At 36.7% G+C, this 504,751-nt stretch overlaps 2 protein-coding genes and 1 long non-coding RNA gene across 3 annotated transcripts; 2 read left to right on the top strand and 1 right to left on the bottom strand.

Annotated features, from left to right (window-relative positions):
- Positions 1-133,371: 133,371 nt before the first annotated feature.
- Positions 133,372-138,672, bottom strand: ZIC1 (Zic family member 1). The gene is made up of 3 exons (XM_055248542.2): positions 136,873-138,672; positions 135,247-135,410; positions 133,372-134,574 (listed from the first exon to the last, which is right to left on the bottom strand). The coding sequence occupies exons 1-3, from the start codon at positions 137,852-137,854 to the stop codon at positions 134,377-134,379; spliced, it is 1,344 nt and encodes a 447-aa protein (XP_055104517.1). The 5' UTR covers positions 137,855-138,672; the 3' UTR covers positions 133,372-134,376.
- Positions 138,673-142,311: 3,639 nt separating this feature from the next.
- Positions 142,312-162,059, top strand: ZIC4 (Zic family member 4). The gene is given in 6 exon segments (XM_055248543.2): positions 142,312-142,545; positions 142,548-142,606; positions 145,170-145,254; positions 151,571-152,188; positions 156,866-157,181; positions 159,252-162,059. Coding segments are annotated over 6 exon segments (1,116 nt in total). The 5' UTR covers positions 142,312-142,508; the 3' UTR covers positions 159,253-162,059.
- Positions 162,060-177,519: 15,460 nt separating this feature from the next.
- Positions 177,520-501,908, top strand: LOC134732880 (uncharacterized). Its single transcript, XR_010116432.1, has 4 exons — positions 177,520-177,654; positions 177,738-177,845; positions 402,439-402,536; positions 500,575-501,908. It is a non-coding gene; the product is annotated as an uncharacterized lncRNA (long non-coding RNA).
- The last annotated feature ends 2,843 nt before the right edge of the window (positions 501,909-504,751 follow it).

The raw sequence follows: 504,751 nt of genomic DNA, 5'->3' as shown, positions 1-504,751 counted from the left end.
CTGTATCAGAGTGTGTATGAAAGTTAAATTTTGACATACAGTATCAAAAATATTGTACCAATTTATATAATCATAGCAGCTCAGGAGAATACACACTTACCTTTGCTAATTACCATATTTTTAAAATATCATGTTAATTTTTACTAAACTAAACTAACAACATATTTTTTACTAATTCGTGCTTTTGTAGAAAGGCTGAATATCTTCTCATATTGTGTGTGTACACATATATATATAATATATATATATATATATACATAAAATACAGCCCATCTGCATTCTTCTTATGAAATTTTAAAATAAATTTTTGATGCATGTTTTACCAAGGCAATTTTGAAATCTAGTAAAAAAAAATTTCTACATAAGTGGTACACAAATCTGACCTAAGTAGAAACACATAAACCTGTGCAACTGAAACTTGTGGCTAGGCCATCGTTATATCCCATTGCCCTATAACTCTGTTTTACATCAGTTACTTATAAATTAGCTTGTTTCATTCATATTCACCACCTAACTTGACAGGCAATTTTTATGGAGAAGAAATGAATGACTGTATTTTCAACTTTTAAAATTATTTTACAATTGAAGGCATCCCCCTCAGTATTTCTAAAGAAGTTTTGACTACATTTTTTTCTCTTAGATGCCATATACCTGTCTCTTGTGTATGATTACCACTCCATGAGTAACACTAATGACCAAATTGACACAGCATCCTCAAAGACAGAGTGACATCTTTTCATTCATCTCAATCTGGAGTCAAAAACATCAGGAATAGATATATTATTTCCATGTCATTTAAGTGATCTGTAGCACTGCTAAACCTCACCCATCAATGTGTACCTCTAGGGACTGCTAGTGAACCTGCCTGTTTCCTCCACATTACAGATGTTCTTTCTGGCTTCAAGCCCTGAAATACCCACTGTACCAGCCACACTCCAGACAAGGTTCTAATATTTCCTAGATGTCTCTTGCTTAACTAAGACCTAGCATTTTTACACCTCTTAGAGGGTAGCAACTATTCATGGTTTAGATTTTTGAACTACTAACTTGATGTGTTTTCATTTCAACCATTTAAAAATAATTCCACCTTGTCTGAGGAAGGAAACAAAACTAGAGCCTCCTCATGGGGCCAGAGCACTGCACGATTTCTGTTATTAGGCTCCTCCTCACACCAGACAGAAGAAACAACAAGGCTTCTTCTCCAGGCTTCCAAAAATATTGCTTCTGGAAAGCTCTGAAAACATAAGAATTCACAGAGGAAAATCCCATTCGCCCACCATTGTTGTTTGAGTCGTTACCTTAAAGCTCTAGCAGGAGTCCAGGAGGGGTGTAGGGGTGGCCTTAATCACCTCCTGGGGCTTCTTTGTTATAGAAAAAAGAACCTGTGGAATAGTCTTCTCCCTTTCCAAAATCCCATTTCAACTGAAATATGTCAGTTTTTGCAGGCATCTCTTTCTGAAGCAAATACCTATTCCAACATTTACCTCCCATTCACATCTCGCATGAAAAAAGAGATAAAAAGAGTCACTACATAGTATATATATTTTTTAAAAACTCGGTATTTAAAACACACTTTCTACTCTCTATGCTTCCCCCCTCACCTTTTCTCTATTTCTTTATATTGAGGTAAATATTTTTCAGAGCCAAATTAATTTTACTTTTAACCTGGAAAGTTTCAGTCTAATTAAAGAAGGTATATATTAAACATTTATTCTGCTTTTTTTCACTTCCAGAGAACGAAAATTTTACATTTCAAAAAGTACATTGGATAATAAAATTCTGAATAACTAATTTCTGTTAAAACAGAAATAAACTTAAAAAATTTGATTATTTAACTGAAATATAAAACTCCATTAACTTGGATGCACCATTAAATTGTCTGGCTGCTTCATGGGAAATGATACCCTAGAGAAGAAGAATAGTTTTCTTTATAGTATGAAGAAAAGCCTGATTTCTGAGTTCTTATTCCCAAGAACATGAATGTTCACTTTGACTTCCTGGAATGCTTTACTGTGTCTGTTTATTCATGTGGCTTGGTTTAATTGCTAATTCAGTGTTGTTTCTGAAGTACTTAAAATTCAGTAATGAAGACTCAGATAATGAAGTATTATGTAGACTAATTAATGAATATATAATGCCACATAAAGTTTTCGCAAATGCCAACTGTTATGATCATACATGTCAGACTTAATTTTGTCTCTGATTCCACTGAGCTGGGTACCTAATTCTAAATTCACTGCTTCATTTAGTATGGCAGAGGCCCTTAGTTCTTCCCTAGCTCCTCAGTATGAGAATCTTCTATTTAGAAGAAAATCAGAGACATCACCTGGATTTTCAATAACAAAAACCATATATTCAACTTAAATGATAAGCCAGGCACAATGGCTCATGCCTGTAATCCTAGCATTTTGGGAAGCCAAGGCAGGCAGATCATTTGAAGTCAGGAGTTGGAGACCAGCCCGGCCATGATGGTGAAACCCTGTCTCTACTAAAAATACAAAAATTAGCCAGGTGCGGTGGCATGTACCTGTAGTCGCAGCTACACGGGAGGCTGTGGCAGACAATTGCTTGTACCTGGGAGGCAGAGGTTTCAGTGAGCTGAGGTGGCACTACTGCAGTCCAGCTTGGGTGACAGAGTGAGACTCCATCTCAATAAATAAATACACAAATAAAAATTAATTAATTAAATGATAGTTCTGCCATTTACTAGCTGTCTGATCTTGCCTAACACTTTTGAAACTCAGTGTGATGAGTTTTAAAATGAAGATAATAATATCCATCAACTCAACAAATATTGCTGAGTATACATAATGTTTCAACCTCTGCTCTGGCACTGAGGATACAACATAGGCCCTGCCTCAAGGAACCAACAGGAAGGTACAGTGTGTTAAGTGCCATGATGAAGACAAGAACCAGTTACTATGGAAGCATATAAAAGGATTAACTCCTAGCATTCTGGAGAGGGAGAGCAACTGACACATTGCCTAACACATTGTAGATACTGAGAAGTATTAGTCAACCCCCCTTTTTGTTTACAAACAAATGGCATGTTTATTCCACATTAGAATAATTATTTTTCTAATAAATATTTATTAGATAAATAAATATTTATTTAGATGGCATGTTTATTCCACATTAGAAAATGAGGAATGTTAGCAACACTGTGCGATGTGGGATGAACAAATATGATTTCTTTTTTTTAAACTTTTAGGTTTGTGGGTACATGTGAACATTTGCTACACAGGTAAACACATATCAAGGGGATTCATTGTGCAGATTATTTCATCACCCAGGTATTGAGCCCAGAACCCAACAGTTATCTTTTCTGCTCCTCTCCCTCTTCCCACCCTCTCATCCCAAGTAGACCCCCTGTTGTTTCCTTTTTGTGTTCATAAAGTTCCTATCATTTTGCTCCCACATGTAAGTGAGAACATGCAGTATTTGGTTTTCTGTTCCTGCATTAGCTTGCTAAGGATAATAGCCTCCAGTTTCATCCATGTTCCCACAAATTACATGACAGAATGACATGGTATGATTCTTTTTTATGATTAAATAGTATTCTGTGGTTGATAGAGAGGCCAACAGTCAAATTCAGGAAATACAACGAACTCCTACAAGATACTATACAAGACGATCATCCCCAAAACACATGTCATCAGATTGTCCAAGGTTGAAATGAAAACAGGAAGGCTAAAGGCAGCTAGAAAGGTCATGTAACCTACAAAGGGAATCCCATAAGGCTAACAGCATACCTCTCAGCTGAAACCTTACAAGCCAGAAGAGATTGAGGGCCTATATTCAACATTTTTAAAGAAAAAAATCTTCAACCATAATTCCATATCCAGCCAAACTAAGCTAAGTGAAGGAGAAATAAGATCCTTTTCAGATAAGCAAATGTTGAGGGAATTCATTACCACCAGACCTGCCTGACAAGAGATCTTGTAAGAATCACTAAATATAGAAAGGAAAGACCAACATCAGCTAATACAAAAACACACATGGATCAGGGTCACTGTAAAGCAACAACACAAACAAGCCAATGTAATAGCCAGCTGACAGCACAATGACAGGATAAAATCTGTGCATATAAATACTTGAACGTAAACAGGCTAAATGCTCCACTTAAAAGGCACGAAGTGGCAAGCTGAAAAAAAAAGCAAGACCTAACGATATGCTGTCTTCAAGACACCAATCTCACACATATGACACTCATAGACTCAAAGAGATGAAGGAAAATCTACCAAGCAAATGGGAAACAGAAAAAAGCAGAATTTGCAATTCTAATTTCAAGCAAAACAGATTTCATAATAACAAAAATCAAAAAAGACAAAGATGGCATTACATAATGGTAAAGTCTTCAATTCAACAAGAAGAACTACCTATCCTAAATATATATGCACCCAACATAGGAGCACCCAGATTCATAATGCAAGTTCTTAGAGACCTACAAAGAGACATAGGCTCCTACATAATAATAGTGGGAGACTTCAACCCTCCACTGACAGTGTTAGACAGAACATTGAGGTAGAAAATTAACAAAGATATTCAGGACCTAAACTCAACATTGAGCCAAATGAATCTGATAGACCTTAACAAAACTCTCCACCAAAAAACAACAGAATATATATTCTTATCATTGCCACATGGCATATACTCTGAAATTGACCACATAATTGGACATAAAGCAATCCTCAACAAATGTAAAAGAACCAAAATCATACCAAGCACAATTTTGGACCAAGTGCAATAAAAATAGAAGTCAAGACAATAGAAATGGCTGAAAACCATGCAATTACATGACAATTAAACAACACACTCCTGAGTGATTTCTGGGTACATAGTAAAATTAAATAAAAAATCAAGAAATTCTTTGAAAATGAGAACAAAGATACAACGTACCAGAATCTCTGGGACACAGCTAAGGCAGTGTTAAGAGGAAAACTCATAGCATGAAATGTCCACATCAAAAAGTTAGGAAGATCTCAAATTAATAACCTAACTTCACAACTGAAAGAATTAAAGAAGCAAGAACAGATCAGCCCCAAAGCTAGCAGAAGATGAGAAATAACAAAAATTAGAGCTGAACTGAAGGAAATCAAGACATGAAAAACCATTTAAAAGATCCATGAATTCAGAAGTTGGTGTTTTATATATAAAAAAAGGATAGGCCGCTAGCTAGACTTATAGAAGAGAAAAGAGGGAAGAGCCAAATAAACACAATTAGAAATGATGAAGGGAATGTTACTACTGACACCACAGAGATAAAAACAACCATCAGAAACTACTATGAACACCTCTATGCACACAAACTAGAAAACCTAGAAAAGGAATAAATTCCTGGACACATACACCCTCCCAAGACTGAGTCGGGAATAAATCGATTCCCTGAATAGACCAATAATGAGCTCCAAAATCGAATCATTAATAAATAGCTACCAACAAAAAGAAGCCTGGGACCTAATGGATTCACAGCCAAATCTACCAGATGTACAAAGAAGAAATGATACTATTCCTACTGAAACTATTCCAAAAAATTGAGAAGGGGGGTCTCCTTCCAAACTCACTCTATGAGGCCAGCATCATCTTGGTACCAAAACCTGGCAGAGACACAACAAAAAAAGAAAACTCCAGGCCATATATCTTTGATGAACATCAATGCAAAAATCGTCAACAAAATACTTGCAAACTGAATCCAGAAGCATATCATAAAGCTAATCCACCATGATCAAGTAGGCTTCCCCCTGGGATGCAAGGTTGGTTCAGCATATGCAAATCAATAAATGTAATTCATCACATAAACAGAACTAAACACAAATTCTACATGATTATCTCAATAGACTCAGAAAAGGCTTGCAATAAAGTGCAATATCCCTTCATGTTAAAAATTCTCAATACCCCTTCATGTTAAAAACTTTTCTACCTCAATGTTCTGTCTCTAAGAACTTGCATTACGAATCTGGGTGCTCCTGTGTTGGGTGCATATATATTTAGGATAGGTAGTTCTTCTTGTTGAATTGAAGACTAGGTATTGAACACTAGGTATTGAAGGATCATACCTCAAAATAGTAAGAGCCATCTATGAAAAACCCACAGCCAACATTATACTGAATGGGCAAAAGCTGGAAACATTTCCCTTGAAAACCAGCACAAGACAAGAATGTCCTCTCTCACCACTTCTATTCAACACAGTTTTGGAAGTCCTAGCCAGAGCAATCAGTGCAGACTTCAGTCTGGGGTCAAAGGCCCAAGAGCCCCTGGCAAATCACTGGTGTTAAGTCCAAGAGTCCAAAAGCTGAAGAACTTGGAGTTTGATGTTTGAGGGCAGGAAGCATCCAGCATGGGAGAAAGATGGAGGCCTGAAGACTCAGAAAGTAAAATCCTTTCAACTTCTTCCTGCTTCATTCTAGCCTCTCTGGCAGCTGATTAGATGGTGCCCACCCAGACTGAGGGTGGGTCTGCCTCTCTCAGTCCACTGACTCAAATGTTAATCTCCTTTGGCAACACCCTCACAGACACACTCAGGAACAATACTTTGCATCCTTTAATCCAATCAAGTTGACACTCAATATTAACCATTACACTGCCCAAAACAATTTACAGATTCAATGCTATGCCTATCAAATTACCAACAACATTTTTCACAGAGCTAGAAAAACGTATTTTAAAATTTATATGGAACCAAAAAGGGCCCAAAGAGCCAAGGCAATCCTAAGCAAAAAGAACAAACCTGGAGGCATCACGCTACCCAATTTAAGACCCCTCACCTTTTTCTTTTTTTACATATATAGCATTGCCCAGAAAAAATGACACTACATATCATATATTGATTGTGAACAGATGATTATAAAGTGTGTTTGGCTTGTTTTATGCATATTTTAGAGAAACCTTTTACACCTCATTCATTTGATATGAGAGAAACAATTTTCAAACTGTTTAATCTGGATACCTCTCAAGAGTAGGACCAGAGAAGAGTTTAACTTAATACTTTATATACTTCACTACAATTGCCCTTTTTTAAAACAACAAATATGTCACTATTATGCTTTTGTGAATTGTGGTATTCTATTTTTAATGGTAATTCTATTTTTAATATTTTGATTAATCTTCATACTGTTTTTCATAGCAGCGCCACCATTTTACGTTTCCACCAATAGTGCACAAATATTGTAACTTCACAGCCTCACCAACACTTCCTATTTTCTGGCTTTCACTTTTGTTTTTGTTCTTTATAGTAACAAATGAGTGTGAACTGATATCTCATTGTAGTTTTTTTTTTTAACCATTGTTTGAGGTTCAGGGGTACATGTGCAGGTTTGTTATATAGGTAAATTGTGTGTTGTGGGGGTTTGATGTGCAGATTATTTCATCACCCAGGTAATAAGCATAGTACCCTATAGGTAGATTTTTAGTTTTCACCCTCCTCTCAATCTCCACCCTCAAGTAGTACCTAGTGTCTATTGTTCCCTTCTTTGTGTCCGTGTGTACACAATGTTTAGCTTTCACTTATAAGTGAGATCATCCATTTGGTATTTGATTTCCTATTCCTGCATTAGTTAGCTTAGGATAATGGCCTCCAGCTCCATCCATGTTACTGCAAAGGGCGTTATCTCATTGCACTTTGATTTGCATTTTCCTAATGATTAGGAATGTTGATCATCTTTTCTTATGCTTATTGGCCATTTGCACATCTTTTTTGGAAATGTGTCCAGTCAAGCCCTTAGCCCATTTTTTAATCATGTTATTTTATTTGTTTGTTTGCATGTTTTGAGTTGAGTGCTTTAAATATTCTGGATATTAAACCTTTACAAGATTTATGATTTGCAAATATTTTCTCCCATTATGTAGATTGCCATTTCACTTGCTGATTGTGTCCCTTGAAGTAAAGTTTTTAATTTTTATGTAACCCAATTTACCTAGTTTTACTTTTGTTGCCTGTGCTTTTGGTATTATATCCAATAAATTATTGCCAAATCATCATTATACTTTTTAAATCAATAAGAAAAAAAGAAGCAAGCTACAATGTCAGATAATATTTTCATAATCAATGAGATAAGTTTGTTGATACGCAAGAGACTTTTGAATCACATATCTAAAAGCCAGCTCTGCCTCTGCCACACTTCCATAAAATCTCCTGTTGAAGCAATATATGAAGAGGGCAGATGCAAGCTTAACTTTGTGATCTTTTGGGGGCAAACACCTGATACAGAAAGTAAAGACACTAAAGCAATAAAATTTTTGACAGTATTTTGGTACTCCAGACGAAGACCTCTGCCTGGAGAAAAAAGACTCGGGAACCACATTATTCAACAAACAGGACAAAACAGTCTCTTGGCAGATGAATTCAAATTCTGACTTTCTGAATTGAGGTCTGTCACTGACTTTCTGAATTGAGTTTTTAAGAGATACAGATCTAGCTACTGCATATATGCTTCACTAAGGCATGAATATAAAACAAAAAAAGGAGTCCCCAAAATTGGTGACCTTTGTGTGACTTTCTTGAACATCAGAAGCCATGTAAAGAACTCCAAATTTTAGTGGGGGCCAACAAGAAAGTCATGACTAATCAGAGGGGTGGCAGAGCTCTTATTATGAATAAGGCAGTAAAACTAGGTTTAACCACCAGAAAATAATTTTCTTACCATCTACTACTAAACATTAAAATGTGCATATGTGCGGCTCAACTAAGTTTAAAGAAAGTTGGATCAATAGAATCTTATCTGAATTACTATTGAGAAGCATATAGACATCATCACAAATAACCTCCTAGATTTTGTACCTTTGATCTACACATGGAAACTGGATATTTGAAAGACCACACTAAGGTTTATTTAGCACCACTGATAGACTAAAAAGCACTTAAGACATCCAATACTGTTTTTCTTCCTAGAAAGAAAGAATCTAAATTATCTAAGACTAATCTTATCAAAAGACCATGGTATCTATTAATCAACTATCAGTATGCAATCATTTAAATACTACTTGGTAATTATCAATATGCTTTACTTTCAGATGGTTTTGCTTAATAAAAGTATAGTTATATACTAGTTATTTCAGTCATTCAATTATAGCATAAAGCATATTAATTCATCAAACAACTTCTTGTTATATGGTCGGCGTTCTTCTAGATCCCTTATTGGTAACTTTCAAGAGTTGTTTTTCTTTCAAATGCTGATAATATGTCAATATCTCAAGAGCAACTACATCCTTCTGGAGTGCTCTTTTAGTACTCAAGAAAGGCTCAAGATGTAGACATTTTATTTTCTGTTATAAATGTTAGTCAACTCAAATAAATATTTTTAGTAGTAACTTTAGAAAAGAGGACTATACAGTTTATAATTACAACAGGTTGGAAATCCTCAATAGATAATTTATTATAAGCCTAGGTGTTATTGAATATGAAAATTCAATAATCCACCACTAATTGTCCACCAAATGAATTGTAATATCTAAAAAGGCAAGAAGTTTGTACTTTATAAAGTCAAACAATTTACATATGAGAGGTGACTTTAAAAGAATAAGATTGATTTTGACAGATATGCCAGAATATATGTATTCATGTGCATTTGTTCCCTAAAATCTGAGGTCTAAGGAGGGTTACTTAATAAAACTCAGTTGCATTGACTTGGAGATATTTTATTTCCAGATCTCTTCCTCATTTCACCAGATCAGGCCAACAAATGATTTCTGACATTTCTAAAAATTGAATCCAGACTCAAAGTACAAAATTGCATCAATAGTCATTCATATACATGTCAGAGGTTCTGAAGGAATTTCAAAGCAGAATTGTAAAACTGTCTAGAGTCAGTTGGTAGTATATCCAATGTGTTAAGCATCATGTCAGTTGCTCAATAAGCCATATTTAATTTAACTCTCCTCACAATGCTATGAGTTCAACTTTCAGTGTGCTTCCATAGTAACTGGTTCTTGTCCTTATCATGGCACTTAACACACTGTACCTTCCTTTAGGTTTCTTTAGGCAGAGCCTATGTTGTATCCACTGTTGTATCCACAGTGCCAGAGCAGGGGTTGGAACATGACATATACTCAGCAAAATTTGTTGAGTCAATGGATATTATTATCTTCATTATAAAACTCATGACACTGAGTTTCAAAAGCATTAGGCGAGATCAGACAGCTAGTAAATGGCAGAGCCATTGTTTAATTTAAATATATGCTTTTTATTATTGAAAATCCAAGTGGCATCTGATTTTCTGCTAAATAGAAAATACTTATACTGTGAAGCTAGGGAAGAATTGAGGGTTACTGCCATACTAAATGAAGTAGTGAACATACAATTAACTATTAGATATTATGATTCACTCAATAATTAAAACTCCAATTGGGGAGCAACTGGAACTCTGCTGTATTGCTATGGGAATAACAAATGGTACACTCACTTTGGAAAAGAGTTTGGCAACTTCTTATAAAGTTAAGTGTATGCTTACCTCACAACCTAGCAATCTCACTCCTAAGTATTTACCAAAGTGAAATGAAAATTTATGTTTACATAAAAACCCATACATGAATGTTAATAATAACTGTATTCAAAATCATCAAAAGCTGGAAACAACTCAAATATCCCTCAACTGATGGATGTATAAACCATGCTATATTTCTATAAAAGAATACTTCCCAAGAATGAAAAGGAATAAACTGCTAATACATACAACAATGTGGATGAATCTCAAAGGCATTACACATTGTGAAAGAAGTCAAAATCAAACAGTTATATACATATCATATAACTGTATTTATATGACATTATGGAAAAGACAGTATAATGGGAACAGACACCAGAAAAGAAGTTGCCAGGAGCTGGAGTTGGGGAAAAGGTTGACGACAATTCGGCATGAGAAAACATGGGTGGGGTGGGGGAGTGGTGAGGAAACAATATCTGATTGTGATGATGGTTACATGACCATATACTTTTATTAATGCCCACAGAAATTTACACTAACAAAAGCCAATTTTGCTGTAGTCTTTAGTTTTAAAAATTTAAATAAAGCAAAAAATAATAAAAGTAATAGGCATATGCTTTCCATAAGATCCAGCAATTCTACTCTTTGGTTTTGCCCAAAATATATAAAAATATATGTCTCAAAACAGTATTATAAGAATATTCATAGAAGTTTTATCCAAAATAGCAAAAACTACAAACAACCTAGGTGTCCATCAAAAGGAGAATATAAACAAAGTGGTATAGTCACACAACGAATACCATCAGAAAAAATAATAAACTAAACTACCCATACAGGAATCAATATGAATAAATCTCACAGATATCATGCTGAGAGGAAGAATCAGGATACAAAAAAAAATCCATATATATGAATGGAATTCCTCTAGGTAATTAGTCTATGATCCCACTTATATAAAGTTCTAGAACAAGCACAATTAAACCACAGTTAAGAAGATCAGAAAAGTTGTTGCCTTGGCAGGTAAGAGAGGACAGGCTGATAAGGTGTATGTGGGAACTTTCTGGAGTGTTGAAAATATTCTTGATTTGATAGAGTTATGCATTCCCTAGGTATATGCACTTGTCCAAACTCTACATTGTACATTTCAAGTGTGTATATTTTATTATAAGTAAATTTTACCTCAAAAAATCTCTAAATAAATTTTTTTTACATAACAAAATTAAGCAATGAAGAGAATTCATTTTCTACGTCAATAGCATTCTCTTATTAGCACAAATATGTAATCTTAGCACAAAATGTAGCTATAGTAAATTCTGTTTACATAATGACGGTGGAAGTTTTATTTATTGGGCTTTCAACTTTTAGGATGAGCTTATGGTCAAAGCACAGAATATTAACTCATAATTACAGAGAGTAAATGTGAACAGCTTTGGCAAAACAGAATGTAAATGTTAATAAACGTTAAAAGCAAAAGCAAATGTTGACAGCTTTGACTAAGAGAATGTGAAAGATAAAATTAAGGAGGAATAATGGACTTAAAAACAAAAGAGAAGGGTTACTGGTGTTATTTTACATACAGGGTATTTGAGATACCAACGTTGATGGAATAATTAATAACTGGAGCTATCAATATATTATCTTAGGTCTAAAACGTATCCAATAGGAGAATTAAAAATAAAATATTCGATAAAATTGGATCAGGGAGAGAATGAAGATAGGATTAGTGTCAGCTAATTCTTATCTCTCATATAAAAATTGATATTGTCCTAATAAATTGAGAAATTTGAAGTATCTGCATATCATCTGGTGTTAATGGAGTTAAACGAGAGAGGGACTTAAACAGAAGCAATTTAAAGTTTGCCTCTAGGGACTGAGACCAAAGGAAGGAAAGTATGGGAGAGAGAACATATTGTGTGTGTGTGTGTGTGTGTGTGTGTGTGTGTGTTCTTTACTATTTGGTGCTTTCACTGGGCCAACATATTACTTTAACAGTTAAAATCAAGAAAATTTAATATGTTTCTCAAATGTTATATTAAACTTAATAATATTTTTTCCAAATGGAATCTCATTAGTAAACCAGATCTGAGGATATATTTTTAAATGATAAATAAAATTACCCACATTAAGTTATCAGCCATATTTGAGATGTCAATTGGAAACTATCATTATTTATGAGTGTCTCTGGGTACTTAGACTTGTACTAAGCACCATACAGTAGAATGATTATAGCGTCAGAGGCAATCCCTTCAAGGAGCTCACTTTCTGGAAAACATTTTAGGCAAATTTTTGCTGAGCATCATTCTCAACCAAGGTGATTGATGTCAAGGAAGGACAAACTTCCTCTTAGCCTGGAAGGATGAGTGAAGTAAGTTTCTTTCTCCATCAAAACAAGCCAAGACCGGGAGAGAAGGAAAATGGGTTCCAGGTGAGAATGCTCTTAGGGAGTTTTATATGACACAAAGGAAAGCAGAACACATTCATTTTCCTCTCCTCCCAGCTGTTCTAATGGCATATAGTGCTGCTGTCCTACCCATATACATCTGCTTGCAGACTGGCATCTGCAGATGATTGCCTCCAGGTGTTTACCTGAAAGAAAATCCTGAAAGTCAGTGCGAGCTGGAAGCCTCACCTCCAGGAGCAGATGCTAGCCTGCAGAAACCTGCAGACCTCTGCAGATATATTTTTAAAAATAAAGTTGAAATCAAGATTCTAAAAACAAAGGAGGCATAAATTAAGAACTTACTTACAGAACATTTTATGTTTACACCCTTTGAACATTTTTAAATAAAGCCTCTGTGTAGGCACGAACAAAGCTGTGGGTTCTATTCCTTCTCAAAGAAGAAACAGCCTGCTAGATATTTTCTATGTACTATGACAACTGGTTTAGATGCTGAAAACATAGAGATCCCCAAAGGACAAATTCATTTAGGATAAAGCAACTAAGAAAAACTGAAAGACTGAATGATGATAGAAATCCATTACAACATATTTTTCATTAAGGACTTCCTCCTTTAGTTTAAAAGTTACTGTCCAAAAAACAGAAGTAAATATCAAAATGTCATACTTACAAACACCTGAGTCAGCTTACTTCTTGAAAAAACGTTTCTCCAGAGAACACTCCTGAAATGGGCTGGATTAAGCCGGAGAGAATAAAGCTGAATAGATGATTAAGTTTTCTGTTAAATAGACATTTTTGCCATTTATTTGTGCATCCTGGTTATCCTCATGAGAGTTCTCTTGTACTGTTTTTCTATTCTGTCACAAGTTCTAGTAGAGTTAATTATTCAAAAATCACAGTGGTAGTCAAATTTTGTTGCAGAAGGTTAATTTTATATATATGTATACTCATGGCCAAACACATTTTTAGGAATAATAACAAGCTATCACAAAGTAATAAGAATATGTTTCTTTTATATGCTTCTTGTCTAAGAGACTTTTTTTTGAGATGGAGTCTCGCTCTGTCACCCAGACTCCCAGACTGGAGTGCAGTGGCACGATTGTGGCTCACTGCAACCTCTGCCTCCCAGGTTCAAGCGATACTCATGCCTCAGCCTCCCAAGTAGCTGGGATTACAGGCACCCACCATCGCGCCGGGCTAATTTTTATATTTTTAGTAGAGACAAGGTTTCACCATGTTGACTAAGCTAGTCTCAAACTCCTGACCTCACGTGATCCACCTGCCTTGGCTTCCCAAAGTGCTGGGATTACAGGCGTGAGCCACCACACCTGGCTTCCTAATAAACTTTAGATCTTTTTGACATTTAGTTCCAGATATGATTTATTCTTTTATTTATTTATTTATTATTTGTTGAGTACAAATTTGCTAGTAGCTGAGATCAAGAAAGGAAATTCTAAATAAAACAGATGCCAATCCTTACCTGTAGACTCTTAGGATCTAAGTAGTGATGACAAAACATGTATAAAATGCATACTGTAATTTGGAGTATAAATAAGAGAAATTCTGATGAAGTGTAAAGGGATAAAGACTGCAGATTTTACTTCCAGCTAAAAGAAGCCGTAAGTTTCATGGAAAAGGTTGCATTTAAACTGGCTTCAAAAAGTAGGTAGGAATTGAAGAGGTAAATGTGACAGAAGGATAACATTGAAGGAAGGAGGAGAAAAAACTTAATAACATATGAGTCCCTTTTTTGGCAAAATATCTAAAATAAGCAAAAAGAGCACATTACAACTTTTATGGTAATTAACCACTGGCAAAGGAGAAACTGTCAACAATGTTCTCTGAAACTCTGACTTGTTTAAATAAAGATGTAGTAATGTACTTAAATGCAACATCAAAAGTCTTAGCCAACACAATAAGCCAAGAAAAAAAATAACCTGAATAGGAATTTGAAAAGAAAAAGGAAGCCATCATTCTTCACTCATGTTATGATTTTTATCATAAAAATCAAAAGTATCTAAATACCAGCATATAAAAATAAATAATATCCTTTATAACAGCAAAAACTAAAGCATAGGAGTAATAGGAGTTGTAGTAGTGCTAATAGCTCAAATATACTAAGTGCTATATTGTAGGCATTTGTTATCTCAATTACTCTTTACAACAACCCCATTGAATGACTGCTATTATTGTTCCCAACATAGAGTTAAATCAACTGAGACTCATCTACAAAGTGGTGGAGACAAAATTTGGACTCAGGCACTGGATCCAGAACCCAGACTTTTTTTATTGATACCTAATAATTGGACACGTTTATGGGGTACATGTGATATTTTGATACATTTGTACAATGGTAATAACGTAATCAGGGTAATTAGGATATCCATCATCACAAACATTTATTATTTCTTTGTGTTAGAAATATCTAAATCTCCTCTTGTAGCTATTTGGAAATATGCAATAAGTTATTGTTTATTACAGTCACGTCACTGTGCTACCAAACACTAGAATTTATTTCATCTTTCTAACTGTATTTTTGTACCCATTAACCAACCACTCTTCATCTCCTCCTCCTTATCCTTCCCAGCCTCTGGTAACCATCATTCTACATTTTACATCCATGGGATCAACGTTTTTAGCTCTCACATATGAGTGAGAACATGTGATATTTGTCTCTATGTGCCTGGCTTATTTCACTTAACATAATAACTTCTAGTTCCATCCATATTGCTGCAAATGACAGGATTTCCTTCTTTTAGTGGCTAAATAATAGCCCAGAATCTCTGTGTGTATGTGTATGTGCCTGTGAACACTTAGGTTTATTTTACAACTTAGCTATTGTGAATACTGCTGCAATAAGCGTGGGAGTGCATATATCTCTTTGACATACTAATTTTCTTTCTTTAGGATATATACCCTGCAGAGAGGTAGCTGGGTCATGTGGTAAATCTATTTTTAGTTTTTTTGAGGAACCTCCGTACTGTTCTCCATAGTGACTGTACTAATTTGCAGTGTACAAATACAGAACCCAGACTTCTTAAGACTTGTCTATTCGAGATCATGGAAAAAATGTCACTTTATCATGCATAACAATCCAGAAGAATCAATATGGTTGTTAGAAATAAAGTTAAGAATGAGGTCTTTATAGAGAAAATTAATAAATTTTAATGAAGGACATTAAAAAGTCTTTAAAACCTGGAGACATATACAGTGTTCAGGTTGGAAACACTTAATAGCATAAAGATGCCATTTTTCTCTATAATTTGTGTATGTTTTCAATGCAAGTCCAGTCAAAATATTAACAAGTTTTACCTTAATAGGCTCATTCAAAAATTCATATGAAAGAGCCAAGAGTGGCCAATACAAAAAGGTAGGACTTGTTCTAGCACATATTGAGGCATAATATAGTAATACAATAATTAAAATGATGTGGCATTTGTGCATAAATAATTTAATAAATCAATGAAACAGAACTGAGAGGCCATAAACAAACTCGTATGTATGTGAGAATTTTACATGTGACATTACAATGCAATGAATAGAGAACGTTATACTCAAGGGAAAAGACCAGGAAAGTTGGCTATCCTTATGGGACAAAATAAAATAAGATCTCTAACACACTCCATATACCAAAGTATATTCCAGATGAATTAAAGACTTAAATGAGAAAAGAAGAAAATATGGTGAAAATGTTTGTGACTTCATGGTATGCATAGGTTATTTTAATAAAACAATAATATCTCCTATCAGAGACAAATCTAAATTTATCTTCTTAAAAACTGAGTCCCCCACACCTCTGGTGTGAGCACCCACAGAAACATCACAGCCCCATTCCCACTATTACATTCCCCCAGCCAACACACATGCATCCTGCCATGCTGCTGCAGCTGCTGGCACGTGCAAGTAGGCATGGATCCCACTACCACCACCCCAAAAAAATGCTTTAGCCAGCACCACCCATCTGAATGTTGCGGCCAGCAGACCAGGAACATCTTGGCCCCTCCAGTGCGGCAGATTCCCAACCTCGAGAGGCCAGAAAACAAAGCTGAGAGACGAGTACCAGGCCTCCAGAGATACAGCATGCAGCCCGGAAATGCTGAGCTGATCCTTGCCTCTCCTAAAATCTTTCAGAAATGAAGTCAGTTGACAGAACTCACCTTATACCACACTCAAACCCCCAAAGGCATCAGAGAAAATGAAAGTACAAAAACCCAATTAAAGGATAGCAACTTCAAAGATTGAAGGACCTTCAGCCTACACAGAAGAGAAATAACCGACACAAGAACTGTGGCAACTCAAAAAACAAGAGTGTCTTTTCACCTTCAAACTACCACACTAGTTCCCCAGCAATAGTTCTTAACCAAGGTGGAACAGCTGAAGTGACAGAAATATAACTCAGAATATGGATAGGGATGAAGATCATCGACATTCAGGAGAAAGTTGAAACCCAATCCAAGGAACTTCAGAAACACAATAAAATGATACAGGAGATGAAAGATAAAGTGACCATTTTAAGAAAGAACCAAATTGATATGATAATAGAGCTAAAAAACTCACTTCAAGAATTTCATAACAAAATTGCAAGTATTAATGCAGAATCAACCAAGCTGAGGATAGAATCTCAGAGCCCAAAGACCAGTTCTCCGAAATAACTCAGTCAAACAAACATAAAGAAAAAAGAATAAAGGAGAATGAACAAAGTCTCCAAGAAATGTGGTATTATGTGAAGAGACCAAATTTAGGATTCACTGGCATTCCTGAAAGGAGAGAAAGCAATCTTGTAGGGAGAGAAAGCAACTGAAGGAGAGAAAGCAACTGAAGGAGAGAAAGCAACTGAAGGAGAGAAAGCAAGCAATTTGAAAAACATATTTGAGAATGTCATCCATGAAAATTTCCGCAAGCTCACTAGAGAGGTCAACATTTAAATTCAGGAAATGCAGAGAACCCCTGAAAGATACTATAAAAGATGACCATCCACAAGGCACATAGTCATCAGATACTCCAAAGTTGAAATAGAAGGAAAGATGTTAAAGGTAGCTAGAGAAAAGGGGAAGCTCACCTACAAAGAGAATCCCATCAGGCTCTACAATCTTTCAGCAGAAGCTCTACAATCCAAAAGACATTGGGGGCCTACATTCAGCATTCTTAAAGAAACGAAATGCCAGGCTGAGCATGGTGGCTCATGTCTACAATCCCAGCACTTCGGGAGGCTGAGGCAGGAAGATCACTTGGGGCCACAAGTTCAAGACTAACCTGGCCAACATAGTGAAACCCCGTCTCTACTGAAAATGCAAAACATTAGCTGCGCATGGTGGTGCACATCTGTAATCCCAGCTCTCAGGAAGCTGAGGCAGGAGAATTGCTTGAACCCAGGAGGTGGAGGTTACAGTGAGCCAAGATTGTGCCACTGCACTGTAGTGCCTGGGAAACAAAGCAAGACACTGTCTCAAAAGAAAAAAAGAAAAGAAAAGAAAGGCCAACCAAGAATTTCATATCCAACCAAATTAAGCTTCGTAAGTGAAGGAAAAATAAGACCCTTTTTAGACATGCAAATGGTAAGGGAATTTATTACCACCAGAGCTGCCTTATAAGAAGTCCTTAAGAAAGTGCTAAATATGGAAAGGAAAGAACATTACCAGCCACCACAAAGTCTCACATAAGTACACAGACCAATGACACCACATATCAACCACAGTATCTTGTCTGCATATTAACCAGCTAACAACACAATGACAGGCTCAAATCTGCATATGTCAATATTAATCTTGAATGCAAACAGGTTAAATGGCTCAATTAAAAGGCACAGAGTGGTAAATTGGATAAAGAAGCAAGACACTACTTTATCCTGTCTTTTAGAGACCCATCTTATATGCAATGATACCCATAGGCTCAAAATAAAGGGATGGAGAAAAACATACTAAGCAAACAGAAAAAAGCAGGAGTTGCTATTCTAATTTCAGACAAAATAGACTTTAAACAAACAATGATTTTTAAAAAAGGACAAAGGAGGGCATTACATAATGATAAAAGATGCAATACAACAAGAAAACCCAACTACCCTAAATATTTATGCACCCAACACAGAAGAACTCAGATTCATATAGCAAGTCCTTAGAGATCTATGAAAGAAACTTAGATAATCACACAATAATAGTGGGAAACTTCAACACTTCACTGACAGTATTAGATCATTAAGGCAGGAAATAAGAAAGATATTCAAGACCAGAACTCAATACTTGACCAAATAGATCTAACAAACATTCTTAAAAATCTCCACCACAAAACGACAGAATAGACATTCTCATTTGCATATAACACATACTCTAAAATTGACCACACAATTGAACATAAAACAATCCTCAGCAAATTAAAAAAAAAAAAACATACCAAACACACTCTGAGACGACAGTGCAATAAAAAAAGAAATCAATACTACAAATATCACTCAAAACCATACAATTACAAGGAAATCAAACAACCTGCTCCTGATTAACTTTAGGATAAACAATAGAATTAGAGCAGAAATCAAGAAATTCTTTCAAACTAATGAGAACAAAGATATAACATATTAGAATCTCTGGGACACAGCTAAAGGAGTAATAAGAAGTAAGTTTATAGTGCTAAATGTCCACATCAAAAAGTTAGAAAGATCTCAAATTAACAACCTAACATCACAGGTAGAGGAACTAGAACAAGCTTGCCCAACCCACAGGCTGCAGGCTGCATGCAGCCTAGGATGGCTTTGAATGCAGCCCAACACAAATTCCTAAACTTTCTTAAAACATTCTGAGATTTTTTTGAAAAAATTTTTTTAGCTCATCAGCTACTGTTAGTGTTAATGTATTTTATGTGTGGCCCAAGACAATTCTTCTTCCAGTATGGCCCAGGGAAGCCAAAAGATTGGATATCCCCGAGCTAGAGAAACAAGAGCAAACCAATCCCAAAGCTAACAGAAAACAAAAAATAACCAAAATCAGAGCTGAAATGAAGGAAATTGAAATGTTAAAAACCATAAAAAAGATAGATGAAATGAGGAGTTTTGTTTTGAAAGAATAAACAAGATTGATAGACTGCTAGCTAGACTAATAAAAAAGAGAAGATCTAAATAAACACAATCAGAAATGACAAAGGAGACATTACCACCGACTGCACAGAAATACACACACAAAAACCAGAGACTACTACAAACACCTCTGTGCACACAAACTAGAAAACCTAGAAGAAATGGATAAATTCCTGGAAACATGCAGCCTCCCAAGATTGCACCAGGAAGAAATTAAATCCCTAAACAGAACAATAATGTGTTCCAAAATTGAATCAGTAATAAAAAGACTACCAACCAGATAAAGCCCAGGACCAGAGAAATTCAGTCAAACTCTACCGGTTGTATAAAGAAGAGTTGGTACCATTCCTACTGAAACTATTCCAAAACATAGAGGAGGAGGGCCTCCTCCCTAAGTCATCCTATGAGGTCAGCATCATCCTGATACCACAACCTGACAGAGACACAACAAAAAAATAAAACTTCAGGCCAATATCCTTGATAAACATTGATGCAAAAATGCTCAACAAAATACTATCAAACCGAATCCAGCAGCATATAAAAAAGTTAATCCACCACAATCAAAGAGGCTTTATCCCTGGGAGGCAAGGTTGGTTCAACACATGCAAATAAATAAATGTGTTTCACCACATCAACAGATCTAAAAATAAAAACTATATGCTCATCTCAGTAAATGCGGAAGATACTTTCAATAAAAGTAAACATCCCCTCATGTTAAAAACTCTCAACTAGGCATCAAAGGAACATACCTCAAGATAATTAGAGCCTTTTATGACAAATCAACAGCCAACATCATACTGAATGGGCAAAGCTGGAAGCATTGCCCTTGAGAACTGCAACAAGACAAGGATGCCCACTGTCACCACTTGTATTCAAAATGGTACTGAAAGTCCTACCCAGAGTAATCAGACAAGAGAAAGAAATAGAGGGCATTCAAATAGGAAGAGAGGGAGACAAACTATCCCTCTTCGCATACATATTGTTGATTTATTGACATATTGATTCTATACATAGAAAATCCCATGGTCTCTACCCAAAAGCTCCTACATTGATAAACAACTTCAGTAAAGTTTCAGGATACAAAATCAATGCACAAAAATCAGTAGCATTTCTATACATCAATGTCTAAACTGAAAGCTAAATCAAGAATGCAATCCCATTCTTAATAGCCACAAGAAGAATAAAATACCTAGGAATACAGCTAACTACAAAGGTAAAACATGTCTACAATGATAATTACAAAACACTGCTCAAAGAAATCAGAGATGACACAAATAAATGGAAAAATATTCAATGCTCTTTGATAGGAAGAATGAATATTGTTAAAATGGCCATACTACCCAAAGTAATTTATAAATGAAATGCTATTTTTATCAAACTACAAATGACATTCTTTGCAGAATTGGAAAAAAAAGTTTAAATTCATTTGGAATCAAAAAAGAGCCTGAATAGCCAAGGCAATCCTAAGCAAAAACAATAAAGCTGGAGGCATCACATTACCTGGCTTCAAACTATGCTACAAGGCTACAGTAACCAAAACAGCATAGTACTGGTACAAAAACAGACATATAGACCAATGAAAAGGAATAGGGAACCCAAAAATAGTGCTGCACATTTACATCTTGAAAAGGGAATGCTCATACACTGCTGGTGGGAATGTAAATGAGTTTAGCCATTGTTGAAAGCAGTTAGGTGATTTCTCAAAGAATTTAAAACAGAATTATCATTTGACCTAGTAATCCCATTATTGGGTATGTACCCAAAGGAATATAAATTGTTCTATCATAAAGACACATGCACCTGTACGTTCATTGCAGCACTGTTCACAATAGCAAGGACATAGAATCATCCTAAATGCCCACCAATGATAAACTAGGTAAAGAAAATGTGGTACATATACACCCTAGAATACTACTCAGTCATAAAAAAGAATGAGATGATGTCCTTTGCAGGAACATGGATGAAGCTGGAGGCCATTAACTTAATTGAATTAACATAGGGACAGAAAATCAAAGACCACATGTTCTTACTTGCACGTGGGAGGTAAACATTGACTGTACACGGACACCAAGAAGGGAACAACAGACTTGGGTCTACTTGAGAGTCGGGGGTGAGAGGAAGATGAGGATCAAAAAACTGTCTATCAGGTACTATGCTTATTACCTTAGAGATGAAATAATCTGTACACCAAATCCTCATGACATGCAATTTGCCTGTATAACAAATCCTCATGTTTCCTTGAACCTAAAAGCTAAAAAAAAAAATTAAAGTGCCTGTACAATAAAGGCATTATGGATATTTACAGACAAATATCGGAAGTGATTATTGGCAATGCATATAATGCATTGTCTTGTTTTGGGTATTTTTTTGTACAGAATTGGACAAAGGATATGAATAGGCAATTAACAATAAAACATACAAACAAACAAACCTCACAGGGAAAATAAATCTTTATTAGTTTGCTCACTCTCACTAGAAATCAGGGAAATGCAAACGTAAGGAAAATTAATACTGAGATACTATTGTATATACTTTAAATTCACCAAATGTGGAAGGACACAAAAAGTCAATGCCTTATTTTATTTTATTTTATTTTTTGAGACAAGGTCTTACTTTGTTGTCCAGGCTGAAGTGCAGTGGCATTATTATGACTCACTGCAGCCTGAACCTATCTGGGCTCAGGTGATCTTCCCACCTGAGCCTCCCAAGTAGCTAGGACTACAGGAGTGCACCACCATGCCCAGCTAATTTTTGTATTTTTTAGTACAGACAATGTTTCACGGTGTTGCCCAGGCTGGTCGCAAACTCCTGAGCTCAAGCAATCTGCCTGTCCTGGGCTTCCAAAGTTTTGGGATTACAGGTGTGAGCCACGGTGCCCGGCCATTGGACTGTTTGTGTCTAATGCCATTTATGTACATTTTTAAGCATGGAAAACAATACATTCTTTTGTTTATAGATTACATCCTAAAATGTAAAAAAAAAAGAAAGAAAGAAAGAAGGAAGTAAACACACCAATATCAGAACAGTGATTGCCTTTGGAGAGGAAGAGAGGTGAAGAGGATGAAAATAAAGGTTAAAAAAAAAAAAAGGAATTTTAACTATTTTTAAAATGATGTATAGCAAATATGGCCAAATGTCAACATCTGTTATCTATGTGTTTGCTACATACATATTTGTTATTTTATTTACATACTGCTCTGTATCTTTGAAAAACTTTTAAATTTTATTTAAAGTTCGCTGATGAATATCCAAAACTACTATATTTCCACAGATTTTTCTTGTCTTCTGATTATTAAAATGAATGTTACTTATAGGTCTTTCAATCCAGGGACATAAATAATGAAATTCAATGCCTACCCTTAGGAGTTAATAATGAAATTCAATGCCTACCCTTAGAACTTTATAATGTGGCTGGAGAGCTATATATGTTAAAAAAAATCAATTAGGCAGTGGGAAGTTCCTACAGGTAATAAAAACAGAAAGAAATTTAACTTAGCAGTTAGCTTCATGTTGATTACTTATATCTTTTCTCTACTTGCTTGTCTAAATTTCTTAAAGGAGTTGTATTTATCTATTATCTCTCTTCTCTCACTAACCCCATAATTTTCAATACTCTCTACTTTTTATTGCATCTATAGCAGGTCTACTACCATTGGCCATTAAAGATATCCACATTATTTTTCTGCACTCACATTTTTGTTTGACTGGGCCAAACCAGACTTACTAGGAGTAAGACAGATGATTTGCAAAATAGTGAGTCATCTCCATGTGTATGAGTAATAAGGGATTGCTTTTTATAATTTAACAGAAAGCTGCATTTTCCAACTATAATAATAAATGATAGCTACCATACTTCAAAGCACCCCTACAGTTATTCATTGATCATTCCTTTTTGGAGTAAGCTCAAAGTGAAGACAAATGTTTTTAAAGGCAACCGAATGTGCATTTATAGCACACATATAATTATAACTGGAGAGGAGAGAAATAAATTATTTGAAAGAATTTTTTAAATATTTTATTTTTCTAAGTAAGTATGAGTGGGCGTTTTGTAAAAATAAAGAACTCCTGAAAAATAGTTGGAAGAAAAAGAAAGATTAAAAAGACAGATGATGAAGTTCATCTAAGAATAGCAAACAATTTTGGATATAGATGTGACATTTGTTATAAAAGTTTAGGATCTGAATAAATGCACCTCTTGTATGGTGGCTCATAAAATTGTTTCTCAGAGAAACAAATTTATTTTTTGAAAACACGCTATTATGGAACAAGATACATAAAAGTGCATCTTGTTGCTGTTGTTCTTGACAATATCTTAATAACAAGTAGCTATCTCAATATAGATTAAATCCATTAGATTGAAATTTAAAGCATGTTTATTACAGAGTTTGGTTTTCAATTTAAAAACATTTGTGTACCCCATAAATATATATAGCTACTACGTACCCACAAAAATAAGAATAAAATAAAATGAAAACATATTCATATTTACAAACTATTCATCTGATAAGGGATTAATAACCAGAATATACAAGGAGCTCAAAGATCTCAATAGGAAAATATCTAATAATCCAATTTTAAAATGGGCAAAACATCCAAAGAGACATTTCTCAAAAGAAGACAAACTAATGGCCAAAAGATATATGAAAAAATGCTCAAATGATGATTAACCATCAGAGAAATGCAAATTGAAACTGCAATGAGTTATCATCACACCCCAGTTACAGTGCTTTGCATCAAAAAGACACGCAGTAGCAAATGCTGATAAGGATGTGGAGAAAGGGGAACCTTTGCATAGTGTTGATGAGAATGTAAATTAGTACAGCCACCATGGAGAACGATGTGGTGGTTCCTCAAAAATACTAAAATTAGAAATACCATAGGATTCAGCAATCCCACTGCTAGGTATATATCCAAAAGAAAGGAAATCAGTATATCAAAGAGATATCTGCACTCCCATGTTTATTGCAGCACTGTTCACAATAGCCAAGATTTGGAATCAACCTAAGTGTTCATCAATAGATGAATGGATAAAGAAAATGTGATACATGTACACAGTAGAGCACTATTCAGCCATAAAAAAGAATGAGATCCAGTCATATGCAACAACATGGATGGAACTGGAGGTCATTACGGTAAGTGAAATAAGCTAGCACAAAAAGACAAATTTCACATGCTTTCACTCGTTTGTGGGAGCTAAAAATTAAAACAATTGAACTCATGGCAATAGAGAGTAGAATGATGGTTGATACCTATCCCAGAGGCTAGGAAGTGTAGTTTGGAGGGAGGGATGGTTAATGGGTACAAAAACATAGTTAGATAGAATAAATATCATCTAGTATTTCATAGCACAACAGGGTGATTATAGTCAACAATAATCTATTGTATATTTTTAAATAACTGAAGGAGTGAAATTGGAATGTTCTTACATGAAGAAATGATAACTGTTTGAGGCAATGGATACCCCATTTACCCTGAAGTGGGTATTACACATTGCATGCTTGTATCAAAACTCACATGTATTCCATAAATATATTTACTATGTACCCATAAAAAATAGAAATTAAAAAAATTAAAACATATTAATGTTTCTAGAGTGCAAGAAAATATTTTTAAATATGTAAACAGCAGCATAGAATTCATACCTGGCTTTTGGTAAGAAATTACCATTACTAAAATTTTTCTATAACTGTATTTGTTGTGGTATAAAAGATATTTCAAAAACTAAGGTAGAAAGGTATTTAAAAATGAACTTAGAAGTTGATTCCTAATGTTTCAAATTCTCAAATTAAAAGAGAACTTCAAATATTGGAAAGAAAATATATAGTACACCAATATTCGCAAATATGTGAATATTATTACAACCCTTTATCCCATTTTATGTTGTACTGTGTTACAAAAACAACAAATGGGACTTTCTTATGCTGGAAAGACAAAGGTTTTTGTGACAAGTCCTCTCCCCAAGACTCTGGCGCAAGTCTCAGAGTACAGGGAAGGGGAGACAGGATAACCAGGCCTGAGAACCAAATGAGTAAAAAGTATATGCTGTCTTCAAAACTACACTTTGAAATCTCAACCAGCCACTGTCCTCAGATGGACCTCACACTCCCTTCCCATGATACGTTGTAATTCTTTAGAAAAAAAAAAAGTGAACTTGCCTTTCTGAAAGTTATAGCTGGCAAAATGCAATTGAATTTAATGGAATTTTTGCTATGTATTTGTAAAGGAGGTAAGATATTGTAGAGAGAAGTATAGAACTCAGGCTGGAGTAAAAGTGGATAAAACATTTGAATGTAAAACGTTAAAATCACTCATGTTTCTAAGATATGCAAAATTAAGGAATTGCATCAATTTCAGGGTTTTTTTCCTAGTGAAAACATATATAATTTCTATGAGTTTTCTATTGTGTTTTTCTTCCTATGTGTCTGTTTTCAAACCTGAAAAGACACTACTGGGCAAAATAGTTAAAAATCGGCATAATAAGTATGCTCATTAAATAAATATTTAAGGAAAAAAGGTAATAGAATTTTTACAAGGAAAAAGTGCCTACAATTTACATTCAGTGAGAAATTAAGTAGAATTTTGGACAAAAATTATATTATTAAGATTTTCATAAAGATGTTCTGTTTTCCCATCAAAACTTCTTTTGGGATTTTTATTGTTTAACTGGGTGATGATGGACTTTGATGTAATGCAGGGCTTCTTAACTGTGGCATTATTAAAACTTTTGCCTGTATAATTGTTTCTTGTCTTAGAATCTACTCTTTTTCATGATTCTTTTTTTGTCAAAAAAAAAATAAACACTAAAATCTCAGTAGCAAAAAATAGATGGAAAAGTTAATGCCTAATTATAGTGAATTCTTACAGTTTTATGTTGTCTCGGCATCCACTTTCACTGTAAGTTGGACTTTTGCATAACAGAAGCAGGGCTCAGCCACCCTTGACACAGTTTTCAATTCCATACCTCCTCCCAGTTTCTCACTGTGTTTCTCATTGTATCTGCCTTATACAATTTCCCCTTGGTGATTACCTTGCCTTGAAACAACTACATGCAGCCTACATGACTGGCCCCACTGATTCTCACACCCCGCATGGACTACGCAGATATGCCATAGAGACTACTTTTCAGTCGCGGCAGAACCTCCTGAAACTTGTACCTGCTTGTTTCAAACCTATCAATTAAAACTCCCTGTGGAAAACCCTGTTTGGATAATGCCCTGGACCCAATAAAGGTGTAGGCCCACAGGTTTCTCTGTCTCTCCACACACTCCCCAATCTCTCTCTCTCTCTCTCTCTCTCTCTCTCTCTCTCTCTCTCGTGTGTGTGTGTGTGTGTGTCTTCCAAGTGTGCTGTGTGCCCCCCAGGACCTGTAAGTAATGAAATCTAAATTTCCATCTTGTGTCTCTCCTAATCATTGAAGGTTCACTCTCCATTGTAAAGATTCGAAATTAAAACACTAGTGAGCTAGCATAAGAGTACAGCAAGGAAACAAGTGTGCTGTGCATTGTAGAATGTTTAGTAGCAACCCTGGCCTCTTCCCCCGATGCCAGTATCACCAACAGCGATGCCTCCACTCCACCCAGTATTGTGAAAATCAAAAATGTTTCCAAACATTGCCAAATGTCCATTAAGAGGAAAAATCACTGATGCAATGTTTCATCAAGAATATAGAGCCGGGCACAGTGGCTCACACCTGTAATCCCAGCACTGTGGGAGGTGAGATGGGCGGATCACCTGAGGCCGGGACTTTGAAACCAGTCTGACCAACATGGAGAAATCCCGTCTCTACTAAAAATACAAAATTAGCCGGGCGTGGTGGCACATGCCTGTAATCCCAGCTACTCAGGAGGCTGAGGCAGGAGAATCACTTGAACCCGGGAGGCGGAGGCTGCAGTGAGCCGAGATCTCATCATTGCACTTCAGCCTGGGCAACAACAGCGAAACTCCGTCTCAAAAAAAAAAAAAAAAAAGGATATAGAAGCAACAGATATTTGTTGTCTGCCCATCATGTACAAAGTTATGAGTTATGAGCTATCAAATTGTTAAAATACAGTGTTTGGTTTTAAGAAAGGTATAATGTAATTAGACATGCCAATTATACTTGTATGGATTGTCTAAAGAGTAGAAGATCATAAATACAAATATAAAACTACACATATGTCACATATATGACTACACATGTCACACATATGTATGTGTATATATATATGTATACATAAACATATATGAATGATTACTCAGTGAATTTCTAAGACAATCCCAGTTCTCCAAGTCCAAAGCTGAAAGGACTTGTAGGGGAAGACTTAGTAAATGGTATCATTTATGGAATAGTACAATGTTAGCTGCATCTTCAAGGTTGTGTTTAGAGAGAAAAGACTGAGTATGAAACATTTGGCCCACCTCTGCAGAGGCTTAGGTAATAAAATTCTGGAAAGTAAAATTTTAAAAAACAAGAAAACAAATGGGGAAGGAATTTTTCTCTTTCCATTTTTAAAAAGAATTTATTCGTAAGTGTATTTGAAAACTAAGAATATTTTTCCATTGACATTCATTCATCCTTCATATTTTAATCATACAATTTTTAAGGAGTCTGATATCATATTTTGTATTCTACAAATTTTAAGCTGTAAAGCTTTCAGTTTAGCAAAAAGCTGAAAATAAAGCTAACAAATCAGTGTTTTGAATAGTTATCAAAATAAAACATAGTATAAAGTCTCTGGTAGTTTGTTTTTTTATCCTTACATAGATAGAATTCATATTACACATTACACATACCAATTATTAATCTATTTGGGTTTTTTTTAATTTCTTTAACTTTCTGAACATTGTTGTTCTTATAATAATTAACAATAAACATCCTAAACAAAATTAATTATACTGCAAAAGAAAGATTCTTCATTATTCGGTCTTAATTGCTACTACTTATTGAGCCCTTATAGACTACGCACTATACTAAAGACTTTTCACCGGCAGCGCACGGTGGCTCACGCCTGTAATCCCAGCACTTTGGGAGGCTGAGGAGGACGGATCACGAGGTCAAGAAATTGAGACCAGCCTGGCAAGCATGGTGAATCCCCGTCTCTACTAAAAATACAAAAATTAGCCGAGTGCAGTGGCGGGCGCCTGTGTAGTCCCAGCTACTCGGTAGGCTGGAGCAGGAGAATTACTTGAACCAGGGAGGTGGAGGTCGTAGTGAGCTGAGATCTCACCACTGCACTCCAGCCTGGCGACAGAGCGAGACTCTGTCTCTAAATAAATAAATTAATTAAATTAATAAATAAATAAAAGTACTTTTTATCTTCTCCACCCTCAACTCATTCTGATAGACAACAAGTGCGAAAACATGAAATATTTGAATAAGGTAATCATAATGTGGAATTTTCACATGAAGAAAAATTACTTTAAAACATAATAACAATTCAATATCTGAGCTTCCTTGCTGACAGATAAATTTAGAAATAAGCGTTTAAGAAAAAAATTGAAACTTTAGAAAAAAATTATCTAATAAATGGTGTCATTATAATAAATTTTAATAGATTTATACTTTTTATTTTGCCTCCATCCTTTCTTACTTTATTTCATTTTCACTGTACCTCAAAATATACTACAAAGAATTTTTTTATTTGCAGATATACTAAAGCTGGCTTTGTTTTATCTGTAATTATTTAGTAACTCAAAATTAAAGTTTTTTAAAAAAGAAAAGAACTAAGACTAGTAACTTAAAATCTTTGTCTGTTTTAAATAACACACCAATGTGCATAAACCTAAACAACAGCTTTTTTGAGTTTAAATCTTTAAAAGTTGGATCACCTTTATCAAGTGAGGCAATGTCCATTATAGCCTATAAATACTGTCAACCTTCTTACTACCTGCTCAGCCTCTTAATTTTAATACGGCCACAATTGCAAAAGGGGGGCAAATTATGTCTTCTCTTGCTAAATGCAAAACATATACTAAAAAAGTTGGCACTACGCAATAATTTTCACCAATTTACATAGTACATTCACGGAGAGATTGAAACGTGTTGACAAGCGTTATCTAAGTCTTCTAAATTTAGACTTACAGATAGATGTTTATTTTGTATTTGAGTATATGCCTCCCTGTAAGCAGAGTAATAGTAAAATAACCTCAGAAGGACTAGTTCATATGTAACTTCATTCATTACATGTGAAATATTTGTTATATGGGAGGCGTGATAAAGAATACAAAGAAAAAATTAATATTTTTTGATATGCTGCATAATGACAAAGTGTATTGCACATGTTAGCATATGTCTTTCAGTAAATAATTTATCACCATTATCAATGGAATTTTTAACTTCATAATAAGTAACTATGAGTAACTATGTTTGTAATTGTATAATTACTACTCAGTGCTAATTATTTACTAATAAAATTTAAAAATAATTTTGTGTTGCCTAGCTGGTTTTCAATGCACAAAATAAGTACCCACACTAAGATTAAGAACACTTTGGGTATTTAATATTAAACACACTGACCCTCAATTACTATTTTCCTTTTAGAACCAGAAAGTACCAATGATTGGGCTAGACATGTATAAAATGTTTCATGTAAAATGCCGTCTTACTGTTGCATCTTTATTCAACATCAACTTCCAGATGGGAACTATTTTTCATGGTTCATAAAGCCAAATCCAGCTGCTACATTTGGACCTACATAAGGAATCCACATTTTATTGCCCTCACAATGCTTATAAAACAATTGCTGTTGTTTTCGTTAGCCGTGGTGCAACTCACTCTTCTCCGTGCAAATGAGATATCCAAAAAGAACTTCTAATGTCTTTATAGTTGATTACTTAGCAGTCCTATGCGTAATACGATCCTGATTTTACAACATTTTTTAGATATTTAAACTAGCTTAAACAAAAACAGTCTTCAAGGGTAACTATAGATTGAGTGAATTACCAAAAGTGTTCTTACAATTTCCTATTAAAACCCACAATGGTTATTAAATACTTCTGTAATCTTAGCTTTATTAAGAGACAGGAAGTGCACAGTTTCCTTTCGCTCCTCGTTCAGCTAATCTGGCTCTTTGATGGTCATGCGTTTGGAATAACCATGGGGTTTCCACTACAGCATAGTCTTCCCACAGCTAAATGGAATTAACCGTGTCAAGCCTCAAGAAAGAAAGAAAAGAAAAGAAAAAAAGAAAAGAAAAGAAAAGAAAAGAGCATCTCATTGTTAGAATAGAAATATATTTGGAACTTTGAGTGAATAGCAGTTATATTAAAATACAGCAATTTATGCTTAGGACATTTTCGGCCACCGATAAAAAAGAAACATCAATTTCAGAAAATGGGAATAACTCGGCTTTCAAAATTACCCATCGTTATTCTTTTTTGCTATCTATAGATGTCAAACGTTTGGTGTCTTCTCAATTATGTTTATAAACTTACTTTTTAGATTCTGAATTAACATCTGCTACTCTATTTTTGCCAAAAGGCCTAAATTCCTAGAAAAAAATAGATAGATAGATAGATGGAAAAGTTAGTACCTAGTGAGTTAATGTAAGAGTATGACAAGGAGGCAAGTTTACTATGAATTGGGAAGCACAGACTATAGTAAACCACCAGTTAATCCCTATCCTGCTGAGCGGTTGCCCTAGAGGTCTGATACAGCGCCAAAGCCTCTTACGCATACTGAGACAAAGCTTATTTCAAGCAGAATTCGGCTCCTAAAGCCACCATACTGCTCCCTGACAACCTCCAGTTGCACTGACTCCATATTTGTGTTTCCCGCTGTTTATATTTACTTGTTCCCAAAGCCACAATAGCTACAAAAACAAATACTTGTTATGCAATCCTTTGTATCAATACAGGTAAAGTGCTCTGCTCCCTTTTTCACTTGTACATAGTTTGTGCAAATAGGTTTTTAATATATTCCAAGATTAATTTGGTAATTATAAGCCAGTTTAGAAACACACTTTAAACAACAGGTCATATAGTCACCATTTCTATTCCAGAATAATTCTCAGTTTTTGACCCTTGAGCAAAGATGAGCAAATGTGTATTCAGAAAGAAATTCATTTGAATCGTCTACTTCTTTTGCTTTGTCAGGTCTCAATTGATACTCTGTTTGGATTTTTACAGCAATCGTTTCGACCTTTGGCAAGGGATTGTGCTTCTTTATCTGAATTAAATTTTTGAATCAAGCTTTTAAGATATTTTTTAAAAATTGGACAAAATAGAATAGAATAGGTGATTTCAGGAAGGTATTTTTATTTTAAGTCAGTTATGTTTGTTCTTCATAAAAATAGGATTATGCCTATTGTGGCTATATAAATACATAGCCTGTAGAAGTGTTTGTAGTTTCCCTGGTACAAGAATGTCACCTAAATCCTCTAATGTAATCTGACAGAAGTGACAGAGTAGCTTTTTATAAAACGAAAACAAATAAAGAAGATTAACTTAAATGTAATCATATGTAAAATTTAAAAATGGAGTTTAAGCTTTTTATTATTCAATACTATTATAAGCACTAAGAACACTGGGTGGTGAATGTATTTCATATTAAACTCTGTACACAAAAAAATCTTTGGAAAACAAGAAGGAAACAATATTCTGGCTATTCAACTAAGATATAGATTTCTTTAGGGCTCACATTTCTACCTATTCTGTAATTAGACTATTTTAAATTAGAAAATATGTATTTGGACATTTCTTAAACAGAAGATATTGTGTCAAAATGTTAACTTATTCCAAGTACATCATGGATTATGCTTTGACAGTCTAATTGGTTATCAGAATAAACAAGCTTTATCTTTTTATTTATTTTTTCCCCTTTATTTAAGGAGTTACTCAAATCTAGTAGAAGTTGATACAAATTTTAAATTTTTACCATGTTCCTTTCTAGAAGTTAATATTCAGTCCTGGAGACTAAAAATGGAAAAAAATTAAAATAACAATCTTGCAATTCACATTTTTACTCTTGATTGCACCAGTAAACAAGCAGCTTATTTTCAGACAATGTTTTCTAACCTATCAGAAACTGCCTCATTTCTAGTTTTGTAACAGTCTCAAATATTTTTAAAAAAAGAAACTATTGAGAGAGAGAGAGAAAGAGAGAGAGAGGTAAGTGTAAAATTTATAGCCCAACAGAATGTCAAAATATAAATAGATGGGGATTGTGTGACATCCCCTTCAATTTAGCTTACAGTTTTAATCAACATATTTGGCAACTACTTGTTTTATTTAAATAATTAGTGTTTGTTGATACCTGAAAGATTATACCAACCAGGAGAAATTCTAAATCACGGTTTTAATAATTTTCTTCTTAAACATTTTAAGGCAAAAGTGAAAGTTTTGCTAATATCCTTCTAAATAGAAATGACAATCAGAGCACAAGGATAAAAAAGTAAGTCAGCTAGGTCAGCTAATAGGAGATTAGAAAGTGATCCCATACATCTAGACTGAGACTCAGAAAAATGATTTTAAAAACCCCACTACACAATTGTTATTCTTCCTGAAATTACTTGCAGTTTTATTGTATAATCACATGAACATACATAATACAATGCCCTTGAATTTTCTATACTCATCTTTGAGTGCCAAAGGGAGGAAATATTATGGGAAAGGATTAGATCAATAATTCTCAATGCAGGGTGGTTTTGCCCCCATCAGGAGATATTCAGCAACGTCTGGAGAGCTTTTTGATTGTTAGAAGTTGGGGGTGAGGTATACTGGTGAGGGTACAGGCTAGGAATGAGGCTAAACACTACAGTGCACAGGACAGTCCTTCACAACAAAGAAATAACTGGTCCAAAATGACAGTAGCATCAATGTTGAAAAACAAAAACAAAAACAAAAAACAAAAACATAATTCTCAACTGAGATTTTCTTTTTCTATTGTTTCCCTACTTCCTGGGACATGATGAATAGAACACATGATAATAATTATCACTTATTACAGACTCAATTTTATTGATCTCTAAAACTCTGTCTCTAAAATTGTATTTCAAAGTTCCAAGATAGTTCTTGTGGAAATTGACTCATTTAGAGTATCTTCTCTTTGTCTTCATGCTTTAAATCCCAGATGCCCATTAAAAAAAGATGATTTCATGTCCTTTGCAGGGACATGGGTAAAGTTGGAAACCATCATTCTCAGCAAACTCACACAAGAACAGAAAACCAAACACTGCAAGTTCTCGCTCATAAGTGGAAGTTGAACAATGAGAACACATGGACACAAGGAGGGGAACATCACACACCAGGGCCTGTCAAAGGGTGGGAGGCAGGGGGAGGGATAGCATTAGGAGAAATATCTAATTTAGATGACAGGTTGATGAGTGCAGCAAATCACCATGGCACGTGTATATCTATGTAACAAACCTGCACATTCTGCACATGTACCCCAGAGCTTAAGTATAATAAAATTTAAAAAAAAAATCCCAGATGCCACTTTGGTCTAGTTCTCCATTATCCAGATCAGGTATTCTCAGAGGAAAACCCAACATTTTTCTGGACCTAACATATGGGATAACCACACTTTTAAAATGCTAGAAGGAAGAAAGAGAAAAGCCAGGAGCCACAATCTCTTATCATTAGAAATTGCATTGTAAGGTAGCTATACAAGAATGTCCCCAATGGAATTGATCAAACAAGGTGAATATGTGGTGGAAAATTCTAAACTCATATGCCATCTTAGAATTTGTATGAATTTTGTTTTCCCTAATTTAAAAAATGAAGACAAGAAAACATAATGAACTTCCAGCCCAGTACTTTCCAAAATATATTCCTAACAATAACGTCTTAAGAAAATGATTTGATGATCAAATATTAGAAAACATAGCAAACATATCGCCAACATCCTTAAAGATTCTCAATACACCTTGGTATAGTAAAGATTCTGAGAAATGCTGCAATGAAAGCCTCATTTTAGAGTTTTGATTAATCTTATGTTTCTCCAACTTGACCCAAGAAATACTTTATTGTGCTTGATTTTATTATCTTCATTGCAGCTGCTAACATCTGGGAAGTACTATATCAGAAAACCCAGTATTCTAATGTACAATAAAACCATTCTTTTTCATCCCATCTTAAAGAGTATATGAGCTTGCACATTTTACATATATCATGAAACACAATTTTTTTACTTAAGATAATAAAGAATGTCCCTGAATTCTCAGATTCCAACTAGCTAGTGCTACATGAACTAGTTATTGAAGATCTTAGGGAAATTAACTCCATCAGCTAATGCAGAATACTCTCCAATTAAAAACACTTCCAGTCAAAGTCAAATTCTCAAAAGCCATCACGTTTGTTTTCGTTTAAGACTGTCCAAGGAACACATAAATCTAAATGATCAAAATTACTTCGCGCAGTTAATAGTCCTGTAATTTAAATGATTTTATTATGCATACATGCAGAACTTATAAATCATACATTCAGAACTTATAATCATACATTCATAAACAATTATTCTCCTTTTCATTTTATTTTTAAAATTAATCTCATTTATCATTTTTTCAGTCTATAACAAATATGTCCATTTTATCTGCTCCTGAGTGAAAACAAGAGTTGGTGGATTAGTAGTAACAAAAAACACTAAAATGTATCAAGAATTGCCCCACCTGTTCTATCTAGCAGCTCCCACCCCACCACCCTGAACCAATGGAAATAACTGTGCCACCCTGAATGGCAGGCACAATTACTATTTCCATTCTTGAGTCAGGATTCAAGCCAATAACATGTTTTTATCAGGATTCAAGCCAATAACATGTTTTTATCAGGATTCAAGCCAATAACATGTTTTAACTGACATGAAAACTTTAAAGGAATAAGCATTTTACACATAGCAAATATTTAACAATTTTATTTTTATTTTTATTTTATTTTATTTTATTTTTTGCTTCTCACAGAAAAGTTGGTAAGGTAGGTATTACTCCTCTCATTATATATGTGAATAAATGGAAGAAGATAAGTAACTTGCCCAAAATCACCAAGCCAGAAGATGAATCCCAAAAGAACATTAATCCAGGGCTGTTTCTTTCTGCTAAACGATGCTATTGCATCCTTTCAGGGCTTCTGGGAAACTCTTCAGACTTGCTGACAGCACTTTTCTAGGACAGCTGAGAAGCATTCGTTAATCTCTGAGCTGCTTGTCCTTTGAGGTTTAGTTTGGCCAAGACATAGAAAAGACAGTTGAGAATAACAGTTATTTGCATGCCAGGAAATACTTAGCAAGTAAAAATGATTTCTACAAATAATGTATTTACTATGTAGAAAAGGGTCTTTCTGCTTTTCTAGCTCATTTTCCTGCATAAATTAATTTTGTTTTACCTTTGTTCAGTGTTCACTGCCACTTAGCAATGTGTCATTTCTATGAATTGCAGCAATAATACCATAATAATAATAAAGGAAAAGAAGAAGATGAGGAAATAGATATCATAAAAATGATAAATATTTTTCATTGAAAATTTATCTCAGATTTTATATTAAAACAGTATAGCGATAATTGCCTTTTTATTTGCTGGAAGTTGTATTTTTAATAATTTGCTTCCTACATCTGGCATAGAATTTACCAGAGAAAGTATGTGCAATAAAAAGAGATAGGTAAAATTTTTGTCTGTTTTTAACATTTTGTGTAAGCAGGGTTACAAAATGCCAAGTGAAATCTGAAATTTTATTTTTCTCATCTAATCTAATTTCTTACAGAAAATTATCCTAGGAAAATATAATATATATTGGCTTACTTCTTAAGCTGCCTCCTCCTTTAAGTAATATTTTTGTGCCCTTGAATATTTTATCTAATTATAAAACCAAGAAAATGAGATGTTTTTGCACAAAACTTAATAAAAATTGACTCAAGACACAACATTTTCCTGTCTCCATACACACTGGTGATGAATATTGTAAATTCTAGCACCCACATGTATTTTAAAATAATTTTCTTAACTTCTTACTCTTTTTTTTAGAGACAAGATCTCGCTCTGTCTTCTGGACTGGAGTGCAGTGGCATAATCACGGCTCACTGTAGCTGCAAACTCCTGGGCTAAACTGATCCTCTCTGGTAGCAAGGACTACAGGTGTGTGCAACAATACCCAGCTAATTTTTAAAATTTTTGTAAAGACAAAGTCTCTCTGTGTTGCCCTGGCTGGTCTTGAAATCCTGGCCTCAAGCAACCCTCCGCCTTCAGCCACCCAAAGTACCAGGATTACAGGTGTGAGCCACTATGCCCAGCCTCCTTAGGTATATTTATCACAACTGTTCTATAAATTATTTGTACAATTGATAACACAAGAAAATCCCTAGTAGTTACTCAATTGTGGCCAAATTATCTGCTGAGGCTTAGAATAACAGTATAATAGCAATAACAACAATACTAGCAGATAACATTTAGTTAATGTTTATTTTGCACTAGGCTGTGTTAATTTAATTTAATCTTCACGGTAATTCCATTGAATATAAGTATTATTATTATTATCATCATTATATTCTTATTACCATAAATGAGAAAATTGATGCCCTGATTGTGCAGCCAGCAGTGGTGGAATTAGGAATTGTACCCAAACAATCTCAACCTCAGAACTACAGCTTTTAACCAGTATGTTATACTACACCCAGGAAGGCCTTAACTTTGATATTTCCCTTATTTTTGTTTCTCTGCTTGTGCTGTCAGAGTAGATGGGTTTGCCAGGAAAGTTTTAGAACTCACCAGACCTGCTGGAAGAACTTCAGACTTAGCGATGCCTTGAGATTGTGCCATATCAAACCTAGCTCCTGAGAGTCATTCCAGTTTAAAGTCACATCCTAGAGCTTCCCAGGAGCTGTCATACAGAGGGAGGAAACCATCAGTCAGTCACCTGAACATCTGTAACACCAAAAGCCATTTCAAGAGGCAGAGCTTTGCCCCGTGCATTTTAGGCCCTCTCTTGGGAACATAAGGTCACCCCGCTGGTTCAGAAAGTTGAAAACAAGCTCTTAGTTAAGTGATGAATGTGGCATCATTGCACAAGATGTTCCCTGAGTAATGTTTTCCTGTTCTTGGACCTTAAAAGGAAATTAACTAAGAGAAAAGAAATAAATTCTGGGACTAAGGCTAGCCAGTGGTCTGTATATTTACTATATTCATGCAGAATAGCAAAAATTTCAGGTGAATTGAAGATATCCCAGATCCATAAACTGGAAACCTGTTTCAGTGACTGTAATAAGTGAGCATAAGAAAAAATGGAAGGGTAAAGAGGAGTGAGAATTGGGGGGAGGGAGGGAGGAAAGGATGGAAGGAAGGAAGGAAGGGAGGAAGGGAAGCAAGGAAGGAAGGAGGGAAGGAGGGAAGGAAGGAAGAAAGGAAGGAAGGAAGGAAGGAAGGAAGGAAGGAAGGAAGGAAGGAAGGAAAGAAGGGAGGGAAGGAGGGAGGGAGGGAGGGAGGGATGGAGGGAGGGAGGGAGGGAAGAAAGGAAATAGTTAATGGAAAATTTTAGAAAATTAAAATTCCATAATACCATTATGGGCTCAATTTGTATTTTGCTAATTCTCACATGAGTTGAAAATTTTGTCCAGTTCTGAAATACTCCTGGGAGGCATAGTATGTAAAGGTGACCAATGTGATATGGTACACTATCAGATAATATATATGACCTGATTTTTTGAGATATTTTAATGATTGATATGAATCTGTTTTAATGCATTTATAGAAGCTTTGTAAATCTAATTTAGACATATGTTAACTAAATTTTTACTTTTATATGTTCCCACTTTTAGAAAACTGTATTTTTCATTAAACTGAATAAATTTTTTGTGGGTGTAAATGTGTGTTTTCTATATTCAGTCTCTCTCTCATTATAAATTGTACTTGCTATTTATTTGTGCAGTGACTCACATTCAATACACAAGAAGGTGTATTGCATATTTCTGAAATACATGTATAATCACGTGTCACTTAACTACAGATATACATTCTAAAAAATGTGTCATTAGGCACTTTCCTCATTGTACAAACATAGTATAGAGTATACTCGTACAAATGTATCTGGTGTAGCCCACTACACACCTAGGCTATTTGGTACAGCCTATTGCTCCTAGGCGACAAACCCGTACAGCATGTTACTCTCCTGGATATCATAGGTAATCGCAACCCAAAGGTAAGTATCTGTGTATCTAAACATAGAAAAGGTACAGTAAAAATACAGCACTAAAATCTTATGGGACCACTGTCATACATACAGTCCATAGTTGACCAAAATGTAGCTATGAAGCACATGACTATGAGGGATTGTATGTTAAATTATATTTGTAAATAAAATAGAAGAGTGTATTACTTAATGAAATTCAATCCTTGTATATTTATAAAGTGAAAATGCCCCCTTTATGTGTCCTGTTACATAATAGATATAAAAAATCATTTGTCATTAATTAATATAGTATAAGTTCATCCTACATTATGTTTAACTGACAGAAAATAACTAGACATTGTCTAAGTTGAACACCCCCTCTGATATTTAAAATTACTGAATCTTCTCTTCACTTTCCATGAACAAAAAAGCAAGATGCCTATTATGACAGATATAGTTTGTAGATAAGGATTTTAATTTTTAAGAGAAAATATAGGTATTGTTTCAAGGAATTATTAATATATAATTTCACATTTTAAATCCTCAACAAATATTAAGTGTTACTTTTGAATGCTAATTATTGCTTTGAAAGTTAAATATCAAACATCTAAGAAAACTTACTAAATAATCTAGAACAATGAGAGGTAGTGGGAGAAAACAGGTGAAGGGCAGGCAGAAGCAAGTTCACAAGAGGCCTCCTAGATCACAGTTAGGGCTATGGAGCTTCAGTCTAAGTACAGGAAGGCCATTGAATGCTTTTTGATGCTTAAGTCACAATTATTGGGGTATAATGTACCTCATGTACATAATTTGGGGCCAAAGCTCCTCACAGTCTACAATACATATGTACAATTCTTGGAGTTAAAGGGAGGCACTTTATGAAAATGTGTTTATTTTCCTATTTATATTTCTAGGGGGATACAATGCATTCTATAGGATTGGAACTCTCTCTATACATATACGTATTTGTGTGTTTGCGTCTGTGTCAGAGAGTGTGTGTGTATGTGTGTGTGACAGGGACAGATACATACAAATATGTCACATCATATATGAATGTATTAAAATTCACTCTTTGCATGCAAAACTGATGATTATAGATAAATGCATAAGGATGTGCAACTGTCACAATCAAGAAATAGATCATCTACCTCACACCAAAAAGTTCTCTTGCATCCACCACCCCCTAGCAACTACTGGTCTGATTTTGTCCCTACAGTTTTTCCAAAATGTAATATAAATGGAATCATGTAGCTTTTTTGTCTTGCTTCTCTTACTTAGCATAATGCCTTTCAGAGTCACCGATGTTCTGGTATGTATCAGCTCATGATTGCTGAAAGAATTCTATTGTTCAAATTATTATGATTTGAACATTTGTATTATTTTCAGTTTGGGCAATTATAAATAAAGCCTTGAAAGCCTTTTAAAGAGGGAGAGACATAATTTGAGTTACACTATAAAAAAAATTTTGCCTCTTGTATGGAGAATGAATGTCAGGGCATTTAAAGTGGGAGGCTAGAGGCAGGGAAGTCAGCATGCAGTCCAAGTGACAGAAGATGGTAGCTGGTACAAGCAGAGATGTAGAGAAATCAATAGAATTAAAACAGTTTGTTTTAAAAGCAAAATGTAGAGCACCTGAAATAATAAATAAGTAGGAAAAATCACAGATGCCTAGAGCAACTAGATTATTGTTCGCCTCTTCACTGCCAGTTATCTCTCCCCATATCAATTCAGTATGAATACTCCATGGGTATCAGTTAGTGAAATTAAATTTGGGACATCAAAAATTTGAAAACATAGAGTTTTCTATGAAATCTACAATATATCATTTAGTCCCGTAAAAGCAAATCTTTCATGACAGACAGGCAACTTCTAGAGCCTTATAGAAAGTCTCTACAATACTATCTTCCAACAAAATACGATTTAATTTCCCTTCAGAGTTACACTTGGAACACTAAGATTAGATCGGATAATTTGGGGAATTGAAAGTCACGTCACATTCACATTTTGGTCTATATATGAATTTATCAAAAATATTAGAACTGTGAGAGACCTGCTTTCACTGGGTTACCTGAAGCAGCACATAGTTCTGTGAGAGATCACTTCAGGGGTGGCCTTAATTCCATAGAATGAACTAAGTGTTCCCCCAGAAAAAATAAGAGAAACAGAATAAGCACATGTTCATAAAGCTCCTTTCTTTAACTCTGAGAATTTTAGACTTGTACCATACAATATATAAGGAGCTTCTACTAAAAATCATCTTCTACTCTTAATTAATAGAAATTGTGGACTAAATTTTTTTTACTCTGTACTCAGTAAATTGCTGCGTAACTACTGAAGTTGACCCTATTACATAAATCATCACATTCTTGTTTTATCTAATATCTGAAATACAAAATCACATAATAGTAATATTTTGTATTCAAGTCACCTACGTTTATATCTAGACCATTTCTTCACTTTGAGCTGCAAGAATCAAATATGTATAAGAGCTATTTATTTGTTGTTTTCCCCTGTTATTGATGCTGTTTTATAAATTTGAAGAAAGTAAAATTCTTAGGGGCTCCTATGCTATGTATCGCCTTAGTGATGAAATTGCTTTGTTAAATTTTGTTGTTTTTTTTTAACAAGTATTTAGTTACATTGTATCATTGAGGCCACAGAGAGAACAAGAAATGGCCCTTGTCCTCCAAAGTTCCTTTTGTAGAGAGGAATAATAGTGAGTGCTACTCAGCTCAAAGCTAATAACATCAAATAACTATGCAAATACTTACACATACGACATGTATGCACGTACACCCATCCCAAACTTTAGCAAAATACACATCTCTGACCCTTCACACCCATTCTCCACTAAACAGTGAAAAGAATATCCCATTACCATATAACAACACACATATTAGATATATAAAGTAGCCATTTTATAAATTTTTAATTTGAAATTTATAGTATTTTTATTATATATAATAAACTTCATATAACTCAGCACACATAATATTATGACAAGGCCGGTGACCAGGCAGTTTTTTATTCTCTCTGAGTTTCAATTACACATTTATAAAGTGGGTCAATAAATGCCTATCTGATAGGATAGTTGTCAGGATTTGAAAGAACAATGTAAGTAGTGGCCAATAGCTAACACTGGAAAAGGCTGAAAAAATGGTAGATATTTCCAGCAGCAGCAGTAGTGTTGTCATTGCTAATCAACTTAGCTACAATGTTTTCTATGAGCAATAAGCACAAGTCAGCTAGCTGGTTTGCTGGAATTTGGTAAGCTCTGCCACTTAAAGACAATATTTTTCTCTCGGAACATCAACATATAAGTGAAAAATTCCCATGTAATTAGGTCAGAACATTGTAACTGAAATAAAGTAAAATCCCCACTATCACACACTTCTATCAAAATGAATTTGACTTGCTTGGAAACACAAAGATGTTAAAGGAGAAACACTGTCAAGGAGAAAAATCTAGAAAGAAATATATATTTGTATATAACTAATGGCAATGCAATGTGGGACGCACTACAACAGAAATATGTATGAATTATAATGAAAGAAGAAGAAGTAACAATTTTTGAAGACAGTGATTAAAAAGGACTCTGGAGGGCTTTATATCCAAACCTTTGTAATAGGCCATTTTATAATATTGGGCTGTTGTGTTGTCTATGTTATATTTGGCAAAACAATAATATCAACAGCCTTTTACATATATGCCCCTACATCTGTGCACAGACTTTTCAAGATGCTAGTTGCCTTCTATCTCCAATTACAAAGAGCATTTTTCTTTCATTTTATGCTAAACATTGTGTAAGGCATTGCAAATACAAACTCATATTAAGAAATAAACGTTATATAAATGCAGGTAGCATATGTGTTTATTGATACATGAAAACTTTCTCAGAGAAGCCCTTCTGTCTAAACTATCTAGTTGTACCTTTCCTCCATACTCTAGCTCACATTATGTTCTTCATAGAATATAACACTCACTGAAATTATATTGTTTCTTTTTCTTTCTTTCCTTCCTTCTTTCTTTCCTTCTTTCTTTCTTTGTCTTTCTTTCTTTCTGCCTTTCTTTCTTTTTCTTTCTTTGTCTTTCTGCTTTTCTTTCTTTCTTTCTTTATGTCTTTCTTTCTTTCCACTTTATTTTATTTTTTGTCTGTCTCTCCAGTTAAAATGTAAACGTCAGGAAGGCAGGAATTTCCCATGCTTCCCAGCTGTGCCCTCAGTGCTAAGAATTCTGCCTGGCACTCACTTGGTGCCCATGATTTTTGTATTAGGTGCATAAGTAATTAATGCATGAAGAAGTATATATAGTTATTAGTCTCCTATGCCCATATGCACCAGTTCCATTCTTAACAGCTACTAAAATTTAAAATTTACTGGATTTCCAGAAAGCTTGTGTATTTAATTGCCAAGGGCAAATGACTGAAAACATGCATAACCAAATGAGATGACAAGCTCTACTGACAAACATAAATGATTCTTGTCTTCAGCTGATCAGGATCCTTACGTGCATCTTTTCTGCCTGTAAAAATAGTTATCTCATTAAGTCCACAGCAAATATGACAATGGCTAATGAAACTTAAATACAGATATGAGGATATTTCTTCAGCTCTAACTCACAACTAAATATCTGAATTTACGTTTTATTTAGCAAGGGGAATAATCCAGCTTAACTGAAATTATGATCACATATTTATCCATATCTTAATTATACTGCAATAATATCAAAGCCTATAACATGAGCAGAATTTTCATCACATCTCTAGTTTAAAAACATTTTTTCTCAACCAACCCTCAGGAAAATATTCATGAGGTAAACCCGGCAATACAAAAATAATTATTTGGAAAACATTATATGAGGTGAGTTGTTGCTTCTCTACTGGATGCCAGTTTAAATTGAGCTAATTTGTTTTACCGGTAGCTTAAGAAAACCCCAGCACAGCAGCACAACAATTATATCCAGGTGCAAGGACTTAATTCAACAAATTCTAGGTGGATGCTTCCAGTCAGCACGGTGGGCCCCACTCTCAGCTGTGGCTAAGAACAGATGCCTTGAAAAGCCTCTGTAAACACGATCCAGTCAGTCCTTGAATAGAGATGTTGAAATATTTCCAAAACAAAATAATGAACATGATATTCTTACGACCACAATTCTAATATACAGATCAATGAGGAAAAAGACATAGTAGGAATTCTTTTACATTTGTGAGCAAAATAAGGAAAGTAATTTATTCCTTTGAATTTTTTAGTGTACCAGGTATATGTACATACTTTTTAAATTTTTCAGTTGTAAATATGGGCATTTCAATTGTAAATGCTCATATATATTTTAGGAGAATTTATAAAGATATGGATATAAATCAAAACTACTAACACAGTTATACATGTAGCAAATGGTTTTTGAAAAACTTCACTAATGCTCCAAACACGAAAAATATAAAACATCGGATTTTTAAAAATATGAGCCTCTAACTGATTAATCCACTTGCTTAAGTTCATGATGCACAGTTTAGTAGAAAACGTGACGGTGGAGTAAGTGCCCACAACCTCACTTTTATAAAGTCATACTTTTTAAAATTAAATAAATTTCAGGTTCTTGTTTTATTTGCTTCTTAAATAACTTTCCTTAAATGGTCTTGAGAAAAATGAAGAGAAACACTCCATTATTTCAGAGGTAGACACACATAAACATGTATTTTTCCAGCATACTTCTAGATAATATTTTTATAATCTGTTGTATTTTTCACTCACTACTGAGGAAGTTAGAACTGGAAACCATTTATAACTTAATATTATTGCAAACGGCTTTTTTAGTTGCTAAAATACATACTGATGTGCAGGCATATACTGAATTTGGACATAATTGAAATTTGCTACTTATTGGTATAGCAAAACTGGCTTCTAAGTATTCTCCATATACATCTCTATAACTTTCAGTTTGCCAGTGATGCTAAGTCTAAATATATTAAAGGATTACTGCTAAAATTTCAGATTGGGAATTACATCATAAGAGATAGTTATTTTGGCTACTTCTCATTTCTTGTACTCCAACCACGAATTTTCTATTAAAATCAATTTTTAAAAGCTTAAATTTTTCTTTTAAGCTTCTAATCATTTCTCCAGTAAACTCCAGGCGCAACACTCTATTTTATTAATAATAATCTGTAAGTATTAACAATACTAATTAGAAGTATGCCAGACAATTTGAATTAAACCAGTGGGTAGTGCTTATTCAGATGTGGTGTGAATAGTCTGGACATTTTGAAAAACATCCAAATGGGACACAAATAAAAAACTGTCAAAAATCTAAACCAAGTTCAGCCAGGCATACACGACCCATTCCCATGAACTGAAAGGAAAAATTAAAATCAGCCAGAAGTCTTGACATATCTTAAAGTTGGATAACAACTCTCGTCTTTTGCTAGTGGGTCCTAAAGAAGACAATGATAAACTTTAGTAGACAGACTAAAATCTCTAGGGCAGAAATTTTGGCTAATAATAATCTAGCAATTTGTATCCTCGTTAAGCCCAATTTCCTCATACATGAAAAAAAGGAATTTGGATGTGATATTCTGCTCATAACAGTGAGATCAGAATTCCAGTGTGATATCCATATCCAAATAATAAACCTTAACTCAAAGAATCAAGCTTTAATTGCTTCATTGTAAAACATTTATCTTATAAAAAGTCCATTTCTAATTTAAAGAAAAGAAGATATTCGAAACTTAAAACAATTTAAAACAACATAGCAACATGCAGTCCAAAATTTTTTTTAACATTTTTTTTTATTTTAACAAATCTTTATTGCAGTCTTATGTGTAATAAGTCAGGGTACAAAACTATGTAAAAATTGAATTCTGATCCCATAGAAACTCAAATTCTCATAAGAAACAAAACACCGTAATAAATGAAATCATTACATTTATTAACAATTTTACCTAATAATCATATTTATCTGAATTTTATTTTAAAATATTGTATATATTTAAGCTAGTTATCCAGGTTTAGATGCTAGGGTTAGTTTTCCCATTCAGTAAACAAAAACATAGAAGTCTATTCTATACCTTAATTATCTGATGAGGCCTAAAAATTACAGACAAGAAAATTTGACTCTACAAACTGAACTCTAAGTAATTAAAATTACCTAAAGTTCTTAATAAGATGTTTTCAAACAATGACTTAACCAGAAAAAAGAAAAATAATTCCCAGTCTCCTGTAATCCTTATTACAACACTTATTATGGAACATTAAAGCTATGAGTGACATTGGAGATAATCTAGTAGAAAGCTCCCATTTCTCAGGTCAGAAAACCAAGGCCCAGAACCAATGAGTCCAGCTAATAGTGACACAGATTTATGTCCCAGAACTCCTACATTCCAGTCCAAAGAATGCCAATAGTACATTATGTTAATTCTCAGCTAAAGTTTATCATTTTTTTTCCACGTGAAATATATGTGCTGAAGTTGCTGGTAGAATTTTTAAAAAGAGGAGTTTGAAGCTGCTCAACTTTACCAGTCAATTGTATCGTACAGAAACTTTGGGAACATCTATCATCACCCTCTACCCCAAGTTATAGTAGGCAGTGTTATAGGAAGATTATGATTTATTTTGATAAACTCATGAGATAAAGTTTGAGCAATAAAACGTATTAAAGTTGTTTAAAGTGGTAAGTATCCCAGCATTTCTTATGCACAGATAGATAACAAGAAGGAGTTGGGGGAAAAAAATCTTCTCTTAGAAAGGAAAAAAGAGGAAATACTGTTTTCTGGTCTAGAAAATTACTTCTTGAAATCACTGAAAAATTATGTTGTCGATCTTAAAGTAAAAGTGCTACAAATGCCTAAAAGCTGTACCTGAAAGTGAATATAAACTGTGTCCTATTTTGTCCACTTTTACTTTTGTATCCCATTGGGTAAAAACGTAAAAAATTGGAAAAATAAATTTTCTTGTAAATTAATATGAAAATGGTGGAAGTGATGATAAAGTTGTAGTATATCGTTTCTTTGTTGAGTTGTTAAAATGATTTTAGCATAGTTTAACAAAACAGTTTAATGTTAGCTTCAAATAACTTTATTTTTAATTTCAATTTTTTCTGATATTTCACAGTAGATAATTACGAGTGTAATCATTATTGGTCATTGGCCACTAATTTGTTTCAGCGTATGTACCTCAGTGGGCAGTAATTACTGCTCAGCCTTCAATAAGATATCATTAACAAAATGAGAAGACCAGACAAAATATGTTAATTACCATAAGTGCTCCATTGGCTCCTCCCTGGAATAAACAAGTCTAACAATTAAGATCACACTTACTTTTTGCCAGACTATATTATGCAGTGAAAAAAAAAAGAGGCAAATGCTACATAATTTGAAGAAAGGATGTTTTGGGGGATTAATACTATTTTCCTTTTAAATTCATATCAGCAACTATAATAACCCAAAGACTGACAGCAGCTCTTGCACCAAGCAGCAATCTCATAAAAGCTCATTGTTAATAGTGAAAGAAAAAATTAATTGACTACCGTACCCTATATAATTAAGATAAGAAATATCTCAAAATTATGGAAATGTTTTAATATTTTAAAACTATTTGTAGAGCAAGTTAAATGAATTTCCTATCAATCCATGTATAAATAGACTAGGGAATATTTTAAATGCCCCAATTAAGAAGTTACAGTATGCCAAACTCAGAACATAATTGGTTTGGGTAGCCAGTGTAGTTCTAAGCATTTCTTAGCTTGGTATTTACAGTATATTGCTGTCCTAAAAGCATAATCAAAATACCTGTCACTACAATACTCTCCAGCTTTTAATCTTTATTGCTGCCAGTTCATTCCTAAGAACTTTACTTTCTAAGCATATTAATTCTACCTAAGTACTTGTCTTCTACATATACATACACACATATATATATATATATACATTTCACATTGCTATTCATTCAGGCCTTCCCTGCAACTGGGTTTGCCATGCATCTCAGATACAAACCTTGCAGCTGTTCCTGCCTTTCTCTTATTGTTCTGAGCAAGGCACATCTCATTTTACCCTCATTCTTTTGCATTTTCAGGCCTTTTCACTTTCTCTTCCAACTGCTCCAGCTGTACCTTTTACAATCCAGCTGTTGGGAGTCTTTTACAGACACTTTCCCTCTTCCTGCAGAGGTCTTCCTGACCTCTGGCAACTCTGACAGCAGGTTGCTTCCAGGTTTTCTGGTTCTTTCTAACATTCTCTCAGGTTAATTTAATTCCTTCAAATCCACCTTGACCTAAGCAACTTCAAGTCTATTTGGGCTTCATTGTGATCACTTATAAACTAAAGGATTGGATATAAGCAACCATAACTTCTTGCACATTCTCATAATCATGAATATTCATATGGTATAATTTTTCTTAAATTTTAGGATGTGCATATTTTAATAATATTTGCAAAATAGTATTGTCTAGAATAGAAACATCAATAATAATTGATGTCAAAAGATAACAAGCTAAACGGACCACTATGTTTCGATATAGACCATATTTCACTGCTTTGCATAACACTTATTCAGAAACTTGAAGAGCTGCACGTATTCCTTTTCGGATTGTCAGAAGAGGCTTTATCAATGGTGATAGCTCAGAAACGTTCAAAACTAATTATCAAATTATTAAATACTTCGAAATACGACTATTACTAATGCAAATATAAAATAATCTCTGACCTCTGGTCTTCAAGAATCCTTCTTTGGTATTGTAAGTTCAATTCTCCTTTTTATGTTCCCAGGATACTCAGAACATCCCCAACACCGTTTATCATTTTGAGCCATAGTTTTCTGTTTGCTTGTCTATCTTCCTTAGTGGACTATGAAATCTTAAGGAAAGTGGGTTTTGTATCTCACACACAATGTCTGCTTGATGAATTCATTGAATAAATGGCCTTAGGTAAGTATATATTTTTGAAAACTCTTTGAAGTTAACCAGTAATTGTAGGACAAATTTAGACATTGAAAATTTTGTTTTAGATTCTTTAAAGGAAACATGAATTCATTTTTCATGTGATTTTTTTAGAAGCTGTTGTTTATAATTATCTTAACTTTTAGCATGAATATCCATTAGTGTTGAAAACGATTATGACTTTAGCTTGAACAAGGTCATTATAAGTAGAGACTAGAGTAGGTTTCTGAAAAGTTTCAGATTTCTGCAAATGTATTAATTTATTTGTTTATAGAAGTACATATAAAATAGAAGTGCCTACGTGCATACCTATAACTCATGTATCTAATTACAGATTTTATTTATTTCTATTTTATGGAAATAATTTTTCTGCAGGCACTACATCTCAGCAAGTCTCAAGGTCTTATTTTTCTCTAAAAATTGATATCTCTCATAATGGAAAAATAAATGAGAATAAAATTAATGAATTTTACAAAAATTCTTTCCATTTAAGGCATAAATATGGCAACAAATCTAAATCTGGGAAATCCATAATTTCACAAGAAAAGATAAACCTCAATATAATTTTAAACAATAGAAGGAAAAATATATTATCAGTGAAATACAATCAATCTATGTGGTTTTAAAGTATACCCAAACATTATGTTTCTTTTTTTTTGAGACTTTGTCTTGCTCTGTCGCCAGGCTGGAGTGCAGTGGCGCGATCTCGGCGCTCACTGCAACTTCTGCCTGCCAGGTTCAAGCGATTTTCCTGCCTCAACCTCCCAAGTAGCTGGGGCTACAGGCGCCTGCCACCATGCACGGCTAATTTTTGTCTTTTTAGTAGCTATGGGGTTTCACCATATTGGTCAGGATGGTCTCCATCTCTTGACCTTGTGATCTGCCTGCCCCGGCCTCCCAAAGTGCTGGGATTACAGGTGTGAGCCACCACGCCCGGCCTCAAATATTACGTTCCTAAAGGAACATATAATAATCAGTAGCTATTTGAAAATGATTATCAAAATGAAAAGCAAAAGTTAGAAAGTTCATATGATGCCTCCAATTTTACATCTCTTTAAAAGTATTCTTGATGTTTAAAATCGAACAAAATTTAACATTCTCTTTGGCTACTACTGGCCAGAGTAATTCGCAGCTTATAGTGACAACAGTGATCTTATTATATATCTTGTTTCTCCAAGAAATGCATGAAACCCAAGCTAATGCATGATTACGAGGTCATCTCTCACCATGTTCTTAAACCTAGTGTTTATTATTCTCCAGATTTTATGTTGCATTTACCTAATCTTATGATGTATTTACCTTTGCCTGGAAATCTTGTTGAAGTCATTTTCACAATAATTTTTAAGAATAAATTTAAATACCTTATTTTTCATTTGTATTTGTTATAAAGTACCCCTAATCTTTTATAATTTTAAGAAACACTCTAACCCCTCCTTATTTCCTTTTATAACCAGAGTAAAAACCAATGCATCACTTACCGAATTAGGAAAAAGCAGAAAACTGAAACTGTCTTTTAATGTTAAATATATGCAAGAGAATACCATTTTTTAATTATTATTATACTTTAAGCTCTGGGATACATGTGCAGAACGTGCAGGTTTTTTACATAGGTATACATGTGCCATGGTAGTTTGCTGCACCCATCAACCCATTATCTACATTAGGTATTTCTCCTAATGCTATCCTCTCCCCTAGCCTCCCACCCACTGACAGGGCCTGGTGTATAATGTTCGTCTCCCTGTGTCCACGTGTTCTCATTGTTCAACTCCCACTTATGAGTGAGAACATGCAGTGCTCAGTTTTCTGTTCTTGGGTTAATTTGCTGAGAATGATGGTTTCCAGTTTCATCCATGTCCCTCCAAAGGACATGAACTCATCCTTTTATATGGCTGCATAGTATTCCATGGTGTATATGGGCCACATTTTCTTTATCCAGTCTATCATTGATGGACATCTGGGTTGGTTCCAAGTCTTTCCTGTTGTGAACAGCACTGCAATAAACATACGTGTGCATGTCTCTTTAAAGTAGAATGATTTATAATCCTTTAGGTATATACCCAGTAATGGGATTGCTGGGTCAAATGAGAGAATATCATTTTCTAATGAAAACAATCTTAGTTACTTTTCTTGAATTCATAGCACAAACAACTCACTGAGTAGATGTTCAGTAAGTACTTGATGCTTAATGCTTTAATTCACACTAAAATAAAAAGGATACTAATCGTAACTTTCAGCTTCCACCCACAGATCCCATTAATAGAAAGAAAAATGCCTTTAAAACAACAAACAAACAAACAAACAAACAAAAAACCAGTACAACAGTACATATCCTACGACTTAGCAATTCCACTTTTGGAAAATTTTTAAGGAAGCAACGATGTTGGTATGTAAAGGTATGAGAAATCATCAGACTGTTGCATATATTCATGAAAACTGGTAATAACCAAAACGCTTAGCAAGAAACTGACTTAAGTTAAAATTGTGACACAATCAAATAACAATGATATAAATAAGAAGGAAAAACTGAGCTATATTGCTGAATAAATAAACAATGTTACAAAATATGTATAGTACACAAGCCTTTTTACCCACGTATTCCCTATACCAAATAAAATAATGTGAACATTAAACCTGTTTCCTCTCCAGGCTGGGCACATAGCCAAATTACATTTTCTAGTATAAAGGGCAATTATATTCACTATCTTGTGGTCTGAAACACATAAACATCTCACTTGTCATCCCTCTCTCTCTTCCTCCTGGCTGGAGGTCAATGGCAAAGAAACTCCAGTAAGAGGCGTTAATGGCACTGCACTGAATGACTGCATGGAGCAGAGTGTCACCACACTGCCCCACCTAAATGCCATCCCACCACTAGCAATCCCCTCCTGAGAGAGAAATAAGATTCTATCATGTTAATCCACTGATATTTTAGAGGAAATCTGTTTTAGTAGTTATGATATCCTAACATTATTCATAGAAAAGGGTAACTATATATATATATCTCAAAATATTAAAACAAATGGTAATTTTTTTGTACTGTATATTTTTCTGGCTTAAACATCTATTAATTTTGTGATAAAAATGTTTTAAGAAAGTCTGTTAGTAAAAACCTCACCATTTTTTTATGGCTGCATAGTATTCCATGGTGTATATGTGCCACATTTTCTTAATCCAGTCTATCGTTGTTGGACATTTGGGTTGGTTCCAACTCTTTGCTATTGTGAATAGTGCCGCAATAAACATACGTGTGCATGTGTCTTTATAGCAGCATGATTTATAGTCCTTTGGGTATATACCCAGTAATGGGATGGCTGGGTCAAATGGTATTTCTAGTTCTAGATCCCTGAGGAATCGCCACACTGACTTCCACAATGGTTGAACTAGTTTACAGTCCCACCAACAGTGTAAAAGTGTTCCTATTTCTCCACATCCTCTCCAGCACCTGTTGTTTCCTGATTTTTTAATGATGGCCATTCTAACTGGTGTGAGATGGTATCTCACTGTGGTTTTGATTTGCATTTCTCTGATGGCCAGTGATGATGAGCATTTCTTCATGTGTTTTTTGGCTGCATAAATGTCTTCTTTTGAGAAGTGTCTGTTCATGTCCTCTGCCCACTTTTTGATGGGGTTGTTTGTTTTTTTCTTGTAAATTTGTTTGAGTTCATTGTAGATTCTGGATATTAGCCCTTTGTCAGATGAGTAGGTTGCAAAAATTTTCTCCCATTGTGTAGGTTGCCTGTTCACTCTGATGATAGTTTCTTTTGCTGTGCAGAAGCTCTTTAGTTTAATGAGATCCCATTTGTCGATTTTGGCTTTTGTTGCCATTGCTTTTGGTGTTTTAGACATGAAGTCCTTGCCCACGCCTATGTCCTGAATGGTATTGCCTAGGTTTTCTTGTAGGATTTTAATGGTTTTAGGTCTAACATATAAGTCTTTAATCCATCTTGAATTAATTTTTGTATAAGGTGTAAGGAAGGGATCCAGTTGCAGCTTTCTACATATGGCTAGCCAGTTTTCCCAGCACCATTTATTAAATAGGGAATCCTTTCCCCATTTCTTGTTTTTGTCAGGTTTGTCAAAGATCAGATAGTTGTAGCTATGCGGCATCATTTCTGAGGGCTCTGTTCTGTTCCATTGATCTATGTCTCTGTTGTGGTACCAGTACCATGCTGTTTTGGTTACTGTAGCTTTGTAGTATAGTTTAAAGTCAGGTAGCGTGATGCCTCCAGCTTTGTTCTTTTGGCTTAGGATTGACTTGGCGATGCGGGCTCTTTTTTGGTTCCATATGAACTTTAAAGTAGTTTTTTCCAATTCTGTGAAGAAAGTCATTGGTAGCTTGATGGGGATGGCATTGAATCTATAAATTACCTTGGGCAGTATGGCCATTTTCACGATATTGATTCTTCCAACCCATGAGCATGGAATGTTCTTCCATTTGTTTGTATCCTCTTTTATTTCATTGAGCAGTGGTTTGTAGTTCTCCTTGAAGAGGTCCTTCACATCCCTGGTTTGTAGGGACATGGATGAAACTGGAAAACATCATTCTCAGTAAACTATCGCAAGGACAAAAAACCAAACACCGCATGTTCTCACTCATAGGTGGGAATTGAACAATGAGAACTCATGGACACAGGAAGGGGAACATCAGGCTCCGGGGACTGTTGTGGGGTGGGGGGAGGGGGGAGGGACAGCATTAGGAGATACACCTAATGCTAAATGACGAATTAATGGGTGCAGGAAATCAACATGGCACATGGATACATATGTAACAAACCTGCACATTGTGCACATGTACCCTAAAACCCTAAAGTATAATAAAAAAAAAAAAAAAAGAAAAAAAAAAAAAAAAGAAAAGAATAAAAGTGGAATCTGCAAAAAAAAAAAAAAAAAAAAAAAAAAAAACCTCACAAATGAGATTTTTGACCCCTAAAGATATTATTTTCCGAATATAGAAAAAATTAATAACTGTCTTTCATTAACATAATATGTTTATGCAATACAAGGGAAGTATAGCATTTCATTAATACTTCCTGAATTATGCAATGTTCTGGTTGATCGTATTCCTCAGAAAATAACTTAAGCGTAATATGTAATTAATTGCTTTATAGGGGCACTTTTGCGTTGATTAATATTCTTAACAAAAGCCATAAATTATCCTCTTAACTATTGCTAATATGGAGCAAAAGATCTACTGCAAGTCTATTTCTGCTCCTTAAATCCTGAACAAATTAAATACCATCTAGCACCATCTCTCCAACATCTCCACACTTGACTGGATCATCTTGACTAAACATGTCAGACCTGACAAATTCTTTAGCTCTTAGAAAGACTTTAACTCAGTTTTTAAGCCCTCTGACATACCAGTCAAAACTCTGTTAATGTGATTTACAGTTAAATTAAACATAAAAACATCATTAAAATAATGATAAAAGGTTAAGGCCTCAAGCTACAAATGCAGAAAAGAGAAGGCATGGCTGTGTTGGAAAGTTCACTGCAGCCTTGCACAGCCATCTCTGCCTGTTCTGGGTAGCTCAGAGGGTCTTCTGTCAGGGGCACCTCAGCTAGAGCCAAATATTACCCATTTGAGCATTTCAGAGCGTTTAAACTGTGCACAAAAGCATGCTAAAATGAATGACTGAGGTTTCATTAATAAGATTAGTGTCTTTATCAAGTTTAGTCAGCATGTAAAAAGGAAGCAGCATTTTGACTGATCTTTGCTTTGCCTTTGCATACAGATTTTACCCTTTACTCATCCTCACATCATTCTCACTTAACAGATGAGGACACTGAGGCTTAGTTCATCTCAGTATCACAAACCTGTAGGGAACAAAGGTGTGACCCTCCCACCTTCACCACCATAATCAATCTCAGGCAGCCCTTTTCACTGCTTTCATTCTCTTCCTTCCATAAAAGTTCTTTCCAGGGAAATAAATGACATGAATCTGAGCTCTTGCCTATGCCTCCCAGCATCAAACTTCTGCCTCACCACCTTCTCCCGTCCTGCCTCCCTTATCCACTCAAGTCCAGTCTGCAAATTTAAGTTGTCTATTTCTTTTTGAAGATTTTTCTATATTGCTAAGCTGCATTCTCATCACTCAAATGCTTTCATCCCAGTAGGACTGTCTGCAAGCCATAAAATTACTTTTGACCAGACTGTGAGCCCTCAGAGACAAAATATGTGCTATATCCAGTCTTGTTTTCCCAGAGCTTAACATAGTGCTTAGCTCATTAAAAGTTCTCAAAAATAAATACATGAATGGATAAATGAATGACAGAAGCCACAACATTTTTAAGAGGTACTGAATGAATTGAAATTCACAATTTCTGAATGATTTGTTGCAGTATGTCCCAACTTTTCTTCTTCTGTTAGAATAGTTTTTTCAATGTCTCCCTATCTACTAAGAACATCTTTCTCACCCTAGCTTTGCCTAGCCAGCAATTAAAGACTTTTCATTGAAGCTCACAATTATTGCAAAACTGGGAAACAAAACATTTTCTTTTATAAAATGGTCCAAGTTAATCTTTTTGAGAAATAGATGTACAACTTATTAACACAATTCAGTTATTCATTCTGTCCAAAATTATTTACCGAATATGCAGAAAAATGTGTTTTAATGATGCATTCAATCCGGTTTCTGTAGTCAAGCAAGTCAGAGACAAGTTAAATAGAAAGACAAAGAAAAATAAATTTTCATACAATCAAGAAGTGAAGGGTGCAAAGAAACTTGCTCAGTGGAGGTGAGAAGACCAAGGAAGGCTTCCTAGGGTAAGGGACTCTTTATCTGAGTCTTCATAATGAGTTGTTAAGCAGTCAAAAAGGGGTGAAAGATCTAGATACAGAAAAGGTGATGTACAAAGCCACAGAGATTAGAAAGAAAACAAAACAAAACAGGGTATGTGTGGAGAATAATGTGGCCTCTAGTGCTAATGAAACATAAGAATGTGAGAGCTGGAAGAATTAGAAGACTGGTAAGGGAGAAAAGGAGGCAGCAGCAAGGCATCACTGTACACCATTTTAGAGCTTAGTCTTTGACTTAAAGGAATTATTATGTGCACAAAAATCTGTTTTGACACAGATTTATATTTAAAACAACTATTCACTGCCTAGTCTACCAGGATTTTATGCCAAGCATTAAAATATTTTTCTTAAATAACCTTGGATGAGGATATGGATCCCATCATCGAGATCTTTTCTTACGTTTTTGTCTTTCTTTCTAGAGAGAAGAATTAAGGCACTTTTTGACTCCTTTTTGAAGGTAGTTATTATATGTAAGGAATTGTGTCCTCAATCCTGTTGATCCTGTTGGCATTTCTCTCACTCTCATTGTTACTGTTTCTCTTTTTCTCTTTCTCAACCATTTGTCTTAGATGTCGTTTTCACAAAGGACCTTAGTAACTATCTGTTTCTCCTGAAATAGTTTCCTAACTCAACAACATAGAATGATAGGTCACAATACAGTTCTCTACTTACTGTCTTTATGCATCAGGCCAGATTTTTTTTCAGTTGTCATGTTAGCATGCATAAAACACATCTGGGACTTCAGCCTGCCTTGCATCTTGAAAGAGTAGGGCATAAACCAAATTTTGGAATCCTCTGTTGATAATAATCCATCCAATATAGCACCTGGAGTGTTTTTTTTATTAGAGAGAGTAAGTGCTGTGCTAAGTGATGGTGATGCAGTTTGATGGAGCTGCCCCTGGAATGCAATAAAGAGCAGAGGACAAGCTCCTTGGAGTGTGTTCCTGAATTAAAAGCCAATGGTTTAAAAGTTCACTGGAGAACCCAGGCAGGGAGAGGAGCTTACTCCATGGCTGATGGCGACACCAAGCATATCATTAGTCTATTCTAGCTAGCTATTTACATCCAGGTGCAACACAAAGTATAAGGAAAAAAATTATGCAAAACTTTATATTACATTTGATCCTGGCTTAGAAAGCACATGCAAACCTAAGTATCCCTCCAGTAGTAAAAATGAAGTTTTACTGCTAACGTTCAAAATTTAAGACCCATGCAACTAGAAGCTGTATGCTTTATCCTTTTTAGTTTCCTTTTCTCCTTAGTTTACCCTTTGGGGAATACAGTACAAGATTCTGTCTTTCCTACTTGAAAACATATAGTATTATTAGTGGAAAGATCTTAAATACTTATTTTTATTACTTTATCTGCAATTACTATTAAAAATAAGTATTTAAATAGAGTCATTTTTACATGAAATTATTAGCCCTACTACTAACGTTTTTAGAGTAAGAGAAAACCCAAGATGATTTAGTATAAACAATCAAGGAAAATTGTTTGATTGCTATACTAAATCCTGGGCTCAGATGATTTAATTCAGTCATGCTTTACTTGTTAAGAAGTATTCAAATAGTCACCTCTTGTATAGTCAGTTTAGCAACTTAAGTCTGAAAATTAAACTTAAATATACATGTGGATTTAATTATTTCTTGCACCTTTGTGCAAGAGCTAATTTTATTAAAATGAGGATAAGTAATGATTGGTTGGTCTTGATATTGCTGAATAATTCAAATGGCTTTTTTACAAAAAGAATGAACATGTACATAGTCACTTATCACATAAAATGAAATTCTGTGTTTTCACATCACTTATTACATCAAATGCAATTCTATGTTTTCACAAATATATTGACATATTTCCCTATCATACTCAAGATCCTATTTGGAAAGGTTTTTTTTTTTTAATTGCATGCACTACTACTAACTGTTCAGTGGAAAGCATCAAAATAACTAAAATAAGTTTTTAAATGATAATATTATCAACTATTAGTATGAACTGTCATATATTCATGATAAAAGGAAATCCAAAGAGCGTATGTTTGCAAACATAAACAAATGGTTAGACACTTCCTTAAGGGCAAAAACCTCAACTAATAATTTTTTAAAATAATTAAATGCTTTAGGTAACTGTATCACCTACACAACACAATTCAAGTTCTCCTGATGCAGTCTGACATGACACAACTCCTAAAAGTGAATCCAAGCCAAATACTATTCTTGTATTATTTTTAGTCATGTTTTTAATTTGAACTTAGTGTCAATTTGTAAATTGCATTTAGTATTTTATCCTTTAGAAAAGTCAAAAGCTTTTTGAAAAATCACAAAAAGTCAGTCTTTTGTGGCTCACTTTCAGGTTTTTTTAAAAATATAGTTTATGTTTTTTATGAAAGTGGATTTTTTATGATTACAAAAGATTGAATAAAGAAAGCATATGCTCCTCACATAAACATTAGTATAGAATACATCATTAACATGTTTGTTATTTTCCTTGGTGTTGACTTCTGTGTGCTCAGAGTTAGGTAGCTCCAGGACCAGAATGTATGCTCCACATCTAAGAATCTTGTAGTGAGACTTCATCTTGGCTGCTGAAAAACATTAATGCAAAACAAGGAAGAGACCACAATCAAACTGGCTATCTCAAAATAGATAATTACTTCTCTCTTTAGATTTGGGCTGCATCAAATGTTTATAATCACTTGTTCAGCAAACTGGGTTTTCTCATATTTTTCATAGTTCAGGAGTCAAAACCATAAGGAATCTGTAATAATGGACTTTTCCAGAGCACAAAACTATCCATTTTCATGTCACAGGAAATGTTTACATGGGAGCAAAATGCTATAGCATCAAAATAAATCAGTAACATCTCAAAGTGCAGATTTCTATATGCTTCCTTGACATAAAGAAGAAAAATTCTATGTTGTATAATACACTTTAATTAAAAACAAAACTTTTACAAATCATGAAATTTCGCAAAGAGGACAAATGAACTGTTTTGCTATATCATAAACAAGAAACTATAATACAGATATTGTACATGTTATCTCTGAAAATATTCATTTATTTTAATCGATTAAAATAGCATTTCAGGCCAGATGATTCCTTGTTGGTTAATGGAGCTGTCCTTTGCATTGTGGTATGTTTTGGCAGATCACCTGTCTCCACCCACAAGATTTTAGCAGCAATCCCCCCAACACCTCAGACATAAAAATAAAAAATGTCTCCAGACACAACCAAATATCACCTGGAGGGAAATATTTACCCCAGTTAAGAACCACTGGGCTAAGACTATACTAGTGTAAGCAGCATCATGAAATTACAGATTAAATCTGGCCTTCATACAGAAAAGTTTATAGTCAAAGTTGTGAGAGTAATAATGAGGAAGAAGAGTAAAGAATAGAATTCATTTGTTAATCTAAGGGGTAGGAAAAAAAATTTGTTCCAGGAATCTTTACAGACTTTTTACATCCAAAACCTAATATGTACCTCACAGCAAATATTTGAAATATGACTTATTATCCCTGTTTTGCATATTTATGAGCTGTAAAACATTTAGAAGCTATAGTTGATGAAGCTTTGTAACTTTCAGCATTCAAAATCACTAGCAATAGTAAACAATGAATATGCCCAACAATGAGGTATGTTTAAGTAAATTATGGTATATCCATTAAATATGATTTAATGCAACCACTGGAAATTGTGATCATAAAGACTATCTAGCCTTATAGAGATACTCTTTTTGTTATAGCATCAAGTTACAAAAACAAGTCATAAAATTGTAAAATCAGTATACTAAATAATAATAATACATAGAAAAAAGCATTTTTAAAATACATCTAAATACTATATTTTTTCTTTTTTCTCTAATGATAATAAACTTATGAGAATATTTTAAAATATACATAAATTATTTAAACATAGCTTTCTATTTTTCTTTAAAATCTCCACACAAAGATGCCATAGTCAATCTCAATAAGTACAATAGACTTTACTTGTACTCTTCTCCTTCTTGTCTTGCAGCATTAAACTCCCTGAAGTTTTTCATAACCATGTGACTTGATTCAGCAAATGAAACGTGAGAAGTAACATGTCACTTCCAGGTAGCTCTATATAAAAGCCAATGATGATTTCCCACTATTACAATGGCAAACCTTGAAACCTCATGTAGAAATACAAGCATCATAAGCTGATAGAGACTCTGCCAGCCTAGGCCTCTGAGTGATTTGAGCAGACCCACCTCCCACCCACAACCCGCATCAGTATGTAAGGACACAAACCTATGTTGTCTTAAACTGGTGAGATTCAGAGGTTGTTACTGTAGCATAACCTAATCTATCCTGCTTAAGGCAGTAGCTAATTCTTGTGTTTTATTGTTATTGTGGTAAAATTTTTCCAAAAGCCCAACCAAAATCACATACCTATTTGCCTTGTCAAATATGTATAATTATAACATTTTATATTAGTTATATTCTTTAAGACATTTCAGAAAAACCCATACCAGAAATTCTAAGCAGCACAGGAAGGTTAAAGATCTAGTCAAATTAACAAAGTAATACATTCAAGAATCACAATCTTTTATTGATTTTCACTTTATTGATTTTCTTACTATCAATAAAGTCAAGTGAAACAAGACCTGGCCTCCTACATGAACTGATTGTGCATGCAATCGCTGTGACTAATATATTAATAGAATGAACACTTACAAGTCCATAGATCCTAGTAGGTTCTTGTCTTCCACTGATTACTAACACATAGCTAGGCATTGAGTTGTTTAGCAATAAAAATAAGACATAAGTAATGGTTAAAAGATATTGAAACAATTAAGTTTAAGGAAGCAAAAACTCTGTAAGAGAAATGGTGATCAGGTATTTTTCATATCAGTAAAGCACTAAGAATTTGAAGCTGGACCAAAATTAAAACCTATTAATTTTTATCCTGTTTTGGTGTAGCAAAGCAATTTTGTTGACATACTATGGTCACAATTAGGTTGTAGTCTGAACATAACTGACTTTTTATATAAATGAGAGCATATTCAAGATTATCCCTAAAATAATATCATAATCACTTGCATTCCCATCCGCTTTCTAAAATGGAGAAGAGGAAGGTGGGTTGGTCGGCCAAAAATGGCACATAGCCCATAGGCTGCAACATTAATGCAGTTGCCTATGCTTAGCTTGTTGTTCATGGAACAGCATTATGATCTGTGTTGTTGTGGATAAAAAACTGAACATAAGGATCTAATTAAACTAAACAACTTCTGCACAGCAAAAGAAACTATCATCTGAGCAAATAGACAACCTACAGAATGGGAGAAAATTTTTGCAATCTATCCATCTGACAATGGTCTAATATCCAGAGTCTACAAGGAACTTAAACAAATTTACAAGAAAAAGCACAAACAACCCCACTAAAAAGTGGGTGAAGGACATGAACGGAGACATTTATGCGGCCAAGAAACATAAAAAAACTCACCATCACTGATCATTAGAGAAACGCAAATCAAAACCACAATGAGATTCCATCTCACTCCAGTCAAAACAGCGATTATTAAAAAGCCAAGAAACAACAGATGCTGGTGAGGTTGCAGAGATAGGAGTGCTTTTACACTGTTGGTGGGAATGTAAATTAGTTCAACCATTGGGAAGACAGTGTGGTGATTTCTCAAAGATATGCAATCAAAACCAGCAATTTTTGACCAGATATACAATCAAAAATACCAGCAATTGACCCAGCAATCCCATTACTGGCTATATACCCAAAGGAATATAAATCATTCAATTATAAAAAAATACATGCGCCCAAGGATATGAACAAACATTTCTAAAAAGAAGACATTTATGCAGCCAACAGACACATGAAAAAATGCTGGTCATCACTGGCCATCAGAGAAATGCAAATCAAAACCACAATGAGATACCGTCTCACACCAGTTAGAATGGCGATCTTTAAAAAGTCAGGAAACAACAGGTGCTGGAGAGGATGTGGAAAAATAGGAACACTTTTACACTGTTGGTGGGACAGTAAACTAGTTCAACCATTGTGGAAGTCAGTGTGGCGATTCCTTAGGGATCTAGAACTAGAAATACCATTTGACCCAGCCATCCCATTACTGGGTATATACCCAAAGGACTATAAATCATGCTGCTATAAAGACACATGCACACGTATGTTTATTGTGGCACTACTCACAATAGCAAAGACTTGGAACCAACCCAAATGTCCAATAATGATAGACTGGATTAAGAAAATGTGGCACATATATACCATGGAATACTATGCAGCCATAAAAAAGGATGAGTTCATGTCCTTTGTAAGATCATGGATGAAGCTAGAAACCATCATTCTCAGCAAACTATCGCAAGGACAAAAAACCAAACACTGCATGTTCTCACTCATAGGTGGGAATTGAACAATGAGAACACTTGGACACAGGAAGGGGAACATCACACACCGGGTCCTGTTGTGGGGTGGGGGGTAGGGGTAGGGATAGCATTAGGAGATATACCTAATGTAAATGACGAGTTAATGGGTGCAGCACACCAACATGGCAGATGTATACGTATGTAACAAACCTGCATGTTGTGCACATGTACCCTAGAACTTAAAGTATAATAAATAGATATAATAAAAAAAGTATAAAAATAAAAAATAAACAGCATTGTTGAGATATAATTGATGTTCAATAAACTATACATACCTAATTGAAAAAAAAATACACGCACCCATATGTTCACTGTAGCACTATTCAAAATAGCAAAGACATGGAATCAGCCAGCCCAAATGCCCATCAACGATAGACTGGATAAAGAAAATGTGGTACATATACACCATGGAATACTATGTATCCATAAAACTGAATGAGATCATGTCCTTTGCAGGGACATGGATGGAGCTGGAATCTATTATCCTCAGCAAACTAACGCAGGAACAGAAAACCAAATACCTCAGGTTTTCACTTATAAGTGGGAGCTGATCAATGAGAACACATGGACACAGGGAGGGGAATAGCACACACTGGGGCCTGTTGGAAAGGGGTAGGGGTACAAGAGGCGGGAGAGCATCAGGAAAAATAGCTAATGCATCCTGGGCTTAATACCTAGGTAATGGTTTGATAGGTGAGCAAACCACCATGGCACACGTTTACCTATGTAAAAAACCCGCACATCCTGCACATGTACCCCAGAACTAAAAAAAAAAAAAAAAAAAAAAAAAAACTGAGCATAAAGAACATCAGAACACAAGGTGAATCGCATATTAGAATGAGTTGATAAGATATTCCTGTATAGTTTCAAGAATAAAAGCTTTAAGTTATCTTAGATGGTTTCAAAGTTTTGAAATGTCTCTGTCATAATAAAACATTCAAAAGATTCTTCACTTTCTTTAAGGTTTTTAATCTTTCTCTAAATTTACTCATATACTATGCCATTCTTTGTTGTTTTCTAGCATGTACACCAGAACATTCAGAGGCTATGTTTATGTTTATACTAATTCTTATAATACCCCCACAGTGCCCACCCAATACAGAGCCTGTGCTAAAAAAGCACTGGATGAGTTTAATTGCATTCTTTGTCTTCAACATGGTTATTCTCCCTAATGTCTTTATTTAGACTTCAGATTCTCTTGTATCAAAGGACACATTGTACAGCATATAATGTCTCTTCAGCGTAGTATAAGAAGACAAAAGTCAGAAGGAGGATTAAGTTCTGTTCTCTTCATAAAGGTACTTACTCATTTATTTACAGGAATTGAGATGGTTCAAATGAGTAACATGCAAAATACACTTAATAAATTAGAAAAACAACACCAAAAAGAGGATCTGAAATGAATATTGTAGGCAACAGCATTATATGACTCATATTACAAAATATCCAATTTATCTATGAGGTTCATAACAGCCACTGCAAAAAAGACATGTGTAAAGGGGCATAGTTCTCTTTAATTGAAAGTAGAAAGCTTATCAATTCCTCACAAAAATTTATGATACTTAGACTCCAAATTCTAAAGGAAATTCTCCTGTGAGATTTAATCCAAGAACTCTGAGAAAGAAATAGGCTGAATGTTGCTGCTTTTTGTGATTTTTTTTTCTTTCAGTAAAAGCTAAAGGCAGGGAGAGTAATTTCATCATGTGTAAGTTAATGTAGATGGATCTTATTGCCATTCTGTCCTCAAACTGGAATCCAGCAATAAAGCATAAGAATTAGCCACAAAATTTGATGGAGGACAGGCCCTTGGACTAATGGCCCTCAAAAATTACTTCTCACAGTCAGACTTTAGATAAGGGTAGCATATGGAAAGAATCACAGGGTTTGGAATAAAAGAGATCTGAATTTGGCTATGTTTGGTCAAACAGCTTATTTCACTTCCCTGAGCCTTAGTTTCTTGAGTAGAATTATGCAAGTAATGAATAGAGGCAGAACATAAAAATCATCTAACACATGCCATGCAAATGGCATTATCTGCTGCAGAAAAATAAGGACAGATTGGATAACAGGATAACACCTATTGTTGTTTGAAGAAACATCCACATCGCTTGCCTTCCAGATGAACAGGTAGAACTGCTACAATTTTAATGATACCTGAAGAGCCTATGCAAGATTCTCCTTCTATGAAAGCCCCACTTATCTCCTTATGGAAGAGAAGCAAAGCTGGTACTCTCCCCAGAAAACAACTGTGGTTCACCATCAGTAATTAGACAAGTATTCAATTGATATCTCAGATTTCCACATGATGGAATTAGTCTAACATTAACCTGGAAACTGTACAAAGCAGACTCTTCCAGTTTTTAGTTGCCACAGAAAAATCTCAGTAACACCTCCAAGGGATAATGACTGTGAGCCACTTACTTTTCCACTGGCATTCCAGAGATGGTTAGCTGTAAATACAAGCCCAGATTATTGTGCACATGATCTAGGTATACAGAGATATTTTAGTAGTCACTGTTCTAACTTTATGAGTGTATTCTTTTCAGGTGATATTTCACTTTTCCTAGTTAACGTTGTGTCAGTCTTCCTGATGGTAAATTCTAGGACCATTTGCATCATGGAGCCATCCAACCATGTCATCAGGAAGTAGATAGATAACTTTTCCACTACAGCTGAAGTTTAAAGTTAGTTCATATAAAAATGCCAGAACACCCACATATGGACTAAACAGAAGTAGAACAAAGGTGATCTCCATTTTCCATTACTAAATATTATTGTCTGATCTGTTAAGTTGTAGAATTACATCTCTTCCAGACATGAGAACTGTGAATCACAACAAATCAAGTGATATCACTGATTTCATACAAAACTATTTGCATAAAATGTTTCTTATAATCTACTCTCAATTCTATCATTTCTCTATTGATGCAGAATTTTCTCCCAAATGACCTCATAATCTTTCTTTTTAGTCCAACCAAACTCAATGTATTCGATAATACTATGTTTCAGAATAAACCTAACATCACAAGAAACACAGACAAACAAGACCAGATTTTTCACATATTCTTATTATTTTGTATTTATTTCTTTATGCTAATTTTCCTGTTTGGCTCTCTATGCATGTTTTAATCTGAAATGAATATCACTTCTAACAATCTCCCTTTAACAGGAACACCACCCCCACCTCCCTACTCCCCAGCTAAAGAAAACACTTAAGTGGGGTAAATGGTCCAAATATCCCAAGGGAAATCTTTTCTACTTTAATTCATGTAGAGAAAAAAATGTATATCATCTGCTGGTGGCTCCGCAGCCTGTGCACTATGTGTGGGTAAACCTAGTCTTGTTGCTGGTGGCAGAAATAATCATGCTTTGTATTTATGTAATATCTTCCTGCTATGAAGCTTACAGGATATTATGTGTCTTGCATCACTAATCTTCATAACATCCCTATAGTTATGGGAATAAATTGAAGTGAAGACTGTATTTTAACCTGAAAGATCATGAAATGGGAAAAACTGATAAAGATGCTGCACATAGCTGATCTTGTTAAGGTTGTATGGAAATGTCATGGGGCCAAACTCTCATTCCTCGTCACACTACATGCACCATTTTCCATAAGCGAATCTTTCTTTCAATCTAGAGGGAGAGCTATGACTGAAAGCTGAAAAGAAGATTCAGTGACTAAGCAGCAGAGTGGAACCTCAGGGCCTCTGCATTTTCTTTTTAATTCTGTTCCTAATTTGTGATGTGACCCTAAGAAACCTTTTGCCCTCTTTAAGCCTTAATTGTTTTACTTACAAAATAGTATTGTGCAAAGTATGTTGCTCTGCATCCTGGCCCTGGCTTCCAACACTCTATCTTTTGTACTGTCCCATAATTAATTTGTTCATCTATTCAACAAATATATATTGAGCACATTCTATGTTTAAGGCACTGGGCCAGACACTTGAGACTCTAAAAGAAATTAAGAGATTATCTCAAGCTTACAAAATAAGAGCAGGCATTCTTACAGGTATAAAAATAGCTACATTATAAACCAATATCTATTGTGTCATTGAACAATGCAAATGATGTACTAAATGAATTCTGAGACTTTGCTTCTGGCACACTGAGGTAGCAGAAAGAGCACTGAACAAGGAATAAAACCTTACTCATAGACCCAGCTCTGCCATTTACTAACTCTCTATAAAATAGATGAAATATAATTCACAAGGTTGTTGTAATAAAATAAAATATTATAGGGAAAAACACCTAATAGATATAAAGTTGTATTTTTAATTGTAACTGATGAGATCAGAGAATGCTTCAGGTAAATGATGTTCACAATGATCTGTGGGCGCTGAAGAATATTTCAATAGGTGGAGAACATTCTGCACAGACAGAATGGTAAGGTATAGAACAGGAAATATATTAAGAGACAACTAAGGATTCAAAGGATCAAAAGTCGCAATGAGAGGAACAAATACTCTCAGAAGCTGTAAGATGGTAGAAGAAGTGAAGGAGTCAAAAGAATGAAACCAAGGAGATTATGACGAGGGAAGTTGCTAGTTTAAGATACTCACATGTTCCAAATGTTGACATGATCTAAGGGATTATGGTGGTTAATCCATGGCCGAAATGAACTGAAGATACAACTTAGCCAAATTTAAGTGATCTAGAAAATTTAAGCCAATTTTTATATGAGTTAAGCACAGAGATAATGATGAGAGTGCAAAATAAAGAAGAAAATTCTGAACAATATGCAAAAATCATCAAAGAAATGAAAGACATGGATGAAAGTCAATAAATGGTAGAAATAAGGTAAATGAAAGACTAAGAAAAGTCTTGTAAAAATAATTGGAAGAAATAATAGAAAAGATTGAAACTATATAGGATTTCATAGTTTAATTACGGTGATTCCTTGTTTAGGATCTTCCAAAACAATATTATTCAGCAAATAGCCTCAATCAACCAATTAATCTGGAAACCTTAAGCTCAACATCCAAGTCACGTATACACACCATTCTCCATAGCTCAAACTAGAGACAGCACAGCTGGTAGCCACATTCATCTCCATGAGCGATGACTTCCCTGTCAGCACACCTTCCTGATTTCTCTTTTCTTTCTTCTCCTCCTGTAACACAAATTGACTCATATACACTTTGAAAAAGTCAAAAGTAACTCAAACTCAGGAAATATTTAGAGTTTCTGGCCCTCAAGGACAAAATTATGTGCTATTTGCTTGAACACTATCTACCATGGAATTGGGTGTATATGCCTAATTTTAAAATTAGTGTTCAATTATTTTATTCATGTTGCATGAACATATAATAGTAATGGGAAAATAATTTATAAAATCTGGGTAGATACTGAGTGGCAAGAATTACATCAAGTTCACTGTTATAAGTTCGAATTGATGGAAAACTAGTATAATCGATGACATCTTGCAATGAATAAAAACATTTAAAGTATGATTTAGAAGACACCACAGGATTAACTAATGAGCTAAGAAAGAGAGATACTTTCTTTCCGTTTGTTCCCCATTTTGTTTTTCACCTTTTGACCTAGTTTTTCTTTCTTCTCTTGATAACTAGTTTTCCTTTGATCAACAAGAGTGAATGTTCAAGAATCAGAATGCAAATTTTACTTCAAAGATCAGAACAATTTATTGATGGCCATTCTGATGAGTAATTCAGTATTAACTCATTCATTGAGCTACAGTATGTGGCTTTATATTTTTTCTATATACATTTTTCCTTATTAAAAAAGAAAAAGGAAAAAACTACTTAATATGCAGTCTAGCTATGAGTAGAACTCCTACAGACTGCCAAAATATAAGTACACGATAATCATTGTGTTCAATATATGTCATTTATAATAACCAGATTTCATATTTTAGGTTTTCATATGACCTAATTTCTAACCTAAGGCATTGTGTTATTCTCAAAAGCATTCTAACATATAATGATATATTTATGAATATAATTTACTTTTTTCACCATTTTGCTGAAACTCCAAACTGTTATGATTTTCTCATTATTTATATTAATTTCTCATGCTAAATTTTTTTATAGCCGGAGCTGAACTGATCAATGGTTCTTACATAGGCTAATGATTATTTGTAAACTTATTTAGGGATAAAATAGCTTCCTTAAAATAACACCAAGGAAACACATGTAATAGCTCCTTCATAATAAGTATATAATTTAATTCCTCCATGTCATATCATAGTTTAAAGCTTGTTTTCACATATTTTATTTCATTTGATCTTCACAACATCCTAATAGTGAGTTAGCAAATATTTCTATTATCCCTATTCTCAGATGAGGAAATTGAGGCTCAGTTAAATAAATTACATGCTCAAGATTATGCAGATAATAAGCAGCTTAGATTAGAATTCATGTCTTGGAAGGGCATCATACTACATGGCTATTTGATCCAAAATGAACACTAATAAAATAACTTTAATAATTTTTCCCTTTGCAAAAGCATTTAATTGCAATGCAATGTAAAATAAAAAGGAATAAGGGATATAAGATTAGGAAAAAGAAAAAATTATCATTTTTAGACAAAATGATTGCCTACGTGAAAAATGCAAGTGAATCTATACATAAGCCATTGAAAAAAATGAGTTATCAAAGAGACCAGGTAAGATAGTGTTATTGTACATAATAACATTTTAAAAATATAAAACATAAAATATATTCATAGCAAAAAACATACAAAATACCTAAAATTAGACTAACAAAAATATATAAGAAAATTATAAAAGTGTATTAAGCCATGAAAAGAAAACTGATAAATAATACTTTTTCTGACTTAGTAAGATTTTAATTACCGTTTTAGTTGGAAATCCTTGAAAGATAAATGTTCATGCTATTATAAGATACAATGACAATATTATATAATTGTCAGTCACCATATTATATAACTGTGAGTTTTATAGGAAACTCACAAGGAAAACTTTATTCTTTAGAATTTCTTTTTTTTTTTTTTTTTTTTTTTTTTTTTTGGCTCTTGTTGCCCAGAGAGCAATGGTGTGATCTCGGCTCACTGCAATCTCCACCTCCCAGGTTCAAGTGATCCTCCTGCCTCAGCCTCCCAGGTAGCTGAGATTACAGGCATGTGCCACCACGCCTGGCTAATTTTATATTTTTAGTAGAAACGGGTTTCTCCATGTTGGTCAGGATGGTCTTGAACTCTCGGTCTTCCAAATTGCTAGGATTGCAGACCTGAGCCATCACGCCCAGCCTATTCTTTAGATGTTTTTTACCCAGCATTACCCTACTCTGAATATTGACATCACACAAAAAGTAAGATTGTTTAATTTGTTAATATTATTTTTAAATAACAAGTAGATCAGAATGGCTAAAATTGAAAAGGCTGATCTTTTCACATGTAGAGAAGGATCCAGAAAAACTGGTAACCTCTCATGTATTACTGGTAGGAGTATAAAATTATACCACTGCATAAAACAGCTTGGTAATTTCTTAGAGAGTTAAATATACGCCTACAACATGATCCAGCTATTCCATTCCTAGGTGCTTACCCAAAAGAAAAGAAAGTTTATGTCCACACAGCAACTTATACGTGGATGTTCATAGCAGTTTTATTTATAATAGCCAAACACCAGAGATAATCTAAATGTCTATCAACCAAGTGAATGGATAAACAAATTGTGGTAAATACATAACAGTGGAATACTACTTCAACAATATAAAGGAATAAACTATTCATTCAATCAGTTTATCAGAATAAACGGATCCAAAACATAAAATGAATCTCAAATAATTATGCTGATAGTATCCAAACAAAAAAGAATACATACTATAAATTTCCATTTATATAAAATTCTAAAAAATACAAATTAATCTCATCTATAGCAGCAAACAACAGATCAGTGATTGCCTAAAGGGGAGAGAGGAAAGGGAAAAAGGTAAGAGGAAGGGACTGCTTAAGGGCATGAAAAACTGTTGGATGATAAGTATGCGGTGATCTCAAGTGAATACACATATGTCAAACTTAACAAATTATATACTTTTAAAACGCGCAATTTAAGGCCAAGAGCAGTGGCTCACGCCTGTAATCCCAGTGCTTTGGGGGGCCGAAACGGGCAGATCACTTGATGTCAGGAGTTCAAGACCAGCCTGGCCAAAATGATGAAACCTTGTCTCTACCAAAAATACAAAAATTAGCCAAGCCTAGTAACGGGCGCCTGTAATCCCAGCTACTAAAGAGGCTGAGGCAAGAGAATCACTTGAACCCAGAAGGTGGAGGTTGCAGTGAGCTGAGATCATACCACTGCACTCCAGACTGGACAAGAGAGCAAGACTCTGTCTCAAAAAAAAAGTGTGCATGGCACGGTGGCTCACGGCCGTAATCCCAGCACTTTGGGAAGCCAAGGTGGGCGGATCACGAGGTCAAGAAATCAGAAATCGAGACCACCCTGGCCAACATGGTGAAACCCCGTCTCTACTAAAAATACAAAAATTAGCCAGGCCTGCTGGCACAAGCCTGTAATCCCAGCTACTCAGGAGGCTGAGGCAGGAGAATTGCTTGAACCCGGGAGGCGGAGGTTGCAGTGAGCCAAGATCGCACCACTGCACTCCAGCCTGGGCAACAGAGAATCCCTCTCAAAATTAAAAAAAAAAAAAAAAAAAAAAAAAAAAAGAAATAATAAATTAAAAATTTTTTAAAAAATTTAAAAACTGAAAAAAAGTGTAATTTATTGTATTTCAAGGATATCTAAAATGAAATCACTTTGCTTCCACTGATAGAAAGTGAAAAGCTTGGAATCAAATAGAGTTTTTTTAAATTCAACAACTTACTACCTGTGAGGATTTGTACAAGTCATAAACTTGCTAAATTTCCATTTATTCATCTGTTAAATGAAGATGATTATGGACACCTGTCTTGGTTATTGTATGAACAGAAAAATCTGTTTTTTAAAGTGATATGTAGACCAGAGTGGTTTAGCAGAGGGTACATTTTCAACCCAAAAAAATTCAGAAAATTATACCCTTATTTTATTGACAATTTACAAAACAATTCCTTCTATAAAAGGTATCTCTGTGTCATGAATTTATAAAAGAATAAATCTACAGATGTTATTATGAATAAGTCCCTGAGTTTGGCTAGTAAGAGAATTTAATTTCACTCATTATATGTGGTTTGCTTTTTCGTTTTTTTGAGACAGGGTCTCACTCTGTCACCCAGGCTAGAGTTCAGTGGCACAGTCACAGCTCACTGCAGCCTTGACTTCCCCAGGCTCAGGTGATCTTCCCACCTCAGCCTCCTAAGTAGTTGGGATTGCAGGCACACACCACCATGACCAGCTAATATTTGTATTTTTTGTAGAGATAGGGTTTTACCATGTTGCCTAGGCTGGGCTTGAACTCCTGGGCTCAAGTGGTCCATCCGCCTTGGCTTCCCAAAGTGCTAGGATTACAGGTGTGAGCCATCTCACCCAGTCCATCATAGGTTTTTAATATAATAGTATCTAATCTTTTGTTAAACTATCAAGATTCAGAAATCAAAGTTTATTATCACTCCTTGCAACTGTTGGATGCAGCCACAAAGTAATAACTTCAAGAACTGGCCAATTCCATAAAGACCAGTTTGTTTTCATCGTTGTAAATGTGTGAAAGGTCAAAAACAGCAACCTAAATTTCATTTAAGAAACGTTATAAGAAAGATTAAAGGGAAAATATTACCTTACACTACTCTCCTATTTGGAAGATTCCATCTTATTATTTCAATTAATTTTTCTTATAGCAGGGGCATCAATGCAAAGCAGAAGGTTTTGGAATCAAATAGAACTTGTTTCAAATTCAGCTACTTACTACCTGCATGAATTTCTGCAAGTTTGCAAGTCACTTACATTATCTTTTCTTTTTGAGATGGAGTCTCGCTCTGTCACCCAGGCTGGAGTGCAGTGGCGCCATCTCAGCTCACTGCAACCTCCGCCTCCCAGGTTCAAGCAATTCTCTGCCTCAGCCTCCCAAGTAGCTGGGATTATAGGCGCCCACCACCATGCCTGGCTAATTTTTTTGTATTTTTAGTAGAGATGGGGTTTCTCCATTTTGGTCAGGCTGCTCTTGAACTCCTGACCTCGTGATCCACCCGCCTCTGCCACCCAAAATGCTGAGATTACAGGCGTAGGAAACCGCGCCTGGCCTTAAATTTTCTAAACCTTCCTTTCATTGTCTGTAAAGTAGAGATAATCATGCATATTTTTCTTGGTTGTTGCATAAATAGAATTTATATCTGTATGGTACTGTGTACAGAAATCAGTACCTACAAATGGTTACTATTGTCATGTAACAGTATGAGATTAGGGAATCCCGTAGAAGACTTTGGTATATTTCTGGGTCTCTTTCCAGCCAGTTAAGCCAAGTATAGGTATTTATACACACAGAGATTAAGTATTATCTACATACATATATAGATCTTAGCATATCTATATATAATCTACACATATCCATATATATATATATTTACATATGTTCACTTGTTCAAGAAATCCTTATTACATTTCTTTTTTCTTTTTTTTTTTTGAGACATGGTCTCACTCTGTTGCTCAGACTAGAGTGCAGTGATGCAAACATGGCTCACTGTAGCCTTAACTTCCCAGGCTCAAATGATCCTCCTGCTTCAGCTTCCTGAGTAGCTGGGACTACAGGCACACACCACCATGCCTTGCTAATTTTTTTTTTAATTCTTTGTAAGGACAGGGTCTTTCTATACAGAGTAGGCTGGTCTGAAACTCCTGGGCCTCAAGCGATCCTCCCCGCCTTGGCCTCCCGAGGTGCTGAGATTACAGACCACTTTGCCTGGTCCCCTATATGGCAAGCTAGGAATTTATATCATATTTTGTGTGTTCATTTTTAGAATTGTGTGCAGTCTTTTAGAATTTTATCCATTGAATTTCAGCTTCACAATAATTATTAGTTAAATATTATTCTGTAATTACTTTTTTAAATTTCAAAGTATTGTTTAAAGATTGGTAGAATACACATAATAAAAGCTGTCTGTGAGTTCAAAGAAAAAAATTGACAAAATGTTGAATTTATTATTGGAATAACTAAACAATTTTTTTAAATTATTCTTGTTTCTTCCTTTACTATAATGCCAAATTGCCAAATTTTTCTTTTGAAAGCGTATATCCTCTTTAAGACAAAAAATAAATCTGAAGAAAGAAGTTTTTACCATCTAAATTTGGCAATATCCACAAAAACTAAATTTAGAAATATTACTTGGATTCTTGCTTGTGTTCATTCCCTATCACACTATACGCACCAACTTTTTGTTTGTTTGTTTGTTTGTTTGTTTTTTTTTTTGAGACAGAGTCTTGCTCTGTCACCCAGGCTGGAGTGCAATGGCGCGATCTCGGCTCACTGCAAGCTCCGCCTCCCGGGTTCACGCCATTCTCCTGCCTCAGCTTCTCCGAGTAGCTCGGACTACAGGCGTCCGCCACCACGCCCGGCTAAGTTTTTGTATTTTTAGTAGAGATGGGGTTTCACCGTGGTCTCGATCTCCTGACCTCGTGATCCGCCCGCCTCGGCCTCCCAAAGTGCTGGGACTACAAGCGTGAGCCACCGCGCCCGGCCCACCAACTTTTATATGTAAATTTGTCTTTTAATCTGAAGGGAAAACCATGACTGAGGCTGAATAGAGGAAAGATTCAGTGACTAAACAGCAGACTGGAAACTCAGTGCTTATGAATTTTCATTTTAATTCTGTTCCTAATTTGTAGTGTACCCTAAGGAATTTCTCGGCCAGTTTCTGCTTCTCTTACTTGGCTTATAAAATAGTGGCATTTACAGTTACTCTTTTTTTTTTTTAGATGGAGTCTCGCTCTGTCGCCAGGCTGGAGTGCAGTGGCAGGATCTCGGCTCACTGCAACCTCCACCTCCCAGGTTCAAGTGACTTTCCTGCCTCAGCCTCCCAAGTAGCCAGGACTACAGGGGTGTGCCACCATGCCCAGCTAATTTTTGTATTTTTAGTAGAGACGGGGTTTCACCATGTTGGCCAGGATGGTCTTGATCTCTTGACCTTGTGATCCACCCACCTCGGCCTCCCAAAATGCACAGTTACTCTTTACCCCGACTCTGACTAGGTTCTGAGCAAGCATTGTGTGTAGTTAAGCCCATTACTGGTTGTTCACAATGATGACAAGAAGAGATCATATTCTCCCATTCGAGCTTGGCATGCAAATATGTAAATAACTATCAAATAGTCACCCAGTCAGACTGTCTAGTAAGTTGATCAGGATCACATTTCTTTTTGGTTTTCACTGGGAAAGAGTTCAAGATTGACTGGCTCATCTTCATACCACCCACTACATCCCACAGGGATCTAGAAATAGTTACGATCCCCAAGAGAATTCTCATCAACAATTAGTACTAGCTAGTCATGCCTTCTTATCCCTTCAGCATGTTAATATTTGAGAAAAATGAAAAGTAATTCTTCATCTAAGAAAATGAGATGTTCTATCTTGCAAGTGTGGAGGTTTATTTCACATGTTCAATCACCACTCACCACAATATGTCTGAGAAAATTCTATTTGAGGATTAAACAAATTAATATAGCCAAAACTGAGAGATTCTATATTAAAATTTTAGGGGGATTCAACTTGCCATATCATCTCGTCAATTCTCATGTCAGGTTAAGATGCATATATTCATTTTGCTACAATAGTAAGAAATTGCTTCCAAACTTTGCACTCTAATGTTAAGGAACAAATCGATAAAGTTTCGATAATGTCATATAGAAAAACCATAGCTTCTGCCTGCCTAGGAGTAAATAGGATACCAGTGGTTAGAAATCAAGCACCATCCTGTGGGTATCAGGTATAACAACTGAGTGCCCACTGAGGGCATCGTAGACAGTGACCATTGCACAGCCCAGGCATGACAGAGCCCTGGCAGAGAAATATTTCTTCTAATATCTTGACCGAACTTAACCTAACTTAGGGGGATGTGTCTCACGTGGTAGCAATAAAGCCACTGATGGAAAGATAACAGGTTTAAATATATGCATATTTCAAAAAGCCTACTCTTTTTAATTTTTATTTTAAGTTCAGGGTTACAAGTGCAGGTTTGTTACATAGGTAAACTTGTGTCATGGGGGTTCCTTGTACAGATTATTTCATCACCCAGGTATTAAGCCTAGTACCCATTAGTTATTTTTCCTGATCTTCTCCCTCATCCCACCCTCTACTCTCCAAAAGGCCCCAGTGTGTGTCATTCCCCTCTATGTGTTTATGTGTTCTCATCAGTTAGCTCCCACTTATAAGTGAGAACATGCAATACTTGGTTTTCTGTTCCTATATTAATTTGCTAAGGATAATGGCCTCCAGTTGAATCCACGTCCCTGCAAAGGACATAATCTCATTCTTTTTCATGGTTGCATAGTATTCCACAGTGTATATGTACCACACTTTTTAATCCAGTCTGTTATTGATGGGCAGTTAGGTTGATTCCATGTCCTTGAAAAAGCCAAGTTTTAATATCGGTACTATTCGCTTTCATTAGGAAAGTGAGATATACTAATCCATTATTAGCCAGGGAAATCTCTATAGAAATGGTGTCTTATTGACAGTTAGCCAGTCTCCCAGCATGGTGTATGTTTATAATTTTTTACTCATATCTTGGTTCATGGTTCCATGTTTTAATTCTTGAGAAACTTCAGATTTCTCTCTGATAATCATCTGGTGATAGCACCACATTTGGTTTGCAGATAGGATTTGAAGGACTCTGAATTTACTATTCCTTGACATGGTACCTAGCCATCTGAAAAGAGAATCAATTTGAAAAGAGAATTCAGAAATTTACAATTTAGAATGACATATAGAAAGAAGTCACAAATGCAAGTTTCCTTACTTTCCATTAAAATATATAGGAAAAAGAGTCCAAAATTCACATGATAACTGAAAAGAGAGGCCGAATAAAAAAACAGTTACTATCAAAATTAGAGTGAAAAATTTAGAAATATACCGCATTAATTTTTTTAGCAATCTAGACTTCACCTCAATAAATAATAGACCACCTGAAAAAAGAGTAAAATATGAACCGTTCTCCAATATAGACACCCACAATTTGTAGCAAAATGAGACCCAAGTGTCAATTTCTTTATTGTATAGTTTCAAGATGCTACAACTTTAACTAGCCAGGATATTATTTTATAAACAGACAGAGTGAAAAAGAGAGAGAGAAAAACTGCTTCCCACCCCTAGCTCTCCAAATGTGCTCACTACATCCACTGGGAGACTACTTGGAAGGATGGGCAAAGGCAAGCTGCATCCTGTAATGTGTACTCTAAAAATGTTAAGTACTGCAAGGTAACTCCGGGCTGTAATGCATGATGGACTATGTAAGGGGGGTGGGGGAGTTGTTTGCTTGTTTGTTGGTTTGTTTCAAGACAGGATCTCCCTCTGTTGCCCAGACTGGAGTTCAGTGGCACAATCTCTGCTCACTGCAGCATCTGCCTCCCGGGCTCAAGCAGTCATCCCATCTCAGCCTCCCAAGTAGCTGGGACTGCAGGCACACACCACCATGTCTGGCTAATTTTTGTATTTTTTTGTAGAGATGGGGTTTCACCATGTTGCCCAGGCTGGTCTCAAACTCCTGGGCTCAAGCAATCCTCCTGCCCCAGCCTCCCAAAGTGCTGGAATTACAGGCATGAGTCACTGCGTCTGGCCTGTAGTTTTTTATATATTCCATTAGTTCACGGTGTTAAGGATCCAAAGGGAGAGAGATAGGAAAGCACCCCAAGGTAAGCAGAACTATATAAGGTAAATTCCTGATAGAAACTGGAATTGAATGCCAACTTGCCTTTTGACATCAGTTGAAAAACACACACAAACAAAAATGCAACTACCATTCAAATAGACAAGAGTATGGCTAGGGATATTCATGTTTAAAAATCTTAAGTGAGGCCAGACCTCACCTTGTTAATAAATTAATAAATATAACAGCTCAACCTGTTGTATATGTAAAAAATATGTAATATACCATAAGGTAAAGATGGAAATTACTCTAAGAACCATTAATTTGTTCATTTTTATGCTGAATATATTTTAACTTGTTTTATGTAATCAGCACTGTTCCAGGCACTGGATATAGAAAGGAAAGTAATCCAGACATTCTTTCTCTCTGCATTAAGTTACAGTCATGTATGTATGACAGATATTAATCAAAAATTTAACACATATGTTTACTAAATACTGTAAATATAAACTGAGATATAAAAGGACATAGAAAGGAGACCTATTGCCATATCCAAGGTAAAATTTTATAAAATTCACTGGTATTCTCATGTATGTTAATGTATGTAAATACATTTTGTATTGTATTTGTGTATTTGTAAGGTAATGCAAATGTAAAATATAATATAAAGAGATGCCAGTCTCTAGGAAAAGACAGAAAATCATAGTAAGAGAACAAGCAAGAAAAAAAAGAAATATATACAATGTGGAGTGGATCAAAGGAAATTAAATATGCAATGCCAAAATAAAAACCCATATGGAAGAGACGGCAGAACTAGACTCACACTAAGAAAATAGAATCAGCAATATGTAAAGCAAAATTTAAAAAGACTTCCTAAAATCAAGAAGAAACGAGCAGAGGGATGAAAACAATAGAAAAGAAGAGTATAATTTTGGAGAGCATAAAACAGGAAACTAACACATGAATAGCTTATACTTCCAAAGAAAACACCACAGCAAATAGAACTAAAAAATAAGAATAGAAGGAGGCGTGAGAGTGGATGTAATATTCTAAACTGCAAAAAAAAATTGTAGCTAATATACTCAATGGCAAAAAACTAAAAGCTTTTTCTCTAAGATCAGTTCTACTCAACAAGATACTGGAAGTTTTAGCAAGAGCATGTACACAAGAAAAAGAAATAAAAGCATCTAAATAGGAAAGGAAGAAGTAAAACTATCTCTGTTCACAGATGACAGGTTCTTATATGTAGTAACACATATGGAATCTGCACATGTGTGCAAACACACACTCATACACACACACAAACATTTAAAACCAATAAATTTAGCAAAGTTGCAGGATACAAAATCGACACATCAACAAATCAGTTGTATTTCTACATTGCAATAAACAGTCCACAAAGGAAAATAAGAAAACAATTCCATCTTCAGTAACATCAAAAATAATAAAATAGGAATAAATGTAACCAAGAGACAAAAGACTTATACACATTATAAACATTGCTGAAAGAAATTAAAGAAGATCAAAATCAATGGGAGGACACACTGTGTTCACAGATTGTAATACTTAATATCGTCAAGATGCCAATACTACCCAAGGTGATTTACCCAGTCAATGCAATCTCTATCAGAATCCCAAGAGTGTTTTTGCAGAAATAGGAAAACCCATCCTAAAATTTTTGTGGAATTTCAACGGAGCTAGAAGAACCAAAATAATCTTGAAAAAGAACAAAGTTAAAAGACTCACTCATACTTTTTGATTTCAAAACTTAATACAAAGCTACAATAATTAAAACAGTATAGTAATGACATAACTATAGACATACATACCAATAGAATAAAATGGACAGCCCAGAAATAAACCCTCACATTTATGGTCAATTGGTTTTGACAAGAGTGCCAAGAACATTCAGTGAGGAACAAACAGTCTCTTCACATAATGCCTTAAAAAACTAGAAAATATCTTCATGGGAAAGAATGAAGTTGGATCTTTACCTTACATGATATAAAAAAATGAATTCAAAATGGCTCAAAAGAGAAAAAACACCTATAGCGCTTTTAGAAGAATACATAGGAGTAAATCTTCATGACCTTAAATTTAGCAATGGTTTCATGAGTCTGACATAAAAAGTACAGGCAACAAAAGAACAAATAGATCAAATGGACTTCATTAAAATAAAAAATTTTGTGCATCAAAAGATGCTATAAAGAGAGGCCAGGCATGGTGGCTGATACCTGTAATCCCAACATTTTGGGAGGTGGAGGTAGGAGGTTTGTTTGAGGCCAGGAATCTGAGATCTGTCTTGGCAACACAGGAGGACCCCATCTTTACCAAAAAAAAATTAAAAACTAGCTGGTTGTGGTGGCATGTGTTTGTAGTCTGAGCTACTTGGAAGACTGAGGAGGGAGAATTGCTTGAGCCCAGGGGTTCGAGGTTACAGAGAGCTATGATCATGCCACTGCATTCCAGTTTGGGTGAGCAGGAGATCCCACCTCTAAAAAAAGAGAGATAGTGAAAAGACAAGCCACATAGTGGGATAAAATATTTATAAATCCCATGTATTTAATATCCAAAATATAAAGAACTTCTATAACTCAAAAGCAAAAAGATAAACAGCCCAATTAAAAGATTGACAAAATACCTAAATGGACATTTTGCCAAAGAAGATACACAAATGGCTGCCAATAAGCAGATGAGAAGATATTCAACATGATTAGTTATTGGGAAAATATGCATCAAAACTAAGATGAGATACCATTCCATATCCATTAGGATGGCCGTTCTGTTATTAACAAATCAAAAAATAACAAATGTCATCAAAGATGTAGAGAAATTGAAACCCTCCTGCATTGCTGGAGCAAATGTAAAATGGTGCAGCCACTATGGAAAAGAGTTTGGTGGTTCCTCAAAACTTAAACATAGAATTACCATGTGGCTATCCATTCCATTCCTAGGTATACACCTAAATGAATTGAAAATAAGCATTCAAACAGATACTTCTTTGCCAAAATTCATAGCAGTATTATTTACAATAGTCAAAAGATGGAAACACTCCAAACGCCCATCAACAGTTGAAGAGATAAACGAAATGTGCTATATCCATGTAATGACATATTATTTAACCATGAAAAGCAATGGAGCTCTGATGTACACTACAGTATGGATGAACCTTGAAAACCTTATGCGAAATAAAATAAGCCAGGCACAAATATTGTATAATTCCACTTTTATGAAATATCTAGAATAAGCAAATACACAGAGGCAGAAAGTAGATTAGAAGTAACCAGAGGCTGGAGGGAGAGGAGAAGTTATTGCTCAATTTGTTGAAAATTTCTGTTTGAGTTGATAACCTTTTATATAGTGGTGATGGTTGCACAACATTGTAAATGTAATTAATGCCATTGAATTATACATTTTCAAATGGTAAAAATGGCAAGTTTTATATTACATATCTTTTTTTACAATTTAAAAATTGCTTTAAAAAGTATTAAGTATGAATTCCAAGCAAAATTATAAGATAAACATCTGGGTGAAATTTTTAAATGAAAACACTGAAAAAAAATAGAAAAACACTTTACATGTTCTCAGAAACAAAGGAGCCAACATCCAGCTGAACCAAAAATTCTCTCTTGAATCTCAAAATACTAGAAGTTAATGGAGAAATGTCTGCAGAGTTTTGAGATGAGACAGTTGTAATCACAGGAAACTGAAATGCAGTCTTATTTAAAAGGTCAAAAATGTGTCATCCGTGTCCATGGCTAGAAAAAAAATGCTAACATTAACTCTGTATCAGAAGAAACAAAAAGAAAAGATGTAAAAAATGAACCACATTATGAAAGAACCAATGGTACAAATAAAATCAGAGAACTGCCTACGTAATTATAAATCTAATGATACAACTGACTTCAAATGTCTAAAATTACTCTTGAAAGAGAATCTTTACATGTAAAACTATGATTTAGTAATAATAATCTAGATATAAAAGCTGAGATTATATTAATAAAGAAAGGGATGTGAAGAATTGAGGGAAAGTAAATATAATTCATCATCTTAAATTGGGGAGTGAGTGGCTCCAATAAAATGTGTGTGTGTGTGCATGTGCGTGTGCACATATGTGTAATTTCACTGTTGATTGTTGAAATAAGACTAAGACACACTAAAATGCTTTTGGAAGGGTAAACATAAAAGTGAGTACTGGTACAGTTGAAAACAAGATGTCTATACTCCTTTCTCCAGCACTAGGAAAGAAACAAGGAAAACAGAGTTTATCTCTTCCTATGCCTTTTACCCTATTTGAGTCAGTCACCACCAGAAGCCCAAGATTCTTCAACACCTGAACCTTATCTCCATATTGCTTTGCCTGTCCCAGTTAACTCTCCCGACTGTCTACTTTTTCCCAACTACTGAAAACCTTTCCCAGTGTGGCATATGCCGCCACTCTTTTTTGTTTGTTTGTTTGTTTGTTTGTTTTTTGAGACAGAGTCTCACTCTGTCACCCAGGCTGGAGTGCAGTGACATGATCTTGGCTCACTGCAAACTCCACCTCCCGGGTTCAAGCGATTCTCCTGCCTCAGCCTTCCAAGTAGCTGGGATTACAGGCACACATCACCATGTCTGGATAATTTTGGTATTTTTAGTAGAGATAGAGTTTTGCCATGTTGGCCAGGGTGGTCTCGAACTCCTGACATCAAGTGATCCTCCCGCCTAGGTCTCCCAAAGTGCTGGGATTATAGACGTGGGGCACCACACTTAGCCTATTCTGCCACTCTTGATATGTCACAGCAAAATCCCTTTTAAGTTGACTTGATTTCTGCAAGTTCCCTTCATCTGCTTGCCTAGCTTTTCCCTGAAGGTATGTCTTTACTGTAGCTCTCCCAAGAAGTGGCTGTTTTTAATTTTATCCTCCTCACTTGGCTAGGAGTTGGAGTGCATGCCTCTTTTTTTTTCTTTGCTCCTTATTCTGATTTCCAAATCATTTTTCTTTCCTCACTTATCCCTGAAATCCCACAGTTTGTTAGCTTGTTGTAGGTCATCTGTCAAATCCACACTATCCCTTATTTTTCTATTGTGATTCCTGAGTAATGTCCACTCTCTCCAACACAACCCATCATATATCTTAGATGTGCCTTCTCATACCTTGGCCTCCCTTTTTCTTGATCTTATCTCTTCCAATGATTTTGCCATCTACCTTTTCTTAACAACTTACTCCAATCGTCACACCCCAGACCAGCACTGTCCAATATACTGGGCATTAGCCACATGTACTAATGAACCCTTGAAATGTGGCTAGTGTGACTGACCAGGGACTAACTTTTAAATTGTATTTTATTTTATTTAAGTGTAACTTTTTAAATAATAAGAAATTTAGTTGTTGAAAAACTTTAAGAATGCTTGGATTGGCTTGGGTTTGTAAATATACTTTTATACTTGTAAAAGTTATAAAATCTAAATACGGATCAAGTGTTTCCAACACAAATTTAACTTCCTAATCGAGATGCACTGTATGTATGAAACTCACCAAATTTCAAAGGTTTAGAATGAAAAAGAAAGTAATACATTTAATAATTTTAAATCGATTATATGTTTATATTATAATTTTGGATACATTTGGTTAAATAAAATATATTATTAAAATTAATCTTATCTCTTTTTACTTTTTATGTAACTACTAGATCACAATATTACATATGTAGCTTGCATTATATTTCTATCAGATACGTTCTTGTCATTACCAACTATGTCCTTGTCATTACTACACCTTGTAATTACCAAGAATTATACCTCAATACCAATTTCAAAGTCTTCACTCCTTGACCACAAACTATCTTTCCAACTGGCCTAATAATTTTCTGATAATTATTTAACCCTACCAAGATGATCAATCCATTATCTTACCACCTTAGACGGTCTCTCCTCCAAGTCATCAGTTACACTCAGTTTAGACTCCGTGCTCCATCATTAAAATTAACAAATAAATGAATTAAAATATAACAAAAGACATGTAGCAAGAAAACATTTATAGCAAGCTTTTGTGGTGTCCTCTGATAAGTGTTTTCTATTATTTGAATTTCTCAAAAATACCGTGAGGTAGTTACTAAATTTATTCTCATTTTACTGATGAGGAAACACAGACTTTGGGAGTTTAACTTGCCCAGTATCCTAGAGCAAGAAGTGGCAAAGCTGGAACTCTAACCAGGGTCTATCAGACCATAAAGGAGATGTTCTTAATCTCCTTGTTCCAATGCTATGCTACAATACTATGATGGAAAGGGGAAATAAAAAGCTTGCTCCTTAAGGCAGTTGTTGCCTCTGGCCCGTCTGGGTCTTTTGTATTTTGCCTGAATGTGGCCCACTCTTTTGACTCCTATCTCTTGTCTCTGATTCTGGCAGCAGATCTTACATATGACTCAATGCTACGTGCACTTGACTCAGGTTCCCCCAATCAGAAACTCTACTACACACTTGGGAATTCAAATCTTGAACAAGTGATACAACAATATGGAGATTGGTGGTTTTTAGATTTCCCTGATGCATAGTGAAAGCATGAGAACTCAAGTTTAATATTTGCTCTTACATAAGCTGCCTAACCTTTGTTATAATTCACTATCTAGCCTGGTGTTCAACCTTTCAATGATTCTATGGATCCCTGATATTCATCCAGGTAAACTAGGTCAATTTCAATTGCTGGTAACCAACAAGTCTAATGCTAATACAGGAGGTAACATGTGGCATACAGAGAACTAATACTATCACAAGTTCAATTAAGAAACTATCATTGTGAAATGTATGCTTAAGAGGGCCCCATTGAAGGAATAATACTTTGTGTTGATCCTTGGGAGTGGATAGGGATTAAAGTAGTCCAGAAAAGCAAATAGGGAGAGCATTCTAAAGAGACGATTACCAGTAAGTATGGAAGCATAGCTGTACATAGTACAAGTAGGGGAGTGAAGCAAAGGAGTGGTGTTGAGAAGTCAGAGGGTTAAGATATTGAAATGGTTATGGAAATGTCAGATTTTGGAAACTGTCAGAAAAAGGATTGGGAACTGAAATTTCTAGGCAAGAACTAAGGGTGTTGTGAAAAAGAATCAATATTCTGAATATGCAATAAAACCAATAAACTACAGATCTGCCATCATTTAAGCTTTTAATAGTTATTTAACCTGTGCATTCCTATGTGTTATTGTTCTTTTCTGTGGCATATGGTATAAACTGGTTTGATTAATATGTTTTCAGATCTCCTTCTAATGTGCCTTTGTGTACTACAAAGTCCAGAAAGTTAAAAGCTGAACTTCTCTACTCTCTCGTAATCAGCTTTCTAGATATCAGCCTCTGCCATCAGATGTACTCAAGCAAGACCAGAATTTAGATCTGAAGCAAATGGGAGAGAATGGCATGAGACATCTAGTTTGCTAACTGGAAATTGTGGCAGAGGCAACAAGGATCCTGAAGCTGGGGTCCTTCATAGCAGCTTCCCAGTTAAAACAGACAGCTTCCTGGTCATGGCAACAACAGCTGCTCCCTTGGCAGCTCACTTCAGGAGTGTAGCTTTTGTACTGGTCCCTGAAAGTTCAACCTAGCATCTGTTTCTTGAGCAATCCCAAAGATTCAGCAAGCCATTTAACATCCTGTGATAAATCTTGTTCTGCTTAAACTTGGTTCTATTCTCTGTAACTAACTTCGACAGATATTTGCTCTAACTGTTCCAGTTTGGGGAAAAAAAAATGACCACGTTGTAAACAGCTTGTTGATGAATAGCATGTGTAGGTACAAAAATACAGTAAAATGTACTTCCTTGTTAAATTGTGAAATATTAAACTTCACAGCATTCTTATTATACCCAGTGTCTCCCTATCCTTTTTATAAAAGAGAAATTCTATTCATCAAAATATTATTCAGTAGGGAATATCATTGTTAAAAGAATAAATAGTATGTATATACAGTTTTTTGATGTTTCTAAAACATTTTCATGATTAATTTAAAAAGTATAATTAATTCTGCTCAGGAAATATTCATTTGGCAGAGGTGGGTCTCAATTTTATTCAAGATGCTCTTTGATATATTATATTAATTTAGCTGTTGTATTGATGATAAAATTCACCGAGAAAATGCTATGATGCTATTGATATGATGAAGGTTTTCTTTATGGAGCATATTTTCAGAGTTTGTTCAACAACTTAAATAAAGTTATTTTTCCCATAGGAAAAATACAACAACCCCCTTACATCATTCATGGTAGCAAAAATATACCATTATTTTACAAAAAAAAAAGCAGTTCGTTTCTCATTAAAGAAACATTTAAGTGGTTGACAGGTGAAAAATATGAAGCTGCTTGGTTGTAGACCTTTTTTAAAAAAGGAGAAGGATTTTTCTAAATGTTTATCTTTGTTCATTATCTGAAGACTACTGGCTTATCCTTCAACATATAATAAATATTGGGTATGTGGGTATGCTGTCTTACATCTCATTATTGGAAAAGCGTAGAAAACTGATTTTAATATGTGTTTGTTCTTAGCAGCAGGATATAGTAATTTTGAAAAGAAATTATCAAATTGAGTATTAGCATACTGTGTACATTTAAGATTTACAGGACTATATCATGTATATATATATATATTAAATCATATGTACATATATTGCTTGAGGATACACTAGAAATTCTTTACTATTACATGTTTCTATTTTATATTTGTTTAAAGTAGTAAATAAACACATTCCAAAAAGGTCACACTAGTATTTCTCCATGCATTTGTCATGTCAATCATTAGATATTTAACACATATTTATATTAGTTTAAATATTAAGTATCTTATTTATCTTGAAATATTGTATTTTATCCTTGTTTTCTGCAAATATGTCAATGGATACTGAAGATATGAAAACTTAAAAATAGAAACTTCTAAGCAAAAATAAGTCAAACAAAAAGCCAATTTAATAAAGTATTTATGAGGCACCTACTACTACCATTGCATTGACTTAGATTCTGTAGCTATAGAAAGCTTCACCTAAACATCCCAAAGAACAATAGAGGAAGAGAAAAAAATGCTTCCAAATCTGAGACACGCTCCATGCTCACCTGATCATAGTTCAGTTTCTCACACAATAAGCTATGCACGGGGCCTTGGGGCTACTTCCACATATCCTTAGGGAGGAGGAACAAAACACAACCATTCCAAGCCTAGACGCCTAACTGCATGACCCTCTTCTTACAAAATTCTTTTTTATTCTGCAGGTGAATCTGCTTCCTGGAATTTATGTTCAAATGCAATTTAGAGATCTTAAAAACATAATCTCCTTAACTTAAACATTTTGCACGTGCATGAGGCACCAGGGAATATGAAATGATGCCCTAATTGAAACATGACTTAATAAGCAGTCCCTGAAACCAGTAGAGCCCCTGAACTGTAATCCCAGCTTTAATACCAGTTGCTGTGTTTCTTTGGTGTAATTGAATAATACACCAGAATTTTAGTCACCCCATTTGAGGAAAGAAATGAACAGTGAAGGTAATCGTCACTGAAAAATTGAATAATTAAATAATTAATAGTCCCCCACTTTATAGAGACAAATTATATTTGTAAAGAAATATTTATCAAAAGTGGTGCTTGCTGTCTGAAAAGGCTCTTTCTACAGTGGAAATTTTTACCAAAATCTGTAGATTAATATCTTAGTCCTTGGTTATTGATTTTTCAACCTGTTGGTATATCTATTTGAGTAATATGATAATTAGTAATTCAACAAATTAAAATGGCATGAACTACTAAGAAGAACAAAGCAGATCTATATGAGCTGATAGGAAAAAATCACCACAAAATGTTAAATGAAAATATCCAGCTACAGTTTACAGTGTACTCTATGAGTTGTGCTTAAAAAGAGATGTGAGGGGGAGAGATTCTGACCCAGACACATGGTGATAAATTTCTCTGAGTGCCTAAGGTGGTGTTTATTTTCTCTTAATAAACATGGCACCTCTGTCAATGCCTGGTTTAAGTTAGGTAGTAAATGAGTGCATATGTGTGCTATGAATGTCTTCTTTAGAATGTCATTTGAGCATTCCACAAATAAAATAAAAATAGTTATATCCAAAATTACTAAAGATTTTGTAAACTCTTTTTTAAGGGTTTCTGAAATTGTAAACCAGCAAAATACTGAAACAGTAAGAAAGAAATTAGGTAAACTGTATTATAACCACTTGATGAAATATTATGTACCTTAAAATTAGTTTAATGATTATGTAGCAATAAATAAATATGGTAGCACATTAAATGAAAAAGTATCTACTAAAACTGAACATGTATATACCCTAGGATCCCACCATTTCCTTCCAGCATATATAGCCAACAAAAATAGTGTGCATATGTATTCAACAAAAGACAAGAACAGAAATTTTCATAGCAACTCTTTAATTCTCCTATTGATGGGAAAAGAAGTATCCTTTTGTACCATTACATTTATTTTATTATTGTAATAATTTTCATAATAAATATATCACTGCCAACCTTCTGAGCACAAAATAAAAATTAGGAATCAATTCATTTGAGACTCAGAATAATATTAGATCACAGTTTTTAAAGTCACTTTAAAGTATCATGGTCTTTTCTAACCTTGGATGGTCACTTCAGGATCTGGGCAACATCCTTAAACCCTGTCTCTGAAGAATGCTTTACAGCTGGACACTACAGTTCATTGAGGGCCCATTTGATCAGCAGTGATGGTCAATTGGACCAACTGCACCCCTGTTGTCTGCAAGTGGAAGAGGGAACATGCCAGTACATAAGGCTGGGTGTGTCTTTTCTCAGTAACTTCACACACAGCTCTATGCAACACTCTGGGAAACAACACTTCAATGAGAAATCTGTCTTTAGCTTCAGACATTAGTTGAACCCCAGGAGCCTGGAGCTATCAGTAATAGAGGTGGAAAGCTCTGGCTAGAGATGGCCCTGGCAGGAGAAAGAGAAAGATGACTGCAAGAACAGCAGGAACCAAAGATGGCACTAAGAGCCACACGAAGAGACATTGTGAGCTGCTCACTTGGTATAATGACTGTCCCAAGGTGAATACATAAAAGTAACAAATCGTGACATCTCATTATATACTGGCTTTAGTGTCAGCCCTCAGTCAGCATGGCTGACTGACACAAGCTAAAAATAAAACCAATAATAAAAATCCCAATTCCCTTGGTCTCTGACACCTCAGAGTGGTAGCTGTTTATGGATGAGACAGCTTCAGCCTTTGACGGCATAAATTACTTCAAATAATAAAGTGTCACCTAACAACTAGTTTAATAGTTTGAAGGTTCTGCAGTAACTACTTCAAAATAAAAATCCTACCTCTTGTGTTTTATCTTATCTGAATACAGCAACTAGTAGAGAGCAAAGTGGCTAAAATGCTAACCCAGCAAATACCATCAGAGAATATTTGGAAGCTCCCGAATGTTCAGGCAGATAGCCAAGCAATTTATTTCCCCATCAGAAGGGAAGGGCTTGCTTCTAAGTTCTCCATGGAAGGCACTTTGTGAAAAGCAACTAATATTCCTGTTGTTTACAAAGCAGCATCTGTTCTTTCTATACAAAAATTATAATTCTTCAGTTGATTCACAGAAAACTCCCCAGGACCTCTCACTACACAAACAGTAAAGCCCAGTTCAAGAACCCGGATCAGATCCAGGATACAGGTTGCTCTACTTCATACTCACACATTCAGTGAGTGAAAAAAAATGCACATTTAAATTCAACTGATGGCAAAAGGATTTGCTTGTCCAAGTATTTTAAATATAGAGTTAAATTGTCATTACCCCAAAAAATAATCTCTCTGGAAAATAAACCCAAGGCCGAAAATTTAGGTTGGAAATTGTCTAACAAGGAAGAACTCTATAAAATACTACATTTCTTTAAAAACAGGGTTTTAGAATTATATACCAGTAGCCTGAAACTTAACTATTTTTCAGTGTCTTTTTATTGTTTCATTCAACAAATATAGCTCAGGACCTACTACCTACCAGAAAATTTGCTAGTACTAAAGATAACTAAAAAAACTGGAAAAAAGTCTCCATGAATTTACTATCTAGTAAGAAATTGACACAAATGATAAGAATTCAAAGGCATCTGTGATTTTATCATGAATGACTTCTATGGGCCTGACACTACACCAGATGCCGAAGATACCTCAATGTTCTGTATTCTAGGAGTTTGCATTGGAATAGAAAGGGTAAAGATACAAGCAAACAAGTTACAAAACAACATAAGTGTTGAAACAGGGGTATATAAAATGTGTGTCATGAAAACAAAGATGAGGAAATGGCTAACTAAGCTGCCCTGGGAAATCAGAGGGAATTGATTACCTTTGGCACTTGGCAGTTGAGCTGGATTTTAAAAGATGGGTAGGATTTCACCAAGGAGAGAATGGGGTTGATGACAGAGAGGATATTTCAAGGAAAATGAACAGTAGATTATATGACACAAATGTGAAAAGTCAGGAGGATCACAGATGGTGGGATCCAGTTTTTGCCTGTTGACTTGATAGAATTGTTTAATAGCACTCCAATTCACTCTCAAAAGTGTTATGTTTTGGACAATACAGTATATGGTCAACCTAATGAAATTGCATCTGATAGTTCAGAATTACTGAAACCTTAGACATATTGAAGAAGATGAATTAGAATAAAGGAACATTCTAAGGAATCAACATGGAGACATTAGAAATTCACTGGGAATTTATCAGAATATGTGTATGTTAAATATAAAACTGATTGGCTATTTAGAGACTGAACCGGGAGGTAGGGTATGAATAGAGAGTATGATATTATAGGACTGCACTAAAGTATTAATAGAGAAGAAAATCTAGGTTCCAGTAAAATCAACAGAACTTTAAAGACTGACAACAAAAGAAGAAGCCCAGGATAGCCTATTTTCTCATTCCCCTCTGAAGCTGTTTCTAAGCCTTTATCATGTCATCGAAGCCCCCAACCAGGTGAGGGTCTAGAAATATGCCAACTTATCCCTAGCTTCAAATTTTTCCCATCTCTCTTGTATCTTCCATCTCCCTTTTCATTTACATAACCTTATAAATATACTTATTTCTCCATCTCATTATTTAAAGGCTTTCTGAGACCAGACTACTACATGGCAAAACCCAGTCTTTACCAAAAATGAAAAAAAAAAATAGCAGAGTGTGGTTGCACGTGCCCATAGTCCCAGCTACTCAGGAGGCTGAAGTGGGAGGATCCCCTTGAGCCTGGGAGACAGAGATTGCAATGAGCTGAGATTGCACCACTGCACTTCAATCTGGGTGACAGAGTGAGACCCCATCTCAAGAAAAATTTTTAAAAAAAAGGCTTTCTCTTAAGGCTTGGTCCATGTCTCTTGTGTCTTTCATGTCTATATGCCTTGGAGGAGTGGTTTATATTCACTATCAACAGTCCTCTCTGCTCTTATGCAAATAAGAACAATAACAATAGCAACACCAACTACAATAGTAATAACTAACATAGATTGAGCACTTACTAGATGTCAGACACTATTCTGTATATGCTCTGGCTTACCAATCTTCCCACCAACAACCCATAGTACAAGTACTATCGCTATTCCTTTTTTTACTGATGAGGAACATAGTAACCAAACTTGAGTAACTGAGTCTTAGAAAATGAGGCTTAGAGGGGTAATCAAAAAGAGCTACTCCCTAGGGAACACCAGCCAAAAATGCCTCGGCCATCACACTGGTGGCTATACACTGAGGGTCTCCAATGTAAATAATTGCAGAACTGGCTCTTCTAAACTCCAAGTCCATCTGTGAACTTTCTACAGAGCACTTCCACTAGAATAATATGCTGGAAATCCCAAATTGCTATTCACAAAACTAGACCTGTAATCACTACCCCCTGCAGTCTCCCCAAACAAACAAACAATTAAAAAAAAAAACCTTCTGGTAATCTACACTAGGTACTTGAAAGTAAATTATGACCCTTCCTTAGCTTGCTTGCTTCCTTCCTCAAACTCTATTACCACCTGTCCTTCATGGCCCATGAGATTATCTCCAAAATCTCGGTCTTAGCCATGCTTTCCTTTCTCTTCACTGCCCAAATTCAGCCCCACATAAGCTCTGGACTCTATCATTACTTTGTAGCATTACATCACTTCAATCTTTAACTTCTCCATTTCCTCCTCAATACACCAATTACAGCCATCTTTCCTATATAGCTCTGATCTTGTCGTTCACATGCTTAAAAACCTTGAAAGCTTAGCTCAAATGTTATATCCAAAATTTTCCAGTTGTTCTCCCTGACAGAAGGAGAATCAGTTATTACCACCATCAGAGTATTCCCATCTTCATTCATATGCTAAGAAACAATTTAACACATTTATGTTGCGTAGTTGTGTATGTTGTGTTTCTCGCCTCTTAGCCCAGATTGTGCCTGTTTTGATGGTAAGGATATGACCATATTCATTGTTGTATATTCAACATCAAGCATAATGCTTAGCATCCATGTTAAATACATGTTTCTCTAATACATCGATTTAGAAATTGCTAGATGATAATCATATAGTATCATTCTTGTGTGCTGAAACAAGCTCTAATCACATTTTCTTTTTCAAATGTAAAGACATTCATAAGGCATTTTACTATAAGTATCTCACTGGAAGGAAAATTATAGTGAGAAAGTGCCTGGGATTTCTAGCCTCAAGAACAAGATAGAAGATGCCAGTTCTCATAGAAACTTTTCTACAAAGAGATTTTTTCAGACCAGTCTTATATTCTGCAACTGGGAAGAAGTTAGATATCTAGCAGATAACTACTCTATGCATTATCATTCTGAAGACTTATCTGAATGTTGCTCAGCTTTCTTCATCTATCTCTTCTTGCTTTATCCTACATACACACACACACACACACACACACACACACACTCATCATTGAGAATGTTAATAGCCTTTAAAGAAGTCAATATCCTGCCATCAGGCTCTCATACGGAGTGCAGCACAGGTCTAGCAGGTGAGTCATTATAGTGCTGGTTATGGAAACAGATGCAAACCTTTCCCGGGGACATCAGCTGGTATGCAAAAGGGCAGAATGTGGCCTTAAGATGAAACTGAATGCAAAGTCAAAATTAATTTAACTTATATTTTATTTATAATTCAATGAATTAATAATCAAAGATATTTGCATGGGCAAGTTTTTAAAGCGACATTCTTTGATTGAGTTAGTATTTTCCTTCAAAAGATATTTGAAATATTAGCATAATAGAGCACACTGAAGCACAATCCAAAAACTCATTTGTGAAAATTATTTATACTGTAGGCAGGCATTACCAGTCCAAATTAGTGAATATGTAGCAAGTGATACACGCTACCTTATGCAACCTAAAGTCGATTGTGACAAATTTCATTTTGATGGAATTTTCTTGTAGTAAAATTATATTAAAAATATAGAACTTGATTGGTCCAATAATTTCTAAGCTTAGGCAATATCCCTAAGCATTATTTTTCTAATTCATGTCCAAGAACCTTTTCAAGTGAGAATCTACTAGGGTTTAAGAGTAATGAAGTGGCAAACACTGTCTATCAGGAAACGGAGGCATACGCCAGTAGTTCTTGATTTCTCAAGAGATGCAACTAATGCCACTAATACATTTGAAGCCTCCTTGAGCCACCCCAAACATTTAATTCTTGTGCAACATGTATAGGTCCAGATCTTTCCTTTGCAATTATTTTTATATGCATTCATATACAAAAATAAATGACCATTTTTAGGTCTTTATGTTATGCCAAACATTATTCTGAAGCTTATTTTTCACTTCATCTCGTCTGTGGTTGAGAACAAATGGCCAAGAGTTAAACCCCAATTCTGCCCCTTTATCACCTATGTTACCCCAGGTGAGTCACTTCAGTTCCTCTCTGTTTTTTCATCTGGAAGATAGGAATAATGATAATATTATCTCTCTCATAGGGTTTTGTATGAAAGGTTTAAATGAAAATCTTTTAGAACAGTGTGTGATATACAACATAAAATCTATATGTGTTGGCTAGTTAGTATTATAAGATGCTATCATGTCCCTTATTCTTCTTAATTTCCAAATATTACTACAAATCCTGGAATCCCTAGGAATCTCCTTCATCTGGAAACCCTGGAGATGTTGTCTATCTCATACCTTTAAATGCCATTCACATACTGATGGTTCTCAGGATTATGTCTTTGGTCCAGACCTTTCCCCTGAACTGCAGACTCACATATAAAAATGCCTATACTAATAAGATGTCTAATAGACATCTCAGACACACTATGTCTAAACCTGTACTTCTGACCTTCCTCCCAGCCAGCCACTCACTTGCTCTCCTTGCTGATCAGGCTAAAGCCCTTGGAATTCTCTCCTACTCTTTTCTATCTCTCTCTTTCCACATCCTATTTATCTGTCAGGAAATACTGGTGGCCCTATCTTCCATATATGTACATCCAGCATCCAAGCTCTTTTCACATCAGCCTTCATAGCTCTGGTCACAGCTACAGTCATTCTTACTTGGTTATTTACAATAGCCTCCCAACTGCTTCCCCTGCTTCCACCCGTGCCCTCCCTTCAGTGCGTTCTCTACACAGCATCAACGTGATTCTATTAAAACATAAAGCTGGCCATGGTAGCTCATGCCTGTAATCCCAGCACTTTGTGAAGCCAAGGCAGGAGGATTCCATGGGCCCAAGAGTTCAAGATCAGCCTGGGCAGTGTAGAGAGACCCCCCATCTCCACTAAAAATTCTGAAAAATTAGTTGGGTATGGTGGTGTGTGCCTTCAGTTCCAGCTACTTGGGAGGCTGAGGTGGGAGGATGGCTTAAGCATGGGAGGTCAAGGCTGCAGTGAGCTATGATCACTCCACTGTACTCTAGCCTGGGCAATGAAACAAGACCCCATCTAAAATAATAATAATAAAGCAGACACATCATTCTTCTGCTCAAAACTCTGCAATAGCTCCCCCTCATTCAAAGTTAGAGCCAAAGTCCTCACAACACCTACAAGCCTTACCCACAAAATTACCTTTTTGCTCACTTTGCTAAGTTAGATGGCCTCCTTGCTGTTCCACAAACCACCAGGCATGCTTTTACCACAGAATCTTTGCACTTATTTGAACTCAAAGTAGATGCTTTTTCTCCAAATATCCACAAGATTGCTTCCCTCACATCCTTTAGGGATTTGTTCAAAGGTTACCTTCTAATTGAGGCCTCCCTGATCATACTATTTAAAATCGCAAACCACCTTTCACATGTCCCTACCCTGACTCTGCATTTCCTGTTGTCTTTTTCTCCATAATATTTATTACCATTTATCTTAGTACTTTACTTTTTAAAATTTTGTTTCTTGCCTATATCCCACCTACTAGAATGTAAGCTCCCAAGGGCAGATGTTTTTCTTTGTTTAGTTCAATGCTTTATCTTCAGTGCCTAGAAGAGTGCCTGACACATGCTAGCTACTCACAGATATCAATAATAATAAATATAAATAAATATTTGAAAAATAAATAAGTCAAGGCACTATAAGTTATTCATCCATTATTCCCTTGATGAGTAAAAATGTAAATTGTTTCCTAAAATGTACACATCTATATGAGTGTTTCCCTAGAATATATATAAAAAAGTGGAAAGGCAGGGTCAAATATTTGTACAAATTCATTGTAACACTACCCATTAAGCTTCCAAAAAGTCTGTAACAACTTATATTTTTATATTTTCTTTTTCTTTTCTTTTCTTTCTTTTTTTTTTTTTTTTTTTTTTTTTGAGACGGAGTCTCGCTCTGTCGCCAGGCTGGAGTGCAGTGGTGCGATCTTGGCTCACTGCAACCTCCACCTCCCTGGTTCAAGCGATTCTCCTGCCTCAGCCTCCTGAATAGCTGGGACTACAGGCACACTCCACCATTCCCAGCTATTTTTTGTATTTTTAGTAGTGACAGGGTTTCACCATGTTGGCCAGGATGGTCTCGCTCTCTTGACCTTAGGTGATCCACCTGCCTTGGCCTTCCAAAGTGCTGGGATTACAGGCGTGAGCCACCATGCCCAGCTGACAACTTATATTTTCAAAGAACAGTATATAAAATCAGTCCTTCAAAATTCACCTCTCATAATTGTATATTTTAATCTACAGTTCCTTTTGCTTGGAAGGTCCTTTTTGCCTTCAACCGCCTGTGTCTCCAGGGTGAAATTCTACATATCTTTCAAAACCCAACGCAATCACCATGTCCGGGAGGTAATCTGTCTACTCCTCCTCTTCTGAGTAGGGCTCAGAAATCTGAATTTTTATTCAGCACCTCAGATGATTCTAATTTTATTGATTCACAGAACACACTTTAAGGAATATAGTTATTAAGAAATACTAAGGCAAGTATACTAGGACCAAGCATTGAAGACATATATCTTTACATACTACCAACCATTTCAATCATTCTTATAGGCAGGTATGTTACAATCTTCATTTATTAGATATTCTTCCCAAAAACTCATGAATATCAGCTAATTGACTTAGTAAAGTATACTGAGATTAAAAGAATTTATTGACTATAATTTATCCCAGTTAAATTAAGCCAAATAATTCAGATAAAGTTTCTTGTTATATTGCTATGTCTCAACTTACTGAAGTATGAGTCAGAAGAGTTTATGCAGCTTTCAGATGGGAAGAAATAGGGGCATATGGGAAGGAAGCATGTTGTCCAATATCTGCATACACCAGACACGCAGAATAGCTGGAAAAGATGATCTCATCAATCCCCATTTTATAAAGGTGAAAACTAAGGTTTAGAGTGGTCAAGAAATTCACTTAAGGACATACCCTCTTAGTAACTGGTGAAATAAAGATTTTTTTACCTAGGTCTTTCTGGCAACAAAATTCTTGGTTTTTTCCCAATATGCCAGATTGCCTCCCATATATCCCCAAAAGTACAATTGTATATGTAAAAAATAATTTGTGTTTCTTGAAAAATGAGAATAATAGTAGCTCACACATGAGAAGTTAAGCAAGTAAGCCTAAAATGCTATGTGTATCACCTGCCACTCAACAAATCTTGGTTATTATTAGCTACTGTTAATATACCACAGTGTACTAGTCAAGTGATCAATACAGACATCTAAAATTTCCATTCTTGTACAACTGGAAATAAAACTCAGTATGCTTAGGCACCATGGGCCAAGCCTGTAAAAGCTTGGAATTTGACTTAAATTGTGTTAGTAAACAGAAATTCAGCTGGTGTTTATTTGGTGTTGCATAACAGTTATCTAAGTAAAATCTTCAGGGAACTAGTAAATTGGCATTTTGTGTGAGAATAGAAATTTGTGATCTTCTCTCCCAAGTTAGGAAACTTGTCACATGTTCTTTCTACTCTGAGTAACAATACATGCAACATGCAATACTACATGTATCTATATAACAAGATTGCTTATTTAATATTACAATTAGTCTCTTAATTTTTTATTCTCCATGTGATGCCTATAACAGGTTTGCCTTTTTACAATAATGGATTTAGATACTGTAAGTAATCATGATTACAGTAAATTGGTATTTGTTTTCATAGGAAAAGATCTTATAAAATGTTAATGGTAGAACCAAAGTTAATGCTATTGTAAAAACACAAAGATATATGTGTACATTGATGTACCTTTAATAAAGATACTATGAGAAAAATGTATTACACCATCATTTTCAAGTAGCCTAAAATTTTTTTTCTGGTAAAACCTATTATTCACCAGAAGACATAATTAAGCAACTGAATTAAAATGCTGCTCGATCTGGTTAATTTTAATGTATATGTACTACATTTAATATTTTTGGATTAAAGAAAATTATTATTTAACTTAGGTTTGAGAAAACATGTAAGTGTATTTAGTCTGACACCAAATTTTGAAGAAAGAGGCATTATATTTATACTTCATCAAGCGGTAATGACTATGGTGTCCTGTGACTTTTGGGAAAGCTGAAGTATTTTGAGATCTATTTTTCAGAAAGATAATATATGATTTTGAATTAAGTCAAGAAAATAACAGTCAGTGGTATGAAGTTACCATTCTTGTTGGGATGCCAATAACATAAATCAGCTGTCTGAGAGCTATAAAACATACAAGAAGGCCTCAAAAGTGTGTCAGCCCCAACTTCAGAAGCAAGCTTGTCTAATACAAAGCATGTGTAAAAGCAAGCAAATAATTCATCTTTAGTTTCCAATTATTTTAATATCTAAACTTTCTTATTAGAAATAATTCTAAGAAGAGTAAAGTTTTCATATTCCTAGCTACTGTTAAATATAAATTATTTTCATCCATCATCTCAAAATACCTCAGAAAATGAATAAAAGCTATTCAAGACCTAGTTCATTTATTTTATTTTATCTAACTTTATTTTCCATGCAATGTGTTTCTTCGCTTAACTTTCAAATTGTGAAATGTTATAATAAAGCAAAATTATATTAGAACACTAGGTTGCTTTTATAAACAGCAAGTTTCTCAGTTGTCACTATGGAGGATAAATGGGGTATCAAATTATATTTTTCATATTTTTTTTTATAAGACCCACACTCACATTTCAGTGACTTTCATTCAAACTCACTACTGCTGAATTGCAAAATGTTGTCTTTGTCCTTAAGACCATGACAGAGAACTTTATCTGCATTCAGATTGCCTGCTGGTTTGTGGTATTTCAATAATAAAACAGCAGGATTGAAGGCTCATGATGAGAAATCTGACTAATTACCTGTTAGATGATAGATGGTTGTAACTCGGCAGTGCCAGTCACTGAAAACAAAACACTTCGAGATATCAATCAGCTTCCTGACAAATCCAATTTCCCTCACATTCAGTGGACAATAAATGGGAATTTTACCCCTACATCTACATAGCACAGAGGTTTAACTTTAAAATGTGCATAATGATATTTTAATAAAGTACATTTTTAGGTAGCTTAGTATTTAAATACCTGACATATTCATATTTCAAATCTCTCAACTCTTAAAAAGATACATGGTGGAAATAATCGACATTGTAAATCTGTATTGTATTCCACTGCAGAGGGTAAGGTGTCCTGAATAGTAGTTTCCCTATTTTCTTTCTACATTTACCTCAAATTATTTGCAACATCTCTAATGGCTATGTTCATTCTTTTTTTTCTAATTTTGTAATAAATGAGTTGGATGAACATTCTACATGAGATTCGAAAAACAGAATGCCCAATTAATACTGCCACATACCAGCATGTGGGCAGAGTTAAAGCAAAGAGAGATCGAAGCATGGAAACTGAAAGCAGGCCCAGAGAAACACTTTGTTCTCCCTTACAAGGAGTGATTACATCATCAACATTTGAAAGTTATGGTTAACTCTAATAAGTTATAAAATTCAATATCTTATTCTGTGTTAAAACCAAGAAAATAATGGTGGCAGAAGAATGAAGAAAGGAAGATTATTTGCTTCCTATTTATAGAAGAAGAATGATTTTGTCTGCAAAGATTGAAAAGTTTGACAGTATGTAGTCTGAAACCAGGCACTTTTAAATGTTGTTAGTGAAAGAGTACATTGAAGCAACTTCATTAAAGGAGAATTTGGCAATAACTATAAAAATTAAAATGCTTAGAGGCAACAATCAACTTTAGGAATGTCTCCAATAATTATCTTCATACATCTTTATGAATGCTCACTGCAGTATTATCTGTAGTAGGAAAAAAAAGTTTTTTAACTGAAAATAAGGTTCATCCATAGGGTATTTTTTAATGAAGTATGTAAATTTATTTAAAAATTGCTAAGAGCATAAATTTTAAATGTTCTCACCGCAAAAAAAAAAAAAATTATGTTTGTGAGGTGATAGATATGTTAATTAGCTTGATTTAATCATTCCACAATGTGTGTGTGTATATATAAACATTACTTTGTACACCATAAATATATACAATTTGTATTTGTCAACAAAAAAAATCTTAAAATATGTAATCAAAACCTAAAAATAAATATTTATCTTAATAAAAAATAAATAGATAAAAAATAAAGTATGTACATCCATGCAATAGAATACTATGTGGCCAAACATAGTTTTTAAAAAGAATAGGGTAGACATGTATGTGCTATCTTGGAATAATAGCCAAGATACACTTTACATGAAAATAAGCCAGATACATCTGAGCCTTTGGAAAGGATATAAAGTATATAAATACAAATATATTTTTTATTGTAAATATGAAATTTATGGATTGATACACAAGAAAATGCTAGCTGTTGTTGCCTTTGGGAAAGAAGTTTAGACACCTAACATAGAGGGTCTTAACTTTAAATTTTGTACTCTCTTGTGTTGTTTAAAATTATATTATACTCTATCTCTTTTTCAATAGCAAATAAATGAACAAGTGAAGAAAGCATATGTACAATCATACTTACATATATGCACACAGGAGAGTGTGTTTAACTCTAAATTCCAACCCTTTCTAGCTGTTCCAAAGTAAAAATTCGGGGGGAGAAGGCAGTTAAATTTTTTAAAGTAGCTTGAATTTTAGTTTCCTAACATAACTATGAGAACAGAAACAAAAGACATGGCCCAGGTTGATACTAATAAGTTGAACTTGAACTTGGCCATACCCTGAGGCTGACTATTTGGCTGTAACCTAGTCTGACTAAGAATTGTGACTGAGTGATTAAGGACTACAGTACCTAATTCAAACACCTGGGAGAATGAAAGGTCACTCTGGCAGAGAAGCACATCAAGCTTACACTCCATCTGCCTAGCCAGGCAAAGCAGGAGATGTACAAGGACTAGATAATTTAGAAAAGTTCAAAAAGTAGGAAACTCATTCTCAAATGATCCCACAGTGGAATACTATAAAGGTATTGGAGACAGACACCTCCTTTTCCCAGGGCAGTAAAACATGTTGGTACACACACACATGCATGCACACACACTCAGCATTTTGTCCTTTCTTGCACTCCTTGTAGGATTAGAAAACGACACCTGAAAAAGTCAGAGAAAATCCAGAAATGACAAAGGCATTGTCACGGCTAGCTTTACAAATAGAAGGGATAAGTCTTCAAACAACACATGATTAAGAAGCTTTTAATCTTCATATATATATATATATATATATAAAAAATATGTTGAATATATATAATTGGTATATTAAACATGTTGCATATATTTAAATATATTACGTTTATAATAAATTATTTTAATAAATATATAAGAATATATATACGAATAATGAGGTGCAGACAACAGACATGAACTCCAAGAGGAAAGAGGAGATTTGAAGCAAAATCTTTACTTGTTTCTGCATATTACCCAGGGCCTGTCCTGGCCAAAAAACTTGTAGGTAGAGTAAGGCCACAGATACTTGTATCAATAACTAGAAAAAGAATAATTCCTTTACTTTGTAATATCCTTTTTTCAATTAAATATATATATATATATATATATATATATTACACATACACACACACACATATGTATGTGTTTTTCCAAATGTATTTAAGGATTATGAAAACTAAAAAGCACCACAAAATTTTATTGAACAGGAAAAATATGCTAGGCATGGTGGCTCACACCTATAATCCCAGCACTTTGGAAGGCTGAGGTGGGTGAATCACGAGGTCAAGAGATCAAGACCAACCTGGCCAACATGGTGAAACACTGTCTCTACTAAAATTACAAAAATTAGCTGGGTGTGGTGGCATGCGCCTGTAGTCTCAGCTACTCGGGAGGCTGAGGCAGGAGAATTGCTTGAACCTGGGAGGCAAAGGTTGCAGTGAGCCGATATTGTGCCACTGCACTCCAGCCTGGTGACAGAGCAAGACTCCATCTCAAAAAAAAAAAAAAAAGGAAAAATAAAAATAATCATATGCCATATGAGGATGTAAGCAACTGGTACTCTCGTACAGTACTGGTGAAAAATTTAAACGGTACGTTTTTGTAGTTTTCACTAAGCTAAAACTTGCCATATCAACCAACAATTCAACTCTTAAATATCTACCTCCCCCAATGAAAATAGATATCCAAAAAAGACTGGTATCAAAATGTCTGCAGCACATTTATTCCTAATGACTTAAAACTGGAAACAACCCAAATAGCCATCAACAAATATATGGAGAAACAAATTGTATATTCATACAACTGAATACTACACAGCAATAAAAAGGAATAAAATGCTGAAATAAATAACAACATCATGTGGAGCAAATGAAGCTATCTGCAAAATAATACATACTATATGTTTGCATTGATGTGAAACTCTAGAAAAGGCAAAACTAATTTAGTGACACAAAGCATATCAGGGTTTGCCTGGATCCAGGATTTCAGATAATTCATTAGAATAAAGTGATGAAATGTTTTTATATATCTTGATTGTGGAGGTTGTTACATAGGTGTATAAATTTGTCAAAACTTTATGAAACTTTTGCAAATGTGCACTTAAAATGGGTTTATTTTATTGTATGTATATTATACTTCAATATAGTTAATTTTTTAAAAAAGCAAAATATGGCAATGCTAATATTTTAAACTGTGCAGAAATTATCTAATCATATAGTTAAGCAGTGATTGGGAAGGAAAATGGATTAATAAAAACAGTTTTATTTACTGAGTAGAATCAGTAAAATGAAATTGGTGGAATTGGGCCGGGTGCGGTGGCTCACGCCTGTAATCCCAGCACTTTGGGAGGCCGAGGAGGGCGGATCATGAGGTCAGGAGATCGAGACCATCCTGGCTAACACGGTGAAACCCCGTCTCTATTAAAAAAAAAATACAAAAAATTAGCCGGGCGAGGTGGCGGGCGCCTGTAGTCCCAGCTACGTGGGAGGCTGAGGCAGGAGAATGGCGTGAACCCCAGGGGGCGGAGCCTGCAGTGAGCCGAGATTGTGCCACTGCACTCCAGCCTGGGTGAAAGAGCGAGACTCCTTCTCAAAAAAAGAAAAAAAAAAAAAAAAAGAAATTGGTGGAGTTGTGGCTAAAATTTTTCTGTAATTTATTGAGAATCCTATTAATGTTGCTAATATTTTAAATGTTTACTATGTATAAAATTGTAACACATATGTACTTATTTATATTATGGAGAGCAAGTACATAGAAATAAAACTTAATTTTTCCTATGTATATTTTGAGTCAACAGCTATTTGGAAAGTCTACCATATTTAAACTACATTGACACATTGATACAGAGATATAAAAGATTGGGATTCTGGGGGGGTGGAGCCAAGATGGCCGAATAGGAACAGCTCCGGTCTCCAGCTCCCAGCCTGAGCGACACAGAAGATGGGTGATTTCTGCATTTCTGCTTGAGCCACCACTGCTGACACCCAGCCAAACAGGGTCTGGAGTGGACCTCTAGTAAACTCCAACAGACCTGCAGCTGAGGGTCCTGTCTGGTAGAAGGAAAACTAACAAACAGAAAGGACATCCACACTAAAAACCCATCTGTACATCACCATCATCAAAGATCAAAAGTAGATAAAGATTGGGATTCTGGTATCAAGATGCTTTCAATCTAGTATGAGAGATATATGTTCATCAAGCATACATTTAATAATTTAGTGGGGTTTGAAATGGTTAAAATGTGGTTCTTAATATTAAGCTATATATAGCATATGTTTTTAGAAAATTTTGAAGTTGGACCTGTGTGAAGATTGAATAAGGGGGGAGGGAAGGAAGTGCAAGTGGAGATTTACCAACATATAAAGAAAAGATAAAAACAATGTAAGACTCAATAAAAGAGAAAATACTAATGTAAGTTACTGAATAATATCATCTCTAGAAAAGAAAAATATAAATAAAACATAGAAAGAAATTAAAGAGTAGTAGAAATGTAAGACTCTTTACCCAGGGTTCCCAAATAGAAAAAATATAAATTAATAAAATAAGTTTATTTGAAGAAGCAATTATTTGTATTATCAAATTATATATACATGTATTATACAATATGCAGTCACAGATATATATAAAAAATAATCCAAAAGTTAATCCAAAAATTCAAGAAACCTGAACACAATAAAATTATTTTGAGCTCTTAAAAAAGTTATCCAAGTTTAACAAAGAAGGAAACAACAGACACTGGGCTCCACTTGAGGGTGGAGGGTGGGAGGAGGGAGAGGAGCAGAAAAGATACCTACTGGGTACTGGGCTTAATACCTGGATGATGAAATAATATGTAGAACAAATTCCCATGACACGTGTTTACCTGTGCAACAAACCTTCACATTTACTCCCAAACCTAAAATAAATGTCGGAAGAAAAAGTTTTCCAAGTTTAAAGACCATGCTCGTTTTCTCTGATTATTTGCAACTCAGTTTCTCAAAAGACATAGTTACCAGACTACATGTACCTAGCCAAAAATGTCTAAGTAACAATAGATAACAGAGATCTTCATAGAACTGGAATCTGGGAAGAATCTTGCAAGTATATAACATGTCAATGATATAAATTCACCAAAATCATCCATGAGAAAACCCAATGAGCAAATCAAGATTTGACAAGATAGATGCAATTGAAGGACTAGAAAAAATAAAGTTCAAAATTATTTGTCCTTGTTAGTCACAAATATTATTTGATATTCCCCTAAGCAGCAACAAATATTTAACGACTTCTAAACAGTTCTCAAGAAATACTCATGAAGTGCCTCTGTACTAAGATTTGGAAATAAAAGCACAGGCTCATGGTGGACAGTGAAGAAAGGAGAAAGGCTAAAAGGAAATCAAGGTGTTGGGAAAAATAAGGGCAGTTTGAAATTCAGTGGGTTAAAATTTAAATGTTCAATGGTAGATTGTTACAAAAAAAATGATTTAAAGGGCATAAGAAATTATGGATGAAATGATACCAACTCTGGGATTTTCCCGAAAATAATATAGGAATGGGGAGTAGGGTGAGAGTATGAAAGAAACATGAGTGGCCATTAGTCGACAGTTGTTGAAGCTGGGTAACTATTAATACATGGGGGTTGTTATACTATTCATCCAGTTTTTAAATTTTTTTATTTATTGTTTTATTTTTTGAGAGAGAGTCTTGCTCTGTCACTCGGGCTGGAGTTGCAGTGGTATGATCATAGCTCACCGCAGCCTTGACCTCCTGGGCTCCAACAGTTCTCTCACTTCAGCCTCCGGAGACTGAAGGAGTCTGCAGGCATATGCCACCACCCCCATCTAATTTTTTTGTATTTTTTTGTAGAGATGGGGATCTCACTTTGTTGCCCAGGCTGGTCTCAAACTCCTGAGCTCAAACAATCCTCCCGCCTTGGCATCCCAAAGTGCTAAAGTAACAAGTTGTTTTTCTGTATTTAAAATGCTTCGTGACAGCTTTTTAAAATGGAACAAAGAAAAACGTAAATAATAAATGAGGAAGAGAGACAAAAAGGACAATTTAAGGTGTCTTCATAATTGACTGTCCATGCTGGAACAGATTGGGATGAAAGGGAGCAGGATTAATAGTTCTAACTTCTATCAGCCTAAGCCAGGGCTGTCTTCAGCAGTTTAGGATATATGGTCATTCTACTTTTAACCATCAGGTTTCAAACATCAGGGTACTGGGATTTATCATTTTAACGAAACAGAAAACATACAGAACAACTTGGAATTGACCACATTTAGGTCATTAGCAGCCAGTTGTTCTCTAAGTCTGTGTGAAGAACTAGTTTCAAATGATTGTCATGATTATTGATCCTTCTAGGCTATGTAAGTTGAAAACTGCTTACCCGGGATTGAATCTAGCCTACAGAAGTGTGTGTGTTTTGGCCTGAAATGTACTGGGCAGAGGGAAAAAAAAAAAAAACAACTTTGAGTTAGTTGACATTTCCAAGCTGAAAGATATCATATTAAAATCTTCCCTTAAAAAACTTGAGAGTGTTAGTGCTAGTTGGGCATTGTCACGTGTCAAAAACTGGCTGCAGCCCAGCATCCTCTCTCCGGTTTTCCCCACTTCTTACCTCTCCCTAGTGATTTCTAATGCTGAGAAGCTTTGCTTATTTTCCTTCTTCGGCTCCTACAGGAGTCTGAGTTTTCAACCTTCATTCTAGATCATTGTGTCAATGCTCTCGGCATTGACACAATGAAAGTGAGGCTGGCTGTAGAAGCTGTCATTTTATAAGTAATTTGAAATATAAATCAACAAGTCCAAGCAAATAATTTGAGCATTTTTTAAGATTTGTAGGGTATATATTGTACTACAGTTGTTTAAATAAACCCAACAGAAGAAGCTAATTCGACTTGAAAATTTATCTTTAATTTGTCTACATTTCAAATTGTTTCATAATTGCCAAGGAAATTTAGCCTGAATTTATATGAGTTCAGAGCTCTCTTACTAAAAGTGACAATAGCCAATCTATAGTCCATTGGCAACATACACAGTTCCAATCTACAGCCCACTGGCAACATACACTTAGAGGCCCTGGCCCAATAACTGCTGCTCACCTGCTTTTTTCAATAAGCTCAGAATGTCAATGGGTGTGCAACTGTTGGCAAATCTTTATTAATTACAGGCTCATAAGCAGCTGTGCAATGTGGAAGGTTGGGGAGAGAGCTCCATTCTGAAGAAAGAGTTCAGAAATAAATGGGGTTTCCAATGACAAAGCATTGCAAAATAAGATAGTTTTGACAGTAGAGAGAATAACATAGGAAAGCAAGGATGCTCATCATGGACACTGGTGTCCAAACAACAACTAAAAAAAAAGGCTTTCAGCTGGACATGGTGGCTCATACCTGTAACCCCAGCACTTTGCAAGGCCGAGGCAGGTGGATCACTTGAGGTCAGGATTTTGAGAACAACCTGGCCAACATGGCAAACCCCGTCTCTACTTAAAATACAAAAATTAGCTGGGCCTAGTGATGCACACCTGTAGTCCCAGCTACTCCGGAGACTGAGGCAGGAAAATCGCTTGAACCAAGGAGGTGGAAGTTGCAGTAAGCTGGGTTCGCACCACTGCACTCCAGCCTGGGCCGTAGAGCAAGGCTCCTTTTTTTTTTTTTTTTTTTTTTTTTTTTATAAAAAAGTCTTCCAGTCTCTAGCATAGGCCAGGCATGGTGGGTCACATCTGTAACCCCAGCACTTTGGGAGACCACACGGCAGGAGGATTGCTTGAGGCCAAGGGTTCAAGACCAGCCTGGGCAACACAGTGAGACCTCGTCTCTACAATTTTTTTAAACTTAAAAAATTAGCCAGGTGTGGTGGTGCATACCTTTATTCCCACCTACTTGGGAGGCTGAGATGAGAGGATCACTTGAACCTAGGAGGTCCAGGCTGCAGTGAGCTGATTGTACCACTGCACTCCAGCCTGGGTGGCAGAGCAAGATTCTATCTCAAAGCAACAACAACAATGAAAATCTTTAGCACAAAGGAATCAAAAAGGTACAGGGGGTTTCATAAGAGTGACCTAAATGTTTTAAATATATACACATATTTCTGGCAAAAGTATCTGTGACCTGAACTGATGTATCTTGTGAGGTGAAGAACTGTTTGCCTTCTTAGCGTTGGTCCTAATGCAGAGAAAAGAGGAATCAGAGAGGCCAGTTTGGAAGACTTTAGTTCCTACTGGTTTCCATGATGAAATTTCCACTGCAGCCAGGCTAGTGTCCACATTTGTCTCTGTATGACCATTCAAAATGTTTAGCCTCACCCGCATCTCTGGATTTCCACTGAACATTATTTATATTAGTATTTTAGGGTATGAATTATTGAAATTCTTGGCGCTAAAGTACACAAGCTAAAACCTATTTAGACACCCATCTTAAATACTTTGTATTCATTCACGCAATTAAAAACTATGCAATGATTAAGAGAAATAAGTTAGAGCTATAAAGAACAGCATGAATCTCAGTACATATTGTTCAGTGACAAAATTGCATGATACCTAATGTGACTAGCTTATTCACTGTATATACTCACAATCTCAGAGTCCTCTCTTCCTATTGTCTCCTTTCAAACCCCCTCCAAAGACATCTTTATCTGCATGTTCATATCTCCCTTATTCATGTTCATGTTCAGTCACTAACATCCATGTTACTGAATTGGATGATCAGCTCTCTTATTTCATCTGAATTGACCTGCCATCAATATTTGATACAGCTGATAACTCCCTTCTTCTTGAGACATTGTCTCCATATGACTTCCTGGACACAACCCTCTCCTGGATTTTCCTTCTCTTCACTCAATATTTTCAGTCTTCCTTGTTAGCTCTTTCATATCTTTAGGACCTCTGAATGTTTGAGTGCCCAAGATTCAGGCCTTAAACTTCCATCTATGTGTTAATTTTGGTGGTCTCTTTTATTCTCAAGGCTTCAAATACTATGACTATGCAGATGGCTCAAAAATCCATCTGCCTGTTCAACTACTCCACATAAATGTCTGAAGGCATCAACTAACTTGACAACCCCAAAACTGAGTTTCTGATTTTCACCTTATACACATCCTCAAAACCTTCCCCTTCCACAATCTTCCATATGCCAGTTAATGAAAACTCTATTCTTCCAACTGGTCAAGGTTAAAAACATGTCAATCTTGACCTCTCTCTTTCACATCCGAAATATAATCCATAAGAAATCACTGTGCATGCTACCTTCAGAATCATTCCAGAATCTTGACTGTTTACCACTTTTTCTGCTACTTCTTTGTCACTTACTAAGCTCTCTTCCCTGAATCATTGCCATAGCCTCCTAACATCTGCCTGCCATTAGCTCCTTCAGTCTCCTCTCAACACAGAAGCCATAATAATCCACTTGAAATATGTCAGATCAAGTTACTTTGCTGAAAACCTTGCAGTGCCTTCTACCTCACCAAGGATAATATCCAAAGTCCTTACACTTATTAACAAGAACTAAATGATCAGTTATCTCTCTCCCCCAGTTCTCCAAATCCCTTAATCACTCTGACCTCTCCTACTTTTTCCCTCCCTTGTTCACTATGCTTCAGACTCATAGAACTCCTTGATATTGTCTGAGCATTCAGGTCATTTGCTGTTTCCTCTTCTTATGATGGAAGTCTTGGCTCAAATATTACCTTCACATTGAACTGTCCTATGACCACCCTTTTTATTTCCTATATATCTTCATGATTTATTTTTCTGCACAGCATTTATAGTTTTCCTAAGTACCATAGTGACATACAGTCATATGCCACATAATATTTAATGACAAGACTGCATATATGATAGTGGTCTCATAAATTATAATGAAGTTGAAGCATCCCCATCACCTAGTGATGTCTAGCCATTGTAATATTGTAGCATAACACATTACTCATGTGTTTGTAACATAACACATTACTCATGTGTTTGTAGCAATGCTGGTGTAATCTACTGCACAGCCAGTTGTATAAACGTATAGGTCTGCCAGGTGCAGTAGCTCATGCCTGTAATCCCAGCACTTCGGGAAGCCAAGGCCAGTGGATCACCTGAGGTCAGGAGTTTGAGACCAGCCTGGCCAACATGGAGAAATCCCTTCTCTACTAAAAATACAAAATTAGCTGACGTGGTGACGCATGCCTGTAATCCCAGCTACTCAGGAAGCTGAGGCAAGAGAATCGCTTGAACTTGGGAGACGGAGGTTGCGGTGAGCTGAGATCATACCATTGCATTCCAATCTGGGCAACACCAGCGAAACTCCGTCTAAAAAAAAAAAAAGTATAGGTCCACCTCATTTTATTGCCTTTCACAGATATTTTGTTTTTTCACAAATTGAAGGTTTGTGACAAACCTGCATAAAGCATGTGCTCACTTTGTGTCTTTGTGTCACGTCTTGGTAATTCTCACAATATTTAAAACTGTTTTATTATTATTATTATATCCATTATGGTGGTCTGTGATCAGAGATTTGGGATGTTACTATTGAAATTGTTTGGGGGTGCCACAAACCATGCCCACACAAGACAGCAAACAATCAATAAGTGTGTTCTGACTTTCCACAAACAAACCATTCCCCAGTCACTCTCCCTCTCCTTGGACCACCCTATTCCCAGAGACACAATAATATTAAAATTAGGACAATTAATAATCCTCCAATGACTTCTAACTGTTCAAGTGAAAGGAAAAGTCACGCATCTCTCACTAAATCAAAAGCTGGAAATGATTAAGCTTAGTGTGGAAGGCTGTCAAAAGCCAAGCCAACAGCTAGGCCTCTTGTGCTAAACAGCCAAGTTGTGAATGCAAAGGAAAAATTCTAGAAGGAAATTAAAATTGCTACTCCACTGAACACACAAATCATAAGAAAGTGAAACAGCCTCATTGCTGATATGGAGAAAGCTTTAGTGGCCTGGATAGAAGATAAAACCAGCCACAATATTCTCTTAAACCCAAGACTAATTCAGATTAAGGCCTTAATTTTCTTCATTTCTATGAAGGCTGAGAAAGGTGATAAAGTACAGAAGAAAAGTTTAAAGCTAACAGAGGTTGGTTTATGAGGTTTAAAGGAAAAAGCCATCTCTATAACATAAAAGTGCAAGGCGAAGTAGCAAATGATGATGTAGAAGCTGCAGCAAGTTATCCAGAAGATCAAAAAGGTGACTATTCTAAACAACAGATGTTTCAATGTAGACAAGATAGCCTTCCGTTGGAAGAAGATGCCATCTAGGACTTTCACAGCTAGAGAGAAGTCAATGCCTAGCTTCAAAGCTTTGAAGGGTAGCCTGACTCTCTTCTTAGAGGCTAATGCAGATGGTAACTTTAAATTGAAGCCAATGCTCATTTGTCATTTCAAAAATCCTACAGCCCTTAAGAATTACGCTAAATCTACTCTGCCTGTGCTGCATAAATGGAAGACGAAAGACTGAGTGACAGCACATCTGTTTAGAACATGGTTTACTAAATACTTTAAACTCACTGTTGAGACCTACTGCTCAGAAAAAAAAAAAAAAAAAAAAATAGGTCTTTCTCCATATCAGCAGTAAGGCTGTTTCACTTTCTTATGATTTGTATATTTACTGGAGTAGCACTTTTAATTTCCTTCTAGAACTAAATAGTACTGCTGTTTGACAATGCAACTAGTCTCTCAAGTGCTCTAATTAAAATGCACGAGATTAATGTTTTCATGCTTGCTAATACAGCATCTGTTCTGTAGCCCATGGATCAATGAGTAAATACATTCACATCTTATTATTTAAAAAAATACATTTTGTAAGTCTATAGCTACCACAAATACGGATTCTGCTTATGGATTGGGAAAAAACAAATTGAAAACCTTCTGGAAAGGATAAACCATTCTAGATGCTATTAAGAACATCCTGGGCTGGGCACAGTGGCTCACACCTGTAATCCCAGCACTTCGAGAGGCCAAGGCGGGTGGATCACCTGAGGTCAGGAGTTCAAGACCAGCCTGAACAACATGGAGAAACCCCGTCTCTACTAAAAATACAAAATTTGCTAGGTATGGTGGCGCATGCCTGTAATCCCAACTACTCAGGAGGCTGAGGCAGGAGAATCTCTTGAACCCGGCAGGCAGAGGTTGCAGTGAGCCGAGATCAGGCCATTGCATCCAGCCTGGGCAAAAAGAGTGAAACTCCATCTCAAAAAAAGAAAAAAGAACATCCTTGATTCATGGAGTGGTCAAAATATCAACATTAACAGGAGTTTGGATAAAGTTGACTCCAGCCCTCATTGATGACTTTCAAGGGTTCAAGACTTCAGTGGAAGAAGTCACTGCAGATGTGGTAAAAATAGCAAGATAACTAGATTTAGAAGTGGAGCCTAAAGATGTGATTGAATTGCTGCAGCCTCATTATAAAACTTGAAGGGATAAGGATTTGCTTTTTATGGATAAGCAAAGAAAGTGGTTTCTTGAAAGGGAATCAATTCCTGGTGAAGATGCAATGAATATCGTTGAAATGACAAGGGGCTTAGAATATTATATATATTTATTTGGTGAAGCAGTGGCAGGGTTTGAGAGGATTTCCTTCAATCTTGAAAGAAGTTCTACTGTGGGAAAATGCTCCTGGCCAGGAGTGGTGGCTCACGCATGTAATCCCAGCACTTTGGGAGGCTGAGACAGGAAGATTGCTTGAGCTCAGGATCTCAAGACCAGCCTGAGCAGCATAGCAAGATTCCATCTCTATTAAGAATTTTAAAAATTAGCTGGGCATGGTTATGTGTGCCTGTAGTTCCAGCTACTTGAGAGGCTAAGGTGGGAGGATTGTGAGCCCAGAACAACAAGGTGCAGTGAGCTGTGATTATGCCACTGCACTACACCTGGGCAATAGAGTGAGACTCGGTCTCAAAAAATATAAATAAAATAAATAAAAAAATAAAATGCTTTTAAACACCATCTTGTGCTATACAAAATGGCTCATAAAGGGAAGTGTTAATTGACGCAGTAAATTTCATTATCTTATTTTAGAAAATGGCCTCAGTCACCCCAACCTTCAGCAACCATCACCCTGATCAGTCCACAGCCATCAACACTGAGGCAAGACCCTCTACCAACAAAAAAATATAATATTACTTGCTGGAGGCTCAGATCGTCATTAGCATTTTTAGATATAAAGTATTTTTAATTAAAGTATGTACATTGTTTTCTAACACATAATACTATCCCACACTTAACAGACTAGTGTAGTGTAAACATAACTTTTATATGCACTGGAAAACCAAAAATGTTTATGTGCTGTGCTTTATTTTGATATTCGCTTTATTGCAATAGTCTGGAACCTAACCCTCAATATCACTGGGATATGCTTGTACAGCACATACAATTATGTGTGGTGCATAATACTTGATAATGATAATAAATGGCTATGTTACTGTTTTACATTTTTACTATATTATCTTTTTTTGTTATTTTAGAGTGTATCCCTTCTACTTACAAAGAATATATATATATTGACTAGGAACAGCATCAGACAGGTCCTTCAGGAGGAATTCCAGAAGAAGGCATTGTTATTAGGAGATGACAGTTCCATGCATGTTATTGCCCCTGAAGACCTTCCAGTAAGACAAGACGTGGAAGTGGAGGACAGTGATATTGATGAACCTGAACTCGTATGGGTCTAGGCTAATGCATGTGTTTGTATCTTAGTTTTAACAAAAAAGTTCAAAAAGTAAAAAAGAAATAAAATATTTTAAAAATAGAAAAAAGCTTGTAGAATAAGTATATAAAGAAAGAAAATACTTTTGTACAGCTATGCAATGTGTCTGTGTTTTAAGCTGTTACTACAAAAAGAAGTCAAATTTTTTTTAAAAAAATTTAAAGTTTATAAAGTAAAAAAGTTACAGTAAGGTAAGGTTAATATATTATTGAAGTTTTTTTTAACAAATTTAGTGTAGCCTATGTGTACAATATTTACAAAGCCTATACTAGTATACAGTAATGTTCTAGGCCTTCACATTCACTCACCACTCCCTCACTGACTCACCCAGAGCAACTTACGGTCCGAAAAGCTCCACTCATGGTAAGTGCCCTGTACAGGTGTACCACTTTTTGTCTTTTATACAGTATTTTTAATGTACCTTTTCTAGGCTGAGATATGTGTAGATACACAAATACTCACCATTGCATTACAGTTGCCTACAATATTTAGTACAATAACATGCTATACAGGTTTGTGGCCTAGAAGCAATAGGCTTTACCATGTAGCCTACACGTATAGTAGGCTATTCCATCTAGGTTTAATTATGGAAATGCACTCTATTATGTTTGTAAGACAACAAAATTGCCTAACGATGCATTTTTCAGAACATACCCCCATCGTTAAGCAATGTGTGACTGTCTTTATTTAATTTTATGTCTGTTTGCCTACCCTAGAATTTAAGCTCCATGAAGGCAAGAATTTTTTTTCATTTCTTTCAATGTCGAATCTCCAGTGCATCAATTAATATTTATTAAAAAAAGAAATGAATTTATATGATACTATATGTTTTCTATGGAGCATGTGTGTGTGTCTTCAAACCAAGTTTAGCTTAGGGAGGGTTGGGAGTAGGATAATGGTAAATGGGTCATGATTGGCAGTGGGTGAAGGAGACTATCAAAATACTTTATCCCTCTATTTTCAGTTTTTAAATATGATATAGTCATTAATTATTTTTATATAATGGAGTTATTATTTGTTAATGATAATATAATGCATGACATTACAGTATGCCTGTGGACCAGGGCATATATCTAATTCAAGCTGTGGAAAATCTGATTATCAGCCGGGTGCAGTGGCTCACGCCTGTAATCCCAGCACTTTGGGAGGCCGAGGTGGGCGGATCACCTGAGATCAGGAGTTCGATACCAGCCTCCACATGGAGAAACCCTGTCTCTACTAAAAATACAAAATTAGCCGGGCATGGTGGTGCATGCCTGTAATCCCAGCTACTTGGGAGGCTGAGGCAGGAGAATTGCTTGAACCTGGGAGGTGGAGGTTGCGGTGAGCCAAGATCGCACCATTGCACTCTAGCCTGGACAACAAGAGTGAAACTCCGTCTCAAAAGAAAAAGCAAAAGAAAAATCTGATTATCTTTCACAGGAATTTAATTTAGAATTGGGTCAGTGTGGACTAAGTCAGTCAGAGAACTGTGAGGACTAGAACCATAAGCCACATGAATTTGAAACAAAGGTCAACCAATGCCACATATCAGGTGAATTTATGGAGAGATATAGGGACCATGAATAAGGAAATAAAGCTTACATGAAAGGAAAAACAAGAGCATAGATGCATCAGACGAGTGGATAGAGAAAGCCCATGGCCTCCTACTTCTCAGTGTCATTCACATGTAGAAACTACATTTTGTTTTCTTTCCATGTTCTTTCCTTTCATAAGAATCCTTCAACTTAAACTACTTTAAATAGAATTTTATTCCTTGAAATAGTAGATTCTTAAACACACAATATTTCTTCCTCTGGATAAACTAAGGCAATACCCCAACAGTTGAAAAAAATACAAAATACCAGAAAATGTACTCAATGCTGAATACATGCTTTTAACCAAAAGGTTTGAGAAGGCCAAAACCAAGGTGGATTCTTGCCTTTGCAGAGTTGTTCAAATATATATTAATTTGTACTACTCTTATTATTTCTTTTTAAGTTTAATTGCTATTAAAATTATTCCTTAACAGAAATCCCTTAATTCTGCCATACTGTCCCATTAATTAAAACAACTATTTTCAGCCTCAATATTCCAAATGCTTGGTGTGTAGATTTGCATGTAATTCACTACTAATAATGAAGTACCTAAATTTATTAGCTATTTCCCCCTTTCTATGAATTGAAACAATTTATAAATTCCCATATGTGTTCATAAGTAGAAGAGAAATTAATGGGGGTTACAGGTAGCTCCACAGAGTCACACATTATCCTCAGCCTAGTTTACTATGTCCCAACCCCTACTCTGGAATATCCAAAGGCAGTATGTGACACTAGTGTGAACTTCATATTGCCACCTTCCTATTGTACAGGTTGCTTACTCAGAAAGGCATTCTCTATCCTCTCAAGTTAAGGTAACCAACCAAAAATGTCTATCATGTTGTTCTGTCTCAGTATTACACTTATCAGTATCCAATACTTTTCTTGTTTGTTTCTTTTTCTTTCTTCCTTTTCTTGTTTTTCTTTCCCACCAGAATATAAGTTCTTTGAGACCTGAAATCCAAGATGCTGTTTTGTTTATCACCATTCCCCCAGCACAATATTTCCCCAGTAGAATATGTTATACTCAGCACAAAAAGAGGCTTTCAGCAAATATTTGTTCAGAGGAATAAATGACTGGTTTAATTAACATGCCAAGCTAGGTGCCCTCCCACCCCAGGGCCTTTACCTTTCTCTTTACTCAGCTAGACTTGCCTACTCTTGTTCTTTTCATGGCTGGCTACTTTACATCATTTAGGTCTCAGCTCAAATGTTGCCTTCTCAGACAGGTCACGACTGGTTACCCTAGCCTCTCCACCCTCTAAAACCCTCTCTATCCCATCACCCTGTTTTCGTTCAAGGAAAGCGCTTGTGACTTTTCTGTCATTTCAGTGTTTTTATTGTTACCCATCCCCCTACTAGAATATAAGCTCCATGAGGAATTTTGACTTATTCATCTTTGTATTTCCATAACCTAGAAGAGGTCCTGGCACATAGGAAGCATTAACAAATGCTTGTTAAACATGTGAATAAAACGTTGAATATTGCAGTTTAAAAATACATGCTCACACATGGTATCACCATTTTTCAGTATTGGGATACAGACAACAAGCTAAATTGCTATATGTGCAAGTAGTGTTTTCAACAATAAAAATTTCACACATAACATAGATTAAAAGATTGCCAAATTATATTTTTAAGATGCATTTAGAATCTCGTCTGTGTGCAAGTAGCTTAGGATCAGTAGCTGTTCAACTCTGATTAACCTCATTTAGCTTCTAAGAGAAAATATTTTCTTGTATAGATTGGAAAATGAAATTGCAAAGGAATCTCTGCTACAATTAAACCACATCTATTCAGACCTAAAAAACATGTGCCACTATCCAGCGTATATGTGAATGCAAACAGACACAATTCCTAGAGGAAGAAAATTCCCAATCCAAAAAATCCCTCCCATGCCTACATCCCCAAATGTAATTAAGTCACACTTCAAAACAGTCTCAGATCTAAAAGAGAAAATGTCCTTCTATAAGCCAGATAACCACAATTACTACCACCAAAAGTCATTGGTTACTGAGTTGCCCATAGCCGACTGACTGGAACTGTCAAATGTAGAGATATTCACTACTAAGATCAGTTCTGTCTTACAGTCCTGCAGGTCTCCAGCTATGTAACCATTCCCAATCAATCTATAGGCACATGTGACATCTCCCTTTGACTCACCATCTTTTGGGAGCCTTTTCTGATTAACTTCATTCAGTCAATCATTTGGTCAGTCAGTCAATCAACTATTAAGTATGGGGTATCTATTATGTAACAGTCATGTTTGGGATACTAGAAATATATCAGTGAACAAAACAGACAAGAATCCTCACCTTCATGGAGCTTACATTCTAACTGCAATGCATTCATGTTAAAAACAGGTAAATACAGAGATGGCGAATAGTAGATATTTGGAAGAGATGAATATAGAGAGTCATAGATAGATACGCCAACAGATGGGAGTGTTGATACATAATTATTCTATATCTCCTAGGACACCCAGAATTATATAACTAAAGAGTATATTTGGTATGAATCAGGTATGTTGCTTTCCAGTTGTTTTCTTGTAACATTATGTGTGCATGTGATCTTCATTATGGGTTTCTCTTGGGCAGAAAATATGTTCTTCATTTTCTTGGTACTACATTCAGGGAGCAAGTTGTACAGTGCCCCCAAATAGACTATGAGCCCATTAACTGACTGTTAAATAATACGTTGCATTTATAAGATGCTTTTTAACTTTTTAAAAGGCACTTTCCCTCATAGAAGTAAAAAGTAGAACAGAAGTTACTGGAGGCTGAAAATGGTAGCGGGAAGGGAGGGATAGGGAAAGACTTGTACAGGGTACAAAATTACAGCTAGATAGGAGGAAAGAGTTATAGTATTCCATACTACTATAGAATGACTGTAGTTAGCAATAACATATAGTTTCAAATAGCTAGAAGGAGGATATTGAATTTTCCCAACACAAAGAATTGATACATAGCAACAAAAAGAATTGAAATGATGGACATGCTAAAATTACGCTGATCTGATCACTATACACTGTATCTATTGAAACATCACTATGTACCACATATATATATATATGATTATCATATATCAATTTAAAGTTTAAAAATTTAGAGGCATTTTCATGTACATTATTATTATGAATAACATGTACATGTTCTCATTCTAATGCTAGATCAAAAAGAAGGCTATGGATTGTAGTAAGGGCCACAGTACAAGCAGTATGTTTGAGACCACCAGCTTTGTTTGCTAAGAGCCCACCTAGAGTCTTGTTTTGCTTTTTCTGAATGTCTAACAAAATTCAGACTGTAGAAAGTACAGGCATCAGGCAGTTTTAAAGCACAACATTAGGCCAGGAGCAGTGGCTCACGCCTGTCATCCTAACATTTTGGGAGGCTGGGGCAAGTGGGTCATTTGAGCCCAGGAGTTTCAGACCAACCTGGGCAACATGGTCGAACCCAGTGTCTACTAAAAAATACAAAAAAAAAAAAAAAAAATAGCCAGATGTGGTATTGCACTTGTACTCCCAGCTACTCAGGAAGCTGAGGCAGGATGATTGCCTGAAAAGTCGAGGCTGACTGCACTCCAGCCTGTGAGACTGGAGTAAGACTCTGTCTCAAAAAAAAAAAAAAAATTAAATATAACTTATTAAAATGCAGATTTCTGATCACCACCCCTACCCCAGGCATTCTGGTTTATTAGACTTAAAGTGATGCCCAGGAATTTTTAACAAACACCTCCTAGGTGTTTTGGATGCAAGTCCTGAGAAACACTGGTCTAGAGAAAGCTCACTTGACTGCAAAGGATGGGCGAGGGAAGGTCAGTCAATTTGATGCCAAACTGGGCATGTTCAGATGTAGTTTGGTACCAAAGCTCTGTTACGGCAGGCATAACACAGTGATAAGCCACTTTTTCTAAGTGCTATAAGAAGAACCACTGCTGCTGGAGATGTGTTGACCAGGATCTAGCTCCAATGAGGAAAGAACTAGGATACTTCTAATGTCCTAGTCTCATGGTAGGGTCTAGGGCTATAGACCTTAGACGAGATTCGGGTCTCAGGCTGTAAAAGCTGGTTATAGCAAGCTCAGGGAAGAAAACTAAGACAGTATTACACTTTGTGAGCCAGATAAACTTTGGAAGAAAGATAATTTTGCCACTTTGTAGGACTTGTTTGTTCTCATCTCTCATATTCCAGATCTGGTTACAAAATGGGGAACAACAATGTAAACTAAAAATAAAGGCTTACCATAAAAACCCAAATCCGAAGATTATCATTTAATCCCAAATTTTATAATGAATTATAGCTGAGGATGTGAATGTGTTTTCAAACTCCAGCAGGAATGGCCTGGAAATAAAGTGTAAAGGTCAGCTATGTTACGGAAGAAGAAACAATGAGGCAGGAGTTAATTCTGAACTTCAAAAGTCCATGTTTTCCACCAGGAAAGTGAATGGCCCAGCATTATGCTATACCAATAATCTCATTTTAAAATCTATAACTATCATTATTTTTGCCACATACTGAGAGAAGTTTTGTCATAATCAATGCACAAAACAACTACTAGCAGAATTAACAACTAGATATTTCCATATATGTCAGAACAATTAGATGACAAACATTCAAGTAACTGCAAGTTTAAATTATTAAACAATATCTTTTTCTTGCAAGGTGTTAGAAATTGATATGTAATGTATAAGGGGGCCTGGAAAAATATGAGTCCCTATTTAAACCAGAAGGAGTATTTTTATACATGTGAAATTCAAGATTGAAAGAGGTTCACTGCTTTGTTGAACTACATATCTAGGTTGTCCAGGATGAGAGAAACAAACTTACACCCTTCTAATTTTAAAGTTCAAATATTTTCATTAAAACTTCTGACTTCTCTCCTGATAGGTAAATGGATATGTCAACGTTTAGGGGGATTTTTCCTGTCTTTACATGTCATATTTAACAATTTTTAAGAAAAAAAATAAGCCTATGCAGAAGAAGAGAAAATACTATCATGAATTCCCAAGTACCCATCACCCAGCAATGAAAATCTTGGTTCTTCTTACATTCACTCACTCCCTCTTCACCTACACCTATTTGAGGCAAATTCCAGGTATCATATCATTTCATCCATAAATAATTCAGCATAGAGCTCTAAAAGATAAGTGCTTTTTTTCTAAAGAAAAAAAAAAGCCACAACCTATGGTTTTATATAATTTAATGAAATAAAAAAATTACATTTAAATCACAGGCATAAACATACAAATTATTTTATTGATAATTGGGAGGTTGCTCTAGGTGGTTCAAAGCTGAAATCTAGTGGTTTTCAGTGACAGTTTTTCATACCATAGTTTTCTTTATACCAGTACAAGTTCACATATTTTTTTTTTCCAAAAGCCCCCACAAATTCTTAGTCGCCATATTTTCTTACACTCAGAAACCTTTGAATGAATTATTTTTATTCTACCATACTTATTGGGCCCTGAGAATTATGAGATTTCCCACTTGAAGCTTCCATTTTCATTGATTATAATGATAATCAACTAAATTATCCTCTTCCTCTAGAGAGCTGCAGAGCTTCTTGATTCCAGTGGCTAATAAAGGCTCTGGTATCGAAAGCAGCACTTTGTTAAAAGGAGTGAGAATAATGACGCAAAAGCTCAAACCAGGCAGTGTTCAGAAAACATACTAGTTGTCTTTGAAAGCCATTTGCTTGGTAACAATCATTAACTATATATCAGTTAAATAATAAATAGTTGTATATAAATATCTAGGATGTGCTTCAAAATAATCTTGAAGGAGAATAGTGAAAGGAAGTATAAACAAAATGAGATTGACCATAAGTTGATAAATGTTGAAGCTGGATGATAGAGGTTTATTATACTCTTCTCTCTATATTTGTATATGTTTCAAATTGTTCAGAATAAATTTTTTATAAAGAGAAAATGAATCACATGAAAATGACAAAATATACACAAAACAAAGTACTTAAACACTCTTTGCAAATGCTCCTGCCCAAATCCACTCATCTAAACAGCTAGCAAGTACTAATCAAACTACTGTATGTTGCACCACTCTTCAATTGAACCAAAGAACAGCAACAAAGGAGTGAAAACAGGAATTTATAGAATTTGAATGCAATCAGTTTCAGAGAACATGAATTATTCCCTGGTTTCATGAGGGTTACTATCGATGTTAAAAGCAGGACATAAAATTTTCTTTAAAAATACTGCCAGAGAACAAGTCAGCCTCAGGGAAAGGAAAAATGTGACTTAATATTTCAGAATAAATTGAAAATTTATGAAAAACTTGTCAGCATCCCAACACTTTTATAGTAAATACTTTAAGCTGAATAAAAATGAACAACTAAACTATAATAAAAGTAAGAAAAGGCTTATTTGTTAGCGACAAGGAAATCTGTATTTAAATCTAACAAGTAATAAAAGGGGAAGGAATACTGCACTATTCTGCAAAGTTTAAGTGTTCTGATGGCCAAGCAGTGTTTTTTTCAAATCTTTTTCTGGAGTTGTTAGAACTTCATCTCTGCTTGATCTGACACCCTTCAACCATGAAGTGGACATCCTGGGAGCAAAATGCTCTGACCAGCCCTGGGGCCCAGCTTTCACAGAGCCTAAGCCCATCATGGGAGTCCAAGCTAGCTAACTGCAGATGGGCATGCCGACAAAACTGCCCCCAAAAGACAGAGGCCTAGCGAGGATTCAGACAGCAAGCTCACAGAACCTTTTAAAAATTTCATATTGCCTTAGGTTCCAGAGCAAGGATGAGGAGGAGAGAAGGAGGAAGAGGCAAGAAGCGGAAGGGAACAGGGGATGGATGAAGGAGAAGTTTGGGATATATTTTGTTCTTACTTAAAGGAGCACGTGAGACCCCGTATCTTCTAAAGGGAACCAAAAGTTTAAAAATTCTAATTTTATGTATGCTTCCCTTATGGCAAATATTATATTTTACTTTGTATATGGTTTAACTATATATGTCTCTCCTGTTAAATTCCTGGAGTGAAGAAAGTATTTGGAATTTATTTTTGAAATGCCATAGTCTATATAACAATGGTCATATTTGTCTTTAATGTTTGTTGAGTTAATTAATTAATCAATCAATTAATCCATTCAGGTGCAGTCAGCTGATAGGTAACAAGCCACAGCTGCAGAACCTGTAGGTTGAATAATGTACTCAATATATTTCACTCTTCACACTGATCCAGCAATGAGAATATGTAGAAGAGTTGTTATGCTTTCTTCTTATTTTTATTACTTAACATAGTGGGATTTGTATAGCGTTCATGAATATAGCAAACATATTTCACATCTATTTACGAATGTCCAGAACCTAAAGTTCACACTCTACCAAATGCATGTGCTTTAACAATTGAATTTAACATTGCTTCCATCTTGTAGGTACATTCTATCCCCAATTCAGAAAAATATGTATTATTATTCATATAAATAAAACATTAGGACAGTATTTTGTTTTCAAATTAAGAGAGAAAGGTAGGTTTTCTGTGTTTCCCCTTGTTTAATAGAGTGCTTATTTCTGAAACAAGACTCTCAGAAAAAGAAAAATTTTAACAATGAGGTTTTACAGTATGAATTGTTAGTTAATTGCATTTATACTCAAGTCAATTAAGTAGGCTACCCTTATTTAAATGTTTTTACAAATAAAATTCTATCTTTAAAAGTTTTTTTAAAAAATCTATAAGCAAGAGTAAGCCAAATCACTCCTCTCAGAACTGTATAAAAATTTAGAAAACCTCTTGTCCAGGGCACTGAAGTTCACAAGTAAAAAAGCTAAGAGCCAAGGACATCAACTGACTTTACCAGATCAGAGAGTGAAATCATAACTGAAACATCACCAAAAATCACATAACCCTGAGAAAATATTGTCTAAATTGTACAAATCACCTATTTGAAGACAAACACACATAATGATATTAAAATTGGGCACTTCCATTTAATTATTGGTGTAAATCTGTAAATATTTATTGATTTGAAAACCATAATAATATTAGCTGAATTTTTTAATCTAGTGGATTTCCTGGGATTCTTTCCTGGCCAAAGTGTTATGCACATAGTCTGGAATATATCTTAGACCCGTAAATTTCAGCCTGCTGTACCAAAAATAGCAGAGCCCTCAAGGAAGATTTATAGTACGTGAAAGAAGTGGTATATAAAATAGAAACACAGCACTGAAGTTACTGAATGCTGATTAACTGTTGCCCTCAATTCCAAATATTTTTCAATCTCATTAACACACATGCTTGAAATTTAAAATAAAAGTCTAGGTATTACAAGCCATAAAAATAGTTAATAATTGTTAAAGAAAAAAATCTGGACCTGAACTTTTGCTTGTTTTTATTTATCCCCAATGAGGTTTATTTTCATTGTTCTTATATTTGTGTGGGTATCTCTTTTTTTCTAATACTCTTAACACACCAACTCCTGAGTGATTTTATTGATGCATGTTTATGAAATTTTATACATGTATTATTGTGACCAATTTAGCTTTCTAAAATTCACCTTCATAAAGATTTAAATACCACAAATATATTATACTTTACATAAGAATGAGCTTCCTTTTCACTCATATTTTATAAAATAATTATTACACATTTCTGAGAAATAAGTATATATGTGTTAAGTGTTTACCATGTAATTAATGGTTAAAAATAAATTACTAATTTAAGAATAAAATCCTCACCAACATAATTCTGGATGAAAGACCATCTACAGTGATATGAAATTTCCAAAAGAAAATTAAAATTTAGTTCATTGATTTTTCTGTCTATTAAACACTAAACAGTTTGCCCTATAAGTACTTTTCTGGATATTTGTACCTCCTATAAAATATAACTAAAGAGCTTTTTATTCTGACCCTGTAGATACCGACAAATACATTTACATGCATACTTATAATCTTATCTTTTCAAGAACTGCTATTTACTGACAATATGCAGTGACACATGTGAGTTCTATTTTTATACACAGGTTCTTCTGGGAGGAGTTTTTAATTCAGTTAGTTAATTTCAAGGAAATTAGTTATGACAAATGAGATAATATTCAAGTCATTGGAATTTGCAGAGCATTGTTTCCACTTATATAAAAATTATCTAAATTTGGGTGGGTTTTTAAGTTTAATTCTAATTTCTCTTTGTTCTTTTTCCAGCAAATCACTTTAGTATCACCTGTGGAATTCCGTTATGAATGATTTTTTTTTTTTTTCACTTTCCAAGGAAGAGCCCAAGAGAGAATTCGCTTCACAATGACCCTGCTCTGCCCTGTATTTATTCGGCAATGATCCTCAGAAGAAGGATTTTGAAAATGCATTGGAACTAGAACCAAGAACGAATGTGATTTTGAAGACTTTATCGCTGCCTAAAATTCTATTTTAAGCTACTTATTATAATTCTTTTTTAAAACAAAAGAAAAACAAAGGAAAGTTGCTTTTGCTGTTACAAATGAAAGGCTGTGTTCCTGATGCCGAATTTCACTGTTCATTTCTTTTGGCCTTGTCGGTGTGGGGAGGGGCTGTTGTTGTTTCCTTTTTACTTAATAACAACAATAATAATATCAGATATTGGCTAAGGATCTGATCAAATGGAAGGGGTGATATGAACAAGATAAATACAGCTTTAGGAAGAAAATACCCCCTCGGCTGACAGCCCCTTGTGCTGGAATCTACAAGGATATTGTAGCAATGCGGTTCCCACAAGAACAAATATTGGCACTTCCACTAGGAATCCCCCAAACCAAGTGGAAAGTGCGGAGCTCATACCTACAAAAGAGTGGACCCAAGGGGCAGACCTGGAGGGAGGAGGGTGAGAACTTAGTAACAATGCCTTAAGAAACCAAATCACTGTTTCTTATTGCATTTTACCTTTTCCTTTCCCGCCGCCTCCTCCCAGAAGAAATATATATATATATATATGTATCAGCTGCCAGCAGAATAGCTTGCGCTTTCTTTGCAACATTTCGTGCCTGATAATTAATGATGCCCACGCCGGGCGCCTGTGGCCTGGACTCGGGTTCCAGCCGCCGGCAGCCCCTGACGTCAGTGGCTGAGCCGCCTGCGTCAGGTCCCCAGCAGCCCCCGGGTGGCCTGGACTGGAGCTCCGGGGGCATGCAGGGAGGGAGTCCCGGGCAGGGTCGGATAAAACCTCAGAACTGACGAAAGTGGCTTTCCTCGAACTCGCTCGAAAGTCCTGTCGCAGTTAGAATGGCAGCGTTTGCTGCTCTGGGGGACTCACAGCCACCGCAGACTGCGACAGAGTCTGGAGGCCCAAACCCAGTATAGGCTCCTGGGGTAAAACGGAGTTGAAAGTTCTAGAAAAAAGGGCCAGGGAGAAACAGGGCAAGTCTATGAACAGTGAGTGCTTCCTTCCCTCCACTCTTATATGGGTCAGCGTAATACTGTTTTCCAATGGCTCCAAAAATGTGGACCGCAAACGAAATGGACCCACCGTTGCTACTTCAACTTGACACAACTTGGAAGTTGGGGATCCAGGAGAGTTTCTCATCCGTGAGCTGGTGCTGGTACCCGCCACTGAGGGAAAATGAACTCGACTTCACACTTAACTAACCACAGCCTTCCCTCTTTCCTTACTCCCACCCTCCTCCAACTTTTTCTTCTTTCTCCATTCTTCTCACCTTTTACAACCCTCCCACGCTGGGGAGTTATGAAGATTATGGAAAGGTTTGATTTTCCAAGGGGGACCTTGGCCTCTATCGTCCAGAAAAGTGTTTTCAATCCCCCGCAGTTGCCCATGTACTAAGAGTCGGGGGACCCGAGTTTGGGAAGCCATCGGCGCATGCTTGTGACTGAGTACAGAATTACGTCTGGAAAAAATCCTGCAGCTCTCATGGGCCCTATCCTCTCGGGATTTCTTCAACGTAGGCTGTTGGGGAATAATTTCTCTTCCCTAGAATCCTCAGAGTATCTTTTTTTCATGATAGTGGTTGTCTTTCTCGTTTAACTTTCCATCTTTTCATCTACAGCCGGAGCACAGGGGGGAGTGCAGGCAGAGACTCCTTGAATAAAGATTTGAGACCACGACTGATTTTTGTGCGTTTTCTTTTGGAATAAATTCGGGTCCCAGGAACCGCGCCTGCATGACTCCGCCAAAACCCGGCGGCAGAAAACAACACTCAGGTGCGGAAAATCGCCTCTGCCGCTGCGATCGGCACCCCAGGACAGCAGCTGAAGGAAGTCAGCCATTGGAGGGCTGAGGGGCTCAGAGCTAGAACACAATTTCGCTTCGCCCTCCCGCTTTCATCAGAGAGTGGCTGGGAACTCGGGCAGGAGTGAATTTCTCCCCTTCTCCAGTTGAAAGCAGTTAGCGGGCTCTGTTACTGGGGGAAAGAGAATAAAAGCATTTTCTGGGAATGCGCTTTTAAAACTTAGAACTTTAATGACAATTTAAGTAAAAGAATACCTAAATAAAAGAACACCTTTCCCGAGCCGGTCAATAAATACCGCGTGAGCCGCCTCACCCGCCAAGCAAGTGGCCTCCCAGTCCTGGCCGCAGCGACGTCTCCAACTCCAGCCCCATCTGTGAGGCCGAAAGGCTGCAGTTTCAGCCGCTGAGCGCCAGACCAGGGACTTAGTGGCCAGCCTGCCTTCCCTTTCTGAGCTCCAAAGTCTGGGAGTAAGTCGAACCAAATTAAATCGAGACGCATCCTTTCAAAAGGCTTTAAAAACCTGTGACTATCCCCTTTCCATGTGCCCCACTGCCTGGTGGATATAAATTGTCACACTCTAGTATCTCCAGCGAGTAAAACAGAAACACACACAGACACACACACACACACACACACACACACACGAATCTCAAAAAAAGTATTGCCGTAACTGTGACACTGTCTTCACAGCCTTGACTGGTGTTAGGATTTCTCAGAACGGAATTCATTAAAAGGAGGTGATTAACCTTATTTATAAGCATTGCCTCAAAGTGGCAACTTAAAGGATTTTAGGAATTATTCAAAAAATGTTTCTGTTTTGTTGTTTTGCTTTGTTTTGTATGTTAGTTGTCGTTTTATTTGGGGGGGTTTGTTTTGTTTTGCTTTTAAGGATCTAGGAAAGTGTCTTTTACCCGGTGTCCTTCGCTGCCCTTTTCAGGGAGCAGTTGGGCTGCCTGACACTTGATTAAGCCTCAGGACTTAGAAAGATCATTTCCTCGAACACTAATTTGAGCGAAATCTGGATTGAGAGTGTAGGTTTACACGCCCAGCTCGAATGTCTAATGTATCAAATCCTCGTTAACGAACTGCCCGCTCCTTGGCCGTGTCAGCCAAAGGTCAGCCCCTTGCAACAGGGCACCGTGGTTCAAAAGCCCTCTTCCAGCGCCCTACCTCCCCCTCCCACCCCAAAATCCATCTTTCACTTTTCAATAATAAAGCGCACGGAGCTCCAACTAGAAACGCCACGGTTGTGTTTCTTTATTTACTTCTTTCTTCACATTAGTGACATGTAAACGACGTGACCTAAGGCAACTACTGAAAAATTAAGTTTATTTTTTCCACAGACAAGGAAGTGCAGTTAGTGGACAAGGTAATTGTGGAAGCATCCTCAAGAGGCACGTATATTTGAGAAGCTGTGACTCTTAGAAACCTTAACTTAAAATAGTAATAATAACAATTTCACAGCATTCAAATGGAAACCGCCCAGTAAACTTTGTTGAAGACCTTAGTGATTAGAAATTGCTTAGGGAAAGGGACAATTCTCTTCCCCCGCTGCCCCTTTCCCCTTTTAGAGACCAGCAGAAAGCTTATCCTTAAAAGATGGCTTTGGTGTCCACAGGGCCAAGAGGATCCAGAAGAGTGGGCCTGCACTCTTTTCGCTCCCGCCTCACTGGGGAGCCCCGCGACATTCCTGACTACCCTAGAGTGTACGGCGTATAAACGTATACACCCCAGCGGCAGAGGCCGAACTAGCGCGGCAGTTCCAAATCAGCCCAACTTCTCGGCGCGCGCCTCAGGCCACGCGCGCGCACGCTGTCGCCGGCCGCGTCCGCTAGTAAGGTGGCGGGGCGGGGTAGGGGAGGAACGCGACTTACCAGGTCTGGGATCTAGATTTCGGGCAAAGTTGGTAGCTGAGAGGCCAGCAGACAGATTCAGTCATACCGGAGACGGGCAATTTGGGGAGGGCTACGGCGCGAGTGGAGGGAAAGGAAAGCACCAGTGCGGTTTGGAGTTCCCCCTTCCCTTGGTCCATGCCCGCACTCCCGCCGCCGCCTCCACATACTAAGCTCGGCCTGGCCGGGAGAGTACCCAGAGCCCGCCTCGCCGCCATCGAGCCAGAGCCTCCGGGGCTCCCGGGCTCTGGCGCCGACCCCAGGGACGCCTGGGGGCGGGGAAGGGATGTCCCCACTCTCCAGCCCAGGAGAGGGTAACAGCGTTGCCGGCACGGACGCTAGCTGCCAAGCTGAGCAGCCGGACAAGTCCGCTGCGCCAGGCCGCTGGCTTGCAGACCCTGACCCGCTCCCGCCCCAGCCCCTCCCTTCCTCAAGCCCCTCGCCAAATGAAAAGGGTTCTTTGGGCCTTGGCCTTTTGGGGAAGACGCGGGAACCCACGCTGAGTTTGAGTTTTCTGTTCAGAACGAGGCCCACACAGGTCATCGTTAGCCTGGAGTCCGTAGAGTCTAGATAGCCCACTCCCCACAATACTCAAACACAAAGGGACCCAAATCACGAATGGGTTTCTTCTGGAGTGGTCCCTGTGGCTGGGGTTTGGAGGAACGAGGGTTTCTGCGCCCCTGACTAGACGCTGGGAGCCGTGGCTTCCGGGACCTAGGACAGAAGAACTCGAACCCTCATGCCCCGGCCACTTTCCTCCTAGCCATGAGTAGTGAGGAGTGAGTGGCTTCTGCCAGGCCTCTGTGGGCCTAACACTCGGTGGCAGTGGGTGAGAGTCGTTGAGTCCGGCAAAGAGACATGGAGCAGACGCTCTTCAGCCATCCTTGCGTTATTGAGCTCGGAGACTCGGGAGTCTGGGTAGGAAAAAAGGCACTGTGCTGGCAGGGACATTTCCAAAGCCTCCCTCCCTGCGTCCTCAGGTTCCACGCTGAAGGCTTGGGGAGTGGTAGTTGTCAGGTGAAATGATACTGTGCTCCCCGTATTCCAGAACTGGCGCAGATGGAACTGGCCCTGGGATAGACTGCAGTGTGAGCCCGGCACTGACCTAGGCATCCTGTTCCCAGTGAGGGAAATGAAATGATAAGCTCCACAAAGTGGGTCTACCTGTTCAGTTGAAAGTAAAAATCTAGAGTAGGATCGGAATCTGTCGGCAACCACTTCAGATATTATGGGACCCAGGATTCTGACTAAAACACCCAAAGGCTGTAGATGTTAGTCGGTCAGAGGTTGGAGTGACCCAGGGACCCTCTGTTGCCCCTCCCCTTTGTTTACAAGCGTTGGCCACTCCACCTAGACAGATTATAGGCTCACTCTGGAAATGTCAGCGCATTGGCCACAAAATACCATGCAGATCCCCAAGGACGTCACTAGAGAGGAAAGCAATAATCCAGCGACTGAACCCAGGTGTCTCTCACCAAACCCTACCCTTTCTGGTCTCTAGGCCAGGGCAGTTCCTCCACCAGTCCTGACGTTTGCACTACCTAAGCACGTTTGGATTTAGCAGGACCATTTCAACTCCAAGACAGGCAAGCGGACTAGTATTATTTGCAAAGGGTCAAGTAGAAACCCTAGAACAGTCCTTCAAGCAAATGGCTCCCAGTGTCTCAAATGGGGCGGTGGGAGGCTGGGGAAATGCCAGAGAGCAAGAGGAACTAGGAGAAAAAGAGTAGGAGAGAGAGGCGGAAAGACAAAGACAAGCCGGCACCCAGACTTGGATCTGGGCAAGGGATGAGGGAAGGGCCTAGGGAACCTCCCCCAAACGGCTGCTCGGTCACCTGGGGCCTGAGCTCTGACTAGGGGCAGGCTAAGTCTTCTCCGAGGGGCTAGGGATATGAGAACAGCCGGGGCGACAGCTCTGGCTTGGGAGGGGATAAGAGAAGAAGGCCTCCTTGGTGGACCCGGTGTAAACTGGAAGCCCAGCCACCCGATGCACTGGGGTGTGGCCGGCTGGGGCTGGAGCACCATGCAGCCCCCGGCCCTCGGCGAAGGAGAGGCCCTGACAGGCCCACTCAACTCGCCGTTCCAATGGCAGCAGCCCCAGGTTGCTCTAGCCTCTGCTGCCGGCTCCGCATTGTGAGCTCACTTAAACCAGTGCGGTTTGAAAACAAACACGTGCAGCTACACCGCCGCACTATTTTGGGAGCCTAGCCAGCGACTTTCACAGGCCGGAGCCTCTGCTTGGTTCTCTCTCTAGCCCGCGAGGGCGGAGGAGTCTCATGCATATTTATCAGCACGTGGAACCTCGGGCCACAGGCCGCGCATGCGCACATCTCGCGCGGCCCGGCCAGAGCCTGCGGCTACGATTTGGAAAGAGCCCCGCCGGGCTGCGGGGTGGCGGGAGGGTCCCTCAAACGCTGACGACCCAGCCTTCGGTGGAGGTGTTGTGGGGAAGTCTCGCCGTTGCACCCCCTACACCCACCCCCGAAGACTGTTTCCATGTTTTCAATAAATCCACCAATGCAAAAATTTCCGTTTACGCACTCCATCCCACCCCTGTGCTTTCTCCACAACTTTCAGTTTTCTTAGTCAGAGGCTAGAATTTTCCCGGATGAACGGAAAATGTTTAAAAATGAATCGCGATGCGAGCTTCTCTCACCGTTTACGTTCCCGCTTACTGTAACTTCAAGGACATTGTTACACAAACGAAAGATGTAAAATAACAATTTTTTAAAGTTTGCTAAGGTCGGAAGGCTTGGGTTTGCTTGCTATTGTTTTTAAAGATGTGATTCCAATATGCTTATACCCACGCTCAATAGTTGATTCTTGTGTGTGCTATAGGTGAAAATGTCACTGTGTAACTTTCACAACTGGTGGATTTTCCTGGATATGCTTACAGACATGTCTCACAACAATCAGAGGCAGCCAAAGTGTTGTGGACAGTTGACACACAGTCAGTCTGTGGCATCTTCACTGCCAAATGATATTTCCACCCTAGATAGCTAAACCCGATTTTTTAAAAACTCACCTTCAGTATATAACATCAATTGGAAACTTCATACTGTTTTAGTTCTTCACTCTAAAGTGGATATCAACTTTAGGAACTGATGACAGATCCCAGCTTCCACAGTAAAAATAGCCTCTGGTTTGGCCTGATGTGTTTCCTCTTGCTAAGGAAGAGACTCTGGAGCAAACCAGCCTTGCATAGATTTAGGGAGAACATTATTCATATTTTGCACCTATTACACCATTATATTTGCAATAAACTTTAAGGAAAAGGATTGAATGTGACATAAGAAGTTAACATTTTTTGTATTTCTTGCCCCAAAATAGTGGTTATCATTTTTAAAAAATTGCTGTATGCTTACCCATAATAATCTTACTTTCTATATCTAACTAGTTTAAATGGTACATATTACAGAGGATGGACAGGGTGGTTAAAAGCTGAAAGAGAGACTATCGTGGGTAACTTGTACCTTTTGCGGCTTGATGGCACAGACAAGATCAATCTTTCCATTGCCACACTATTTTCAATAATTCTAAAACAGTTGATATCAACTGTGACTATCTTTATGAGAATGCTTTTCCCCCCAAATATGAACACATAATTCTAAGAACTACACTTGATGCTACAAGGAAGCCAGAACTCTGTACCTAGAGAGGAGGAGATAAATTTTTAGTCGGTATTATAAGTTGGAAAAAGAAAAGAAATGTAAGTTGGGAATGTCTAAGAGCTCATGTCTTTATATCTAGTCCACAGCCAAGGGCACAAGTGCCTTAATTTTGAGTGTGCCAGACCACCTACAGCAACTCCTCATAACATCTTAAACTAAATCTTCTCTTTAAGGTCCAGGGCCTTCTCCAACTCACTTCCTGAAAAGCAGTATGCCCAGGTAACAACTCCAACAGCACTGACTCGCAAGAGGTCCCAGACACTGATTTAATGTTGGCCTCAAAAAGAAAACTTCTGGAAGCTTTTGGGGATAGGTGAGGTACTTGAGGGTATAATTCTCTGGCCAGCCCTTTGAAAGTTTTGAGAAAACTTCACTATAAAGGCATCTAAATGCCAGGCCCATCAGCAAAGAAGGTTAGTGCTACTTTCATTGTCAGAAAAAAAAAAAAAAAAAAAAGATAAGCAGATGGGGCAATTGAAAGGTTACATCTTTCTTTTGGAGGTGGTTTGCTTTTTAAAGGTTAACTTGAATGCTTGACTGTAAAAAATCAAAATCATCAGCTGCAAATGCTTAAAGCAGTTGGGGGTAGCTTTTGAAGAAGAAAACAAAGGATCTGAAATGTTTGAAAATTACTTAGCCCCCATATAAATGGTGCTTGTATATTTATATGCTTGCTCTACAAATGCACACACACACATACCACAACTCATTTCTCGTCATTTCTCAAATATGATTGCTTGTACTCAGGCATTTTCTGTTGACACAACATAACTTTTTAATAACTTGTTAGCTGTTCTAATCATTTGATAGTATTCAGAATACAATGCAATTGCAAAATGAACCAGGACAGCATTCTGCCTAAGTCAGAATCTAAAGCTACACACAGGAAACAGCCATTTGCAGCATTTTCAGCTCCTGCTAAAGAGAGTCTAACAGTATATTTTGCTGTTCACATTTATGTATTTCAAAACCTAATAGCCCATGAAAAAAAAAGTATGAAGAATACATCTCGAGAAGCAGATATTAAAGGTACCAGCAAAATAATAGACTACATTTAAGTTCGAAGCATTATTTTAGGCCACCTACATCATTAATGACTTTTTCTTTGTGATAGGTGTTGGGAAAGAGAATGCACAGGAGGGTTGGCTTAAATGTTGGCTTCTATTACATTTATTTGCTATGAGTAAGATTATTCACAAATGCAAACACTCTACTCTTCAAATGTTTTCTTAAAATTTATTTGGCCTTCAAAGTCTAAATAGATATTTGAAATATGGAGTCATTTTGAAGTAAACATTTACCCCTAAAATTTATCTTTAAAATATCCTACTTAAATAATATGTCATAGTGTGATATTTAATTATTACACTATGATATTAAAGCAAAAGGGGCATCAGGTACATAACAAAAATTAGACACTTATAATTCCCAATTTGAGGTAAACTACATCTAGGAATAGGAATGTTCAAAGAAAAGATGAACTCATCATTTACTATCTTCTTAAATGCACCAGCAAAATTACAAAAGTACCACTATTATCATGTTTATCATTATCACACTCATATCAGGTTATCAGACAACCTGATCTCAATGAAAGTGGAAAGGATTATTAATTGCAGTTTTATCTTTTCTAGAGAGATTTCTTTATTCCTTTTTCTATTTTTAACTAATGTCAGGACCTAATGTCTGGAGTCACTTCAAATGCAACTCTGTTAATCAATTTCAAACTTCCAAACCAACTGGGGCTAGCTTTTGCTTCGCAAATTTTTGGAGCTAGCAGCAATTCCTGCTTAGGTATTCAACTTCCATAAATCTCACTAAACCTTGCAAGGTGGCGCTCTTTTCATGAAAAAGCCAATATTATTGTTATAATCAGAATAACATTTTTAAAAAAGTTAAACACCACCCTCCCCAGGGTTTGATGTGCTACAGTAAGTGCAGCAAAGTCCTTCCTCAGCAAATAAGACTTTGTTGACTAACAGTGACAAATATAAATAGCAAGAGATGAAAAGACAAGTCAACAAAGGATTCTTAAAGAAAATTGAACATTTTTATCTTGTAATTGGCCAATGCTATAATCTGAAAAATTAATTTCACTTTAAAATAGATGTATCTTAAGGAGTTATTATACTTTGTGGGGTTTTTCCTCTTGTTTTCTTTTTCAGAGTCAAATATGGCCTGTGGCTTCCTGAACACATATAGTATATTAAAGAATCAGGTCCATGGCCCTCCTTGCCCAGTGAGGTCAGTTTCTGTCGCCTGCTCTGCACCTCCACACCCTAGCAACTACAGCCAAGGGCCTGATTTGTGATCTCCGGCTACGTTGTCTGCCTAATGGGGCGATCATACAAGCTACAACCAGAGACAAAGAAGCCTGCGTTCCTACCAGCGCAGCTAACTTCATGGAAGCAGCATAGCTTGCAAATCTATCAAACTAAACTGCAAGAAAGACAATCTGATTTAGAGAAAAGGCATTCTGCCACAGTCATTAAGCACAAGTAATTTAGATTTTTATATTGTCTCCTCATTTACAAATTTACTGTATCAACGCCAACCAATGGAACGAATTTCTTAAGTAAATGAGAAATAAATAAAAGAGATAGAAAGATAATCAAATTACTTAAAATAATCCTCTTCCCTAGACATATTTTTGAGAGAACTAATAACAGTGGCAAAATCATAGGAATAATAACATATCATAGGAAGTAATTAATTTACATTAGCATCATGTTTGAAGAATATAAGTGAAACGCTTTATGGACATTTACTTTTGTACAAAGAAGGAAGGCCTGGAAATGCATGCATCGACATCCTGAAAATTAGTTATGGTCATAAATGGTTTAATTGAAGACAGCAATTTAAAATATGATATTGTAAATCTGCAACTCAGTTTCAGCCCGGGGAATTTAATCTAGGGGGCAGCGGAATCCTCGGCTTCAAGTTCATTTGCAATGTTGCAGAGCGAGCCCCTGAGCTTCTGACAATTCGTCTACATTAATATTGATGTCGCCTGTGCAATCTATTTCTGTTATTTTTATGGTTGTTATTCTACATCTGCAAAGGTCATTTAAATTATACTGCGGCCGAAAATTTGTTTCATAAATTTTGATATAAATACTAATTACACTCTCTCGGAGAGTCAGCAGGGTAGCATTCATTTATCACGTTTATACAACCTGCAGTGACAGAAAGGGAAGGCAAGGGAGACTGGAGAGCTTTTCTGGAGACCCTTTAAGACTGGCAGAAGAGGCAGCAGGTTGCTGGTGGGTGAAGAAGAAATTCCTACCACAATCACTGAGATTTAAGAATCTTTAATAAGGTACGAAAGGTTACCAAACAGTTCTGGAAACTAAAGTGTACATACGAGTTCTTCTAGCCATAAATATTGAAGAGCTGTAACATGGATAAACCGGCCCTTTACATGCGGATAAATATGGAAACTAGGAATTATATACATTATGTGGTTGTATCTTTTGCCAAAAGTAACGGACAGTTATAGTTTATATCTTTTTTAATATCACTTTACATAAACAAATGGAACAGTTTGACACGCAGATCCAGGCTCGAACTATACGAATTCTTGACAGGACGTGAAACAACATTTTACCGCACTAAAGTACTCAGACTTTGGGACGAAATGTTTGCACTTTATACAAAAAAAGCACATTAATACCAATAATATTGGGTTAGGTCGACGTGGAGACTGTAATCGTACAAAGTAATTCACATTTTGGTACACATTTACTAGAACATTCTTGCCATTCAGTACAAACAGTTGGCTTTCGGCCGCCCACCCCTCCCCCTCCCCCCACCCATCCGGCCCCTCCCCCCTCCCCCAATGCAAAGACCACAACGCCACAATCCCACCCACCCGCTCCAACCGAGATATAACTATTTACAGAATTCAACAGTACAGTTTTAAGCTAATAATTCTGTATTTACAAGAAAACAAAGAAAAAAAGAAGCCGAAGCCCCAGAGAGCCCGTACCGATCCGACAAGAAACTGGCCCTCGGGGTTGGCGGCATTTGGTCAGGTGGCCTCCTGCCCCTCGACCCCCTACCGCACCTTGGGTACCAAGCCTTTGCCAAAAAAAGAAAAATAATGAAAGCGAAAGGAAATTTTTAAAAGGTTGATGCTTCCTCTCTTACTCGTCCTGGGTTTATTGGCAGATTTTTTAAAAAGGATTGCGGGGTCTGTGTAGGGGGTTGTTTTGATTCGCAGGGTTCTTTCAGTAATGTTGTGTATACGTGTGTGATCAGTCTTTTAAATAGGGTTTTGTTCGATGTTTTGTTTCTGATTTTAAACGTACCATTCGTTAAAATTGGAAGAGAGCGCGCTGTGGCCGGCTGTGTGGTGGACTGCGGAGGAGGAGGGCGATAAGGAGCTGGTGGTCGGGTTGTCTGTGGAGGGAGACACGATGGTGGGAGGCGTGGAGGATTCGTAGCCAGAGCTGGCAGCCGGCGAAGGCTGCGAGCCCTGCGAGGAGGATTCGTGGACCTGCAGGAATAAAGTCGCGTTTTTACGGACATAAAAAGCCAGTGCTGCGGCCGCCTAGAGGAGCGAAGGCCGCGAGTGCCCTTCCTCCTGGACCCCTTGGAGCCCCCTGAACACAGGCGAGGCCCAATCAGCCGGACTTTGGGCTTGGTTTCCCTGCACAGGCCTGCAGAAACCGTGCTTCTGGGAAAGTCAGCGTCCCCAAGACTCACAAAAGAAAAATAGGTCTGGGAAAAGGGAGCCTGGATTTGAGGCCAGAGACTGCACTGTCTTTCCCTGAACTTTGCTTGCCCATGTTTAGGTGAGCCAGAGCTCAGGCCTGGGCGCAGGAGTCCAACTCTTGAGTCTCACTGGCAGCTGCAAGGGCAGCAGCTTCCGCAGGGTCAACCCCCTGCAAAAGCCCTAGCTCTGGGCCAAATTCAGTGGTGGCCTTTGCTCATACTCGCCTCTTTTAACTTTTATTATTAAACCAAGAATTTAAAACGGCCTTGGGCACTCCCATCCCCTTTTCCAGGTCCTGCCCTACCCTCTCTGCCCAGCTCCACTGAGTGGAACATTTGCCTTCCCGCTTTCTCTGGCTCGCGCCACCGCCTGGCTGCCACTCGCCGCCCGACCCCAAGCCGAGAGCCGAGAGAGCTCCTGCCTCAAAGGCGGCGACGAGAGCGCGGCGATTACCTTCATGTGTTTGCGCAGCGAACTGGGATGCGTGTAGGACTTGTCGCACATCTTGCAAAGATAGGGCTTGTCGCTCGTGTGCACGTGCATGTGCTTCTTGCGGTCGCTGCTGTTAGCGAAGCGCCGGTCACAGCCCTCAAACTCGCACTTGAAGGGCTTCTCCCCTGGTGCCAAAGTAGAATGAGAGGGGTCTAATTAGAAAAAAATGCCACGGCCGTTTTTCAAAAACTAAAAAAATGGAAAAAAATTAAAACAAAAAGCCAGCAGCCCAGGATTAGCACTTTGCAAGCTTAAAAACCCGGAACGTCCATAAATTCTTACATCTGCAGTGGAATTACAAATATCTTAACTCTATTGTAATCTCTAATACAATTGGATCTACATTTTACTTTTATGTTTTAAAAAATTAGTAGTAGGAGGAGTCTGTTTTTACCATCAAGTCTGGAAACTCGTATTAGCCAAAGCTACACACACGATTTCGGATTGCTTCCACTTGGCTCCCGGTTTCTAGTTTTCACGTTTGCAGCTTATTATCCTGCCCTATTGCTTTTCTCTCCTCCCCCTGCCCCCTCCCCGACGCTCCGCATCCCCTCGTCGCCTCCTCCAACCCACCCCACTACCTACATACACTCACATTTTATAGCGTAATCTGGGCTAGAGAGAACTCAACCCCGCAAATTCTTCCCTGACTCGGGCGTTAAACCCGAAGTCCCAAGCATGGTTCTCAGATCTCACCCGGGAAAATCAGAATAGGAAAGGAGATCCAATTCCCGGCCTCTTGAGGGCAGGGGGCCCAGACTGTTTTGCCTGATGCCAGGCTACAACCCTGAGCTAGCGGGAACTTTTTTTTTTTTTTTTTTTAACTGTTCCCAACCTGTCTTGATTATTTTTAAAAGCCAAAGAGGGGAATCCGGTGTTTTGAAAACACCGTCATGGAGTCTAATAGACAAAAAGGTCTTCCTTGCCTTCCTCGGACTTTCTCCACCCCTCAAACCCGCTCTTAAAACCAGTCACTACTAAAACTGAACTCTTCAAATATGCATAAACCTCCAAAAGCCTCCTCAATCCCAAATTATTTCCTTTCCCCACTCTGTCTCAATTCTTTCTGTCTCTATTTTGTTTCTTTCTACGCCTTTAACCCGGCCTCCTCAATTTCCTCAGCTCTTTTCTTTGGCTAAGTCCTCAGTGAAGTGCACGGAGAGAGATGGTGGCAGCAAGCAAGCGTTTAGATTTGTCTGCAGCCTGAGCAGCTGGCGCCTCCGCGGCTGCCCGGAGCCAGACACTTTCCCCGGCTTCGAAAGCACCAAGGTCTCCGCCAAACCAGGTTTGGCTTCCTGTTCTCCGATCTTTTTTGTTTCTCATTTAAAAAATCTATATCCCCAGCTCCTCCTCGTCCGCCCTCTGTGTGTGTGTGTGTGTGTGTGTGTGTGTGTGTGTGTGTGTGTGTGTGTTTCCATAATTTCAAGCCCGAAACTAAAAATCAGCGCACACTTTCCCTGCCTGCCTGCCGGAACCTGACGCCCGGAATCCGACCGAGGCTGCGTTTGTGCGACCTGGCCGCTGACTTTCGGTTTGGGTCCCAGGCCCAAATGGGAATGGATAGGGGTCCTACAGCTGTTTCCGTACCTGTGTGCGTCCTTTTGTGGATCTTTAAGTTCTCGGAGCGCGCGAAGACCTTGCCACAGCCAGGGAAGGGGCAGGGAAAGGGCTTCTCGCCCGTGTGCACGCGGATGTGGTTAACCAGTTTGTATTTGGCTTTGAAGGGCTTGCCCTCGCGCGGACACTCCTCCCAGAAGCAGATGTGATTACTCTGCTCCGGGCCACCTACGTGCTCCACGGTGACGTGCGTGACTAGCTCGTGCATGGTGCTGAAAGTTTTGTTGCACGACTTTTTGGGGTTGGCCAGCTGCTCGGGCTCGATCCACTTGCAGATGAGCTCTTGCTTGATGGGTTGGCGCATGTAGCGGAAGAAGGCGCCGGCTCCGTGATGCGCGGCCATGTTCACGTTCATGGGCCCGTAGCCGTGCAGCTGCGGCGCAGCATAGTGCTCGGAACGCGGGCTGGTCACCTGGCCGTACTGCTCCGGTCGCGGGTACATGTCCCCCGAGAAGCCGAGCCTCATCTGCCCGTTGACCACGTTAGGCGACGCGTGGCCGGCAGCCTGCTCGTGAAGCCCGGGGAAGAGGAGGTGGCCCGCGGCGTCCGTGTGGCCGTGTGGGCCCCCGAAGCCCCCGGCCGATGCAGCAAAGAGGCTGTGCTGTGCGCTGGCTGCCGCCGCCGCGTCGCCAAAACCCCGGTTGCGGAACAGAAAGTCCCGCGTGGAGTTGAAGGCTGCGCTGGAATAGGAGCCGACGTGGCCCGGGTGATGGTGATGGCCCAGGGCCGCAGCAGCCGCGTAGCCTGGTGCCTGCGACGTGAAGGCCGTCTGGCCGGCCGAAGCCAGCTCGTGCGAACTGGGGTTGAGCTTGAAGGCGCCCATGCCGTCGGCGAACGGGTTGATGCCCAGGCCCACGTCTCGTTCGGCCACGTCGCCCGCGGAGTGGTGGCGGGACGCGCCAAAGGTGGTCACGCCGATCGCTGGGTACTGGGGGCCGGCGTCCAGGAGCATCGTGGCTGCTCGGGGCGAGCCCCGGCCTCCCCCGCCCCCCCCCACCCTCGCCAGCCGAGGAGGGAAAATCGGGAGGAGGAGGAGGAGGAACAAGAGGAGGAGGAAGAGGAGGAAGAAGAGGAGGAGGGAGGGGGAGTCGACCCACCTCGCGAAGTCCTAGCCTGCAGGCAACGGCGCGGCGCGCCCGGGCGCTGGCCGGGCCAAACGCAAAGTAGCCGGACGGCTGCGGGCCGCGAGTGAGGCAGGCTCCAGTGCCCGTCAGGCAGATCCTGCCGGCCCGGCTCGCACTTTCTCGCCGCTCAGTCTCTGCCGACAGGGCCGCGCGTCAAGGCTGCCCGGGGAAAAGCATGGAGCATCTCAGCCCCCCAAAAAAACTTCCTCCTGGATTTGTAGCATAGAGGAATGTGAGCGCCAGAGCCGCGACTGCTTCGCCCTCTCTCCGCCTCGCGCCGCGCGCCCCTCCTCACTTCTCCACTAGCCCCTCGCCCTTTCTTTTCTCTCTCTCCTTTCTCTCACGCTCGCCTCCTCGCTCCTTCACTCTCCTTTTTTCCCTCTCTGCTTTTTGCAAAAAAAAAAAAAAAAAAAAAGTGGGTGGGGGGAGAAGAAAGAAAGAAAAACCCAAAGAAAAGGCGCAAATCATGCACAATATTGTCTTTTGCGGTTTATCTTCCTGGGGAGAAACTTTCACCTCCTCAGCCGGGCGGTGAGCGCGAGACTGATAGCAGCAATCATTCCTGCAGATAAATGAATTGAAAGGACGACACCGTCCCCCCCTTGATGAATGGGAGCAGGGGGGAGGTGTCACGTGCCGCCGACGCTGGCGCCCATTGGTGCGTCTGCACTCCCCCCGCCCGCAGCCGCCGCGCCAACGGAGGGCGCGCCGAGGCGCCGCGCGCAGCTCATTGGCCCGCCCGCCTCATCAATCCCAGGTATTGTAAAGCGCTTGACATCCCCTTTTGACAAACCAGGGCTGCCAAGAGTAGCAACTTTTTTTTTTAGCCAAATTTTTTCCCTCTTCTCACGGAAATTTTTTTTTTTTTTTTTTTTTTTTTACTACTATTCCTTTTCCTTCTCACAGTCATATGCATTCCTCCTCCTCCCTTGCCCCCCTGCACCCCGGCGCGGCCCTTCCCGAAACCAACTCTTCGCTGAGCGATTAGAGACTTCGGACGTCTCCGGGTGCAGGAGGCGGGGATGGGGCTGGTAAACACAGCAAAGGCACTTCCAGAATGTCCCGATTCAGCAACTTTCTTTTCTTTCTTCCCCCTTCCCCCCTCCCTTCAAGGGCAGCAAAAGAGGCTTTTGTTATTTGCTCCTTTTGAAGTTTGTTTCCCTCTTGCTTGGTCCCCCTCCTGTTTATAATTTAAGATCTTGGGAGCACACGGGCACTATGCTCTCTTTACAAAAAATGTAATTTCTCTGTGTAACCGGTAGCCTCTGTATTTCTCGCTTTTATCTAATCAGACTTCCTGCACCACTGCACCCACCCCCCGAAAACACACACACACACACACACACACACACTCACACACACAGGTGGATGAAAGCGCTTAAGTTTCCAGGTTATTGAGGTTTGAATTTTTTAATGGCAAATTTGAAACATTGTTGCCAGTTTCCTTTACTTTTTCCCTCTCTTGCGTTATTTTTCTCTTTTCTGCCTTTCCGTTGTCTCCTTCGACTGCCCCCACTAACCCTGTCTCTCCTTACTCCTGTTCCCTATTTGGGCCCCTTTCATTCAGGTAAAACTGTAAATTTCCCAATGCGCCATTGTTCCCTTGGGCTGCCCAAAGCTCCCTAGAGATCCCCGAATACTTTTTTGGTATTTAAATCCCCAATAGATAGGACCAATGTAAATTTTGTGACATTCAAACCTTTTCTAGTTCACAAATCAGTCACCCTTGTCACAGTTATTGAAATTCCGCAACTCGCCACACCAGGACGGTGGAAAAAGCGGGCGCGGTCTTTGTTGCGGACCAGGCTTTTGATCGCCAGAGAAAATTTACTTACCTTCAGATGAGTGAGCAGAAAAAGAAATAACACTCCCTTTGATTTAGTTAGGAAAATGCAGACATTTGGATTCAGTGCAAACATACAACACTCGCTTGTTTTCGCGATGCGGCCCTCGATTAACCTGTCTTTGCCTAGCGCAAAGTCTATTCAACAACTGCGCGTAGTTTCTTTTTGTCCCTTCCACAAAGAGCCATTGACTATATATTAAAATGATTGTTGAAAGGTAGGGGAGTATGGTACTTAAAAGCAGGAAAAAAAAAAAATCCCTGTGACTCAATCAATTAAGCCGAGCAACATTTATGCATTTCAAAAAATGCACGCGGATGCGGGGGGTTGTGGGGATGAAGGTTGCATTTCTCCGCAGCTCTGTTTAAAACCCAGCAGTCCTGGCCGAGGGTTTAGCTGAAGCGTCTGCATATTCATTAGGTCTAATTATTTTCTAGTAAGGAAAACACAAAAAGCCAAGAGTCGGAATCCTTCAATTTACCCTTTGTTTCTAACTTCATTTGGCTTCTTTGCAGCTGAATCAAAGCCCTAAACTCTTTTTCCAAACAAAGAAACCTCAACTCATCCTTTCATAGGCGGCCCGGTTAGGAAACTCACCGTGCCCCAGCGAGAGGAAAATGAAAATGAATATATTTTTTGCCCTGACGCCAGCGCTGACTGCACTGGCTGGAGGAAGGCAGGGTCAGCGTCCGCCGCTCCTCGCCTTTCTGGTTTTCTGGTCTTCTCACCGACTAGATTCTCGCTTGGGGCTGGCCGGCGGGACTGCCCTTTCCATGGGCTGTGCTTGCTCAAAAGTCGGCTTGGGTATCCGGGATGATTTCCCGGTGCCTGAAGGGACCTGGCTGAGCATTTGTGCTTGCGCTGGGAAATATAAATTCGAGAAAAAAAATTAATTGTTCTGTTCCCATCAACAAGTCTGAGTCTAGCAGCCCAGCATTTCCCACCAACTTTGAGTGGAATGGAATGAGGAGTGGAGGTAAAGAAAGGGCTGAGGCATCTTTAAAAATTATTATACACTTGGTTAGGAAAAAAAAAGATATATCGGAGGCACTAAGTCTTTTTACCTACAAGGGGAAGTTGGATCCTGCTTCCCCTGGAGTTGAGAAAACCTCATCTGCAAGGAGAAGTTTTCTCCAGAGGCTATATTCCTCTCACTAGGGAGAACCGATATTGAACCCACCTCGCCCGCCTTTCAGAAAACACACGCGGGAGCGCGCGCGCGCACACACACACACACACACACACACACACACACAAAACAAGGGAGGGGACCTAAGGGGGGAAGGGTAGCTGTTGGGAGGGGGAGAGGGAAAATAATTCTTCAAAAAAGAAAAGTCAGTCTTCTCCTCTCCAGTCCTTGGAAATCCAACGGGGACGTTGACAAGAGGATATTTTTAGGAAACACATCCAAATATACAGGGTAAGAGTGAATGTGAGAAAAAAAAAAGTTGTGGGTTGTAGAAGTTATCAAGTGGGATTTGCGGCGCTCTCTGCAGGAAACGCGAGCGGCTCCAGTTCAAAGCCACATGCACCAACGTGACATATAAGCCATTAAAATATCATCCTGACGGCTCATTTCTGCTTCATCATACATTCCCTAACTGCTTCCCGAAAGCTGGGAAAGGAGAAGTGAAGGATGACCGCCTCGCTGGAACCACAAAAGAGAGGCTTGGAGGGGTCTGTGGTGCCCTCTCAGCCACCCCGAAATGATGTGCAGAAATGAGGCGATCCTGGCAACAGGTGGAGTGGGGTAAGTGCCTGAGTCCAGGGGGCAGACAGATGAGACCTGTACCTCCAGTGACCGGGTAGCAAGTGCCCTCAAGGGGGCCACTGGCACCCAAACCCCAGTGGGGGAAGAGGCCCAGCCAGTCTTTCTGCCCCATCTCCTCCTTCACCCCACCCCCCTCCCCCAACCGTGGATACAGGCCCCACCTCACTGACACTAAGGGGAGGAGGGGGTTCCGCAAAGGGGCAACGCAGAGGATGAGTCCATCCCTTCTTCCCAGGAGGAGGCAAAAGGGGTACAAATGGGGCTCCCACTGGCACAGGAACCAGGAGCGGTTTGTTGCCTGCCTGCCTTCCCTTCTCTCCTTGTAAATTGCCTGGGTGCCCCACCGTGGGCACAAGAATGGAAGTCGTGGCCCAGAGCTTCCCTCGCGAAAAATGAGCAAGGCGGGTGCCGGGAGGGGGCCTTTACAGGAGGTATCTCTGCTCTGCCCCTAAGGGGGTGGCTAGGAGGGTCTCTGCTTCCCCTCTCCAGGGTCAAAGCGCCAAGTTAGCCCAGATGGCAGCAAGACGATGGAACTTCTCCGCCCCAACCTGACGGCAGATGCCGCCTGAGTCCACCTCCGAGCGGCTCCTTGCCCTCCCTCATCCTGGTCCTGCCTCAGGAAGCTGACTGCTGGGATCTGCTCTCTGCGCGCGGTCAGCAGTGGGTTCGGGACTTGGCTTTCTTTATCTCCAATCCGAACAAAAGCAGCAACTAGCTCTCTAGGGAGCAGGCCGCAGCTCCTAGGATTCTGGCCCCTAGCCTAGACCCAGGGGCATTGGAAATTAGGGGCCAGTGAGGAGGGAATAGAGCTGAGCTGTGAAAGAAAGCTAGGACTGGCTCAAAGGATGGACCTGAAAGTTGGGGTTGATGAATGGCCCATGTCAAAGTCTTAGGAAAGCGGAGGGGCTTTGGAGGGTTGCACTTCGGCCGTCACCGTCTTCAGGAAACTCCCTTTGGATTCCAAGGTCATGTTTTCCCCCCTTTCCGACAGTATTGTCCTCGCAGCGACCCACACCACTGCACGCCGCTCTTTTTTCTCCCGTCTCAGCCGCCTGCAGGTTGGGGGAGGGGTGATTCAAAGGGAGGGCTAAATGCCCAGCCTGATCTACTGATACAAACTCTATTCTGGGCACCCGGAGGCTGCCCGCACTTACTTCAGCCCCGAGCTTGGAAACCCAAGCTTCTCCCTCTAGAGAACAGGAGAATGAGTAAAGGCCCCATGCACAACCCAGTCTCAGCAAACTCCTGGCGCTTGAGGGTCGAATGGAGGGGAGCCAGAAAGGTGCAGGGTGCAGATGAGTAAATCAGGCAGCGGGCAAAGGCCGGGGCCAGTTTCCTCTCTGGCTCGGAGCTCCCTGCCAGCTTTTAGGGTTTTTGCTCTGCGCCCGCCAGGGACAAGTTGCAGCGGAGAGGTGGGCATGGCTTTCCCGCGCCTGCCGTCTAATCAGTAAGGAGCAGCTGGGGAACTGGTCTCTAGCTGCAGCTGACCTCTGACCTTGGGTAGTCCTGCGCCGGCTAGGTCGGCCCCACAACTTGCAGCTTTCGAGGCTCCCCCAAATAAAAATGGTGCTTTTTGCACCTGCCCACTGTTCCATCTTCTTGGCTCTCCTCCGGCACTATCAATCACTGGAGCTCCCTGGCACCCATTCCTCTTCTCAAGGTGGGGGCAGGAGGGCAGATTCCAAAAAGTCTCCAGGATGTGCTATGGACTGGCAATTAAGATGCCGTGGTTGATGTGAGGAGCAAGCATTTGGGGAAAACGAAACTGAGTTTCTACATTCCGTGGTTGTTTGAGACCTCAGGTCCAGGGGCCCCAGGATTGCTCCCAAATTCTCTCACCTCTCTTTCAGCAAGATGACTGGCTTGTTTGCTAAGTGGTGTCAGAGTTTGAACTAAAGGAGATGTTTACCCTGGTTCCCTGTATAGGCTGTGTGATGGAAATGCTACAGACAGCCTCCTAAGGTCCCTGTTGCCTGCCCTAGTCCAACCTCTGCAATATTTGTTTGCATGTCTATGGATCTGTAGTGCACAAAAGGCTGACAGGACCTGGGACAGAAGTGATCCAGACCTCTTAGAAGTTGGGTTGGGGCTGCCTTATGGGTGGACAGGGATCTCTAGGGAACCTCACGCCCATTTCCCCCAGAAGCAAAAGAGTAAATTCTATTATTGCCAACCAACCAGGACTTTTCCATGCCAGACATCCTGCCATGAGGAAATTTCAGAGCGAGGATGCCCAGCATGCCGCCCTTCTGTAGGAATGCAAAGTTAGGCCTCCTTTCTTTCCTGATTTGTGCTGGAAGGAGCTTATTACCTTTGGGGAAGAATGCCTTTTGGTTAGAAAGAATTGAAAATAATAATACCCTCTGAGAAAAGGTGAGTCTAACCCCTGCCTCCCAGGCCTGGACCTAGAAAATAGGGGAGATGGAAGGGTAAAAGCCGCCAAGGTATTTGGAATTCTGGTTGGAGGTTGAGGGGGAGAGAGAGAGAGAGAGAGATCTTTGTGCACAGAGAACTGGATACCCTTTAAGATAACAGAGTCCCACTTGGATTTGGCCTGTGGTTCAACAAGTTAAACAACTGCTTGTTCTGTGGGCAGACATCCCCATTGACAGAGGACTCACTGTGTTTGTCCAGCCTGAGACCTTTTCAATGACTGTTTTTCTTTCTAGGCCAAATTGAGGGTGGGGGCCGGGTAGATGCTTCTGTCTGGCTGCTCAACTGCCTCAGCCTTGCCTGACAGAGGCAGAGGTCCTCAGGATGGCTTTAAGTATTTAAGGCGGCCAATGGCTTGGTAGCTTTAGCCACAAGGTGAATCTGATGAGTAATGTGTATATCTTATGGGAGGTGTTATTTCTACCCTTCTCCACTATGAAATGTTGATGATTTGAACCAAATGGTTAAAATTATACCTTTTTAACCTGACAAATTTTATATTAACTTTAAAAAGTCAACCGGTGATGAATCCCAAATGGGTCTGGGGTGTGGGAAATGTGAGGCTAAGGAATTCTGCACCACCACAGGCAGAACAGGATTTGAAAACCTGCAAAGAAATTCCTTTCCTTTTGATTCCAACAGTTATAAATCAAATTTTAACTGCTAACCTCTCAGAGTTCACTAGGCTCTCCTCACCACACCTCACTAAATTTCAGTTAATAAACTTTGGAAAAATAATAAGGTTTCTTATGCAATTAATTCAAATTTGAGAAGCTACAGATTTTTGAGTACTGAGTAAAACAGAGCTTACTTCTGCTTGCAAGGCAGAACAACAAAGGAGTTTCAAATAAAAGCCTAGCTGGGAAATTATAATTTTTCGATGTTTTTATCACCAAAGATATATCATTTTGCAATATGGGCAGTTGCCGGCAGAATCCTTTTCTTTAGCTTCAAAATTTGAAGATGGTCAAAGAAAGACCAAAAGATCTTCAGATCAACTCCTTCTTTCATTCATACATTCAAACCACAGAATGTTGCCACACAGACGTGTAAAATTGCTTAACTAGTGACTGTCACTCTTTTCTTCCCAAACAGGCTCAAAGTCAGAAAATGAGATACAAGACATCCTTGGTGATGAGGAAAAGATTACGGCTTTACCGAAACACTCTTAAAGAGTCAAGTAAGTTAAAATCCTCCTTTGAATATTGGTTTGCTGGTTTCTTTTCTTCTTCTTCTTCTTTTTTTTTTTTTTAAGTAGGAAGTTTTGTTTTGTCTTTTGTTTATGTTGGGTTGAGAGTTTGGGGGGAGTTTCTTGAGTTCAAATGAAACTTAGAACTCCTTAGTGTTCAATACATTTGCACACAAATCAATGACACAAAGTCCCACCAGCAGCCAGCTAATCCCCCTCAATGCCTACTCATCTGGACGTTCCAGAATTAATATCTGATGATTCTCTCATTGAAACAACCACCCCTGACCTTTTGCAATTCCACTGTCACGTTATTCTATGACATATTCATCTTGAATTCATTTCCAGACAATTTGATTGGAATGAGGTTTGACATGTATTGGCTTCCATGAAAGAAGCAGACTTTGATCTGGATGATGGGGTTTACATGATATACATCATCTTTACCAGGGATACCAGCCTTCTGCAATGTGGTAGTGATGAGGTTCCCACAATGTGGTGTCTGAACAGGGAGTGACTGACAGCTGCTCTGTCAGGAATACCTTAATTGTGAAGAATTTAATTTAATATTCCATTTAGAATAAGCATATGATTTAGGGTGGGGTATTTTCCCTTCCAGGCGTCTAGTTTTCCTCATTTCAACTATATCACTAGCTGATGGTTGCCTCCAAAGATGTTCCCTCATTGGTAGGCAAAGGAACCTTCTTAACCAAAGTCAACCATTTCCTACCCAGGAAATGGCTCTCTGTATTATCTGGGGATGATTTAATGGCAAAAGTCTCAAAAGAGGTATGAGTTAATATGTAAATTCAGTTGTTTTGATTCCTTAATGCTGTTTTGGAAGATCCAAAAGCAATGTTTCCTAAGCTTTTGTCACAGGATGTTTTGTAGAATCCTTGCTTGGAAATTAAAGCATACCCAAGTATATTTTCTTCCATACTCAGTTCCATTAATGATGTTTAAAACTCAAATTTCCATAGCAGAGGAGAAGAATATCCTCCTTTATTGCCAAAATCCTAATAGATCTCATCTCCTTTGCACAATTTGGGCTTAGAAATATGGATGGGCTCCTGGGGCTTAAGTTATTTCTTTGCATAAGAACAGAGACAACCTCCTTCTGTAGGAATCTTGAAGTCTGTCTGTGACTAGCCTCTAAAGAAATTTACCTCTGTTTAGGTTGGCAACCTGGCCAGAAACAGGGAAGAAAGAACTGAACAGGTGACTATTGATTTAGATGCAGAACATTCAGATGACAAGACTTGTTTCTAGCCAGGTTCTATACAGTGACCCTCAGCTGAGTAAGGCCCAGCTCCTGATCTGGGCATTGCTTACAGTAAATAATCATCATTTAATTTAGCATTGCTTAAAATATTAAAATGGAAAAATAGCCCAGCTGTTGATCTGAAATATCCTCCATTTTTTTTTCTTTCCAAGGGAGTGAGATCAGACATTCAAACCAGTGATTTAAGGAGCTCTGGCAGATGGTAGGGCCACAGAATGTTCTATTTCTAGAAAAGAACTAGGAAATCACTTGTTCATGCCATTGTATTCATCTGGGTAGGGTTAGCAAAAGTGCTTAGGACATGATTCTGGGCATTGGTTTGCAGAGGCTGTGAAGATTGAGAGATATTTGGGGTCTAGTGGTGGAATATGCTCCAAATAGGTCCCCATGAAAACAAGATTCCAGTGCTTCATTTTGACGTGTGCTAAAGATCTGTGGGTTGTGAGATACTCTTTTTCTCTACAAATGAAGCAGAAAAGTAGACTTAACAATGCTATAGCTCCGGGCATGGGTAGGAATAGAATGCTTCAGTCAAGCATTTGGTGTTGGAGGCAGGTATAGTGAGATGTTTCTGGAAAAAAAAAATCTGAAGACCACTGAGGAGACACCATTCCTTAGACTGCTCAATTGATAATCTCTGTAGCCTGGGTTCCCTGCTTCCCAGGCTCTGGAGGACTCAAAATGATCTCTCTAAAGACTAAAATATGCCTCTCAGATGTTGATGCCCCATCACCTTTAACTGGATATGCTTTGGGGCTTATTTCAAAGATATACCTTGAAGACCCTTCTGTAATTGCCCAAAGTTCCTTGTCTGTAAATATTAGTTGTACAATTGGTTTTCCCTTATTGCTGTCTCTGGGGAAATGTCCTTCTAGGAGAATGTCTGGTCCCATTGCCGGGTTTAGCCAACCAACATATAGACCATATAGCTCTAAGGAACTTGCAAAGATCAGGCAACCTCAGTGACCTGCAGGTCTACTGACCCCTGGCTACTCAAGCAAGAAGCAGCTACCCAAAATGGGTCCAGATGTTTTCAGCTTTCAAGAGAAGGCTGCATCTGGGAAGGAGCTCCATGTGGCCAGCCTACTCTCCATGATTTTGGCTGAATCAGATGTGTTTGCGCTTTTGCTGCTGGCACAAAAAAGTCATACACAAGTTCAAAGCTTTTCAAAGGCAAAGTGACTAACAGAAAGTGTGTAGTAGGCTAGCAGATTATGTGCATAAAACCTCTGTTTCTTAACCCGGGAGTCCAGAGAGTCAGTGGTTAGAATTCCAGAGGACCCATAAACTTGGATGAGAAAAAAATGCATCTTTATTTTCACAACCTTCTATTGGGAAGTTGGTGTTTTCTTCTATGATGAATATACGCAGCAAATGCTGGACTATTAGGAGTTCAACAGACTCACCAGGCTTCCTAAGGGTTCCACAGCCTGAAACAACTAAAAACCCCTCTTCTCCTATCTGTCCGTACTGTTATTCAAATATTTGATGGAGGTGGGGTCACAGTGTATATATTAAGAAATCCAGCTGGGTGTAGTGGCTCGAGCCTGTAATCCCAGCACTTCGGGAGGCCGAAGTGGGCAGGTCACCTGAGATCTAGAGTTCAAGACCAGCCTGGCTAACATGGTGAAACTCCATCTCTACTAAAAATACAAAAATTAGCTAGGCATGATGGTGGGTGCCTGTAATCCCAGCTACTTGGGAGGCTGAGGTGGAAGAATCTCTTGAACCGGGGAGGCAGAGGTTGCATTGAGCCAAGATGGCGCCATTGCACTGCAGCCTGGGCGACAGAGGGCGACTCTCTCTCAAAAAAAAAAAAAAAAATCCATGTTTGTGCAAATCAGTCTTAAAGCTAAAGTGAGTTTGACAAACATTCTGAATTGTTAGTTTTAGGTTGCCTAGGGTCCAGTGGAGAAAAAAATATTTTAATTGCTGGACTATTGCAGAAGTTCCCCTGCACTTAAACCTGAATACCACATAAGCTGAACAAGTTCGGTGTTAAGATGTGGACAGTAAAAACAGCTGGGCAAGGAGTCTCAGGTAAAAACATACTCTGGCTTTTGTTTAGCTTTTTGGAGCCCTTCATGGGTTCAGTCCAGAGTTGCCTAGACAATTGCATCATTCAACATACACCTGTGAGGTGAAATGTCTCATTGAGATGTGTAAACCTTTCACTGGAAACCTGGCCATGCCACTGCTTGGATGAAGGGAAGACAGGGGAAGGATCAGAGAGATGGTGCCTGTTGGTGGAGGAGTAAAACATGGGAGAAGGTGAAAGCCAGGGAGACATATCCTGAGAGTCTAGTCACAAAACTGCTGTGTGGAAGCCCTTGGTTTTGAGAGTAGGGAGTGGGGGTCTGGCAGTCAAATACTCTTCTCTGATATTTTTCATTTTTTTTTTTTTAAATACTGACGAGTATCTATTGGTAGAGTTATCCAAGCTCTTCCTGTAGAAAGAGCAGAAAGACCTGGACGTGTCTAAGTGGAGAGAAATTGTGGAAGTTAATCCCTCCCTAAAGTGCACCCAAGGGAGGAACAATGCATTAAATGAAGGTCTCAAAGAATCTGCCAACCGTTATACATCAGTTAATTATTTAAAAAAAAAAATTTTAAAGCCTTATTTACTGACCAGGAAATGTATAAGAATAGTCCTTGGTGCTGGGGATGGGAGGAGGGGCAGTTCAGTCAATTTCTATTCAGCATTGCTGGTAATCTGCCGAAACTTCTTGCCTCTGCTAAGGTGTATGGGACATTTTACTCTATCTTTAAAACTTTTCTTAAACATACAAGCCTTTCTCTGTTTTGGGGGGGGGGCACTTTTTATGGCCGCCAGGGAAGCCCAAGCACTTAGGCTGGCATTTTCGGCTGCAGCGACAAGGCAGGAGTCCCGGCCAGCAGCCCTTTAAATCGCCGGACGACGCAGCTGACCTTAGCCGGTCGGCTCAGACAAAGGACTACCGCCCGCCCCCAAAGCCCCCCAACCCCCGCCCCCCGGCTTTTGCCACACTCGACTGAGCCAGAACTTAAGTTTTTTTTCAACCAACCGACCCCCATCCCACCAAGGTGGCCCCCCTAGCACTGGAGGGCATCTTGTCGGAGGCGGTCACGGGCCTGCAGGCCCTCTCAGAGCCTGGAAGGGGAAACGCGGCGTGCACTCTCTACAGAGGCCTAAGACGAGGTAGGAGGAAGCAGAGGAGCCTCGGACCGCAGGCAACAAGTAGCCGAAGCTGAAAGTGGAAGTCATCCTTAAATCCCCTTTCCCAGAGGCTCCGTAAGACTGCAGGGTATAGCGCTCAGGATCCCTGATTGGCCCAGGGAGATCCGAGAGCGAAAATCTGTTTCTCCTGGATGCAAGCCCGACTCCTTTGTTCCTCTGGCCAGCCGGCCGGCGGGTGGGTGTGACTTGTGGCGGGTAGAGTCCTTTCAGGAAGACATGGGTTCAAGCCCAGCCTTTCCAAGCCGTCACCACTTCCCACCTAATCCTGTCCCTGGTCGGGGCCAGATCCTTGGGTTTCGCGAGTCTTTGAGCATTCCAACACCGGGGAGGAGGGGCCTGCAAGGCTAAATGGGAAGAGAGTATGGAGGAAAGAGAGGGGGAGGGAAGAAGAAAGGAAGACGAAGTGAGGTAGAGGGTTTGGGTAAAATAAGAGAGACGAAAAGGACCAGAAAGATGAGGGAAACGAGACATTTCGGAGAAAGCCAGAAAATAAAATTAGGCTCAACAGCTGCTAGTCTAGGAGTTTCTCAGCTCCTGGCTCCTGAGTCAGCAACCTCCTTTGGCCCTTCGATCCCGACCCCCTCCTCTTGCCGGCTACAGGGACAAACTGCCCAACCAGACCGCCATCTCTGCGCACACGATGCTGCCCATCAGCCCCGACTGAGGTCCCGCAATTCTGCCTCCCCAAAGTTGTGGTGAATGGTGGCATAACCCAGCCCCGAGTACTTCCAGGAGCCCTGAGTCAAAGCTGATCCACTCAGCTTTCCAGAAAGGAGGGGGAGGAGGCTCAAGGGGAGAGAAAAGGATTTGTGCCCGGGTCAGAGCGCATGAGCAGTGGAAGCCTGAGATGCTGTGGGGGTGGGGTGAGGGAGGGAAGGAGGGTATGTGTTTGGGGGAGAGGTGTGTGAGGGGTGGGTGTTGGAGCGGGGAAGTGTGAGAGATAGATAGAGAGAGACCGACCGCGTGCGGCAGGACCTGTCATCACTGACGTCGGACCCGGCCGCGGGCCAATGGGCGACCTAGGCGATTGTTCCTCTCTGTGGGTCCAGGCCACGGCCCTGAATCTCTATTGACTTCCTAACGCGCCCTGCTGCTACTTCTGTAGTGTGCAGGATTTCGCCTAGGCATTAATAGCCAAGGGGGTGGGCGCGCCCAAATCCAAACCTTGGGAAGTAGAAGAGAAAGAAAGAAAAAAAAACTTTACACAAGTTTTTTTGTGTGGTTTTCCTTTCCCCTCCCCACTGTCAGGTGGCAGTGGTGTTAGCGGCCTGGTACAGGGAGCTCCGGCGAGCGTGGGCCCGCAAGCAGCCGGCCGCCCTCTCCTAGCCAAGCGGGGCACTGAAAATATATATGGCTGGGGCGCTTCAGAACCACCACCACCTCCAACATCATCATTTCTGTCACCTCCACTCCCTGGCAGGGCACCGTGCCCCGGAGCGCCCCGGGGTGTTAGCCGCCAAAGTGCGCTTGGGGCTCAGCTCCTACCCCTCTGGAGCAGAACCCCCAGCAATCCACAGACTCAGCCCTGCGCCTTCCATTACCCCTTACATCTACGCTGCCGCTACCATCCCTTTCTAGCTCATGGCACGGCAGGGGACTTGGCCGAACAGCAGTCCGGCCCAAAGGCGGCGGAGGTATTTGGCCTCGCTCTGTCCATCGGGTTCACTGCTGGCGCCGTCTGGCTCTGAGTTCCACGGCTGACTGCAGAGGCCGTAGTGCTGCAGGGCTGGGCCTGCCCCCCGGGGCCCAGGGAAGAGCGTGCAGCCCACGCCACCCGTTCTCATGCGTGCTATTTGTTTCGACAACAGGTAGCAGCTCTGGACACCATGGCCCCCAGCTCGCCGCCGCCTCCAGCCCCTCGGTGTTCCCGGGCCTCCACGAGGAGCCTCCCCAGGCCTCCCCCAGCCGTCCTTTGAATGGACTCCTGCGTCTCGGGCTCCCTGGAGACATGTACGCGCGGCCAGAGCCCTTCCCGCCAGGGCCTGCGGCCCGCAGCGACGCCCTGGCAGCTGCTGCAGCCCTGCATGGCTACGGGGGCATGAACCTGACGGTGAACCTCGCTGCGCCCCACGGTCCTGGCGCTTTCTTCCGCTACATGCGCCAGCCCATCAAACAGGAGCTCATCTGCAAGTGGCTGGCGGCCGACGGCACCGCGACCCCGAGCCTCTGCTCCAAAACTTTCAGCACCATGCACGAGCTGGTCACGCACGTCACCGTGGAGCACGTCGGCGGCCCGGAACAGGCCAACCACATTTGCTTCTGGGAGGAGTGTCCGCGCCAGGGAAAGCCCTTCAAAGCCAAATACAAACTTGTAAATCACATCCGCGTGCACACGGGCGAGAAGCCCTTCCCTTGTCCTTTCCCGGGGTGTGGGAAGGTCTTTGCTAGATCAGAAAATCTCAAAATACACAAACGAACTCACACAGGTCAGTATTCGGCGCTGTTTGTCGCGTGAGGACCCTCTGGGGAAGCAGGCCCTCGGGTCTGGATTTCCTCAAGTCCCAACTGAGGGGAGGGGGAAAATATTTTAGTGTTGTTTCCATGAGCCAAGGCCATAAAATATTAATTATGCGCTTCTATTCTTAGAATCACAGAAGTTTCCGGAGGCTGTGTGTAGGGAGGATAGTGCGGGATTTCTGTTCTGGGGGGACAAGGGTGAACGTGCCTAAGACCTTGTGTGTGCAAACATGTGCTCTCTGTTAAGAGTATGATTTTAAGATATTTTAAAACAGCATTGTTCCCCAAAGTCGTAAAGACATAAGAACAGCTGTCTAACTTTTTTCCTGGTCCCTTTGGAATTGCGCGGCAGAACTCTTCCACCTGTCGTCCTGATAACCTGGCCCACCTGGACTGAGAGGTTACCAGGCCCTGGAGCCTTCTTTAGGAGTTGGGGGTCTAATGGGCTAACTTTGTACCTATTTTTGAGCCTTGGTGGCCGGACACTAGGGATGTTTGGTGAACCCTCACTTTCGTTTTAGCACAGACCTAACGGGAACTATCCACCTTAAATATCATTTACCAAGCTGCTAAGGGAAATGGGGACATGTGTCAACTACATCTGCTACTTCTAGTTACCAGAAAAAAAGGAGTACCTTTCAAGAGCCTGCAAAATTGAACTCCTCTGGCCAGAGCATCTCTAATTAATACAACTGCAAGGAGAAAGTTTTCACACTTCCAGAACAGCCTGTGAAGTTACATTAATTAGTTTAGCAGCCATTGTCTGTACTCTCCTTAGTTAGGGTTTTCTCGCTCCTCCTCCCTGGAAGTTTAAGAAATCAACATCTTTCTCCCCTCCCCCATTTTGGGGGCGGGAGAAGGGGACTGGTGGGGACAGGAGAAAATAAAATGAATTCCAGCTTGATGCCCCACTTCTCCTACTGCCCGGTGCCTTGCCCCTATTCTTACTCTCCCCTATTCTTGCTGGAACATCGACAATTGCTGGAGTCAAAGAACTTCCTAAGGCTAGTTGTGCTAACGCCTATCTTGTCCCCAAACTCTCCCTTCCCGAGGAAGGTCCATGGCCCGGACACTGGCACATGCGGAGACCAGACCAAAGTCCACTTGGAGCCTGGCACTTTATTTCTAAAGCTTGTCTGGAAGTGTACACTTTCCCTGAGCTCTTTTCAGGGTTTCCCACAATGTCGCATGGATCTCACCCCCTCACCCGAAGTTTTAGCTTCGGGAAGGGGCGGTAGGTCACACTGGAATCCTGGCCCCAGGCCTGCTACTCCGGGAGCTGGCGGCGGACACCCGGAAGGTAGACTCGCAGTCCTGAGCTGGAGAAGGAACTCATCTTTAATGACAGGGTTTTTTGTTTTTTTTTTTCTTTTTTTTTAAACAAACAAACTTTTACAGCTCTTTGCCGGCCCACTGTTTGAATTCTGTGAAGCAGAAAATAGTTAAATTCTTAGCACAGTCGACCTACAGCAGAGAAGCAAGTTCAGTGCGCCACGGCTGGCTCAGGTTTTCGTGTTTTCAGGACAGAATTTTGTGCGTTCTTTCGGTTCGCGGTTCTGATTCATTAGCGGTGGGGGGTGGGGGAAACAACAAACAAAAACAAACAAACAAACAAACACGACCAACAACGAACTACAGAGTCTGGCCTGCTCGGGCATTTCCCTCAAATCCCCCTCCTAAGTCATAAAAAGAGGAGAGAGAGAGTGAGATAGAGAGAGAGAGAGAGAGAGAGAGAAAATGTTTCTCAAATGGCAATAGACCTCACTACAAATTATTCATGAAGACAGTTCTCGATTCAACAGGAAAATAATTGCCTTTCAAATATTAATGGCGTTTCATTTCCTCGAGTCGCGGAAGCGGCAAACAGGAGCAAATTTCTCAGGAGTTGAGATTCTCCCTGACCTGAATCCGGGGCCTGGCTTTGAAGGCGACTGTCCGCACCGAAAGGATTCACTTTGTGGCGGTCACAGCGATCCCGGAACAATGGTGCCTCCGGGAGGGAGGCGCTGGCCAGCTACCGCGCTCTGCCTGGCCACCGTCACCCAGCTCCTCTCCCGGGACCCCTCGGCCGGGGCCGGGAGCTCGCCACACCTTCCCCGGCGTCTGAGGGCGAGTCAGTGCTGGGGATCCGAGGTAGAGGAGAAGAGACCGCGCCGGGGCGCAGTCGCCGGGACAACCAGATCCAGCCACAAGTGCGAGAAAATGGCGCTGGCCCAGCTAGCCCGAGCTTCCGAACTTTGTCCGGCGGACCCGGCGCAGGGTCGGAGAGGAGGCCTTTCCGGACTGCGGGGCCTCTGGGATGAGAATCTGGGTCTTTCACAGCGCAGCCCCAGGCCTAGGACGCTCCGAGCGGGCTGCAGGGGCCTAGCCCAACGCCGCCTCTTCACATTCACCCACCCACCCAGGGCGCAGTGCAGGGAGCTGGAGGGAGGGGGAAGGACTGGAGGCCGGGTGTTGGCGGGGGGCGGGGGTGATGTCAAGCGCGGAGACCAGGGCGCCTCCTGCAGCTCCGGAGCAAGCTGGGGCGCGGCCTCACCTGGCCTCCTAGGGGCCTGCGAACTTCCCGGCTGCCGGTATCACTCAGTGTACTGCTGTTTTCTCCTCTGCTCCTCGTCTGGAGCGAAAAAATTGTTTTTGTTTTACGTGAATGTCCAGCGAGGCGCTCACGAGATCGGACAAGCTTTTGGCGGGATTTGTGTGTGTGTGTGGGGGGGGGGCGGGGGGGGGTTGTTGCGGAGGGACACCAAACTCTAATTCCATTTCACCTCTGTTTTCTCAAAATAAGCTTGGTTTCTTTTGCAGGCCCTGAATTGTATGTTTTTTGTAAGTTTTTTTTTTTTTTTTTTTTTTTTTTTTTTTTTTTTTTTTTTTTTTTGAAAGGGAAGAAGGAAGAAAGTTTGGGTTTGCAAATGCTGGCAGGAATCAGAGGAGATAAAAATAGGGGCAAATAGGAACACTGATTTATTCCGCATCTTTCTATCACTGCTTTATCAAATGGTGCCAGTGTCCCTCGAAATGGCAGGTGCCAACACCTTCCAGAGGGTTTAGTGTACTAGCTATGCTCCTGTAGGGTGGGAATCCAGCGACCGGGTGGTGCCGGAGACCCGGGCTCAGGAGCCGCTGATTGCGCAGAAGCGCAGGTTGTGCGCAAACCTCTCTGTCCGAGCCTCAACAGGGCTCGGGAATTGGGGCTTTGTTTGTTCTAACCAGCCCCAAAGCGCCTGTTTTTCCTGGATAAGGCGGGAGAAGCAACTACAAAGGCAACAGTTCTCCAGCTGTGCGTCTTCCTCCTCAGCTAGACGCTAGGTAGCCGGTCCCTTAACTCAGAGCGCTGGGAGGCAGCCATTTGTTTAAAGCGCCCAGAAACCTTCTTCCCCCATTTCCGCAGCACTTGCAGTTCCGTCAGGAATCTAGGCTTCCGGGTTCTCGGGGTCCTTTCCTCTCCTACACGTCAGCTAATTCAGGTTGCCGTGAGCTCCCCGATTGGGGCTCGGTCCGGCCAATTTTGTCACTCTAACGTGCACTCGCGCCTTCCCTCGGCTCTACAGTGCATCGCAGCCACGGATCCCAGCTCCTCCCCGGCCTATACCAGCCGCCTGGTCGCCCTCCAGTCTGCGGAGCCAGGCCTGGCCTGACAGCAGCAGCTGTTTTCTTCCCGAAGCCTCAGCGCTCAAGGGCGTGGTTGCGGTAGAGACCTTGGATCCCACTTGACCTGTGCGGACCCTACCGCGCCAACCCCTCGTCTTAGGCCCGAGAGGCCCGACAGCCAGGTGGGGGTGGTCTGGGCAGACTGGTCGACATCGCAAGTCAGTTCGGACTGGGAGGGCCAGCTGCCCACAGCACGGTCTCCGGGAGGCCTCTGGAGCAGCGTAATAAAATATTATTGCTGGCGAGCGTATCTGGAGGGATCCCGGAAGGTTTAGGCAAGATTTGAAGAATGCTGCTAAATGTTTGCCCTCAGGGGGTGGAAGGAAAGAGGGAGGGGGCTCCATATCCTGTAAAAATCTCTTCTAAAGTGAATCATTGCTCAGAATACCTTTCCCTGCAGCACGAATCCACTTTATGCACACAAAATGTGCATCGGCTGTGCATCCTTAAATTATTTCATCGCTTTGGCATTTGAGCAAACCTACTTTAGGAAACAATTTAGGCCAGGATGGGGGTGGGTGGGGGGGGGGATGAACGGCTGGGCGGGGTAGCGGCAGAGAAGTTTGTCTGAAACAGCAACTTTAAATCGAGATGTGAGCTTCCCCGTTAACTATATTGTGAGCTCCTCCTTTAATGTATTTCCGAGCAGAGGTGCTTCTGGTACCAAGTGGAGAAAATTTGGAGGAAACAACCCGAGTGGATCAGGATTTTCGAGGATGGAAACTCGACTAAGATGGAGTCACTGTCGCTCCTCCTCCATACCCTCCCCATGAGCCCAGACGAGGAAGGCGGGAGGGATGGAGGCGTTCAGGAGAGGGCACCGGGGGCGCTCTCTGCACGAGGGAAAGGGGTGCTCAACCTGAGGCGCCATGGAAAGGGATTTCTGAAAATATTTTGTAGTTCTTTTCCAGAAAATCAGAGACGAATGGGGGAGGGTGGCAAGCACCTGACGGGAACACGACCCACGAGCACTAATGTCTCTGCGTTGCCTCCGCCAGGCGAGAAGCCCTTCAGATGCGAGTTCGAGGGCTGCGAGCGGCGCTTCGCCAACAGCAGCGACCGTAAGAAGCATTCGCACGTGCACACTAGCGACAAGCCATACACGTGCAAGGTGCGGGGCTGCGACAAGTGCTACACGCACCCCAGCTCTCTGCGTAAGCACATGAAGGTGCACGGGCGCTCGCCGCCGCCCAGCTCTGGCTACGATTCGGCTACACCGTCTGCCCTCGTGTCGCCCTCGTCGGACTGCGGCCACGAGTCCCAGGTGGCCTCCTCGGCGGCGGTGGCGGCGCGTAGCGCCGACTTGAGCGAATGGTACGTGTGTCAGGGCTTGGGCCCCATTGCGGCTGCCCCCGCCGCGACTCTCAGCCCGGAGCTACCACCTGGCCCTGCTGCTGCCGCCGCCGCCTCCGGTATTAGGGCTGCCTCTGTGGTTGCTGCTTCTGCACACACCGAATGCAGAGTAGGCCACGTTTCTGAGGCATGAAGAGGGCGAGGGCGGAAGGAAGGAAGGCCGGCCAGCCACCTGTAATAGTTGCTGGAGCTCACGGAGTACGCTAATATAATGTGCATTATTTTAAAAGATAAATATGATCCCCCTATTTATTCTATAGTCACACTCAGCACCATCACTCCCACACTCGCCTTCATGACTAGGTATCATAAAACCAGGGTTAGGGGCGAAAAGAGACAGGCAGATGGAAAAAAATTGGAGAATTTATATGCAATCCTGGCAACTGCAGATGACAAAAGTAAAGCCACAAATTTCCCGCATGCTTCGCAGAATGGGAAATATTTTTCTCGAGGACTGGGCCGCTCCCACCCCCACTCTAACCCTCCCCTCCCCCACATTAATTCCAACCTCAGAAGTTCAGATCAAGGGAAGGGGGCAAAGGGAATTCCAGAGCCCTTTTCTTGACTCCAGTTTCTTTCCTCTTTGCCTTCCTATGGTTTCCCCTTCCCTAGGTATCCTTTGAAACAAAAAATACACAAGTCCTAATTTTTCCAACCTCCTCTATAAAGGAGATAAGGGAGATTCATCGTCTTTTCAGCAGGGAGTGGGTAGGTGGTGGTTAGACGCTTCCACCCCTATGGAGTGGCCTGGGCACACAGATAAACATCTGCCTGTAGTCCACAGACTCGATATACGTTGTATACTTGGGGTAGGGAGTGAATTCAAAACAGCAAGAAATACAGACAAAGGAACACCAGAGAGGCTTCAGGATTCAATGCCGTGAGACCTCCCCGGGCCCTTTTCCCACCCCAACCCCTGTAGAGGCTTTGCCTGTGGAGTCTTGTAGGTGCTTGGGCTTCGGGTGTAGAGCGAGCTGATGACGTCACTGAGTCGAGGCCTCTAAAGTGGAGAGACCTGACCTAGGCCGCCGTGTCTGGGTGAATTGCGTCACTTCGGTGATGGTCTTTGTCAGTAATTGCACAATGTTGGTCTTATTTTTAAAAAGGTGTAGGAGGAACTAGAGAAATGATCCACAATAATAAATACTGTAAAGGCAAACACCCAGTGGGTCTAGATTGAATGCGTATTTGATATGCTGCATATGAAGTCCCCAGAAAAAAAGAACCAGATGTTGAAGGAGGGGGCGAGAAAGGCCTTTGCAATTGTTGCCAAAGGGAAAAATATCAGGTCCTGTTTCCCCCCTCCCCCCATCTGCAGGGAGAATGGGGCTGCCCCAAAATCCTAGCTAAGACTTGAAGAAGTAAAGGAAAATAAAATAATAAAGCTTTGGCAGATTCATCCCAGTTCCCTAAGAATTTGAAAATCAGTGTGTTTGTACTGGGGAGGGAGGTGAGTTTTCTCTCTGGGGAGGGCCCCACAAAAGACCTCAATTTAAAAATCTGAGCCCAACAAACAATTCCTGGCCCTGCCACTGATGAATTTTCTTCTGCTCTATCCTCTTCAGACACAATTAGACAATTAGCACTCCTGCCCGCAGCCCCCACAACTTTCATCAGATGAAATAGCATCCTAACTGGAGTAGAACTATTTTCATGACTCCAAATAAAAAATGCAGTCTTCCAAATACACCCTTAGTGAATCCGTCCTTGAGAAAGGGGGACTGAAATTCCTGCCTACCCCTAATACAATAGGGCCCAGAGGCTGCCTGACCCAGCGCGGGCAGTCGGCAACAAACAACTCCTTCCCATAGTGAAACACCAACCCCATCACTAAGGTGCAGAGGGCATTTGCGGAACTTGCTGCTTCTGCCGATGTTTAAAAAGTCCCCCTTCCTGAAGTAGGACTTTTTTCTTTCTCTTCTGTTTCTAGGCTCCCCATTTTGCTTTCTATCTTAATCTAAAATCATGAAATAAAACAAAAATGTTTGGTCGGCCACTAATCGCCTTTAATTTTTCATTTGCTTGTTACAGATGTCCACCGCGTTGCTCGCAAGGTAATCTCGCTCCGCGCAGCTGAGCGCCCCGCATCTCGCGCCTGCTACATCAAAGGGCCCGCGCACAAAGCAGTGTTTCTTCGCCACGGTGCATCTTCATGGTAAGTTAGGATTTCTATGGCAATGTGCAAGTCGCACTGAAATCCTGAAAGGCCAAGCCTGGAGCCCGTCCAGGCTTTTCATTAAGGACATAATATTTACGTCTAACAGACCTTTTTTCTTGTGTATACAAGTATATATTTTTGTTTGACGCGGACTAAATCATTTTCATTTAATTTCCGGTAAACAAAACCCACGCGAATGGGCACTTGTACCCGATCATAATAAAAATGGATAATAATGTGAAGGAAGAAAAGAGCCGCTTTAATCGCCGCTCAGCCCCCTTTGTTTCTGCTTTCTGCGGTGATCAGAGGGCGCATTTGGGTTTGATGGCGAGTTTCTAAAGGCGAGGAAATGGTTTGTAAGAGGGGAAAGAAAAGGAGAAAGGTCTAATCAAGCTCGGGTTGTTCAAAGAGTCGGGTTTTGGGGTTGAAAGTGTGAGTTTGACGGTGCATCAGCATGCCGCGTTAGGCTCGCCATGGAAATACGCGCGGGGAGCGGCCGCTTCAAAGGCGGCACACTTCACTACAGACACTCTATTAAGATACATTTGCGCTGACCTTTGCTTTCACGCCATTTAATACTGTCACTGCGCTCTCCAGTATATACTTCCTTTCTAGAACCCGACTTGCCCACGTTTAGGGGTTCACTCTGCACCCTGATGTGGGAGGCTTTGGCGCAGGGGACACCTTCAGGAAAGGGAGGAGCACAAGGACTCTGTGCATCTTGACTGCGCCCCAAAGAGTCTCCAGGATCAGGAGTGAATGATTTTAAAGCAGCCTCCGAAGCTTAACAAATGAGCATTCCAAGTTCAGTTTTGTGCAAATCGCCTTTCTGACTCTTGAGTAGGATGGAGGCTTAAATTTAATGGGGACTTGGGGGGAAGGGAGCCACCCTGGGGGAGTCTGAGGAGTTCAGACTGTGCCCTTGGGAATTTCCACTCTGGCTTTCCGTGCCACTCTTCTTCCTCTCCATCCCATACGTCTCTTGCGGCCCCTCAAACTTGTTTCTTTCTAAGGCAGGGTGTGTGGTACCCTTAGGCCTGGACTTGTCCTAGATGAAAACTCAAGAGCCCAAGGCCAAGGGGATGTGGGGAAGATGGCAGGAAAGTTAGAAGTCCATGTTCCCTTAATTGTCTTGTTGTTTATTTTATCCAAGTACCCCAGTGAATAGGGGAAAAATAAACACAGTGAAAAAAAAATCAAACAGTGGAGTCTTCTTTAGTGCCAGTCCTTGTGGTTGAATAAAAAGGATGGTCTGCTTTCTATTGAGCTGAGAAATCTTTGAAGTGGGAGTTATTATCTGAGACATTCCTGCTTGTCGTCCTAACAACGCTGATGAAACGTAAAAGGTTCTTTGTCAGCGATTTGTTCTCCTCTCTGTCAAACTCCCTCTGCCCCGTTAGTTTCAAACCGTTTCTAAAGAGATAAAAATCAAACTTCTTTTAAAAAAATATCCACACACAGCACCAATACATAACTTTAGGTCTAAGTCTTGCTAAGGGATAAACAAAAGCAATGCCTAGACATCAGGGTCAAGGCCTGGCCTGGTGAAGTATGCAGAAGTTGGGGGGCCCTCGGGACAAGCTTTGGGACATGAGGAAAAGAATGCAGAGAGGGTGCAAGCAGAATACATACCTTAAGTCTATAATTGTGTGTCTGCTTCTTTCTGCTCTGGCTTGCATTCAGTCAGCCCAAGTTAGGTCACCTAGATGGGCTTCCTTTGGGTACCCCTCAGGCTCCTAATATTCTTGCCCAGGATCCTTGGAACTTAAGAATGCAGCCAAGCAATTGTTAATACCTCCTGCTCCTTCAAAGCCACCTCTGCTAAAAATAGACCCATTGTGTGTTTCTTCTCACTAGCAGCAATCAGCAAGCCCTTTCTGCCATTAATAAGGAGAATAGCTGAAGGAGAGAGATGTTTTATTAATTTCCTGTTTCCTTCAGAATCTTGGCAATTGAAGTTTAGATGTTTTGGTCTACAACACAGTGATCAAAAATGCATGTAAATGCCCATCCTTCCTCTCATTCACATGTGCAGTTGTTCATTTTATATTGTGCCCAGCAAAGAAACTTTCACCCAGTTCAGGTTTCCCCAAAACTCCTGTGGTGGTTTTAAAGGTGGTTTAAATAAATAAGGATGTGCTGGTCCCCCTACTCTGTGTGTGCTGAATAAATGACTTGTAAAGAAGTTTTTCCAAGCTGTAACCCATGCTGTTATTATAGTTGCTGCAAAATGTTGTTCCTGATATTGATTTTATTTGTTAACTGGAGGTCTCCATATGTTTGTTTATATTGCTAATTTATGAGAAAATGTAATAATTGCAATGAATATGAATTATACAGACAGGCAAACATTTTGAAATCACAATTCACATATACACAAAAGCCTGGCTGAAACCTTTAGACTCTTTGTACCCTCTCTACCCATACTGTTTGTGATTTATCCTGTCTCTTTAGTGTCAGTTAAATTATGAACTAACTTGAAAATAAAAGTTGTTTGACTGAAAGTGATTGTTGAATGAACAACAGAGTTGAAAGCCATGGCTTGATCTTGTAAATATGTAAATGTAAATGATATTAAATCTGTGATTCCTTTTCCCTCCAAAGGCCTTTGTGTACATGGCGCTCCATTTGGCTATTTTCTTTGGAAATAAATAATGTGATGTTTCCCTTCCTCTTTTGAATCCTGGTGTCCTGTTATTGTTTCTTCATCCTGGCAGAGATTCGAGGCCCTCCAGAAGCCTCCAATTCTCTCCTCAGTCTTTCTTCACCGCTTCACACAAATATCTCTGGGGGCCTAGTCTCAGGACAGCAAAAGAGGGGCCCCCTAAAGCAGCCATTGTGATAAAGACTTCTCTCATCCCAATTTCACCCTAATGACACTGACATCATCAACCAATTTATTAATACTTGATAGAATGGAAAAAGTTGAAAGGATGCTCTCAGTGTCTGCCAGGAAAGGCTACCTTTCTACATTTCCAGCTCAGAGCAACGTCAAATAAACCACCTCTGAATTCCCAGAGAAAAGCCCAATAGCTGGTGGGAATCAAAACAAGGAAAGAAAAAGACAGGACAGTTCGGCTGTAAGACCTGACTAAGCGCTGGTGGAGTGTCTCAGGCACAGTTGCCCGCAGAAATCTTCCTAGCTGGACCCTGCACCCTCTGGGAGAAGTGATTGCTCAGACCTCAAGGCTCCATTCAGATACCTGCGAAAGTCTATGCATGAAGACTGGGAGGCTACAGCCCACATGACACTTCCCTGGGCCCCCATTGAGATATCTGGTGAGTTTTAGCATCCGATGCACGCACACTCTTATCTGGCCCAGCCACTGGGAAACTTATTTCAAATGAATCACCAGAGCCATTTTCCCTTCTCCACTGCGTGGTTGCTGGACCTCTAGATACCCCCATACATTGTTGCCTCTGCACCTACTGCTCAGGAGCCACCTCAGTGAGCAGTTCGCCTGACACTTTTTTTTTTTTTTTTTTTAACTCCTGAGAAGTTAGTTCCTGTGGGCTTGGTTGGAGCAAGGGGCTGGATGGAGTGGGAAGACAACTACTCCTGGGGTGGGAATGCTGGGTCTCCTTAGATAACACATTGGAGACTCAACTCGTAGGGCAAGGGCTGCAGTCCTGGGTAAAACATTGGGAGAAAGGATCCCAGTGCGCAAAGGCGCGCGAGAGACGCGCAGGTGTGATAAAGGAGGCCACGAGGGGAAACCAAGACATGTCCGGGTCGATGGGATCCCTGAGAAAGAAGGTCCCTGGGCATTAACACTGAAGTCAGCGCCCTCTCCCGTTCATTTCGCGAAAGGGCCCCCTTCCTCCGTCTAGGGGACAGGTTAGAGGGGCCTCTCCTCGACCCGGCCTCTTTGAGAAACAGCACTCATTAAAGCCCTTTAACCGACTGAGCATTGTGGTGAGGAGCAAGTGGGGATTAGGAATGAATTCGAGACTTCCAGTCGAGGCTTTTCTGGGGCTCGGAGCTTTCCGCTCAATCCTGTTGCCTGGAGTCTTCACAGCTGTGCCTACCCATGGCTCCAGAGAGGATCCCAGCCCTTCTACCGACACCTTCCCATTCCCCCAGGAAAGCCTTGCACTAGAGGGCGCCCAGGAGTTGAGGCCCAAATCATTCCCTAGAAGGCAGAGAAAAGACAGGCTGCCCGGGAGGCTCCGATGTCCTTGACATTCCGCGAAAGAGTTTTGGAGAAGGAAAGGCCTGTCTTTGAACCTTCCAAGTTCCAATTGCGAGGCAGTAGAAGAGGAAAGAGAAAGTGCTTCTAGACACCTCAGTGCCCCCAGCCACTAGGAGAGCTGAGATTTCCTTTGAGTCATTATTGTTTGGCAGAGTTGAATAGTGTAACCTTTGACAGAGGGTTGAATTTACTGGTCCCCAAGTGCCCTTGGCTAGCCTCACTCTAGAATTATCTCACTTGCTCTCTGGGGAAGTTACCCTCCTCCCACCCTGAACTGACAATGCTCAGGGAAGCTTGGGGGCGCTTTAGTCGTCTAATGATCCCTCCACCTCATCCTGCTCTTTTCTTCGCTATTCCTAATTAGAGCACCAGGTAGAAACTGTGCTGGCCTGGTGAAAAGATCTTGGATAAGAGGAGGCAGTCTGCCTGCTTGTACACCTACTGGCCCTGTGCCCCTGGGTACATGATGAAACGTCTCTGTGCTTCAGTTCCTTCATCTGTAAAATGAAATTAAAATGAACCTCCTTTGCAAGTTTGAGTGTTAAATAAGATAATCCTTTAAACATTTACAATGTACTTGCTAGTGATAGTTGTTATTACTATTACTTATCTTGGGATTCTGTCTTTCAGAAACATTCCCCTAGCTCTTCACTGAATCAGGTGAATATTTTCAGTCCCTAGCAGAAATTGTGGCGCCCTCAGGGGCCCGAAACTCCATAGCAGCGTGCACCTCCTTCAGGCAATCCGAAGGATAGCTGGGAGCCCCGATGTCACTTTCTTCTCTGAGATCAACTCTCTGAGAAGTTTATTCTCTGAGCGTTCCAGAGCCCAGGGCACCCGGGCACTGAGACAAAAATGTAAATTAGTTTTTAAAGGCACAAGAAAAATTAGAGAGAATTGAGTTTATTTTGGTGAGGAACGAAGCTGAAGAAACCAATTGCCTTAATGTCACCCCATGACTTGTTAAGACTGGCATTTCAGTAAACACAATGGCTCTGCCTGCCTTGTGTCAATTTATTTTATCATAAGCCTCTGCAGTTTGGACTTTTCAAGTCTTGGGTGTGTAAGGTGGGAAAATGTGAGGGCTGAGGACAGGGTGTTTGGGCAAAAGTCACACAAAAGTACATTTTTCCCAAGAAGGCATCAGGACCTTTTTCGCAATCATGATTTTTTTCTTACTAAATCCTTATTTCAGAAAAATTAATAACATCTTGATCAACAAGTGACTGAAGATCCCAAAATTACATACTTCACCAACTTCATTTCTAGGCATCAGGATAGGTTTGCCTTTTCACCCAAATATCTCCAGTGAGAAAAACAAGCGGGAGATTCCTAGGAAAGTTTTGGAGCTCAGAACCCAAAGTCATTCAGGAAAAATAGAAATTCAGTAGACACTTTGGGGTGGTCTTGAGTTTTGTCCCTGAATTGTCCAAATTGTCCAGTGGCTTTGCAAACATCCAAAGCAACTGCATGGATAAGAAGAGAAAGAAAAAATGTACCTTAGGGCATGGGTACAGGTCAATCTAGTGTAAATGTGACCATGAGGATGCACTTTGAAACTTGTCCTGCCGTGATTTTTTTTTTTTCCTCATTTAGAGCCAGTGTAGACTACATGACCAAAATGCAGGGAAAGCAATCCAAAACAAGGTGTTCCTGAACCTGAACAGCCTTGGGAAATGTCTGCAGAGAGAATAAAGCAAAATTAAAGAATTACCTATCATTATAGCTGTGACATGTAGTTGTAGAATTGAAAAAATAAGAAAAAATAATCCACCAATAACAATATTAGATGATGTATATAGGCTATCAGAAGGATGATTTGGTTTCCCCTTGTCTATGACTGAAGGCTAGCCCATGCAAGACCGGATTAGCCACATGAGAATGGTATTCTTTGCCAAAAACTAAAGAGAAACTACTGACACCTCAAGGTCCTTGATTTGTGTCATTGCAAGGTCTTACTTAGGGTTTAAGAGTCCTCTAGCTTTTGAACTCATTAATGTATTCATTAATCCTTTAAAGAGTACACCCAGCATCTCAGTGAAAAATGTTTTTCCTGAAATGTTCATATTTCTAAGCCATGAAAAATAGGCATCTGCCCCCCAAAAATTTGCTTGTGTATTTCCTCTGAGAGAAGTGAGTTGCCTGATGCACATAAGCAGTTCCTCATCACACTTTAGCCACTTTCACCTGAGAAAATTGTTTCAAACATACCACAAAATTTTCCCTACATTTCCTGCCACTGCATTTAGTGAATAAGAAATTTATAGTGAAATGTTTTCTATTGCCCCCAAAGCTGGCAAACTTTCTTTTATAAAAAAAATCAATAAAAACCTGTTGTAGAAAAAAAGCCTTTTTAAAAGTGTGAATTATCATTTCATTGTAAAAAGTAAAAAAAAAAAAAAAAAAAAAATGGAGTGGTAATCCAACTTCCGGAAACTGTTGTGAATTATTTCACCAGACCCTTTTAAAAGGGGATTAGCAGGGCTTTGGGAGCAAAATCCTTCTGTTTTATTCAATCTCTGATTTTATGTTATAATTACAAGCTGTAAAGACTCTGGAATTAGTATGCAGGCACTGTCAGGACAGATGCAGGTGCTATTCTAACGGTTCAGCTTTTTAATTAAGAAAAGAGGTAAGAAAATCGAATCATAAAAACACTTTTGTGTGAGCTGAGAACATTGCAGCAACTGCATGAATAAAGCCTTTATACCTTCCCCTGACAGGTCAGCTACTGAGGCTCTGACTTACGACCTTTTCAGGGCCAAACAATAGTTAACAGCTTTCTCACCTTGTCCCCACAGAACCTTTTCTTCTAGGATGGATCTTATGGAAATTGCCTTAAGTAGCTTCACTTTCACAAAAGATATTGCAGTTAAAATGGATAGAATGGATACATATCCATATTGAAATGCCTGCTCTTCAGTCCCAACTACAGATCTCTTGTTCTCTGGATCCCTTCTCATGGGTGGGGGAGGGTGGTGTCTAGGAGGCACAGAAAGTAGATGGGGGAATAAAATCTGCCCTGAGATAGGCATACAGGGGCACACAGACCCAAGGCCAAAATGAACACCCCCACCCCTCCATTCCTGAGAAAATGAAACAGAAAAAACTCAAAACAATAAAAAACAACAACAAAAACAGATTAAAAAAAACACCCAAGTCCTGGGATGCAGGTTGTTCTGGGCTTTTCTGAAGTGGGCTCTTCTTGCAGGAAATAAATTTGGCCTGAACACTTCACAGTGGTTTTTGAGGCAGCCAATCCCAGTGGGGGTGCCTTAGTCCTTTGTAAGTTTTTCAGCTCTCTAGTTACCCCAAAGTGTTCTTCACCTGTGAATAAAATTGTTTTATTCACAATACTTCAAGACTAGTTCCCCAGCTTTTCCACCATAGTAAAGCTGGAGCTGCCTCAGCCTTGGAACCCTTGACTGTGTTAGAACTGCAGCCCCCACTGTTCTCCTATCTCAGGCTTTGCCACAGTTCGGATCCCAGATCGGGACTCTCAGGGAAGGCCTTCCTTAGGCCTCACTAAAGCAGGCCCCACCCATCACCTTTTCTTCTCAGACCCTGACAGGGTGTGTGACTGGGGACCTGGTCCACGGCCAGCAGCCCAGGCCTTGCCCTTCCTAAGGAGGCCGGGGCGCGCCTGCGCCAGGCAGAGAACAATGCACCTATTAGGATATCAGCCGCCCTCGCAATGATCACGCGTTCAACGATTTTGTTTTCACGGCTGAGGGGGCTTTTTTCCAATGTAAATCAAGCGCTTTAGTTATTAGGGCCGAACACTAATCTCCAACAACCTTGACATAATGTGGCCGGGCGCGCCGGCCCACTTCGCACCTGCAGTCTGAATAGGACTCCTTGTCAATGGGGGACACGCTTGTTGCCCTGGCTTGCAAAGGAGGGAAGTGAATAAGTCAAGCTTTGTGAATGCCCATGCGAGCTCTCCCTCTCTCCTTTGATCACGGAAAATGTCTTCTAATTTGTCCCTTTTTCATTGTAACAACGTTTTCAAGGCCCTTTCTATTTTTCCAAACCACATTTTTATAAAGGACATAAATCGCCCCCCGAAAACAAAAGGGGCGCGCCCTGGCCAACTGGCGCTATCACGCTTCAGCGTTTCGCGGCTCCAGAAAGATTGTTGGTTCTTGAGGCTTCCATCTCAGCAAACACTGGGCTAGAAGGCCCCAGTTCTCCAGAGCTCCAGATCTGGGCTTCTGGGAGGAGGATGGCGACAGGGCCCCTTAAAAGGGAATGCAGAGGGGCCTCCTTTTTAGTGGGTGGGGGAGGTAGACAGTCAGAAGGGCAATGGGGTAAGACTCATATACTAGGCGCCCCGGGGAGGATGTGCCTTAGAGATGTGATGCAGATTCCCTGGGCTAACCGGAACTCATCAGGCAGTTTCTGGACGTCATGAAAGTGGAAAGGAATGATCTACCTTTCTTACACAAGGCAGGTTCTGGCCCTCACTGCACTCTGACCACGGCGTTTTGCAAACTTTTCTTCCCACTTCACCCCACACCCTCAATTGGCTGTAGTCCTGCATTCTCCAAAGAGCCAAGGGAGTTGTGGGGGCATATGGAGGGGCTTCCTGCCCACAGACAACGCCCCAGATCTTTTGTGGGAGGCCACAGAGTATTTTAGGAAAACTCTCACCCCATACAAATCCTACGGGAAAACAAAGGATTAATACCATTTTATACTGGGCGGAAAAGCAACCTCTGTGGGATCTGGCTTTCATTCCGGATGGGAATTCACTCACAGTCTCTCCCCAGGAACACACAGGCATTAATGACGTTGATGTCTCATTTGGTGGGATATTAATTATCAGGTTGCAAATCAATGAGCAACCTCTGCTCCTCCTCCCTCACCTCCACTCCCAACGTTGATTCAGTTTGGATTGTCACATGTTTTAAGGACCTTCTTTCCAAAAACACTTTTCTCCTAGCGTTTTAACTTCCTCCCTTTATCATAGAAGATCAAATAATTTTTCTAGTATAGAGATGTCTAAGACTTCTTTTTTCTTCCTCCTTAGTTATTACTTTAGATCAGGCTCTGGGTAAGAAAACTAACATAACCCACTAATACCGTATAAAACACTTTGATGTCTTGCCAAGAAACACACTTCCTTCAAGAGAGAAGTCAACATTTGTTTTTCACATTAAATGGCATGTAGTTGCCAGTGGAAAAAAAAATTCTAAGGACCACTTTTTAATTCGATGGATAGCAACCGCAGGGGTCTAAAAGAAAATAACGACGATAGCTATAGACACAAATAACTAAATTACCAAAACGTTAGTATATCTCCCGGCTTCATTAATATGTAACAGACTCCCCAGTTAATCTCCAAAAGCTAGTGTTCCCCCTGTAAAATAGCACTCTGGGACGAATTGTACATGAGATCAATCACTGCTAATGCAGGAAGGTTTACTGCAGGAAAGAAAAAAAAAAGCTATTTACACCTTCAAATAGAAGCTTTTCAGATTTAGGAGTAAGAGCCATACATCACCAAGAATAAATGATTATGAATTGGTAAATGCGCCCTCCAGCGATTAGCTATGCGATGCTATTTATCATTTCTTGGGTGGTGATGATGGTGGAGGGTTTTTTCTTCCTCTCTTTTTCCTTCTTTTAAAACCATCTGACTGTTTGGAAGGAAAAGATTGACAGGTAGAGGGAAAGAAGAAAAAAAAAAACTGAGGGAAAGTTTGTTTTTGCATATACTGTAAGTCTTCAAAGCATGGAGGTGCAGACATAGATGGGGTCATGTACGGAAAGCTTAATAGGAAACAATGCAGCCATTTCATTGTTTCATTAATTATTAGGAGATTATTTGACTATTGGTGTTGACACCTCAGCAGATATCATTTTCCCCTCTCCTCTTCTCTTTTTACTCAACACTCCTCCCCACTACATTTCCCCCTTCGTGGGTAGTTTACCATTTGAGAAATGCATTCTCATATCTATTATTATTCTTTTCCCCCTCCTTCTTTTTCTCCTTTCCCTTTTTCCTTTTCCTTCTCCCTCTCCCCCATCCTCCTCCTCCTCCTCTTTCTTTCTTTTCTTTTTCTTTTATTTTTTTAATGAGGGAACATTCCTTTGTATGCGCGGGGCGCTGCGTGTCTGAGCTGGCGTCCTTGCGCGTGGCAGCGTGTTTGCGCAAGATTACTGCCAGGAGGCCATCCCAGCCACAGTCGTCCAGGGAAACGGCGCTCCAGCCAAGGCACGGGGTCAGGGACTCCTGGGGACCCTGCTTGCTGTTTGCAACACAAAAGCATATGCAGCCCCTAAACATTCCAAGAGAGGCAAAGGCGGGAGCCGAGGACTGACTTTAACTCTGGTTGAAACTAACTCACAGCCCACTCCTCTTGCCCAATAGAGCTTTGCAGGGTAATGGGGGAGGCTTTGAGACCCGCCTAGGGTCGGGAGCTCTCAGACTTACATAGGCCCCTGCCTCTCCTGGGCTAGGGATGATGGTGGGGCAATTCCTGGTGGTAATGTGAGAATAGGTACTAATGCAAAGTAGAAGGGTGACCCACGCCAATGAAAGGCAAGAAAGTGGGTCAGTGATCGCATCTTGGAGCTCAAGCCCTTCGAGCTGCCTGTCTGTCCGCCGGCAATACCTACTTGCCTGATCCTTGACGGGAGAGAGGCGCTAGCTTTGCCTGAGGGTGATAGGAGCGTGAGCAGCGTGGCCAGTTGGGTCGCAAAACACCCAGCAGGAAGAGGCAAGTTAGAGCAAGATTCTGTGGTAAGGACTTCAGGAGTCCGGTTCAGTAGATCTGGGACTCACCTGCCCACTCTTTCAAAGAAAGAGTTGGCTACCTGAACATAGCGATGGTCCAACTTTAGCGATGGCCCACCTTTCGCAGCTGATGGGCTCTATGGGCACGGACATGCTTCAAAGGCCCCAGTGCCTTTGCATCCGCACCCACACTTGAGGATGTTGAATGTTTGAAAGGCAGTGGAAGGTGAAGCTTTGGAGGCCAGTTACTGTGGGCTGCTAGGATAGCCAACTGAAAGAGAAGAAGCAAGTGCAACTATCACATGCTTCCAATGCCACTGCAATTTGGATCTAAGTTGGGTCTAGGGACTCTTTTCTTGGGTTGAAGAGATTTAATACAGGTGGGAGGGGGGTTGTGGCTTTAAGTCTGTCACAGCAGGTAATGTTCCCTAGGAGATATTTCAGATAAAGGTACAGAAGGCCCTGCAGATTGTCTCAAGGTTATGAAACAAACTCAGGGCAGTGCCCCATAGGGAGGAAAAGTTCCCATTTCAGGCTTGCATTAGGATTGATTTTTAAAGCTAAAATATTTAAGAAAAGTATTGTACCTATCAATACAGAAGAAAGGAAGATTCTCTCCTTTCAAAAAAAAAGTTGTTAAGAATAGTTCGAGGCTGAATCTATAGTATCTAATCATGCACTACCAGTTTTAGAACATACTAAGGAACAACTACAATATAAATTTTGATCTGGGGAGTGGGAGGAGACATGAAATGTTTCTAGTTTTCATTTTATGCTTTATTATGCAACTTTTCTTTCATCTTCCTCCAGGAAATTTTCTCCCATTTTCATAACTCCTGACAGGCTGGTGTACTTGAAGGGCTGGTTCACACAAGACTGATCATAATGGCGTCTTTTACTTTTCAAAGTTAGCACAGCCCTGTACTTTAGAAAAGAGAAATGGAGAGAAGGAATCACCTCACAAATTTGAAAAAGGAAACATACATTCATCTTGTATCTCCCTCCCAAGAAGCTTTTAATACTTTGCACCTAACAACAACTCCAGAAAAGAAAAAAAAATTGTTGATAACACACCCTGTGAAATAAGCAAATTGTCATCATGAAGATTTAATTTTGCAACTCCAGCAAAGCACAGTATTCATTTACTATTGTTCTTCAAGATTTTATCTTAAGTTTTAATTTTAATGTCATTATTTTCTTCTGTACAAACCATTTTTTAAATAAAAGATTCCCTTTATGATATGTTTTCAATAGTGAAAGTCTCTAAAGATCTATAATATTATTATTTATCTGAATTTTGTAGCTCTGAGGGCTGTATACACGATGTAATTGCTTTAACATGTTTTCATAAATTACATTCAGAAATGTGTCATAGTAAATTACCTTTGTAATAAAATGTAAAAAATGCAAATGGCTGTTGTCTTTATTACGTTTTAAACCATTGGTTTATCTGCACTATTTCACTTGTCACTTGCACAATATGTTGGCTAAAGGGGCGGCACAGTTTGATAACAGAGAGCTAGGTCCTGTGTGTAATCTTGCAGGCACGTACAGTTTGGGTCATTTCCTCATCTCCCGCAGAAAAGACATTATCCCGCTCATATTTACATACTTTTCAATATTTGTCAAACAATCATAAATTATAAATTAATGAAATGTTCGACAGTCTTCAGAGATCAGACTAATGAAGACATTTACCTTTTTAGTGATTTTGAGTCTCATCTTTGTAAGTTTAATGACATTTTGGCGCTCACGCTTTATTAGGCTTTATTAGATTTGTCCTTCACTCCCGCTGTCATTCAGATGTCTCTACAGAAACATCACCTGCTTCAGGTATAAGAACAAATCAACTTTGACCAGGAAACATTAAAAACAGGGACTCTGCAACCTTAGTTTTAAAGAATTAATGCCGAGTTGGGTTTAAAAGACCACTGGAAATTTTTACCCTACTTAAATTTTTTAATGAAACTGCTGTTATATTTATTTCACCAGCAGGCAATAACTTGAATACTTCTGCATATGTACAAGCTGATATACTGTGATTTCAAAGTGATTTACAACAGCATTATCAGAAATGGTGAAGAGCAGCCCTGATCCTGATTTCACCTTTTGAAATTACATGAAATATCATTTGGATTAAGGCTGGGACACACGGTTGCCAAATTATCTCACTAGTCCAAAGGTAGGGAACTAGTTTAGAACTGACACCATTTCATCCAGTCAAGGAAAATAATAACAATAAAAAAACCCCTCCTCCCAAGTGCCACCACTCATTGGGTGCTGCACTGACCTTGGATCCTCAGAGGAAACCCCAGGTACATGCCTGCTCAACTCAAGATAGAAAAGGGATGGTGGAAGCACCATGTGCCAATGAAGTTGACACAATTTCCTGGAAAATGTTGGCTCCCCATGCTCTCATTATGATTGATGGCCACTGGGCTTGTTAATAAAATTATAGGTGATGAATTTAGTTCAATTCAGAGAGGTCAAATGATCAACCTTGACTTAAGATTCGAATAGTTAATCACATGGAACAAATGCACATCGTCGCCACCCATCCCCAGATAGGGTGGAAGTGAGCTGGGGTTTTGGAGCCATCTGACTCTAAACAAAGGGCAAGGAGCCCAGGAAGTAGTAATGTCGATGTCTCTGTCATCAGGTTGGGTAATTTTATTAGCTCTCTTGCAAATTTCATCAACCCGTGTTAGTACACACTACCCTGTGGGGCTGCCAGACATCTTGCTTTCCTAAGCCTCAACCATGAGGAGTTTTGTAGCATTTGGGATATTGTAGCATTGGTGAAATTGGGAAAGGGGTGCTGGAAGGAGCAGACCACTTCCAGTCCTCACTTATCTTTAAGCGGAAGGAAGTGTGTGTGTGTCTGTCTGTCTGTCTGTCTATCTGTCTATCTCTATCTATCTATCTATCTATCTATCTATCTATCTATCTATCTATCTAGAGAGAGATGGGGCCAGACAGACAATTTTAGAGGCAGCGGCTCAGCTGCATACCTTTATTCTGGTGCACTACATCCTCTTCTGCCAACCTGGCATCGAGCATAGGGGAGAGGCATTCTCTGCATGGAAGGCAAGAGGAGAACTCCCATTCCTTCTCAGAGCAAGGACTTAGAGTTTAGCCTTTGCCCCTTTATAAAAAATACATCAGGAATAAAACAATAGCCCATTAAAAGCCACAATAAGAACCTATTCAAATGTTGGGAGGGACTTCAAGATATTTCCAAACACTACTTTTTTTTAAAATACACAATGGAGAGTTATTAAACGGCTTCTTGGTGCAGGGGGCATGGCTTCCGCAATCATGAAAAATTGATATGTACCACTAGTAAAGTAATTATGCGCCATTCTGAGGATAAGGAAGCCAGCAATTGTTAATCCACTTGCACACCCGTTGACTTGCAACATCAAGTTGCAAATAGCTTAATTAAGTCATACATATGGACTATAACCATATTGCTCCATTGCATTATGCACAGTATATCTCAATTTATTAGGACAATTAATGCTGGGACCCCACCTCTGGTGGGCGGGAATGTTAGCCACCCAATGCCAAGTTCCTTTCCATTGATACTGCCCAACATAGAAAGCCACAAACAAGTGAGAATTCAGAGAGAGATGGTGGGTTGGGAGTGGGAACACGATTTGTCTTGTGCAAATTTTGGGGGCCACTGGATTTGTCCAAATGGAGCGCCACAAAAGCTGAAGTGAAGCAAATGAGTGCTTTGGATGTACCACAATTTGTGATTTATGAAACTGGTCACGTATTTAAGTGGGCATAGTTTCTGATAGTTTCATGAAAATTGTAAAGCACAAAGCAAAGTTCATTAGTCATAGAAATCTTCAGCTCAGTAGTTCAGGGATCTGTCAGGACAGATATTTAAATCGGCTTCACCCCACTCCCACACATATCTGTCGGCACAGACAGATTGTTTTTCTGAGTTTAAACTACAGAAACCTTCGGGTTTAAACCCAGTGGATTTTTCTTTATCTACAAACAACCAAGACACGAATTTCTATCCAGGAATTTCTCTCTGTCCTATCTCCATTCTTCAGGGTGTGAATATTCCGATAACACTTTCCTGGGAATTCCGTCATCTACAAGGTCAGGAGCCTTAGCAGCAAGGGTGGGGTGGCCAGCAGATGGACTGCTGCAGCCTAAGCAAGCAGCTCTTGGCCCTAGCTTCCCTGGCAGGTGAGAGAGTCCAAAGCCAGGGCTAGCGGCGTTAGACTCTTGATAGTCCCTTCTCTTGAGGACGCTGAGTACCTGCTCAATTTCTAACTTGGGTGCCAGGCAGGGCTCCATTTTGAGTCTGAAGCATGAGATACCCTGGGAGTCCTTGTGGCAGTCAAGATTGGGAAAATATTGACAGAAAGTTTAGTCCTCACTGACTCCTCAGTTCTGGTAGATACCGGGATCAACCATTCTGCACTTCAAACATTAGAAACAAGTGGGGGAACTCCAAGAGGAGAGGTTAAAGACCTCTCCTCTACGTGTCACTAAATGCTGGTTGAAGTAAGCCGGCCCCAAATATAGTGAGTTTTTTTTTTTCTTTTTTTTTAGCTCCTTTGTCCTACAATATGAGGTCATTAATTTTGGCAGTGTATTCTAAAGGTGTGCCTTGGGTTCCGAGCTGCAGTTGTGCCTCCTTTTCTCAGGTCTGGGAGCAGCTGGAGGTCGCGACTCCCACTCAGAAACCGAACTCTCCCTACCCAGACCCCCAGCAGTCCTCTTGGGAGAAGAGGTTTCTTCCCGGTATTCTCTGCAAAAAAATAGTTGAGTGGGAAGACTGGAGATGTGAACTTGAAGTAGGCTGGGTGCGCTGGCGGGATCCTTTCAGTCGCCACGACGTCTTCCTCTGGTTCTCTTACTTTACTTCCCAAAAGTAGAAAAGTGAGCGCCTTGTCTTTTCCAAAAGAGCTTCTCCAGTCCATCTTTAAAGGTTTCTTCCAGTGTCGGGGCATCTTTGAGAGACCAGGTTGGGGATACCCTCAGGTATTCCAGGGGGCTCTGCAGCCCAGCGCAGGGAAAGGAGGGAGTTGTCCAGACCCCGACTGGGTCGCGGCTCACACGATCAGGGAGAGCCTCTCAGCTTGCGGGCTTGATCCCAGTCAGGCAGAGGCTCTTACCTTGTGAGTTTGATTCCAGAATGGTAGAGGTGCAGGAAGGGCTCTCGGTGTCCAAGCCTGGACACTTTTCAATCTTCAGAGCTAATAAGAGTGAGGGCATGGGTCCGAGGAACCGCTTGTTGGGAATCTATACTTTGTGGTAGTATCGTAGCAAAATCTACTTCAGCATTTATAATCAAAACAACAACAATGGCAACACCCACAATACACCAGTATTTACTGTGGATTTGCTGGAAATGCTTTGTACTCACAGTCCTGTTTAAAACAAACAAAAAATTGATTTGAAACAGATTTTATTTCATGACTATTTTACAGACGAGAAAATGGAGGGTTGAGGTAGTGGTTAAAAAACTTTGCTGGGGTCACTCAGCCTGAAAGTGGCAGAGCAGGCACTTGGAGCAGTGCACTGCCAAAGGGTCCACTGTTTTCTTTTCTTGGACTGCCTGTCCTCTGTAGAAAGGCTGGGGCTCAGAAAATCCAGTTCAGAGTGATTGCCTCCCCTTTCATTACTGCAGGTTCTTTGAAACCAGTATCATCCCAGTGTTAACCTTCAACCTGCAGGATCTCTCTGGCCCTCACTCCCACAATACCCCCAAATCCTTGCCAGTGGGTGATTGGGGAGGAGTGGTCTGCTGGGCTGAGGGTCCTCAAATTGCCAAATCCTTTTGAAAACGTGCGCCTTGCCACACCGTTCCTTAGCCTGGAGAGCTGTGTTTACATTTGGGTAGGGTTCATTCGGAGGCCTTCCTGGAAGTGGCAGCCAAACTCCCACACCAGACTGAATCCTGTCAGGGCTGGCGCTGAAAAGTGGGATCCTGGGTGGTTTCCAATGCTCACCCCCCACCGCCCGCCTCCCCCCCACCCCACCACCCAACCTCTTCTCCTTCCTTCCTTTCCAGAGGAAGGGCTTCAGGCTACAAGTTTGATCTTCCTTTAGACTTTCAAAGTAAACTTCCAATTCCTTTACCTCACTCTCCCCCCTCCTCACTTTTTTCTGCTTTGCCAACATCCGACTCCAAGAAAATGGCTCAAATAGGATGTAGATTAACTTCATGATTCCCATTCCAAAGTCTGGGAAGCCACGGTGATCACCTCAGTTTGTGTGTCCCTCATTCCTAAGAAAATTATGGGGAGAAGTGCTGATGAATTTACCGGGAATACAAGGCTCTGCAGTTGCGATTACAGGAGAGGGAAGGATCCATGAGGGGGCAAGGTTGAGGGTGACCAGGCTCTTCTAGTTTTCCCCATTTGTGGTGGGGAATGGGAGGGGTTGGAATGAATATATTTGTCCTTATATTCAAAAGCCACAGGTGGCCTGAGACGTCAAAGGCTGCGGGATTTGAACCTGGAACCGAATGGTGGCCTGCAATGAACCCGCCTACCGCCTCAGGGGTTCACTTCACTCCAGGCTGCTGGCGTTGGACAGTTTAACTTTATTATCAAAGGGGAAATTGAAAAGTGACTTCTGCAAATCCCAAGACGGGGTTTCACCAGCAATTTCTCGGGTGGGAAACCAAAAGTGAGGTGGAGAAAAGAGCTAGGAAATCAACTGAAAAAAGAAAAAGAAAGAAAGAAAACAAAAAAGATACACGCGGGATTAAATAAACTAAGAGACTCAGCCGGTGGAATTCTGTATCTGGGGTTTGAAACCGAGAGGGTCCCTCTACCTTTGGCCATCTGGCTGTTTTAAGCTCTGCCCCATGCTGTATAATTTTAGCTGAAAATCTCTTCCGTTGCAGCTTTGCTTTTATTGAATTCATCAAAAGCAAACTTTCCCTGAGTTTTTTTTTTTTTTTTTTTTTTTTTTTAAGAAGGGCTAAAATAATACGCCGACCACTGTGACATTCTCCGCGCTCAGGCCATTTTTCATAACGCCGCAGATCCGCTTTTGTGCCTCTGAGGCGACTAAACAGATGAATAACGAGCAAAGTCTCCCGAAAGTAAGCTAGCAGCTTTTCTCAGCTCGAAAAAAGTTAACTGAAATGAGAAGTGCATGTAAAATCCCCACACCCAAAGATGGGGGCTACACTTTTATTACTCTGAAGGACAACGATGTCTTTTTAAAAGCAACTAACTGCCCACATCCGCACACGCGCGCGCGCGCACACACACACACATTTGCTCACACAAACCACACAAACTTTAAGCCTTGTGAAGCTGCCCAGGTGGTGTGTAGGAAATTTTTGTAGAGAAAGAAGTAAGAAGTCTTTGAGGCAGATTCTAGCCGGCAAGATATGTCAAAATATCTGGTTTTATTTATTTACTTTTTATTTTTCGCAGATAGTTTGAAAGTTGGTTTCTGACAAGAGGAAAGAAAAGGCTGCAACACTAAAGGAAGACTCAAAGTGTTAAAAGGACGCTCAAAATGTAGTATTGTGGCAGGTCAGGGTAAGTTACATTTTCTTCTGTTTTCTCTTTGGTTTTGGAAGGCAGTGAAAATGCACTGTGGGGAGTTTTTCTGTTGTTTTTAAGAAATGAGAGAATACTCCAAGCTCCCTCCTAGAATGACTTCCTCCTGCGACTTTGCTCTGTTTTTGTGGGTGTTCTACAGGGAGGCGCTTTCTCCTAGAGCCCTGTCATCATAGACCCAGAGGTCCTCAAATTCTGAGTGGCCGGGGTTTGGAAAGCCGCGTTCGGGTCTCAGAGGCAACAAGTCGTGGACTCTCTAGCCCCAGGCAAGCGCCGCACCGCGCCTCAGCTGAGCCTGTGGCTCGCCTGACTCGGGAATGAATTTTGCACGTGTAAACTACTTGCCTGTGGACGCGCACAGCTGCGACTCGGATTTATCAAGGGAAAAAACTATTCCCTTAAATGGACGATTTGCAAAAACTCAGCCATTGGTTCTTGCCAAATGACTATTGATGCAGAGTAAACCCTACCGGTTGGTGCGTGCGCACGTTTGTTTAACCCTAAAAATATTCCACTTCCGAGTTGCTCAAGTTGACATCCACTTGAAATCATTTGTATTTTTTTTTTAGAGGCTGGAAAAATAACTAGGCATTATCTGTAGGAGATGGTGTAGATATATTGGTGAGGGAGGCGTATTTCACTGGAAAGCGATACCTTGTATTCGCCGAATGTAGCGAAGTGTCCCAAAGAAACGCGGCTCCCAGTGCGCGCGCATACCACATTTCCACAAACGTGTGTTACAAATGCACTTTCCTGCCACTAACCTGCGGCTTTGAGATTCGACTCTGAGGTTTAAGTAATATTGTTTTTCTGCATGGCATGGATATTCAGATGCCAGCAATGAGCAATCCTTCATTTGAGTACCTGCAAGCGTCTGTAGTAAGCTAGATTTTATTATTATTAGCTTTCTGCTACCAGAAACGTGGAATAAGCATGTGCTGCCCCAGAAATTGGGCGGAGCTGATACAGATGTTGGCAAACACGTCTTTACCAGTTGTATTTCTGAGGAAGCCCAGAGAAATGGAACAGAGAGCCGAAGAGAAATTGACAAGGGAGCCGATCAGAGGCGATTTTGTTCATTAGCAGGAGCGACTCCTGCTTTGGGTCTGGCGGGGGCGAGCATATAAAATGCAACTTTTGCCCCATTGGTTCGCTAGGTGAATTAGCACATACTGGGACTGAACAGTCCTTGACCTTTGCCTTTATGTTTGCGCAAATGTTTGCCTAAAACACAATCGGTCTTGACAAGAGAGCATGCTACCGTGTGACACTGCCTATTCACCAGATAGATGTTCCCTGCCACACACGACCCAGAGCAGCCTTTTAAATAGCTTAGGTATTTGCACAAACTGTATAAATTAATGTCGGATGATTGCTAGTTGCTGGTTAAATAGGAGAGAGATCATTTAGATGAGGAATACATGTATCTCTCTGGCCTTTTTTTTTCTTGCCAAAAAAGTCGGTAAGATAACTGATAGCGAAGGGAAGTTTATGTTTGTGGGAGTCAACAGGTTCTTGTTTGATCAAAGGGCACATGAATGTAGTTTTCTTACAAATGGCTTTTCCACAAAGATGGGGAGTGGATGAAGGAAGAGGAGAGATGGAGAGTGGAGAAAGCTGTGAGAAACTAATAATTAGCATAATTGGTAATGGGGAGGTTTGGAATCCTCCAGAGGATTTATTGTTCCTAAAGGAGCCATGGCCATCCAACAGCCTCTCAGCGCTCTGGAAACCCCATGAAACTTGGGGGGAAGTTATCCCGATTACTGAGCTTTATGGCTTTGAACACTTCCTCCAGTAAAACCAAATACTTTAGCACGAGGAGAAAAGCAACTTTTAAAATCTATAATTCGTTTAAGACTTTTAAACCTCTCACTACAGATACGAAATTATTTAGAGAACTGGGCTGCCTTTTCCTGAACTTTGACACAGGAGCAAAATGAACTTTCCTCAACTGTGGTTTCTAGCTGAGATCAGAATTTTCCACATTCCTTTCATTATCTGCAACATGGTAAAACCTCACCAATTTCCATGGCTCAATTCTGTTGGCAGATAGGACTACCAAGACAGGGAGAGCAAATTAAGAAAAACGAGGATATTTTCAATATTCTTTCAGGAACTGTCATTTCCTTGAAAGAGAGGAGTATTTACTTCTTTCAGTCCAAGGGATGCAGTAGATGAGGGTAGCACCAACTCATGCCACAGTCTGGGAATGCAGATTTGAATGTCTGAAAGCCACTATGATTTCTCCAAACATTCGCGAGGTATTTTTCAGGTTTCCATGAACTGTATTCAGGTGGAGAAGAGGGAGAGTCACCAGTTCTCCCTTGGAATTCCTTCTTCTTGATCTCTGGGCAAAATTTGCCTTCTCTCTGTTGGGCTATGGAGACTTTCAGGGTAGGAGAAAGTTTGTTTAAAAGCCATGTTCCACATTGACTTTAGGTACAGCACAAAAGTAGCAGAAAGGTAAAAACATCAATCTTAGAATGAAAAAAATAATATATTTAAGAACAAGCACCTAGAATAAAATTGAGGGTACTCTCTCCATTTTTCAATAATCTCCATGATAATTTCTTAACTAACAGAAATAATTTGTTAAGTTATTCTTATTTCTTACTTACTTAACAATGTGATAAGTATGAACTACTTCAAAACACTTTTTTAAGGTAGATGCAAAACATAAATGTCTGCGCATTTTGTCTTTAGGTTCAGAAATGTGGGCAATTAAATATACATAAAATCATATTTCAATTCTCAGAGGGTATTTGTCCATTTTATTAAGTGTATGCACAACTGTTTTTTCAAAGTTGTTTTATTTTAAAGTAAAATGATTCTAAATGTTCTCTTCTCTCTGCTATGTACCACATCCTACAATCTTCAGAAAATTTAGGAATTAAAGACACGGAAATGCAAATATTAGAGTTCTATTCTCTGGGATATCCTATAGTGACATAGTGTAGGCAAGGCAGCAATATGTTTCTAGCCTTTTCTTCCCTGTACCTGGGGTTGTGATGGGTTAAGTTTATTCATGGTTATGGGTAAATTGGGACCTAGAATCTAAAATCCATGATGATGAACACAAGGGACTTAGATTTAAATCTAGTTGTTACAAAAAGCAGCTTAGGAATTCAAGAAATTTCCAAATTTGCACAATTTGAAACAGATACATTTTTAAAAATCATTAGAGAAATCTGCATATTATATAAAATGTATCTCACATATATTCTATCCATCAAAAATTCAAGTACTTACTCCATTCATTCAATTATAGTAACTAAAATTGAAGATAAAAGATGGTTAGTTCCATTTTTTGCTGACAGACCTCTATTAATAGAGTTTGTGCATATTTTTGGCCAGAGCTAAAAATACCATTAAATGTTTATATTGTGAAATCTGTCAATGATTTTACCTAGAAGTGTTCAAGAGAACATATAGTGATTTATTGACATCAATAAAGACACAGCACAATTGCCAGAAGTGTTCTTATTCAAACAAATAACATAATTTAAATGAGGAAGAAAGGAGGAAAAAACATTTTTATATTTTATAAAATATAAGTATATTCAGAATTGAAAAATTAAGGTAATTGATTTACTCTTATAAGAGTTGAGTATGTGATAGCTGTCTATTGAAAAATTGTTTGCATATAAAATTAATATTTCTTAAAGGTAAAATGATTGCACTTACAAGACACCATAACTGTAAAATTTGTTAGATGACTCTAGTACACATTAACTTCTATATAAATAATATTCTTACGGACTGGATTATAAAATGACACCTGCTATAGTCTGTGAAGTTTTTACATTTTTACTATGCAGTGAAATTAAAGTGAAGAAGTAAAGTCAGATTATAGGACTTGGAAGTACCCGATAGAGCAAAGAGGAAGTACCCTGTTTGCATTGTATTTCTTCCAAGGTAGTTATTTCCCCCTAATTTATGTAGATGAGGCTTGTATTGTTCTAAAAATCCTTCATTTGCTATTAATTTAACTCCACTTTGTAAGTAAAAATTTACAGACGCTTTGGAGGCATGTGTATTTAACTAGCAAGTACTGAACTTAATTTGGAATAGCCCAGAGATTCCAGTTCCAGGTCCTTTGTCTGTGCCTATGAGTAGGCAGGCCATGCTAGAGTCAGGGTTCAGAGGACAGTCATTCTCTGGTGGCTTTCTTGGTACAGAGAAATACAGGTCTCGTCCCCCGTTTTGATTCACAACCTCTGACCAATAAATTGTGCTCTGATTTCCAATGCCTATTGCATCTACCACCACCTGGCCCTAATCACCTGCTCTTGGCAAAGAGGGTGCAGAAGCTGAGGCAGTATAGTTCAGGGACTGGATTCCAGAGGAGCATTTGGAAGAAGCCACACCAAGCTTCGGCAAGCAAGTGAGATTTACGATCTTGATGCTTAGAGATCTTTCCTATGGGCAGTCTTGGAAAATCTGGGATTTCGAGAAGTCTCGGCCCCCATTTTAATCCTCTTTGGTGTAAAAACTGTGAATTCAGAGTTAAAGAAAGGGGAGGGAGCATTGCAGCCTTTAGAGAGGGGTGCAGGACCTGAAGACCTGAAAAGTTCCCACACTTCATTCGCACCTGACATTTCAGGAGCCCCTTAATTTAGTCACAGAAGTTGATGCCCACAGGGAGCGAGAATTTGGCAGGTACCAGGTGCTTCAGGAGGACTCCAGCTCATTCTCTGATTTAGCTAAATCTGTCTGGTGAGGGAAGAAGGGGCCACAAGTATGGTGTTTGTTTGTTTGTTTTGTTTTTGTTTTTCATTTGTTTTGTTTTTCATTTGTTTTGTTTTTAGCTCCTGACTCTCATTCATATGTCAGATCCCCATTTCCTTTACCCTTCACTCCCTTCGTCAGTAGCTTGGAAGACTGTGGAGCCCTCTTGCTTTCTCCCACTCCACCCTCCTCTCACCTTCCCCCACCCTCTTTTACTGTCTCACACCACCTCACCTTTTCATACTCCCTCAACCCTTCTTAAACCTCACCTTCTCACACTCATAGCCCCTCATATTCTCTTCTACCCATCTCCCCCTCTAACCCTCTACTACTCCTCATCCTCCACTTCCACAGAATCCCACAAATCCCTCATATCTACTTCATCCTCCTCACTTCCCTCAGACCCTTTGCCACCTCCAATCTTTTCATCTCCACACCCTACACTCCCACACATTCTCTCAAAGCCCCCAGACTCTTCTTGCCCCCTCACAATTAGAACCTCTCTCACTCCTTCACATCAGTCACCTCCCCATGCCTTCATATCCCTTAACATGTCTCCAGGCATCCCTTCCCCCCAACTCTTACACCCACCATATTCACATCCTGTATACCTTCCACACATACTCCACCCTCAGACTCCTACTCCCAGTCAGGCACACAAGTCATCTCCTCCCCCTGCCTTTTCCTGGGTAGTATCTGAACTCCTCAGTCTGTTTGTGTTGGAGAACCTTGCCTCAAGTGTCTTCCTCTCTGACTCTTCCTTCCACAGCTTTCTTCCATACCAGAGTGTCAGCATATCCCTGTCTGGAGTTCCCTTTGGAGAAGAGCACATGGCTATCTCTCTTTCACTTTTTTCACTCATCATTGCTCGTAGTCACAGCAAACTGGGACTGGGAACCTAAACGGTTGTCCCCTAGACCCAGTGCTGGGCTATGTGTGGATGGGAAGCCAGGGCCACTCATTGACTGCTCTGTTCTCAGCCCTCAGCTTCAGAGGGCTTGTCCTTGTCTTTCCTTCCAGATTTGTCTTCAGTCTTCAGGGATACAAACTCCTACATTCAACATTTCCATTAGCAGGGTGAGTGGGTGAGTGGGTAGGAAAGATTCTTTAAACTAGAGATTCTCCAATTTGATCAAGGTTTAGAATCACCCAAAGTTTGTTTAAAAACAAACAAAATAAAACATAACTAGAAATTGCTTGGCTCCATTTTAACAGTTTATATGAATTCACATTTCTAATAAGTTCCCAGGTGATGCTGGGACCACATTTTGAGGCGATTTGAGCAATGTTCAGCAGGAGGAGGTGATTCTATTTTTACAGTGAGAAGACACAGGGAGATCCATAGAACTCAGAGGTTCAAGAGGAGAATGACACTCAGTGGATAGATGGGAACAGTTTCCTAAAAATGTCCTAAATGAGAAGGCACTTTGAAAGTATGGATTTATTCTACAAGGTTAGGGCTTTTTCTGTGAGAGGAAGGGAGGAAGAAATAAGACTGTACCTAGGACATCTCCTTTCCTAAGCTCTCGCTGACCATTTAAAATGAAGCTAAGATGTTTAGAATTTGTGGGGGACTGGGTCTTGAGTCACTGAAAGTGCCAGTCACTCTGTATAGGTTTATTGTTTTTGAGCCTAGGGATCTGTGTGTGTGTGTAGGCTTGCTCTCTGCCTTTGCATTTAAGTTTCATTCAAAACGGATGGAACCACTCAGGCCCTACAGAATCACCTTTTCTAGCCTAGGTAGTGGTTACTATGGTTACTTCCTGTTTCCTTTCCATGTGCCTGTGACCAGACCTCACAGATATCTCCCTTTAATTCTCCCTGAGGGCTAAAACGTGGCCCAGAAACTTTCAGCCAGTTAACATTCTGCCTTATCAATTGTCTAGGGAGTAGTTTTCTAAATTTATTTGTAACTGCAAAGGTAAATAAATGAAGGAAAAAATACATAAGAGAGAAAAGGTAAAGTTCTTCAAACTGGAACTTTCTTGAGTGTGTGCATATGGATATGTCTATGGTACATTTAACCAGTAAGAGAACACATACCATAAGCAGTCACGTTGCTAGACAAAAGTTTTCTTTGATTTTATATTTGAATTTAATTAACAACATAAATTTTAAATACTAATCCTGGTCACTTGGGCCAAGAACATTCATATATTTTTCTCCCAGCTGATTTTATCGACTGTTTTCAGTCTCATTTTCTCAAGACTTTGAGGCAGAGGCAGAATTTTCTAGCCTTCCTTTGGAGATCAGGATCCAGGGATTAGAGTTCTGGGATCTTGGCAAGGGTTTGTGCTACTTTTTCCATGATGTTTGCAAATCCCTAGCAACAATTCTGCATTCTAATTTTTTTCCTCCTTTCTTTGTACATCACAAATAATTACGCTGTTCAAACATGGCTTAGAAAAAAACACAGTTACATTAACATGTTTCTTCTATAATTTTGTTTTAGAAATGACTAGAATTTTCTGTGAATTCATAGGTTTTCTCCTGGTTTAAAAATAAAAATATTTAAATTTTATCTTGCCAAATGTCTATCCTTTGTTAGCACATTTTGCTTGCTGTACTTCAGCCTCTGAAGTTTATGGACATTACTAAAATGTTTGGGGGATCATCAGCACACCAGTTCCTTGAGAAAATGTTGGGATAGGCTTTACACTACGCAATCCGGTTGTTCAGAATTTAAAGGTTTTCAGGTTAAGTTTGCTTTTCTTTCTCTTACTTTACAATCCCTTTTTGTATTTTTTATTTTATTTCAAATAGAAGCTTTGGCCAAGGTTATTTTTAATATAGAAAAGGTAGCCAAAAAATTGGATACTAAATGTTGAATCCAAACTGAGTAAATTTTTGAAGTATGCAGTATCCACGTTTCTCATTGACTTAAAATAAAAATGAATGTAATTCAAATCTACTTGTGTTTTTTTTGCTGTCTAAATAGAATATTCAATGTGACAAAATGAATCTATAAATATGTGATCTGCATATTAGACATAGACACAACCAGTTCAATAATGACTGATACTATTTTTAAGTAGTGGATGCTGAATACATTATCTAAAGAAACGCTCTGAGCATCTGAAGGTTGAGGATCTTACAGTGTCTTAGTTCTGAGAAAATGGCTCATGTATGTTTCGGCTCAGTGTTGGTCTCACTAGCAATAAGTTGTGGCAAATGACATCTGACCGTAATGATAATATTAATGTTACTATCCTTTTGGAAAAGAAAAACTGAATTCAGTATCTGTTTGCTTTGGCATTATTTTTCCAGCTATCTAACCGTCCTTTATGGTACAGTGTGGCTGTTGTTTCTTGAGTTGTAGTGTCTACCCACTCCCTTCTTTCTGGGTAAACCTCCTCTCGCGCCCCCTAGCGGAGGGTTTGGCAGTGCGGAAGCAACAACCACCAGCGATTATTTATTGAACACCTGCAGTGCGCCAAGCACTGTGGAGGAAGCTGTAGCTTGTCTAGATCTGGGTGGGGTCTAATGCCACGCACAGGCTCTGTAAAATGATTTAAGATTGAGCAGATATTCTAGCCTTGGGTCCTTGTGGCTTCTCCCCTGGGGGCCTCTTCAGAGCCCTCACTCACGTTGCACTTGGAGCCTGACTGGAGGCATTTCTGGCCATCAGAATCTCCCAGCTACAGTCAGTTTGGGATGGAGAGGCTTGCTGCTCCTTGGCGGGCCTGGTTATAATTTGTGTCCTCTTGTATAGAGCTGTCCAGTTTGACCTGTAGCTACAACCAATCCTCGATCAGCATTGTCAGACCTCGGTTCCACCACACTCTGAAGAGCTCCATTTTGTGCAGTGGCAGTCACAACAAAACTCAACTTTCCTCTGTGACTTTGTTCTTTTGATTTTTAATAGATCAAAGACGTGGAGGGAGGAAGGAAAAGCGGGTGTGGGGGGGGAGTAGAGGAGGGGTAGGGATTGTTTTCGTGTCAAGATGCATCTCCCATTCGAGGCCACTAGCCCCGTTAGGAGAGAAAAGTGCACGGAAAAGGGCGAGAAACCTGCACTTGGCTCGGCATTGTTTAGGGGATTCGAGCTGCGGCCGCCGTGGCCGCCGCCGCAGCCATACAGTACAGTCTCCATGGCAACGCAACCTGCTGCTGCCGCCGCCAAAGTTGAAGGCGCTTGAAAGGCTTGAAGAGACCAGAATCTCAACCCCTATTTTGGTTCCCCCGAGAACAACAGAGAGAAAATAAGGCAGGGAAAGAAAGGAGGAGGAAAGGAGGAAGGAGGGCGGAGGGAAGGTAGGAGAGGAGAAAAAGAGAGAGAGGGAGGGAGGAAATATTTGTATGAATGAGAGGGACTAAGAGAGAATATGAGAGAGAGAGAGGGAGGGAGAAGGCCAAGAGAAACTCCACCCCAGGCCCATGAATGCTGGCATTGTCTCTTTTCTGAATCTGATTTACCATATCATAACCCCCAGGAAGAAGAAAACATCAATATCCCTAAGGAATGGAGATGTTTCTATGGAAAACCTAGGAATTTTAGTCCATAACAGATCTGGCTTAAAAAAATCAAAGAGATCAAAGGCAGCGCTCCCTGGAGTAGAGATGCGTCTCTGAATTAAAGATGGACGATGCAGACTACAAAGTGCTTTTTTCTTCTTTATTCAGTCCTCTGTTTCCATTTCAAGGGAGGCGCTGGTCTCGTCATATCTAAACTAGACAGTCATTGGGAACAATGTCATAAAGAGGATAAAAGAGGGAGTGGGGGGCACCAAGAGCTCAGCTTCCTCTGTCCTGGTTGGTTTTCCAGTCACCTTCTCCGGCATTCTCAGCACAGGTGTCAGCCCAGCCCCACTCATAGAAGGAGCTTGTGGAAAAGCCTACCCCTATCTTCAAGTCTGTAGGGGCAGTTAGGAAAAATTAGATTCTCTGAAATCAGGGGATGAGAAGTGGTATTAGGTTGTTTCCTAGAAGTGGTATTAGGTTGTTTTCTTGCCTTACCAAATTAAGCTTGGGACAATATCAAAGGCTCTGTGTGGCAGTTCTGGGATGGGGAGGAGAGAGCAGGATCTTTAGGCCCAGATGCGGACTGGAGTGGGGGACAGAGTGCCCTGGGTCAGGTGAATTCGGGGCAGTCCCAATAGCTGTCTTTGCAGACATGGGTTCCTGGCAGCTCTTCTGAGACAGAGGCCCCAAAGAGGGAGACATTCCTGTTGGGGGGCGGTGGTCTAGTTAAGTAAGACATCTCCTTGCCAGACAGCCTTTCAATTTGCGCATCTGAGAAACAAATAAATCTCTAAATGTGTTTTAGACACTGACAAGAAAGACTAGGTGACTTCTAGTTTGAGGGCAAAGCTTATTTTAAACAGCTGAGCGTTTTATTGACCTTTGACTCGTACTGTGATTACCTAGTGATTTTAATTCCTTTTAAACCTAAAGTCGAGTTGAGTTAGGGGATCATGATGCCCGGGTGTGTCAGTAGAAGTGCACGGAAAGGAATATACCAGCAGCAGCCCCAGATGAAGGTCTTCTCCATGTGCACAAAGATAATTCTCTGGCCTGGCTCACAGCGTGTTCGTGTTTGTTCCCGTGCGCGTCTGCGGGGCGGCTTGTAGGCCTGTTGTCCGGCTTCTTTCTGACCCTACTTATGGCTGGCAAATTAAAACAATAAATTTTCTAAAGCTGAAGCCTATCCGCTTCCTCTGGAAAGAAGAAAAGATAATCAGCGAGGCGTACGGGACCTGCGTGTGGGGAGCCAAACCTCCGGAGGCCTCAGGTCTTTGCCCAGCAAGTCTCCCCTCAAATTTCCCTAAAGCCAGAGTCAGCGGATGAATATTCGAGAAGTCAGTGAAGTTGTTTGCAAACACGTGCGGGCTAGCGCGGCGAACGGAGGACAGAAAGCCTGTTCCCAGGGTGGAATCAGCATCTGTACTGGCCGCAAGCAGCCCTGGGGTCAGACCCGACACTAAGTAAACAGCGACGCGGTCGAGGGGCTCCTTTGTAGCGGCCGCAGCTGTCCGGTCATCTATTGTCCAGCCAGGACTGGGGTCTGGGGCGCTGCCCTGGCGCCAACTCTGTGCACAAAAACATACCAGGGAGGGCTACACGCATGGCCGCCCCCAGGCCACCAGACCTTCTCTTTCTGTCTCCCCTTCAGCATCCTGCACCATGCAGGCAGTTTTTCTCCTTAAGTAACAAAGCACCGGTGTAAAAACTCCAGCACCTGGGGGGAGGAGGAGAAAGGGAAAAAGACCTCCCTTCCCAATGGAGGTGGAAAGAACAGAAGCACAGGACAAAATAACAGAAGGGTTGGAAATCGAAATAAAACTGATAGCAAGAATGATACTGAATGATTTTGTTAACCAGATTTTTTTTTGTCCCAAATTGTATGTCTTAGAGAAGTTAGTGACTGTGTCCGATGACAGAGGAGGAGGAACAGGGACGAGGCAATGCTTTTCCTGAGCCAAGAGGTTGGGGTGGCATAGTCCTGGGTCTTGATGGCTCACCCTGGGGGCCCTACAGAAATGCCCCCAAGGATTCAACCACCTGGGAGGCTCTTTACTTCTGGTATTTCTCCTAAGGATGAAACTTGCAATTCAAACACTCGTTGCCAGTTCTCTCCTCCTGCACCCTCTCTTACCTCCCCTCCCACATTCCCCTCCCAGCAAGGTTAGCGCACTGGAAGCAATGTGAAGGGGCTGTGGTGAAGTTGAGGCCCGAGTTTCAGGCTGCTTTTGTCTGATTCAGACTCTTTGAGAATGACCAGCAACTTCAACCTGTACCGCAGAGCCAGGACTCACTGGAGTGAAATGACTTGCATCCTGGAGTTCTGTGGATAAGCTGAAATTCACGGAGTAGCTAGCAGGCTATAGGGTGCTGGAATGGCTCCTGAGGTGAGACCTTTTACACCTTCCAGACGCTTCCTCGCCCAAATGCATGCTCCAGACTCTGTGGCTCCCACTTCATAGGGGTTTTGGGGCACACTTCTCAGGATTATGGCTAAAGGAGCCAAGTTGGAGGCTAGGACCAGCTGCCTGTGGCTGGCCATTTAGGCCCTCATTGAGCCCATAGTCAACAGGGCATTTCACATCCTCAGTGAGCCAAGCCTGAGCAGCTTCAATGCAGATCTGTGCCCAAGTACAGAGCTGTGGCTAATGGAACCTGCCAAATAGCCACTTGTCTCCTTGCTCTGAAAGATAATTTGTTAGCTGCTCTCCTGTTGGCATTTGCATGAATTCTGTTGTTATCTTTTTTAAGAAAAAAGAAAAAAACTTCTAAGATTTCATTTTGATCTACAAGTCCCTGCCAAACATTGCAGAATGAAACCAGTCATTTGGCTTAGGTGGCTTCTCTCTGATTTGCCTTATGCAGTGAACTGCTAAATTTAGAAAGGTGGGAGATAAAAATCATACCAAAAATTTAAAATGCTATCAGGGTGTTGCTGCTGAAAAAAGTAAATCCACAGATCCCACCTGAATAAGAGACTTGATTCTGACAAAGGTTTCAAAACTCAAACTCCCGCCCCCTGTGCAAAAATGCTCAAGAGGTCGAATCATTTTTAATTTTTTAAAAAACAACAAAATAGCCAGGGTGAAGTGAGGGCTAACATTTTGAGTAGCAGACGCTACTAAGTTCCTGCTATTCAAGTGAGACAGAAAGTTTTGAGGTCCCAATCCATAGAAACTTCAATTGTCAGAGCTTAATTAATGTGAAGAATGGATGATTTTCAAGCACTCTGACAGTGGTTCTAATTGCCTGCTTGCTCTTGTGTGTGATTTGCTGCAGGGAGTGGGCTGGGCAACTATGAACCAACTACCTACCAGTAAGTTTATTAAAAAGAAATTCTTGAATGAATGGAGGAGTCTCAGGTTTTGGCCAGCTGGGGAAGGAACTTGGCAAGAGCGTTATTTGTGTCAGTGAGTGTAGAATCCCGTGAGCAGGTTACCTGGGGACGAGGTCCCCCAAACAAGTTTGTGTAGAAGCTTTTAAGCAGCTCTTTCCAGAACATTTATCAGCAAGCTTCGAGGATCTGTCTACCTCTCTATCTATCTATCGATCGATCTACCTATCATGTATCTATCTATCCATCCACCTACAGCTTGGTGAGACATTTGCCGAGGACAAATCCGATGGCAAATCGTTCTTTAGGCTGTGGTTCCTTGGGCGAAGAATTTAGACCACTGCCGCGGTCTAAACTGCAGCCGCGCCTGGCGGAAAAGACTGGAATTGGAAGCCGCGCCAGACAGCCCAGTCTCAAAATTCCAAACGCTACCCTCGCCCTCTCTGGGTTGGAAGCAGGACTGCCCAGCTTGCTGAGCTCCCCTTTTAGTTGGAAGGGATGTGGGGAAATATTGGATAACTTTGCCATATCCGCAACAAATAAACAGGGTAATTAAAATGACGCAAATGCTGGTGTTGGACTTAGCTGCTTCTATGATCATTAAAGGCAGCGACTTAAAAAAAAAAAACTCAATTAAGCCTAATGATGGACCTTTACTTCTTGTGAATAGATGGCAAGTTAAACCAATTAGACACATTCATCAGATTCTTTCCACCAAGTTTCTATAGACATTAGGATATGTTCTCAATACAGCTCGGGAACTCGCACAATATCAACCGCCCAGCGCCGGGGCAGGTGGGGAGGCACGTGGATCTGGGTTAAAGAAATGCAATCCCCTATCCCCCATCCCATCCTAGGAAGCCGATTGCATCAGGGCAAGGCAGGTCCAATCTTGAATCTTCCTAGTGCAGCACCCGTCCCCTTCCCAACCAACTTCTTTTCCAAAAAGTCGCTCAAAATTAACGAGTTTTCTGCTTTCTAAATCCCTCTGTGTGGTCAAGAATCCTGGGTGTGGGAGTGTTTGGCAAAACCTAACTCTTCTTGGCGCAGAATAGCACCTAGGAAAGGCTGGAATTAAGAACCCAGAGAACGCAAATCGTATAATAGGAAAATAATATTACTTCTCCTTTTGCATTTTCTTCAGAATCTTCTGCGGAGGCCAGAGTGTTTCCAAGTGGCCCAGATCTAGGGGCTGGGGGTGGGCGAGGAGGAGGAGCCGCAGGGAGAGTCAAATATGCCGAACTCCCCAAACATCAAGCGTTACTAACAACCTGGTATCACCAGGTCAAATGGCCTCTGTGCGAGATGATCTTCCCGAACGGATTTAAGACTTTTTTGAGTGGGAGCTCGGACCCAGCCTCCCCGGAGAGCGCAGAAGTTGAACTTCTGGGTCATTTTCCGGTGGCCTAAGCTGTCGCAGTCTTCCTCTAAAATACGAGTTTCATCGATTGGCTTAGGGGCTATAGTTTGAACAAGAACTTTGTTTACATTGCTCTGGAAGTGACAGGTAGTGCTAGAGCTTTTAAGGAAGAAAGAGATGAATGTATATGCTGGGTTCCCGGTGAGAGGACACAGGCTTTTAAACAACTTGTGAAAGGGCATGAAATTCAGCATCCAAGCAGATCCTAAAATTTAATATTCATTGCCTAACATATTCCCATAACTAATATGTATCTCCGTATTTGGAGTAGGTTGATATAGTTTTCATTTTATTTTTATGTATTACAAGAGTACATAAAATGATATATAAATATTAAGTGGTATATGCTATTTATAAGAACACACAAATGTATGGCAATAAATATATCAGATGTGTAATATATATTAGGTGATATGTCCTAGGCTAAATATGTATCTAGAGGTACGTGTATATGTATTTAGAGTGTGTATTTACAATCGATTTTGGACGATGCTGAGTGAAACCTTTTGAGCTCCATCCGTAGCTGACTGAGGCAAAAACAAGCATCTTCTTAGTAGTGCCATTTCTAAACCCTTCTCTTGATCATCGCTCTGGCATCGCCTCCACTACCTCCATATAAATAAGAAAATCGTATAAAATAGGTAAACAAACAGAACACTCCAATCTTCTCCCAACCAGGCAAGCCTAACCCTTCACCTCAAAGCTGTTTTTTTGTTTGTTTGCTTGTTTCTTTTTTTCTTTTTTTAGTTTGATTCTGCTCCCAAACTTTCCCGCTGCATGGAGACTTTTTAGGGCCAATCTCCAAATTGGCGGAGATTCTGCGACCCAGCTCCAGACCTGAGCAGAAGGCGTGACTCAGACTTAGTCCTGGCCACCAGGAAATAATGGTAGTTGAATGACGGGAATAAAATTCAAGGCGAGGGCGAGCATTGGGACTGTTAGGCATGTGAGCACAGTCCCGAGAGGATTTTTTTTTTTTTTTTTCAGCTAACAGTCTTTGAATGAGAGTCTATGACATCAGGTTGCAGATAAGGAGCGGGTAAGAGAGATAAAAGTTGAAAAGGTTTCGATCTGCAAGAGAACAAACTTTTTGAACTCTCCACGCAGATGGTGCAAATCTGCCTGTAATCATTTTTTCAGCTCATCCGGGAGCTGATATCCTAGAGAAGCCCCAAAGTAAATAAGCATCCCTCCCACCTCCCAAAGTCACGCCTTTAAAAGGAACACCGTCTGCCTAATTACGTTTGAATTATGCAAGGAGCTCCGCAGAGGATGGAACTTCAGACAAATAATTGCTCCATTGTGAGCGGCCGGCCCGCCCGGCGCGGCCTCCCTCCCCTTTTCATCACTCGCGCTCGGAGGGCGGCGGGGCTCTCAGCCACCTGAAAACCGCCGCTGGGGGCCGAGCCAGAGACTCCTGCCTAATTAACCTACTTTTCCTTCCAGTAGATGTCAAGATTTTAGAGAAAGGGTTGGGGGAGGGAAAAGAGGGACACACAGGTGTTCCCCACAACCCCAAGAGTTGAAACAAAGTTCCTTTGCCAAGATTCATAGTTGTGACTCGTTTGCACTTCAGGCAAAAACTTGAGATGTCCGCAGGGAATTGCTTGGAAAAGCTTCCGCTGCTATCGGGGTGCCTCGAGGAGACAGAAAGTTTTGGAAAATTAGTGCCATCTGTGTGTTTCAATAGTGTTACAGTAAATCATCGTAATCAAACAGGTTCTCAGAGTTTGGGAATACACGAGAAAATGTAAAGATCTCTATAATCCTTAAATGAATTAGGTTAATATTCCAAATGAGGATTCAATTAAATTCATCTCTTACGTAATTTTCTAAGCAGAAAGAAAGAAAGAGAGAGAGAGAAAGAAAAAAGAAAGAAAGAAAGAAAAGAAAGAAAGAAAGAAAGAAAAGAAAGAAAGAAAGAAAGAGAGAAAGAACGAAAGAAAAGCAAGCAAGCTAGGAATTTTAACCAGAGTGTCCTCTCTTATCAGTTTGCTGAGGACCACTCTGCTGATCATCCAGCAACAGTTATTTATGATGTTCTCCTCAAGGGTAGATTCCCTATTCAAAATCAAAGAGTTGATTTTGATTTATTTCCACTTGTTTTAATTTGGCTAGGACTGAAATTGTATTTTCAAGATTAGCAGTCATATATTTGGATCATGTTATTGGGAAAAAATGTAATTACCTTCAAACCTCAAGAGTTCATATGCAAGCTGTGTAATAAAATGATTGAAAAACACACTATTGGCTCATTAAGTCTCTTTAAATATTTTCTCACCTTGATAAAATTCACAATATACTAGTCTTCTATTAAAGTAATTTTGGAAGAAAATATATGGGCTTTGAAATTTACAGGAGCTGAGGGTGAAGTGGATTTAGTATTAGAACAGAAAACTAAAGGTTCTTATAGATTGTTAGAAATATTTTCTATAAAAAAATAGATGCATTGCTATTCAATTAGTTGATCCCCTCCAGCTTAAAAAACTCCATAGGACACTAGCTAAAGGTGTACACAAACATTTCTCCAGAGGGCTTATGTATATTTATTTATTCATGGAGCTGAAGGCAACCAGTGTATTAGAAGCAGAGATAGAAATGGGGTGAAGAGCTGGCAAAGGTAAAATGCTTCTGAAGTGAGTTCCTGAGATCAAAGTTCCTAAATGGCATTCTTTCTCCAGGAAAGTTATTTATCAGCACACGTGTTTCAGTGAAAATAGTCAAGATGCTTTGAGTAATGGATTATGAATCCCACAATTAAGTGAACTCTGCCATTTTCAGTGACCATTTTCCTGAACACATGCATACAGATAATCCCTTGTGCGTATACAGACATATAGACAAACAACATTATACCCCAAAGATATATTATAAATACAAATATGAAAAAGATTGGAGTGTAGGAAGAGCAGGGTAGATATAGAGAAACAGAGAAAATGAGGGCCACATAAACTATCAGCTGAGTATGTGATTTTAGAAAGTGTTAATTCTTAAAATCTTACCTGGCTGAAGGCATAGGCAACCTTGGGTAGCCCCTGACAAGGTGCCCAGGACTTATAAAATCTGCAAAAGGTGAGTACAAGGCTCTGTAATATGTGTTTCCTCTAGAGTAAGAATTAAAATGGGAAAAATGGTTCTAATCTCACATTTAATTAACATGTAGGATTTTATAAGAACTGGCAGGAGCTGTTTATGTAGTTTGAGTCTATAAAGTAAAACATTTGCATTGATTGCCCATCACTGTCCCCTAAATGTCTCTGTATTCCTTTTCCTGTTTACTCAAATCATTCCGAACTCTTACGAGGAATTGCTGACAATCTTCACCTTGATGAATTTTTAATTCCACCTTTGATCATCATTTATGAAATTAAGATATATTCATCTCGAAGAAATGCCCTATTCCTAGAATTATACTAGTTTTAAATATTTTTTCTGTTGCCATCAGTTAAATACTTCTGAATTGCTTTATGGTCTAATACTTGAACTACTTTCCCTCTTTCCCTATATTATTATGGTTATATATTCAAACAAGTGAGTAAACCATTATTTGATTATTTATGTAGATGGCTTTCTAATAAGTAAAAAGACCCATAAAACTAGTTTTTTTCCCTACTTCTTAAATATACTTTTTTTTTTTTTTTTTTTTTGCTCAGATATCCTCTCTTTCTCATGAAGATTTTAAGACAAAATCATAGTACAGCCACTGGCATAAAAATGATGTAGATAACAAAGTTTGCTAAATATGTATGGGCTTTGATTTGTGTTTGGTCAGATTGTAAAAATTGCACATAATTATTTAATTGGTGGACTCAAATAATATTTCAGGCAAGTTTCAGTATCCTGGTATGCTTAGGGAAGAGGATGAGGAGTTAATTATAAATTTTTTTCCCCAAAGGAAAAGTTTATCTGTAATTATTTGTTGTTTTAAACATCAACAAATCTTATTTTGTAAATTTGAGTATGTGACCTTAATTAACTAATGTAGAAGAAAAAAGGTTTATCATTTTACATCATAAAGTATGAATATTAATTATATTGAAATAATCAAATAATCTATATGGTTTTTACATATTAGCTTTATATATGTATTTATGTATACCCCCATACACATAGGTATACACACATATCCCAAGATCAAAACAAATTTATAGTAATTTAAAACTTTTTTATAGGTTGTTTATTTATACAAGAGTAAAGATACCTAAAATAACATATTCTTGAAAATTTCTTACTTAACCAAACTAACAAATGATAAGAGTATTTGCTAAGGAATAAAATTTATATAATATGCCACATTCTCTAATGATGGTATTGTATTTCAAATTTTAGATATTCTACTATCTTATTATATTTCTGTAAGAGAGTTTGATTTGAGATATTTGTTGAGTTACATGCCTAATGTTGATATTTATTTTAAAACATAATGTTACATTGCAGCTGCCTGGAAATATGTTTTATATATTTGTGTTTTTGTAAATGTGGGCAATATTTATTCACAATTACCTCATTTTCAACAACATCTTAACTATTTTCCTGTCCTAATTCACTCAGTAGATCTTTAAAACAACATGATTTTTGGTATAACACAACTATGAAATAAAAATAGAAACCACCAAGAGCAGTTTATTCTTATTGGCTACAGGGATATATTTATTTCACACTGGATGCATTATATTTTGGAGGTGGAGCTGACACCCTAGAACTTGTGCCAAGCTTCAGTGAAATGCTCTGCTGCAAAACCGAGGGCGTAGCCGGCCCAACTGGGTTCCTGGGAGCAGGGAGCCTTTTATTAGCTGTCCGTTTGTTTTTTAGGTGGAGAGTTCACCACCTTTTCCAGTCATGATGAACCTGTGGGCGAAACCTCTTCTGTGTAGTCTCTGAAAGAACACTGGATCCCTTTTAGTTCTAGAAGAACTAGTATCTTCCTGATTTTCTATAGTGTCGAGAGTTAAAAACACATAATGATTTCACATATGGAATTGCTATGACCAGTTCTATTGACACATATAATCAAAATAATGTTTTTACACTCACAGAGAGGATTACACACTTCCATTATTTTATTCTATTATATTAAAATAGTCATTTAGAGAATGTTCATAAAATTAACATTTCCTAAGCAAAAATTAGTAGGTTTTTTGTGGTGACCCATTTACATTTAGAGGTATAGTGGGAGAAATATAGTCATCAAAGGCCAGCCAAAACAAAATATGAAAGTCTAGAGGATTTCTCATAATCTAGAAAACTTTGGGAGTAGAATGCAGTATGAGAGAGACTTGTCTCTGGTGGATATTTACATATCATTTAGATCCTTCATTTTATATCATTTAGATCCTTCATTTTACAGATCAAGAAAATGAAGCCGAGGGAAATGAACTGACTCTAAATCAATGCAGCTAGTCTAGGACCACGTCCAGGTCTTCTGGTCTCCACCCAGCTTTTATTTGTGGGACTATACACATTATTGATGACTGTTAGCTCTTCGAAAGGCAAATCTGTTCCTTTCACAATTTTATCGCACCTGTGCTTGCCTTTGAACAAAAAGCTCTCAATGAAAATATCATTATATGAAGTCCTGATTGTGGACTTCATTGCCTTAGGAAGGCAGGACCAAATCCCTCACCAGACACCTATTATATTCTGGAAATGTTGGAATAAGGGTGCAGTAGATACCATATGGGAAGATATTATTTTCATAATCTCTTATTTGAGAGAAAAAGAGGCTCTCAGCCCTTGTGTTCTTTGAAGTTGTGGGCCTGAGGCTGAAATAATTGATATGACATAGACACATACATGAAAGGAGCATATTAGAAGCCCAAAGAAACAAGATTTGTGCCAGAATATGCATGTGTGTTGGGATTGGAGGACAGTAGCCATGCAACAGGCAGACACTTGACAGCACAATGTAGCATGCAGTAATTTATCCAAATATTATAAACTTAGTAGTCATAACTTAAAATATATAGTTCAATATTATTTCTCTGTATGTTATTTAGGGAGCAAAATATTCTTCAGTTACCTAAAAAATTGATTGTCTTGTATTTCATTTTAACAAATTTTTGTTTTTTTTATTGATATGTATTATATATACATATTTTGGAGTACCTATGATAATTTGATATATTTACATAATCAAATCAGTGTAATTGGGATGTCCATCACCTTAAATGTTTGTCTTTTCTTTATTCTTGGAATATTTAAATTGTTATTCTATTCTAGCTACTTTAAAATGTACAATATATGAATCTTAACTATAGTTACCCTATTGATCTATCGAACACAGGTTTATTGTAACTAATTTTGTTATGACTGACTTTGTATATATTGTAGAAAATAACATATTGGTCCTACTTCTGCTTTTCAAACTGAAAAAGATAACAACCTCAAATTATGTCCTTTCCCCAGGGGATATTTTTTAAAAGGGACAAAGTTATGCTCTGTAGCCCAAGTTGGAGGGAAGTGGCATGATCACAGCTCACTGCTGCCTAGAACTCCTGGGCTCAAGGAATCCTCCTGATAGGACTAGAGGTGTGCACTACCACGCTTGGCTAATTTTTAGTTTTTTGGGGAGATGGGGTCTTGTCATCTTTCCCAGGCTGGTCTGAAACTCCTCCAGGGAAATTTTGAGAGCAAATGATATTTGATCAAATTATGGCTACATAAAAAGTTTTAAATATTATGGGATTTATAGTAGCTCTGGGGAAATGATTTATTAACTGAAATAAGTAAATGCTGATAATCTTGATGCTTTGGCAGTCTAATGTTTTCATGAGCCAACAAAAACCATCTGGAGTATATAGCTTGCTGTTTCTTCTTGTCTAGTAGACAGTCAGTTATTCGCCTACATCTGCATGGAATAATCTAAATTTGTTGCTACTTTTTGGGGGCTGGGAATTTGGAAAAATAATTGGTATGCTTTCCTGAACACATTCTCTTTGTTAGGCTGAGAATTGGCCTGACCTCCTTAATACCAACCTACGATGATGTTATTTATATTAACAACTATATTTGGGGCTTTCGTGATCTTTTGGGGATTGAAGATTTCAGTTATCTTGCTGCTTGGGTGCTCCTGAGTCACCAGCTTTCTTCATCTCTCTCTCTCTCTCTCTTTTGGTCTGTGACACTGTTTCACTGAAAATAATCTTTCCGACTAATGGTATGATAGTGCCATAAACTAGAAGCTATTGAAATCTATTTTCCAAAGTATTTGTTTCTGGGAAAAAATATCCCTATTGCTGCTAGCACACTTTAATTGCATTTTTTTCCTTTTTGCTGAGCAACACAGGATTAAGTTGGGGTAATAAAATCAGTGAACAATATTGGTACCACCAGGACACTGCAGAACAGAGGGGGCAACATTCTAGAGTTTTCTATGCAACAGAAAGATTAAATTGATTTTGATTTTGATGTGGGGATAATGCATTAAGGTAAAGAAAGGGATTATTTCATTCTGTTTGTGATGACCAGTGGCCCCTTCAGGAGGATGTAAAATTCTGGATAATATTTCAGAAAATGTGAATAAATTGTATAGTGAATTGTATTATAGTTACTAAAGTAATTGATAAGTATCTACGTGAAAAATATAAACTAGCAAATAAACGTTTGACTTTATTACAAATACAAGAAAACACATCAAAAAATCAAACATGATTCACATAAGAATATACAATAATGAAAATTGAAGGTTAAATAAGGGTCAAGCTGAAGTTAATATTATACTGTGCTTAATTTTATTACCTTAATACTGATATATCTTTTGGTGAAAGTGAAAGAAATATCTAATATATTTTCTAGGGAAAACAAAACACAATTTGTAATCTTAGAATCACAAAATAGGATGTTAGGTGGTCCTAGTAATGCTATGATGGAGGCATAAACTTTTCCCCACCATTTCAGAGAGAACATTGCTCAGCCTCCTATGAGGAATAACTGCATGTGCTTTTGTATTAGGTATTAGGTATGTGATAGTGGTGACAATAGCAACACAAATAACAGAATAACTCCAAAATAAAGACATTTCTGAAAAGGATATAGGCATTCATTACACATGTGTTGATGACTGAGTTATTTTTTTTAGCATCCATTGATACAAACACTATGTAATCGAAGCTTTATGTGGAATGCAGTAGAAAGTTGAAAAAACAATGAATCCATGCATTCATATTAGATGGTTTTCTGAGTACTGAACCTACCTTTTTTGTTTTTGTTCTCAAGATTAGATCCTTGGATCTGAAATATCTTGTTAATTTGTAGCTCAGTCCACATTTTAACTCCCAATTTTAAATAAAGGTCCCCCTACCAAGATTCTGTCCTTGGGCTATTTGCCTTCTTCCTGTATACTCTGTACCAGTCACAATTTCTTTGTGTAGCTTCAAAAATTGCATATAGGTAACTTTTATTTTATGTATGTATGTATTTATTTATTTAGACATGGAGTCACACTGTCACCCAGGCTGGAATGCAGTGGCACAATCTTGGCTCACTGCAACCTCTGCCTCCCAGGCTCAAGCGATTCTCCCGCCCTAGCCTTCCAAGTAGCTGGGATTATAGGCATGAGCCACCATGCCCTGCTATTTTTTGTTTGTTTGTTTTTTTGAGACAGAGTCTCACTCTGTCACAAAGGCTGGAGTATGGTGGCGCAATCTCAGCTCACTACAACCTCCACCTCCCGGGCTCAAGTGATTCTCCTCCCTCAGCCTCCCGAGCTGGGATTACAGGTGCGCACCCCCACACCCAGCTAATTTTTTTTTTTTTTTTTTGAGATGGAGTTTTGCTGCTGTTGCCCATGCTGGAGTGCAATAACACAGTCTTGGCTGTGCAATAGCACAATCTCCGCCTCCTGGATTCAAGCAATTCTCCTACCTCAGCCTCCCAAATAGCTGGGATTACAGGTGCCCACCACCACACCCAGCTAATTTTTGTATTTTTAGTAGAGATGGGGTTTCACCATATTGGCCAGGCTTGTCTTGAACTCCCGGTCTCAGATGATCCACCCACCTCGGCCTCCCAAACTGCTGGGATTACAGGCGTGAACCACTGCACCCAGCTGCATATAGGTGACTTTTAAATTTCTATCTTCAGCTTCAAGCTCCATCCTGAGTTCATAAGCCCTATTTTCAGTTTCCTAGCAAAGATATGTATTTTTTAATGTGTGGTCTGTCAATCTGGACATGTCCAAAATAGAACTGAAAGTCTCCTCTGTCCCTCCTTCTTCTCCCCTTCAAGTCTGTTTCATGTATTAAGATCACTAATTTTCAGTCCTTCAGGCTCATGATCAAGGAGTTTTCTTTTCACACCTCTTCCCCTTCAGTCCCCACATCCAATTTGCCTTTAAGTCCTTCAATACCAGCTTGCCCTTGGTTTCCTCTCCCCTTTTGCTTTTTTATTTCTTGTACCTGAATAATCAGAATGTTTTTCTGTAACCACTCAAGTTCCATCTTCCAGTTCATCCGTAACATTAAGGCATCTGATCTAAAGAGGTACCATCCATTCAGGATCAACTAGATGTTGGGCACTCTACATAAAAAAATCCCACTTATTTAATTCTTACATGCACCCCATTCAAAAGGTGTCTTCACCATTTATAAAGAAAATGGAAGGCTCAATGAATTGAAGAAACTAACCTCAGGACATTGGTAGAGTGGCCATATAATTTCTCATTCAAATAGAAATACTTTTGAGCACGAAAGGGGGATACTGGGGATAATTATGCCCAGATAGATGTAAAAGGCAACTTCAAACCAGGACACTAGGTTATTTATTCAGTAAGTAATAGACTCAAGCAGGGTTCCCCTCTACGTGTGTCTGGAGAGACACTACAGCCATCCTGTGACCATGAGGGAGTAGCTGATTAGCTGAGAATGACAGAGAGAAAGGGGAGAAAGAAGTGGATCTTTTGATGACAATGTTAATCCACCCATCTCCATCTTTATGTTAAGTAGATAATAAATATCCTTATTGTTTGAACTATTTCATTTCTTGAAGATGAATACATTTCAATATAAAGAAAGACAGTACATTATACAAGTAATGTCAATAATGTGTGACATCTGCTAGCATAAGGGTAGTGCAGGTCACTTTGAGAAATCAGTTACTACAATCTAATATAATCTTATGTAAATAGGTATGTGTGTGTTGGGGGATGGCCACTGAAAGATTCTTGGAGGAAATAACATTTTAATAGAAACTTGCATGCTGAATTCAACTCTGTCCACCTACATTTTTGTATTTAGGAAACAGTGTTTTCCCTCCCAAGAACTTTTGGCCTTAAAATTTACAGATGCTGCTTGTAATCCTAGCACTTTGGGAGGCCGAGGCGGGTGGATCACGAGGTCAGGAGATCGAGACCACGGTGAAACCCCTTCTCTACTGAAAATACAAAAAATTAGCCGGGCGTGGTGGTGGGCGCCTGTAGTCCCAGCTACTCGGAGAGGCTGAGGCAGGAGAATGGCATGAACCCGGGAGGCCGAGCTTGCAGTGAGCCGAGATTGCGCCACTGCACTCCAGCCTGGGTGACAGAGCGAGACTCCGTCTCAAAAAAAAAAATAAAAATAAAAAAATTTACAGATGCTTTGCCTGTAATCCCAGCACTATGGGAGGCCGAGGCGGGTGGATTACCTGAAGTCAGGAGTTCAAGACCAGCCTGGCCAACATGGTGAAACCCTGCCTCTACTAAAAAATACAAATAATTAGCTGGGTGTTGTGGTGGGCGCCTGTAATCCCAGCTACTCAGGAGGCTGAGGCAGGAGAATCGCTTGAATCTGGGATGCAGAGGTTGCAGTGAGCCGAGATCACACCACTGCACTCCAGCCTGGGCAACAGAGTGAGACTCCGTCTCAAAAAAAAAAAAAAAATTACAGATGCTTTGATTTGCAACTTTGACAGACAAGTAATATTAGACAGGGTTGCCAGAGTCAAAGTGGTACAGGGATTCAACTTGAAAGGTCACCTGGAAGTTTTCTATTTATTTAATTTACTTCTCAATAATTTGTCTCAATTTTATTTCAACCTTGTCAGTGTGAAGTGTTATAATGCAAATTACCTTTTTGCCTCTATCTTTCTTTTGTAAGATCTCTGGCTTTCTTTGGGTTATTTCTTGTTGAGCTGGAATTAAAAAAAAAAAGGGAAGACCTCTGAATTCATGAGTGACTTGTTGAAAAAAAAAAAAGAAATGTACTGAGCAATTCAGAATTACACAAACAATGTCAATTGTAGAAAGACCACCTGTTCCAATGAAGTCAGTCCTCAGAGATTTTAAATACACTTTCTTCCAATCCTTAATTGCCTCAGGATGAGGCAATCCTGTGTATCTGTTCAGAACCATTAATAACCTACTTCACCTGATTGCAGCAAGTGTTTTTTTTCCTCCAGATTTGTCAAATGGTAAATGCAAGGACTTTATGCACTGATAAGCAACAAAATTGACCAAATTTAGCAGTAGGTTTCAGCCAAAGGCAATTTTTTCTTTTATCTTCCATCTAATTTGATAACTAATGGTTTCTGAAAAATTAAAGCTGGATGATTTCTTCAGCACACTTGCTAGATTTTGATTAGATCAAGTATGATCTGTCTTCTGCTTTGCTTTTAGGAATTGTTCTCAGGGTCTATTTCCTCTCACTTTTCATAGCTATGTATGATTCAATAAAGATTAACATAACTTTCTCATAAGGAGATGGTGTTCTGCTCATCTATTCCAGTTCTTTGATGTTTCTAATATTATCGTTTGATTTTTGCATCTTAGACAAGTCACTTAACCTCTCTGTGCTTCAGACTAATTTTTATTTGTGAAACGATAATGAGGAAGCTAATGAGATAATTGGCTACATTTTTTAGGTAAACAGAGTTAGAAAATTACCAGGGCTGCAAAAATTCTGGAATTAGCACATACCAACCAACTCTATTTGCTTTTCTTTCTAACCATTTCTAGAGCACTTCCTTCAAGGATGGAAGACTCACTATAGTGGCTCTCCTGGCCCCAGCATTTTATACAGGTGTTTATTTTAGAATGGCTTTAAGAAAAACTTTAAAGGGAAAAGCAAGTTCAAAATAATAACCTAAAATGGTTTTTGTGGAGAAAACTGTGTGTTTGGTGATGATGGTGTGGGAGTGTGGGGATGAAGTTTGTGAGCTGATGGAGTACACATAAGTCCGGGAGCACTCCTTGCATCGTGGCTTGCATTAGAGATACACAGCCACAGCAGTGGAAGACTTAATAACTTGGAGACTTAATAACCAGCCTGCAAGGACTGGCCTGTTGTGCCCTTTGCAAAGGACAGGGTTTCAATAAATGTTTAATTGAAACCATAAAATTCTAAAGATCTGGTCTTCATAAGTGAAAAGGAAGAGACAGAAACCATACAAAGTGAAGTGGCAAAATGAAAGTAAATGCACAGAATTAGTAGCTATAGTGTAGAAAGGCAGAAGTGTGCCAAGGAAGAACCAGGAATACCATAAAGTATGATGGCTCCAGAATAAAAAAAGAATTTAGATGTTGCAAAATAGACTTTGAGCGCTTTGCAAGAGACTCCCAAGTTAATACTGAAAGTAGATTTTAAAGATACATTAAAGATAGACTCACTCGATGGCTCATGCCTGTAATCCCAGTACTTTGGGAGGCTGAGACAGGTAGATCTCTTGAGCCCAGGAGTTCGAGATCAGCCTGGGCCACATGGTAAAACCCTGTCTTCTGCAAAAATACAAAAAATAGTCAGGTGTCATGGCATGCACCTGTGGTTCCAGCTACTTAGGAGGCTGAGGTGGTAGGATCCCTTGAGCCAAGGACGTCAAGGCTGCAATAAGCCATGATCGCACCACTGCACTCCAGCCTGGGCAACAGAGATCCTGTCTCAAAAAAAAAGAAAAAAAATGATATATTAAAGATGAAAAATTTACTAGAAAATTATCTGGACTCTATTTTAAGAGTAAAAATGTGCATGGGGCACACTTTTAATCAGATCATCTAATTTAATATGATTTCTCATGGTTTGCAAGGCTTTTTGTGATGTGTTTCTGCTCTAACACTTGCTGCCTTTGTGTGCAAGTTAAAAGTCTCTCTTTGTGCCTCAGTTTTTCTCATAAGTAAAATTGAGAAAATAATAGTACCTATCTCAGAAAATTTTTGTGATGATGAGATGAGATTATACCTGAAATATACCTAAAAGAGTACTATAGTAAGTGCTTACTTGAGATTAGCTGGCATTAATTATAATTATTATCATTACTACTATTATTATCATCGAGAGATGTTTTAAAAGCACAAACTTTGGAACCAGATTTCCCAGCTGTAAATCCTGGGTTCATCACGTGCTACATGTGGGTATTTGGTCAAGTTATTTCAGCTTCCAGGTCTTTATTTCCTCATCTGTAAAATGGGGACAATAGTACTTACTTCATGGGATTATTGTTAATTTTAAATCTATTAATGTATATAAAGGTTTACAGCTATGCCTGGTTCATAATTGTCATTATGGTGATGATTATTTTTCTGACTGGCCCTCACCTTCTTGCACTCTACTCTTAAACCATATTGACTTGTGTGTTGTTTATCAAATGAATCAACCTATTATACTTCAAGTTTTTTGCTCTTGAGCTCACCTCTTCAGCCAGGCCTTTCTCAACCACCCTGTCTCTTTTGCTCCAAACCCACAGGTATTCTCTATCTCAATTAGTCTCAGTTTTGTCACAGCATTTTCTATCTGACATTGTCTTTGTACATGTATGGCTTCCCTTATCTTACTCCTCACAAATCTTAAAGAATATAGATCGCATGCTTTGTTTGCTACTGTATCCTAGGGCCTAGATCAACACCTGTATATGGTAGGCATTAAAAATAGTCAAATCAATGAGCACAATTGTGATAGGGTCTAAAGTGATCTGCAGATCAGTAAAGACCATTTACATCCTATTCTTAAAAACAGTGTAGAATAGGGCAGTCCAAAATGTGGTCCATATGATTGATTCTATAAAGTTGGGTCCAATGTTGGCAACTATATACTCTCTGTCTAGACCATGATACTTTGAGAATAAAAGGAGTTGCTGTTAATAATCATGACAAAATAGTATGCAAAAAACTGGAGCAGTCCAGAGTAAATCTTATTTATGAATTGTCTGCATTAGGATCATAGGTGATGATGGACTCATAAATGCAGCTTCCCAGGCCCTGTCCCAGCTCCACAGCATCAGGATCTTTGGTAAAGACACCTGATGTCTATATAAGGAAGTGCTCTGGGTGATTTTGAAACATGCCAAACATGCCAGAGTTCACTGGGGTTGAGGATTAGAACATCCTCTTTTGGGTGCTTTGTCCCCAACCCAGGAGGCTTCCCTAAAGGTGTTAAACACTTACTAACACTGTTGTGTGAGAGCTGCAGTGGTGAGATTGCTGCATGGAAGCCAAGCACTTATTAGCACTTGTATAGGAACCTCTGCCTATTCTTGAGGGTTAGTTTCTTGGCAAACAATAAAAGTCTTCGTGAAGCACTTCTGCAGAGTGAGGACAAATTTGGGGTAATGTAGTGCAAATTGTAGGAAGTGAGTACATTAGCAATTAAAGAGATTTAATAAGTCTGAAAAAGAGTTTTAGTAAGTCTGGAAAAATTATGTATATTTTGAGAGAAAAGTGAATAATGGTAATATAATTAAAGGTTAATCACTTATAGTTGAATCCTATAGTACTGTCTTCCTTTCTTAAAATAATGCTTTGGAGATTGGAGTTTGGAGTTTTAAGATCAGGCTAACACTTATAAAATGCAATTTTTAAAAAATTTCTGCTACATGTATCTGTTTTGGTGGCATGGACAATATTTTCTGATTATGGGTAATAATGATACAGTAAATAAAGCTTTTACCACCCTCTCACTTTTTCACTTATCACTTCAACGAAGAATTCTCCTTATCTATTTCACCTCCCTAGGGTGGGGATAAACTACTAATTGCCATTTTGGTTTTCCTCATGCCATCTTTATGTTACCTCCTTTTTACTCTTATCCTTTTCTAACCTTTTCAAATTCTGTTCTCTTTTCATGCATCCTTGATACAGAAAGATAATGTATGAATTTATACCTTAAATTTAAAGTCTTACAGACAAATACGTAGGCTTGATTTTGAACAATCTCAACAGCCACTCTGCAGTTAAGCTAGAATCCCTGCTAAGTAGCTTACTAATGCTTTAAACAAAATCATGAAATCATAGATACGTCATTTTATATAGAGATGTATATTGGAGACATAGAGATGTCATTTATGTATCTCGATTTACTATCATTTTCCATGAAGTGAGAAGAAATTGATGGAGAAGGTGTTCTTGTGGGGTCTTCATTTAAAATAATATAAAAGGCCAGGCACGGTGGCTCACGCTTGTAATCCCAGCACTTTGGGAGGCCGAGGCGGGCGGATCACGAAGTCAGGAGATCGAGGCCACGGTGAAACCCCGTCTCTACTAAAAATACAAAAAATTAGCCGGGCGTGGTGGCGGGCGCCTGTAGTCCCAGCTACTCCGAGAGGCTGAGGCAGGAGAATGGCGTGAACCCGGGAGGCGGAGCTTGCAGTGAGCCGAGATTGCACCACTGCACTCCAGCCTGGGTGACAGAGCAAGACTCCGTCTCAAAAATAAAATAAAATAAAATAAAATAAAATAATATAAAAAATAAGAATTCATCAATAAGCATGTTAAAACAAAGTTGGAAAGTGCAGCTTCCTCTCATTGATTACTTATAGCTTGTGTATTTTATTTCTCACTATCTAAACCTAGCCATGGGATTTGGCAACCACTCCAGCAATTTGAATTTTGTAAGACAGAGATAACAGGTTATAGTCATAGCTATTTTCAGTGCCAGGAATGAGAATGCTATGTGTGGAGTTTATAGAAATTATTCTCATGATTATTTAAATGTTAGGCTTGCCATAGTAATTTAGATAGGCAATTTTAAAAGGAAAACAATTTCATTGAAAATTGGGTGTATGTAATTTTAAAGGTTTTTGGCTTGGGATCAGGCTTTCTCCAATAGGCTGGCCACTTTGGGTAGATTGGCAACGTCTTTTCTAGGTTTCCCAATTGGTGCGGTTTCAAACAGCAGGAGGGCGACCTCTCTGAATTCAGAACACCAAACAATTCCAGTTCAAATCAAATCTCTGCCTTTTAAACCTCGCCTAAAAAGATTCTCTCTCTGAAATCTCCTATAGAGACATAGAGGTATCTTAATTACTCCTAGCATTAGCTGAGTATTTAAAATATTACATAGTATAATATCAAACTAGCTCTGTCCCAGGGCCTCTTCCACCTATACTAATAAGCATCTATATACTAAGACAATCCATTATATTATAGTATTTGTCAAAAACCAACTTTAAGCAGAAAATAAATTACTGTTTCTAAGTGAAACATTAACCTTCTAATGCTGGGCATGCTTGCTCTGTGAATCAGTATTCTTAACCTAATAACATCTATAGTTCTGAGAGACAAGCTGTTGTCAAGATACTGGCTCTATATGAGAAAGTTGCTTTTGTTTCATAACATGTATCACTTATCCCCGCTCTGTGTGCCCGCCTTACATTTACTCTAGTTGATTGTGATTGTCTTCAGGTTGTAGTTTTGGGACTGTGGTGTGTGTGCCAGAAGTGCAACTTTTGCCATGATTCAAAAAGCACACCGGAGGCTGCTATACCACTCTGGCTGTTACTTTTTGGGAATAGGAGCAAGCAGAAAAATATACGTTTGGTAAAATCAAATTGAGTACCATGTTTATTTGGTACTACTTGTGGCTACAATAGAAAACATTTCTTTGCACGTTTTCCTCTTGAATACAATCTGGAGTTTAGTTTTTTTAAACACTTTTTTTTTTCCCTGGGACTGAGTCACACTGTGTTGCCCAGTTTGGCTTCCAACTCCCAGGCTCAAAGCAATCCCCTGGCCTCAGCCTCCCAAGTAACTGGGACTTCAGGTGCACACCACTGTGCTTGGCTGCAGTTATTGTTTAATATGACATTAAATTATACATGAATGAATAATTTTTCATTTATGGTATAAGTTTTCATGAACTTTTCCATGAGAATAGAATGTTAAGGTTTAGAATTATGTCCTAGTTACAGGTTAGGGAATTAGAAATCACCTTTTAAAAAATTTCTTTTATTCAAGATTATAATTTCTCCACACAACCCCCTTCTCTCTCCTAAAAATGGGCAAAAATCTGTTAACAGTTTTATGATTTGAATTTTAAGGCCATGTAAATATAGCAGATATTATATATGATATTTTTTATATTTAACAAACATGCAAAAGATCTTTTTAATACTCCTTTTTATTTGCTTGATACAAGTATTGATGATTTTGTTATTCAAATGGCATATATAGGCTGGGGGTGTAATTCCTGAAATATTTTTTTCAGGCCTAGGGAAAAGCCGAAATAGAAAACACAAATAACAAATTTTTATAAATTACCATCCCTGGTTGGCTAGTTCTTCTCTGAAAGAAATACTACAAAATAGAATGATGAAGAGAATATGAATTTAAGATTTACTTCATAAGAATTCTAAATTCTCTAAGTTTTATATTTAGTATATGACTTTTTCTAAGTAGAATAACTTTTGGCTTTTTTGTTTTCATATTTAAATATGTATTTTGGCTCATTTTTCTTAGAATTTAAAAACATATAGTCTTTGAAATAACTTAATTTTCAATAATGTGTGTAAAATAGCTTGTATTTGCACTGATTTGTCCTGGACAATCAAAAAGAGTCATGTATTGCAGCCATCTAATTATTCAAACTTTCCTAAACATAGGTTAAAAGCAATTTAGAAAATAATAGAATATACGTTCTTTACTCTGGGCAGAATGCTAGAAATAATGAGAGTCTTGGAAAACAATATCAACACATTAGGTATTCCAGAGAATGAAAAAATATAATGCAACAACAACAACAACAAAGACTTAGGGGATAATGATGAACAATTTAGACAAAGGACATTAACTGTAATGTCAACTGCAGCAAAACTACATAAAAAAGCTAAGACTTTTGGCCCTTCATTAGAAAAATGTTAGGGGCAACTAAAACATTGGGAACATATGTAATTGAAAGAAATAAAAATTCCTTTATTAAAATTGAAAAAATGAGCACAGGGCTATAGGAATCAACTAAGAAGAGATAATGAGGACTACATGGGGGTGGAATGCAAATATAATGAATTTTAAAAAGATGATGCTTTTTATTTGTATTCATTTCTATCAGTTTGCTTTTTTTTAAACAGAAGGATTTGTACAATAGGAGAGATACTTTAAATTGTATTATAGTATGCTATCTATAATTGGATAGGATTCAAGTAGATTTTCAAATTAGCTTACTTCAATTCAGGGGATATACTAAATACCTCTATATGCACATTTGAACTGGAAAGAAAAGCCAAAATCCTTTTCTATATATATTTAGAGCTTTAAAAAATAATAATTTTAAAAAAGTAAGTTAAAAGAGTTTCAGAGGAGAAGAGAAAGGCACACATATTTTCTTCTAATGAACCCAAAAGCATCACTCAATTTTAGAATTTGTGGTGGAAAACTACATTTTGATTGACACAGGTGTGCAGGGAGGGAGGTTGTCAGTCTGATATGAACCACATTAAGAGGAGAGAGATACTTTAAGATGAGAAAAATAAAAAGGGCTTGACAAAAAGAAAACAAGAAAAAAACAGAGAGAACGGAGATGGGGGAAGGAAAATGCTCAAAGTAATTTAAGCTCAAACAATACCTCAAGCTCAAAACAATTACCTCAATATTGCACAAATTATCTACTTAGTTGGAATCAACAAAGTGACCTTATTATGCCCACCTCTTATAGCACATACCACCTACTTCAATACTCAATGAAAAATAAACAGAAAGAGTGAACTTCTTGATAATTTACCCAATAAAGCCATGAAGCACCAATGATGTTGCCACTGTTTGGTCTCTCTCACATTCTCCATCAGTCTGGGAGAAATATGCAAACTGGGTGATGACATGTCTATCTGCACACCTGCCCAGTGACCAGTGTTTTGTTAGGATCCAGCAGTATTTAGCTATTTAAACATGACAAACTCCCTATTAAGGATCTTAAACTTGCAATTAAAAAGGTATTGTCTAGAGAAAACTCTAATGGCTCTGTGCAAAAACTCTTAATTCCATTTACTAAATATAAAATCAAATATTGCAATTAATTATAGACTGTGCCAAGGCGACCCTTTTGCTGACCACATTACCAGTCCTCAAATGGGGAATGGGTAAATGTTTTCTGATGAGGGCTAAATTGTTGCCTTCTGCTCTATCAACTGTTTTCATAACCCTTCAGTTCCTTTGGCCCTCATCTGTTCTCCTATGGGTTTTGAGGCTGGATTTTATGGCTTCCTTCTCCTTAGATTAATGTTCAACAACTGAGGCTTTGTTGCTCTCAGTGCAAACCTTACAGCTATGTTTCCCTCTGCCCTTCTTTGTTGAATGTGTTCATTTCCCTAACAGAATGTCTGTCTCACGCAGTTGTCAGTCTGGACATTGGCCTCTGTGTTGTTGCTTGTCCATGCCGCTGCAGCTTCTCCTGCCCTCACTTCCCTCGGGTTTCATATCTAGTGGGCCAAGTTTTCAGTGCTCATCCCCACTTGGTGACCCATGCCATGTACCCTATCTTCACTCATGGTATTTTCTCATGGTTCTAGGGGACTTCTGCATCAAGGAGGGTTCAAGCTCTATGATCATTTTCCTTTAATAAGGGTTGTTCTCAGGCCATCCAGCCGAGTAGGAGGCTGGCTGCCTTTTGCTGAGATTTCTCTGGCCATCTCTTCCTGACTTTATCTCTTGTGGCAAGGTCTATCTCATTTCCTTAGGATGTTGAAGCTGCAAAGGTCTAGCTTTTTTTTTTTTTTTTTTTTTTTTTTTTTTTTTTATTATACTTTAGGGTTTTAGGGTACATGTGCACAATGTGCAGTTTTGTTACATATGTATCCATGTGCCATGTTGATTTCCTGCACCCATTAACTTGTCATTTAGCATTAGGTGTATCTCCTAATGCTGTCCCTCCCCCCTCCCCCCACCCCACAACAGTCCCCGGAGTGTGATGTTCCCCTTCCTGTGTCCATGAGTTCTCATTGTTCAATTCCCACCTATGAGTGAGAACATGCGGTGCTTGGTTTTTTGTCCTTGCGATAGTTTACTGAGAATGATGTTTTCCAGTTTCATCCATGTCCCTACAAAGGACACGAACTCATCATTTTTTATGGCTGCATAGTATTCCATGGTGTATATGTGCCACATTTTCTTAATCCAGTCTATCGTTGTTGGACATTTGGGTTGGTTCCAACTCTTTGCTATTGTGAATAGTGCCGCAATAAACATACGTGTGCATGTGTCTTTATAGCAGCATGATTTATAGTCCTTTGGGTATATACCCAGTAATGGGATGGCTGGGTCAAATGGTATTTCTAGTTCGAGATCCCTGAGGAATCGCCACACTGACTTCCACAATGGTTGAACTAGTTTACAGTCCCACCAACAGTGTAAAAGTGTTCCTATTTCTCCACATCCTCTCCAGCACCTGTTGTTTCCTGATTTTTTAATGATGGCCATTCTAACTGGTGTGAGATGGTATCTCACTGTAGTTTTGATTTGCATTTCTCTGATGGCCAGTGATGAGGAGCATTTCTTCATGTGTTTTTTGGCTGCATAAATGTCTTCTTTTGAGAAGTGTCTGCGGGCCATTTAGAAGGCTATGCTGTTTATCTGACTTAGGAAGCCAAATCAATACTGTCTCATAGTTACTTTTGCTTACTGTGTGACTTAGGTTAAGGTACTTAACCTCTCTGTGCCTCAGTTTCCTCCTTTAGGTAATGTGTAATTATTCCACATATCGTACAAAGATGAAATGAGTTGTGGAAGGATGAGCGACAAAATAACTTGGTGTCTTATGCTCTTAGTACAGTATTTGGCACTCAGCAAGTGCCACGGAAGTTTTGCTAGTTTTATTGTTATTCTTTCAAGAGTAGATTTTTTTTTCTTTCTTTCTTTTTTGAGATGGAGTCACTCTGTCACCCAGGCTGGAGTGCAGTGGCCCCATCTAGGCTCACTGCAACCTCCGCCTCCCGGGTTCAAGCGATTCTCCTGCCTCAGGCTGCCAAGTAGCTGGGACTACAGGCATGTGCCACCATGCCTAGATAATTTTTATATTTGTAGAGATGGGTTTTCACTATGTTGGCTAGGCTGGTCTTGAACTCCTGACCTCAGGTGATCCACCCGCCTCAGCTTCCTAAAGTGCTGGGATTAAAGGTGTAAGCCACTGCACGTGGCCAAGAGTAGATTTTTGAATATAAGGAGTGTGTCTGCTTGTTGGGTTGTAGAGCTGGAGGTAGAAATTTTAATCATTTCACGACCACAAGGTGTATATTACATCCTTATGTAATAAACTTAATTTAGCTTCACAGCAGCATACTTTATAATGCCATTTTTAGGCTGTGAACAATGTTTTTATCTAAAATAGTTATTTAAATTCTAGGGCTTGAATTTACACTCCATCCCAGAACTACAGAATATTTTGTTTGGCAGGGGAAGCACATTACCTTTATTATTCTACTTGGTTAGAGAATATTTGCAAAATTGCCTACGTAAGATTTAGGAATCTTAACAGATATTTCCGGTTTTAATGGTGTGTTTCTTCAGAAAAGAACTACTGCTCACAGTAGAATTATAATCCTATGATGAAGAAAAGTAGTTTTTTTCTAATTTCCATATATTTATATGATAAAATATGAGAGAAATAGAAATTGAAATAATAATTGAAATAATTTCATAAAATATGAAAGAAATAGAAATTGAAATAATTGAAAGTTATTAATCAAGATTTTTGGTAGTATATAAATTAGGCATTTCACTTAAAAAATTTGCAGTATGTTGAAGACAAGTGACAAAAAGTCTTGAGTTTTGCCAGAAGTATAGCTTTAAAATGTATAAAAGTATAGCTTTAAAATGTATAAAACAATTAACATTTCTTCCTAATTATCCCTATTGTGATGAAATTGACAGAGATGGTAGGGGAGAAAGTGAAAGCCATACTTGCTTTAGCTTTTGTAAACACATGCCTTCAGAGAACAATAATGATTTTTATTGTCAGATATGAAACTGCAAGAGCCCTCTATTGTCGTACTTTACAGAGTGTGTTTATTTGTCTTTTAAAGCTTGGCACTCTCATACACATTTGTAACCTGTTAGAGGAGTAAAGCCTATTTTGTTAGTTACTATTGACATGAAACACATTGAGCTATAGATAATAATTACAGTTTTATATGTTAACTATATGTTATGTAGTTTTATACATTCCCTTTGATATTTGAAAGCTCTAAGATATTTTAAATGATAAAGGAATATTAAATAAATAATCTACAGTTTCTTAAAAATAACAGAGTTTAAAAAGCCTGGTCTGTTGATTTTTCATTTAGAGAGGAATAAAAAACTACAGGCATTTTTGAGGCTTCACAAGATTAAAAAATGGTTTTATATTTTTACATATTTACATACCTATAAATACATGCAGTTAAGCCTATATATTTCCAATGAGCAACTTGAGTTTGTTTCCACATTGTAATGCCAGTATAATTTTCAGATGCCAGAAAACATTGTTTTGGTGATTTCTTCCTCTGTCTTTACCTTGCTTCCTTCCTTCTTTCCTTTTTTTCTTCTTTTTTTTTAAAATGATGACAATAAATGTTGGACTTTTTAAAAGGTGTCATAATTTTAGTCTTTAAAAAATTTTTAAATATTACAACCAACATTGGACTGGTTGTAATATTTATAGACACAAAAGAGTTGTTGCATGACTAATCACACAATCACTCTGGTAGTTAGATTGAAACTTTTAGAATTTTAGTTATGAAAATAAAAACCTGCTAGTAAAATGCAAAGTTACACATACATTTGTAATAGTCTCTCAAATAAATGTTTTTTAAATAAGGATACATCACTATTGGCTAAAATTTTAATAAATGACTTTTTATTTATTTCTTTTAGTTTTAAGGGACGTGATTTCATCTTAATAGATAGCCTGTTTCAGTTCTATCATATTGCAAATGTTATGGAATATCAAGGCAATTCTACTTAACATAGTTTAAAATTAAACCTATATTAGACTTTCTTATTAATAAAGCAACTTCAACAACACAAAACCATTGAAGTAATTTTCTTTGAAGTAGCAAATGAATTAAAAGATTAATTAACAACTAATTACCCTGGATTATTTGATTACTACCTAAACAATGTAGATATAATTTTTCAATGGATTTTAGTTTTAATTTTACCTGATGAAATTGAGGTCATCTGAAAGCATCTATTTAATGGAGCTAGAAATTTGTCTGCCAGGGCTGCTGAGAAATATTATTTTAACTTTACCTTTTCTTGTGATGATCACATGAGGAAAAGTTCAGCTATGCAGTCACATTTAATTTGCACTGCAGAAAAGAATAAATCACTAATTTGTCAAAAGGTGTGGAGAAGGATTGATTTACCTTTATTCTGCAGCCAATGTCTCCAGAATTTTAGATTATGGACATATGACATTGGAACATGAGAAATGAAAAGAGAAAACAATATAAATAATCTTTTGGCCAAATACAAATCTCTAATTATAATGGAAAGGGGAGAACCAAAGATTCAGTAATTAAGGAAATGTTTTCTTCTTTTAAGTATTTCTGAAAATGTATTGAGAATATAGGAGTCAAATATAGCACATTTCCTTCTAAATCTACTGTATTTACCTGAAAGGACTGGGGCCTTATTATTAATATTCTGTAAGTAAATCATGCTGACCATTGTGAAATTTACACAATGAATCCATTTTCCACTGTACATTTGAATATTTATAACATCAGGTAAGTTATAATTAAATCCACACACATTTATTCTACATATCAAAATAAGATACATTTTTCACTTTCTTGGTTGTAAACGTGTTCTAGAGGTGAGCAACATCAATATTACTTTGACTCGTGTAGAAATTGTTTGCTATTAAACTGTGCTTCAGTTTGCAAACTAAAACGTGTGCCATAGGACCACATCAAAGGCCATCAGGCTGTCATTAAAAGACATCAAAGGGCATTCTCTCTGTAGCCTGTAAGTTTTATGGCAAGTATCTCATAGAGATGTCAGGTCATTGGGAAAGCCAGGAGAAGACTCCATCTAAACTCAGTTATCTTTGGTTCCTTTCATCTGTTCGGGAAGGTAGGCATCTTGGGTTAGAAAGAGTTTGGCAGTGATTTGAATACTGGACATCAAGCCTCTCTGATTTCAGCTGCTCTCAGCATGGAGGCTGTAGTCATGGTCTGTCCTGATGAACACATCTGGGGAAGAGAAAAATGATCCTTGTGATAATGTCATTGAGTGCCTGTGAGGCATAAAGCCATAAGCTTCTTTTTTGCTCCTCTGAGGATGCAATCACATAGGTAATTTTGGTGTACTTAGGTAATTCAGGATAACGTTGGGGAGGGACCATTTCTAAATTCAAACGCAGTACTCTCATTTGCTTAGTGTGGGGCGGAGGCATTTTCTACAGAACAGAAGAATGGAATTTCTATTTAAACAAAGTAGCACAGTAAATTCAGTTTCTTCTAGTTAAAGCATGTTCGTGTAATTATTCCCTTAATGAGATATTACGAAAGCCTGTATGGAGAATAATAGCTTTACAATCAAATTAGGGGACAACGATGGCTAAGTTTCAGCTGATTAGAGAAATGCATGTATTGTACATGAAAACAAATACTTATGGTCTTCCTTAGGTGTTTTTTTAATGTATATATAATTTGTTTTCCAGCCACATCTGCACAATCCCGGGGTACGTTAATTTAATTTTGCTTAAGAAGTATATCCTTTATTTTGTCATAAGCCTAAAACATATCTTGGCTGGTTGTTCCTACCTATTAGGACCAAACAAAATTTGCACAAGAACTAACAAATTGTTATGAGAAATGAAGGTTTTTCTTTTGGGGGGGTCTAATGAATTAATATATTTACAGAACACAGTTAAAAGCATTTTGTACTACTTTGATCATTCACTTACATGTCGTTAAGTAGTCTAAGCGTTTTCTTATGAAAGGGCTCTGTTTACAAATTAGACCAAAGAACACGTTTCACACTGAAGATCAGCATATATATTGTATTTTTTTTTCAGATGCACATGACACAACCTTAATATTAGAGCCAGATGATTAAAAGAACATTACCTGAGCCATGAGAGTCACTGAATGAGCTATGCTAAATTGGTTGTTTTCTGTTTTGTGATTAATTGTGCTTCTAAACCATATTTTAGTGTGCTTTGTTTTTCTGTCCCCAGTCATCCCATATTATTAAAGAGAAATTCTGCATATCTCTCCTGGAGTCCAATTAAGGATTTGCATCATGACTAGATTTTTCACTTTAATTACTGTATATAAAGTAGGTTTTGACTTATTTCCATATTTATCAAACTATGCAGAAGAAGCAAAATTCATCAAATAAACAGATATCTGTGGCTATAATTGCAGCCTGCATCTAGGATGTAGGAAGAAAATATGAGGGTCCAAATTTCATTATGTAGAACATAATAAACATCTGAATAATTAAACTGTGTGTAAATCATAGGCTTGGCAATAGTAAGAAGAGGAGACACCTTCATTTCATTCAAAAATATTTTAAATACATTTCTAAGAACATATCCTGAACATTAAACAAACAAGTTGAAAACACATCTTATCAGGTCAAAATTTTATGCTGGATAATGTGTATTTGAAACATTTAAAAATTAATTATATAATATGTGATAAGCTCTCTATGTACATGGATTTCGAAAAGTCCCTCTTTTCTTTTTAGCAAGTAGGCGAATAAAACTAAAAAGAAAATAGCTAATTATTTTGATGATTTTCTTTATACTGACTGCAAGTAATTAACATTGCAAAAGTGATCTATGAATTTCTAGGACTAAAAAAAAAAAAAAAACTGGCTCCTAAATATATATAATTTAAAGCTCCAAATAAACATTCTACTTACAATGTTTAGCTATCTTCTTATTATGTATACTTAATTGTGTATTAAAGGATTTTAAATTAATAAATATAGGGGCTATCATATTTATTATATTAAAAATTTAATGAAGGAAAGTATATTAATATCACGATTAAGATACTAGCAACTTATCAAGAGTGTAAAACTTAAGGCTTTTCATTTTAAGCATGATTCTTTAACTTTTAAGACATTCAGAAAAAAATTCAAATAGATTTTCCTTAGATTATTTAATTACAAAAACTTAAATTGTCTCTAGTGTCACAAATGAATTAGATTTATTAATTTCAAAACTTTCAAAAAGATATTTTAATTTAAAATTTTAGCATTGTTAAGCTTCTGACAAGGAAAGTTTAATTCTGGTTATTGAAAGGTTTCTAAGGGCTTTGAATTAATTTACTTGTAAGCCCTGCTGTGAATGTAGCTGGTTACTTTTGAATTAGATGTTAAGGACAGATAAAGTGATGAACCTGCTTGGCTTTGACTACATGAAGATTTATCATATTTTGATTTCCAGAGGCTCCCAGAAGTGAGGATGTCTAGAAAATAGGATCTGCCTAATGTTATCTGAAACCATTCATTTCTCCCTCTCAATTGATAAAGCAACTTCCTTTTTACTTTCAGATAAGTTACAAAATGCAAGAACACAGGCTTTTAAAGGTAGTTACAGCTAACCATATTAAGACCAGTATGTTATGGCTCATCTACACAACTTGGTATGTCCCAGTGCGCAATGCATGGAAATAGATAATGTACAAATGTGGATATGGAAGTGTGGTATGTGCCTATTTGAATTTTTGGCAGGTGAGGAAATAGTTTTGAATTAACTCAAATAATGAATAACTGTACGTCTCTTCATACTAACGATTCTCATAATTGTATGAATACTTTACCTGGTCTCTTTTGGTGTTTCAGCTGGCCTTCCTGGGCCAGCATCCAATCTCTTTCTTAAAGTTTATATTCCAGAAACTGTTGAACAATAAAAAAATGAAATAACTAGGGATTGTATGTGAACACCTTAAAAGTTATTAGCAGAATTGAATAAAATCAGTTAAGTGGATGTTTAATGTCATGCTCATAAAAAATATTTAGTTGTTTGGCTTAAAATGATGTTTTCAAAACCCATGTCATTAAATGAAGTTATTTAGATGGTCTTATAATAAAGAGATATTATGTCATAAAACTAGGACAGAAAAGTTTCATTTGTCTATTATGCGGTAGAAATGGTGATAAAATATTAAAGGGATAATTACAAACATGGAATTTATAAATTTTAGTGGTACAAATTGTACAGTTTGATATTCTGAATATAGAATGCTTCAGTGAAATATTCCCAGAGCCAAATATTCATTTTATAGTTGAAGACAGTTTTCAATAATATTAGTTTTGTAGGAGAAAGAAAAACTATAACTGATATCTATATTTCATAAATAGTTCTAAAATGGCTTCTTATTTTCTTCATTGGTTTTAACTATAATGATAGTGTTAAATGAATAATTTAAGAAACAAGTATTTTCTGAAGAAAAATCTTTTAGTTTTAATTTACAAAATAGATTTGCTTACTATAATACCCAGTGTAGAATTATGGACACAGATTGTTTCCCTCCTTAATGATAGAATATGGTCTCTTTCATCAGTAAAGATCTTCTTAAAGGAAGTCTCTGCTAATATCTAGAATTCTTCGCAATATATATTTTCTTTCATTTATTTTTCTCTTCTTCTCTGATAAAAATCTTAGGCTTCCACTGTCGAAAAAAGTTGTTGTTTAATAAGGAGATTCCTGGGCTTTACTATAGGAGCACTTCTTTGAAATTTGAGGGATTGAGGCCTGGGAATTTGCATTGTAAACAATTATCTTAGGCAGTAATGTGCTGACAGATGTTTAAGAATTTGCTCAATGAAAAAAGTATATATACGTGTAAATGTATATTATAAATGCTACTATTTAAAGAATGTACTGTGAACAGTTTTAAAATAATAAAATATACAATATTATTTACCGTAAATTCCCTATAGCCAATTGATTCTCAGAGTGCTCCCTTTAATTTTTGTTGAACTCTACTTGTAGCCAAACTGTGGTTGCCATTGGTGAATGAATGTAGTTTCAATATGAATGCTGGTTGATATTTTTGCCTATAGTAAGGAAACAAACCAATTAAGACATGTTGAAACTCACTTGTTAGTTAATAATGTTACTTTTTTTTCTGAATAGGATAATTGTTTTCAAATATTGGAAGTACATTTCTTCAGTTTTTGAGTTACTCATAATTTAATGGCTACAGAAATGGCACATTTTTAAGTTTAATCTACATTAGTGTAGACAACAATATCAACACAATAATAAGGCTTGTTTTGTAACATTTTTCAAATTTAATGGTATAAGTATTGTCACCAGTTTCAGACCATTTTCAAGCTACCAATGTGATGTCACTTAAAGCAGACTTAAAGAGCGAGATAATAGTAAAGTGTGGTTAATACAAAGTGAAGGATTTTAAATACTTATTATCTTTATTTTTAAAGTAGTTTAGGTAATTTTAATATATTTAATATACCACATATTTTAAAATAAAATTTAGTTTTTAATAACGATTTTATTTAACAACCAGCTGACAAAATTTCTAAACATTTAACAACTTAAAAATTTTTTAAGGATATAATCAGAAGATTATAAATTTCTCAAGGGGATAAATAGATATAAAGATAGATTACATTTATAATGGATTGCACACAGCTTACGTACATAAGCATGTGATAGGTTGTTGTTTTTGTATATCAACATAAAACTATAAGGAAAAAAGTATTTATTCAATTCCTTTAAGGCACTTAGTTTTGTACTAATAGTTGTGGAAAATGCAGAACCATAAGACTTTTTTTTAAACATTAGAAGCTCATAATATATTTGTGTGAAAAAAATTATGATCATATAGTGATTAAGGTAGAATGAAGTGCTAAAGGAGGGAGCAGACTGATAGCTCTAGGAGAACTGCAGATAGGATGGAGGGTATTTTGGAAGAGGTGGGAGTTAATTGGAAACCTGAAAAACGAGTAGTGAAACCCAGACATTGATCTCATATTATGGAGGAAGGAAGAGTGCAGAACACAACAAAATTAGCGGAACATATACACAAAATCCAGAAAAATATTTTTCCAGTTCTTTTCTTCAGGTTCCAGTAATGTAATCCAACCCATACATAGTTAACAGGGTGTTAGGATTTTGAGAGTGTCAGTTCACAGGATCCTTAACTCTGTAGTTTCTTGGGGTGTATCCTACGACATCATCCTCCAGGAGATCTATTTTCTTGAGCCCCTTCTCCTTACAGTCCTTTAGTGTCTTTGCTCTTCCCTGACATTGTCCCACTTCCTCCTGAATCATTGATTCCTCTGAATCTTTGGTTCGTTGACCTTCTAGTTCTAATGGGCAACAAATACTAAGCCCTGGAAGGTCAGCAGAAGGTTAATTGGCTTCTGTGTCAATCTGTTTAACAACAGTCTTTGGTATGTACAGTATATTAAAAGTCCGGAAATAAAGATAGAGGGTGTCTACCCTTCTTTTCTAAGTAAGTTCACATAGAAGTAAAGACATTCTCAGAAAAATGTAGATAAAGAAAGTTTTAATGAAACTATCCACCAGCTAAGACCTAGTAGAGAGGAAAGTCGAGATTTCTGACTCCAAAGGAAGGAAGGTTAAGGGTCATGGTTTCTCAGCACTCCAGATAGGGTTTATCATATAGAGGAAGATGTGTGTATGTTCGGCATTAATCTGATAATGATATAGTTTCAGAAAGATGATTCTTTGTTCATCTGGCCAGAGGAGACACAGTACTTTACCTTTACTCATCCTTCAATTTATCAAAATGTTATATTTTCCTTTTTTTTTTTTTTTGAGACGGAGTCTCACTCTGTCACCCAGGCTGGAGTGCAGTGGCGCAATCTCGGCTCACTGCAAGCTCCGCCTCCCGGGTTCACGCCATTCTCCTGCCTCAGCCTCTCCGAGTAGCTGGGACTACAGGCGCCCGCCACCACGCCCGGCTAATTTTTTGTATTTTTAGTAGAGACGGGGTTTCACCGTGGTCTCGATCTCCTGACCTCGTGATCCGCCCGCCTCGGCCTCCCAAAGTGCTGGGATTACAAGCGTGAGCCACCGCACCCAGCCTATATTTTCCTTATTATTTGCACTATGTAAATATTGTTTTCTCATACACCAAATAGTATCTAATGATTACATTTTGTATTATGTAACTTTTTGTTTTTCTTGGAGTTAAACTGTGTTACTTTTAAAATTTGTTAGTTTTTTCCATGTGTAGCCAAATCTTCCCATGATGTACAAAAGCTCTGTCAAATGTTCCCAATAAATAACTTACCTCTTACGTTTGGGTGCTTTGTTTCTGATTCCCATATTTACTTCAATCCTAAATCATACCCCCATTTTGGTAGAATATATTCTCCACTAGGTTCTTGAGAAATGGGCCGAAGTAAATATATTTAGGAAATGTCATGTCTAAAAATTCTTTTATTCTATCATTATATTTGACTATTATTTAGACTGGATATATATTTCTAATTGAAGATTATTTCCATAAAATTTCAACAAGAGTGCACTGTCGTTTTCTAGTTTCCAATGTTGATGGTAAGAAATCTGATGCCATTCATATTTTAAATAAATTGTTTGTGACTTTTATTTTTTTAAAAGAACTTATTGGGATCTCAATATTATTACTAATAGTATAAAATTTCACATTTTAATACTTTCTTATTTATTTATTATATAGTGTAGCAAAAGGCCCTTTTCAGTGGGAATATTCATTTTTCTCTATGCCAGAATATTCATGTTTCTCTTATTCTTCTAAGAAAATTAGGAGAAGATAAATCTAAAAAATATAAGGAAATTATCACTTTCTAAACCTTACATAAATAAAATGATAAACTTTCATATTTATTTCTTTATGAGAGATTATTTACAGAGCTTTGGCTCTCCCACCCCACTTTTTTTTTTTTTTTTTTTTTTTTTTTTTTTTTTTTTTTTTTTTTTTTTTTGCAGGCTGGACTGCAATGGTGTGATCTTGGCTCACTGCAACCTCAGCCTCCTGGTTCAAGCAATTCTCCCACCTCAGCCTCCTGAGTAGTTGGGATTACAGGCACCCACCACCATGCCCAGCTAATTTTTGTAATTTTAGTAGAGATGGGGTTTCACCATGTTAACCAGGCTGGTTTCGAAATCCTGATCTCAGGTGATCCACCTGCCTGGGCCTCCCAAAGTCCTGGGATCACAGGCATGAGCCACCGCCCTCAGCCTTACTCATTCTTTAGATCTAATTTTTCTCTGATTGAGGTAACTTTTTCTGAACCTTCTACCTGAAAACTGGGTTAGATGTCTTTCTATGTGGTTTTGTTGAGCTTATTACCCAATGTTAATAGACTTTCAGCTACATGAAGTTAAGGATGGAGGGTGTCTTATTGTCCTCTTTCCAGTGCGTGAGCATTCAATTAATTTTTGTTGAATTAATGAATGAATTGGTTTTAGAGACAGAGTCATCTAGAATATTGACTATGCCTGACACTACTACCTGTCCACCAAACTACATTCTTATTTCTTTAGTAACAAAATATCCACACATATACTTAGCTAAGGACTACATTTGCCTTTGCAGCTAGGTGTGGCCGTATGATTCAGTTCTAGCTTAAGGGGTATAAGCAAAAGTGCTGCACTCCAATTCTGGCCCATATCTTTAAAGGAATGCGCATGTGCCCCACTTGCCTTGTCTCCCTTTCTGTTGGATGAAGTAGATCTCTTCGATTATAAGCTAAAGGCAAAGTTTTGAGGCCAGTGTAACAATGCAATAGAAAGAACCTGCATTTCTGGCAGACCTTGTGGACTGCAGCCCCTGCCATCCCTGTATGGCCTTCCCTGGATAGCTACAAGGAGAGAAATAAACTTTATCTTGTTGAAACTACTTTCTTTTTATATCTTTCTAACATGCAACATAGACAGTATATTTGGTATATTTCAATTTTTCGGTCAGTACTTTGAAGAATGTGCTAGAAATCTATCATTGGGCACTGGCAGCCAGATCCAGGATTGTAAAGAGAATATACTTTGCACCACTACTTACCCTTCCTCTGATCATGAGATATATTCATTTTAGGTAACTAGTTCACATGTATCTCTGCTAAGATTTCTGGTTAACTTGCTTTCCTCATATGTTCCTAAATAAGCTTGTGCCTTTTTTTCTCTTTTATTTCTTATGTCATAATTTTATAATTTCTGCCATAGGAAATGAAGGTATTAGAAATAGCTAGTTCTTTCATTCTCAATGGAAGGTATAACCATTAATCTAATGATACTTGTCAGAAACCTGACCCCCATACACAATTTGAAATTAATTTCTATCAGTGTTACTTCTAATATATTTCTCCAATATATCCACTTATCTTCTTTTTACCTCTAGCAAACTAGTCCAAGACACCATTCTCTCTCACTCAGAGAAATGTCTCAACTGGTCTTTTAATATTCATTCTTGTCCCTTTTCAATTTGTTCCTTTTCTTTCAGCTAGACATTTCCTTTTGAAATGCATATCTGGTGATATCAAATTTCTGATTAAAATAGTTCTCAATGGATTCACATTGCTTTTGAGGTAAAGACCAAAACCTTTAGCAGGACCTACAAGGCTCTTTGTGGCCAGGCTTTGACCTACATTTCTAAGCCTCATTAGCAGCATAATTCCAAGCCATGCCATTATTTCAGTTCTTTTCCATCTCCAAAGGGGCCACAGGGCCTTTGCACACGTTCTTTTGTCGGGAATACTCCTTAGCACTCCTCCCAGATAATCTTCAAATCTTAGTTCTACTTTTACTCCTTCAGGATGCTTTACCTAACCTCTTATTATACATTTTCACGGAAAACTCTTTGTAGCACATATCACAGTTATAATTTGTGTATACTTTTTATCATTATCTAATAAATATCAGACTCCAAAATTAAACTATAAGATCTATGAAGATAATACTTTTGCCTATTTTTGTTCATTATTGTATCCTTTGCATTTCACATAATGCCTGACACATAGTAGGCTATAATTAAATATTTGTTGAATAAATGAAAGCTTCTTTTTCCCTCCCTCACTTCCTCTCTTTCTTTTTCTTTCTTTCTTTCTCATTCTTTCATTCTTGCTCTTTTTTTGGGATATGGCCATAAATGATAAATAACTTGGTTTTATTTACATTAATAAAGAAAAGACCAATAAATAAATTGTTTTAAAAAGTATTTGAATTTTCAGTGAATAAAATGATAATAATTACACTGGGCACTATAGTAGCAATGTTTAATTTTGGTGTTCATTTACTTGGTATTTATATTCCAAAATATATCTTAGCTTTATCAAAAAGGAATCTAAGGGTATTATAAACTCTAACTTGGCAGCATTTAAAAAATATTCGAGATATTCCAGTTATTTTGCTTAAGTACAGTAAGCACACCAAACAAGGAATGATCCCTCCCTTGTTCTTTGTTTTATGATATGATTAATTACTTTCTATTTTCCAATGAGATTTTTCTTTATTTTTAGAAAACCATATTGATTTAATAAACAATTTGTTTATAGATGTATATATCTATGCTTTAGCTTTCTTCTTGAGAACTATAGATAGCATAATGTAGTATGCTTGGAAATGATAATAGTGTTATTAATATTTTGTGTGCTTCCTTTTGGAACCACACTTCTAGGTGACAAGGCAAATCTTTTATACCTCAACCCACATTTTTATTTGTGAATATTTTATTCTTTCATCTGTAAAAACCTGGTTCACCTTCAACTGGATAATAGCTTTCTGAATCAGACTATAGAATGTGCTACATTCCCAGAAGGCAAATTTGTGAGTTTTAGATAAATGCCATGTATTTTTGTTTAATTATCTCAAAATATATAATACAGTGGGGGTGAATGACAGCTGTGTGAGGATGTGTATATTAAAGAATCCTCTTACTGGTTTTTGGCAGAGCTTGCTGTAGTTCCAGTCTCTTTGTTTACCATGTGCAAAAGACTGGATCAACTTTCAAACACTTTATTATGGTTTAATAGGGGAATCATTAGTAGATGAGTTTAACAGACCCAAATGCTAGACACTCAGTGGTTTAATTTTCAAGATTAAAATAATGTCTGTTTCTAACCTTCAGGAGTTTGGAGCAAATTTGCATACAGCTGTATTCAGTTAAGTGCCTTTCAGACTTCTTGTTACATTAAGAATGTACAAGTATTAAGAGTGCTTGTAATACAATTGACTTTAGGCTGAATTTTACATTAATGGCCCCTTTTGTTATTTAGCTGGCATTAAAGGCTTAAGTACAAGAAAGCCAATGTACAAAGTGTACCATTTGTATTTTAATTTAAACTACCAAAAAATTTAGTGATGAAAACATCCGTTATGCTATTTGAGATAATTTTTCCACCAAAGCTCTTTGTAGCAAAAGGCAAATGTTAAAAGAATCTCAAAATGCACAGTCACCTCAGGATTGCTGGGCAAATGGATAAAGACTGCAGTGATACAAATTTTAACCACAATGGCCGGGGGACAGAAAGCTGATGGAGTTTGGGCTTCTCTTAGGGTGCTGTCAGGAAAAGGGCCATTACCATTGGCAAACAGGGAAAAGGGTTGTGAGTAGGACGCTAACAAGTGCAGCACGGGATGTACAGCAAAGACGTGGCAGCCGCTGCCAGAACAGGAAGTGCTTTCAACTAATCTCTAAGGGAAATCCTTCTGGCAACCTTTATTTAACAAATGCCTTCCAATTATGCTATTTATGTGATATCTACTGGCTTATTGATATCTTTAATAGGAATTATCCAATGTCTAATAAAATCACTACTTCTCTAGGAATGATAGAATATACCAGATAAATGAATTTTATAATTAATTTTAACATCATAATTCTAAACTATGCTAGCCTGCATTTAATTCTATTAATCAAATATCAGGTTATTACTATGCATAAGGCATCAAATCAGCACCTTTCCTTTCTTAGTATATGAGAAATGCAATGAATATGATTGATGACTTAGGAACTTGTAGTACCTCTTATAGTCTCGAACTCTTCGGCTCAGGGGATCCTCCTTCCTCAGCCTTCCGAAGTGCTGGGATTACAGGCATGAGCTACCATGCCTGGCATGATTCGATTATCTCTCATTTGTCCCTGAGATCTCAGCAAAAATGTAACCTCTCAGGACAGTTGTTCTTTCAAGTTCCTCCCTGCAACCCCCCTAAGATTAGATATCAATTCTCATTGAATATCAGTTCATATAAAAATGTAGAAAGTTAAGGAGACTACATTGAATTCTTTGATTGTCTATGGAAATATATACCTTTATGTTTGAAACTTTTTTGCTTTTTATTTTCTTCTTTTTCCTATAAGTAAAGTACTAAGAAAAGATTTGTTAATTGAGGGATCTGGATAGTTGAATCCCAAATTACTGAGGATTTGTCACAAACTTATTCTCTCTATATACGTTTGGTTATTATTTTAAAAGAGTGCTGCTTGAAACTAATCTCTCTGACATAATGAGAGAAGTGGTTTTCAATGAAAGATGAAAAAGACAGATGGGAAGAGACCAAGGTTTGGAACTGTATCTTTTGACTGTGATAGGTGTATTATTGAACTACTGATAACACTAAAGTCCACAGAGAAGGCCGGGCACGGTAGCACATGCCTGTTATTCCAGCTACTCAGAAGGCTGAGGCACGAGAATCGCTTGAATCTGGGAGGCAGAGGTTGCGGTGAGCTGAGATCGCACCATTGCACTCCAGCCTGGACAATAAGAACGAAGCTCCATCTAAAAAAAAAAAGTCCACAGAGAGGTGAAAGAAGTGCCTGGAGGGTATGGCCAAAGAAAACATCTGGTAGAACAAACAAACATTAGCAAGAACCTCCTACTGGGTGAGTGGATTATAACAACTTGAGTAGCTGTGCACACTTACGCCAAGTGTGGGATACGCTGTTATCTTGGAAAATATTTTCAAGGAGTTGGTCATCATCATGTAACCCAAAGAAAAAAGGCAGTGACTTCTCCATACTGAGACTCAAAATCAGGGCTGGATCTGAGAGACAAAGCAGAAAACAAAATCTAGGGTTGCAAATTTAGAAGACTATAGGGGATGAGCAGAAAATGCATATGGGTGAAATTGGCCAGTTAAGACTGTGACAAACTGGAGAGCTCATGCTTTGTGTACTTGGTGAAATGGTTATTTATTGTCTTCACATAGAAATGCAGGCCCATTGTGGCCAGATCTTACAATTTAAAAATAACTATTAACATACACCAAAAAAAAAAAAAACCAGAATAGGTAAAAAATAATGACCTGGAGATCTACAAGTCTTCTATCTTTATGCTATATTCATAGCATGACTTGCAAGAGTCTGCTTATGTCTCATCTTCCATTGTGCTACTCCTTCATAACTCTACACTAGTTGCACTGGTCTCTTTTGTTTCTTATATAGAGATGGGGTCTTACGATGTTGCATGAGCTGGTCTCAAACTTCTGGGATTAAGGAATCTTCCTGCCTCAGCCTCCCAAGTAGCTGGAACTACAAGTGAGCACCACTGAGTCCAGCTGCACTGGCCTTTAAAAAATTTATCAGATCTTTCTTTTTCAGGAGCATTTTTTTTGAGACAGAATTTCACTCTTGTCACCCAGGCTAGAGTGCAATGGCACAGTCCCAGCTCACTGCAACCTCTGCCTCCTGGGTTCAAGTGATTCTCCAACCTTGCCTCTTGAGTAGTTGGGATTACAGGCATGTGTCACCATGCCCAGATAATTTTGTATTTTTAGTAGAGATGGGGTCTCACCATGTTGGCCAGGCTGGTCTTGAACTCCTGACCTCAGGTGATCTACCTGCCTCAGCCTGCCAAAGTGCTGGGATTATAGGCATGAGCCACCGCGCCCAGCTAGGAGCATTCTTTAATCATTCTCTTCGCACAGTTATTTCTTCTTCTTTTTTTTGAGGCAGGATCTCATGCTATCACCTAGGCTGGAGTGCAATGGTACAAACATGGCTCACTGCAACCTCAAATGCCTAAATGCAAGTGATCCTCCTGCCTCAGCTTCCCAAATAGCTGGAAATATAGGCTTGGGCCACTGTGCTCAGCTATTTTTTAATTTATTTTTGTAGGGATGGGCATCTCACTTTGTTGCCTAGGCTGGTCTTGAACTCTTCAGCTCAGGGGATCCTCCTTCCTCAGCCTTCCAAAGTGCTGGGATTACAGGCATGAGCTACCATGCCTGGCATGATTCGATTATCTCTCATTCGTCCCTGAGATCTCAGCAAAAATGTAACCTCTCAGGACAGTTGTTCTTTCAAGTTCCTCCCTGCAACCCCCCCAAGATTAGATAAGAATTCCTCTTATAGGACTTTGTACATTTTGTCATCTTACCTATCTATTTGGTGGTTGTGTGTGGCTTTCTTTTGGTGGGTAATGGTAGGAGTCAAATGCTTTGTTTAATGTCTAGTTCATCACTGGATTACAAGCATCACAAGTTTTGGGACTTATCTGTTTTTGAAAATGCTGTTTCTCCATAACTTAACATAGTGCCTATGCAGATCCTCAGAATATATTTTCTTAATCAATCAATATACTAACCCCTGGCACAGCAGAACTAATATATTTTGGGGAAAAGGGCTCGTGAGATCTCTCCATGGTCCTGAAAACTATTTGTGAAAAGACACGGCCGCTTGATTGAAACATTTTAGGTAAGGAGATAGCAGCAACTGGTAACAACTGGCCAGGGAGTGGGGGAAGTTGAGAGAGGAAAAGGGAACTAATAAAATAAACTAATATTTACTGACACTTTTCTACATATGTATGTCTTTTCTTTACATAAACATTGGACTTCGGCCGGGCATGGTGGCTCATGCCTGTAATCCCAGGACATTGGGGTCTGAGGCAGTGGATCACCTGAGGTCAGGAGTTCAAGACCAGCCTGGCTAACATGGAGAAACCCTTTCTCTACTAAAAATACAAACAATTAGCCGGGTGTGGTGGCATGAACCTGTAATCCCAGCTTCTTGGAAAGCTGAGGCAAGAGAGTCACTTGAACCTGGGAGGCAGAGGTTACAGTTGGCCGAGATCATGCCATTGCACTCCAGCTTGGGCAACAAGGGTGAAACTCTCCCCCCCACCAAAAAAAGAGGGGACTTCAAAAAGTTTCTGGAAAAAATGGAATTAAAAACTAAACTAAAAATATGGACCAGGTGTGGTGGCTTATGCTTGTAATCCCAGCAGTTGGGAGGCTAAGGCAGGCACATCACTTGAGGCCAGGAGTTCAAGACCAGCCTGGCCAACATGGCAAAACCCTGGTATATACCAAAAATACAAAAATTCGCCAGGCATTGTGGCAAAGACCTGTAATCCCAGCTACTTAGGTGGCTGAGGCACTAGAATCACTTGAAGCTGGGAGGCAGAGGTTGTAGTAAGCTGAGACTGCACCACTGCACTCCAGCCTGGGTGACAGAGTGAGACTGTAAAAAAAAAAAAAAAAAAGAAAGAAAAAAGGAAAATAAAAATAAGAAAACCCCTAAAAATATAAACCTTATTTCTCAATAAAATCTCTATCCAAGGAGTTGTTGGTAAGCAATGATACCAGCTATTTAGTTCATCCCTAAAGAACTGAGGGTCCTGGGAACTGAAACATATATTATTAAGTAAGGAAAGATGGGTAACCTCTACAATTTTTTAAGGTTAGGAATCAAAAAGAAGTTAAAAGGAGCCAAATTAGGACTATAAGGTGGATTTCTAATGATTTCCATGGAAACTCTCAGAAAATTGTCCTTGTTTGATGAGAGAAGTGAGCAGGAGCATTGTCATATTGGACAAGGACTCTCTGGTGAAGTTTTCCTGGGCATTTTTCTGCTAAAGCTTTGGCTAACTTTCTCAAAACACTCTCACGGTAAGCATTCTCAAAAAACTCCCACAATATTGTTCTTTGGCTGTCTAGAAATTCAGCAAACAAAATGCCTTGAGCATTCTAAAAAAAAAAATCATTGCTGGGGGAGGTTCCAAGATGGCCGAATAGGAACAGCTCCAGTCTACAACTCCCAGCGTGACCCACACAGAAGATGGGTGATTTCTGCATTTCCTACTGAGTTACCACGTTCATCTCTCTGGGGCTTGTCGGACAGTGGGTGCAGCCCATGGAGCATGAGCCGAAGGAGGGCGGGGCATCACCTTACCCGGGAAACGCAAGGGGTCAGGGAATTCCCTTTCCTAGCAATGGGAAGCCATGATAGACGGTACCTGGAAAATCAGGACACTCCCACCCTAATACAGCGCTTTTCCAATGGTCTTAGCAAAGGGCATACCAGGAGATTATATCCTGTGCCTGGCTCGGAGGGTCCCACGCCCATGGAGCCTTGCTCACCACTAGCACAGCAGTCTGAGATCAAACTGCAAGGCAGCAGTGAGGCTGGAGGAGGGGCGTCCACCATCGCTGAGGCTTGAGTAGGTAAACAAAGTGGCTGGGAAGCTCGAACTGGGTGCAGCCCACCACAGCTCAAGGAGGCCTGCCTGACTCTGTGGACTCCACTGCTGGGGGCAGGGCATAGCTGAACAAAAGGCAACAGAAACTTCTGCAGACTTAATTGTCCCTGTCTGACAGCTTTGAAGAGAGTAGTGGTTCTCCCAGCACAGAGTTTGAGATCTGAGAACAGACAGACTGCCTCCTCAAGTGGGTCCCTGACCCCTGAGTAGCCTAACTGGGAGGTACCTCCCAGTAGGGGCTGACTGACACCTCATACAGCCGGGTGCACCTCTGAGATGAAGCTTCCAGAGGAAGGATCAGGCAGCAACATTTGCCATTCTGCAATATTTGCTGTTCTGCAGCCTCCACTGGTGATACCTAGGCAAACAGGGTCTGCAGTGGACCTCCAGCAAACTCCAAAAGACCTGCAGCTGAGGGTCCTGACTGTTAGAAGGAAAACTAACAAACAGAAAGGACATCCACACGAAAACCCCATCTGTATGTCACCATCATCAAAGACCAAAGGTAGATAAAACCAAAAAGATGGGGAGAAACCAGAGCAGAAAACCTGGAAATTCTAAAAATCAGAGTGCCTCTTCTCCCCCAAAGGAATGCAGCTCCTCACCAGCAACAGAACAAAGCTGGACGGAGAATGACTTTGACGAGTTGAGATAAGAAGGTTTCAGACGACTGGCAATAACAAATTCCTCCAAGTTAAAGAAGATTGTTTGAACCCATCGCAAAGAAGCTAAAATCCTTGAAAAAAGATTAGACGAATGGCTAACTAGAATTAACAGCAAAGAGAAGACCTTAAATGACCTGATAGAGCTGAAAACTATGGCACGATAACTACATGATGCATGCACAAGCTTCAGTAGCCAATTCGATCAAGTGGAAGAAAGGGTATCAGTGATTGAAGATCAAATGAATGAAATGAAGTGAGAAGGGAAGTTTAGAGAAAAAAGAGTAAAAAGAAATGAACAAAACCTCCAAGAAACATAGGACTATATGAAAAGACCAAATCTACGTCTGATTGGTGGATCTGAAAGTGACAAGGAGAATGGAACCAAGTTGGAAAACACTCTTTAGGATATTATCCAGGAGAACTTCCCCAAGCTAGCAAGGCACGCCAACATTCAAATTCAGGAAATACAGAGAACACCACAAAGATACTCCTCAAGAAGAGCAACTCCAAGACACATAATTGTCAGATTCACCAAAGTTGAAATGAAGGAAAAAATGTTAGAGGAAGCCAGAGAGAAGGGTTGGGTTACACACAAAGGGAAGCCCATCAGACTAACAGCTGATCTCTTGGCAGAAACTCCACAAGCCAGAAGAGAGTGGGGGCCAATATTCAACATTCTTAAAGAAAAGAATTTTTAACCCAGAATTTCATATCCAGCCAAACTAAGCTTCATAAGTGAAGGAGAAATAAAATCCTTTACAGACAAGCAAATGCTGAGTGATTTTGTCACCACCAGGCCTGCCCTAAAAGAGCTCCTGAAGGAAGCACTAAACATGGAAAGGAAAAAACGGTACCAGCCACTGCAAAAACATACCAAATTGTAAACACCATTGATGCTAGGAAGAAACTGCATCAATTAATGAGCAAAATAACCAACTAACCTCATAATGACAGGATCAAATTCACACATAACAATCTTAACCTTAGATATAAATGGGCTAAATCCTCCAATTAAAAGACACAGACTGGCAAATTGGATAAAGAGTCAAGAACCATCAGCGTGCTGTATCCAGGTGACCCATCTCACGTGCAGAGACACACATAGGCTCAAAATAAAGGGATGGAGGAAGATCTACCAAGCAAATGGAAAACAAAAAAAAAGCAAGGGTTGCAATCCTAGTCTCTGATAAAAGAGACTTTAAACCAACAAAGATCAAAAGAGACAAAGAAGGCCATTACATAATGGTAAGGGGATCAATCAATTCAACAAGAAGAGCTAACTATCCTAAATATATATGCACCCAATACAGGAGGACCCATATTCATGAAGCAAGTCCTTACAGACCGACAAAGAGACTTAGACTCCAACACAATAATAATGGGAGACTTTAACACCCACTGTCAACATTAGATCAACGAGACAGAAAGTTAACAAGGATACCCAGGAATTGAACTCAGCTCTGCACCAAGCAGACCTAATAGACATCTACAGGACTCTCCACCCCAAATCAACAGAATATACATTCTTCTCAGCACCACATCGCACTTATTCCAAAATTGACCACACAGTTGGAAGTAAAGCACTCCTCAGCAAATGTAAAAGAACAGAAATTATAACAAACAGTCTCTCAGACCACAGTGCAACCAAGCTAGAACTCAAGATTAAGAAACTCACTCAAAACCGCTCAACTACATGGAAACTGAACAACCTGCTCCTGAATGACTACTGGGTACATAACGAAATGAAGGCAGAAATAAAGATATTCTTTGAAAACAATGAGAACAAAGAGACAACATACCAGAATCTCTGGGACACATTCAAGGCAGTGTGTAGAGGGAAATTTATAGCACTAAATGCCCACAAGAGAAAGCAGGAAAGATCAAAATTGACACCCTAACATCACAATTAAAAGAACTAGAGAAGCAAGAGCAAACACATTCAAAAGCTAGCAGAAGGCAAGAAATAACTAAGATCAGAGCAGAACTGAAGGAGATAGAGACACAAAAAACCCTTCCAAAAATCAATGAATTCAGGAGCTTATTTTTTAAAAAGATCAACAAAATTGATAGACCACTAGCAAGACTAATAAAGAAGAAAAGAGAGAAGAATCAAACAGATGCAATAAAAAATGATAAAGGGGATATCATCACTGATCCCACAGAAATACAAACTACCATCAGAGAATACTATAAACACCCCTATGCAAATGAACTAGAAAATCTAAGAAATGGATACATTCCTGGACACATACACCCTCTCAAGGCTAAACAGGAAGAAGTTGAATCCCTGAATAGAACAATAACAGACTCTGAAATTGAGGCAATAATTAATAGCCTACCAACCAACCAAAGTCCAGGGCCAGAAGGATTCACAGCCGAATTCTACTATAGGTATAAAGAGCAGCTGGTACCATTCGTTCTGAAACCATTCCAATCAATAGAAAAAGAGGGAATCCTCCCTAACTCATTTTATGAGGCCAGCATCATCCTGATACCAAAGCCTAGCAGAGGCACAACAAAAAAGAGAATTTTAGACCAATATCCCTGATGAACATCGATGCAAAAATCCTCAGTAAAATACTAGCAAACCGAATCCAGTAGCACATCAAAAAAACTTATCCACCATGATCAAATGGGCTTTATCTCTGGGATGCAAGGCTGGTTCAACATAGGCAAATCAATAAATGTAATCCATCATATAAAGAGACCCAAAGACAAAAACCACATGATTATCTCAATAGATGCAGAAAAGGCCTTTGACAAAATTCAACAGCACTTCATGCTAAAAACTCTAAATACACTAGGTATTGAACGGACGTATCTCAAAATAATAAGAGCTATTTATGACAAACCCACAGCCAATATCATACTGAATGGGCAAAAACTGGATGCATTCCCTTTGAAAACTGGCACAAGACAGGGATGCCCTCTCTCACCACTCCTATTCAACATAGCGTTGGATGTTCTGGCCAGGGCAATCAGGCAGGAGAAAGAAATAAAGGGTGTTCAGTTAGGAAAAGAAGAAATCAAATTGTCCCTAATTGCAGATGACATGATTGTATATTTAGAAAACCCCATTGTCTCAGCCCAAAATCTCCTTAAGATGGTAAGCAACTTCAGCAAAATCTCAGGATACAACATCAATGTGCAAAAATAACAAGCATTCCTATACACCAATAACAGACAAACAAAGAGCCAAATCATGAGTGAACTCCCATTCACAATTGCTTCAAAGAGAATAAAATACCTAGGAATCCAACTTACAAGGGACGTGAAAGACCTCTTCAAAGAGAGCTACAAACCACTGCTCAATGAAATAAAAGAGGACACAAACAAATGGAAGAACATTCCATGCTCATGGTTAGGCAGAATCAATATCGTGAAAATGGCCATACTGCCCAAGGTAATTTATAGATTCAATGCCATCCCCATGAATCTACCAATGACTTTCTTCACAGAATTGGAAAAAAACTACTTTAAAGTTCATATGGAACCAAAAAGAGGCTGCATTGCCAAGACAATCCTAAGCCAAAAGAACAAAGCTGGAGACAGCATGCTACCTGACTTCAATCTATACTACAAGGCTATAGTAACCAAAACAGCATGGTACTGGTACCAAAACAGAGATATACACCAATGGAACAGAACAGAGCCCTCAGAAATAATACCACACATCTACAACCATCTGATCTTTGACAAACCTGACAAAAACAAGCAATGGGGAAAGGATTCCCTATTTAATAAATGGTGCTGGGAAAACTGGCGAGCCATATGTAGAAAGCTGAAACTGGATCCCTTCCTTACACCTTATACAAAAATTAATTCAAGATGGATTAAAGACTTAAATGTTAGACCTAAAACCATAAAAACCCTAGAAGAAAACCTAGGCAATACCATTCAGGACATAGGCATGGGCAAGGACTTCATGACTAAAACACCAAAAGCAATGGCAACAAAAGCCAAAATTGACAAATGGTATCTAATTAAACTAAAGAGCTTCTGCACAGCAAAAGAAACTACCATCAGAGTGAACAGGCAACCTGCAGAGTGGGAGAAAATTTTTGCAATCTACTCATCTGACAAAGGGCTAATATCCAGAATCTACAAAGAACTTAAACAAATTTACAAGAAAACATCAAACAATCCCATCAAAAATTGGATGAAGGATATGAACAGACACTTCTCAAAAGAAGACATTTATGCAGTCAACAAACACAGGAAAAAATGCTCATCATCACTGGCCATCAGAGAAATGCAAATCGAAACCACAATGAGATACCATCTCACACCAGTTAGAATGGCTATCATTACAAAGTCAGGAAACAACAGGTGCTGGAGAGGATGTGGAGAAATCGGAACACTTTTACACCATTGGTGGGACTGTAAACTAATTCAACCATTGTGGAAGACAGTGTGGTGAGTCCTCAAGGATCTAGAACTAGAAATACCATTTGACCCAGCCATCCCATTACTGGGTATATACCCAAAGTAATATAAAACATGCTGCTATAAAGACACATGCACACACATGTTTATTGCAGCACTATTCACAATAGCAAATACTTGGAACCAACCCAAATGTCCGTCAATGATAGACTGGATTAAGAAAATGTGGCACATATACACCATGGAATACTATGCAGCCATAAGAATGGATGAGTTCATGTCCTTTGTAGGGACATGGATGAAGCTGGAAACCACTATACTGAGCAAACTATTGCAAGGACAGAATACCAAACATTGCATGTTCTCACTCATAGGTGGGATTTGAACAATGAGAACACTTAAACACAGGAAGGGGAACATCACACACTGGGGCCTGTCATGGGTTGGGGGTAGGGGATAGGGATAGCATTAGGAGATATACCTAATGTAAATGACGAGTTAATGGGTACAGCACACCAACATGGCACATGTATACATATGTAACAAACCTGCACATTGTGCACATGCACCCTAGAACTTAAAGTATAATAATAAAAAAATCATTGCCATGACCTTTGCTATTGACTGGTCCACTTTTGCTTTGATGAGACCATTTCCATCTCTTGGTAGCCATTTCTTTGATTGTACTTTGCTTTCAGGATTGTACTAGTAAAGCCATGTTTTATTTCCTATTACAATTCTTCAAAGACATGGCTTTGAACCTTGATTCCACTTGTTCACAATTTCCATGGCACTTAGTCTGTAGCTGATCTGGGTGCAAAGACTTTGGCACCCATTCAACAGAAAGTTTGCTCAACTTTAATTTTTCAACCAGAATTGTGTAAGCCAAACCAGTTGAGATGTGTGGTGTTGGCTGTTGTTTGTGCTGTTAATCATCAGTACTCTTTAATTAGGGTGTGAACAAGATGAACTTTTTACTCAGTAATTGATGTGGATGGTCTGCCACTGCAGACTTCATCTTTGACATTTTCTTGTTCCTTCTTAGAATGAGTTATTCATTTCTAAACTGCTGATTTCTCTGGCACATTGACCCCATAAACTTTTTATAATGGACTGATGATTTCACCGTTCTTTCATCCAAGCTTCACCATAAATTCCATGTTTGTTCTTGCTTCAATTTTAGCAGAAATCATGCTGCTCTGATAGGGGCTGTTTTCAAACCAATGTCTTATCCTTCTCAGTGCCTCAAACTAGATCCTGTTTAAACACATTTTAGCAAGTTAGTATGAGTTTTTTTTTTTTTGGTGTACAAATTTTTGAAATCCCTGCATAGTTTTTTTTATAATATGCATTTCCATGAACTTTTTGAAATCCCCTTGTGTAATGTATTTAATTCTTGCAAAAACTCTGTGAGGCAGACATTATTATCCCTCATTTTGTAACAAAAATCCCCAACATTCAGGGAGATTTAATAGTTTTCAGGAAGTTTAAATGCTCAGAAGTGTCTAAGATGAAATTAAAACAACAGTTTGTTGGACTCTAAAATATACTCTATTTACATAAGGTGCTGGGTCCCAAAGGTTGTCTAGAACTCCTTAAATGCTTCTTGCCTAAAAGGAGGATAGTTTTGTAAACTCATATAAGAGATTAAACCTGTGGGTATGGCAAGTGGGCCCAGTTCAGATTCAGAAAGAAAAAGGCAGCAAATTCTGTGAATCTGTATTTGTATATAGCAAATAATTGACAACACTTGTTTTTCCAGGATGAGTTTTTAAAGACAATTGACTGTAGTAAGTAATAAACATATTGCAATATCATTAGTTACTGAATGGACCCTCTTTATCTTTGGAAGTCATATTTTGACAAAGTTTAATCCTGAGAAGGAAAGATAATATATAATTTTATGATTGTAAGTTTTTCATTAGGTTGATGAGCACCTAGTACTGCTTAAGAGGTGTACCCTAATCATCTAAATTATCTGAATTGCTCCCCCAGATGCCTTCTTTCTGGAACTGGTGAAGTATTTCTTGTGAGGGCTACCCACAATACTGTGTATTTATTTGAACTTGCAGTCTTTGAAAGGAATGAGTTGGTTAGCTATGCATAAGAGACTCCTTAGGTATATTTATGAATAGATGTAGGGATGGGGTCTTTGATGAATGGATTTAGGTGCAGGACCAGTAAACACATCTCAGAAAGGGAGGAGAGGGAGAAACCATAATGATGGCCCAAAGTTTAAGCTCAAAATGGGGTCCAGGAGCTGACCCATATGTATTGGGGGAGACCCTAACGTCCCACCCATAAATCTCAGTTAGGGAATGAGCAGAAGCAAGATATAGGTGCTTATGCCTAATGCCCAGTGCATGCAGCATCATTCCTTCTGGATTGTTCAGATTTTACAGGCGAAACTATCTACTGGCCACTTCCTGATGTATTCTTTTCTCCTTTCAAGATCGCCACCTCATTTCCACTTCACTCCCTCCCTGCTGCATTTTATACACAGCATAAGAATGAAATTTGTCTTCGGTTCTACTAATGAAGTAATATAAGCTTCCCTCATTTATTACAAAATGAAGCTGTTCAGATCCAGTTTTGAGAGTCTTTTAAATTGTTCTTATTTATCACTTATGTTTTAGAATACACGTACAATATAGGTTTCCAAGGATCAATTAAAACAGCAAACAAACCTGCTGGTATATTTAAGTTTTCCAAAAGTGACAGTTTCTCTGTGTCTCTTTATGCACTTATTTAATTCTGCAGTTTTTACTTAATTTATTTCCTATGAAAAATCATATATACATAAGCATTACAGATAGGAAATTATGGTCTGGAAGTCAATATTTTCACAAGTAGCTATTAACTTCACAGCATAGAAAGGGAAGAATATAGTGTAAAATATAAGTCACTTTCTGTTTATTTCAACCTATGCAAATTCAGAAATATGATATATATTTAAACAGATTGTTTTGCAAGTGTACTGTTTGACTAGAGAAAATGAGTTGTGATTTCAAAAGCTACCATTCTAAAGAGGGTATGTGTTCACAAACATGAGCAAGAGTGAATGTTAAGGTAACATATCTATGGGCATTGGACGTAATGGCATTAGAAAAAGTAGTGTTAGCTCTAGCAAAATAAAATTTGTCATCCTTCTGTGATTTAGACTTCCTATAAATAGAAACTGTTTATAAGGTGTTATTTAGTAGTTTCCATTATGCAGCTGTCTATTTAAATCATTTAATTTTGGCATCTAATCCAACTTCCAGTCTCCATCAGAGACAAATAAGAAAACATATGTGAAGGCATCTGTGGAAATCTTCCTTTTATTTATGACAACATTAAAGTAAGACTCTGATGTCAGTTACTTAACAGTAATAGACATTCCTTTGCACCTATAGTGCTGGGTTACTTGGGCATATCCCTCAGTGGTATCTTATACCTACTGCTGTTTGCTTCATTATATACAGATGCACAGCAGTGGAGATAGTAATAGTCTTTCTTAATTAAATAAAGCTAAATGTTAATTAGTCCAAAAATGATTTATTTTCAGTGCATGAAACTTTTCATAGTGGGCCTCTTGCTTTTAAAGAACAGGTTGTATTCTCATTTAGAACTTTACATTGTCCTTCTTTATTTTGGGTTTGTATTTGGAGTCTTGTGGTGGGATCTAATCGTCATAGAGAAATTATAGGTCTACAGATGTTTTCAAGATGTTCCTCTGTCAGTAGCAGATTATCCCCTGTAGCAAAATCTCATTAAAGTGCAATTTACAGAGCTCTGCTGATGTTGCCATCAACCAAAATTAAAGGCATTAATTTTTCAAAGTTCACAGAAGTCCTTACATAAATGATGTAGCAGTTTGCAAGAACAATTTACAGAAGTGTTATTTGCAGAATTAACCTACATTAACAGAACAAATGTTGTAAGCGTGGAAGAAAGGGCTGGGCAGTGAAATTGCAGCTGTTCCCATTTTATATTAGGTGCTTGATGTAAAGAAGTGTTGAAATGTAACAACGACTGCTTGCAGGGTGAAAAGTTGAGAAGGGAAAACAGAAATTTGAACGACCTTGCTAAAGAGTTAAGCTTACAACAGAGGTGATCACCAGTTGGGGACACCCAGTGAGACCTTAAATTCTACTTTGAAACATCTGCAGTCAATATCTTTTAAAATATTCTCATTTAGAGAATGAGTTTATGTAGCTCATGTTGTGACTATTTCTCTTCAATAAACTGCCAAATGTTGGAGAATTTATTATCTGTACCTCAACTGATTGTAGCTAAAAGTTACATACATAGTGATGTTTGTGGCCCAAGACATTAAAATGTGACTTTCTCCTAGTAGAAGAGGTATGCATTTTTTTCTATCATTATTTTACCTTTTTGTATATATCTGTTTTCCTCCAATGAAATCTTGACTACTGAATTTAAAACATTATAGTTGAAATTTTAAAAAGATTAGAAATTTCTGAGATTAAAAGCAGAAAAGACTTTCCTTTTGAAGTGATAACAATAATGCTACCACATTTGTTTCAGAACAGAGGGTACAGTTCTTAAAACTCATTAATCTTTACTAGTTTTTTTTTCTTTCATTACATTAGTTATTTCAGCCTGGATTTGAATCTCATTGTATAAATGAGAGGTCTCATCAATCACACCTGGTCTCAGCCACTCTTTCTGTGAAAGGCTCGTGCTTTCTCGAGATCCCAGGGATGGTCTTTATTCCAGGAAGTCTAGGTGATGCTTGGTGGTTAGAGTGAACTGTTGGGATATCTGTGTCTTTGCAAGGTTGGTCTTGACAGTTCATGTCAATGGGAAGCACAAGCTGTTTCTGTTTAGGAGCCAGCCATTGAATGTGAAATTGTGTTCCTAGTTAACAGGTGTGCATGCATGTCATACAGTGATCCCACAAATGCTATTACAGCCATACGAATTCTTGTGGTTTAAATCGTTTCATGTGTGTCAGGCTCCATTTGCTTTGTCTAAACTTTGGGTGCATACCAGGTTTGATTACATAGTTTTTTTTTTTTTTTTCTCCTCTCTGAATCTCACTAAGTTCGCTGGCCTTTGTCAGAAAATTCACCTCTGAGTAAGACATCATGATAAATATATTTTTTAGCAATCTTAAAACAATTTCAAAGAACAACACAAATACAAAGCTAAAAAAATTAAAGATATGAAAAATGAGAACCCCGGGGGGAAATTTGAAAACACATTTGCCTTTGGTGAGTATAAAATTCAGGATTTTGCTAATAAACTCTGTTGTCGGGAAAGTTTCCTATCTGAAAATGACAATTTCTCAAGGGACCAGGTGGAATACATGTCCATTGGCCTTTCTGTTGAGATTTTCTAAAAGAATATCAATTATGTTCCAGAATGATGGGGCCATCTGTTAACCAGGGCTGATTTCAAATCACCAAATATTGGTAGGAACATTAAGCCTTGCTAATTTGCATAGTATCATTATCTCTAATACAAAAAAATACATTTGGGAAAAAATGACTATTCTCTGGTCTATTCAAGTATGAAGATATCCACTTGGGTGCAGTGTAAACCCTATAATATTTACAATGCGTATGGTCTATAAATATTACTCATATCTACCTTGACATAGTAAAAGCAGCAATTGTTACTTTATTATCTCTTAGACAATGAATATGAGAAACTAACACAGATGGACTATAAATTTGATTGGCAGTCCTAAGTCCTGGTCAAAAATATTCTTGAATTTTTCATTAAATTTTTTCTTAAATGTTCCTTAAGTTGTTTCAATAATGTAGAAATACATGGCAGAATATTCCTTTTCATTATATAAGACAAGTAATTTGCTCATTTAAATAAGGTTTTGTACTTTGCTTAAGGTGACTAGCTTATGGAAATATTGTCTGAATTAAATTTTCATTTGTGTTTAATAATAAATTTTCCTTACACTGGACTTCTCATTAAAAAAATAGAAATATTAACAAATTTGACATAATAGGTATATGCATATTTGTATCTGTGCATCTAATGTTTAATAAAAATTGTGTAGTATCAGTACAACCAAATTACAATTTCAGATAGTCATTTTATGAATAATTTGAGAATAATTTCATATAATAAAAATAATAATTTAGAAAACAAATTTTTTTAAAGTACTAATTAGCTAAGACACCACTGAAAAATGACTACACTTTTATTGAGCAATATTAAATTTTATATTCATAATAGTATTCAACACCGATTTCAGCCCTTGTTCTTTCATTCGTAAGTGGAGAAAAAAATGTTTTGGTTTGTCAAAATTGAATTCCACTTCAAATAACAGACGCTGGAGACTATATTTAAACAAGGTCTTTAGAATTCATCCCAGACTTTACTTACAATTCTTAGAGTTAAAATAATTTGGACAATTATTAATTCTTGCAACTACTGCAGTGTGACCCACAGACTTTCCTCACATGGATAGATTGCAGAAGAACTCAGCATCCTCCCTGCCAGTCTGACCTGCCAATACCCAACCTGATTGTTTCTTACCCTAAGAGTTGATCTTAAACCAATTTTTTTTCAGGCACTCAGGTTCTTACCAGCTGTCCTCCTCTCTATAGAAATTTCCTCTGACCTGACTTTCTTCTTGAATACTTTAAGACAATAACAAAGGGAATTCAATATATATAGATCTTTTGCTAAATTTGGTCAGAATCAGTCCACACTTTTGAAAATTACTATAGAAGAAATGGACATATGCATGTAAAAAGATCAAATGAGCAGATGAAATAATGCAACTATTTAGACATCTGGTTATTTTTCATAATTTCTGCATATGAAGCATTCACAGTGGGAGGCACTGTAGAGGAGTGGTTAAATGTTCGTACCCAGAGTCAGACAGATATGAGTGTGAATCCGCTCTCTGCCGTAAACTAACCATATGACTTAGAGAAATGACTCATCTCTCCAGGCCTCAGTTTCTTACTTGTAAAATGGGAGAGAAAATAGTATCTGCTTCATAAGTTTGTTTTAAGAAGTAAGTCAGAACAGTGTCTAGCACATAGCAACCACTCAATAAGCAATGGTTAAAATGAATTGCTATTACCTTTACTTTTTATTTTTTTGAAACGTGTTCTCACTATGTTTCCCAGGCTAGAGTGTAGTGGTGCGATCACGGCTCACTGAGCCTTCACCTCCTGGGTTCAAGTGATTCTCCTCCCACCTCAGCCACCCAAGTACCTAGGACTACAAGTGCATACAACCATGTCTAGCTAATTAAAAAATATATATATATTTGTTGGGGGTGAGGTCTCACTATTGTTTCCCAGGCTGGTCTCAAACTCCTGGGCTCAAGCAACTCTCCAACCTCTGCCTCCTGAAATGTTGGGATTAGAGGCATGAGTGTTTATGCCCAGCCAACTACTATCTTTAGAAATAGAAAGTAAAGACAAGTAGGCAAGCTTTCCAGGTCATGGCTTGTAAAACCAAGGTGAAGAACTCAGAAGAGTAAGAAAGATAATGATTCTCCTTTGGTTTTACACTGTTCTGTACTACTTTTTGAAAATGTCTAGTTAATTTGCTTTCAGAAAGTTTTTGTAATGTGCATTAGAGAGAGTAGTACTATTTTTAAAAACATTTTTAATGTGCTTATGGAACCAAGAATATAGGTAAAACTGTTATTCACTACACAGAGAACTTCAAGAAAAGCTTCCTTGTAAACTCATATTCTGGAATGAATTCAACACATTGCCTGCCTCTTCAAGTTTGGTCAGAGTGTATAAAAGCTTGATAACAAAAAATCCATCTAAATATCAAAACCCAGGAATGCTGGTTTTTAATAATATTGGGACATCTTCCAATTTACACCCCCACCCAAAGTATTATTTTTTGGATCTGAGAGTAATTTCTTGATCTAAATCAGGACTGTCTTTTGGAGAATAAATAAATAGTTATACTTTACATCAGTAATATCAAATAAATGTTTGTGTCAGACACAATGCTAAAGATGGTTCAACAAAGGTAATAAAGATCTTTTCCTTCAGGAGTGAGAAACTGGTATGTATATAACTAAAGAGCAAACAAAATAAAGGGAAGTTTATAAGAGAGGTGGAACAAAATACTGTTGGAGTGCAAGGAGGACTGAATTACTGTAGAAATTGGTGGCAAATGAGTTGGGCCTAGATGGGAGTATAGAATTTCAACAGGAAGATCAAGGTGGCAGGATCTAGAGTAAGCAGGCATAAAAGCACATGATTAGTTTTATAGGATTACAGATAATAACATTTAAAATTAATTATTATAAAATTATGAGTACATATGTGTAATATATTTTGAGGTATTTAAGCACTAAAATGTATTTTTCCTACCCCACTTTCTAATTTTATTTCATATATGCATGCAAAATGATCATATGGTCAGTATCTTATGTTGAAAAATTATTATTAAGTAGGTAGTATTCCTCAGTTTTTATATGCATGTTATTTTATACTTGTAGTTATATATATTTATATATAAGAAATATATATATAAATTTTATAATTAAGAATTATGTATATATAATTAAGAATTATTCTTAAAAAAGACCATCCATGTTTGTTGGCTGCATAAATGTCTTCTTTTGAGAAGTGTCTGTTCATATCTTTTGCCCACTTTTGATGGGGTTGTTTGTTTTTTTCTTGTAAATTTGTTTAAGTTCTTTGTAGATTCTGGATATTAGCCTTTTGTCAGATGGATAGATTGCAAAAATAACATGAATAAAAGCTCATGATCACAGGTCATTAAAGCGATGCAAATCAAAACCACGATGAGATACCATCTCATGCCAGTTAGAATGACAATCATTAAAAAGTCAGGAAACAACAGATGCTGGAGAGGATGTGGAGAAATAGGAACGCTTTTACACTGTTGGTGGGAGTGTAAATTAGTTCATCCATTGTGGAATACAGTGTGGCAATTCCTTAAGGATCTGGATCTAGAAATACCATTTGACTCAGCAATCCCATTACTGGGTATATACCCAAAGGATTATAAATCATTCTACTATAAAGACACATGCACACGCATGTTTATTGCAGCACTGCTCACAATAGCAAAGACGTGGAACCAACCCAAATGCCAATCAGTGATAGACTGGATAAAGAAAATGTGGCACATGTACACCACGGAATACTATGCAGCAATAAAAAGGATGAGTTCATGTCCTTTGCAGGGACATGGATGATACAGGAAACCATCATTCTCAGCAAACTAACACAGGAACAGAAAACCAAACACTGCATGTTTTCACTCATAAGTGGGAGGTGAACAATGAGAACACTTGGACACAGGGAGAGGAACATCACACACTGGGGCCTGTTGCGGGGCAGGGGAGCAGGGGAGGGATACCATTAGGAGAAATCCCTAATGTAGATGACATTGATGGGTGCAGCAAACTACCATGGCACATGTATACCTAGGTAACAAACATGCATGTTCTGCACATGTACCTCAGAACTTAAGTATAATAATAATAATAAAAAAATAAATAATCAAAAGACCAACTATTTAAAAAGGAAAAAAAGTCTTTATGGCACAACAAAAACTACAGTTTTATTGACATTAAGTTGTATACCTCGAGTAAGATTGCCTTACCTGGCCATCATTAAAAAGTCAGGAAACAACAGGTGCTGGAGAGGATGTGGAGAAATAGGAACACTTTTACACTGTTGGTGGGACTGTAAACTACTTCAACCATTGTGGAAGTCAGTGTGGCAATTGCTCAGGGATCTAGAACTAGAAATACCATTTGACCCAGCCATCCCATTACTGGGTATATACCCAAAGGACTATAAATCATGCTGCTATAAAGATACATGTACACGTATATTTATTGAGGCACTATTCACAATAGCAAAGACTTGGAACCAACCCAAATGTCCAACAATGATAGACTGGATTAAGAAAATGTGGCACATATACACCATGGAATACTATGCAGCCATAAAAAATGAAGAGTTCATGTCCTTTGTAGGGACATGGATGAAACTGGAAAACATCATTCTCAGTAAACTATCGCAAGGACAAAAAACCAAACACCGCATGTTGTCACTCATAGGTGGGAACTGAACAATGAGAACTCATGGACACAGGAAGCGGAACATCACACTCTGGGGACTGTTGTGGGGTGGGGGTGGGGGGAGGGACAGCATTAGGAGATATACCTAATGCTAAATGATGAGTTAATGGGTGCAGCAAACCAACATGGCACATGGATACATATGTAACAAACCTGCACATTGTGCACATGTACCCTAAAACCTAAAGTATAATAATAAAATTAAATAAATTTAAAAAAAAACAATTGTTTTTCACCTGTGAAAGGGTTCTTGTCAAATTTGAATGGGCCTATCGATAAAGCTTCATGTTCAAGAACATCAGTGTGACTCTTCATTACCAAAGAGGAAGCATTTTCGTCTTCAGATGTGTTTGTGACAAAACTGGGTATTGTGACTACAGAAATAATTGAAAAAGCAGTAACACGCCATTTTAAAAGAGTAATCTATCTCCATCTCTTTGTATCTATTAATCTGTATTTTAAATAATATATATCTCTCCTAATATATATTTCATATATATCTAATAAAATATACATGATGTGTGTATACATATATATTCTTTAAAATCCATATGTGGGCCGGGCGCGGTGGCTCACGCTTGTAATCCCAGCACTTTGGGAGGCCGAGGTGGGCGGATCACGAGGTCAGGAGATCGAGACCACGGTGAAACCCCGTCTCTACTAAAAATACAAAAAATTAGCCGGGCGTGGTGGCGGGCGCCTGTAGTCCCAGCTACTTGGAGAGGCTGAGGCAGGAGAATGGCGTGAACCCGGGAGGAGGAGGTTGCAGTGAGCCGAGATTGCGCCACTGCACTCCAGCCTGGGCGACAGAGCGAGACTCCGTCTCAAAAAAAAAAAAAAAAAAAAAAAAAAAAAATCCATATGTGTAGATGAATATTCGTAATTTTCGATAGAATCAGGTGGTACCTGTGAGTGTATGTGTGTGCACATAGTTATTCCAGCTTTTCCCCTCTCCCTCACTCCATAGTGTTGCTCTCAATCACTCTTCTATCCAATGATGGCTTCTAGGAGCTATGCCTTTATTTAACTATGGACAGTAGCCAGATAGAATGAACTCAAAGGATGTTACATGCTTCCTCCTTTTTGCACTTTTCTTTTCTTTTTCCCTTTTCCATTATTTCTTTTTTTGCTTTGCTTTGCTCCTATTGTTTTGCATTGGCCACCACATTGTTTTGGCGACTGAGTATTCAATTTTGTATGTTTTCTTCTTCCCATCATTTCTGCTTGTTTTAGTATTGAGTAAATTGATAGGCGGGTTAATGCACAACACAACAAATGAGGGAGTAACCCTTCTTGATGTACTTTTGATTATCCTCTTCCAGAGTTGTGTGAGATGAGAATATGTGTAATAATAGTCTTACTAGTACTCTGTGTAGTATGACTATTGTGTGGAAACAACAATAAAACCTCCATCTACTGAGTGGTTTTCAGTGACAGGTAACATGCTGAATACTTTATATTATTACTTTATTTTATGCACAAAAGTCCAAGGTTTAAAGAAGTTGAAAACTTAGTGGCAGTTTGAGGGGAGCACTGAGATTTGAGCCTATGTCTGTTTAACTCTAAAGCCCATGGTTTTAACCTCTAGTTGTTATTACCTCAATGTATTTTATTCTAAAAAACCTAAATTTTTTTCTTAGATAATAACTTAATGGAGTCAGGATATGTGAAATATGGAGCTTTAGCTTATGAGAAACAGATGTCTGAGGTATATGACCAAAGGTTGACTGGAAGACTCATTTCCCCTCACATTTTTCTTCAGTGAGATATCTTTAGGAAAAAAAAATACTTTCTTACTTTAAATCAGTTGACAATATTTTATAGGTTTTAAAGACAGAATATGTTTTTGAAGAAAGGACTTATGATAGAGAAAGCAACAGGTTTTCAGAAAGTTTACCTCACACATTAATAATAATAATAATAAAGTGCCTTTCCTTGAGAAGACCCAGATGATTTATAAAACATGAAGGTCAACAGCTTTGCACTTACACTTCAACCAAACAAAAAGACTAAGCAACATTGTGCAGCTTGCTGGAGTTCTCTCTATAGAGCACTGGAATATTTGAGAGCTTTGTGTTGCAGATTTCAAACTCAATTTAATAATGAATCATTTAGGGAATGAAAATCTAGGTTCTTGTTCTGCGTTTAGAAAATTACTAAATGAATAAATAAAAATAAAGGCTTTTATTTTCATTTACCTGGTCTGTACAGAAATCAAAATGTAGTGTTTTATTTGTTATAAAGCTATAGAAGCACATACATACACTCAGCTTAGTTTGAATTAATATGGATATAATAATATGTGCATGCATTTAAGTGTAGGAATTTTTATTACTGGAATAAATCTGTTGGTTTTTAGACAAAAAGAGTTTTGTTTCAGGAACTGTTTACATTTGGTTTCTTTTCCAATACTTTCTAGCCCGACTGGTGCTTCTGAATGAAAAGAATAACTAATTAGTGTGAAATCCTGTTTGAATAATAGGATTTCTGAGAAAAGAATTACCAGATTATTTTACACATTATAGTCATTTGTAAATTTTTTGTATGATTCCTCCAGAGGAATTAAAAATGTTTTTCTTTGAAGTTCTGGATCCAATTGCTCAGCAATTTATTATTAAAAATTTGGAAAAGGTTATATTCTTAATTTTTGAGATGACCTTTAGGCCTATCTTGGCTTTAGCCTTAAGTTGGATGTGCAATTTCAAGCCTGTGTATCCCAGCTTCTTAGAGGGTTCTGGGAAGCCATGATCACACTGTGAAATGGAGAGAGTCTTACAGCCACTTCTGTATGCAGAAGACTCCAGGCCACACAGGGAGCTGATGATGTCATAGAAGCCAGCCCAACCTATATGAGTATCGTCTCTTTATTACCCCACACCACTTACACCCTTTTCTATTCACGAGGCACACTCTCAGGTCTTGAAATCTTTTCTGTAAATAGGATTTTTGTTTTGTTTGTTTTGTTTTGTTTTGTTTTTTTGAGATGGAGTCTCACTCTGTAGTCTAGGCTGGAGTGCAGATGCTCTATCTTGGCTCACCACAACCTCCACCTCCCCGGTTCCAGCGATTCTCCTGCCTCAACATCCCGAGTAGCTGGGACTACAGGCACTGCTCCACCACACCCAGCTAATTTTTTGTATTTTTTAGTAGAGACGGGGTTTCACCATATTGGCCAGGCTGGTCTCAAACTCCTGACCTTGTGATCTGCCCGCCTCAGCCTCCCAAAGTACTGGGATTACAGGCATGAGTCGCTATGCCAGGCCTGTAAATAGGATTTATGGGAACACTTGCGCATGGCCCAAATCTTAATCCAACTCCCAGGTTTTCCTACTCCCTAAGAGCCTAAATTAACTTTCCTTATAGCTTCAGGAACTGTATTTCCCAATTTTGCTGGTCTAGAACCGGATCAATTCATGTGCAAATAAGAGGCAGTAGTAGGTGTGTTGGAAAAAGCAAAACCCTAGGTTTCAGAAGATCCGAGTATCAATTTTGACTATGTTCTCAACTAGTCCTAGAATGAGGACCTTGAGTAAATCAGTAAACTCGGATTAGTGATGCCCTAGGTTTGTTGTTGTTGTTGTTTATTTGTTTGTTGTTTTTAAACAGAATTTCAGGGCTGGAAGAAATCATGGATTAGGGCAAAGGTCACAAACTCTTGTCTAGACTGAGGAGTCCCAGGTAACACAGGAAATGGTTCTTACGTAAAATGAGAGGATGTAATGTAAGATCTTACATCAGACGCAATAGTGATGAGGACAGTAATCAGCTGAAGATACAATGCCGAGTCTAGGCTCATCACTGTCATGTGGGAGTCTGCCCAAATTTGACTGATGGTAATATTTTTCAAGAGAAGACTGTAAATCCAGATTCGCTGTGAAATCCCCTGATTTCTTCCTCTTATTCTTTTTTTTTGAGACAGAGTCTCGCTCTGTTGCCCAGGCTGGAGTGCAGCAGTGGGATCTTGGCTCACTGCAAGCTCTGCCTCCTGGGTTCATGCCATTCTCCTGGCTCAGCCTCCTCAGCCTCCTGAGTAGCTGGGACCACAGGCACCCGCCTCGACGCCTGGCTCATTTTTTGTATTTTTTTTAGTAGAGACGGGGTTTCACCGTGTTATCCAGGATGGTCTCGATCTCCTGACCTCGTGATCTGCCCGTCTCGGCCTCCCAAAGTGCTGGGATTACAGGCGTGAGCCACCGCGCCCAGTCTGAAATCCCCTGATTTCTAAGTGTTCTTAAGTATTGGGGGAAAACTGAAAATTACACCTGCCAAGAGAGTTGGTGTGCAAGTCATCAGTTAGGAATCTCTAGTAGAAGCTCTAGGGAGTCCTAAAAACTGCCTTTACCTGCAGGATAAATCCCCTCAGAGCTCACCAGAGCACTGTACTCAGGGCTCAGAAGGGAACACTGTGGCCATAAAGAGGGCTGCTGAGGACATTTGTTGCTTTTCTTTATCCAATTTGTGCAAGCTTTGATTTTTGAGTCATGGTTCCTTGAAATCTTGCATAGTTGTGCCTGCAGAGAAGAAACTTCCAGGACCATTTTTTTTTCACTTCTTTATAGCTTAGCAATGTATTTGATAAGTGAACCAACAACCAAGATAGCATGTCAGATGATTTGTATTCAAATTTTACAGTAGCAGGGAATGGTTGTATTGAAAAGAAAACTTTTGGTAGCAGGAACCTGGAGAACGATACTTTTGCAAATTAGCTGGCAAAAAGGACTTCAAAATGTAAAAATATTTCAGTGTAGGCTTTCAGAAAATAAAGAATAGATGGCTGAAAACTTCTGTTTTACATGCAAACAGGCAATGCAGCAGTGTCTTGAAGGGTTCTGCTTTGGGATGTTAACTTCTCTGACTTCAGTTTCTTCATCTCTAAAGGAACATTATAATAGCAATATTGCTACCTACCTTATTAGGGCCGCTATGAGGATTTGATAAATGAGACTGTGCATGAAAAGTGCTTAGAAAAGTGTCAGCCACATAATAAGCACAAACAAGTGTTAGCTATTATTTTGCCTGCTCCCTACACCACCTTGGACTTAGTTCTACTTGCCATCTTGAGGTGGTATCAAGATAGCTTTTGTTTTGTGCGGATTCTTCAAAAATATATGTTGAAAGAATGGACATATATACATGTGACTATAAGCTGACTACTACCTATAAAAGATTAGCAAATTACTAAATTGGGCTTTTGTTGACATTGTTCTTTCCTGTTTCCTACTTAGTGTTTTGTAGGTTTAAACTGAGGATTGTTGTCAGTATTACTGGATGTTTACATATCAAAATAGTGCTGATTATATTACATTTTTTCCCTAACTAAGCAATGTACTGACTTTAAAAAATATTTAATGCTATAAAAGCAAATAATTAGTACAGCAAAGGTCAGTTAAATAGTGAAACCATTAGATTCAAAACTTAAATGTCAGCAGAGGAACAATCTCCTAATTTGCGGCAATTATCTAGTTCATTGACTTTTGCTGTGATATGTATGCTATGATATGTATGCAAGGTAGGGCTTAGAGAAGAAAATCTAATTAGTTTCTTTTTTTTTTTTCATTTACCCTTCATTGCAACTTGCAGTAATGAAAAATTATGCCAATGAAAAATTTGCTCTGTATCTGAATTACTAAAACATAAAAACATGATGAAACGTATGTACAAAAATGCTATTTGTTTTAAAAGAGAAAATGAGGACTATTCTTTTCATAGATGTGCTGGCATTGTTAATTTTAACAGTTTAAAATGTAGTAACCACATTAAAGTGTTTAACATGGTACATTAAAGTCAGATATTGATTCCACATTTTGCATTTCAAATAGTCCGAATATCCCACTATGAATGCAAATACCAGGGAATAGTTTACAAACAGATTTTAGTGGTTTCTGAAAACGTGGATTCAATTATTTCTGAATTGGTTTTTCATCAAGAATTTAGAATACAGTCCAGTTTTTAATCAACTTTTCAGTTATAAAAACTACACCATTATTCTTTGTGTAGCACAAAAACAAAACAATAACCCATGACTTTTCTCTTAATTTTTTAGCTTTAAAGTAAGTTATCCTTCTTTTTTTTTTTTTTTTTTTCTTTTGAGACAGTCCTCCTGTCGCCCAGGCAGGGGTGCAATGGTGGGATCTTTGCTCACTGCAGCCTCCGCTTCCCAGGTTCAAGCAATTCTCTGGGACTTGAATAGGCATGTGGCACCACATCCAGCACTATTTTTTTTTTTTTTTTTTGTATTTGTAGTAGACATGGGGTTTCACCACGTTAGCCAGGCTGCTCTCGAACTCCTAGCCTGAAGTGATCTGCTCACCTTGGTCTCCCAAAGTGCTGAGATAGCCGGCGTGAGCCACCCACACTCTTCCAGTTGTTCTTAAACCAAGAACATGACTGAGCATAGAGAAATAGATACAATGCTTTACGCACATGCCATTTTAACTCTTCTTATTTTAGTTTAATATTGACAGGTTTATCAAACTGACCACTCCTTTTCACGACTTTCTGTAAATTTGGTTGGTACTCATTTCATTTTTTAAATTATGAATAAATCTTGTATACTTACATAATATCCTATTTTTAAAATAGCATTAAGTATAAGGCAATTATTATTTGATCATAACTTAATTCGTATTTCACATTTTATAATTTTTCCATCAGTTATATGGTTTCTTTAACATAATTTATAGTTCAGTAGAGCAGTAAAATTATAATAGAAAAGACTATAAGAACTGTAAATGAGACCATATTTATTTTACATATAGAGATAAACACATATGTGTCTGAAAAACAAGATTGACTTAGATATCCAGTCCTTTGGAAATGTTTCTTAATAGTTTAGGTTGCTGATCTATGCTCAAAAGGGGGGAAAAGACCACGTTTGTAATGAAATATTTTTAGAAATTGGCTCTGCTGTAAACTAATTTATCCAGTGCCACCTACAAAATACATGGTTGTCAATAATTCTGTGCTTTTGCTTGACCGCAATCTCCCATGAAAATAGAGACCATTTTGGCATCTTTGGTGTGGCCTACTTTGACCATTGTGATCTGGCTCCTTCCTCCTCCCCAGACTCATGCCCTGTCCTCTCCCTTAATACCTGCATTCTAGCCAAAATGACCTTCTTCAGCTCCTGAAACACACTCAGCTCCTTTCTGTCTCAGAGCCTTAGCTACCTCCTACTTATCCTAATCAAATCCCAGCATATGAATCATTTCTCCTCACATCTAGGTCTCATTATGATTGTCTATTTCCCTTGAAAGACCGAGCATAGTGTAGATAGGATGCAAATTCCCCCTCGTTCATGGTTATGTTTCTGCTGTTGGGTGTAGTATCCTGCATGCAGCAGAACGATATGTACTTGCTGAATGAATGAATGAGTTTCTCAGCATTTAACGCAATGAATGCTTGGAAAAAATCGTATGCCAAATCAATTATTATTAAGCAAATATATTGTGTCAAAAAACTTTTTCAGCTCTAAATTTCATACTATTTTAGGTGATGCATACTCACTGTCAAATGTAATTATTTACATTTATATTTACATGCTCACTCTGTGCTCTTAGAGGGTACAGTTCAATGATTAGGTACAAATCCTAGCTGTGTCACTTGCTAGCCATATGAATTGTTACTTAAATATTTAAAGTCAATTTTGTAAATTGAAGGTGATAAAGCTCTCCTAGTGTTGTGAAGCCTAAATGGGATAAAGTGATGCTTGCATGTGATAATTACTAAGAAAGCACGTTATTTCTTTTTGTTTTTATACAATGAATGTTACTAGCAGTAGACTCTCTTGTTCCTATTAGAGAGGCTGCAATATCAGGTAGTCATTGTGACCAGATTTCCTTCTTCTTAAGTGTTATGCTGTCTGCAGAAACAATATTTTCGTATCTGATTATAAATCGCAAGAAGGATGATCTCATGATGTTGTTGCAAGTGTAGCATGGGACCATGCTTTTGTGACTTGAGTTACTAAGCACTTGTGTGACTTCAGCAGAGTGCTATAACTGTTCTGAGATTCTAGTCTCCTTTTTTAAAAAAGGCTTGGACAAAATAATCTCAGGATGGAAATTTTACAATTGTGACTCAAATGTCTAATTCATTCCCTAGGTGGCTGAGTTGCTCTTTCAGACTTTAGAACTGTAGGTTCAATGACAAGCTTGCTTTTGTAATTTGAGGACTGGGAGGAGATACAAAAGGGTTGGCTATAATGCCAATATGGGTAAAATAATGCTTATAGCTGAGTAACGTCTAAAACACCTCATTGGCTATTATTTGATGTTTTTTCCATATTCCCAAAGCTCATTGTTATGAGTAGAAATTTGGAATATAATCCAGTAGAGAACTGATCACAGCCCTCTCAACCTATAAATGCCTGAATTTTAGAAAATGCCTTTAAATGCTAAGGGTATCTTTTTATTTTTAAAAATTCCAACTTTGATTTTAGATTCAGGGGTTACGTGTGCATGTTTGTTACATGGGTATATTGCATGGTGCTGAAGTTTGGAGTATGATCGATCCCATCACCCAGGTAGAGAGCATAGTACCTGATAGTTTTTCAACCCTTTCCCCACTCCTCCCTTCCTTTTCTAGTAGTGTCCAATGTCTACTGTTGCCATCTTTATGTTCATGAATAATCAATATTTAGCTCTCACTTATAAGTGAGAACATGTAGTATTTGGTTTCCTGTTTTAAGAGCATTTTTGATATAGCCTAGTGTAGTTCTCAAGGATGGCTCCTTGTTCCCCATATAGCAGGATATGGCCCTCTCAGTCATTTCATTGTGTATTAATCACACACATGTGGATAAGTATAAATGCCGAGCAATGGCACGGTTAGCATAGACTCACAGGGAGATATTCACAACCAGAAAGTGGAATTTGATACAGAAGGGGAGGGTGTACCCATACAAATAAGCAAAGGAAGGCAACTAATGAATAAAACATCTTTTTAGAAGTGCAGAAAAGTCAGTTGCGCCATGTTAAAGCTGTTGCCAGGCAACATATCTTTTCACAATAAACACTTGTGAGTCAGATAACTCATGGAGACACTGAATTGGCAAACGTAACTGCTCTTAGGAAACTTCTGCAGGGTAGAGAATGCTCACAATCGTTTGCACGACATCAGGAATGCATCTCTTCTTGTAACAACTTCTTTGAACCACATCATTTGTTTTTTTCTCTTCATGGGAATTTCCAGTCTTTATGTCTGAATCCCTCTTTATCTTGCAGGAAGCCAGGATGAGATGCAGATCAGGAACACATTCTTCACGGTCTAGGGCGGGGAGAATGTGGGCCTCTCACTTCAGGTGTGGAATGTGCAACTTGTGCAGGGGAGTTTCTAAATAGGAAAAGCTGGGGTGATAAATCTGTGTTGGTGCAAGAGGAAACAAAAAGAAAACTTCCAAGTTTATTTATAAAATCAATTCAGTAATAGAATATCTTCCTAACCTTGAACTCGAATCCTATCTCTTCCTTTTGGTTGTGAGGAAAGTCAGAAGCAGGACGACACATCAGGAATAGTGATTGTCTTTCTGAGGATGGAATGAGATGACCTTGGGACCACCCACCCCTGTATTAGCAGAGAAGACTGAAAAAGCAGATTTTCAAACAGTAACTTGCTGTCTGATATTCCTGGCAGAAATACAAAAACATAGTTCCATTTCAAATTTATGGCACCATAATGTATTCCCTCTAAGCTTTCCAGATCGTTCCCATTGCCAAATGTGACCAAAGCATAATCACAGCAACTAAACAAATTAAATGTTCAGTTAAAGACAAGCCTGAAAAAAAATGAGTAAGGGTAAGAAAAGCCCCCAGATTGGTAATAAATTAATGCCATGTCAGGCTTTTTAGTCAGTGAACTCACAGCCAGGTCTTCAATGCGCTGCTATGGTGCCATATCCTGAACGTCTCCTACAGGACAGAGACTACAACCACACGCCAGTGCTGGTCTCAAGCTCCGCTTTGGTATATGTAGCAACAATGACCACCTTTAAAAAATAATTTTATATATTCTCATATTATATTTTAAAATAAATATCGCATTTTATGATACCGAGATGATTAGCATAGCAAGATATTTTATGTTAAAATAAAAAAGATTTGAATATAGGTATTTTATATTAAGATAAATAATATTTGAATATTTCCCATGTTTATTAAAATGAAATTAAATATTTTTTGTGGTGGAAATTCCCTCCTCTGTATGCTAAATGTTAACATTTTAAAACATACTTTCAGATATTTCACTATTCTCCCATTACTGATTTTTGTGTGTACTGATTTTCAAAATTTGATTAAGAGTTAAATAATATGACAATTTCCTTTTTGGGGAAGGATTGATTAAGGTAATAAATACAGAAAAGCAGCAATCCTTTTTTTTTTTCCTTTGGAAAAAAAACTTTGTAAAAAAAGTAAGCCTACTTTGTACATTTGTATAAGTTTTGGAGCTGTATATTGCACTTAGAATTTGTATATCCTAATTATTTAATGTAAAAGCAGAAATCAAGACCTTGAAATGTAAAATTACTTACTTAAATTAATCAGTATATTTTTTAGCTGACTTTAAAACTCAGGTGCTGGGCTTTTAGATTTAGCAATACTTTCTTATATGTTATTTAAAAAAGTCCTTGTAAAGAAATATGCCAAGACTTCAAAACACAGTATAAAATGTATTAACTTCAAAATTTAGAAAGAAAAGGAATAAAACCTCAATGCCATTTTAAAATAGAAATTCACATTTTATATTTTTCGTCACTTATTTTTAAGATCAACATTTATTTAGAAAGAGACTAAATATTTCTCTTGAGTATAAAACTATAGGTCACAAATATTAAATTCTTATAGTATGTAGATATATTTATAGCTATTATTCACCTTACTAAGAATGGCCATACCTTATGAATAGTTTTTTTCCTTTAGAAATTAAAAAAAAGGCGTATGTTACAGGTCATTTTAAAAAGACTTTAAACCCTGTTGGTGATTGATATTAGTTTCTTTGGGACATTTAAGAAATATAGGGCATTAAAATTGGCCATCCAAATCTACAAATACACGAAAGTTTTTCCTTGACCTATTGGCACCCTACTATATATTGAAATATTATACTGTTGTACCTGGCAAATGAGTTAATCATCTTAATGCATTAATCTTGGACAAGAAACGAAACTTATTTATCAATGAAATAGAGATACTAATAATACTTGCTATACACATTCACACACGGACAAGATGAAATCACAAATATGAACTTACTGTCAATTGTAAAGCACGATTCAAACATAAGAAAGAATTATATTCCTTATATATAAGTATAAGGTACCAAAGAACAATGTTGAGACTTCTTTGTTTTGCCTCAATGGCAAATGATTAGCAGAAAATTAATGTAGGAAAGATATTTTGACTAAGAAGGTTCACATTACACAAATATCTTTGGCTTTCATGACTGCCTGGGCACTTGAATGTATGAGAAAAAATGTTTTTGGCCTTTGGTTTCCTCTTATATGTCCGTGACGTTTTCCCACACATTTGTTACAGTTTTAAAAATATAAGACATAAAATATATATTCTGAATATTCTTAAGTTTTTACTACAAATTATGTTACAACAGAAATAATAATTAATTTTGTTACAGAAATTCATATCAAATTATAATAATTTCAGCCTATCTTTTGTAACTGCATGTTTCTCCTATTGCTTTAAAGCTAATTTAGGCCACATTATATACAAAATTAAATCTTACTTTTATAGCTACACCCTTGGGGTTCAATGAAAAGGCTTTATGATCTAGAAATTAAAAGTACTGGTTGAAAATACTATTACATGATACCAGCTATTATTAAGGCAATTTACAAAGTTGATGCTAAAACTATGTACATTTTTCATTGTTAGTCCTCATATATTCAGTAAGCCCATGGGACTGTTTGGTATATAATTTGGCAAATAAATTCAATTGAAAAGTAAACAGCAAGTCAGTGGCATTTATCACAAAAGAAAATTACACTATACTAACACCAACGTTTATTTAACCCAATATTGTCATGAATTAACACATTTATATTACATTTATATTAAATGATTCCAGGAAGACATTTGGGCACTACATTCTTTAGCTATGAATGAATATGTTTTTATTCTGCCACTTTCTTCTCTTTGAAATGGGAAAATAATGAAATTTTTGAGAGTATATACTTTTATTAAAATATATTCCTCACTTTGTTACTTTCATATAGTTTTACAAAAATTTGTTTATTTGCATACACACATTTTCGTTGTGTGGAAGTCAAATTTGAAATATGTTTCATAATTTAAATAGGATTAAGAGATAATTAAGTTTAAGCTAGATAATATATAGACATAAATTACTTCTTTCAAAGATTTGAAAAGGTTTATATTTAAATTACTATAATACAAGCATGCATATGCTAATATGTTATTTTGTCAATAATTTTATGTGTTAAAATGATCTGTAGTTATTCCTTATGATTCTATAAGTGTGCAAAAATATTTTAAAAACATATAGCTTTAAGATATTACTGAGTTTATTTTTTTAACTACATCATGTAATTTTGGTGGTACACGATATTATGGTGTTTCATAATGAAAGTTTCCTTATTTAGAGAACAATATTTGACTGCTTCCAGCACAGAAACAAATGGCTATTAAATGATTATTATTAACAATTGTTCATTGTTATATTACTAAAAAATAAATAACAATGTTGTTAATTATTATTAACAATTTAATGTTCTGCTTGATAAATAATGGACACATAACACCTCTTTAAAGTTTCATTTTTGTATTCTTATGTGGTAGTGATATTTCCACATGTACGTATCTTTTTTGGTTTATTCTACTTACTATGCTTTACACTTTCGAGCAGGTTGTTGTAAGTATGCTACAGATTAATAACAATAGAATTATTTTCATTTGGTGTCAACCCTTAGGGTTAGGAAGAAGCAGGGGATTATTTTAAAATATAAAACAAGTGACTAGTAAGAATGGAATAAAAACAGTGGGGCTTTTTTCTAAATCAGGATAATCCAATCTTTTTGTGAGGTGCTTGTCAGGCCAAAGCAAGGATAAGAAATCCCAAATCTACTTGTTTATGACACTGTGTGAATTGGGCCAAATAAAAGACCACAGGAGATGGTAGGCTTGTGATGAACTAACTAGAGAGAGCATGCCTACTTGGAGGCAAGCAAATCGAGAAATTTAAAGAACACTGTGAGGCCAAAGCAAACCCTTCTAAAGGCTGAATTCACTTGATGGGGTTACCATATAGCAACCCCTGGAAGTTTAGCATTACACCCTCTGTGTAACACTGTGTGTATGTGTGGTCCAAGTTTCTGGCCAGAAAGGTGCCAAATCGATGGAAAATGTGAAGGGCACCATAACTGGTTGGAACCCTTCCACAATGGCAACTCCAGTAGACTTCAGGCTGATATGTTACAAATAGAGTAGAAACCTACCACATACAGCCTGTGGATACTTCAGACACTTTAATAGATTGTGGTTGACTAATAGGTAACTCTTGGTGAAGGCAAAATAAATATTTAAAATTTCTATGTACTTATTAGGACAATTATCATTTTGTTCAGAACATAAGGAAAATGAATTTTAAATTATTTACCTGGAAAAGCCAAAATGATTTTCTTTACCAGATTTCCATATTTATAGCTCTAGCAAATAATTAATGTAACTAATTTGATTGCATGAAAAGTAATTCAATTCTATAATGTCTACAACAATTAAAATTTTCAAGGACCACAAATTATGAGAATAGAATAAGGCATAATAATGTTTGAAATTTTAACTAAAATGCTTCTGGAAAAGAGGATTCGTTTTTATCTATTAAATCTTAGAAACATTACTTAGCTAAAATATTCTGGTGGTTTCTATTCATTGGTTTCATTGGAGCCTTTGATCCAAACGAATGGTTCCCTGAACAGGAAGAGCCAGAATATTTTAAATAAATTATATATATATTATTAACATTATGTAGAACTGTTGATCCAGGAATTTATTTGCTCTTAAGAAGACTGAAGATCAAAGCTCTATATTTATGATGAAAAAGAAGATAGCCATAGAATTAACATTTAATTCCCTAAACAATTATTATATCCCTTAACAATTAGTTCACATGCTTTTCTGGTGTCTCTAAATGAATGATTTTAAAATATGACTAATAAGTAAATGGGGGGGAAAGACTACATTACTTAGGAATTTTATTAGGCTGTCAATTTAAATACTCATTCCTCAGGCAAAGTGCAACTTCACATTTAAATAAATGTATATTAAACACTTTAAATTGATAGCATCAACTCTTCCCTGGGGTATGAATCATTTAGACTTTTTTAGTACACTGTTGTAAAGCATAGCATTACACTACATTACACTACATTAATCTAATATATTAATATCTCTGATTATGAATTCATCATTGAGAGGTAAAAATATGTCTGATGTGTTTAAGACAGAAGTTCAAAACTGCTACTCAAAGTAGTAAAATTATTTCTTTCTGTTACATCCAGAAAAATACAATTATATTTTGATATCAACTGTGTCAACTATTTTAAGCTAATTGTTAAAACAACAAAACCCTCAAACTTGCTCCATTAGTCTTTAATATCTAAATCAGCCAATTAAATGTAATCATTTATTCACACAAGAATTCCCAATCAAAATGCATGTGATTTTGTTCTATACCTTCAGTGTTGCTGGGATATGAACTAGTATACATTATTGTTACAGCAAATCACTTTTGGACACATTAGAAAATCAAATTATGAGAAGAAGTTGAAGTAAGATATTTGCTCTAGCATACCATTTTTTTCTACTGAAAGCTCAGATTTAAAAAATTCTAATCATACTGATTTGTTATTTTCAAAGGCTGTCTGACACTATTTTAAATTGATGGGAGTAGTGCAGAACCAAATATTCCTGGGGTGCAGAAATACATTAAAATTTTTAATAATAGTGAGCTCTTTAATATAAGGCAGATATATATATATTGCTAACTGATTAAGAACAAGTATGGAAACTACTAATTCTATAACTAGAAGAAATTATTTAATTTTAATTTACTGCATTTAAAGATCGATGAAAATGGCATTGTTTGTTTAAAATGTTAATGTATCAGTTTCCATGGGTAACTCTGAGTATGGTGAATACTTAAAATAGATTTATAGATTATTTGTCTACTAACCTACCCAGGTTATTTGCAATCAATTACATATTAATATTATGTTAAATGAAAGGATCAAGAGTGAAGTAATTACAGATAAGATGCTCATTACAGATAATATTATAAATACAAATTTTAAATGATAAATTCCTTTTTTTTTGTATACCCTCTCATGTTCAAAAACATACAGTGACTCGCCAAGTCTACTAAATCTTTACTTCGAGACTGACAGATCACCAATTTCTCGTGAATTAAATACATGTACCTAAGCTGATTTTTTAAAGACATACCAATGAATTTAAATTAGTTTGTAAAATGTTAAGCAAATCAAATTTGGATTCTCCCTACTTTGAATATCTACTTGTCTAGATTTTTCCCACCTGCTGTCATGTGTTAATTTTTTTTAAAGCTTCATCTATTTGCAAAAAAAGAAAGAAATTGATATTGTCTTGTGTTGTTTCATCCTTAAAACAAAACCATTTGCAAGAAAATTATACGTACCCAGTGTTGAGCTTCTTCGCATATTAATTTTGTTAGCCTTACCTCCTGTGGTCTTTAGCTCTGGAAGGCCTATTAGATAATACACAAGATAAATTTTTCCCTTGTATCTTTGAGCTAGTAGAAAATACATCCATTTTCTCTTAAAACTGAAATTTGCAGTACTAGTCACGCATATTTTCCCCTATTTTACAAATAGAGATTTATTTAATTAAGCATGTTAAGCACTTTAATAGTCAATATTAGTTATATTCCTGTAACCCAAGTTCCTGAGATTATATATTAATGTTAAGTAAATACAAGTATTGCACAGTATACCAAACTAGTTAATGTAATACCATGAAATGTGAATTTTGAATAAAAGTCTGAAATCGTTAAGAATTACTTTTTACTATAAATAAGTTATAGTCCAAGCAAGTTTAGAAAAGGAGAGCATGCATGTATATTAGAAATATAATGATTAGAAAATAAACAATCTATTTTAAATAGAAATCACCCACTGTGAGCCACATAAGTATACAGAGGTTATACTTAACAGAAGACATCTATTTATCACTTTTTAAAATTCCAGATGTTACTTCTTTGTTTTCTCTTCACAACATTTTGTCCAGACCTCAGATTGGCTTATACTTCTTAGGTTGATCTTATCTGAATGCCAATATTTCAAATATTTCTAAATTTGACTTAAAAGTATTGAAACTAACATATGTGATTAAATATGACAATAAAGGTAGAAAATAAGACAGTGAAATAGTGAGTTAAATTGCTGTTATTTCTTTGTTGGAAGTTCAACTAATTAAGAAAAAAGAATCCAGAGTGAATTTCTAAAAGCTTTCCATTTTAAAAAAGGGGCAGTGTGTTTTTAGTGAGAACACCAAAACTACGACTGTAAAGGCAAGAGGAATACTGTATGTTGTTGAGGAGAGGCTTAGGCGTTTACACTTTGAGAATTTTATAAAATTTAAGGGTAATTTCCATTTTTGAGATTATTTTTGCAGTCATAGGAAAGAAGCAATAAAAATATTGTTACCTAAGTCAAAAAGTAATTATTTTGCATATGTCATTTAAAACAAATCAATGATAACTTGTACTAATGATGAAGTTTTAACCAGCGCTTCACTAGATTTTTACATTTGTATCTTTTAATATTATGAACTTATAACTATATAAGGGTTTAATGATAAGAGAAAGCAAAGTGCTTTTTGTTTAAAATAATATATCTAATGTAGATTTATTGTTAATAAAACTCTGTTAGAACTCCTGGAACTTCCCAGGAATTAACACTCTATACAGTTTAAGTAGGTCAAAGTCAAGAATAAACTAGAAATAGCCATTGACATAACCTCTTCATCTGAACCTAAGGTCACATTACCATGAGCTTTTGAATATATTTAAAAAAGTAATATTATATTGAAGTAAAAATTGAAAATGGATTTTTACAAAGTCTGAATCACATTTTAAAATCCCAAAAAGTATTTTGATGGAACTAGGAAACTCCTACTTCTACCTCTACAATGTGCATGTTTTTAGCAACAGTGAGTAGAAGAATCATAGGATATATATATTTCAGAGATAAACCAAAACATAGTTTAAGACATAGTGTTTAAAAGAAATTCTTATTTTAATTGGTTATTCGTATTATGTTTTAAGGAAAAAATGGGCCAAATACTTGAGGAATGAAAATTATCACCTTTTTGTGTGTAAACTTTTAATAGGTTTTGTTTTCTTGCTATCAAAATATGCGTTGTTTTCTATTATGAAGCTCATAGATATTACAATTTTACTAGCAGTTTAATAATATGTTCTTCTATGCTCTCTAATTTTATTGCTTTGTTTATATAACTACTGAGGAAAACATTATCCAGAGAAATTATTTTAACCTTTATGTATCTGATCAAAGTGTAGAAGTCTGAAAGCAGGGCCATCTTATTAGAGATATTCTTAATAAGGTCGTACAGGCTTATTTAGCTCTCTGGCTGTCTTCTTACAGCAATACAAATGTTGGAAGAGGAGGTTAAAGAGCGACCTACTGTGAAATATCCTTCCAAGAAAGGGGGTCACCACAGACCCCACCACTTTTTGACTTGCTTACTGTAGTTGTTCTTCAGAGCAGCAAATAACTTTTCAATTCTAAATGAATTTTGATTCATTAATTTATTTGCTCTCTCATTAATTCTAGTAACGGGAAAAATACATAAAATATGTGATGTGATCCCTTGGCTTTTATTAATAAGGAATGTGAATGTTTTTAATACATAGGAAAATAAACTTGGCAAATAAATACTTCCTTTTAAATATTTGCTCCATTTAAACTTTAAATTGCACATTTTAATTCAGTTATTTACCGCACTCAAGTATATGTTTTTTAGATCTTAGGTTTTTACCCTAAGAAACCTAAAATGCTGCATCTACCAAGTTTCCTCAAATTTAAAATAACCATGTCACTGTGGTCCTTGTGTGAGCTACTGCTTATACATCTTGTTCATTCCTAATTCTTTCATTATGCTCAATTAGTTTAAAATTTTTCTCTCATTTCTGACTCCAAAACTAATTCATGTACTTTTCTTAAAATCCAACTGAAGCCATTCTTCATTAACCACTGACCAGTTTTCCTTTTTCTCAAAACTGTGTAATTATTATATTTATTATATTTGTATGCTGCTTCATAGTATTGGGTAGGCATTTTATTTATTTATGCCTTATCTTCATTAATGTGTGTTTCTTGATCATAAGGGCCTGGTCATAGGATTTTTAGGTTATAGAACTTAAAATTAGAACAAAACTTCATATTATCGATTTCTCTTATCCAGTGTTCTTTCTGTAACACATTATCATGATCAATGATATGATGGCTACAAAAATGGGGAGTCGTTTTGAATGGGCATTATTAATTCACTCAAGTCTAATTATTAAACTTCCAATCAAAATAAAAATGTGGCAGCATTCATATAAGTTAGGTTCCTTCATATATGCATGTGGCAGCTACTAGAAGTTTGCACAGTGTCCTTAATATGAGTTGAAGACACTTAAGTTAACCATCTGTTTCCTCACTGTTGGCACGGTGTTTCATAGAAGCCTAGGCATTAAAAAATGTTAAAAAAAGTCATTAACACCAATGTGGTTATTAATTTATGTTATGGTATCTTAGTACCTTGCGTTTCATTTATTTAAACAAAATAATAGTATTAGATTATTTATCTCAACAATCATTCACCTATACTTCGTTTACCTTCATACAGCATATTATGTCTCTGATATTTGTTTAAAAAAACTAGGTATGTATTGTTTTGAAATTGCATTGTATTAAAAAATGAATCATCAGCTAACTCTATAAACTTGGCTACAGAAAAATGTAAGATAACGTTGGCATTTATACTCTTAAAATTAATATACTCAAAATCATGTTTTACTAAAAATATATTTACATTAGAAATATTTTGTCTCAAAATACAAGTGAATAAATACAAACAACTTTTCTGAGAGTAATGTATTAGAAGCCAATTTTTTATTCAATACTGTGTGAGTACTATCATTTTAAGTGAGAAAAACCTCACAATGTCAATATATTAGCTTTCTTTTCCTATGCTAAGTTTCAGTTTGATTATTTTTGAATTTTAAAAGGTACATTTCAATTTCTCTTTTTGAATATCATTATAACCATTTCAAAGTATAATTAATTCCCATAGACTTAGAGAAAAAAGCTGACAGGCCTCTTTATTTTTTATAAATATAGATATCCTATTCTCTTACTAACATAGGAATATATAGGAATATAATGCAAGGAACATAGATGTTGAAATAAGGAAATGGAATAATGCAGGAAATGAGATAAATGCCAACCTGAAAAAAAAAAAAAAACAAGTACCAGGTGTAGTTCAATAAAACAGCCACTCAGGAGTGTTCACATGAAGCTAGTCTCTTCTTCTAAACAATCCACTTCCACTAAAAACACGTTCTGTTGCTCTCAGTCATCTCTTGATCAATTTGTGCTTGGATTTTTAAGTGACTTGAATGTGTTTTTAAGTTGTTCTTTCTGTTTGACTCTTAAACACATTCACATATTGAACAATTAGAATTTCCAGTGATAAAATACTTTTATTTGATTTGTGATGTTATATTAATTTACTTAACATGTGTAGTTAAAATATATTCTGAAAATGATGTCAGACATTAATTTTGTGAGCCCTGAAATGGTAAAAGGATTTTTACCATGACACAAATTCATGACCCATTTACATGCAAAAATGGTAAAATACGTGATATTAAACAGAAAAATAATATGTATTTGTTGGCCTAAGCAAATCGAGAGTATATCACATGTGAAGGAAAGTTGATATGGTTTGGCTCTGTGTCCCTACCCAAATCTCATTGTGTAGCTCCCATAATTCTTACCTGTTGTGGGAAGGACCCGGGAGATAATTGAATCATGGGGGCGAGTCTTTCCCGTGTTGTTCTTGTGATAGTGAATAAGTCTCACAAGATCTGGTGGTTTTAAAAATGGGAGTTTCCCTGCACAAGCTCTCTCTCTTTGTCGGCTGCCATCCATGTAAGATGTGACTTGCTCCTCCTTGCCTTCCATCCTAATTGTGAGGTCTCTTCAGCTACCTGGAACTGTAAATCCATTAAACCTCTTTCTTTTGTAAATTGCCCAGTCTCGGGTATGTCTTTATCAGCAGTATGAAGATGAACTAATACAGTAAATTGGTACCAGAAGTGGAGTGTTGCTGAAAAGATACCCAAAAATGTGGAAGTGACTTTGCAACTGTGTAACAGGCAGAGATTGGAACAGTTTGGAGGGCTCAGAAGAAGACAGGAAAATGTGGGAAAGTTTGGAACTTCCTAGAGACTCGTTGAATGGCTTTGACAGAAATACTGATAGTGATATGAACAATAAGGTCCAGGCTGAGGTGGTCTCAGATGGAGATGAGGAACTTGTTGGGAACTGGAGCAAAGGTTACTCTTTTATGTTTTAGCAGAAAGACTGGCAGCATTTTTCTCCTGCCCTAAAGATTTGTGGAAATTTGAACTTTAGAGAGATGACTTACGGTATTTGGTGGAAGAAATTTCTAAGCAGCAAAGCATTCAAGAGGTGGCTTGAGTGCTGCCAAAGGCATTCAGTTTTATAAGGGATGCAGAGCAAAAAAGTTTGGAAAATTTGCAGCCTGACAACATGGTAGAAAAGAAAATCCCATTTTCTGAGAAGAAGTTCAAGCCAGCTGCAGAAATTTTCATCAGTAATGAGGAGCCGAATGTCAATTTCCAGGACAGTGTGAAAAATGTCTCCAGGTCATCTCAGAGGTCTTCATAGCAGCCCCTCCCATCACAGGCCTGGAGGCCTAGGAAAAAGTGGTTTCATGGGCCAGGCCCAGGGCCTCTGTGCTGTGTGCAGCCTAGGGACTTGGTGCCCTGCATCCCAGCTGCTCCAGCTGTGGCTGAAAGGGGCCAACATCGAGCTGTGGCTGTGGCTTCAGGGGGTGGAAACCCCAAGCCTTGGCAGCTTCCACATAGCGTTGAACCTGCGAGTGCATAGAAGTCAAGAATTGGGGTATGGGAACCTCTGCCTAGATTTCAGAGGATGCATGGAAATGCCTGGTTGCCCAGGCAGAAGATGCTGCAGGGTGAGACTCTCATGGAGAATGTCTGCTAGGGCAGTTCAGAAGGGAAATGTGGGTTTGGAGCCCCCACACAGGGTCCCTACTGGGGCACTGCCTAGTCCAGCTGTGAGAAGAGGGCCACCATCCTCCAGACCCCAGAATGGTAGACCAACCAACTGCTTGCACCATTTGCCTGGAAAAACTGCAGACACTCAACACCAGCTGGTGAAAGCAGCCAGGAGGGAGGCTGTACCCTGCAAAGCCACAGGGGCGGAGCTGCCCAAGACCATGGGAAACCACCCCTTGCATCAGTGTGACCTGGATGCGAGACATGGAGTCAAAGGAGATCATTTTTGAGCTTTAAAATTTGACTGCCCTGCTTGATTTTGGACTTGCATGGGGACTGTAGCCCCTTTGTTTTGACCAATTTCTCCCATTTGGAATGGCTGTATTTACCCAATGCCTGTACCCCCATTGTATCTAGGAAATAACTAACTTGCTTTTGATTTTACAGGCTCGTAGATGGAAGGGACTTGCCTTGTCTCAGTTGAGACTTTGGACTGTGGACTTGTGAGTTAATGCTGAAATGAGTTAAGACTTTGGGGGACTGTTTGGAAGGCATGATCAGTTTTGAAATGTGAAGATATGAGATTTGGGAGGGGCCAGGGGTGGAATGATATGGTTTGGCTTGGTGTCCCCACCCAAATCTCATCTTGTATCTTCCATAATTCCCATGTGTTGTGAGAGGGACCCAGTGGGAGATGACTGAATCATGGGGGCAGGTTTCTTCCATGCTCTCCTTGTGATAGTGAATAAGTCTCATGAAATCTGATACTTTAAAAAATGAGAGTTTTCCTGCACAAGCTCTCTCTTTGCCTGCTGCCATCCATGTAAGACATGACTTGCTCCTTCTTGCCTTCCAAATAGCAAATATTCACTTACAGTTATTTTTACATTTAGATGTAGACTATAGGGCTTATTATGTTTTTCTATGCTTGAGAGAAAGAAGAAGAAAGAGGAAGATGTGGAGGAGTAAGAAAAGGAAAAAGAGAAGAAAGAGGAAGATGTGGAGGAGTAAGAAAAGGAAAAAGAGAAGAAAGAGGAAGAGGAGGGAGAAGAAGAAGGAGGAAGAGAAGAAGGAGAAGAAAAAGGAGGAAGAGAAGAAGAAGGAGAAGAACAAGTGGAAGAGGAACTGGAAGAAAGAAAGAAGTGGAAGCTCTATGCAGACAGCAACTTGCCGTCTGTGTTTTACTTCTCTATCCTTAGTGCCTGGACTACTGCTTAATAAATATTTGTTACATGATTAAGGATATAGTTCACCATTTCCCTTTTTTTGACAATTATAATGAATACTACAAGTAATACATATGATAAGTGTATGTGTGGCACTTTTTCTTAAAATATTGCTTTATGAAAATTCTTGTGAACATAGCTAATTAACTTATACTTTATAATTGCCACCACCACTATCTTCATCACAATGAATTAATTAAGTAGCTATCTTCTAGTGTCATTGAGATGCAGTTCTTATTTTCTAAATGATCACTGTTTCAAAGAAAGCAGAAAAGTATGAAGACACTAAGAATCCCTCTAAATGTACAATTCAAGTATCTATCAATCTATGATACAGAGGTTAGAACCCAAAAGTTAAGTGTGTGTGTGTGTGTGTATGAATTTAAATGAAGTAGATGTGTTAAACTCATGATACATTCTTCATATAAAAATGTGTCATAGGAGTTTTTATGTTAAAAAAAAAGAAGTTCAGAAAATATCTTATGGTTAGTATGAGCACATTCCATAAAATTTAACTGGCTCTTTGAAAAAGAAAGGCATTTAATTAAGGAAGACTTGGTGTTCATTCATACCAGTATGCCTTATGTTCTATTATTTTTGAGGTTCAAGGAAGGTAAGAATGAGGAGAAGAGACCACATATGCAAGGAATTGCTAGAGGAAAATTTCCCTTCCTAGCTTCAATTCTAGTAGGTAGAACCTTTTGAATGTTGCCCATTTCCTAGTTCATATTTTTCTCTTTTGCTCTTCTGTGTGATCTTGTACCTCCTGAATTTAAATATCACCTCACAGACCCCTACCGAACACCTACAGTTATAGCTAAAATCAAGAAAGGATTTAGGGATTAGTTGTAATAGCCCTGGTGATTTAGGAACTGCCAAACTTTCCATTGTTTCTAAGAGAACAAATTGTTTTAAACGACATAATTTAGCTATAAGGAAGAGCATTAGATTAAGGTATGTATGGTACCGCTCCACAGTGATGGCTAATATATTTACCACTGATATTTTTTTTTAAATTTCAATAGTTAGAAATGATAAACCTGAAATTTTAAAATCATAGATATAAATGTAAAATTTATCATTTGGGTTCTAATATAGTCCTCAATGTATTTTTGTATTGGTGATACTTGGTCAAAAGAGTTTAATAGACTTCAATTTCAACATAAGCTAACATTATAATGCTTTCATCAATAACAAAACTGGCATAATTTAAATATTATTTTAATTAAAAGTTAAAAGTATAATGTCTGGATTAAGTAAAGAAATGTAATTGCTATACCATTTTTGATTATACCACAGCTGTGAAACTGATTTTAGTTCTGAGCATTATATTTTATATGAAAGCAATTGGTACAGTAAATAACTGAAAATTCTTTCAAATGATAAATATTAGAAACTACCAGAGGAAAGCCAGGAAAGAAAAGAATGAAAAAGGACATAATATAAAAACTTTTTATGAGTTATCTGGTGGGCGAAGCAAGGTTTGGCAATGTAAGTTAATTTCCCTGTCTGCTAGTGGGGAACATTCATTCATTCAATGAATAGTTATTGAGCACTACTCTTATATGTGCCAACCATTGTACTGAGTGTTGGAGATACAGAAATGAACAAAGCACACAAAATTTCTGTCTTTATGAGGGTTTCCTTGCTTTTCTGCTTCTTGAAATTTAAATGAGTAGAGTAGATTGCATCTTTAATTATAAATTTAGAGTTAAAAATCTTGATATTATTTTAATTAAGTCCATCATTGGCTACAAAAATACTGTAGAAGCTTGTAGTGTAGGGCTTTAGATTCTTGTTATTTCCTGTTATCCAGACAATTCCAAACAATTCAACTGCCTTTAAAATTAAAGACAACATTGAACACACAATTTTATCATCTGGATAAGTAGCTAAAGGGAAGAAAAAAACATGATGTGAACTTTACTCAACAAAGGCTAACAAAAATATTGAGTCTGTAGAGGTTCATCTGACTTGGGCAACCCACCTTTCCCAAACTTTGATTTCAGCTTTCACATATGCATTCACACCATGTATTGTATGGGTCAGTGGGCTGAAACCACATGGTGTTTAAGGTAGTTAATATTATCAAAGAAGCATCTGGAGGATGTCCAAGGTTAATGAGAATTCCATTCTGGAATGTTTCATTAAAAATTCGGAGTTCCTTCTAAAATGTTGAGATTCAGTAAGGTATCATTTTTATTAATATGAGCAAAAAGTTTACCTATTACATTAACATTCTCCTTTTCTCAAATAATATGTCAGAATGACTAAATGTAGCGTTCTCAAAGTTTCCCCATTTAATATAAGTATGGGTATGGACTTACAAGTGACCATACACACATGTAGATAACATAATGCAAAGAAAAATTATGCAAGTATGGTCTCAGAGTAGTTTTCCATAAAATATAGACATTTGATTATATCATAGCATTATTAACTTAAGTGAGTTATAAAACACATTTGAAATATTCTATTTTTATTTTGAGAAATATTTCCTATGCCCAAAGTTGTTTTCTCCTTTTAGCGAAGAGTCTGTTGCAGGTGAGAACACTGAGACTGAGAAAGGTGAAACAACGTCTCTAAAGTCACACAGCTGTTAAGGGGCCCACTCAGAACTTAATGTGTAATTTTTTTTTTACAAGTACACACATGTGTTTCCTTTAGTTTTTGATTATCTTCTGAGTTCCTAGTTATCCTGACTCAATGGATTTCAAAAGTATTTTTCTATTTTCTGTGCATCAGCACTAAGTTAGATAATAGCACAAAGTGAAAATTTGCAGAGTGGAACTCTGCTTCTATCATGCACACACGTATCATTACTCTCAGGGTTTTCAGAGGAAAAGTAATTCACAGGAATTAGATTTGAAATAAAAATCAAAAGTCTGCTTGCAGAAGTTCACCTTTGAATTGATCATTATCTTTTCACTATTTTGTAAAGGAAGTGCAGCAATATTTAACAGGAGTCAGATATTTTTGATGGGGGAAAATGTGACCCATGCAGAAATATAGTAGTGATACTTCCTCATTCAAAGACACCACTGGTTCTTAGTTAAGTAATTGGGAACTTAATTGAAATCTAACATATATACAGAAAAAAACATATAAATTACAAATGCACATCTTGACTGTTTACAAACTGAATATGCCTATGTAAACAGCACGCAAATCATAAAAGAATACAACCAGCACCTAAGAAGCCCCTGTGTATCCTCTTTCAGTTTCATGTATCCCCAAGGATGATCACTACCCTGGCATCATGGGCTAACTTTGCCTCTTTCTGTATTTCATATGCGTGGAATCTACAGTATATATGTATATGGCATTTTTACTCAACATTATGTTTCTGAGACTTTTCCATTGGTGTTATGAAAATTGTTTTATTGACTAGACCATCCAATGAGATAGTGTATCTGCAATATGTATTTTTTTAAAAAGATAAAAACAGTGAATAAAATAAAAACACTAATTTGTGTGGCTGTAGTTTGTCCATTTTTATTGCTGTCTGGTATTACATTGAGTGAATATACCACATCTTATTTATTCATTCTGCTGTTGATGAACATTTCAGAAGTTTCCCATTTGGAGGCTTTTACATTTGATACTGCTGTTAATATTCTTATGCTTATATATTTTGAAAGATATATGCATATATTATTGGATAAATACCGGAGAATGGTATTGTCCAATATATTTGGAAATATCACTCTAATTTGGAATGAAAGAAGATCTTGATGTGAAGAGACATCTCTCTTTCTGTATTTGTGTTTTTATTATTTGTTCGTATGCACCTAAAAATGATCTTTATTAAGTTGCTTTGAAACGTAAAAAAATACGATTGCTCATATTATCACCTAGAGAAAATACTCACATTTGATGCTTTCTTAGACTCTTTTACTATGCGTATATTTAATATATTAATATGTTTATCATATATTTACATAGCAAAAAGTACATATATTCTGCTTGCTTTTTCCACTTAAGTATAGTATGTTATCAGGATGTTCCTACACCATTAAAATGATGAATTATTTGTAATGGCGGCAGAGAGGCAGCTCATGGTGTTGGAGAAGCAAAGGACAGAAAGTTAAGATAAGTAGTCAAACACTACAGTGAGACCACAGAAGGAAACATTTAGAAATAGTCCATTTGGATTCAACAATTAGGAGATTATTCATGGCCCTGGTGTGGTTACTGTAGTGGAATAATGAAGTAGAAGCCAGATCGCAGTGGCCTGACTAGTGAATGAGAGGTGAGTGGACCCTGAGTACTCAGTAAATTTTTGAAAAGTTTGCTTATGATTAGAAAAAGTTACATGAGCATACTTATTTTAGAATTTCTTTCTTCCTTTCTCCTCCTTTTCCTTCCCTTTCTTTCCTTCCTTTTCTCCTCCTTTTCCTTCCCTTTCCTTCCTTCCTTTTCTCCTGTCCTTCCCTTTCTTTTTTATTGGGTTTCTTGCTTTTGTTTGAATTTTTATTTATTAGACACAGCTTCTCATCTTGACTGTGACCATCAAGGTTTTAGCTACCATAGTCTCTTGACTGAATTTACTGCATTCTTCTCCTGCTATTCTTACATTCATTAATCTTTATATCCTCCTCCTTGACTTTATTAATGCTATAGCAAGAAAAATATGAATAGAGAAAAATAATTATCTAGGTTAAGACACATGGTAGGATTCGCTAAACTCAGGGTTGTGCATGGAGTTTGCTTGTAGAATGATTCCAGTGTGGATGTAGGCTGAAGCCTGAAATTGGTTTAGACCATGTTAGCTGACAAGGCCTCAAGAACTGCAAACTCATTTGGTCATGCATCCTTTTGCCTGCTCTACAAATAGGGTATCGGTGAAAAGTTGTCATGGTACCTCTGAAGAAATCTTTCAACAATGTTTGGAGAGAGTGATGTTGGTCTAGAGAAATTTTGAGAAAACTGACTCAAAATCAGTATATCTATTTTATTTATTTTAAAATTCTCTTTAACAAGTAATCTATAGTACATAATAGAATAATTTATGCTCATTAGGTGCTCTAGTGAATAACATAATTTTTATAATTTGAATCTTTGATAGAATTTTGGGAATTCAAATGGTATTTAGAGATGTCAAGGATGCCAGAGGGAGTCTAATAGTGGTAAGTGATAAATGTGATGAATTGCAAATGTACAGAAATATTTCAGAGATTTTTTAAAAATTTTACTTTAAGTTCTGGGATACATGTGCAAAACATCAGAGATTTTTTCCTGCCACAAATAGACAAATTTATCTCTGCCCTCCATCTCTTCTCAGTAAATGCATAAGGATAAAAGGCAAAATTTATGGTATTTTTCTGTATAATATTTATTTAGAATGCTATGAAATCACTTCTTAATATTGTTAAGTTTTAGTAGATATGATGACAATGATAATTTGCTGAATAATAAACCCTGTAATTGTCATAGGAATTTGATGTGCTTAATTCACTATGTAGGGAAGATTTAATCATTAGATATATGTTGAGGGGTGTTCAGGCTTTAAAGCTCAAATTCTTTTAAAAAGTGGAAACTAGCTTATTTTGGAACTTTATAATGAAAAACAAATTATTCTTATCAAAATTGATAATGAAAACAGGTATTGATTTGGTAGTCCTTTGCTACGTATATTTTTGTGCATGTCTTTCATTCTGACCCTCAAGGATTAGTGTACATTTCTAAAGGGATATATTTGCTGTTAAAAATCAAAAGTTTTTTTTTAAAGGACAATTATAGAATGGAGTATTAGTTTCTTGTTGCTTCTGTAATGAGTAATTAATTTTGAGATAAATAAATAAAGTTTTGAAACAAAATAAGCTGGTTCCTATTTTTTAAAAGGATACCACAAACTTGGTGGTTTAAAACAACAAAAATTATTAAAATTACAACATAAATTGATTCTCCCACAGTTCTGGAGGTCAGGAGTTCAAAATCCTGGTGTCAGCCGGGCTATGTTTCCTCCAGATGCTCTATGGGATATTCTTATTCTTGCCATTTCCAGTTTCTGCTTGTTCAAGGCATTCCTGGATGTTTCTTGGCTTGTAGCTACAGTACCTGAATGTCTACCTCTGTCTTGACTTTGCCTTCTATTCTGCTGTGTGGGTTTCTCCTTTGTATGTCTCTTATGAGGATATTTATCATTGGATTTAGGACTCATATGGATAATCTAGGGTCATCTCATGTCAAGATCCTTAATTATATTAATTATTAATTAATTAATCTGCAATTTTTTAAAAATTATATTATATAATTAATTTATATAAATTATAAAAATTATATTAATTATTAATTAATCTGCAAAAATTTTTTTCTAAAGAAAGTCACATTTACATATTCTGGGGGTTGACACAGATATCCCTATTTGGGGGCCATATAGACAGTTATTACAATACTGTATTAAGGAAATGACTAAATATTTTTAAAGTTAATTTGATTGCAGCATAAAACTCAGGATTTGGTTTATGTATCTTTTTTTGATTTAAAAATAATGCTGTTTTAATAGAAGAGAACAAAACATACTAAAACCTCCAATTTTTTTGTTTTTATTTTATTTTATTTATTTTATTTTATTATACTTTAAGTTTTAGGGTACATGTGCACAATGTGCAGGTTTGTTACATATGTATCCATGTGCCATGTAGGTGTGCTGCACACATTAACTCATCATTTAGCATTAGGTATATCTCCTCATGCTATCCCTCCCTGCTCCCCCCACCCCACAACAGTCCCCAGAGTGTGATGTTCTCCTTCCTGTGTCCATGTATTCTTATTGTTCAATTCCCACCTATGAGTGACAATATGTGGTGTTTGGTTTTTTGTCCTTGCGAAAGTTTACTGAGAATGATGATTTCCAGTTTCATCCATGTCCCTACAAAGGACATGAACTCATCCTTTTTTATGGCTGCATAGTATTCCATGGTGTATATGTGCCACATTTTCTTAATCCAGTCTATCGTTGTTGGACATTTAGGTTGGTTCCAAGTCTTAGCTATTGTGAATAGTGCCGCAATAATCATATGTGTGCATGTGTCTTTATAGAAGCATGATTTATAGTCCTTTGGGTATATACCCAGTAATGGGATGGCTGGGTCAAATGGTATTTCTAGTTCTAGATCCCTGAGGAATCGCCACACTGACTTCCACAATGGTTGAACTAGTTTACAGTCCCACCAACAGTGTAAAAGTGTTCCTATTTCTCCACATCCTCTCCGGCACCTGTTGTTTCCTGACTTTTTAATGATGGCCATTCTAACTGGTGTGAGATGGTATCTCACTGTGGTTTTGATTTGCATTTCTCTGATGGCCAGTGATGATGAGCATTTTTTCATGTGTTATTTGGCTGCATAAATGTCTTCTTTTGAGGAGTGTCTGTTCATGTCCTTCGCCCACTTTTTGATGGGGTTGTTTGTTTTTTTCTTGTAAATTTGTTTGAGTTCATTGTAGATTCTGGATATTAGCCCTTTGTCAGATGAGTAGGTTGTGAAAATTTTCTCCCATTCTGTAGGTTGCCTGTTCACTCTGATGGTAGTTTCTTTTGCTGTGCAGAAGCTATTTAGTTTAATTAGATCCCGTTTGTCAATTCTGGCTTTTGTTGCCGTTGCTTTTGGTGTTTTAGACGTGAAGTCCTTGCCCATGCCTATGTCCTGAATGGTAATGCCTAGGTTTTCTTCTAGGGTTTTTATGGTTTTAGGTCTAACATTTAAGTCTTTAATCCATCTTGAATTAATTTTTGTATAAGGTGTAAGGAAGGGATCCAGTTGCAGCTTTCTCCATATGGCTAGCCAGTTTTCCCAGCACCATTTATTAAATAGGGAATCCTTTCCCCATTGCTTGTTTTTGTCAGGTTTGTCAAAGATCAGATAGTTGTAGATGTGTGGTATTATTTCTGAGGGCTCTGTTCTGTTCCATTGGTCTATATCTCTGTTTTGGTACAGGTACCATGCTGTTTTGGTTACTGTAGCCTTGTAGTATACTTTGAAGTCGGGTAGCATGATGTCTCCAGCTTTATTCTTTTGGCTTAGGATTGAATTGCTGATGCGGGCTCTTTTTTGGTTCCATATGAACTTTAAACTAGTTTTTTCCAATTCTGTGAAGCAAGTCATCGGTAGCTTGATAGGGATGGCATTGAATCTATAAATTACCTTGGGCAGTATGGCCATTTTCACGATATTGATTCTCCCAACCCATGAGCATGGAATGTTCTTCCATTTGTTTGTATCCTCTTTTATTTCATTGAGCAGTGGTTTGTAGTTCTCCTTGAAGAGGTCCTTCATGTCCCTTGTAAGTTGGATTTCTAGGTATTTTATTCTCTTTGAAGCAATTGTGAATGGGAGTTCACTCATGATTTGGCTCTCTGTTTGTCTATTATTGGTGTATAAGAATGCTTGTGATTTTTGTACATTGATTTTGTATCCTGAGACTTTGCTGAAGTTGCTTATCAGCTTAACGAGATTTTGGGCTGAGACAATGGGGATTTCTAGATATACAATCATGTCATCTGCAAAGAGGGACAATTTGACTTCCTCTTTTCCTAATTGAATACCCTTTATTTCCTTCTCCTGCCTAATTGCCCTGGCCAGAACTTCCAACACTGTTGAACAGGAGTGGTGAAAGAGGGCATCCCGGTCTTGTGCCAGTTTTCAAAGGGAATGCTTCCAGGTTTTGCCCATTCAGTATGATATTGGCTGTGGGTTTGTCATAGATAGCTCTTATTATTTTGAGATACATCCCATCAATACCTAACTTATTGAGAGTTTTTAGAATGAAGAGTTGTTGAATTTTGTCAAAGGCCTTTTCTGCATGTATTGAGATAATCATGTGGTTTTTGTCTTTGGTTCTGTTTATATGCTGGATTACATTTATTGATTTGCATATGTTGAACCAGCCTTGCATCCCAGGGATGAAGCCCACTTGATCATGGTGGATAAGCTTTTTGATGTGCTGCTGGATTTTGTTTGCCAGTATTTTATTGAGGATTTTTGCATCCATGTTCATCAGGGTTATTGGTCTAAAATTCTCTTTTTCTGTTGTGTCTCTGCCAGGCTTTGGTATCAGGATGGTGTTGGCCTCATAAAATGAAATAGGGAGGATTCCCTCTTTTTCTATGGATAGGAATAGTTTCAGAAGGAATGGTACCAGTTCCTCCTTGTACCTCTGGTAGAATTCGGCTGTGAATCCATCTGGTCCTGGACTCTTTTTGGTTGGTAAGCTATTGATTATTGCCACAATTTCAGAGCCTGTTATTGGTCTAGTCAGAGATTCAACTTCTTCCTGGCTTAGTCTTGGGAGGGTGTATGTGTCAAGGAATTTATCCATTTCTTCTAGATTTTCTAGTTTATTTGCATAGAGGTGTTTGTAGTATTCTCTGATGGTAGCTTGTATTTCTGTGGGATTGGTGATGGTATCCCCTTTATCATTTTTTATTGCATCTATTTGATTCTTCTCTCTTTTCTTCTTTATTAGTCTTGCTAGTGGTCTGTCAATTTTGTTGATCTTTTCAAAAAACCAGCTCCTGGATTCATTAATTTTTTGAAGGGTTTCTTGTGTCTCTATTTCCTTCAGTTCTGCTCTGATTTTAGTTAGTTCTTGCCTTCTGCTAGCTTTTGAATGTGTTTGCTCTTGCTTTTCTAGTTCTTTTAATTGTGATGTTAGGGTGTCAATTTTGGATCCTTCCTGCTTTCTCTTGTGGGCATTTAGTGCTATAAATTTCCCTCTACACACTGCTTTGAATGTGTCCCAGAGATTCTGGTATGTTGTGTCTTTGTTCTCATTGGTTTCAAAGAACATCTTTATTTCTGCCTTCATTTTGTTATGTACCCAGTAGTCATTCAGGAGCAGGTTGTTCAGTTTCCATGTAGTCGAGCAGTTTTGAGTGAGTTTCTTAATCCTGAGTTCTAGTTTGATTGCACTGTGGTCTGAGAGACAGTTTGTTATAATTTCTGTTCTTTTACATTTGCTGAGGAGAGCTTTACTTCCAACTATGTGGTCAGTTTTGGAATAGGTGTGGTGTGGTGTTGAAAAAAATGTATATTCTGTTGATTTGGGGTGGAGAGTTCTGTAGATGTCTATTAGGTCTGCTTGGTGCAGAGCTGAGTCCAATTCCTGGATATCCTTGTTAACTTTCTGTCTGATTGATCTGTCTAATGTTGACAGTGGGGTGTTAAAGTCCCCCATTATTATTGTGTGGGAGTCTAAGTCTCTTTGTAGGTCACTCAGGACTTGCTTTATCAATCTGGGTGCTCCTATATTGGGTACATATATATTTAGGATAGTTAGCTCTTCTTGTTGAATTGATCCCTTTACCATTATGTAATGGCCTTCTTTGTCTCTTTTGATCTTTGTTGGTTTAAAGTCTGTTTTATCAGAGACTAGGATTGCAACCCCTGCCTTTTTTTTGTTTTCCATTTGCTTGGTAGATCTTCCTCCATCCTTTTATTTTGAGCCTATGTGTGTCTCTGCACGTGAGATGGGTTTCCTGAATACAGCACACTGATGGGTCTTGACTCTTTATCCAATTTGCCAGTCTGTGTCTTTTAATTGGAGCATTTAGTCCATTTACATTTAAAGTTAATATTGTTATGTGTGAATTTGATCCTGTCATTATGATGTTAGCTGGTTATTTTGCTCATTAGTTGATGCAGTTTCTTCCTAGCCCCTATGGTCTTTACAATTTGGCATGATTTTGCAGTGGCTGGTACCCGTTGTTCCTTTCCATGTTTAGTGCTTCCTTCAGGAGCTCTTTTAGGGCAGGCCTGGTGGTGACAAAATCACTCAGCATTTGCTTGTCTGTAGAGTATTTTTTTTCTCCTTCACTTATGAAGCTTAGTTTGGCTGGATAGGAAATTCTGGGTTGAAAATTCTTTTCTTTAAGAATGTTGAATATTGTCCCCCAGTCTCTTCTGGCTTGTAGAGTTTCTGCCGAGAGATCCACTGTTAGTCTGATGCGCTTCCCTTTGTGGGTAACCCAACCTTTCTCTCTGGCTGCTGTTAACATTTTTTCCCTCATTTCAACTTTGGTGAATCTGACAATTATGTGTCTTGGAGTTGCTCTTCTCGAGGAGTATCTTTGTGGCATTCTCTGTATTTCCTGAATTTGAATGTTGGCCTGCTTTGCTAGATTGGGGAAGTTCTCCTGGATAATATCCTGCAGAGTGTTTTCCAACTTGGTTCCATTCTCCCCGTGACTTTCAGGTACACCAGCAGATGTAGATTTGGTCTTTTCACATGGTCCCATATTTCTTGGAGGATTTGTTCATTTCTTTTTATTCTTTTTTCTCTAAACTTCCCTTCTCGCTTCATTTCATTCATTTCATCTTCCATCACTGATACCCTTTCTTCCAGTTGATTGCATTGGCTCCTGAGGCTTCTGCATTCTTCACGTTGTTCTCGAGCCTTGGCTTTCAGCTCCATCAGCTCCTTTAAGCACTTCTCTGTATTGGTTATTCTAGTTATACATTAGTCTAAATTTTTTTCAAAGTTTTTAACTTCTTTGCCTTTGGTTTGAATTTCCTCCTGTAGCTCAGAGTAGTTTGATCATCTGAAGCCTTCTTCTCTCTACTCGTCAGAGTCATTCTCCATCCAGCTTTTTTCCATTGCTGGTGAGGAACTGTGTTCCTTTGGAGGAGGAGAGGCGCTCTGCTGTTTAGAATTTCCAGTTTTTCTGCTTTGTTTTTTCCCCATATTTGTGGTTTTATCTACTTTTGGTCTTTGATGATGGTGACATACAGATGGGTTTTTGGTGTGGATGTCCTTTCTGTTAGTTTTCCTTCTAACAGTCAGGACCCTCAGCTGCAGGTCTGTTGGAGTTTGCTAGAGGTCCACTTCATACCCTGTTTGCCTGAGTCTCATCAGTGGAGGCTGCAGAACAGCGGATTTTTGTGAATCGTGAATGCTGCTGCCTGATCATTCCTCTGGAAGTTTTGTCTCAGAGGAGTACCTGGCCATGTGAGATGTCAGTCTGCCCCTACTTGGGGGTGCCTCCCAGTTAGGCTGCTCAGGGTTCAGGGGTCAGGGACCCACTTGAGGAGTCAGTCTGCCCGTTCTCAGATCTCCAGCTGTGTGCTTCAAAGCTGTCAGACAGGGACATTTAAGTATGCAGAGGTTACTGCTGTCTTTTTATTTGTCTGTGCCCTGCCCCCAGAGGTAGAGCCTACAGAGGCAGGCAGGCCTCTTTGAGCTGTGGTGGGCTCCACCCTGTTCGAGGTTCCTGGCTGCTTTGTTTACCTAAGCAAGCCTGGGCAATGGCATGCGCCCCACCCCCAGCCTCGCTGCCGCCTTGCAGTTTGATCTCAGACTGCTATGCTAGCAATCAGTGAGACTCCATGGGTGTAGGACCTTCCGAGCCAGGTGTGGGATAAAATCTCCTGGTGTGCCATTTTTTAAGCCATCAGAAAAGCACAGTATTAGGGTGGGAGTGACCTGATTTTCCAGATGCCGTCTGTCACCCCTTTCTTTGACTAGGAAAGGGAACTCCCTGACCCCTTGCACTTCTCGAGTGAGGCAATGCCTCACCATGCTTTGGCTCATGCACAGTACGCTGCACCCACTGTCCTGCACCCACTGTCTGGTACTCCCTAGTGAGATGAATGTGGTACCTCAGATGGAAATGCAGAAATCACCCGTCTTCTGTGTCACTCATGCTGGGAGCTGTAGACTGGAGCTTTTCCTATTCAGCCATCTTGGCTCCCTCCTCAGTTTATGTATCATTTAGATTTGGTTTTATATTTAATAACTTGCCAACATAAAAATAAAAATCTGTCCTTTCAATTTTATAGCTGGCAGGCAAATAAATTACAAACTGGGTGTATGTTGTTTTTAGAAGAGTGTGATTTTAACTCACAAAAATAAATGCTAACCATCTTTTCCAGGATCATATAAAACATGCTATCATTTATAAACATCAGAAATTCTGTAAATGATTTTGGCAACAATTGGGCTGTATTTTTATTAGTATCCAATTTTAATAATTTAAAATATTTCTAGTATTTTATAGCACTATCAAGTGTTCCTTAAATGGTGGGTTGGTTTGGTCCTGAAAAATGGGCCTGAAAATTAATAATACTGGAATAGAATTTGATTTGAATAAAGTATTGCAAAGAAAACCAAACAACCATAATTATTTCTTATTTATTTTTTAACTAATACATAATGTTTGTACATATCTATGGGGTACATATGATATTTTGTTACATGAATAGAGAGTAATGATCAAGTCAGGGCATTTAGAATATCCATCTCCTTGAACATTTATTATTTCTCTGTGTTGGGAACATTTCAAAACCTCTCTAGCTATTTTAAAATATACAATACTTTGTTGCTAACTATAGTTACTCTTCTTTTCAGTTGAATGTTAGCACTTACTCCTTCTATCTAACTGTATGTTTGTACACATTGCCAATCTCTCTTCATGAATTCCCCCCATTCCAGTCTTTGGTAACTAGCATTCTATTCTCTAACTCTATGAGATTAACTTTTTTTTTAGCTCCTATGTATGAGTGAGAATATGAAAAATTCAAACAACCATGATTTTTACCCAGTGTTGTCATTTTGAAGATAACCACTGAGAAACAGGAGAGATAAGGCTGAAAACAAAAGAAGTTTATGGTAAAAGTATGCTACCATGGCTACAGATGACATATTCTCTAAGTTACTCATTTCACTTATGTTTATTTCTATGTGAATAGTTGGCTTGAATTATGTGATATGTTTAGGAAGTCATCTCTAATGTTGAGAGCAATTGCCCTGGAAAAATAATTTTGCTTATTATTATTTTTTTTTGCTTATTATTATTGCTTATTTTATCATAAGCTTTATCATGCTATTTTGAATGGACACATAGTATTCTTCCACTTGTCTATGCACAATTTAGCTCACCAATTTCCCATGTTTTATTTACATTTCTTCTACTATTTTTGTTATATAAACACAGTGATGAACATATTTGTGCCTAGGTTTTTTTCCATATTCCTTATAATACAGTTACAAAAAATTTCAAGAAGAGTTTTTGAGTCAAAGAACATAAATATATTTGAAAGTCTTGTTTATGTTAGGAAATTATTTTCCAAAAATGTTATTCTCCTTTCGACAAGCAGTACATGAGAGTTTGACTCAATATAATGTTTCTGAGATAGTTTCATGTTGCTATTGTTTATTTATTCCAACTGATGAATAATGAATATTATTTTATTGTATGAATAAACCACAATTTATTGATTCATTTATATGTTATGGACACTTACGTTGATTCCAGTGTATCATTAATTTTTTTTTTTTACAGTCCAGAAGTCTTTTGTTTTTTTTTAACACCTACTATGCCATGAATTCATAGGGAATAGGTTCCAGCAGCTCAGGCTCCTTCCCATTGGTTTCACAAAGTGTGCTTCTCTGGATGGAGCAGGCTGGAGCTTCAGTTGAACCCAGGTACCTTTCTCTTTGACTTCTTTCTTTTTCTGATCATTTTCCTTCATGCATTTCAGGAAGCTATCTGGGCTCTTAGAGTGCTTAAGGTGCTCAATACACACATTAATTCTCTTGGCAAGAATCTTGCCCTTAACTGTTTGTTTACAACACAATCAGCATGCTGCTGTTTGTTTACAACAATGCCAAAAGCATGCTGGGTAACACTGTAGACTCTTCCAGTTTTGCCATGGTAACACTTGTGGGGCATTCCTGTTTGAACAGTACCCATTCTTATTGATTCACACATACATGGCCAAAGGAAAAACTCCATGTTTTCTAAAAGGCCTAGAGGACATATATCGGGTGCCTCTCCTCTTTCCCTTTGTGTTTCTCATTTTGGCAAAATTACTGGAAGATGACAGTTCCAGCCAAAAGGCTGTATCATTAATTTAAACATCTATACCCTTGTGTATATTTTCTCTAGAGTATCTACTTAGAAGTAGACTTTCTGAAGGGTTTTTCATGTTTCTATCTCCTTTAGTCCTGCTCTAATCTTAGTTATTTCCTGTCTTCTGCTAGCTTTTGAATTTGTTTGCTCTTGCATCCCTAGTTCTTTTAATTGTGATGTTAGGGTGTCGATTTTAGATCTTTCCTGCTTTCTGATGTGGGCATTTAGTGCTGTAAATTTTCCTCTAACCACTGCTTTAGCTGTGTTCCAGAGATTCTGGTACATTGTCTCTTGGTTCTCATTGGTTTCAAAGAACTTTGTTATTTCTGCCTTAATTTCATTATTTACCCAGTAGTCATTCTGGAGCAGGTTGTTCAGTTTCCATGTAGTTGTGTGGTTTTGAGTGAGTTTCTTAATCCTGAGCTCTAATTTGATTGCACTGCGGTCTGAGAGGGTGTTTGTTATGATTTCTGTTATTTTGCATTTGCTGAGGAGTGTTTTACTTCCAATTATGTGGTCAATTTTAGAATAAGTGCTATGTGGTGCTGAGAAGAATGTATATTCTGTTGATTTGGGCTGGAGAGTTCTGTAGGTATCTATCAGCTCTGCTTGGTCCAGAGCTGAGCTCAAGTCCTGAATATCCTTGTTAATTTTCTGTCTAATTGATCTGTCTAATATTGACAGTGGGGTGTTAAAGTCTCCCACTATTATTGTGTGGGAGTCTAAGTCTCTTTGTAGGTCTCAAGAACTTGTTTTATTCATCTAGGTGCTCCTGTATTGGGAGCATATATATTTAGGATAGTGAGCTCTTCTTGTTGCATTGATTCCTTTACCACTATGTAGTGCTGTTCTTTGTCTTTTTTCATCTTTGTTGGTTAACGTTTGTTTTGTGAGAGACTAGGATTACAACCCCTGCTTTTTTTTTTTTTTTTTTTTTTTGCTTTCTATCTGCTTTGTCAATACTCCTCCATCTCTTTATTTTGAGCCTATGTGTGTATTTGCATGTGAGATGGGTCTCCTGAATACAGCACACTGATGGGTCTTTCTTCTTTATCCACTTTGCCAGTCTTTGTCTTTTAATTGGGGCATTTAGCCCATTTACATAAATTTTGTTGTGTGTGAATTTGATCCTGTCATCATGATGCTAGCTGGTTATTTTGCACATTAGTTGATGCAGTTTCTTCATAGTGTCATTGGTCTTTATATTTTGGTGTGTTTTTGCAGTGGCTAGTACCAGTTTTTCCTTTCCGTATTTAATGCTGCCTTCAGGGGCTCTTATAAGGCAGGCCTAGTGGTGACAAAATCCCTCAGTATTTGCTTGTCTGTAAAGGACTTTATTTCCCCTTCACTTGTGAAACTTAGTTTGGTTGTATATGTTCATAATTATATGTATCATCAATTTTTGTAAATATTGGCAAATTACAACTGTCACATATGAAATGATTATTGATACATGAATAAGTCTGTTTGTAAGCACTTTGTCTTATACTATTGGTCAATTTTTCTATACCTGTGTCATTATCACCCTGTCTTATTGTTATAACTTGGTAAAATTCCTGATACACGGTTGAGAAATTTCTCAAATTTTGTTTTTTTTTCTGTTTCAAAGTCATCTTACTATATTCCTAACATCTTATTATCACCTAAATTTTAGATAAGCTCATCATGTTTCTTGTTGCTGTTTTGACTGAAATTACACTAAAGTTTCATTTGTGGGAGAATGAAAACTCAGACTTAGAACAGTAAGTCTTCCATTTAAGAACACAGCATTTCTTTTCATTTATTTGTTTACTTTTTTTGCATTACATTACAATTCTTTCCGTGAAAGTTTTATATAATTTTGTAAGATTTATTTTTTGTTACCTTAGAGTTTTTACTGATATTATAAATAGCATCTTTGATCTATTACATATTATAATTGGTTAGTACTGGTATATAGGCACAATATTGATTTCTATGGGTTATTATTCAGCAATATTATTCATTCCTGTATTTTAGAAGCCCATCCCCACTTGTAGATTCTCCTGGATTATCTAGGTACACAATAATATCATCTATAAACAAATTTTTAATACACTCCCTTATTCTTATGTTTTATTTCTTTTTCTTGCCTTCTTGCTTTGGCTAAGATGTATAATATAGTAAAACAGAAGGTGTCATAGAGGGAATCCATGGCCTTACCTTAATTTAATGACAATACTTCTAAATATTTATCATTATTGTATTTACCATGACATTTTTGTTAATGATGTAGTAATATGTTAAGTATCATACTGTTACATTTTACTTATTTTTGTTATATTTCTATAGAGGTGATTATACAATTTAAATTTGGCAATGTGCTGTATTATGTTAATGGCTTTTCTGATACAGAATTGTCTTGCTTTCCTGGTATAAATCTTACTTCATAATGATAAAATTTATTTACTAATAATTTAGAAAATTTGTATCTATTTTTAAAATTTTTACTTATTTTATTATTGTAGGGACATAGTAGATGTATATTTTTACAGGGTACATGGAATGTTTTGATACAGACATGCAATGTGAAATAAGCACATCATGGAGAATGGGATATCTATCCCCTCAATCATTTATTGTTTGAATTACAAATAATCCAATTATATTCTTTAAGTTATTTAAAATATACAATTAAGTTATTATTGACTTTAGTCACTCTATTGTGCCATTAAATAGTATTTCATATTCATTCTTTTTATTTTTTGTACCCATTAACCAACCTCAGCTCCCCACAAGTCTCTCACTATGCCTCCCAGCCTCTGGTAACCATCCTTCTACTCTCTATGTCCATGAGTTTAATTGATTTGATTTTTAGATCTCACAAATAAGGAAGAGTATGTGATGTTTGCCTTTCTGTGCTTGGCTTATGTCTCTTAATATAATTATCTCCAGTTTCATACATGTTGTTGCAAATGATGGGATCTCATGCTTTTTAAGGCTGAATAGTATTGTGCACATGTAACATTTTCTATATTCATTCATCTGTTGATGGACACTTAGGATGCTTCCAAATCTTAGCTATTGTAAACAGTGTTGAAACTAACATAGGAGTGAAGATTTTTCTTAGTTATACTGATTTCCTTTCTTTTGGGTATATATCCAGCTGTGGGATTGCTGGATCATATGATAGCTCGATTTTTAGTTGTTTGAGAAAGCTCCAAACTGTTGTCCATACAGACTGTACCAATTTACGTTCCCACCAGCAGTGCACGAGAGTTTCCTTTTCTCCACATTCTTGCCAACACTTGTTATTGGCTGTCTTTTGGATGTAAGCCATTTTAACTGGGATGAGGTAATATCTCATTGCAGTGATTTGCATTTCTTTGATAATTAATGATGTTGAGCTTCTTTTCATATGCCTCTTTGCCATTTGTATGTCTTCTTTTGAGAAATGTCTATTCCAACCTTTTGCCTATTTTTTTGATTAGATTATTAGTTTGTTTTTTTCCTATAGAGTTGTTTGAGCTTCTTGTATATTCTGGTTATTAATCTCTTGTCAGAGTAGTAGTTCGCAAATATTTTCTCCTGTTCTGTGCATTGTTTCTTCACTTTGTTGACTGTAGCCTTTGCAGTGCAGAAGATTTGTTTCTGGGTTCTCAATTTTGTTCCACTGGTCTATGTATCTGTTTTTATGCCAGTACCATGCTGTTTTGGTTACTATAGCTCTGCAGTATAATTTAAAGTCAGATGATATGATTCTGCCAGTTTTGTTCTTTTTGCTTAGGATAGCTTTGGCTATTCTGGGTTTTTTATGGTTTCATATAAATTTTAGGATTGTTTTTCTATTTCTGTGAAGAATGTCATTGGTATTTTGATAGGGATTGCATTGAATCTGTAGATTGCTTAAGGTAGTATAAACATTTTAACAATACTGATTCTTCCAATCTATGAACATGGAGTATTTTTCCATTTTTTTATGTTTTCTTAAATTTCCTTAATCAGTGTTTTTTAGTTTTTATTATAGAGATCTTTCACTTTGGCTAAGTAAATTCCCAGGTATTTAATTTTATGTGTGGTAGTACATATATTGTAAATGAGATGTTTTTTATTTCTTTTTCATATTGTTCACTGTTGAAATATAGAAATGCTACTGATTTTTGTATGTTGGTTTTATATCCTGCAACTTTACTGAATTTGTATAGCAGTTCTAATAGTTTTCTTGTGGAAACTTCAGGTTTTCCCAAATTTAAGATCATATTACCTGCAAACAAGGATAATTTGACTTCCTTCTTTCCAAATTGGATGCCCTTTATATCTTTCTCTTTTCTGATTGCTTTAGCTAGGACTTCCAGTACTATGTTGAATAACAGTGGTAAAAGTGGACATCCACATCACATTCCTGATCTTAGAGGAAAGGCTTTCAGGTTTTCCCCATTTAGTATGATACTAGCTGTGGGTCTGTTGTATGTGACTTTTATTATGTTGAGGTGTGTTTTTTCTATACCAGTTTTTTCAGGGGTTTTATCATGAAGAGATGTTGAAGTTTATCAAATTCTTTTTCAGCATTAATTGAAATGATCATGTGGTTTTTATACTTCATTCTGTTGATATGATGTATCACATTGATTAACTTGTGTATGTTGAACCATCCTTGCATCTCAGGGGTAAATCCCACTTGGTCATGATGAATGATCTTTCTAATGTATTGTTGAATTTGGTTTGCTAGCATTTTGTTCAGAATGTTTGCATCAATATTCATCAGATATATTGGTCTGCAGTTTTCTGATTTTGATGTGGCTTTGTCCGGCTTTAGTATCAGGGTAATACTGGCCTTGTAGAATGAGTTTAGATGTACTTCCTCCGCCTTTATTTTTTGGAACAATTTGAGTAGGATTCATATTAGTTCTTTAAATGTTTGGTAGAATTTAGCAATGAAGTCATTGGGTCCCAGGCTTTTCTTTACTGTTATTACAGCTTCAATCTTGTTACGTGTTATTAGCCTGTTCAGATTTTGGACTTCTTCCTGATTCAACTTTTGTAGGTTGTATTTATCCAGGAATTTGTCAATTTCTTCCAGATTTTCCAATTTATTGGCATATAATATAAATATAATATAAATTTATTGCTCATAATAGCTCACATAAGCTTTTGTTTGTCTGGAAGGTCTTTATTTCTTCTTCATGTTTGAAGGACACTTTCACCAGATATACTATTCAAGCTTAAGTTTTTTTCTTTCAGCACTTTAAATTTTTCATACCATTCTCTTCTCGCCTGTAAGAGTTCCACTGAAAAGTCTGCTGTGAGATGTATAAGAGCTCCATTATATGTTATTTGTTTCTTTTCTTTTCCTGCTTTTAGAATCTTTTCTTTATCCTTGAATTTGGTAATTTGATTATTAAGTTCCTTGAGGTAGTCTTCTTTGAGTTATATCTGCTTAGTATTCTATAACCTTCTCATACTTGAATATTGATAACTTTCTCCAGGTTTGGGACATTCTCATCATTATCTCTCTGAATAAACTTTCTACCTCTACTCTTTCTCTATGTCCTTTTCAAGGCCAATAACTCTAAGATTTGCCGTTGTTGAGGCTATTTTCTACATTGTGCAAGCATGCTTCATTGTTTTTTATTCTTTTTTTTGTCTCCTCTGACTGTGAATTTTCCATTAGCTTGTATTCAAGCTCACTAATTCTTTCTTCTGCTTGATCCATTCTGCTACTAAAGGACTCTGATGTATTCTTAACTATGCCAACTCCATTTTTAAGCTCCAGAATATCTTCTTGTGTTTTTAAAATAATTTCAATATCTTTGTTAAATTTATCTGATAGAATTCTGAATTCCCTCCCCATGTTGTCTTGAATTTCATTGAGTTTCTTCAGACAATTTGAATTCTCTGAAAGGTCACATATGTCGGTTTCCTTTGGATTGGTCCCTAGTGCCTTATTTAGTTTATTTGGTGAGGTCAGGTTTTCCTGGATGGTGTTGATGCTGGTAGATATTCCTTAGTGTCAGAGCATTGAAGGGTTAGATAGTTATTGTAGTCTTCACTCTCTGGGCTTATTTGTAGATGTTCTTCTTGGCAAGGCTTCTCAGATATTTGGAAAGACTTAGGTGTTGTGATCTAAGTTGTATTTGCTTTATGGGGCACCCCAGCCCAATAATGCTGTGGTTCTTGCAGACTTGTAGAGGTACTATCTTGGTCCTTTCCCTTACATTCTCCCAAACATACACAGTCTCTTTCTCTGTTCTGAGACACCTAAAGCTGGGGGTGGAGTGACCCAAGTACCCCTCTGGCCATCACCACTGTCCACTGGGTTGGACCTGAAGCCAGAACAGCACTGGGTCTTGCCCAAGGCCTGCTGTAACGAATCCCTGGTTACTGCCTATGTTTGCTCAAGGCCCTGGAGCTCTCCAATCAACAGGTGGCAAAGCCAGACAGACCTGGGCCCTTCCCTTGGATGGTTCCAGGAGTGCTGTCTAGGAATCAGGGACTAGAGTCAAAAACTTCAGAAGTCAACCTGATGTTCTATTGTAGTGGGGCTAAGCTGGCACTCAAATGACATTATACAGTCTTTCCCCTTGTTCCTTCCCCTTTCGAAAGGGAGAGGAGACTCACCCCATAGTCACTGCCACCCCAGGCTGAGAAGAGTACTGCTGGACTACTGCCAATATACCCTGAAGGCCCAGGGTCTCTTAAATGTGTTTTTCATGAACGCTGCCTGACCTAGGACATTGGCTCCCTTCTGGCCTAGGGCAAGTCTAGAAATGCCATCCAAGAGTCAAGTCACACAGCTGGGGACTCCCAGGAGCCTTCCCGGTACTCTACTTTGCCGTTGCCATGCTAGTACCTAAGGTGCAAGACAAAGTCCCTTTTATTTTTCCCTCTGCTTTTCTCAAGCAGAAGGAGTTTTGCCCTGTAGCCACCACAACTGGTTATGTGCTGAGTCTCACCTACAGCCAGCAAGTCTCAGAGGTTCATCTAAGGCCCTCGATGTAGTACCTGGGGGTTGCCGCTGATTATTCAGGGCCCAAGGATTCTTCAGTTAGCTGCTGATGATTGCTATCTGGACTGGATCCTTTCCTTCAAGGCAGTGAGTTTCCTTCTGGCCCAGGGTTTGTCTAGGAAAGTTATTTGGGAGGTAGGACTTGGACCGGGGGCCTCATGACTCTGACTGGGGCTGTATCATGCTATGGCTGGGGTGGTATCTTAGAAGCAAGACAAAGTCCTCCCCATTCTTCCCTCTCCTTTCCTCAAGCAGAAGGAAGGGGTATCTTGGAGCAGCAAGCTGTGCAGCCTGAGGTTAGGGGAGGAGTGAGGCCAACACTTCCTTAACTGCCCAGCTGGTGTTTCAGTATGACTTGTCATCCCACCCCCCATCAGTTGACTGTGTCTGGGCCTAATTCAGCACTAGAACTTGCCTATGAGTTGCTATTCTTATGGCCTAGACTGTCTTTCAAGTTTACTTGGAGACACAGAAGGCTGCAGCTTACTGTAGCAAGGTTTGTGGGCACTCAAGTTTGGATCACTGAGATCAGCAATTCCCCTCTGTCTAGGGCTGGTTTAAATCCTCCCTGTGCACAGACATCAGCTGAGTTTGGTCCCATTTTTCTTTCTGCTCTAACATGCCAGCACTGTGTTCAATGCCTCACAATTGCTGTGCTCTTCCTGTCCTGGTGCCCAGAGGTGCTCTCCATACCACACAGCAGCTCTCTGCAGTAGGGAGGAGTGGCGTCGGCGATTCCAGACCCTTCTTTCTATCTCTTCAGTGCCTCTTTGAGCAGTGTGAAGTTAAAACCAGATACTATGAGTGCTCACTTAATTTTTACTTCTTATGAAGGTGTTTTTTTCTGTGTAGATTGTTAACTTGGTGTCCTTGTTAACTTGGTGTCCTTGTGAGGGGGACAATCGGTGGAGCTTTGTATTCTGCCATCTTGTTCTGCCCTCTGTCGTACCTATGTTTTGCAGTGAGATTTTTCAATACCTTTCTTTTTATAGTATTTATCTTTTTTATAGTATTTATATAAATATTATAAAAATATATATAAAAAATATATAAATATATATAAATACTATATAAGTACTATATAAATACTATATAAAGTATTTATATAGTATTTATTTTTTATAATATTTATCTTTTTTATATCATTCTCAACCTATTAGGTATCCAGGTCACGTTAAACTCATAAAATTAATTATTTCCAATTAAAAAAATAATTTGGAATAATTTTTATAAACCATAAGTTATCTCTTTTGATGGTTTACAAGAAACTATAGATATAGTATCTTTTTAAGTGTAAGATTTTTAAAAATAATTGAATCAATATTTATTAGAGTGTATTAGAATCAGTTATAGTAGATTTTTAAAGAAAATTCTCAATATTACCTAAGTGAATAGGCAGAGATGAAAGTGCTTATATTTGATACATTTTGATTTATCCTAAATAATAGCAAATTTTATATATTTGAGAATCTAGAAATGTTCTAATTTCTATGGCAAAAGTTTTTTTTTTTCATGTACTGTAGAACATTGAACAGGATAAAATATTTAGACATTTAATTCTGCAAAGGGATGTAGGACTAGCATTATTCTTTGTATCCATGATCCCTGCATTGCATAATTATACATATGTATGGTTTCATATAATTTGAATAAAATAGGAAAATATCTCTTGGCTTCTCATGCTTTCAAGCTTATTAAAAAAATAGAATAGATACACTTTCTGCAAGCCAGAAATAAAATTTCTACATATGATATCTGATTGTCACTTTGGATTTTATTATAAAATCAGGATGCTATTTCTCATGAAGAAACTCTACTTTGGAAGATTACACACTTTTACACATTGAATGTATATACACTGGGAACTCAGCTGTATTTATTTTAATAAATCAATGCATATTAGTGAAAAGTAGGTGCAACTGGGTAATTTAATGGTCTACAATAATGGTGAACAACTTTTTGCATGATGACAAGCTTTGAAAAATTAAAAATGTTTTTAAGTGGAACATTAATAAATTCAGTAGTAAGTAGCTTTATCTTTCCAAGTGAAAAATACTCACTTTTCTAACTTGAATATTTTACTGTATAAAATAATGATTTTTTTCACTACTGATATGTGATGTCTTGGGAAATAGCATAACTATGAGCAACTTTAATTTTTTACCCTTAGATTTTTACAGTACTGTGTCATGTACTGCATTTATATGCATTATATCATTTTAACTGCAATGATTCATTTCTCAGACCAAGGCTCAGAGGTATGAAGTAACTTGAGGTTCCACAGGAGTTTGGTGGTAGATCTTGGTTTTGTCCTTTTAAATACAACATTAATTGAGCACTGTGAGTTCTGCATGTGGAGGGGCAGATGAACAGGTTGCAGTGTCCCAGGCTTTCTTCTCTAGTTGTGCTGGGCAGGCAAGGAAGGTGATTCTACCACTGAGCATCACTAGCACCACAAGCCCTTCAAAAGGGCTTGTTGACAAGCAGGCAACTCACTGTCAGTTGGCATTTAATGGCTTTGGTTCCTGAGGGATATAGCTTGCTTTATACCTTGTCTACAGGCTAAATGATATCACGAAAAAAGACTAGAGGTACATACATCAAAATGTTGTAGAGTGATGGTCTTGGAATAGTAGGATTAGAGTCCAAATGATACTACATCAAAAATTCATCAAATATTAACAGTAGTGGTTTCTGGGTAGTAGGATTATGGGCTTTGAATATTTTTTGGTGAGTCTTTGATATGCTAAGTTTTATGCATCTAGTAAGTATAACTTTTATAACTAGAGAACATCGTTATTTAAAAAATAAAAAGAGCAACCAACAAAATTCAACAGCATTAAGAGAGTCTACTGAGTCTACTGAGGCTGCAGTTGATATACAGTTGACTGAATTAAGTGAATAAATTGCATAATATCTGGATGTTTGGATGAATTTTACCCTTCCCTCAAAAAACAAAGCTAATTTGAATGTGTGAATGTGTGTTACAGTTTATGTATGCTATACATGTATGTGTATAGACATAAACTTACAGAAACACATAACTTAGAAGTTTTCAAGAATCCTCAGTTGTTATTTTTATAAAATGCATGATTTATAAAGTGTGTGTGTATGCATATGTATGTATGTCAAATTTGTTAATCTGAAAATAAGACTTTCAAGTCCAAGGACACTTCTAAAATCTTAGTTTGGCTCATATGTAAAAATTTAGTATGTGCTACTTGAGAGTTTTTTCTTTTACTGCCTTAGATTTCAATCTGAATGTACGGACTGGCTATTCTTATATTTTACAGAATTGCAAGATGTTACAATCACCAGTGCAAATATTACAAAGCATTATAGTTTGTTTTACATAATTATGTGATAAAAATTTCAAGGCAGATGCTTAAAAAAGCACAAAATACCAAACCATAGGGATCCCTTCTGTGTCATAAACTGATAAGGTCTATACCCTACGTTCCTTGGCCACATGACTTTACTTTGCATCTTTCTGAAACAGAAGGAAAATATCTTTTATATCTCAGGATAGTCCAGACAGAACAAACATTCTTTCCACGGTTTTTAAATCTTTTTTTATGACCATAGATTTTTTTACTTGAAGCTAACTACTGTGCCCTCAGAATTTCAGCTCTCCAAAGCAGGCAATCCCAATTTTATAATCAGGTGCTTAATTGACATCATCTATGAAAGCTAATGCATGCCCATTATTTGGTTTGCTGCATGCCAAGTATGTTATGGTGGCCCAGTTTTAGAAATTGTAAATGTTAAAAGAAGTTTTTAGCTTAATAGAGTAAAATATCATCATTAAACGTATTTATTCTCAAAGGTCATGTAATTGATCTCAGAAACAAACTATGAGTGGCAGTTACAGGAATTAGATTCTGAAACTTCATGCAGATCCTAGGGCCCCATACTGGACTATTTCTGTGTCAGAAATTGTTGCATAAATTCATTCATGATCTTACAGACTTTTGCTAGCTATTGTGGCAGTGTTTCGGAGAGGAGAAAACAGCTCACAGTCAGCAATAGCCTAAAGAGGACTCTGGTTTGCCAAGCAGATATTTTCAAATTACCTTCTTCCTCTTTATTAGCTGAAAAATCGGTATATATTAGCTGCAGTTTCTACTTGAATTCTTTCCTTCTCTTCTGCTCTTCCTTCCTTTTCTCTCTAGGTAACAAAATAAATCAGTTTTTGGGTCTACAACTTTCTAAGCAACCCAAAATCACAGAAAAATTACAGCGAAGAGGAAAGAATTTCCACCGTTAGTAGAGCCTGGCTGCTACATTAGCTCATACAATGAGTAGGGCATCTCTTGTTTTCCCATCTTCGAAATAAAAGGCTTTTTCTAGCTGCGAAAGTGATTTATAAAAAAGTACTTATTTCTACGTGACAAATAAACTTATCCTAAATTTAACAAAATTATATATATATATTCGGTATTTTACCCACATCGGAGTTTTCTGGTAAAACTACAAAAGATCTGTAGAGGCCACTGCCTGTGAAGGTAGTTGAGGTGATAGCCATGTCTATAGTGACAGCAGTACCCTCATCTTACAGCATTCTTAATATAAAACACAGATTTTGGAAAAAAACACACATATTCAGGGAAGTATAATTTCTTAGGTGGATAGTCATGCTTTTGTCATCCTATTATGTAAAAGAATATATTGTTCCAAATGTCACTGTCCTGAAAGCACAGAAAAGTTTCCATTTTGGAGAACCTGATTAGAATTTTCAAGGCATAATTTCTACTTTTTGTCAATAACATAGTAATAGTCTGAGGATCTTGGTAATACTGCCTTTCCTTGGCTCTTATTTTTCTCTCTACAAATGCTTTGCCTGTTGCTACTACAGAAACTCTTTCTCAAAGAAAGACCCCTTTGTATTACTAGTGATAGAAAAACATGTAGAAACCCTGTTAAGCAATGTTCCTTCAGAAGTGAAAAGCACCTTAATAAATGTTCCCCCTCAGCAATTAGAACTCTAAAATATTTTCATACTGAGGAAGTTTTCTAGTGATTGAGTTCTGAATGGTAAGAGAACACAAAAGGAGACTTTTTTTTTTCCCAACAAAAATACCTACCCGCATTTTTTACTCTTTAAAAATAATTCCTTGGCTTTCTGAACTGGAAGAGCCATCACATTGGCTCAACCTCTGTAATAATATTTTGTCAACTCATGCTTTTCTTGGAGAAGATATTATTGAAACCTTTTTATGTTGATATTTCTAAAGATTAATTTAAAAATAAAGTTTGGCAATATATAACACGAAATTCAGAATATAGAATGACTTGATAAATAGATTGCAATGGTTAAGAAATCAAATTAAAATTGAGAAGCTCATATTAGACTTAATATTTCATTTCGATGAGAAAAGGTAATTAGGGAACTGGAAGTAAATTGAAACAATCAGAGAAGCTATTGCCTGGGTACTGAATCAGCCTGGTGTCATATTGCCTGAAACATAGTTTCCACACACAGACTGTGGACAGTTCTCTACCTTTCCTACAGAGCAACTGAAGCCCTATGCTAATTAATCCCCATGAGGCAGAGATAACAAGATCAGTGCGGAAGAGCTTATTGCTGATGAGAATTTAATCTGGGTTACTGTTGTATTGGACAAAGATGGTAGCTGAAGAAGTGGGTCCCTACCTTCAGCTCTGGCTTCCTATTGCACTTAGCATAAAATCAGACACTTTGCTATAGCTCTCCTGATGATCTCATGTCTACTGACTTCTAAATCATTTCATTTCATTCCATGCTCATTTGTCACTATACTCTAACACCATAGTCTTCTTGGCTTCTTTAACTGTTGTGTCTTCCTTAAAGCCTTTGCATAGCTATTTCATTTGCTTGGCATTCTCTTCACAAAGATTTTCCCATAGTAGGCATCTTAGAGTCAAATTGCACACAGCCTAAATATCACCTTTTTGGAGAAGGTTTTTCCAACACATTAGTTGCCTCACTGTCTTTTAATTCCACCAGAATAGTTTTTCGATGCCTTTTTCATTATCTATACTTTTATATTTCTGTGCTCACTTTTACATTCTTGTCTCCCATGCTATAATATGAACTCTATGTAAAACAAGATGTTTATCTGTCTAATTTACTGTTATAGCTGCAGTGTTGCCCAATAAATATTTAATGAGTGGTTTTACATGGTAAAAACAATGAATCCAGTCCATTTTAGCAAGTGAACTTGATAAAATAATTTTGTATTCATGATGACCCAAAGAGAGGAAATTAATTTGAGGTATGTCTAAGGATAGCCTTAATGCAGGTTTGATATTTTTAATTATCAGTATCCTGCATTAAAATGTTAGTCAATATCCAAGCTACCAAATATAGTCTGTAACCTGTTGGTTCACAGAACTGTTCAACCATTAAGTAAATATTTTCTATTAAAATTACAATTTCCATAAATCTTTTATTGTTAAGAAATGTAAGGAGGAAACGTTCAAGGCACAGATTAAAGGGGAACCTCCTACAGAATATTATGAAAATTAGCTTGCTAGAAATGAGTCATATTGAATATTTAGATTCACAAATTCAGTGTGTTCTAAGTTAAAATATATTGTTTCAAAATAAAAATTAATAACAGTTTTGTACTGTTTTATCACACACATATTTTAATTAGTAATATTAAATAAAGTTTGTTAAGACAGATATAATTACTCCTCTGTTTCTTTTAGTAGAATGTAAGGGGAGGCAAGCCTTTAAGAGATAAATCCTGCTTGTGATGAGATGAATGACTTCACTGGAGGTGAAGTCCATTTTAGTTCACATGTCCTTCCTCTTGGATGGAAGCTGAAATCTCATCTGTCTCTTAGCCTTTCTCTAGACTCAAGCTTTGACGGGGGTGCAGTGGAACCAACTCATGGTTCTTTAGGGATGAGTAACATTGAATCTATCACCTGTCTCATTCATCTTAAGATAGAGGATGTCTGGATGGTGACAGTGCCCTGCCCTAGAATCATGGGTAGGTACACAGGAAGAATGAACCTTTGGTTAGAATTAACATATGATTTTCTGGCTTATTCATCATGTGTAAATAAAAGCTAAAAAACTTCAGAAGACATTATCCTCATTAATAAATTAATTAATAGTTTTGCAATTGATTTAACATTTTTGAACATCTATTATATGTCAGGGACTTCCCTAGACATTTTCACATACTTCTTCATTTTGAATGCCATTAAATATATATTTATTATAAATGTGAGACATTTAGGGAGGAGATTGGGAGGAAGGAGGAGTTCAGGGAAAAAAAACAGAAAAAAAAATAACTGTCGACTACTATGTTTAGTACCTGGGTGACTGTACATGAAACCCCTGAGTCACAAGTTTACCTGTATAACAAACCTGCACATGTAGCCCTGAACTTTTTAGAATAAAAGTTATAATATTAAGAAAACACTCATGTTTTGTAATAAATTTTCTCTATCTAAAAATTTGTTATGGGAATTTGAAAGGACATGGTGCTGTTGGTTGTTTGTTGAAATTTGTGTTTCTGTTTTGCATTTATTCATAGTTCTTTTCATAAGTAATTGTATTTAAAAAAATTTAGACTCAATTAAAAATATTTTGAAAATGCATACATATATTCCTCAGTAGTATCATTTTTACAATTTTCTATGTAAATTTAGGCACATTACTAAAATTCTCTGAACTTGAGCTTCCTAATTTGAGATATTAATAGTTGAGATAAGATGGTGTCTTGGGTCCCTATCAGTCCTAATTCTCTATTATTTATCTTTGTCATCGACAGATGAATGTCTTATACACATAGTGTTACTTAGGAGTGCTGTTCAAAATATTTAAGGATTAATTCAGTGAACTGTGGAAGCTCAGATATCAATGAGCACCCTGTGATGTGACTTTTGGGGACTGCTGTTTGGCAGTACGAGCCAACAGCCTGGTTGACGAAGGGTGCAGATGGGCACTGGGTATTTCCCTGTCAGGGTGCCATTGCCACAGCTGGGCCATTGTCTGTTCTGCTGTGGTCTGCTCTGACCAGAGAAAAAGGCTGAGATGGGGACTGGCATGCAGCAACCAAGATGGGTTGGCTGGTAGGCTTGGCAGGCTAGAGGGTACCAGGTCAGTGCCCTCTGGGTGCCCACCTGTGGTTCCCCAGGCAGAGTTGGCCTGAATAACTGAGGATAGGGTGGCTCAGAGGGCAGATATGTTTCAACTAGCATGTATTTCCATATAATGATCAGTACAAACATACTTCTACATATGAGCTATATTCTGGCTGAACATCAATTCTGGGGAATCATTTTCCACAGCAACATTCCTTTCCCTTAACCTTAGCTTAGATACTTCTAAATTGATTTGTAAACATAGTGTGATACTGTTTCAAATCTACATGAAACCATTAATCTCCCATCTGTGGGATTAAAAACAAAACAAATATTTATGGAGAATCTACTACGTGAATGTGTCTGTTCTAGGCACTGGGTATACAGTGGTGGAGAAGACAAGTCCCTATCTCTGTAGGGTTTATAAACCTTCTACAGATGAAAGAGGAGGAGGAGTCTGGGCCAGATAGAATTATTGGCCCAGGTGAAGGTCGAATGAAAGTCTTATGGGCTTCTATTGCCTCCAAGAGTGATCAGACTGACATTTCTTGATCACTTTCTAGCCTCCTAGGTTTATGTTATATTTTAGAAGTCATCTATCTATCTATCTATCTATCTATCTATCTATCTATCTATCTATCATCTATCATCTATCTATCTATCTATCTGATAGATGGAAAGAATTGGCAGATCCTTCCACTACTTCACTGTATGACAGCACTACAAATCCCGTAAGATGTTTGGGAGATTCAGGAGCATTCTTAAGTTCATGAATGGATCAAACTTTTGAACATGATTTCCTTACCTATATTCTCTAATCAGCCATTGATAAAGAAAACCAGTGACATACATTGGAAAAGACAGAGGGGAAAAACATCCAATCACATTAGACCTGGGCCTGGTCTGCACACAAGGAAAATAGATCCAATCCACAACCACATTTTAAGAGTGCAGAAAAGTCTAACCCAGTGTATTTGCCACATTAAACTGTTGTGTTATCAGGTGGCCCTCATATTAAGTATTTCTCTAAGTTAAGTTCTGATGGCCCTGTTTGAAATGGGTTTACTTGGAACAGATCCACAGTAAACTACAATTTCTCTTTAATAGTTTTGCACAATTTTACTCACCAATCATTTAACAAAGAAGAAAATGGATGGGGAGGAGAGCGGGGTGTAATGGAACAAAAAAAATTCATGCATAGTTCAAAGACAAATAAACATTTCTACCTACTTTAAGGTTACTGTGAACATAAGACAAAAGAAAATGAAAATACTTTGTGAACAATAATAGGATATGTGAAGGAAGGTTAACATGATTGTTACCTATTTTTATGGTGGATCTAGAGCACACTTATTAAGTGAGTTTTATCCATTTGTAATGAAAGTGTTCTTGTTGGAAGCCAGAAAATTTTATGTTAAAAAGAGAATGTTATAATTTTCTTTCTTTCTTTCCCTCCCTCCCTCCCTTCCTTCCTTCCTTCCTGTTTTTTTTGGATGGAGTTTCGCTCTTGTAGTCCAGGCTGGAGTGCAATGGCTCCATCTCGGCTCACTACAACCTCCACCTCCTGGGTTCAAGCGATTCTCCTGCCTCAGCCTCCCGAGTAGCTGGAACTACAGGTGACCACCAATATGCGCAGTTAATTTTTTGTATTTTTAGTAGAGATGGGGTTTCACTATGTTGGCCAGGCTGGTCTTGAACTCCTGACCTCAGGCGATCCACCCACCTCTGCCTCCCAAAGTGCTGGGATTACAGACAGGAGCCACTGCAGCCAGCCCTATTCTTATGATTTTTATGTTAATAGTACTTTTTGAATACTTCTTTATAGTTTACAAATAACATTTAAAGTAGTTACAATGGCTGAGTTGGATATGGATTTGAAACCAGCTTTTTTGATATGTCAATATGCAGCTGCCAAACACTTGTTTGCTATAAATTTACTAAATCAAAGTAACAATTGGTATTGAATAATTTTTAATACATGGCTTATTTTATCTTAATATTATTTTAAAATCTTGAATTTTAGAGGGCATATGCTTAATATTATTTAAAAAATCACTGGTTAGGTTTATGGGTCGAGTAAAGTTGGCTTTTTAATTACAATTATTTTATCAGGTACAGAGAAAGCAAAAGTTATGGATTTCTTCTTGTTTATTCCTGGAACTTACTGCATGTAAATTGATACATATACATAGGCACATGCACATATCTTACTATTTATCTAAAGAATTAAGGGCTCATGATCATCTTAAAACACTACATTACAATTTTGGAGGGGTAAAATTTATTCCAAAGGTGATGTTATAGTACTTCTTTTTTTAAAAATCACTCTTTTTGTCTACAGTTATATTTTTGATCATTCATCAAATATGTCAAAAAATAGAATGATTAATAATGATTATTTTTGGAAGAATTCAGAGTGTTTTGAGAAAAAAAGAAAATTGTATATATAATACAAAAACTAAAATGTACTTAAAAAATTTAAGCATAGCTTTTTGACTAAATTTTATAAGGACGTACCTATATGATTAACAAAACAAGAAAAGTGAAAAAATTATTCAAATGCAATGATTTAACATTGTTTACTAACTCTCAAGATTTTTATATTTGAATATATTTTCTTCACCTTTTATAGCATTTGGTGACATGTTAAATAACATTAACTTTTGGCTATCATGAATTCTATTTCTGTTCTTAAAACAATATCCAAGGGATGTTTTGCTACAGCATTTTACATTTCAATTAAGCAGATTTTCATGTAATTGTCTTGTGTATTTTATGTCAAGTATTGAATAAATAAGTATCTTAATCTTTGTTCTGAAAGTAATTGAACAAACTATTATGATACTTTTATATTTGATCATCCTTACTTTAACCAATTGGACTTACTGGATTGATGTTAACTTATAATAATTCTCTCCTACATTTTTCATGTATTAACACAACATAGCAAAAGTTGGTTATCGTTGAATAATTCAAATAATAGTATTTCAGTTTATTTTGTGCAGCAAAATTGATTTCTCTATAAAATTCAATGAAATTTTTGTTTAAAAAGTTTTAAATACATATTAGTTATTTTTGTATACTCAATTATCTTTTATAGATCACATGTTTTTATCAAAATAATACTTCTCATTATTCATATTTTCTGTTTACATCAAAGCATATTTTATATAAATTGATAACTTGCCTTTTTAAGAGCAGTTACCACCATAAACATGATATCTGGCTTAGTGTTAATTTTGAAAAGTTTAAATTCCATTATGAAATGAAAATTTTATGCAGCTAAACAAATAAATATTACATATGTGGGTCAAAAACACCAGTAAAATGACATCAAATGCACTTCATAAGATAGATGTACAAATCCATTTCAGTTCTTTTCTCATCAGTCTCCTTTATATTTTTAGACAGTCTTTATGTGAATACAATGACTTCAATATCAAACATTTTAAATGATGCTTGAAATATCAGTCACTTGACTTTGATGTCACACACAATTAAATCCAACCCATCTTCTCTCAGTTAATAACAGCAATCTCACCAAGTCTAGTGCCTAATTAATACTAGCTATTTGTCACAAAGAGGTGACACATGTATATCAGAAAGCTTGAAATATTGTTTTGTGCTGAAGTGTAGCCAGCCAGCCCTGCAATATAGAATCTGTCTTATGTATGATTGGCTTTAAAGATTTCAAAGGCCCCTGAGTTTAGTGTGTTCAAGCTGGGACGCGACAGTGCATAGAAGGTGTTACTGATGTGACGGGTCCCTTTAGGCTGCTAAGTAGGAAGGTATTTAGAAAGAAATGCAGCTCTAACTGAAAGGTTCAGACTTAATAATTCACTTAGGTGATGGGAAGAATTAAGAATAAAGTCCCTATGGTAATTTGGTTAACCTGCAGTTTTTAAGCTATGTAACAGAATACACAATCATAAATTGTCTTGTTTTCTTTGGAAAAACATTTCTGCCTCAAAAATGCTGTTTACTTACATTGATTTATATACAATTAAAAAGGTATCCATTAAATAAGTAATACTTTTACTTCTTAAATTCATTTACAGTATGTGACAAGAGATTGACTTAAAGAGTTATTATTAGTCATCGAATTAGGGGAAAATGCCTCAGGTAAATACAGGTAGGTCATAAACTATATAGTTGTATCAAAAAACAGGTGAAAAAGCAGGGGACTTTTGTTGATCAAGTACTTACAAAGCTATTCATATACGTTAACATTTAGAACTTGGGTTATTATATATACACCAATATATTAAATTGAAAAGAGATGGACTAAGCATAACCAAAAAGCTACTATATTTTTGTAGCTTAGATTTTTCTGCTAAATATTATAAAATCTCTCTGTAGGGTTATGAAGAAAACTAAAGTGTTGCCAAGCATTGTATTAAACAAGCACTGTCTCTCTCTCTCTCTTTTTTTTTTTTAGAAAGAAAGTAGAAAAAAATCTACAGAAGTTGCTTAATTTAGATTTAACTGTGGTTGTTCTACAGTTTTCCTCACTACTCCAGTTTAATCAGGTTACTCTCCTAGTGGGTATTTTTTCTTACCCTAAACGCATGTTTTGCCTTGGATTTACTAGCCACATAGTAAGTTTTACTCCAGTTCATTTCTGATTGAAACCAGTGGGAGAAAGGGCAGATTGTAGTTGAAAAAGGAGAAAGAGTTGTAGAGCTATAAAATAGTGACTACTAGAAAATGGAGATGCTTTAAAAGAATGCAGAGATTCTACTTCTCTCAATGGCCAGAAGGCTCTAAATAGCCAACTATCCAAGCCGACGTGGTTGAAAGCAAACAATGCTGGTGAGTGTCAAAGCAGCTACAGTAGCATAGTCTCACTCTTTTCAGACCAGCTCAATTTACAGAGCACCAAGTCTGCATCTTTTTTTTTTTTCCTTCCTTCCTTCCAAGTGGAGGCTTAAGGAATGTTTCTTCAGATATAAATGCAACTGAAAAACAAAAACAAAAACAAAAACAAAAACAAAAAAAAATAAAACACTGAGGTTTCTTTAGGTATATGATACTAAAAAAAAAAAAAAGAATTTGATTTTTCACTGGCTTCATCTGTAGATGCAGCACACCTTCCCCCATTGGAGAATGTGTTCTTCTACCTTTAACTACATTTTAATGTATTTGTCCCATTAAACATTCTCTAACTCCTAGACAAGCATGAAAAAAAATAACAACAAAATTGTGCTGTGGGGGTGTGAGGTGAAGTGATGACCTCAATATTGGTTCTTCTGACAGGTCCTTAGAGGTGCTAGAAACCACAGACTAGTCCCGCAAAGGGCAGTGGCACACGTTCTCAAGTTCCCAATGTGGTTGTTTATGTGAGTCCTGCAGCAGCTTCTGTCTACAACCTCTAGCTCCTCCATCAGCCTTTTAAAGATCACCTCAGCCAGGTCATTCATACAGCAGCTCCGTGTCCATTCAAGATAGTATTTCTTAAACCAGGTTGACACTAAACTATAACCTTGGTTACATTGGATAAAACATTAGGTTACTCCTTCGAGTATCCTACAGACAATTTTAGGCAGGTCAGGCCATGCAGCCAGGAGACCCAGAAAGGGGTGAAATAAGACTCCCCGTCATTTTTCTCTTGAGGAAATTATCTCTTTGTTTGTAACTGTGCATTTTCGGTCCCCTCTCTTCCATTTTGTCCCTTCTTACTTGAACATAAAAATTCCATTTAGGACTAAGTCAAGATATTAAGCAAACAAATGTAATAAGCTTCTACTCTGTATAGTAAATATCTGCCAAGTTGAAGTGAGAGATTCTCCTAGGTCTCTTTTCCTTTGCTGATGACAGCTCGTTTCCTGTGGAAGGCATTTCACTACATCTTCTCTTCAGTTGCTAGTAGAATGTGGTGATGTCCTCCTTTCAAATAAGACTCTTTTAAGAATAGCATCCCAAGATTTGTGGGAGCTTGTGCTTTCAGAAAGAAAATAATGAGTCGAAAGAGGTAAAGATATAATTTGATTTTTATACCAGAGTTAGGAGCTACTATGAGGACCAGTGAAACCCGCTTGGGTTTTTCAGGCAGTGCTTCAAAACAGCACAATTTTATCAGAATGGGGAGTAGATATTAGTCTCTCACAAAATTCTTTCCTTATCTAACTTGAAAACAAATATTAAGAATACAGTTCAGAGTGGTTCTGAAATCATCCTTTGTCTTTTCATCTTTTAATATCTTATTTCCTTGTCTGTGCTTAGGCTCCCAGGCATGCACATGTGGACAGTGTGACTGTTAGGGCACACCGTTTGGGGCCCTGAATTTTCTGAATTAAGATTTGTCAAAGAGATATACAGTAACTCACATGACTTAAGCATGGATTGTTTCTGGACTTTGTATTTTGTCAGCTTCTCTAAATTGCAGTTATTTATAGAATGCTGCTCAGAAGGTACTGTAATGTGCAATGGCTTTATAAGCCTACATGGAGTTTATCAATATAAATAATTTTTATTTTGGAGTGATGAATATGTAAAAATCATCTAGGGCTTACTGACTGATTTTTTGTGGTTGAAGTTGATTTACTCAGTTACTGCAGTTTCATGTGATTATAGTAAAGTTACACAGTTCAGTTACTTAACCCTAAGTGGACATTTTTTTCACTACATGTGTTAGAAAATACAAAGACTTTTAGTTTGCAATGGTACCAGAAAACAAACTTTGACTGATAGGCAAAGTGGAGATAGTTATACATTTTGGCCCAGCACTGGAATTTTATCTATGCTTTAATTAAAATTTCACAGTGTGACACCTTCATCCCATATCACATCATATTTCTAGAAAGAATGTCACATGACATTAAATTACTTTGTCTATTTGTTTACTAAAAAGAACATTTCTACCTTTTCTTTTTATACATGTGTTGTGTTTAGTATTTCAAGATAAACAAAACAAAGCTATTTATGCATGTTTTGAAAATACACAGTTGATTCTATCAGACTTAGTAGATAGAGAAAATAAAACATTCTTCAAAACTTAACTTTCTGTATCTTCAATTTGCTGATTCAAGTCTAACTACCTAAGTCTATACACTATAAAGGTATAGGTATACATACAGTTTAAAAATCTAGAAACCTTGACATATTCATGGAATCTAAAATTTATGAAAGAATGGGCTAGGGCCATTTCTTTTATTATAGAATAGATACATTGGCTAGAATAAATATTCTATTTATTATAGAATAGATACATAGGCCTAGTCATAAAAATACCACTGCATCAAACAGAAGGTGGTCAAGAGTAAAGATTTTGTTGTGGAAATATATTAAGACTTGGGATACTGCAGACAGAACAAACAGGAAGCAAGATTAGAAACAGAACAGAATACGAGTCAGATTGTCAGGTCAAAGTCAGGCTCACCACAGAGCAAAGCCAATTTGGTAAACTAAGGTCAGGAACCCTGGAGGTCAGAGTCAGGAGGGCAATGGGAAGTGCTATGATTCAAGCACACAGGCTGGGACAAGGTGGGGCCAGAGAGGCAGATCACCAACTGGGAGATGATGCCTGGGGTTCTCTAACATCTGGTGGCCCCTGCTGACTTTAATTCCTCCTGACCCTGGCTCTTAGGTTAACCCGTGCACACCCAGTATGCTTACTTCCTACAGAGTTCTAACATTTAATTTTAATGTAAAGTTGGGTGACATCAAAGTCGACCTCATGCCCTGTGTTTCAGTAGCCTCTTGTTTATGTGTTTTTACTTGTGTGAAGAAGCATTAAGGATCTTAGCCTTTTATAATATATTATAGAAAAATTATTTCCATAAACAAAATGTAAACATCCAAGTAACTGATATGTCTTCAAATGACCATGAAAAATAAATAAATAAATAAATAAATATATATATATATATATGCACATATATTTAAATTGAAGAACTTTAGGGCCTTTGAAAGGGATCACCATTATAAATGACTGCCAATTTTAATTAAAGCAATGTATATCCTTTGCTTGATGTATACTACAATGGTGTTGCCTGTAATTTTTAAAAAAGGAAATAGATGAATTCTTCTTTTACTTATATAGTGACCTGTGGACTTAATTTTCCTGAAATCCAATTTCTATGACCATGAGTTACTTACTCTTCCCCCATGGAGAATGAATATGCATTAACATTTGATTCTATGTGCTTTAAATGTTTGCATTATAAAATTTCATTATATGGTTATATTTAGACACATACTTTCTATAAATGCCAATTAGAAAGTACAAAATATATATATTGAAGAACTTACTTTGAGAAACTTTAAAAATATTTTTGTTGTATATTTTTTCAGCTTTTAATATAACTATTTTCACCACCTCTTCTTATAATCAAATGTTCCAGCACCCAAACTCAGTAAGTAATCCAAATGGCTTCTTAAGTTAATGAAGAAGTCTTTCTGGGTTTGCAGACTTAGTCATGTGATAAGCTAAAGCAATGAAGTAATAAAAGTGATAATGCTACTTTACAAGACTGAGAACCTGTAAAACATGTAAATAATTTGTGCTGTGCCTACTAAATTTGTCTTGATTTCTCTAATAAAAAAGGCTTTTGTTTGAAATAAAAGTGAAGGGTAGCTTTGTTAAATATTACATTCTAAGAGATTAAAAATATAATTTCCTTTCCTCCTCTTGGTATTTCTCTTATTCTATTGCATGGCATTCTTGGAAATCACTATTGTATTGTTTATTTTTTAAATTAAAATGCTGTTACAACTGCAGTGTTTTTGCATTGTATGAATATTTTATTGCATGATGAAAAATAATGATTGTGAAAGCCCTAAAATGCTCAATTTTTCATTTAAATATTTTACAAGGAAAATCCTACTGAGATACATCTTCTTTTCACGGGTGCCCTGGTGGGCCTCACAGAAAGGAGATATAATATATATAGTTCTACAATCCAGTGCATTTCAATTTTATAAAACAGAGGGACAGAGATGGCTTTCTGTTCTAAGTGGTGTGCTAACATCTTACCTGGGTGCCACGTCTCCAACCCGAGGTTACCCTCCATGAAGGTAAAAAATGACTGAGCTGTTCTGAAGACCCCAAAGCCCTCTGTTCTAAAGTTAATTATTTATTTGGAAAGAATGATAATAGACCAAGTATTTTGTTTACACACCTGGGAAATTTGACTTATAATGTCTTTTATTTCCAGGTACTTCTTTATAAACAAGAAACAAATTTATATCTCAGATGAGGCAGCCATGTTTATGTTACTTCTATAGCTATTAAGTTTGTAAATATTGTTTTCCTATAAATTCCAAACAAATTAAAAAGCCGGCATGGAAAATGGTGTAGTTTAATTCCAATTTAATTATTTCTCTCCTCTCCCCCAACTTACAAACATTTGTGGGATTTTCCATACAATTTGAGTTCAATAACAGTGTTTATAGCCATAATACTATACTATATATTTTATATGTATGAGACATGGGTATGAAAAGCAGTTCTAATTTTTGATAGATTAAAAAGCCTCCTGTTGAAAAAAACTGGTAACATTTTCTGATAGAAACGTTAATTTTATTTAAACATGGCAGTATATGATATTCGTACTCGGGGTGAAATAGCCAGAATTTTGCAGGATTTTTAAAAAGTGAATAAAAGGGGGAAACGGTTAAAAAATAAAATCTTGAGCTGTTGTTTGTACAGAATACTAAATTAATAGTATTTAAAGTCTTTTGATTTATCTATTTATATTACAGAATTCTTATCATTACATATTAGTAAAATTAATGTATTTAAATTTTAATATTAGTAAAAATTATTTAATGTGTTCGAATTCTAATGTGGAAGAGAAGCGATAGGAAATATTGTTAGCATTTGCAGTCATAGCTTTTATGTTGGTGAAAATGTTTAACTTTTACTATTTGTTCCAGTGTAGAACTCCAGAGATTCAGTTGATACGGACATTTCTGTCAAAACATAAGTAAAAATATTTAGCAGCCTCACTTCTTTTTTTTAATTTCAATAGGTTTTTGGAGAACAGGTGTTGTTTGGCTATATGAATAAGTTGTTTAGTGGTGACTTCTGAGATTTTGGTTCACCCATCACCCGAGCAGTGTGCACTGTACCCAATATGTACTGTTTTATCCCTCACCCCCCTCCCAACCTTTCCTCCAAGTCCCCAAAGTTCATTGTATCATTCTTACGCCTTTGCGCCCTCATAGCTTAGCTCCCACGTGAGTGAGAATATACGATATTTAGTTTTCCAGTCCTGAGTTACTTAATGCTTCACTTAGAATAATGCTCTCCAATTCCATCCAGGTTGCTGCAAATGCCATTATTTTGTTCCTTTTTGTGACTGAGTAGTTAGCAGTGTCACTTCTCAACATAAGCCTCCGTAGTTCCAGAAAGTACTTGTTTCTAAAGATGGTGTCAAACTCACTCAAGAATTGATTATATAAAGAGGGTTTAAGTTGAATTCAAATATGTAATTAGTTTCCCAAATGTCCTCAATCTTAAGAATCACGTGGCAACATTGCTTAAAGCGTGCATTCACAGACACCTTTCGTGGATTGAATAGGCCTGGGAAGGGACTCCTAAGCCTGTATGTTAAACAAGCAATCTAGGTGATTCTAAAAATCAGACAAGTTAGAGGAATACTATTTAATACAATGTGATTTACTTATACACCTTAAAGTTCTTTAATATAGAATCTATCCTGTTTACTAAGAGTCTCTGTGTAATCATTGAGAATGGTAAAGTCAACACAGATTTATTAAACAATTTACAACTAAGATGGGAATTAGCCAGGCATTGATATTTTTATATAAAATTTAAATCACTTTGACAGCTACCTTTGAATATCATGAGTTAAATGAACTATCTCACCATTCCAATTTATTGCTTTTAACTTGAAGACAGGAAAAGCAATGGCTTCAGAAATTCATTAGTGTCTCAGCAGTTGTGTTTCCTTGTCATAAGGATAATACTCTTTTAGCATGTACTAGCAAAATATTCTTCTTTTGTAGTATCTTAGTAATCTTTGTCTTTGAGAGAATAATCTTTTATCAAGTCTCCTGAGCTAATCATAAGCAGCCATAAACCCAGAATCAAATAGATAAGGATGAATTTCAGACTGAATAAGTGAATATAATTACACCTCCCTATCCCCCATCTAACACATGTTTCTGTTGTATGTAATTTGTTCTCTCTCATCTCATGAAGAAATGAAACTTGGCTGTTAATTTTCTTGGCTTCCATTTTCTTGACAACTTTCTGGAAACAAAAATAATCATAGATTTGGACAGGATTAATACAGACTATAGCAAGCACTAAATTCACTCTTGAAGAAAATAATATCATTAGGGAACTTAAAAAATTCTTTAAGCATATTTTAATTTTTTGATGCTAATCAGAAAAGGTGTGCTTGCTTTTTCTCTCTCTTTGTCTTATACATATGATGTGCTGGAAGTATATGAGTATACACCTGTGAAAGTTTATGTGCATACATGGGAGAGATTCTAGAGCAAGTTAAATTGCCGTGTATGTGAAACAGCAATATATTTATCTTAGAAAACTTTCTTACAAATAAGCCATTTAAATCTACCCACTTTAGGAATAAAGTACATAGGAATACTGCAAATTACAGGGAAAAGAAATAATCATTAAAATATTTTGCACTTGCAAGTGAGAGGCAGTTGTTGGGTGTTTGAGTAGAGCCTCTAAAGCCAGACTTTCTTTGCTCAAATTCTGGTTCTGCATCTTACTTCTTGATGACCTCGGGCTAGTCACATAACATGGTTGGGTCTCTGCTTTTTCATCTATAGAAGAGGATAGTAAGGGGCCGGGTGCAGTGGCTCACGCCTGTAATCCCAGCACTTTGGGAGGCCGAGGAGGGCAGATCACGAGGTCAGGAGATCGAGACCATCCTGGCTAACACGGTGAAACCCTGTCTCTACTAAAAATACAAAAATTACCTGGGCGTGGTGGCAGGCGCCTGTAGTCCCAGCTACTCAGGAGGCTGAGGCAGGAGAATGGCGTGAACCCGGGAGGCGGAGCTTGCAGCGAGCCGAGATGGCGCCACTGCACTCCAGCCTGGGCGGCAGAGCGAGACTCTGTCTCAAAAAAAAAAGAAAAAAAGAGGATAATAATAATAGTAGTACTTATCCGATAGTATCCTTGTAAGTATTAAACGCACTAATATATGTAAAGTTCTTAGGAAAGTGCCTGGCACATTTTCCGCACTTAATAAATATTAGAAATTATGTTTATGCTCATATACATACATATTCAGGATATTAATTACATTTTTTTCCTTGCAAGAAATGGACACTTTTCAGACTGTCATAAAAAGTATCATCCAAATAAGTTTTATTTGGTGTAAATTTTCGTCTTTCTAAAGTTCAAGTCCTGAGAAAACGTACTCTTTAACTCCTTTATTCCTTCTCTATCACGTTTTCCTCTTGTGTATTTTACTGTGCAAGAAACATTTCGTTAATGCTGTCGACAGGTTTTGAGCATTATGCCTTTTGTTATAGACGAATACTGATGAATCGGCCTTCACTAAATACATAGTGATTATGACTCAAGGAATGCAACTGTTCATGGTATTAGCCAAACCTCTGTGGAAATTAGTTTTGTCATAATAGGATTTACCTCTTTTTCATTTGCTGACAATCTGGACCTTATATGTTGAAAAGTCATTGTTTACTATAGGAAGATATTCTTACTATGTCTGTATCTAGCCAAAACCAATTAACCATAAAATGTGTACACAGATCCAGGAAAAGATGTGTTAGGTATAATTGGAAGTAACTTTAAATTACAGATATAGCTATATACAGCTTTTATTTTTCCAGAAAATTAACTGTGAAAAAATATGATTCATAATGTTTGAAAAATATATTGTTTACTAAAAGCCAAAACAAACATCCAGTCAGACTTTACGTAGTAAAAAAGTTAAACCTTATGTATCATTAGATCTGTTTTTCTTTTTTTTCTTTTTTTTTTTTTTTTTGAGAGACGGAGTCTTCTTGCTCTGTGGCCCAGGCTGGAATGCAGTGGCGCAATCTCGGCTCACTGCAAGCTCCGCCTCCCGGGTTCCCGCCATTCTCCCGCCTCAGCCTCCCGAGTAGCTGGGGCTACAGCCGCCCGCCACCACGCCCGGCTAATTTTTTGTATTTTTAGTAGAGACGGGGTTTCACCGTTTTAGCCAGGATGGTCTCGATCTCCTGACCTCGTGATCCGTGCGCTTCGGCCTCCCAAAGTGCTGGGATTACAGGCGTGAGCCACCGCGCCCAGCCCAGGTCTGTTTTTCTAAATTATAATTTCAAGATAGAAATTACATTTTAGTAGCTCTTCATAAAATAATAGAAATTATTTTATCTCTCTTCAGTGTAGTTTCTGGTCTAGTAAGTTTGAGTTTGCTTTAAAAACTTGGAGTGAGTTCATTTCTATCAGTATTCATTCAAATCTACTAACTATTTTAATCACATATTTCTTATTCTAATAAAGATTTTGTATCATATAAAAGATAAAATTTTATATGTCTGTAGGCCTCAGAAGGTTCTTTGGCTTGGTAAAATGTCACCCCTGCATAGTTGTTACAGGGTTGTCCCCATTCTCCTAAAGGCCTATCTGATTCTAAAATCTATTGGGGTCTTGATGTCTTTCTCAAATAGCAGCTATAAGAAAACATTTTCCAGGGATTTTGAAAACAGCTAAGAAATCCTCTAGCCTATTAACAGCAAGAAGCCATTGCATAGGATGACATTTCAGATCCAGAATGCTTGTTTTTCTGGTTTGTAAGCAAGAACACAATATCACAGTGATCTGATTAGAATAACCAAGGACAATAATTATTCCGTACACCTCCTCTTTTTATAGGTTTGTCAACTACCTAAGCTTACCCTTCTGGTAGCTATCACTGGTGCAAGTCTTTTTCTGAGACAGAGGGTCCTTTCTTGCTAATGGTCCTGAGTTAGACACCATTGCTTTTTAAACTATGATGTTCATACAAATAACCTACACTTAGGGTACAGAAAAAAGTTACTGTTTCAGTAAGTCTGGAAGGCTGAGATTCTTCATTCCTAACAATGTGGTGCCAATGTTGCTGGTTTATGTAGTAGGGGAAATACTTCATTTTTTAGGAAGAACTAGAAAGGGACTTTGGTTCTCAGTGAAATCTAGGCTTGCTCTGGCTCCTGATCCATTGTTTGGCTAATTGAAGAGGAAATGGTGGGTGATGTGAAGAGTTGGTGATCATATAGGCAGGCATGTAGGGTGTCTCCTGCTGCACTGTCTAGGACAGCATATTTTTTTGCTCTCAAAGATAATTCCCCTGGGGTTAAGAAGCACAGGGAAGGTGGTGTGTGCAGACGGAGGTCTCATAGAGTTCAGGTGGTAACCAGAGAGAGAGGGAAGGGTATGTAAGTAAAGACAGAATAAATACAATCCTACATGGTGTATCCGATTTAGAAATTAGAAAGAAAATGGTGGCTAGAGGACTGAGATTTCATGTGGCGTTATGGTAGAATGCAGAGAACATGAGGGCTTTTCAGTTATATTTATATTTGAATTTAGTTTTGGATATCTTAAGTCTCCTACTTACCCAGTGAGTAAACCTGGACAAGTCACTGCCCTCTCAGACGCAACTAATTTATTAGTTAACCAGAGAGAATGATAATTGCCTTTACAGATAGATTCAGGGATGAAGCAAAAGCAAACACAAACTGCCAAGAGTCATAACAATGGACTTTAAAAGTAACCCAGATTATAGCAAATTTGATAAATGTTTGTTGAATGAGTTTTCTTAAGTGAGTTTGCCTTGGCACTTCGAAATAGTCTTCTCTGGCCTAGCTAAATCTACTGCTGGCAGTTGTTACAACCAACTATCACTTTTACTTTTGGGTGCTGCTATTAGATTTAAAATGTCTTTTCTCTGGATGAGAATTACAGTGACTCTTTTCCATGCCACTACCTTCTTTACTTCATTCTTTTTCAACATTCTGTTCTGCATGTGCAGAACCTCAGGGTCCCTCTATGCTGGGGACCTACAGTAGAAGGAGGTGGCGGCCCCTGTCATCTTCCTCCTCCTGGCTGGGGAGGAGAGTGTGTGTATGTTTATGTGGCGAACTGAGTAACAGATTGAATAGCAGCTTCACTTTATTCAAGCTCTGCTCCTCACCTGTGAGTAGACACACTGGTTTTTATTTTTCTGTTGTTCCCTGGCAACGTGTCAGTGGGGTAGCAAAATACCATGGCAGGTTACCTATTTGTAATGCAAATGAAGTTTTTGAGTATGTGTTGCTTTGGTCTTTTTTCTTTTTTATGTGGATTGTTAATCCATAACACGTTGCTGCTTCTGAAACAAACCTGGGCTTTCTAGTGCCAGAGCGTCCAGGGCAGAATCGACAGATTCCTACTGTCTTTTCTTGAAGAGTTTTATGGAAGTGGAACCTGTCAATTATCTTAGTTTGGGTAAACCTATATAACATTCCTAGGTTCTGGGATTCTTAAGAGGCAGGAAGCCTTTACATTTCTGGTGGCTCATGAAAACTGATAAGATAGGTTGCTAAATTTCTTTTTAATATAAAGGAAATGTTCTGGGCTATATTTTTGAACTATAAAGAATGAATATTAATATTGAAAATGACAAATATTTGATTCTGGCCTCTATTATAGATCCTTTTCTTTCTAATGTTTTATGAGCACTTACTGTATGCCTGATGCTCTGGTAGGAGCCAGTGTTACAAAAAACAAAACAAAAGCAGAACCAATTTCCTGCCTTTAAGAAACATGAAGTCACTGATAAAGTGCTACAATAATGCCTAGGGTCAGGGAAGTTATACTGATTTGGGATGGGGAATGGTGGCCAGCAAGGCTTCTTGGTGAAAATGACAGAGGCAGTAGTAAAGGTCAGTAGATAAAGAAACAAGTTTTGGAAACAGACAGTTACGGGATATCAAATTCTAGCTGTGCTACTTATAAATTGTGAGGCTGAGGCCCTACAGCAAGATATTTGACTTCTCTCTACACCTTGGTTTCTTCATGTATAAGATACAGGCAAAGATATCTACCTCATAGGCTGGTGGCGGAGTTTAAATGCAAACAAATGTAGACCTGATTACAGTATTAACACATGATAAACACTCAATAAAGAGTAGTCCTGCCAACTGTTATGATGTGTGTTGACATTTATGCTTTTATTTGAATGAACAAATATGAAAATATTTTTAGAACTTCAAGTTTCATAGACCTTTCATGGCATCTGGTAATCTCTCCTAATAGTAATCATTCATCTAAGCAGTTTTTCTCTAAGAATCCTCCAAGTGTACAGATAATCAGCTTTATTACCTGCTATATTTCCATAATTGCTGCTCACAGTACAGAAACAATTGTTGGAAAAAACAATTAGAGGAGATGGTATATATGAGAAATCATGACATTTTGTGGTAACTTTGGCACATAGATTTAATGGTTATTTGTATACCTGTGAAAGATGGGTTCTTAATGAGAATTTGAAATAATCTGACATGGGGATTCTTAATGAGCAGGAAGGCTCATTAAGGCTCATCTAAGGGATGATGAGGGTAATATTTGGACATTGCAAAACATGCCACCTGTTTGCATATATTAGCTTAAGCCATTTTTTAACTGCACATTAAAATTGGAATCCACACAATGAACTCTGGATAGTAATGAAAGTAGCTGCAGCAGCTTCCACCCAGTGTTTGCCTAATTGGGCCAATAAGCTCAAGTCTCCTAGCTGAGGATTGTTGAGCTATGTAAAAACATGCACTGGCTATAGTTATAAATGTGCATAAATTAATACATACTTGGGTGACAGAAATGTGTAATTACATCAGTAGGTCATCATTACTTGAAGTAAGGGTGTTTCTTTTAATTACTTTCTGATTTTCACAAACCAGTGTACTCATTGAGCACAATGTTGGTCGTTAGATACTTTCTATTGTAATATTTTTGAGAAATGAGTGTGTTTGCATGTTTATGTTGTCCTGATTTTCTAGTTTTACAAAGCTTCATATTATGAATATAGGAAAAAGTAAAATGATAACCCAGGTTATACTTTCAATATACTGATTTTTTTTGTATAGATAGGAAAGTAGTGTGGGAAACGTTGACCATTTTTGCTGAAGCATCTACTTGCAAGAGTTCTTTAGAAACCTCTGCAACACAACCTTACCATGAACAGGGCAAAGTTAGAAACACTGCCTGATTAATATACATTTAAAAGTAAATAAATGACTTAAGTACTGATAATTACCATAACATCATGGAATGCCAAGCCCTCCTAAAAATTGTGTTCATTTAGAACACATTTTAAAATCTGTGATTAAAAAAAATTTGTGAAAATTCTTGTCTATATCATTGAGAAGTCTTTAAACTAGGTTTACATATTGTCTTAGAAGAGGATTAGTTGCTATTGGAAGCACCCTCTCTATTATGTCTTTATTTTCTCATTAAATGTAAGTCAAATATATGGTCTTCAGAAGCATATCACTAGAATTATATCAAAGCATGAAATTCTGACAACAAAAGTAATGTAATTAATTTAAAATTAAGATAAAATTATAATGTAAAAATTAATTATTCTAATTTTATAATCAAGTAGTTAGTCTTAAACTGTTGTAAAAATGAGAATAAAGAAATAGAACTTTGAGGAAAAGATATTTTATTGTAAGAGCAGTGCTTTGTTAATGTAATATTATTGATGGAGGAGAGTTGAAAATTAATACATGTCTGTTAGACAAAGGCTGGAATTGTTGCCGCAAACCATAATAATTGATTACATGAGTTCATTTGTCTAATGGAGAACACAGTTAGAAACCAGGGGATATAGTCTTTTTTGATTCAGATCTAAATCTTACATGGGAGATTCTGTTATTTCCTTAAAGTGAGTCTGATAACTTCATAGGACAATTTCGTTAATTTAAAAATTTTAACTGTTGAATATGTCTGAATTATACCACTCATTTGCTAGAGATCATTTAAAATAAGAATGCATTTATGATATTAAGAAATTCAGTAATATATGATGTTCTAAATTTGCTATTCTTCCTCTAGTCTTTAAAATTGACTTCTAAGTTTACTTTTGGACAGCATAATTATTCTGAAGGCATTGCTTTTAATTTTGCTGTTGACACTGATTCTTACTGTCTTAGTAAGTAAACTGAATTGACATCATGAAGTTAATCATTGAGATTTTCAATATAATGTATCATGTTTTCTGGGGCCCTTAAATGAGCCTTTATCAGTAAAAACTGGTATTTCCGAATAATTTTAGAACATGTATCACTTTTTCTTTAGGATGTTTGAATAATAAAAATCTCTTCCTTTTCTTTGTATTAGGAGGAGGGAAAACCCACAAGACATATCTGAATTTTTCTTGACAGTTGCTTGGGGAAAAAATTATAATAAACAGTACAAGTTCTGTGTGCAATGGTTAAAAGCTAATTGCTTTGTAGAAAAATAGATTGTAGTTGTGAGTATCTTCAACCATGAGGCCTTGCTTGTGAAGATTCCAGCCTCTGAAATGCAACTTTTCTCCCCTCCTTTTTTTGCTGGATGAACAGCCTAATGTTCCATGCATTGTACTAGTAGTAGCATTTTATGCAACATTGGAAGAGTCAATTAATTTGCATAATTTCATGAGTATTACCATGACTTTAAGGTAGGCTAGCTTGCTCAGGAGCCTTGTCTGCCCAATATTTTTTTTTGCCATTTTGACAAATTAATCATTTTTAAAACAATTAATTATACTTATGACAAACTGAACCCCATACCCAAGGGTCCTAAATTTTTATAGCAGAAATCTAATATTAATGTGAATAAGATCAGTGATTTAGTGAGTACCTTAACAGTCAACAATGCCTAGGGCTGAACAAAATTAATATTTTGTTTCCCATCTGGAGACTTCAGTAAAATTAATGAGGAAGGGGGGTTTATTGTAATATATAATAGCTACAAATTCACTATTTTCAAACTGAGCATTCTGTTTACAACAGAGCTCAGATTTTTTTTGTAGTTTTCAGCAGAGTGGGCTGGCAGAATCTGTTCTCTTCCTGAAGGAAAAATGAGCACTAATTACTTCTAATGCCCTGTCCCTATTGGACTAAGTAAGAAATTAATATTAATTTAGATGATATATTTAGTCATCAACAATTTTTTGAAAAAAGTAAAGTTTTAAGTAAGCATAATCTTAAATATTGTTAAAGGACTGAATGAAACATGGCAGTATTAAATATTAATTGCATAAATGACCAAAGATGCCAACAAAGGAAAAAATCTGGAATTTTTTGTTTCTACAAGGAATTCTATGCCAGTCTTGTAACAATATGGAGATATTTTCTGAAAAAATCTGTCTGCCTCATTTCTTTTTGAGTTTGTATATTTTGAAATAATGCTTGGGGATATAGGGCAGTCCTGGATTAAGATGATATTCAGAATTTAGTGAAAAAAAATACAATAAATCTAGCTCAACATATTTGGATGAGTTTCCAAATGCCCTAATATCTATTTTAAAACTTAGGTTAAGTTCCAACCTAGGTAGAAAGAACAGTTTACATTGGTGAATATTTCCATGGAGTTACAAAAAATCAACATCTTCAGTTCTTAGAGTTATCTGTTTTTGTTCATATCAACACTGAGTAGCATTTGTAAAGTTGCATTTTATTTGTGTTTTAATTTCTACGAAATGTCTCACAAGATGTTTTTCATCTTTGAAAAGAACTGCTGGTAAAAAGAAAGTTAGACAAGTATACTGAATATGCATGAATCCTCAATACAGCTTGTGTTATGTATGTACATGTGTATATATATATTGCTTATATAAATATCATAGATAAGGAATAAATTTTTGACCTCCAGGGAAATTATTGCATAAGACTGTAGTTGAGTCCAGTGATTCAGCTGTGTATGTATTTTGTCACTAAATCATGGCAATATATACTTAGTTTTAGTAATCAATACATATTTCAATTTAAATAGCCAATCACTTGGTAAACTTCTAGAATTTACTCAACACATCAAATTATCATTTCTCTTTTTTGTATAGTTAAAAAAGAAATCTTATGGATCTTATATTTTGCAAACAAAAATTCCCTTCTAAACATTAATAAAACAAAGCATCTACATTCTGTGTAAATCTGCATTATTAATTCACTGTAAAATAGATCCAGTTGGAGTACTTGTTTTTGCATTAAATTAAGCCTTTGATGTTCTTTAATGCTTTGATTTAGCCTCTAATTTGTCAGAGCACAAATGCACCAGCAGCTGTTGAAAATATCACTTTTGCAGTACTTTTCCTGGCCAATAAAACCCCAACAAGTCAGCTTCCTATCTGGTTGCACAAAATAGCATTGAAAAAGTAGTCATTGCTTTGAAGTATCACTCCAATTATAGGTTTTAACCCCATGGGTCACAGTTAGATTACGTATACAATGCCAGTGTAATTCTGTCTCAATTCTAGGCTTTCTGTGTCCAGCTTGTTCACCAGCTCCACTGGAAGAAATTTCTGTTGGCTGCTATGATGGCGCTGACCTATGTTTGATAGGGTTAGGCTGCATTGAGCTGATTCCTGTATATTTTGTGCCTTACTTAACTTTCTGGAATATATTTAGCAGCAAAATCGAACTATACTAGGATTACCCTTTCCTGCTTTTAGAAATCAAGATACTAAGATGACTTTTCATTACATAGTGATACTGATTCCATCAGCTATATAATACATATGTATGTATGTTCATTCCATGAGCCAGTAAAAGATCTTATTTGATAAACATTAATGATTTTGGAATCTTTCATTATAAGCTTTGTTATGTGCCTCTTTCTGCTCGGGTTAAGTGCCAGTGTGAGTGTTTGACAGCAAAAATGGACAAATCTGCCATGCTGGTTAAAGTTTCTAAATTTATTACATTAGACATTTCCTGGCAAATGCATCTGCCAGCAGGAAATAGAAATGCTACTTTTGCACCGAGGCAACTAGCTCTGTCATTTCTGGCTTTTTGATAATATTCTCTCCCACATTTGCATTAAAATGATTGTGATAGAAAAACATATTTTTAATTAGTCATTGTACTAACAACCAATAATTAGAAGGAAATTCATATAATGCTGAGAAAAATAGAAGAAATCACCTGTCCGTGGAAATAGAATATAATCTTTGTCCCTTACGATTTTGATACATAAAAATTCCTGCTCACAGAAACCTTTCCTAGGTAAGAATTATCGCAATATGTTGTTTTGGAATCTAAATATGTAAAGTCCTTTGATTTCACTGACAAGTAAAATAATATATTGGTGATTTCTTCTCTCTTGCTTTCTTCCTTCTTTTTAAAATCAATACATATAACAAAGTGAACAATTCTTGGGTATTTGGCTACTTTGCAATGTTACATAACTCAGGATTGTGGATTGGGTTCTTACTCATTTACTTATAAACATTTTCATTCAGAATTTAAAGATACTGTGAAAATAAGTACGTTAGTTATTATTCAAGGTGTGTATTATTACCTATGGAACTTCAGATAACATGCTTTTTAAGAACCCAAATGAATTTCTGCATGCTTGGAGAAAAAAAAAAAAAAAGAAACAAAAACAAGTAAACTCTTTGAACTTCCCCTACCCCCCTTATTTTACTTAGAAACAACACATAACATTCACATTACTTTAAAACTGATGTAGTAAAATGGACTTGAATAATACATTGCAGTCCTGACCAGAAGATGTTTGCTTACCCACATAAAGTAATTTGCTTCTTAGCACAGCTGGGTTCCCTTTTGCAACTGTTTTATTTTTTATGAAGTAAAGATAAAACATTATTTTTGTAAACCAATGTTTTAATCTAATTGATGACAAGTCAATGGCCTAGAATAGCAATGGCTGCCTCAAAACACTTCTCAATTTGCACATTTTAAGGCCTACTAAGCTAGAGAACTGAAGCATGAGGCAAATGAAAAAATATGAAGTTCATAATCTAGGGAGACCTGCATGTGTACAGCCATAAAAGCCACCACTGCCAGCTCAGGTGGAAAAATGTTGAAGTGAGAAATGTATTCAATAAATAGAAAACACAGCATGGAGCTGAAACGTGTGCATGAGAAACTGGTTAGGAGATTCGAATAATGGAAAAGGAAGCAGATGGAGCATGAGTGTACATTAAACAGTAGTGTTCATAGCTTGTGACATAAAGTATTCCACTTGGAGTCTAATTCTTAACTATCTTCAAATTCATTCAATTTAAAATATCATGGTCTTGTTATCATCTAATTTTGCAGAAATTTTATTGAAAATATTGTGATCGACTGCATTTCATAGTTGAAAATGCTTGCTGATGGAATAGTCTAGATCCTTAAAGTTCATAACCTGATATGCCGTAACTTTACTATCACGTTCTACTTGCCTTGTTGTGGGTACATGACTTCAGTGAATGGAGGCTGTGTCTGTCTCTGACATCTAAGGGCTCACAGACATATGAAAACACAATTGTGGGTGCTGGCAAGTAGAACAGGAAGCTGTGTGATCTTTTATGGATGTGTGAAACAGTGTTGAAAAGACACTTCCAGCTATGAATGAAACATATTAGGATTCCCAGGACAGACTTTTGGCTAAATAAAATAAAATAATAAAATAAAATAAAATAAAATAAATAAAATGAGACAGTTTTGACTGGTGTTCACAACTGCAAAATTCTTGCCACTTTCACAAAAAGTATCTCATGCTTTTTTGTTTCATCCTTTGCTTTCAATCATAGAGATGCACTATGTGAAAGTTAGTTGCCTTCTTTTGACCATTCTCTTGCCAAAGTTTAGTCTTTGGTTAATAGTTCATAATGGATTCTTATGAGTCTATTGACCATTCTCTTGCCAAAGTTTAGTCTTTGGTTAATAGTCCATAATGGATTCTTATGAGTCTATTATGAAAATTGTGTTTTTGAATCACTTTGTATTTTTTATTTATATTTTGTCTTTGTAATGAGTTGCAAAGTCTATTTTTCTTTCAGTTAAAGTAATACTTTTAATTTGTCCTTCATGTGCTTTTCTATAGAGTGGTTGAAGCACAAATTTGATAGCAAAGTATATATACATAAGTAGCTGTTGTAATTTTATAGATTAAAACTATATCATGTTTTTAAAATATTAAATATATGCAGTCTTTTTATGCTACAAAATCTTGGTCTTTTCCCTTTTCTTATTTTTTTCCTCCTCTTTCCAGTTCTGCTTTCCCCTATTTCTGTTTCTTGTGCTCACGTCCCATTATTCTCTGATGACTTAGTTCAAAAATTAAGTGCCTTGCCATTTGCTTTCTTTCCCAAACAAAAAGAATCTGACCATACTTGACAGAGGGATTGATAAAACCATTCGTTTTCACACACTTTAGTTATTCAGTAGTTATTCTTTTTTTTTTACACACTTGTCCCCCAGGCCAGTTTTTTGTTGTGTTTGTTAATCATCTCATGGAAATGTCTGTTTTCTCTTGTCTCTCTCTTCCACCTAATTTGTTACTTCATTCCTATTTCACCTCCTTTACAACTTTATGCGACAAATCCTCTGGTATCCCCAGTTCCTTCCTCTGAATTATGTAATCTCATGTAGGTAAAAGTTCTTTCACATAGAGAGATGACTTCCCTTGTAGCTCACCACGACTTCTACCTAGTCTTTTGTTTCTCCATTTCCTTTTCTTTAATACAAGTGTTTGTTGTTATTGTTGTTGTTGTTTTACCTAGTGCTCCACTTTACTCACATCATATATGCTGTGTCACCTCCTGAAATTTTTCATTTATCATCATGAAACTGACAAAATCAAAAGTGGCTAATTATAATTTGCCAATGTCTTTACCTTCCCATGAATTCTCTGCTCTTTTGCTGCTGGCTGTTTTCTCTCTTTTAAAATGCTCTTATTCTTGGGCTCTCCTCACTCTTCTTTCTCCTATCTCTGCCTACTCCCTAGTTCTCTCATTGACTAGAGCTCTCTAGCTCTCTCATTGCCTACCTGTGGTTCCTCCTCTCTCACTTCAAAGGTAAGGGAACTTTTCTGTTTAAATCATCCCTTAGGTAGTTGTTCCTTTCAAGGATTATCAAACATATCTGTGCTGACTCCTCTTAAATTTCCTAAATTAGTTTATTTATTGAGCATCCACTATGTGGCAGTCATTGTGGTAAGTCCTAATCTTTCAAGATATGACAGTTTTTCTTCAGTGGGTTTCTTCTTCATATTTTCGTGAGGAAATCCTATTATTCTAAATTCCAAAGTTCTAACTTTATATCTTTTTTTTTTTTTTTTTTTTTTTTTTGAGATGGGAGTCTCGTTCTGTCACCCAGGCTGGAGTGCAGTGGCGTGATCTCGGCTCACTGCAACCTCCTTCTCCCGGGTTCAAGCGATTTTCCTGCCTCAGCCTCCTGAGTAGGTGGGACTACAGGTGTGTGCCACCACACCCAGCTCATTTTTGTATTTTTAGTAGAGATGGGGTTTCACCATGTTGGCCAGGATGGTCTCGATCTCTTGACCTTGTGGTCTGTCCGCCCTGGCCTCCCAAAGTGCTGGGATTACAGGTGTGAGCCACTGTGCCCGGCCCTTTATATCATTTTTAAAACATTCTTTTGTTTTTCTTAGTTTCGTCTTTCTATAAATAGCATTCTCATTCTTCTAGTTTCTTTGAGTAGAAATTATGTCATTGTCTTTGACTCTACCTCACCCTCTTTTCCCATCATGCCTGTCTAACCCATTCACCAAGTTCTGCGTACATTTCTCTTTGTTGTTTTGTACGCGTCCCTTTATTTACAATCTCTGGTAGATACTCTCAGTCCAGGCTCTTGATTTCTAATGCCAGGCTTATTGCAAAATCCTTCTCACTTATCTTGCTTTGATTTTCAAACTGTATAAGATAACAAGAACTAAAGGAACACTGTTTTCCACCTCATGCTACTTTACTGATTAAAGACTTGCAATATTATCTCATTGCAGTTAGCATGTTCCCAGTGTAGAATATTCCAAAAAATGCCCTGAGAAACGTAATTTCTCTAGAACAAAATCTCCAAAACAACAGTTTTGGATATGCTGCCTGAAACGCTTATAAGCATATTAAAGTTTCTAATAACAATGTTCAACTCAGATTTTCTCAAGATATTCTGCCTAAGGAACTCTCTTCTTTGAGTAAAAACCATTTAATACCTAAAAATTAGTGTTCTGTAAAATACAACTTGACAAATGCTGGCTGATTCGACAATATCTAAACTCCATGCATGCAATAACAATAATGAAAGATAATGCACATTTTCAAGTCACTGCATATCACTTTACCAAGTACTTTAAGTACTTTTCATGTTAATCTTTATGATAATTCTGTGAGATTAGTATTACTATTATCCACATTTTCTTGAGGATTAGGGAGGTTGAGATCTCTGCCCTAGCCTGTAGAGGGGTGAGTGGCATTAGAAACTGGTCTGTGGCATGGAACAAACCAAAATGCCTATCAATGATAGACTGGATAGAGAAAATGTAGTACATATACACCATGGAATACTATACAGACATAGAAAGGAATGAGATCATGGTTTTTTGCAGGAACATGGATGAAGCTGGAAGCCAACATCCTCAGCAAACTAAAACAGGAACAGAAAACCAAACACTGCATGTTCTCACTCGTAAGTGGGAACTGAACAATGAGAACACATGGACACAGAGACGGGAACAACACATACTGGGGCCTGTCAGTGAGGCGAGGGAAGGGAGAGCATCAGGACAAATAGCTAATGCATGCAGTGCTTAATACCTAGGTGACGGGTTGATTGGTGCAGCAAACCACCATGGCACATGTTTACCTACGTAACAAACCTGCAGGTTCTGCACATGTATCCCGGAACTTAAAGTAAAATAAAACCAACCAACCAACCAAACAAACAAAAACAAAAGAACTCTGGTCTGTGGAACCCCAGAGCCACAGCTCTTAACTTCCACACTGTGTATCTTCCAATAAGGCAAAAAGTGCTTCCCACTCTGCTTTCACCCTCCTTTTCTAACTTAGGCTTCCTGTGGGCCTTCTAATCTAGTTGGGTTGGTCTACTATAATTTTCTTCCCTACCTTCAAATATCTCTATCATCTTTCCCTCTAAGCAAATTTTCTTCCTTCTTCTCCCTGTCCAAAAGAATTTCTCTATTAACTTTTCCACAAGGATGATAGCAAGCCATAGCATTCTGGCCCGAATATGTCTTTTCTAAATCGTCATATAGATTTTCCATTATGTCATGCACATGCTACTAGATTATTTAAAAAAACACACCAAACAAAAATAGAAACAAAACACCCCCTTATTTCATGTTTCCTCAGTGAAATGATCTTCTTGTGAACCAAGAGTGTAGTTTTGTATTAGAGTGCATAAATAAATAATTGAATGGCATATGGACACTGAGCAAATTCTGTAATGATATATGGAAGAACTAACTCTATAAACCTCTAATGGGAAGTGAAAAAATTTTATTACTTTTTGAAAAAATGCTAAAATTCACTTTATTTAAAAATTATATAAATAAATATATATGTGTATATATATATAGTAATTGTAAAAGGTCTAAAGAACAGTGTAGTGTTAAGAGTAAAATAAGGAATCTTTTCTCCTTCAACTACCACCTTGCCTACTTTAATCCTCTTTCTGAGTTTAATCACTGCAGTGTTAAGTTTGGTGAGTATCTTTGCAGTTCTTCGTCCAGTCATGTACATCTATATCTAAACCTAGATTTCCTAAAACTTGGTGTCCATCTATATTATATTCAAAGAAATAATGAGCTGACTTCAGATGACTTAAGATTATAGCTCTTTATCAATGAAAGGGCACGGTGGATATTATATAGAGCCCTTAAAACTAACAAACAAAAAATTTCTAAAACTCTATTGAGACATTTTTCCTTCCTTCTAGAGTTTCCCACTGAAACTCCTGACAAAAATCCCAAACCCTCATCTTGCTCTCTGACTTCTTTTCTCCTCCTTCTTTGCTCCTTCCTTCTGCCTGGTCAGGTCATCTTTGTACACACTCTGGTCCCTGAGGTGCTGTTCTGACTCTGCCTTGCTGGATCCCGGCGGAGCAAGCTGCTTCCTGCTCTTATTGCTTTTCTCGTCAGAATCAAATCATTGCCCTTTAAATTTGCCTAGATTTGTAAATTTACTGGAATAAAGCCTTTCACTGCATTCCATTTTAAATTTTAAGCTCAGTTCTCTTGGTTTCACTTTTCTTGTACCTATTGATTTATTCATGCCTTTTTATTCTTGTCCCTATTACCGAATTTTTCTTTATTTTGTAAGTCTTGAAAATACTCAGCTCTTTGTTTTTATGATCAATTTTACTTGTCTTTTGGGTCAGTTTTGCTTTTATTTTCATTGATTATGCTTTTAACCTTTATCAATATCTTCTACTTCTTTTTTCTCTGGCTTATTTATTTCCTCCTTCCTAAAATAAGTATTTTGGTTCTAAAGATCACTCCTGAATGCTGGTATGGCCCCATCAAATTCCACATATTTGAAAGGTATTAATGTTATTGAATTCATTCATATTGTATTTCTAATTTTAATTTTTATTTACTCTTCAACAAAATGAAAGGTATTGTTTGGTTTGTATGACTTTTTACCTTTTGAATTTTTCAAGTCTTTCTTTGTAGAAATAATATATTATTCCTTTTTTGAACATTTAATTGATATTACAAAAGAATTTTCTCTATTGAAAGAAATATCTAACTTAGATAATTGAAAAACAATTAAGAAAATCGCATAAAATATATGAACTTTTTTAATGATCACACTTTTCTAGAACACATTTGCCATGTAGCTGAATTTTATTTAGATTAATAAAGTTGTATTTTGAATGTGAATTAATGTGTAATTTTAGTTATTTAACTAGAATATAGGTTAAATAAAACATTAGGAAAAAATAAATCTGAGTGGCAATGATCAAATCGAGAATTCTCAATACACGACCTATGGATTCCTGAAGTGGGCCTATACATTTTGAACGTTTTGGTATTGGTATATATATATTTTTATTTTCTTTGGCAATGAAATATAAGGTTTTCATAAAATTCTCTAATGTCTCTTGAACCTCCAAAATGTAAAATTTCAGAGGGGTCTAAAAATAATATTTCATTGTGGTATATATTCCATATATCTCCCTTTCAACATGTAGAAAAATATTGCACCATCCTGAACATTATTAAAATTTTTATCTCATTGTTAATGAGATAAAATAATGAGTTCCGGCCGGGCACGGTGGCTCATGCTTGTAATCCCAGCACTTCAGGAGGCCGAGGTGGGTGGATCATGAGGTCAGGAGATCGAGACCACGGTGAAACCCCGTCTTTACTAAAAATACAAAAAATTAGCCGGGCGTGGTGGCAGGTGCCTGTAGTCCCAGCTACTCGGAGAGGCTGAGGCAGGAGAATGGCGTAAACCCGGGAGGCGGAGCTTGCAGTGAGCCGAGATTGTGCCACTGCACTCCAGCCTGGGTAACAGAGCGAGACTCTGTCTAAAAAAAAACAAAAAAAAAAAAAAAAAAAAAAAAAAGAGTTCCATAATTCTGGAACTAAAGGGAGAGGAGATGCATTTATCTTGTCCACTTTTCCACTTCTAAACCAGATTATTCCTAAACCAAACTTAAAGTTGCCATGCTCGTTAACTCTTCTAAAACTTTAATATCTCATTATTATTTTCTTTCTTATATTTATTTTAAACCATTTATAGTCCATTTAAAATTCACTCATTTAGAACTCAGCTTTTACTATTTTTTTTTTTTTTTTTTTTTTTTTTTTTTTGAGGCAGAATCTTGCTCTGTCAGCCAGGCTGGAATGCAGTGGCACAATCTTGGCTCACTGCAACCTCAACCTCCTGGGCTCAAGCGATTCTCCTGCCTCAGCCTCTTGAGTAGCTGGGATTACAAGCATGTGCCACCATGCCCGGCTAATTTTTATATTTTTAGTAGGGACAGGGTTTCACCATGTTGGCCAGGTTGGTCTCGAACTCCTGACCTTAGGTAATCCACCCACCTCGGCCTCCCAAAATGCTGAGATTACAGGAGTGAGCCACCGCACCCGGCCAGCTTTTACTATTGACCTGAATTCGTTTTTTTGTTGGTAGAAGCCCAAATTTCATGAAGACATCACAGAGTCAGCATCTGTTGATTGTCTTGTTCTTCTTTTTTCTTTTAAATTTTTATGGGTACATAACACTTATAAGTATTAATGGGGTACATGTGACACAGGTATACAATGTGTGATGATAAAATCAGGAAAATTGGGATGTTTATCACCTCAGGTAATGTATTTCTCTTTTTGAGTTGAGATATTTCTGGTTTTTCACATGGTGAATAATTTTGGATTGTATACAGAACATTTTGAATATTACGCTATAAGACTCTGGGTTGACAATTAAATGTGATAATATAGGTTGAGTAAAAGTAAAATAAAAGAGAAAAGATATACTATGCAAACACTTATCAAAAGACAGCTGAGTAATTTAATATCAGATAAAGTAATATCAGAGCAAAGAAATTACCAGCAATAAAGAGAAGCATTACATAATGATAGAAATGTCAGTTGAACAAGCTATAGCAGTATTAAATGTGAGTTCATTTAATAACATAACTTATTTTTAAATTTTTTAAAATCTTTGTAGATTCAGATGGTATGTGCAGGTTTGTTACATAGATATATCACAGTGGTGGTGTTTAGGCTTCCATTGTACCCATCACTCAATTAGTGAACATTGTACTCAATAGGTAATTTTTCAACCCTTACCTCCTCTCATCCTCCCTGCTTTAGGAGTCACCAGTGTCTATTATTTCCCTCTATACATCCATATGTACCCACTGTTTAGTCCCCACTTATAAGTGAGAACATGCAGTATTTGATTTTCTGTTTCTGAGTTATTTCGCATAGGAAAATGACCTCAGCTCCATCCATGTTGCTGCAAAAAACAAATTTAATTCTTTTTCGTGGCTGCCTAGTATTCCATGCTGTATACATACCACATACACTTTATCCAGTCATCCACTGATGGACACTTAGGTTAATTCCATGACCTTTGTATTGTGAATAGTGCTGCTATGAATATACGAGTGCAGATGTCTTTTTGATTTAATGATTTCTTTTTCTTTGGGTAGGTACCCAGTAGTGGGGTTGCTGGGTCAAATGGTAGTTTTATTTTTAGTTTTGTGAGAAATCTCCATACTGTTTTCCATAAATGTTGTACTAATTTACATTCTCATCAACAGTGTATAAGTGTTTTCTCTGCATCCTTACCAACATTTGTTGTTTTTTGACTTTTTAGTAGTAACTATTCTGACTAGTGTGAGATGGTATCTCATTGTAGTTTTAATTTGCATTTCTCTAATAATAAGTGATAGGTAGTTTTTTATATGTTTGCTGGCTGCTAGTATGTTTTCTTGTGAGAAATGACTGTTCATGTTCTTTTCCTACTTTTTAAAGTGGTTATTTGCTTTTACTTGTTAAGTTGTTTGAGTTCCTTGTAGGTTCTGTATATTAGTCCTTTGTTGAATGCACAGTTCTGACAATAGAACTTCTAAATTCTGTTGAGGCAAAAACTCACAGACCTGAAAGAAGAAATCAATAAATCTATAATTATAGTTTGAAACTCCAACATGTTTTTCTGAGACAGAAAATCAGCAAGTATAGAAAAGTGAACCAGACCATTTTCCAGATGATCAACTAGATCTTATTGATATTTATAGGACAGTTCATTCAAACATAACAGAATATGTATTCTTTTTAAGTGCACATGGATACTCATTAAAATACACTATATCTTGGGTTTAAAATAAACCTTAACAACTTAAAATATGAGATCAAAATATGTCCTTTAATCATATGGAATTAGACTTGAAATCAAAAAAGAAGATAAAAGATAAAAGAAAATGTCCAAATACTTGGAAAGTCAACAATATGTATCTACATAATTCATAAATTAGAGAGAGAAGACACAAATTATCAATATTGAGAATTAAAAAGGAATATATTACTACAGACCAAATAGATATTAAAAGGGAAATAAAGGGTTACTACAGACAACCCTATACATATAAATTTGACAAACTGGATGAAAAGAATCAATTCCTCAAAAACTGCAAACCACCAAAATTCACCCAAGATGAAACATATAATAGACATAGTCCAATAAAAATGAAAGAAATTGTATTCTTAGTTAAAAACTTTCCAACAAAGAAATCTCTAGGCCCAGATGATTTCACTCACAAATTCTACCAAACATTTAAGAAGAAATAACACTAACTCTACACAGTCTTTTCCATAATGTTTAAGAAAAAGAAACACATCACAACTCATTTTATGAAGCACCTGATAAAAATCAGGTGTGCCTCACCTGATTGCAAAATCAGACAAATACAGAAGACGAAAAAATTACAGACTAATATCCCTCATGAACATAGACATAAACATACTTAATCCAGCAATATACATATACACACATATGTATATATACACATATAAATAATATAGATATATATATTATTTAGATATATAAAATTATATTTTATATATATATAAATTATATATCTAAATAGGGTTTATTCCAGGAATGCAAGGCCAGTTCAGTATTCAAAAATAAATCAGTGTAATTTGGCTGGGAGCAGTGGCTCATGCCTGTAATCCCAGCACTTTGGGAGGCCGAGGCTGGCGTATCACCTGAAGTCAGGAGTTTGAGACCGGCCTGGCCAACATGGTGAAACTCTGTCTCTACTAAAAATACAAAAAAATTACCTGGGCATGGTGGTGGATGCCTGTATAATCTCAGCTACTTGGGAGGCTGAAGCATGAGAATCACTTGAACCCGGGAGGCGGAGGGTTGCTGTTAGCTAAGATTGCACCACTGCACTGCAAAACAAAACTCTGTCTTAAATGCTACCTGATTTCAAACTATACTACAAGGCTATATTAACCATAACAGCATGGTACTGGTACCAAAACAGAGAGATAGACCAATGGAACAGAACAGAGGCCTCAGAAATAATACCACACATCTACAGCCATCTGATCCTTGTCAAACCTGACAAAAAAAAAATGAAATGGGGAAAGGATACCCTACTTAATAAATGGTGCTGGGAAAACTGGCTAGCCATATGTAGAAAGCTGAAACTGGATCCCTTCCTTACACCTTATACAAAAATTAATTCAAGATGGATTAAAATCTTAAATGTTAGACCTAAAACCATAAAAACCCTAGAAGAAAACCTAGGCAATACCATTCAGGACATAGGCATGGGCAAGGACTTCATGACTAAAACACCAAAAGCAATGGCAACAAAAGCCAAAATTGACAAATGGGATCAAATTAAACTAAAGAGCTTCTGCACAGCAAAAGAAATTACCATCAGAGTGAACAGGCAACCTACAGAATAGGAGAAAATTTTTGCAATCTACCCTTCTGGCAAAGGACTAATATCCATAATCTACAAAGAACTTAAACAAATTTACAAGAAAAAAAATCAAACAACCCCATCAAAAAGTGGGCAAAGGATATGAAAAGACACTTCTCAAAAGAAGACATTTACGCAGCCAACAGACACAGAAAAAATGCTCATCATCACTGGTCATCAGAGAAATGCGAATCAAAACCACAATGAGATGGTGATGTATACATCAATGGAACAGAACAGACTCTGGAAATAGGCCCAACCTAACATAGCCAAAGAATATTTGAGAAAGGAACATAGGCAAATGACGTATTTTCAACAAATAATGTTGAAACAATTTGACATACATATGTAATAAAACCTTGACTTAAAACTCACCTATTTTATGTAAAATAACTGAAAATGAATCATAGATCTAAATGTTAAATATAAAACTGTAAAACTTTTTAAAGAAGCCATAGAAGGAAATCTTCATGGGCCAGGTGCAGTAGCTCACGCCTGTAATCCCAGCACTTTGGGAGGCTGAGGAGGATGGATTACTTGAGGCCAGGCGTTCGAGACCAGCCTGGCCAACATAGCAAAACCCTGTTTCTACTAAAAATACACACACACACACACACACACACACACACACACACACAATTAGCCGGGTGTGTTGGTGCATGCCTGTAGTCCCAGCTACTCAGGAGAACCTGGGAGGCGGAGTTTGTGGTGAGCCGAGATTGCTCACTGCACTCCAGCCTGGGCAACAGAGCCAGACTGTCTCAAAAAAAAAAAATAAGAAAGAAAAAGAAAAAAAGGAAAGAAAAAGAAATCTTCGTGTACCGTGATTAGGTAAAGAATGCTTAGCCATGACACTAAAACCATGTTCTTTAAAAGAAAAAAAAGGATAAATTTAACTATGAAAATTAACTTTTATTCTGCTAAAGACACTATTTTAAGAGAATGAAAGGACAAGCTACAGTTTGGGAGATTTCTGCAAATCATGCATAAGACAAATGACTTGTATCCAAAATATAAGTAGGTCTCTTAAAACTTACCAGTAAGAAATCAAATAGCCCAATTAAAAAGTGGGCAAATTATCTGAACAAACTTTTCACCAAAGAGGACATATGGCAGGCTAATGAACATATGAAAAATGTTCAGTGTCATTAGGAAAATACAAAATAAAACTGCAATGTGATACCACTACATACATATAATTATTATTATTTTTTTTTTAATTGAAAAGCCTAAACCTGACACCACCAGGGACTGGCAAGGATGTAGAGTTACTAAAACTCTTACACACTGTTGGTGAGAGTGCCAAATGATGCAGCCACTCTGGCAAATAGTCCGACAGTGTTCTATAATATTACACTCGTATGACCCAGCAATTCCACTCCTCGGAGTTTACCCTAGAGAAATGGAAACTTATGCTCACATAAACACTTATGCACCACTCTTTATAGCAATCGTATTTATAGTCACCAAAGCAGAAAGCATTTCTTCAATGGGTGAATGAATAAACAAATCATAGTATATAACATTCTTAAAAGATAAAATTATAGTGACGAGAAAAAACTCAGTGTTTACCAGGGGTTGAGAGTGAGGAGAGAGTGTGATTGAAAGAGGTGGTGCCTGTTCAGATCACACAAGAGCAATGTGGGGCTTTACAGAAAATACAAAACGAATAATTTCAGAAAGACTTACTTTATGAACTGCCTTAGAAATTTTCTGACTTACTGAAAAACAATGAAATTATATAGAGTGTGGAGAAAGTTGTAACTTTATTAATATAGACAGTTAATACTGACATTCTACCATGTTGAAACATATCCTTTCTTCATATTAGTTTGTGATATTTCCATTTTCCCCTATTAGATCACTCCCTTCTCTTTCTTTTTCTCATTTATTCTGGCTTAAATTTTAGATCTTTCAGTAGAATCAAAAGTAATAAAAGATATAACTGAACTCTGATGACAAAAAAAAAAAAAGAAAGAAAGAAAGAAAGAAAGAAAGAAAGAGGTGGCGCAAGGGAGTTTAGGGGTTGATGAGATGTTCTGTGTCCTGATGGTGGTAGTAGTTATACAAATTTAAGCATGTAGCAAAATTCATACAAGTGTACATAATATAGTCATTTTTGCTGTATATTAATTTAAAAATTAAAAGTAAAAGAATATATAACAGAAATGGTTTTATTATTTCTGTTCTTTTCGATAGTGTTTCTTTAATTCATATAACATGGAGTTGGTACATATTTTAATAAAAATCAATGTAGTATCAATTCTATCCTTGAAAACTTGGAAATTAGCTATCCCTTGATTTAGTATTTATTTCTAATTCACTATCGATAAATGTTACACATGCTTTAGAACTATGTTAAGAACATAATATGGACAACAGTACAATCCAGAGATCCTACAGTGCAGGTAATATTTCCACTTACTTAGTGCATCTTAAACAACTTATTTTACCACTTTCCATATCTGTTTTGCCACTTTTAAATGCAGGTGGTTAAAATATATGATCTTTGTTGCTTTTCTGCTCAAGAATAAACCCCTAAGTCTATTCTAACAGCTAAAATCTGGTTTCAAGTGGAGATAATACTTGTTACTGCTTTTTCAATGTGAAATCTATAAAGGTTTTTCATATCTTAAAACTTAGAAAGCCTCTGAATTCTCTGAACATGCATTGCTTTTATGAAGCCTGAAGTGATGATGTCTCTAGAGTACATATGATGTGTCTTATGTTGGCTGCATTATTTGGTAACCAGGACAGTGCTCCACATGCAACAGCATTAATGAATTATGTTTGTTGATGATAGTGATAGGCAAAGATCTTAAAAAAAAATCAACAGCCAAATATATAGAGATTGCATACAGGAGGATCCCCAAAAGCAAATGTAATTTGTATGACCAGCAAATAGTTCAAACATTAAAGTATGCATACATACCTAAATACATACTTAAATATATATATATAGTCAGGGCTTCTACTCTTGAATTCACTGCAATGCCTATCCCATTGTTCAGAGTCAATCGTTTATGATTCCTGCCTGGCTTTTGTATAGACATTTAAATTTACAAACCCTTAGAAGTTCCACTACATTGTAGATACATTCTGCAAGTTCTTAGAAAAATGAGAAAGTTTTCCACTTTTGAACTGATGGCAGGTTCTTAAATTGAAAGTAAAACATTCTGGACCATAGTATAATTTACTTTTTTTTTTTCTGTTGACAAGCTTATTTCTTGCTGCATCCCAATTAGGTGTTTCTGAAAAGGACAAGTATTTTGAAACATATTAATATGTATATTATAGGCATGTATTAAACATATGTTAAGTACACTGGAGAGACATATAATTCCATTTTCCTGAAAATTATTTTTTTTTAATGAGGTTTTGGAATATATAACAGTTCCCTTTCAGTTTGACTGGCAGAAGGCTTTGAAAAAAAATTGTGTCCCACCTGAAGTTGGTGGCCTAAGTATTTTTTATTTTTGTTTTAGTCACATTTCAAGTTCTTGATCCTATCCTAATCTTTTCCTTTCTGACTTTATTCTTCAATTACTGCATTTTATATGTCTCTCTCTTATTTCTGTAAATCATGTAATGATACTATATTTATAAAAACAATTATATTTATAAAAGGCTGGAAGAACAGTTGCCAAATGCTAAGAACAATTAACTATGTGTATTTCAGGAGATAGGATTACAGATGACGCAGGTTTTCATTTTTTTGAATTCATTTTTTGATCTCTTGTATGTAGGACAAGTAGAATCTATATTAAGTCTTTGGACTTAATATACATAGATAGATAAATGAATAATTATGTTTATCTGTGTTTTTTTCAGCTTCTGTGTATTAAATGTGCATGGATTATGCAGGATTACTTAGCAGATCTGTTTTCTTTACTTTTATGCCAAGATTATCAGATGAATATTGTGAGATGCGGGCTGACTACTGTGACTAACCTTCCCTCCCCATCTATGCTTATCAACTGGCAAGTGCTTTGGATAGCTGTCATTGATCATTCCATTTTCCTAACTTTCTCAGAGTCACAACACTAGCAAGACTCATTTCCAGCCCCCTCCTTGGTCCTGCCCAAGTGAAATTTGGCAGGGAAAGTGTCTATTCTCTACCATGGTGCACTCCTAGTTCTCTATCATTGCCACTCTTTCATTTAGTCTCTTGCTATACACTCAAGTTTTGTTGTTGCCAGATTTCCACCTGCCAAATTACTTTTCTCTTTTATGCACCTGTTCTCACCGAAGAGCATATTCTCTCAATTCATTTCAATTCTTCAACTTGAAAAAAGTTAGATTTATTTGCTGATTTAAAAATATTTTTTCAATAAATATTTTATAAACAGTTGGTTTACTGGGGAAAATAAATTAGATTATTTTTTCCTTTGAGACAGGGTCTCATTCTGTTGCTTGGGCTGGAGTGCAGTGGTGCTATCATAGATCACTTTAACCCAAAACAGCTGGGTTCAAGAGAGACTCACACCTCAGCCTCATGGCAGCTCTTGTAGCTAAAACTACAGGTGTGCACCACCATGCCAGGCTAATTTTTAATTTTTTTCTTTTCTTTGTAGAGACAAGGTCTCACTATGTTGTCCAGACTGGGAGATTCTTTCCTATATCCTATAAAAAGTAAATTCCAGATAAATTCTAGGTAAAAAATGAAAACATATTATGAGATGAAGAACATATACATGACTAATTGACTTCTGGATGAAGATGGAGTTTTTAAACCTAAAGTAATTGATGAAACTGTCAAGGAAAAAAATAATAGTTTTGACAACATGAAAATTGGAGGCCAGCATATATTAAAAAGAAGAAAAACCACAAATATAAAAATGCCACTCTGAATTGTACATTGAGGATAGAAGCCAATGATCATGGCTGGGAGAAAATGTTAAACGATTCAGTTCCTGACTGCAAAGATTTTCACAAGGACCTTAATATTTTGAGTCCCTTCAATAGGCAAACCAAATTATTGATGAGTAACTTAAAAGATGAATTGCTTATATTTTTTTGTTCTATAAGACTTTGTTGTAGTCATACATTTTAATTAGGTGTCAGAAATATCTACAGTTTCTTTTGAAGTTATTTTCCTTCTCAGTTGTCTTCATAATAAGGCTGGTAGTAGTGGATTTCTCATGAGGCAGTTACATTTTATGAAGCTAAGTGATAACATAGACAAAGGAGGAATTTTATTATAATTAATAATTGTAGATTACATGGGTATGTGGTAGATAATCTATTTTAATACATCTCCTTAAGCTTTTCAGAATTGCCATCATATTTAAAGTTTGCAGCATATTTGTGAGAAGGGCAGTTTTGTTCCCATTTTAGATAAAAAAACTGAGGTCAACAAACTTTCATGACTAGCTCATAACAAAAACATTTTGAAAATGAAAACTAAACAAGAAACTCTGGTTCTAAATTGTATACCTACTCCTAGATATCAGATGCTCCTAGATTTTGATGAGGGGCAGTCCACTGTGTTGTGTCTATTTTTCATCTTCAGGCCATGGCATTTGCTGTATATTTATGTTCTATACTAGTCCAGTCACTGTAGAACTATTAGTTATGAAAGAATATATTTCCTCATATTCCTGCAATGGCAATATAAAATACTAAATAGTAACGAATAACAGCAAATTCTTTCTTTCTTTCTTTTTTTTTTTTTTTTTTGAGACGGAGTCTTGCTCTGTCCCCCAGGCTGGAGTGCAGTGGCGCGATCACGGCTAACTGCAAACTCTGCCTCCCGGGTTCACGCCATTCTCCTGCCTCAGCCTCCCGAGTAGCTGGGACTACAGGCGCCCGCCAACACGTCCGGCTAATTTTTTGTATTTTTAGTAGAGACGGGGTTTCACCGTGTTAGCCAGGATGGTCTCGATCTCCTGACCTCGTGATCCGCCCGCCTCGGCCTCCCAAAGCGCTGGGATTACAGGTTTGAGCCACCGCGCCCGGCCAGCAAATTCTTATATAACATTCGACATGTACTATTTAATCCTCACTACCCTCTGAGGAAAGACTGTATTATTCCCATCTTACAGATAAGAAAACTGAGGTACTGACAACTTGCTCATGGCTGTACAGAGTCATTTTTTTATAACTGTTCAGATCTTCTGCTCAATTCCCTATATTTATGTGAGGTTAAATGTTTAAGGTTAGAAAAAATAAAGATAATAATTCCACCGTTTATCTTTTACTCTGATGGTGTGCTAAATGTCAGTTTATAACCCGGCGACTATAGCTGCCAGAAGTAACTCCAGAACCTCTTATTTTAATCCAGAAAATACATTCAAAATTGTTCCACAGTTTATATATACAGTGAGAAGTGCTTTGCACCTTGGGAATGTGGGATAAAACAAAACTAGGTGTTGCTTCTTTTATTTGAACCAAAAGTATAGTGTTGTGAATTCTATACTCAGATTGTTGAAACAGTTTTCTCTTAAAACCTCCATCTCTGTTTTATTTATAAAAATGTATGCATATAAAAATGTTAACTTTGAAATATATTTGTGGTCACATTTACATCACCGAACTTAGATTATTTAGTGGCATATTTTAGATGTTCATGATAACGTGAATGCTTTTTGTCTACTAGCGATATGGAATAATTAATCGGAACCCTCACTAGAGGAGGACCCATTGCATTCAGTGTTGGTTTGTAAAACAGGTCTGGGTGAGAGGCCTCTCAGCAGGCCTCGTTATGTTACCTGTAATTTTTCACATGCGTATAGTTCATCACTAGTGACATTCTGGCTTTCAGATCAGTCATCTCTTAGGACTTAAAATTGATATATCAGTCTCAGCATAAAATGCTATCATTCCCGTAGACCAACTGTTTACCGGAGTATAACTCCTCCTGTGTCTCATTTCATCACACTGTTCCACACAGTGATGTTTCAATGTGAAATGAAGTTTCTTCATGCTGTGCTTCTGAGTAGAAAAAAGACAGAAGTACATGTATGATAAATGGTGAAGATTCCATGATAACCCTTGCAAAACAATACAATGTGGAAGCATTATACTTGCTTTAATAATTTAATACATAAATGTGGTTTTTAAACTTTTATAACAAATACTATTTATGCAGCGGTGAGAGGAAGATCAATTATATTTACTGTGAATCACTTTATCTTCCAACTTATTTAGAAATTAGCAAAATACCACTGCTGTCAAATTGTCATGGTGAAATATCTGTGGAGACTATACTATTACACTATTAGTAAAATATAAAATTACCGTCATGTTTTTCAATGGTACATGTATTTATTTACAGTTTTGTAAGAGAGAGAATTTGTTTAAAATTATATCAAATCCAATTCTCTCCCTCTATGTGGAGCTCGGTACCGAATTCTGGCTTTCAACGGCAACAATAGAATTTAAGAAAAACATCTTGTTTAAGTCTCTTACTGTCTGAAAGATACTGTAGTGTTTGCATTCTTTCTTTGGCCTTAGAGTGCATTTTCTTTGTGCCTCTGAGAGTGGTCTGGCTGTGACATCAGTGTCCCACTGATTACTGGGGTTGATTCAACTGATTTGGCTGACTAGGCTGGGGTCTATATACTTCTTTCACAACCCTAAAAGCTGTGTGTTGGCGGAGGATGATGACATCCCTGGGGAGACCAGACCACTTAATTTTTCTCAAAATGGAAATGATGTTTTCCCTTTTAGCGTGTCTTGATTCGACCTGTGACTAAAGGTCTGATACACTGCTTTAAAGTGAAAGGCAATATCATTTAGCCAAAACTGGGTTCGATTTATGTTTTTAATTTGATGTAGCATTGCAAATACTCAGTGTTTCCTCTGAGAAAACATTTTAGCTTGCACTTATAATTCTTGTTTTTCTGTTTTCAAAAATGTTTAATGTATACCTTTTAGACTATTGTCGTGGAAACTGCAATATGCTATAAAATAATATCCAAATACAAAGCTTCAGTGAATGAATGTAGTCAATTGTTGAACAACGAAAAAATGAGTGATTCCAAAGAAATGCAAAAAATAATAATTTTATAGTAAGATATATTTTTATGAAAATTGTTTAACAGGCAATTATTTCTATCCTTTGGAAGAATTATGAAAATCGGCAATAATTAACTGGTTTATGTTTCTCCAGTGTGTGAGCATGCACATACAAACACACACACACAATAAAATAAATAGTTCTAAAATTAGGTATTAAAATTACATTGAATTCAGTGCTCTTAGCAAATAGGATAGTCTGACAATATTTATTAAACATGGCACATTGAAAGGGAGCTATCCACTGGAAAACTAGCATATGAAGGGCTTATATGCTTTGTGTTAATTTAAAAATGTATAGCCCAAATAAAGCAAAATTGACATTATAAAGGCTTTCTGTCCAATTTTTAAGATAAAGCTACTTAAATCCAAGCTTAGTTTAGAAATAGCATACTCATATATATTAATGGTATTATATATATTAATATATAATATATAATATATTTATATATAAAATTTATAATATAATATATTAAATATAAATTTATATTTAATATATATTTAATATATTTATATTATATTTAAGATATATGAGTATGCTATTTCCAAACTAAGTTTATTATTTTATATTATTATAATATATTTATATATTATATATAATTATATATATATTTAAGAGTATGCTATTCCCAAGCTAAGCTTGGATTTAAGTAGTTTTAAAAATTGGACAGAAAGCCTTTATAATGTCAATTATATATATAATTATATATAATATATATGCATTTGTATATATAATATATATGTACCTTATATATCACCTGGCTAACATCCATTATTTTAGGAAATTTTTAACAGCAGCTGAATTTTTTAAAGCTTAATTCAAATCAACCTTTTTTAATTATTAAAAATAAACTTTATTTTTTAGAGCAGTGTTAGGTTCACAGCAAAACTGACTGGAAAATATGCGTAGTTCCCATAAACTCCCTGCCCCATACACTCACAGTCTCTCCTACTATCAACATCTCACCAGAGTGGTATATTTGTTACAATCAATGAACCTAGTAGCAATATTTTTAATTTTGGAATGAAGAAGCAGATATTATCATTCAGTTGCTCTTGTGAGAAACTGTTAAGGCATCAGAGGGTTTGAAAAACAATTCTGAGGAATTTCAAGCTATGAATTTGTCAAATCCAACTAAGATTACTAACATACTTATTTTTAGACGTTCAAACTACTGATTCCCAGTATTGGTCAACAGGTGATTTGTAATGCGACTGGGAAAGTAAGTAAAGCTCAACTATTGTCCTCAAGTCACGTGGAGAGAAATGCAGGAGATATGTATGTGAGTTGTTAGACGCTAGTTAGAACACTTGGTATCATAAGAGAGGTACAATTAAGATACTCTGGGAGGTAGCACTGGAAGGAGGTAAGAAGGTTTCACTTGAGGTCTCAGACTGGACGAAGCATTTGAGTTAGGTCTTGAAATATAGATTGAGGTGTCGATAGAATTGCCAAATGAAATGCAAGATGCTCAGTTAAATTTGAATTTCAGAGAAACTGTGAATAATTTTGATATAAGTATGTCCCAAATATTGCATGGGACATATTTATACTAAAAAAATTATCCATTGCTTATCTGAAATTTGAACTTAACTGGAAATGCTGTATTATATTTTCTAAAAATGGCAATTTAAGGCATGGGGTACTTGCTAATTAAAGTAAACAATGTTTAAAGGTACAAAGAGGAAAAAAGAGTACATATGTACATCTCAGGATACATATGGAAAGGAATAAATGTTTGGTTAATTACATTGAATATAGGAAATGATTTGGATTGAATGAAATGAAGTGTGTTAATAATTGTACTGGAATAATAAGGCATAAACTGCAACTGCCCTGGGCAAACCAGAAGTAATAATGCTGAAACCTCAAAGGGCAGTGGGACCGTAGTCTCAGAGTACCATAAGGGAAGAGGTATTTGGATTCCATTTAGGGTAACCAATGACTGTGCAACAGCTATCTGTGACAACTAGACAACATAGTAATTTATGAAATATCATAGTGATCTAATCTTTGAGACTTTTGTGCAAATGAATGGGCTTTAGAATATGTTTTTCAGACTGTGAAAACCCAGAACATATGCTAGACAAACTTCTTAAATGCATCTCAGAATGCTGGTGAACAATAACTGTATTATTACTGAGGTTAGGGACTTTATTCCTAAGACTATGGAGGCACACATCTGGCCCATTTGAAACAGGATATGTTAGAGGTCACAGGAGTTTTTTTTTTTTTTGTCATATGCTTGTTTATTAAAATTGATGGGGATATGAATGAATATCCTTCACTGCATCTAAAAAAATTGAGTTAGAGATGAAACATAGTGAGGCCTCTGCCTACTGAGAAGGAGATGAATTTAAAGTTTCCTCTATGATATAAAATAAGCACGTGTTAACATATGAATGAATATTAAAAATATGATATCTGAATCAGCAATTAAAAGGCTTAATAAATTATTTTCACTATGAAAAGTTTCAAACATACACAAAAATAGACTGAATAGTACAATGAACTCCCATATGTTCACAATCCAGTTTTAGCAATCATCATGATTTGTCACATTTGCATTATCTAGTTTCTCTTTCCTTTTCTTTCCTCCACTGAAATACTTAAAAGCAAATCATGTGATTGACACTTTTTAAAATCAGCTAATTAGCTATACAACAACAAATTGACAGGGGTTTAGAAATGGCACTATAATATATACATGATCAGTTGGATTTTGTTTGCATAGATACAGGTTGAGACTCAAAAAGCTGTATTTATATGTTGAAATAATCATATGTTACCTGAATTAAATCCACAATGTTCATGAGGAATGCTGAATTACTAGTCTTTTGCATTTGAATGCTATTTAATTGTACCCTCAAAATCTTACCTTTTATGAAGCAGCATTTACAAGAAGCTCTCAAAACTTTAGACAGGTCTATTTTGCCCTGTTTTAGAGGATAAAAAATTATAGTGATTTGGCCACACTTATACAATAATATAATATTATAGTCTGAAACAGAAAAATGGCTTTGATTCTACTAATTTATCATTTGCCCTTCTAAAAAGGTCTTAGTTTTTCAGAAATGTTTGTGCAGGTTATCAAATAAAAGTTAAATTCTGTATTTTATCCAGAAGCAGAAGTAAACTTTAGCAAAATGTATTTCATCGGTCTGCAAAATACAGATAAAAGAGCAATATATATGAATATAGGTATTATTGTTAGAACCATGAGAAATGGACCTATTCATATTTCATCAGGCCATTCCAACCTGCTACAAAACATGGGGCCACTTCTACAAAAATCACCTATAATTTGAAGTCTCCTGTGTTTAGTTATTAATGTAAGATCCTAGCCCTTGCAAAGTATATCCCAATTATGTCCAGAAGTCTCCATAGCGCTAATCCAAATTTTTCATGATCAGATATGATGCACTAAATCAAAACCACAAATCTCACAACGTCAGAATGGTTATCATTAAAAAGACAAAAAATAATAGATGCTGGTGAGGTTGTGGAGAAAAATAAACAGTTTTATCCCATTGGTGGGAGTGTAAATTAGTTCAACCATTGAGGAAGACAGTATGGTGATTCCTCAAAGACCTAGACAGAAATACCATTCAACCCAGCAATCCCATTACTGGGTGTATACCCAAAGGAATATAAATTGTTCTATCATAAACACGCATGGACGTATATGTTCATTCACAATAGCAAAGACATGGAATCAACCCAAATCCCCATAAACAATAGACTGGATAAAGAAAATTCAGTACATATACATCGTGGAATACTATGTAGCCACATAAAACAATGAGATTATGTCCTTTGCAGGGACATGGATGAAGCCTGAGGCCATTATCCTTAGCAAACTAGGGGAGGAACAGAAAACCAAACACTGCATGTTTTCACTTTTAAGTGGGAGCTAAATGATGAGAACACGTGGGCACCTATAGTGGAACAACACATGCTGGGGCCTATCAGAAGGTGGAGGGTGGGAGAAGGGAGAGGATCAGGAAAAATAACTAATGGGTACTAGGCTTAATACCTGGGTGATGAAATAATCTGTACAACAAAGCCCCATGACACACATTTACATATGTAACAAAACTGCACACGTAACCCTGAACTTAAAATAAAAGTTAAAAAAAAATCTGATGCACTATCAAAAGGCATCTGCCTGGCATCCCTGCTATTTCTGCTGGTCCTACTCTGGTGTCATTTTTCAAGATAAGCCACCTGTCTGTAGTGGGTGTGCCCACCTTTTCCACTAGAAATTTTTGTGTCTACCAGGGATTTCTATCCCTACTGGATCTCTCCTTCTGCCAGATGACTCAAAACCTGCCACCATTGCTGTGGACTACCAGTGCTTCTAGAACTCCCTGCCCAGACCCACTCCCAAATTTCTTTTTTTTTTTTAATTTTTAAATTTTAACTTTTTACATTTATTTATTTTTATTTTATATATAAAAATGTATATGTATATCAAAACATCATGTCATGCATAATGTTTAACTATAAGCATAGTTAATAGCTAAATGATTAGTTCAGTTAAGCAATTTACATATCAGTCATCTCACATAGTTACTTCGTGTGTGTGTTGTAAGAGCACCTAAAATCTACTGTCAGCAAATTTTCAGTATACAATACAATATTAACTATAGTCCTTATGCTGTATGTTAGATCTCTAGACATATTACTTATAGATAATTACACATTTGTACCCTTTGACCTACATCTCCCCACTTTGTAAACCTCCTCCTTCTTGCCCCACACCTGGCAACCATCGTTCTACTCTCTCTTTCTACGTATTCAACTTTTCTCAGATTCCACATATAAGTGAGATCATGCAGTATGTTTTTAATATCTGGATTATTTCACTTAGTATAATGTCATTCAACGTCATCCATGTTGCCGCAAATGGCAGTATCCTTTTCTTTTTAAGGTTGAATATATTCATATATATTAATCCATATGCCACAATTTCTTTATCCATTAATGGACACTTTTGTTGTTTCCATATCTTGGCTGTTGTGAACAATTGAATAATGCTGCAATAAACATAGGAGTTCATCATTTCCTTTGGGTATACACCTAGTGGATGGATTGCTGGATTTTATAGTAGTTCTACTTTTAGTTTTTGGTAGAACCTTCATACTACTTTCCATAATAGCTGTAATGTTCAATTTTTAATTAACACTTTTGATGTAAGTCTGAAACTAGCCTATACACTTCCTTAACATTACCTTATCTAATAAACATTTGAAATAAAATTTGCTTTTCACCCTAATTATGAATTTTTTATCTCCTACAAAATGTAGCTGACTTTGAAAGAACTAAAGTAAAAAAATTACGTGTCCCAAATTCACATGACCACTGTTAGCATTTTGGTGATATTCTTCATAAAGATTCTTTCTTTTTTTTTAAAAAAAAAGTCTGTGTATGTTTTCCATATATTTTACACTAATAATATGTTCTGTACTTTCCTCTCTGTTAATAAATTTCCTTGTACAATTTTTTTAAAGAGCTAGATAATATCCAACTATATGGATATCAAATTATTTATTTGATTCTTTTTATACAAAGGGTTTCTTCTTATTTTAGTTTTCTATTATTAAAAATACTAAACTTCCAATAAACATTTCTGTATATACATCTTTGTCCAAATTTCTATTTTATCATTTAGTATACATTTTTAGAAGTGTTGCAAATTAAAGAATATGAAAATTAACATTTTTAAATACTTAGTGTCAATTCGTCCTTCAGGAAGGTTGTGGCAATTTTTACATACAATGTTTTATAAAGATATTATAGTTTCTTCATATTTGCTAATATGATAGTCAAAAAGAATGTCTCATATTTAGTTTAAATATGTTTTAAAGTAATGAATGACATTAAACATTTATTAAGATATTTTCAGATATTTGACTATTTTACGAGTAACATACAATCTTGTTCACTTTTCTACTAATCTTCTTATTGGTTAAAAGAATGTATATGACCACCTTCTATATTAAGGATACTTTCACCTCATCATCTGTATTGCAAATAGGTTTTCATTTAAGTTTGAAATAGTTTACCATGCATAAAGTCTATAGAGTCAGATTGATCATTCTACTTTCTCATTCTTTGGTGTCCAACTCCACTCTCAAGATTATGCAAATATTCACTTGATTTCATCTGTTCACTTGTTTTCATGTTTTGAATAAAAATAAATATTTTAACAATCAAGCATATTTTAGTAAAACAACATAAGGTAATAATTTTCTGGGGTTGCACTCTGGCAGAGGGCAAACAGAGGAGTGTTATATATACCAACATTGTCTTACACAGATTTTTTAAAGAACTAGGTCTTGCAGTTTCCACTTAGAATCCTCACTTTCCTTTGGACCCAGGCAAAAGTGAATGGGGGCTGGGTCAAAACCACTTTGATTTAGTGGTGCTATCTGAGGTTCACTTCTTTACTACAACTCCAATTTTGTATTTGGGCCTATGCTTCCTCTAGAATGACCCTTATCCCGGGCCCCCAGGATGTTTCTTCTAAGAGTTCCATGCAAAAGAATCCTACCATATCACTTCTATGACCATCTATTAAGGTGGGCACACCTAGACATGTTTGAATTAATTCTAGGTTGGCCTGACATTGGAGTTCTGCTACATTTGAAAGCATGCTAGCGAAACTAAAAATTTGGCAATAGTCTTCATGTAGAACTGAACAGATTTTGAATTAGGGCAGAAAATATTTGTTGAGAGAAAAAAATGTAAGATGAAAATTTTGAGAAAAATATGTATACGCATTAGACATCAGGTATAATCTCTGTGTGTGTGTTTGTGCCAGGAGATTGCAAATACGAGTGCTAAAAGGGGTGAGGGAGAGAATGTAAATGAATGAAGTGGGATGGGAGAATTAGAGAGTGGTGGAGGCTGTGTTAGATTGTAAAACATAGCCCAGTCTAAAAGGATTTTAGCCAATTGTTTTCAAGCAGAAAGGTTAATGTAATATTGGGAGGCCTTTCGTTATTTCACAAGAATGGGGCATTCAGATTCACCATAAAATTCTAATTTTTAAATGTTGGAAACAAACTCAAAAGATTTAAAAATATTCTGAGGGTCGAACAGGTTATAATTATAAGCTGGATCTGACCTGTAGGCTGTAGATTGTTGGATTTGCTCTAATCACACATTCTGTTGGGTAGGCAAAAATGATAGAACATTATTTGCAAGATGACAACACACAAAAAAGCTATTACTTATGAATAGCAAGATCAAACACATAAAAATAGATTTACCATAATGAAAAAAAATGAAATTCCAAAATTAATATGAAATTGCATTACCAAGAGATTTGACCCACCATTCCTTTGTGGCATCAAGGTTTGAAATTTTCTTCTGATTTATAAAATGAAAGGAATGATGAATTAGTGAAAGGAATGAGGAAGGCCAGTTTGAGTGCTGAGGAAGATCAGCACATTTATTGTGGTCATGGGACCCTGGGGTCTTCTCTGATGCCAGGATTCTGAAAGAGAATTTTCCTAATAAGTAAAAGACTTTTAAACAGACTCTCCTGCATGTGATCAGCTCCACAGGGTGTCTCTTGAAACAGGATGTGAACAACTGGAATTGAAATGGAGAGACCTTGGAAGGGTAATGAAAAAGAGACCTGAGTGCCTATAAATCTAATATTCAGAATACCAGAGGGGGCTACCTCAACCACTAAAGATGATTCTTTTCAAGCAATTTATTGTACTGGCTTTTTTAAAAACATAAATGAACTAAGAGAAGACAAAAAAGATAAACAGGGCACTTAGAAACTCTGTAGTGAATTTTTTTTTTTAATGAGTGATCATCACACAGATGTGTGTAATAACCTCCCTTCAGGAGCAGCTTTCCACTTCCTTTCCATCTGTTTCTGTACTAGTAACCTGTTCACTCCAGGAACTTTGTCCCTTTGGAATTTGGCCTATTTAGGGGTTGAAAAATAATATAGACATTTCCCATTTCCAGCTCCTCCCCTTTCTATAAGGCATTACTTAAAAAAATTCTGCTTTCTATATCTCTACTTCCAGGGAAGAATCCTACTAGACTACTAATCTGAATTTATGTTTCTCTTCCTCCTGGCGTGCTTTCAAAATGTTTAGTGGTGGTTACACAAAAGGGTTCTAAAAGTTGTATTTAAAATTACATTGTGATATGCCCAAAGAATACATCATCCTCCTTAGCAATCATTCAGGTTTTCATTATTTTCTCAGTGTTAAGCTATTTTAAAAAAATAAATGTAAAGGAGATAATTGAGAGTAGAGAAAGAAAAAAAGACACAAATCCTAAATTATTGCTTCAGCTACATTTTACTGAATACTTGTTAGGTGCTAGAAATTGTGATAAGCATTAAATATACATTGTTTCATTGAAATTCTTACAAGTAACCTAGAAATCAGATATTTTTTCATCTTACATATAAGTATGTAATTAAAAGTATATAACTTAAGAAATCTGACACAGTTTGTATGTAGAAAGCCCCCTGTATTCTCAAAACTTTTGAATTTCAAAACCCATATGCTTAATCATTTTAAAATTATCTTGAATTCTCACAGAATCTCAACAGCATGAAATCTATAATGGATTATTAATATTATATCCCTACTTTAAGGATTTCTTCTTTATATGAAAGTGAAGACTCTATGGATATATGATGGAAAAGATATTGCCCTGTAGATCTTAGAAAATTATTTTGTTGAGATTATAGTCATCAGAATAATCATATCAAGTATATGCTATATGGGTTTTTAAAAGAAACTTCAAACATTTCCCTGCATAGTTATATTGATGTAGGTATTGTTAAGGTACTTTTGTAAATATATATTTTATGCTTGAAACAAATAGTAAACTGAAGATCACTAAAGGCTAAGGAAGAGAAATAGAAAGATAATGGAGAGAAAATAAATAGAAGTACTGATAGAAGATCATGAACCCACAGTGTTACAGATGCCAGAAAACATGCTCAACCCTTTTTCTGAGTACAAAAGAACTAACATTAGGGTATGGCTTATAATGAGAGGCAGTATGGGAGATAGGATGATAGGTGAGTGCAGCATGGGAGAGGGCACTGTCCTGGGGAGAATATGGAGAATGCATTGGAAGGGGTAAGTCATAAGGAGAAATCAGTCAGTAACCAGTTAAGATGAATAATCAAAGGGAGAAAGAAGAGGGGACACTTTCTGGATGATTAATGTATTGACAATGAGAATGGAAGGAAAAAGCTATCCTCAAAAAGTGATTATAAAGATTATAGGTAACACCAAAAACAGCAGAATATACATTCTCTTCATCACCACTTACTCTAAAATTGGTCACATAGTTGGTAGTAAAACATTCCTTAGCAAATGCAAAAGAACTGAAGTCATAACAAACAAATCATAACAAGCAGCCTCTCAGACCACAGCACAAGCGAATTAGAACTCAAAATTAAGAAACTCACAACGACACAACTACATGGAAATTGAACAACTTGCTCCCGAATGACTTTTTGGTAAATAATGAAATTAAGGCAGATAGCAAGAAGTTCTTTGAAACTAATGAGAACAAAGAGACAGTGTGCTAGAATCTCTGGGACGCAGCTAAAGTAGTGTTATGAGGAAAATGTATAGCACTAGATACCCACATCAAAAAGCTAGAAAGACCTCAAATCAATAACCTAACAACACTACTAAAGGAACTAGAGAAACAAGAGCAAACAAACTCCAAAGCTATTAGAAGACAAAAAATAACCAAGATCAGGGTGGAACTGATGGAGATGGAGACATAAAAAACCATTCAAAAAAATCAATGAATCCAGGAGCTGAATTTTTGAAAAAAATAATAAAATAGATAAGGCCACAAGCTAGACTAATAAAGAAGAAAAGAGAGAAGAATCAAATAGACACAATAAAAAATGATAAAGGGGATATCACCACTGACACCACAGAAATACAACCAACCATCAGAGAATACTATAAGGACCTCTACACAAATAAACTAGAAAACTTAGAAGAAATGAATAAATTCCTGGTTGCACACACCCTCCCAAGACTGAACCAGAAAGAAATTGAATCCCTGAATAGATCAATAACAAGTTCTAAAATTAAGACAGAAATAAATACCCTACCAAACAAAAAAAGCCCAGGACCAGACAGATTTACAGCTGAATTCTACCAGAGGTACAAAGAGGAGCTGGTACCATTTCTTCTGAAATGATTCCTAACAACTGAGAAGGAGGGACTCCTTGTTAACTCATTTTATGAGGCCAGCATCATCCTGATACCAAAACCTAGCAGAGATACAACAAAAAATAAAACTTCAGGCCAAGATCCTTGATGAACATTAATGCACAAATCCTCAATAAAACACTGGCAAACTGAATCCAGCCACACATGAAAAAACTTAGCCACTACAGTCAAGCAGGCTTCATCCTCAGGAGGCAAAGTTGGTTAAACATATGTGAATCAATATTGTAATTTATCACATAAACAGAACTAAAGAAAAAAACCACATGATTATCTCAATAGATGCAGAAAAGGCCTCTGATAAAATTAAACATCGCTTTATGTTAAAACCTCTCAATAAACTATGTATTGAAGAAACATACCTTAAAATAATAAGAGCCATATGTGACAAACCTACAGCCAATAACATACTAAATGGGCAGAAGCTGGAAGCATTCCCCTTAAAAACCAGTACAAGACAAGGATCCCCTCTCTCATCACTCCTATTCGATATAGTATTGGAAGTTCTGGCCAGGACAATTAGGCAAGAGAAAGAAATAAAGCATATTTAAATAAGAAGAGAGGAAGTCAAATTATCTTTGTTTGCAGATGATATGATCCTGTATCTAGAAGACCTCATTGTCTCAGCCCAAAAGCTTCTTAAGCTGATAAGCAACTTTAGCAAATTCTAAGGATACAAAATAAATGTTCAAAAATTGGTAGCATTTCTGTACACCAACAACAGACAAGCAAAGAGCCAGATCATGAATGAACTCCTATTCACAATTGCTACAAAGAGAATAAAATATCTACAGATACAGCTAGCAAGGGAGGTGAAGGACCTCTTCAAGGAGAAGTACAAACTAATGCTCAAGGAAATCAGAGAGGACACAAACAAATGGAACAACATTCCATTCTCATAGATACGAAGAATCAATATCATGAAAATGGCCATACTGCCCAAAGTAGTTTATAGATTTAATGTTATTCTCATTAAACTACCTTTGACATTCTTCACAGAATTATAAAAAAACTATTTTAAAATTCATATGGAACCAAAAAAGAACCAAGGTAGCCAAGACAATCCTAAGCAAAAAGAGCAAAGCTGGAGGCATCATGCTACCTGACTTCAAACTGTACTACAAGGCTGCAGTAACTGAAACAGCATGGTATTGGTACAAAAAGAGATACACAGACCAATGGAACAGAATAGAGAACTCAGAAGTAAGACTGCACACCTACAACAATCTGATCTTTGATGAACCTAACAAAAACAAGCCATAGGGAAAGGATTCCCTTTTTAATAAATGGTGCTGGCAGAACTGGCTAGCCATATGCAGAAAATTTCCTTAAACCTTATACAAAAATTAACTCGAGATGAATAAAGGACTTAAATGTAAAACCCAAAATTATAAAAACCTGGAAGAAAATCTAGGCAATACCATTCAGGACATAGGCACAGACAAAGAGTTTATGACAAAAACGCTAAAAGCGATTGCAACAAAAGCAAAAATTGACAAATGGGATCCAACTTAACTAAAGAGCTTCTGAACAACAAAAGAAACTATCATCAGAGTGAACAGACAACTACAAAATTGGAAAAACATTTTGCAATCTATCTCTCTGACAAAGGTCTAATACAGAGTCTACAAGCTACTTAAATTTACAAGAAAAAAAACAATCCCATTAAAAAGGGGCAAAAGACATAAACAGACACTTCTCAAAGAAGACATTCATATGGCCAAAAAACATGAAAAAATGCTCAATATCACTGATAATTAGAGAAAAGCAAATCGAAACCACGATGAAATACCATTTCACGCCAGTCAGAATGGCGATTATTAAAAAGTCAGGAAACAACAGATGCTGGTGAACTTGCAGAGAAAAAGGAACACTTTTACAATGTTAGTGGGAATAAGTAGATTAGTTCAACCATTGTGGCAGACAGTGTGGTGATTCCTCAAAGATCTAGAAGCAGATATACCATCTGACCCAGCAATTCCCTTATTGGGTATATACTCTAAGAAATATAAATGGTTCTATTATAAAGACACATGCACATATATATTTACTGTAACACTATTCACAATAGCAAAGACATGGACTCAACCCAAATGCTCATTATGATAGTCTGAATAGAGAAAATGTGGTACGTATACATCATGGAATACTATGCAGCCATAAAAAGGAATGAGATTATATCCTTTGCAGGGACATGGGTGGAACTGGAAGCCACTATCCTCAGCAAACTAATGCAGGAGCAAAAAACCAAACACTGCATGATCTCATTTATGAGTTGGATCTGAATGTTGAGAACAGATGGACACAGCGGTGGAGGGAGGGAAAAACACACATTGAGGCCTATCAGGGGGTGTGGAGGAGGGAGAGCATCAGGATGAATAGCTAATGTATGCTGGGCTTCATGCCTAGGTGATGAGTTGATCTGTGCAGCAAACCACCGTGGCACAGGTCTATCTATGTAACAAATCTGCACATCCTGCACATGTACCCTGGAACTTAAAATACAAGTTGAAGGGGAAAAAGAAAGATAGATTCTGGGTGACAAAGGTTGAATGCAAAGAAAAAGGAGCAAAAAACATTTACAAGATTCCTGTGTTTAAAGCACGTGTAATACTTTGATGGTAAACTCACTGATGTGATAATACATTAAGAGGAAGTAGGTTTACAAGGAAGTATTCAGTTTTCGTTGTGTTGTGTTTATAGTACTATGGTGCATCCAAGAGGAAATAATTCATAATTTAATTTAACATTAGAATAGAACCCTAAATTGGCCAAAGAAAGAAGAGACCTCTACCCCCACAGCTGAGGGGTCAGACCTTGCCAAAGGGAGCATAGCTGTGGCTTACTGAATAATCAGGTTCACTGTGGTGCACCAAACCAAGGATGGAGGTCTGAAACCACCAGTGGTGGTGCCAGTGGAATTCAGCAGAAAGACTGCCAGTGGTGCGTGTTGCTGGAGTTGCTGGGAAGCTGTATGTGGGGATGTCACTGAAACTGGCTGAGAGTGGCATCTTTTGGGACTACCCTACGCAGCTTAGAGTTGCACGAGCAAAAAGGAAGGAAAACCCCAGAACCAGAATTAGAACCTCCTTCCTACTGCAGCAGCCCTCCTGTGCTCTCTGTTGTTAAAGCTTAGTATCATTCCAGTTGGCAAATGACAAATGTTTATGAGATCTAGTGTCAGTATTACAAGAGGGGCAATGAAGGGTGGATTTAGAACTGAGAGGCAATAAATTGATAATTAGCACAATAGAAAATTATGTAAAAGTGGAACAGGAATTAAAAGAAATTGAAAACTGTGTAAGCAAAAACTCAGTCGTATGTAGGAAAACCCAGTTCCCCTTGAGGAGGAGAAAGGGCTGGGGTCCTTTAAAATTAACTGCCTGTTTTTCTCTCTGTGGCTAGTAAGCCTTATCCCTTTCCCAGGCATTGTGAAGACTCTGTTTCTCTAGCTATGCAGCTGCAAGGTCACTAGACAGATAATCTCAAGTCATAAAACATGCTGTTCCTTGAAAAGTAAGAAATAATGTAATGCATGTTTTAACTGAATAACTGTCTTTGTTTCTCATTTCTGTAATACACTTCCCCCTGCACAGATCACCCCCCACCTCACGAAATGCTTAAAAGGTAGCTTGACCCCTTGTTCGGGACTCAGTCCTTTGGATGTTAATCCAACTGGGTTGGTGCACCTAAATAATTAAATAATTCCTCCTCAACCCCTCGGTCTCTCTGATTACTTAATTATCCTGCAGTAAAAGGTTAATGGTTAAGCCAATAATTTCATCTGATTATTTCCTGAGTTAACCAAACAAAAGCAACAGTTAAATAAAGGTGACCATGATCTTTACAACATGTATTTGGAATAATTTGTGAATTCTATTTGATGATTTTTTGAAATATAACTTTTTAATAAAATTATCATTGAATATTGGATTGGCTCGTAATTTTTATCTTATAAATTGCAGTATTGTCAGGGTCAATAAAATTTCACTTTCATGTAACAGGAAAGTTCATTATACATGTGATTGTCTAGTATGTATACAAATATTGGCCAGCAAAGTATATACTATTTTTCATATTGAAAAGAATATTTTTCCAATCTTGAGAGAAGTTTAGGTATGTCTTCACTCCTTTAGGCAAATTTATATTTTCAGTGCACTTGGAGATTATGAGTATTAAAAATTTAGGGTATTATTAATGTTGAGGCCATAAGATTGCACTGGGCACTTTTTCCATACACCAATAAGTCACTAGTTGTAGCTAGGTGGCAATGCAATCTTAACATTGCGCCTGAAACTAGCGAACTAGACCTAGAAAAAAATATGTAGCATTTTCTATATGTGGATGATTTGTATCTTACAAGTAATAAAGAATTAATGTTATATAATTCAGAAAAAATATAAAAATATTTGTGTAGCTCTTTTCTTGAGAGGAAGTGAATTAGTGGCCAATTGAAGATGTAGGTAAGAGGGAAAGATAGGACAATGGAGAAGATAGATTAGGGAGCAAGCAGCCTTGTATTGTGTCAGCAGGAAGCTAATTAAGAAAAGTAATGTCCAAAAAAATTCATCATAGCAGAGGCTTCAAAGAAAGTACAAATCAGTGCCATAATGATATCAAATTTAGTTCATTTGGTCATATAATTAGGAATGCTTTCTCAAAAAAGTTAGTGATGTTAATAAAATGGCTAAAGAATTATGGTCCATGCAACACATAGAATTGTAAAAGAAAAGAGGATACAATTATAGTTTAGGTGATTGGTTAAAATTTGACGTATATTGTAGAAAAGGCAAATGAAAATATATTTATTTAAGAAAAAAACAGTTTAGTGATGCTAACACTAACTCATACCTATCATTGTGAGCTCATGGCCTTTAAAATAAATAAATTTTTCAGACCTGTCCCCAAAGTAATTATCTACTCTCCCTCTAGAAATTGTTTGGAACAAAGTTAATTTCATCTGGAACCCAGATTTTGATCTATAATTCTTCTCCATTCAAAGTAACCAGAATTTTTGTTTGTTTTTGCTGTGTGTGTGTGTGTGTGTGTGTGTGTGTGTGTGTTTTAACAGGGCTTTTTGAAGAGAAGCTTAAAACTAAATTTTTACTAATTTTGACACTTATAAATTAAATAAACATACTACTAATAAAGTGATACTGAGTCAATACCAAATAATGCATCATTTTGGAAAAGGCATCAAAATATTAAAAACCTGAAAATTCTTTGAAAGAGAACTGGAAACATACTATTGGCCTAGAAAATGAACCTAGACTTACAAAAAGCAAAAACAAAAAAAAAGGCCTGGCTTGGAAAATATTGGCATAGGGCTGAATCATCTTGAAAGCCTCACTCCGTCTCCATGTCCCAACCAATAAGCTATATAAGCTGTAATGTTATCTTTTTCCTTTTGGGTGTTTTTTGATTATTGTGCAGCCTAAATATAAGTATAAAGGTACCAAATATAAGTTAGATCTACAATGCCAATATTTTAGTGGTAGTTTAAACCCAAGTGTAACAAGTTTTAGGATAATTGTGATAATTTGTTTATTTTTTTCTATTTTAAAATAGCTTGAAGCCTTTAAAAGAAGTTGATGTGCTGAATTATCAAAGTGATTTATATATTTTAGTGTTGATTATTAGTTTTTATTAGTTTAATTTACATGTACAGAACATTTTTGTGAATTAGGTTTATAATTTTGTTCTTTTTCATGCACAAAGCCCTTAGACCTTAAATGTAACATAGAATTATATCTGAATTCTATAGCAAGAAAAGCTGTTTAACTAGATGTTGGTGATAAAATGATATTTGACCAAGTGGTGGTCAGTCTCTTTGACTGGGTTGAGTGACAGCTGGTTATAGAGTAATGCTTCTTCTACTATGAATATTGGATTTTGTTTCTGTGCCCAGGGATAATTTTTATTTCCCCCCAAAGTAACGAATCACGAGGACTATATTTTATTTTTTATTTGAAGATGTAGTTTTATATAAGAGCCAAGCAAGATATTGATATTTTATCATGCAATTTTCAGTAAGACATTTCTGTTCTACATGGATGAATTTTGAGAGTGACAGAGATTTAAGTTTTAATATTTGTGACATATTCTTATAAGTGGAAACTAAATATTTACACATTTATGTTCATCTACACATGTACATAAAAACAGGAACAACAGACACTGAAAAATTTAAGAGAGGGGTGGTAGGGAGTGGGGAAGGGCTGAAGAATTACCTGTTGAGGGTTATGCTTACTACCTGGGTGATGAATTCATTCCTACTCAAAACCTCAGTAGCACACAATATGCCTCTTTGTAATAACCAGCACATGCACCCCCTGATTCTAAAATAAAAGTTGAACTCTCTCCCAAAATATTTCTGAGATATTTGTTTTGGCTAATACAAATATTGTGAATTATTTTTCTGATTTTATTTTATTTTCTTAAACATAGATGACATCTTCTTTGGAATTTAAGTGTTAAAAAATAGTAATATGGACTTTAGAACAAATTACATCAAAATATTTATTATGTGACTACTATGTGTAAGATTGAGGCACCTTGGAAAAAACCATATATTAAAGATCTAGTTCCTAATTTTCAAAAGATCTAATATAAGAAATGAACAATTATAAAGACAAAAATGTATAAGGAGTATAAATAAAGAAGTGATAGTTACTGTCTGGGCTTTCAGGAAGAGGTGAAATTAAACTGGATCTTCAGGATGCATAAAAGTTTAGTTAGCAAAGATGTGATAAAGATAATTCTGGCTGGTGTATGTCATGGGTATGTCCCCTGAAATTATAGAAATAGTAGTAAAGCTTTTATCCTATCCTTTTGAGGAAGTATTGTGTAATATGATTAAAATAAAGATTGTAATAAGGTTGTGCATATTCAAGAATGCCAGGCCAAGACATTATTAAATTAATATAACTCTTCAATATGAAAATAGCATCGGCCAGGTGTGGTGGCTCAAGCCTGTAATTCCAGCACTTTGGGAAGCCAAGCTGGGGGCATATCACCTGAGGTCAGGAGTTCGAGACCAGCTTGGCCAACATGGTGAAACTCCGTCTCTCCTAAAAATACAAAAATTAGCCAGGCATGGTGGCGGGTGCCTGTAATCCCAGCTACTCAGGAGGCTGAGGAATGAGAATTGCTTGAACCCGGGAGGCGGAGGCTGCAGTGGCCCGAGATCGTGCCACTGTACTCCAGCCTGGGTGATAGAGCGAGATTCGTCTCAAAAAAAAAAAAAAAAAGAGAGAGAGAGAGAAAGAAATGAAAAGAAAATAGCATCAGTAAGAAATACATACATGTTGAATGCCTATTTTGTGAAGGCGTTGTACTCAGTGCTGAGGAAGGCAAAGAAGTAAAGATGAGGTTTAAGTGTAACTGCTCTTTATAAAATAAGCAAATGTCTATTCCTGCCTCTTGAAATCTTGCTCACCCTTCAAAGTCCAGCTCGAACACTGTTTCTTCAATAAGCTGCCCTGTTCAGCGGTAATGTGCTCACAAGTATTCTTCCTTTTACTGCTCTTTGTGTACATGCCTTAAGTCTTTCATAGACTGTGAGTTCTTAGAGATGTTGCCTTTGCTGAGGTATTTTCTGACGGTTCAGAAGATAAATACTGGCAAACCCAATTTGATGAACGTAGCTGAGAAGACTAGAAGAGTAGTTAATGTACTTGAAGTTACTTGTGGCATTTTCTACTCTTCTATTTCAAATGGTGCTTCTAGTTTTCCAGTATGTGCATATTGGTTTTGTTGTATCTGAGTCAGGCAGCTTGCATCTTAAGATAGATAAACAAAAAATTACTCAAGGATTTTGCTCTTTATCATCTTTATACTTGCAGTTATTTAAATTTGGGCTTTATTTATAAAAGTTGGTAGAATATAATTTTGTACAGATTTCTATCAATCTAAGGACATTAGAACAACCTACTTAGACTTGTTTCACTTTTGATTGATCTCTCCTATGAGGTTTGACTCATCAACCCCAACTCCAAAGCCATTTCTTAACTACATTTAGAAATATAGATCTTCTTTTCTCTCTCTTATGGAATACCGAATTGCTTACTGTGCTAGTGATAGAAAAAATTTTCTTATAATTGCTTTTCAATCTCTGATACTATTCTACTAAGTGCAAGTTTCAGTTGCTTACAACATTCTCTGTTTAGAAGTGAAAGATTAGTAAATATGGTTATTTCTTGCTATGTACCTGGATCATATGTAAGAAGCAAGCAGAGATCTTTTAAGCTATAAAACACGTAAAGAACACTTATAAGTCCTGGAGCCAATTGCTGGCCTATTGCAAGTGCACCCATATTGGGCAAAATAATGCTGAGATGATTGATCAGCGTTCTTAATAATATTTTTTGTTGATTTCCTGCTGATTTTCCTATTGCTCTTTGAGCTTTTTCCCCCCTTTACATATTACTCTGTTCAGTCTGGTAAAAATTTGCAGCAAAAGTATCCAAGTGATGGGCTCACAGCAGGTGCTGGATCAAACGGGCCTTGTTCTTTGGCCCTTGGGAAGTCTGCATGCATCAGAGGAATCCACGGGCTGCCCTTCAGATGACCTGTAGTAAAACTGCAGAGGACATGCTCAGTTTCTTTCCATGGATAAACAAAATGTAGATGAGATATTTTCGTTAGCTTGAATAGAGGAATTTATTTCATATACATACTGCCTGACTGTACAGTTGATTGAAAATAGCATGAAGTAAATCTTGTCTAATAGATACTTATAGAAGAATATTATTTAAATCTCTAACCATGTAAAGGTCAATGCTTTACCTTTTGATTTTAGTAGTGACATACTGGTTTCAACTAAATATGGAATGAAAAAACATTACAAGAAATGAGAGAACTGTATGGTGAAAAAAGATCATTCCCAATAACATGTAGTTTGAGAAGGTCATTGTGAGCTTAAAAAGCCCAAAAAAAGTGTTAATTTTGGATTTTGTTCATAGATTTTAACAATGCCATCTTAGTACCTGATTGAGACTATACTGATATGCATCTTGCCTGTTTATTTACTTTCTACTAATTTTTTGTTTAATCTGATCTTTATGAGGCTTACAATTTGACAAACATCTGTTGAATATCTGTGTAAATGGTATTGTTTTATAGACTGGGAATAAAAAGATGAATTAATATAGCCACTGCCTTCACAAATTTAATATTCAGTAAATTAGTAAAGGTTAATAAAAGCAGGAAATGAACTACATTTTTTTCAACAGAAAAGATTAAAGTTAGATCAATTTTGCTATGTGGGCGCTCCGATATCCTGTTTATTCCTCATCAAGGTTGAAAAAACAGTATTTGATATTTTTCTAGTCTCATCAGTAGATATTGTTCTTTATATGGCCTCTGTAGACAGTGTTAAGGAGATTTCATTTTTATATCATTATTTTGATTTTTTAAAAAGAAAAAACATCAGTTATTTTACTTAATAGCATAACTTATAAACATGTGAATCAATGTTTAAGTTAATGTAGTGAGTCTTCTAGAGTAACATAATAATATGATCTTCAAAATTATGAATATTTATTAGGTTTATTTTCTGTAAGTTAAAAGGAAGAACGTAATACTCTTTATTCTAATAATTATAGAATTTAGTTCTATAGAGACTACATTTATTGTCTCCTAATAAATGTCCAGCTCTACTTTTCCCCCAATAGAGTATATAATTAAAAATCCTGCTATTCCTGATGTAAAAGAAGGATTTATTGACATTTGAACTTTTTTTCTAAATAGTCTGAGATAGTTCTCATAATTCTGAAAGTATGTCTGGAAATTGTTGATGAAGTATTTATTAAGCATCACATAGGTTTTATGTTTATACATTTATAAGAAAAAATAGCTTACTCATTTTAGACATGTAGTCTGTTGTGACACAGGGGATAGTTAAGATTAAAAACAGGCACAAACAGAGTGAAGATCTAAACTTGCGAACAGTACGTGCAATTTGTCTGTAGTTTCATGTGTATATAATATTTAGAAATACTTGCACATTGATGAATGTGTTCTCATTGTACTTACAGTGAAGAATGGATGAAACAAACACACCATTGGGTTTTCTGTTTGTAAGGCCAACACTATGGGATAGATCACATGCTAATTTTGAAGTGACCTGTGCTACATGGAGGATTAAACTAGTTTAGAATATGGTTTTCAAAGTGCTAGTTGTTTGAGGTCAGTCATTCTCATAATGACACCACTACAGCTCTAGTCTTAACACTAAATAAGTACTGCTAGCATCCTTCATAATTTTCAGTTCTTCTTTCTTGTCATGAAAATTTGGGTATTTAAGTCAAATATTTTTTAAGAATATAGAATTTCAAGTTTTTCTTTAAATTAAAATAATATATAACTATGGTACTGGTTATAAAACATTAAAATTACAACGAAAAATTTTGAAAAATTTCATGAAAAAGAAATGCACATTGAATTGCATTATATTTATTAAAAAGCCAAGAAGCATTCATAGTATCGCAAGAAAAGAAACCCTGATAGTATGAACTAAATATTAGTTAGGGTAATGAAAACAGTCATCTTGAAGACATTCATGCTAGCAAAGAAGGTATCAATAAGAATAGGTTGAGGTAGTGGAAAATGAAAGAATTTATATGTGATTCTGTTGTGTAGCTCTTACAGTGAAACTTAGGTAACTTAGCCTAACATGGGAGAAACTTAGCCTAACTTGGGAGAAAACGACCAGAATTATATACTCTTTTAAAATTCATGACATTCCAAAATTCTAACATACTATAATTTTAAGAAGGCTTAGTTGGAGTCCTTAGAAGACATGTCAGTATAAATGGCTAAGAATTATTTGTGAGTTGATTATAAATGGATACATGTGTGATACTGCAGAAAGGGTTTAAGCAAATGTTTTCTTTTAAGTTGTTTAAAAATTTCTCCTATAATTTTAGTTGTACCACTAATTTGCTAAGAAAAGTTTTGCCTCAGTGATAATACAAAGACAAATGCAAGACCATCTTCAGTTGGAATGACCACAAAATCAGAAACATTACCACTCAAGTTAGTGAAGGCTTCATGCCTACTAGCTGAGACTTTAGAACACTTACCATAAAATAACTAATTTTTGGTATAAACATCTACTTAGGTTTCTTATTTTCCCCTCAGGAGTAATTCCCCTCATTGTTTATAGGACATACTATCATTCCAACTGATGTGCACCAGGCTGAGCAAGACTCCTCTCTTTAGGGCCATTGACTGTCTGGCTCGTATCTTCCCAGTTGGATGGCAGGGAGCTTAGAGTGGCTGTATGCTTAAAAGCTCCTTCAGGATCTGCAGGAGAAGATAAAAACCATATGAAAATAAAGACATATTCACTTGACCTCAAGGCAATGGAGTGAGGAATAAAAATTCAAATTGTCAAATTGTATGCATACATAAAAATCTCTGTTCTTTGAAAAATTAGAGTAATTAAGAAATATAAATATTTTATCTCTACTGTAGCTGAGAACTGCATATGATTGAATTTTCCTTCTAAGCACTTAACTCACTTTCTCATTAATGTTTTTTTCCTGAAGTTACATCATGTGTTAGGAATTAGAGGATTCTTTACAGATTAAAGAGAAGGTTTAAAGATAGTTACTCTGCTGGGAAGGATGAAGAAAAGACTTGTTAGAAAACAAATATATTTTTGCAAAATGATTCAGTTTTAACTCAAATCTCCATATTATAAACCATTAACTAGAAATTTCCGTATTGCTTTTACAGACTCAATGAGATTTCTAGAATGGATTTATAGGAAGATAATTTATGGAAAACCATTTTTTCCTGTTACCTTTTTCCCTAGTATTTGACCATTTTATAGGGATAAATGTCCTAGCATATGGACCAGCTAACCTTAGATGTTTCATTTATTACCTATAACTTTAATCCCCAAAGTGTGGTCCCAGCATCAGCACAGTAGCACCAGCATTACTTCAGAACCTGTTAAAAATGCTTATTCTTTGCTTTTACCCAAGATCTACTGAATAAGAAACTCTGGGGTGTTGCTTAGCAATCTATGAATCACCCTGCCGATTATTCTGACGCATGTTAAAATTTGAGAAGCACTGCTCTACATGATGGGCTTGGACAATGGTATATTATTTTTCATGAAACACTTTAATAAATGTATCAACTTTGCTGGCACACTGTGAGGGATGCTCTATTTGGGTGAAGGAAATAGATTTACAGATCACCAGATTTCCTTTAATTTCCCTATGTCACAGAAAATAAATGTCCATTTTCAATTGATTTCCAGGCAGTAATTATTATGAGGTTTACATAAATATTTTCTAAATGTCATGCAGATATCTAAAATTCCGATTAAAGCATGCATCTTGATATACATCTTTAAACTGATATTTCAAAAGAAAAATCACACAGTAGAATTTTTTACTCCTACATTATCTTTCAGATGGTTTGATGCACCCTTTGGGGTGTGGCTCATTTCAAGGTTTATATAGTAAAAACAAATTGCACATTTACACAACTGATGACTAACTGAATTCCCTCAAGAACAGTGCTTTTATGTTTGTAGATGTTCTATTTTCTGCTACTTTTGCAACAAGATATGAACAATGACATGTTAATAGCAGTAGAACCATACTTTCACCATATGGGCTATACAATTTAGGACTGTATCCTTAGGCTAGATTTAAAAGCTCCAGCTTAAGAAGATGATAAATTAGGTCAACTTGAACTGGCCATAGACCATGTCCTAGATTAAACATTTTCCTTCAATTTGATTGACACCTTATTCAGGAAACATGCTAGAAAAAAGCCATTTGGTCACACTGCTTAACGATTAAAAGTGTGCATAGAATTCAAGAAATATGGCCACCGTGCCAACCAAAATTTGATTTATAAACACAAAGCAAAGGTTTTTAGCTTCATAGTTCTATAGTCAATGAAAGTCTTTGTTTATTACATCGAAGTACATTTTATTTTAAACTACTTTTATGAGTTTTATATATTGACTTTCCTTAAAGAAGACCAGGGACTATAGAAAAATCACTCAAACAGACAGTATTTGTTGTAATACTCATAATATTTTGGGAGCAGGAAGTGGGAAGTCTAAGATGGGTAAATAGAAAAAGGGAAAGCAGTGGGAGGTGAAGTGGATCAGGATGATTTTGGCTGGTAGTAGAAAAATCTTTAGTAAACCCTGTTTTGGATTGGGTAAAGTAGAAAACTTTGTCCTTTAGTTGAAGCATGAAGTAAGGTAACATGGATTGATTATACTGACAGACACTGGTCATTTTGAAAGCAACTAGCCAGTGACCAGTTGATTTGTTATTAAATGGAATTTGATTTTTTTGAAGACAAAATCTAACCTAGCAGTTAAAAAAGACACATCATACTATGATCATTTTGCTTAAAACATAAAAATTAATCATAAGGTTGAAAAGGTTTTTGCCAGCAAGGAAAGCCACTGACGTTAGCACTGTGAGAAGAAAAAGTCTAATTTTCATCTCATGACAGCTAATCTTTCCTACTCTGCTCCATCCCCAGCTGTAGTGGAGCCTTTAAATTACTGGGAGGGAGAAATTCCTCAAGCTGATGAGTTACATTCTTCCTATGAAACTTACAGTTAAAAGCAGAACGGGCACTGAACAGTGCAGGATAGCTTGCATTTTGGGCAATGTTATTAATGAGTCATTGTTAATTTTCACTGGAGCTGAAGTTTCATTTGGAGGAATATATTTAGGTAGAGGACCTTTAATATCTGGAAGATAAGGTCTCTCTGTGTATGGAACAATCAACCAAGAACTGTTCTGTTCATAACATTGTTTGAGTTAAATAGTATACTTTTCTATGTGATATTATGATCAGCCTATGGTCAGCAGGGGAGATTGGTAATTCCACCAACAGCACTGTGTTGATGGAGTCCACTGAGAATTTAATAAGTTACTATAGGTTATTTTTATTATAAAAAAAATTACTGGGTTTGGTCTTACCTGGAACTAACTTCCTTCTAGGCATAAACTGATTTCCAGAAAGGGTGAATTCATTATTTACATCAAAGTGACAATTTGAAACTTACTATTTCTGTTTACATAATATGTAGCTTATTCACTTGGAATAGATAATATGCTTATTCAAAGTGAAGTATTACTTGCATACAAAGAGTTAATTAAGTTTAGCAGAAATTAACTTGACCTACCTTGAATAAAAAGAAAATAAATTATTATAAGGCTACCGGGAGACTTCACAGACCCCAAGTGTGGAAATAAAGGTTGACTTCATAAAGGATTTGGAAACTCCCAAAGCTTTTTATCTCAAATCTTTGTCTGGCTTCCTTTTTTCCTCATGTATTTTACTTTTAATTATTGGAAAATCAATATGCTGTGCTTCTTAGTTCATATGATTAATATTGTTTTTCACTGGGTTATAAACTTACATATTATAAACCTAAAGTCTAAAATTAATGTCTCTTAGTTCCAGTTACACATTCTTACGAGATAGAGAAGGTCCAGGTTAGATTAGGTGTTTATTTTTTGTTCATTTGATTCTGCCCAGTGAACAACCATGACATGACTACACAAAGATTGGGTAGTAGGAACATCAAACAGGAGAGCCTCTAGGCAGTTTCATCAAGAGGTGTCCATTACAAGGCATAAAAATCAAATCGCAATCAGGAACTGGCAAAACACAGACAAAAACAATGAATGAACAACAACTCCTTCCCCGAATAAAATTTTGCTCTACGATGATTACTTTGAAATGAAAGAACAATAGGTATGTTATTTCCACTGATTACGAAGTACCAGATGGTGAAGGTGTCTGGCCATGTAAATATAAATTTTCTTATTTAGTTATATTAATTTAGTTGTTATTAATATCATATTGCAAAGTACTAGAATTGTATCTAACAATATCATATATAATAATTGATAAGAATGGAATCCCAATTCAGATGAAATATGCATGATTTCTGTACAAAACATTACTGTGACCTTGTTGCTAATTCAGTTTGTTTATGTAATAACACATGTAAAGTGCTTAAGTTATTAGAAATTAGATAAAATCATTTGAAGTTATGATGTATGGTATTTTGTATTTATTTTATTAGGAATTATTATAAATTTTCTTCTAAAATTTTAGATTTGAAAAACAATAAACACTTAGCTGTAAATTAAGGCAGATCATAACTACACTTTTAAAAAATAAATTAAATTTAAAAATATCTATAAGACTTAATAGTCATTCTAGAATCAAAATGCTCCTGAGAAAATTTAGAAACCAATAGAATTCCATGATGAATATCCTAACACTAAGTTATTTATCTTTGCTTTACCAACACTTAGCCTAGGACTAGTATGCAGATGATACTTATTAAAATTTGTCAAACAAAAATGAAGCTAGGAAATACAATGATAGTGATGTCAGCAAGATGGCAGAATAGGAAGTTCCAGACCTTATACCTTCGCAAAAATTCTGGCTTAACAACACATGGTCCAAAAGCCTTAAAGCCCTTAGGAGAACTCTAGAAACCAAGTAAAACGTCTCAGTACCCCCAGGTGAGCTCTAAGGTAAGAATAGCAACATGGAAATGGGAAGAGAATGCATTTTATTTTACCCATGGTAAGCCTTCCCTCAAGTAAGTACAGCTCAGCACAACTGGAAGTAGACATCTAACAGTTTCTTCCTTGGGAAGGAAGTAGAAGTAGACGTATGTCTAACATTCTAGTGTTTGGGGGACTGCCTGAGGAACTAGTTTCTGTCTCGTCTAATTGGGAATGTTAATTGGGAGTGCTAACTAGTTTCTGTCTCGTCTGATTGGGAGACCAAACCTAGGATGTGTGGAGGTCACTGAGAAAAAGAGAGAGCTTGGTGGCTTGCTGCAGTACCAGAGAAGCTGCAATACCACAAAGAAATGCCAAAGATGCCAACACAGCTTGGCACAATCAGAAGAGAATATCCAGCTGTGGCTTCTCCCCTGGGATGGAAAGTGAAGAGTGAAATGTGTGTCCAACATTCTGTCTTTTCAGGGGTTGCCTGGTGGACTGGTTCTGTCCCACCTGACTTGGGATACTTATGAGACTGAACTACTTTGGATGCCTCAGGACCACTGACAAGAGTTCAGGGGCTTGTTGCACCAGAGCACCTGCAGTACTGCAGATATACACAAGAGGGAGCAAGAAATTACAAGTTCCTGATAAAACAAGAAACTTCTCCCATTGGGAAATTATATGCATAATTCCCAGAAAAAGCTTGAGAGGCCCTCAGGCTCTCTAATCAAGATGATTGGTGAAGGGTTTTCCCTATAAGAATACAGACCATGAAAACTGAGAGAGGTGGCTGTTTTTTCAAATGCACAAATTCCAGAAAATAATACCACGTACAAAGAAATAGGTAAAAATGACCCAACCAAAAGAACAAAATAAATCTCAAAAACCCACCTGAAAGAAAAGATTATGTATCAATTACCTGACAAAGAATTCAAAATAATTGTTTTAAAGAAGCTGAATGAAGTATCAGAGGATACAGACAGAAAGCTAAACAATCAGGAAAATGATACATGAACAAAATTAGAACGTTAACAAAGAAATAGAAACTAAAACACAGAACCAAGTTCTGTTTGTCAATGACATGATCTTATATGTAGAAAATCCTAAAAATTTCAGAAAACCCCAAAACTGTTAGAACTAATAAACACATTTGCAAAGTTATAGGGTACAAAACCAAAATACAAAAAATTAATTCTATTTTCATATAGTAATAATAATCTGCAAAAATTAAAAAAAATTCAATAGCATCAAAAAGAATAAAACACTTAGAGATAAACTTAACCAAAGAGGCAAAAGATTTGTACACTGAAAACTAGAACACAATGCTGAAAGAAATTTAAAAAGTCACACATAAATGGGAAAAAATTTCATGTTCATAGAGTGAAAGACTTAATATTGTTGAAATATCCACACTCTCCAAAGTAATCTGCATATTCAAAATAATCCCTATCAAAATTTCAATTTCCATTTTTGTAAAAATAGAAAAAAAATGCTACAATTTATATGAAATACCAAAGAAACCTAAATAGCCACAACAATTTTGAGAAATAAAAACAAAGCTAGAAGCCTCACACTTTGTAATACAAAACATATTGGAAAGACACAGTAATCAAAACAGTATGGTACATGCACAAAGACAGACATATAGACCAATGGAACAAAATAAAGACCCCAGAAAAAAATTCTTATATATATGGTCAAATAACCTTTGACAAAGCTTCGAAGAATACACAGTGGGGAAAGGATAGTGTCTTCAACAAATGCTATTGGGAAAATTGAATATTCATATACAAAAGAATGAACTGCACCTTTACCCTATACAATATACAACAGTTAACTCAAAATGGATTAAAGATCTAAACATGACCTGAAAATACAAAATTCCTTTTTAGGAAAATACAAAATTCCAAAATTCCTTTTGGAAACACAGGGGAAAATCTTCATAATATTGAATTTAACAAAGATTTCTTGGATGTGACACCAAAAGCATAGGCAAAAAAAGCACAAAAATAGATAGATGAGACCAGGTCAAACTTAAAACCTTCTGGGCAACAAAGGAAATAATCAACAGCATGAACTGTCAGTGTAAGGAATGGGAGAAAATATTTGCAAACCATGTGTCTGATATGGTATTAATATCTAGAATATATAAACAACTTCTATAACTGAACAATAAAATAATAAATACCCTAGTTAAAAAATAGGCAAAGGACTTGAATAGACATTAAGAATATAGGTAAATGGCCAACAAAAATACGTAAAGATCCTTAACATCCCTAATTATCAGGGATATGCAAATCAGACCCACAATGAGGTCTCACTTCACACCCTTTAGGAGGACCATTTAAAAAAAAATAAACCAACAGAAAATAACAAGTATGACAATGATGGGGAGAAATTGAAACCCTTGTACATTGTTGGTAAGAATGTAAAATGGTGCATTCATTTTACATTCTTGAAAACAGTATGGTGGTTCTTCATAAAAATTAAAAAATACAATTCGTAAAAATTAAAAATACAAATACAAAAATTCATAAAAATTAAAAATACAAAAATATAAAAAAACAGTATGGTGGTTCTTCATAAAAATTAAAAATACACATCATCTAGAAATCTCACTCTGAGTATATATCCAAAAGAATTGAAATTAGCATCTGAATGATATATTTGCATATATATATGTCTGTATACATACATAATGGAATATTATTCAGGCTTAAAAAATAAAAAATTTCTGTCACATGAATGACTCTTGAAGACATTATGGTAGGTGAAATAAGCCAATCACAAAAAGATAAATACTGTATGTTCCACTCATATGAGGTACCTAACATAGTCAAACTCTTAGCTATTAACATAGTCAAACTCTTAGAAACTAAGTAGAACGGTGGTTTTTAGTGGCTGGGTCAGGGGAAAAAGGAGAGTTATTCAGTAGCCATTGAGTTTAAGTTTTGCAAAATGAAAATTTTCTAGGACTCCATTGACCAACAATGTGCATATAGTGAACACTACTATATTGTACATTTAAGAATGGTTAAGATGGCAAATTTTATGTTATTTTTAAACCACAATTTAAAAAAAACCACAAAAGGGAAAAAATATTTATGACATATTTTGTCAACAAAATTATTAACTTAGGAGTTGCCAAAAAGCTTACAATTTCCTTTTAAGTTGTGAATGTATTAATAATTACATCTTTCGAAATATGGCTTTCTGAACTAGTCTTTGTTTATACTTAATAGAATTTTGAGGAGGCAGATACAAAGATGCTTATGGGATAAATACTAGTTTGTAAATCTGTATGTATCAGATGAAATTTGTTTTGTTGTTTCCTACTTTTTCGCTTGAAGCTGGCACAACATATTTGCCTTAAGTTTGAGTATATGTCTGGAATGCTCTGACTTAAAATATGGACATGCAGGAAATTTACTCTAAGAGGCAATTTAGGGCCTTCTAATGCATAGGAGATCCTTCTACAGATCTGGATTTGTGATTTCTGAGGAGTGACTTCATGGTATGTTCTAAGGTGAATAACAGCAGCCTTTATTTATTTAAAGTTTGTCAGTGGTTTTCTTGAGCAATGAAGGCAGACTACTTTTTTTTTTCCTAGAATTGTTTCACATGTGTGAGCCAGAGAGAAAAATGTAACTGTTTTATTCTATTTATTTTGTATGGTTGGAATTTCTTCCTAAATAGATACTATTATGCTTTCTCTGTTTCATCACATGTAAAGAAAATAAATCAAATAAAAGATATCTCCAAATTCAGGAATATTCAAGGGGCAAGTCCCCTTTGATTTGAGCCGTAAGTAAAACAATGCCATCTTTGTGTCTTATCTTGTCTGTGATTTATTCTTTTCAGAAAAGGCAGAGTGCTGGAGTGAGTTAGAAGAGACGGAGGAAGGAGAAACGAAATGTTTATAACTAAACTGGATTTGAGTTGACACTGTTCTGGGCTATGACATTGTTTTGTTTAATCAAGCAATGCAATCTGTCAGAAAACAAGAGTTTTAATACTGATTCTGCCATGAAGTAGAATGAGTGGACATTTTTCTAGGCTGTGCTTCATAATCTCATATTGTTATGTTTGTTTCATTAAGATTGATGCTTATTAGAACTTTTTACTGTAGTTAACTTAATTCAAAGTATCATGTAATTATTTTGCATGTGTTGTGGCCTCAGAAGATGACTTTTTGTAAGTCTCCAAGGCTTAGATACCTCTACTTATATATTTTTATCACTTATTGGTAGCTCTATGAGGACTAGAACTAAATCTACCCTGTTTACAGTTCTCTCTCCAGAACATGCTCTGTGCCTGGTATATAGCTTATAATCAATATTTTTTTAAATTAATGAATAAATAATAGATAAATCTGGACAACGTTTCCCCTTTCTACTTTGGAGTAGATTTGGAGATAGAAATATCTACCTAACAAATCCTACGGGAAGATGGTGCCCAAACAACAACTGAAATTTCAATACTTTGTATCAAAATATTTTTGAGTGAGAGTGAATATCTTTATTGTCAGTAGTTTTTTTTTTCACTTTTAAAATTAAGATACAGAAAATGTCAGCTTACACAATTGCTTAAGATCGGAGGGTGACAACAGAGGGTTAAATGAAGAGAACACAGATTGTGGAATGCTTTACAGAGAATGAATATTAGGAACTTATTACAGAATGAAAGTCATTAAGATCAGAGTACAAACTGAATGCATGCTGCTGGCTGACAAAGGTAAAAGATCTGGTTCACCAATGCTAGTTTCATCTGTAACAGCTCTAGTTCTTTGTTGTCATAAGAGCCACAAAGAGAGTGAATATAGATGATGTCAGCGTCTTGGATTTGTATTTTAATCCTCCAAATTGGCAAACTGGCAGTTCTGGAAGACCGGATATGGAATCTTTTTTAGTTTAACTAAATCCAATTTAAATTATGTATTGCCTATCAACCTTTAAAACAGAAAGCTGATCCCATCTTATAGGTTCAGCATCACTTAAAAAGAAGATAGCACTCCTCAATCAGTAAAAAAAATATTGTTCGTTCAACTAGAAGATCCCATGTATAAGATACAAAAAATTCATAGAAACAAAATTTTTGCCCTGAAAAATTTCAGAATCTAGTAATAAATAAAATAAGATTGTGGCCGGGCGCGGTGGCTCAAGCCTGTAATCCCAGCGCATTGGGAGGCCGAGGCGGGCGGATCACGAGGTCAGGAGATCGAGACCATCCTGGCTAACATGGTGAAACCCGGTCTCTATTAAAAATACAAAAAATTAGCCGGACGTGTTGGCGGGCGCCTGTAGTCCCAGCTACTCGGGAGGCTGAGGCAGGAGAATGGTGTGAACCCGGGAGGCGGAGCTTGCAGTGAGCCGAGATCGCGCCACTGCACTCCAGCCTGGGGGACAGAGCAAGACTCCGTCTCAAAAAAAAAATAAAAATAAAAAAAATAAGATTGTATGCATAGAAATATAACATCACAGTTGAAAGATTAAGCACCAAACTAAGATAGTAGAGAGGCTGTAATTGACCTGAAATCCAAAGTCTAAGATCCAGACAGTCAGGAAAGGTCTTATAAAGGAGAAACTGGTGTATTTCGTTAAACATGGATAATTTATGTGTTTAACTGGAGAAGGCTTTGTTTCAAAAGCTTGCTTATTTTTCCAGCCACGCGTCTACCAGTAAATAAGCCAAACCCCACCAAAATCATATTACATATATTGTCTTGGGAGAGCCCTTAAAATATATATACACATATTTATGAAAGTATTTTATATTCATGATGTAGAAAATAAAAAAAGTTACCAAAAAATTGCAGGTTGTTTGCTTTCTTGGCTAAAATTCTCAGTTTCTTTGTGGGAGGCAGGCAGAGCCATGTACAGTGCAGCATACTTCAGCTTGTCATCTGATCTCATATTGCATGCCACAAAATGAGATCTTCTACCTTGGGGTTGTTCACTAGAAATTTTATCATGATTATGCTAAAGAAGTCCCCATTTTTGTGACACTGATTAGAAGCATATAGCTAACTTATTTTTACTGAGTTAATATATCTTAAGGTATATAATTTAAGGTAGGAAAAGAACTTTATATAAAATATGCTCCAGAAAAGGGGAGGGAGAGCATTAGGACAAATACCTAATGCATGCAGGGCTTAAAACTTAAACTATTTTAAGGTATATAATTTAAGGTAGGAAAAGAACTTTATATAAAATATACTTCAAAAAAGGGGAGGGAGAGCATTAGGACAAATACCTAATGCATTGCAGGCATTAAAACTTAGATGACGGATTGATAGGCGCAGCAAACCACCATGGCACATGTATGCGTATGTAACAAACTTGCATGTTCTGCACATGTACCCAAGAACTTAAAGTAAAATTTTAAAAATGCCAGCCAGGCACAGTGGCTCATGCCTGTAATCCCAGCACTTTGGGAGGCTGAGGCAGCCGGATCGCTTGAGCTCAGGAGTTCAAGACCAGCCTGGTCAACATGGTAAAACCCTGTCTCTACTACAAATACAAAAATTAGCCGGGTGTGGTGGTAGGCGCCTGCAATCCAAGCTGCTCGGGAGGCTGAGGCAGGAGAATTGCTTAAACCCAGCAGGCGGAGGCTGCAGTGAGCTGAGATCGTGCCACTGCACTCCAGCCTGGGAAACAGAGTGAGACTCCCTCTCAAAAAAAAAAAAAAAAAAAAAAAAGCTGCAAAATAAAAAAAGCAAATGGTCCAAGATTTTACTTTTTGGAGAGTGGCAACATGCTTTATTTACTAATAAATTCATGTTAATGATTTGTTTATTAAGGAACAGTTATAGAAAGTTGGCTAGGGTAACATGAGTTAATAAATACATATCAAATTCCACTATTCTAAGGCCTAGCTTTGTCATGAGAAGGAATTAGGACCTTTATGTTGTGCTCTTGTAACCAAGCTATTTAGAGGTACAGTACAGTCCAGTCCAAGGGTAGAAAACAAACAGAATCCTGTATGTAGGTGTCACACGGGTGTCAAAACTGCAGAGAGCAGAGCAATCAGCAACTCAAGAGGTCAGGGTCAGAAGGGGACAGGGAAACCATAGGTCAAAGTTACACAATGGAGGAGGAAATTGGGGCCTATGAGAAAGGTTTTACCACCTGATGGTATCTTCTGGTTTCTTTTTTTAAGTCTCATTGTGTCAAAGGTGACCCTGAATTTCCAGGCATCTTTCAGGGGCATGTTTTAAGTTTTGTTAATATTTAAAACACGAATTTCAGGGAACTAAGTAGAATGAATCCTTAGTGTTTAGCTTATTATTATTTATGGTATGAAAAATAAGTGACAAGGAAAGACAGGACTTTGCCAGCCCATATAAGTACTTCTATGAAGATTAGAGAAAAGTACACCTTCCATCATGAGTGTTGAGTAGGCTGTATTAGGCTTCTCCAGAGCACCAGGAGCTACAGGATGTGTATATGTATGTGGAGAGAGAGAGAGAGAGGACAAAAAGAGAGAGAGAAAGAGATTTACTTTAAGAAAATGGCTCACACAATTATAGAGGACTTGTGGGTCTAAAGTCTAATGTAACGGGTTTGTGGGCTGGAGACTGATGGAAAAGTTGCAGTATGCAACTTTTAGAGGTGAAGCCTGTGAGTAGCATTTCTTCTTTCTTGGGGAAGGTCAAACTTTGTTCCATTAAGCCTTCAATATTGAACAACACCCACCCACATTATTGAAGATAATTTGCTTTTCTCAGAGTTTATCAATTTAAATGTTAATCTCATAAAAACAAAACAAAACAAAAACAAAAACAATAAAACAAGAACAAGTTCAGAGAAACACACAGAATAATGTATGACAAAATATCTGGGCACTATGGTTCAGCCAAGTTGACACGTAAAATTAACCATCACATTGAGCATGGGCTGGATTTCAACTCATCTTCAACTCTTTAGTCATTTACCAATGTGTAGAGCCAAACTGCACAACTACTCACACTGAGCTTGTTTTTGGTAGCCTGTGTCAGTCCATATGCTAATACCTTTGGGGACCATAGTTCAAATCATTTTGTAATGAGTAAACTCATCAGTGGTCAGGAGGCTCTGCAACTGACCCTGACCAGCTGCCCTTTCCAAAGAGGAGAATCTTGACTTTGATAAGTGAGGCTTCTGTTTGCACCAACAAACAGAATAGACTGTAGTTTTCCACAGTGTGCTTATAATTCTGGGTTTTCATTCTGGTTCTTTCACTAATTTACTGTGGGATGTTGGGTAAATCACTTTACTTTTCTGGACCTGGGTTCTTCTACTTGTAAAACGACATGCTTATAATTTGAAAAGTTCCTTTCATCTCTGACGTGATGCATCAAACATGTAGGCCTTGATATATTGATTTTTGTCCCTAACTGATATGAGCAATGACTAGGTAATTATTCTTTTATTGATAATAGCAAAAAGCTTTATTTTCTAACTTTGTAAACCATCTAATGCTTTTTTGCATTAAAGGGATAATTTATGTCATGTGACTATCAGCAACTGTTGTGAAAAATTTGGGAGAACTATTTATCTTCAGATGAAGAAGCAATTATTATCAAATGTCAAAAACCACTGAATGAGGTCCATCTTCTTCCTATGACAGAAAGTGTTTTACATGCCTCCTTCCCAAGGCATGTAACTTAGATTAGTATCAAGTAAGTTTTAAGGTTTAGCTCTCGAAATTCAAAGGCGCTATAGAATAATACTTTGAATTTTTAATAAACTATCAATTTGAAGTTACTGGAGTACATAAATTGCAATCAGGAAGAAATGGGATCTTTCCTGCATACTGAGATTCTCCTTGGTTCATTGATAATTCTTGATGCATCTTATTACATGTTTTTCTCGAGTTGCTTAAAATACTTAACAGAAAATAATTATTCATCTCCTTACATTAAGGTTAGATATACAAAATACGTGTACCCCTTTAGGCAACCTCACTTCACCAGAATGTTATAACATGCAATGTAAAATATGAATAATTGTGTGGAAGATATTTGGAACTTTAATGCTTTCTCAAGCATTTCAAATAATTTTATAAGTTTCTGATGGAATTACAAAACGATTAGACCTGAAATGACTTCATAAGGTAAGACTTTTAAGAAGGTATGTCTTTTTACAAAAGTATAGAAATGTTAACACTCATTATTGCACCTTTTAACACTCGACTTCAGGAGAGGTGGTGATTTTCATAGTCTCGCCACTGTTTAGAACATTTTTGGAAGGCCGTTCATGGCACTGACTTTAGAGCTAGCTTATGAACCACACAAGGAAATTAGTTTTATTACTTTATTGTCACACCTTATGTATTTCCATTCTTAACATTGCTCGCAGTTGGGGATCTTCCCCATCTCAGACAGAGTATGCATTTTCCCCACTTAATACTGTTGTTGCAAAAACATATCCCAGAGAACGAACGTTTGCTGTAGATAGATTCACAAATAAAATATGTAGATAAAATATGGCACAGTGTCGAATGTAAAATATATTATATTACCTGTGAAGTAGTCTATTATATAAAATAGCTTCTCTAATTTAGGTGGACAGAAAATGTAATTTTTCTGTTTAAAACCCACTGAAGAATTTGTTTGTTGACATGATTTTAACCTGTTGACTTTGATGTCTGTTCTTGAGAAAATCTAATAAATTTTCTCTAAAATACACACCCACCAAAAAGATGCGAAATTTATTGTTTTGAATTATTGAAAAAAATGTATCCATTGAAAACATCATAGAAAAGTATTGCTTTGATTATAAACATTGTTGTCAAAATGTAGAAATAAAATATTTCAATTATGTGATTGAGGAGATAGGAATATATGTTCAAAGATGTGAGATAATCCACAGAAATTAAGGTTTTATTATTCCAATTTTTATTTTTCTAGTCTTTTTTTTCAAAAATTTCTTAGTGATTTTACAAAGAACAAAAATCGTCAGGAGAGAGAGAGATGCCAACTCTTTTAGTTTATACATATCTAGGCTGTGTATTTCCCTGTCTTTGGTTCATTGAGGCGATATCACAGCATGGCCTCTGGATAAAACAAACAAAAGATAACAGAATACACCAGACTACAGTAGGTCAATTAAAAAAACTTATTAACAAGCAATTAAAGCTCAGTGGTTTTTTTCTTTGTGGGTGTTTGTATACAGTAGTCAGTAGATAGTTTAGCATGTTGGGCCTATTCTTTCCCTGGGTGTCATTTATTGGAAATGCCTGAGGAACCTTGGAGAAGAATGAGAAACAACCAAATAAATTGATGTCAGTTTTACCTGTGTTATACATTAAATTCATGACTTTTCTCATTCAAATGAGACTTAATTCTGTACTGTCTAAAAGAAAAAAGATCTTGATACCAATGCACCAAACTATAAAGCAATAGCTCTGAAAATGATGTATCAAAGGCAGGACTCATTGTAGAAGTGAACAAAGGCAAAAGCCTTATTAGTAATGGGCTAATCCTATGGTGAGCCTGGGTGGGTAAACTGCTGTCTAGAAGTAGACTGTTCACTCATGCGAAGTAAATTAACACTTCCTTGGCACCAGGGTACTATTAGGTGCATTGAAACAACTTATTTACTATGGACATCCTGGTGCCCTTGCATATCCCACATCACTGTAAGATCAGGCATAATAAAATCATATGGTGCCAAGGAGCCAGACCTTACAAATTTTAGCCCATAGCCCAGTGAATTGGTATGGTAGTTAAATTTGCTGGGGCACTGTTCTAGCTATAGCAGAAATTTTATTCTTAGTATCTCTAAAGCAGAGAAATTAAAGCAAGCTAATCGTCCCTGATGACAAATCACCTAAGCCTTTCTTTTATGTACTATGTGATTTTGCAGGCTCACTTCTTGCTCACTGGGGGGAAAAAGAAAAACAAACCAAAGATTTCTTTTATTCCTTGAAGTAAAGAACCAGAGAGAAAGTTGACACCTAATAAAGGCAATCCTTGCCCATTTTGTTTCTCATCATTGGCTATCAAAAAAAGAAAAAAATCATTCATAGCCAGATTAATAGCAAGGCAAAAAAGGAATAAGCAAGCTTCATAAAAATAGAGGATCATAGTCTTAATAAGTCATGCTCCCACTGCCCACATACAAATTAGGCAATACATGTTCTATCTAACAAAGCTGATGGTATTGAAAAACAAATTAATTAGAATAGAGATACATGCATTCTTATTATTTATTTATTTTTCTTGTTACATGTTAAGACTCATTAGCGATATATGCATTTTTAATATAACAAGTGTAATGTAGAAATAGGTTAAATTAGTTATGAAAGAAATAAGTACTTTAACTGATAATTTTGATAGTTGGACAGTATTGATGTCTTTTGTGATTTTTACTATTTTTAAAACTAGGGTTTAACACATATTCAGCTATTAACCTCAAACTCAGAATGAACGAAGGTCCATTCGTAGTTCTGTTTATAATTTAAGTTTTAGAATATATTGTAAAGAAATACACAAACACAAAATTTTACCCAACAAATAAGCTGCCGAACAAAATAAGAATTCTCTGTTGGATCTGGGAAGATTATAGTAGTAATTTTTGTTTTCTAATCGGAAAGCCTTTGTTCATCTAATTTCATGATTTTATATGAGAATTTTTATAAACATGGAGGTTATATTTCCAACCAAAGTCGTATCAAATTTGTCTCATTTTTAAATGATTCCTTTTTGAACAAGGAAAACTTAATCTTTTATTCTGTTATCCTTGAAAGATAGTTGAAGCCAAACTGCTACAAAATTATGTTGGCTGAAATACAAAATGAACACGTTTGGTTCTTTAAAGCTGGGACATGTTAGGAGTAATCATCTTGATTTTCTGTTAAGCACTAGTCATGCTAATTTCTGCCATTAACAAATTTGATTAAATTCAAAGAGGGTAAACACTTTTTTTCTAACTTGAAACATTCTAATGTTTAGAAACAAAATTTGTCAACCAGAAACAAGTTTTCCTAATATGAAATTAAAACTATATCTTTTTAAGAACCCAAAATAAAACAAAACATATTTCCTCGTATTTCTTTTTACTTCCAGGCAAAGAGTGTGATGCTGATCATACACTTTTCACTTCCTATTTTTTTTAATTGTTCAGATACAATGGCTAGTCTTCTTATTCCCAGGGATGATTTCATCTCTCCCATCCAAATCATTTTAGAATCTAACACCAGTGCCAAAACATCTGGTATGAGAGTTGAAAATGAATTAGTTTACATGATTGTTAAATCTGAATAAATTCACCCAATATTTGGTTTTATTTTTGAAAATTAAATTGATGTTACTCTTGCAACTTTTCAATCTGACATTTTTCCTGTTTTTTTTTTTACCCTCAAAACCAAAAATAGGCATTACTCCAATTCATGTTCATTTAAAAACAATATGTTGAAGATATGTGCCTGGAATATCCCAACATGGGCTGATATTTAGTAAAAAGTTGCTGTAAAAGCCTCACTGAGGTGTTCTTGGAGGCTGGACGTGGAAGATAGAGTTTCTGGAACTAAATTATTTGAGCCTCTCTGAGCTTTGCTATCAACCTTATAGTAGATATAAAAAAGAAATCCACCAATTAAGTGTTCTCAGGTGATGCCAGTACATAATTGAATTTAGCTTTTTACATCTACCAGTGATATTATAATAAACATAGACCTCCCTTGTTGACATTTATCAAAATGTGGAAGACCAGTGTTTGGAATTACAGCTGGGCAAAAGTTAACAAAACTTATATTTAAAAATCCATCTTGGAAAAGTAATATTGAGGTAACTTAGCAGTTAAGGTATTAAAATAGTAGCTTATTATTTTAGACTCAACACCAAAAACAGACACCACCGTCTCATCAAATAAACATGTAGTGAAAGAGTAACACACACATTAGCTGCAAACTGAGTCTGTAGCCAATACAGTATGATGAGAAGGAATACTCAGTATGGTGTGATGTGCAGTTGCTGCCATTAGCCATATGGTGCAGTGTGAAAAGGGCCTCTGTGACTGAGTAACAGTTGTATCTTATATGGTTTATTAAATAATTATGCAATGGCAAGTAACACTTCTATAATTATTGGCTGTTTTTAAATATTTTTGTTAATCTAGCTGCATTTACCAGGTTGAAGGATGCATGTTCCATCAGGTCTCCACGCTTTGTATCTGCTTAGTGTATAGAATGGAAGTTGGCTGCCATATTGAAGATTTAGAGCACATTTCTTATATCATACTGTGTATCATCAAGGTATGCCACAGGGCATTTAGAAATATAGGGGCACATTCCTTTTAGAGATGCTTTCCACCTGCCACCTGTCAGTACAGACACTGCATGTGGGATAGAGAATGTGCTACTTTTATATAATTTCCACAGAATGAGACAGAGACATATTAAGACATTCAAATGAAAAGCAAAAAAAAAATCCCACAACAAAATATTCAGAAATTTTGTTTCATAATTCTGTGTGGGATCCTATTTGGTTACTTAAAAAATATCATGGACATTACCCTGACACATTTCTATTTATAGTAATTTTTTCCTCTAAGGAAATTTGTACTTCATCTCTTTGTTTAACTCCAACCTACTTGGCTTTTTCAGTTAATTAACACTTTATTCATCAGTCAGACTACTCTGTCCTACACTACATACTATATCTAAGTTGCTTAGATATAGTATGCTGGTTCTGCAATGTAGGATTATCAGAGGACAGGTGGCAATATCATGGTTAATGCAGTGAAGTGGCTGTGATTGTGATATGGCCACCATGGGACTGCAGGGCAGCTGCATCTGCCACTGAGAGATAGGTTGTGGCTCAATGAAATACACTGGAGCAGCAACACACTTGTGCTTGCACAAGCTCACTCTCTTGGCTGATGAAGTTATGCTATCTTTAAAAAACGGGTTGTATGCTTTCATGCATGATTATTTTGAAGACAGATAGAATTTTGAAAAATTTAACTTAGAGTTTGTAAATGATCATTGGGTGAAACACTGAGAAGTAAAACTAATCCAGGTACAGTATTGCCATTGCAATAATAGCCACGGGTCTTATTGCCAAGTTACACCAACCTTTCTCTGCCTCTGTACTTAAAGGCTGAGTAGCATTATTATATTTTGAATACTTTTTATAAAAATTAATTTTATTATTATTTTTGATATGTAATTATTCAAATATGCTTCCTTATGCTAAAGTCTTTTTGATTGTATTCAATAAGAAAAAAGTAAAAGAAAATAAGGAGTAGTCATTGGGGCTGTTTTTCAGTCTCTTGTAAGACAGAAGATCACATTTCCTCACAACCTTGGTTTTCATTATGATTGTGAGATTGCTTTATCCAGTGAAAGTGAAGGCAGACGTCTTTAATAACCAATATGCTGTTCACCATGGTGTCTTCCCACTGACACAGTGGCCAGGGACATTCCAGATGGAAAGACTCCTTCAGAGAACCTCTACAGAGCATCCTAGCCCTGAAATGATATGAATGTGCCTCCCAAGTAATAAATAACAAAAACAACAAAATATTTCACAGATATCACTACTAGGATAAGGTTAACTATAGAAATAATATTTAAAGTCATTTTAAATAAATGATATTAAGTAAACCAGAGTATTTAGAGCCTCCTTCCCTGTTTGTGAGGCTGATATGCCATAATTAATTACTAGTGACCCCCCCACCTCCACCCCCCAGCTCACTGGCAGCCTAGGTGTGGCTGGGAGAGTTGTAATCTCTTTCCTCATTTCTGATTTGGAGCAGCATGGTTGGTACACCCAAGTAAGTCATACAATTATTACCATTTTCATATGGCAGAATAAAGTTTCACAACTACTAGTGCATGTGATACTTGGTGTGGTAAAGATCATGCAGATGGCATGTATAAAGAACAAAAATTTTGAAATATTGATAAAATGAAACATTTAAGGATAAATTAAAGTAATATTTTCACCTCGTTATTTGAAAATTGGTTAAGTTTTCCAAATAATTGCATCTCTCCCTTTAATTGACCTGTGTACACATTTGCTAATCCATCCGTTCATCCAGACAGCCAGATAATCAAGAGTTTTTCCAGTATCTACTATATATTACAGGAACTGTTCAAAATGGTGAACATAGAAAAGATGGACAATTTATTGTCGTATTATTCCTCAAATAATTAGCATTTCCAGGGGAAAGGAAGATAATTAATTACAATCAAATATAGTAAGTGATATACAAGTAAATACTATGTTCCAGGCATTGTCCTGGGTATTTGATTTTATTTCGTCTTTATAGACACTCAATGAGATAGTAATTACCTTCACTATATATAGATAAGGATACCAATTCTCAAAGAATTTAAATGATTTGTTCAAAGTCTTACTATTAGAAAGTACTAAGAAAGGATTTGAATCCAGTAGTACAGAGAAAAACAAATGATCATGTGTATAAAGACAATCTTTGTTAATATCATTGTTAAAGGTTTCGTGCCAAGATGCTGTGTCTTTTGCTTACCATCGGGTCATAAGCACAATGTTGGTCTTCAATACATTATTAAGATTGCCCATATTTGAGATCACATTCAGATTCGGCCCCCCCGCCAATAGTATTTTTCCCCAGTGGCTACATATATATACCTATCAACACACATAAAATATTTGGAAAGAAAAATCCTATTCTGATGCAATCATTTTTCTCTTTAATGGAATGGGGTTGAGTTGAATGAAGGAGAATAAAATTTGAGTTTGCAAAGGAATTTTAGTTCTATATGAAATATTTTGTTTTTTAAGAAAAATATATTCAGATGTTAATTATGTACTTAAAGTTTACTTTAAAAAGTCACTGTCACTTTTCTAGACTTCTTATTTCAGTGTGAAGCTTGATGCTATACTTTTTCAGATACTTTGTCTCAGAAAATCCTTGATGCTAAGCATGTTTAGTAAGAGCTTTCTGTTTTGGTGTATTTTGAGGATTTATTTCAAGATTTAGAGCTCCTTTTAGCAGTTATTGTAGTACTGGCTTGGTAGTGGTGTATTCTCTCAGCATTTGTTTGTCTGAAAAAACCTGTACCTTTTCTTCATTTATGAAGCTTAGTTTTGCTGGATACAAAATTCTTGGCTGATAATTGTTTTGTTCAAGGAGACTGCAGATTGGGCCCCAATCCCTTCTAGCTTGTAGGGCTTCTGCTGAGAAATCTGCTGTTAATCTGATAGGTTTTCCTTTATAAGTTACCTCCTGCTTTTGCCTCACAGCTCTTAAGATTCTTTCCTTCATCTTGACTTTAGATAACCTGATGACTATGTGCCTAGGTGATCATCTTTTTGCAATCAATTTCCTGGGTGTTCTTTGAGCTTCTTGTGTTTGGATGTCTAGATCTCTAGCAAGGCAGGGGAAGTTTTCCTCAATTATTCCCCCCAATATATTTTCAAAACTTTTAGATTTTTTTTCTTCCTTAGGAATGCCAGTTATTCTTAGGTTTGGTGATTTAACACAATTCCAAAATTCTTGGAGGCTTTGTTCATTCTTTTTTTTTTTTTTTTTTAGTTGGAGTCCCACTCTGTCACCCAGGCTGGAGTGCAGTGGTGTGATCTCCACTAGATGCAAGCTCCACCTCCCAGGTTCATGCCATTCTCCTGCCTCAGCCTCCGAAGTAGCTGGGACTACAGGCGGCCACCACCAAGCCTGGCTAATTTTTTGTATTTTAGTAGAGACTGGGTTTCACCGTGTTAGCCAGGATGGTCTCGATCTCCTGACCTCATGATCCACCCGCCTCGGCCTCCCAAAGTGCTGGGATTACAGGCGTGAGCCACCACACCCAGCAGAAATAGTGTGATTTTTTTTTGAGGGTGTTAAAGAACCTTGTTTTGTCATATTACCAGAATTTTTTTTTCTGGTTCCTTCTCATTTGGATAGGCTATATCAAAGGAAAGGTCTGGGGCTCAAAGGTTGATATTCAGATTCTTTCATCCCATGGGGTGCTCCCTTGATGTAGTACTCTCCCCCTTTTCCTAGGGATGTGGCTTCCGGAAAGCCAAACTCTAGTGATTGTTATTTCTCTTCTGGATCTAGCCACCTAGTGGAGTTACCATTTTCCAGGGTGGCATTGGTGGGTGTCTGCACAGAGTCCTGTGATGTGATCTTTTTCCAGTCTGTCAGCTATGGATAGCAGCACAGTATTTGGGCTGTCTCCTGGATCCTGCAGGAGCAATCTGCTTCCTTCAAAGGGTCTATAGATTCTTTCTGCTTTCCTGGTATGTTCCTGCAGTAGTTTTGGCACTTAACCTGGTCATGCCTGATCTCAGGAACGAGGTCTCCTCAGCGCAAAGGCAGGACCCAGCTCCATTAAAGCTCTACCCCCTGAAATGACAGCCAGGAAGGTATCCATAAACCACCACCACAACCACCCCTCAATACCACGGAATACTATTCAGCCATAAAAAGTAACAAAATAATGGCATTTGCAGCAACCTGGGAGGAGTTGGAGACCATTATTCTAAGTGAAGTAACTCAAGAATGGAAAACCAAACATTGCTATGTTTTCACTCATAAGTGGGAGTTAAGCTATGAGGATGCAAAGGCATAAGAATGATACAATGGACTTTGGAGACTTGGATGAAAGGGTGAGAGTAGGGTGAAAGATAAAAGACTACGAATTGGGTACAGTGATTACTGCTTGGGTGACGGTGCACAGAAATTTCACAAATCACCACTAAAGAACTTACTCGTGTAACCAAACACCACCTGCTCACCAAAAACCGATGGAAATACGAAATAATAATAAAAAAAGTCCATTAAACATGTGAAATAAAAGAGCTTTCTGACTTGAGTTATCAATAAACATGTTGGCCCTTTATTTCTTCATTTGTAAAATAAAGGCAAGGGTTGCACGAGGTTATGTACAAGCTTTTCGTGGCTCTAACATCGTATGATTTCTTTTACCTTTTGGAACTAGTGGGGCTGCTAGTAGAAACCTGATCCTCATCTTGTTTTAGGGGTATGTGTGTTGGAAACTAAAATACTGTGAGGTTAAGTTCAAGATCACATTGCCAGGGACAAAAATGACAAGGAGAACTCTGTTTTGAGTCCCTCTTTCAAAGGGCTCTTTTGTAATGCTTTGGGCAACTTGTCATTTGTTGATTAAAATACTTTGAAGCAACTTGAGTCTGTTTCTCAGTGTGTGATATATTGTTTCAAATGATTTGAATTTACTGGCATCTGGAATAAGATATAGCACTAAATATTTGTATTTGATATTAGATTATATGCAGCGCTTGATTCCATACTGTTTTCTCAGTCTGGTATTTCCGTTTGTGTCTGTGTGTGTGTGTGTGTGAATGTGATAAATGACATAAAAATACTAACAAGTGTCTGTGATTTCCTCTTTCCAATTCTAAAGAATAGGAACATCTTAAAACAACACGGGAACACAGTTAATAATGCTTTTCTCACTTTGGTGAATAAATAACAATGAAGGTAAAGGGCAAGAATAGAGCCAGAGGGTTTACGAGAAATTCTGAAGGTAATAAATTAAAATTGTGTACATAACATTTCTATTCTTACATCACCTTAGAGTAGTTCTAGAAATTAGCACCCAAGGATGATATTTGGTGTGGCACACAGGGAATGTCTTTATTGCACAAATATATGCTTAGGTAATATGAAATATAGAAATAAGAAAAATTTAATTGATAAAAGAGGCAGAAGTTCATGTCAAAGTTACTTAAAGCTTCTCATGATGGCAAACATTTACATTATAAGCGTTTCTCCTCCATTATAAACAACCTGATTTTCATCGATGAAAGCAGCTGGCAGAGACTGCTGAACCAGTTATTTTATTTTATCAGGCATTGCTAGCAGAGATACCACTTTCATTTTTGCCAGCATTTGTAGTGTAAATGAGAAGCCACATATTGTAAAATAACACTAAGAAGATCAAAGGAAGCAATCCCAACTACCAAGTTAAAATCATTCTGGGAAAATGTTTTTTTTATTATGGTTAATAATGTAATCAAGCCAGAAACCTGCCTAGAAGTTGGAGTTATAGCAGAATTACTGTTAATATTACAGGGTTCCTAATTGGAGTAATATGGAAAGAAAGTTATGGAACATATGAAAACAAGGGACTAATAAAATATGTACAAAGAGCGATATAGTTTTGATTAGAGTAGTATGTGTATTTTCTCAGAAAGACAAACCAGTGTTGCAAATGAAGATTTAGCATTAAGACACGAAGGGGAAAGCATAAAAGGAAGAAAACCAAAGGGATCATTTTTTAAAAAACATCTTTGATTTCATCCTTTAAAGACCAATTACTTTTCTGTCTCTTGTGGGAAGAAAAAAAAAACATTCTTCTTAATAGCAAAGTCATTCTAAGACTTTTCTTATTCATTTTATATTTAGCAGATTACAGCTTTAGTCATCAGTAGGAAAGAGCCTCACAAACTGACAGACTTAAAATCATGTCCTTTGATTGTAATTGACAGAAAAAGCATTTAAGGTAAAGAAAAAAATATTTTATTCATCTTTGATTACACTGTGATGTGATTTGGTGACATAATACAGCTGGGAACTGAGGCAAGAAAGGCAATAATTCCTACTTGACGGTTTGACATGATGTAGCCCTTTAGTCATCTTCATACCAACGCCTCCAGCTACAATAGTCTCCTTGATGGCGGCTAGACAAATAGATATACAGAGTGTTAGAATTTAAAAGGCAAACAGCTCTAAAATAACATTTGTTAAGGCAATGTATTTCAGCATTAAATGCTTGACAACTACACATTTGGCTGGACCTAAAATTAAATCTATTCAATTTAAACATTTTACTGTACAAAATACCCTCATTTAAGCAACACTTTCTTAAAATAATGTAAAATAAATGGTTTATGTACAATAGCTCTTTAAAGAGATGCATGCATTTTTATTTTTTCATATCAGTTACTGTGAGTGTATACTTCAACCCATCCGATTGTACTGAAGTTTTATTTTTATACTTTGTTTGATAGTTCTCTTCATTCCCTACTCTGACTTAGTTACTTTTCAGGTAGAATGTTTCCATCTATGTTTTGGACATTTAATTAAAGAGGTTTATGAAAATATAACTATAAATAATGTCAGACAGTTAGTAAAATAATACATACACAGCATCACATTTGTTTCTCTGCCAAAAATTTATTTTGCTAAATAAATTTATATTCTAGGACTTGAATAAGGACCTTGATATTCTGTTCTGTATCTTCACTGCCATAATGAAAACTACTTCTATGTTCATTTACAAGTAGCTTGTGAATACTCAGATTTTAAAAGATCTAAGTATAAACTAATGAAGAATATGTATTTTGTGAAAAATTAAAAATATATTAGAAAATGTGGAAAAGGAACCTATAATATAGAATTAATTTGCTAAATTTCCTTTTCAGAGATTTGAAGAGCTTATATCTAGAGTCACATAAGATCTGTAAGACTACTAGGGGAGAAAACATATAGCTTAGCAATATTTTTTAGTGATTAAGAAAAGATCTCCTGAATGTCACCACGACACAAATGTGTGCATGTGTAGAGTTAAATGAATATCCACCTGAGAATGACTTATGAAGGAATTACATTTTCCAAAGGAAGATTGTGAATTGTCGTGCATGATGATATTTATACATGTAAATCAGGTATTCAAATCTGCAAGTTGATTGTGTCTAGAAATGTCAGACTAATTATAAACTCTTATGATGTATTTACCTGAATGCCCCCAAAGCTGCTTAAAACTAAAATGTTCAATTTAACGAAGGTTGTTTTAGTTATCACAAATGGACTCTATTAATCATGTCTTTAAGAGTAATGTAAATATCATCACCATGAATACAGGTACAAGTCAGAAAGCTGTCCAACTTCCCACAAAAAAATAAGTCCAGTGTTCTTCCAATTTAGCTCAGAGGTTTGGATTACCTTGTTGTCAGTGAGTTTAAGAGAGAATATATCTTATCGAAAGAATAATTTAATTTCTTATCTGAAGGGACCTACCTATACAAAAAAGTTCCAAGATGAATAATAATTATAGACATTGCTACACATACTATTCCTCCCATGGAGATCCACTTATATTTCATTCTGTGCCAATATTTTTTTTTAGCCAGATTAAATAACATTGAGCCCATTTTTTTAAGGTTTGGTTTACACAAATATCTTTTTTCTTTCTCTGCTTGGGTGTAGATATTTTTACTACTGGAACTGTATGGACATAGTAGACATATATGTCCATCATTAGACTATATAGATGGTTTTTGTGCTTCTGCATAAAGGGGGAACAGTAGTCTTTTAATTAATGCTCACTTGCACGTATATAGTACATACCTCACATGTGTTTTTGTTTCTAAACATTTTGAAAGCAACAGGAGAAATAGTGAATTACTTGTTGAAACCCCAACATTCCATTTTAGCTTTGACCAACTTTGTTTTTCATTGAGAATAAAAGATTCTGCTAAACTATTTGAAATTTCATTTCTCTTTTTAAAATTCACCTGGGTGTACAGTTTTTTACCCAACTTGGTTAATACCACATATCATTTGATCAAAGAACAATTCAATAACAAACCTTTGCAGAGCTTTTTGCAAATAGTATTTGGGGACTTGTACAAAGTACCTATTTCAAATTTTTACTTCCATTCAATGTCCACAAAGCAGTTATATATCATGGAAAAACAATTTTGGGAACACCAAGGAGGCTTAGCTTGAAGAACTATTTTCATTGTTTAGAAGCATCTTTCACAAAATGTTCATCTGCATTTCTCAACCCCGCTCATGTACAAGTAGAATTTTCAATAGAAATTTTTTTTTTTTTTTTTTTTTTTTTTTTTGAGACGGAGTCTTGCTCTGTCACCCAGGCTGGAGTGCAGTGGCGCAATCTCGGCTCACTGCAAGCTCCGCCTCCCGGGTTCACGCCATTCTCCTGCCTCAGCCTCTCCGAGTAGCTGGGACTACAGGCGCCCGCCACCACGCCCGGCTAATTTTTTTTTGTATTTTTAGTAGAGACGGGGTTTCACCGTGGTCTCGATCTCCTGACCTCGTGATCCACCCGCCTCAGCCTCCCAAAGTGCTGGGATTACAGGCGTGAGCCACCGCGCCCGGCTCAATAGAAATATTTTATCAGTATTGCCGTTCACACATAGTTAAGTAGCCTATTCCAATTGTAGAAAAATATTAAACATTATTGAGTTACTTGCAAAATTTCTTCTCTTTCCTTAGTATCTTTAACTATTACGGATAAAATAATGTGGAAATGAAGAAGTTCATCATATCTGTAATGGCCAGTCATCAAACATTTACACAAATATTTAAAGAAGAAGAACGTAATCCTAATGCTTTCATAATCTTCACTTTGCTTGTTCACAGATGGACATGTTTTGTCTAGGATGTTCTCTGCAAGATAGAACTCACACTCTTAAATGATAATACAAATTATTATATCTGGCAGATCCAGTTATATAAGGAAATTAACTTATTTAGATTACTTAACTTTTTTCAAAAGTTTTTTATGCTTATAGAAATTTAAAAGATACATTGCTTTGTAAGTATTGAAAATAAAAGTTCCATATTTGTTATTGAAATATTTGTAATAAAAACTTAGACTCCTAATTATAAATTGAAATATTTTGTTATTATTCATATTTGTAAACTAAAATCAATTGAATAATAATATTTATCATAAGGTTTTTATTTTAAATATCTGAATTGGAAATAGGAGAGAAAATAACCTTAAATGTAGTTATTTAAATTTTGTATATTTGATTTCTTAAGCTAAATCCACATAGGCTCAAATGGTATGATTCCCAGAATAGCCAGACCCTAGTTAGTATAGAGACATTATCTGCTTCACTAAGTATTTTGTTCTATTTACTTTTATGCAATTACATGTAGACTTTGCCAGGGAGTTAATGCAATACTAAACTATTTGAAAATCTAAATTCTCACAAAGAAGGCTGGGCTATACATTTAAGCAAATTAAAATCTATTATAATAATGTTCTCAATAGTTTGCCACCCTAAATAATGACTTTAAAAATATTTGATATTCTGGCCAGGCTGACACCTATAATCCTAGTACTTTTAGGAGGCCAAGTCAGGAAGATCACTTGAGCTCAGGAGTTTGGAAACAGCCTAGGCAACATAGCGAGACCTCTTGTCTCTATAGAAATATCTCCAGGGTGTTTCAGAGAGCTTCCTGGCAGCCCCTCCCATCACAGACCTGGAGGCCTAAGAGGGAAAAATTGGTGCCCTGTGTCCCAGCCACTACATCTCTGTGTGTGTGTGTGTGTGTGTGTATATAGTTCTTATGATCAAATTTCAGAAAAAATAATTTAGAGAATAAAAATATGTTGAACTAATGCAAAAGTATAATCTGAAATAATTTGCAACATTTGCAACAGTTGTGTTATTGCTTATGATGTTAAATATAGTATAATATTTGAAAATCAGATGTGCATAAGAAACAACCTAATTATTTATATTCTTCCTTTTTTTTTTTTTTTTTTTTGAGACAAGGTCTCACTCTGTTACCCGGGCTGGAATGCAGTGGAGTGATCATTGCTCACTGTAACCTCTAACTCCTGGGCTCAAGCAATCTTCCCACTTCAGCCTTCTGAGTAGCTAGGACTACAGGCATGTGCCACCATGCCAGGCTAATTTTTTTTTTCTGGTAGAGATGGGAACTTGCTATGTTGTCCATGTTGGTCTTTAATTGCTGGCCTTAAGTAACCCTTAGCCTCCCAAAGTGCTGAGACTACAGGTATGAGCCACCACACCTGGCTTATTCTTAATTCTTGGCCTGTTAGTATGAAGACATGTTTCAATGCACCTGGAGAATGATATTGTTATTTTTCTTAGATGTATTCAATATCATGGTAATTGAATCACTTATTTTTTCCCTAAAAATATGTGATCTTGCACAAGTTCACCAATAAATCCAGTCTTCAGTGACATTTGGGCACAAACGGCAAGTTGTTGCACTTCTAGATCCCTATATCATCTTATATTAGCCTAATAATGATAAGTAATATTTGAATCCAGGAGTGATAGTATAGTATATATTTATACTTTGAAATTATTAAATGTATTATGCCAGTACTATATTTTTATGATACATTAGAAATGTTTTTTGTTAATTAAAAAGAAGTGTTATGGCTAAAAAAATGAAATCCTTACAATTAACATTTGAATGATAAGCAATTGGGGGTAATTATAGTTCATACTCTACATTCAATGCATTTTGATATATGGATAATTATTCCTGGTAATATCATTTAGTTGAATTTTTGTAACAATAGTAATAATTTATTGCAAAATTAATTCTTTGACACAATTTAACATTTAGTGATTTGAAGTCAAAGTGAATTGATTTTACTAAAGAGACACTTGTGCTCTGGTTTTCTATATTCAAGTACTAATTGGTTATTATAGGTCACTTTAGAACTTAGTTTAAAAATAAATTAAATTGGTTGCAAGGTACATTTAGTAGAAATAGCTTGATATTTTCAGCTCATGGGGTTTTATTTAAATAAAAAATGGTAAAGTAATGCAATCATCTTTGGTTATAAAAGTGATGGATGAATTAAAAACATTTTTGAATCAGGTCAATGGTACTGATGATTAGTACATTGTTAATCAAGTTCCTCAGATTGCTATCAAATGCTTTAGCTCTTTTGCTCAGGCTGGTGAGAGGATCATGAATATTAAAGAGATTCAAATGGATATGCTCTCATGCAATATGGAGTATCACAAATGAAAAGACTAAATGAGGGCAGACTGTGACTCTATGTGCTGATATATCTCTTAAATAAAGCGAAATGCCTAATCAATTTCTTTTCTCACATATAGCAACCAAATAGAAAAATAACAACTTCTTCTTTTTCTTCTGCTCTTCTTCATCTCCTTCTCTTTCTTCCTCTCTTCTTCTTCTCCTTCTTCTTCTCTTCTGCTCTTCTTCTTCTTCTTCTTCTTCTTCTTCTTCTTCTTCTTCTTCTTCTTTTCTTCTCATATGTTTTAATCATATTGACAAACTAATGGACATGGTACATTAAGAATATTTTTAAAGAAAAGATTTACATAATAGTTAATAAGGTATAATAGCTATAATTTAAAAGACATCAGTTAAAGACTGGGGCACAATGCATTTACACAGCGTAAACTGTAGTATGTTTTAGAGACAAAGAATGGAGACTGCTGACAAATGTCTTCTTGAAAGAGAGATATGATAATATAATATTTTATTTTTTACATAATAATCCCCTATACTTTTAAAATCTATGCTATTAGAAATATGATACTATATGTTGAATGGTATACATTGATTTTATCTATTATTAAAAGCAAAATTTTGCTTTTTAGACAGAAATGGAAGAAAAAGATTATGCATAGAAATCTAAATAGTTAATTAAGGGCTACTACGTCACTTTTAGAATTTTGATTTTCTTTTCACATGGATATCTGCTAGTAAGGAATTATAAAATATTTATAATTAAAACATGACACATTTATTTATAATATAGAATAAAATAGTACATTTATAAATGGCCAAATTAATACATAGGCATACCTCATTTTATTGTGCTGCATTTTTTATGAATTGAAGCTTTCTGACAACCCAGCATTAAGCAAGTGTATCAGTGCCATTATTCTAACAGTATGCACTAACTTTGTGTCTCTGTTTCACATTAGGAAATTCTTATATATTTCAAACTTTTAATTATTATTCTGTTATGGTGATCTGTAATCATTGATCTTTGATGTTACTATTGTAATTGTTTTGGGGCATCATGAATTGTGCCCACATAAGATGGCAAAATTAATTCATACTTCTGCATGTTCTGACTGCTCCACCAACTGACTATTCCTTTGTCTTTCTCTCTCTCTTTGGGCCTCCCTATGCACTGAGAAACAACAATATTGAAATTGAGCCAATTAATAACCCTGGTATAGCCTCTACATGTTCAAGTTAAAAATAGAGTCACACATCTCTCACTTTAAATCAAAAGCTAGAAATAACTAAGCTTAGTGAAGAAGGCATGTGGAAAACCAAGACAGCCAAAGGAAAAGTTCCTGAAGGAAATTTAAAGAGCTTCTCCCGTGAACATACAAATGATAAGAAAATGAAACAGCTTTATTGCTGATATTGGAGAAAGTTTTAGTGGTCTGGATAGATCAAATAACCAGTCACAATATTTTTTTAGACCAAAGCCTAATTCAAAGCAAGTACCTAACTCTATCTAATTCTGTGAAGGATGAGAGAGGTGAGGAAGCTGCAGAAGAAAGGTAGAACCTAGCAGAGCTTGGTTTATGAGGTTTAAGGAAAGAAACTCTTTAAAAAACATAAAAGTGTAAGGTGAAGCAGCAATTTCTGATGTAGAAGTTGCAGCGAGTTATCCAGAAAATCTAGCTGAGATCATCGATGAAGGTGGCTATACTAAACAACAGATTTTCAGTGTAAATGAAGCAGCCTTCTATTGGAAGAAGATGCCATCTAAGACTTTTATAACTAGAAAGGAGAAGTCACTGCCTGGCTTAAAAGCTTCAAAGGATAGGCTGACTCTCTTATTAGCAGCTAATGCAGCTGGTGACTTTAAGCTGAAGCCAGTGCTCATTTACCCTTCCAAATACCATAAAACCTTTGAGAATTATGCTAAATATGTCTGCCAGTGCTCTGTAAATGGAATAATAAAGCCTGGATGATAACACAGATCTATTTACAGCATGTTTTATGGAATTTTTAAAGCTCACTGTTGAGACCTATTGCTCAAATATAAAGATTCCTTTAAAAATACCACTGCTCATTGACAATACACCTGGTCACCCAAGAGCTCTGGCGGAGATGTACAAGGAAAACTAGAAGTTAAAAATATACAAATATGTAACTACAAACTTACTCTGAGTAAAGTATTGGATAACATGAAAAAATATAACATATTTTATAACAGAACTTGTAATTTTATAAGGGTAGCAGTTTCATTATTATAAAAGTCCTCACTAAGAAAGTGATATTTAAGTCAAAACTTGAGTATGTAATAGAAGTTAGAGAGATGAAGAATGAGGATAAAGTATGTTGAAGGGCATGTGTAAAGGACGTGATATGCTTTGTGTTTATGAAAGACTGAAAGAGTTCAAGATGTAGTGAACAAGTCTTAGAAATTCTGATGGGAAATGAGTATGGAAAAGTTGGCAGGGGACAGTTTATGAAGATTATGAAAAAGATTTGGAATTTTATTCTGATGTTCTGATATATTTTTCAAAGTTTAAGTTGACTTGTAGAAATAATTATAAAAATACGGAGTAAGAACATTTAGCAAGGCTTTTCACTTCTCCAAACAAGAAAAGCTTTTGGTTTAGACTAAGTTGATACCTGGGTAAATGGAGATAAATAAATGGAATTGAAATATATATTAAAGGTGAAAGCAACTAACTTGGTACTTAATTGTGATGGATTGGGAAAGGGGCTAACAGAAAGGAAAAGTCAACCACTTAAGATTTCTAGCATTAAAGGAAATCTGAGTTAATGAAAGTGAAATTTACTGAGAAATCAAAGATATGAGAAGGAACAAATTTGGTTAGAAAATTAATGATTACTTTTAGACACATTGTCTTAACAATATCATGATATTGAATAGGGAGGACATATATGCATTGAAAAGAGTAGTCTGAAACTCAAGAGATATCTGGATACTAACGTGAGATTTTTTCAAATTTCGGCAAAGACGTAATTGCCTAGGTAGTGAATGTATAGAGAGAAGAGAATTCCTGGTGTTGAATTTTGAAGATCTCCAAAATATACAGGTTGGATATAGAAGAATGAATCGCTAAATGAGGGGCAAAGAGTGAGAAAGGAAACCAGGTCAGTTTAGTGTTCCAGAAGCCAAGAAAGAATAGTATAATTCTAGAAGAGCTTCAAATTTGTTGAATGTTAGTAAAAAGTTATAGTGAGTTAAGTTGTATCCTTCAAAAAGATATGGTCGAGTTGCAACCTCCCTATACCTATGAATTTTACCTTATTTGGAAATAGGATCTTTGTAGATGTAATCAAGTTCCAGTGAAGTCAGAAGAGATTTGGGTAGCCAGTAATCTTATGACTGGCATCCTTATAAGAAGAGAAGAGTACATGCAAAAACACAGAAGAAGCCAAGATATAGGGAGAGATTGTATGGATGTATCTACAAGCCAAAGAACACCAAGGATTGCTGGGAACCACCAGAAGCTGGGAGAGAGGCATAGGGAGGTTTCTTCCTCAATGCCTCCATAATGACCCAACCTTGCTGACACTTTGATTTCAGACTTTTATCCTCTTGAACTGTGAGAGAATTCATTTCTGTCATTATGAGCCACTCAGTTTGTGGTAATTAGTTACAGAAGTCCCAAGAAACTAATATAGAGCTCACATAGAGTAAGGAAAGAAAATCATCTATGGGTTAGGCAACATACAGATAGTTTTCATTTTTAGCAAGAGCAGAACAGTTGCATGTAGTGTTAGGGGTGGAACCCACATTAGAGTGAGTGATAAATGAAATGCAAAATGATGATGAGAAGACACTGAATGTTTTACTTGGTTTTATTTGGAAAACTGGTTTTCAAGGTGAGAAGAAAGGTAGATCACTGGGAAGTGATCAACAGCAATTTTTTTAAATTTCCAACTTTTATTTTAAGTTCCAGGGTACATGTGCAGGAATTGCAGGTTTGTTACATAGGCAAACATGTGCTATGGTGGTTTGCTACACGTGTCATCCCATCACCCATGTATTAAGCCCAGCATGCATTAACTATTCTTCCTGATGCTTCCCTCCTCCTACCCCCCACCCTCTGACAGGCCCCAGTGTGTGTTGTTCTCCCCTCCCCGTGTGTTCATATGTTTTCATTACTCAGCTCCTACTTATAAGTGAGAATATGTGATATGTGATTTTCTTTTCATGTGTTAGTTTTCTGAGGATAACAGCTTCCATCTCCATCCATGTCCCTGCAAAGGACATGATCTCATTTTTTTAATGGGTGCATAGTATTCCATGGTGTACATGTGCCAAATTTTCTTTATCCAGTCTATCATTGATGGGCTTTAACAGAAAATTTTTAAAAAATAAAGTGCACTAATATATGTGTTGATAATAATAACAAGGAAATAGGGATATAGTAGAGGAATAGAAGCTGAAGAGCTTAAGAGAGGGTGATTAACAAAAGGAGGACTCAGTGAAAATAGTAGAGAATGAATCAGGGTACAGACACTCTCATTTTGTTCAGAAAAGAGAAAAAAGGTGCAAATTCAGCTATATTTGTAAGGTGGAAAGATAAAGAGCATCATATCTAATAGCTTTTACTTTCTTCATGAAGAATGTTTCAGCCAGGCGCAGTGGCTCACGCCTGTAATCCCAGCACTTTGGGAGACCAAGGCGGGAGGATCACAAGGTCAGGAGATCCAGACCATCCTGGTTAACACAGTGAAACCCCGTCTCTACTAAAAATACAAAAAATTAGCCAGGCGAGGTGGCGGGTGCCTGTAGTCCCAGCTACTCGGGAGGCTGAGGCAGGAGAATGGCGTGAACCCCGGGGGGCGGAGCCTGCAGTGAGCCGAGATCGCGCCACTGCACTCCAGCCTGGGAGAGAGCCAGATTCTGTCTCAAAAAAAAAAAAAAAAAAGAAAAGAACGTTTCATGATCTTCTATTGAGTGTAAGGGGATAAGTAAAAGTTAGATAGTCAGAAAAATGAAAAAAGTATGAAATTATAAGTGTAAAGAGGAAAAACAAACTAAGATTACTAAGCATTGAGTAGTATTGATGTCAGGGTAATGCTCATGAGTTGATAGCAAAACTGACCTGCTCCCCTGAGGTTGGTTCATAATCTGTCCAGTACATAGTCCCTGTTTTTGGCATGCATGGACATATAGCTATTCCAATGCAAACTCAAGACTTGAAGAAATTCTTGAGAGTTCAGAGTCTAAGATATGGTTCCTTTTCATTTAATCAGATATATTTTTACAGGCAGTTCGACAGGCATAAGTGGGGCAGGAGAGGGCTCTTCCCCTGTCCACCAGGAATGTGATCATCAGTGATGGTTCAACAATTATCACATTGACTCTCTAAAAATGATAATTTGGCAGCTGGCACCAGGGAGAGACAATCTCCTAATGGCCCACAGCTGTTAACATTAAAGTGTTAATTGAACGCAGGCAGCAGGGAGAAGCAAAAAGGCTTCCAGTAAAATCTCAGGTATTTGGTGAGTGAGCCTGGGCATGCATGTTAAGAGACAAAATGGCAGCATATGACCTTCTGGGGTAGTCCACTGGAAAAGGGAAGAAAGTCTCAGATGAGCATATGCACAACTTCCAAAACCCACTGTGTGTGCTCACTTCCCAAGCATGAGGAGACCACTGTGCAGGCAGGCAGCCCACCCTAAGGGAAGAATCGTGGGAAAGGGGTGCGAGATCCGGAAAGTGGAACAGCCTATAAAGACCTAGGATCTAGGTTAAATGTTGCACTTGACCTTCTCGGTGCCTGCTTGGGTCGCTTCCAAGTGGACTTTCCATTTTCTCCTGCTCTAAAGCTTTTTAATAAACTTCCACTCCTGATCTGAAACTTGCCTCAGTCTCTTTTTCTGCCTTACGCCCCTCAGTCAAATTATTTCTTCTGAGGAGGCAAGAATTGAGGTTGCTACAGATCTGTACAGTTTGTTGCTGGTGACTTGGATACCTTCCATCAGTAACAATATGCACTGATTCCCTTTCACTGTTGATTATCTTGAAGCATACTGGTTCTCTAAAACACAAGTGAAAAATTTTGCAGGCACCAAGGTAAAATGAAGAATAGTCAGTATCTTGGGGTTAGTTCTTCTGTTGCTTTTCACTGATCTCTTGCTAACCTAGTTTATACTGATTAAAATAGAGTTAATACATTAATACCCAGTAATCAAAATTTAAGAGAAAATAACCCCATAAATAATGGATATTAAATAAAAAGTTATAAACATGATCCAGGTACCAGTAGTATGGCTTTTAGGTTATGCTTGCTTTTACTGGTTTCATAGGTTAGTTCAACTGACATTTGAGAATGGATGGCAAAAATCCAAAAGCTCTGAAATTACTGAAAATATTTGGAAAGTTAATATCTTGAAAATTTTTCATAAAATGCTGTTGAAAGTGACTGTAAAGCCTTGATTGAAAAATATACTGCTTTCACAATGTAGCCCAACAATACTTTATTGTGAAAGCTGTAATTCACTTTTGACATTATCATTTGAAACCTTGGATGCTTTCGACTGTAATGATTGGCTCTGAGCTACAATGAGAGACTTCTTGAGAACATTACTTCTTTATAACAGCAGTCAAAGGAGTACAAAGTAAAATGCATGGAATCACATAGTTTAAGTCCAAAGCACATAGTGACATAAATCAGAATGGCAATGTATCATTAAAAACATTGTAATCCTTGGGCTATAAATGAATAAAGGAGGAAAAATAATTTAAAATAAAATAACTGTGAGACTTCACTGTTTATAATGGTTTAAAGGGTCATGTGCCTTAGCTAAACACTGTGTAACAAAATGAGAGAAAAGAAAAGGACAGTGAAATTCAAATTCTCTGTCTTGAGCCTTTAGATAGCACTTAATAAGGTTTCTAGTCTGTTTTAACTGAATCTAGTGTGTAAATTTGGAATTTAGGATGAGGCTTCATTTAGCTTTGGGGTTCATGAAAATAGAAATCTAGAGGATGTTAATGTCACCTGTACCTAACTCACAATGCAATCCTCAAACAGTATTAAAGATTACATGGGAATAAAGAGATTTAGATTTCATTTTTCCTATTCTCAACATGATTATTTCAGTATAGGATTTTTACTATGAAAGGTCTCCAGGATTTCCTATATATTACTATGGGTAATAGGAAATAGGAACTGAATACTTAATAGGAGATAAAATCTCAGTTTCTCCCCATTTCTAGTGATAGCTGGTTGAATTTGGAATATATAGAATTAACATATGTTACTTTGCTGGAAGGACTTCTGTTGAAGAAGTTTTTAGAGCAATTCTGCAGAACAAAAGGCTCATTACTTTTGCCTAATTAAAATGAGGAAGCAAGCAGACAGTAGAAACTAAAATAGCAGGGTGATGTCACATGACAATCCCTTATTAACCACTCCCTCACTCCCCTGGACAGTAACTCTCTACTACTGAGATGAGCTTCTGTGAGTTCCCACTTAGCCAAGCTGTATCTAGAATTGAGTATGTGACTCTAGCATTTACCAGGGTGTGTGTTGGACCATGTCCCTCAGATTTTAGGGAAAAGGGAAAACAAGCAACTGATGAGGTGAAAGAGTTGGATATTCCAATATGAAGGTTAAGGAAACCGAAACTGTTTAAGGGGAAATTTGTGAACTGATAGGAAAACTTAAAATGACATCTTCTTTCCTGAGGTCCAGGAGGTTAAGGACTAGGAAGGAGGAGAATGAAATCAGCTGGGGTAGCAGGAGGAGACAAGGAAAAAGAATGTGCAATGAATAAAAAGTGTCAGGGGAGGAAAGCGGGGTAGAGAAATGGAAGAAAAAAATGGAGGAAAAGAAAACTGAGGGAATGCAATGGTGAACACTGACGAATGCTTAGACTGTCAATCTCTTTTTTAAATACTTCTTATATACATGAACCTTAATTACAAGATTCGCTACTAACACAAAGCAGGAAAGAAGAGTTTGCTAAAATTTAATTTTGAATGGTTTAAGAAATTGCTTTTCTGATAACATAAATGATAAATATGCACAATAAATACCTCAACTTCATTATCCAGGAATATGTGTGTTTCTCTTGTTAAAAAAAATGCACATTTGCTTCTAGATATACCTATTTAGTAGAACTACAAGGGAACCTTCAGTTGATTAATGACATTAATCATCAATTGGTAAGAAAATCTGCTTGGATAATTTAAAGCCTTTCCTAATGAATCTTTGCATGTCTTTAATATTGGGAGGTTGCATGTCCTTCATTAAGAAATGTATGTAGCTGCAGAGGAGTCAACAGAGGGAGCCCTGCATGAACATTTATTGCAAGAGATTAGTATCCAAATTTGATTGCAGCACATTACTTTCATGTTTGACTGCTTCCTGCTTGTCTGCTTTTAGTTTAGGCAATCTAATAATTTAACTGGTATTTCTCATGTTTAAAAAATGTCATTTATTGTTTAATTTAAAGAATTGACTTCCTTGTCTCTGACCCACTTATTCTTCTTAGATGAGGTTTCTTTTACCTGGTATAATCATCTTCAAAAATGTTTCATTATAGCCAGGCATGGTGGCTCACGCCTGTAATCCCAGCACTTTGGGAGGCCAAGGCAGGCAGATCACCTGAGGTAAGGAGTTCGAGACCAGCCTGGCCAACATGGAGAAACCCCGTCTCTACTAAAAATACAAAAATTAGCTGAACATGGTGGTGGGTGCCTGTAATTCCACCTATTCTAGAGGCTGAGGCAGGAGAATAGCTTGAACCTGGGAGGTAGAGGTTGCAGTGAGCTGAGATCATACCATTGCACTCCAGCCTGGGTGACAAGAGCAAACTGCATCTAAAAAAAAACCAAAAAACAAAAAACAAAAAAACAGTTTCATTATAGAAAAATCCATAAAGCATCAGTGAAATTTCATATTTGCCTATATTGTACTATAGATCTTAAATTATTTTTTAAAGTAAGCTATTTTAGGCCAGGCGCAGTGGCTCACACCTGTAATCCCAGCACTTTGGGAGGCCGAGGCGGTCGGATCACAAGTGTAGGAGATGAGACCATCCTGGCTAACAGGGTGAAACCCTGTCTCTACTAAAAATACAAAAAAAAATTAGCCAGGCATGGTGGTGGGCGCCTGTAGTCCCAGATGCTCTGGAGGCTGAGGCAGGAGAATGGCGTGAACCCGGGAGGTGGAACTTGCAGCGAGCAGAGATCGCGCCACTGCACTCCAGCCTGGATGACAGTGCGAGACTGTCTCAAAAAAAAAAAAAAAAAAAAGAAAGAAAAGAAAAGAAAAAAGTAAGTTATTTATAGGGATCTGTAAAATTGAGTGTATACTCTTCTTTCTTTACATCCTGGGGGTAGGTAGCCCTGGGCACTGGAAACTGTAGTGTAAAAGTGGAATGTTTTCTGGGAGTGTTTATGTAACTCTGAGGAAAATATTTTAAAACAGAATAATTACATTAGAACAAAATCAAATGTGGGAACAGAGTATAAAGCTAGCTTGCATTTTTATAATACACAAGATAACAAAGAAATTTTGGGGTTAGGGCAGACTTTGGCTCTTTTCTGTTTTAAGTGATTCTCATCCAAAAAACAAAAAAAACAAGACATGCATTGCTAAGGTTTGGATATGGTTTGTTTGACTCTCCAAGTTTCATGTTGAAATTTGATCTTCAATGTTGGAGGTGGGACCTGGTGGGAGATGTTTGGGTCACGAATGCAAATCCCTCATGATTAGCTTGGCACCCTTCTCATAGTAGTGGGTGAGTTGTTTCTCACTCTATTAACTCCCATGAGAGCTGCTTGTTAAAAAGAGCCTGGCATCTGCAAGCCCTCTTCTTTCCTTTCTCACCATGTGATCTGCACATTCTGGCTTCCCTTCACTTTCTGCCATGAATGGAAGCTTCTTGAAGCCCTCATCAAAAGCAGATGTTTATGTCATGCTTCCAGTACAGCCTGCAGAACTGAGAGCCAAATAAATCATTTTTCTTTACAAATTGCCCAGTCTCAGGTATTCCTTTACAGCAACACAGATGGACTAAGGTAAGCAGTGCTACAGGGTCTAAGAACTATAATTTATAAGTCACTTCTAGGTAATTAAGTTATACTCTGATACCCTGAAAGAGTTGTCCTCATAGGGACCAATGTTTCCCAATTGAAAAAGAGATTTGCAGTTGATTACTCAGATAAGTAGACTTGGAAAACAACAACAAAAAATGCCTTTGCTAATATAAATAGTATTGGCAGGCAGGTAATAGATGTCTTGAGATAAAAGCATTATTCACGTTGGTTACTCTCAATTTAATTTTACAATATTTGTCTTGTCTATTCTTTTATTGCCAGCTAACTCAGGCAGACACAGCAGAAGTTAGGAAACCTGGTTAAGTGGCTTTGACATTTTTAATCCTTATAGTACACACAATTTTCTATTATCTTTTTATTTCACTGTACACATACAGTATAAATAGCAAAGATTTCTATCAGAGTTCCTAAAAGGAAATGATAATGATATTTAAAGCAGACAATGAATTTAGATTTTGCAAAGTCAGTAAGCACTCTGTTGATTTTTTTCCTTTTTCTCCTTCTTTCCTCTTTCTTTTCTTCCTTCCGCCCTCCTTTCTTGTTCTCTCTCTCCTTTCTTTTCTTCCTTTTTTCCTTTCTTCCTGCCTTCTTCCCTTCTTTCTTTTTTTATACCCTCTACTATTATTCTTTAAGGACATTAATAAAGAGCATGGAAAAACAGCCTCTTAAAATTTATCAAATGCTTGCAAATATTAAAAACCAATTTTTTCACACACAATTCACCTTCCTAAATTCTTAGATAAAAATAAAAGTAGTTCTTTTGTTATTGAAATATATTTAAAGCGAGTCAGTCTTCTTAGAAAATTAATATTAATTTCCTTTTTCCAAATATTAGGACTTTCTTAATCCCATCAAAAGGAAATGCATTTTAAACCTTTTTAATTTTAACAGCATTATTATTTTGCATTGTAAGAAACTCATGTAAGTAGTCTTCAGCCTGACAGGCTGGCACCATTAGAGACTGGTTAAATCAAATATTTCTGTGACCTATAATTTGAAGAGCAGAAGAATTCTAGTTCTGATTTACAAAGCTTTTCTGTATCTTGTCTTCCTGGTAATTTTCAACTCACAAAACCAATGTTGGTTCCTGTCAAGTCTTCTTTTTCTTATACAATCTCTCAGAATTAATATGTATCCTCTGAGGTGGAATCTGCTATTAAAATACTTTCTTCTTATTCCAAAGCATTATGTGGATTTTTCTGCTCTTAACCACTTGCATTTAGGGAGATGTTTAGTCATGTGACACAACAATCCTTCTGTATCTCCCCTTTTCCTCTGAAGCTGCAAAGGGATGTGAAATGATATCCAGCTTACATCTGCCGTCCATGCCTCACCACCTCTCAGTTTGCTAGACCACATGCCTTTGTTCCTCCTAATTCATGAGTACTGGAGTTTATAGCATTCTTTCTCACACATTAGTCATTCTAACTCTTTCATATTGATATTTCCATTTTTCCTTCAAACTTCAAAGTCATTCACTTATGTCTTGGATAATGCCAGTCAGAGTAATATTAAATAAAACTAAATGAGTTTTTCTCTCTGTAAGATATGTTAAAAGTGTTATTATGCTTGGAAAGCAGACCATTTTCTTGTATTGTGTTTATGGTCCCAATTTTGGATTTTTGCTGAAGTAGATAAATGGCTAGCTTATTATAAGATATTGCATTGTCCTGTGCATTCTTTTCAGTTACTTTATTTTAATCAGATATGCTGGGGGAACAATGTGATCCAGAGGTCAAATAGCTATTTAGAGTCAAACATGTTGCTTTGGGCTCTGGTATCCTTCTTTATTCAGTGAAATTCTCAAGGTTTATATTTTCCTTCTTCCAAAGTAGCTTTTCTTCTTTTACTGAAATTACTCTAGCAGAAGTTACTGTGCCCTTTATCTACAAAGTGAATGGCTTCTTCCCTGGCCATTAATCTGACAACATTAACATTTAATATTGTTGCTCACCTTGAAACTCTCCCCAACTTTTGTTTTCCTTATGTTCTTATTCCTTCTGTATTATCTTTTGGTTCTCTCCTTTCTTCTAAAACTTAGTGTAGGCATTTCTCAAGGTTTTGTTTAACCTTTGCTTCTTTTTTCTCTACGTTTTTTCCTTGACTATCTTACCCATTTCCTTGACTTTAACTTCAGTCTTTAGTGTTTTCCCAAATTGATATCCATTCTGCCCAACTAAAGTAAAGATAGGAGAGCCATCAGGTATCTCACATGATAGATTATCCCTGAGTTGATTTGATTTTGATTCACCTGTGTTCTTAGGAGACACTATAAAATATAATGTTATATCCATTGGAACTCTTGTTTTCTGGTAACAGAAATGACTCAAATTGGCTTATGAAAAGTGAAATTTTGTAATTATAAAAATTGAAAGTTCAGTAGGATGCTGGCTTCAGATAAGATTAAATTCAGTCTTTGAATAATGTCTTCCTGCTTCCATCTCTTGACCTCAATTCATCTCCTGGCACTGCTTTCCTCTGAATTGGCTTCAATCCCATGACAGCTTTCTATTTTTTTTTTTTTTTTTGCCGTTTCCAGAATCCCATCATCTTTATTGAGAGACATTCCTTTAGAAAGAATACTTCCCAATCATTCTATCAAAAATACTATACTTGAAGGGAAGCCCTGCTGGAATGGTGAGTAAGGATTTTTGAAAATCTGATTCCTCTATATCATTGTAAAACTTGTCAAAATCAATGTTTCAGAACTCTGGAAATTAATGAAAGGCTTACAACAATCCAAGACTTTTTTTTTTTTTTGGGTAGCTGAATATCTGTAAGAACAGTGAGCTCCTTGGCATTTTAACTTGCTCAGTTCCCATCTCCCTCTCCTTATCTGTTTATTAGGCTTGGAATTGAACACGCTTGCAAACACAGTAGCTGTAAAAACAATCAGATTAGCAGCCATGAAAAGGGGTAAGATGACTTTGGAATATCTCCAAACTTCATCCCCAAAGAATTGTCACTACTTGATCTATCTAGCAGCATCCTGGAGGAGACCCTCTAAAATACAGTACTGTATTATATTTACCAGGACGTGTCTTTACTTGACCTTACCCAGAGCCAGTTGGGGTTAGCAAGAGGTTGAACAAAAACAAAAAACAAACCACCACAAAACAAAACAAAAACAAAACTTAAAAAAAATGGAAATAGTTTTAAACATTGAAAAACAATTGACTTAACCTTCAGCCTCACTGATTCTCATGGGAGTTCAAATCTGTTATTGGGCCTTACTAGCAAATTTTTTATCTCAGTTATTATACTTTTCAATTCCAGAATTTCTATTTGATTATTTTCTATAATTTTTATATTGTTACCTATATTCTTTGTGGATGAGACTTTTTTTATACTTTTTTAAATTCTTCAGACATGGTATCCTTTGATTTTTGTTATAGTTACAATAGCAGAGTGAAAGTCTTTAGTAAGTCCAACATCTGAGCAGTTTCCACTGACTGCTTTTTTATATCCATATATGAGCAATATTTCCTTTTTCTTTGCATGTGTCATATTTTTTGTGGAGAACTGGAGATTTTAAATAATATAATGTGCTAACTCCCAAAAAAAGATTTCCTCCACTCACGGTTTACTGTTGCTACTATTTGTTACTATTGTTGCTGTTTGTTTAGTGAGTTTCCTTGAATGCTTCACTCAGGTCCCTATTCACTGTCATATTGGGTCCGGAATTGGTGGGTTCTTGGTCTCACTGACTTCAAGAATGAAGCCACACACCCTCGCGGTGAGTGTTACAGTTCTTAAAGATGGTGTGTCCAGAGTTTGTTCTTTCTGATGTTCAGACGTGTTTGGAGTTTCTTCTTTCTGGTGGGTTCATGGTCTCGCCGGCTTCAGGAGTGAAGCTGCAGACCTTTGTGGTGAGTGTTATAGCTCTTAAAGGCAGTGCAGACCCAAAGAGTGAGCAGCAACAAGACTTATTGCAAAGAGCAAAAGAACAAAGCTTCCAGGGCTTAGAAAGGGACCCCAGCCAGTTGCTGCTGCTGGCTCAGGCAGCCTGTTTTTATTCCCTTATCTGACCCCACCCACATCCTGCTGATTGGCCCATTTTACAGACAGGTGATTGGTCCATTTTACAGAGAGCTGATTGGTCTGTTTTAACAGGGTGCTGATTGGTGCATTTACAATGCCTGAGCTAGACACAGAGTGCTGATTGGTGTATTTACAATCCTCTAGCTAGACCTAAAAGTTCTCTAAGTCCCCACTAGATTAACTAGACACAGAGCACTGATTGGTGCATTTACAAACCTCGAGCTAGACACAGGGTGCTGATTGGTGTATTTACAATCCTTTAGCTAGACATAAAAGTTCTCCAAGTCCCCAACAGATTAGCTAGGTACAGATGCTGATTGGTGCATCCACAAACCTCGAGCTAGACACAGAGTGCTGATTGGTGCCTATATAATCCTCTGGCTAGACATAAAAGTTCTCCAAGTCCCCACCTGACTCAGGAGCCCAGCTGGCTTCGCCTAGTGGATCCTGAGCCAGGGCCACGGGCGGAGCTGCCTGCCAGTCCTGCAGCGCCACGCACCTGCACTCCTCAGCCCTTGGGCGGTCATTGGGACCGGGTGCTGCAGAGCAGGGGTTGCACCCATCAGGGAGGCTCGTCCACCGCCCGGGGCCTTGGGCATGGTGGGCTGCAGGTCCTGAGCCCTGCTCCACAGGAAGGCAGCTGAGGCCCAGTGAGAATTCGAGTGCGGTGTCGGCGGGATGGCAGTGCTGGGAGACCCAGCACCCACTACACAGCTGCTGGCCCGGGTGCTAAGCCCCTCACTGCCCCAGGCAGTGGCACTGGCCAGCTGCTCTGAGTGCAGGGCCAGCCGAGCACGCCCCCACCCAGAACTCATGCTGGCCATGTGAGCATAGCACACAGCCCCGGTTCCCGCCCCCGCCTCTCCCTCCACATCTTCCTGCAAGCAGAGGGAGCAGGCTCCAGCCTCGGCCAGCCCAGAGAGGGGCTCCTATAGTGCAGCGGCCGGCTGAAGGGCTCCTCTAGTGTGGCCAGAGCAGACGCCCAAGCAGAGGAGGCGCTGAGAGGGAGCGAGGGCCGCCAGCATGTTGTCACCTCTGAATATGCATTCACAGAAGTCTCTGCTTGTTTAACTTAGTGGTCAGCTAATGATCAGACACAGGTTTTTAAATGCCATGAATCGGTAAGTATCCCAGCCTTTACTGAAGGCTTCATATGTGTGTTGGGGCATGCCTTTAACACTTGGGTACTTTAAAACTCTGCATCAGCTTTTACTTCTGGATTGTGCAGAGCCTCAAGCTAGAGGTGTGAGTATGGCCTTCTCAGATATTTCCTAGGCATGCTCAAGCCCTGTACATGTGTATGCCCTTCTGGAGTTTCAGATATATACTGGAGCCATTCAAATTCTATGGAAATAAAATAGCATTGTCCCAAATCATCAATGGGTCAAAAAAAACCCAATAAAAATGAGAAAATACTTTGAGGTGAATAAAAATAAACCCAAAACTTATAGGATGTGGATAAAGCAGTGCTTACAGAGATATTTCAGGCTCTTTCCACCTATATTACAAAACAATAAAGTTTTCAATCCAATACGATAATATTTTCATCTTAAGAAAAGAGAAAAATAAGAGCAAATGAAGCTCATAACAAGCCAAAAGAGGGAAATTAAAATAAAGATTAGAGTGAAAGTAAATAAAATGGAGAAAAGAAAAATAGTAAAGCGAATCAACAAAACCAATATCTTATTCTCTGAAATAATAGGAAAGAAAATCACAAATTACTGAAACTGATTCAAGAATAAGTAGAAAATCTGAATAGATTTATAACTATTAAAGAGGTAGAATTAGAAATTTAAAAATAATAAACTTCTCACAAAGAAAAGACTAGGTCAAGATTGCTTCAGTGGTGATTTCTACCGGATATAAAAAGGAATCAACACCTACGCTTCTCAAACTCTTCCAAAGAACAGAAGAGGAGACAACACTTCCCAACTCTTCTATGAGGCCATTGTTACTTTGATATCAAACCAGACAAAGACATCACAGGAGAAAAAAAACTCTGAAAAAACTTATCTTAAAAACATTAATGTAAAAAGACTCAGAAATACTAGCAAACCTAATTCTGCATGCATATAAATGTATAAATCATGAATAAGTTAAACTTATTCTATAAATGCAATGTTGGTTCAACACACAAAGATCAACCAATACAATGCACTAAATCAATGAATAAAGGATGAAACCCACATGATCATTTCAATGGAAGTGGAAAAAAAGACCACTTGACAAAATCCAACACTATTTCATGATGAGGCCACTCAACAAAGTGGAAATATTAGCTTGGTGCAAAAGTAATTGCGGTTTTAATTGCAAAACCGCAATTACTTTTTCACCAACCTAATAGAAAGGAAGTTTCTCATTGGCTTGGTGACTATGTGGCACTCCTGTGAGAATTAGGTAAAAGGTTTTTTTTTTTCGCCCTCTGGGTGTATACAGCCAATGGAAAGTTGAGTGAACTTGTGCTGAATTTCAGCTCCTGTCCTCTGCTCTTTGATTAGTGCCTTGTGCAGGGCACAATCAACCTAACCTTAACTGGTGGCGCTGGCCACTAATCTAGACTTTTTCCTTCAGGTTCTGGGGCTCCTTACAGAAATGATCTACTCTTTGCCCAGTTTTGTTCCCAGGGGTCTCAGGGAGCATATAACTTGGAAACAAGAGGAATACATGAATCTCAGGACAAGGTTTTTTTTGTTTTTGTTTTGTGTTTGTTTTTTTGTTTTTTTTTTTCCTGTCGGTGAACATTGAAAACCCAAGAGAAGATTTTCAAATAATTTTTTCTTAAACAATGTAATCTGTGGGTTTTAAAATTCAAACCTGTGAGAATCTGGAAGTTTCATTATTTCCTTAATGGATATACTATTTAAATATTAATTCACATGGGAGGATTGCTTGAGCCCAAAAGTTTAATGCTGTAGTGAGGTGACTGTGCAGTATACTCCAGCCTGATGCAAGAGAGTGAGACTGTGTCTCTAAAAAGAAATAATAAATAAAAATAAAAATATTAATTCATGCATCTTTTTTCTTTGTCAGTCTTGCTAAAGGTTTTTCAACTTTGCCTTTTCAAAGAACCAGATTTTGGTTCCACTAATATTCTGTATTGTATTTTGTTCTCCATTTTATTGATATCTGTTATGTTTATTGTTTTCTTTTTTTCTGCTTGCCTTGGGTTTATTTTTCTCCTTTTTCCTTAACATGAAAGCTTAGGTTATTGATTCAAAACCTTCCTTCTTTCTAACATAATTATTTGATGCTATAAATTTCCCTTTAAGGCTTGCTTTATTGTTATTTCACAAACTTTAATGTGTTGAACTTTATCGTTCAGTTTAAGATATTTTCTAATTTCTCCAAAGACTTCCTCTTTGATCCATGTATTATTTAGTAGTGTAATTTTTAATTTCCAAGTGTTCAGAGCTTTTATCTTTATATTATAATTTTTTTCTTTACTTTATAATTTCTTATTTTGGAAATTTGAAAGAAAATACATTGAAAAACAGAAAAGAACAAAGTAATGAAATTGGTAGTTATGGTAGTTATTCATTACCTAGAGATAAAAACTATTAATAATGTAGTATGTGTGCCTCCAGTTGTTTTTACTATATCAATAAATATATTATCTATATTTATATTTAACCTTTACCCCTACCTATATACAATCTATATCTACATCTATATATGTGTTTTTCATCAAATTAGAATCAGAGTATAGATGCTGTTTCTTTTTTTTTTTTTAACTTTTCAGTTCAGGGGTACATGTGCAGCAAGTGCAGTTTTGTTACATAGGTAAACGTGTGTCATGGGAGTTTTTTGTATAGGTTATTTCATCAAGTATTAAGCCTAGTATCCATTAGTTATTTTTCCTGATCCTCTCCCTCCTTCTACCATCCAGTCTCTGATGGACCCCAGTGTGTGTTGTTCCTCTCTGTGTCCATGTGTTCTCATCATTTAGCTCCCACTTATAAGTGAGAACATGCAGTATTTGGTTTTTTTTGTTCTTGTTGTTGTTTGTTTTGACGGAGTCTTGCTTTGTCGCCTGGGCTGGCGTGCAGTGGTGCAATCTCGGCTCACTGCAAGTTCCGCCTCCCAGGTTCATGCCATTCTCCTGCCTCAGCCTCCTGAGTAGCTGGGACTACAGCAGTCCGCCACCACGCCCGGCTAATTTTTTGTATTTTTGGTAGAGACGGGGGTTTCACCGTGTTAGCCAGGATGGTCTTGATCTCCTGACCTCGTGATCTGCCCGCCTCGGCCTCCCAAAGTGCTGGGATTACAAGCAAAGTACTGGGATTACAGGTGTGAGCCACCTCGCCCGGTCCAGCATTTGGTTTTCTGTTCCTGTGTTAGTTTGCTAAGGATAATGATCTCCAGCTCCATCCATGTCCCTGCAAAGGACATGATCTCATTCTTTTTATGGCTGCATAGTATTCTATGTTGTATGTACACCACATTTTCTTTATCTAGTCTATCATTGATGGGCATTTAGGTTGATTCCATGTCTTTGCTATTGTAAATACCTCTGCAGTTAACATACATGTGCATGTGTCTTTGTAATAGAACGATTTATATTCCTTTTAGTATATACCCAGATGTTGAATGGAATTCCTGTCTATAGGTCTTTGACAAATTGCCACACTGTCTTCCACAATAGTTGAACTGATTTACACTCCCATCAACAGTGTATAAGTGTTCCATTTTCCCCACCACCTTGCCAGCATCTGTTATTTTTTGACTTTTTAATAGTAGCCATTCTGCCTGGTGTGAGATGTTATCTTGTTAGGGTTTTGATTTTGATTTCTCTAATAATCAGTGATGTTGAGCTTTTTTTCAGTGATTGTTGGCTGTATATACAAGCTGTTTCTAACTTTTTTCATTTCGTCATATATTGCAGAAAAACTTGTTTTCTATAAAATGATTTTGGGGGCAAGTACTATATATTTTCCTTATGTATGCTACATATAAGTGCACAAATCATTAGTAAATTTTCACAAAGTGAACATACCCGTGTAGATGTCACTTAGATCGAGAAAGAGAGCACCACACAACATTCCTCTCCCCTCATCAAGAAAAGCTAATCACTATTTTAAATGTTATCACAATCAATTACACTTACCTATTTAAAACTTTATGTAAATAGAGTAAATCAGTGTGTGTTATTTTGTGTCTGGTTTTTTTTGCTCAACATTATGTTTGGATATTTTGTCTATATTATGGATGTTGTTCATTTGATTTCATTGCTGTATAATACTCTATTGAGTGAATATAACAATATTTAATTCGTTTTATTTTGGGGGGCTAGCAATTTATTTATTTTCAACTTTTATTTTAGATACGGGGGTAGATGTGCAGGTTTGTTACATGGGAATATTGCATGATGCTGAGGCTTGGGGTATGGATCCCATCACCCGGGTAGTAAGTATAATACCAGATAGGTAGTTTTTCAACTCATTCCCCACTTTTACCTTCTCCCCTGTAGCAGTCTGCAGTGTCTATTGTTCCCTTATTTGCATCCATGTGTGCTCAGTGTTTAGCTCCCACTTGTAAGTGAGAACATACCATATCTGGCTTTCCGTTCCTTCATTAGTCCACTTAAAATTATGACCTTCACCTGCATCCATGTTTCTCCAAAGAATATGATTTCATTCTTTTTTATGGTTGTGTAGTATTCCATGGTGCCTTTGTACCACATTTTCTTTATCCAATCTACAATTGATGGGCACCTGAGTTGATTCCATGTCTTTGCTATTATAAATAGTGCGGCAATGAACATGTGAGTGCATGGGTCTTTTTGGAAGAATGATTTATTTTTCTTTGGGTATATAACCAGCATTGGGATTGTTAGGCTGAATGGCAGCCCTGTTTAAAGTTCCTTGGAGAAATCTCTGAACTGTTTTCCACTGTGACTGAACTAATTTACATTCTTACCAACAGGTATAAGTGTTCCCTTTTCTCTGGAGTCTTACCAGCATCTGTTGTTTTTTAACATTTTGATAATAGTCATTTTGTTTACTGTGAGATGGTATTCCATTGCAGTTTTGATGTGTATTTCTTTGGCATTTAATGATGCTGAGCAGTTTTTCGTATGTTTGTTGGCTGCTTGTATGTCATCTTTTGAAAACTGCCTGTTCAGCTCCTTTGCTCTTTTTTTAAGGGGGTTATTTTTTTTTCTTGTTGATTTCTGTAATTTCCCTACAGATTCCGGATATTAGGCCTTTGTTGGAGGCATAGTTTGCAATTCTCTTCTATTCTGTGGGTTGTCTGTTTACTCTGTTGATAGTTTCTTTTGCTGTTCAGAAACTCTTTAGCTTAATTAGGTCTCACTTCACTATTTTCATTTTTGTTACAATTACTTTTGGGAACTTAGCCAAAAATTATTTGCCAATGCTGATGTTGAAAAGAGTATTTCCTTGACTGTCTTCTAGGATTTTAACAGTTTGAGGTCTTATGTTTCAATCTTTGATCCATTTCAAGTTACTTTTTGTATATGGTGAAAGGTAGGGGTTCAGCTTCAATCTTCTGCATACAGCTATTCAGCTGTGCAGCTTCAGTTCTGAATTTCCAATTCTGTTCCATTGGTCTATGTACCTGTTTTTGTAGGAGTACCATGTTGTTTTCGTTATCATAGCTTTATAGTGTAGTTTGAAGTCAGGTAGTATGATGCCTCCAGCATTGTTCTTTTTTCTTGGGATTTCTTTTTCTGTTCAGGCTCTTTTTTTCCCCACATGAATTTTAAGATAGTTATTTTCAAATTCTGTGAAAAATAACATTAGTAGTTTGATAGGAATAGCATTTAATCTTTAAATTGCTTTGGGTAGTATGGCCATTTTTACAATAATGATTCTTCCAATGTATGAGCATGGAATATTTTTCTATTTATTTCTGTCATTTTTGATTTCTTTCAGGAGTGTTTTTTAGTCTTTGTAGAGATATTTCACCTCCTTGATAAGCTGTATTCCTTGGTGTCTCAGTTTCTTTTGTGGCTATTATAAATGTGATTGTGTTCTTATTTTCACTCTAAGCCCAGCCATCATTTGTGTATAGAAATACTACTGAATTTTGCTCATTGATTTTTATATTCTGAAACTTTACTAAAGTCTTTTATCAGTTCTCAGAGCATTTTGTCAGAGTCTTTAGGATTCTTACTGGTGTGGAAGCCTTGTGGAAGGAAGCACGCCTAGGTCTACACCAGCTTGCAAACCTATGAGGCTCATCTCTCTCAGTTTTCTGAGTGTGGGCTCCTCCTCTGTAAGTGCCAGGCATAGATCCTTGCTTAGCACTTCTGAGCCATGGGCTGCAGCCCTGGGATACCAGGACCTGCTTGTGGTTTCCTCTTTGAGGATTCTGGGTGTGCTGCAAGATCTGAACTGCTCCTGGGCTACGAGAAAGCACTCAGATGGAACAAAGCACCCAGGATGGGCAGCAGGGTTGTGCTGTGAACACACTTCTGTGTGGCATTCAGGCAGGAGCCTGGGGTGTGCTGGTGGGCAGGTGGGCCTGCAGAACAGACATACCCTAGGCCCACGGAGAAGCCAGCCCTGCTTGTTCCCTGGCAGTTAGCTCGGGCCAGAGGCTCTCAGGAAGATAGGTAACCTTGGGGAATGTGCACTTATGGCCAGTCTCCCTGGAGCTGTCCTCCACACAAAGATCCCCAGCTACCTGCCTGCTGTAGCTCTGTTTCTGTCAAATCTCTGGAGAGATCCCCCGCATCAGCTCAAGTATCTGTGGGCAGTGTGGGGTTCCCTGAAGCTAAGAACCCAGAGGCCCGCAGCAAGAGTAGGAAGTCCCTCAGTCCCTTCACTCACCCTTTCTCCAGAAGCCATTCAGAGTGAGAACCAGCCCTGGCATTCAGGGACCTCATATGTGGTTCATAGCTTCTTCCTCTTCAGCTTCAGCATCTGCCACATTTGGCATTTTCTCTCCAACAATTTGTTCAAATTATGTTAGTTGAGTTGAAATCCTGGTCTTTCTCCCTGGGAGTGGAACTTCCAGGCTGCACCTAGTTGGTCATCTTCCCATTCCCCCATTATTAATTTCTAATCTAGTTTATTATGTTTGGAGAACATATTTTGTTTGATTTAAATTCTTTTAAACTCATTAAGATTTGTTTTATGACCCAGGGTGTGATTTATCTTGGTAAATATTTCATGTACACTTGAAACAAATGTTTCTTCTGCTGTTGTTGGCTGGAGTGTTATATAAATATCATTTAGATGTGTTTGGTTGGTAGTGTTGTCTAGTTCTTCTGTTTTCTTGCTGATATTATTAGTTACTGACAAAAGTGTCTTGAAGTCCCTAACTATCATTGTGCATTTACCCATTTCTCTTTTTAGTTCTGGCACTTTTTTGCTTCATGTGTTTTGAAGCTGTGTTTTCATGTACATCCACCTAAAGGATTTTTATGTCTACTTGGTGAATTGACTCTTTTTGTCATTTTGTAATGTCCATCCTTATCCCTGATAATCCTTTGTTGCAAGGTGTACTTTATCTGACATTAATCTATTCACTCTGGCTTCTTCTAATTTGAGGATAAATGGTATAGTTTTTTATCTTCCTTGTGATTTTAATTTACCTCTCGTATTGAAGTAAATTTCTTGTAGACAGCATTTTGGATCATTAAAAATATTCTATTGATCTTTCATACATTTATATATAGTCAGACCATTTAGATTTAATGTAATTTTATGTATTTGAAATTTTGTCTATAATTTTATCTTGGGCTTGATCACTCCACTTTTATTCTTCTGTTTCTTCTTTACTGCCTCCTTTAGGGTTACTTAATCATTTAAAAAATACTCCATTAAAATTTGTCTGTTGTATTTTTTACTCTATCTATCTATCTATCTATCATCTATCTATCTATCTATCATCATCATCATCATTGATTTTTTATGGGTGTTCTAGGGGTTACAGTATAGACAAATACCTTTTGTTCTTACTTTATTTTTGATACTACAAGTTTTCTTCTGGCATCATTTCCCTTATGCCTGAAAAACTATCTATATTGAGCAGTTCTTTTAGAATAAGCCTGATGACTAAATCTTAGTTTTTCTCTACTTTTCCATTTATTCCTGAAAGATATTTTTGCTGAATATAAAATTTTGGCTTGGGATTTTTTTCCTTTCAGCACTTTAAAAACATTGTTCCACATTCTTCTAATCACTACCATTTATGACGTGAATTCTGAAGCCACTCAAATCCTTATTTCCTTATCATTAATATGTCATTTTAAAAGCTGTTTTCAAGACTATTTTTCTTTTGTCTTCAGTTTCCAGCAGTTTAATTACAATATGTATAGGTTAGTGTTTGCTTTTCGGGTTTATTCTTTTGGGATGTACCAAGATTCTCAGATATGTAGCTTTATGTGTTTTGCAAATTTAGGAATTTGTTAGTAATTATTTCCTCAAATATTTTTATCTGGATTGTACGCTATCTTGTATCCTTCCGGAACTTCAGTAAAACAAATATTTTACTTTTTGGTAAGATCTTACAGTCTCAGACCCAGTCTCCTTTTTGAGTTTTTTTCTTATTGTTGTTCAGCTTGAACACTTTCTACTGATGTGTTTTCAAAGTTCACTGACTTTCCTCTGTTAAATTTTTCACTGACTTTGTACTAATCTGTTTTCAAAGTCCACTGACTTTCCTGTTATATTTTTCTGCTACTGAGCCCGTTACATGGATGTTTTATTTAAGTAACTGTAGTTTCAGTTCTAAAATTTCCCTTGGTATGTTTTCTGTATCTTCTATTCATTTGTTGATTTTCTCTGTCTTTCTGTTTGTTTAGAGTGATCGCCTTTGGAGTACAGTCATAATAGGTGATTAGTATATTATTCTGATTTCTGTCTTTTTTCCTGTGTTGGTGTCTGTTGATTGAGTTTTATCAATCCAGTTGAAATTCTACTCATTCTTTGTATGCCAAGTCATTTTTATTGTACCATGAATATTTTGAATATTGTGTTACTGGCTTTTAGGTCTTATTTCAATGTTATATAAAGTGTTGCCTTTTTTTTTGCAGGTGATTGACCTGGTTCCATTTAAGGCATAAGTTCTATCGAGGCTCTGTGAATTGTGGGTTCACCGTAAATTCTGTTTTTAAAGACTTTGTAGTGTTTTGCAGGTTTTTTCATGTGTGTCACCCATAGCCAATGTCAGAGCTAGGCTATAGCCTTATATGTAAGTTCAATTATCAAAGTCTTTAGTGCCCTGAATGGCATCAGATCCACACATGTACAGCTCAGGGGTAAGCCTAGATTATAAAGAATTTTTTCGATTATAAAGAACTTTTTGGGATTTATTTCCTCTTGGATGCTCCTTTTCCAAATTTTAGCATGATCTCCTGGTATCTTTTCATTCCTATGGCTCCCATTTTTGGTTTTCTGACCGGGAAGCTGATGTTTTATTTACCCTGTTCTTTGGTGCGCTTACTATAACTGTGCCATGTCTTAAAATGACAGAGAAGGAACAATAACAAAAAAGGAAATTTGCTCCATCTAAATAATGCTGGTAATAGAAAAAGGTTTATTTTTAATAAAATTTTAGGCTACTACAGGTTTGCACCACTGTCAATGTCACCACTTCTTACATTCAAGAGAATGAGGGAAAAGAAAAAAAAAAAATATGGAGAACTTTTCCCATCATCTCTGAGCATTAAAGGATCTTTCCCCATTCCTTACATCAAAATTACAGAGTATGATTTAGAACTCCCTGTCTGTGCCAATAGTGTCCACTTCATGTTTCAGATTATGTTGAGCTCAGCCTGGTAGATACCAGAAAGGAAAAAATAAGGTAAATTTATTGCCAGTTGAAAGGTAGCTCTTATTTTGGTCTTCCTCACCAATGTACTTACTACTATTTACATTTCAGAGTCCCAAAATAGATGTTCAGTGCATTCTGTCCAGATTTTATACCACATGTTGTGAGAGACGGTAGAGTATGTTTACTCTTTCATGACTGAAATAGAAAGTCTCTATCCTATTCAATTAAATATTGAGATAAGAATGAAAACACTTCCAAGAAAAGATGCATTGTGGCCATTTTAAAAATTAAGTCTACCCTATTTAATCAACCAATTTTAGATTATTCTGAATGTCTGGGTTTTTAAAACTGTTATTATTTTTAATTAAACAATAATTATACATATTTATGGGGTACAATGTTATGATATTTCAATATATGTATACAATATATAATGTTCAAATCAGGATAATTAGCATATCTATGACCTCAGACATTTATTATTTCCTTGTGTTGGGGACATTCAAAATCTTCTCTTCTAGCAACTTGAAAATATACAAAAAATTATTGTTAATTATAATCACTGTACAGTGCTACAAAACACTAAACTTATTCTTCCTATCTACCTGTGATTTTGTTTTGGTTAACCAAGTTCTTCATATCCCCTTTCCCCCACTACTCTTTCCAGCCTCTAGTAACCACTATTGTACTGTCTGCTTCTTTGAGATCAACTTTCAGCTTCCACATATTTGTGAGAATATGTGGTATTTATCTTTCTGTGCCTGTGTTATTCCACTTCACATAATATCCTCCAGGATCATCCATGTTGCTGTGTATGGCAGGATTTCATTCTTTTTATGGCTGAACAGTATTCGATTGTGTGTGTGTGTGTGTGTGTGTGTATATATATATATATATAATCACAGCAGGTATCATTTCCACATACTGATTTCCTTTCATTTGGATATATGCCCAGAAATTAGACTGTTGGATCATATGGTAGATCTATTTTTTTTTATGAAATTCCATACTGTTTTGTATAATGGCTGTACAAACTTACTCAATGTCTGTCTTTTTTTTTTTTTTTTTTTTTGAGACGGAGTCTCGCTCTGTCCCCAGGCTGGAGTGCAGTGGCACTATCTTGGCTCATTGTAACCTCCGCCTCCCGGGTTCAAGCAATTCTCCTGCCTCAGCCTCCTGAGTAGCTGGGATTAGAGGTGCATGCCACCATGCCTGGCTAATTTTTGTATTTTTAGTAGAGATAGGGTTTCACCTTATTGGTCAGGCTGATCTCGAACTCCTGACCTCATGATCCACCCGCCTCGGCCTCCCAAAGTGCTGGGATTACGGGCATGAGCCACTGTGCCCGACCCATGTCTCAGTTTTTATGTATTGAAGGGAGAAAAGTCAAATCATTCAGACATTCTTTAAGGAGGAAACATAAATGTCGGGCTGGGAAACACAGATTATCCTTAGTCATTTCTCACTTAGCAGTCATTTCTTCTCTTCCGTGGGTAGAAAGCTCCAGATGGCCTTGTTCTAGAGTATGGGAATGGACTAAGATAGAATATTACCAGAACCAAAGTACAAGTCCTGCTACAAATAGGGTGCTTCTCTGACCCTGACATGAAAAATATATGTTCAAAGCTATAGTCATGGGATTATACCCTATGTCTCAAAAATCATTCAGCCTCATTGTTGAAGCCCAAGAATTCACCCAAGGATAAAGAGTGTTAGATATTAATATAGACTCAAAGCTTGTTACCTATTACTACATGACAAGGACTTTATGTTTTTTTTTCTTACTTCAGTGCTTATAGCGGCTTCCTACATCATGTTGACTAGGTATCAAGCCATTTCCTAGATCCTTGTAGCAAGTTTATTTCTCTCATTTCTTGCAGTTTTCTACACAGGACCTGACCAGTTTTGCTTTGTGTCTTTTGCTATGTCATATACTGAATGAGTAATCCTATTATTCAAAGAGATTATTTTACTAAATTAGTATTTTAAGCATAGCTTATAGTAGAGTGAGCATAATTGAGCAACACCAAACTTTTAAAATGTATTGCTTACCCATTTACATGAATAGTTTCATTTAACTTATTGGTAAGTCTACAGGTATCTTTGAGGGTTGACATTCTGACTTCACAGCACACAGATGCCAGGAGATGTGACTTTTGCTTCTTTTTCTAAAGTTATAACTGAATAATTACTACATGTCTTTTAATTTATTTCTATTCCCTGGTGAGAATGCATTGGGAAGAAGAAACCATCACTGCCATATTGTTATACACATTCATTTTTACTACACTTTCTGCATTTTTAGTGAAAGAGATAATCTTCATTTTCTCTGATGCTTCTTTCCCAACTTCAGCTGCAGATCCCATCTCCTCTTAACTCATCAGGAAACTTAGTTAATCATTTCTTTCCTCTCTCCTGTTTATTTAATCCCTCTCTCCCTCTCTATCTCTCCATTGGCTCTACCATCTCAGATATAACTCCTGCTTAAAAATATCTTCTTTAGACAAAGTTACCGATCTCCATTCAGTTGTTGACCTGTCTCTCTCCTTGAAAGGGTTGACAACATTTGCACTTTTCATATTGTAATTGTCTATACATTTTTAAATTTATTGCCACCTGGTTTCCTTTTCAACCAGGCAATTAAAATAGTTCTTGCCAAAGTCATTGATAATAGTCACTCTTTCAGTCTTTATATTGATGTCTCTAAAGCATTTTTTCTCAGTTGGTCACTGGTCACTCCTTACTATTATAAACTAACTTACCTGAGCTTATGTGATATCATAGTCTCATATTCTCTTGGCTTTCATATTTCTGACTACTCCTACTGTACATTTTGGATTAGATTTTTTCCACTTTAAGTAATAAGTTTCTAACTGTATGATTTCAGGGACCATACTGCAATGACTCTTAATATATATATATATAAGAAAGAGACAGAGAGAAAAGAGAGAGGGGGAGTGATTAGTCTCCTATTAGACATTTCTTCTTGACTGTTCCATAGGTGATTTGGATGTGTTCCAAACTGAGCTCATGCTCATCTAATATGCTTTTCCTCCTTTAGAAGGAGGAGCTTCCAAACATTTATAAAACCATTAGATCTCATGAGAACTCTTTCGCTATCATGAAAACAGCATGGGGAAAACTGCCCCCATGATCCAATCACCTCCCTCCCTCAACTACAATTTCAGATGAGATTTGAGTGAGGACACAGAGCCAAACCATATAAAGTTATTTTAGTTATTTTCTTCTTCTAAAAGAAGTAAAGCTTTTCTGTTTTTTTAATTATTATTATTTTGTTTAGTATGGTATCATTATACTCTAAAATTACGTAGAATGTGTGCATCTCAGTTAACCCATACCCTTACACTCACACATTGTTCAAACCTGGGGTCTCTTTTATCTCTGTGGCTAACGTGCAGTAAAATCTTAACAATTCTATTTTACTTACCTTTTGACTCTTTTCTCTTTTCTTATTCCCAGTATTATTTTCTTCGTTTATGTCTCACAATTTTTCTTCTTTAAATTACAGCATTAGCCTCCTTACTGGTCTTCCTGTCTTCTGTTTTGATTGCTTCAGTTTATTTGCCACATCGTAGCCTTAGTGATGTTTCTAAATTTTTAATTGGATCATGTTACTCCCTTGTTTAAAACATTTCACTAACCTCCTGAAACCTTCAGAATAAAATTGTGATTTCTTAGAGGTGCAGGCCTTTTCTGATTTCATCATAAGCCTCCTTTGACTTGCCTTCAGCCCTACCAACACATTTATCCCCCAAATATGGACTAGGTTCTTAGGTTTTACAATTCTATAATATCACTCTGCACCATCAGCGTACTCACCACATTATATTGTCATTGTTATTTTTTGTTGCCATTTGAATAGTCTATTTAATCTTTATATCCCTGTGTCAATGCTTGGAACACTGAGATGAATATTGAAACCATGAGTGAAGAATGACTGAAAAGTTTTCAAATTTGAATTTAAAAATTAGGTCCTCCACAGCACTTTGGTAGGCTGAGGAGGGTGAATCATCTGAGGTCAGGAGTTTGAGACTAGCCTGGCCAACATGGTGAAACCCTGTCTTTACTAAAAAAAAAATAATAATAGTAATTAGCCAGGCATGGTGGCAGGCGCCTTGGGAGGCTGAGGCAGGAGAATTGCTGAAACCCAGGAGGCAGAGGTTGCAGTGAGCCAAGATCGTGCCACTGCACTCCAGCCCGGGAGGTGGTCCAACTTTGAGACTTGGTCTTAAAAAAAAAAAAAGTTAGGTTCTCAAGCAAGGAAATAGCAAGAAAGCCATTAAAGAACGTTAGATTAACAGATAAAAGTAAGCAACTCTGGAAGTGTGTAGAGATGGTGAGACGACTGATAGCCATGAGGCTTTTGTAACAGATGTGAAGTCATAAAAAAAAAAAAATACCTGAAATGGTTACTAGGGTGATGTGCAAAATAATAATGATACTTTTTAAATTTAAATAGTTAAATTCCTAGGATGTATTATGTCATAGACCCCAGAAAGATTAAAGAATTACCTTGAAGTATTCTTAAAGCAGTATGTATTCCAAATGTATTATCTATATAATTTACAAATTCATAATACACACACACGCTCTTAGATTTAAAGGAAACCAATAATAATTTGAGCTGCATAAATCTTACATAATTGTAATTTGTTTAGAACAAACTTCATTCTTTCATATTTAAAATTTTTCCCTATTGGGTCTCTTAGCTACAAAAGCCTAAAGGGCTTAAAATTGCCTCTTTGTTTTAACTGTAATGTGAGCCCTATATGTGCTTGCCAAATGTTGCCATGATTGTGATTTTAAAATAAAACACTTTGCTTATGTGGTTCATATAATAGAAAGTTTGGAATAATTAGATTTTTATGAGGTCAAATTCAGAAAACTGATATTTTCTTTAGAAAGCGTAGAAGTGTATTATGTTATTTTGTTGCAGGTGTTAGCACTTACTAAATTTGAACAATATGTTGTTTTTGAGACCTATAAAATACTGTTAATATTCAAAATTATGTGTAAAATTGTACTAAATCAAAACAAGTATCGTTTTTCAAAGTTTTGTTTTAAACCAGTATCTGTACCAACAGAAAACAATAGCTGTTGCCTATCACCATCTAGTGCCCATTGGTTAACTTATAAGTATTTTTTGGTCTTTATTTTAGTCATAGATTCTCTTGTATGTGGTTTAACAAAATATATTTAACTCAAGCAAAAAAGCTTCTTATGTATTGATTTATACATTTTGATTTTCAATTGTTAAAGTGCTTTCTTTTTTTCTTAATCCATATAAAACATTTTAAGATTATTTTAAACATCACATATTCTATTTGCAGAGAATCATTTAGTTCAGTAAGTGATAAAAAACATAAACAGCCTCATATAATCCAAAAAGAGCTCCCAAATAGGCAACGCACACAACATTCTTGTTAAATGATTTTGACTAACCAGTCTTTATAGCAACATTGAATTTTGTGGTTTTCATTTTATTTCATAAATAAGCTCTATATTACTTTCAAAAACAAATACAAATGTTGGACTTTATTTTACTTATTTAATCATGATAACTTATGTATTAGTCCATTTTCACACTGCTGTAAAAATGCCTGAGACTGGGTAATTTATTAAAAAAAAAGGTTTAATTGACTCACAGTTCCACATGGCTTGGCAGGCCTCAGGAAATTTACAATCATGGTGGATGGGAAAGCAGACATGTCTTACACGGCAGCAGGTGACAGAAGCCTGGAGGAGGAGCTTCCAAACATTTATAAAACCATTAGATCTCATGAGAACTCTTTCACTATCATGAAAACAGCATGGGGAAAACTGCCCCCATGATCCAATCACCTCCCTCCCTCAACTACAATTTCAGATGAGATTTGGGTAGGGACACAGAGCCAAACCATATAAAGTTATTTTAGTTATTTTCTTCTTCTAAAAGAAGTAAAGCTTTTCTGTTTTTTTTAAAATTATTATTATTTTGTTTAGTATGGTATCATTATACTCTAAAATTAGGTAGGAATTATACCACCAAAACTTTTTGTAAACACCCTTTTATCGTAAATAAAGCAAGATACAGAAAGCTACACAAATGTATGGCTTCATTAACTGTTTTAAAGCAACACATCTTGTTAACTACCACACGGATCAAGAAGGAGAACTTTGCCACTCACCTCAGCATCTCCTCAGTTACCTCTCAAACATAATCCCCACCTCCTCCCAAGAGCGACCACTATTTTGACTTTTATAGTCTTCACTTCCTTTTTTATTAGTCAAGTGTGCATTCTAGATACTACAGTTTAATCTTGACTAATTAAAAATTATGTCATTTTATGTCTCTTTCAATCTACAATTTCTCCCTTTGTCCATTTTTCTTATGAAAATTTATGTGCTGAAGAACCTGGGCAAATGTTGACTGTAATTAAACAAATTCATTTGGTCTCTATATTCACTGAAACTCAGTAGCTGGATCCAGAGGCGTGATCAGATTTAGAGTAGATTACTTTGTGTTTTCTTTCATTAGGAGGCATTGAATGCTGTTTCTCTCTCTTTTTCTGATGTTAGCTGCTATTGATGCTCAGCGCCTAGGTCTATTAATTCATTGGTATTTGCAAACAATTATATTCTAGTTCTATCCTTTATTTTTCAAATCTTAAGGGGATAAAGTGCATACTTCCCCTTATCTCTTTGGTTATTCAGTAGGACAGTTCATTCAGGAAAGTCAGGATAAATGCTTGATTAATTCCCTTTAGTTATCAGCTTTCAAAATAATAAGTTGACTCCTTTTTACTCTCAGAAGATGATTTATCAGTATTTAAGAGAAAATCACTGTGAACTTATAGACTAAAACATTTTTGGCCAGGCACAGTGGCTCATGCCCATAATCCCAGCATTTTGGGAGGCTGAGGAGGGCGGATCACGAGGTCAGGAGATCGACCATCCTGGCTAACACGGTGAAACCCCGTCTCTACTAAAAATACAAAAACAAAATTAGCTGGGTGTGGTGGTGGGCACCTGTAGTCCCAGCTACTCGGGAGGCTGAGGCAGGAGAGTGGCTTGAACCCAGGAGGTGGAGCTTGCAGTGAGCCGAGATAGCACCACTGCATTCCAGCCTGGGCTATAGAGCAAGACTCTGTCTCAAAAAACAAACAAAAAAAAACAAAACGTTTTATTTTAACTAAAATTATTATTCTTTTTTGAAGCTCACATTGTTGTATCATTGGCCAGCGGGGCCTTCTTCAAGTTGGCACCTTCGTTCTTTTGCAATGAACCTAATAATCTCTTACTGTTTCTTCTTTATCTAATATGACCATGTTTCAGGTTCATCTGTATGTTTTCTTCCCCACACCAGAAACCAGCTATTTCTCCAAGAAGCCCTGGTTTCTCTTAGTAAGAAATGGTATTTTAAGATCATTATCTGGGCACTAGGAAAACTTGGTTAGTTATTATTTCTAGATTCCTTTAGTTAAGAGAGCTAGGATATTATATACATACGCACAGAAGCACACTCACGTACACACAGATATTATACTTCTGCATTTGAATTCATTGTTATTTCCTATTCAAATTCAGGACTATAGATTGCTTTTGCATAACCTCCTCTATATTATATTTTAATCCTTACTTCCTGATATTGTTTGGCTGTGTCCCCACCCAAATCTCATCTTGAATTGTAGCTCCCATTATTCCCATGTGTTGTAGGAGGGATGTGGTGGGAAGTAAGTGAATCATGGGAGTGGGACTTTCTTGTGATAGTGAATAAGTCTCATCAGATCTGATGGTTTTATAAAGGAGAGTTCCCCTACACAAGCTCCCTTGTCTGCTTGCATGTAAGATGTGACTCTACTTCTCTTTTGCCTTCTGCCATGATTGTGAGGCTTCCCCAGCTCTGTGGAACTGTGAGTTCATTAAACCTTTTTTTAATGAATTACCCAGACTCAGGTATGTCTTTATGAGCAGCATGAGAACATACTAATGTGGTAAATTGGTACCTGTAGAGTGGGGTGCTACTGTAAAGATACCCAAAAATGTAGAAGTGACTTTGGAACTTTGTAATAACAGGCAGAGATTGGAACAGTTTGGAGGGCACAGAAGGCAGGAAGATGTGGGAAAGTTTGGAAATTTCTAGAGACTTTTTGAATGGCTTTGACCAAAATGCTGATAGTGATATGGACAATAAAGTCCAGGCTGAAGTGGTCTCAGATGGAGGTGAGGAACTTGCTGGGAACTGGAGCAAAGGTGACCCTTGCTACATTTTAGCAAAGATCTTGGTGGCATTTTGCCCTTGCCCTAGAGAGATGTGAAACTTTGAACTTGAGGGAGATGACTTAAGGCATCTGGTAGAAGAAAATTCTAAGCTTCAAAGCATTCAAGAGGTGATTTGGGTGGTGTTAAAAACATTCAGTTTTACATATTCACAAAGATATGATTTGGAATTGGAACTCATGTTTAAAAGGGAAGCAGAGTATAAAAGTTTGGAAAATTTGCTCATCATCACTGGCCATTAAAGAAATGCAAATCAAAACCACAATGAGATACCATCTCACACCAGTTAGAATGGCGATCATTAAAAAGTCAGGAAACAACAGATGCTGGAGAGGATGTAGAGAAATAGGAACGCTTTTACACTGTTGGTGGGATTGTAAACTAGTTCAGCCATTGTGGAAGATGGTGTGGCGATTCCTCAAGGATCTAGAACTAATCTAGAACTAGAAATAGCATTTGATACAGCCATCCCATTACTGGGCATGTACCCAAAGGATTATAAATCATGCTGCCATAAAGACACATGCACACGTATGTTTATTGTGGCACTATTCACAATAGCAAAGACTTGGAACCAACCCAAATGTCCAACAATGATAGAGTGGATTAAGAAAATGTGGCACATGTACACCATGGAATACTATGCAGCCATAAAAAAGCATGAGTTCATGTCCTTTGTAGGGACATGGATGAAGCTGGAAACCATCATTCTGAGCAAACAATCACAAGGACAGAAAACCAAACACCGCATGTTCTCACTCATAGGTGGGAATTGATGCATGAGAACATTTGGACACAGGGTGGGGAACATCACACACTGGGGCCTGTCGTGGGGTGGGGGGATGGGGGAGGGATAACATTAGTAGATATACCTAATGTAAATGGTGAGATAATAGGTGCAGCACACCAACATGGCACATGTATACATATGTAACAAACCTGCATATGGTACACATGTACCATAGAATTTAAACTATAATAATAATAATAACAATAAAAAGAAAATCAATCACAGAGTCTGTGCCTTTCCTGATACTGGAGTGGTAGCCCAGAAATTCCCTTCAGAATTTCAGTTTGTAGGTTTTGGTTATTGAATTCTCATTTGCCCCAATCTTAAATGAGCCATATTAATTCTAGTCTTAAGAGCTTAGGACAACTTGGACAACTAAAAGTTCCTCATTAAAGTTTCCAGTTTCCCCATTTTCATGTAGATAATATCCAATTATTTGGGGGAGGGGGTACAGTATTAGATAGAATAAAATCATGTGAAATTCTTTTTTAAAAAAAAGAAAGAAAAGGGAAATATTTAAGGTGATGGATACCCCAAGTACATGGATTCAATCTTTACAAATCATATGAATGTAATAAATTATCACATGGAATAAGTTGTTTCACCTCAAAACAATATACATCTATTATGCATCAATAAAAAGTGAATCCCTTGGAAAAATAAAGTATAAATGTCCTTTTACTTTATCACAAAAATAAACTCACAAGAATACTGTTCCACACTGGTTTCTTTTGGGAATAGTTTGCCGAAAAATAATTTATTCCTAAATTCACCCATCATTTTAAGAAGTGCCCAAATGTACTTAACAAAATAATATACATGCTGTATTACTTTAAAACAACTTTTTGTCCAAAATAAGAACAATTGCCATTATTTTGTCTATGCCCAAATAACTATTCAAATAATAGCATTCATATGTACTTTCATTTATATGGAATTAAGTAAAAATTTAAAAGCTGAAAAACAAAAAAGAAAAAATTTGGGATGAAAGGGGAAAAGGTGTGTACAAAGGCATAGTCACAGGAAGCCATTCAAGATGTCAAGGATGTGTTATAACATCTCTTTATGAAGTATTATGAACCATTGTGGACATTGTGTTAGAAACACCAGAATGTCTTCTGTATCTACAATGAGTCTGAAAATTTTTCAAACATTACTTTTTGTGAAATAAACTTCTAAATGAGGATTGGGACCATCCTGAGTGAGGCTGAAGAAAGGTGAAAAGATTTGCCATTGGTATCTACTTACGTACAGGATGTTGGAGATACAAAGCAATGTGTTAAAGGCAATAACCTCTGTTTTTAAGATGGTTACTCTTGGTTGAGAAGAAAGAACTTAACCACAGAAGCTATCTTTGAGTCCAAGGTTCGTGTTCTTCCAATGAAAATGTACTTGTCTTTCTGTGTGTAACTTTAAGCCAGATATGTAGAACACTTTGGTTTGATTGCCTTCTCTTACCCTGTTGGTGATGGAGGGATTCCTACCCTAGGATTGTAGAGATGGCTGAACACACTACACACAACACTGGGCCCAGATGAGATTTATTAGTTATATTTTATTAACTATTAATTCCATATACTCACAGCTTGGGGAAGGAGGACATCGCATACCATGCATGGCCACATGGGGATTGCACTTGGGAAGAGAGTGAAAAACTCGGAGTTGTGGGAGGCTGGTTTTGTAGTAGTAAGAGGGTGGGGTGTCCCTTGGTTCCTGTGGGAGGGTGTGGCCAGCTACTTTGAATGATTCTACGGGCTGTCAGGGAATTGATACTTGCTATCCAGGGATAAACAGGAACTGCATTTGGTCCATTTGATAAAGAGGGTTGTTCCCCTAAGGGACCATATATGCAGAAGGAGAGTGGAGAGAACTAGAAGTCAGGCTAGTTGTGGATTCAGACAACAAGGCAGCACATGATGTTAATTTTAGGGCTTGCACCACACCCTTACGTCACTGTAGGCTAGATTTATCTTTTATTCATGTTCCTCAAAAAAAGGTTTATTTTTTGCATGAAGATAGGAAATCCTGACTATGACTATGCATGTTCATCTTCTTTTATGTTTCCAGTACTTATTCTGTTCTTATCATTTTCCATATTTATTTTTCAGTTCATTTTTTCTCATTGGCTATCCCCAAAGAAGGTCAGCTCCACAAGAAAAGGGGAACTCTTTGCCATCTTATTTGTTGCTGTGTTCCCAGTGTCTATGATGGTTTCTGTCACATAATATTAATAGATGCTCAATGAATTTTGTCAAATAAAACAAATAAGCATAGTTATAAATTATAGACCTGAAGGTATTTTTATGTGGCTGATGAGTCTTTTCTCAACAGATTAATACACCAAACATGAATCAAAAAATTTTCCTGTGACACCTTCTGTTCTTGAAATACAGTTTCTACCATTAAATAACTTAAAGTCTTAAGGAGGAGACAAATAAATAAAAATACAATTATAATACTTGATGACAATAGCTATGAGAAAAATGAACAGAGAAGTTTAGGAACCTTATAGGTGAGGCTGTACTTGGATCATAGAAAGGAAGTGTTTATTTATTTTCTAATCTATATAATGGAACCCCTCATCTTCTCTTAGCTACTTAGCCCTGTTTCCTGTACTTAAAAACAGAAACTACTAACAAAGATATATCTTAAATTTTTGTTACAAAAGTTAAAACAAAAGATCACATTGCAAAATGTTTTAACTTTTATATAATTTTATTCACATAATACAGTAGAAAATTAAAGTAAGTAATAAGAGGTGTGTCTAGCATATGCGTTTGCTACCTATTTTATTTATAGCTGTTGAACTTTTTCAGATACATTTTCAGTCAGTCAGAATGGGTCCTATGGGGTAGGTGACTTGCTAAGTGCCTTCCTCTGATCTCAGAGAATTGAGAATACTTTTTTCATCTGTCTCTGTGCACTTTCCAGAGGTCTGTGTTTACAAACAGAGTGCAGAGTCTGAGATACTGTTTAGTATAATTCCAATTCCTTTATGGCCTTATTTATGCCTTTCAGCAATATAGACCAGGACAGAATCATCACTGAAAGGTGAGTTTATGTTCTTGTATATATCCCTAGTTCCCCCTGTTTGAAAATTTAAGCAGAAAATTTATAGGAGTTAACTCAAAGTGCTCTATAGGGAGTCTTAGCATTCTTCATAGTGTAATAGAAACATATTGAGGCTGTGTTCCTTCTGTTTGAAGGCAATCTTGGGATTTTATCATTTTGTAAATTAAAGAAAGGAATTGTTACTGTAAATTTATCCTGGAATTCAATAAAGGTAAGAGTGATTGCTGCAAAGGAGGCGTCCATATAAGAAATAATTTTATATTGATCTGAAATGTAAGCTGTAAATTTTTTCCCATGAGCTAAAAATATATTACCTAGGTTGGCACTAGCTTTATTAACATTTATTTGACAATATAATCCTAATTGGATATGGATCCATTTATTTTGTATGTTTTGAGCATGGCATTTAAGAATAGAGTATACACTTAAAATCCTTTGAATTAAGTGATTTAAAGAATTGGGAGATTTAGGTTACTTTAGCATATTTGAAATCCACTCCATCTTTGATCCAGTGTTTGTTGCCGTTGCCCCTAGGTGAGAAGGAAGTTGTGTAAGAAAACCAAAGAGAGGCCAGCTAGGTGGGGGTAGACTTTGAAGACACAAAATTGATCCTATGCTTTTCAAAGAGAAATATATTCCTGAATTTTTTATTTTATATATATATTTTTCACATCTCATAGGTAAAAGTTGGAGATCAGATCTTCCTTCTCTCATTCTAGGTGTGTTTCTCTCATACTCCCTGACCCCCACCAATCCCGCCTCAGTTGCTTACTTACTTACTTTATTTCTCTTATTTGTTCACCATGTCTGCTATGATTGATAACTGGAAAAGGCTAATTTTGAGATTATCAAGGTATATCTCTTAAAACTTTAGTTATTTGCTTCTGTCTTTTACACATGAAATAACTATCAGCACCACCTTTATTTCTTTATAGATGGCTGTTTTCATTAAAACTTCTCACATACAAATTATTTCAATTATTAATTGTTTTGTAAAGTTTTCTTTTGAAACCAAATATAAATGGTAGCTCTTTTCTTCAGTTATGTTTGGGGGCTGTTTGATTTTGGTCTGCACATTATTCTTTCATGCCCTCTAATGGTAGTTTGAGGAAACTCCTACTGAAAACACTTAAAATAAATTAAACATAAAAAATAAACAGGAGATCACTCAAAGATTTTAATATAAATAACTTTCACATGCCAGATATTCTTGCCGTGGGAAAAAGACCACGTGTTCATTTTCTAAACTTTGGAGAGCAGATTTTTTTTTGTCGGTTTGCCACAGTTTTTAAGGAATTTACTTGGATGCTTATTTTTAAAATTCCATGTCTAATTGTTTTTAAAATTCTTATGTGATTCTCTTAGGTTGATAGATATTTTCCAAAGTTTTATTTGCTTTGGAATTAGGAAATATATTTTTATGTATATTCACACAAAGGTAGAAGTACTGTTTTTACAAATCAGTTTTGTGTTTATTACTAGGTATGGATGGGGATGAGGAATGAGAAGATTCAAACTTCTTTTTCAGCATTATAACATTTCTTGTAATGGTATTACAGAATAAATCTAGACCATGGTGCTAAAATACCATCACTGTTCAGTTTCAGCCCTGTGTGTTTAGAGAACAGCTAGTGAAGATGGCCTGGGTCTCAAATATCCTATCCCCGCACAGAACATTCATTTTCAGGGTTAAAAGACCACAAGGAAAAATTTCATCACATCTTTAAAAATGTGCTTATATCGGCTGGTTCCAGCTACATATCATAAGCAGGTGGCTTTTTATTGATTTCTCTTTTTGCTTCTCATTTTTGCTGTTCTCCTCATGTTGCATCCTTCCTAGCTCAACACTGTTGCCATACAGTGATGGTTGTTCTGCTTCAGTACCATCATAGAAATGTAGCTTTTGTTTTTGATGATGGCGGGAAACAAAATGGAGGCATCTGCATACAGGTTGGAAGAGAACTTTTTCCCCTCTGCATGTCATGCTTTATGAGCCTTTGTTGGTTGTCTCAAAAGAATTACAGTATTTCTTCAAAACACAGTTAGAAATTTTTCTTGTCTGTAGTTTTAACCTGGAATAATACTTACAAACATTAATACAAGCAGATATCATTAAAAATATACCCCAAAAATGTATTTATGAAATTTTTTGTATCGTTACCAAAATGTAAAAGTTCTGTGAATATCATAATATTACATTAAATTTTGACATATTCTCCAGAATTATATATAGATTTAAAGTAGGCTGAAAACACCGGAGCTCTTTGAGCCGGGGATGCAGTGCTAATTACAATAGCTACTGTTTATTGAACACCTACAATGTACCAGGCTCTATAGAATTCATATTTTGTCTTTACCTTTAAATCATCATGGGAAAAATAAACCAATAAATGTGGAATTAGAAGGTGTAGTTTCCAGTCTTGGTTTTTCTATTTGACAGCTTTGGAAAGTAATTTGTCCCTCAAAGTCTTAGTTTCTTCATTTATACCTCAACGGAAGTAACTGTTCTCATTGGGCTCATGAGAACATTTAGGCTCAAAAAGGTGGAGTGACTTATGCAGGGTCATAGTGCTATTAGGAGTTAGAGCTGGGTTGATAGTACTCCACTGTGACTTTAGTGAGAATGTTTTGGGAGAGGCCAGAATAGATTCTTGAGTTTGATTCTCCATTTTCTCTCTATTGTCCTTCACGACTTTTAAATGATCTTTTCCTTTAGCTTTAAATTTGTATTTATATTTGAGATAACAGACAATAGTGCTTATGAATTAGATCTTTGTAGTTAGACGTCGGTTTGAATTTGGGCTCTGCCAGTCCCTAACTGTGAAACATCCAGTGAATAAAGTAATCCCTTCTCATGTGTAGAAAGAGGTAATAATAGTGATGGTTTCATGGGAATGTTATAAGATTAAATAAGATAGACTGTCTAGGTAATGACAAATCCTTTATAAATGAGGGCTATTGCTTCTCTTGATATTTTTTAATTCCATTGTCTTATTTTAAGGATTAATGCTTATGCTTTAATACTAGGGAGTGAAAAATGTATATTGCATTAGAATGTGATTATCTAGCTATCTCTTTGTAACTGCGGGTTTTACTACAAAGCAATATTTTATTCTATTTTATCACTAAATAAATAAAAGCTCAAACATACATTTTGATCTATGTTAAAAATATTAAACCCAAGGTTCTTATTTTGATCCATGTTTTTTTAGCTAGTCATTATTATTTTCAAAAAGTGGATTCCAATAAGCTACTGCTTAACTAATCTCTCTCTCTTTCTCTGTCACACACACAGACACACACACACACACACACACAAACACTAGACCCAGGAATTTGGTAATATATAGCATTACATATCTAATGCAACTGAATCCCTGGGTCTAAAATGAAGTTTTTTCATCCACAAACTCTAAGGCATTGTACTGGTTTAAAACATGTGGAGAGATCTGTTTTCTGAAAATAATTTAGCAGAGAAACCCTGACTGAGGAAGTTTGAGGGGTGCTAAACACTACAGTGAACACTTTAAATGAATCATCTTGTAAGAAAGAATATCACAACCATACAGTGGGTAGGTATGATTTTTTATCATCCATTTTCTAGATGTGAACGTAAGATTTAACGACAGCTAAATTGCTCAACATCACACAGCCAGTAAGAGGCGCAGCCAATATCTTCTTCCAAAGTCAATCCCAAATTTCTTTCCAGCATCCTCCTTATTGCTTCATCAAGTCATTTTCATGTTAAAAGTAACCACTCACAAAATCTAGCATGAAATACAGCAGGTACAGAAAACAGCTTTAACCAGGTGTGTTGGAGTGAACAGAGGGAGAACTCTGAAAATGAGGCTTTCTAATCTTTGGCACACAGCTAACCTCCCTACCACACTCATGCTTCCTGAAGAATCATTCATTTAAAGGAATGGCCTTATTAAATTAACAATAATTGAGTGACAGAGAGAATTAACAAAGACCATGGTGAGTTATTTTCTTCTTTTGCATTTATGTGGCTCTGGAGGGCACCCAGAATGGTACTGCTATTCTTTTAAGTAGGCACACAAATTGCTTATGGTAAGTTACCATATTATCTCCCCCTAATTTAAATAAATTACTTTTTTTCATTTTATGTCTGAAAAGAGAAGTAATAGATAGCTCACTGCTATCCACTCTAAGTATGCAGCTTTCTTATTGATTCCTCCTGGAGGAGCTTGCTGACTTCAATAGGTAATATAAGAATAAAAGAATTCAGCTGTTCATATTCCTTGAGGGTGGAGAGGTATATGTCTTCTTTATCCTCCAGACAGGCAGACCCCCAAGCATTTTTCATAATGCATATGGCTTCTCTATTTGAGTCATTCTCTTATCTTAATCTACCTTGTAGCACTTTCCCAATGGGGCTTCCATTTGCTGCCTCAGCAAGTTAACTGTAAAACTTAAAATCTTGTATTCTAAGATATTTTTGCCTTTAAGATTTATTTTTTGTTCTAATACAAAAACCATTAAATAGTACCAGAAATTGACAAAATGCCACGTTTTATCATTTTTATCACTTAGGAGAAAGACCCAAGTGGCCTCATACATAAAACATAAAAAGTTTTGTTTGTATTCAAAAGCCATTTCAAATGAATGAGTTCACTGAAATTTTAACCTGGGTTTTAGAGTCACTATTACTACCTTTAAGGGCCTTAAATCATCATGGGAAAAATAAACCAATAAATGTGGAATTAGAAGGTGCAGTTTCCAGTCCTGATTTTTCTATTTGACAGCTTTGGAAAGTAATTTGTCCCTCAAAGTCTTAGTTTCTTCATTTATAAAATGACAGTAATAATGCCTACATTCTTATCTCACAGGGTTCTTGTGATAGTCAAATAAACTTAAAATGCATGTGTGTTAAACACATTATAAATCATAGTTCTATGAAAGTATAGAGTATTGCTATTTTTTTCTGACAGCCAAATATATCTGCTTTTAAAAATGCCAATAGTTTTATTATTTCTGGTTAACAAGTTAGCAAACATATATTGAACCCCAGTTAAATGAGTTGCATGGTGCTAAGTACCTAGAAGGGTTTCCCAGCTTCCATGTTCTAAGTAACAGAGCCTTTGGACAGGTCCTGGGGTAGCCAGAAATGTAGCCAGGAACAACATCATGCATTTACTCAAGTGTGCTGTGCAAATTCTAGTATTTTCTGTACACGCAATGATGTGAGAAATTTGGGAGGCCCTGCCAAAATGATTAAAAACCAAAAGCCCATATATTCCCTGTTCCTTTGAAGGTTATAATCTAGTAGAGCAGCAGACTGGATACTTAAAATGACTTAAAAATTATTACTGAGCATGATATTGGATTGAAAAAGCTAAAGTACTACTTAGATACCACTTTACTGGGAGAGATTAAAATTGGTGGAATAAATTGAACTTAGAGATTTGGCTTTAAGCAGGCAATGGGCATGAATTTCATAGAAAAGGAAATAGTCCATGACTAGAATTGGAGCTAAGTAAGAAAAGGTATAGAAGGCCAAAAGGAGATGACACTGATTGAATTGCTGCTTTGAATGGACCAACTTAGGCTGCCGTAAGAGATAAGGCTAAAAAGTTGCACTGTGATTATTTGAGAGATAGCTGTGAATGTTATACTGAGGAGTGTGAATCTGTCAGCTTATCAGCTGTATTAAGTTTTCTATTATGGCTGTAACAAATTACCATGCGTTTGGTGGCTGGCTTAAAATAATTCAAATTTATAATCTTAGGGTTCTAAAGGTCTGAAGTTTTAAATAGGTTGACCCAGCTGTACTACTTCTGGAGACACTAGGAGAGATTCAATTTCCTTGCCTTTTAAAGATTCTAGATACCATCTGCATTTATTGGCTTCTGGCCCCTTCCTTGCATCACTCTGACCCCTCCCCCTGCCATCACATCTTCTCTTCCTCTGCTTTTGTTGTCACATTGTCTTCTCGCTGGCTGTGACCTCCTTTATTTTATAAGGGCCCTGTGATTATATTGGGACCACTCAGATAAACTAGAATAATCTCTCAATCTCCAAATCCACAACTTAATCCCAATGCGAAGGCTTTTTTTTTTTTTTTTTACCACTTAACATATTTACAGGTTCCAGGGATTAGGATGTCTAAATGTTTTAGGGGGAGCAAGGGACATTATTCAGCCTACATCAGCATAGTTAATATGTCATTTTACAGGTTCTTGAAAGGAAGGTGAGATGATTTCCTTATATATGACATTTTATTTCTTTATAGTGTGTGTGTGTGTGTGTGTGTGTAACCATTCATATTCATATGCTCAAGCCCAGGCAATATTGTCTTCAAAAAAAGTGTTTTATATTTGACCAGATATACTGTAAACTATGTGAATACATGATTTTATCATTTTTTTAGTCTCTATTTTATCCCTATTGCCTACCAAAATGTCAGGTACATAATAGATTCATAGTAATTCAATGAAGTAATATTGGGCAAGTAATTAGCCTCTCTATGGCAAGAAAAATGATACCTAATCACTAGCTAGAATAAGCCAATTTTCTCATATGAATGATTCAACCGAATTGTTTCAGGAAATAAAATCTATATAGACAGCAAATATGGTGAATAGATGGTCATGACAGTTGCAGCTCACCATCATGCCCTCTGTCTTATGCCTTATTAGTAACAATCTGATTTTATCATTAATTTACTTGATAGCTTCACCCACCTAAACATAAGCTCCTTGAATTAGCACTGCTCCTTCTGCTTCTTCCTCCATTTTCTTCTCTTTTTTTTCCATCCTCAGTGCCTGGTGTAATTATTGGTTCATAGTAGATTCTTTATAAGCTTTTCTATTGATAATATACAACCATTTGTAAAATATAGTGGAGAAAATTTGACTTATATTAGAAAAAATATAGAAATGAACTTAACTGAGTAGTACATCTATCTAACAAAACCTTAATATACCATAAAAGATGTTTCAAAAAATCAGATTCCAGTTTGGACTAAATTAACATACAAATTTAAGGTATTTCCAAGTAAATTTTCAAAAGGACTATTTTTATAATTTGACAAGATGATTCAAAACTTTATCTGAGAAGATGCAATATGAGAAGAACCAATTCTTCTGAAATTTAAGGTGAATATTTGAACTACTAGATACTACTAACAAGTATAATGATATTAAAACAGTGTGTTTCTGGTACTGAAGTTACAGATGGGACATAATGGAGATTCCTAAAATGGCTTTGTGTGCTCATGTTATAAATATCATTTCAAATTAGTAAAGAAAGGCTAGATTATTCAGAGAATAGTCTGACAACTGGATAATCATACAGGACAAAAAAAAATTTGTTCCCTATCTCTCACTGTATCAAGTAAATGCAGATTATCATATCTTGGAAATTAAAATATACAAACTGGCAAATAGTTAGGTAACATTGTAGTGAGGAAAGCTTTTATAAGCAGGTCATATTTACAGAAAAACACATTACGAAAGAATAATTTATTTGATCATAAAATGGGAAATGACACAAAGGATTATCAGGAGTATGTTTAGTTCACACATCTTAGCTTTTCCAGATCATCAAAGAGAATTCTATAATTGTCATACAAATTTCCCTCCTCCACTTCTGCCATTTTCCAAATGAACCAATCTCTTAGCCACTCCTTGTGTTCGGCATATTCCCTGTCACACAATTCTTGATATTCATCTTGAACACTTTTCACTTGCATGAAAATGTGACAGCATGGAATGACTTGCCCACAAGGCATGCATTATTTTGAAGATGGCCTATAGATAAATTCTTTCTTTTAGGTAGAATTAACCAAATGGAGTAAAATAAGCAACTCCTAGAAGGCTTACAAAACTCGTGGGCTCCCCAGAGTTTGCTCTTTCTTTTTGAACTGTGTGAATGTGATATACCAAATGAAATTCAAAGGCCAAAGACTCATCTCAATGGAATTTGTGGTTTTAGACTCATGAAACTTACTTAAATGAAACTTGCATTTTCTACAGCTGTGCCTGAAACTTCCCATGGCAAGAATCTTTACATCACTGCTGACAGCTTAGTGAACAAATTGCTTAGTTTATAGCTATGGCCACTTCTGTCAGCAGAGGAAAGAATTAAGACAAACCTATTAGACTACAGTTATATGAGAATAAATCAAAACAGTCATTCCAAAAACTCAATTTTAAAACATAGGTGGAACATGAGTGAGTATACTGATGCTTGGTTTAATGAAGATTTAGTGAGAGGAAAAACAAGACAATACATTATTTATAAAATGATTCCTTAATCATGGCACTACTGGAATAAGACAATCTAATTCTGTCATGTTTCATGTTTGTAGGAAAATTTGACAAAGGGCCTATACATGGAGACAGGTAATATGTAAGTAATAATTAAATAGAATAAGAAATAAATCTCTGATTTAATAACTCATAGTACTATTTTAATAGAATAATAGAGATATGTTTTAGTTATTAATAAATATAAGTATCCTTTGACATGGATTATTCCAATTATTGGTGCTAAAAGTTAATTATTTAAAAAAGCTTTAGTCTTAGGCATTAAAAATTATTTTTATTTTCAATTTTTATGTGTACATAGTAGGTGTATATATTTGTGGGGTACATGAAATGTTTGATATAGGCACACAATGTGAAATAAGCACATCTCATGGAGAATGGGGTATCCATCCCCTCTAGCATGTATCCTTTGAGTTAGGAATTTTTTGATTGGCACATGATGTAACAGAGTTGGGTCTTTCAACAAGTCACCTAACCTCTATAAGCCTGAGTTTTCACTTTTATTGAGTAAGCGTATGGACTAGATTCTCTCTATCATTCTTCTCACCTTTGAACTTGCATAATTTCAACGGTCTTTGAGGAGTTAGAGGGCATTATATAGTGTGTCTTTGCTGTTACCAACCAAAACAAACAAAAAAGTAAAATAGAAGTCTAGAAGTACTATAAGGATATCTATGGTATGTGGTTCATACACGTATTTCTGGAATTCCTACTGCCATAATGAACTTTTAAGACATACATTTCCCTCCATATTGTAACATTTATACAATTTTGATTACCTGTGATGGCATGCCATAATTAAATCTTTAGCACTACTGTTTCTTACAATTACATGAAATAATGATTCAGTTTATTCTCTACGGAGTCTTAGGATTGATGAAATTCAGAATATGTCAGGTAGCATGCTGTGTGCTAAGGATACCTGGACTCTCTTCTTATAAATCTCCGATTCTAAACATACACTGAAGGTTCTTGAATAATGTCATTTTGTTACATGCCGTTTTGTATAGTGATGAGAAAAAAAATGGATTCCTGGCTGGAGCCACTGTCTGTGTGGTGTTTGCGTGTTCTTCCCATGTCCACATGGGTTTTCTCTGGCTACTTGGGTTTCCTTCTGTATCCCAAAGATGTGCATGTGCACATTAGATGAATTGACGTATTAAATTGTCCCCATCTGGGCAAGCGTATGTGTGTGATTGTGTGCCCTGTGATGGGATGTCATCCTGTCCAGAGTTGGTTCTTTCCTGGTACTCTGAGCTGCTGGGGTAGGCACTGGACACCCAAGACCCTGAACTGGAATGATTGGGTAAATAGTTATCTTACTCATTTCAAATTAATATTTCTTAAATGTATGTGTAGCCCATATTTATTTCAATGTTTAATATTAGAAGTGTTTTTGTCTTGATGAGCAATGGGGAAAGGACTCCCTATTGAATAAGTGGTGCTGGGATAACTAGCTAGCCATATGCAGAAGCTTGAAACCAGACCCCTTCCTTACATCACATATAAAAATCAACTCGAGATGAATTAAAAACTTAAATATAAAACCCAAAACTATAAAAACCTTGGAAGACAAACTTGACAATACTATTCTGGACAGAGGAATGAGCGAAGATTTCATGATGAAGACATGGAAAGCAATTGCAACAAAAGTAAAAATTGACAAAGGGGATCTAATTAAACATAAAAGCTTCTGCACTGCAGCAGAAACTACCAACAGAGTAAACAACCTAAAGAACGGGAGAATATTTTTGCAAACTATGCATCTGACAAAGGTGTAATATCCAGCATCTATAAGGAACTTAAATAAATTTACAAGAAAGAAACAAAAAACTCCATTAAAAAGTGGGCAAAGGACATGAACAAACACTTTTATAAATAAGACATACATGTGGCCCACAAGAATATGGGAAAAAAGCTCTATATCACTGATTATTAGAGAAAGGCAAATCAAAACCACAATGAGATACCATCTCACACCAGTCAGGAAGACTATTATTAAAAAGTCAAAAAATAACAGATGCTGGTGATGCTCCAGAGAAAAAGGTATGCTTATACACTGTTGGTGGGAGTGTAAACTAGTTCAACCATTGTGGGAAGCAGTGTGGTGATTCCTCAAAGAGCTAATAACAGAACAACCATTCAACCCTGCTGTCCCATTACTGGATATATACCTAGAGAAATAGAAGTAATTCTATCATAAAGATACATGCACATGAATGTTCATTGCAGTACTATTCACAATAGCAAAGACATGGAATCAATCTAAATGCCCATCAATGACAGATGAGATAAAGAAAATGTGGTACATATACACTGTGGAATATTATGTAGCCATAAAAAAGAATGAGATTATGTCTTTTATGGAGCTGAATGCCATTATCCTTAGCAAACTAATGCAGGAACAGAAAACCAAATACAGCATATGTTCACAAGTGGGAAAAAATGATGAGAACTCATAGATACAAAGAGAGGAATGGCACACACTGGAGCCTACTTGAGAATGGAGGGTGGGAGGAGGGAGAGGATTAGAAAAAAGTAACAATTAGGCACTAGGCTTAGTAAGTGGGTGACGAAGTAATCTGTATAACAAACCCCTTGTGATATGAGTTTACCTATATAACAAACTTCCACATTTATCCCTGAGCCTAAAATAAAATGTTAAAAAAGTAAAAATAAAAATAAAATCCACATGAAACCCACCTCCCCACCGCACAGCCCCCCGCCACTGCACCAAAAAAAAGAAGTGGAAGTTTGGTGATGTTTTTGTGACCAAAATATGCCATAGAAACTTTAATTCTTGTTGACGTCAGTTAGGCTATGGTGAAATTGGTTTTCTTATACTTCATTTTGCTTAATGTCACAATTTCCGAGAACCTATCCAGGATGTTTAGTGAGGATTTATTGTAATGACAGAAATGCAACGTTATTATACACATGAGGTCACATCACTGCAAAATATCCTTATCTAGCACCAGACTTTCTTCCACCATCAGCTCCTCTCCACTCCTACACATAAAGTATTCATTTCACATCATGAATAACCTCTTTGCTAAATGATGTATGTTTTAAAACAATACAAGGATTTTAATACGTTGTTTCTGGGACAGTCTTCTATGTCAATGTGGTACTCATGTGGCCTGGGTGAGTGAAAAATTGTGAATGGTTTCTTTATAGAAATGTTTGCCAGTAACTGAATATCTATTTTCTTGCTTCTATCCCAAATTTAGTGTCCATTTTATGGACCAATTTAATCCTCATCTGACTTTTAAAATTTTTGTCATAATTGTTTCTATTTATCATCTTTATACTTATCACTCTTTAACATTTTTCTAATTAAAAAATATTATTTTGGCTATAAGACCTTTCAAGGTAGACTTGTATTCAAAAATGACGTTTTCCATTTTGAAGCTAAAGGTAAACCTATATATGTTTTTAAAACCATTGCCACAGCATGAGTTCTATGTCATTTATAAGCTAGAGCCCCTTTGCCTGGTATAATTAAGATGGCTTGCTCTTGTGATTACAAAGCCTAAAAGAAGTAGAATAAATGGACATCAGGAAGGGAAAAAGAGAAAGAAAGAGTATAGCCAAATAATAGATACATTTCTGTGTCTACATTTTTGCTAAATTTTGCACTTTGCATCAGAAGCATTTTTGCCATTTAGTTAGTGTTCCTAATTATAAAGCTAATGGGTGAAACATTCATTTATTTATTCAACAGATACATCTTGAGTGCCTACTGTATACTAGGATTTGCCATCAGTACTGAATAGAACAGGCAGAATTTGCATAAACTTTTATTAAATGGAAAACTAGCTTAATTAACTATTCCCACATTGCTAGACATTTAGGTTGTTTTCCATTTTCCTCTTTGAAGTATAGATCTTTCCCTTCTTTTGTATTATTTTCTTAGAATAGACTACCAGAAATGGAATAGTTTTCCAAAGATGTGAGCATTTTCTGGGGGTGGGGTGGGGTGGGGAAACTATCAATTTATAGTTAAACATTTTAGTGTTTCCACATCAAAATAGTAATTTGCTCACAAACAAACAAAAACGTTCCACCATAGTTTGGATAATAAGATGTTTAAGATAGAAGTATAGACACTTTTAACAACAATGATGGGTTTTTGGGCAAATAAATTGCTTAATTTATTTATATTAAAAATTATGATTTAGGTCTTTGAATTAAAAAGATAGCTTTAGTTCTTAAAATATTAAAGGACATTGGTTTTACTTTTGAATATTTAGAACTAATAAGATGAAATTGATCAAATATAAATGTAGCATAATTTTTAGAAGAGCTACTTAATCAAAGTCAGTGACATGGAAAATGGAGAAATGCTTATGGACAAAGAAATCTAAACTTTGAACAAGCCCTGGAAGACCTTCTCTAAGAACGAATTCTAAATTTGTCAAAGGATGTAACAGATGATCTAAGAAGTCGCTTGCTTTCTGGAGCACTATGATGACAGGATAATTCATGTTTCCATTGTGGTACCAGGGATTTAAAAACATTACTTACACTCATCACCTGCTCATTGGTGAAAGATTAGATCCTTATAAACATGCACATATATGTCTGCATCAGACATTCTTCATAACTGCTTCTGATGTGAGTATCCCTGTCTGATATAACCATCACCAAACCCTTTTGGACATTCTTTCTAGCTATTCCCATGGCGTAGGTGCACACACATATCAGTTACCTCTTTCAGCTGAAAGCTAAAAATGAATTTAAAAACCAGTTAATGCAGCAGCTTTAATTTTTTAAACTACAGAATAAAATCAATAAGTCAGTTAGGACATTAGAAAAGGGCTGCAAACAGTAGATCAGTTTTAACACAAAAGCAAAAACAAAACAAAAGCCAATGAAAAGGTACTAAATATCAAAGAGATATTGATCACAGTTTCATGGTACTTCCTCTTTAACATAGTAAATTATTCAGTTTCATTCTTGATTAAAGAGAGGAAAAAGATTAAGTGTTAAATAATTCCTAATATACATTTTTTTACTTCCATAACATTGGTTCTAAAATGAACTAAGATACATTTGTGGGTGGAATTTCAGTGTTATCAGCATTATGAGAGAGAGAAAATAAGAGCAAATTTCAGCAGGAAAAAGTGCCTGCACAAATATACCATGTAAAACAGTACCAGAGATATATAGACTAATCTATCTCTGATATAAAGAAAATTATAAATTAGTATATTTCTGATAGCCTAATACAGTATGTTTAATTTTATCATCATCAATTTACTATCAAAATTTGCATAACCACTTAGGGACCTATAAAAAAAAACAAACTAAGCCCAAGATTATTAGAAGAAAAGAAATAAGAAAGATCAGAGTAAAAATAAATGAAAAAGGGACAAAAAATAGGTAAAATCAACAAAAATAAGAGTTTGTTTTTGAAGAGACAAAATCAATAAATCTTTAGCTAGACTAAGAAAAAATAAAAGATGAAAACTAGAAATGAAAAGGGAGATCTTTCAATTGATATCACATAAATATAAAGGATTATAAGAGATTACTATGAACAATTATACGTCCACAAATTGGATAACCTACAAGAAATGGATAAATTTCTAGAAAAATGCAGAATACCAAAACTGATTCAGGAAGAATTACAAAATCTGAACAAACCAATAACAAGTAAGGAGACTGAATCTCTAATAAAAAGTCTCTCATCAGAGAAAAGTCCAGCACCTGCTTGTTTCACTATTGAATTATACTGAATATCTAAAGAACTAATACTAACCTCTACTCAGCCTTTTCTAAAAATGAAGTAAAAAACTTCTAAACTCATTTTTTGGGCCAGCTTTTCCTTTATACCAAAGTCAGATAAGGAAACTATAAGAAAAGGAAACAGGCCAATATCTCTGATGAAAATAGACGTAAAAATCCTCAACCAAATACTAGCTAACTGAATTCACCACATTAAAAAGATCATTCACCATGATCAGCTGGGATATATTCCAGAGATGCAAGGAAAATCAACACGTGCAAATCAATCAATGTGATAACCATAATAACAGAATTCAGGACAAAAACCATATGATCATCTCAGTAGATACAAAAAAGCACTTCACAAAATTCAGCATCCAACGTTCTAATAAAACGTTTTCAACAAATTAGGTATAGAATGAATGCACTCGAACATGCTAAAGGCCATAAATGACAAGCACACAACTAACATTATACTCAATGATGAAAAATGGGAAGCTTTTCTTCTAAGACAGGAACAAGACAAAGTCCACTCTCATCAGTTTTATTTAACATAGTACTGGAAGTCCTCAAAGAGCAGTTAGCCAAGACAAAGAAATCAACAATATCCACATTGCAAAGCAAGATGTTAAGTTGTCTTTATAGATAACAAAATTATATATATAAAAAACCCTAACAACTCCACCAAAATCTGTTAGAACTAATAAATAAATTCAGTAAATTTGTAATATGCAAAGCCAACATACAAAAACTACTAGCATTTCTATATACTAACAACATACTGCTTGAAAAACAATCAAGAAATCAACCCCATTTACCATAAGTACAAAGAAATAAAATACAAATGGTCCTTAAGATGGTTTGACTTAGAAATTTTCAACCTTAGAATGCTACAAATGTGATACATATTCATTAGAAACTGTACTTTGAGTACTCATACAAGCATTCTATTTTTCACTTTTCATATAATATTCAATAAATTACATGAGATATTTGACAGTTTATTATAAAATAGGCTTTGTGTTAAATGATATTTTGTTCAACCATAGGCTAATATATGTCTTCTGAGCACATTTAAGTTAGACAAGGCTAAGCTATTCTCTTCGTTAGGTTAGGAGTATTAGATGCATTTTAATTTATAATATCTTCAATTTATGATTGGTTTATTGGGATGTAACCCCATCTTAAGTTAAGGAGAATCTGTAATTAGGAATAAATTTAACCAAGGATGTGAAAGGCCTATACACTGAAAACTATAAATCTTTGACAAAAGAAATTGAAGACACAAATAAATGGAAACATATTCTGTGTTCATGAATTGGAATAATTAAAATTGTTAAAATGGCAATACTACCCAAACTGATAGTGATTCAATGCAATTTCTAGGAAAATTCCAATGACGCTTTTCACATAAATAGAAAAAAATCCTAAAATCAGTAGGAATCCACAGATGCCCTGTGTCAGTCCATTTTTACGCTGCTGATAAAGACTGGGTAATTTATACAGGAAAAAGGGTTTAATGAACTGACAGTTCCAAGTGGCTGAGGAGGCCTCATTATCGTGGTGGAAAGCAAGGAGGAGCAAGTCACATCTTACATGGATGGCAGGAGGCAAAAAGAGCTTGCACAGGGAAACTCCCATTTTTAAAATCATCAGATCTCATGAGACGTATTCACTATCATGAGAACAGCATGGAAAAGACCCGCCCCCATGATTCAGTTACTCCCACCAGGTCCCTTGCACAACATGTGGGAATTCAAGATGAGATATGGGTGGAGACACAGCCAAACCACATCATACCCCTACCAGTCAAAGCAATTTTGAGCAAAACAAAACCAAAAATCCCTTCAAATAAACAACAAAAAACCCAAAAAGAAAGATATGGTCATCAAACTACCTAACTCAAAATGTACTACAAAGCTATAGTAACCAAAACAACACTGTAGTGGCATAAACACAGACACACAGACCACTAAAGAAGAATCGAGAGCCCAGAAATAAATTTATGGATTACAGTAAAATTGATTTTTGATAAAGATAACAAGGACACACAGAGGAGAAAGGAAAGTTTCTTCAATAAACCATGCTGGGAGAACTGAATATTCACATGCAGAGAAATAAAATTAGACTATCATCTCATATCATATACAGAAATCAACTAAAAATGAATTATAAACTTAAAAATTCTGAAACTGTAAGACTACTAAAAGAAAAGGGAAAAACCTCCATTAGGTTTCATTGCTCAAAGTATTAAAAATCTTTGCTTTAGGTAATAATTTTTTGGAGATGACCTCAAAAGCACAAGTAGAAAAATCAAAATAGACAAATGAGATTACATTAAACCAAAAGTTTCTGTAAGCCAAAGGAAACAACCAACAGAGTAAAGAGGCAGCCCACAGATTTGGAGAAAATATTTGCAAATTCTACATGTGATGAAAGCCTAGTATCTAAAACATATAAAAGCTCAAACAACTCAACAAGAAAACAAATAACCCTATTGAAAATGGGCAAAGGCAGACATGCAATTACCAACAGGCAAATGAAACACAATGTTCAACATCACTAATCATCAATGCAATGCCGATCAAAACCACGAACCATCACCTCACATCTGTTAGAGCAGCTATCATTAAGCAGATTAGAAATAAGTGTTGATGATGTGGAGAAAGAGGATCTCTTGTACATTGTTGGTGGGAATGCAAATTAGTACAGCCATTATGAAAAACAATATGGAGGTTCTTCAAAAAACTAAAAATAGAATTACCATATGATTCATAAACCCAAGTTCTGGGTATATATCCAAAAAAATTAAAATCAGTATGTTGAAGAGCTATCTGCACTCCTATATCCATTACAGCATTATTCACAGTAGACAAGAGATGGAAACAACTTAAGTGTCCATATGCAGATGAATGAATAAAGAAACTGTGGTGTATATACACAATGGAATACTCTTCAGCCCTAAAAAAGACCGAAACTCTGTAATTTGAGATCATATAGATGGAGTTGGAGGATCTTATATTATGTGAAATAAACCAGGCACAGAAAGACATATACTGCATGATCTTACTTAGAGGTGGAATCTTAAAGTGTGGAACTCGTAGGAACAAAGAGTAGAATGGTGGTTACCAGGAATTGGGAGTGGGTTGGGGAAATGTTGGTTGAAGGATACAAAATTTCCATTAGGAGAATAAGTTCAAGGGATCTATTGTACAACATGGTGACGATATTTAACAGTGTATAGTATACTTGTAAATCACTACAAGAGTAGATATTGTGTTATCACCAATAAGGATAGGTATGTGAGGTAATGCATATACTAATCAGCTTGATTTAGCCATTCCTTATTGCATACATATTTCAAAACATTATGTTGTACTCCATAGATGCATATAATTTTCGTTTGTCAATTAAATAACTAATATTTAAAAAGTTTCATAAACAAATCTTTATGGTAGAAACTTCTGAATAGTCCTAATTTAACTTTATGGCAAAAAGTTGTTCTGCTCTAAACCATTTAAAGATTTTGCATACAACTCCATAATTAATTGGGAAAATAGACTGTAAAAATATCCCACTTAACTAATAGGTAGACCTCAGCATACTCAACCGTCTGGAACAAGACCCGGTGTTTGTGCCCTGTTCTCATCTCACAGCTCATTCCCTACATATGGTCACTATGCATGAGAGGCCCACATGGGTGTTACTCTAGCTTTATGAAAGTCTTGATATAATTATTGTGTGATAAAAAGACTGTTGTATTGGTAGAATTGTAAAGATCAAAGTCAGATTCCTGTATGTAGAAATCTGTTTTACTTGAAAGTATAAAAGTAGAAGTATCCTTTTTGGTTTTAACTGGTGGTGTATTAGCTAACTATAAATGAGACATGTTCCTCAAATGAGAAACCATTGTTTCAGAAGGATTAGAAAGCAGAAATTTGATCATTTAACTTTGAATGCAGTGAAGAAAAACTAAAAAGCAAACTATTTTTGTGAAGTGGAAGTAAAGATAGCCCCTTCTATTCTCACATTTACTACTGCAATTGCCTCCTAATGCTGATTACTGACTTCAGTCTTGCTTTTCTCATCTGGCATTCAAAACTTGACCTGTGTTTTAAAAACCAATTCTGATCCTACTTAAACCTTCAGTATCTCCCAACGACTACTTATCATTGCATACAGTATTTTCATCTCTAATTGCTGTCATATACTTGATCTTTCTTCATGTAGTCATTCAAGTTTTCATACTCCAGCCATACTGAATTACTTGAAGTTCCTTAATTGTACCCTACTCTCTTAATCTCAGAATGGGGCACATGCCTGTTTCTTCTTGTACCAGCTAAACATCTCTGTGCTGCAATTTGTAAAAACCTCAAAACAAACTGTATTAGACAATAAATGTATTATTTCATGTATCAGGACATTCAGGACAGTTCCTACAGCAAAGAATCCACTTAACAAGATCATCAAGGTCTTGGGTTCTTTCTACTTTTCTTCCATTATCTTTGTTAACTACCTTTTTCTTCAAGCTGAAGCAAGATGGCTGTAGCAGTTCCAGGCATCACAGCAATACACAGAATAGAGATAGGAAGAATGAGAAGAGTCAGAGTTTGGTTACATGCTCATTGTAGAACCATTGAAATTATCCTTGGACCTGTGACTTGAGGTGAGGGGACATATTTTGCTCCCAAGCAGACATTTACTAGTGTCTGAAGATATTTTTGGTTGTCGCAAGTTGAGGTGTGCAGGGTGGGTTGTTGGGGAAATGTGTTGGGTGCTACTATCATCTAGTGGGTGGTAACACCCTGCTGCTAAACATTTTATAGTATATGGGACAGCTTCTCTTCTCCCACTGCCTGCTTAACAAAGAATTATCCAGCACTAAATGTCAGAAGTGCCATGATTGAGGAACCCCACCTTAGACCAATCAGAGCCACTCCTGAATCTTACTTCTTCTGAGGTACATGGCGTATACAGGAGGAGTGGGTGTCTGAGAAAATCTGGAATTTGTTAAGAGGGAAAAAAGAAAGGGAAAGAATATTGGGTTTGTAGGCAACAGAATCCGCTATACCCTGCCTGGTTTGCTTTTTTCCCATTCTTCACCTGTTGCCCAATTCATATATATTCTATAGGCAATACTTTTTCAGGACATCTTTTCTGTATATAGTCTCCTCCTCTCAATCATTTTCCCTCGGCTACAATCCTGGGATGTATACTTTCTATATATTTCAAACGCATTTGTTAGCTCCTGTTACAATATTAATCTCTTGTAATTTAAAATATTCTTTACTTTTTTAATTGTTTTGCTAGTGTGTAATTTCTTTAGATGATAGGGACTATGTTCTATTGATGTGAAAAGACCTATCAAGTAGCATAGCACATACTATCTAGTGTGTGAGTGATAAGTGACAGTTCACTGAAGAGGGCACTTAATCTCATTTTAGCTATTTTTAATATAAAAATATATTAAAGTGTAGTGGGCAGGTTATAAATTATGCCAAGGACAAGGAGCATTGTGTCTACAACATAGTGGATGCTCACTTATAATTTAGGATGTTAGATTAGGACTCCTACTATTTTATTTTTTAATTTGATGCCATAGCAATTGATGTCAAGTACGAATGAAAGAATGAGATACACCACTATAAACTGGGTTTACTAAGGAAATGGCTGAGAATAGATTCTGTGGCTCTGCGTTGCCTTGGCTCATTTTCAAGATATAAAAGAGTGGAGAGAGTGCAAAGAATGGGGCAGAACTTATCAAATAAAATTATTTGGGGACACCTATTTCTTGGCTTTGAGGAACCTCTATAGGTGTTTTAGTGGAGGCGGGGGGCGAGGTTGTTCCCTTCCTTTCAAGGAGAAGTGTGGTTCCATGAGCCCACTTGAGGACCCTGAAAGGTGTCCCCTGCAGTTAGAAGATACAGTGGACTGATGCATGCCCTGAGACTAAAAGACTTTAAAGCAAGGATCCCCAACCCCTGGGCCATGAACTGGTACTGGTCTGTGGCCTGTTAGGAACCAGGACACACAACAGGAGGTGAGTGGAAGGCCAAAGAACGTTACTGCCTGAGCTCCACCTCCTGTAAGATCAGCAGTGGCATTAGATTCTCATAGGAGGGCAAACCCTATTGTGAACTGTGCATGCAAGGGATCTAGGTTGCACCCTCCTTGTGAGAATGTAATGCCTGATGATTTGTGGTGGAAGTGGAACAGTTTCATCTCAAAACCATACCACCCACCTCCACCCCATCTGTGGAAAAAATGTCTTTTACAAAACCAGTCCCTGGTGCCAAAAAGGTTGGGGACTGCTGGTTTAAGGCAACCTGAAAAAGCAGGATAGAGATGACTGTGTGGTATTCTACTTTTATATATCAGAGTATGTCAAGGAAAATAAAGTATAATTCCCAAAGACCAGATACGAGATATTTGAGAGAAAGAGCTGACATAGGGTCTATGGTGTCCTATTTAATAGGTGATTACAGGAGGAGAGGGACCTTAGCAGTAAGAAGTCAAATAGGAATGTTAGATTTGTAGGAACCTTGGAGAGTTACAAGCATAGGCAAAAGGCATCCAGGCAACTCAAGGGAATTTCAGAACAGATTTTCAGTAAATCCATAAGGCGCTCTGTATTTATAACTCATGGTGGCTATAAGATTATCTGTTACCTAAGTATGAATGCAAAACCACATTCATTTTTTTTCTCCCAAAGTAGGAGATTAAACTCTTGAATAAATTTAATAGTGATGATACAGGACAAACCTAAAGTTGTGTTTGATTATTTAATGCATAGGCACATACTACTTGACAGTTATAATGACAATGATGATAAAATAACAGTGTGCCTCACAAACCACTGGTCCATTACTCTGTACATTTTCCAGAGTTTGTATTCTGGACTCAGACTGCTTGAGTTCCAGTCTTTCCTTCACTGTACAAAGATATTGTGAATATAAGTGACATTATGCATGTAAAACAAATTTCCTGGTTCTCAAAAATTTAGCTTTTATTTTACTAATATACTAACTATTTTAAAGTTACACATTGTGGCACAGGTTTTTCAAAAGTAAGACTATGCTTTTTTGAAGGAACTGAATACCAAATATATGTTCACAAGTAACAGCTAGAGAGGACATCTGGGGTCCCTCCTTACCAAACCACAGAAGGGTTTGGTGAGCTGTGGAGGTGTCAAGACCAAAGTAACCTTAGAAGACGGGCTATAGCCCATAACCAGACCCAGTTGTTCATTACATTACAAAGGTAAGAATTCAGTATATTTTCTTATTCTGTTCTGGTAATGGACATTCTTGGGCCATCCTATAGGCTATATTTAGTCCATATCCGCTAACAGCCTCTAGTTAATTGCAATTTTGGTAGTGCTTTCCAGAAGCAGTCAGCACCTGGAAGTGAACGCAGATCTTTCAAACTGACTCACATCACTATATTTATCTTTCTGTGACCTAAAACTCTGGGGAGTTACAGAAAAGTTGTGGAAGTTAACCCTGCTTTGACACCTGGAATCTAACCCAAGAACATCCAGGTGTGCTTACCTCTCCATGACCACACACTTGCTCGCTTCTTGCCACCAGTACTCTCAATGGCTTCTAACCATGTTGACATTTCTGTAGTATATGGGTCATTATAGCCACTGCCATCACGGAAACATCTTGAGATGTCAGTATTCTGTCTTCTAAGGGAATGAGCTATTTTTGGATATATATTCTTAGTAAGAAAGGGTAAAACAGAAGAAACATTTATGAGAACCAATACAAAATGCATAAGCAATAAGAATTTCTATGGAAAATTGGAGTTTTATCAAATTTCTTTTTATTTTAGCTTCACCAATTGAGAGGAGAAAAATATTTTGACACACAGTAGGTACTTCAATTACAATCTGACAGAATTTGTCAGTAATGTTGAAGTAATGAAAACAATGTTTTGATTTGAAACTCTTCTGGTAAGAATGTAAATAGCTGTGTTTCATGTTCCTTCACAGGAGCTTTATTTTTGAAAACAATTAATATCAAAGTGTATCTTTCCTTTAAAAATTAGAGTTTATAATGGATTTGTGTTCATATAATTTTTATTGTATTTCGGAAAGCAGAATATATTATCATTAAAACAGCAGGGGGAAAATAAAGAAATCTCGACTTAATTAAGATGACGTTAAATTTGATAAACTGGAGATGCATATAAACTCTTCAGTGAAAACTTCTGCGTTCAGGGGTCCGTAAGATGATGATAACGTCTTCCTAGGCAGGAAGTTTTAATAAAGACATGAACCAATTTAGCACATTCCTGAGAGGAAATATTAAAATTAAGAGCAAGGAATAAGATTTATTTTTAGTGCACTACTTTAAATTACTTTCTGTACATGTAATGCACTTAATATTTTTTGAAAAGATGCATTTTAGTATCTTGAGGTCAAATACCATCAGTAGAGTATTTTTTTTAAACTGGCTTTTGTAAGTAATGTAGTTTCTTCACTCTGCTTAATTTTCTCCATCTTTACCACTATAATTTTGCTTTCAGCACTATCATGTTCACTAGAACGCCTAATATGGCCTTCTAACTGCTCATCCTGCTTCCATTCTTGTTCCACATGCAAGTCCTTCACTAGCTCAAACAGAACTATGTCACTAATTTACTTAAAGCCTTTCATTAATTTCCCACTGCACTAAAATTCAAAAATGTTAACCCAACCTACAACGGCCTTCGTGGTTTATCCAGCTCTCCAGTTTCTCTCACTCTTGCTTACTAGGGTCCTTGAGTTCCGCAAATTTTAACAGCTAAACTCTATACCATGGCCCTAAGCCTCATGTTCTTAAGCTCTGCTGGTGTTGCTCCTCTCCCAACTCAACAATACTGGCCTCTGATTATTCATTGCCTAAACACACCACATTCATTTTGACCATACAGTCCCTGAATTTGCTCTTTCCTCTACCTGGAACCTTCCTCCCTCAGATCTTTGCTTGGCTGGTTCACTTTTGGCAATCAAAACATAATAACCACACCTGCTAGCTTCATCTTTGGTTCTCTTTTCTTTCTTTTCTTATGATTCCACATTCCTGTTTGTAATTTTCTGTTTTCTGCAAAGTGTTATAATATAAAAACGAAGAAACAAACGAAAAAAAAAGTCACAATTAAATTATCACCTCCTTAGGAGGGGTTTTTCTGTCCAACAAATGTAAAGGTCATCTTCCTCCTACCCCAACCTCAATTGCTTTCTGTTACATTTTCTAGTATTGTTTCTTTCTTTTTATATTTTATTTTTAATTAACAAAGCATAACTGTATATAATTATTAAGTGACATGCTTTGATATATGTTTACAATGTGAAGTGATTACATCAGGCTAATCAACGAATTCATCACCTCATATACTTTTTTTGTGGTAAAAACATTGAAAATATACTCTGAGAAATCTTGAAATATACATAACATTATTATTTATTATAGCCACCATTCTGTGCAACAAATTACAGAAGTTTATTCCTCTATACAGAAACTTTGCACCCTTAGATTGATGCACTTGACACTATCCCGAAATTACAAGCCTCTCCCCACTACCTCCTCGCTCTATTTCTTTCTTTCCCCTGCTTGAATGTGGGCTCCATGGATGAAAACTTTTTTGTTACCTCAGTACTTAGAATGGAGTTTGCCATATAGTAGGCACTTAATTATTGTTTTTGTATCTTGAATAAATAAAGCTCTTTTGAATAGGAATTCATACAAACTGATTGTTTACTATGGAGAATTCTTTCCCCAACTTTTCACTTGTCTGACTCCTACTGAATTTTAATGCCATTTATTCAGAGATGCCTAGCATGGCCTTCACAGTGTTTCATTTTCTTATTTACTTTCCTTGATAGCTCTTATCAAATTTATATATATATAATTATATATTATATATTTATTTATATATTATATTATATATTATATATAATATATTATATTATATATTATATATAATATATTATATTATATATTATATATATTATATATTATATTATATATCATTATATTTATATATAATATATTATATATTATATTTATATATAATATATTATATATATTATATTTATATATAATATATTATATATATTATATATTATATTATATATCATATATAATATATATAATATATAATATAATATATATAATATATTATATATGATATATAATATAATATATAATATATATAATATATAATATAATATATTATATATAATATATAATATAATATATTATATATAAATATAATATATAATATATTATATATAAATATAATATATATTATATATTATATATAAATATAATATATATTATATATTATATATAAATATAATATATATTATATATTATATATAAATATAATATATATTATATATTATATATAAATATAATATATATTATATATTATATATAAATATAATATATAATATATATTATATAAATGTATATTATATATAATATATATTTATATTTTTTTATATATTTATATATTATATAGAATATATTATATATTTATATATTATATAGAATATATTATATATTTATATATTATATAGAATATATTATATATTTATATATTATATATAACATATTACATATATTTATATATTATATATAACATATTACATATATTTATATTTTATATATAATATATTACATATATTTATATTTTATATATAATATATTATATATTTGTATTTTATATATAATATATTATATATTTATATATAATATATTATATATTTATATTTTATATAATATATTATATATTTATATTTTATATATTATATATTATATATTTGTATTTTATATATAATATATTATATATTTATATTTTATAGATATTATATATATTTATATTTTTATATATTATATATTTGTATTTTATATATTTTATATATATATATATATATATATATATATATATATAATTTTAGAGATGGAGTCTTGCTGTGTTTCCCAGGCTGGAGTGCAGTGGTGCCATCATAGCCATCATAGCCTTGCACCCCTGGGCTAAGTGATCCTCCCACCTCAGCCTCCCAAGTAGATGGGACTATAAGTGCATGCCATTGTGCCCAGCTAAATTTTTTTAAGTTTAGTTTTTATTTTTTGTAGAGACAGGTTGCCCAGGCTGGTCTTGAACTATTGGTCTCAACCAATCCTCCCAGTCTGACTTCCAAAAATTCTGGGATTACTGGCATGAGCCACTGCACCTGGCCTCCAAATTGTATTTATGTTTGTAGACAGAGTGCTTCAAGGAGGCAGAATATGTTTATATGTGTGTGTGTGTAGATATATATAATATATATGTTTTTATATATAATATATGTTTTATACATAATATATATGTTTTATATATATATACATACACACACATACATCCACACACACGTGTGTGTGGATGTATACATAGCGTGTGTGCTATGAATTCTTATTGAATGGATTGGGAGAAAAGTCAATATATTGAGATATTCATGAAGAAACCTAAGAAGCTCTTTGTTTTCCTTTTCATGGAATTGCCCTGAATAAACCAGGTTAATAGGGTTGCATTATCCAAATTATATGTGATTTCACTTTATAGTGATTAATGCTTGTTAATAAATAATGGTGTCTAAAAGCAATATTGCCTAATTTAAAAATACATTAAATCGTAGTATTTCTCATGCTGTAAAATAAGAAAGGAAGATCAACTATGTATTGATATTTTCATAGAACAGAAATAAAAATATTCTAAATAGTCATCCTAAAGGCTTTATTCCTTATTAACTTTCCAGTATGTTTTACCTCATTTTATTTTAAGCCAATTACATCATGATACAGTTTTTTTAATAATTAAGGACTTATATATCAAGATGCCCTTGTGAAACTGTTAAGGCATAAATAAGACAAAATTATAATTTTACTTAAGGCTATAATTAAATATCTCAAATGAGCCTTTATCAAGGACTTTTAATAAATTACTTTCATCTTTCATGATAAATTTGAGAATGAAACACTGGAGAAGTTATTGCTTTTCCATTCAACCCGTGGGTGAGAGGTTTACTGAATACAAAGAGGTTGTCTGTGGGTGATGTAGAAACTGCAAAGCTCTTGGAAGCCGAAGGTCTTGGGGGACTTCTGGATATACGACTTTGCTAACTGAATTAGAGCATTTTACTCTTTCTGTCTGTGAGCTCAAGTTTCCTCACCTAAAATTGGGCATAATAATATTCCTCATGGGTTGCTGGTAAGACTGAACAAGTTAGTGCATGTGAAACAAAGTTTCTAAACTGTAAAGCACATATAAGTGCTAGTTATAATTATTTTGAAAATGTTTTCAGTCTCATTTCAAAGATCTCCATGTAGTTGAAAGAGTTTGTGCCATAAGTAAAATCGCTCATAGGCACTGAAAATTTCCAAGTAGTTATCATTGGTCTTGAGCACAGAATTGCTATTAGAGAAGATAAAATTTCAATCTCAAAGGCAAAGGCAAAGGCACAGTACCACTCACCTGTGGATCCCTGAGACTGAAGGCTGAGGACTGCATCATTACCCTTCGCAATGTGGGCTGTACACACAAGCCAAGCACATTAGTCTGTTTGCCTTAGTCTTCCTTCTGACTCCATAATCCTGGCTATTTATGGCTCTGGAAATAACGTGAACCAGCTTGCAATGATATATGATTATTTAGATGGTTAAAGTTATTGGTCAGTTAAGATACCAAAAAAATCAACAACTGTCAGAAAAAACGGCACAATTCAGAATTGGGATTGTGGCATATACCAAGCAGAGAGACTGTTACCCATCCAGGGAAATGCAGACTTCTTGTTAGATTGGGTTATTCCTGACATCCTCTGTGGCAAATCTTTATAATGTCAGGATCCACTTATGTAGTCTCAAGGGACTTGAGTTGGATGTAGATCAGGGAAATTTCCCAAAGGGGTAAATCCATTCCAACTTTTTGGGACATGAACTATGGTCTTTGTGATTTGGCCATATTACCAATGTTATGGCCCTGACAAAAGGCATTCATTGAGGTCGCTTTGTACATTATGTAGTAGGATGATCTTGTGATATTAAGGAATGCAAAAATGTCCTGAAAGACACGACAATCGGAATTGTCACAAAAGTAAAAAGGTGTTTTATTTTCTCCACCTTGGAGGCCACAATAAGCACCAGATATTGGTAACAGAGATGACTGCATGATTTTTTTGGAATAATTTTCTTACTCCCTCAATCCCTACCTTCCTAATGAAAATGGTCCATTACATGGCTGCCCTTCTTTGAAGCATACAATGCTTATATTTTCCAAGAAATGAGAAAACGTGAGTCAGCCTATTACATATTATAGACATAAATTCAGAGCTGATTATTGTTAATGGAATTTGGCCCTTATGAAAATTCTTGGAATAGGCTCTTAATATATAATGAAACTGTATTCTTACAGAATTTATTTTATGATGTGTATCATCTGAGCAGTAAAGAGATTAATTCTAAAATTTTCTGACTCTCAGTGCTTTGCGATCATGTTTATTTAGTTAAACTTACAGACAAAAATTTTAGAATTTTAGGATGGATGAATTTTTCTTTCTATTCCCATCTATTTATAATCACCCTGCACATTTCTGAGGTTTTTCTTTCATTGCATATGTTCGGTGAAAACTCATGCATATTTTACTTAATAGGATTAATTATCATCTTTCCACTAATTATAATTGTCTCCTCAGGTAATTGTATAAGTTAACTTTGGCAATTTACACATACAGAATAATATTTTGTAGAATAATAGCACAATGTACTGCAAAACAGAGTAAAGAGCATAGCATAAAGGCATGAACACAGAAGAAAAGAATTCAGAGTTCTAATTTATTAAGCTTTTCTTATGTGTGTTGCTATATATCTAATTGCAAATTTTGCAATTGAATATATTACATCCTCTGTGTATGGTAATAATCCCTTAATGCAAACCTTATGACAGTAGGCATTTCTACTAAAAATTACTTCTAAAACATATATCTATTTCTCTTTTCTCTTACTAGATATTAGTATTCTAAGATCTTGTTAAATAGCTTATGCTTTAAAAGATAAATGCCCTCAAAATTGGTAATTTATATGCAAAACAAATGAAAAAGCCTTTCTTCAAAGCATCTATCCTTGAACGTACAAATTAAGGCTTTCTTCATTTATGAAGCTTATTTTTTAGCTGTTATTTATACCTAATGGTTAGTTTATATGTTACTACATTAAGAAGTCAGTGTTTCAAAGATGCTATATGACACCAAAATGGCCATCTTTTGAAATTATGGGATGCTTCATTGCAGAGTCAGACTCTAATCTGCAACCAATTTGTGTCAGCTTTCTGCATAGAAAAGATCTCAAATCCTCTCTTAAACCAGGAATCAGCTGAAGGTTTGTCTTGGTTTCATGAGCCCAGCGCAATTAGGCGGCACGTGAATGTGGGCCACATGCGTTTATTGCTCTTCCTAGCATGTGTTACTTTGATGTGTTAGGTCGGAAGGCTCACTCTTTTCTGGGCAGCCTTCCTCCTGGGTCTTTATACTGCTTAGCAGTTGAGTCCAGACTTTGAAACACAGCCTAATTTAGAGGCAGATGCTGCAGCTGCTGCTGTCATTTCAGATGATTTTTTTTTTTTTTGCTTTGATGTCAGCTTAGAATCTTGGGTGTTGTATCAGTAAAGCAGTGTCTGCAATTCACAAAACAGAAAGCACACCATTTAAGCTTTTGTTTTAGCCTTTAAATAAAATTTCAACACCTTCTAAACTATCAAAAAATTGTAGTTGAGCAAAAATATATGGAATTATGTACATTACTAATTGGCAGGAAGGAATGAATAAAGACTATGTAGCTCTATGGGTATTAATTTAATATCAGAATTGCTAATATCTGATAAACACTCATAATAAAATATATAAAATGTAAATAACCCTCTCTTTTCATCTTGTTCTCTTTCTCTCTGGTTAATGTGGCACAGAGTTTTTCTCTTCTAAATGTTTGTCTAATTTTTTTAAAGCATTTTTGTATTCATAATTGTTATTTTGTTGTGAACTATGTGTTTTACCTTAGCAGGGAGCTTACTAAATCCTTTGGGGACAGGACCAATAATGGACCTATTTATCTTCATTTTCATTAATTGAAAACCCTAAGTATGAGAAATCTATTGGATTTCTAAATTGGAAACAACTTCGGCATCTCCAAATTGTCTGTTACTTGATATGAAGAATAGTTTTAAAGAATAAAAGAATTGGAGATTGGAGAGTTAGTTGCTAGTGAACCTATAGGACTATATTGATAGATTTCTCCTTTCCTCACCCAATGTAAGACCAAAAAGGTATGGCAGATTCCTTTCTGTGCTTTCCCTGTTGACAAGAAACATTTATCATCAAGGGATATCAAAACAGCAACTGCCTAGGTGTAGCAGTTTTCTTTCTTTCTTTCTTTGATTTTTTTAAGGTTGGATATTGAGTACACATGGACACAAAGAAGGAAACAGTAGACATGGGGGCCTACTTGAGGGTAGAGGATGGCAAGGATGGAAAACTACCTATCCAGTACTATGTTCACTACCTGGGTGATGAAATAATTTGTACACCAAACCCCAGCAACATGCAATATACCCATGTAACAAGGCTGCACATGTATACCCTGAACTTAAAACAAGAGTTGGAAGGAATAAAAATAGATTTGAAAGAAGTAAACTGCCACTGTCTGTAAGCAAGAAAAGAAAATATACAGATTTTTTAGTTCAGTGTAATTTTACCTAACACAGAGAAAAACTAATGATGACTTTATTGTGGTATATTGATAATAAGGCAAATCTGAATTCTAGTTACCCAAACATATTTTTGGGAAGATCATCTGTTTTTTTTCCCTTCTGTAGAAATGGTCATTACAGTATATTCTGGTAAGAGTTCTTTCAAAATATGGCCATTATAAGTTTTCTCTGTGGGCAAGAACATTAACTGTTGATGACAGCAAACAAGGTTTTAAAAAATTGGTGTATATTTATTCTAGCTTCATTTTAATATAAAATGTTGGAAATAACCTAAATGTTCTAAAAAGGAATGATTAAGTTAAATGTGTAGCCACTCAATGGAATACTATGTAGTCAATTAAAACATTTATGTAGAGTTTTTACTAATGTTGCACAACTACATAGGAAAATATAACAAAGTTAGGGAAAATGAGAAAAGAAATACATATTATGATCATAGTACCTGTCTGGTTAGTTGGAATATAGGGTTATTTTCACTTCTACTTTTCTAAATATTCAAAAACATTTTATATCGAGCAATTGTTTATAGATTTTTATAAAGTAATTTAAAATTATTTTTAAAAATCTATAAATGTCCTATTATATGCAATGTACTGCACTTATATAAATGGAATTTGTTCAATAGCTGTGTTTTGTAATTTTAAAAAATTAGACAAAATTCCATTTAATTTCTTAGAGTTAGCATGGACATATTAATATACAATGTAGACAGGGTTTTTCTTTTACTTTTCCTTTTTTGGCTTTTTTTCAATTACAGAATTTTAATTTTCTCATTTTACTTTGATTATGCAAAGTCAGTCAGTACTATATAAAAGTATTATAATATGACTTCATTTTATTTTCTTATATTTTAAAAATTGTGTTGGATTTTCTAATTGTGACTAAATTTGGTGATAATAATAGCTATGAGCTCTTGAATTTCCTAAAATTGAAAAATTATTTTTAATAGCAGATAATAGGAAATTATAGTTAGATAATCATACTGAATCTGGATTTCAGGTTAAATTTCAATATACTTAGACTGTCAGTGTAATAGCCAGTATGCACATGTGACTAGTTAAATTTAAATTAATTAAAATTACATAAAATTTAAAATTAAGTTCTTCAGTCACATCAGCCTCATTTCAAGTGCTAATAGCTGTATGAGGTTAGTGACTATGGTATTGGACAGCACAGATACAAAATATTTTCACTGTCACAAAATGTTCCATTGGAAAGCACTGATACCGACAATATTCTGAATAATTAGTACTCTGCTCCTAATTTTATCCTTTATTGCATGTTCATAGAAGGAAACTTTCAGATGATTATCTCAACTTTAGTTTTAAATTTTTCTGTTACATAGACATTTTTAAGAGAGAGAGCGGCTCTCTCAGCATGTTTTATCTGCCATGAGTGTTTATGTGACAAAAGAAAGTCATTATGATTCAACAATAGCCTGTACTAAAATAAAATCCATCTTTCATGCCTTTGTTCTTATAATATTTGCTTTTTTCAAAACCTAGATTTTTTTCTTTCTTTCTTTTTAATTTTTTTTTTACATAAGCAATAGGGCACAGAGCCCTGTGCAAATGGAAAGTGTGGGAAAAACCTGGAGGCTACCAACCAGTTAAAATGAAAGGTGAAAGGAAGAGGTTCTGTAATCAGGAGAGGATAAGAGAGAAGATAAATCCAACTATAATAATATTGCTTTAAGTAAAAGTAAAAATAAAAATAAATAAAACAATGGCTGAAATATTCCAACCATCTTTTGAGATATTATGTGTAATCTTTTGTAGCACACTAGAAATCTTTTCCTAAAGAGTAACTGTGCAGAGTATTGCACAGACAGTAAAATTTAAGATCAAAGGAGAGATCAGAGTCATATTTTTAAAAAGAATACTTTTCCTTAAATCATAAATATAATAATTTTCAATACAATAATTGTAGGAAATACAGAAAAGCATAAACATGGAAGTAAAAAGCCTTTTTTATATTTTTGCATAGTTATTCTATTGCATAATTAATATATATTTTATAGAAAATGTTTACTCTAAAGTTTTTTCCCACATTATAAGCATTTAACAAAATAATTTAAAATTTGTCATACAATATAATTCTAATTATTTCACTTAAACAAGGAATTTACTTAACCGGTAATCACTTCAGAATATTTAGGTTATTTTGAATTTTCTTATTTAAATAATTCTACCATAAACTCTTTCTTTCATGAATTATTGTATACATATATCATTATATCCTTAGCATAGATTTCCAAAATTAAAATTGTTACATTATGGATTGCAAATTTGATAGACTTTTGCTTTTTATTAATAAATTTCCTTATAAATTTGTGATGATAATGTACATTTCCACTAGCAGTGAATAGTAAAATTTAAGATCAAAGGAGAGATCAGAGTCATATTTTTAAAAGGAATACACTTGTTTTTCCTAATACATCACTGCTGGAATGGCAAATAAAGGAGTAGTATTACTAAAGTTGGAAATTATCAAGAATAATTTTGTATTCACTTATGGTTGATAAATTTCAAAGATACTACTGTTAAAACTTGTTTTGAAGCATGACATATATTAAATTTCAGTTCTTCAAATAATAAGATATTAACTAGCATATAGAAATGGAAATAATTTTATTTTCTTACATTAATTCAAATTTCTTTAAACTGTGTTTAAAGAAAGAAACAATAGCATTGTAATATAACATTAGCTTAGATATCATATTAATAATATTAGAAACAAAGTAACATGTATATTTAAAATCATATTTATTCCAATAGAGTAGATTCTACATTTAGCTTTTATTATATTAATCCTGAGTTTTAAAAAGTGAAATATAATAACTTGAAACTATGGAAAACTTTTTAAACATTTTAAAGAAAATAAAGGAAACAACAAATATTGATAAGTAGATCTGATGTATCCATGATTATCCAAATTGTCTTTTTCAGTGGATTCACCCAGTTAAGGTGGAAAGCATATTATAGAAAACATAATTGAACAAAATTCCTTTATTCCATTAAAATTCTTCTAAAGTAGCTTATGATGGGACCCAAAGAGAAAAAAAAAATAAGTAAAATAAAGTGGTAGTGAACTACAAAACTTTTTCACCTTGTTTGGCAATTGTCTATAAATTTTATAGAGCACTTATTAAGTAGCTAGAATGTGGCAAGCCTTAGGTTAGGCTCAAGGTCATTTGGTAAATAAGCATAACAGTTGAGGTTTGTTGGTAAATAAGCATAAGAGCTGAGGTTTGAACTAGTCCAAGCCCATATTAAACTACTTCTTACAGACTGTGAGTATGCATAGTGTTGTCATTACTGAAATTCATACTTGACAGTGGGGCTTCAAAGAAGTAAGACTTTAACTTCCAAAAGTTTGAAAATTGTTTCTATATTGTAGTGATATAACAATATATACACAAGTTCTATGCCTGTTTAATGTTTGTACAACAGCCCTGAGGCAGTTGGGTAGTCTGTGAGGGGTCTCTCTGGCTCGCAAAGTCATCCAAGGAACCAGCTTTCTTCCATGTTGATGTTTCACCATCTTCTAGGGTATTTCTCTGGTTTGTATGGTCAGTGCTGACTCTTGAGTGGCACGTCTCCTTTTTAGCCTAGGAGAGGAGCCATACCCAAGTGTTTTAATGGTGGGCCCATAGATTGCATATATCACTTCTACTTACATCCATTTAATAAACACTTAGGCACCCCTAGTTGCAAAGGAATCTTGGGAACATAGGGTTGGTCACGTGAGAACCCAACCACTAGAAATAGGAGTCCAAAGACTTCTGCCCACTGCATCCTGGGCTACTGTTCAGGTCCACCAGGCACTGGTTCCTAATTGGTCAGAACCTGGTGAGACAGGACACGCTCACACACAGGTTATGCAAGGTGACTTTATTATTTACAGAGAGGCAGGAAGGAACGGAAGGTCTCAGACCCGTTGTGAGCCAGCCCTCAAGGCCCAAGAAAGCTACCCAAGATGGATGAAATTTTGATGCATGCCTCACTTGCACCACCTCAGAAGTAATGAGACTCACTGGCCAAAGCTTTAAAGGACATCCTGCTTCCAAGGAATAAAAGAGAATAGCCTGGGCTGTCATAGGCAGTTCCTTCCTCACTCAAGATGTAACATTCCCTAGGAAGAACAGGAACACTGCCTGGGCTGTTTCAGGTGGTTTCTCCCTATCTCAGGACATTGCATTCCCAGGACATTCCACAACTATTCTTGAAAACTGCAGGCAAGAGGTGGAAGGGTAAGGAAAGGGTAAGGAAAGAGCTGGATCAGTCCAAAGCCACTAGAGAGCTGTACTACATTATGTTCCCTGCTAAGGCTTAGTAGGGTGGCCATTATTTAATTATGAAAAGACTGAAGAAAAGAATGGATAGTGGAGGGGGGCATTTCATAATTAACTAAACCTACCTACTGATTCCTCATTTCCCCAATGATGTTAATATTTAGCTTAACCAAATTTGGTCTGATACGTTTAATATTTTGTCCTGTATCATGTTGTGTTGGAACTTGCTGCTTGTGCAATCATACATTTTTTCCCCCTAAAAGCTGGAGATGACCATAAAGGTAGTCTACTCTGATTCTTACATTTCATTGATGAGGGAATTAAGCTTATAGAAGAGTGCTGCTTAGCCCAGATTACTTCTGCTAGTTAATGATAGAGTGGAGCCATCAACTTAGACCCTGCTTTAAATATAAAATTAATTCCTTTTGGTTTTATTCTCTAAAAAAGTAGTATAAAATATGAAACCATAAAAAGATACATTCATACCTTAAATATTTTTTTCATTTAATCCTAAAACATTGTGGAAATACAGTTGTTTCTGTTTATAGAATGGATATGCTGATTGGAGGTCTCCAACATCCTTCTTGAATAAATCCCAACCCATTTGAATTATCTATAATTTCTTGTTTCAGTTTTTTTTTGAATAGCAGCTACAATTAAAAAAACACATTTTAAGTAATCTGAGTTCAGGGATCTTCTGGACTAGAAAGACTATTTTTTTCTAACCTTACATGGTATCTTGATTATGTCTAAGTCCACAACATTTTTTAAAGCCTTTGGCCTTTATCTAGTTGTATCAAGGTATTGAACTCTCATGAAAACAAAAATTTTATTTCTGCACTCATAGTCCACTGGGTTATTAAATAGTTAATTAATGGTATATAAATTCAGTAACAAGCCCATTTGAAATAAATACTATCGGTTCAAACGTAACTGACTTCTATTAAACACACAACTCAACCAATGAAGCAGACATAGGAGGGTGGGCTAGAGTTGATGACAAGCTCAGTGCTCTGTGTGCTGTATGCGTCTATAAGTACATTATACAAGGGGAGTGGAGAGCTTTTAAGAGAGTATCTGTGGCACTAAATATGAAAATAAAACTAATCCTTATCTCACCACTCGTATTTACAAGATTACCATTCCTCCCCCTTTGGTTTTATATCATTATTATCATATTCATCACTATTAAAATTTGAGATCCAAATGTAGAGAATATCGTGCGAGAAACTGTGGAATTCCAGAATGTTAAGATATGATCCCTAACCTCAGGGGACTTGAAATACTGTATAGTAGGGAATCAAGAACATCAAAGTAAGAGTTCTGAAAGTCTGAAAAGAAATCAATGAGAACTGGAGGTTTAAGCAAAGATTTTCCATATTTTTTCATATTTTTCCACACCGTCTAAGAAAAGCTAATATGCTAATTTTATTGAAAATACCGACTTTTACATACTGCTGTTAATTCCCTACATCAACAAAGTGACCAAATCTATAAAGTTACTAAACAAGTAATAAAATTGTATAAAATTCAAACAAAATTTTATTTATTTACCTGATATGCACAGCATTAGAAGCAGATTAAATGTTCAGCAATGTGTCTTTAAGACTTTGAGGATCTCCCCTTCAGGTATCTTGCATAGAAGCAAATAGACTTGATTAGTAAATATCATCGTAAAGCAGAATTTGTGGAGTATAAAGATGCAATATATCTCAAAAACCTTAGTCACTTATAATTAAGTTAAATTATTATATTAATAGTTAAGATAAATGAACATGCACATAGCATGGACTATTATGCAGTCATTAAAATACTTTTATGAAAGATTTTGAAAATATTGAATACTTATGGGGTTTTTTGTTGTAAAATTATGAAATAAAATGGATAATAAAGTATAATTACAGCTATGTAAAAAGAGTCATATAAAACGCTGAGAGGACGTATATTGTAAATATTTTTAATGATTTACATTTTTCACTTATACTTGTTACCAGTAAAAATAAAGATTATTTTAAACAAGTATTACATGGATTTCAGTTTCTCATATTCTACTGTTTAACAGATGGTGTGTTTTAAAATCTCCCCCCAAATTTATGAAATCACATAATATTTAATTGTTCTCAAATCTTGGCGAGGATGAATTTCAGGCTTCAATAGCTATAGACTGTGGGTGATTCACCTATCAAAAAAGACAAAAACAAGATATTGGCATTTTCAGTTCCTCATGCCCCGTTTACTGACTTGTGCTAAATTTATATACTGTAGAAGGTAATGTAGCTAATAAAACTTTCTCTAAGAAAGAGTAGGATTAGCAAATTTAAAAAAAGAAAGACGTTTTTATATACAGATAATATAACTCAAAGTTTTCTTTATGGAATGTATTTTTTCAAATATATGATAATAAATGAAGGCTTGACTACATGATAGCTACAGACTTAGTACATTCCAGTTTATCAAAATCCATTTAAAGGTTAAATAACGTTTGGATATTCTAGTTTGTCAAGGAATTCTGTAGTAAAGGTAATTATTTCATAAAATTTGATAAGAGAAAACGTAACTAGTAATGGATTGCCAAAGTGTTGAGTAGATAAGTAAAAAATAAAAAATTACTGTCACCAATTTGTTTATTGTGTACTGTGTAGTTTCTGTGCCTCACCTACATTCTTCTTGCCTGACTTTTGTTAGAAAAGGTCACATTTTGAGTAATTAGCTGAAAGTATAATTAAAGCTAATTATCAAGTAATGCAAGCAAGACTGCATAATTATAGAAATGATTTTTACAGTGATAAACTGTAGCAGAAAGTTAGAGTGTTATAGCTCCTAAAATACATTTTTTCTTTAAACCTTGTTTAAATTGCTTACATGAGATAAAATCAAGAACAAGTATGAAATTATGCATATATTTGAAAATATGTTTTACAAGTTATTTTTCTCTTCAATTAACCCAGTGTATCTATATCTACCAAATTTAAATGAACCACGAAGTTCATTTTACAAATGAAATCACAGAAAAGATAGCTCTTTATAAGTGAATAAACTCCATAGAATAGTAAAGTCACATTTATTTTCAAATCTTACGTCTAAAGTCTTTATGGTTTCCAAATTTTAAGACATTTAGTGCAATGCTAATTTAATTGTACTACAAAATGCAAAGAATTATAAATATGTAGAGAAAATTGGTTAATAGATATTAATTATAATATGCTATTATTTTCATTTATTTAGATTCTTCACAATCTTATATGCACATATGTATCTAAAATAATGCTATTACCAATCAAAATGCTTTCCTTGGAAGACGTGTATATATTCATTTTCCAGGGTTCTGACAGACCTTGAACATGGAATTTTTCTATTGCAAATTTCTACCAACCACACCATCTCCCAAATAAAGTAAATAGAATAAAGAGAAAGTTCTCATTCCTCATATGTCAATTTCATTTTATTACAGTAGATTTAATAGTAACAAGTAGTAAGATTACAGAATTTGTGACTGTCCAATGGTACAGATTGAATTGGGCTTGTGAGTTCTAAGACCCCATAGCTCAGGCATTTTCAGTTTTCCTCAACTCTCTTCTTTTTACCTCTAACCAACCTCCACAGTTCATCGATGCTCATTTTTCAAAGTATTTTAAATCTCATTGCACTCCTACTGATACTTGTTTTTTTAGACCAGTATAATTCTCATTTTACTACTGCAATAATCTTCTATTTCTGCCATTTAACAATCTGTTTTCCTACAATCCATCCTTTTTTTCTATGAAAATATCTTCCTGTTATAGACATCTTCTATAGACTTCCATGACTTCTATTTACAATTTTGAGTAGAATACCCTGATATCAACCTTTTTCATATTGCAGTAAAGGTCATAGTTATTCAGAATGTGCTTTAATATAGTATCTAATACTGAATGAGTCTTCTTTTTGTGTCATTAGAATGCCGATGTCTTTGTTTAAATAAATTTCCTCTTGCTGATTATTGTGTGCCTTCTGTATTACAATGTTTCTATTGGTCACTCAGGATTGAAACTACTGAACCTTTTTAATGTGTCTAATGAGGCTTAGCTAGCAAACAGTGAGGCCTAGATTCACACTCAGCCATCTTGATACTAATACATGAACATATACAGTGTTTCTCAAACTTTATGGTGCGTGTAAGTCACCTGGGATCTTTCAAAAATGTAGATTCTGATACAGTGGATCTAGAATGGGGCCTGAGATTCTACATTTCTAACAAGCTGGCAGGTGGTATTTATGCTGCTTTACAATATTCCATAGTACCAGTTGCAATAATTATCTATGTATATGCAACCCAGGGAAATGCAATTTTGGCAAATAAGCAGTTAATTTAAAAAAATAAAATAAATAAAAAAAATTAACAGTTAATTAAAAATAATACTAACCAAAGGGCTGGATAGTATGTGTCCTTTTTCCTCAAAGAGAGTACAGTTTAAAAAAGAGAGAAAACTGAGAATAAAAAACTACGGAAATACAGGGCAGAAAATTACATAAGTCAATAGAAAAGGAACAAAGGAGGATGTGGTATGAAGTGCCAATTATGTGTAATAGAGGAGAAAACAAAAAAAGCTTCAGAAAATGTGTTAGTTGAGGCTGCTATAGACAGACTGGCCAGCTTAAACCATAAACATTTATTTCTTAGTTCTAAAAGCTGAGAAGTACAAGATCAAGGCATCAGCAGATAGATTGTCTGATGAGGGCTCTTCCTAGTTTTCAGGTTTGTATCCTCATATGGCCCAGAGAGAGAAAGAGACAATCCTTGTATTTCTTCTTACAAGGATACTAATGCCATTCATGGGGACTCAACTTCATGACCTCATCTAAACCTAATTAACTCCTAAAGGACACATCTCCTAATACCATCACACTGGGAGTTAGAATTTCAACATAGAAATTTTGGGTAACAAAAAATTCTGTAGATAACGTTGTACTGTTAACCTCTCAAATTCACGTCTTTTTAGAACACAAAATATATTTATTCCATCCCAACAGTCTTAACTCATTCCAACATCAACTACAAAGTCAAAAGTCTCATCTAAAGATCATTTAAATTAGAAATAGTTAAAATCTGATGTACAATTTATCCTAAGGCAAAACTTCTTTGCAGCTGTGAGACTGTGAAACCAAACAAGTTATATGCTTCCAAAATATATTGATGGGATAGGTTTAGGATAGACACTCCCATTCAAAAAGGGAGAAATAAGATGGAAGAAAGGGGATAAAAGGTCTCAAGGAGGCCCAAAACATAGTAATGTGTACCCTAGGTGATCTTAAGGGTCAAGAATAATCCTCTTCCGCTCAGATGCTCTGCTTTCCAGGCCCACTAGGGTGGCAACATTACCCCAATGACTAGGCAGGTTGAGCCTGCCTCTTCAACTTGGTAAGGCACTGCCCATGCTAATACTGGAAGATGTGCAGTTTGAGAGCTTTTTGGGAGATAAGTAGTATTTCAAGAGGAAAGATATAGGTGTGAGAATTCTAAAGAACATTCTGGAATGAAGAAATTGCTAGACCATAGGCACAAAGGTAGGTCACTGTGAGACATTTGTAGGAAACATTAAGAAGTCTTCTTTGGTTGTGCTGTTAGGTGAGTAACATATAGAAGAATAAAGAAGGAAACTTAGAAGAGGTCTGAAAAACAAAGAAGAGCATTTTAAATGTCAACCAGATATGAACATGGCGTATATTCCAGAATGCTTCTTAGACCAGTCTAGACTAGTGATCCCTCTTAAAGCAGCAGAGCCACTTTCAGCTTCTCGGTTAAACTCAGCAAACCTTTACTGAATGAATACTGAATGCAATGAAATGATACAAGGTGTAGTAAGCAGAGTGGGCCCTAAATAATTATTACACAAGTGAAGACATTTTTGACCACAAGTTTGTAATAATGCGCCAGGGATGGCAGGGATGGCATAATAATTACAATTAAGGTCATGATTGATGTTATAAAAATGACTTCTATCTAGTGCCTTTATATATGGCATATAGGTGACACTATAATTATGGATGGCAGGAAGTAAACTACTTAAGAACATCCTTAAGATTCCAGTCACATACAAGTTTTTTATTTCAACTTCTATTTTAGATTCAGTAGGTACATGTGCAGGTTTGTTACTTGAGTATATTGTGTGATACTGATATTTGGGTTACAAATGATCCTGTCACCCAGGTACTGAGCATAGTACCCAACAGTTAGTTTTACAACCCTTTCCTCCTTCTTTCCCTCTCCCTTCCAGTAGGTACCAGTGTCTATCATTGTCATCTTTATGTCCCTGCAAGTTTTTATAATACTCCTTCTTTATAGATAGACATTCTGATTTAACAACTTAAGAAACAGTATTTATGGCCTACTGTGATCTCCCATGGGCTACTCTAATCTTGATTCTTTGTGCACAGTGGAAACAACAGAGTCCTTGATTGTGTCCCTTCTCTCCACCAAGTCACCAAATAAAGTCATAATCTAAGTTAAAAACTCTGCTTTCAGTCCCTTTGAAAACTGGCACAAGACAAGGGTGCCCCCTCTCACCACTGCTGTTCAACATAGTATTGGAAGTGCTGGCCAGGGCAATCAGGCAAGAGAAGGAAAAAAAAGTATTCAAATAGGAAGAGAGGAAGTCGAGTTGTCTCCGTTTGCAGAAGACATGATTGTGTATTTAGAAAACCCCATCATCTCAGCCCCAAAACCCCTTAAGCTGATAAGCAAATTCAGCAAAATCTCAGATACAAAATCAATGTGCAAAAATCACAAGCATTCTTATACACCAATAATAGGCAGAGAGCCAAATCATGAGTGAACTCTCATTCACAATTGCTACAAACAGAATAAAATACCTAGGAATACAACTTACAAGGGATATGAAGGATCTCTTCAAGGAGAACTACAAACCACTGCTCAAGGAAATAAGAAAGGACACAAACAAATGGAAAAAAAATTCCATGCTCATGGATAGGAAGAATCAATATTGTGAAAATGGCCATAGTGCCCAAAGTAATTTATAAATTCAATGCTATTTGCATCAAGCTATCAGTGACCTTCTTCACAGAATTAGAAAAATCTACTTTAAATTTTGTATGGAACCATAAAAGAGCCCATATAGCCAAGGCAATCCTAATCTAAAAGAACAAAGCAGGAGGCATCACACTACCTGACCTTGAACTATACTACAAGGCTACAGTAACCAAAACAGCATGGTACTGATACCAAACAGATATATGGACCAATGGTACAGAAGAGAGGCCTCAGAAATACAGAAATAACACCACACATCTACAACCATCTGATCTTTGACAAACCTGACAAAAACAAGCAATGGGGAGAGGATTCCGTATTTAATAAATGGTCCTGGGAAAACTGGCAAGCCATATACAGAAAACTGAAGCTAGACCCCGTCTTTACACCATATACAAAAATTAACTCAAGATGGTTTAAAGACTTAAATGTAAGACCTAAAACCATAAAAACCCTAGAAGAAAACCTAGGCAATACCATTCAGGACATAGGTATGAGCAAAGACTTCATGACTAAAACACCAAAAGCAATGAAAACACAAGCAAAAATTGACAAATCGGATCTAATTAAACTAAAGAGTTTCTGCACAGCAAAAGAAACCATCATCAGAGTGAACAGGCAACTTACAGAATGGGAGAAAATTTTGCAGTCTATCCATCTGACAAAGGGCTGATATCCAGAATCTACAAAGAACTTAAACAAATTTACAAGAAAAAAACAACCCCATCAAAAACTGGGCAAAGAATATGAACAGACACTTCTCAAAAGAAGACATTTATGCAGCCAACAAGCATATGAAAAAAAGCTCATCATCGCTGGTCATTAGAGAAATGCAAATCAAAACCACAATGAGATACCATCTCACACCAGTTAGAATGGTGTTCATTAAAAAGCCAGGAAACAACAGATACTGGAGAGGATGTGGAGAAATAGAAACACCCTTACACTGTTGGTGGGAATGTAAATTAGTTCAACCTCTATGGAAGACAGTGTGGTGATTCCTCAAGGTTATAGAACCAGAAATACCATCTGACCCAGCAATCCCATTATTGGGTATATACCCAAAGGATTATAAATCATTCTACTCTAAAGACAAATGCACACGTATGTTTATTGCAACACTATTTCCAATAGCAAAGACTTGGAACCAACCCAAATGTCCATCAATGATAGACTGAATAAAGAAAATGTGGCACATATACATAATGGAATACTATACAGCCATATAAAAGAAAGAATTCGTGTCCTTTGCAGGGACATGGATGAAACTGGAAACCATCATTCTCAGCAAACTAACAAAGGAACAGAAAACCAAACACAGCATGTTTGCACTCATAAGTGAGAATTGAACAATGAGAACACATGGACACAAGGAGGGGAACATCACACACCTGGGACTGTCAGGGGGAGAGGGTCAAGGGGAGGGATAGCATTAGGACAAATACCTAATGCATGTGGGGCTTAAAACCTAGATGACAGGTTGATGGGTGCAGCCATCATGGCACGTGTATACCTATGTAACAAACCTGCACATTCTGCACATGTATCCCAGAACTTAAAGTGAAATTAAAAATAAATAAATAAAATAAAAACTGTGCACTCTAAGCAAATTTTGATTCAAGCCATCTGAAATAAATATGGAATTTAATTAAAATAGTCTTTTTTTGTCATTTTTAAGCAGTCCCTCTGGCCTTACATTTAAGTTAAATCATTGCTCCTTAAATTCTTTCATATAAATTCTGGAGTTGCCACTGCCGACAAACAATCTTTTCACCTTGCCCTTGCAAATTCCTGGAATTACATGCATCAGCCACTGTGCTCAGGCCTATTGATTGTTTCTTTTGCTGTGCAGAAGATCTTTGGTTTAATTAAGTCCCATTTGTCTGTTTTTATATTTGGGGCGCTTATTTTTGAGGTCTTAGTCATAAATTTTTGACTGTCCAGAGGAGTTTTTCCTAGATTTTCTTTCAAGGTTTTTATAGTTTCAGGTCTTGCATTGGAGTATTATCCATCTTGAGTGAATTTTTGTATATGGTGAGATACAAAGGTCCAACTTCATTCTTTTGCATATGACTAACCAGTTTTCCAAAAACATTTATTGAATAGGGTGTTCTTTCTCCATTGTTTGTTTTTGTCAACTTTGCCAGAGATCAGTTGGTTGTAGTTACATGTCTTTATTTCTGGGTTCTGCATTCCGTTCTATTTCTATTCATCTATTTGTGTTTTTTTTTGTACCATTACCATGCTGCTTTGGTTACTATAATCTTGCAGTATAATTTGAAGTTGGGTAATGTGATGCCTCTGGTTTTGTTCTTTTTGCTTAGTATTGCTTTGGCTATTTGGGCTCTTTTTTTGGTTCTGTGTGAATTTTAGAATTGTTTTTTCTAATTCCATAAAAATGGTATTAATAATTTGATAAGTTTTATGTTGAATCTGTAGATTTCTTTGGGCAGTATAGTCATTTTAACAGTATCGATTCTTCCTATCCTTAAGTATGGGTTGTTTTTTTCATTTATTGGTATCGTCTTCAATTGATTTCATCAGTGTTTTATAGTGCTCCCTCTAGAGGTCTTTCATCGCCGTGGTTAAAGGTATTCCTAGGTATTTTATTTTTTTGCAGCTATTGTAAATTGAATAGAGTTTTGGATTTGGTCCACAGTTTGATCTTTTTGATATATAAAAATAGAACTAATTTTTGTATATTTTGTACCTTGAAACTTTACTGAAGTTGTTTATCAGGTCTAGGAGTGTTTTGGTGTCTTTAAAGATTTCTAGGTACAAGATCTTGTCATTACTGAACAGAGATAATTTAGATTCCTCTTTTTCAATTTGGATGCCTTTTATTTCTTTGTCTTAGCTGATTGCTCTGGCAAGGACTTCCAGCAGTACGTTGAATAGGAGTGATGACAGCAGACATCTTTGTCTAGTTCAAATTCCTAGGGAAAATGCTTTCAACTTTTCCCATTCAGTATGATGTTGGCTGTGGATTTGTTCTATATGGCTGTTATTATTTTGAGGTAGTTCCTTTGATGCCTTGTTTGTTGAGGGTTTTTATCATAAGAGATGTTGATTTTTATTGAATGATCTTTCTGCGTCTGTTGAGATAATATAATTTTTCTTCTTAATTCTGTTTATGTGGGGAATCACATTTATTGATATGTTGAGTCATTTTGACTGTGATAAATTACCTTTGATGTGTTGTTGGATTTGGTTTACTAATATTTTATTGAGGATTTTTGTGTGTTTGTTTTTCAGGGATAATGGCCTGTAGTTGTTTTATGTTTTGTGTCTTTGCCAGATTTTTGTATCAGGATGATACTGGTTTCATAGAAAGAGTTTCAGAGGAATGCCTCAATTTTTTGGAATCACTTCAGTAAAGTTGATACCAGCTCTTCTTTGTAAATCTGGTAGAATTTGACTATTTTTTTTTTTGGTTGGTTGGTAGATTTTTTATACTGACTCAATTTTATAATTCATTTTTTGTCTGTTCAAAATTTCAGTTTCCTCCTAATTTAATCTTGGGAGATTGTATGTTTCCAGGAATTTTCCCATTTCTTCTGGGTTTTTTAGTTTGTGTGCATAGAGATGTTTACAGTAGTCTCTGTTTATCTTTTGTATTTCCATGGTATCAGTTGAAATGTCATCTTTATCATTTCTGATTGTACATATTTGAATCTTTTCTTTTTTGGTTAATCTAGCTAGCAGCCCATCAATTTTGTTTGTTCTTGACAAAACAGCTTTTTGTTGCTCTGATCTTTCATATATTTTTCATCTTAATTTCAATTACTTCTGCTCTGATCTTTGTTATTTCATTTTTTGTCTGCTATCTTTGAGTTTAGTTTGTTCTTATTTTACTAGTTCCTTTAGGTGTGACATTAGATTATTGATTTGAGATGTTCCAATCTTTTTCATATAGACATTTAGCACTATAAATTTTCCTTTTCATACTGCTTTTGGTGGTATTCCACAGGTGTTGATATGTTATGACTCTATTTTCATTTGTTTTTAAAAAAGTCTTGATTTTTTTCTTAGTTTCATTGTTTATCCCGAAATCATTCAGCAGCAAGTTGTTTAGTTTCCATGTACTTGTGTGGTTTTCAGAGTTCCTCTTGGTATAGATTTGTAATTTTGTGATCTGAGAAGATACTGGATATGATTTCATTTTTTATTGAATTTATTGAGACTTGCCATATGGTCAAGGATACAGTCAATGTTAGAAAATATCCCATGCACAGATGAGAAAAATGTATACTCTGCAGTTGCTGGGTGGAATGTTCTGTATAGATTTATTTGGTTCATTTGATCAAGTGTCCAACATAAGTCCAGGTTTTTTTTGTTAATTTTCTGCTTCAGTGATCTATCTAGTGCTGTTAGTAGGGTATTTAGGGTTATGTAAGACTCCCACTCATATTATATATCTGTTCACAGTTTTTCTTGGCCTGGTAGTATTTACTTTCTAAATCTGGGTGCTCCAGTGTTTGGTGTGTATGTGTGTGTGTGTGTGTGTGTGTAATAGTTAAAGCTTTTCTTGTTGTTTTTTTTGAGACAGGGTCTGACTCTGTTGCCCAAGCTGGAATGCAGTGGTGTGATTTTGGCTCACTACAATCTCTACCTCTGGGGTCAAGGGATCCTCCCACCTCAACCTCCTGTGTAGCTGGGACTACAAACATGCACAACCACACATGACTAATTTTTTATTTTTTTGTGGAGAGAAGGTTTTGAACTCCTGAGCTCAACTGATCCTCCATCCTAGGCCTCCCAAAGTGCTGGGATTACAGGAATGAGCCACCACATCTGGCCCAAAACAGTTAACTCTTGTTGAATTGAACCCTTTATCATTACATAATTCATGTTTCATAATCTTAATTGTGTGTTTGCTTTATAAAATCTGTGAAATTGAGACTCATATATGCTCTTTTGGTAACAAGTATCATCCTTTTATCTCCATGTTTAGAACTCCTTTGAGCACTTCTTGCCGGACTGGCCTAGTGGTGATGAATTCCGTTGGCATTTGTTTGTCTGGAAAAGTCTTTATTTCTCCTTTGTTTATTAGGCTTAGTTTGGCAGCCTTATGACTATATGCCTTGGTGACGTTTGTCTTGAATGGTATCTTGCAGGTTTTTTCTGAATTTCTTATATCTGAATGTCTACCTCTTTAGCAACATAAGAAAAGTTTTCTGAAATGATTCCCTCAAGTATGTTATCCAATCTGCTTATATTTTCCTCTTCTCCCTCAGGAATGCCAGTAAGTCATAGATTTGGTCACTTACATAATCTCATATTTCTAAAGGCTTTGTTCAGTTTTTAGAAATTCTTTTTTAAAATGGTGCTGGGAAAACTGGCTACCCATATGTAGAAAACTGGATCCCTTCCTCACACTGTATACAAAAATTAACTCAAGATGGATTAAAGACTTAAATGTAAGACCTAAAACCATAAAAACCCTAGAAGAAAACCTAGGCAATACCATTCAGGACATAGGCATGGGCAAAGACTTCATGACTAAAACACCAAAAGCAATGGCAACAAAAGTCAAAATTGACAAATAAGATCTAATTAAACTAAAGAGCTTCTGCACAGCAAAAGAAACTACCATCAGAGTGAAGACGCAACCTACGGAATGGGAGAAAATTTTTGCAATCTACCCATCTGACAAAGGGCTAATATCCAGAATCTACAAAGAACTTAAACAAATTTACAAGAAAAAAACAAACAACACCATCAAAAAGTGGGTAAAGGATATGAACAGACACTTTTCAAAAGAAGATATTTATGCAGCCAACAAACATATGAAAAAATACTCATCATCACTGGTCATCAGAGAAATGCAAATCAAAACCACAATGAGATACCATCTCACACCAGTTAGAATGGTGATCATTAAAAAGTCAGGAAACAACAGATGCTGGAGAGGATGTGGAAAAATAGGAATGTTTTACACTGTTGGTGGGAGTGTAAATTAGTTCAACCATTATGGAAGACAGTGTGGTGATTCCTCAAGGATCTAGAACCAGAAATACCATTTGACCCAGCAATCCCATTACTGAGTATATACCCAAAGGATTGTAAATCATGCTATTATAAAGACAAATGCACACGTATGTCTATTGTGGCACTATTCACAATAGCAAAAACTTGGAACCAACCCAAATGTCCATCAGTGATAGACTGAATAAAGAAAATGTGGCACATGTACACCATGGAATACTATGCAGCCATAAAAAATGATGAGTTCATGTCCTTTGCAGGGACATGGATAAAGCTAGAAACCATCATTCCAAGCAAACTATCCACAAGTACAGAAAACCAAACACTGCATGTTTTCACTCATAGGTGGAAGCTGAATAATGAGAATACATGGACACTGGGTGGAGAACATCACACACCAGGGCTTGTCGGGCAGTGGGGAGCTGGAGGAGGGATAGCATTAGGAGAAATACCTAATGTAAATGACAAGTTGATGGGTGCAGCAAACCAACATGGCACACATATACCTATGTAACAAACCTGCACACTGTGCACATGTACTCTAGAACTTAAAGTATAATAATAATAATAAAAAAAGGAGTTATTTTTTAAAATTTTTGTCTGACTGGGTTAATTTGAAAGACCAGTCTGCAAGCTTTGAAATTCTTTCTTCTGCTTGGTCTAGTTTATTATTATAGCTTTCAACTGCATTTTGAAATTATTTTAGTGATTCTCTTAATTCCAGAAGTTGTATTAAAAATTATATCTATCTCATCTTTCCTATACTGAATCATTTTTTCTGATTACTTTGTGTTAATTTTCAGCTGTCTCTTGGATTTCATTGTGCTTACTTGCAATCCATATTTTGAATTATTTAACTGTCATTTCAGAATTTTCATTTTGGTGATAATTCCCTGCTAGAAAACTGGCTGGAGCCTTTGTTGCATGATCATCTGAAGCTTGATGGTCTCCAGGTGACAAGAAATAAATTCGGCTAAAAGATTTAATGAGAACTTCAGGGGATGGATACCTATGCTGTCAGGAATGTCTGTAATAGAGATTTGCAGGAGAAAAAACAAAACCCGGTCTGTTCTAGAATCTAAGTATTTCCTTTAATTCTTAGCACAAGCGGCTCCATTTTTGTTTTTTGTTTTTTGGTTTTTGGGGGCCTAGTGCATAAGCTTAGTACAAAACAATGGCCTCCCAGAATTTTGTTAAAAAAAATTCCCCTTTTTGGTCAGGCTCTTACTCAGGTGAGAATGTGACCAAAACTTAGGGCCTTATTGCCACTCTCAGTTACCATTATTTTGGGCTTCCTGTCTTAGCATGTCATTTATAGGTTATGGTATCCTCATGGTTGCACATTTCTTTCAGCTCCTGTTATTCCAGTTGAAGAGAGACCATATGACATTCTAGAGATGGCTACATGCAAGCACTTAAAGCCTTTAAGAAAGTACAGTGCACCAGGGAGACTATTATTATGACTATTGGGAGGATAATACCAAGAGTTTGGAGTATGCTTCTTACCCAGGGTTCCCATAAACCAAACCTCCTAAAATCAAATAGATCAAGTTTACTCACTTGACTAAGCAATTTCTTCACCAATCCCCTACCATTACATTTTTATAATCTTCATGTGATGTATTTATCCATAAGCCACAAGTGCCAGCAGCTGCACAGATACTTCTTTGTTTAGCCAATTCTATTATTTAGCATAACTTTCACAAGAGAATTTAAAGTCTGTTGTGTAACTGTAGCCTTTACAGTAGAATTTGCTATGGAACCTATCATGAGGGATACATTTCTAATCATTGCTTCCTTTAAGTTAAACCATGCAAAAAGGACCTAACAAATGATGTCCTTTTAGAAGAGTGAAGGCCTTCTGGCAATGTTCTCTTTAACCCATGATGTGGGTTAAGAGGAGTGAACCAATGTTTTGTTTTCGACCGACTATGAGGCAACACGTGTACCATTACAGTTTCTTACTTACATTGGGCCTTTATCCTTTATCTTTCAAAGTATAAGATTATCCATGTATAAGGCTGGCTGCAAACTCCTTCACAAATAAAATTATACCCCATAAGTGTATACAACAGGCCCCTTTTCCACTTCTATAGTTCATGGAGGTATAAGCAAGAAAAAACATTCAAAGATAAGAGTTTCATGACAGAGAAGTCTTAATCTGTGAACTTGGGAAAAGCTGTTCTCATCAAGGATGCTGTCTTGTTTTTGGGAGAAATTTCCCTGGTTAGCATTACCTCTAGGGTTCCACTGGATGCACAGTTCCAAAAGTGTGGAGGGACCTTTCTCAGTTGTGACATCAAGAACTGAAAGCCCAAGGTCCTGAAGTTTTGCTATAGTGCGGACGGCAAGGACAGTCTTTCTCCAATATTCTCAGAAGATCCAAACCATAAAAAACTTTTTTACCTGGTGAAAATACACTGTAGCATAATAATCTACTGTTATAACATCAGCCCTCCGTCATGGGAAAGCTTTTATACAACCAGAAAACATGCATTGAAAATAACAATTGAATGAAATTCCTTTATAAAATTCTTATATGGCCCACTATATAAGTGACTAAGTGTACCTGGAGCTTTAATTGTTTTCCGAGGAATAGGGGATCAAGCATTGGTTATAAACTATTTTAGTAATTTGTGCGTCACTACACAAATGTATTCAATTTGGGTCATTATATATTTTCCATGAGTCATGGAATGCAGAACTTTTAATAATAAAAGCTTTAAGGACTCAGGAAGGACAAGGTGGTTATACTGTTTCTTCACGAGTGTATGCTTAAATAACATTAGACTTATATCCTCTTGGATACCAGTTGTTTTTCCAAATTAGGTGCATAGCACTGAAAAGAAACTTGGTTATTATTATGGTTTACAATAACAAAACATAATAATCATAATTATAATTGATAGGATATAGTTAGGCATTAGAATTTTAGAAATCCCATACAATTTAGGAATATATATTAGTAATATTCACAAATATATAACCAAAAGAAGATGAAACATCCTTTTGGCAATCCCGTATCTAAACACATCAAATAATCCTGTTGACCTCTTTTCTGGGTGTTTTCAAAAGCACTGTGATTCATCCAGAAAGCCAGGTATTAGGAAAGCCAATTTTGATTTTGGAATTCCAGAATACCATAAATTATTTATGTTGCCAAAATGATAACTCAGAAATTTTAAAGAAGCAAAAACATTTTATAACCTTAAAAAACACACAGACACATTCTATTATTCTTACACACCTTGCATGTAAAACTGTTTCTAGTAGTCTTTTCTTAAATTATACTTTAAGTTCTAGGGTCCATGTGCACAACGTGCAGGTTTGTTACATAAGTATACATGTGCCATGTTGGTTTGCTGCACCCATCAACTCATCATTTACATTAGGTATTTCTCCTAATGCTATCCCTCCCCCTGCCCTCCACCCCCGAACAGGTCCCAGGGTGTGATGTTCCCCACCCTGTGTCCAAGTGTTCTCATTGTTCAATTCCCACCTATGAGTGAGAACTTACGGTGTTTGGTTTTCTATCCTTGTGACAGTTTGCTCAGAATGATGGTTTCCAGCTGTATCCATGTCCCTGCATAGGACATGAACTCATCCTTTTTTATGGCTGCATTAGTATTTCATAGTGTATATGTGCCACATTTTCTTAATCCAGTCTATCATTGATGGACATTTGGGTTGGTTCCAAGTCTTTGCTATTGTGAATAGTGCTGCAATAAACATACATGTGCATGTGTCTTTATAGCAGCATGATTTATAATTCTTTGGGTATGTACCCAGTAATAGGATTGCTGGGTCAAATGGTATTTCTAGTTCTAGATCCTTGAGGAATCACCACACTGTCTTCCATAATGGTTGAACTAATTTACACTCCTACCAACAGTGTAAAAGTGTTCCTATTTCTCCACATCCTCTCCAGCACCTGTTGTTTCCTGACTTTGTAATGATAGCCATTCTAACTGGTGTGAGATGGTATCTCATTGTGGTTTTGATTTGTATTTCTCTGGTGGCCAGTGATAAGCATTTTTTCATATGTCTGTTGGTTGCATAAAGGTCTTCTTTTGAGAAGTGTCTGTTCATATCCTTTGCCCTCTTTTTGATGGAGTTGTTTTTTCCTGTAAATTTGTTTAAGTTCTTTGTAGATTCTGGATATTAGCCCTTTGTCAGATGGGTAGATTGTACAAATTTTCTCCCATTCTGTAGGTTGCCTGTTCACTCTGATGGTAGTTTCTTTTGCTGTGCAGAAGCTCTTTAGTTTAATTAGATCCCATTTGTCAATTTTGACTTTTGTTGCCATTGCTTTTGGTGTTTTAGTCATGAAGTCTTTGCCCATGCCTATGTCCTGAATGGTATTGCCTAGGTTTTCTTCTAGGGTTTTTAAGGTTTGGGTCTTACATTTAAGTCTTTAATCCATCTTGAATTAATTTTTGTATAAGGTGTAAGGAAGGGATCCAGTTTCAGCTTTCCACATATGGGTAGCCAGTTTTCCCAGCACCATTTATTAAACAGGGAATCCTTTCTCCATTGCTTGTTTTTGTCAGGTTTGTCAAAGATCAGATAGTTGTAGATGTGTGATATTAATTCTGAGGGCTCTGTTCTGTTCCGTTGGTCTATCTCTCTGTTTTGGTACCAGTACCATGCTGTTTTTTTTACAGTAGCCTTGTAGTATAGTTTGAAGTCAGGTAGCATGATGCCTCCAGCTTTGTTCTTTTGGCTTAGGATTCTCTTGTCAGTGCAGGCTCTTTTTTCATTCCACATGAACTTTAAAGTAGTTTTTTCTAGTTCTGTGAAGAAAGTCATCGGTAGCTTAATGGGGATGGCACTGAATCCATAAATTACCTTGGGCAGTATGGCCATTTTCACAGTATTGATTCTTCCTACCCATGAGCATGGAATGTTCTTCCATTTGTTTGTGTCCTCTTTTATTTTGTTGAGCAGTGGTTTGTAATTCTCCTTGAAGAGGTCCTTCCCGTCCCTTGTAAGTTGTATTCCTAGGTATTTTATTCTCTTTGTAGCGATTGTGAATGGGAGTTCACTCATGATTTGGCTCTCTGTATGTTTTTGGCGTGTAAGAATGCTGGTGATTTTTGCATGTCGATTTTGTATCCTGAGACATTGCTGAAGTTGCTGGTCAGCTTAAGGAGATTTGGGGATGAGACGATGGGGTTTTCTAAATATACAATCACGTAATCTGCAAAAAGGGACAATTTGACTTCCTCTTTACCTAATTGAATACCTTTATTTCTTTCTCTTGCCTGGTTGCCCTGGCCAGAACTTCCAACACTATGTTGAATAGGAGTGGTGAGAGAGGGCATCCCTGTCTTGTGCCAGTTTTCAAAGGGAATGCTTCCAGTTTTTGCCCATTCAGTATGATATTGACTGTGGGTTTGTCATAAATAGCTCTTATTATTTTGAGATACATTCCATCAATACCTAGTTTATTGAGAGTTTTTAGCATGAAGAGCTGTTGAATTTTGTCAAAGGCCTTTTCTGCATCTATTGAGACAATCATATGGTTTTTGTCTTTGCTTCCGTTTATGTGATGAATTATGTTTATTGATTTGCGTATGTTGAACCAGACTTGCATCCCAGGGATGAAGCCCACTTGATCATGGTGGATAAGACTTTTGATGTGCTGCTGCATTTGGTTTGCCAGTATTTTATTGAGGATATTTGCATCAATGTTCATCAGGGTTATTGGTCTAAAATTCTCTTTTTTTGTTGTGTCTTTGCCAGGCTTTGGTATCAGGATTATGCTGGCCTCATAAAATTATTTAGGGAGTATTCTCTCTTTTTCTATTGATTGGAATAGTTTCAGAATGAATGGTATCAGTTCCTCTTTGTACCTCTGGTAGAATTCGGCTGTGAATCCGTCTGGTCCTGGACTTTTCTTTGGTTTTAGGCTATTTATTATTGCCTCAATTTCAGAGCCTATTATTGGTCTATTTAGAGATTCAACTTCTTCCTGGTTTAGTCTTGGGAAGGTGTATGTGTCCAGGAATTTATCCATTTCTTCTAGAGTTTCTAGTTTATTTGTGTAGAGGTGTTTATAGTATTCTCTGATGGTAGTTTGTATTTCTGTGGGATCGTTGGTGATATCCCCTTTATCATTTTCTGTTGCGTCTATTTGATTCTTCTCTCTTTTCTTCTTTAGTAGTCTTGCTAGTGGTCCATCAATTTTGTTGATCTTTTCAAAAAACCAGCCCCTGGATTCATTGATTTTTTTGAAGGGTTTTTTCTATCTCTATCTCCTTCAGTTCTGCTCTGAAATTAGTAATTTCTTGCCTTCTGCTAGCTTTTGAATTTGTTTGCTCTTGCTTCTCTAGTGCTTTTAATTGTGATCTTAGGGTGTTGATTTTAGATCTTTCCTGCTTTCTCTTGTGGGCATTTAGTGCTATAAATTTTCCTCCACACACTGCTTTAAATGTGTCCCAGAGATTCTGGTACATTGTGTCTTTGTTCTCATTAGTTTCAAAGAACATCTTTATTTCTGCCTTCATTTAGTTATTTATGCAGTAGTCATTCAGGAGCAGGTTGTTCAATTTCCATGTAGTTATGTGTTTTTGAGTGAGTTTCTTAATCCTGAGTTCTAATTTGATTGCACTGTGGTCTGAGAGACAGTTTGTTATAATTTCTATTCTTTTACATTTGCTGAGGAGTGCTTTACTTCCAACTATGTGGTCAATTTTGGAATAAGTGCAATGTGGTCTTAATTGTATGTTATGATGGCAAATTTTAAAATAAGACCTGGTAAGTTGTGTTCTGATAAGGTTTGACTATTTCCAGCATAGCCAGGGGTGTGGCAAAGCACACATGTCCCCAGGCTTTACCTAGCTGGAAAGCAGGCAAATTAAACAATTTTTGAAAGCCAAAGAAGCAGTTTATGACCTTAAAGCATTTAGCAAACCTAATATTTGAACATAATTTAGACCACGTTTACATTGTGAAGAAATTCGTATTTTACTAATAATCTTGAAAACCGTCCTTATTTCCAAAATATTGCTAAAGTCACATGAACTAAAACGCATAACACTTTCTACTTTTCTGACAAAATACCTGATTTAAGCTCTTATTATTATTAAACCAATTAATTTAAAACTTCAAAGAGGAGACTAACCAGTTTGCACAGACAGAAAGAGGCCAGAGACTGCCCGGTAAGAAATTTTTACCCTTTTGCTGCCATGCCAGGCTTCTAGGTTCTCTCTCCCTGAGTGGCCCTGGTGACCTTGCTTGATGGTATGCAGACAAACACATTGCCATGAATTTAGAATATTCATAGACAGTTTACAAATTTTGGAGAAACTAGGCAGAGAGATAAATATGACTTAAATTATATTTGTAAGAATATACTCAACACACTTAAAGTATCAGGAAGCCTAAAATCCAAAAAGTTAGTTTAAGGATAAAAAGCTGGTGTGCTCCATTAACTCCTGCAGCCCAACAAAGGTAGCTTAGGAATTCCAGATAAATGGAATGGATGATGACTTGCTAGAAATGCATAGGAAACAAAATAGCCATTCACAGAACCAAATAAAAGCCTTCCACTAGAATCTAAAAAGCGTCATGGTTTTATATATATGGATACACAGGCAAAGCCAGAGGAGAATGAACAGCAAATGAATGAAAATTAGAAGCAAAAACAAATAAATAGGAAGCCACCCCTACATTTTCCTACTCAACTTACCCTGGAGACTACAGTGTTATCTATGGCCCTCAGAACCCCACATATTGAATATTTTATTCCTGATTACACAGTTCAATATCCTTAAGTTCACCAATATCATTATACATTCTGTGCAATCAAGAAATCCACTTTAGGCCGGTGACCAATAAGTACTCTTGCACTATCCATGCAAAACAGTAAATTAAACATAGTGTGAAGAAATGCAAGCATGAATGTGAAATTTGACTCCACGCTAAATCCAGCATCATGCTTACTGTATTAAAAAAGAATTGCCCAATTGCTGATGCATTTCTTTACAATACTTATTATTTTGATTAAGACTAAGAGCTTTATCTATGAAAATATTAATTAGCCAAATGTCTCCAATTCTCTATCAGGATTTAAAGAATATTTTATTATTTAAACTTTTTCCACATCTTTCTCCCCTACTTAATGATTCCTTACTACGTTGTTTTATAAATTTGTAATTTGAATTAACTTTTCAAATCTGTAATTTGAACTAACTTTTAGATGACTTCTGAATTAGACAAAATTATTTTTTCCACCAATAATATAACCCTTTCTGGCACATTTTGTATACAGAATTATGTGTTAACTAAAATTTTTTATTGTTAGTAACCTAAAACTTTAGTGAAACCCTAAAAAGCAAGAAATCCTGAACTATCAGATATGGGCATTTATATATAAAAACAATTTCACAATTTTAGAAACATTTTTCCCCTATCACAATGCTTTTTTAATTGGAAATGACCCAGATATTAAATGAGTAACAAAATAACTTTAAGATTTTAACTTACGCAAAAAGTTTACCTAAAACATTTATCTGATTCACTGTACTTAATTTTTACTTCTAATTAGTGAGACATAAGACATCAATTAACATATGTAAAACAAACATTGGTTTGGTCTGGAAAGGTGGGACAACCCAAGATGGGGAGGGGGTTCGGGACTTTCAGATCACAGGTGGGAGACAAATGGTTGCATTCTTCTGAGTTTCTGATTAGCCTTTCAAAAGGAAGCAATCAGATATGCATTTATCTCAGTGAGACTTTGAATAGAATGGGAGGCAGGCCCACCTCATGCAGCTTCCAGCTTGAATTAACACTGTCATTTCAAAATATCTAGCAAAAACAACATAAAATTCAGACAAAATCTATGCTCACAATTCGGAAGGCCTTCCTGTTTTTATTCCTCCTATAATTTTAAAGCTAGTTTGTTTAGCAAAGTTATACTTAAGTTACGTGAACTTGAAAATTGCTTAAACTTATTTACTTAATTTATGAGCGCCCTTTTACTTATAAGCCAATTTGGTAGATACAACATAAACAATAAGTGTACATACAAATGAACACATCTAGACATGTATACAACACACATAAGCAAAGATCCAATAGCTTGGAACCTTAGCCATGAGATAGCAATATAAGTTTGCAAGTTTTACTTTGCCCCAGTAGATAATCCAAGGAAGGCTGTGAACCAAAATTTTGGGTAAAGCAGTCTCTATGGCAGTTTGTTTTTTTAAGGCTGAACCTCCCCAGACTGCAAGGAACACTGGGGCAAAACAGTACCAAAGGAGGGTGTCACACGTTAACCAGGCCCTCTATTTAGAACAGCAGCACAAAAGCCTGGATACATGCAAGGCCATCCCACTTTCCCATTAGACAGCAAACTTCAGATTCTAAACAATTTTGGGGCCAAGCAGCATTGCAACTTGGAGAAAAAATTCTAAAGAGGGCTTATTATTAGACCTCAAAACCTCTGTCAAGAGTGTCCTCTTTGGAGAGTTTGAGGTCCGGAGGATCCTCTGGAGCATCCTCCTGTGGGGTCCAATCTTAGAGTTCCAGACATCATCTCTGGCCTTAGGTGGGTACTGGTGCCACTTTGCATGCATTCCCTCCAGAGCCTACTATGAGCTTTCCTTTGGTACCTAGTTATAATCTTTGATTTTTTTATCATCCTTATAATTTGATAAAGTCATACTTTTGTTACCAGGTGTCCTTGCCCCCAGAGCTCCCAAGATGGTGAGAGGCCGCTTCCAAAATGGTGGGGGGCTGCTTCCAAGATGGTTGCAAGCCTCATGTTCTCTGACCTGGGGTTCTTGGCCTCACAGATTCCAAGGAATGGAATCTTGGGCCATGCGGTGAGTGTTATAGCTCTATTAGAAGCCGTGGGTCACGGAAGAGAACTGTGGAACCCAGTGACTAGTGTTCAGCTCAATTAGGACGAACCTGGGCACTTAGCTGTGCAGGAACAATGGCGAGCCTTTAGCCTGATCGGGAGCTGCAATGGGCACCTCGCTCGATCAGGAGCACAGCGGACACCCTGCCGGATCTGGAGGGATGGAAGTCAGCAGCGGGTCTGTGACGGCGGCAAACAGCAGTGGTGGACAGCGAGCAAAAGCTCAGCTTGAGCCATAACAAACACGGACAAGAGGAGAGTGCAGTTGCAAGATTTAACAGAGTGAAAACAGAGCTCCCATACAAAGGGAGGCAACCCAAAGAGGGTAGCCATTGCCCGCTGGAATGCCTGGGTTTATATCCTGATCATTGTCCCTCCAGCTGTGCTCTCAGGCAATAGATGATAGGCTATTTCTTTACCTCCTGTTTTTGCCTAATTAGCATTTTAGTGAGCTCTCTTCACTACCTGAGTGGTCGGGTGTGAGCTGAGTTGCAAGCCCCATGTTTAAAGGGGGATGCGGTCACCTTTCCAGCTAGGCTTAGAGATTCTTAGTCAGCCTAGGAAATCCAGCTAGTCCTGTCTCTCACTTTTCCATGCTTCCCATTCCATGAACTTTAATGATAGGAACTGGAGGCTGGGTAGGTTTCCTTTGCCCTTAGCCACTTGAATAGAGGAAGGGAAGAATTTAGCATAAGAAAAGAAAGTTTAAGTCACCTGCAATGTGCGAGTTTGCTTCAAGCATGTAGGGATCAGGAACCATTCTTGGAAAAGATTTTTAAAAAGTCCCTGCTTTGGGGCAGGGAAAGTATTCCCAATCACTCCTAGGCCTTCAGGCAATACCAGGGAGTGACCCCTGGAAATTGCCCTCAATTTCCAAGGAGCTACTAGGAAACGGCCACTCAAAGACTGAAAAAGAAAGAGAGGAAAATAAAATGAAAAAGCCCCAGGTTCCTTAAGTGTACTGGGCAGTGGTGGTCAGGCCTCTCCACATGGAAACCCCATAGTTTCACTGGCCATGGACAGAAACCTGCAGTTGCTTCCATGTTTAGGCGCTGCCCAAGAGTCCCAGGTTGGAAAGAAAAAGAGAGAGAAAGTGATTCCCTTGTATGGAGCAGAAAGGAAAAGGAGAAAGGAGAAGACTAAATCCCAAACTTTGGGCTCACCACTTCCTCCAGGCTGGCTTGCCAAAATATGTTAATGGTGGGGGGTGTCCAGGTTCTTGGCATCTTGAACAAAGAATTGGACAAAATGCACAAACAAAGCAAGGAAGGAATGAGGGTATTTATTGAAAATGAAAGTACACTCCACAGTGTGGGAGTGAGCCTGAGTCTAGGGGCTCAAAGGCCCTCTTACAGAGTTTCTGTGAGTTTAAATACCCTCTATTTGGGGGTATGCCCTATGTAAATGAAGAAGATGAAGTAAAGTTACAAAGTCATTTACTGGGTGTTGCCCTATGGAGAGGATATTTCCTGTTATAGCTGAAGTGTGAATCAGCCTTATGTTCCCTGCCTCCAGACCCTATTTTCCTGCCTCAGGCTCACCTTCAACAGAGGTGCAGCTACTTCAAGAAGTACTGATAAGGTTGTCTCCAAAGTCACTCATACTAGCCTCCAGTAGGGAAATCCTCTACTATATCTGTAACAGTGAATGGGTGAGTGGGAGATGACCCCCTCTCCAAGTTCATTCCCGGCAATCATTGTTGTCCCGTTTATCAACTGGCACCATACCCATGTTTCTTTCATCTCAAGGGGGCTTTGGCAGTCTGGGCTTCACCCTCCCCTAGGGGCAGCCATGCTTGAGGGCTGAATCTCTAAGGGTCCCATAGCTCCTCAGATATCTACTGATCCCCTGTGCTTGCCAAAGTCAGAGTAGATTCTAGAGTATATTTTCAGAAGATCTAGTGGAGGCACAAGGGCTGAGATTCTCCAGGCAGGGCAGTGGCCTCTCATGGGTGCACAACTGGATGGCACCCATCATCTCCTTTTGCACCTGAGGAGATGGCAGGCACATGTGTGTGAGCTTGCTACCTGGTACTTTGTCCTTGGGAAGTTCCCAACTTGCCACTGATGCTTTGTCCCTGGGAAGTTCCCAACTTGCCACTGACAGAATTGCCCAGGATCATGATGGCCCAGGGGCTTCTTAACAATTTGATAGTCAGCAGACTGTCACAAGAATGAGGGAGTACAGAAATGCACCTTCACCTAAGATATTACTGCTCTGTGTAGGGAGGGGCAGATAGGTCCCACTATTTGTGAAAGCCCGTGTGGTGGTAGGCTTACCCTCAACACGGTGCAGCCATCACAAAATGTGCTGGTGGTGTTCTAGCCCCTTTCTGAGGGACCAGGATTTCCTCAGGGGTTGATTTCTGCCAGAGTCTCGCTTCTTTCCTTTTCTACATCCCTGCATCTTTCCAAGTGCTAACAGTTCCTGCTCTCTTCCTTCAGCTTCCCATTTGAATCATGACCATTCACCTGTAACTTTGATCTTCCTTCTGAGGAAAACTGGCATCTAGTGTCCCTACTCATCCATCTTGAAAAACATCCCACATATCCTCTATTTATAGTTTCTTTGCTGTCCTGATGAAGTGAGCACTGATGAATTCTCTCTGAATATTTTTGATGTCTATATTTATCACTAAGCAACAGAATGGGTCATTTCCCTCAAGTCAACTGGAATTTGAAAAATTTAAAATATATGTGATATATAGGAAGTGTCAGAGATTATCTTAATTTTCTTAGAAAAGAATTATTTAAGAACATTATATTATAGGTGAACACATATTTTGAGATTAATTTTAATGTTTTCCAGGGGAAATTATACACTTAAGAGTTAAATATTATCCCAGTGATTGGTTGTTCTTAGTAAAGATGCTGAATTTGAAATTTATGGCCTAGCAATTACAGAGCAGATGAACAGGATCATTAAAATATAGAGTCCTGATTATTCATCCTCTACTCACATACTCATTTTAATGAAATATTTTCACCAAAATATCTTTTTAATGCATGTAGACATGCATATACATGTTTTCATAAAAAATCATTTTCTGGCCAAGGCAGAAATCACTGACCATGTGGCAATTACATAATGGTAAGTTATATGGTGGCAAATTATATGATATTAACTAATTTCTTATACAACATAAGTGGTATATAGTTTTACAAATTAAAATGATATACCCTTTTTGTACACTGCAAGTGAAAAACAATCAGAAGATATTCCTTCCAAAAGAATATTGGTGCAAGTAATTAATTTCTGATAAATAATGTCTGGGCACAATTTCACGTATTGATGTCAGTCGGAAAAAGTTGTTGTTTAAATGGCCCCCAATGTTGAAGGAGTGTGAATAAATATAATATACTTTATTCTAGCCAAACATTCTGTTTGATCAATCACTTTTAGTGAAAACGGATTTTCCAGGGAGGTCACTGTAATTTCCGAAAAAGCAGAAATGCAAAAGACTGTTAAAATTTTATTGAAATAAAATACGTGAAAAAGTTTCAATCTCTTTTATTGTAAAAAGTGTTACTATTACAACCATTTTAAGAAAAGGAGAAGTGTTTAAAACATATGCCATTTTTATAGGCATATATTTTCATTTTTAGTTGTACCCACTTGATGGGTACAACTTGATGAGAAACTCAAGTTCTTAGCCCAGTGTTCCTTAACGTGCCTCAAAATTTGTCTGAAATGATCATAAATCATGACACTATTTGTCATTATTAATAATAAAGAGCATGAAAGGATATGCATTCAAGTTCTGATTAAAGAATATTTGAATGATTTTTTTAAAATTTAGAATATTGAGGATTATGCATGTTGTCCGTGAGGGAAATGGAATAACCAGAGATAAAAATATTTTTTGATCCTAGGGAAAGAGATATCCATGCAGAATTTAGCCAGAAAACATATTTTAAAGGTGACATAAATCTAAAGAGATTCATGAATCATTCACAGAAGTATAGTCTGAATAATTTAGAAGGCATTTATGTTTTGTAATTATTTTTCCATATTAAATTAAATTCTGTGGTATATATTTTGCCTTAGGTTAAATTGTTTAAAAACATCAGGTAAAACAGATGAATACCGAATTCAGTTTTCAAGTAATATCACTAACAAATATGTAATAAGAAAGAGTAATAAGCACTATGAAGGAAAAAAAATGTATAGAGACCAATGAAAGAGAGTGGCAAAGGGATGTGGTTTGGATTAAGAATTATCTCTCTGGGGAAGAGCATATTTAAGCTGAGATTTAAGATATCTCATGGAAGGACTAGCAAGATTGAAAGTAACACTGAAAAACAGCTTGGTGGGTTTGATAAACAGAAAGATGTCATGTGGCAAGAAGATGAAGAATCAGAAATTTAAAATTAGTTTGGAGAATTAGGCAGGCCAAGGTAATGCAGATCTCTGTAGTCCACAGAAAAAAAATTTGAATTCATTTTAAATACAATGAAAAGCTTATAAAAGGTTTCAGGTGTAGTGCTATAATACAAAAGAAAAAAGAAAAATTACATGGCACTAACTGTTGTGTGAAAAATTAACAGGAAGAAGAAAAGAGATAAATGAGAGATATTAGTATAAGAATATATTAGGCTAGGCTAAGGAGAGATTATAGTAGGTTGGACTAGGGTGGTGACACTATTTATACAGAGAACAAGTCAATGAATTTAAGGTATATGTTGAGATATGATGATGGATATGATGGAGGTAAAGGAGATGATGTGTGAAAAAGCTTGCTTGGTGTAGGCATCCTACACCAGAAAGCAAGCATTTTCGTGGTGCCTCTGATTAACAAGGGAAGTTGCCCTTCATTAAATTTCTGTCTAATATTGAAAGTAAGTTACTGATATCTCTAACTAATAACTGTTATATTTTCTATTTGTTCTTACAGTTCTGTCTTTTTATGCATCATTAATTTTGGAATTCTGTTGTTAGGTGCATATAGATTTATACTTCCTAGTAGATTGATTTTTCTATCATTTAAAAATGTCTGTATCTCTAGAAGCAATTTTTGTCCCTATGGTCTATTTTGTCTAATAGTAATGTAGTTCTCTAAGCTTTTTTTTGTTATATTTTCCACCCTTTTACATTCAATTTACTTGTGCTTTTGAATCTAAAGTGTGCCTTTCATAGATATCAAAAACATAGGAGATTTTTAAAAATCCGCCCTCTAATCTCTGCCTTTTGATTGAAGAGATTACTCCATTTATATTTATTACAATTATAAATAAGGAAAGATTTACATTAAATGTTTTGCTGCTTGTTTTCAGTATGTCTTATGTCTTTTTTTGTTTCTGTATTCCTCCATTACTGTCTCCTTTTGTGTTTAAAATACATTTTCTATATGTCATTTTAATTTCCTTGTTTTTAAAGTTTTTAGTGATTGCCTGAAATTATAATTAATAATTAGTATCCTAAAACAATCTAATTGAAATTTATACCAACTTAACTTCAATAGCATACAAACATTTTGCTATAATAGATATATTCTCTTTCTTTGTGCTACAATTATACAAATTACATGTTAGATGTCATAAGCCCATCAACAAAATTTTATCATTATAGTTTCATACAATTGTCTTTTAAGTAAGATCATGGAAAAGTTACAAACAGATAGACATTTATTCTGTCTTTTATATTTGCCTATATAGTTACTTTTATTGATGCTTTTAAATTTATTTGTGTGGACTGAAGTTACTGTCTAGTGTCCTCTCATTTTAGCTTGAAGGATGCACTCAAATGATATTTGCAGGGCAGAATTTCTAGTCGCAAGTTCTCTGTTTTTGTTCTTATGGAAATGCCATAATTTCTTCATTTTTGAAGGATAATGTTACTGGATATAGAATTATTGGTTTGTAAACTTTATTTTTCCAGGACTTTGAATATTTTATTCCACTGCTTTATAGACTCCACAGTTTCTGATAAAACATAGCCATTAATCTTGAGGATTAGTTATATATAATAAGTCATTTTTCTTTTGTTATTTTCAAAATTTTCTCTCTTTTTTTAACTTTTCTCAGTTAGACTATAATATGTCTGGATGTGGTGATTTTTTTTTTGAGATTGTTTTACTTGGAACTCATTGAGTTTCTGGGGTGTGTTGATTCATATTTATCATCAAATTTGGAATTTTTGACTATCATTTCTTCAAATATCATTTCTTCTTCTTTCTCTTCTATTAATGGGATTCCCATTATGTGCATGTTAATATGCTGGATGATATCCATCACGTCTGTGAGATCCTGTTTATTTTCTTCATTGCTTTTTTCTCTGCCTTTCAGAATGGATAATCTCTTAAACTGTCAAGTTTGTTGATCTTTTTCTTCTGCCAGTGAGAGTCTGATTTTGAGCCCATCTAATAATTTATTCTTTTTCATTAGTTTACTTTTGGGCTGCAGAATTATTTCTATGTGGTTCTTTTCAGAAAAATTATATCTCTTTATGGATACTCTCAGTGAAACATGATTGTCATCGTTCTCTTGAGTTCTTTAGATATGATTACCTTAAGTAATTTGAACACATTTAAAACAGGTGATTTAAAATCTTTATCTACTAAGTCAAAAATCTAGGTCCCCTCAGGGAAATGATCTGTTGGCTGATTTTTGCTCTTTTATGTGGCACACTTTCTTGTTTTATTTTACATATCTCATATTTTTTTTGAAAACTTGATATTCTAGCTAATAAATCTGTATTAGTTTGCTTTGTCTGTCAAAACAAAGTATCATAGACTGGGTGACATAAACAACAGAAATTTATTTTCTCACAGTTCTGCAGACTGGAAGTCCAAGATCAAGGTGCCAGCAGGCATTAGTGCCTTGTAAGGGTTCTCCTCTTGGTTGGTGGTTGGCTACCTTTTCTCTGTGAGGTCACATGGCCTTTCCTTGCTCTGTGCATATGGGCAACAGAAAAAGAGTTTTATATAGAGAGAGTGTCTCTTCTCACAAAGATACTAATCTTGTCAGATTAGGGTCCCCCACCCTTATGACTTCATCTTACTTCAATTATCTTAATTATTATTTTAGAAGCCCATCTCCAAATCTAGGCACACTGGACGCTAGGGCTTTAACATATGAATTTTGGGGAAGACACAGACTTTCAGTCCATAATAATACTGTAACAACCTTGTTATCAGACCTCCTTCCACTGTCCAAATTTGGTTGCTGCTGCAATATTGTGAGCAGTTTGACATAGTTTCAGCAATGACCTGGGGATAGTACTCCCCTCATCTTTACTTTGGCTAAGCTGAAATCTGTGTTAAATCTAATAGCCATAACATTCTGAGAAAAGAAATTTTCCATGGAGCTGTATATTTGGACATTATGTTTGGACATTATACCCACTGTGTTCTGAGGATGAATGCTGTATTTTAGTTTAGTTTTTTTTGTTTTTTGAGCTCCAAGAGGGTTCAGTTCCATCTTGGCTGCAAGATGGCTGGCTTTTCATGGTACTGCACTACTGAGATGTGGAGAGCTGGGGAGTGGAAATAGCCCAATCTAAATGTCACAGATGCCTGTTGTCTGAAGAGATTCAGTATTTTCTCTTGCATAGATGATTTTCAGTTTATTCATATTCTGATCACTCCCATTGACCCCATTGGTGAAGGAGGGTTCTTTTGCACTAAATAATACAAAATGGCCAAATACATTACATTTGACACTGGGCAGATGAGACTAGGAGCAGTTTATTAATTACATGTACTCAGCCTGGGGAGGGAGAACACCATATGCCGCATGGGAGTGGTGCTTGGAAATAGAGTGAACCAGAAAGGACTGTGAGGGACAAGCTTTGTAATAACAGAAAGATGGTGTGCTCCTTATTTCTGACAGGAAAATGTGAGTGGCTCATTTGAATAATTTTGCAGGCTGTCAAGGAGGTGAAACTGGTTAGGTAGAGGGCCAGGTAGAATGCAGCTGATGCAGTGGATAGGGAATCACCTCAGTAGGGAACCTGTCCTGCTGGGTGGGAGGTATATCTGCCAAGATCAAGCAAACTCATTGCTGAGCCTTTGGGCCCTATAAGGCTCAAAGAAAATAAGGCAGCATATGGCCTTAGAATGTCTGTTCTAATATATTGGCCTTATAACACAGTTTTTTGGCTTTGGTTAATTTCTGGAGTTCTAGAAATGATTACTTTTATTGTTTTGTCAGTATTTTGTTGTTTTGGTGAGAGACTGAGTGTTTCACTGAGATTTTCATTCCACCATTCTGTAAGTCAATCTCTATTCTTCCTTTATTTGAGTATTAGAATTGGGCTATTTGCTGGTGGAAGTTGCACCATTAAATGAATAGGTGATTGAGACACTGGGAAATATTTTATCAAAGTGACATTTTTCAAAGGATTACTATTCCGCTTGGAATTTTTCAAATATATCAGTTGTTTGTGTAGGTTTTAAAAGGCACACAACATACAGAAGGAGCAGAAAAGAACTAAAGGTGTTATTCTAAAATGTTAGCAGTGACTGACTTTCCCCTCTGTGTGATTTGTTACAGCAACATTTTTTTCTCTTTATATTATTTTATATTTATAAATTTCTATGATGAGCATGTATCACTTAAATAGTTAGAGGAATGAAAAAGAAGGCTCTTTTTGAACTGGTTGGCATTTGACAATGATAATTTGGAATCATGACGTCATTATTAGATATTAATAATGCAGTCAGGAGTAGTTTATTAGATAGGCAATATAGTGTGAGAGAAAAAACATGATATTTGAAGTTAGACATATCTGTTTTAAATCTTAATTCATCATTTTATCTCACTACTATATTCAAGTATTAGCTTCCATGTCTTTGAAAAAGAAAAAAATGAAACCTTATAAGGTTGTCGTAAGAATTAAGATAACACATTAAAAAGTTGGTAATTAGTAAGCTCCTAATAAATGTTAGTTCACCTTTCCTTCCACAGCAGATATCAAGGAGTGCTGAAGAAGTAATACATAGGAGTGGTAATATGAAGAGTGTGTGAATGAAGAGAAAGAAAAGTTTTATGAATTACATGCACAAAAACCTAATGGAGTGTTGGGCAGTGGGCACGTGTTTAGAGAGAAAGGCAGGAATGATACCAAGATGATGTAAAAACTAAACATCATCAATTTAACTTTTGGGATTTTACCAGGATCTGGTTTATTATCTCTGCAATATAGACCAATGGATTTTTATTTCAGTTTATTTTTCTCAGCCATGGTTGATTCACGTTTACCATACACTTATTCTAAAAGTATTCTATGGTTCCTATATTTACCCTACAGTTACTTTTTTCTCTCTGATTGTTGTGTATGCTTAGGTCTTTGACATTCCTATACTATCAAGATACCACAAAACGTATTTTTATAATTTCAATAATTTTCTGTCCTTAAATATTTGGGTTTTCTACATGTTTATGTAATCTTTAAAAAAATCATTTCAGGAATTGTGCAGTGGATATCAGATACCACATACTTTAAGTTACTTCTCTCTTTTCCTTTTGGCTTCCTTATCTGAGATCCTCACTTTTAAAAATAAGTTGGTATTTATAATAAAAATTATATCTGTAAATAAAATTATGCTATGTATATGTCTATGTAAAGATGAATATGACTAGATGTTTTATATAAACTTACAGATGTATATATATATAAAGTCATAGCAAATTACCACATAATAAAATTATAGTGTAAGCTATATGTAATCCAATAGTCAATTGTCATTTGGCCTTTTTAAAAATTTTTAACTTTTTGTTTAACCAATAAAATTGAGTTAGTATAAATAGAATAGCAAAGGCTTGAAAATTTATTTCTACAGTTTAAGAAACTATTACATTTTATAACTAGTTTTAGTTATTATTAAGTATAGTTTTAAAAATTTAGTATGTATCATTAAAATAAATATTTCACATTGACAACTCTTAATACCTAATGGAAACTGATATCTGGTTAATTCTATACAAAATTCCTACAATCATTGACTATTGTGAAATAATTTTTTCTAAAGCTATTATGTACTGAAAATGTGGTCAAAGGATGAGAAATCCAGCTGCGTCTATTATTGCAGTAGATTTGGAATAAGAGCTCTACAATATGTTTCTCAAAAACTATAAATAATCTGTACTCTAAAGAATTTTTTCCAGCAGGAATAAAAAGCCCTGAAGAAACTTGTGAACACTTTGTCATTTCTGCAAAACTATGAAAACACTAAAGCAGCTAATTTACTCATCCTTGATTTCCCCAGATGGCTGAGTTCCCATTAACTCACCAGAGAATGAGACGCAGACCCAGTGCCTTTACATGTCATTTTGACAAGACATAATGTCCGATCTTGTTTGTGTACGCCTTTCCCTTCTACCCCTAGTCTGCTTCACTACTGGTGGTCTGCCCGTGTGCAACACAGATGTTTCTCTCTCGGCTGCATGCTTTATTTTTCAAGTCGCTTCGGAGAGCATATGTTTCCATGTGAGCCTGTTCCTTCCTTCTTCCAACATCTTCTTATGCTACATAAACAATCTTCATCTGCCCCCTCAGATCTGGGGTGCACGAGCCTTTCACAGATGTCGATTTCTTTTTCAGCCTTTTTGCCTCTGGTGAACATGGTCTTCAGATAATGTCTCTCTTCCTTCTCTGTTCTAAATGACTCGGAATGCAGATTTTTTCCCTCCTTTCAACTCAGTTTCCTTCTGTGACCCCAGCATGTTTTCTTGTCCTTTCTTCTAAGTCTCTCTTTGTACAAGCTCTCCAGATGGGATCAAGGATGAGTTCTTTCTGCTCCTCATTTTATTCTCCTTAACAACTATTTCGTTTGCAAGAATAGAAAGAGACAAACTTCACAGGTTAAATATGTCTAATGCATGGCCACCTACATTTTTCTGATTTGTTTATTTGATTTTTGGTGTTCTTTCACACTTTATTTATTTATTTATTTATTTATTTATTTATTTATTTATTTATTGCAGCTGCCATGCTTAATTTTTTTCATTTTTGCTAATTCATTACAAAGAAGTAAAAAAATACATGTACATGAACATATTTATGACGTACACTTATATATAAAACACAAAGTAACAGCTACTTTAATGTGTTTTTTTACTTTTATAAAATAGAAATTTCTGCTTCTCTTTTATTCATTCTACACGTATTTGTTGAGTATGTCTTAAGTGCCATGAATTTTTCTGAGTAGCAGCATTTAAGCAATAAATAAAATAGAGACTATCTCCCTTTTCAAGGAATTTATATTCTGGCATGAGAGACAGACAGATAATAAACAAGTACACAAATAAGGTAATTATGAGAGGATGCCAGTCGAGCTGAAATCTGAATAACAAGCAGGAGACTTGATAAAAAAAATCAGGTAATAAAAACTTCAGGAAGAAAGAACAAGTGCAAAATCCCTATAGAAGGATGGATGTGCACATTATTGAGAACAGAAGTGAGTCCCCTGTGGCTGAAGTATCATCATAAGCATGATGGGGAAGGCTAACTGCAGGGCTGGAGTGGTAGTCAGGGGCCAAATCATTTAGGACTTTTAAAGACTGGGTAAGGATTTTCCATTTTATTCTAAATGCTCTAGGAAGCCATGGAAGCTTTTAAGCAAGGAAGTGACATGATCTGATTTATGTTTTTAAAATATTAATTTGGCCCTGTGATAATTTATTATAGCAGGCTGAAAGGTAGAAGGGAGGCCACACATATGATGCTCTATAATGATCAACCTTAATATAATTGTGATCAAGCACAAAATGATTTATTTTCAGGGAAGACTTTGCTAACTCCTGTGGTTTTGCCATCTCTTCTCTTAACAAATCTGCAGTGTTTTTAGTAGAATGATAATGGCCTCACCATATTTCAATCAAATTCCTTACCTTGGCATAAAAAGATTTCCAGGAATTTACCCTTCAACCTCTTTCCTTAACTCGGGGTTTTCTCTTCCCATCACCAACATACTGTATTATAAGCCTTCGCCTCAGCTCTATTGAACCGCATCCTGATTCCTTACCAGGCCTTGTGACTCCTGCATCTGCCTCTGTTCACCCTGCTCTTTTGTTTGGGAAACATCATCTCCCTCTCCCTCTCCACCCTCCAGAAAGCTTCCTCTACAAAACCTTTCTGCCCACCTTGTATGTACTCTTTCCATATCCTGCAGAGGCTTCTGTTAAAGTGGCCAAAACGTAAATCTTTATGAACGAGTAGAGAAGACTAGAAAATGCTGGAAAGCTAGCAAAGACAAACATTGCCAAGGACTTTAAGGGTAAGGTAAGGACTTGTTGACTATATATATAGTTTATGTGTATATATAAGAAAAGAAAGTTTATTAAGTATTAACTCACATGATCACAAGGTCTCACAATAGGCCATCTGCAAGCTGAGGAGCAAAGAGAGCCAGTTCGAGTCCCAAAGCTGAAGAACTTGGAGTCCAATGCTTGAGGTCAGGAAGCATCCAGCATGGAAGAAAGGTGTAGGCTGGGAGGCTAGGCCAGCCTTTTCTTTTCACATTTTTCTGCCTGCTTTATATTATAGCTGTCATGGCAACTGATTAGATGGTGCCCACCCAGATTAAGGGTGGGTCTGCCTTTCCCAGCCCACAGACACAAATGTTAATCTCCTTTGGCAACATCCTCACAGACACACCCAGGATCAATACTTTGCATCCTTCGATCCAATCAAGTTGATGCTCAGTATTAGCCATCACAGGATGCATTCATGAATACTTAAGCAATATTTAATTGATAAGTAATATGTAGTGGAATGCAATTCAATAAGAGAAAACTCATCAGGTGAATGGTTTTTGCAGGACAACAGGTGAGAACTGGGCAACAATTGTTGCCAATTGTGAAGAAGCAATTCTGTCATACGGATAGTGTTCTCATTTTTAATCCTAGACCTATTTAGCTCATGTTACAGAAATTCTCACTTTTGCTGGTTGCCAACATACACAGTGAGGGAAACTCAATATTAAGCTGTTAAGATGGCTATATCAATTCTTAAAATCTACAGAGCCAGGTTCCAAATCAGTCTGTCGCTTCAGAAAAGGACATGGCATCTGTTCCTTGCTTGCTTGCTGGTTGTACATACTTTTCATGAGACTTACATTTTAGAATTGCCCAGTGCTGTCAGAATGATTGTAATTCTGCTTTCAGGTAAAGGTAGCCTGTAATAATAATAATGCTGAGTGATTCATAATGTATCAACAAATAGCATTAACTCATTTTATGTCCTAGTCATAGTGCCTGAAGATGTTCATTAGTTTTCTATGTACAGTAAGGCACCATGCTAAAATGTTTCTTTTTTTTCAGTTCTGTATATTTTTAAAAAGCAGTATGTTCTCTGATGGTTACCTGCACTGGCATCCTATATGAAAAATAAAGACTTATTGCCATAAAAAAGTTATTAGAGCTCTTTTTTGTGTCAACATTGTGCTTTCCATTTTACGAAATTACCTTCTTGTTTCTCTGTTGTTTGCCTTTATTTACCTCATTGTGATTTATGTTTTCCATTTTTTCTGTGAATGAATTTTTGAATGTCTTTACTACTGGTTGTAGTACTAAAGTAGAAGAATTAGGCATTCCCATACTTAATCCTTATGGAGGAAATAACAATGTTCCCTGGTGTGCAAGTGCTGTGGTAGGAGCAAGCTGGGTGAATTGGGGATACACCATTTTGGGACACAGAAGAAATGATGGCAGGGCCAGGTATGGTTTAGGTTCTTTTGCTCCTTCCCTCACCATCTTGTCATAATGTCTCTTTCATACTATTACCCAATTCTTTGACTAATTAATAGATAAGCAATAACTATTTACTTAGTAAATATTTCATATTTTCCTCACAATCAGGTAATAACAAGCTTCTTTGATAGAGAAGCTTAAGGGCCTCCAAAACCTGTGCAAATTTCCAGGTTTTTGTTTTTAAGTCAACTTCCTTTTCTGCCACTTATTTTTTTTTTAAACTTAAAAACCCACATTGAGATTTGTTTACAGAGAATACACATTCTTTTGCCTTAATTGTTGTGTATCTCCCTAACTCCCTTTTGAGTTCAACTCCATAAACGGAGAGAAAGTAGAGGATTTGATAATGCAAATCCAAAGAACATTGCTAAGTCACTTACATCGAAGCATAAATAATATGGTCATTCTAGGCACTGAGGATGATGGATGAAGAGAGTTTGCAATTTTAGCTAGAGTGGCCAGAAAAGGCCTCACAGAGAAGATGACATTTAAGTAAGACCTAAAGGAGAGGAAATGGTGAGTAATGTAGACATTGTGGGGAAGATTTTTTGGACAGATGCAGCAGGAGATGTAAAGGCCCTGAAGTGTTTGCGTACCTGGTGTCTTCAAGGGACAAGAAGATGAGCTGTAGCTGGAGAGGATTAAGGACAACAGTAGAAGTAGATGAAAATAAAGAGGTAAGTGAAGGAGGTTGGGTCAGGCAAATCTCATAAGGCCTTCACATCATTGTACTCTGAATCAGGCAGAGGCAATTAAAATATTTTCAGCAGAGGAGTAACTTGATTTGACTTAGTTTTCATAGGTACATTTTGCCTGCTGTGTGGAAACAGACTGTAGATGAGAAAGGGTGGAAGCAGGGAGACTAGTGGTTTGGGGGTTTCTCCTGCCCAATTCTCATGTTGAAATGTAGTCCCCAGTGTTGGACGTGGGGCCTTGTGGGAGGCGTTTGGATCATGGGAGTGGATCCCTCATGTCTTGGTGCTGTCCTCATAATAGTGAGTTCTCATGAGATCTGTTTGTTTAAGAGTGTGTGACACCTCCCCCCAACCTTGTTCCTGCTCTTGCCATGTGATGTGCCTGCTACCTGAGGGCTTCACCAGGAGACAAGCAGATGCTGTCTGCATCCTGCAGAACCATGAGTCAATTAAAATTCTTTTCCTTATAAATTACCCAGTCTCAGGTATTTCTTCATAGCAATGCAAAGAACAACCTAATACAACTAGTCAGCCAGGTAATAATCCAGACTGGAAGTACTGGTGGCTCAAAATAGAGTGGTAGCATTTGAAGGAGTGAAAAAATGGTTGGATTCCTGAATATGTGAATTAGAGAAAGGGAGGAGTAAAGCATGAACTTGAGGTTTAGGCTTGTGCCACTGGAAGAATCAGTTTTTTTCACTGAAATGGAAAAACTATGAGTTAAGGGTTGATTTGGTGGAAAATTTAGGGTCTCATTGTTAATAAATTCTGAGATATTGATTAGACATTTACATGAGTGTCAAGTAGACAGAAAAGAAGTGTGAAAACCATTACTATAAAGATAACATTAAAAGCTATTGGACAAGATGAGATCACAAAAAGAGTGAGTACAAATAGAAAAGAAAGAACATTCAGGGACTGAGCCCTGGAATAATTCTATGTTTAAAGGTTCGGGAAATCTGAAAAATAATTAAAATAAACAGAAAGATATTCTCAAACAGCTTGACAATAATCTTCAGGTGACGAAATTATGATTTTGTCTTTTCTTTTTGTATTTTCTAATATAAGTAGGTAATATGCTTTATATTGTTTTATAATTTATAATTTACATGCAATAAAGCACAATTTTTAGTTGTTCAATTTTATGAGTTTTGACAATTATATAAACTAATGTGACTCTTTAAAAATAAGATATGAAATATTTTCATGACCCCACAAAATTCTCATGTGTCCCATTGCAGTTAATTCCCTACCTTCATCTATATGTAATTATTTCTTGACTCCAATCATCATAGATTGGTTTTGCCTGCCAAGAGTTTTATATAAATGACTTTGTTTTGCTTTTTATCAGCATTATTTCTAAAATGTACATGATGACATCACACTGCATACAGCAGTAGTTTTTCCTTTTTATTGAGAGGTAAATATTCCATTTTATGTATGCAAAATGATAGTATATCCTTCTCCTGATGATGGACATTTGAGTTGTTTCCAGTTTTATGCTATTACAAATAAGACTGCTGTGGATATTTTTGGGCAAGTCTTTTTTGGGATATATGTTTTCATTTTATTTGATCATAGGTACGTGTAATCTAACTTTGTAAGAGATAGCCAAACAGTTCTGAGAAATAGTTATACCATTTTATACTCCTAGGCAAAATATTTTTAAACAGATAATAGTTATTTTCTTTAAAAATTGCTCTGAGAATTACATAATTTTAAATATTCATTATACTCTTTACTCTAAATCCGTGATCTAACATCTTGTCAAAATATTCTTTTTTTTTTTTTTTTTTTTTTGAGACCAAGTCTCGCTCTGTGGCCCAGGCTGGAGTGGTGAGGTCTCGGCTCACTGCAAGCTCTGCCTCCCGGGTTCACACCATTCTCCCGCCTCAGCCTCCTGAGTAGCTGGGACTACAGGCGCCCGCCACCATGCCCGGCTAATTTTTTGTTTTTGTGTTTTTAGCAGAGACGGGGTTTTACTGTGTTAGCCAGGATGGTCTCGATCTCCTGACCTCGTGATCTGCCCGCCTCGGCCTCCCAAAATGCTGGGATTTCAGGCATGAGCCACCGCGCCCAGCCATCTTGTCGAAATATTCTAAGAGTAAGTTTTTGAAGATTTTACTACGACATAAGGAGAAGTCACAAATTGATAAGTGCTACTGGAACAGTTTGTGAAAAGATTGTTCATTACTAAATTAAGCATTATATGCAAATTAATTTAATAAACTCTTGACTCAAGCAAGGATGGGAAGGAGCTTTCTCTACTTCTTTATGTGAGAAGTTACATCCCTAACAGGAGTGATCTCAGTCTACGCTTCATTCAACTGTATCCATCTTACAACTTTCTTCTTTTCTTTTTTCGTTTTCTTCCAGCTTCATCTGTTTGGAATCAAAAGTGTGGAAGACCTGGAAATTATATAATAAGGATAGCAGAATAATCCTCATCACTGACAGGTGGTGAGCTGCACAGAGTGTTCTCTTGTTGCAGTGGCAGAGATTTCAGCAACGGAGGGAAATCCAGTGGCCAAGATGCTTACCTCTCTTGGTGTCCAGCATGTGTCCTGGAGAAGTGCCCCTAAAGCACCTTCAGCTCTTTATTTAAACACTTGACTCAAGGCTCTGATGCATTTTAATTTTTCAACATTTAAATTTAGCTGTTTTAATGAGGTTCTAGTTTTAATAAGTAACAAAAGATTTTTCAGTGTTAATTATCATGAGGTCTTAAACTCTGTGATCTATATAAAACTCAGAGAGAACCTGTCTTGAGTAGTTTAAATCTCTAATTAAATCAGTATTTCTACCTAGCAACAGAGTAGCAAAAGTATTAATTCAGTGGTTCTCAGTAGGGGTAGGGGAGCAGATTTTGACCGCCAACCCAGGGGACATTTGGCAATGTCAAGACGTTTTTCATTGTCATAACTTATGGAGGGGATAGGTGCTACTGGTATCTAGTGGGGAGAGGTCACAGATGCTGCTGAATATCCTGCAGGGCTCAGGACAGCCCCCATCTCCATAAAAACTTTTCTGGCCCAGAATGTCAATAGTGCAACTGTTGAGAAACCTTCTGTAAAATGATTGGTGTGGGTAGGAGAATATACTAAAATGCTAAAATAGCAGGCTTGAAGTTATTTGCATATGAGGAGAGTGGAGTTTATAACCGACTGACTAAAAAATCTGGTGTAGGACCTATCCTCCAGGGGTGATGCTAAATCTGCTGATATGGCACTAAATCAGCATCTGTAAAATTTGAAACATATCTCCAGGGTGGGGTCAGACCAAAGAATGGTAAACGTTGCTTTGATTTTAAAGAGTTGGAAATGATGTTTCTCAAAGGAAATACTGGGTCTCAATTGAGCTGTGAGAGGGGGCAGGTTGCTATGTTTTTTTCTCTACAATAGTGCAGTATCTTAGTTAGAAGAGGAGAAGTTCTGAATACCCTACTGAAGTAGCCCCTGCTGCAGTGTTCTCTACCATGACATGCTCTTTTTGCTTTCCCAGCACTTTTATAAACTTTTAATTAATTTTTCTTGTTCATGTTGCTATTGCTATTAGTCTACTGTCTGTCTATCTCATTGGACTGTAAGCTCTATGAGAGCGGCGACTATATGGTATCACTTAATATTGTATGTCTAGTAGCTACCAGAGTGCCTGCCATTATAACGAGCATTGATAAATTTAATATTTTTGAATTAAATGAATGAATTAAACATGTTTGTAGTGTGACTTCTTAGCATAATGCATCCATTTTCAACAGCAGAGAATCTTCTACCATACAAAGAGAACATTTCCTCAGAAAGTTCTTACTTTCTCTTTTGTCGCATTCCTCTTACTAAGAAAAATTCAAGAATTGGCAACTAGAAGGACCCCTTTACTTGATCCGTTTCCCTGTTGATTATGCGTAAGGACCTTGAATCGTTGAACAATCTCTGGAAAATGTTTCTCTTCCTGAGTTATTTAAAGAAAAGAGAATATGAGTGTCAATAGTCATACAGAAGGTACTGTTGCCTGATTACTATGCCCCTAATTTTAATAGTCAAAAGGCAGCGAATTTCCTTCCAGGCTTTTACAGAATGGAGTTAAAACTAAGTCTGCATTTACACATTGATGATCAAAATTTTAACAATTCAACCCTGGGTAAGTGGCTTAAAACACTTTCATTGAAAATTTTGTACCTTTCCCTAATTAGGCATTCAAACAATAGACACTGGTGGAATCTGCCTGCCCCGTCTCCAGCAGCTCTTAGTAAAGGTGACTGATGGCTACATAAAACATGATCTTAACTTTAGGCTCCCTTAAGCAACTATCTATTTATCTTAAATATTCTAGTCTGATTGTCCCAGGTTCAACTGGTAGCTGAGAATCCTTGGAAGTGGGACCATTGCCTTATTTAGTTTGGACTTTCCAGCTTACAGCTGACTCCCTTCACCACAAACATTCTTATATTTAAAGTGCCACCTGAGGTCTTTTTAGGGATATTTACCAATTTTTAAAATTTTGAGTATTTCAGTATGGTGGCAGTTTCATGTTGGTGTTATCCCAGGAAAAGTTTCCTAAAACTTGGAAATGAAGCAAAAAGATGATTGCAGTCATTTCAATATCATGTTACAGAAGTGCCTCTCAAAGTTTAATGTGCTCCTGAATCACCTGGAAATATTTTCAAATTGTAGATTCTAATTCAGTGCATCTGGGGTGGGGCCCCCCGATACTCAATTTTAAACAGTCTCAGGTGGTATCAATGCTCCTGAATCATGAGCCACATTTTGAGTAACAAGATGCTAGGGCAAATTTTTGAAACCCGTGTAAAAGTCCATGTCTCTTTCTAACGCAGTGGTTCTCAAACTTGCTTGCATCTTAAAATCACCTGGGGAGGTTTTAAAACTCCTTCTACTCAGACCTCACCTGTTTCCAACTAAATCAGAATATCAGCGGTAAGACCTACTTATTGGCAGCTTAAAATCACCTGGGAAGGCTTTAAAATGCCTTCTACTCAGACCTCACCTGTTTCCAACTAAATCAGAATATCAGAGGTAAGACCTACTTATTGGCATCTTAAAATCACCTGGGAAGGCTTTAAAATTCCTTCTACTCAGACCTCACCTGTTTCCAACCAAATCAGAATATCAGAGGTAAGACCTACTTATTGGCAGCTTAAAAAACTTCCCAGATGTTTCTAATATTCTCTGACAGACTATGGCTTTGTTTGCAGTACCTGGTTGAGCTTCTGTAGGTAAAACTCACGAATGTGCAGGGACCCCCACAATAACTGAGTTTTCTTGGAGTTTTTAATTCTCATACTCTCCACACCGAGCCTCCAGCAACTCATTAATTACAGTTCAAGTTTCCCTAATCCAGAACTGGCTCCTGAAGTGATTTCCACTCATCAGTTTCTGTTCTGGTAAGCTATGACTCCCTGCAGTCACCTGTCTTTCTCCCACTTTTAGGTGTAGAAGTTTGTCCTGTGTCCTTACCTCTTATGAATTCAAGAAGAGTTCTTGATTTTTTCAGTCTATTTAGCTTTTAACTAGTTGTTAGAAAGGAGTGGCAACTTCCAGGATACTTACATGCAGAACTGAAAACTGAAAGTCTTAAGTTGGATTTTGAAAGAGGAAGGTGCTTGATTTGTTAGAGAATTATATTTTATCTTCATGTTATTATTATGTATGTAATGCCCTTATTATAGCTTCAAGTTTTGTGGATTGATAAAAACTCTGTTAGAGCATCTAATTTTACAAATTTTCTGTTAGTAATTATGTGCTTTTATTCAAGACTGTCTTGAATATTGCCATTTTAATCTGGCTTGTAAGGGAAGACTAGAGCTACAACATGTAAACAATATGATTAGGTGGATATAGAGATATAAATAGAGATGAATCTTGGAGAGAAAAGTAACATCAATATTCAGAGCAGTGTTTCTTAAACAAGAGTTAACTTGAGAATCCTTCATCAAACTTACTAAAATTATACAATTAAAGACCTTACCCCATTGCTCCTCTTCAATAGATCTGGATGTATTGCAGGCATTTTTAATAAAGCCTCACAGAAGATTCTCATGAATAACATTGAGAACCACTGGGTTAGAGGTAACTCAGTAAATTAATTTGGGTTAATCCTCATATTTACTAACATTACTAGAGATAAATGTTTTGTATATTGCCCCAAAGTATGATTTTCTGAGATTACAAAAAAGTCGTATTGTTAGCACATATGCATATGCATAATATATGCATCATAGCACAGTAAAATCCATACCAAACACAAAAAAGCAGTTAAATAGTTTTAATTCTGTGCTTCTCAAACCCTTTAGTAACAGTGTACCAATTATCATCCTACTAAGTTATTTTCCAAAGAAACAAATGTGAATAGAAATTTATGTCGGGGCTCTCAAGTATAATTGTGTTGACTTCAAAAATTAAAGATTTTTTAGTTAACTGCTTTTAGCCTATAAACTCAGTTATTTACTATAGGATTAAGATAGTTTGAATGATGTTTATTTTTCAATCCTTTTCTGTTGCATAAGTGTATACTTTTGAACTAGCCACTAGAACTTAAT

Source organism: Symphalangus syndactylus, chromosome 17 (assembly GCF_028878055.3).
Source record: "Symphalangus syndactylus isolate Jambi chromosome 17, NHGRI_mSymSyn1-v2.1_pri, whole genome shotgun sequence".
NCBI classification, from domain to species: Eukaryota; Metazoa; Chordata; class Mammalia; order Primates; family Hylobatidae; genus Symphalangus; species Symphalangus syndactylus.
The sequence above is the reverse complement of the archived record's forward strand: the minus strand, read 5'-3'. Positions and strand labels throughout refer to the sequence as shown.

Bases quoted from the DNA above. Each gene is read 5' to 3' on its own strand.
- ZIC1 (XM_055248542.2), bottom strand. From the start codon at position 137,854: ATGCTCCTGGACGCCGGCCCCCAGTACCCAGCGATCGGCGTGACCACC. The intron at 135,411-136,872 runs GTACGGAAACAG...CTTTGGCACCAG, and splicing joins CCACAAAAGGACGCACACAG to GGGAGAAGCCCTTCAAGTGC. The intron at 134,575-135,246 runs GTAATCGCCGCG...TTATTCCTGCAG, and splicing joins CGCTGCGCAAACACATGAAG to GTCCACGAATCCTCCTCGCA.